Genomic DNA, 576,716 nt, shown 5'->3' with positions numbered 1-576,716 from the left:
TCAGAGTGTGCAGACTACATAGAACACTTCGTAGGCTGTGTAGTCTGTGCACTGGGAAGTTTGCAGACCCAGAATTGAGACAGCCAATAATTCAGCATCGTATTTACATCAAGCCAACCACAAAACTCTTAATGAGGTTTTACGTGACACACTTCTGTTTGTCATCTTCTTGCAGTAACTCCTCTTAAATGACTTCACTGTAAAAAAGAAATTGTGTCTGCTAATATCATCCCACAGGAAGGAGGTGAAGAGCAGAAGTTCACTGTGAAACCAGGTGTCGATTAAAGTCATTAGAAGAAAATACTGGCATTCTCCACGCTGGGACAGCCCATAGCAGGTGCTACTAACCACTCCAACTGCATGGAAAACTACTGAAAGGCCCACCTGGATCCAGGTGGCTCTCACAGACTCACAAAGTAAAAGTCTGGACTACAAAGGGAGCGGTCAACACGAGGTATCGGTGTCTGAACCGCCAGTGAAGAAACCAGCGGCTTTGTGAGTCCATTAGGAGAAAAACTGGTTGCTGCCATCATGCCGCTGCTCATCAGAGAACGGGTTCAGCGCAGATGCACCGGGCATTTCAGCAGAGTGAGTCACGCAGATTGTACTTATGTATATATGTTAGGATCACACTGAATCCTATACAGCTTATGAAAATATACAATCATGGCCAGACATGTGAAAGATCATCACGATCTGTGACTGCAGTCCAGGTAGCGCATGAAGTTACTACAAATAGTTATGTGTGCTCACTGTTACCTCAAGCTACACCTACCAGTTAGCATCTCCCTCTGGATAAACTGTTTGTTGTGCTGTTTGTTTTGCTGCTGCAACACAAAAAACAATCTTTTCTTTTCCCTGCTGAGGAATATTTATCAGGACGTCAGCTGACCGTTTCCGGCCAACATGTGGGCGCGTTGTGTGCATGCGCATTGTTTTATAAATGAGTCCCCTGGTCTGGAGAGTCTGGGGAGAGATAGTGGTTTGAATCCTTCCTGATGGACTTTTTCCAAACAAGAGTTAAATCAGATCTGAGACACAAACAATAACTGGGTGAAAGAATGAGAACTGGTCCAGAGGCAGCAGAGCTGTGTGAGAGAATAGCTCAGAATGATGGAGAGCTTACTGAAGGTCTACAAGCTGCAGGTTTAATTCCCTGTTAGAGTCTATCTTGTGTGAAGGACCCTTGTTTTCAAAGATTCTTCCAATTAAAATAGATCTGAATCTGCATCAGTGACTTCTGGTCTTCTGCTTAACCCACCACACCACCAAAAGGACTATCCACCTTTTATCTAGACTGCAGTGCTGATCATAAAGGTTTGATTGCACTCCACAGAACTTCCTCCAACCAGCCTGAGCTATTCTTCCCAACATGGAGCATCTTCACTTTGAACACTTTGACTCTATTTTTAAATTTGAGCCCTTCACACAGGTAAAAAACACCAGAGCAGGGAGTTGAACTTGCAGCTTGTAGAACTTTAGCTAGTCCTCCATCAGCCTTAGCTGTCCTCTCACACAGCTCTGCCGTCTTCAGAGCTTCTCTTACTCTTTCGTTTGCCATCCAAAGTTCTGTCCTATCTGGGAGATTTTCTCTCTCCAGGTTAGTCATGGTCTTACTTTTTACTGCCAAACAAACTATTGCTATAAGTACCTCCCCTATCAAATGGAGAAGGGTTCCCCCTCCATCACTGACTACTTTCCATTCTACAGTCATTTAGCAGACGCTTTTATCCAAAGCTACTTACATATGAGTGAGAACAACACAAGCATAAAATCAAACAGTAGAGGACATCGTAGGAAGGTGCTGGTGGACTGTCCAGTTGAACGCAGATCCTTCCATGAAGTGCTACAGGCTTTTTTTTTTTTTTTTTTTTTGTTTTGTTTTGTTTACTCCCTTCCCACCCCATAATATCACCTATATTATAATACAAAGAATTAATCCCAGAAAGTTTGTTGCAAAGAACTGGGCTAAGTTCTCCAACTTTCCAATAAATATAGCGATACTAAGTGTTGAAGTGCTCCTTGAAGAGCTGAGTCTTCAGCTTGTTCTTAAAAGTAGACAGGGACTCTGCAGAGCGGACAGAGTTTGGGAGATCAATCCTCCATTATGGCACAACAGAGGAAAAGAGTCTGGCTGGTGATTTAGTCCCACATATTGGTGGTAACACGAGGTGTCTTTCACTGGTGGAACGTAACTCTCCATAGGGACTGTAGATCTGATTAGGGAGTGACGGTAGATGGGAGCCGTTTCAGTTGTTTTGAAAGCCAAAAGCAAAGCTTTAAATTTGATGCGTGTTGCGACCGGAAGCCAGTGAAGAGCGATTAGCAGCGGAGTGATATGAGCTCGTTTTGAGTTGGTTGAAAACCAGACGCACTGCAGCATTCTGGATCATCTGCAGAGGTTTAACAGAGCACGCAGGCAGACCTGCCAGTAGGGACTTGCTGTAATCGATGCTTAAGATGACCAGAGCCTGAACCAAAAGCTGAGTCGTGTGTTCTGTCAGGTACGGTCTGATTCTCTTGATGTTGTAGAGAGCATATTGGCAGGTACGGGCAACCGAGGCAACATGGACCTTAAAGGTCAACTGGTCATCCACCATGACCCCAAGATTGCGGGCAGCAGACGTAGGAACAAGTGTGACAGAGTCAAGCTTCACACTTAGTTGTGGATGTGAGGAAGGATTGGCTGGGCAGACATTGAGCTCTGTCTTGGACCGATTGAGCTGAAGGTGGTGAGCCTTCATTGCGAGATATCAGAAAGGCAAGCTGATATTTTCATTAGACGGTTGTGTCATCTGGAGGAAAGGAAAGGAAAAGCTGAGTGTCATCAGCATAACAGTGATAGAAGCCATGAGAGCTTATGATTGCACCAAGTGAGGAGGTGTATAGTGAGTTGTGTACTTATCACCTTTTTCCCCTAAAATATGTTGAGTGTCAGTGTCCTGACTCTTCTTTGCGATAGCAAAAATGGTACATCAGCATGTGTGAGTCTCTAAACAGACATGAACCATCATGCCCAACATAAGGAGCACATGAGCGTCTGGGTGAGCTATCGGCTACTGCAGCCATGCAACACTGCTGGCTGTGTGCACTCAGTTGTCCGTCACACTGAGCTGTCCTCTCACACAGTGCTGCCATCTTTCCAACACAACTTTCATTAGATGTCTGACCTTAAAGTTATTTGATCTCAGCTTCAGAGATACTGCAACTCTTCACTCATCAGGGTGAGCTCTTCTCCCAGACATGTAGACAACCTTCCTTAAAGATGTTCACTTTTACTTTTCACCTGTTGGCCAAAAACATAAAGATGCAACTGTTGGCATTAGGTTATGCAATGCTTACCTCTCTTTGATGAACCCAGTTTGGTCTGTATGTATCATGTATGGAATGACTTTTTCAATTCTGGTTGTCAGTACTTAAAATTTTAATATCTGTATTTAATACTGATAGAGGTCTTTAGCTAGATAGGTGAGTTGGATCTTTTCCAGTTTTTAAAAGTGCTGTTTTTAAAGCTGTGTTTACTCTAGGCTGTATGTTGTTAGAAAAGTGAAACTGGTGGACTAAAATGCTTGTAGAACTCAGCAGGGAAGCAATCAGGACCAGGTGCTTTATTATTTTGCATCTTATGAAGAGCACTGTAAAATTGTTAATAGTTGATCCAGTAAATTGGTCTGTTCTGAAGTTAACTGGGGTAAAATTAATAAGGTTAAAAAATTCATGTATTTCAGAAACATTTGGTTTATGAGTGGATGTACACAGATTTTGAAAATAATTCTTAAATACTTCCTTAAAATTTTCAGGAATGAAAGCAGAACCAATCTGATCTCCTGAAACCAAACCAGAAACCTTCTGGTTTGTAAACATCTGTTCTTCCACCTGAGCTACAGTCACCCATACCTCTAATGTCTGACATGTAGTGTAGCATGTATAGTACACATGATGGATAAAACACATGAATTGTATTGACAATATTATGACACTGTGTGAACGTGACATGTAATGTAAAAGGGGTCAACATACGACTAGAAACGTATTCTATAAGTACAGTTCAGTACATATAAACCCATGTATTAAACTAGGGTTAGTGGGTTACATCCATCTGTTGTGTCCTTGCTGTTGGTAAGGTTGTAGTGAAATGACAGGAAAAATACTTTATTATTCCCTGTGGGAAACTGCAATGCGATTTCAGCCGGATTGATGTTTCATTAATCAAATTATAATTCCTCCATTTCTCACATAAACAATTAATTTTATACAAAACCACACTTAAATTCAGTGTTTTATACTAACTTGAAAAACAGGGTAAGGAAAATTGGCACTGGTTTTGATAAATGTCATATCATGTTATATTTCAGTGTTGTATTTTTTCTGACTCTTTTTTTTTTTTTTTTGTTTGTTTTGTTTTATGCAGAAAAATACTTTACGCAGACATTTGTCAAGACAATATTAGTTCTTCCATTTCACCCCTGTCCTATAGGCCATGTAAATTATTCCTGCTTGCTGTCATGTTTTGGATAAGATGTCTTCCCATTTTTAATTCAGTTTCTTTCCACATAGCCATGCCATGCTATGTATTCAGGGTCACACCAAATAGATCCCTGTTTTTCCACAAGTTGTTCCCCATTAATTTCCCTCTTAATCTCTTTGCTCATGTGATCATTCAGCATGGACGAACAAGTTATTTTTGCTTTTTACAAGAAAATATAATGGCTACTATTAACAAATTAGATTAATCTCATTCTTTGAGGCTTAATTTAGTCCGAGCCAATATTTTTTGTTGAAATCTTGATAATTGAAACAACTTGAGGCAGAGCCAAGGACTGATTTTCACCCCACTTGATTTTATTAAGCAAAGTGTCAGATGGTCTGCAGTTCAGTTTAAAAAAATAAGTCCGTGGACAGTATGAGCAGTAAGTATATGCAGATTTAACTGAAAACCAGACCAATAATAGGGAATGTCACTTGTAGTGTGTCAGATGACAGAATGAATAGACAGTAGTTGACAAAACAGCAATAAAAATACCAATGTACTAAAGCAAACTAAAGTCACTACACATTTGCTGTGCAAAATGTGGAAATCATGTTAAAGCAATTAAAAAACAACCTGTGGTTACAAAGCAACTCAAGTATTTATTTTTTTTTAGCCCTGTCAACTTACATCTCAATGTAGGGTTGATTTGATTAAAAACTACACTGGCCTTAAAATAAGCATTAACAAAGTACTGCAGTGTGCCTGTAAGAGAAACATTGCACATCAAGTAATAAAGTTCTGAGATCATCGCTGAAACTGGACTGTAACAAAGAGAGTAAAATGAAAACCTGCTTATTCCATCATGCCTTGAAATTGAAATGCAAGTCAAACTTTACTTAAACCCATCCAATACTGCTCTCTATTCTTCTCAGCAGATAGGTTTTCTCTTTGAAAGTAACATTCACAAGTATATAGTTTTTTAATCTCCAATGTAAATACCTGGAAGTAGTATATAAAAAATAAACATGGAAAATCAGTTTTGCTTCCTCAGAGGAAACACTCCCCTGCTACAGATGAATCAGAATATTAACAAAAATCCACTGTACATGTCACTCTAAAAGATATATTTATGTACTGTCACCTGTTAATGATTTACATCCAAAATAAAATCTTCAGTCAGGAATTTTTCTCTTTTTAAAGCAATCGGTAAAAACATCAAGAGGCTGGTGTGTCATGACGCGACATGACGCTGCAGTGCGACAGTCAAAAAGTTCAGTACTTCACACAAAGATTCCTAACAAAGCTAGGACTACTGCTCATCTTTACCACAGTGACGTCGACTACAGTGTCTAGTCATTTTCTCTCTCGTTGATCACAGCAGCATGGACTCTTGCATGGCGAACGCTTCTTGTGCGTGCCTGTAATGTGGTCCTCCAAACAGCTGCTGCCGAATGACCGGCTGCTGTTCCTGAAACTGTGTCCTGTAGTGAGACAGGTCGTCTGGGTTGGAGGGAAAAGTGAACTCCTGAACAGGAGACATTTGGGCTCGCTGGAAGCTGGGGGAGCGGGGCACCCCACCAGGGGATTGTGGGAGGGGATCATTGTCTGGGTCCCATTGGGGCCTGTCTCCAGCCCGCAGAGCTCTCCCCTCTGGTAGGTAATCACCTCTCTGATGCCCCTCGAACCTGTAGTCCACCTGAGCGTAGATCTGTGCGGTTGATGAGAGTTGTTGACGGTAGATTGGGGTGGACCTGCCATGACTTTCGAGTTCATGGGGAGACTCGGTGTTTTGAAGGTTGCGGATTGAGCCAGGGGGTGGCTGCCTGCGGTAAGTGGCGAAGGAATTATTCATGAGAGCCTTCTCAGGGGAGCGGTTGTTGGGGTGTCGTTGGGTGGTTGCATATGCTAGCTCTCTATATGCCATACTGGACGGGGGAGCATACAGTCTTTCCTCCCCCCTGTGGTCCAAACTCACGCTGTAGGCAGGATGAAGGATGGGAACCTCAGTAGTTCTTCCTGGAGAGTACTGCTGGGAAGGTGCATGGTACCGAGTTTGACTGCTGGAGTAGCTGCCAGGGACCCCTCCAGGACTGTTGTGGGGAAATGGAGGAAGAGGATGCTTAGCTATTCTGGGCCCTGATGTGATGGAGACGACACTCCCAGCCAGGCTTGATCCACGACCTGGGCTTCCTTGATGCAGAGCTGAAACACCAAAAGATGTCTCAGTGCGAGGGGCCCGCATTCGGGACGGTGGTCTCTCAAGCTCTAGGATCTCAAAGTCCTGCTCTGGCAGCCCCGGTACATTATCATACTGGGAGGCGTTGGAGCCGCGATCGGTGCCAGGGATGAATCCCTTGGAGCGAGGACAGCGATGAAGCAGGGCATTGTCATCTGGGCTGGAGGGGGCCGGAGACGTCCCACGGCTCAAGTGGGTCTCTCTAGCTGCTGCTGCTTTAGCAGCCTCAAGCTTTGTCTCTGAGGGCTTGAACCAGCGGGGGGCAATGTCTCTACGGGAGCTGGAAGCTGCGTTGGAATTGTGGTTGGCTATGGCGTGGCTCTGAAGCTTCCCTTTATCCACTGTGGTGACCTGTGGTGTTGGCATGGGAGTTGACGACGGAGGAAGTCCTCGCTCAGGTGTGGTGGACGTAGATTGTTTCTGCTGCTCGCTTGAGATCTCACTTGATCCCCTGAAGTGGGCATCCCTTTTGTCCACCTTGTGGTGGCGAATCAGTCTGTCCAACGAGTCCCGGCGTGCTCGACTCAAAGGCCGACTGTCCCGCGGCTGGTCTGGTGTGGGACTAGAGCCCTGTGGCGGCTCGGCTGGCTCTGCGTGGCTTTGACCATTACCCACATGGTTCACCTCTGTTGCTACCTCAGGAGGAAGCTGCCCGAGAGGCTTCTTTGGAAACTCTTCCTCTTTACCTGTAAGATGAGAAGAGGACATACGGATCAGAACACGATCAGAAAACAAAAGAGCATGTACGGTTAAACACAGTGTGCGGTGCTGGTTCACATCAGATGAAGAGTCACAACAGGGACATGAGGTCATGCAACAACACTGCCATAGAGAGGTCAAAATAAATGACAACACTTGATCACAGACAGAAAAAAACTCAGACATATTCTTTATAACTAATTCCTACTATGGGAAACTTAACTGGGCAGTACCACTCAGCTGAGTGGTCTCTGAAGTTATTATGGAGTTTCAACACATTTTATTAACTGCAGCAAAAGCTACAGACATGGAAGATCAGAGAAATTATTCTTGATTAATGAACCTTCGGAGACATATTGGGACTCTTAAGTAAAAACATTAAAACCACTCGGGCAAAAAATAAGAATCATTTTAACTGCTCAGCACCAAGATTACCTTTCTAAAACCAGCACAATGTAGAAGAAGGGACAATTATATATCAAATGACAGCTTGAGACGAAGAAGAAACTAGTACAGGCACAGTGAATGTGAAACAGGGTGGTGTTGAGGACTGCAAGGGAAAGTGATAACCAGAAAAGGGCAGCTTGTGGTGGAACATGAAGCTTTGGAGCTTGATAGGCTCCTTTCCAAGGCCATGAGAACAAAATGACTCAGTTTTGTTAGACTCATCTTGTGGCTTGTTCTGCAGGTGTCAGCCAGGTTGAACTTTCTTGTGGGGCTCCGAGAAGTATTGTGCGATTATGGCTGCACAATATTGGGGGAAAAAAAGCTATATATATATATATATATATATATATATATATATATATATAAATATATATATATATATATATATATATATATATATATATATATATATATATATATATATATATAAATATAAATATATAAATATATATATATATATATATATATATATATATATATATATAAATATATAAATATATATATATATATATATATATATATATATATATATATATATATATATATATATATATAAATATATATATATATATATATATATATATATTTATAAATATATATATAAATATATATATATATATATATATATATATATTTATAAATATATTTATAAATATATATATATATATATATATATATATATATATATATATATATATTTATAAATATATATATAAATATATATATATATATATATATATATATATATATATATATATAAATAAATATATATATATATATAAATAAATATATATATATATATAAATAAATATATATATATATATAAATATATATATATATATATATAAATATATATATATATATATATATATATATATATATATATATATATATATATATATAAATATATATATATATAAATAAAAAAGTAATTCAGTAGCGCTTTAAGTTATGCTGCACTCCTGACATCACCTGCACTGATCTCACCTCTTGTTGTGAATGTTACAAGTACAGTTTTTCTGTTTTGTAATTGTTATTGTTTATTGCTGGTTTTATTGTGCTAGATCCTGAGTAATTGTTTTGTTCTATGTTTCATTTCTGAGAAGTTGTGAATGAAGATGGACGGGCTCCTCATCCACGTCTGCAGGGCGTAGATGAACACAATGACTTTATCTGCCTCTTACAGACCTGCAATTACTACTGCACATGCATGCATTGCATGAACCGTATATAAAAGGTGAACGTCCACGACTTCACCCGTATGTTTCTGAAGAGCGGCATCGAAGCAAGGTGGGCGGTTCCTACTATTGCCATCTTGGCAGTGTCACGCGTGTTGTCTCGGGGGCTGGGAATGTGTTGTGGATGATTGACATCTAGCAATCGCAACCTGCCTGTAGTTAAGAGCTATCCGAGCTTACCTAGAGCTAACTAGCTAGCGGGCTAAAGATAAGTCACGTTGTTAAGCTGCTAAAAACCGTGGTTCTACAATTTTCCTTCTTGAAATGGGATATCAAGTACCTGTTAATTAAAAATGACACGCCCCCAAATATGCCGAATTTCTAAATGAAATTACTTCTAAACGGAGGAGTTAGAAAAATTCTCTCTATCCCGCTACTAGTTGTCAGGAAGTTCAACCTTACCTATTAAACCTAAAATGTTTTTGTACCAGGCTGTAAACATGTTTATTTCTGCTGTGAAGCTGGTCTTTATTTTACATGGGATTTTATGGGAATTTTCTGTTTTAGAGCCCCCTAGTGGATGAGGGGCGAACTGCAAGTTTTGTCGCTTCCACATAGGCTTTACTTTGCCGCTTGATGCAAATGTATATAACACGTGTGGCATTTAAAGACACTGGCAAAAACGCACCTTCCCACGGATGAAGCTTCTTGCTAAATATGAAATAACTGGGCCAACTGTTCATTGCACATAAAAACAAGACATCCCTTCTGCAGAAATTCCTGCCCCATCGCAGACAAAGCTTCTTTTAGAACAAATATGTTGCCCTTGCAGAGTAGTATGTCACAAACGTTATGTTAAAGTAATCCCTTGTGATTGGTCAGTTTTTAAGTTTCCCTACCACCCTCACATTCATTGGAGCACAGGCGTCAAACTTCAGTCCTCAAGCACCAGTATCCTGAAGGTTTTTGTTGTCTCCATGCTCCAACACACCTGACTGAAATGCATGAATATGGAACCATTTGATTGGAATCAGATGTGTTGGAGAAGGAAAACAACAAAAACCTGTTGGATCCCGGCCCTCGGGGACTGGAGTTTGACACCCCTGCATTAGAGAATATGCAAAACAAAGCTATTTAAAGGCGAGACCACATCGACGACACAGACACTGTAACGTTTTGGCTCTGTATTCTCAAACTATTTCGGAGTAAATTTATTCTGCTGCAGTTTGTGTAAATTATTATTTTTAGGAAAAAATGTACACTACTTTTTTATTTAACTGGAAAACATTGCATCTTCAGGCAACGTAACCAGGACACATCAGATTGTTTTAGGGAAGTCATTATTACTTGATTTTAAAATTAATCACAGTCAAACACCTCAATTAAATAATTTTGAACATTCCTAAATTTGATCAACTTCCATACAGGTTTATGTCTGAACTGTATGTCCAGATTAGCACAACTCTGCATAACATAACTGACACTTTGCCTGTGTTGGTAATGTTGCAGAAGAGGTGGAACATGGTTGGAAAGTATGGCAAAGAGAGTTATTCCGTAAGGAACAAATCATTAAGGTGGGATTGTGAAGGGAAGCTCAACATTCTGCCAAGCAGCCATTAAATAAGATGTAGATGAAGAAGGAAATATGTCCGGTCCTCATATCCTGCAGGATAACCATCCGGCTTTGCAAATGTGCTGCAACTCTGTTAAATTAGGTCAATATTTACCTGATTTATCTGAAATTATAGTTACATTTGCAATTTTCTAATTGTACGACTCAGGGTGAGTTTGCAGCCACATGATGGGGTTTAACAGCGTTAACTTTCTGTAACTATGCATCCTGTTTTACCTGATATGTCTGCATCACTAAAAAACAGCAGACCTTTCACCTGGCGAGCCTGAAGGTTTGCGGACATTCAGCTCAATAAGATCACAAATTATTTTATGGTCCTTTTACATAACCAAGTGCATTAAAATGTTTATAAAAACAAAATCTGTAATCACTAAAATGTATTGATGTCCAAATGATGATCAGGTCACTGGATATATTAGTGGTTGTACAGAAACATCAGCAAAGCTTCTGATGTCCAGTTTGTTTCTCAGCTGACTTTTGTACGTTCACCCTGAAGGTCTTCATGTTCAATTCTCATTTTAGGCCAACTTTCACATTTTTTTCCCATTGCAAGGTTGAACACATGCAGCTGAATGCATCCACCAACAAACTCCAGCATCCAGCATGTTGCCTACCTGCGAAGAACATGTGATGGTCCGCCCAACAAGCTGTTTACAAAGGTAAATATAATGCTGCACGTCAGCATGTGCATTTGTTTTCAACTTTATTTGTATAGCGCCACTTCACAACAATGTTATCAAACTTTACGTACACGAATCAACATACACATCATTTCAAGTCAATTCACACATATCCTATAATAGAAACCAACTGATTGCATCGAGTCATGACTTTGATCCAATCCCTCATCCTGAGCTGCACGCGGCGACAGTGGGAAGGAAAAAACTCCCCTTTAACAGGAAGAAAACCTCCGGCAGAACCCGGCTCAGGGAGGGCAGTTTCATAGTTATGCAGTTACATCTGATGAAATTATGGTATCATTTTGTCTAAATTTGTCTCCGTGCCACATAACTGTCATGTTTGCGTCACTTCAATGATTGTAGTAGTCTGATGAAACAACATGATAAAAACAGACGAGTATCCAGTGGAAGTGCAGGTGAGATCTGCACAGCTCACGCTGAAAGTCAGATTTGGAGCCACTTTGGCCTTTCAGCCTTTGATGAGTTGATCAAATAGTTTATTTACCCTTTAGTTTTAGTTTGGTTTTATAAATTAGTTAAATTTATATTAGTGAATGCCGTTTAGTGTTTTGCTTCATGGAGTGGATGAAAATCAACAAAACAGGAATTAAACAATAAGTACCGTATTTTCCCAACCATAAGGCGCAGTCTCAGTTACGGGTGTTATATCTGTATTTAACACATACATATGGCGCACCAGATTTTAGGGTGCAGGTATGGTAAAACATACCGGTACTCTAGCTTAAAACATGCTTGCTTGCGTGCATTTTAAAAAGGCAGCGGAAGAAAACTCAGTTTAGTTGTACTTTAAGAATTTATCAGTGTTTTCATCTCATTTTTTGATCAATCCTCATTCACAAATCCATCAAAGTCCACATCCTCTGTATCCGAAATGAACAGCTGGGCTAGCTCTCCATCGAACATGCCAGGTTCATAAATGATGCATCATAAATGATTCCAGCTTTTGCGAAAGCTCGAACAACAGTGCAAGCGGACACGTTAGCCAAAGCATCCGCAATCTATTCACAAATTGTTGCTGTCTCTCATTCTTAGTAAAACTGTGTTTGCCATCTGTCATCCATCACTCCCACGCCGTTCCCAACTTTACTTTGAACGCCCTGTTCATACCAATGTCCAGTTGGAGTTCCTTCGTCAAGCCTGAATTGGCTCGAGTCGGTCTTCCAATTTGGGCCACCTCAGCTTCGTGTTCTTGACTTGGCGAAGCTCGTTTTCCTGCTTCCTCCACTTGTGAACCACGGATTCATTGATCTTGAATTGTCTCACGGCTGCTCAATTCCCATGTTTGTCCGCGTAGCTGATAGCTTGCAGTTTGAACTGTGCTTTGTAAGCGTGTCTCTTCGCAGGTGCCATTTTAATCAGGGGTCATTAGCCAAACCGATGTTTTGCATAATGCACATACCGGCACTATATGCCTACTGAGGGCATGCATTTAGCGACTTCTTTCACGCCCACACTTCCCCCTTTTAACGTTCTCACGCTGCTCTGTTACGTACGCCTTTTATCTATATAAGCAGCGTGTCGGAAATGTTCTGTCAGTCAAGCGGAGCGGATTTATAGATTTTGGATTTCTGTACACACATAAGGCGCACCGCATTATAAGGTGCTCTGTCTATTTTGGAGAAAATAAGACTTAAGTGTTCCTTATGGTTGCGAAAATATGGTAATTGTTTTATGTGTGATGAACAAGTTACTATCCGTGAAGGAATATATATAGAGTTTTAATTTTCTGATTGGTGAAACAAGGTGGCTACATGGGCAACCAGAGAGGAAAGAGGCTGGTGTTGGAGCTTTAAGCTCAGAATAGATCTTAAGTCTGTTTGTTTCTTTCAGTATCTTTAGACAGAAAAAGGCTTCGTTAGGAAGATGTTTATCACACAGGGAAATGTATTAGCAGATGGAGTCCAGCGGTGGAGATGTGGCTCATTATGTCAATAGGCAGGGAAATGAACAAAAAACCGTCCCAGCTGTGTGTCCTGCAGAAGAAAGAAGCGCTCTGCTTCTTTTGCAGAAAGGGCTTGCTGCTGTTGGGCAGGACTGAATAATTTCCATAATGTACATATTCGTGTTATAAAAGTAACCTCTTAATATGGCATGAGTAGCGTTAGCTATCGTTTCATATTTGATTTGGGCACTTATTTGTTGGTGAAATGAGAGCAAATGTTAACATGCGTCACAAACGCACAGAACTGTGGGTTTTAGCCGCCATCTTGGGGGAGCAAATGTTTTAACAGCAGTCAAGTTGCAGTCGTCGTCGTCTTTTCCATTGTTGATTTATTTAGATAATCTAACAAGTATGTGAAAGAAAATACTTGCCGGTCAACAGAATTTCATTCTCCGTTTCCCGGCAGTGCAGTTATAAACACGCCACAGAGAAGAGTGAACTGCAGAGACAGCCAAGTGATGTGGTTTGACGTAAAGGACATTTGAGCTTTTTGTGTGCAGAGGAAAGGGGCAGTGTGAGCTAGATTACCATTATGCAAAGCGAATCATGTAGAATGTTAACAGTGCAAGAGTTTAAATGAAACCATACAGATCCAGATGACGTTCCCATGTGCAGGTGAGAACATGACTTCCTGGACGAGACGATAACCACGTGTTGTCCAATCAGACGTTCAAGTCATTAAGGACTGCTGACTCAAACTGCCATCAGACCTTCAGTTTTACTCTGTTACAAAGTCCTACGGTGAAACTGGATCAATTGTAGATTTAAATCAGTCCAGGATTGAATTTAATTAATCAATATCTTTGCATGTATACACAACAGGTTGTTTTGTCGCTAATGTGCCAGAAAACATAACTATCAGGGAGGGGAAATGGTCTTGCTCCAGTGTTACAGAGATGACCATCACAGGAAGTCACGCAGCTGAATCTGCCATCACTAGTGTAATTTCTGATTTTATTATGGCTTAAAATGGATCCAGTGTTCCTTTTAAGTTCTATTAAGATAATCTGACTTCTGAAATTTGACGCGACTCCACTGAATGAAATAGTCTCATCAGGACATGTAAAAGAAGTTAAACTTTTTTTCTCATCGGCTTTTCTAGCTGTGAATTAGGGGAAATACTTTATTAATTTTATCTAATTACGCCCAGGTAATTGATGTTTACATAAACAGGCTCAGTGTTTTATCAAAATAGGTATGAGAATGTCTTTAATTTTCAAGAAAATCAGTGATATACTATTAGCTGTAAAAGAATGGAGTCAGATTTAATCAAAATGAGTGATGCCCTACAAATCAATATCTCCTGATTCCTGCTATGCAAAGCCTTCCATTGGCCACTAGAGGGCACAATACATCACCAATTTTTCAATGACAACCACTTGAGTATGAGAATAAAAAGGATTTAGTTTAAAATAAAACTCATAGGTAGGTGTGTCCATACTTTGAAACCATGTGGTGGGGATAAAAGTTTGTGACAGGAAAAACCCAAATGCTGTTGGACAGACAGGGGACAGACAGATGGACAGAGACATGTGGAATAAAGACCAGTCAGGATAGCCCACCGGTTACTGTTGTAGGAGGGAATGTGGCCGCCACTCACAGCCACACTTTTGTTGTTGTTGGCTTACAATGTTTGAAAGAAGAGGGAGAGAAGGCAGATTAATGAGGAGAAAGCAAGAAAAAACACACAGCTACAAGATTAATACGGCAGGAAGCTGCCAGCTGATATACAATCTGTGTTACCACATTTAGACCAATATTTTTAAGATGTATGTGGAAGAAAATAAACCTTTGATCCCATAAAAACGACAACTTGAAAAGTCAAACTGTTAATTTATTTTTCTTACAGTAAAATGTAAAATAAAACATTTTAAGATCAATACAGCACATATGTGATAAAGCTCTGTGGTCACCACTTTGGCCAAATGTTCTTTGTTTGACAGCTGGTTCTCTTTTTTTCTGTGTGCAGCTTGTTTACCTGGCGCAGGTAGATCCAGTTTTGCCCTTCTGAGCTCTGTCATGGACGCCTGTAGCTGCTCGATTACGACGTCATCCTCGAAGTAGAAATTTTTGGATAAAGACACCTGCAGAAACTCCACCAGCTCCTCCATGGACAACCTCATCAGGTGCTCTGCAAATCATAAACACACATTAGTTTTTCCAGGGTTTTGAGAGGATGCCAGCGTGTTGCTCCGTGAACAGTCTTACTCTTGTGCATTTTGAGGATAGTGTAGGACATGGCAGGAAGGACCCGTTCGCCCTCTAAAATGTAGATGTCCCAGATCCTGAGGGTGAGGGTGAAGGGAGTCTGAACACAAACAGAATGGCAGGTTAGAGGATTTTTTTTCTTAAGTTTCCTGAAACTCACTTTTGCAGTAAATCAGTCTAAAGACTAGAATTAGAGATCACCAACTCTGGTATTGTCTCCCTGCAACAACACACCTGATTCAAATGAATGGGTCATGAACAGACTGGTGCAGGACTTGACAACTAGCCGTTGGAGATTCATGTTATTTCACTCAGGTGTGTTGCAGTTGGAAAGCATGCAATACCTGCAGGACCCTGGAGGACCAGAGTTGGTGATCTTTGGCCTACACTAAGTAGCCGAGGGGAGGAAAACCCAGTACAGGGCAAACAGTGCAGAAATTTTACCATCCCCATTTTTAAAAAAAGAGCTGGAAAGAAAACGGTGTCTTTTTGAAACATTCACTATTACTTATAGAAAAACAGCATAAAAATGTTTGGCTCTAATGAGCTTTAAAGTCAGTATTGGACTAGTTTTCAGGAATATTTAGATGTGGCTGTGCCCACTCACGAGAGTATTTTACTACCTCCAATCTAGAGCATTGTTTTAAGTCTGAGAAAACACTTCCTACTTTTCACACTAAAATATTGTATTTTCCCCTTAAAACCATGTTTTACAAATAGCTATAAATGAAGGATGTAACTTGCAGAGGTAAAAATTAAGCAGAAGTCCTGCCATGTTTTTGGATCTACTGATGCATTTACCTCCCATGGGCTCACCATCTGTGGGAGGAGCCGTAGGGGCCAGGTGCAATGTAAGCTGATGTAAGCAAGAGGCGGGGACCCTGGCGGTTTGATCCTCAGCTGCAGAAACTGGCTTTAGGGACGTGGAACATCACCTCTCTGGCGGGGAAGGAGCCTAAGCTTGTTCATGAGGTTGAGCGGTTCCGGCTAGATATAGTTGGACTCACCTCGACGCATGGCTTGGGCTCTGGAACCAGTACCCTCGAGAAGGGCTGGACCTGCTTCCACTCTGGAGTTGCTCATGGTGAGAGGTGCCGAGCAGGCGTGAGCATTCTAATTGGCCCCCTTCATTGGTGCCTGCATGTTGGGGTTTACCCCAGTGGATGAAAGGGTAGTTTCCCTCTGCCTTCAGGTGGGGGACGGGTTCTGACTGTTGTCTGTGCTCATGCACCAAGCAGTAGTTTAGCGTACCCACCCTTTCTGGAATCCAGAGGGAGTGTCTTCTGGGAACTCCTTTGTTCTATTGGGGGACTTCAGTACTACATGGGCAATGACAGTGAGACCTCGACCCCTCTGAATCCAAATGATGTTTTGTTATTGGACTTCTGTGTTTGTCATGGATTGTCCATAACGAACACCATGTTTGAAAATAGGAGTGTCCATATATACAACTGGCATCAGTTTGATGATCGATTTTGTAGTTGTATCATCGGAGCTGCGGCCACATGCCTTGGACACTTGTGTGAAGAGGGGGCGGAGCTGTTTACTGATCACCACCTGGTGGTGAGTTTGCTCAGATGGTGGTGGAGGAGGCCAGTTCGGTCTGGTAGGCCCAAATGTGTCTTGAGGGTCTGCTGGGAACATCTGGCAGAGTCCCCCCCCCATCAGAGCGAGTTTCAACTCCCTCCTCCAGCAGAGCTTCAACTATGTCCTGAGTGAGGCAGGGAACACAGAGTCCAAATGAGCTGTGTTCCGTGCCTCTATTGTTGAAGCGGCCAGATTACCACCAGCTGTCGTGGTGGTAATCCCAGAACTCTTATCGGGCCCTCTTGGCCTGTGGGACTGTGGAGGAAGCTAAGGATGTGGCTTTAGCTGTCGCCAAGGCAAAAACCTGGGCATGGGAAGAGTTCAGCAAGGCCATGGAGAATGACTTCCAGACAGCTTTGAGATGATTCTGGTCGACCGTTAAGGGACTCTGGAGGGTGACACAGTGCTCTGTCAACACTTGTACAGTGGAGATGGGTGTGGACTCTCCGAGGGGATCTGGTTTGGTGACATCAGGATTGAGCCTCTGCTTTTTGCAGATGACATGGTCCTGTTGGCTTCAACTGGTCGTGATCTCCAGCTCTCACTTGATCGATTCGCAGCAGAGTGTGAAGCAGCTGGGTTGAGAATCAGCACCTCCAAATCTGAGGCCGTGGTCCTCAGCCGGAATAGGGTGGATTGCCCTCTCTGGATTGGGAGTGAGGTCTTGCCTCAAGTGGAGGAGTTTAATTGTGTCAGGGTTCAAGAGGGAGAGAAGGATGGAGCGTGAGATTGACAGGCGGATTGGTACGCCGGTCTGTTGTGGTGAAGGAGCTGAGCCAGAAGGCGAAGCTCTCGTTTTACCAGTCAATCTACGTTCCTACCCCCACCTACGGTCATGAGCTGTGGGTCGTGACCGAAAGAACGAGATCTCGTATACAGGTGGCTGAAATGAGTTTCCTCCGCATGGTGTCCGAGCTCTCCCTTAGAGGTAGGGTGAGGGGCTCAGAGTAGAGCCACTGATCATCCGCATCGAGAGGAACCAGTTGAGGTGGCTCGGGCCTGTGGTCATAACGCCTCCCTGGTGATGTGTTCCGGGGACATCTCTGCGGGAGGAGACCATGGGGAAGACCCAGGACACGCTGGAGGGGATTATATCTCTCGGCTGGCCTGAGATTCCCCCCCCCCCCCCCCCCCGCAGAGTTTGCAAATGTGGCTGGGGAAAGGGAAGTCTGGGCTTCCCTGCTTAGGCTGATGCCCCCCGCAGCAGAAAATGGATACATATGTGGTGTTTCACTACGCCCACCTACCTTGCAGTAGAGGTGAGCTAAATAAATTCACCTGGTTTAGTGACTGGTTGGAAAGAGCTGCCAGACAGGACTTCTACTTTCTACTTTATAACTCTCTAGTAACTTGTAGGACTCACTCTGTCCAGGAAGCACTGGAAGAACCACTTCATGGTGTACAGACTTGTAAACACTTCCTGGTTGTCCTGTAGCAACACAAACCCAACAGAACAAGCAGTAATATAAGCTGCAACATCCTCATTAGCATGTTTCTTTAGCAGTGCTCTGATCATTTCTGGCATTTCAGGACTCTCAACAGCTGTTTCATGCATCTTACCAGGTGGTGTTTCAGTTTGGGCAACATCTTCTTCAGAATGCGGTCGTGGTGCTCCTGGAAACGCATCAGCTTCGGGAATCCAGGGACAAAAAACCCTGAAGGAGATGAGAGAAAGGGTCTGTGCAAAGCAAAGCAACTTGCTCTGTAATTGCACCACATCTTTTATCACAGCAGCTATGATGCCAACATAGTTTGGGCTTGTTAAAGTGATGCAAGAAGGCATTTTTCAGCTTATCTGAATGTATTTTGAGGCTGAGCTGTAGCCATTTTAATTGCCACCCCCTGCTGTGTTGAATCTGTACTCCCTGAATTCTTGCATATTTACTCATGAAGTCAGGAAATTTAACTGGCAAAAAAAGACCCCACAAGATTCATTAGTAGCTGTTCCAAAGTATTTGATTGTAGGGGATCAAATTAATGGTTAACTCAGATGATCAGCATTACCGTGCATGGCATGCTTCTGCCCTGACAGGAGTTTGACCAGAGCCCAGAAAGCATCCTCCTCATTCATGTAGATCAGCAGCAGAGCTGTGATCTGACTCATGCCCTGGCAGTAGCCCACCTCCTGCAAACACACATTAATCAGCTGCTGTCAGTGTGAAAGGCTCAAATTATATCATCTGTCTTCTGGAAAGTTAAACTAACACTTTCTCCTCCTCTTAGTTAAATGTTATTTAGAAGAAGTTACATTCCATTAGAAAACAAAACATTTAGTTTGGGAGATGCAGAAACAACCCGTAAAACCATTTGGGTGCATTTACATCAGGCTAGTCCGCTAGACTTGGCTCAGTTGTAGGAGGGGTGTATCCATGCAGAACGAGATTGTATTCACGCTGCACTTTGGTCAAACGTGCCAAACCATTACAATAATATATCCCCATTCCCATCAAAGGTGGTGCGGCACTAGCTTAAACGTGTCGAGACCTGGGTTTGTTCTTTGGTCAGAATCAGAATTTGTTTCACAGCTCCCCAAACGAAGCGGACGTTCTAAGCAAGGCTGATGTGAATATTCCCTCAGAAAGACTCACCGTGTTGTACATGGAGTAGGCTGTGAGGACGTGGAAGAGGGCCTGCTGCCTGAGAAAACACAAAAACATCCCAGTTAACGCTGCCATCCTGGTGCACTCAGCTGTTCACACGTGTTTAACTTCCAGTGATAATGCATGAAATGAGGAATTATTTATCTACTGAATCATCATGGAGCTGCAAGCAAACACAAAAAGGCCATATTTCAGTTCCTTATGGGAAGGCTGTAAATTTTCAGCTTTCCTGGAATAGACCGTGACAAGTTACCTGATTGATGATGCTTTTGTCTTTTAAAGCAACTTTCCTGAAGTCATATTAGTAACATTTCATATCTCTCACTGCTAAAATTGCTGTGAAAATGTCTCATTTGTTTTGAACAATATGAGTGGCTTCATTAAAAACACTCTGTAATGTAAGTAGAGGTGTGAAATAAACTGAATAAATGGGATTAAATGATCACACCCTCCCTCCATCAGAGGCTTTGTGGTGGTATTGCCCGACTTCTGAGTGCTCGATCTGTCGTCATGTGGAAATACTCACTTGACATCATAGCGATTCATGAACATGATGTGGTCCCTGTAGGTTCTGTTCACGTCCAGGTCAATCTGTCGGATGTCGGGGGACACTCCTCTGGCTCTGGCCTTCAGCTTCTAAACATCACCACCACAATAACAGATGCAGAGCTTAGAAACAGCAAAACAACCAACAGCTTCACAATGTTTAAATAATGCAAACAGGAGTCAGAAGACAGACCCTCACATATACAAGAGTTAAGCTAAAATTATACCCGCACCGTGTCTGCATACGATAGGACCGACTGTAACTGTGTTGTTTTCTCTCTTGACTGCTTGCTTCACATATCAGCAAACAATTAGAAGCTGACTAGTCACAAGGAGTACTACTTAGCTGTAATAATATATTATATTTAATCAATATCAGATTTTACTGATGTGGTTTCTTGCATGAAAAAAGCAGGTTGTAGTTGGAATTAAATGGTCAAACTCCACCTTCCTGCAGAGAGCAGCTGCCCCGTTAGAAGCTACTTCATAATCTTTTCTGCTTCAATGTTAAAAACTTGACCAAAGAGGTAAAACTTTACATTTTATAAAAAGATAAGTGATCAATATAGCTTCCCTGCTCGGCAATATTTTCCACATCATTTGATTTATGTGCCCAAACTGATGACACCTCCACACCAGCTGTAGGCAGAGATATGTTGATCTCACCAGCTAAACTTTCTAACGAGATCCAAAGTTAGTCTCAGAGCAGAACAAATAGAATTCTTTTTAGCTTGTTTTCTGAGAAAAAACCAAAACGCTGCAAATACAGTTAAGCTTTCAAACATTTCTTCTCTATAAGCTCCGATATGAAATCACACTGAGGTGCGTCGCCGTAATGAACGCTGCTGATGCAGATGTTTTACAACTAGAGTTAAAAATGTTGTAATTTCTACCTCATAGAAGTCTTTCTTCTCCTCTTTGATTTTAGGAACATCGAGCAGCAGGCCCCACACTTCCCCTCGGAGCTGCAGGGGAATGCCCTTGTAGATCCTCCGGACCAGCTGGAAGGAAACAAACAGCAGCAGGTGATTGTTAGGAAGACACTCAGCTCAGACACACCTGATCAGAGGTTGTACAGTCTGGAAAAACATCAGGTTTTTAGTTTAATATCAGCATGTAGACACTGTCGGAGCTTTCAGTGTTCCTGCGTTTGGATTGATGGATGGATAGAAACTTTGGTAATATCTCAAAGGAGAAACTCTGTCCAGCAGCGAACACAATCAGCCTGTAAATTAATCAAACTTTCCCTCTTTCATGCAGTACAAGAACTTAAATGTGCCACTAATGTTGGTTTTCCTCACACTGACTTCACCTACTGGTGGTACAAGCAGAGCGCAGCTCTGAAACGTGTTACTAACTAATCAGAAGTGGCGCTGGGATGATGGTTGGTTGAGTGGACCAGCTGCAGCTTAGACCGACGCCTGAACACACAGACGAAGCCTGGAGAAGTTGTCCTAATCAATCAGGAACCAACTGATCATTTTCTTTCTTTATCAGACACACTTCCAAACACTTTAGGGAAGCTAAACTGGGAGAAGGGCAGATATTTTGGTTTCTGCCACATATTTTCCCAATGCCCACTGTCTGCTTCGGGACCAGACAGACCGATGGGAGTTGCTATTAAAATAGCGTCAGGCTTCAACACTGTTTTTCAGAGTTTTTTTTTTGTTAAAATAAATTTTTCTTTTCAATTAAATAAAATTCATCCACTATCAAATTTTTGTCATTTTTATTGGTTTTATTGATCTTTTTACTGGTATTCTTGGGCATTATAGCAGCAGAATGATGGTTGGGCTACTATGTTTTCTGAAATCAAGAAAAATTACTAGCAAAAAAGTTTTATAAATTTCATTTTGTTTTTAATCTACAAAAATCATCAATATTGAAAAATTTTGACAATCGCAAATTAAATCGAATCGGCACCCAAAAAAATCGGACAAACAACTCGGGACAAAAGCATATCGTCACAGCCCTAGTAAATAAAGAATGAGATGAAAACGGGGTAAAATAAAAACTATAATTTCATACCTAGAACTGCAGCTGCAAACCATTGAAATGCAAAATAAGCCCAGCGTGAAACGGAATAGAGAAAACTCTCCTTGAAGTGTCTAAGATGTCAGATATGAGCAGCGTTTGCTTGAACGTGCTCCGCTCGCTGGCTGAGCAGAAGCAGAGGGCTTTGGAAGGTGAACCTGGACCATCTGGCTGGATGAGCTCCAGGAGAGATTGTGGGCTGAGAGGAGAGGAGACTGCTCTGCATGCAGAAGAGTCTTAAGTGATTCAGAGATGACAAAGAGCTGGAAAATCAGTTGGACTGCGGGTGAGGAAGATTAAGTCTTAAAACCTAAACTGCTGGAACAGCAAAGCTCATGGTGGCAGTGAATTCTCAGGCTGCAGCTATTAAACTGCAGCCGAGCGGAACATATACAGCAGATTTGGGAGGCGTGTTGACTGTGAAATGACTCGCAGCAGACGCAAAATTAAAACATCCTTATACTTACTATGTTATGCTAATGGCTCCTATACAGCGACCCAATCAGAGCTACCTCTCCAACTCTCAGACACCCGGCTGATTTAACACACTGAACAGCTAGAAAATAACACTGATGGGGTCCAACAGGCTGATGGTGCATTCACTGACTCCTCAGACCAGCCTGTAAGGGCTCCGTCTGTGACTAATTCTTAAAGCACGTCCTCTTTTCAGTTACTGAAGCTGAGTTGACGTTTTTATTGACTCTTCCCTGGAACAGAAATTGCATGTGTTTATTGTCAGCTTTGTTTGGTAGCTGCCCGAATAAAGTTTAATGAATCAAATACACACCATCATGTGCATAATTTTACTGAATCCATAAAAAAAAAAAGCTTCAGAGCTACAACTTCTGGCTCAGATGGTTGTTTGGAAATTTTAACGGCCAATCGACGCTTTTAACAAGCTAAAAGATGATCATTTCCAGTGACTCCAGCTCTGGGTACGTCGAGCGGATTGGAGGCAGTTTTAACGTGGTTGAGGACAACCGTCTGGAAAAGCCGGAGGGTGTGCCGCGCAGACGCGTGGAGATTTATCATGTTTGATCTGTAAGCCGAAGCCGTTTTGCTGAATCGTGTGAGAAACAGCAGATCAAGCAGAGTCCGAGCTGTGATTTACAGAGACGTGAGGATGAGCGCAGAGTTTACCAAGAGTCATAAATCAGACCTCGTCTACAATTTGGCCTCCATGACATGGTGTGTGTGGAATCTTTTTATTTACATAACACATATCTTATGCATATAACAAATGAACCTGGTTCTGGTAAAAAACGTAGGTTGCAGTTCGCTTTAAGAAAACTGGCTTTCTTAATTCATTACACCTCATGTCGACATATCTTCCAGCTTTTTACACAAAAACAATTAAGTAGCTTACTTCCTTTCCTGCAGGGATCAACTACAGAACTGGGTTTCATTACAGATATCACAACCCCCTCAGCATCATGTGTACAGTGTAAGACTTCAACCTGAAGGCAGTGTTGGATACATAGCATGAGGAGGGGTTGGCATCTGCTCTCTGATACTTTCCCACTGTGGACTAAATGTTCTCAGCAGCTGGTGAATCAGAAAGGGAGATATCAGGCATGACCTGCTCCCTTGCTGAGCTGACACAAGAGCAAATCCTCCCGAGACGCAGAGCCATGCCACAGAGATGTAAGGATGTTTCTCTGCTGTGATGGAAAGAGTCCTTTGAAACAACAAAAAGACGATGCTGGAAAGCGGGTCATCGTGCTCGGGGTGCATTTATCTTTTATAGACCAGACTCATTACATTCCTGCAGGAAAGTAGATGGAAATAAAGGAAATTATAAACACCGGAGAAGGCCTGTCGCAATAAATCAATAAATCGCACGAGAAGAAAAAATGTGCGCAATAAGTTTGCTAGATGCAATCATTTTCATTTGTCTTTCTTTTCTCTCTCAAGTGCCACATTTGTTTTAAGATAATATTAACTAAACATGGTAATACAACAAGCTTCCATCTGCGCATCAACTGCAGTTATCCCAGCTGGGGAAAAAAAAGACCTAAAACTTCCTGACAGTCCACAATCAGTGTTTAACCGACAGATTAAACACAAACTGGAGAGTACAACATGGTGCGCACTCACACAGCGTGGCTGGTCAAGCCATGCTGCCCTTCAATAGTGTTAAAAAGGCGACATTTAGAAAAATGTTGCAAACATTTCACAGCCAGTTTTAACTACCTGGATGAACATATATGTTACAAATGGCAACTCCACAGCTTCACGATGACATGAAAAATGACATACTGAAGGCGACATGGAATTTTACCATTCCACCTCTGGTCAAGTCCAAACATGTCCCCTCATATGAGCTTTACCATAGACTATGTAACTGCGTTACACAGTGTTTAGAGACCATATGTTCCAGATAAACACGTTACCAAAACCCCAAGAGAAATCCTGATTTGTTTTAGTAGACTGGGGCCTGGATGAGCATAAAATAGTCTGCACATCCAGCTAAATGTTCTTTAGAAACTAAAGTATCTTGATCTTTGAAAGGGTGTGAAAATGACAACAATAATCGCTTGGCGCAATATTATCGTTTATCACAATAATTTCTAAGACAATTAATTGCATGGCAAAATATGTCACTGTGACAGGCCTTACGGTGGAGGCAACAACACAACCTGGATCTGAAGACGCACAAAAAAAAAAAAAAAAAACCCCCAACAACAAAAAAAAACAAGTATAACACATACAGCCCCCCCCCCCCCCCCACCCACCCTCTAATAGTCCTTGTGGGAGTCAGACGGTAACTCGCTTCCTCTTCAAACAGACCAGCAAAAGCAGCAGACATAAATACGCTCTTCAACAGCGACATGAAAACATTTAGGGGTGAAAGATTTAAACTGGGAGGGATTAGCTCAAGTGTTGGGTCAGCTGGTGTTTATCAATGTGCACAACTTGTGTCGTGATATGAGAAACGATCAGCTTGTTTTACAGTTTATTCCAGCTGTTTGAAGCTTTTTAACCTCAAGGTGGCTCCTCAGTCACAACCAACATCACCACAAATTATTACCATCCAACAAGAGTTTTACTTTTGTGGCTTGTTTCAGAGACCAAACTGTGTAACTTAGCATACAGGCTAACAGACAAAGAGCTCCACAGAAGCTCTGATGCACATGTACCTGGCCATTCGTCTTCTTTTAACTGTTATAGGGGCTAACAGGGCACAGGAGAGGGTGGTTGTGGATGGGTGTAAGGGGACTGTGGATGTATGTGTGAGTATCTTTTGTGTATTTGATGTAAATTGTTTTATTATGTGAAGCACTATGTATTGTTTTTTTTAAGCACATAAAGTGCTATAGAAATAAAGCTTATTTTGATTTGATTTGATAGTCAACATAGTCAACTCTTTGCTGGTTAGCAGGTGAAGGTCCAGACAAGGAAACAAATGCTGTTGTATCTGAAAATGTCTCCATCAGCGCTCAGAGTCAGTGTGCAAAGAGACATACTCCTTCCACTCACTGCAGAAAAGTTTTAATCTTTCCAGACCTAAATGCATTTCTCCTGACTGGACACTGGGAGGCGTCATCCATTTATTGTAGAGAAACGATCAACTGAACACAGGTATGTAGCGAGGAGGCGTTAGGAGCCAACGTTGGAGCAGAAACTCAGGTAAAGCTGGACACAGCAAGGTGTGTGTGACTGTTCAGAGCAACCAAACAGAAGCTGGAGTTGAATTTATCTGCATCATCCATATTTCTGCCATGCAGATTCAGAGCCAGGTGTGTCAGAGTGAAATCTAAAGAAGCTTTGATAAATCATGCTCTTATGACTCCAACTTCATTTTATCCTATCAGTTTTGTCCTTGTTTGTAGTAACAGAACTAGTGAGAGAAAACATGAACCTGGACAGCTCTGCAAGTGCTGATTCAGCCTCAACAGGGTGTATGAGTCCAGATCTACTCCTAAAGGGCCACAATCCTGCAGGTTTTCCATGTATCCCTGCTCCAACACACCTGACTTGAATGAATCAGTCATTGTGCAGAACTTTGTTGGCCATTGGATCCATTTAATGGAAGCTAAATGTGTTGGAAAATCTGCAGGACAGCGGCCCTGGAGGACGGACTTTGGACCCTCCTGGTGTAGAGTAGAAAGACCAGTGCAGGTGGATTTTATAACGTATATTTGAGCTCCTGCTGCATCTCGTCAGTGCTGGTTGGGCTTTTCTTTTTTTGTGGACATGTGGACAGTCCTCAGTGTTGTTTTGTCTTTTCAGCCTCTATGCAGCTCTTCCTACTTGAGCTCCTGCTCATCGTTTTCACTCACCTTCTCACTGTTCTTGTATTTGTCCCAACTCTTCAGCATCTTCAGCCATTTGGTGGTCCTCTCCACTTCAGTGTGTTTTTGCTGTGGAAATGAGAAGCGACACGTCAGAAGGTTTCCTTGCAGAAGCTCTTCACAGACGTGGACCACAGCAAGAGGCCGACGCTCACAGAAACAATGTACATTTACTGCATTAAAATACAAATTGTATTTACACATCACAACTAAGACACTTTTGGTTTAGTTCATTTCAGAAATTATTTTCTATTTCAGAAGAAAATCCCTTGACGGAGCACCGAGGTAAACAGAGCGTCCCGTGGCATGTTTGATGCATCAACACACACCATGAATGAAAACGCTGTTTAAAGGGCTGGAAATGACACAAAACCTTCATGTAGGAGGATTCAAAGAAGACAAAACGGTGTATTTTTAGACCAAAGCTGAAGAAGAAAGACCCCCACAAGTCTGACAGAAAAGATGGATACGACAGTGACAGTGTGTTTAAAATATAAAAAGCTGAACCATCTTTTAAGTTCCTGGACAAGAAGCTTGTTAAGAATCCAGCAACAATGAATATTTGGATGATTCACCTGAAATGAAGACGGATGAGGATGAAGATAAATGTTACTGAGAGGAGAACAGAAAGAGAAGCGCCTGTTCTATTTATAAAAACTCTGACTGCTTTGTTTATCTGTAGAAACTGAAAAAAAACTCTTTATTATCACTGATTCCTAAATCTGAATCTCCATCTACTTCCTGAGCTGGAAGTGCTTTTTTTTTTTTTTTTTTTACCTGATGATCCAGAAATCTTTACATTTCTGCTCCCAGTCAGATAAAAAAAAAAATCCATTAAATTAATCACCTGCAATAGTTTTTCAGTTTTGCTTTGGACTTTTCAGTCCAGTTCTTGTACCTGACCACATTTACACAGATACCTGTTGGTTTAACTACTGAGTTCAGTGTTTTGAAGCCTTTATGGCGTTTTCAGCCCAGAGTACGAGTTTCTTTCTGCTGCTCTGCACACACAGCATATTTTTAAATCTGCTCCTCAGTTTATCTCATCACTACTTTTTGGCATCAGAAGAAAACAGGATGTTTTTTTTACTGAAAAAACATGAAAAAGCTGGAAAACGCATGAATAAATTCACCCACCTTCTCTTCCATCGAGTCGTAGGATGGAAGTTCATTCTCACTGCGTGGAGGAGAAAAGGACATAAATAATCAACACTTTATCTCTTAAACTGTTTAACCAAACCCGCCTGCATGTATGATAAATATCTCAGGTGGAAATAATCAATTTATTTGAACTTATTCATTCCAGAAAAACTAATAGATGAAGTCCTGCTTGACTCGGTCCCTGATGGTTATCAGAGGCAGTGAGCATCACACGCCAGCGGTCACACAAACAGGAAATAACAGCTTGGACTTTCCTCCATCTCTGTTTGGCTGAGTTTCTAAGCCTCTGCAGGAGTGTTTTGCTTTGAGTCAGTGAACATTGTGATTTCATCTCCTGCTACCTGACATTTAACAGAACAAACAGTAAACAGAGAAGTCAGAGTTCAATAACCGCAGGGAGAGCTTTTCCAATATTCTCTAGCCGTGCTCATTTCAGCTTTAAAACACAGCAAACTGAAAATAAACACTGGAAAAAACAGATTCTTCATCCAGTTTATTATAAAACTAAATAACCAACATGTTTTCATGTCCTTCAGTCAGGATTTGGACGGCAAAGAAGGTCCTGAATGGCTTCAACCTAAACATAGGATTAATCAGATTTTTATCTCAGTTACGATCTGAGTTTTCAACGATAATAAAACTAAAAGGGTGTGATTATTTTTCTCTTTGCAGTTTCCTCTCCTGCTGTCTTCAGCTGCTAATCGAGCGTCTCTGGCGTTGCAGCGCTGTGCTGTAAACTCCTCCCACAGCTGCTTTGCTTTCATTCAGACACTGTTGCCAACTTGGAGACTTTATCGCTAAATCTGGAGACTTTTGTTAAAAGCGACAAATCTAGCAGCTTTTACTGGAGTTATTAGAGACGTTTCTGGTGTTTTGGCGACTGACTTGAAGGCACATATTGTTCTGCAGTTACTGTAAGGAAGGAGCAGCGGGAGCCTCTCCCGTCCTAAAGCACTCCCAGGCGGCCAGTCTCAGTCGGCTCCGGCTGCAGGTCAATGTAGAATAACTGCAGTAGGTTGTGGAAGTTCACCTAAACATAGTTTATACCATTGTCAGTGACAACTGACTGCATTATTTTCCTATACATAGTTCGGCCAGTTAAACACTGTAATATCCCTCCGTTACGGGGCGTTACCATAGCAACGTGTTAACCAGCTGGTTCAGATCAGCCGTCTTTTAACAGGTGAATGAGAGAAACGCGCTGCAGCCTGACAGCGGTTGTTTGGTATAAAACGTACATCCAGGCCAACGTAAAATAGTTCCTATATAAGCGGTAAAAGCAGATTAAACAACTTGGAACCGTGCATTAGACGGTTATAATGGACGACACGGAGTCTAGAACACCACGACGCGCAGCGTTGTTTAAAAATACTGGATAATTGCGTTAAATAATAGAGTCTCAATTTTAGTCAAAATAATCAAGATTATAATTTTTGTCATAATCGAGCAGCTCTATTGTGACGGCATGTTGGTCACTGACAGAAAACCACTAAAGCTTCAGGAAACAAGCAAAGCTTCTGTTTTATTTAATGTAAGCACAAATAGCATTTGTTTCCTTGTTTGATTGGAAATATCAAATGGTGATGTGGCTAAAGGTCAACGTAGTGCCTGATTGTTGAATTTTTTTATGTTTCAGAGAGAAATCGAGGCAGCTGGTGTGGCTGTACATCAAGCCCAACATAAAATAGTTCCTATATAAGCGGTAAAAGTGGATTAAATAACTCGGAACCGTGCATTAGACGGTTATAATGCACGACACGGAGTCTAGAACACCACGACGCGCAGCATTGTTAATAAATACTGGATAATTGTGTTAAATAATCCAGATCTCAATTTCAGTCAAAATCGTGATTAAAATTTTTGTGACTAAACATCGGTTTGGTCACAGCTGATGACAACCTGCTTTAGACTGACTGGAAAACTGGGAGAATTTCTGGATCAAAAGTTTATTTTCTTTCTTTCTTTTGTTTTAAATATGCAAAGCTGCTAAACGTTGTCGCTTTAGGCTCTCCTGCAGTCCCATATCATCAGACTAACGCCGCCGTGCTTCACTGTTGGGACTTCACATCCACAGCTGGTAGTCCTGACTGGTTCCATCCCAAATATGCAAAAACCCATCTGAGGTGAACACTGATCTGGTTTCTCTTACGATCGAATGAAGAGCTCCAGGCTGAGTGGAAATCAAAGCTTTCTGATCTTCCTGCTTTTGTTCGAATGCTTGCATGAACTGCACAAGGTTAGCTGATGGATCACAGGGATTTCTTCCGTTTCAAGCTCATCTTAAAAATAGACCAGACTCCTCCAGAAAACTTGGAAACAGCCTAAAAAACAAGCCATCAGCTCAGACCTCTTCTCCTGCCAGCCTGAAACATCCTCTCTGGCCTTCAGTGTCCTCCTGTCCACTCCATGACCTCCACCTCAGGATACTTCCGTCCCTGTCTGAAACAATCACGTAACCCAGAGGTTTCTGTCTTCCACTCGTCACTCTCTCCATCTTACACCGCCTACAGTAAAGTCTGGATCGCACCACTCCACGCTAACACGCCTGCTCTATGATTATGGCTAGCCACGCTGTTTCCTGCCTGCATGTGCCAGCCTATATATAACACGGACACGGCCTGGCAGCCTGAGCCACACACACTCTTCCTGCAGCTGTACAGCCGCTCTCTCTCCTGCTCTGATCCCACCGTGATGGTGCTTTTCTGTGTGTGACTTACTGGACGAAGCCGAAGCGGTCGATGACTTTGTACAGGTGGAAGTTGGTGTCCTCCCAGGGCTCCACGGTGGCCTCTTTTCCCTGAAAGCAAAACCAGAGAACAAACACAGGGAAGGACTTTAGAAACAAAGGCTTTGGGATGACAAAGGATTCAGAGATTTGTGAGGTTTTCAAGGATGCACTGGGTCTTAGAGGTAGAGGTGGGTGATATATATCGCCTATGAGAGCATCGTAAATGTTGCTTTGAAGATATGCAATTTTACATTATTGAGTATTTATACAAGGAAAACAAACTGCGCATAGACTGTAAATGAGGGGCATATGAAACTCGTCATTTGCTGAATGCATGCCTTTAGAGACCAATCAGTGGACTGGATTCAGTCATGTGACTGGGCAGTGAGAAACTAAACCAATTAGCGGACAGGACTTGGACACATGACTTATCAGCTGCCAAACCACAACAGTCTCACATGGCGGAAATTTGCAGAAACATTCAGTCTCTCGAGATGAATTAGTGCATCCCGAGCCTGAAAATGGTTCGATCTCGAAAAGACTGATGTTGATCAAATTAACGTTAAATTGCAAGATTTGCCAAAAGACGGTCGCCGTTAAGTGCAGTTCAACAACAAATTTGTTCCACCACTTGCGAACAAACTATCCAAAAGAGTATGAGGAATATGCACAACTTCGCAACTCTCCAAGCATTTAAGATTTTGATGTCATCTTAATTTAATATTTGTTTACAATGTTTTCTGTATTTTTTTTTTTTTTACAGATGCTTAGGTAAGATACTTAAAGCAAACTTTGAAGCAAACTCCCAACTTCCCAGTTACAAGCCGACTGCTCTTCCTCCTGAGCTACAGCCGCCCATTTATGTACGTGATTTATGTACAGCCCGGACAAAACTTTAAGTTGGTCGTTGACAAATATCGCAGTCGAACAGTTTTGAGCTATGTTTTGCAGAAAGCCATAATGTGTTTTTGATGCAGGTTTTGCAGGAACACTTCAAAATAAAGAACTATTGTTCTGAAACCCTTTGTCTATATATAAATGTTTCAGTTAACCAACTGAGTTTTGACAGCATTATTTGTTTAGAAGATGAAGAAATAAAAGGAGTAAATGAATAGATAGGAAAAGGAAAAACAAACATTTTAAAGGATATCACCAGATTATCGTGAATTTGAAAAAAATAATCAAGATTTTATTTCTGGCCCACATTGCCCGCCCCGACTTGGTGTTAAATGTGTTTTGGAGCATGAGCAGGACGGTGATTTGGATGGAGTCTCAGGAAAAACATGCATGTTCATGTCCCTCTAAAAGCAGCTCCATGTGGTCCATAGAAACACTTTATATGAATCATTTTCTCCAGTTTTACACGTCTTCACAATAACCTGTCGTGCCGATTTAGTTTGGTGTCAGCACAGCCACATTTTCACCTCAGAGCCTCTTAAAAGTTTTATGTCTCTTAAGCACAAGCTCACACAGGACTGGAACGGTCCTGACCTTGCTTGTTAGTATCTAAGTACTGATCTGTCCTCTCCAGATAGGTTGCTGAATCCTGAGTGGGTGGTGCCTTTTTATCTGCATCTGGGTAATAAAAACCCTTGATCTCAGTGGGCTCAGTCTCCCCATCCTGCATGGCGTTCCTCTCCAGTGTACGCTAGCTTTGTTTGGTTTCACACCACCGCACTGACCTGCACGCAGATCTACACTGTTGATGCTGCCTTCTCCACGTGACACGCCACAAATTATTCAGAAAATATACATTTTTATTGTCCTGGTCTACCAGACCAGGTGGTGACAGAACACGCTGCAGTCGAGTTGCTTCATGCAGGAGTTCTTTGCAAACCCACAAAATCATCAACCATGAAATGAGTAAAAAATACACTGAATTTTACATTTCTTTTAGTAATTATATTAAAAATATATATTTTTTTCATTTTGAGTAAATAATATTGGTTGAAATACTTTATAATTAAAAATTACTTTTTCATTATAACAGAAAACACAAATAAATGCTTTCATTAGTTTACATTATAGAGGAATCTACCAGCATATTTTTAATGAGGTTCAATAATTTACATGGTGAAATCATTCTACACTTTATATTTTGAACACCAGTGACGTCATCTCTTCATATGATACCAAAATGGATCAAAATTAACATTTTACAATACTGGATGCAAAATAAGCTTTGTTATCTTGGTGGTGAATCAGACAACGACCAGGCTTATTACAGAAGGACTGGTTAGTTACCAGAGGAACAAATCTGTTTTCAATACTTACTGGTGACCATGAAGTCCAGTTGTTCCCCAATGAGCCTGGTCTTTGTGGTCACCAGTAAGTACTGGTTAATTACCCATTAGTTTCTGATTTATTCATAATGAGTTTCCTAGTAACAAAGCCAATTTTGTGTCCTGCTGTAAAATCTTACCGGATCAATGATCTTTAAACGAACAATGTTTTCACTCCAGTGTTTATTGTATGAAAAATGTGCAAATATGCCAGAAAATCTGTTTTTTTTTATCTGATGGAGGAGTACACACACATCACTGGGTGATACTATAAATACATTTTGTGGTTGCACAATTCACCCGGACTCTGGCTCAGAGAAGGCCATGCACTTCCTTACAGCAGACTCCTGCTGACTGCTGTATCCTTCAGACGACGGTAAAACTCCTGAAATCTGGATGGAAGTGGAAAATTAAAAGCTGAGCAGGCCGCTGTGTGTTGCAGACACTGAATTGAGAATATTTATATGGACTCATAAGAACAACAACAGCTTTCTATAAGTGCTTCATTGAATCCATTCCCATGTTTAATATTACGGCTTGGTTTGGATTCATAGAAACAGTCTCAACAGAATGATCAAATCAGACAGTAAAATTATAGACCAGCAACAGCAGCCTCTCAAAGACCTTTATGACACCTGAGTTCTGAGAAAAGGCGCACAGATCTCCACTGACACCTCACACCCACTGAACCCTGAGTACATCCTGCTACCTTCAGGGTGCAGGTAAAAGGACAAAGAAAGCACTTCTAGTTTCGTCCCAACCTCGGTTCCCTTGCTAGACAGCTGATCTGGAAACTGGTTGTTAATTTTCATTTTTCTTAATGTATTTCATGTTTTATTGTGATGACCGGTGTGAATGGATGTGTCATGTATACACATGCTGTAATGTTTTTGATGTCTGCAGCCCCATCTCGTCTGCAAACAACGGATAGAGTGAATTTGAACTGAACTGCTAGATAGATGTACACAAGTGAACTTCTGTTGCTGTTTGGCTATTGGTGAAAAAAGGTGGAAATGATTGATCGTGTTATTCCTTCCAGGTACGTTTCAACGATATGTTGCATGTGCATCCATTTAAATACAGAAAAACAGTTTAGAAAATAAGTGAAAGCAGAGGTTCAAGACACATCTATGTAGATCATTACTCATAGTTAATGTTCAATGTTTACTTTTTTTTGCATCCTTTTTTTCTTAAATTAGTCTATTTAATATTAATGGCATTCAATATGGACGGTAAAGGAAGAATTTCATGGTACAGGGAAACCCATTTGCTTACTGTGCATATGACAAACGCTTTGAATCTTGAATCTGCTTCACGTCAGCAGCAGCCATCCTGGCTGTCACGGCATCAAACTCGATCCATGTTAGATGAATGGTTTTGATTAGGTCGATTAGATAAATTCTGCCAGAGCAAATCACACATGAGCTGTCAAGCTAATCTGATTTTCAGACTGCGTTGTCAAACTCAAAATGCCACCTGGAAAGGTGAGACTATTTTCTGACATTTCACAGATGAGACATGAATCAGTTCTGCAGAAGACTGGACAATGTGTTTGTGTCTGACGCAGGTAGTGGACGGATAGAAACTGAAGCAGAGGCTTCAGATTGAACTCCCGCTTACATGCTGCCCACGTCCCTCTGGGTCAGGGAATCATGTTTTGATTGGCGGCAAGATTACAAGAACAGCTTCGGCTTCAGTGCCCTTGGGAAAGAGCACCGGCGTGCGCGTGTGTTTATGAGATGAAGAAACTGTGTGTATGTGTGTGTGTGTCTGTGTGTCAGCGGCGATTAACAGGTGTGAAATGAACAGTCAGACGCTCACCTGCATCATTGTCTGAAGAAAAAAGCTAATCCATCCTCATGGGCCCGATAGATAAAGAAAAGGAAGACGGAGGGACAAAGGACACGACCTCACATAGTTCACCAGACTCGATCCGGTTGTGGACCTCGTTCAGTTGGGGGTGCAAGATTATTCCATGGATCTGCATCAGATCAGATCCGAGTTGATCAGATGTCAATCAGAACTATTACCATGTCTGACTGAGATACTTCTCCACGCGTGCATGTTTTTGTTGTGTTTACCCACAATACCACACAATGTAGTCCGCTTCCTGTATTTGGTGCACTTAAAATGGACAGAGACCTGAGGCGGAGCGAGTCCGCTTTTTTGATCTGAAAAAGAATTTGTTTGCACATTCACATTTCCCCCAAACAAATGAAATGAAATAATAATGAAATGAAATGAAAAATACTTTGAATTTCCCTTTGGGGATTAATAACCATTCAAATTTGAAGTGGACTTTCTGAGCAAACGATTGAGTCGAATAATAAAGGCTGATGTGAACGTGCCCTGATAGAAAACCTAAGCCGTAGATTTAGGCTGAAAATGGATTTTTAATGTGTATTTCTGTTCTTCTCCGTTAAGCTAAACCTGTTATCGTGTTTCTAAGACACAAAATAAGCCAATCGCAGTTGTTTTTTAGTCTGGAATCTAAGGCTGGTGCCATATCTTTGGTATAGTACAGTAGAATCCCACCAGAACTCTCAAAGAAGCTCAATCCCAAACCACTGCTATCCGCTCCCCACCATGCACTAACCCTCCATCCACCATGCGTTCTCACAGTGCCGTCGCCATATTTCGGGCGGTCACAAACCACGTTGTGTGGAGGGTGAGTGAACCATTTAACCCTTAAACAGTGAATTTGCCAACTTGGCGACTTTCTCGCTAAAGCTGGCGACTTTTTATGTGAAAAGCAAACAGCGACAAATCTAGCGACTTTTACTGGAGTTATTAGAGACTTTTCTGGTGTTTTGGCGACTGACTTGAAGGCACATATTGTTCTGCAGTTACTGTAAGGAAGGAGCAGCGGGAGCCTCTCCCGTCCTAAAGCACTCCCAGGCGGCCAGTCTCAGTCGGCTCCGGCTGCAGGTCCATGTCGAATAACTGCAGTAGGTTGTGGAAGTTCACCTAAACATAGTTTATACCATTGTCAGTGAGAGCTGGCTGCATTATTTTCCTATACATAGTTCGGCGAGTTCAGGCTCCTCTGGAATGGATCTCCTTCGCTCTTTGTAAAAGTCTTTAGCAAAATAGATTTTCTTCTCCGAAGTCATTGATCCTTCAGAGAACTCTTTCAAACTGTCTGTTGGAAGATCTTCAGCAAGAAACGAGATATTTAAGAAAGTGCTGGATTTTTTCTTGTCCTTCTTACTATAATACTGCTGCCGATGTGCTGGCGTCAGATTTTTTGAAACGCCTCCACGCTCTGAATGATCTGCAAAAAGTGCACCAGGACGGGCTAAAACCAGTGATTCAGCCAGAGGCGGAGACCCTTCCACCTAAGGTTCCACCTCTGACCACTGTGGCAGCTTTAGATGATGATAGCTCTTGTGCTAGTAATGTGTGAGTCCTGGTTCCTGAGACCCCTGTTCCACAATCTACAGTGAGTACAGACTTGTTGCAGCCTTCAGACCCCTCTGTGGTTCCTGTGCAAGCCGGGTCTGTCCCAGAGACACCACGACCATATAGCCAAACTTTACCGGCAACTACTTTGCAGTCTTCAGCTGACTCACCGAGTACAAGTCAGCAGGCTTTGCGTCGCACTGCTCGGTCAACAGCTGGTCACCATTCGAATGTTAATCATCTCCCTCACGCTGCAGGTCCTCAAACCAATACAGCCCACGAGGCTACAGACCCTGCATCCTATGCTCATTTTGCTATTTTTAGGCCTTGGTGTTAAGGCTGGCCTCTGTTTGGTCCATCGTTGGGTGGATGTGGCCGGAAGTAATTTTCATCCGCACCACTACTTGGTGCTGTGCTTCCAGAGTTATGGTATGCTGATTAATTGGCAGGTGCTGAGTAAGTATTTAGGCACAGGTGGAGCATATCTGTCACATCTCCTGTGCTGGCTTTCTGGGTGGCTGCAGCGGCGTGATGGCGTGGATTGGTAGCATGTCGATTTTTCATTAAATACATCTTCAAACAGGTAAGACTCGCTACTCCACTCAGATCATTCCTATGTTGTAAGCTTAGCGGCCCTCTTTATTTGTTGGGGGTTGATCGCTCCTGTGGGGTGAGAGTGGTGCGCCCCGTGTTTTTGAGGTGTGGCGCCGTAGATGTGAGGGATTGTACCGTTCGGCTCCCTCAGTGTTCTCTGAGGTGGTGTTAGTATGTATGAGCTTAATTTTGAATATGTAATTGAAATCTGCATAGTGTCATGACAAACCTGTTTCATTTTAGCTATGCCTATTAAATTCAACCCCCGCTCCCCCCCTGGATTGTAATCTCTGCCCAGCACTGCTGTTTTTGCTACATGATATCCTGGCTAGCCCTGTGTAGGGTGACACTGACAAGCATGTTGGTGCTGGCTACACGGCACTACTCCTGCCCGTCTGTGGAAGCATTCTGGCCCGGAAACACCGGGCTTATCCCACCCAGCTGACTGGGTTCTTTATTTTAAAACGAATTTAGGGTTCCTTTTCTACTTTTGCATTTGTTCTGTCTATTGTATTTTGCAACATTGCTTTCTTTTTTGTTTTGTTCATGTACCATTTTAGATTGTTGTGTGGGTTTTAATTCTTTATTTTCTTGTGCAGGTACGGTAGGCCTGAAGCAGCATCCCCTCCCCTGGTGGTGGTTTTCTTCAAGTGTTTCGTTGGTGTGCAGTGCACTGGTGGTTTGGTTTGTGAGTTTTCCCCTTTTGTTTAGATGCTGCTGCAGCCATGCCTCACTCCTGACATTTGAGCCAGTTTAGTTCAAATGTTTATTTTAATATACCTGATTTAGTTTTGTGTTAAATAAAAATTGTGTTTAAACTTGAACAGCCTATGCCTATGTGTGTAACTAACCTGTGAGCCAAATTAGTGGATACTAGGTTAGGGGTTTCCCAGGGGTTGAATTCCCTTGGGTGGCGTTGTCGGAACTATCTATTCTTGGATTGTGTCATTCCATCACGCCACATTAGCAACTTTGATTTTATATTTAGAGAGTTTGCTTCGATTTGTCTATAACTGCATTTCCATTACATTTTCTAGCAAAATAAAACCAATATTTGTGTTTCAACAAACAATTGCGATTTGCAAGGGTTTCCATTGAACAATGTTTAGCACATTAGCCTCAAGTCTTATAAAATCTTGTTACTCTCCTGAGATTTTATGAAAATTGCAGCTTATGCAAAGTAGCCACATCGCGTTACTTTAGGGTTTTCCACTTGCTGCAGAAAATTTGCTACGGATTTTCAAAGCTTTTCTTTCACATTTTGTTTTCGCAAACTCTGAAATTTGCTGTTTGCTCTGCACTATTTACTGACAATGAACTGGTCATGACCCCCATGTCACGTCCATGGACACATAAATGCGAAAAAAGTGTTTCCATGACACTTTTGCGATATGTTTCTATTTTGAAATATCTGAAAAACCACCTTGAGAGCATAAAAACTTTTTAGAGATATTTGAGACTTTCTTCGAAATGAAGGTGTTTCCAGTAGCGTTTTTTTATTGCGATATCTAGTTTTTTTGCAATTCCAGGTGTGATGCAAATGTACCTACTGATCGTTGCCGTATGCAGAAGTGGGTTATTCTGTTTTGTTTTAAGGCAGTGTGTGTTTACCTCTATCATACGCAGCAGTAACAATTCCTCTGGGAATCCAGACCTGAATCCAGTTCCTTTAACTACCAAACACAGATTCAATTTGTTTTGGAAATTGTTCTAGTAAGTAAACCAAATAAATGTTTATTTTTATAGCACCTATCAAGATAGAAATCACAACATACTTTATAAAACACAAAAACTGAAAACAACAGAAAACATAAAAGAACATAAAAACTAAATAAAAGCAAGTTTTAAAAAAAAGATGTGTTTTTAGCTGCATTTTAAAAGAGATCACAGAGTCCATCTTTGGCTGAGAGGAAGGGAGTTCTCACCCTCCATGAAGTTGTAATCTACATTCTTCTGCACTTCTCAGCAAGTCAGCAGAGCAAACAAGCTTCAATTGGCTCTCATCAGGACAAATTCCACCACTATAACTCTGAAAAAGAGAATTCATGACACAACTGAACCATGACTAAAAGCTTAGGATTTAATTGTTCATTTGTTTTGACTCTTTGCTGTGATCATGTGACTATGTTGTAACTCACAAGTTGATCCTAAGACGATTGATCGAGTGGATAATTAATTGACAAAGTAAGAGTCACAGGGAAGCTGGAGTCTATCTCAGCAATCATTGGGTGAGAGGCCTGGTATACCCTGGACAGGTCACCAGTCCATCACAGAGAGACAAACAACCATTCACACTCAGGTTAATTGGTTTCTCCCAGTCATCACTAGGACTAACATATGTCTCTTTGAATGGATGGAGGAAGCCAGAGAACCCGGAGAGAACCCAAGCATACACCGGAGAACATGCAAACTTGCAGAGAAACGCCAACCTTTAGAACCTCCCCACAGCTGAGACTCAAACCAGCAACTTCCTTGCTGTGAGGCCACACTGCTAACCACCCTGCCACCGCGCTGTCCTGAAGGCGGTTGTTCCGCATTATTTAGACAGTCTCAGTTAACATGCTGGCTGAGGAAAAGAAAGCTCTTTCTGCAAATGAAAAGACTGAATTTCATGAATTGAGAAAGTAATGATAACTTTTCATGATAACTTATGTGAGATCAAAGTAAAATTTATCCCTTGCTTAGTATATCGTCTGTGGATACAGGGTTGGAGGCATAGTGGGGGGATAAGGAGTGTGGGGTAAGGGGGTTGGCAGTATCCTGGTCCACATGGTGATTGACTTTGGCCTTGGGGTGGATGCCAGGTGAGGTTCAGGGGGGCCTCTGCCTGGGAGGAGGAGGGTGAATCATGACTGAAGGAGTCTGCAGTCTGCCTGGTTCTGGGCTGCCATTCTGTGGCAAGACATCCAGTAAAAATTACTGGGTGGATTTTTGTGATTTTTTTTCTTCTTCTGAGAATAGGTATTAGCCTGTTCTGGAAGGAAGTTTGGACACAGGAATGTTTAAAAGAATTTTTCTCAGTGAGCTGCTTGGCCGAGTCCCTTTCTATTTCCGGATATTTTTCTCCCAACTTCACCTAGCTTATGAAACAATCACCATGTTTTCCTGTGGTATTATGTGACGGGGTTCTGTTTGCTGTACAATGATGTGGCGAAGTCGTGGCTCCTTTTCTGATGTGGGTTTTATTTTGCGCATCAATCTCCACATTTACAGTGACCAGCCAGCTTATTTACACAAGTTTGTATTTATAATGGTTGCCCGCTCTGCAAACCATCAACACTCCGTTTTCATAACTCACACCAAGTTCTCCGACTAACTCCTCACACTCTCCCTGAATGAGCATCTTAAAAACACAATGCCCCGCCCCTTCCCATGAACTTCCCATTACTACAAATAAATGGGATTTTCCCCAAGTTTCCCAACAACATATCGACCAATAACCAGAGTAATGTTTTATTTTCTGTCTTGCTGATGTTGATTTTGTTTCTCCAGCTCGTCCATCCTTTCAGAGGTGCTCCTGATGATTGTTAGCTTTGTTTTTTCTTGAAGATGCCGTAGGTCATATCCTGCTTCCTTACCAGTTTGTCTGTTTAGACTGAACAGCTGATGCATTTGCTTTCTCTCCTGTGCATCTTTGTCTCCTTTTTTCTCTTAACTCAACCTTTTTCTGTTTGTCATCAGTAGCTTTGTTGAAACACTGTAATATCCCTCCGTTACAGGGCGTTACTATAGCAACACGTTATCAGCTGGTTCAGATCAGCTGTCTTTTAACAGGTGAATGAGAGAAACGTGCTGTCACCTGACAGCGGTTGTTTGGCATAAAATGTACACCGAGGCCAACGTAAAATAATTCCTATATAAGCGGTAAAAGCGGATTAAACAACTCGGAACCGTGCATTAGACGGTTATAATGCACGACGAGCAGTGTTGTTTAAAAATACTGGATAATTGTATTCAAAAATCAAGATCTCAATTTCAGTCAAAATAATCGTGATTATAATTTTTTGTCATGATTCAGCAGCCCCAATGTGACGGCATGTTTGCCACTGACAGAAAATCACTAATGCTTTAGGAAACTAAACAAGCAAAGCTTCCGTTTTATTTGATGTAAGCCCAAATAGCAGTGTTTGATTCTTTGTTTGATTGGAAATATCAAATGGTGATGTGGCTAAAGCTCAACGTGACTCAAGTGGCTGGTTGTTGAATTTACGATGTTTCAGAGACAAAAAGAGGCAGCTGGTGTGGCTCTGAAATCTATAAGATAAAACCACAGTAAGACATCTACAGAGAAATTAAACTATTTACTGTGCAGACGACTCCAAGCAACTACCTGATCTAGACTGTCCGCCATTTTTGCTGTTGCACTTGCGTGTCTTCATTTTTGATTTACAACTCGAACTGGAAACAGCATAGGATATAAATATTTAACCCTTTAGCTTCATAGAGGATCTGACCAGATATTTGACTGAAAAATGAAGTTATACTGTTAAAAAAAAAAAAAAAAAATCACATCATAAAACCAAAAAGGCAACATACTGTATTTGGACATTCACCAAAAATAAAGAAATCATTCTTAATATCTGTAAATGAAAGCTGGCTGGTGTGAAACAACGACCATTAAGTGTGTGTGGTCACCCTGATAACAGACTCCATTAAACCCCTCACAGCCTCGACAGCGACAATAACACTGATTTAGCTCTGATTGCGCCAAACATACACACACACACACCCCATCATCTCAGATCTCCATGGTCTCTTCACCCTTAATGAGGCAGCTTGATTATGCAGCCTGCTGGACTGAATTAAAAAGACTCCTTTACAAACAGAACAGGGTGGGCTGGTCGAGCTGACATCGACTGGCTGTGATACAAACGCACTGCTCAGGAAGCATCAGCACACGCAGCCACAACCGCACACACACAAGAAACATGATGGATACTGCATACAAGTTAGCTTAAATTTACAAAACATGTAGATGTTTGTTTCTGCGCAGATCTCTGAAAGTCCCACCACAGCATTTCCATTAGGCTCAGATCACATCAACACCTTGATTATTTTCTCTTTCAGTTATTGTGTTGTAGATCTGCTGCTGCTTACTAGGGGTGGGAAAATCGAATCGAAGAATCGGAAATCTGGATTCTTTGTTTCACAATTTGAAAATTAATTTAAAAAAAAAAAAAAAAGAAAAAAAAAAAAAGCATTTTTCCCCCAAATAAGTAAAAATAATCCAAAATGAAATTCTTGTCATTTTTATTGTTTTTATTGATCTTTTTTACTTGTCTTCTTGTGCATTATAGCAGCAGAATGATTGTCTAGCTACTGTGTTGTTTTTTCCTGATTGAAATCAAGAAAATAAAGAGCCAAAAAAATAAAAAAGTTTTATACATATTTTTGTTTTTAATCTACAAAAATCAGCAAAATCAAAGAATTGTGAGAATTGCAATTTAAATCTCATCGGCACCCAAAAAAGTCGGAATCGAATTGAATCTGGACACAAGCACATCGTCACAGCCCTACTGCTTACCATTGTTGACCTGTTGTTTCAGCCAGACAGAGCAGCTCTAGGTCTGGAGTTACCGGCTGATCTGTTCTGGCCAAATAAGTCTTGTGTTTGTTCTGATGCAGCTTTGCAACCCAAAACCATGTTGTCACGGTCTCTTTAAAGAGGAGGCTTTTCTCCTGCAGCTGTTTCAAAAAAGCCAATCTCAATCAGTCTTTTTCTAACTGTACTCTCATGACATTAATTATCTTGCATGCAAACTGAGGTCTGGAGGGTCTGAAATGTAGCTGTAGGGATATTTGTATTTTCCAACCTCTCGCAGTTAAAAGTGAAGCCAATGTGAAGAGCCAAAGTTGCTAAGGGCTCCAAAACACAGCAAATCTTCATCGACTCCCAACTTCACAGCAGAAATAAAAATGTTTACAGCCTGGTACAAAAACATTTTAGGTTTAATAGGTCAAGTTTACTTTTGTGACAATTCTGGGGGGGAATAAATTTATTTTTATAACTCATTTGTTTAAAAGCAATTTCATATGGAAATTTGGCATGGCTTTGTCCTTTTGATTGACAGCAACCTGATATTTAGCTGCAATAAGGCAGAATGTAGCACAACTGTGGTTTTTAGCCAGCTAGCAGCGTGACTTAGCTTTAGCCCGCCTACCTTTGTTAGCTGGTTAGCTCCCATTAGCTGTGGTTAAGCTTGGTCAGGTTTTAGCTACAGGCAGGTTGGAGTTTGATAGATGTCACTCATGCACCCCCACGCTTACAACCCCCCTTACAGCTCTTTGCCCATTTTTGTATTTACCAGGAGAAATGGCGCACGTTACATTGTCAAGATGGTGACGATGGGAACCGCCCAATGAGTTTCAATTCCACTATTCAGAAAGTTACTGGTGACAACACAGAGGTTCCATTCAGAGGTTTACTTACGGTCGGCGTTTTGTAACATACAGGTACATCTCAGAAAATTAGAATATTGTGAAAAAGTTTTTCAATTTTTTGTCACTCATTTTAGAATGTGAAAGATATTATATCGATCCATTACACAGAGTGAAACATGTTTCCAGTCTGGTTCAAAAATCCATTTTAGGTTTAACAGGTCAGATTTACTTTCATGACAACTGTGGGGGGAGTGATTTTTTTTCTCACTAGCCGGTTTAAAAGTAATTTAATCTCAAAATCTGCATATTTAGGGGCGTGTCCTTTTGATTGACAGCTACCCAATCTCCTGCTTCAAGTAAGAAGAATGTAGAACAACTACGGTTTTTAGCCGGTGAACAACGTGACTTAGTTTTGGCCTCCTTACTTCTGTTAGCTGGTTAGCTTCTGTTATCTCTGGGTTAGCTTGGTTAGCTCTTAGCTACAGAAAGCTCACAGTTCGCTTGATGTCAATCATCCATCATGACGCTCACGGCCCCCCTCTCAGCTTCCCTTCTTTGCACATATTTGTATTTTCCGCATGCCCCTGCCAAGATGGCGATGGTAGGAATCACCCACTGACCTTCAATTCAGCTCTTCAGAAACCTACGGGTGACGTCACGGAGGCTACGTCCATCTCTTTTTATACAATCCATGGTCCCAGACTGACGGGCATCAACAGATGCTTCTGTAAAATCCCTGCAGATGTCTTTCCTCCTTGGCATTGTGTTCACACATGCCTGAATACTGCTGAGCAGAAAACTGACAAAACTATAGCTTTTACATCAGAAGCTCGCGTTGATGATGAAAATGCCACATTTGACTTCTAGACTTTTTCAATAAGAATTATGTATTTAATCTTAGTTTGATTTATTTATTTTTTTATTTCTATTTTTTCAATAAAAAAAATAAATAAAATAGATGACTGAAAGCTCACTGAAGTGGCTAATTTGCAATCATACCACCCAAATCCATGCATAGACTAGAAGTCTTCTGTAGTGGACACTGTGCTGCTAAAGGTTTATCAATATATTTGATTAGGAGCACCTGGCTGCTGCCAACCTCCTAATTCCTGGAGAAGCTTCAAGGGTGGACTTAGCTTTTCACATGCTAGTCTTTTTTTTTTTTTTTAAATCATAACTATAACCTGAGATGTAAATCCCCTGAAGTGAGAGAACCTGAAGTTTTTGCAGACATGAAATTTTCATTTTTCTTAACCAATTGCAAAATCTGTATTTGAAGCTAAATGCCATTTTTATTTATTTTTTATTACTGTTAAATCACTTTTTACAAAAAACCGAGCAGAACATGCTCTGAGGTTTCGATGATATTAATACTAAGCGTGAAAAATGTAAAAAATAAAGGCCAAAATACAACTTGGCTTAGTCTTATGCTTCTTTGTTTAGTTAAAAAATAAATATTTTTTCTATTTAAAAAAAGGAAGAGCTTTTGGGAGGGAAATATGTAAATCCACCAACAAACATCTACAGCTGTAAAGTGAAATAATCTTTCAGATTCTTTTCAGGAACAAACATTGTTGGATAATAAAGAACTTTAAACCGATATCTGTAGCTCTAACAACACCACCTAAATGTTTTTACCTTTCTTTCACATCATCTGGGATGAAGAAACTTTTTCTTTTTGTTGTCTGAACACTAAAAGAGAGCAGTCTGGACCTCAGCCAATAAAATCCATGCATGGCCATGACACCATTTCAATGAACGACCTGCTGCATATTTGTCTAAATCCACAGTCCTCCATGAAGGATCTTCTGCTCTTGTAGCACCATTAAAGCTGGGGTAGATAATGTGGGGAGCTAGCAAGATGTGAAAGTGGCGCCCTGTCTTGGCTCCTCCCCCTCTGGTTTTGTATAATCCAAGGCTTTTTTCTTACCTCCGCCAAGGAGGTTATGTTTTTACCAACGTTTATCTGTTTGTGTTCAAGATAACTCAAAAAGTTATGGACTGATTTTAATTAAATTTTTAGAAGTTGTTGGAAATGTGAAAAGGAAGAACAGATTTAATTCTGGTGGTCATCTGGATCCAGGGCCGGATTAAAAGTCTTGGCCCAGAGTGTCCCAGGGCCCCCCCTTCCCCACCACAACAAGGTGAAAATTGAGAATGATACACTTTGAAACTACATTTCTAACATCTCTCAGCCAGTGGTACCAATTGTAGTACACTAGGCACTGTGGTGTAACTATCTGCCTTTTCTTTCATGTCCAAACTGCCCTATGTGGGCCTCACGTGGGCCCCAAGTGAGCATTGGCCCCTGGGCCTGTATGCATAATGCCCATTGGATAATCCAGCCTTTTTTGGATCACCGTTTGGATCCATGAATTTTTAAATGCGGTGGTGGAGGTTTGCGCTCTCTGAGTGCTTTTCTAGTTCACAACTTTTTCCACCAACGATTTTCTCTTTCTCGGTTGTTTAGCGGAAGGAGGTAAATAAACCGAGCCAGGTCGGGAAATCCTTCCTGCATTTTCTGAGGCGTGAAGAAGTTTCGGGAATATAAGAAAGGAACAACTTCAATTAGGTTAAATGTTTCAATTGGTCAGAGTTTTTGCAGATTTACAGTAAACTGAGGTGTCTAACTACATTTCTTTTTGTTAATGATTACAAAATGTTTAGACTACTATCAGGACGAGGAACCACTTCACCCACAGTTAAAAAAAAAACAACAACAAAAAAAAAACCCTAAACCAGCTTTAACCTGCAGTCCACCTAATGGAACGACCGTATCAGTCGTCCATGTTGCGTTTAAATGCACCGCTTGAAATCCTGCATGTGAAACGAGGCTTTTGCAGAGTAAATCACAACCTCATGAAATGCAGCAGTTGTGTTCACTGCATGCTGTTATTATTGTGTTTCACAGGCAATAAGGCAGTGATTTACAGAGCGACTGACCACAGTGTTATGAAGTCTGGGAGCGTCTCAGCATGAGCGAGGGACTGGAATGTGGCTGTGGATGACCACAAGGCCAAAGAAATCCATTGTTCCAGGCTACAGTTTCCTGCTGACTGAGGGGAGTTTTTACCTTGTCATATTTGGCGACGATTTCAGCCCGCTCCTGGTCCAGTTTCACAGCCGCATCCTGCTCGGTGTCAGACGCTGGACAGAAAGACAAAAAGGAAAGTTGTGAAGTAAATGAGACGTGGCGGTAAAGTCAAAGTCCTCATGATGAAGGTTAAAGATGATCATTTCTTTCATTTAAATATCCTGATTTAACAAGTAAAACATGTATTTTACATATTCCAACAGGTGTTAAAGGTTCAGATTCATTCCTCAAAGTGACCGATATAGAGTCGCATTGATCAGATGCTGTAAAAGGAAACATCCAGACACATAAATAACCAAACTAAAAGACAAATAAACGTGAAACTAATCTGCTCTCATTCAGCCTTACTGCACACAGACAGGCTTTGTTTTATTCCAGCTCTCATTCTGCAAACTGGTGAGTGTGACCACCCTGACCTCAGCTTGCGAGGATGAGTGTCTGGATGAAGAGGAGCTACTTTAAACGGCAACGGGGACGTCACCGGGGCGCTGAAAGCTTCTCTGTGTTTGCAGAGCCTGAGCTGTGTACTGTGTGGACGCTAAAAAACACCTCTTACTTCTCTTTGCTCCTCTGGACTGTAAATCAACGCCAACAGTTTACACACTGCAAGCACACATACACACACACACTTCCTGGTTCAGCCAACTGTGAGAGGCTCCAACACACACATTATTAAGTGGAGTCATGTTGTGTTTATGTTGAATCCCGTGTGCAGCACGTAGTAATGGAGTAATAATAAATCACACAAACAAAGTGAGGAGAAGCAGCCGGTGGAACAAGACACCCACCTACAAAACACCTGCAAGAGGACGACGTATTTACACACTCCTTTTCTAAAGCTGAAGGGTTTTATTGACAGCTGGACAATATCTTATCTTGTCACACTAACAAACAGGCTGGTTTTGAAGCTTCTGATGTGAGCTGTGTGACATGGTGCATCATCCTGCTGGAAGTTTCCATCAGAAGATGCTACACTGTGCTCATAAAGAGATGGACATGGTCAGCAGCAGTACTCAGGTAGGCGGTGAGGTTTTTGCCGGGTTTTGTAAATACCTCCAAAAACCCCTCCTTCTTTGAAACAAATAAATCCAGCCACATCAAACTGTAATAAGCATGTTATTAAGCACAAAAACCAGGCCAGGAAGCACTTTCTTAGGAGATGCTCACGGCCTAAAGCCAGAGCATCTCCACCAGTTCAAGCCATTGCCCACTACAAGACAAAGACATCCATGCCAGAAACAATCTCAGCCCCCAGAACAGGCAAGATATACTGGACACACTGGAGACAGCATAAAAACCTAAAACTATTAAGGCAAAGAACAGCAAAATAAATCCGAATAAAATCTAATTTATGCTTGATGCTAGGAATGCACAGATATCAATACCAGTGTCGGTATCGGCTCAATACCAAGCGTGTGTACTCGTACTTGGTACTAATAAAAAAGTGTACCGATACCACACAAGTCAAGCCAGTGCAGATGTGTTTGATGACATGCTTCGGACATGTTTTAAAAGAAATAAATGCCTTGAATGTTAAAATGTGACATTTTTTGTTACACTAAAAGCGAGCCTTTGTTTCAAAACCACACATTTATAGTTGTATTTAGGTAAAATGTGCCAAATCGCAATAAAACTTGTTGAAATTATTAGATCTGTAATGTTAGTATATTTGTATTGGTGAGGTAACTTTAGAAAGGATGGGTCATTTATTACAACCTAATGAAATCTTACACAGTTATAACAGCAATAATAACCATAGTCACAAAAATGTTCACATAAACAGATTTGGTATCGGCAAATATCGGTATCAGCACATATTAAAATTTCAGATATTGGTATAGGATTGGAACTCCCAAAAAGTGGATCAGTGCATCCCTACTTGAAGCAGAGGATGGCTCTGCAGACTGACGGACACTTTCGACCGTCTCCCGCATCGTTTATACGTTTATACGTTTTCAGACCTTGTGGATCTGTTGCTTGATGCAGCAAACAAACCAGTATAACCAGAAACTGTGGAGTCATTGTAGAGCAGTGTAGCTGATATGTGACCATAGACTGTATATAAAGAGATGGATGGCGCCTCCGTGACATCACCTATAGCTTTCTGAATAGCTGAATTGAAGCTCGGTGGGCGGTTCCTACCATCGCCATCTTGGCAGGGGCATGCGTGTCGTCTGGCCCGGAAAATACAAATATGGGCAAAGAGGTGGAGCTGAGAGGGGGGCTGTGAGCGTCATGGTGGATGATTGACATGGAGCGCACATAGCCGAGCTTTCTATAGCTAAGAGCTAAGAGCCTATCATAAATCTTTATTTAAAAAGCTATGTTGATGTCTTTCCTGTCCTCTCCACCTCAACCAGTCGAGCCAGATGGCTGCCCTCCCTGAGCCGGGTTCTGCCGGAGGTTTTCTTCCTGTTAAAGGGGAGTTTTTTCCTTCCCATTGTCACTGCGTGCAGCTCAGGATGGGGGATTGGATCGAAGTCATGACTCAATGCAATCAGTTGGTTTCTATTATAGGCTATGTATGAATTGGCTTGAAATGATGTGTATGTTGATTCATGTATGTAAAGTGCCCTGTGACAACACTGTTGTGAAGTGGCGCCATCGAAATAAAAGTTGAATATCCGAGCTAACCTGGAGATAACAAGAGCTAACCGGCTAACAGAGGTAAGCGGGCTAAAGCTAAGTCACGTTGAGAACCGGCTAAAAACTGCGGTTGTTCTACATTCTTCTTGCTTACAGCGGGAGATCGGGTACCTGTTAATCAAAACGAAACGCCCCTAAATATGACAAACTTTGTGAGTAAATTACTTTTAAACGGGCGAGTTAGAAGAAAATTCACTTCCCCCACAGTTGTCATGAAGGTAAACCTGACCTATTTAACCGAAAATGGATTTGTGAACCAGGCTGTAAACATGTTTATTTCTGCTGTGAAGTTGGTCTTTTTAACATGGGAGTCTATGGGGATTTGCTCTGTTTTGCAGCCCCTAGTGGATGAAGGGGGAACTGCAGTTTTATGCACTTCACTTTTAACCGCCGAAGGCTCCGTTCATCTTTCACATACGGTCTATGCTTGTGACCAGCAAAAGGAACAAATCATAGGAGAAGAGCAACAGGAAGAAAAAGATGATGATGTCAGTAGAGATTGCAAAGCTTATCAACAAAGCTGTGTGAGCATGTTAGGCGGTTGCAGCAACTTTATAGCAACACATCATTGCCACCGACCAGTATCTGAACTGGTGTCAGAATGTGGGAGAGAACTCTGAACTTGCGATGATATGACTTGTAACCATGATAACGTATAACAGGGGCAACACAGGAAAAGAGCATACACATTACGTACGTAAGGACACACAGTGAAAAGGAACGGCGTGACCTGGTCCCAATCTCGTCCTTTGTTTGCTACAATAGAAGGACCTTGTTGTTTGCTTGTTGCTGTAATCTTGTTACTGGATGAGAAGAATTAGCAACAAAGCCACTCAGTTATCAAGACTGAAGCCTTTACTGCTGATAGGGAGCAGCGCTGTCAGGCAAGATGAGACGGTTATGTAGACACCACAAGAAATCGTATCTTATACGACCAAAACAAACATCCAATGGCTTAATATTAAAGTCCATATCAGCGTAGGATGATTACAGTAAAGCAGAAGTTTATTAACTCATCTAAGTTACTCAAACAAGCTGATATGAAGGTTGCAAAGAAACTTTTTTTTTTTTTAAATAAAGATTTATGATAAATGTGCATAAAAGAGCAGCTGAAACACCAACAAAAGGACGAGCTCTGGACTATAAAACAGCTCTTCGCTCTCAGCTGATGTATAATAGTTATGATTCCTTTCCGTCACCGTTTCACAGCCTTTAATTTGACTCCAGTCATTCTTCAACTTCCTCTCGGGGTCTCCGGGGTTCAACGGGAGGAAAGGCTAAACTGGAATTCCTAAACGCTCCGAACAAACATGCTCCTTATTGAGCTGGCTGGCATTTTTATGACAGGATGGTGTGTGTCAGTGAAAGGCATGTCGCTGTGGGCTGCCAAGAGCACACACAGCGGGAGAAAGACGTCTCAGGGCAAATAAACAAATACAGTAACGCTTTTTATCTGCTGGGAATTCCACCCCAGGAGGCTCTGTGGTTCCCATAGTGAGGAGAGGAAATGGGATTCAGCCTTTTCTTGGTAGTGAGGCGAAGCCTCAATTCTCAGTCCTTCACAGACATATTAGTATTCCACGGTGGCCAGACTTAAGATAAATGCAATTAGAGGCATTTCCATGCTTCAGGGATCACGCAGGCGTCTCTGACGGAGATCGGGCCTTTATTTGTGGCCGAGCAGCGTTTGGGTAAACTGGTGTAGGTCCACAAAGAAGATGATCTCTTGTGAGAAATGTATTGAAAAGCTTCTCAGATGAAACTGCCTGTAAGTTTGAACAAGTGCAGCCAAGAAGACGGAACGTGAGGGTCACACTGGAGAAAATTTCATTCGACTATTTCTGGGTAAATAACTGGATACTTGGAGGTAAATGAAATCTTCTCCTTATCTGGCCGGGTTCTGACACTAAAGTTTCCAAGCTCATGTGGTCAGTTTGTTTTTTTTTACCAGCGTTACTCAGAAATGATGATGGATAATGAGAGGAGGCAAAACTTTGAAGGAAACTTAGTTTGATTGGATTGTTTTGACAGATTAAATTTTGGATGATGTTCTGGAACATTTTTTTATTAGTTTATTTAATAGAAGGAATAACGGTAAAACAAATAATTCTTTCTGATCTTTAGAAATGAGAAAATAATCCCAATATTTATGTCTCTAACTGGTAAAATATGATTGCAGAACATTTGGCACTGCTTAATTTACTGATACACTGAAGCACCATAGACTTCTGCTAAACATTTAGCACTGCGGTGCTACATTTAGTGATTATTTCAGACCCCTCTAGCGATAATTTAAAGAAAAAGCAACTATTAAAAAGTTTAGTGACTTTTTCTGGTACTACTAAAGATTTCTGGTGAGTAACGTGAAAGCACGCGGCAGCTTAATCCCGTTCCTCGTCCAGAAGATCACACAAGACGCTCGGTCCTCATGCAGCATCCAGCTTCAAGCTGCAGTGAAGGGGTGGGGGGGTAAACTCTGCTGCAGGACACAATGTGGAACTGTCACATAATGTCTTTTAATGAAAAGTGTGGACGAAAACATTTAAAAGGTTTAAAAGTACTTATATTACTTAAAATGACATATGAGGCCATATGTCATACATGACCGAATATGTCAGCTGTCATATATAACTTTAGGGTCAGTTCAGTTTTGGACATATTTTTTCTTATACCATTCTGAATATAAATTACATTTTTCTAGACATTAATAGAGTCTGAGTTTACAATATTATTATTTGTGTCTATTTCTTTTGTCATCCAATAAAATCCATTTAAATACAAAAATTGTTCTTTTGAGTTTTCATGCAAATAAATGGGATTATTCCCAATTGATTAACTGCAAAGCCTGTAATTAATTAGTAATTGTAATTAGATAAACTTTTTTTATTGAGTCCCACATAAATAATGTGAATGTGAATGTGAATGTGTGTGTGTGTGTGTGTGTGTGTGTGTGTGTGTGTGTGTGTGTGTGTGTGTGTGTGTGTGTGTGATTTGAGTTTTCTGAGACGCATCCTTGTCACCTTGGTCATATTTCATTAAAGGCTAAAGCCCCCACTGAGCTGACCTTCCAATGTGCCGCCCCCCCCCGAGCTGCCAGTCAGTCCCCCAGAGATATCATCTTCAGCTAACTGTCCCTGTCCTGCTGGGACTAAAATGCCCCCGTCCTTCACCCACCCAACTCTGCCCTTCAGGCCAGCTCATTAAGTTTTCACCCAACAGAAAACACGACGATTCACTGAGAATTCAGGAAGTAAGGTGCTGCTTCCACCGCAGGACGGGAAGCTCGAACGCTTCGCTTCACTTAAACCTCCTACAGATTTCCTATTTTCTCCTGTTATGACATTAAACAATGTTTAAACCAACGTAAAAAAGGTTGATTTTGGTCTGGTTGTGTAAATACGAGGATGAAGACTCCAGATAATTACAGTCCTACTGGTCTCTGCTGAGCAGGTCATGTGACAGGAAGCATTGCTGAGCGTATTTGTGTGTTTGCTCCTCATTAACATGTGCTGTAGCAGACTAACAGCAACAATGATACCTTGACAGGAGTAATCACAGGCCTTGTTTCCTCTTTCAGCTGCTGTAATGAAGCCCGTTTGTTCTGCACGTTCAGGAGTCGTCTCATGTTTCAGCTCTCTGCCCCCCTCCTGCCATTCTCTCTGCATCTCTTATAAACAACATCGGAACAAAGAGAGGAGTAATCATGATAACGGTAATAACAGTGGAGGGGTTTGACATGGGGGAGCTAATTTCCCATCTTTTGTTGCTGGATTCATGCTTTGCTCGGTTTAGCTCTGCAAACACCATGAGCTCCGTTTACACCTGCAGAGTAACAGTCATCCATTGTGCAGCTCAGAAAATCATCCTCAATCAGAATCATTTACATGTTTTTAACCTGCTTAGACTGGATGTGCGAGTTTGACGGCTGACATTTGATCGCTGGAAGTTTTCAGCATTTAGAAACTTGGTGGTAAAATTCTTCACTCCACTTTACTCTCTCACAGATTTACAAGCTTTAAAAGGAGTCAGGCTTTGAGTTTTCTTAGGTTTCTGCAAAAGAGGCACGTTCCCATCAGCCTCGTGAACGCGCCAAACTAATTCTAAACCGGACTCGGTCGGCCTACAAATGCAGGTCTCGGTTCGTTTCAAGCAGACCAAATACAGGAAGCATAATACAAAAAAAAAAAAAAAAAAAAAAAAAAAAAAATCACTTCCAGACCAATCCTCTTTCTTCCTCGTTCTGATGCTCAGTCTGAACTTCAGCAAGTTGCTGTCATGACTAAATGTGAAACCATGAAATGTTCTTTAGGAAGCAAAAGAATAAACTTTTAACTTGATCAGCTACAATCTGAATTAACACAACACTGCAACATTTAACACCTTCCAATAAGAAATGACTCAGATGCTCATGCAATGATGCAACACTCTACAAACACACACAATCCAAACATAGTTTCCACTACACAACAACCAGTGAGGCAACTTCCCACTCAACTATTATGTATCATTACTGTGCTCCCAAAACATCTTTCTGTCCATGACTATGTGTGTTTTCTAACCTGATTTTGATCCCAGAAATAACCTCAAGCTGACAAAGACAACCACACACCCATCCATCCTGAAACCAAGAGTGACTTACAGCTAAAGAACCAGCTTTTAACTTATAAGACAACATTAACTTCTCAGTATGCTGTGATCTGTTATTAGCACACAATGTGAGCATTCTGTAATCAGGGCATCATATCTGGAAGCTAGGTGTTAGCACATAATACTCTGCTGTTGTATCTGGACTGGCGTCATCAGTTGTGCGCTGCTTTGTGGGTGACATCATTTGGTGTTTGTGCACAGAGCTGCACCAATCTGTGTCACACTAACATTACAGTTACGTAGTAGCTGCATGCTAAACATATGCTAAAATTGTCCAAGTTGCACTGCAAAGAAAAGTAGCTGAATAAGGGAAAACTTAAAGACACAGGGGCTTAGTGTTTTAACATTAGCATTCATCTAAAGTCTTGGCTAACACATGTTTATGTTCTTAAAGAGGATGTTAAAGTTCTTTACTGGCTACTTTTCACTTGTTTTCCATCCAAACTGCACCTTTTCACAGGAATATTTTGTTTTCTGAACCACTGAACGCTTAGTCATGAATCATTCAACCTTAAAAATGCTCCACAAACACATAACAATTTAGCAAAGAAGCAGTTTTAAATGAGATCATTAGTCTTCGCTACTAACACCCTGCCACAAACGCATCACCTGTTCCCAATTCTTTGGTTCATATTTGAAAACTGGAAGGATAACAGACCGATGGACAGAAAACAGGATTTTTGCAGAAACAAGACGATTCCCAAAGAGCTGCTGGGTGAAAACTCGACATATCTCTGCATCTGCACATTGTGTCCTTAAGACGCCTAGTCAGAAATGGCGTCCATGACAGGGTGGTCGCCCAAAAGCCTTGGCAAAGGAAGGAAAACAGGAAAATAGCAAGAACTGGACAGAAAATTAGTGACACAGGTCTGATGGAGGGATGAATCCTCTCCAGAACCCGGACGTCAACATTGTTCAAGAGCTTTGGAAAGTCCTTCACGAAGTCTGGACCAGATGACTCCTGAAGTCCCACAATGTTGAAGAATAAAGACGTTTAGACTTTCCTGCTTGTCACAATGAAAAACCACCAAAGTCTTTCATTTAGATTCAGATGAGCTTTGAAAACTAAGTTTCAGGCAGAAAATTTCAAAGCATTTTCCATTAAAAAAAAAAAAAAAAAAAGCATAAAATGCTCCAGAAAGACCAACAATCCATCAGAGAACATCACACTAAACCTCTCTTACAAGACTTCACACAACAGATCAGACTAAAAGCACAAACAAACCAGCTGCATAAATTCACTAATCAAATCATCCCAACAGTAAAGTCCAACTGCTTTAATCTTTTACCTCTTTTCAAGCCATCTGCTGGATCCTCCAAGTGAGCCTTGGTCCGCATCGGTCACAGTTCAGCCAGGTCCAGCACTTTAAAAGCCAACCTGAGCGCCTTCATCCCATCCCAGCGCTTTGTCGCAGCACAAAGGGAGGAAACACGAGAGCAGCCAGATCAGAGACGCTGCTGCCACAATGCTGCCGCTTGTTGCTGGAGTGGCGGTGCAGACGGAGAGCGAGCGAGTCATTCCCACTTGCAGCATTCCCCTCCCATACACAACAACAACACAACAAGCTCCTTTCAGAGGGGGACACAGGGACGGGCTGTTTCCAGAGAAACTTTCTGATACATCACAAAAATACTTCTAGCTCTACTCATCTTCACTGCGAGTCCAGACTCAGTGGGCTGATTTTACGTGTTCTCATGTGTACTAAAACTTTTTATCTCTGATTCTTCAGCATGGATGAGCTGAAGGGTCAGATGACAGTTTCCATTAAAACTCCATTGTGAAAGTAAAGCGTGTTTCTCTAAGGGTTGTTTGATGATGCCCATCAGAGCCGGGGTGGAGTTGGGGAGACTCAAACCAAAAAAGTAAAAAAAAATGTCTTCAGAGTATCTGTGAGCTGCATCAGAACAGGAAATATCTGTTTTTGAAGAGAGAGAGTTAAAGACTGGAGAGTCATGGTCTCTGAAGCTCCGGGTCACATAAAGTAGGGGTGGAGGATGGGGGTGCTTTCAGCGGTCACGTCCATTTTCTAAACGTCAGTCTCTTGATGAAAGCTGGGGCTTTGGAGAGCAAAGAACCAGATAATTTCTTCTTCGCTTTCCTGATAACCATATTAACATAAAAACCAGAAGAAGAGAGCTGGAAAACAAAATCCAGGCCGTGAAAAATTGAACTGGTAAAAACAAATGTGACTTTAACACTAAACTGTTGGCACTGAAACAAACACTCAAAAGAAAATATTTACATATTTACACCTTTTCCTTCAGCTGATTATTTCCCATTTACATTTATTTATGCTATTAGACTCATAACCAACCCACTCAGCTGCTTTGTCGCATTAAAAGCATCTTCTTGACTTTATTCAAGCCATTATTTTTCTTCTTTTCTGCTCACTTGGTGACCTTTGGCTGCTCCTGATTGGACAGTACCATAATTTTAAGCTCTCTGATTGGTGGAAAGTTTAACAGGAAGTGGTAAAAATAGAGGACTAAATTATCTTACGATCTTAAGAATAAGTCTACGCTACAGTTCCTGTTAAACTGTTGACAATATAATTGATGGCACTGTGATCCAGCGATCCTGCAGAGCTTTCAGGGTTACGGTATTTACCGACGGCAGCTACTGCTGTATTTTTGGGGCTTACTTTGCGTTTCACTGCGAGAAAATCAGAATATCAGTGTTTTCCATTGTTTCTTCAATTTACTCAGTCTGGGAAGGGAGTTTTTTTTTTTTTTTTATCAGAAAACAGACCACCATATTTAATGTTGTTTTAGAGTGGTGGACTTCTCTTTGGTACATATGATTTAGTGACGCTGTAATGTCTCAACAGTTTGACAGTATGAGGATCATCTGAACCTTTGTCATTTTCTGTGTCTGAGTCGCAACAGTTTGGCGAGTGGGCGGAAAAACAAACATCTCACCTCTGACTTAAACGCTACTGTGGACAAATTAGCGGCAGATGAATCCTAAAGCATGAGGGAAGATGGCCAGAACGTTCTGCAGATCATGTGTGACAAATAAAGTTATCTAGAAATGAGAATGAAGTTCAGTCATGTGGTCCATGTGTTTGTAATGTAATTAAAGTGGATTTATTCTGAGAGAAATGAAGTCAGCAGCCTCAACACAAGTCTCATTGAATTTAACAACGTTCTTGTGATGAAATGAGAAAAATAGATTTTCTCCCTGGTTGAAATGAGTTCTTAGTAGCAGGGTTATGATGCCATATGGGATGAAATGGAAGATTTTGTCATTAAAAAGCAGCTATTTCCTATTTGTGCTTGTAAAAGAAAAAAATATTTTACTTAAAGGGTGAAAATAATAGGTTAAAAACACCTGACTGCACTCGACAGCAGGACGACAAATCTGTCATCTAAAAGTTTGCATAATAGAGATGCATGTTGGTAGACTGATAAATGAGATATCTGGATTTGAAATGAGGAAATCTAAAGAGAACCATTCATCTCCCTGATGTCCCACTGAGAGAAAGCCTCAGGAAGATCCAGGACAAGATGGAGGGATCTGGCATCTCAGCTGGGAATGGGAATACTGTGGAATTCCAATAGAAGAGCTGGAGGACAGGAAACACTGGGCTTCCCTGCTTTAAGTCCAGCGCCTCCAACCCAACCTCAGATAGGTAGCTGGGCGGATGAAGTCCTCTATGCATTTATTCATACATGTACATCAGTGTAAATTGGGGTATTATGTGCTTTTATAGATAACATTTACAGCAATAGAAAAAATAACACATCCACAGCCTCTTTTGTTCATAACTTGAACTTCAGATGATGCAGCGTGCACCGTACCTCAGAAATACCAAGCTATATATCCTAATTTAGATTTCTTTGCTCTGCTTTTGCTTTCCCGTATGAAACGTCTCCGTTTGGTGGGCGGTTTCAGGACTCTGGATATTTGCTGTTTGCTTTCCCATGCTGTAAAGTGACACAGAGGAAATGGTCCAGATTGTTCCACATCCCCAAAACATAAGCATTAATATACGTGTGAATTATTACAGACAAAGATGCACAACAATGTTAGCGAGATTGGATCAGAACTACTGCATATAACTATATAGGTATCGCACTTAAATGCATTGATATGCCCTTCCTGGCACACCAACTCACTTTCTCACATCTCAAATATCTGCCAGTTTCAAAGAACAAGCTAAATAGCAGCCCTGAGGAGAATGACATGCAGTTTGGTCATTTAGAGGCTAAATTTGGAGATGAGAGGCATCACGAGATGCACATCAATCCATCCCAGGAGAGAAACCATCAGATCTTCTCTTCCTTCTCTTTCAAGATGCTTGTGTTTCATCACAAACTCAACGTAAAGCCCTTCAGAAGTTTGGTTTTTGTTTAAAGCTTGAACAGGCTGAAGACAGATGAAGACTTTACGCCAGTTTTAACTTTGACATGAAAGGTTTACTGCCATTACACTGTGTGGGACTGAAAAATATATATTACACTCCGATACTATCATACCTACAGATAAACTCAACCATAGACAAATCACCCCCCATCTAACCAACCGACTGAAACTAACTTCATTAGCAGTCCTATTCTCAGAGTCAGCATGTAACCATGAAGACGTCTTTGGAAATCAAAGCTGCGAGGTTTTCTGATCTCTGATGGAGCAGAGGCAGCGAAACATGACCAAACCTTTCTGTTGTAGAAACGATTCAAAGGATTCTGATTTCATGTCTGTGAAAAAGATCTGCATGCAAAGAAAAAAGAAAAAAAAAACTAAACGAGGACAACATCGCAGCAGGCCGTTATAAAATCTGCAAGCAAACCCATGAAGCTAAAATATGTTCTAGGCAGAAAGTCTGATCAAACACGGCTGATTTTAGCCTATGCAGCTGAAAGCGTGCAAACATCATGACTGTCACCAGCTTGTGATTAGCAGGAAAAATAAATACAAATCAGAAAGAAAAGGCTGAAATCCACTGATTGTTTGCTTCTTTGTGGTATATTAGCTTTGCTTTAAACTTGTGAAACTTTCTCTCCAAGAAAACGAATTACCATCTAATAAACCTGAAAACTGCTTCAGACTTTCCCTTAATAAGAGTCAAAAATAAAAGTTTCTTAATAAGAGAAATTCCCTCATCTGAGCTGTTATTACGTCCAGTATTCAGCAGCAGGGAATAGCTAATGTGCTCCTACAATAATATTGGATAAAAGTGTAATTTCCTCCACTCATTTAAAACGCAGAAAGTCTCATAAAAACGCCCTCTGAGTAATCAGTGAAAAGGCTGGTAATATTGAACAATCACTTTTTTAAGAACTTTTAATATTCTGGGTTAATCTGTTGGGATACGTGCAGATTTACTGTCTGGGCTGATTAACCTGGTTTCTAAGCACAGTTTGGAAACTAAACTGGAACCAACACTGACGTGTTCCTGCCTGACCACTGACCTCCATATGACCTTCATATCCAGCTTCTTCATGACAACCACATGTGTGAAGGACAAAGTTTGTAGTCTGTAGAAGTATTTTCAACCCAAATACAGCTATCTTAGTTTAATGAACAAGTCATAACCGCACCCCTGATTGGTAAACTTCAAAGTATCACGGACGTTTGTGGACCACTAACTATCTAGTTATCAGAAAACAGATAAAGTTTAGGGAGTTTTGAATCAATTTGAGAAAACATTCAATAAAAACTGTGGCCATCTTAGAAAGTAGTTTGTCATTCATTGTTGCTGCTGATTTCATCAAACGACAAAAAACTATGTTGGAAATCCTATCTGATAACCTTCAGTGTTGTTAGAGATGGAGGAACCGTTGTTGGAGATGGAGGAAGTGTTGTTAGGAGGTGGAGGAATATAATACGATGTAGTTCAGCAGGGCGACAGACGTTTAAACGAAGCTGAGATTATTCAACGTCTGTCGAGAAGACTTCCTTCAGCTTTGAGGCATCTGCTGGAGCTTCAGAATCGGTACCGGGGATCTTAAGAAACTTAAACTGATCAAGACAGCTGCTTTGGTGCTGGGGATTTGCCTGAAGCTGATTTTGGGAAGAAAGTTGCTGCTCAAGCTGCTGAACATGATGGCCGGATTAGTCACATCTTCTACACAACACAGTGAAGAAACATCAGTGTGTCTTCAATCAGAGGCTTCGTCAAGTAGCTGCAAGGAAGAAAGGGACTGAAGATCGCTCCAAGCAGTCATGACTCTGGAATAATTCCATCTATCCATCCTTTCTGTAACACTTATCCCAGATTAGCAGACTAAGTAGAGAAACCTTGACTTTTCTTTTCCCTGGCCGTTCTTGTCCTGGATCTGGTCTGGAGCCTTCTCCCGATGAGATGAAACCGGAAAACCGAGCCACAGATGCTTGCATCAACAATTTAGTTATTTCAGTCCCTCTGGGAATGTCGACTGACTGGTAGATGAAGAGTTTTGCCTTTTAGCTCGGCTACTTCTTCAACACCACTCCAATCGTCCCATTGATATCTATCATTACATCATCTGCGAGGAGGAGGAACTTCTTTCTTGTTGTTGAGGATGCAAGAACAAAATGACGCCATTTTGCTCTTGCGGAAGTGATTAGGGACAATTTGCGGCTTGTTCTCAACGCATCAGCCAAACAGAACTTTCTTCTCAAAGGGCTTAAAAGAATGCCTCCTTTGGCTCAAAGACCCTGAGCCAAAAGAGGCATTCCCCCCTTCTCCGGCTGAGGACTACGGTCTGGGATTTTGAGGCTCTGATTCTTGAATCGCTCCAGATCAGGCTGTAGATCACGGCCTTGTGAAGCCAACAGAAGCACATCATGTGTAAAAAGCAGGGACCGAATCCTAAATCCATCAAACTGCCCCCCCCTTAACATCCTAGCTGTGCCTAGAAATTCAGTCCATAAAGGTTATGAACAGAATTCATGGTTAAAAAAAAGAAAAGAAAAAAAGGCATCACTGGTGGAGTCCAACCCCTACCAGACCATAGACCGTATATGAAAGATGGATGGAGCCTTCGGTGGTTAAAAGGGAAGCCTATGCGGAAGTGCATAAAACTGCAGTTCCTTCTTCATCCACTAGGGGCTGCAAAACAGAGCGAGTCCCCATAGACTCCCATGTTAAAAAGACCAACTTCACAGCAGAAATAAACATGTTTACAGCCTGGTTAAAAAAATCCATTTTCGGTTCAATAGGTCAGGTTTACCTTCATGACAACTGTGGGGGGAGTGATTTTTTTTTTTTTTTTTTAAACTACTTCGTTTAAAAAGTTTAATCTTGAAGTTCGGCATATTTAGGGGCAGGCCTTTTTGATTGACAGGTACTCAATCTCCCGCTTCAACTCAGAAGAACGTAGAACAACTGCAGTTTTTAGTCGGTTAACAACGTGACTTAGTTTAGCCTGCTTACCTCCATTAGCTGGTTAGCTCCTGTTATCTCCGGGTTAGCTCGGTTAGCTCTTAGCTACAGAAAGCTAAGTTCACTCGATGGCAATCATCCACCATGACGCTCACAGCCCCCCTCTCAGTTCTACCTCTTTGCCCATATTTGTATTTTCCATGCGTGCCCCTGCCAAGATGGCGATGGTAGGAACCGCCCACCGAGCTTCAATTCAGCTCTTTAGAAACCTATGGGTGACGTCACGGAAGCTACGTCCATCTTTTTATATACAGTCTATGTACCAGACACAAGTTGTACAGAGACCCAGTAGTTTGTACAAGGGACAGTATTGTCAATTAAAAAACAAAAGGACCCTGCTACAAACTGCTAATATGTCATGCGATTGATGGACTAATTATTTAACTTGATTTTAATTGGCAGATTGATGGGAAAGCAGTAGTGTGTAAACACAAAAACTACGATTTTGTTATGTATCGTCCCTGTTAAACATGTTTACATGATTAAAAAAAAAAAAGACTTGCAGGATAAAAGTACAGTTCTGAAAGCAACAAAGAAGAAGAAAGTTAACGCATCAGCGGTTCTGGATTTAATGCGAGTCATAAGTCAAGGTGTAAATAGCAAGCAGACATCAGTACAGTTTGTATCGTCTGACAAGCGATGGAAAATGTAAAACAATGTTTCCACTAAGGAAGCAGTATTTTCAGACTAAAATCTCCTCGGTTCTGCCACAAGAGCCAACAGCAGCTGTGTAAAGGGATCTGCAGCTCTGGCCTTTAGGGAAAACAGACAGGCAATTAGCTGGCTGCTAGTCTGTGGATGTCAGCATGCAGCTTCACCCCAACACCCACTGGGTCTGGACTGTCTGCAGACCCCTCCTTCACCAAGAAGTGTGCTGCATTTCTCTCAAGCTTTGGTCCACACATCAATACAAGCACACTCAGAAAGGACTGCACACCCACATAAAGATCACAGATGGTTCACAATACATGACTGTTGCCCTTTTTTTCCCTTTCAGCTGAGATGCCACAGAGAAAAGAGGCAGACAGAGAAGTATCAGGGTTGCTGAATAATGCAGTGAGATACTGAGCTGCCAAGGAGGAGAAACAGGCTGCAGTTCAGCAGAGTCTTGCTTCAGGTTTGTTATAAAACTCAAAGAGCTCTTCACATCCTCCTCTTGCTACAGGCAGCAGATGAGACACGCTGCAGAGGAAATCTGTTTGGGATATAAAGGTGGTAGGATGGATAATGACACTTTTCAGAGCCTGCAACCACATGACAGGAACTCTCCTTTAAAGGTGCATCCACTACAAACTGACAAGGAAAAAGGTTTAACTGGAAGCTTCAGTGCTGTGATTACAGGTGGTGGCAAGCAAACGTCCAATATTTACTTGGTTTTGAGACTTTTTAATTCATTCCACTTGTTAATAAGGATGAGAAAAGTTCTTTTTATTTAGATTAAGAGGAAAAAATGTCCTAAACAAAGTTATATTTATCCCTTCTTGCCAGGAGGTGCAGAAACATAATCTCAGCAAAAACCTAATGAATAATAAATGAAGTAAAGACAGTTTTAAGACGCTAAAAATCACCTTTATGACCTACTGAAATTGTAGCTAAATGTGAGTTTTCCACAGTGCCATTCTGAGAGCTCACAGTTTAAGTATATTTAAAATAAAACAGCTTGTTAAGGATTTTCTGGTGTAACAAGTTTTCAAATGGTCTTTTTTTTAATGCAATTAGCATCACAAGCTGACAGCCATCAAGCTCTATAAAATGTGAAGAAAGGAAGATGTCTCCATGGTAAATCGCCAAAACTCAGCAACCTTCACAATCCAGACAGACATTTTTGCAAATTAAAACTGCAAATGCACTTTTAAAAATATACAACTTCTAATTTTGGATAAATATCTACAATAGAGAATTTGTTGTTTTCATAAAACAGGTTAAAAAATAAGGTATTAAAATAGTCAATAAACAACAAGAAAATAAAAATGTAATTATGTTGTGTAAATATAAACAACAAACAACATTCCTTCATTCATTCATTTTCTGAACCGCTTAATCCAATTCAGGGTTGCGGGGAAGCTGGAGCCTATCCCAGCTGGCTTTTGGGCGACAGGCAGGGTACACCCTGGACAGCTCGCCAGTCCATCACAGGGCCACACAGAGACACACAACCACTCACACTCACTGCTATGGGGAATTTAGAGTAACCAATGTTACCAATGTTAGGTTAAAAACAACATTTGTTGGTTAAAATTATGGATGCTACAATTATAGATTTTCTTGGTTGGACTTTTGTTTGAGAATATTATAGTTAACACAATGAGTATTAGGGGATGTGATAAAATGTGCTTTCATCCTGATTTGATAAGATTCCAGTTTTTTGGGTGGCGATTCAATTTCAATTTAATTTTCATGATTCTTCAATATTGCTGATTTTTGTAGACTAAAAAAGAAAAAAATGTACAAAACTTTTTTTGCAAGTTATTTTTCTTTATTTTAATTAGAAAAAACAAAAAACAGTAGCCAGACCATCATTCTGCTGCTATAATTCTCAAGAACACAAGTCAAAAGATGATTAATATTATATATTATTTATAATGGATTATTTGTATTTATTTAAAAAAAATATATATTTAACAACAAAAAAAGAATCAATTTTGAAATTGAAACAAAAAATCCCTGATATTTGATTTTTTTTTTTTTTTTTTTTTTTATTTCCCACCCCTAATAAGTATGCATAAATATCAACCCTCAAAATGTGTAAAGTCACATAAACATTAAGTTTATTTATTTCTATCGTTTGGTCAAATCAAACTTTATTTGTATAGCACTTTTCATACAAAAGCATATCAAAGTGCTTAACATCAAAATAAAAACAGTTTTTCACTTAAAAACACACACGCACGCTACCCACACAAACACACAACCCAGCCCTTCCTCTGACTATTTATGCCAAAATAAAAACTAATAACTTCAAGATTCTGCATCTGTTTGATGCAACATCACCAATCACCAACTTGATCCCCTCGACTATGTAAAGACCAAATAAATCCTGCATATTATCTTTGGATTTCACTCAGAGGAAACGGGACAGACGGCTACAGGACAGCTGCTGTTTGAAACTTAATACTGGAAAAGCAAAAAACAAAACAAACAAGAACAAACATTGTCTTTTTTTCCCCAAAGAATTAGGGAAAAGGAAAAAAAGGCATCAAGTTCACGGCAAATCAATCATGTCTGAATGGTGAAACAATCCACCAGTCCAAACAGAAATGTACAAAATGTTTCATGTCATTGTTGCAATAGGTAAACACCACTTAAACATGACGTTAGCTGGTTCACAGATCTCATCATTATCCTGCAGGTGGTGAAACATATGTTTCACAGTTTAACCTTTTTTCTTTAGCCAACAGGAAAAAAATCCTCAGGGATGATTTGATCTGTTATGTTGGAGCGAATAACCTGTCCCAACCGGGTACACCTCTCCAGCAACTTCAATAGTATGGTAACACATGGATGTTGTGCAAGTTTCGACTGTGTTAAGGAATTTTTCACAATGACATAATCACAGCATTAAATACCAGAATTAGCCGTGACATTCCTAAGCAAAACCTGGTGCAGTTCCAGAAAAAATGACCAGAAAAAAGCAGTTTTCTCACATTAACCGGCAGCCCTGAAAACGTTCAGGGATGCTGAGGAAGAGCTGCATGTCCGCAGAGTGAATCCAGCCATGAGCGTGCTGCTTTGTTGGGGAACCAGTTTACGGCAGGTTTGTGTAAAGTTCAGACATCTTTCAGAAACTCTCGGGGTCATCCCTTCGATTCTTCGCAGCTTGGAGAAGACTGATGGAAACACGCTGCGGGAACTATATAAGCGATTCATCATCCATCATCATCATCCATCATCCGAACCCACCCACGATGATGTGAAGAGAGTGGCGTTTTCCTGCCTGCATGTTAGTCTGAAATTAATGAGAAATATAATTTCTCATGTCATTATCTTCGAGTAGGAGTAATACACTGATGGGCTGATTTCTTACATGAACAGTTATCTAAGAGGTTTGGGGTTTGGTGGTTGTTCTGAGCCATTTCCCGTTTCTCTGGGGCCGAGATTCATCACGGCCGGAACATAATATATTAGTCTATCTGATCCAGATGTAAAGTAGGCTTGTCAAGCTTCCCAGCTTCTGTTTCACTGGTTGTGCTTGGCTCTGGAGATAATCCTTAACAATGTGGATGTTGTTTTATATGAATGAAACACACACAGAGGTCCCAGAGTCATTTTGTTGCTGTGAACTGGTCAAGAGGTTGATGAAGTAGTGGAACAAACAGATTTCTCTTTCTCCTTGTGGCTTGCTTCTCTTCTCAGGTCTGTCTGATCCTAAGTACAGGTGGAAATAATAAAAGCTTAGCTCTTGCTAAGCATCGCAGTAAGCCATGACCAGAGACTGTTTAGACGTGGACTCAAGAGTCAGGTCCTGTATGTTTGTTGTGTAATTTTCACCACCAGCCAGACTAACAGCATGTCCAATGTCCAAACCTGCACCTTTATTGTCTAACTATGCAATGTTTACATCCCTTCAACTGTGTCCATGTAGGAGAATGGTCTGGAGGATTTCACTGAATCTAATGAAAATAAAAAAGGTGGCATGGAAGTTTTCACTTTGGTAACTATTTAATAAATTTTCTGTTCCAAAACACCGGTCTTATGTGGACGAACGTCCAGGCGAAACAACTAGATGCAAGACATAAGAGTGTCAACATCAGACTGACTTCTTTCTGCTAGAGAACGCAAAGACAAGAGACAGGATGTAAAACTCGCTGTTGCTATGGAGCACTAAAGAGCAATAATCTACCAAAGCGCAGTCATCTATAACTTCAATATCGATGCAGTAAAACCTTTACTACTGGGTGCTTCATTCTAGGACTGCTCGATTATGACAAAAAATTATAATCACGATCATTTTGACTGAAACTGAAATCTCGATTAGTTAACACAATTATCCAGTATTTTTAAACAACGCTGCGCGTCGTGGTGTTCTAGACTCCGTGTCGTGCATTATAACCGTCCAATGCACGGTTCCGACTTGTTTAATCTGCTTTTACAGGAACTATTTTACGTTGGCCTGGATGTACGTTTTATACCAAACAACCGCTGTCAGGCTGCAGCGCGTTTCTCTCATTCACCTGTTAAAAGACGGCTGATCTGAAACGGCTGGTTAACACGTTGCTATGGTAACGCCCTGTAACGGAGGAATATTACAGTGTTTAACTGGCCGAACTATGTATAGGAAACTAATGCAGCCAGTTGTCAGTGACAATGGTATAAACTATGTTTAGGTGAACTTCCACAACCTACTGCAGTTATTCTACATGGACCTGCAGCCGGAGCCGACTGAGACTGGCCGCCTGGGAGTGCTTTAGGACGGGAGAGGCTCCCGCTGCTCCTTCCTTACAGTAACTGCAGAACAATATGTGCCTTCAAGTCAGTCACCAAACCACCAGAAAAGTCTCTAATAACTCCAGTAAAAGCTGCTAGATTTGTCGCTTTTAACAAAAAAAAGTCTCCAGATTTAGCGAGAAAGTCTCCAAGTTGGCAACAGTGTCTGAATGAAAGCAAAGCGGCTGTGGGAGGAGTTTACAGCACAGCGCTGCAACGCCAGAGACGCTCGATTAGCAGCTGAAGACAGCAGGAGAGGAAACTGCAGAGAAAAATAATCTCAACCTTATTTTTATGATCGCTGAAAACCCAGATCGTAGTTGAGATTAAAATCCGATTAATCGCCCAGTCCTACTTGATGCACCTTATAAACACAGTCGTCTTCTTCCCAACAGCAGGTTCCTCTACTGAGAAACCGTCGCTGCCACACTGCAAGGAAAGCTAAACAACAAGGAGGAAATATTTCATACACAAACATTACTGCACCATCTGAAGCGGTCTGCTGTCGTAATTGATGAGTTTGGAACAAACTGCCTGTCGTTGTTTGCAAGAATAGCTGGAATGGACGCCATAAAGAAATCCGCTGTAAGGCGTACAGAAATGAGTTTGCTAGAAATGAGCAGTGGCATTCTGATGCTGTGCTTTATGACTTCACCTTCTGATGAAGCTGCTCAATTCTGCTCCTTCAGCTTTTACAATAGCACCTCATGTGCAGGGAGAATTCAGCTATAAATAATACAAACAAGCTCGCCCTGATATCAACATGTCAAAATATCTGCTGAGAAAAGCTCTATTGATCAAGCAGAGCTCTGAAAAAGAAGCCAAACATGCATAAAAACTTCATTAGCATTGAAGTCAATGATGAATTCAAACATCTAAACTATTGAACGGTAAAAACAAGCCATTGAAAGACTGCCAAAAGCTAAATGATCTTTGTTTTTCCTTTTGACATTTCTTAAAATGAAACAATAACTAATTAAAGAAATAACCAGATTAACTTTTAATAATAAAAAAAAAAAAAAACTGAGTTGCAGCTGCTCCATTTAATGAGTCACAGGGGAAAGATGCAGGAGCCACAAGGCTCCTCAGAGAGGGACGCTCAAGTATTGGCTGAGAAATGACTTTATTCCAGTCAACATGGTGATTGTATTGTTTTTGCTTTGGCTCACATTGCTGAGTCTCCTCATCAAAGTGTTTGACAAGCTGCAGCGCTCATGTTCAGTGTAACTGCTGATGCTGATGAAGCTTCGCGATCAAACATCGCACAGAATCTGCAGCTTCTTCACTGAAAGTCTGAGTTAACCAGCAGAAAACTCAGCATTTCTGTCACACATGCCGTCATCCAGTCCTCACACTTCTAAATCTGCATTGCACTGCAGTGAGTCTGTGACTTTATGCATTTGTTTTGCATCCTGTATCTGCTGAAGGTGTGCACTGATGCAGGCTGAGAGGAAACCATGAAGAGATGAAAAGTGCACAAAATATTCCTTTTACAGAATAAAACGTAGCTCCTTTGAAAAAATCTGCCACTTTGCTGCACTTTACTGGGATCAATGAGCGAAGTGCAGAATTCAAAGCTCCACTTAGAAGCAGAATTTAATGGTTCAGGATGGTTGGGCTGAAGCATGACGTAGAGCAGCCTGTTTGTGTCAGAGTGGTTAAATGGACATGGACCACAGCAGGGAGGAAGAAGTGACGTTTATGGTTGCAGAACTGAATTCTGGGCCTTTTACTCTGCATTGTCAGCTCAGCTTGCAGAGAAGAGTCGTTAAATTTTTCAAGCAGCGGTGAAAACGACTCATTTAATCATATCACTGACTCCTGAAATAAACTCAATTAATTGTACCTCAGGCTTATTTGTAACCAACTCATGACTAATTTCATTATTAGACTGATTAACTGAGATCATATGAAGCAAGTTCATAAATAAAAACAAACAGAATTCTTCAAATTTTGTTTTTAGTTCAATCCCCTGCCTATTCTGACTAAACACGAGGTAACGAAGGAGAAGTACAACAACAAGTAGAAACCTTCAGCAGAACCATAAGTCTGTTCTGGCCACCATTAAGCATTAAACTGGAACATAACAACCTGCATGCACAGGTTCAGTATTTATTGGGTTTTTCTGCAGATTAATAGAAAACTCAGGGATGCACACACATGTAAGTTAACAAGAAAAAGCCAGCCATGTAACCATGTGTTTACTCTTAAATACAGAACAGGAAAATAACTGCAGTGTTGTGTACTTTAAGTATTTCACTTTGTCCTAAACAGATGAAAAGTTGTCCTGTTCTTCCCAGCAGGTGCAGAAACATGATAAAAGTTTTTAAAAAAAGACAGTAAAATGACCTTTATAACCACCTGAAACTATAACTAAATGCAGGCGCTCCGTGCTTCTCGCATACACAGCTGTCCTGAAAATGTCCAGACATGATCACGAGGAGCAGCACGTGAAAACAACGTCTGCATTTCAGTCCCACGTTGCTGCTTCCTGCTTTTTATGACCTGTGTGTTGTCTTCCGTCTCACTCATCAATATTTTAGTCATACCAAGCAGCAACCTGCGGCGGTGAAAAGTGAAGCCAATGCAGGAGAACCAAAAACTGCAGTTCCCCCCCTCATCCACTAGGGGCTCCCAATGGAAGTCAGCCCGCTCCCATGTTAAAAAGACCAACTTACAGCAGAATTAAACATGTTTACAGCCTGGTTCAAACAACGTTTTACGTTTAATAGGTCAATTTAGGGGCGTGTCCTTTTGATTGACAGGTATCCGATATCTGGCTGCCAAAAGGCAGAGTAACAACCAGATTTTGGCCGGTTAATGGCGCATTTTAGCTTTAGAGTGCCAACCTCCATTAGCCGGTTATCTTCATTACTTCTTAGCTACAGGCAGCTCAGAGTTTGATAGATGTCAATCATCCACTCACCCTGACAGCCCCCCTCTCAGCTCCACACAGCTTTGCTGCCAAGATGCTCACAGAGGGGAACCTCCCACCGAGCTTCAGTTCAGCTTTTCAGAAACTTACAAGTGATGCCACGGAGCCGTCTGAGTCATATCCAAAAAAAAGAACTATTGACATAAAATAGGAAGCTTCTTCCACCATTTTCCCTCATTTGTAAACAAATAAGTCTCATAACTGGTCTTAAAAATGATCTGCCGTTTCCACCTCCACGGATAAAAAAGGTCAGTATTTACTGTAAATAACCAACACAAGTGGTTTAGTTGCCTCTACTTCCTAGATGTTCCTTTTCACACAGAACCTCGTTGTACATTTCACCTGCATTCACCCCGACACAGTAAAACCTGGGAACTGACGCAAGCACGTATTTCCATGTATTTTTGACTCTGTAAACACAAAAGAGTAAAAAGTTAAATCAAGCAGCACCAACGTCCAGAAGGTGACAAACTGAAGCGGTTGTCGAAGGCAAATGGCAGGAAGTGAAGCTTTTCCTCCAAAATAAAAGGATTGAAAGTTAATTCCTCTCTGTGTTTAGAAACAAGGTATTATGTTTTACATCTGCCTCGCAGTTATGAGACCCGGTACCAGAAGGAACAGAGGAAAGTCAGAGGAAAAACTGAATTTTTATGTAAATATCATAAATTATCAGTGGAGGAATGTTGAAAATAAGTAGTTTTTCTATTTGTTTAATTTTTTTTACTTTTTCAATTTAATTTTTGTTTATCTTTTATTTATTTCTTTTTTTATTTAGGTTATTTTCCTATTTTCTTTCCTCTTCATGACTCTTTTCATGTGTATATAGACATCTGTTTTATTTTGTAATTATTCTCTTATGGCTATTTTATTTTTTCATTATTTTGTAAATATACAATCTGTCAACTGAGGGCATGAGCAAACTGCAAAAAAGAACATTTTTCTGTAACTGAACCCATGTTATGTTGACGAACAACAAATACATATAAAAAAAATAAATAAATAAATAAAAAAATCAAATTATCATCAGTGTCCTCATTCCTGCACATTTTAGGAGAAACCTGCCCATCATTTTCCCATTAGACTGATGTTAATCCCCCTCTGCTAACATAAACTACATGTTTTTATCTGAAGATCCCTGAAGCGACAAGTCAGCCAGCTGCGGCTTCTTCCCTCCTGCAGGGGCAGCAAGCTTGGATAAACTTGTGGCGAAAATAAAAAAAACGGCTTTTGTTTGGCAGTTGTGGAGATCACAGCGTGCATGAAGGCCGATCTGATCGGGAGATGAGAGAAGGGGTCAAGGGTCACAGAGAATTCCATTACCCCGAGCACCGCACTTCATTATTCATTGAACACCAGAGAAATGCAGCGCACGCACGCACACGCACACGCACACACACACACACACACACAGCTATTCCAGGCGTAGCTCCAGGGGATCGTCCCTTCCACTCAGACAAACGACACATGACACAGCAAAAAGTTTAACCTCATCCACAATGACATTCAGTACAAAACAATTAACTTTGTGGTTGATTCAGGGCATTTCGATTTAAAAAAAATAAATAAATAAAAACCAACATACAAGTATTACTTCTAGAAAAACACAAATAGAGACGAATAACGACTTTGAAATCCACATTTAGGTTTATGTACTGATAATAAAGTTTTTTGTATGTTATCCAAGTCTGCCAGCTGTAACTCTGAATAGAATTACATTAAGTCTAGGAGGAAGACGAGGGTAAGAGTCTTCATCGTGTAGCCTGAGATGGACAGGTGCACTGAAGCAGATGCAGCATCAATGCAGCAAACTGAAACTAAAGTAGTGATAATGAGAACTTTTAGCTGTTCTGTACATTAACACGTTTTAAATCCATTTGTGCAGCAAGTCCTGCAGAGGAAAACATGAATACTGAAGCTAAGAAAAAACCTTCAGAGGCTTAAAAAAAAAGAAAAAAATGAAGGATTCAGTGCTTTTAGATGTTGGAGACGTGGATTGTACCCATGATGCAATGCAAGAACAGAAAGCAAATCAGCTTTTAGTTTTAAAAAAAAAAAAAAAAAAAAAAACATTCAAGGGGAATTTTAGAAGTGAAGGGAGAGTGTGTGTTTTTTCCAGTGGATAGCGGTTCCTGAAGCAGATTCCAAAGCAGCCGGCGTCTTGAGTTTAGAAAATAAATAATTAAGTTGGTTCAGAGCCTGAAAAGTTGGATCTCAACTGAAACTTTGTGTTAAAAATTTGTGTTTTTCTAGGGCTGTGACGATATGCTTTTGTACCCATTCGATTCGAGTCCGATTCCCGATTTTTTGGGCGCCGATTCAATTTAAATTGAGATTCTCACAATTCTTTGATATTGCTAATTTTTGTAGATTAATAAACAAAAAAATGGATAATACTTTTTTTTTTTGCTTTTTTTTTCTCGATTTCAATTAGGAAAAAACAACACAGTAGCCAGACCATCATTCTGTTGCTATAATGCCCAAGAAGACAAGTTAAAAGATCAATCAAAATAATAAAAATGACAAAAATTTTATAATGTATTATTTTTATTTGGAAAAAAAAATCTTTTTTTTTTTTTTTTTTTTACAAAAAATCCATTTTAAAATTGTGAAGCAAAAAAATGTCGATTTTCGAAATTTAGATTCGATATTCCCACCTCATGTTTTTCCTTCATGAACTGTGACGTGATCTGTGGGCAAAGTTCAGATCCACCTGAACGCTACACCAGTATGCTGTGTTACGTGCTAAGTTTCAATATAGTTACAGATCAATCTGCTTCAGAGTAAAGACGGAATAAGCTATAAAACAGAGCTGGATGTGGGTGTTACATGCCGATCTTCGAAGCTGCTGCACAGCAACCACCACAGAAGAAGAAGCTGAACCAGTACCACCTCCCACTCCTCCACTGATGACAACAGACGATTGATCATGAAAATTAAACATGTTGAATCTCGTTGATCAAACACTGGAATGATTCACGTTCCATAAAGTTAATGTTTAATGTCCCTGCTTTGCTTTGTTGCCTGGCAACCAAATTTCAATAACATTAGGCTAGATATATGGAAGTTCTTAACAACATATGAACGTCTAACAAAATGTGCTCAGTCGTTGGTAAACTGTTTATTTTCAGAAACCCGTTTAGTCTATTGCTTGTATTCTGCCCTTTAACAAAACATAAAAAAAATAATTTTATCGTTTTTAACCGTGATGTCATAATTATTGCAGTGCTAATTCGATCCACCAGGGGCAGAAGACAAATAGATGATGTAGAAGAAGGCTTTGAGAAGATGTTTTACCATAAAGTGAATTAAATGGTCTCCACGTCGTGTTTTTTATGTCCCACCATGTGTGTCTGTACTTTCTAAAGTTTCAAGCCCTTAAATTATCACAGCAACTGTTAAATCTGGCTGATAAAAGAAGAATGTCTCCAATTCTGAAATGTAGAAAGTTCTGCACGGTCATATTTGGGCGTTTTATGGGGTTTTTTTGTTGTTTTTATTGTAAAGATTTAAATGATTGTTATTTTTTCTTTGAAATTTCTAACTGGAAACAAGATGAGGATGAATCTGATGCAGTGTATTCCTGTGTAAAACCCGTCATCTATGTTTCCATGCATGGCCTTATTAAATAAACATAAATGTGGATAAAAAATTAAAAAGGAAATAGTGGAAATAACATAAAACGAAATAATGCAAGCCAACCACAGGCAGGATGCAGACTCTTCCCTTTACATTAGCTGATGTTTGCAGAATCTCTTACTATACTAAACTTTGCATGTTCTCAGCTATTTTTTCTTGTAAATCTGGAGTTTCTTTAAAAAAACACCGAAGCCACTGTGATGCTGGAGGTGGGCAGCATCTGTCAGTGATGCACCTTCACAGAACGGAATAAGAAAAGACATGCAACTTTTCTCCAAAGCCTTCTCTTCCACTTCTCACAACTTCCTCTCACAAATTTAGATGTTATAAATAGATGTAAATGTGGGCTGCATAATTTAGCCTCCGCTGTTGGCTTTAAATCCTCTGAAAGATGAGACAACAGCGCCAACAAAAACTCCACGTCAACCACGTCAGTAAAACCTGGAACACACTCACAAAGCTGTTCAGCTTGGTCTAAAACCTCTTTCCCAAAATACTAGATTTAGTAAATTACATGAACCATATAGGATGTATCTGAGACGATCTCCGTGGCTTAAGGGGTCATAAATGATCACACACCTCCAAATCTGGCTGCTGCCCTGTGTCTGGACGGCGACACCAGCTCCTTGACGATCTGTAGGACCTGCATGCTCACAGGGAGGTGATGAAGGAGGCAGTCGGAGGTGCCACGGGGCAGTGGCAGCTCTCATCCCTCCGAGGCTCCACCTCAGGACTCATCTCCTCATCCATGACTCCAACATGACCTGAGGGTTCTCTGTTCTCCACAGGAGGCAAAGTATCAAGTCTTTGTTCCTGCTTGGTGTTGGTTGACTCGTCTTTTATATCCAGTTTTTAGGACATGTTCCCGAGCTCCTCGTCCCGGAGGAGCATCTGATGCACGCAGGTGAGACGTCAACTTAACTCCTGGCAGCGGCAGAAAGTAGCTCTGGGTGTTCTCTGCGAACTGAGCGTGCTCATTTTGCGCTGGAGTGTTCACACACACATCCTGCACAGCAGATCCTTCTTTTGCCACCCTTTTCCTGCCTGCTTCTTCCTCGTGGCTCCGGCAGACACGCTGCTGCGAATCAATAGATGCACATAGGACCAGAGGACGTCTCTCAACTGTCAAACTCCTTCATTTCACCCCCACCCCCCCATCATCTATCTTTTTCTTCTCCACCACTCTCCTCCTCCGGTCCTGCGATAGCTGGCTGCCTCGCTCGCGCTCCTCTCTTCACATCCTCTAAATTCAAATTAATGAGCGCTTCCACACACCCACAGCATCTTCCTCCCTCCCCTTCCCCTGCTTTCCCACACTCCTCCCCTCCCCTTCTCATTTCATCGCTCTCTCTCCTGGTCAGCCACCAACCCCTGCTTTTTCCTCTCTTCCGTTCTCGTACACATCGGCAGTGACGCTGTGAAACATGAGCAGAATGTAAAGGAGTAAAATGAAAATCTCAGGATGTTGGTGGTGATTTGTATCTGCTGTCATCCACGGGTTACACCCTCTCACATGCTCAGCCTGTCTATTATTCTCCTCATCTTCATTCCCTCCACAGATTGGCTCTTTGCATGGTTTAAAAATGGATTTAAACAAAACTGACAACAAAATTTTGCCAAATATTTAGTTTTAGAATTTAACATGTCACCTGTTTCCATCTCAATCTAGATATTTCTAAGCACACCAAGGTCTGTTTCAACATTGTATAGTTGGTCACTTTTTTTTTTTCATCAGTTGGTCCTTAATTAACGAGCAGGCACATCCGTAGGCAGCAGCGTTGCTGTGGCAACGCATGACACTTGATTGGAGGGGTTTGCTTGTTTTTGGTTGTTCTGCTCAGTTAAATCATAAAACTGATGAAGGCTATTTGTAAAGGAGGAGAGTGAGCTAAAGATTTGAGGAAATGATGCCAATAAAAGGTCAATATGAGCTTGGTTTGACTTCGCAGTGGTAACTTGTTGAAGGTTTGGAAATCACTCTGTTGGTTGGAGTCTTTCTCTTTGGCTAATTTGTAAGTAAAACAACTAACTGTAAACCACTAAAAAGCTATGGTTCAGCTCCATTCACCGGGATGACTCGATATAATCAAGTCGACAGATCAGGCTCCTAAAAAGAATCCAGGAGAGTTAAACAGTCGCTGTTTATTTACACTACAAGCAGTAATGATGCAATAAAAACACCTAAATGTGTACTAACTAGAGCAGAAACAATACAGGACATATCATGAAGGGTCTTAATCCAAACTGCTTTCATCCTTCTCACAGCCTCTGTGACTTAAAAACGTTTTTATTCAGCTATCCTGGGTGTCAAGTTGAATTCAACCTTTGAAAATGAATTCAGATCTCGCCTCACATCTTCCCTTCACAAGATCGGCCACGTTGCTTCATGAAACTGTGTGAAGTTAAAGCTAAATCAATTGTCACAGTTTGTGAATGTTATAGACAATATTGCGCAACAATAGCTGAAATTTACTGAAATAACTCAGCTACGTATATCACGTTAGTGGCTGCCCTACTTTCTAAAACACCACTATCAGTCAGACACTGATCACTGGTTTTGGACCATTTCTGGAGGAAGGCATGTTTTCTGCATCCAGCAGGTCAACAAGTCGCACAGGAAACCAAACGTAGGAAGATTGTTTGAAATGTACCAAATTCCACCCAGCTGAAGTGGTTTAATCATAAACATTAAGTATTTTTGCCGGCTTCCAATTGGATGTCCCATGGAGCCTCTCAGGCTGGGATGGCCAACTCCGCTCCTCATGGGCACCATCCTATATGTTTCAGATGTTTCCCTGCTGCAACACATCTGATTTAAAGTGGAACTATTATATGCATTTCAGGCTAATTTATCTTTTATTTCTGAGACCAGAAGGGCTGGGATTGATCGAGTTGTTGTCACAAATGGCTTTATTTACTTCAGACCGACCCTCTCCGTAGGCTGTCAGATCAGCCTGTGGGCAAAATGAGTGGATTGAGACTCTTCCGCATTAAGCCCCGCCTCCCGCCACTGCACTACATCGGGAGCGCGCACCGCACCTGCTTTCGCCGTCATTGTAACTTCTCATAAACAGAAGGATTAGGCGCATATGAACTCAATAAAAAAACAAAATACAATGTCAACACATAGCATACAGCCCTACATGTTGGAACCTGAATCAGAGCCTGAAAACAAAGTGGAAAACAGCAACCCACAGCAACAAATGCAGCAGGATGTCTCTCTTTGGTAAACTCACCAGCCATCGTTGGAAATAACTTTATCCCACGTTTTCCACCCGCCTGATGTATTTGTACATGCCCTTGTTAACCAGTAGAAGGTAACCAATCACCGAACCTTATCCCCCGGGACGTCACAAGGATTTCCAAGTAGAAAAAACTCTCTAAAACGACGCGTTTTTCATCGCCATGGAAACCAAACGGAGAGAGTGCTGGAACTCAAACTCAAATATGCATTTAGGTGATAAAAAACAGTGCCGTTCACATGTCTGATGAATAATCAACACTAACACTGTAGAAAGCTCAGAAAACTTGAAATACCATAATAGGACCCCTTTAAGTTAAATGGATCCAAAAGATCATCGGGTTCTGAACAATTAATCAGGCTTTCTGAAGCTGTGGCCCTTGAGGGCCGCAGTTACCATCACTGCTCTATGTAACTGTACAGATCTGGAAGCATGTGTGTAGTTTCTATACCGACAGGAGGGGTGGGAAAATCGAATCGAGAAATTAAATATTGGGATTTTTTGCCTCACAATTTTAAAATTGATATTTTTTCAAATAAAGAAAAAATTTATGAAGAAAGGATTCTGAAAAAAAATCCAGGTCCAGGTACTCAAAGTGGTGAGAATTGAAAGGTCTTTAATAAAAGTGGGAAGGAATAATTAAAATACACCAATGCCATCGGCTTTCGCCTTCTTCAGGATGTATACTGAAACAAAACAATCAGTGTGGTTAAAATAATCACAGGTGTGCATTATTGACATCAGGGAACACTATTTTCCTGGCCACTAGGGGCATCACACAATCAATACAAACTCCAGAAGCAGTAATTTTTCTCAAATAAAAATAATCCTTGACGAAATTTTTGTCATTTTTATTGTTTTTATTGATCTTTTTATCTGTCTTCATGGGCATTTTAGCAGCAGAATGTTGGTCTGGCTACTATGTTGGTTTTTCCTAATAGAAATCAAGAAAAATGATTAGCAAAAAAGTTTTTTTTTCTTTTTTTTTTTACATTCTTTTGCTTTTAGTCGACAATAATCAGAAATAGAGGAATTATGAGAATCGCAATTTAAATTAAATCAGCACCCAAAAAATAAAAATCGGAATCAAATTGGTACAAAAGCATATCATCAGCCCTAACTCACAGCCAGTCAACATGTAGATGGTGCAACACCCATGCTTCTACTTTTTTTTCTTTCCAAAAGATCAAATTTGCCATTTGATATCAATCTTTTTAAAGATATTTTATCCGTGCTTTTACTCATGGAGATACATTAGTGGCCTCAGAAACGTAAAACATAACGCAAAAATAACATGTTCTGATTAACAGATAAAATGTTATGACTCACTCTTACAGAGAATGGAGTTTATTATATCCAGAAGTACAACACACACATATTATCGTGATGTTTGGAAAGTATCCACGTCTCTCTTCAGGTCCAAGTACATCCTTCCTTCTTCTATCTTTCCAATTTTTGTCTTTCTACTTTCCATCTGTTCATTACTCCATCTCTAATCAGCACACACACTGCATCTCCGCTGGTTTTCTCTCTAACTTCATCATCTTGATTTAATAAGTTCATCCTCCAGTTGGCAACACACCCCTCATTCATCTCCAACAGGGTTCAGCTGATGCCAGTGTTACACAAATGTGATGCTGAGGTTGGCATTTCACTTGTGTCAGCACCACTTATACTGCTATTTGGACCTCTAGCCCCCAAAAGTTAAAGACCAGGTTTTAAGGTGGTTTGCATTATTCAGTGAAAATAGAAACTATAGACTGATCAGGAAACTTTGGATTTGTCATGATCATTACTGACATAGCACAACTGCGGGATGACGTCATAACACCATTAAAGTTCATGTCCACCTTTGTGATAAACACAAGACATTTCCAGTCCATCTACAGAACCAGCCATGTGTCCTGCAGTACATTTAGTCCAGCAGTCTTTGGAAACTAACCTATAAGCTGGTCGCAAATCACCAAGAAAACCTAAAACATCCATTCATAATTCATTCATTATCTATATCACTTATTCCAGTTCAGGGTTGTGAGTAAGCTGGAGCCCATCCCAGCGATAGCAGACGAGGAGCAGGGAGACCCTGGACAGGTTGCCAGCCCTATATATAATATATATCATATATTATATATACATATAGATATATATATATTTATACACACACATTGTATATAATTACCTGAGGAAGGAAACTGAGCAGAAACATAGGAGAGAATGCTCGTAATAGAAGCAAAGTGAACAAATGTGAGATATTATATTGTAAAGATATCCGAAATTATCGGCATACCAATATTTTTGGCTGTTAGACATTAAAATGCGATATTGGAAGTTGTCTGCATCAGTTTTTAGTTTTTAATGATAACTTTTACACAACATGCACATATTGTACTTAACTCGTCCATTCATTCATCATCCTAACCGCTTATGAAGGGTCGTGGGGAAGCTGGAGCCTATCCCAGCAGTCTTTGGGCGAAAGGCAGCGTACACCCTGGACAGCTTGATAGTCCATCGCTGGGCATTATAACGAACTCAAAATGACAAAATATGTAATAAATGGATAGTTTTCCAGATTTTTTTTGTTTGGCACAACCCTAAAAAAAAAATAAAAAAATTATATATATCTATGTAGGAAATAAAGAGTTGGACAAAATCAATATAAGATATTGGTAGAAAAAAAAAGAAAAATAACAGTTTTGGTAATCTTGACACTTCTGTGTTTCATTTATTTATTCTTTTTCTTTTGTTTGCTATTTAATCATGACCTCCAGTACAGCTGTGAGACACTTTGTTTTAAATGTACCATATAAATAAATATGACATTGACATAACCACGAAATACAAATGAGTCAAACAGAATTCATCTTCTCAAAGTGTTAAAATAGATGATGAAGAAATATTCTAAAATGTAAGTGATGTGGGTTTGTTACGAGTAAAATGATGACCATATCAGTACTACATGAGAAAATGAGAAACATGACGATGCAACTGAATCACCAGAAAAGGAGAAAGCTTGAAGATGTGGACTGATACTTCTTGCCAAGCAGGATTGTGGCCACCCCCCACCAAATGAAAAGCTTTCAACACAAAGCAGACATTACAACTCCAGTTTCACATTTCAGAGCAAGAAACATGAAACCTGTTGTGTTTACTGCAAGTATACAGTCCCTGGTAGCACGAACAAACTCTATATTGCGTTTAAGATTGATTCTTTTGTCTTATTACCCAGCAGTGATATGAGGAGGACATATGCACACACAGACATATGGAAAGACACACGGTCTCACTCAAGGGCATTGCAGCTTGCAAGTAGAGGAAGAGGCAGTTCAGCAACATCAGCATCCCAGTTCATTTTTTATCCAAACTAATGGACTTGTTTCAAATGAGCATCATGCTTTCTCGCCTTCCAAACAGCCATATTTTCAATCACTCCTCTAACGACACACAGAGCATCACATACGAGCACACATGTCCTTGTGATGAAGTGTCTGTATTTGTGTCCTCCGGCTCTGAGTCAGAAAGTACAATAACTGCACTGCTGGACCCACTCTGCGGCTGCTGTTGCTATGCTTCAGACCCACTGTTGCTAGGCTGTGACCTCACAAAAAAAAGGTGAAAGTTTGGCCTTTTAAAACCCAATTGTAACCAGCTTACAGTGTCTGCAGTCATTTGTTAACAAATCAGCCTTCAGAAAAGCATTTTGCACATACAACACAGCTTCCAGACAGAAGTACTGCAGGTGGCTGGATGCTGCAACAGCACAAGCAATGCAGCTGCAAGGTGACCATAACAATTGAATAACAAATACTGGCGTACTCATACCCATATACTGAATAATTCACACTGGAAAAAAAAAACCCCAAAAAAATATCCTATCCCATCATTTGTTTGTTGTTTTAACACCTATATCAGCCTGCAGCACCTTGATAGTTGCCTTGCAAACATTTACAGGCTGAAAAATTAAAAAGGTTCAAGTCACAAAGCAACAGCAGCACAGGTAATTACTCCATCTGCTTCATCCTGCTGCAGGATGCTCATTACATCTTTTTCTGTTGCAGCTGCCATTGTCAATAACTCATCCATACTTTAACAAGGCACAGAATTAAACATGCATTCACACACACCACACACATATATTAAATATATATTTGGATGCATTAAGGTAAACGTGTGCTGAAGATTTGATGTGAAAAACTATAGAATACAATGCAAGAACCAAAATCTAAACTTGTAGATCTAAATGTTCTGTTTTCTGTATTACAAAAAAACACCAAATACACATGAACTGAATTTGAAGTTGCAGAAAAACACACATCATGTGGGAAATTAAAGTCCAGATTTTACCTGCAGAGGACTTTCACATACATGTACTTTGCATGTAAATGTATTCATTCATTCATTTTCTAAACCACTTTATCCAATTCAGGGTTGCGGGGAAGCTGGAACCTATCCCAGCTGGCTTTTGGGCGAAGGCAGGGTACACCCTGGACAGCTCACCAGTCCATCACAGGGCCACACAGAGACACACAACCTCTCATGCTCACACTCACTCCTGGGGGCAATTTAGAGTAACAAATTAACCTATCATGCATGTCTTTACATGCATGTAAATGCACACAAAAGTATCTATACACATCCACATGTTTTGACACAAATAAAACTATGGCTGATTATAGCTATCATCCATGCTTTCTTTTTATTTTTTGTTGAATGTGTTAACTTTGTGTTGCTGCAGCAACAGCTCTCACGTCGGATTCTGTGTGTTCAACAGACCCCTCTACTGATTAATAGTCACATTATAGAAATGAAGGGGGTTTTTTTTTTTGGTTTTTTTTTAAACATAGACTCACGCAGAAAACTGCTTGTCTGAGTATACATACCAGTCAAAAGTTTGGACACTCGTGTGTCCAACCTTTCGACTGGTAGGGTGTGTATACGTATGTGTGTGTCTGTGTGTTTAACCTTAGACTCACTCATCTTACACCAAAGTGTGAATTTGTGTACAATATGTGGCCTATCATGCTTCCCGGTGTGCACTGCAGCCCTGAAGGGCTGGATTCAGAACTACCTCTTCCATTATGCTCACCTTTCAAGCCTTTACAAGAGAAAACCATCACAGGAATCAATATGCAATCTTTGAAAAAAATTTTAGTGCCCTCACAGTCTGCATTTTAAGAGCGACTTCTGTCAGGTGAGATAAAGAGAGCCTCTAAAATGGAATATGAATGAGTTGGCGGCCACCTGCAGAGATATGGACTAAGCTGCTCTTACTGTAGCTGGGTTTGCTTATTGGGAGGAGGAGGAGGGGGTACTGATGGAGCTCTCCGTCTGCTTCAGACACCACCCTGTAGGTCCAGCTATACAGAAGCCATCTCACAAGCACCAGATCAATAAGCCCTCATCGAGTTTTCCTTAACATCTCCTTGATTGAAAACGGAGAGATGCTGTAAGTCTCTGCTACATCTCCTCTTTAATCTACAGGAGCGATAAGAGCTTTGCCTGGTGGCAGCCGTCTACGCTGAGAGGACGTCGATGCAGGAATCGAGTCATCGATCTTTGACGTCGGAGACAGGAGGACAAAATAAACACAGCAGGAAGAAGGGGGGGGGGGGGGGGTGGATGTACGGAAAAAACTTGGTATGATTTATGTTACAAGATAAAAGGTTGAAACATTTACAAATATTTGACCCAATAATACTCATCTTTCCTCCATACCACAATTGCTCAATTAAAGCCAATTATTTCTAACGATTAAGCTGCAGAAATCGAAGACAAGTCTACGTTCTTCATTTACCTTCATGCACGTTTATTAGCTGAATAAATCCTGCAGGTGTGGCAACAGCTGCCTTACCTGCTGGAGATATGAACCAAATGTTTTTTTAAAAGTTGTCAAACTCACTTAATCGTCATCAAAATGACCAGATAACTTTTTATATTTAAATATATAAGATTTTGGGGTACATCTCGGTTAAACTGTAGATTATTTTGTTTAAATATCCACATTTACTTAGTGCTACATTTTTTTTTTTCTTTAACCTGTCCTGTCCAGCATCTCAGCATACAGAACAGCAATCTGCGTGCCATTTTTTGCCAGACAGATTTGCTCTGTCAAGGGAGACATCTCATGTATATAGCTGCCCTTGATAATCTGAATATTTTTATTATTATGATAATTATTTTATTTTATTTTTTTTCTTTTCCTTTTATCATTTTGCAATCATCGTCAGTCTTGATATGGCCGAGCTGGACCTGGCAGGGGAAGAGGAAAAAAAGAGAGAGAAAAGAAAGGCATGTCTAAGCTGCTAAAGTTACAGTATTTGCAAAAAAATATAAAGTACTGAAAAAATATAACAAGACATAAGTAGGATAGTGACAATATTCAAAAACAGACAAAAAAAAGAAAAGAAAAAGAAAAGTAAAAAAAAGTAAATGAATTAATAAAATAATTACAATACCAACCGTTATTAAACATACCTACAGAGAGTCATCAGCAACATTTAGTAGGAAGCAGATGGGAAGATGAGCGCTTTGTGGGCGTGCACGTGTGACTGTTCAACCTGTGATCATGCAATCAAAGATCAGCTGAGTGCTTGTAGGGGAGCACGACCACGACCCAAGGTGTAGAGGAGGAAGCCAAGGCCCCCAGGGCCCGGCAAGCCCACCGCACACAGAGCCCGGGCAGGCAAAGCAGAGAGAGCCTCCGTCCCCCGAGCCCAGAGCAGTGGAAGCCTCCAGACAGGCGCCACCCCGGCACGACGAGGCAGGGGCACCGGGTAGCACAGGGCGACGGCAAGCCGGCCCGACGGGTGCTGGTTGCCCAAGGGCGGGCCGCACAGAGAGCCGGCAGCCCACAGGCCCCAGGACCACCCGTTCCCCCGGCAGAGCCCCGGCCAAGACCCAGCGGGCCCCGCCCACCCAGAGCAAAACCATGGCGTGCCGGCGCCACCACGATACCAGGGGCGGGATCCCCAAGGACAAGGACACGTCCGTAGACCATCCCCCCAACAACCCCTCCCCACAACCCTCCTGCTGCTTCCTATCCCCCCTCACCAGCACCCTCCCCATCCCTCTCCCTCCCAAGCCCTACTGTCCCCAACACTACCACCTCCCCCCCCCCTCCTCCAAGACCACTGACTTCACCCGCCCCACCGTGCCCTATATGCTGTATGTATGATGTCGGGTGGCGGAAGAGGAGGGGGGCATGGGGAGGGGCACAACCGGGGAGGAGTCGACCAACTCCTCAGCTGGCCGCAGTAGGTGCCACCACCTCACCAGGACAGCCCCAGGGCAGAAGGGCAAGTCCCGGCCCGCCAGGTGCCACAGGAGGCAGCACCCCGGTTGTCCCCCCATCCCCGGCGGCCCAGCACCAGCAGTCCAGGGGCCGGAGAGTCCCCGGTTCCCACCCAGACATCCATCCAGGTCCGGGGCCCGGGGCAACCAGCAACGCCGCCGACGGGAGGAGACAGAGCCAGAGGGAGGATCCCCTCCGTCATGGACCCTATTCCTACCCCACCAGTTCCCAACCATCCCCCTCCCTCCCACCCCCCATCCACCCCCTCCTCTGCTGCCAACCCCCCCCCCCCCCCCCCCCCCCGCTACCAACCTGCACCAAACCCCATCCCTCTACGTACACATCATAGTCCCCAGGGAACCCGCCAGGTACCATAGCAGCCCGACCCCGACGACATGTTCAAGGCGACTAAGGCCCCCCTCAGGCCCAGGCCAGGCCTTCCCATCCCGGAGGGAGGCAGCCCCGGGGGCCCCGGCCCCCCACGCAGCCCGCACAGGAGCAACCCGGCCACCCAGCCCAGGCCAACCCCCGAATGCCCCCCGGCTCGCCCCCAGCCTCCGGGCCACCAGAGCTCCAAGCCGGCCAGGCGAGCAGCGCCCAAAGCAATGACCCGCCCAGACCCCCGGCTATATTTTTTTCGCCCTTTCCATACTATAACTTTATTGCATGTTTCCACATGTCGGTTTTCCAAACCAGACATTCTGCATGGAGCTGGTTTGATTTATTTTGGAAGGTGGAGAACTCTGGTCCACCTACAAATGTAGGTCAGCATTTTCAAGAAATAGTTGATTGATAATTATTCATCAAATTCATTTAAGGGAAGAAGAATCAAACAGCGGATGGAGCCACTTTTCCTGCAAAAACCTGAAGAAAAACAGGAATGAAATGCAGAAAGAAAAGCAAATAATCATATTTCTACAATTCAGCTGTTTGTGTTGCACAAAAGCAAAATGCTCAAAATGAATGCTACATCTAAAAAAACAGACACTGAACGGCAGAGTTCTGACAGACACATGGAAGGTCATGTTCACCATGATCAGAAAAGGACAAAAAAGTAGCTTTAAGGTCTCAAATGCCACCATTTCCAGGTTTAAGTCAGCTCTCTCCATTTGTCAAATTAATGAGCCTCTTTGCTTCCTGCCATGAAAGACAAAAAGGTTCTTCAACATGATTCCACTTTTGTCTTCAAGTCTGCCACAGAAGATAATAAAACTACAACACTGATTATCGCTGCGCTAACTACACAGCCATCATCTCCATACCACCATCTATCTGCCTCCTCTCACCAGTCTGCCGCTCTAAAGGCTTTTGTGTCGGTATGGCAGCCGCTGGCAGAAGAGACGGACACACAAACCAACCACACAGATGTTGACAGTGGTGAGAACACACACGCCTCTGTTGTCCTAATGGCAGCGTTCTGGAGGGCTGATTGAATTAGGCCGGGTGCTGATTGCTCGGCATTGATTAATGCTGCCCGCTGCGCCTCAGTACGTCATGGCACTCAGAGTCCTGCAGCTGAATACCAATGAGACAATACTCTCAGTACCAGTATCAAGCAACTCCACACATGCCTGAAAATTAGCTCATACTTTAAGTTGGATCTGGGGACATGTGCATGTGGGAACTGACCGGTGGTTGTAGGTGAGATCACCTGGAAGAGGGTGGGATACATAAACCAGCAAATGAAACTTCTGTCCTTGAAGACGAGTTCTTGGAAGGAGAAAAATGTCCAGCTGTAGGATTTGAGAGACTTTGACAAAGGCTGGAGCATGAGTGGTTGTCTCTGTGTGGCACTGCGATGGACTGGCGAGCTGTCCAGGTTGTACCCTGCCTTTCGCCCAAAGACTGCTGGGATAGGCTCCAGCTTCCCCATGAGCCTTAATCGGACTAAGCGGTTAGGATAATGAACAATTGAATGAATAACCAAGGCTGGACATCTGGGTCATCCATAACTGGAGCTTTGTTTATACATCTATAAGAAGCATGCTAGCTAGCAGCAACTACAACATAGAGCAATGGAAGCAGATCTCGCCTGATCAATCGCATACTTTAAAGAAAATGTAAATAGACAGGTGGATGTTCATCACTTATCTAGGAAGGAATTAAATACTATTGCTGACCAAAGAAAACCCAATTTGGATGGTGGTAACCTCTTTCGGAAGGGAAAGAGTCCCACCACAATAAGAATGGTGTGAGGGAGACAACGATGAGTTGGAAGGGTTGACTTGGTCTGAACTCTCTGCACCTTGGTCCAATCAATCTGTGGCAGTATGTGCAGGACAAGCATCAAACCACAGGAGGCCTCACTTAAACTTTATGACTGAGGGTCATATATAGTTATGTTAGGGGTTGGTGTCATGTTGGGGAATGTGTGTGCTTTGCTGAATGTTGTTCAGGTGTCTGCTGGTGATTGGACTGGGCCTCCTTCCAGGCTCTCAGTCAGACCAGGGCATGCATAACTGTGCAGTAAAACATGTTCAACATGCTCAACATGTTAATTTGCTGTATGATCATGTGTGATTACCATGAAAAAAAACCCATCCAGGTAAAGGCACAAGCGTCCATTTGCCTTCTTTGTGTTTAGTGAGTGATGTAAGTGAGTGAGTGTTGTTTTTAAAGTGGAGATAGGATAGATCGCTGTAAACTTCAGCTCATTTGGGTTTTTGTTTTGGCCAAACGAACCTTTCTTGTTTTACAACCTTTTACCAAAGAACTGCAGAAATTAACATGGGACTGGTCTTCTTTGGGGCAGTCCTGTCACGCCCCGCCACGGAGTCAATGCCAAATCAAGGCTGGTTTCAGTGGCAAAAGGGGAACCTCTCAATTTTAGTCCATAAGCTCATAACTGATGGGGAGGCGCATATCAATACTCTGGAACCAATAAGACACCTGCCAGTCAAAATACTAAATTCAATACTTTATGTAAATATTCCGTAACAAAACTTAGCATATGTTTTTACTTGTGAGGGTTTTGAGCGATAAACTTCTGTGCCAAAACCAGCCGGTGTATTCCTTCTGCCTCACATGATCATGATAGCCAATCAGATGTGTTATTGTCATGATGATGCTGCTAGTGTTTGTGATGACAACATGTTTAAAAGATTTATTAAATATTTTTTATTAATTTGCAGGTTAATTTTCCCATAACTCTGAGATGCCCGTTGTCACAAATTTGCCTACAACCTATTTAAATAATCTGTTCAGCTGCTTTGTTTATTGTTTCTTAACTGTTTTATCTTGTTTATTTTGCACTGTGATTTATTTTGTTATTGTGCTGCATTTGTTGATTTTGATTTAAATTATAAAGTGTCCTTGAGCCTTCACACTTCACAAATGTAGCCTGGTGTTAAACAAGGTTTCAAAAAAATATTTTCAACTGACAAAAATAAATAAAAATTCATCAGCAGGCAGTTCCAAAATCAATCTTAAAATAATCTGTTAGAAACAGAGCAGCTCTCCTGCAGTCAATAAAAACACACTTTTCACAACAGTTTTATGTCTGTAGATGAAGATGGGAGGAAGAGGGGGGAGGATTCCCTTCTCTCTCCCTCTTTCTAACTTCCTCTCTCTCTCTGACTTGTTGGGCCACAGCGAGCGAGGGAATGGGAACACTCGGGAAAGAAAAAACTGGAACAACATCACTGCTCTGCCTTGCACACTTCCTGTTTTCGCAACTCGTGTCATTTCCTGCTTTAAGTGTGCGGCTTTCCGACCAATCAGGCTCCAGCCAGTGCTCCGGTGTCCTTCATGGCTGATTTTAAACTGTGCGATAACAATTTCCAGCAGCACCTGGAACATTTTGGTCCGAATAAAAAGCCAGAATTAATATTTAGACCCAGCCACCGAAACTCGTGTTTCTGATTCACTGCTGCCACGTTCTGTTCATAACTAAAGTGTAAAACAGATTAAATCTTTAACCTTCATATTCAAGTGAAATACTCCACCTTTAAGCAACACAATGCAGGTTTCTGTTTTGTTTTGGAGTCACACTGACAGTTACTACGCACATCCCTGTTGCTACCCTGCAGCATCCAGGAGCTGAGAAACTTCATTTCACCGCTTTGTTTTCCAGCCTGGAGCATCACTTTACAGCACAACGACACACACTGGCAACTGGATGTGAACACGATGCAGAGGCAATTTTAACTTTACTTGCAGAGCATGACATGGTCAAGCACTAATTTATATCAGAGAACTTCTGTAGCCATATGTGGCCAGCATGTTCCTGAGGTCATGTGACCAGGGTCTGCTGGTCGGGCAGCCAACATGGTTAAAAAGCAAGACTTTGCAACAGTTGCTCCCAGGTCTGTGGACTCAGTGATAACTGAAAAAGCAGCTAAAACCTGGCTGGACAGAGCTTAGAGTTCAGGTAGGATGCAGGATAGAAGCTGAATTAAATTTTCATTAGGGGACGCCAAACAGAAAATCTGTCAAGAACCTATTAGAGGCTGGAAAAAGTCATTTGAGCATACAGCAAACACCTGGAAGACCCTGCATTTTTCAACAAGATAATACCAGACCACATTCTGCATCAATCACAACATCATGGCTGCGTGGGAGAAGGATTCGGGTACTGACCTGAACAGCCAACAGTCCAGATCTTTCACCTATAGAAAACATTTGGCGCATCATTAAGAGGAAGGTCAGACAAAGAAGACCCAAGACGATTGAACACTTAGAGGCCTGTATTAGACAAGAATGGGAGAACATTCCTATGTCTACACTTGAGAAGCTGGTCTCCTCAATGCCCAGACGTCTGTTGAGTGTTGTAAGAAGAAGGGGGGGTGTCACACAGTGGTGAAAATGGCCTTGTCCCAACTTTTTTGGGATTTGTTGACACCATGAAATTTTGAATGAGCATATTTTTCCTTAATATCATACAATTTCTCAGTTTAAACTATTGACCTGTGATTTCTGTTGTATTCTGAATAAAATATTAGAAGTTGGCACCTCCATATCATTGCATTCAGTTTTTATTCACAATTTCTAAAGTGTCCCAACTTTTTTGGAATCCGGTTGTACACAGTTGCTGGCAGGACTCTGCCATGAAGCAAAATGCTGCTGAAAAATGATTAAGTGTCCCGCTGAAGTGCCGTTCCTCAGCCTCAGGATGACGCAGGGCAATGACAACTACATATACATCATGAATGTGAGTGCACCATCAACACAAGTAGGACAACACATGTTCTAGGTCAGAAAGTTGCAATGTTACTTTACTGCATGGAATCAAACTGCATGGTACTTTAGTGACAATTTGGCAAAGAAATAGTGTTTTATCCACTCTGAACCACTATGGTTCAGTTTGTTCTCCAACATATTTCACATGTGGTTTGTTTGGTTTCTGCTGTGCTATAAAATGCAAACCAACATTTGTAAACATCTACATAATTAACATCAAAAGTTGTATCATGTTTCACTCATACAGTCATGGTAGAATTGTTATTGACCTTTATTTCAAATGAAAGCTATCAGTTTATTTTTTATCGACTCTTCTGATATTTCAGTCTGCTGTGTGTAGGGGTTGTGTGTAAACAGGGATGTGTGGTGTATTGCCTCCAAGTATTTTCAAATTTCTAGTTTTCTGGAGGAATAAATGAGTAAATGTTCAAAAGTTCAGGCAAAACACTCCCGAAATATTCAGAGCCAAAAGCTAACAAATCATAAAACCAGTAAATCAGCTAGCTTGGTCCTGACTCCACATTAGGGGTCAGTCCCCATCAGAGCTAACCTCTCCCAGACCTGCACGACCCCACCACCCACTGCTGAGCCTGGAAGCAAGAAGATTTATGCAAACGCATTCATTTGTTTGTGTTTTGTTGGATTGAGCAGAAGGTCAGATGAACCTGAAGGCAGCCAGCTGAAGATGTAAGACAACATGGCCCCTGTGAACGCAGCGTGGGAGTCTGCAGTTTTGCCCCAATGCTCCAGTCCCGCTCGCTTCCCAATCACTGATAATCACATGTGCATTCATACATCCCACAGTCAATCAGGTGTATCCCGCTTGACACCGGTCGATAAGGCGTGGGCCGTGAATCACAGGCTGACGGACGGTGAGATGTTCAGGATCTGGAGGCTTTACTGGAAAACAGATGCTCACTTGCAACTGCGGTTTCTGGAAGGCTGATGAGACGCTCTGATAGTCACTGACACACGCTGCAGTGACTTCCTGCAGCGTGTTTGGACTTTGTGGCTTTTTAAATTTCAGCTTTGTGGCCGTCGCCGTCTCTCTGAGCTCAGCTCTGCACGGCTTTTCCTCAATGACATTATCACCCCTTCTGAACCAAAATGCTTCCAGTGCTGGTTCGGGGCCGGTGCAAGACACTTACAAACTGGTTTTATAAAATAAGAGCCAGTTTGATCTTCCACAGCAGCAGCCACATCATTACATCACTTTAAATGACAATTCGGACCCTTTTGATAGTCCCTCCAGTGTTGTCTGAATCTTTTGGGGAGATTAAAGTGCAGGAAAACACTTTTTACAACAAACTGATGTCTTTTAACGTGAACGCTCTCTCTAGTGTTTCTAAATGTTACCTGGTACTTATATTTACATGTTTCACATGTGGTGAAATAAAATGTCTTAAAATGTCTACATGTGGAGGACATTTTAGGCTACTGACCATGGTTTTGGAAATTCAGCAGCAAATGGTGAGTATAAATGCACCTCTATACTGTGCTTTGATATTTAATATTATAGCATTAAAGCTGGCAAATGAGAGATTCCCTCTTAAACCAAACACTGTTGGGTCCGGACGGCTGTCACAGCATTCTGTGTGGTCTGGTTGGTCTGCCTAACCCTGGCCCTAAGCTCTGATACAGGGCTCTCTGCTGCGGTCTGACACATAGCTGATTTTGCTACTGAACTCAGTTTTCCAGCTTTGAAGTCAAAGCAGAAAGAAAAGTTTCAGGTCTAAGGTACTATTTTGGAAAAAGGAAGGAAAGAAAAGAAAAGAAAAGAAAACCCAGTCCTTTCCTGTATTAAGCCTTTCATACAGTATTCTCACACCCATTCATCACCTTGGTCAAGTTTACACTTTTCTCTTCTCTTCAGTAAAGGCGCCTCCATGTCTGTACATACCACGACATCTTTATTCAAAATGTTGTGGTTACACAACCTCCAATCTCCCGTCTGCTGATGCATAAATGCAAAAAAAGTATTTTTATTACACTTTTGTAATAGATTACTACATCGACATGCTTGTGGGGGAAAACATCTTGTGAAAGCATTAAAACTATTTAGCTATATTTGGGAGGTATTTCAAAATAAAGGTATTTTTATAACAATTTTGTGTTATTGCAATATTTATGTTTTGCGTAGTTCTAGTGGCATTGGAAACGCAGCTAAGGACACATTAACTACAACCAATATTTGAAACATCAGCTTTTTATTATAAAGTTTTGTTGGGTAACTTGGTGTCAGTCTTTGCTGGTTCAAACAGCTAAAGTTACATCCATTGATCATATTCTGGTGACTGCGTAACACCGAAATGTTAAGTTATAGTAATGAATAGCGGCTTTTGTTTAGGAAGCTCATTTTTCATAATTAAAGTCGACTCCGTCCTGCTTTACAGAAAGCATACTGAACAGTGACCATGAACGCACAATTAGGACTGGGCAATTGATTTTGGATTGCTTTCCACGCCATTACAACAACTCCAGCTTAAGCTGTGCTGCATTTTCCATAATGAAGAAATCCATCAAATTCAATTCCAGCTGCAAACCACGAGAACAACAATGATCAGGAGAATCAAATCTGAATTAAATGTCATCCCGTCTCCAAAGAGCCAAAACCTGCGTGAAGATACAGCAACGTTCTGCACGTTCCAAAAGGCTGATCCCAGACCATTGACTGTATCAAAAGAGATGGGCGGAGCCTCCGTGACGTCACCCGAAGGTTTCTGAAGAGCTGAATTGAAGCTCGGTGGGCGGTTCCTACCATCGCCATCTTGGCAGAGGCATGTGTGTTGTTTCACCTGGAAAATACAAATATGGGCAAAGAGGTGGAGCTGAGAGGGGAGCTGTGAGTGTCATGGTGGATGATTGACATCAAGCGAACTCCGAGCTGCCTGTAGATAAGAGCTAACCCGGAGATAAAGGAGCTAACCAGCTAATGTAGGTAAGCGGGCTAAAACTAAGTCACGTTGTTAACCGGCCAAAAACATGAAGGTAAACCTGACCTATTAAACCAAAAATGGATTTTTGAACCAGGCTGTAAACATGTTTATTTCTACTGTGAAGTTAGTCTTTTTAACATGGGAGTTTATGGGATTTTGCTCTGTTTTGGAGCCCCGAGTGGATGAAGGGGTAACTGCAGTTTTATGCACTTCCACATAGGCTTTACTTTTAACCGCCGGATGTTGCTGCTAGTCCCTGACCAGTACATTTTGATGCAGATACATAATTTCTTGCCTCTGGTGGAGAGTGAAACATTTTATTCATTTGACAAGAACAGCGTGAACACAGTCTCAGTCTAGAATAATGTTTCCAACTGCACCTACGTATTCCCCAATGGTCAAACAGACCATCCTGATGTAAAAAAGTATCAGGATGTATTTCTGATCTCTGCTGTTTTAAAACCGTTACAACACCAGATTTCAATGTCCGGTAAATAGCACGTAGCTAAGTAGCATTTCAGTCCAAAGACACATAAGGGAAGCTAATTGTCAGGAAACTTTACCTGGTTCTGCTGAAGTTGTTTGTTGTTTGGACATTTCATCCACACAGAAGTGGCAGGTTTAGAGTCTGAAACCACTGCTCTCTAAAACTATTCCCGAAGTTAACACCATTTTCCATTCTGTCTACAACTTACTTCAAACAACCCAATGAAGCTGTCGCCCCTATGCTCTTTCAACTGGCTGTCAATGTTCACACAAGTGCTGTTACAACACACTGTTACAATTAAGTGAAAACAATATTATATATATATATATATATATATATATATATATATATATATATATATATATATATATATATATATATATATATATGTGTATATATAAAAAATATCCACCTTCCATCTGTAACAACAAGAAAAAAGACATTTCTAAAAGGTCCAGCCTGGTACTGGGTAGGTGGACTTATAAATGTAAACGTAAATATTGTACTTATTTTCCTCTCATGAATAAAATAGTTAAATGTCATTGAAATATACATTTTTGTACTTTATTTGGCACTTTGCACACAGATGAAAGTACTGGACTGAAACTCGGAATCAGTCTACCCTGAATTCTAAATGACTGGGATCAAGACTGAAACCAAAACCTGGTGTGGATTTGATGGAGAAACAGAAAAACTTTTCCTAGCAGCAGTGAAACAAGCAGGTTGAACTCTCCCTGGAGCGAATGTTGAAGCTGCTGCCAGTGAAGTTAATAAAGCACAAAAACTGATCTTTTATGCTTGAATCCCCTCCACAAACCCAAATTCCACAATCACAAATCATACTTGCAGACAATCGTACTGACTTTCTTCACTACTCAGAAAAACTTGCTGGGTACTTTATACTTACTGGAAAACCTGCATCTGAACTTTTATCAGGATCTGGATGATGATGAACTGTCTGTCACAGTAAAATGATTCAATGTCCGAGAAAAGAACAAAGAATCAGCACAAAAGAAGCAAGAGAGACTGGAAAAAGTCCAGTTTCTGGGTTGTTTGCACTGGTGTCTGCCAGTATTTTGCTCCAACTTCTGAACTTTTTGCTCAAATTGCTTCAGTAAATCCAAGTTTTTGTCATTTTCTGCAGTGCTGTTTATTGTGATTTGTTTCAGCAAAGCATATTCCCATCTTACATCAATTAAAGCAGGAAAAAATATGTAATTTACTGCTGAATGTTCAAAGGGAGTCCAGATGGGCAATGCTATGCAGGTAGACAAGACTGTGTGGAGACATGTGGATTTAACAGCAGCAGGTGGAAAGGTCAAAAAGATCAATTTGTAAGATGGATCGGCATATACGGGCCTTTCATAATATATCAGTAAATGATGAATAAAGAATGAAGAAAACTAAAAGCAGCTCAGCGCTGTAATAAATCAGGATGACAAGAACCAGGGAATAATATCAAAACCGCTGTCCAACAGCTGCTGTCCTACCAAAGACGGGATGAAAGACATGCTGCTGATCGCACTGAAATGCAGCAAGTAGACTGCATGTTTTAGTCTCTTAAGGACAACAAATATCTTTAATAATGAAAAAAATGATGAGGCAAGATGTCCATAAGTTAAACTGTCCTTGTTTGCAGCAGTAACATACAAATTATTTTTAAAAATCATAAAATACAAGTTTCAGTTTTTTGTTTTTTTGTTTTTTTGTTTTTTTGTTTTTATAGATTATATCTGTAAACATGCACCTAAGATGAAAATTTCAGACCCCAGCATGATTTCTAAGTAGAAGAACTTGCAAAATCACAGGGTGTTCAAATCCTTATTTGCCTCACTGTACATATTATATTTTAGATTTTTATTATATATATATATATATATATATATATATATATATATATATATATATGTATATATATATATATATATATATATATATATATATATATATATATATATATATATATATATATATATATATGTGTGTGTGTGTGTGTGTGTGTGTATATATATTATATCTCAAAAGGTAACAGTTTTGTTATATATACATTAAAAACTAATGCATTAATTCCACAGATTCATCTTTGCATTAAAAAAAATGGTAACTTATTTAGTTTCTTATGTTATCAGATGCTTTGCTGAGCATAACTAAACTGTAGGAATTATAGACACTATGAACAGTAGCAGTATTAGTACCAGACTCCTGGAAGCTTTGGGAAAATCAGAAACAGTTATTAAGCTTGCTGGTGTGGCTGATAGGTTAACTACACATTCAGATGTTGATCAGGACAACAGACTGAAGGAAAACTACTTGGTTACCCACATTAAACCCATTTATGGGTTGAGACCCCGTCTTTAGGAATAAAGAAAGAGGTCTGGACTTTTCAATTGTGTATTTGCTCAAACGGTTTTTCCCTTTAAGTAAAGACAGCAAGTTAGCGGCAACTTGAGCAGGAATGATGTTACCATTAAAAATCCACAGTTTTGTTCTGGAAAGTAGGGCCTCCGTCTCATGTTTCAGGAACAAAAGGAAAAAGAAAAAAAGTCTCTTTAACTGATAAAAAATAAAGAATATTTAGGGAATTTTCAATTCAATTCAACTTTATTTATATAGCGTCAAATCACGGCAATGCCATCTCAAGACGCTTTACAGACAGAGAAGAAAACATAATGAAAGCCAGTTCATAATAACCTATATAAGGAAACCAACAGATTGAGTTGAGTCCAACTCAATCTCCCATCCTGAGCAAGCACACTGGCAACAGTGGGAAGGAAAAAAACTCCCTTTTAACAGGAAGGAAACCTCCGGCAGAACCCGGCTCAGGACAGGCAGCCATCTGCCTCTGCTGTGTGGGGGGAAGAGGACAGAAAGACAACAGACAACAGGAACTGCTACTCCCGGGGGGGGGGGGGGGGGGGGGGGGGGGGGATAAAAGAGAGAGATAAAGAGAAAAAGAAAGAAGCTCAGTGTATCAGGAAATGTCCCTCAGCAGTCTAAACCTATAGCAGCATAACTAAGGGATGCTAACCATCCCTAGCTATAGGACTTATCAAAAAGATAAGTCTTCAGCCTAGTCTTAAAGGTGGGGAGGGTGTCTGCTTCCCTAACACTAACTGGGAGCTTATTCCATAAGAGAGGGGCCTGATAACCAAAGGCTCTGCCTCCTGCTCGGCTCTCTGAGACTCTAGGAACCACAAGTAAGCCTGCAGTCTGCGAACGAAGTACTCTGCTTGGTATATAAGGAACTATGAGGTCTTTGATATATAGTGGTGCCTGGCTGTGGAGAGCTTTATATGTAAGGAGAAGGATTTTAAATTCTATTCTAGATTCAACAGGCAGCCAATGAAGAGAGGCTAAAACTGGAGAAATATGATCTCTCATGCTGGTTCTGGTCAGGACTCTGGCTGCAGAATTCTGGATCAGCTGAAGGCTTTTCAGGGCATATTTAGGACAGCCCAGTAATAGAGAGTTACAGTAATCTAGTCTTGAAGTAACAAAAGCGTGAACCAGTTTTTCTGCATCACTCTGAGACAGAATGTCCCTAATTTTGGCTATATTACGTAAATGAAAGAAGGCTGTTTTAGTAACCTGCTTAATATGTGGGCCGAAGGAAAGGTCCGAGTCAAATATTACTCCAAGGTTTCTCACTGTAGTGCTGGAAGCTAAAGTAATGCCATCCAGGTTCATTACAAAACCGGAAAATTTAGCTCTGAGTTTTTCAGATCCAACGAGAATTACTTCAGTCTTATCTGAGTTTAAGAGGAGAAAATTTCTAGACATCCAAGTCTTTATGTCTATGAGACCATTATTAAGCCTATCGGGCTGATTTGTTTCATCTGGTTTAAAGGATAAGTATATTTGAGTATCATCTGCATAACAATGAAAGTTTATTCCATGCTGTCTAATAATTTTGCCTAAAGGGAGCATAAATCATGTGAAGAGTACTGGTCCAAGTACAGAACCTTGAGGAACTCCATGATTTACTGTAGTTTGGGAGGAGGACTTGTCATTTACATGAACGAACTGAAGTCTATCAGATAAATATGATTTAAACCAGCTTAACGCTGTACCTGTAATTCCAATCACCTGTTCTAGTCTTTGTAACAGAATGTTATGATCGACTGTATCAAATGCAGCAATAAGATCAAGCAAGATAATTACGGACAGAAATCCTTTGAGGCCATAAGAAGGTCATTAGTAACTTTCACCAATGCCGTCTCAGTGCTATGATAAGCTCTAAATCCTGACTGAAACTCTTCGCATAAATTATTTCTGCTTAGGTGGGCATGTAGCTGAGCTGAAACTATTTTCTACAGAATTTTGGACATAAACGGGAGATTAGATATAGGTCTATAATTTGCTATCACCTCTGGATCCAGAGATTGCTTTTTAAGTAAAGGCTTGATTACAGCAATTTTAAATGATTGTGGTACATATCCTGTCACTAAAGACATATTGATAAGATTTAGTAGTGATGTATTAATTAAAGGGAAAATGTCCTTAAAGAGGCTCGTTGGGAGAGGGTCTAAGATACAGGTGGATGGTTTAGATGAAGCTACTATTTTAGTTAATTCAGAGGGTTGGACAGGACAGAAACTATTTAGACACAAGTCAGATCCTGGTTCTAAGGATGCTTCGGAGACCACAACAGACTCAACATTATAGGTAGAAGGAAGAGTATTGTGAATTTGATCTCTAATAGTGTCAATTTTATTCCTGAAAAAATACATGAAATCATCACAGCTAAGTGAGAAAGGAATACATGGCTCCACAGCGCTCCGGCTCCTAGTAAGCCTGGCTACAGTGCTGAAAAGAAACCGAGGGTTGTTTTTGTTTTCCTCTATCAATGATGAATAATAAGCTGTTCTTGCCGTACGTAAGGCTTTTTTGTATACGATTAAACTTTCTTTCCAGGTTAAGTGAGACTCCTCTAATCCTGATGAACGCCATCTGTTTTCCAAACGCCTTGACGCCTATTTTAGAGCGCGAAGCTGGGAATTAAACCAGGGAGCCTTCATAATCTTACCTAATTTCTTCTTCTTTAGGGGAGCAACATTATCCAAGGTTGTACGCATTGAAGCTGTTATAGTATCAGCATGTTGATCGATCTGAGCAGGAGTAAGGCTTAAAGGGGGACTCTCGGTCATGCTAACACATGGTAGATGTGAAAAAATTGATTCAATTGATTGTTTAAATTTTGTAATATTATTGTCTGATAAACATCTACTATAGTAGAATTTATTTTTGGTCAGTGAGTAATCAAATAAAGTGAATTCAAAGGTTAATAAGAAGTGATCAGACAAGACAGGGTTTTGAGGAAATACTTTGAGCTTATCAGTCTCAATACCATATGTTAGAACAAGATCAAGAGTGTGACCATGAGAGTGAGTGGCTCCATTGACATTTTGTGAAAACCCAATTGAGTTTAGAATAGAGCTAAAGGAAATGTTTAAACTATCATTTTCAACGTCAACATGAATATTAAAATCACCTAGTACAATGACCTTATCAGTAGTCAGCACTAACTCAGACAAGAGATCAGAGAATTCGGTCAGAAACTCGGAGTAAGGTCCAGATGGGCGATACACTAATGCTAAAAGGAGCGGTTTCTCTGAATTCCATTTTGGATGAGATAAATTTAATGTCAGGAATTCAAAGGATTTATAGTTAGTTTTGTGCTTAGGATTAATTAAAAATTCTGACTTAAAAATAGCTGCAACACCTCCTCCTCTGCCTGTAGTTCTAGGAATGTGAAAGTTTAAATAGTTAGCTGGCGTAGCTTCATTAATACTAACATAATCCTCTTGCTGTAACCAGGTTTCCGTAAGACAGAATAAATCAATGTGGTGATCACCTATCAAGTCATTGACTAATAAAGACTTATTTGGGAGGGATCTAATATTCAGTAGGCCACACTTTATTGTCTTATTTTCAGATTTTATTAGATCCATTGTTTTTATTTTTATGAGGTTTTCCAATTAACCCCAGAAGTGTTTTTGTGTTGTTTAATTCTTACTGCTAGGGAGTTGTATAAGGTCGGAATGGGGTTTTGGGTGGGCGGCGGCAGGTGGGAAGCTGCAGAAAAGTGTGTAGGACTACAATTCTGCCTCCTGGTCCCAACCCTGAGCTGTCAATTTAGCTGACTAATAAAAGAGTCCATATTGCTGAATTTGATCTGGATATGCAGACGAAATGGTCGGTATGTCTTTCAAAGAGTTGAGCTAACAGATGATGAGAAGAAATGCTGAGCTCATGTGGACTGAGAGGGGTTGAGACACTAGAACAGGAAAAGGACACAAACTGGCCCAGACGACACCGCCTAAACACAAGTACAGCAAAGTTCAGCATGCGTTGCGGTATGCAACCTACTCAGGTCCATGTCCTCAGAAACATGATGATATTCCTTTAAACTCCAGTCAGGCAGCGATGCCCTGCGGACAGGGTCACTGGATCCATTTCCTCTCACTGGCCTGTTTACTGGGAGATGTAATCATATTCCAGCAAGCCTTCCTTCCTGTAACCCCCCCTCTGATCTACCCCCCCCCCCCACCCCCCCCCACACACACACACACACATACACCACATCCCAGCATCACTCACCACCAGAGGAAAGGAAGACAACAGAGGAGGTGGCAGAACTGCATTCCTACACACCGATGATCCACCGCCATGTCGATGGCGAGGTGGAAAGCCAAACTGGTGGAGTTTGGAAAAATAAACGAGAAAAAGAGTCCAGAGTGGGGCGAAAAACAAGACACGATGCTGCATCCAATTATCCACATCTATGACTTCTCATTTGCTCCCCTCACTGGTGCAAAACCAGTAAAAAACCAAGACCAGAAGGAGTTTTGGTTCTGAAATGATGACAAACTCCGGCTGAAGTAAAAGGAGACGATACAAACTCAAAGCATTTGCCTTCGACTAAACTTCTTTTCTCACTTTGATTTAAAACAAGCAACAATATACACAAGTAAAATCCAGAATTTCCAAGTTCAGAATTCCACTGGAATAATTCAGGAGGTCATGATTATGTTGTTTTACAGTTTATGGCATTATTAATTCAATTCCACTTTATTTGTATGGCGCCACGTCACAACAATGTTGTCACAGGGCACTTTACATACACAAATCAACACACACATCATTTCGAGCCAATTCATACATATCCTATAATAGAAACCAACTGATTGCATCGAGTCATGGCTTTGATCCAATCCCCCATCCTGAGCTGCACGCGGCGACAGTGGGAAGGAAAAAACTCCCCTTTAACAGGAAGAAAACCTCCGGCAGAACCCGGCTCAGGGAGGGCAAGCATCTGCCTCGACTGGTTGGGGTGGAGAGGACAGGAAAGAGAGAACAACATGTACAACTGCACTTATTCAGGAAGACCTGATTAATAACTTGAACATTCCTGCATGTCATCAGAAAGGTTTACGTCCGAACCAGAGACACAGAGCCGGAAAACAGCAGAAGAATTATTATTCTCGATTATTCTTGTGACACAAACACACAAAGTGAATAAAAAGATAAAATAAAAATACCATAAAGGAAACTAAAGTTGGAAAAAAATGCTAAAAAGCATCAAATACAACTTAAAAGTAGAATAAAGTACAAAATAAAATACTTTCAAACAGCTAAGTTAAGATGAAATTAAATGCCAAAATAATGTCATTAATTTTTTATTTTAATCTGATTTTAATAACATTATTTCTTGTTGTCTTCAAGTCTTCCTAAACGTTCTTCAGCAGCTGTAAAGAGAAACTTCTCGTTCTAGTAATTATGAATTTATGTCTATATTGTTACATTTATATTTTCCAAACATAAAACCTGATTGTTTGCTGCCATATGAACACATGAAGAAGGTTAAAAACAAACTACATCATTTTCAAGCCTTAAAACTGGTTTGATGGCTCAGCTGCATCAGTTATGAACACCTCTGGAGCTGTTGCTGCCCTGCAGCGCCTACAGCAGGGGGGTCCAGCTTCGGTTCTCGCCTGCAGCTTTCCTGCTGGTTTTACTTTACCCGATTCAAATTAAACGTCTCTCTCCTCAACAACTTTTTGTCACGTTCTGCCCAATCATGCTGAGCCATCAATCTGATTCAGTGCTAAAGCAGGAAACATTCAAGACCTGCAGGACAACAACCCTCAAAAACCGACTCTGAAGACCAGGTCTAGAGGCCGAGCAACCGCTCGACACAGCTTTATCTTCCAGAGCGCTGCGTAACGTTAAAGCCCAATTTTACTGCATTGCATCTGTGCTAGCAAGAAGTTAAAAATGCACCAGCTGTTTCGAAAACGCACCATGACAGCAAACAAACACAAAACAACATTATCGAGAAGAGGAAGAGGAAGAGCAGAACAAGTAGGATGCAAAATGGATGCTAAATTTTCCATCAATATGGGGCGCATCACTGAAAAAACCTGCAAAGGTTCAGCAGTGCATCTCTAAAAGCGTCATTTCCACCTCATAAATATGCAGGATTACATTTAATTTTAAACAAACAACCGAATTCCTCATCTGTAAAATGATGCCAAAGTTGTTTAGTCAACTTTCGTGTGAAATCAAATAAAATTTTAAGCCAATTTAAAGAGAATTCAATAAAAATAAAAAAGGAAATGCAGTAGAAAACCATTTGATCAGCTTGAAGCTACACAGGAGTTTTCCTAAAGCGCTACCGACACACCGGACTCCTGCAGAGTCGCTCATTTCTAATGGAAGAAGAATGAGGAGTGGAGTCATCGAAAATATGCATCTCTTTCTAATGGCTGCCATTCACAGCTGCGATCATACAAAGCTGAGTCATGCAGCTTTAAAGAAGAACAGGAGGCAACTTTCCAGGAGAGTTAATCAGTTTGGGGCTTTATGTCATCTGACAGCTTCTGCTTTAGTCAAATTTGTGCCACACTTACCCAACAGCAGACAAAACACATCAACTTGTGGTAATGTCAGCGTAACAACATGCAGCATAGTGGGAGTAAACATCAGGCTAGATGACTGTTTTGCAACTGTGTTGAAAATAAAGTGTTGAATCAGCCTGCAGTGTTAATGTCACGCTAGATAACAGGAGCCCTGCCTCGCTTCCTTTCTGAGGAGACCTTCAATGTAGATCTGAGGCAGTGGCATTAATGAAAACAGCGTGTCATCTGTTATAAAATCTGGACTGATCTTAATCCCTAATCTCTATTCAGGTTTAAAATCACAGCACGCTCAAGGTGACAAATCCCTGAAGTGGCGGAAGTGCAGCAGGCTCATAAACCTGCCCAACATGTGCAACGGCAATAAACCGAAACAGTCCTCTCCTCAGGTGCTTTCCCAGCCAACTAATACCAGTCTCTCTAGTAATTAGCCTTGAGTTATTCTGTTGGCAGAGGTTCAAAAATATCTGGAGCCAAGGTACAAGAAGACGTGTCATCATCTCTTCAGGGTTTAACTGTCAAACACGCTGCCTTCAAGTGGTGTCAGAAATGTGCCATGGACATAACCAACAAAGCCCAAACACTGACAAACAGGAGGAAGCAATCTAAAACAGACCGTCATAACAACAACTGCTGCTTCACTTCTCGTTTCACAACATCATCAGCGCCCAACCACCAGAGCCGACAGCCGCCATTAAAGCCGTGTTGTTGGCAACATATTACCAGTCTGAATGCTGGCTATGAGTAGCTAAGACTGTAGTGCTATCAGAGAGCATAGAGGCCACGCTGAATACTTGCCACTAAAGAGGTAAAACTGAAGGTGAGAGGAGGAAAGTTTCCAACAGCATCTAGATGTTTTACATCTATAGAAGCACAAATGTGTTTTGCTCTGAAAAGAAGAGAAAAGGTGACGCTAACTGTGCCAGACTCCAGCAGATGGAGGCCAGATGAGGCTTTGGGAAGTAGATAATTACTGTGCACCACACCCAGATACACTGTGTGCCCTGCACGCCAAGCCAATGACATCAGTCTTCCTCTGACAGGGAGAGATGAAGGTGTGTGGGCGTCGGTGAATGACAGGTGGACAGATGGGAGTCAAGCGTCTGTCCCTGCACACTCATGCTGCCCTGAAAACCTCCTACTTGGGAGGTGAGACGTCACAAAGTACGACTTGCACACATCTGAAGGCTTTTAATGAAGTCATATCTAAACATAAACAGAATATTACCATTAACTTAGCTACTTCCCCAGTCAAAGTCCCAACCGGATCCACACTTTATGAATTCATTATTATCTTTAACCAACTGTACGGTTTATATAACACCAATAAAACACAAGCCGAAGCCAGTGTCTTCCTCGTTATTCATCAACCTCTGCTCCAGCTCATTGCCAGCTAACAATGCTGGCCTTTAGGGAAACAACTGGGAGTTATTTTGCTGCAGTGCAATATGATGAGATTGTTTCTGAGCAACAGCTTCTCGTGTTCATAAATGAGATAATTTCCTTGCATCACAGTGGCCTAAAGGGATATGTTGTGTCTGGACCATCACAGAGATCTGAGTTTCTCTCTGAGAATAACTAAACTGATCTATTGTCTATATAAAGGTGGAAATCACAGGAGAGAATGGACGTGTCCCCCTATCTCAGAAAAAAGTCGATTTCTCACCGCACCAAATGCCAACGAAACCGTTAAAGCGCTTCAATATGCATAGTTCTTATGGAAAAAAAAAAAAACAAGATGAGTTTAGGCAACTCTGTTGATCTTTTTTCATTCACTGGCTTCATGTTTGTCAGAAAAACAAGCAGGCTCCCTTATAAACCTTGCATCACATTTATTTTCATTTCTGTTCATTGTAAGGCTGCAACGATTAGTTGACGATGAAAATTCATCGATGCAAAATTTCATTGTCGACGTGTCGCGTTATAAACACCCATAACGGCTTTGCTAATAAAACGCTGCTCCAGGCAACTTAACACCATTTACCAACCACGGCTTTTCTGACAGTATCAGAACTCTAAACACCAAGCAAACAACGCAAAGCACCACAGGAAGTGCCTGGGGGCAATATTGTCTTTGTTTAAACAACGAAGAAGAAACTGACGGTGGCGCAACCTATTTCCAAAGTTTGTGGATATTTCACGCTAAACAAAGTGTCAAACGGGTGAAATGTGTCGTCTGCCACGCAGAGTTGGCGTACCACGGCAGCACGACGGTCATGCATGAGCATCTGAAAGGAAAGCACCCCGAAGTCATGGTTTCCAGCATTCTGGATGGTAAAGTTAGCATAAGCGAGTAGCGATGTGTTGTTGTTACCTCTGCCAAAGAGGTCATGTTTTTACCCATGTTTATCTGTTTGTTTGTGTTCAAGATAACTCAGAAAGTTATGGATAGATTTTAATGAAATTAGGAGTTGTTGGAAATGTGAAAAGGAAGAAGTGATTTAATTTTGGTGGTGATCCAAATCACTGTTTGGATTCAGGAATGTTTTAAAGGATTCTGGCCCTTGTTTACCTACAAAACAGGATTTTTCAAGATGTAAATAATCAAAGCCTCTACGATGTCCCACTGTTGTTATCTGGCTAATACTCTTCCTGCCAGGTAAAGGTTTGGTTTGTTGTGGAAATGGAACAACAGTTCAGGATTTAACGTACCAAACCGCACAAAACCTAGCCAGACCTGAGGCGAAAAGTTTCTCAGCAGACCAACGAACACGCCGGACGAGCTGGGAGACGTGGTTAGAGAAAGAAACATCTCAAGCAACTCCAACAAGTGCTGGGTGGGTTTATTGATGGAAGAAGCTGAGTTTTCATGTGGTTGTTTGGTCTAAACTGGAATGAAATAAAGACTGAACCACTAATCTGTAACCATATCATGATATAATTACTTGTTGAATATCCTGAAGAACACTTCAATGAATTAACAGCAGCGTAAAGATGGTCCCTGTTCTTCCTGTCAGACTAGCGGAGTGAGTCATCCTTCCTTGTTAGGAGACTCGTTAGAGGAAAATAACCCTGCCCTGCCCCCGGCCAGCAGCTCTTAGTGTGTCTCGGTTGTGTGTGTTGTCGGGAGGTAATTAAGGTAATTAGCTCAAGATATCAACATCGTCAACCATCTCCAGGCGAAAGAGACTCTATCAAAGGTTGAGATAAATAATGAAACACATAAATGCCTCTCCCACAGAGCTCCCACTGCTTACAAAACGCATTCAGGTCACATTAAAACGACACAAATCTGCTTGTTTGGGCGTTTTTTTCTGTATTGAATCTATTTTACTGCATTGTGTTCATTTATGGCAAATCAGAATGAAAAGCTTGATGTTGAGACTATTTAACCACCTGTTTGTGTGTTTTTTAACAAACTTACAGCACAGCGATGTTTCAGAACTGTACGAAAGCATGAAGCCTTCAGAATAAATAATTCTATCATCTGTCTGATGAGTAAACACACACCTGCTTGTGTTTGATTGTCCAAGTGCAAAGGAAAAGGCAGTAATTGGGTTAAACCTCTCAGCACTCCCCTTCAGCAGCATCTACTTAATCCAATCACCCTCCAGTAAATGCTTTGTAAATGCTGGGTTTCCCTGGTAACCCACTGCAAGCCCCTTGGTATACAGATACACACCCTCACAGCTCTGCATGGAGAAACGCAGGAGAGGCTGGCAGTGGGTTGAGGGAGCAAACGGCAGTCCACATGCAGCCCTTATCTGCAGGGTGAGCTACTGGCCATGAAAACAAAAAGGGTCTGTAAAGGTACATCTGCACAACGCGACGGTCTGATATCAAGGAGCAAATAAATCTGAAGAGGACAAAAAGAAGAAACTTTCTTCTGTTTCACACGTTTCCGGAGCAGTGAGCAGATAAGACTTGATAACACCTGGAATTCTGTTTGGACTGATATGTTTACTGCTATCTTAGATCAGTGTTACATCGTATTCATGTCGCTCATTAGTGCGACTTCATGAAACCGCTTTTCAGCCTACTGACCTACACTGAATAAAAACATCTGCAAGACGGAACAATCAGACGTGTTCCAGGTGATTCTGCGTGGAGGATTCCAGTTTAAACATTTAGGTTTGACTTTTCTACAGAAGTTTTAGCTTATGTTGTTGCTCCTGTCTGTTTAGACAACAACTCAGACATGTCTGATTATTAAACTCCCAGATGAGCTTCACTCAGGGGAGGTGAAAAAACTGAGCATTTCTCAGAAACCTGAGCCAGATCATAAACTTTGTGTGAGATTCAGAGAGCAAACAGGTTAAAGCAGGTATTTAAAGCTGCAGGTTTCTATAAATTCCCAGGAAGATCTCCATGCGGGATCCTCCAGAGGCTGCAGTTGTGCATACAGCCTCCCTTAACCAGTCCTCAGAAACAGAAACATCTGCAGTGGACTCAGAAATACATGCAGACTCATTTCATCACCTCTGCCAATGTGAGGTCATGTTTTTGGTTTTGTTGGTTTGTCTTAAGGCAACACAACTCATATTTGATTCATACATTTACTTGGTATTCTATTTACAACTGAGCAGATGTGAGTTAAAAACAAAGTCCCTGTTGTAGCTCCGTACTGCAGACATCCAAACTGCAACTTTGGCAGAAAATTCTCGCACCCTCAAACCAGATATATGAGAGAGTTGTTGAGGTGATATCAAAGAATGGCTCTAATGTTAAACTTGATCTTTAAAATAAGTTACATTCATACATTTTTAGATCTTGACAACCTATTTGATTAATGTTTTGTAATTATTCTGCAGAATCACTTGGAGCACAGTCTGCACGTCGTGCACCACTGCTTCCATGTGATCTATGAGGGTTAGTATCAGCCAGGCGCTGCAACTTGCCCTCAAATGCACATAAATTGATCAAAATCAGGTGTCAGCACCTCTAAAAACGCAGCTTTTGTTTATGTTCAGCAGAACACACCCTGTGTGGTGCAGTGTGTGATGCACGTATATACCAGACATGAAGAGAACAGAGTGCAGTCTGCCGTTGCTGTATGACTCACACTGAGCTGACATGTGAGGCCATGCCATTACAGTCACACTGTCACGTAGCACACAGGACCTGAGCTGGTAGCAACGCAACGCAACGCACACACGCGCGCACACGCGCACGCGCGCACACGCACACACACATGCTGTAGATGGAGCTAATGGAGTGCTCATCCCGCTACATTTGCTCTCCCATCATGCTTTGCGGTGTGATTGATGAGGGGTGAGGTGGCGAGACTTGCAGTACTTCTCTTTGCCATATGTTTCAAACATCCAAAGGGAGTGTGTGTGTGTGTGTGTGTGTGTGTGTGTGTGTGTGTGTGTGTGTGTGTGTGTGTGTGTGTGTGTGTGTGTGTGTGGTGATGGTGATGGTGCAGAGGAAGCATGTTCATCTTTTAAATATGCAGGTTTTCAGATCAGAGAGGAAGTGGTGGCGAGCTGGAGCAGACGTGTTAAACACCAAACCCGAAAAACCAGCAGATTTTTCACTTCAGCCTCAACATCATTACTGTGATTTTTCCCCAAAGTCTGAGCCAGTGTTTGTTGTTTTCTTTTTTCCTTTAAAAACTCTGGGAAGACATCTTATCCTGCTGGAGTTTTTACAGAAAGACAAGCAAGCCACTTCCTGCAGCTGGTATAACCCCAACAAAACAGCCAGAGTAAAGAGGATGGAAGTATAGAACTTACTCATGGTGGGAGTCCAGGAGTGGGGCGCAGGACGAGGCCCGTGTAGAGCCGGACTTTGGACAGGTGAGGTTATTCTCCACTGGGTCTTTCCAAGAGGCACTCATGACCTAAAGAGAACAGCAACCAAAGAAAAAAAAAAAAGTCATTAAAACAACATATTAAAATTTGAAAGGTGGGCAGAAACTTCAGCAGCACATTGACCCAAAATGGTTTTTCTTTATTTCCATTAGGCTCTAAAACACCTGGTAGATGAAGACAATTACTGCTATGATTCACTGTTTCAGGTCTGCGCTGCAGTATAAAAGACAGAAGTGAAGCTAAAGTGAAAAGACGGAAGCGAGTCTGAGCCATTTTTTTACTTTATTAAACAAATAAAACTCCACTGAGATTAAAAATCTCTTTAGGAGCAGCACAACCACTTCTGTATGTAGAAAATACCAGTAAAAACTGCCAGCATGATATAGATGGAATACATCTTTGGATGAATTATGCAAAGAAGTTTCCATGTACTCACTTTGACCACCAGAGACAAATATAATCCACTTAAAGCCCAGAAATGCTCCCTTACGTATGTAAAAAGGTACATTGTAATCCATTACTGTCCTCATTCTTCCATGCATATTTTACGTTGCCAGTTTTGCAAAGTCAATTCATCCACAACTGGGCTGAGCTCTGACGTCACTTCCTTGACTTCCAAGACTTTTTCTGTTCTTCCTCCTTGGTCTACCATCTGTTGAACTACATGAGTGGTAAGTCCATCATGACTGTGTATTTTAAACATGCAGGTAAAAAGATATGACGGTTAAAGGATGGCTTTATGAATAAAAATCAGCCAGTGCGGTTGCCTGCATACATCGAGGGATGGCATTGGGGAGTCTTTAGCAGAAGCCTAAAAAACAGGCACAGAGTTACGACGTGTGTCGATATTTATCAGGCATTGTTGACCTCTTGGTGCCTGCAGCTGAAATTTATTTGGTTCTTTGAAAAAAATTCTTTTTTCAATTCTTTTCCAGATAAGCACTGGCTCCTGGCTTTCCAAACTGCTTCTATTCAGGTATGAACTCCTGCTAAGCCAGCGTTGAGAACCGCTTCACGTTGCTTGCGTCAGCAGCTGGGGGCGGGTTTACCTGGTCAAAATAGAAGCATTGAAACATGGACCAACATCTTCACACCAGCTAAGAAAGAGACTCCAGGAACAAGAAGAATTGGTCCGAGGAGGACACTCTGGGTGCCTTCACATCAGGATAGTCTGCTAAACTCGGTCCGATTGGGGACTTGGCTCAGTTGTGGGGGGGGGTATCCATTCATAATTGAGATCGCATTTACGCTGCACTCTGGTCAAACGCACTCAACCATTACAATAATATATCCCCATTCCCATCAAAGGTGGCGCTGCACTAGTATTTAGCAAAAAAAGAGAACAAGACATGCGTGAAGAAGAAATCGATTTCAAAATGGAGACAAAACTATTGCTGCTTTGGGGTTTTTTTTATGTTGTCTTATGCAAGTGTAGCTGACGCTTGTGTGATTGTTTATGCGTTTCCATGGCAACATTGAAACAGTAGTAAGAGTTGTTTTTTTCCCTATATGTTTACAATCACATACTTGCATTCTGCCTCATAAGGTTACTGCCATAAGTTTTAAATTTACTTGGTAAAATCTGTTGGGTTGTTAAGTTTACATGAGTCACATGACCCGGAAGTGACAACAGGAGTCGGGCAAAAAGAAAGACATTACGTGCGGAAAAAAGGACATTTACACTCATCGAACTATCTACCACTGGTTTTACGTGGCGTACACAGGAAAGACTTTTTTATTTTATTCATACTGTGAAGGCTGATATGTGATGTTGCTGTTAAAACACTCTTATTTCCAGTTTTCACGGTGTTCCATGAATCTGCAGAGAAGAAAATAAACGGATTGTGGGCATCAGTAAGAAGCATGGATTCTTTTCAACCAGGGCAGATACAGCAAGTATACTGCAGAATTACACTGCAACAATGGACACAGTATGAACAACTGATGGCAGAGGACCCTTAACGCCATTGCTGTGTATTTACCTACAATGCAATGCTATGTCAAGGCTGATGTGAACGTGTCCTCAGTGTTTCCTCGGTTTTTTGTTTTTTTATTGTTCGTGGAGATGCAAGGTATACTGGACGGGCAAAGTGGATAAAGCCAGTGTTGGAGAAGCTCCAACAGAGTGGCTGTAGCTGGCTATGAACAGAGCATCGACCAGCTGATCAACAAATTAAAAAGATTTCATGGACCAGAAAAAGGAGCTGGGATGCAGCAGAAACCGGTGAACAAAAAGAAACCCCCATTTTGAGATCATAAACTCTGTTCTAAGCAAACCAAACAACTGGCGCCCTGAACACCACCACAGTTGAGTCCATCCTCCTGCCCTAATATGTTTTTAGATTAAATAATGACGCAGCAATGATCAGGCTCTTTTGGTCGAAACCAGAACTGCTTCTTTGAATGCATCAGAGTTGAACCAGCATCAAACCAGCACCCAGTCTTCTTTGGTGGAAAGGAGCCATTAGTGCCAAAATGCAGCTTCAGCCCATTTGGGATGCCATGTGCGAATCGTAGTGCCCAAAACTAACACTTGCTCAGTTTAATGTTTACAAATGCAAATAAGATGTCTAGAGTTTTCCATGATCACAGAGTATGGCTTCAAAAGGACGTCGTTTCCAGATTAAAGTCCAAAATACAACTTTTGCTACAGTCTGACATGATCTCATTTTCAGCTTTGTTACGACCCAGCGGTCTAGGGGTAAGAGCCACAACATAAAACAAATGTGCCAGACCAAAAAGTGTATTGGGAAACTTTATTGTCCCACAGAAAAATAAAAAGGAATCAATACAGGCCCAATTGGAAGGGCAACAAAATACTAGAACAGTAATTTTACCCAAACACAATCAAACACCTTTAACCCAGGCCATTAAACACTCAAAAACAGCAAAGATCCAAGACTACACAAAAGCCAACAAAACTACAGACCAGGCCTTAAAGGCTCTTCAAAACCAACCACCAAAATACCCAGTCTCAAAGGGGGCAAGCTGCAACCACCACACAGCTGCCCCAGAATGAAGAACTTGGCGCTCTTTTATCCTGGATCGGAGAGGTGTCGAATCCTCATTGGAGCAGGGGTCAGCCACTCAGAGATGCCGACGAGACCAGATGATATGGAGGATCCAATCCAAGCCAGAGGGAGGCCAGATGGTTTCCAGGCTGAATGAAAATTGGTTGATGGGCAATTGGGGGCAGCTGTAACAGCTTGGACATTTCTGGACTAAAACAAAAACACAGCTCTAATGGAAGATATGAAGCATTCAGAAGCCTTAAAGTGTCAAAGAAAAGACAAACAGGGCTGTGAATTCTCACATATGCACATGTCCGATTGAGGATGTGGTTCTGCTAATTAACGGTTAACTGGGATAGAAATGCAGGGCACAGAGACGGTAAACTGACAGCTTGTGTGTGTTTCTGTGTGTCTGAGAACCCATCCATCCAAATCGACTCGATAGCTGGACAAAATTACAGTAATCTGGTGGTAGTATGTGGTAATAATGGGTAATTTGATCACACTGCAGATGCCTGCAGGAGGTGGAGATAAATTGGGGGAGTCAGGAAGGAGGAGAAGGGAAATGATGCAGGTGATGTGGAAATTAAGTCCCCCCCTTCATGTTGCCACGAGCACAAGCACTGCAGATGTGGGGGATCCGATATCCTCCAGGGCAGTGAGGGAAAACCAGCACAGGTCAGCAGAAAGCCTCAGCAGCAGAAAGAGTGACAAATAAGCAGCAGAGCAGCAAACTGAGCAGAGATTTTTTTCACACCAAGCTGATGGGCATCATTCTTATCCAAACTAAATGTAGCTTAAAACGGCATCAAAAAGCATCTCAGCCTTTAATGTGACCAAAATGGGGATCACACGTTTATAATTCATCCAAAATATTCCATTTATAATCCTAGAAAACAACAAATACAAAGAGAAGAAGCCAGTCACATCCGCTACACAGCGTTTAGCATTTTGAATTAAACAAGACGACAAGTGTCGGGCAGAAAAGGGTAGAATGAGAAGTTTTATGCAGACTGAAACTGCAGTTTACCTGTTGAGCTAGCAGATAAAAAAACAAGGTAAAAGGCTATCATTTTAGCATAAAACAAAGTCTGTGTTGGCTTAATTTGACAATCGGCCCTAAATACAGCGCTCACATGATGATCTAAGAAATGATCACTGCAGTTTAATCTAAGACAATTGGGCCTGACCATGCTACTACCCTTGTCCCAGGCCCTCAGTCTTAGCTCCAAAGTTGTGACCTGGGATTAGAGCCACCATATGTTCACCTTTACCAGAAGATGAGACACCAGTTAGGAAGAGTGAAGCAGAGCTCTGGAGAGAGCAGCGACAACATGGCTGCTGACTGTCAGAAAGCCTGCTAAGACACCTGCCAGAATTTCTTGAAATTAAAACTTTACACCATATTCTGTCTGCAGTGCACCAAATATGGTTCAGTGAAACTCTTAAACCACAACATTTGGCTTTAAATAAGAAGGAATATGTTTGAAGTAAAGAAAACGGAACAAACTCTACTTACCAAAGCAGTGTTAGCAGCACAGCTTGGACCAGTTTAGCTGAATCTGAGCCAGAGCAGCTGAGTGGGGTGTATTAAGGCCCAATCCCAAATCCTCTGATTGGTTTCCCCCCCTCAGTTATCATATTTGCAGCTGGCATATGCCCCATTTAGACACCCCAAAATACCCAAGGTAAAGGGACTCACCCATCTACTCTGTAACCACCTATCTGTGGTCAGGTTGCAGAGGCAACAGGCTGAGCAAAAAGGCCCAGAATTCCCTTTTCCTGGCCACTTCTTCTGGCTCCCCCCGGGGAATCCTGAAGCATTCCCAGGCCAGCTGAGACACAAAATGACTCCAGTGTGTCCTGGGTCTTCCCCGGAGCCTTCCTCTGGTGAGGTTCCCCTGGGAGGCATCCAGGAAGCATCCAAACCAGATGCGTACCATGCTCAAACCTGCGATTTACATCCCTAATGCACCCCAAACGACAACAGCAATATCTGAACATTCATGCACGAAACTAAAATAATCAAAAAACTAGTTTAAAATAAATCATATTTACACACAACTGCTAAGAAAAACTGCTGTTTTAGGTGATTGAAATGAAGATATTTCCAAGACTGTATGGGAGGTCTCATATCTGGAGACTGCGTTCAAAAACCAGCATCTGTCAAACCTCAATGTTGTTCAATACAAAAGCCAAACCCTTCAGAGCAGCTGCTGCCAAAGGATGTGGAACTGCTGGTTTTACATGCTGAACAGTAAGCATGCAGCCTCACACTAGTTCGATGTCTCCTCAGTGACTAAACTGGCCAGACTGGGATCAGAGAAAACCAGCAGCTGGCTGCAGATTAAGTCCACAATGATTCGTACTGGCCCCAATGTCCACATATTGGCTGCACATGGTTGTGTTTGTTGGACATCAGGTTAGTTGCATCTGATGCAGGGTCGAGAGCTAGTGCGGTCAATCCAACAAACACACACACATACACCAGCCAGCAGGAGAGGCAGCATCTGCTAATGTGGTGTGTGTGTTGCCGCTCTGAAGCTGGGCATTAAAAGACAGAGCGGCGACTGAGCCAACGGAGATCAGCAGCCAATAAAGACGGGCAGCGGCCACAGATTTGGTGCCAAGACCTGGATGGTAGTGAGGGAATGCACAGATCCCGTGTGTGCATGTGTGTCCGTGTGCGAACTACATCTGGTATGTGGGCGAGCTGCTTGTCTTGCAAAGTCAGTTAAATTCTGTTGCAGTGTATTTTAAATTCCTCATCAAATTTCAGCTGACCTGCACACATGGAGCAGAAAAAAAGAGGCTTTGTAGTGTTTTTAAAGGAGGCGTTCAAAGCCATCTCCCTCAGAGTGAGCAGAGGGGATCGATGTACCTCAAAATGTTTCTGCTTTGAGATATTCTAGTATTGATAAAAGCGAACTGTGGAGGCCTTGTTTAGCTGATCTGATCTCCTTTGGACAGAGTCAGGCCAGCCAGGTCCTAAAGCTACGCTAATCTGAGAGGCTGTTGGCTGAAGTTTAAGATTTACTGCAGTCAACTCTCAGGGAGGACGTGAGGAAATGCATCAATAGAGACGTTAAACTACTCCAAAGTGATTAAATGAAACAGACAAACAGCTTATAAAATCTATTTTTAAATCAGATGTTTATCGGTTCCCATAATGAAATACCTGTAAAGTTAGTCATTAATTTGACTTTTCATGGTCGTAAACTGACCATGTTTGCAGTTTGGGACGACTCAAGTTAGGTGGCATCATTACAGACCTGCTCCTAGCTTAGAGAAACAGAAATGAGCAGCAAAAGTCTGAGAGACCTGTTGCCACGTAACAGACGGGCAGACAAAACCTGCTTGAGTTTGGGAAGTCATGTGACTACATGGCAAATACATCTCCCTTTCAACAGGAAAACAAACACACACGGATTTATTCAATTGTTTCTGTAGAGACTTGCGCAGATGCCGTTGTGCAGAAACATCAGGAGGAGATGAACTAATTTGTGGCTGTTGACCCTGACAACCGAGAGCTTTTTCCATTTCCTCTCTGTCATTGAAGCTCTGATCCAACAGCTGCGCCCGTCGCCGCTGTCAGGACAACTCCAGGCTTCAGGGATTTTGTTCTCTTTACATCAACATAAACATGACTGTTACATCAGCTTGATATTTTAATTTATGGATGTTGTAAAGTGCCGTGTGGAGCCAGATCCTGATGTCTGGAAGCCGTAGAAACGGCTGTAGGTCAGAAAACTGGTCCAGCTGCAGGACATGGTCTTTATTTGCTCCATGAACGTGCAACAAACACCACCATATCATCAAGACCAATGGATTCATTATCAATGCATCAGGAATCTAATAGTGTATCCATTTAAAATCAATGTAAGACAAGACATCAGGTGGAAATGAGCTTCTTTTCTAGTTTTTGTTAAATCAGTCTTTTAACAAAAACACTGGTTTAAACACTGGGAAGGACCTTTTTCACTGTTGCACCACTAAACACGCTGCAGAACAGCTGTGCTAATGGAGACGCTGAGCAGTGGAGAACAAGTTGTAGCAGACAAAGGTGAATATGATGCAGCATAATGTTTCATCTGCAACTTGCTTTTAATCTTTCGCGCAAAGCGTTGGTTCAAAGAAGCAAACAGTGTGAAAGTCCCGAAGTGTATCTGAAGAAATATCTTCTTCTTAGCGGCGATTGCTTCGTTTTAAATGAGGATGAGAAAGATCAACACCAGGGTCGCATCAGCTGACTTTTAATTCTGTTAATACAATTTATTATTTCATGAAGCCAGTGCATCAGTGATTTTATCTGCTGTTGTTACTGTAGTGGTTTGGGTTTACGGGTTTATGGGGAGGTTGGGTTTAGATGACTGTTTAAGTGTTAAAATGACGGCATAAAATGGGCAAACAGAAGGGTTTGCGCATCTCGACTTAACTTTAACTCTTACTGTTTGATTAAATGTACAATTTATAGCCATGCGATGTAAAATAGCAACAAGAGCCATCAAAGGGCAAAAAAGCATGTTGTGGGGATCTAAATGTTACGATAAGAGCTCTGACTATGAAAAGAGTCAGGAAAACACAGTTAACTATGAGGGGGGGGGGGCTAACATTTTGTAGGTCTCTAAAATGCCACACAGAATAAAAGTCAGCAGGAAGTTTTGTATAAAAAGGTCAAGTACTGAAAATATGTATCAGTAGCAGAGCAGCAAAAAAATTAATCGACCTTTAACCCCAGAATTAAAAAAAAAAAAAAAAAAACACTGCAGAAGTGAACTTTTACTGACTTCTTCTGTGAAACCCAACCAGCTGTGCAAACGGTGCTCTCAGCCTGATCTCTGAAAGTTTTATGAGGTTTGCTGAGGTAGCAGGTTTGACTTTGAGGATAAAGCCTTTCCAGCTAAAGAATAATCTAGATAAAGGAATAACCTTCAAATCTGGAGGATTTGCCAGCTCTTTTCTATGAATATCATCTCCATCTGAACTGGAGGGAACACCACGGCATGTTTAACTCTGTTGGATTGCTTACAAATGGCTTTTTTTTTTTTTATCATTAAAAGAGCACGATTAGCCACAAACTTCATATTGAACCAAAACATATTCAAATAAAAGGTGCATGACCCCTAAATGTTTAAAATGCTTTAGTTTACTGCAACTTCACAAGCAGTAGCTGCAGAAGCAGCAGTAGCCTCCTGCTGGTGTGACTTGCCTTTCTCTGGAATGTTGATCCCACTTTCTGCCTTTTATCTTTATTTTGCATCAGAGCTGGGAAAGGGCTGATCCCAGAAAGGCAACACAGCAGCACAGCAATGACACAATGGCTCCAAATACAAGCTGATAAGGCAAACCGTGACCCTGACACATCCAGGCTGGAACTTCATCTCAGTGCAGGCACTGAACATTGAAAGGCGAAGTTCTGTCAGGGGAAGAGCCACTCTCAAACAGATTTTAGACATTTTCTGAGGATGTAAACAATAATGTAAAGGCAGGATCTGCAGAAAATAGCTGACTTTTCCTTATGTTTTATTCAATATGTAAGTGCTTATGTACCACCCACTTGAATTAACGCCTCAGTCCACGGTGTTTTCGGTTTTAAAGCCGTTTAAGTCACTGTAGAACAATGTACTACATGCGCCTTGTGTTTTCGCATTGTTAAAGCCCCTGACTGCGTTAAGCCGCATTATCCTGAAGTGGGATAGGAGGGATTGAAAGGCACACCACTGTCAAGATGGCTGCATTCACGTTATAATTTCATACTTTCCAACAGTAAATATTTGTAGTTTGCTTTACAAAGCAGCCCCACCAAAACCCACATGCCAACGCCGAGGTTTGTATCAGAAAATCTTAATGTTTTACCGCGCAAACAACTGAGCTCCTCGGTTCATTTCAACGCTGTAAAGGTAAGCAGCAGCTCCAAGCTCATCAACATGACTGACAAGCTAGCTAGCCAATCAGAGGCCTCAGAGCTGGCGGCGACAGCCAATGGGAGATTGTGATTGGTGCTCCGTTTGCATTGATTCCGTTGCGGGTGGCAGCCTGGGGGGTTTCGGGTGCGTCAAGATCGCAGCAATTAGCGGGGTCAAAACCGGAAGCAACAGGAACAGGAACCATTATGATAATTTTTTATGAAAATAATTAAGTCAACGTTGCGTTTCTTTTCAAAGAGCAATTTTACATTAACTAGTTCCTCATTGCTGTACATTTTTGTTTACATTGCTTAAATACACTACACAACTGCATGTTTAATGAAAGACTTAATTGTAATACTAAATAATTATCCATTATTACCTACAACACAACTATTGTGATAAGCGCAGAAACTATTATAGATCATAAAAATGCTGTTATTTTATTCTCACCTTCAAATGAACTCTACGTGATATTACTAGTTTTATTGTTCAAGAACCACCCGGAAGTCCCTTCCTTTAAATCTGCAAGCTTACCAGCGGGGGGTTTGGCTAGGTAGGCCTCGGTGAATACAAATAAGCTCAAAGTTTCTATAATAAAACACAATTTACCCGCTTTCTAAAACGTAAAAACAATCTTAATAAATTCACCCAGACGCCTAACAAAGTCCCGAAAAACCCCGGTGCCATGGTCCGTTTCACTTTGAAAAGCAGCCGTCACCGGGCTACCGTCATTCAGCCCCGCTGCAGCGCTACCGTGTCCACTGACAGATGCATTTCAGCAGCTCCATAAGTTCCCATCCGCTTCAACATGATCCAACAACTCACCAAACGCTCACCTTGCTTCGCAACTCGACGGGTCGTCCCTGGTTCACATCGCTGCGGGTAAATCTCCGGCTAGACTGGAGCAGAGAAAGCCCATGGTCCCGTACCAGGAAGTCCGGAGCACTTCTCAAACTCTGCTGGAAAAGCCGTCCAGGATCGCAGCCAGGTAGCAGCAATGCGCCGCCCGCCGGGCTGATGCGACCTCACCGGCTGGATGCTGCCGCTGCGGCGCAGTCCGACCTGCCACACGCAAACTCACGTTAAACATGCACAATAACCACGCGCAGCACGCGCTCATGCGTGCACCAAACATGTTCAGATGATCACTAGATAAAATCAGTCATCTATCTATGTATTGTTTTTACTCTCATCTTAAAGCCTGAAAACAGAATCAGGGAAAATCTTTAAAAGTATTTTTTGTTCCTAAAGTTATGTTAAAATGCACTTCATGTCAATTCCAACAAAAAGATAAATAACAATAAATATAAATATAAATATACTACCACTAATGATGGTAATAAAGCACATTATTCTAACAGTGTTGATATATTTGTAGGGTTGTGACGATATGCTTTTGTCCCGATTCGATTTCGATTTTTTTTTGGGTGCAGATTCTGTTTAAATTGCGATTCTCACAATTCTTTGATATTGCTGATTTTTGTAGATTAAAAACAAAAAAAATGTAGAAAACTTTTTTTGTGCTCGTCATCTTCCTTGATTTCAATTAGGAAAAACAACACAGTAACCAGACCTTCATTCTGCTGCTATAATGCCCAAGAAGACAAGTTAAAAGTTCAATAAGAACAATTAAAATGACAAAAAAATTTGTAATGGATTATTTTTATTTGTTTGAAAAAATAGATTCTTTTTAAATAAAAAAAATCCATTTTAAAATTGTGAAGCAAAAAAAAATAAATAAATAAAAAATCCTGATTTTCGATTTGATTTTCCCACCCCTAATATTTGCTCATGTTTACTAATTTAATTGGAATTTAAAGTTTATGGAATTTAAAGTTTATAGACAGTTTATAAATTGTTCAATAATAATGCATAATTGAACAACAAAAAGTAGTTATAAATAGGTTTTTTAAAAAATTAATAACGACCTGAAATCATCAGTTAAAAATTATGTTGTAAAACATGATTGATTCATTCATCTATTTATGTATAAATATATTTTTCAGTGACTATTATACTACTAGTTTATTTTATGCATATAAAAAAGTTAAACTTGAGATTATTTCAATTTTAAAAAAAGGCATACTAGCTTTAAACTGTCACTTATATGCTAATAAAGCTATGTACTTCAAATCATGACTAAATGTACATGATGTGTGGACTATGGGATGGCGTTTGATCAAGAGGAGGGGGGGGGGGGTGCAACTCCGGTTCTAAACGGCCACAATCCTGCAAGAGTTTTCCTGCTGCAACACACCTGACTGAAATCAGTGGCTAATAAGCAGACTAGAGCAGAGTTTCATATCAAGCTCTGCACAAGTCTGCTATTTAAGTCTGATGTGTCTGAAACTCTGAACACTTGCAGGACTGCGGCCTTCGAGCACCAGAGTTCCTGCTTTAGATGAACTTTTCTATGTTTCTCTGGATCTTTATCTCTGCATCATGGACACACAGGTCATGTTTTGGTTTGCTGACTGTAAACTCAGTCCAACGCGGTGCGTTTGGGAACATTTGTCTCATGTTGTCCTCACAGAGGATCACTGGTGTTTACATGACAACACAAACATGGACAACATAACAGATTATATTTTGGATTCATATCTGTGTTTAATTACTTAGTTTTAATCAAATCTTACTAAACTGACCTGTAACATCTTCATGATTTTTGGCTTTTTGTTTCAGGTTATTTAGCTTTTAAAGGGAAGAAAATGTCAGTAGAAAGCGGTTGTTCAGTTTCCAGCTTTAACGCAGCAGGTGAAGGGAAGGAACGGCAGCCTGCAGAAGGAATGCCTTTTTATTGTGCATGTCTGAAAGTTACATTTTATGCAAAATGGACATGGAAAAAATGGGAATTAAAAGAAGCATTGTGAGTTAAACTCTTGTTTCGGCAGGCCGAGGCTCTGGAAGAGCTCTGAACACACACCCCGCCTGCATAGTGAGGACTGGGTGGAAGCGGCTGCGCTATTTATTTTCCAGAATAAACTGTTTAGAAAGAGAAGCTGCTGAACGCCCCCGACAGACCACATTATCCACTGCAGACTGCTGGCTGGTGACTGAAGGACACCTGATGCCTTTAAACGTTTCCCGCTCATGTTTAATCAGGAAGATGTCGACTGGATTCTGTCAACAAAGAGCCTGCAGACGACGCGTCGACGTACCCCGACATTACGTAGAACTGAGACTGCTTTATATTCTGCTTTAAAGGACTTTCTGGAGATCCTTTAAAGGTCTATTTGGACATTTTCTGCTTTTTTCATACATTTTCAGAGGAAAAAGTTTGTTAAACTGCGTAATACTGACCAAGGCATCACTACAGGCATGAAGAAGGCTTCCAACTACAGTGTTGGACCTGCTTTGTTACCAGCAGCCTGTTTATTCCCATTTCCTTAGTTGCTGAAGGCGTTAAGTCTAAACAAAGCTACTGAGATAGCTTGGCCCGAGAGTTGGTTTGACGCGCCGCTTCGCTGTGATGGACTTCCACTCAGATCACTTCATTTCAGATTTAATAATCTTTATTCTTTTTGCAAATAATCTTGTGGCATCCAAATGTCTACTCGCACCCTGAGGTCAAAAACCTTTTCCCCTTCCAGGTCAAACATCTGCCCAACCAGTGACGCGTCACCTGACCAGGTAACAATACAGCGCCCTCTAACAGCAACAATGAGGAACACAGTTAAACAAATTGGCACCTATAGTTGCATTTTAAAAAGATGCAAAGTTAACACAGTTTGCAACAGGGTGATTCACCATGCACATGAAGCTGAAAACAGCTCCAAGCATAAACAATCAGAGGTAACAGGTCTGATGGAGGGATGGATCCAGAGCCTGAATCTTCAACACTACCGTCACGGTGTGGGATAATGTGGGTGGAAAACGGATCAAAAGGCAGAAAATATCCCAAGAAGTGCTGCAGAAAGTCCTTCAAAAGCAGAGCTTTTCCTGAAAATCTCTTCTCACCATGACTGGAACATCCAGCTGGTTGTGGACCGGGTTTAGACGCAACGCTGGGTCTTTGTAAGGGAACTACAATAAAATAAACTCCTGCTGAGTAAACTTTACCTTGTAACGCGTACTAACTAAGCAAACATTAATAATGCAGCAAAGTAAACAGCTGTATGACTAAATATCTATTCTGATCTTTTGTACCAGTGAATCTCTGCACAAGGAAGAGTTTCCGGATCAATACTTCCACAGAACGCCGGGTTAGCTTCCGGCTGACAGAAATCCAACAAATATGAAGTCAGTGTCTGGCCGTGGGTCGGTTTTTAAGTTCTTCTCCTCTTAAAGTCAACAAAAAAAGTGCTAAAACAGCTGGATTTTAGCTTTTGCTTTAGACTTATTAAAGACTAACAACAAACCAGCTGGTTATTCAGATTTTGATTTCCGATTTTTAATTGAATAATAAATGAAGGAATGACAGAACAAGGAGGATGTTCATTCACCTGAACCAGGTGCGTTGGAGCAGGTACATGTCTAGGTTGTGTGTGGCTCCTTAGGACCTTTATAAAACTGTGCGTAGCAACCATAGACTGTATAAAGAGATGGGTGGAGTCTCCATGACGTCACCTGTAGGTTTCTGAAGAGCTGAATTGAATCTCGGTGGGCGGTTCCTACCATCACCATGTTGGCAGCGTCATGCGCGGCGTCTCACCCGGAAAATACAAATATGGGCAAAGAGGTGGAGCTAAGAGGGGGGCTGTGAGCGTCATGGTGGATGATTGACATCAAGCGAACTCCGAGCTTTCTGTAGCTAAGAGCTAACCGAGCTAGCCTGAAGATAACAGGAGCTAACCAGCTAACGGAGGTAAGCGGGCTAAAGCTAAGTCACGTTGTTAACCGGCTAAAAACCGCGGTTGTTCTACGTCAGGGGTCTCCAACCCCAGTCCTCAGGAGCTACCATCCTGCAGGTTTTAGTGTTTCCTCGCTATAACACACCTGACCCAAATCAATGGCTCGTTAACGGGCAGGTGCAGAAGAACAGAGGAACCAATTACTGCCATCAAGCAGGAGGTGCAGGAGATGGAGAGAAATAAACACCACCCTGACAGAAATGAGACTAAAGATAAACTTGTGAATAAATCAGAATTCTCCACCTCTGATGTGTTGCATCACTTCTAAACATAAAGCAGCAGCGTTTGGCTCCAACGTGAGAGGAGGATGAACAACACAATCATTCAGATTGGATGATTGTTCAGGTGAAGCGCTGTGAATGTGACACGTTACCATTTAGTTCCCTATTATGTAGCGTCTCCACTATCTGCACACATCTGCAGCTGTACAACAGATTTCCTCCTGGGCATCGAGGCACCTCCGCCTGCACTTCATCTGCCCGATGGCCGCTACACCACGGTGTGTCTGGTCATGGTGAACATAGTTCCCTTACCCTGCACTCTGGGTTGGGAAAAGGAGTAATCATCCCTGACCTATCAGTCACTCCCCTTTGGAAGGTGCCGGCTCGACTCCAGAGTCTCTATGTTCATCAGCATGGACAGATAAGCCACTGTGCGCCTTTACACGGTGGGGTCCATTTTATATCCAACCATCACTTCATGTTCTGGCTCTGCAGGTGGGGGAACACCCTGACCAGCCTGATGATGGACGACCACGTCATTTTAATGCAATTATTCATTTAGAACTTTAGTATGGCAGCTTCTGTACGACTTCTTGACTGTGTGATCTGGCTTTTATAACATGTAGAACTGCTTCGTTTCAGAATATATTTTAGTGGTTGACATTTTATGTGGTGGAGTAACAAAATCAAATGTGCATTTTCTTATTTATTTTGCTAATGCTGTTCATGTACAATATTCTGTGTAAAGTTTATATTTGATTTCGAACAAATGTCTTAAATTTCACACCTTTTCTTTGGTTTTACTTTCTGCCTGTGGTGTCGCCGTTCTCCAGATGTTGTGTGTACACCAGGGTCAGAGTTGGAGTGGAGGTAGGGACATTTTACCGCCAAGTTGTGTTTTTATAAATCCTAAAAGTTGACTATAACTGACCTAGCTGTTTTATGCAACAGCTTTCTAAATGAGGCCCCTGTACCTGGACTGACAAACGCTGCTTTATAGGATATTTTAGTTGAACTCCTGAATTACATGACTGCATTCAGTTCCACCTCAGTTTCATTTCAAATCCAACAGGTTTCCTGTTTTCCAGGTAAAATATGATGGAGAGACTTCAGTTTCCTTTAACAAAACTTTTATGCAAATATGTTGAACAGCTATGTTTGAGATCAGACCACAACAAACCCAGAAAAATGGGGGATTTGTTTATTTCTCTGATCCTGTTTTCTGTGAACTTTGGTATTTTCCGACATGAGTTTAGTTAAACTTTTTATTCGGTGCAGTTTTCTGTCTTCTAATGTACAAAACTCAATTTATTTGCCAATAAAGCTCAATAGAAAGCATCGTGCTTTATATTTTCTTTACCTTTCGCTGTTTAGAAAAAAGCGTCTCTGATGCAGAACATCAGACCTTTTCCAAACAAAATTACTGGAAGATTAACTTTAATCACCTGAGACCAGATCACCTGGTCCAGGTCCACATCCGGATTTTTCATGAAAACAAAGTCATGCAAACAGTTTGTTTACTCACCTGAACTCATGATGCAGCCCAGAATACCAGATAAACGTCATTCCCTCAACAGAAAACACGTTTAAGCCCGTTTTGTGACATTGACGCCTTAATTATTGGCATGTGCGCCATGCACGCCATGGTGCGTCACTGCGCGCGTCACCGCCACCTACTGGCCATCAGTGGAATCACACTACAATGCGACTTACACGACATGGCCACTCCAGTTGTGTGTACTTCGATGTGGATTTATCAGTGTATGATTAAAATTTACATTTTAACTGTGTTTTTTTCGGTATTCAGTCGATTAGTTTTGCAAAAATTTGAAGAAAAAGACAAAAACCCTGTTTCTATCTCAGTTTATGTTTAGATTTAAAAAAAAAAAAAAAAAAAAAAAAAACCTGCATGAAGACGATCACCAGTCCTCACACTGCACCTTTCATTTTCCTCATAATCTATAAATTGTTTCAATAGTTTGGTTTCAAAACAGATAGGTGAACAAACCTCTTCCTGTTAAAACCCCTCAGACCTTCTGATCAAGACCTGCTGACTGCTCCTCTCTAGGGTCCCAGAGTCAGGACAAGTCTCAGGACTTATGATGGCAAATTATCTTTGGTGCACTAAAGTACAAATGAAGACACTTCTCTTCTCAAGGCCATTTTGTGTTCGACTTACCTGCTTTGTGCGTGATTCTATACATTTATTTTTTGTTAAACAGTGTATTTGTCTCAAACTGTGTGCAGTAAAAACATTAGACCAGGCTGAGATGTGCAGCACATCACAGCTTTGTAGCCAGTTTCCATCTGCTGTCCCTGTGGCAGGCCAGAGATTGAAAACAATTGGATAGAAAACGTAAAAAAGAAATGAAAATTAAAAAAAGAAGGAAAAAAAAGATTTTAAACATAAATTGCATGAAAGATGTCTGGCCTAAAGGGCAACAGTGTCAAAGTAGAAGATGTAAACTGATGTGAACAAAACTACAACATTTAGTCTCTTCAGTAAATGGAAAAGATGCAAAAAGGTGTTCCATGTATCATTGTGAGGAAACATGTGTTTCTAAGGATGCTTGTGTGTTTATTCTGAAAAGGAGGGAGGAGTTGAAGGACAGAATAAATATTTTTCCCATCAGATTGTTTACTGTTTGTGTTGTTTTTGTGTTCAGCTGGTGACATCATGGTAACCACGTCTCAAACTGGGTCTGAAGTGGGTAAAAATAACAGTTTTTATCATTTCTTTAGCATTTCCTCATCGTGGAGCTTTGATGTTTATGGAAACGCTCCCTCAGGGCTTCGCTTGGGGGAGAAGAAAAAGTTTCTCATCTTACTTTATTTGTGTTCTTTGAAGATTTCTATTTAATTTTCTTCATTTTTTTTGCTTAAAAGACTTTCTTTCTGTTCTATTTGGTTTATGTCAGGCTTAAGTTTTCCAAATATGAAAACTTGTTTAGCCGGAACAACTGGTGTAAATATGAAAGAGTGGAGGAATCAGTCAGAAACATGAAGCTGATGGGATTTATGAGAGGAAATACTCATTTGACTTATTTATACACTATATAACAAAACATTTTTCTCTTTTTTTTTTTTAACATAAAAATCCTTTAAAAGTCAGCTTAAAGGAAGTACAAATGAAACCTAATGACAAACACCTTTAATCTAATCAAGCTATTTTTAGGTTGAGGATTGATTTTCTCCTCAGAGTCTGATTCAATCCAAGTCAGGATTGATTTATTCATTTGCTCCAGTTGTGCTCATTTATTGGACACGTCCATCAGTTGTCAAGGATGCAGGTTTTAGCCAATCTGAAGTCAAATCTGAGGAGAACAAACTGGGAAAGACTTTTAATGCATTCAGTGTGATCAATGAAAACCTAATCCCAGTTACCGACAGCAAGCTGCACATAAACATGGTTTATTGTTTAATCTGACAGCTCTGCAGGTCGGGACCGCTTAGACCTTAACGTCCATCCATTATCCCACTGTGTCATGTGACCGAGTTAAAGAGGCGGTGAGAGGGACTCCATGTTGGCTGTGAGTTGATTTCATGGTGTATTAAGCTGGTGATTGTGTGGCCGCCGTCTGCAACAAATTCTCCATCACTTGCAACAACAGGTGCTCTACCTACAGTTTGTTGTTTCTTCTGCTCTTCATCAGAGGGAAAGGTGGAACATGCTGGATGCAAATCTTCTTCTGCAGAGGATTTAATCCATTCAAGATGCAAACATCTGAAGTGTTTAAAACTTCTAGTGTCTCATATAAGCACACTGGCCACTTTTACACCTGTTCAATCGCTTGTTAATGACATGATGTATCACATGATCTATCCGCCAGTCATGTGACTCGCGTAGCCATGGTGAAGACGACTTGCTGAAGTTCAAACTGAGCATCAGAATGAGGAAGAAAGGGGATTAAAGTGACTTTGAACATTGTTTAAAGACATTTTCTCTGATTTCTGGAAGAGCTAATGAAAGTTTTCAAATGATGACATAAGCTGTCTCTAAATTTCACTAATGCCATGAAACTTGTGCAGATGATCACATGACTAGGCATGACAACTGCAAGGAAGAAAAGATTATTATTGTAAAGGGGGGCAGGAATACATAAGTATTGCTTCATCCACCTCCTTTTCAGACTATAATTATTGCTACTTTTTTTTAAAACCTGTTGATTAAGTTGTTATTTTGTCTGAAATATCTATCTATCTATCAGACATGTAAAAGAAGAAGATCTTTAACACATGTGATGAGAACTCCATGTTTTCATGCAGTTATTGATCATAAAATCACATATTTGGTTTGGGCTGTTTATCTTGTGAGGTTTTGGATCTTCTAAACTTCAAAAGAAGCCAAACGTGATGTTGCTGCATCACAGTCACGGCTACATTTACTGCTCCAACAGCGTACAAAGTCATGGTGAGTTTATCCGCAGAGCACATTTTAATGTACGTACCATTCATAGGGCTTTGCTTCAAACATTAACAGCATTACAGATGATGCAAAGGAGGCATCAAAAATAGCAAAAGGCATTGACAAATTGCAAAAATCACTATAAAATCAGAAATTAAATTGAATTGAATAAAATAAAGATCAGGAAAAAGTTACCTTGCAGGCTTAATGCCTAAAATAAATATTTTTATTCTGGATTTAAGAATAAAAACATGAGTTTCATCTCAACTGGCAGTTTGTTCCCCTTGTTTACAGCTTAACAGCTAAATGCAGCTTCTACATGTTCTGTCTGGACCCTGGTCTGGACTCTGGTCTGGACCCTGGTCTGGACTCTGGCCTTTAGTCTGGTCTGGACTCTGGTCTGGACCCTGGTCTGGACTCTGGCCTTTAGTCTGGTCTGGACTCTGGTCTGGACCCTGGTCTGGACTCTGGTCTGGACCCTGGTCTGGACTCTGGCCTTTAGTCTGGTCTGGACTCTGGTCTGGACCCTGGTCTGGACTCTGGCCTTTAGTCTGGTCTGGACTCTGGTCTGGACTCTGGCCTTTAGTCTGGTCTGGACTCTGGTCTGGACCCTGGTCTGGACTCTGGTCTGGACTCTGGTCTGGACTCTGGTCTGGACCCTGGTCTGGACTCTGGTCTGGACCCTGGTCTGGACTCTGGCCTTTAGTCTGGTCTGGACTCTGGTCTGGACCCTGGTCTGGACTCTGGCCTTTAGTCTGGTCTGGACTCTGGTCTGGACCCTGGTCTGGACTCTGGTCTGGACTCTGGTCTGGACCCTGGTCTGGACTCTGGCCTTTAGTCTGGTCTGGACTCTGGTCTGGACCCTGGTCTGGACTCTGGCCTTTAGTCTGGTCTGGACTCTGGTCTGGACTCTGGCCTTTAGTCTGGTCTGGACTCTGGTCTGGACCCTGGTCTGGACCCTGGTCTGGACTCTGGTCTGGACCCTGGTCTGGACTCTGGTCTGGACTCTGGTCTGGACTCTGGTCTGGACCCTGGTCTGGACTCTGGTCTGGACCCTGGTCTGGAACCTAATCTGGACTCTGGTCTGGACTCTGGTCTGGACCCTGGTCTGGACTCTGGCCTTTAGTCTGGTCTGGACTCGGGTCTGGACCCTGGTCTGGACTCTGGTCTGGACCCTGGTCTGGACTCTGGTCTGGACTCTGGTCTGGACCCTGGTCTGGAACCTGGTCTGGACTCTGGTCTGGACCCTGGTCTGGACTCTGGCCTTTAGTCTGGTCTGGACTCTGGTCTGGACTCTGGTCTGGATCCTGGTCTGGACCCTGGTCTGGACTCTGGTCTGGACCCTGGTCTGGACCCTGGTCTGGACCCTGGTCTGGACTCTGGTCTGGACCCTGGTCTGGACTCTGGCCTTTAGTCTGGTCTGGACTCTGGTCTGGACCCTGGTCTGGACTCTGGTCTGGACTCTGGTCTGGACCCTGGTCTGGAACCTGGTCTGGACTCTGGTCTGGACTCTGGTCTGGACTCTGGCCTTTACTCTGGTCTGGACTCTGGCCTTTACTCTGGTCTGGGCTCTGGTCTGGACTCTGGTCTGGACTCTGGCCTTTACTCTGGTCTGGACTCTGGTCTGGACTCTGGTCTGGACTCTGGTCTGGACTCTGGCCTTTACTCTGGTCTGGACTCTGGTCTGGACTCTGGTCTGGACCCTGGTCTGGACCCTGGTCTGGACTCTGGCCTTTACTCTGGTCTGGACTCTGGTCTGGACTCTGGCCTTTACTCTGGCCTTTACTCTGGTCTGGACTCTGGTCTGGACTCTGGCCTTTACTCTGGCCTTTACTCTGGTCTGGACTCTGGTCTGGACTCTGGCCTTTACTCTGGCCTTTACTCTGGTCTGGACTCTGGTCTGGACTCTGGTCTGGACTCTGGCCTTTACTCTGGTCTGGACTCTGGTCTGGACTCTGGCCTTTACTCTGGTCTGGACTCTGGTCTGTACTCTGGTCCGGACTCTGGTCCGGACTCTGGTCCGGACTCTGGTCCGGACTCTGGTCCGGTCTCTGGTCTGGACTCTGGTCTGGACCCTGGTCTGGACCCTGGTCTGGACTCTGGTCTGGACTCTGGTCTGGACTCTGGCCTTTACTCTGGCCTTTACTCTGGTCTGGACTCTGGTCTGGACTCTGGTCTGGACTCTGGTCTGGACTCTGGCCTTTACTCTGGCCTTTACTCTGGTCTGGAACCTGGTCTGGACTCTGGCCTTTACTCTGGTCTGGACTCTGGTCTGGACTCTGGTCTGGACTCTGGTCTGGACTCTGGTCTGGAACCTGGTCTGGACTCTGGCCTTTACTCTGGTCTGGACTCTGGCCTTTACTCTGGTCTGGACTCTGGTCTGGACTCTGGCCTTTACTCTGGTCTGGACTCTGGTCTGGACCCTGGTCTGGACCCTGGTCTGGACTCTGGTCTGGACCCTGGTCTGGACTCTGGTCTGGACTCTGGTCTGGACCCTGGTCTGGACCCTGGTCTGGACCCTGGTCTGGAACCTAATCTGGACTCTGGTCTGGACCCTGGTCTGGACTCTGGCCTTTAGTCTGGTCTGGACTCGGGTCTGGACCCTGGTCTGGACTCTGGTCTGGACCCTGGTCTGGACTCTGGTCTGGACTCTGGTCTGGACCCTGGTCTGGAACCTGGTCTGGACTCTGGTCTGGACCCTGGTCTGGACTCTGGCCTTTAGTCTGGTCTGGACTCTGGTCTGGACTCTGGTCTGGACCCTGGTCTGGACCCTGGTCTGGACTCTGGTCTGGACTCTGGTCTGGACCCTGGTCTGGACTCTGGCCTTTAGTCTGGTCTGGACTCTGGTCTGGACCCTGGTCTGGACTCTGGTCTGGACTCTGGTCTGGACCCTGGTCTGGAACCTGGTCTGGACTCTGGTCTGGACTCTGGTCTGGACTCTGGCCTTTACTCTGGTCTGGACTCTGGCCTTTACTCTGGTCTGGACTCTGGTCTGGACTCTGGTCTGGACTCTGGTCTGGACTCTGGTCTGGACTCTGGTCTGGACCCTGGTCTGGACTCTGGTCTGGACTCTGGCCTTTACTCTGGCCTTTACTCTGGTCTGGACTCTGGTCTGGACTCTGGCCTTTACTCTGGCCTTTACTCTGGTCTGGACTCTGGCCTTTACTCTGGTCTGGACTCTGGTCTGGACTCTGGCCTTTACTCTGGTCTGGACTCTGGTCTGGACTCTGGCCTTTACTCTGGTCCGGACTCTGGTCCGGACTCTGGTCCGGTCTCTGGTCTGGACTCTGGTCTGGACTCTGGTCTGGACCCTGGTCTGGACTCTGGTCTGGACTCTGGTCTGGACTCTGGCCTTTACTCTGGCCTTTACTCTGGTCTGGACTCTGGTCTGGACTCTGGCCTTTACTCTGGTCTGGACTCTGGTCTGGACTCTGGCCTTTACTCTGGCCTTTACTCTGGTCTGGAACCTGGTCTGGACTCTGGCCTTTACTCTGGTCTGGACTCTGGCCTTTACTCTGGTCTGGACTCTGGTCTGGACTCTGGCCTTTACTCTGGTCTGGACTCTGGTCTGGACTTTGGCCTTTACTCTGGTCTGGACTCTGGCCTTTACTCTGGTCTGGACTCTGGTCTGGACTCTGGCCTTTACTCTGGTCTGGACTCTGGTCTGGACTCTGGTCTGGACCCTGGTCTGGACCCTGGTCTGGACTCTGGCCTTTACTCTGGTCTGGACTCTGGTCTGGACTCTGGCCTTTACTCTGGTCTGGACTCTGGCCTTTACTCTGGCCTTTACTCTGGTCTGGACTCTGGTCTGGACTCTGGCCTTTACTCTGGCCTTTACTCTGGCCTGGACTCTGGTCTGGACTCTGGCCTTTACTCTGGCCTTTACTCTGGTCTGGACTCTGGCCTTTACTCTGGTCTGGACTCTGGTCTGGACTCTGATCTGGACTCTGATCTGGACTCTGATCTGGACTCTGGCCTTTACTCTGGCCTTTACTCTGGTCTGGACTCTGGTCTGGACTCTGGTCTGGACTCTGGCCTTTACTCTGGTCTGGACTCTGGTCTGGACTCTGGCCTTTACTCTGGTCTGGACTCTGGCCTTTAGTCTGGTCTGGACCCTGGTCTGGACCCTGGTCTGGACTCTGGCCTTTACTCTGGTCTGGACTCTGGTCTGGACTCTGGCCTTTACTCTGGTCTGGACTCTGGTCTGGACTCTGGCCTTTACTCTGGTCTGGACTCTGGTCTGGACTCTGGCCTTTACTCTGGTCTGGACTCTGGCCTTTAGTCTGGTCTGGACCCTGGTCTGGACCCTGGTCTGGACTCTGGCCTTTACTCTGGTCTGGACTCTGGTCTGGACTCTGGCCTTTACTCTGGTCTGGACTCTGGTCTGGACTCTGGCCTTTACTCTGGTCTGGACTCTGGCCTTTACTCTGGTCTGGACTCTGGTCTGGACTCTGGCCTTTACTCTGGTCTGGACTCTGGCCTTTACTCTGGTCTGGACTCTGGTCTGGACTTTGGCCTTTACTCTGGTCTGGACTCTGGCCTTTACTCTGGTCTGGACTCTGGTCCGGACTCTGGCATTTACTCTGGTCTGGACTCTGGTCTGGACTCTGGCCTTTACTCTGGCCTTTACTCTGGTCTGGACTCTGGTCTGGACTCTGGTCTGGACTCTGGCCTTTACTCTGGTCCGGACTCTGGTCTGGACTCTGGTCTGGACTCTGGCCTTTACTCTGGTCCGGACTCTGGTCCGGACTCTGGTCTGGACTCTGGCCTTTACTCTGGTCCGGACTCTGGTCCGGTCTCTGGTCCGGACTCTGGTCCGGTCTCTGGTCCGGACTCTGGTCCGGACTCTGGTCCGGACTCTGGCCTTTACTCTGGTCTGGACTCTGGTCCGGACTCTGGTCCGGACTCTGGTCCGGACTCTGGTCTGGACTCTGGTCTGGACTCTGGCCTTTACTCTGGTCCGGACTCTGGTCTGGTCTCTGGTCCGGTCTCTGGTCCGGTCTCTGGTCTGGACTCTGGTCCGGACTCTGGCCTTTACTCTGGTCCGGACTCTGGTCCGGACTCTGGTCCGGACTCTGGTCTGGACTCTGGCCTGGACTCTGGTCCGGACTCTGGTCCGGACTCTGGTCCGGACTCTGGTCTGGACTCTGGCCTGGACTCTGGCCTGGACTCTGGCCTTTACTCTGGTCCGGACTCTGGTCCGGACTCTGGTCCGGTCTCTGGTCCGGACTCTGGTCTGGACTCTGGCCTGGACTCTGGCCTGGACTCTGGTCTGGACTCTGGTCTGGACTCTGGCCTTTACTCTGGTCCGGACTCTGGTCCGGTCTCTGGTCCGGACTCTGGTCTGGACTCTGGTCCGGACTCTGGTCTGGACTCTGGCCTGGACTCTGGCCTGGACTCTGGCCTTTACTCTGGTCCGGACTCTGGTCCGGACTCTGGTCCGGTCTCTGGTCCGGACTCTGGTCCGGACTCTGGTCCGGACTCTGGTCTGGTCTCTGGTCTGGACTCTGGCCTGGACTCTGGCCTTTACTCTGGTCTGGACTCTGGTCTGGACTCTGGTCTGGTCTCTGGTCTGGACTCTGGTCCGGACTCTGGTCTGGTCTCTGGTCCGGACTCTGGTCTGGACTCTGGTCCGGACTCTGGTCTGGACTCTGGTCCGGACTCTGGTCCGGTCTCTGGTCTGGTCTCTGGTCTGGACTCTGGCCTTTACTCTGGTCTGGACTCTGGTCTGGACTCTGGTCTGGTCTCTGGTCTGGACTCTGGTCCGGACTCTGGCCTTCACTCTGGTCTGGACTCTGGTCTGGACTCTGGTCTGGTCTCTGGTCTGGACTCTGGTCCGGACTCTGGTCCGGACTCTGGTCCGGACTCTGGTCTGGACTCTGGCCTGGACTCTGGTCCGGACTCTGGTCCGGACTCTGGTCCGGACTCTGGTCCGGTCTCTGGTCCGGACTCTGGTCCGGTCTCTGGCCTGGACCCTGGTCTGGAACCTGGTCTGGAACCTGGTCTGGACTCTGGTCTGGACCCTGGTCTGGACTCTGGTCTGGTCTCTGGTCTGGACTCTGGTCTGGACTCTGGTCCGGTCTCTGGTCTGGACTCTGGCCTGGACTCTGGTCTGGACTCTGGTCCGGACTCTGGTCCGGTCTCTGGTCTGGACTCTGGTCCGGTCTCTGGTCTGGACTCTGGCCTGGACTCTGGCCTTTACTCTGGTCTGGACTCTGGTCTGGTCTCTGGTCTGGACTCTGGTCCGGACTCTGGTCTGGTCTCTGGTCTGGACTCTGGTCTGGACTCTGGTCTGGTCTCTGGTCTGGACTCTGGTCTGGTCTCTGGTCTGGACTCTGGCCTGGACTCTGGCCTTTACTCTGGTCTGGACTCTGGTCTGGTCTCTGGTCTGGACTGTGGTCTGGACTCTGGCCTTTACTCTGGTCTGGACTCTGGTCTGGACTCTGGCCTTTACTCTGGTCCGGACTCTGGTCCGGACTCTGGTCCGGACTCTGGTCCGGTCTCTGGTCTGGACTCTGGTCTGGACTCTGGTCTGGACCCTGGTCTGGACTCTGGTCTGGACTCTGGTCTGGACTCTGGCCTTTACTCTGGTCTGGACTCTGGTCTGGACTCTGGTCTGGACTCTGGTCTGGACTCTGGCCTTTACTCTGGCCTTTACTCTGGTCTGGAACCTGGTCTGGACTCTGGCCTTTACTCTGGTCTGGACTCTGGTCTGGACTCTGGTCTGGACTCTGGTCTGGACTCTGGTCTGGAACCTGGTCTGGACTCTGGCCTTTACTCTGGTCTGGACTCTGGCCTTTACTCTGGTCTGGACTCTGGTCTGGACTCTGGCCTTTACTCTGGTCTGGACTCTGGTCTGGACCCTGGTCTGGACCCTGGTCTGGACTCTGGTCTGGACCCTGGTCTGGACTCTGGTCTGGACTCTGGTCTGGACTCTGGTCTGGACCCTGGTCTGGACTCTGGTCTGGACCCTGGTCTGGAACCTAATCTGGACTCTGGTCTGGACCCTGGTCTGGACTCTGGCCTTTAGTCTGGTCTGGACTCGGGTCTGGACCCTGGTCTGGACTCTGGTCTGGACCCTGGTCTGGACTCTGGTCTGGACTCTGGTCTGGACCCTGGTCTGGAACCTGGTCTGGACTCTGGTCTGGACCCTGGTCTGGACTCTGGCCTTTAGTCTGGTCTGGACTCTGGTCTGGACTCTGGTCTGGACCCTGGTCTGGACCCTGGTCTGGACTCTGGTCTGGACTCTGGTCTGGACCCTGGTCTGGACTCTGGCCTTTAGTCTGGTCTGGACTCTGGTCTGGACCCTGGTCTGGACTCTGGTCTGGACTCTGGTCTGGACCCTGGTCTGGAACCTGGTCTGGACTCTGGTCTGGACTCTGGTCTGGACTCTGGCCTTTACTCTGGTCTGGACTCTGGCCTTTACTCTGGTCTGGACTCTGGTCTGGACTCTGGTCTGGACTCTGGCCTTTACTCTGGTCTGGACTCTGGTCTGGACTCTGGTCTGGACCCTGGTCTGGACTCTGGTCTGGACTCTGGCCTTTACTCTGGCCTTTACTCTGGTCTGGACTCTGGTCTGGACTCTGGCCTTTACTCTGGCCTTTACTCTGGTCTGGACTCTGGTCTGGACTCTGGCCTTTACTCTGGTCTGGACTCTGGCCTTTACTCTGGCCTTTACTCTGGTCTGGAACCTGGTCTGGACTCTGGCCTTTACTCTGGTCTGGACTCTGGCCTTTACTCTGGTCTGGACTCTGGTCTGGACTCTGGCCTTTACTCTGGTCTGGACTCTGGTCTGGACTTTGGCCTTTACTCTGGTCTGGACTCTGGCCTTTACTCTGGTCTGGACTCTGGTCTGGACTCTGGCCTTTACTCTGGTCTGGACTCTGGTCTGGACTCTGGTCTGGACCCTGGTCTGGACCCTGGTCTGGACTCTGGCCTTTACTCTGGTCTGGACTCTGGTCTGGACTCTGGCCTTTACTCTGGTCTGGACTCTGGCCTTTACTCTGGCCTTTACTCTGGTCTGGACTCTGGTCTGGACTCTGGCCTTTACTCTGGCCTGGACTCTGGTCTGGACTCTGGCCTTTACTCTGGCCTTTACTCTGGTCTGGACTCTGGCCTTTACTCTGGTCTGGACTCTGGTCTGGACTCTGATCTGGACTCTGATCTGGACTCTGGCCTTTACTCTGGCCTTTACTCTGGTCTGGACTCTGGTCTGGACTCTGGCCTTTACTCTGGTCTGGACTCTGGTCTGGACTCTGGCCTTTACTCTGGTCTGGACTCTGGCCTTTAGTCTGGTCTGGACCCTGGTCTGGACCCTGGTCTGGACTCTGGCCTTTACTCTGGTCTGGACTCTGGTCTGGACTCTGGCCTTTACTCTGGTCTGGACTCTGGTCTGGACTCTGGCCTTTACTCTGGTCTGGACTCTGGTCTGGACTCTGGCCTTTACTCTGGTCTGGACTCTGGCCTTTAGTCTGGTCTGGACCCTGGTCTGGACCCTGGTCTGGACTCTGGCCTTTACTCTGGTCTGGACTCTGGTCTGGACTCTGGCCTTTACTCTGGTCTGGACTCTGGTCTGGACTCTGGCCTTTACTCTGGTCTGGACTCTGGCCTTTACTCTGGTCTGGACTCTGGTCTGGACTCTGGCCTTTACTCTGGTCTGGACTCTGGCCTTTACTCTGGTCTGGACTCTGGTCTGGACTTTGGCCTTTACTCTGGTCTGGACTCTGGCCTTTACTCTGGTCTGGACTCTGGTCCGGACTCTGGCATTTACTCTGGTCTGGACTCTGGTCTGGACTCTGGCCTTTACTCTGGCCTTTACTCTGGTCTGGACTCTGGTCTGGACTCTGGTCTGGACTCTGGCCTTTACTCTGGTCCGGACTCTGGTCTGGACTCTGGTCTGGACTCTGGCCTTTACTCTGGTCCGGACTCTGGTCCGGACTCTGGTCTGGACTCTGGCCTTTACTCTGGTCCGGACTCTGGTCCGGTCTCTGGTCCGGACTCTGGTCCGGTCTCTGGTCCGGACTCTGGTCCGGACTCTGGTCCGGACTCTGGCCTTTACTCTGGTCTGGACTCTGGTCCGGACTCTGGTCCGGACTCTGGTCCGGACTCTGGTCTGGACTCTGGTCTGGACTCTGGCCTTTACTCTGGTCCGGACTCTGGTCTGGTCTCTGGTCCGGTCTCTGGTCCGGTCTCTGGTCTGGACTCTGGTCCGGACTCTGGCCTTTACTCTGGTCCGGACTCTGGTCCGGACTCTGGTCCGGACTCTGGTCCGGACTCTGGTCTGGACTCTGGCCTGGACTCTGGTCCGGACTCTGGTCCGGACTCTGGTCCGGACTCTGGTCTGGACTCTGGCCTGGACTCTGGCCTGGACTCTGGCCTTTACTCTGGTCCGGACTCTGGTCCGGACTCTGGTCCGGTCTCTGGCCTGGACTCTGGCCTGGACTCTGGTCTGGACTCTGGTCTGGACTCTGGCCTTTACTCTGGTCCGGACTCTGGTCCGGTCTCTGGTCCGGACTCTGGTCTGGACTCTGGTCCGGACTCTGGTCTGGACTCTGGCCTGGACTCTGGCCTGGACTCTGGCCTTTACTCTGGTCCGGACTCTGGTCCGGACTCTGGTCCGGACTCTGGTCCGGACTCTGGTCTGGTCTCTGGTCTGGACTCTGGCCTGGACTCTGGCCTTTACTCTGGTCTGGACTCTGGTCTGGACTCTGGTCTGGTCTCTGGTCTGGACTCTGGTCCGGACTCTGGTCTGGTCTCTGGTCCGGACTCTGGTCTGGACTCTGGTCCGGACTCTGGTCTGGACTCTGGTCCGGACTCTGGTCCGGTCTCTGGTCTGGTCTCTGGTCTGGACTCTGGCCTTTACTCTGGTCTGGACTCTGGTCTGGACTCTGGTCTGGTCTCTGGTCTGGACTCTGGTCCGGACTCTGGCCTTCACTCTGGTCTGGACTCTGGTCTGGACTCTGGTCTGGTCTCTGGTCTGGACTCTGGTCCGGACTCTGGTCCGGACTCTGGTCCGGACTCTGGTCTGGACTCTGGCCTGGACTCTGGTCCGGACTCTGGTCCGGTCTCTGGTCCGGACTCTGGTCCGGTCTCTGGCCTGGACCCTGGTCTGGAACCTGGTCTGGAACCTGGTCTGGACTCTGGTCTGGACCCTGGTCTGGACTCTGGTCTGGTCTCTGGTCTGGACTCTGGTCTGGACTCTGGTCCGGTCTCTGGTCTGGACTCTGGCCTGGACTCTGGTCTGGACTCTGGTCCGGACTCTGGTCCGGTCTCTGGTCTGGACTCTGGTCCGGTCTCTGGTCTGGACTCTGGCCTGGACTCTGGCCTTTACTCTGGTCTGGACTCTGGTCTGGTCTCTGGTCTGGACTCTGGTCCGGACTCTGGTCTGGTCTCTGGTCTGGACTCTGGTCTGGACTCTGGTCTGGTCTCTGGTCTGGTCTCTGGTCTGGTCTCTGGTCTGGACTCTGGCCTGGACTCTGGCCTTTACTCTGGTCTGGACTCTGGTCTGGTCTCTGGTCTGGACCCTGGTCTGGACTCTGGTCTGGACTCTGGTCTGGACTCTGGTCTGGTCTCTGGTCTGGACCCTGGTCTGGACTCTGGTCTGGTCTCTGGTCTGGACTCTGGTCTGGACTCTGGTCTGGACCCTGGTCTGGTCTCTGGTCTGGACTCTGGTCTGGACTCTGGTCTGGACCCTGGTCTGGACTCTGGTCCGGACTCTGGTCTGGACTCTGGTCTGGTCTCTGGTCTGGACTCTGGTCTGGACCCTGGTCTGGTCTCTGGTCTGGACTCTGGTCTGGACTCTGGTCTGGACCCTGGTCTGGGCTCTGGTCTGGTCTCTGGTCTGGACTCTGGTCTGGACTCTGGTCTGGACCCTGGTCTGGACTCTGGTCCGGACTCTGGTCTGGACTCTGGTCTGGTCTCTGGTCTGGACTCTGGTCCGGACTCTGGTCTGGTCTCTGGTCTGGACTCTGGTCTGTAAACAGAATTTTTATTACATTTAAGAAAACACGACGACAGCATTTATAACAGCATGAAACAAAGTACGACATTTATATATGTGTGTATCAGGATATTTATATTAATTTTACACAGTAATGTGCATGTAATGATGTGCAGCAAGGCTTCTATATTTTAAATGAAAGTTTATGGACTCTGACGCCATGTCTGTGTTTTTGAAAGCACATTTGGCCACAAGGTTTGTCTGTATTTACCAAAAGGACTCCAGCTGCAGCCGGTTCCTGTAAGCTGATGGTAATGAACGTGTGTGTATGCTAATTTAATTGGTAATAGTCTCAACTGGTCAGAATCAATAATAAAAGCCGTGTGTGTAATTCTCTCTGCCTCTTTGCAGCGGCTCTACCTGACCTCTGCTCCTGGATCGCCATCCATGTCGTTCAGACTGATTTGATCATGAAGAAAGCAGCAGCTCTCCCCAGCAGGGTGGGATGGACTTTAGTTTGGTGGTTTTCCAGTTATGTCTGAACTTATGGTGACTGAACTGTGTTGATGCAGAAGAGGCAGAGCGTATTTTCAAAGATTTAAAAGTGTCGCCATGTGCAGAAGATTTTCATAACACACACACACACACATACACACACAGTCTGCTGTAGAGATAAAAGACACATTTTAGCACCTCAATGAGGAATCCCAGGCTTAATAAAGGGCATGATATGCTGATCATACTGATGGCTAATCTCATCAAAGACTCTGCCATTTAAAGCCCACACCGCCTTCACCTCCACCTATTGTACGTCCTCTCTGCAGCCTGTCAGCAGAGCGTCTCTCCTGTGGATGTTTTGCTACAAAGACCCAACATGAAGCCCCTGAAGTGATGGCGTCACCGTCTGATCACAAGATGGCAGCATTGTTTCATGCAATTTGCTTAATCCGGCGGCTGCTGCGTCTTCCTTTGCTGCCAGCGAGCTTCAGCATTGCATAAGCAGAACAATCAGTGCATGTTTTGTCTAACAAAGGGAGTGAGTCACTTCAGTTCTTCAAAGGAATGCAAAAAGAACGAAGAGGGGAATATGGAAAAAGAAGAAGAAACACTGTCCCTGGCCTGCCTTTGATCAACACTATAATTTAATTACCTGCGTACCACAGGGAGCTGTTATTTGGAAGTTCTGCCTTATTTCCTCCACGGCACGGAGAATTCAAAGCCCACTTTCAGATGTGGAAGAAAAAAACTTTCTGTGGCTTTTTGAAAGCCAAAGTACACATAAACGGTGATGTTATCATCCCGACACACCATGAGCTCCTCATTTGATGTGCCTACAAGCTGCTTCTCAGTCTAAAGCAGTTAAAATTCTGGATGATATGTGTATTTCAGGGTGAAATTGGTGCCAAACATGTGCTTTTGTTTAGAATTAATGCAAGTTTGATCAGGGTTTTTTGTTCTGTTTGGAGGGCTTTATAAATAATTATCTTTTATCAAAGATTTCAATAATTTATTGATGGATTTCCACTGTAAACAAACAATAAGCTGGACAAACTGGATGCTTCATCATCCGTCTCACAAACAGCTTTAAAACTGCATTAAAATAAATAATAAACTTTGGGATTTAAAGTTAAAAAAAAAATTTGAATTTAGAAACTGAATTTAACTCATGCTTCATTTTATTTGCTTAAAAAAACGGTATAATCAGGCATTTTATTGGTGTTTTTTTAATGAGGAGAAACACTGATTGGAATTTATCTTATATTGAATTTGCCAACATGATCTTCTGGAAACACGTGGACATAACACACACATTCAGCTTCTTTCTGCATATAATTTCCTGCATTTTAAGCTCTTGGTTTGTTTGTTTTTTGTCAACTAAATACACCAATCGGTGAAAGTCAGGATAAAAGCCTCTAATAGTGTGTGAAAATAGGACTTACTGTGCAATAACAAGCTAAATATGCAGATTTTTCTCAAACTAATATTAACTGGTGATGGATATAAATCATCTTAGGGCTCTTTTGTGGAGAAACTGGCAAGTTATTGGTTTAATAATTGTTGTTATAGGCATAGTTTACTAATTCAAAAAGTAAAAACTTTACTCCAGCATAAAACCAACCAAAATCTATCAGATTTTAAAAGAATTTTAAAGCTGAAATGCTGGCTTGATGCTCCATTGTCTCATTTATATGAACATATCCAGCAAACATCCTGAAAAAAAGCCAGTTTTTACCTCATTTGTACATCAACTCATTTTAAAGCCTGTAACCTGATGGAAAGCAGATGTCACTGCTGATTCCTAGTTTTAAATTCTGTTATGTTTCATACATATGTTTCGCGCCTTTACTGCTCTGAATGTGAGACACTTTCATCATTTTAAATGTGTTTTATGAATAAAGGTGAGAAAGACAGCCTGGCTCTGGGAGGGAAGTCTCTGGTGTGGACGAGGTTTTCATTTAGTCAAAATCAGTTATTTATTTTTAAAATTGTGCTTTTTTTGTCCTCAGTTACCTTCATTTAAGTATTTCTTTACTCATTTAACTCTAGATCTCTATTAAACACAACTAGCTTTTTGTCATTTCTCATTTTATGTCTGAATATTCCTGCTTGATTTGATTCAGTTCTCCACCAGGTGAGGTTATTCAGATAAATAAATACTATAAATAAAAGGATGGAGGTTCATTAAGTCTCCTTTATGTGAGGCTGCTCCAAAAATACAAACATTTCCCTCCTAGAAAATGTTGTCCTCAGTTACCTTCATTTCAGTATTTCTTTACTAATAAAGCTCTAGCTCTCTAGTAAACACAACTAGCTTTTTGTCATTTCTCATTTTATGTCAGAATATTTCTGCTTTATTTGATTCAGTTCTCCACTAGGTGAGGTTATTCAGCAAAATAAATATGAATATAAATAAATAAAAGGATGGGGGTTTGTTTAGTCTCCTTTATATGAGGCTGCTCCAAAAATACAAACATTTCCCTTGTGAGAAAATGTCCTCAGTTGTTACAGAAAAATGTACTCTGAACTGCATAATCCTGCAAATAAAGCTACATCCAAGCTAACATGAGGCACAAACTCCCGCCAGGTTCTGACCCGCCATCAGAAGTAATCAGGCCTCCTGCCGCCATCTTCAGCAGAACGCCAGCCTCTGCTGGCAGCAAATTTCCCATTCCTCTGTAAAATCAGACCGGTCTCCAGCTTCTCTGGCGTCCACACGCGTGGGCAACCCCCCTTAGCTGGTGGAAAGACGCAGCGTGACCATCAGCTGCATAATGCATTAATGCATTTTGTTTTACCTGAGAAAAACATGACCTAAACTTCTCGGCGCTCCCTCGACACGCCTGAACATCCCCATAATTGAGACGTTTCATTGAGCTCAGCTCTGTTTTGATTTGCAAACAGTTCCTTTGTGTTTGCTGTATTGATTCAGTATCACAGCTGTCTGCCCACTATAAATACTTCTGTATGTATTGTTGGACTTATTCATGAGTTATTCATTCCATGCTTCTGCGAGGCTTTTTAATGGTTGCTTTAAAGGCTTTTTGGAAATTGCAGCAAAGAAAGGAAGGTGGAAAAAGGGCATGTTTGCAGTGTCTGGTAAGGTCACACAGACATGTTTACTGCTAAATTACACATAAAAGCTTCCTTTTAATCGACATGGAATGTGTTGCACATTCTTTTGTTATGTATCCTGCAGATGCTGCGTGACTTAAAAGAGAATAATAGAAAAGTGTTAAATCCTTGAAATCTTTTGGACTTTTATATTCAAAATGAAAGTGAGAGCTGTCGCTGGAGAAAAATCTTATATTTTCCAAATCATTGTTTCCTTATAATACTGTCTGACCGCACCGTTCCTACCTTGAAAGTCAGTGTGGTCTGGACGCCAGCCGATGTGCTCATCGTTGGGAGATACTCACCTTTCTTTTTGTAGATCCATCGATTGTTTCAAGGCGTGTGAACATGTGTGCAGATAAATGTTTGCATGCAAAACACTCTCATCCTTGCTGCTTTTATATTTAAACCATGTGATAAAATGGGATCAGTTCCAAAGAGCAAACACTAAAATTTTGTTGGAAAATATAAATTCTGGGCTGCAGATATTATCTGGAGTTACAGGCCACATGTTGGCAATAAAGGTGTAATTTCTTTCCACAGGTTGATCCATAGACTGAAGGTAGTTTATTGTATGTTTTCTAAACCTCCCAATCAATATTTAATAAGAGACTTGGTGGACTGGTGCAGTGATGAGAAGATAGATGCCTAAACGCACCAGACAGCATGAGATGTGCAGCAAGGTAAATATCTGTTTAGATAAAAATGTAAACTTTGCATATAAAGAGCTGCTTTGAACTGATCTTCAAATTGATTTATGGGACAAATCTTTTATTTTAAGCAGCCACATCTTCCCGTCGTCACTCCTTCTCCAATGAGCCGAGCAAAAGCAGTTTTTATTCAAACACATGTCAAACCGCGATATCTGTGAATGAAAGGTGAAACCTTTGACCTTTGACTTCTCTTTCCTCTCTCTCTCTCTCTACTGGGGATGCAGTTGTGACGGTGAGACAGTACGGGAGTGGATTGGACACAGAGTGGACATACAGTGGACAGGTCTCGCCCAGGACAGCGGACAGCACGGGACGGAGGAAAGTGTGGGCCCATTCCTCAGGAGGCCAATGAACGATTCAGTCAATCAAAGGATGCTAGCTTACTGATCGCTAATTCTGGCATGGGAGAGTAAATTTGTTGAACTTTCTGGAGCCGTTAGCTGGATGAATAAACACATTCATCTTTAATGAGGGAAATTTGCAGCATTTAAAAGAATAATGCCGCATTTTGGGAAATACACTTGCAGGTACATCAACTCATAGGGATTCAGTTAGCTTAGCTTAGCTTAACGACTTGTAACAAGAGAAAACGACGAGTCTCAATCATGGTAAAACATAACGAACAAACTAGAAGCTGTTAGGTTGAGAAAATAATATCCAATGTGCATGAACCAGCTGTCAAATATCACATTTTTGTTAATGTGTGTATCCTTTAAAGCCTGCGCTTGTTGAGACATTTTTTATCATTTTAAAATCTTAATTTGACCGTGTAATAAAATCAGAAAAACTAACAAAAATAGTTTTTGTCTGTTTATTGTTTATTACCATGTGGTATCAAAACTTTTGCAGTCCAAAATATATCCACCAGGGGACAGAAGACATGATTACACACAACAGAGTTTTGAGCATAAAGTTTTACCTTAAATTAATGCAAAAGGTCTCAGGGACTGAATGTATCAAATATGTGGCATTTAAAGGGTTAACTGCAAAGCTGAAGCACAGCAACATAGACTGTTTATTTTCTTTTAATTAAACTTGATTGCACAAAGCACCATCAATCTACAGAACGTTTTCTTGAAAAATTTGTTGATTTACTTTAAGTTTTCTCTTCATCTTGGCATAATTTTTAGGGAGTCCTTAAAATTTAGTTTAACCAATGAACATTAATTTAATCAAGAACTAAACCCCCAAAAGAAACAATAACTTTGGGTACCTCCGAGTTAGTTCAGTCATAACCTGAATCATAAAAAAACTCCAAGAAGCCGCTTTGAGAGAACTGTCTGGTTAAAAGAAGCATTTTTAACATAATGCTCCCCCCTCCAAAAAAAAAAAAAAAAAAAAAAAAAATCGGCAAATGATTTCTTAAAAACATAAAACATTAAAAAATTACTTCACAATATTTCCATTTCTTTGTGTTTGAATGGAAGTTTGATATTTTCTTTTTCAATTTTAATCCTATTCTGAAAAGATTAGACATCACCACGGAAACGACTTAAATTCTGAGAAATGTCTGACGTATTTAATGGTTTAAAACAACTTAAGCTGTAGTTCTATGCAACAGGCTTAAGTACAGTAAGTCCTTCAGATGTGCGACTGCTTCTGAGATCTTTTACAGACTAGAAAGGCAGTTTATTGGGGAGTCAATCCAAAATTACCAAATAAATAGAGTTTACCCGTTTGCATACCAAGAATCTACAACAGTTTCCTTGCAGACTAAAAGATGTATATACATCTCCAGACTTACATGTTGGGACACATTCCCATTACGTCCATTGGGAATGTGTTCCTAAACTTACAACCAGTAATGTAGCCAACAAGGAAAGTGCCATACCACCATCAACCACTAGGGGCTTCTTCCAACATTCTTTGACCTTCATTGATTAACATGAAGTAAAAAAAAAACAAAACAAACACCATTAAATGCTACAATTTGTAGCTTCAAAAGGATGATAAACAAACCAAAAGACCAGCTCCCGCCCTGCTGGCGAACTTGTTAGCAACAAGCCTAAACACCAACATCAAACAGAATAAGTGTTTTTCCCAAAATGCATTTGGCTCTTCTTCCAGCTCATGTTCTTTTGACTGTTTATCAATAAATCTGGATTTACAGGGTCCCAGTTGGCATTTTTGCAACTTAATTTTCTCATCGACTGTCGCGCGGCAACTTGGGCTACACAGTAATATACATACAAACACCTCGATGTATATTTACTATGTTTAGTGAGAACAGCATAGTGAGTTGTCACTGGGGATGGAGTCAACTTTACTATGTGTGGTCGAAACAAAATAGACAAACATGAAGAGAAAAGATAGAGCGAGGGAGGAGAGGAGAGGAGAGAGAGAGAGAAAAAACAGAAGATGGCGGGGAGAGGTTGACCAACATCAGACAGCCACTGGAACATAACAACACAGAGAGAGACAAGTATTAGGAAAAATGGTTTAATATAGGAGACAGAAGCAAAAAACTGCATCACACAAGAACATACGTTTACAAAAATAATTCTGACTGCTTCAGCTACACAGTTAGTTCACAGAGAAGGACAGAGAAACTGGAAAAATCTAAACAGCTAAAAGCAAAAGTTTCTAATTAGTTGATCTCTTCATTAAACTAATACATTAATCCACTGAAGGTGACTAAATATTTCTATTCCTTCTTTTTCTATAATTGTCTTATCGTGTAGACGGCACAATACAGAAGTCAAATGAAACTTACCGCTGTTGTATAGACAAACCTGCTAGAACTATCTATAAAGCAAAATAAAGCAAGGAAAAGAAAAGAATCTGACACTCACCTAGCCTCAAGTTGTTGGAAAAAACAACAAAAGAAAGAACGAAAGCAAGAAAGGAAGGTAGGTAGAAAGAAAGAACACTCAAGTGAGGAAAAAGAAGTGAAAGAAATAAAGCCAAAGATCTTCTAGAAAATCTTATATCAAAAGCCAACTTTCTTGATGCCAGCTAGAAATCATACTCGTGGACCAGTCAGGGTCAGGCCACACCACCAGGCCAGACAGCTTTTTTTCTAAGATTTTTTTTGTTGTATCCTTTAATCTCCAGTATAAAAAATTCCACTGGTACAAAATGCATAAGTACAATCAGTTGTAGAAATAGGAAAGCCTGCATTTTTTGTACTTTTTAAATCCCATCCAGTGACAGATTTCGAAGTGTTGTCAAACAAACATACATCACACTTACAGGATCCACTGAAATGCATTGACTTTGGCTTCTCTCAAGACAGTAAACTACTGAAAACCTTTAGAGAATTAAAAAGAAATAGCGGCAACAACAGCAACAAGAAAAAAAAAAAAAATCTGATCATTTCTACAGACAACAAGCTCTTTTTGTTTTTACGCCACGGAAAGAGAGAACACACAAAACATTTTTTCCTCAAAAAACTCGACATAGGCCATAATGCAAAGAAACGACAAGTTTGTTTTTTTTTTTCCTTTCAGATTTCATTGTTCGATAAATAGCACTTAAGATAATTAAGAAAGAAGAACAGAGAAGTGAAGAGTGACAAGATAGAAAGATTACAACGAGCGTCGGCGATGACAGCCCCTGAGGTGAGCCGCTTCACAGAAACTCTGCTTCGACGACCCTCTTTGTGCTTCGACATTAAAACAAAGACACCATGTGTCACGTGAGACTGAGTGCAAGTCGGTGCGATTTGGCAAATCACGAACGTAGATTACGGGACAGTTCAAAATGTTTTAAAGACAAACAGCAGCGCGGGAAACGTGGCCTCTGCATTGGAAACAAAAAGAATCGCGTGCGAGTGAGGTGAAGATGCGAAATGTGCAGCTGCAAAGATTTTCACCCAGCGTGGGTTTAAACCTGCCGATAATGGGACTGGCTAGCTTTCAGACAAGTTATGGCTGTTAGTGGCTCGTGTGTACTGCATTAAGAAAAAAAAAAGTCTGTTGCCTCCCCTTCATGAGATCCGATAGAGTTAGGATTTGGTCTTTCAGAGGATATAATGAAAGCTGTATTGCCTTCCATCTCAGCTCTGGCTGTTGTGTCTGCGTGGACCTGCGGACGTGACCTCTTCCTCTACAAACAACAAGCACTTTATTTCCCCTGTCGCTATTCCAATAAGACGTCTCTCCACATGGCCCTGCTTCTAATAAACCTGGTTAGCCTGGGAGACAACAACCGAGCGGAGCAGCATCCTTCAAACCTTCGATTTCTTTCTGCTCCGGCCGAGTGGACAAAATGGAGGAAGAGTGAAACCCAGACAAAGTGGGAGGTTAATTGCACACAAAAGTGAACCTGGACTTGGCACACATCACTGACTGACAACATCTTCTACTCTTATAATACTGGTACAACACTCCCTGGTTAAGGCGACTGGTGAGCTCCTGTAGAAAATAATGCTGCCTCTTCTTTAATAGTTTTTTTTTCATTTTCATTTATTTTTTGCAGACCGTAAACTAGGCTTTCAGGGAGGGGGAGCGGGGGCAGTTGAATAGACTGACAACACTGTGCCATGTAAACGGATTGACCATGAGAACGTCAATTACACACTTTGGCATCTAAACATGATTTTGGCCCATTAAACCACAAGACTCACGCATGGAGAAGTCTTACAACCACTTACTTAAAAATAATGAAAGAAAAATATAAAAGCGGCAAAATCCGGCCCATCCGGCCTCTCTCCTCCGAATGTCCGGCGGCTTCGGCGTGTGCTTTTTTTCCCTCAAAAGATGGAGGCAGAACGAGCGAGTCTTGCCCTGTGCTTACATCATGAAAGCGGAGGTGAAACAACTGTAATGATCCTCAGAAACAAACGCCGTCGACTCCGAAATGTTTTCAACGGAACAAACAGGGATAAGAAGAGGATTTGGAGAAATAAGGCTTTGCGTATGACTTTCACCTCGATTTTCTTCAGCTGAGGAGCGTGATGCAGAAAGCAAACAACACATGCTGAAGCCTGACGCTTGTGTCTGTGTGCGAGATACTAATAGAGAGAGAACAGGAGTGCAAAGATCTGTGGTAAGGCTTTGAGAAATGAAACGGCTGTACAATGGCTAAAAATATCAAGTGTGTAATTCTTCTGTGTGCGCGCATGTGTTTGTGTGTGTGTGTGTGCACGCTGGCGGGCGGTAGCAGTTGCTGAAGAGGGTTTCACGCTCAGGGGCTCTCATGCACAAGAACAAAGTAAACCGTGAGGTCTGCACGAGAGAGTGTGTGTGTGTGTGTGTCCATGTGTGTATGTGTTTGTGTATAGATATATATTTATATATATTATATATATATATATGTGACACATGGGCACTTTTTTTTTACATCTTTACAAAGAAAAAAAGCAAACATGACATTTTCAGGCAACAAGACCACAGAATAGCAAGTTAACAAACTCTTTTTTTTAAATCTATATTTTAAATATGAGGGATCCATACAAAACACTTATAATAAAATACCCATGTTATCAAATAATTTCACAAGAAATACACTGACGCGCTAGGCAGGAAGTACCTTCAGAATTTGGCACTAAACTCCACTGATCTTGTCTTTTTTTCTTTATAAGACATTTTTGCTGAACAACAAAACACATCTAAATATTGTTTCCCACGAGAGAAATAAAATAATAATGACATTGATGCTTCACAAGCTGACATTATATATATAGATATATTTATATTTATATATATTTTTAGGAATTTTATATAGCTAATCAACCAACAAGAAATTTAGCAAATAGGGACTCCTTAAAAAAACAAAACAAACAAACAAAAAAAAAGAAAAAAACTATAATAGTAATATGAAAGGCTTTTCGTCTATTGTTCAAGTAAACTGATTTTTTAGTCTTCTCTTGAAAAACATGAGACATTTAAGACCGTTAGACTTATGATGAAACCACAACTAAACTCACGAGAAGCACCGACGTTAACGCGGGTTACAAGTATCTTAGTTTTTTTTTTCCTCGTTTTTCCTCTATACATTTAAACAGTAGAAAATATAGGTCATTTCATCATGTGCATTTAAACCACGGATTGTCTATCTGTGAGTCAGTTCAGCAAAAGGTGACACAAGTAGGTAGCATTTCTCCCCCCCAAACAGGGCAAATGTCTTTTTTTATTTTTACCTTTATACTACTCTAGAAAAAAGTGGTTCTATATATAGACTTTGAATGAGAAACAGAGCCACTTAAAATGGCCTTATCAAAAAACTTTACACTGCCTGAAAAATGTAAAAACTATTAGAGAGCTCTGAGAGAGTCTAATATTGATCAGACAGTTTTTATTCAAAACTGTTTGGAAGTAGTCTTATTTTTCAGAGAAACTGGCGCGGACCTCTTCTGGCCCTGTTGTTTTTTTTTTCTGTTTTTTTTCTGTTTCCATCGGTCACCAGAAGCAAGACAACGCGCCAATTCCTGTAGTGAACTTTCAAGTTTACTTTAAACGAAGCAGAAAAAAAAACTTGACATAAAGAAGAAGAAAAAAATGCAAGAAAACAAAGTGAATGGAAATTACTTTGCCACAGGTGGTTGTTTTTCTCCAAAAACATGATTTTTTCCAAAAGAAAAATCTCAGTCTTTTTTTGTTTGTTTGTTTTTCATATGAATGCAGCTTTATATCTTTTTCACATTGATTCGTTTTTCTTGCCCACACCTCCCTGATCGCCTCCCTCCCAGAAAACAGATTCAAATGAGGTCACATGCAAAAATAAAAACAAAAAGAACACAACAAGAAAGAAAAAAAAAATCATAAAAGTCCAAAAAGCTAAAAGTTCAAAAGGTCAGTAGGGCGGCGGCGGAGGAGGAGGACAACCAAGTTATGGTCAGGTGAGCTCGGAAAAGACATCAGAAAATATAATGACGGGGGAGGAAGAGGACGATGACACTTTTTTTTTCTTTTTTTATGTTGGGTATATATATATTTTTTTTGTTTGGTTTGCTTAAAAGTTTTTTGTTTCTTTTTTTTGGGACGCCACGAAGACATGCTAGGCAAACGATGAGTTAACAGGCATGGAGATGGGTTGTTCTAAAAGGGGGAAAGAAAAAACGGGAGAGGAGAGAGTTACACACAGAGAGCCAGAGCACAACACCACAACAGCATTTTCTGTTCCAAAAAATCAAGAGAAACAACAACAAACAACAACAACAAACAAACAACAAACTAGCAACACCACAAACCGATTCCATTAGCAAATTTTTTTTTAACCTTTGATTTTATATATTTTTTTATATACTATGAAATGATGTTAATGTTATAGGTCTATATTAACACATTCACTCGTTGACATGTACACAAAAAACAGAGCGCACCCAAAGCTTTATCCATCAGCTCCCAGATGGATGATGTCATTTGGGAGACAATATTTTTTTGGGGTGGGGGTGGAGGAATCTTAGCATTTACTTCTCTTTAAAAAATGTATAAATCTTTGGAAGGGTGGGAGGATAAGGGAGGGGGGCTACAGACAAACAAAAAACATAAACACTAAAGAAAAAATAAGCTTGGAAAAAATGCAACAAAAAACAGGAAGAACCTGGACAAGTGATGTAAGGTGTGGTAAAAAATAAAACAAAGAGGAAGCTGGATTGATGGACGGACGGCACAGAGAAGTGGAACGGAGAGGGCGTGGGGGGGTGAACATGGTGGAAAAATGTGTTGTGGTTTCTGCACTGAAAAGAAAAAAAAACACCAAAAAACACCAGAAAACCCAATTCCACGAGACTTCTCCACAAGGGTCTACTTTAAGGATGCTGATTACTTTATAGGAGTCCAATAACTTAACGATAGGCAATAAATAAATTCCTTTTTTTTTTTTTCTTCTTCTTCTGAGGCAGTAAAAATGTTGTATAAAAATAGAACTGCTTTTTTACAAATAAAATTTACAGGCCTGTGGCTTTCTGTACTTTGAATTATTGTAATTTTTTTTTTTTAAACCTTTCAACAAACATCAAGTATTTTCAGTTACCCCCTTAAACCCATAGACTCTCTTACTGGTGTAGTTTTCTTATCGCCTTCATCAAATTCAGGATGTTGTTTTCGAAAATGTTCGGCGTGCTGTGTATTCCTTTAACAGCATACACCACTGTGATCATGAAAAGTAGTTACTAATTAGTATTTTTTTTTAAGCTTTAGATAAATAAAACTGCTGTTTATCTTCACATTATTCATAAGACTAAGCTGGCGTGTGTTTGCTTGTTTCGCTTTCCTCTCGTGTTGGTGGAGTAACTGTGCGGCAGACTGACTGTAAAGAGGCCACTAACGTTTCGCAGCCTTTGCTCCCGGGTTGCCAGCAGGTTTTCAGGGGTTTTAGAGAAGCAGCGGCGGCCTGCAACCAACACCGTGGAGGTCAAAGGATGAATGTGCATATCTGCGTGTGTGTGTCCGAAACAAAAAAATCAAAAAAACAAAAGAAAAAGAGAAATAATGTTAGAAAAAAAAAAAAAAGAACCTTTTGCCAGGCCTCGGAACCGCAGGTTCACGAGAAAGATAGAAAAAAAAGTCAAAAATCATCATGGCTCCTTTGTCTTTTTCTCAGTTCTGACTCTAACTAGACCTAAAAAAAAAATCTTTTTAAGTTTTAAGCATAAAAAAAAGAAAAAAAAAACCCAAAAAACACAGGATAGCTACTGCCTTCCATTGTGAAAAGAGAAAAAATTGCACAAAGTAATGGTGATAATGGAAGCGTTCATGTGTGTTTAAAAAAACAAAAAACTTAATAAATAATAATAATAACACTCAAAAGCTAACATAAAAAGTTTAAAAAGAGCAAGAAAAACAAGGAGGGGAAAAAAAAAAAAAAAAAAAAAAAAAGAGTTTTTGTCTCCCTCAGGCTGGTTGTAGGTCGTCTCCCCCCTCCCTCCCACATCCTTCCTTTCAACCCTCAACCCACCCTCCCCCAGTCCCTGTGAAAAGTGGTCGTGGCTCGGTTTAGTTGATTTTTTTTAACCAGTTTTGTTACTTTTGTGGGGGGAGGGGGACTTACCCTAGCAGTGCTAACAGGGGGAGCAGATAGACCCTAGTGCTAAGATCAGTACGGTTTGCTGTCGTTCTTGGATCTCTTCAGCTGCACCTTCAGCCGCTTCATACCGATCTGGAAGCCATTCATGGCCTGGATGGCTGCCTGTGCCGACACCGGATTGTCGTAGCTGACGAAGCCTGAAAGGAGACCAGAACACAGTGAAAAGTTGGTTAAAACCAGAAGATTGCCAGACAACTTGATAATCTCGCAAAAAAATTTCATTTGTGATCAGATTGAGCTGTTAAAATTCCCCAAGTTTTTATTTGTGACGGATTTTAAACCAAAATGTTGCCTTTTGATGCAACATGCCCGAGTTAGCCTTACGCTAATTTACATCTGCAGTCCCCCAGTAAGGTGAATTAAACCCGATACAAATACAATAGGCTGTGGTTAAGCTAACACTTGCTGAAAGCATCTCTTATGCAGATTGTTTGGACAGAAATCACACATTTCTACTGTAACAGGACTAAAGAAGTGTAGACAAAGCTCACATCACTGGAAGCTATTTACATTGATGACTAATGTTAATTTGATGAAAGCAGTCAGTTATCTTTTACAACATGCGGGAGAGAGTTCAGAGAAATCCACAGTGATTGCTTCACTTTGCAGTGCAGCAAACAGACGGCGAGGGAAACATCTTATCTACTTGCCTTTTTTTAAAATTATATATCCTTTTGCTTATCTTTCAGTCTGACAAAGGACCCTCCAACACAGCATGGACGATCTACCATAATTTGTATTTATATTTCTGACAGAGATCATGTCTTGTGTGACACAGTTAGCACATTGTGACTCCAACAGTTGTTGACATATGGAGGAAAAAACCTAATAAGATAATTCCTGCAACAACATAGGAACGGTTTTATTGCAGTGAGGTATTGCTCGCCTGAGATTATTTGACATATCATAAAATGTTTGTGATAAAAAGAGGAGCAACCGGTTTACCAGATCTTTCAGCTTGACATTATTCATCTGAAGCTCCTCAATCTTACAACATAAATGGGTTAATATTAGAAAACTGTGCCTTCTCATAATTTATGTGCCTCAAGAAGTGATTTATTTTGATTACATTTACATTAAAATATACCCCTGATACATAATAAGGAAAAGATGAAATCTTAAAGAGTCCTGAAGGGGGGGTGGTTAGTTACAGCAAAACATAATGAAAAAATGAGAGTGGCAACAGAATATAGATCACAATTAAACAGTTTGAAGCATCATGATTCTGCTAAAACTGAGGCCATTATGTCAAATGAACATTTAAACTGTGCTTTTGAGCTAAACCTTATGAAATTATTAGGTTGAATCTTTGTTGGCAGCTTTGAGTTGGAGCTGCTGTTTGGACTAGCTGATAAATAATCAATATAGACAGATGTGAGAAAAAAAATGTTGGTTAAAAATAGTGAATTTCAGGATTCACCAATAATAAAACATTTAAAGTTTTGCTCACACTGCAAAAACTCAGCCTTAAAAAACAAGAAAAAAATACACAAAAATGAGGTAAATGTTGCTTAAAATAAAATAAATTATCTGCCAACAGAACAAGAAAATTAGAAAAAAATACTCTTAAAACAAGAGGAATTCTCTGGCATAAAAACTAAAAATTACCTTACCTTTAAAAAAATAAGCTGTGTACTCAATTTAAGATTTTTAGTCTTAGATTTTAGTTTTTGCAGTGCATAACCTGATGACATGATTCCCAGAAAAGAAGAAATACTAGCAGGTAGTTGTGTGGCTTCCCTGTACTGAACCGTACCGAAGCACTTGCTAAGGTTTGTCTGTTTGTCGATGAAGACTTTGGCCGAGACCACGTTTCCAAAAGGCATGAACATCTGCAGAATGTCCTGGTCTCCGAACTCCTGGGGCAGGTGGTAGATGAAGAGGTTGGCACCTTCTGGACCTGGCGGGATCATATGCAGAGCGGATACAGGATCAGAAAGGGTTTTCATTCACCGCAGGCGAGGAGCGCTACATTGTGGAGCCTAGCGCTGCTGTGCTGTCGTCATAGGAACCAAGCTCAAGCACACTGCTTAGCACAATGTCCCATGACCTTGGGTTTGCTGTTGCTTTTAAACAATGTGAAAACTGAACAGGGATGAAAGCCTCTGGTTTGCATTTGATAATCAGATTTCGCTCGGCCACAAACAAAAGAAGTTTCCTGTTCTGCTGCATTTTATTAACTGTTTTAGCTGCATGTTGTTGCTTTTAGGAGAGGTCACAGGCTGAACCTGCACGCTCTACCTCTCTCACATCCTAATAATGATAGTAGGTCAGATATCTCAGAATAATTTGATATGCACTCCACAGATCAATAGAGCTGCGACGTCTTTCTTTCCCTCGAGGGTTTTGAACTCTTGGATGGACTGTCAGAGAAAAACGGCTTCTTTACAAATTTATCTATGCTGGAAGCAGAGATGAGAGGTGCGAAAAAACAAACAGTGTGCAGCTCAGTTTCAGAGATATTTCATCATCTGGTTTGTATTCAGCGCTGTCGTTTAAGGTGCAAGGTTGGGTGTGTAGGCTGCGCTTTACATTCAATCTGTGGCAATTTTCAGAACATTTACAGAAAATTGTTAAAAATGAGTATATCAGGAAGTGAAATTATTAGGGTATCTCGTTTAAATTATAAAAAAAGTTGCTCTAAATATGTTTTTTTATATAAATTACACATTTTTTAAATGTATTTAAGATGATATATTTTCTCCAAATATGAAATGTGGGCATCTGCAGACGTTTTTTAACACTCAAGGGTTCAAGTTTTGTTATTATTTTCTAATATTCCGATCATTAAATGAAGAAATTTTACTAATTCAAAAGTGAAATCTCATTTTTAATGAGAAATTAAAAACAAAACTATTTGTTCTTGCAGATATTCATGAATCTAAATTGTTCAAATGTTTAGAAAAATCCCCGCCTCTTTGTGGTTGCCCGAGTTTGAAACTAAGCCAATCAGGGAGCAGTTTCAAATGTTCAGACTATTTTAACATCACACTGCGGTCAGTGTAAAAATATCCACCCCCCTCATCATCATTTTTACTCTAATTCCAGCTGAAATCATGCTGCGCTTGCCTCAGACAAGACTGAACAATACTTTACCAGTACTGTGTTCAATCTTTTCTTTCCTGACTTGGATTTAAACCGGCGTTGCTTCATTTTTGTAAACACTAAAACAACCACAGAATCAGCTGTTCTCCTTTGGCTTTTAAAACACTGTGGTCCGAGATGCGCAGACGGACATGTAGCCGGTACAGAACGTCTTAACAACACACGTCTCCTGTCAGACCCGTGTTCCTGTGTGTGGCTGAGTGATATTACTGGTAAATAAAAAGTGAATCTACATAAACATTCAGAATAAATAAAGAAAACAGCTTGTGGCGCTGACATGTCTCTCAGCATCACTAAGTGCATTTTCTAAGCTGACAGAAAAAATAAAGCGCTATCCAGATGTCCCACTGCTGAGGCTTGGTTTCAGTGTCTTCACGTTGTCTTCTTGCTGTTCTACAGAGCAACTCCTGCAGGAGACACTGAATACATGTTTAAGTAAAAAGTCCTGCTGCAAAGAGTCTGAAAAGAAGCTCCTACTGAGCAGCACTGATGTGCAGACATACAGCCGCGGGCTACTGACCCTCTTTCTGGCTGCCGGCAGCCCCTTGCTGCTGCAGCAGGGACTGGCTGTAGAGGGTGGGCAGCGCTGCGGCGGCGTACTGCTGGATCCCTGAGTAAGCCTGCGTCAGCGCGTCCATGGTGCCTGCCGTTCCGTTGGTGAGCCCTGCACCGCCCAGGCCTCCGTTTAAAGCCGCCATACCTGAGAGCATTTGAGCAACTTTACATAAAACCCAACAATAAAGAAAGAAGAATGCACTTACTCATTAGCGCTCCCACTGAAGGTTGTGTTTTATCCACACATACACACACAAACACGCACACACACACACACACACAAAAGTACACACTGACATTCACATAGACTGCACTGTAAGTTACACACACACCTGGACAAACACTTAAAAACTTTGTTTAAACCAACGAAAGACAGCAAACACGAGCACAGGACGCACAAAGTATTAAACACACAGTTCAGTATGGGTGTAGCTGATGACAGCCGAGCTGCGCAGATCTCTCAGTAAAAAGCGCCGCAGCGTTGCATGCACACACACACACACACACACACACACACACACACACACACACACACACACACACACACACACACACACACATATAGAAACTAAACCAGACAACCACGATGATCGTGTGACAAAACACCCGGTGACACCTAGAAAGTTTGAAATATAAATATAAATATATATGTACAGCATATAAATGCTGTACATATATAGTACAACATATATGTACAATGTTGAACTACAGAAGATTATTTTTTGCATTTTTAATACCTTTTATTGGACCAATGTCACATGAACAGAACTGATTTTAACTGATGTTAAAAAAAATCTATCGATACAAATATTATATATATATATATATATATATATATATATATATATATATATATGTGTGTGTGTGTGTGTGTGTGCATTTTATGTATGAATTATAGTAAAAATATCAAATAAAAGACAGAAAAATAAACAATTTAAAACAAGATTTAATAAAAACATTTAACTTTGGCAATTTATTTTCTAAAAGTAAAAGTAATTCCATGTAAACACTTTCATAACATTCTTGTACTTATTTGCTCTTCAGTAGATTTTTTTAAAAATGAGAATTGTAATGTGTTTTTTTACAGGTCCACTGTTTGTAAATGTAAATGTTGGATTATTATTGCACAGGGAGAATAATGTTGACTAATGTTGCAAAACCTGCAGGTTTCTTTTGCATCAGTCCTAAATAGAATACTTAAAAATAAGAATCCTCCGGTATAATGACCATAAAAAGCTGATTTTATCACCTCATCAGTTTGACTTACGGCGGTGGAAACCAAACATGCCTGTAACCGCTGACGTAAGGAAGCAAATATCTGGGAAACTTTCCTTAAAGCAGGTAGATTCCAGACATGGAAGTCACAGAGGGAGGTGCGAGTATCTGCTTTCCCAGCCTGTGACATCTTTCTTCAGCGGTGAAGGCCGCCTCGTGGGGTGTGGAGGGAGCAGGGTGGCGAGTTTAAAAAGTGAAGGAACGCAGCAGTAACACTCATTAGCTGCTTGTAACGGCTTAATATCACGGCGGAGGGCAACTTGTCTGAGGAGGTCTGACATTGGCTCGGCGTCCTGTCGCCTCACCGTCAGACACAGTGAAATAAATTATCACTGCAGCGCTCTGGATTATAGGTCACTCATTTGTTCAGGAATAATTGCACCGCTGACCTTTGCAATTCAATTAAGGCCTAGATGTGTTTAAATGAGGGCGCTTGGTGGTGGGAGGGAGGATGAAGAAGGGGCATGGTGAGGAGCGAGGGGTTAGCGGGGACGAAACGGGATGCAAAACGAAAGCGACCTGTTCAGTTTGAAGGGATGAACCCGTGTGTGTGTGTGTATCTATTTATATAAATCTATATATGTGTGTGTGCATGAGCTCATGTGCTGTTTGGTACCTGCGTGCGCTCATGCAGACGCGTGTCTGATTTACACAGCGGATACAGCTACTCCAGCCGAGGAGCGGGAAAGGTCAGAGGAGAATAATGTGGCGGAAGAGGCCGGTAGTACAGGATCTCTGCTGTCATAACAGCTCTGATTAAGATCCCAGGCCTGTCTGCTCGGAGGTCAAAGGCAGGACACCGCGCACCGCCCCATGGACGCCAGCGGACCACATGGATGGTACGTTTAGGACAGAAACACTTGTATCAGCTCAGAGAAGCTTGAGAATAATTTACTTAAACTTTAAGGTTTTTGCTGTGAATATGGTGATTTTAATAGATTAGAATTTTACTATTTATTTGGCAGCTTTTATTTCTTATATTATTTTGACATTAATCATTACTTCATGCAGTTTTTTAGTGGATAAAAAAGCTGTTATCTTGCTTGTAGGAAATTTCTCTACAATATGTTTACATTTTCTTCTCTACTGTTCTCAAAACAGCCAAGATTTACATTTGTTTTGGATAAAAATGTGCAACTTTTGCACGCATTTGTCTCTTTTTGCCTCAAACAGCCATTCATGTTATTTATTTTGGATAAAAACCCAAATCATTGCATACTTTTTCTGTTCTTGCTGCAAAACATTAATATTTTGCATTTGATGTAAATAAAATGCATATTTCTAAAACTGTTTAGGTAATTTTTGGCCCGAAAATGTAAGATTTCTTTTTAATTACCAAATTGCCATAATATGTAATTTTTAAGTGCAGTCACATTTGTTATTTGGATTAAGAATAATTTTCATTACTTTTCATTGAGTCAAAATTTAGTTTTCTAATTACAGCTTTAATATCCATGAATAACCTAATTTATTAAAAAAAAAAAAATTCTTTTTACAAAAACAACAAACAAAAAACGAACAATGTGACACAACCACCACATGGTCTCAAACAGCAAGCATCATGTGAGGTGACGAGCAGCACGCCGACTCTGCCGTGACGGGACAGGAGCACGCATACAGCAAGCATAACCCAGGACACAACCAGGAAGCGGATGGACAGATGGGAGTATGGATGGATGAAGTATGTATGGCGAGATGAAACTAATGAAGAAGCTGACATTGAGAGAGTTTAAGTAAAAGTGAGATCCAGAGAGACGAAAGCAGGAAGAAAACGTGACAAACTTCTGTTAGTTGTTTAGCGTCGGTGTGCAGTCTACATGATTCAGTCTTTTATTGTTCTTTTGGGACAGTAAACGTGGTTTCCATGCATGGCTGCAGACTATAAAACCAAATTTAACACACCAAAATGATGAAACAGGAACTTTGAGTCTAGATTGAGTGATGCGTGAAACCCCGTCGTTTGCCTCTTCTGGAAGCTACACCTGCGTCTCTCTGCTCTGACTCAGCGGCGGTGACGCTGCCGTGAAGGTGTGGATGGTCAGAGGTGGGGGTGGAGTGGGCTGATGGCAGGGTGAATACTCACTGTTGACACTACCTGCTAGTGCATTAATGTTGTTCAGGCCCACAGTCGCGCCTGCCAGGCCCTGCAGGGTGCCCAGAGAGGTCAGAGAGTTCATGGCGCCGGCGTTGGAGCTGGCTGTGGTGCCTGCTGCTAGCGGGGAAGGCAAGGCGAGGAAAGGGAGGGGGGGGACAGAGGGATAGAGGGGATAAAAGAAAAGAGAAAAAAGGGGTAAGGATTGAAGTGAAAAGGGAAAATGGGAGACAAGGAAGTGGATTTGTTACACAAACATTTAGCAAACTCGTGTGGAGGTGGAGGCTTTCACGCAGCTTGATAGACTTGAGGTGCTACATGCAGAAAGTCAGCATCCTGTGATTTTTAATGTTATTATGTCAATTCTGGAAACAAACAAGGCCACTGCTGAACATTGGCTGCCTGTTTCTGTACAGTCCATTTTAAAGAATTTTTTTTTGGCTTTCTTTGAACCTTCACTACATAATGAGACATAATGACAGTTACCGTGGCAACGATATGGTCACGTGAGTCGGTTTCTGCAAAGGCAGCGTGCTTTTAAAGCACACTTAGGAAGTTCAAACCTGTAGGTTGTCTCAAATCTAAAAGCAAAGACTCATTGTGTGAGTCTGAAGTCAAAGAATGAATCTGGCTTTTTAACTCAGAGCAACGCAGCCTGACCTCATGAGAAGCAGCACCATCATCGACACTTTTAGCCCAACTTTAGGCACGCTGTCGGTCATTAAATGTTGTAAAATATCATGTAAAGTGTGCCTGAAGCGGCTCACTACTTCTACATAAAGCTTGAGCTCATGTGTAGTGAAGAAGTTACATGTTCAGTGACGTTTCTTTGTTTTGTTGGAACGGTTTTTGAGAAATAAACGGAAGCTGGCCGCTGTTCTTCCACAGCTAAATCTTTATGAACATCCAGAATGAAAAGCCTTGCCAGTGTGAAAATAAAGAAAGCTGAACGTGTTTCTGATCGGAAGCAGTTCAAGGAAAATGGGATCGAGGAAACCAATTCGCTCAACAATGGCACGGCTCTTTTGTGAATTTTATGAAGTAACAGTGTATCTTGATTTGATTGTACACTGACGCTTAAAAATATTTCAAGTAGCTCCATAATTAACCTTTAATTAGCAACCTGTGGCACCTCAACCTTACAACCCTGTGTGCAAAATTATATGCAGATGAAAGCAGAAATCTGCATGGTGTGTTTCAATGAAGAAGAAAAAAAAAGATTGATTTATTCAAGGTAAACACAAGAAACCAAACACAGCAGACGTACTGGATGTGGTGACACGAGAGCAAACAGTGTGGAAACATTCAGATCTTTTTATCGATAAACAACGTTTTCCTTCAGGTCAGTCATCTGCAATCAGCAGGTGGATTTAACAGCTGATACAAACACATACACACACACACATACACCTGAACGCACACTGATGCCAAATGAGTGCTATACATGAAGCTACCATGTCAGTGGTGAGTGAAATATGGTGCACAAAGCTCATAACCTTGTTCCTGTTTAGACAAAAACAAAAATTCATTTACCCTTCATCTCATCAAAGCGCTGCCAACAAAGCAGGATTGCCGCTGAATATATTAGGAGATGGCATGGCAAAGGGAGCATTATGTCAGCACATGGTGTGAAACAAAGACGCCGGCCTGTCTCCATGCAGAACTGTCTATATTTATCAAACTGGTGTGACGTTTTCAGTTTCATTGACACATGCAGTAAAGTGCCGTTCATTCACACCGAGCGGCTCAACCTGAGCGAACAATTCAAGGTTGAACTGACATTTAGAAGCATAAAGAGAGAAAGTGGGGGGGCTGGGATAAGGAGAGGAAAGTAAGGAAGGAAGGACAAGACAAAAGAACGGGCATTCGACGTGGGATGGAGCGGCGCGAGCATCAAGGAGGAAGTAGAGTGGCGGCTGAAGGGGGGGATGGGTTGGTTTTTCATATTCATGCTCTGCTGGGAGTGTGCTGCTGGAGTGAGACTGAAAAAAGAGAGGTGGGGGGGGGATGATGGAGCAGAAAGAGGGAGCTTGTCTGAAGGAGGGCAGCAGCAAGAGACGAGGGCAACGAGAAGAAACACAAGAGACAGGATGGAAAAGTCGAGAAAAACCTAAAGGTGTTGATATTTAACCCGAGCCAGGTTCAGACGTCATCCTGGCGTTTTTCTGTAACCAACAGCTACAAGCAGAGACGACACCAACACACAGAGGCGCACACAAACCCCCACACGCTTGGAGACGACAACAACTCTGCCGCTTCACATGAGTCTCTAGAGCCGGTGAGGTGAGGCGCAAACTGAAACTGCTCAAACCCGAACCTGACAGACACACTGAAGCACGGAACGCACAAACATGCACACACAGATACGGTGCGTGTATCACGTGATGACGGAGGCCACATGATGAGGAAGTGAGGTGTTCTGAGGCAGGAGGACGCAAGGAGGCGGCGCATCAACAACAACAGAATGGTGTCGCTATGGAGATGGAGGTGTGAGGAGATGATGGATGCACACACCATGGGAATGTGCCGGGGAGGAAGTCAAGGACACTGACGGAGATCGGAACAATGGAGGCACTTCGGCAACGGTGATTGGTTGATGATTTCGGTGATGTGCCGGGCTGATGGGGCGACAACACTGGTAATGGTAACGGTGGAGAGTGGAGGCAGGCGTTGGGGAGCACCACCCCACACACGACGTTGGACCCCCCCCAACCTGAGTGGCTGCGGCGTTACCTGGGCTGGCCAACGCTCCCAAGGAGGCGGCGTTGGAGGACAGGGGGTTTGCGGTGGAGGGGCTGGCTGAGTTTTGGGCCGCTGCCGCCGCCGCTGCTAAAGTGGCCAGGTTCTGCAACTGCAGAGCACTCATACCTGGAGAGAGGAGCCAGAGAGGGTGGTGTCAAACCTGGGGAGTGGCCGGGTGGCCTGGCTGGACCGGGACAGAGTACCAGAGGACAGAGCTGAAGTTTGGTGTCCAGAGACGAAGAGAACGGATTCCCTTTCCACATCAACCTGGAAATAACCCTTTTCACTGGTTCCTGCTTTTTAATGGGAAAACTAGGAAATCCCAGCTGGCAGAAATACTTTAACTGAACTTTTCTGTTTAACACCAAGAGGAAGAAGGATCGAGAACCACAGGAGGAAAGTAGCCGTCTCACTATCTCATACTGGACTAAGATTCCTCCTTTAACTATTTCTGTAACAGGTTTAGAGTTGAATAAAGTCCTTTTGTGCCATGACTGGAGCGTTACTGGGTTCAGATAAACCAATAGCCTGATATTTTGTTGCTGTTCAGCTTTATTTCTGCAAATATTGTTAAATAACTATTTTAATTTAAACATTTTAAATATCGTTATGCAACATTCAATGCAGGGGTGTCCAAAGTCGGTCCTCAAGGGCCGCTGTCCTGCAGGTTTCTGCTGTATCCCTGCTCCAACACACCAAGCTCACATTAAATGAATTCAACAGCCAATGAAGGTCTGCTTAGTGGCACATTAATTAGAGTCAGGTGTGTTGGAGCAAGGACACATGGAAAAGCTGCAGGACTGTAGCCCTCGAGGACTGGAGCTGGACACCCCTGATTTAATGTAAAGTACTAACAGATATAAGAATTTGTTTTTATTTATGTAGAATCGCATAAAAATGTGAACAATTAGAGCTTTTCTACTTAGAAATGAAAAATCTAAAGATATAACTTCTTCTTTTCTGCACAGACTTTAGAAAAAAGCAAGTTTTACGTACAGTCATGCCTTGTCTGGCACTTTCACCGCGGAAGAAACGACTCTTTCTGTTAATTATTTGGTTTATTGGTTTGTGTGCTGGTTAGAAGATTTTTCTTTACTGTTTCCATAAAAGCCTTACTTTTATGTAGGTTATTTTTAATATAAAATATATTTTCTAATTAAGTTTTTAGTCAAACTTTTATTCAAATAACTGAGCATAGAAGTACAATGAATCAAAATGATATTAAAAACAGAAATATGAACATTTTTACACTTTAAAATCACAAACTCCTCTTTTTATTGATGAATTTGTATTTAAATTAGACTGTTTCTGTCTGTGATCGATGTACCCGACCCGTACAACGACACTCTCCCAAGTCCTTCACATAATGGTATGATCCTCGTCTTGCCTTGCATGTGATTGGCTGCATGGTGCGCCTATCAAATAAAGTCCCACCCCTTCTAAAGCTTTGTCTTTTCCGAAGTTGGATCTTTTTGCCAGCTCATTTGCAAACAACACATCACTACAACGGATATCTTGACCACAGACTTGGAGAGCTGGGCTGTAAGTATGAAAATAATCACATTTTCAGACGGAATGACCTTCAGGTCAGCGTTTCCTTTTCTCAGTGTCGTGTAAACATCGTACAAAATTTTTATATCCTGGTATTTAGAGAACTCAATCAGCTCCTCACAGCTTAGACGTTCATGTAATTTCCCTTTGTTTGGAAGCTTACTATGTACAAGGCTAATTTAAAGAAACCCCCCAGCTCTAAAGTGGGCATCTTGCTCTGGATGTAGTCTCCAACTTCACCACTAGGTGTTGCTAAATCAACTTTGAAGCGTTTTGGAAGTAATCCACACCAAGCGTAGTAATCATGCCAGGCAAGTAGACAGAAAAAACATCTACATCTATGTTGAAAATACAGTACAGTTCACAAGGAACTTCCACATAAAAAAATGATAGGTCTTGTTTTTACTAATATTATTGAAGATACCGTTTAATCTCTATTAAATCATTTTTTTTATTTTGAAAAAAAATCTGAAATTACAGCTTTTCTACTAATTTAATAGATTCTCCCCCCCCAAGAAATCTCAAGATAAATTAACATTTGGCATTTAATGTCTTCATTATTGATTACTATTATGTGATATTTTAAAGACGTTTACAGTCATTTTGGCTTTGTAGCACGTCTTTCTTTGCTTCGGTTGCAACGTGTGGTTTGAAGTTCCTTAGAAATTATGTTTTCATCTTGTGTTCAGAACATAAGATCAGCTTCTTTTTTTTAAACATGTAACATCAAAACAGTAACATGAATCTGAAATGAAGCATCATCTTGTGACCTCTAGTGGCAAATATTGAGAATGCAGCTAACTGAGCCAGAGCTGTTTTTTGGCTTATCTGCTGAGGCAATATTTTACATCTTTAGATATAAATATCAGATTGTAAATCACTAAAAGCATTTAGAAATTTTAGCATTATCATTAAATTAGTTATTTCCATGAAGATTTTCACAAGTTTTACTTAGTGTGAGCTTTAAAAAACAGGAAGAAGATGCAATAAACAGGAAATCAGATTCTAAATTAAATTACGACAATAATTCATATTAGGAAGCTAGAGTTGAGTCGGGCTCCAGCCATGATGTACGATGAGCCTCCATTGAGACGTCACGCCATATTCAAACGACTCCTGCAGGCTGAACTCTTCCATTGTTCATCTCCTCTCTGACATTAGCATATGGGCCCGTACTTAAGCATGCCAACACCTAACCGATACTGAAACAAAGGCGTTAAAACACTGTCTGCGATTACAACTCAACCTTTCACCTCACTCCATGAACGTGTGTGTTTATGAGAGTGTGTGGACATAATGAGGAGTTACTGTAGAGCTAACAGAGTCAGTCAGTCTTACCACAGAGAGGCGATTTCTCTGACACACGAGCTTGTTAAAGAGTTGAGAGGGTGGTCGATGTGAGGTGTATGTGTCGTATATACAGTCTGGGTGTATATACAGTACCATGGGAATACACACGCACACACGTATACATACAAAAAGACACACATACACATAAATAAGACAGCATGAAGAAGATCCATCTTGGTAAATGACTCAGCCAAGGAACCAAACTGAACGCAGCCAATCGCAACAGATGGCTGGATTCATCCCTTGGATTCACAACTCTGATTGGTAAATTAAATGTATTATTAAAAAAAAGAGAAAAAGAAAGAAAAAAAGATGGCAACTTTTCAACGCTCAGCTCTTGTTTTGAAATTGTCGAGGCACTGCAGCCGGAGACGGGCAAGAACAAAGAACCAGAGTCACAGGATGAGGAAAAACGAAACAAACCCAATGTGTCTATTTGCAGTAATGAGCATGCACATTTGCAAGTGCATGTGTGTACTTCTTTACTTGTCTGTAGTACTTAGGAGCGCACCGCAGCCAAAACCAATTTAGTTTTCAGAGCGATTTTCTCCAATTTTCCGTCACACATCAAAAGCTGAAATGGATTTCTGTTTGTGGTGGGGAATAAAAACAGCCGTCATTCTTTCTATCAAATTCTGTGAGCAGATGCTGAAAGCTCACACTAATCCAGATGCTGTGTTTTATACACATATAGCTATAAATATATAGCAGACAATTCAGCAAATGAGCAAGAAGACAGTCGGTTTCAGAGCTGCCAGAACTTGAAGGCTTGAGAAGCTCTCATTCACGCCTCTTTATAATAATCTGAAATCTATCTTTGTCTTGTTTTTCTCTTTGCATTTGGAGGGTGGTTCATAGAGCCGTCTGTACCACAATGCACACATGATGGCTGCACAGTGATGTGTCAGTGTCTTTCCTGTTCCTGCATGTCACCAAACGCACGGTCACTCCTTCCATTTGCGCTCTCTTTTCTTTCATTCTTCTGTTTTCACACATCCTCTCTAATTTCTTTGATGGTTTATTCATCAGGCTATTCTTCTGTTTTGCATCTTTCCTCTCTGATTAATTTCCTTCTTCTGTTACCCACTTAATTCCCATTCTTCTCCTCTCCTCCAGTGCTGTGACATATTTATTCTTTTTTCCTCTTCCCCTCTTAACCCCCCTCTCCACTTTCCTCCCCTGTCTCCCTCTCTCCATCATTACGTCTTCCTCTTTGTTTAGTTTTCCTTTTCCCTTCATTGACTGATGATGAAGACAGCAGCTCCCTTTCTACATCCAGCCTCTCGCCACCTTCCCTCCGAGCAGCTCTACACCAGCTCTCACTTACATTTGTCAAAAGACTAGCTCCCTCAATGAACATAAATTTTCAAGACAGCTATAAGAAGGAACGAAAATCGTGTTAGAGGGGAATAAAGTCGAAACAAAGCTGTACAGCGAGAGAGAGAGAGAGAGATAAAAATACTACGAGACAAATGCACTCCATTTCCCTGATCAGAGTCAGAGTATCTGGGATGTGCAGATGGTACGTGAGCGTGTGAGAGTGTGTGAACACATATGTGTGCATGGATGCACGTGTCTGCGTGTAAGCGCTCCATGCTGCACCAGGCTGGCGTTGGCTGCGTCTAATTGAATGCTCATTGGTGTAATTGAAGCCTCTCAGCTCTGCAGCTCCTCGTGTTAAAGACTGGGACCAGATGTCATTCAGCTGTCTCACATCTCCTGCCAATCACTAATGCTCGCTCTGTCCTCCTCACCAGCGCAGATGGTGGACCAACAGATCTCCAGATTCAGACACCGCTTCTTTCCCTCAGTTCCAAATCCCAGAGCCTATTTGTCAGCACGAGTGCACGCTCGCAAGGAAAATGTGTGCTCGCGCTCCACAGCCGAGCGGCCAAAAAACATTCAAAGCGTCGTAACTCAACCTGCTAATTCCTGGTTGTTTCCTGCGTCGACTCATTAAACAGCGTACAATTAAAATCTGAAAGCTTGTTGAGGGAAGAGCCGATGATGAGGAGCACAGGAGGCAGGAGGGAGGTGTAAAGGTGAGGAAACGGAGATGTAGGGTGGGGAGGGTGAGGAGGCTTAGAAGAGGAAGAAAGAATGTGTGTAATGAAGAAAGAAGTTGGAGATGATTAGTACATCCACGGCTCTCTGAAAGTCTTAAATAACTTAAGTTTAAAGCCCTAAAAAATTATAATTCTTAAAGACAGATCTTATCTTCTGCAAAATTAAATGGCAGAGCGTCTCGGCTCGCTCCAGGCTTACATTAAAGCACAAGTGGGATAGTACAGTGTGCATTTTCACTGCAGCAGCTTCACGTCCCTCCATTAAAAGCTTAAAACCATCACAAAAATGCTTCATTTTGCTGCTTTGTTTGCTTTTCTTGCAGATATTTTGGCCTCAAATCCATACGAGAGGCTCAGGTCTGCTTTGCAGGTTCAGACTGCTGAAACCACTGGAAGGAAGCAGTAGATGGCGCCAGCCAGCAGTGCACCACCTTTCACCATCTTCTGCGCTCCCCCCTTTTTCTTTTCTTTCTTCCTTTCTTGTGATTTATCCATCCCTGACAAAGCCGCGGTGCTACTGTTACACGCCCTGGGCACAACTCTTGTCTGGCCTCATTAAAAGATCAAGACAAATCTTAGCAACAGTTAATAAATCTTCAGGGCAACGAGCTCTCTTTACTCCACCACGCGAGTTCATCTGTTATGCTCTTTGGTCCTCTTTTAGACATCTTTGGGAAAAAAAAAAAAATGCAGAAAGGCACAACAAAGAGTCCACTGCTGTGGTAGATTGCGGTTTCAAACAAATCTATCAAGCGGTTCTCGACTTACCGGCCATCTGCTGGATCCCGCTGAAAGCTCCGAGGTTTCCAGAGGAGGTCGCCTGCTGAAGCAACTGGAGGGGGACAAAGAGATGGAGAGACACGGCACAGAAAGAGAAGAAAGGAGAAACAAAGTCAGCTGGAGGGATAATGCAAGTGTGCCACATGTCTAAACCAGAGAAGCTAAACTTGCAGTGCTTTTTGTATCAGCGCAAATGAACTTGCTAATATAGTCTGATCTCTTGTTTGTATTCCACCATGATTTTCCCAGACAACTTGTGCATGAAAGCACTAATCTAGTCGACTAATTAGATTCCAAAACAAAAACAGAATACTGATAGTGTCAAAAATTCATCCTTCAAAGGCTCAAATTAACAGAAAATTAACATCTTGTTTCTATTGTGAGCTTTTTCTTCTTTTCTAAAGAATAAGCTTAATCTGTTCAAACAACTGAGAAAAAGGATTGAAAGAGCAGAAAAATCTGGGAGCCAAATTTTTCCCCTTTAATGAACTTAATATCCAGTAAGGGAGGGATGTTTGTGTTGCTGATGCAGAAAAGTACACAAGGCAGAGAAAGAGGAAGAGAATGAGGTGTCTGAAACGTCCCAAAAAAATCAATCAAATCAACCGATGAGCTTCTCGTTAAAGCTCAGTGGATTCTCCGCCGCTCTGAATCATCTCAGGGGGGGTGTATCCATGCGAACCAAGATCACATTCACGCTGCACTTTGGTCAAAGCAGCCAAACCATTGGAATAATTTATCCCTATTCTCACCAAACATAGCGCTGCGCTAGTATTTAGTAAAAGAAAGGACAAGACCCTGTTTGTTTCCTCCACCTGCGAGTCAAACACGGAGATGAAACTATCGCTGTGTTGGGTTTTTTATTTTGCAACTATCCTGCAAAAATACTCTGCAACAATGGACGCAGTATGAACACCAGACAAGGACTCTTAACGCCTTCGCTATGTATTTATCCACAATGCAATGCTACAACAATTGTTCCTGTATTTGGTCTGCTTCTTTCATCCGAAACAGAATTCATCTGGCCAAACGAAGCGGACTCTCCGAGCAGTCAGACCAGGGTTGGAATCAGGAAAGGCTGATGTGAATAATGTGCCCTGAACGAAACCGGGACCTGCTGCAGGTGCTGACGGTGGGCGATGGGGGGGATAAAAGAAGCATCAAATACAGTTAAAGATCTGCAGACGGGTTGAGAAGAAAATGGAATCTGTGTTCCACATTTTCACTGCAGCTTGTAAACAGAACGGCAAGATGAAAGGGTTCGATAGAGATGCACGAACTAGATGAAGACGAACATCAATTAATTCGTAATCTTGTATATTTAAGCATCTTTTCCCGGGTTTGGCACTTATTTAGAGTCGAATATGAAAATATTTCTATAGATTTGTACGACCACATTGGTCCATTCTGATCAAAGCACATCGCTGCAACATCGGAGCTCCATGTGCGGAACAAAGCAGCAGGTGAGGAAGTAAACAAACCAGTGATACCTTCATGTTTTTTTTTTGGTGAATAGGAAGCAAAAACAAGTTATCAATGAGCACCTGTCCAGTTTAGCCTGCTCATAAATGTTTAAAGGAGGCTTTGATGCTATTTGTGCACGTCTGAAGCTTTTACCACATTTTTCTTGCAAATGAATTTGTTGGATGTCAGAATTTAGACTTTTGCAAACTGTGAACAAATAAAAATGCAGCTCTGACACATTTTTAACGTCGGGCTTTAGGATCAGGAAGTAAGGAATCATCTGGTTCTTTCCAGGTTTTGGTTTCAGGCACATCCAACCTCAGAGTCACAGGAATGTATTAAACCGGCTTCAGGTCTGGATTGTTTCCTCTTTCAGTCATTCTGGTGTAGATCTGCTGCTCTGTTTGGGATCATTGTCCTGTTGCATGACACCGTTCCTGCCAAGCTTCAGCAGTCACACAGATGGACCTGCATCTAACTCTAAAATACCTTGGCTACAGAGGGGTTTGTGGTCCAGTCGGACTGTGAGGTGTCCAAGTTCTGTGGCTGCGAAACGAGGCCAGATCATCATCAGTGAAGCCGTGCTACCATGTTTGTTTTACAGAGAAGAGTCTGAGCTGCAAGCCTTCCAAACAGGCAACACTTTAACATTTAACATGCTGAGCCCTGCAACGTCAGAGATGTCTTTTGGTTTTTTTCCAGTTTCTCCGAGCGCTGCGTGGTCTAGTTTTGGCCTGAACTAACTGGGACATCCGCTCCTGTGGGGACTGGCAGCTGTGCTGAATGTTTAAATGGTGGAAATGCTGGTCACATTTTCCTCATAGTCAATTAAAGCTTAATTAAAACACAGTAATCTCACCTTCTAACCTGATACCTACTAACTTAGATGATGAAGATGGTCTACTTTCTCTTTCACATCTCTGCCTTGCTTTCAGACGCATGAAGCTTCATCTAGCCAGAAACTCTTTACGCTTGTTCTCAGTTGATTTGTTGCTGCTGTAAATATTTTCCCAACAGTTTTATGGTCCCAATCGATAGTTTAAAGCTTCATTTAAAAGAGTGCAAATGTCCAATCTATAAATTATGGTTTCATTTACGGTAAACCAAACACAAAAATTAGAGCCACCTTTTATGGGCAGCAGAGTGGCTACATATTCCTCTATGGGGAAAGGAGAGAATCAAAATGATAAACAGGCTTGTAAACAGCCGCTCATCAACTAATGGACTTCTCTTTTTTAATACACACCATGTGAAAAGGCTTTTTGACTGAAAAATTCTCAATTTTATCTGATAAAAACAAACAAAAAAGCATTTTCCTTCCTCCTTCTCTTTCTTTACAAACCTCTCCTGACCTTGAAAATCCACACTTATCCACTGCAAGCTGAGTTCTTCAGCTCAGTTTAACAGAAAAAATATTTAGGATGAAATATAATCATCCCTCAGTTTTAAACCCGAGCAAGAAACCTCATCCCCTTTCTATACAAACAGGAAAGTGAGAAAAGGATGGGGTGGGAAAAAGGTGGCAGGTCAGCAGAATATTTTTGATTTGCTTTTGTTTTGTTCAGGTTGGGGCACTGACTGCGGCTGCGTCGGCCATGGGGCTGCAGTAAGGGGTGGAGGAGGTGGTGTTGATGGTGGGCGACGCGGCGGCGGCCCTTACAGCCAGATACTGCGGAGTGAGGCCGCCCAGGCCCGTCAGGCTCCCCCAGGTGGTCGCACTGTTGAGCTGCTGCATCTGCTGCGCCAGCTGCTGCTGCAGACGCCGCTGCTCCTTGTCCTTCTGCGTGTCGGCAAACTTCACCACAATGGGAGACGAGCAGCCCTGCAGGGGGAGGAAGAGGAGTAAGAGAGGAGGAGGGGGAATGCAAAAGCAAAAAGCAAGAAGAGGAGTAAAGGAAAGGATGAAATGAAAATAAGGGAGGGAGGAATGCGGGAAGTAAAAATTAATATTATGAAGGAAGATTCGTGTAAACCCACACTTGACACCTTATTTTAAAGGTGGGAAGAAAACACACCAAAAAGGCAAAACACTTCATGTCATCAGTGTAAAATAATGAGAAATTAATTAACCCTTAAAACACATATTAAAATGTTTGCTTTTTAATGTTAAGATGCATGTAGAAGCTTTCGTCCCATTCAGCATGCAGGCATGATGTTTTCAGGAGAGCCTCCATTATGAGGCTAAAACCAGGTAAATTCATAGACTGTATGAGAAAGATGAACAGAGCCTTTGGCGGTAAAAAGTGAAGCCTATGTGGAAGTGCATAAAACTGCAGTTCCCCCTTCATCCACTAGGTGCTGCAAAACAGAGCAAATCCCCATAGACTCCCATGTTAAAAAGACCAACTTCACAGCAGAAATAAACATGTTTACAGCAGAAATAAACATGTTTACAGCCTGGTTCAAAAGTCCATTTTCAGTTTATAGGTCAGGTTTACCTTCATGACAACTGTGTGGGGAGTGAATTTTTTTCTAACTCGCCCGTTTAAAAGTAATTTAATCTAAAAATTTGGCATATTTATGGGCGTGTCCTTTTGATTGACAGGTACCTGATCTCCCGCTTCAAGTCAGAAGAACATAGAACAACTGCGGTTTTTAGCCGGTTAACAAAGTGATTTAGCTTTAGTCCGTTTACCTCCGTTAGCTGGTTAGCTCCTGTTATCTCCTGGTTAGCTCGGTTAGCTCTTAGCTATAGGTAGCTCGGAGTTTGCTCAATGTCAATCATCCGCCATGACGCTCACAGCCCCCCTCTCAGCTCCATCTCTTTGCCCATATTTGTATTTTCTGGGTGAGACGACACGCATGACGCTGCCAAGATGGCGACGGTAGAAACCGCCCACCGAGCTTCAATTCAGCTTCTCAGAAACCTACGGGTGACGTCACGGAGGCTCCATCCATCTCTATATACAGTCTATGGGTCAAATGAATGTATTGATACATACAGAAGCATTCAGGATATTTTTTTCTAACAGTACTTTGCAGGAATAACACACAGCTCAACAGTGACCAACTATTTACAGATTTATATTTTTTCCTCATTTCCAGTTATTTTTGCTACTGTTTACGTACTATCTCCACAAAACTGACCCCAAATCAGCCACTTTTTGGTCCCTCAAATGCATCTTCTTTGCAATTTTCCAAGTATAACATTTTTTTTTTCCTGCTCACTTGTTGATTTTTGGCTGCTCCTGATTGGACATTACTGTCAATTTAAGCTCATTGTTGAACAAGAGGAAGTTTTATTATTATTTCCAGGTCAAATGGAGGTCTCTTAGCAACATAGTAATGATAGTGATCTGTCTTATAGTGAAGATATAATGAATAATGGCATTATCATGGATCAGTAGTATGAGCTTGCGTCTTTGTTTTATCTTGATATCTACTGTTTATTTTTAATCCGTATGACTTGATTTTATCTTGTGAAGCACTTTGTGATGCCTGTGCCATGAAAAGTGTTCAAGAAATAAAGTTTGATTTGATCTGATCAGTCATTGTGGCTTTAAGAGTTTCTAAATAAACCGATTTTGTGGCGGGATCGTAAACCTTCTGGAAAGGATATAAATGCCTGGAAAACTTCTTTAGATCACCTAAAGCAGAGGTGTCCAGCTCCGGTCCTCGAGGGCCAGAATCCTGCAGGTTTTCTATGTATCCCTGCTCAGACACACCTGATTCAAATTAATTAGTAGTAGAGCTTAATCAGTTGTGCACGTCATTGGCTGTTTGATCCATTTAGTGGAAGCTAGATGTGTTGGAACAGGAATACATGGGAAACCTGCAGGACAGCGGCCCTCGAGGACCGACTTTGGACACCCCTGACCTAAAGGGTAAGATAATCATCATCAATTCACGCTTCGACTTCCTGAGAAGTTTCTAGAATGGCATTGGACACAAACACCTAAAATACACCCCAAAAAACTAGTCAACACATTTCTTCATCACAAACAAACTCGGCAGAAAAATCTGAAAAAAATACACCCTCAATTAAATAGGCTTTGTAAAATTCTCCCTCTTTTTCTCTCTCTCACACACACACACACACACACGCACACACACACACCCAGACACTCAGCCACACAGGACACGCACACAGTCACACAGGAAACTTCACTCTAAAGCCAGTGGGCTTTTTTCTTTCCCCCACAAGGGCTCAGTTATCTCTGAGTCCAAAACGGTTTCAGCAGACACTGATTTCCTGACTTCTCCAACTATTTCATCATCTCATATGAAGAGAGACTTCATGTGTGTGTTGTTGTCTGTGCGTGTGTGTGTGTGAGTGATAGGGATAACCAGGAGGAGAGGGTGAGAGGGCAAGAGGGAGATTTAGAGATGTGGACAATCGCTAGAAGTGTATTTAATTGTGTGGATTTCTACTTCACAGAGCTGTGTGTGTGTGTGTGTGTGTGTGAATGTAATATAAATGAACACACACAGGTGACACAGATAACATGCTGGACTTCCAGCGCTTGCTTACACACAACCAAAGGACACATGACGTTGAAGCTGGAAGTGCTAATCCATCGCAACGCGCCATTACTTGCACAGAGCAATCAAAGCTTAACTGGGGGCGAATCCGTCGGAAAACAAGGGTGATCTGCCACAGGAGGATAAAAACCTTTTGATTGAAACATTTAGTTTGAGGCGGGATCCGCAGTCGGTGAAGGAGAGAAGGGATTTGGCTACTTTGCAGATGACACACATGCTAGAACTGAGAGATACAGTGTGTGTTAGGAGTGTGTGACAGACTATATGGGAGTGAGCGTCGAATGTGCTTCCAGTTAAGCTAATGTTTAGCTTCACAGCTACACAATGGCACAATGTGTCAGTCATGTCAAATTTGAATACAGTTTCAGAAATTATATCAGTGATACCTGACTGTTTTACATGCTTTCCAGCATGCATGATGACCCCCGTTATCTGACCCAGAATGTGTGTAAAACTACAACCAGAGCATGATTCAACAGCTTGTAGCCATGTATCATGTTGTTGTTGTGTTATGTATCTCTCCTGAGGTCCCATCACAACATTTCAGGTTGAGCTGGATCATTCATCAGTCAGCTGCTGTGTTTGGGATCATTATCCTGCAGCTTGACAGACTGTCATCCAAGTTTTAGCTGCCAGACAGATGTTTGCACATCTGACTCTGTCTTTGGTCAACAGAGGAGTTCATGTTTCAGTCAAGTTGTTGCAAAACAAGTCCAGATCACTACACTTCCGCCACCGTGCTTGACAGTTAGCATGAGATGTTTGTGCTGATATGATTTTAAACTTTCTAGAAACATGTTGCTGTGCATTCTGAGCAAACACTGGTCTCATCTCACACATCGACTAGTTACCTCTGTTTAAATCCAACCCCAAAACACACCTGTTCAAGAAAGCATACTCTCTCTAATTACTCTGTCCCACAGTTTTGTGTCTGTATTTTATTTATTTATTGTACAGCGACCTTGAGGGACATGAAAGATGCCTTTTAATTCAATGAATTATCATCTCTCCACAAGACATTGTTCTGTAAGTCTTGCAAACTAAAGCTGTGTTGCAGTGTTCCTTTTGGAAAGAAAATGAACATGCAGGGTTGCAGGCTTTCTCTTGCAACCCTGTCTGTGCATTACACAGTCTGATATCGGGCTTAACTTTCTGGGAGTTCCACTCCTGGGAAGACCGTTAGTTGATACATGAAAGCTCAGATATGAAGGAGGGTATACTTTCTTGTTCACACGACTGTAAAAAAAAGTTAAATGATGAAGCTCATGAGTTGAAAACTATTTTTTAAAAGACTAAATATGTCACAATTTTAGTTATTTACTTTTTTTTTTACCACCAGAATTGGGTTCCCTGTAAAACTTTCTCCTCAGTCTGTCGGGTAAAGGCAAAATCGGCCCTTGAGGGCCAAAGTCCAGTAAGTTTTAGACTATTCCAGCACACCTGGTTTACATTAATTATCAACAGCTGAAGTTTGCAGCAGCAAGAAACATCTAAAGCCTGCAGGACCCACTTTGCCTGTCCCTGGTGTAAATGCTGCTGAATTCATATCTGAATACAGATATGGGGGCTGAAACAGCAGCAAATCCCTCATCTTTAAGCTGTCAAACATAAAGAGCCACTAACGAAACTCAACAGGAACATAAAGCATAATTGCAAAGCAAAGCTAGCTATCAACACTTGCCAACATGACATCAAAACTATAGGCTGCTGGCATTTTGAATCAAAAATCGCACCTTTCTCGTCAAGGCAGATGGGAACTGCTAATTAAGACAAAACTGGAAAAAACTGGCACTCAGTTGTATAATTTTGCTGTAATGCATATAAGTATCAGAAATTACAATTTACTGTACACTGAAAGATACAGAAGATCATTCCTTCCAGCAGTCATCAGCCTCCGGAACAATACATCCTCAAATTAATTATTATATAATACAATATTGAATTTCCCTTTGGGGATTAATAAAGTATTTTTCATTTCATTTCGTTTAGATTTTCCCAGATAATAGCGGAATTTCATTTTCCTATTTGAGATGTCCACCACAGTTGTTTGTTGCTCCTCTGGACTTGTTTCTGTGTGACAACCAATTGTTCGACTGAATCACAACCAGAGGTAATGCAACCTACATGGCTGAGTTCACTAATTTCAAACCAGGTTTTCAAAAATGGTGTCAGGTTGCTTCACCATTTGGGTATTTAGCAATTCATTTCAGCTTTATTTGAATAGCGCTGCTTCATAACAATATCATCTCAGGGCACTTCACAGACATCAATTCAGGCAACAACCTTTAGGCAACAGCTGTTTTTCTCTGCAGAAACCACTCAAAGTTCGGTCTGTTCATTTAATCTTTTCATCAGACAGAAATGCTGAAATATAACATTTTATTATCTCGATGAAGCTACATTCTTCAGTAATGGCAGCAATAAAAAGAAGCTGGTAGTAAAAAGCTTACAAACACTTTTATTGCTGCAGTTAACTCTGATATTCTGATTTGAGCAAACTTTTAAACTAGTCATTATTCTGATCATGCATAGCGTCATCATCTAGAAGCAATGTGCTATTAGCTTGTCAGGGGATTGAACACTTTAATATGACTGAATTTCCATAATTATTCTCTTTGCACTTAAGGAGAAAGATGCAAATGGACACCTACGGAAATCATAAATCTCTTTGCATATCCTGCAATATGCAGGTCTGAGGCACCTCACATTCAAATGAGTTTGTAAACTTAAAACTTTATAAAACCGTAGCTCCACAGGGCGAAGAAAAGTTGCAATAACTATTTTAAATACCAAGTATGGCACGTGAAGTAGCATTCACATAGAAAGCAATGGCTTTTCTGAAAAGAGTCATATAATCTAAAATCAGTCCTGTTAGTCAAGACATGTAAAATCTTGCATTTTAACTGTATCTTCAGAGGAAAGCATGCGTCCTCTGAGGACCAGAACCTGACTTTATCGGCTGAATGAACATGTCTCCTGTCTGACGGCAGCTCAGTCATATTTACTGCATCTCTCGAGCAGTCATTTTACCTCTTTATTCTGACCACAGACAGATAAAGCAGAAGAGGCGATGATAGAAATGCAATAAGAGGGAAAGGGTTAGATTGGGGCCTCATCGTTGGAGACTATTCCCCTTGAGACAGGAGCTCCCTATCCCTCCTCTGCTAAATATCTCATCACTCCAGCTGACACCCAGTGAATCGGGGGGAAATGCAACTCAGAATTAGACCCCTGCTCTGGGAGAAGAGTGAGAGCTGTAGCTCTCTGTGCTCTATGCTGCTGTTTATTCCTGGAAAATAGGCCGTGCTATGCAGTTTTTCATGTGACTGGCCTGTATATTGAAGGAAAGGAGTTTTGATCAGAGAAACAAACCGTCTTTGGTTCACACATTTGGAGATTTGCTTATAATTTATCAAAGATGAAAAACCTTCATGTAAACCTCGTCTGAATTTTGACCAGCTCAGCTTTGTGTGGGATAAAGTGGAAAGAGTCAAGATTTACATTTGAAAATTTCCATCACTGCACAAACAATAACTTTGGAAAACAGAAGATGGTTGTTTGATTCCCTAAAATTATACAAACCTCTCCTTCTTTTCTGACTGGTCAGCTCCAGCAGCCTGAGCAGGCTCCGTCCCCTTATGGTGTCTTAACCATGATAAAAGCCCATTTTTGCTTGATGCTAATGACAGTTTTGTCCATCTCCTGCGTCGCCTATGTGTTTAATATGGTTTGTTTTCCATACGCTTTGTCTTCTGTCATGATGGATAGCTGAGTAATATCACACAAAAACATGGGGGCAGTGTTGAGTTGCATGGCTGACATGCAACCAGCAAAAGAAAGGAACAATAGAAGAGGAGGAGGAGGAACTGAAAACAATGCCAAATAAAACGGACCTGAAGAAGACAGAAGAATCAGAGGAAAGAGTTTATTTTTCTACTTTGGTGGTGGTTTTGGATGGCAGTAAACAACTTTATTGCAGTGCATTACTAATCCCAACCTGTGTCAAAATGTGTAAGTTAATGCTGAACTCAGCACTGCCACTGGTAAATGAACTGATTCACCACTATGGCAACTTAGGAGTCCTGAAAGTATGAGGGCGGTGACGTATGGAAACGTTTGAAATGGATGTCCCCATTTATGTGCGTGAGGAAGCATAAATATGTCTTTACTGGGAGAAAACACCTGCTAACATCTGGCTTTTGAGTGTTATACCAAAGTGTTTTATCGGTCTCATGTCAAACTGGAATTGATGAGAACATAACATAACATCTGGGTGCACAAGCTCATTTCCAACAATGGTGCAGCAGTTGGAGGTACGGGCACGGCTCACTCTTTCTTTACAGAAACCCAAATTTATTATCTGAAATATCTCACACAGGCTCTAAAGCTGACAGCAACCACTTGCATACAGAAAAAGACAAGACTGAACATGTTGGAGTCTGCAAGATGTCCGACTGCTCAGTTTCAGTCCAGCTGTGCATGGCTGATTTCTGCAGCACAGTCAAAAACAAACAAAAAAAAAACTAGTCTAATTCCCTCAAAGTCATGATTACTACAATCGATGTTCCAACACAGCCTTCAGGATACAATGTAATGCCATATATTTATGTTGTCTCACACGCTTGTCGAGTGGGAGGAAGTAGCAACAAACCCAACTCTTCTTCTGTGCCTGTTGCAGCTCTTGGTGCACAGAGAGGAAACATCTTACGGCTGACGATAGAAAGAATTTAATAGTCTGGTTTGAGAAGGAGTCTGCTGTTAAAAAATCCTCTTTAAATATGCTACTGCTGGTGTAAGAGCTGCACATGAAGTACATAAAAGCAGCATAGCTCAGATTGAGTCACAGGAAATAACTGAACTAATTTACAGAATATTCATCTTAGCATCCCACACCACTGATAAATATATAAATAAACTAATTATAAAACAAACTAAAATAGAAGATGAAAAAATGATCAGAAAATGTTGTTCCTTTTCAGCATGCCCTTCTTAGGGCGTCACCAGGGGTGTTTTATGCTGGATGCTGATGCAACCCTCTGTATTTATCCGGGCTTGGGACCGGCCCTCATAGAACTATCGTGTTCCCCTCAGGACTGCCGCAGCGTAGGGAAGCAGGACTCGAACTGCCGACTGTCAAGTCACAAGACAAGCAGTTTTACTACCTCAACCACCCTAAATAATTAAAATACAATAAAAAATTACACATTTAGAAAAAAAGATATTCTGAGAATCACAGTAACTTATATTGTCAATAACAGTTACAGCACACATGGATGACTCTTCCGATTATCTTTCTCAATTATAGACTTTCATGCCAATACTTTAAAAAAAAGAAAAAAGAAAGGCTGTTTTAGAACTGATGAGTCTGCAGTTGCAATTTTTATTTAATGTTCTGGATGTAATTACATCTCATGTTGTGTAAAAGAAACTTTGAGACATCTAATTCACTTTAATTGCCGATTTTCTAACAAAAATGGAAACCTCTCATCTCTCGTTAGCCACAAAACACAATTCATGAGTCCCCAGCAGATTGTTAACATGCAAGAATGCAGGAACATAATGAAAATACTTATTTATGGCCATAAAAAAAGGAAAGAGGTGTACTAAACGCTCTCTAGATACAGATATTTCAACAAAATGTCACTGATTTGTTGCTTGTAGCAAAGCGTCAATTCATTCCTGAAGCTATTTCTGGAGACAAACTTCTAGCTACAGACAGACAGCATGCCATGTTGCACAACTTTCACACCTACAAAAAAACAAGCATAAAGCACCTTAGGTCTCACAGGAACATTTCTCTCTGTGAGAAGTTTCTACAGGGAAAAACACTCCTTTTAGAAATGTTATTTTTGTCTGCTTCTTGCAATTTTATGACAAATCTGATGCACAAATATGCCACTCTTAGATGCATACCTTTCCAGCAGATGTTTAAACTTTTGGATCATCACAGGCAGTAAAACATGGCGTCTATACATTAATCATTTAGCAAGTAGGGTTGAATCTTTTAAAACTCCTACAACACAGAAACTATCTGTGCTGCATGTTAGATGGCTTGTTATTGCCTGTGATTGACGTTAAGGTGTGTGTGGGCTTTCGGTGTGACAGCCTATGGTGTCAAAATGATACTGTAGCCACAGAAATAAGCACCTGACATGAATGTGGCATCCACATTCATAATCATGTAATTACAGTATATGGATCAGCTGTCATCCTGTGATGTGACGTCTCGCTGTCCAGATGCTAAAAAGTTCCGACTCTTATATGTGAAATGCACAAATTTCTTAACCGGGACTTTCCTCTGCTAATAAATCACACCACGCTTCCCAAAGTAAACTTATAAGCTCCGAGCTGTTTACCTTTAAAATCAATCTGGTTGCTTTAATGACAGTTTGTGTGCTCTAAACCGTCTCCATCTCATTTATTTACCACTCACACGGCCTTTAAATGTCAAACCATCTTTTCTCCCACTGCTGAAGGGAATGCAGGAAGCTCAGGTGTTTGCATGGCCGGACCTAGCTCCAATGTGCACTTTGGTTCAACCTATTGTCACAAATACACCTTAAAACTAACAAAAGACCTTGATCATAGAGTCAAAACCTTCCAGATATCCATGTGTGTCTGAATTTAGTCTGGTTTCATCAATTTTCTATTTATTCATTTAATTGGTTTTACAATGTTTCCGTTTGTTCAATTTTAAGACAAATTAAATAGGAATTAATGAAGAATGGCATTGTTGGTCATTATCGTCTTTGTTTAGTTTTAACCTACGTGTTTCGGTAATTCATTACTGTGGTGTAGATTTACCAACCGGTTATCCAACCAGGAATAAACAACAGCTTCACTGTGGTCCAAACTCTGCACGTCTGCCAGAGTCAGTGCCAATGGTGCAAAATAACAGAAACATGCAAAGCCAAGACAACAACCAACACAAAGTTCTGTGTGGAGTGCTTCATTTGTGCTTTGCTTTAAATATACATCATACACAAGCGGAACCTTCTCTCCATCTTCTGCATCTTTTACATACATAAGTCATTGTGCTTTCAGAGAGCGAAGGGAAGCATACCCATTTGCAACAAACGGAGCAGTACCAACAGAAACCACGATGGCAGTGTTGGATTGTGTAGCTCATGTCTGAGCAGCAACAAATAGGAACAAAGAAGCTACAATACATTTGACGCACAAACCGTAGCCGTCTACTTCCTAACCTATATTTAAATCTCCTCCAATCACTGTGCATCACCAAAAACTCCATTGTCACCATGTTTTCTGATGTTGGAGCTCTGAAATAAACTAAATAAATACTTAAGCCTCCTCTTTCCCTCCCCATGCATTTAAGTCTCACTATACGTTTTTGCCCTCCCTATTCATTCAATTGTACCACAGCTACTCCAGTTTTTGCCTCCGGAAATTCAGCTGTAATTAAGGTCCAGTTTAAGAAGCTTCACCAACAGCTGTGCTCTGATTTCTGCTATATTTCCATGTAAAATAATCACTCATGGGGAAAATTAAAGAGAAAATTAAATGTATTTTTTACAATGTCCAAAGAATTGCTCGATTTATGGTATGGTGCTTGAAAAAACATTCTAAAGGGCTGAAAATACCATAAATCAACTAACAGAGTCACAAAATGAAGTGAAATGAAGCAGGATGTTTACCTTTATATTTAAAAAAAAGACCAACAATAATATGATCACTTTGCCTTTTTAGACCACATTATAGACTTTCACCCAGAAGACTTGGGTTCTTGTTCTGTCTGGCGGTGTCGTGGCGTCTGTATCATTTTAATATGGTTTTATTCTGTGTTGAGACTTTTATTCTTAGGTTTTCTTCTCAGTTGCTCTTTGGTTGGACTTTGGCTCCTACAACTTTATATAAGGCCTAGAAGGGGAAAAACCTTGTTGTTACAATATAAAAGACACATATTCTGCCCTTTTTCATGGGCTGACACAATTTCCTGGGGTCTTAATGAAATGTCTGTATCGTGCTTTAGTCAAAATAACACAGAGACGCTGCAGCGGCTCCTTTTTATTCCATTAATTTACATGTCTATTCAAGCGCATCATTTCAGGGGCGTGGAGGGACCCGCGAGTCCACTACACACCTCTCTTCTCAGGATCTGCCTCTTATGAGATTTGTAGTATTTAATAACCCATGGAGCGAGTCAATACAGAAGATAGAGCCGAAAATAAAACTGCCCAAAAGTTCAGATCACAAAAACTGCTGCTGACCATTTTATTTGAAAGTGTTTCCATTTCACTGTCTGTAGTTGGATCATGGACGGTTGTGTGTGTACGAATCCCTCTTTTGGACATGCTCTTAACCCTTTCATGCATAGTGGCCATATATTGGAAACCCATTTACAAGCTTTTTTTCTTGTATATTCATGAATGAAGATGGTATTTTTGCAAATAAACCCCTTCAGTGGATGTTAGTGAGTCATGTAATACGTTTCCACTCACTGGAGAATAAATAAATATATTATATAATTAAATGTAATGTATTTACGCAAGTTGGCCATTGCAATAAATAGGAAAAGAAAATGATACAGCTATATTTTGTATAAGATTAACATAATATAGTTATGATTATAAATTATTTTCTAATTATAGAATACATTAAAATAAATCATAAATATCACTAATAAACAAATAAGTATCATTGCATATGTCTGTAGAGGTAAAATACACTATTTAAAAAAAAACAAACTTTCATTGTTTTTTATTTATTCATGCATGAAAGGGTTAATGCAAGTCATATTGAGGCTGTTAAAATTATTAAACATTGTACTAAAATGGACAATATTTCACCAAAATTAGCTTTTCTAACCGATGTACCCATGCTACACTGGTGGGGCATTCAGTGACAAATTGTAAAGTGCAATTTTCAACATTTCACTGGTAAAAGAAAAAATATTAAAGAATGCCAATCAGATGTAAAAATTTCCTTTTTATATAAAAACCAAACAAGAGCCTGTACAACATTATTAATTTATTTGTTCAACTAGTGATAAAAAAGCTAAATTAACCTTTAATTCTATGGCACAGTGAACGCAGCATCATCTGAAGATGATGTCGGTGTTGGTAATAAGGAAAAAAAGCTGGATAATGTAACCAGGCTGTAGGAACACCAGGCTTAACAGCTTTGTCCCACAAACCATCAGGCTCCTCAATAACAACATATATTACACTCTGGTATAACCTCATTTATTGTTTTTATTACATCATATTTAGGATTCACATATTTTTGTGCCACTCTGCATTTTAATTTTAATTCAACACAATTTTCTAAATTTCCTTTTTGACATGTTTTCCATGCTCTGGTCTCTGAGGGAATGCCATTAGCACACTGACAATAAAGAGGTTTTGACTTCATTTGATTGACAACTTTATTGGGAACATCACATTTTAAGACCATACGGAGGTAAAACCAAAATCCAGGGTTAGTAGCAACCTAAGACCCCTAAATATTTGCTCTAAACTCTCATATGCGCCCTTTGAATTTCTGGCCTTTTACTGAAGAATGAATATATTCTGTATGGCAGAGCATTTATAGATATATTTGTATAAAATCCAGATTGTTTGCAGACACTTGAGCTTCAGGAAATATGAAGCAAACATCAGAACTTGGAGTACTTTAACTTTACACTTACTACAACATCTTCAGTTGGAAACGACAGATCATTCAGCTGTTTCTGGTGTCTTACACCGATTAATCTAATCCTATATTTTCCTTCCCCTGTCAGCCTCCCTGTACACCTGTCTCCTCCTATCACTTCTGTTGACAGACGGGTTTTTTCGCTATATAAACAGACACTGCTGTGTTTCCTCTCATGCTCTACTTAAGCTCCTGTATAAATGTGCATGAATGCCTGTGTCTTTACGGTGGGGGCGTGTGCATGCAGCAAGGGTAAAACAATGTGCAAGTACTTCTCTCATGTCATGCAGATAAAAAAAAAAAGGGCAAAAACAGAAATCATCACCAACAGAACGATGCACAAAGCGAGCAGGGCGCTAAATGAGTCGTTGTGGAGAGAGTGAATAATGCAAAACACAAATCAACACAAATGATGCTGACCCTCCTGTCGCTGTGTGTCTTTAGTGGTGGGATAGTGAATTACCTGCCTCGCCCTGATCCACTTTCATTACTGCCTGACATTCAGAGAGCGCATGCATGTGGGTGTGCTTGCAGGTGTGTAACTGTGTACCTGAATGTCATGGCATAATCAGAACGGATATAACAGTGACAGGGCCATCAATGAAAGGGGCACCGATGCCGCCTCCCTTCTACATTAGACATGGTGCATACATCACGGCAAACGCAGGGAAAAAACATTGCATACACACAATCTTGCTCAATCTAAGGCAGCAGGGTTTTAAGGCGCCAAGACAATAACCAAACTATTTACCAGACCTCATTCCCTTATTCGGACCCAAAGTAATTACTTTTAAATTGCAAAACTGAGGAACATTAACAAACGGATGCGGCAATTTAGGTCCGCCTGAGGCTAGACAGCTTGTTTTCAAATGGAAATGAAGGTATTTCGCGACTGTCCACTGCAACATCCTTGTGTTATGGTTTAAGGCTTTTTTTCCTGCGTGCATGATAAAAGCCAGGGACACCAGTGGTGTGTTTACAAGGCCTATTGTGGTGGACGACTGCTCAAAGTGAGGATAATTCGAGCTTAATACTGATGCTGTCGGGGAACAGAGTCACTCCTTCCACTCAAAGACAGACAAGCTGCTGCTGTTGGTGCTTGGCCACATAAATCAACACTTCAAGGATGTTTGAAGTGTAACACAAACAGAAAAAAATGACTCTCACACATGCAGGCAGGAGGAGGGAAGCATATGTTTTCCCCATGTCAGGGTCAGTGTTCTTCAATAGGAGCAACGATTATCATGATCAGCTCTAATGAGGGAGCTACGGGGGTGAACGCCACTCGTTCCTTTTCCTTCAACACAACCTATTATTACCACTTTTTGTCCCTTCTCTCAGACTTGTGCTCCAAGCTCATCTTATAACATGTAATTCTCTCTCAATAGCAGCCCTGTCACCTTGCCCTGTCGACGACCTGACAACGCCAGCAAGGACGCCCAAAAAGCAGATGCACACAAAGGAGCTGAAACCGGGTTCCCATTACGGTACCACTGGAGTTGTCATGCAGGTCTGTGACAGCACTAACAGGTCGGTGCTGCTGTGTCAAGAGGGCTGGGACCAGAGTTTGAGACAAAGCAAAAAGGAAAAGGGAGGAGAAAACCCTTTAAAATACATCCAGGATAGGACCATAAACCTGCTGCATTTATGCCGTTCCAGTTGAATAGGATTAATAAACAAATTGCACATGAATATAACTGCACCAAAACCTCAGCTCAACCAAAACTTCCTTTTCTTTATTCCCAACATCTTCATTCACACAGTGTTTCTCTTAAACAGTCACTGGTCACTGTCAGGTTCACCTTGCTACCAGTTTGGGATCCCTTTTATCTTCCAAATTGCCTTAATTCTTGGTGATATAGACTGACCAAGGTATTAGAAAGATTCAGCAGAGGTTTTGCTCCATGTTGACATGAAGCATCAAACAGCTGCTGCACATCCATGATGAGAATCTCCCGTTCCACCACATCCCAAAGCTGTGCTGTTGGACTGAGATATGGTGACTGTTGGAGGACAGTGAACTCATCATCATGATGAAGAAAGCAGTTGGAGATGACATGGAGTTCATGCGTTACCTTCGGTTTGGGAGCAGGAACACACCTCAACCATCGCTCTAATCACCTGGCCAGTCTCTGACATCACCAAGTCATGTTAGTCCAGACAACTGCTGCTCACTGGATATTTCCTCTTTTTCAGACCATTCTCTGTAACCGGTTGCCATATAATTAGTTAATTAGCTATTTGTGTCAACAAGCAGTTGAACAGGTATACCTGATAAAGTGGCCTTTGAGATTATGAGCAAACAAAGACATAATATCCAAATAAACTTGGTTTACTTCACTAAACAAAAACATTCAATTAACTCTGATTGATTGATTCATTCATTATCCTAACCACTTAGTCCAATTAAGGGTCGCGGGGAAGCTGGAGCCTATCCCAGCGATCTTCAGGCGAGAGGCAGGGTACACCCTGGACAGGTCATCGGTCCATCACACCAACTCTCCAATCAGTTATTTGAGAGATTATGTTTGCATGCTGTTGAAAAGTGCTGACATACTATCAGAAATTCCAAGTTTTGAAGCTCACTGAGGTGTATAAAACACATCTTTCTGGATATTTACAGATTACACAGTTGAAGGTGAAGGGCAGAGTGCCTTCTCACTGTGCATCATGTTTATTTTTTCTGCGACAAAAAAGTCACCCACTAACAATTAAGCTGCAGAGTAAAGGCTTGACGGTGAATCGCAGTAGTATTAGTAGTAATCTATGTCACAGATCCCCTTCAGCTCCTCTGATGTCCTTGTTCAACCTAACAAAGTCAATTCCTGGGAATCCGTCCAATTTTAAATACATTTTAACAAACTATAATGTGAATATAAGTGCATTTGCATCCACGATGGATGTGTGATGATTAATTCAATGATAAACTAGGTGTCTGCAATTTTCCAGCCAGAAATAAGACAATGTATAATTACATATAGAACATGACCTTATAAAAAGGACTGGACCTGCTAAAACTCTCATGGGACCCTTTATGTTGGTAAAAGACTGATCTAATCACCTTTTCTATGAGAGACATTTTATCCAAAGAAAACAGGTTTTGTAACTCAGTCTCATGACAAAATGTGTAATAACTGTTTGTCAACAGCATCAGATCGCAGATGACTTTTTTGAAGTTGTTTCTCTTTGTACATACAGAAACGTATGAATAAGTGCAGTTGTACATGTTGTTCTGTCTTTCCTGTCCTCTCCACCCCAACCAGTCGAGGCAGATGGCTGCCCTCCCTGAGCCGGGTTCTGATGGAGGTTTTCTTCCCGTTAAAAGGGAGTTTTTTCCTTCCCACTGTTGCTGCGTGCAGCTCAGGATGGGAGATTGGATTGAAGTCATGACTCGATGCAATCAGTCGGTTTCTACTATAAGATATGTATGAATTGGCTTGAAAACTGCCCTGTGACAATATTGTTGTGAAGTGGCGCTATACAAATAAAGTTGAATTGAATTGAAACGCAGCGTGAAGATGTAAATGTTTAACAGAAAACAACATTTTTCCAGAAACACTTGCAATGAAGTTGGTGAAAACAGACACTGAACAACAATGCAGAAAACGCCAAATCCTTTATAACATTGATTAAAATCTTTAACTTCTATACTTGCTTTGACTTGGGGATGGTTCTGATCAACACGATCCGCGTAAAGGGCTTAAAATGATTCGCAGTCACAAGCCACTACATGGGCATCTTGTGGCGATGCTACATGTTGGAGATGTGGACAAACATGCATCGGTTCCAGTTTAACCAGTGGATCTTTACATGTTGTGAAAAAGACTTGCATGAACTTGCATGGCTGTGTGTAACTTTTAAACAAAGAGCCAAACACATGCAAACAGTCAAGCATTCAAACATTTGTCAGAAATATTCTAAACCCAATATGTGTCTTTGTCAAAAATATTCTAGCATCTAAGGAGTTGCAGCAATAGAAATTTGAGATGTGACATCCCCCGTGCATCATCTACAGAGGATCTAATCTCCATAAAGTACACCTGATTAGTTGTAAAATGCAGGGCAGGCCTTATTGAAAAGCAAAGTTTTCTTTATACTATACTATACTATACACATACTTTGCTGGCAAGACTGACCAGGCCAGTGGATCTAAAATGAAACGTGTCATCTTGTCCATCCTGCTCAGGAATGAAAGATAATAACACTTCTGTGTGGAAGCTATTAGATCACTGTACATTAGAAATGGAGCTGTCCTATTAAGTCATGAAACAGACATGTCACATTGCATGGTGTGAAAGGGCTGAGACGAAGGAGAGAAGTGTACCATACCTCCATAGTCTGAGACTGATGCATGGCTTTGATTGCATTCTGTGCCATGGCTCTGGTGGAAAACGTGACAAACGCACATCCTGTAAGGAGGGAGCGGGGAGGAGGGAGGGATGGAAGGATGGTGTAAGGGAGGAGGGGCAAGGCAGAGGGGCAAAAGGAGGAGGAGGAGGAGGGGGGAAGACAAGAAAGAACAAAAACAAGACAATAGGGTTGGACATGTTGTTATAAAAAAAACCCAAAAACATAGATTGATACAGAGAACAGCTCACAGGCGGACAACAGTGTTCTCAGTTGCTGTGGAAACAACAGCTGGAAAACGAGCACAGTGTCATGACAACCACACTCTGACCCCCATCCCACCACCTCGGCCCATCCACATCCAGCACAAGACATCAGAGACAACTACAGTAACCATCGGAGCCTTCCTCGCCTCCTTCCTCCTCCTCGTCTCTCGGCCCAATCACACACCTGAACTGTCTCCTCTCTCAACAAATCAGCAACGTGAAGAAGTGCAAATTTGCATGAAACTGCTTTAGTTCCCTCTTCTTGTTTTGTGTTTGCCAAACAGGATGGATGTGTACATTAATCAGAGGAGGAAGACGGGAATCAGATGGAATTTAATCATATCAATTCAATCCACGCAGAGACGAGGAAGAAAGAGGAGATGAGGAGGTGTGGTCTACCTCCTCCGTGACTGACGCTGATTTTAGACCATCAAGATTGGACGCAGCCAGAGGCGGTTTTAGGGGAGTTTGTTATTGGTTGTTTGTGGGGGGGGGGGGGGGGGGGGGGGAATGCAAGGTTGTGTTTGTCTGGCTGGTTAGGGAGTGATTAGAGGAGATAATGCGAGAAGTGCTTCAACACCACCCCAGGCTAATAATATGCTAACAAACTCACCAAGCCATGTAAGCGCAGCCAGGCCTGAACCGATTACACACATGCTCGCACATACAAACACCCACACACACACACACACATTCAGGTTCAGCTGGCTGACTTGGCTCTGGAGGAAACAACTTAAAGCTCGGGTCATCAGATAGACTCCCTGGCTGTGTGGATGGAATGAAAGGGCAGAGAGGAAATGGGCAGCACGGATAATGCAACAGAGAGGAAGAACAGATGTGTAGAGGAATAGATGCGATCATCGTCTTCTTCCACCTCTATCACAAGCCGGCTGTTGCTGTGATTGAACAAGGCTGAAAGTGACGGATGGTCAGTTTTCTCCTGCTTACATCAACGCTGGAGATTTCATACTACAACCTGAGAAAGGTTTCACTCATCTCTAGAGGAAACATATTACATATTTTCTTCTAGTTAGTAAAATTTAGGGCTGTCAATTAAAGTATGGGTCTTTTGCATGTTTACAATGTTTTTTTTTTTGTTTTTTTTTTTACCCGTTTCAAGGTTATTTCCAAGAAAAACTATTTGATTTCTTTGTTAATCAGATTCATTGTTACATTTCTGATGGTTTCAGCCAGGAGGCAGATTTCTGGGGACATCCGTCTAGAAAAACATCCAGGGTGATTATTTAACATTGGCATTAATGGATGCATCGTCTTTGTGGAGGTTCCTGAAGTTTAAATACAAGTTGTCGGCTCCACCCCTCCCTCTCTGCTGTGCTTCAGCTCTGCCAAACAGCAGTTTTCCTTCAACCAAACTGGTTCCAGCACTGGTTCAGAACCACAGCTTAACTCCAGCTACGCTGCAACCAAATCTCTGGTGAGTTAACAAAAAAAGCTCATGTTCGTGACTGCAGAAAATCCTCACCAACAGCAACTACTGTTTGAACCCAGTTCAAAGCCAGACTGGTGATAAAACATATCAATCTGCAGTGAAAATTAGACTTTTAAGGATTTTCCAACGTTTCTTACAGGGAATGTTTAAATTAATCTCCATAATGTGTTTCTGTGGTGGTTCTTCATCACAAAACCAAGCAGAGCTTAATTTAAAGAAAAATACCACTAGAACATGTCTAAACTAGCACTGGAACCACTTTGGAAAAACAAATAAAACTCTTAAACTAACCAGTGAAGACACCAGTCAGGACTAGCAGGAGGAACCTTCGTCTATATCTTCTTATTTAATCTAGTGGAGGACTTATAAACTCACACCCTGGAAAGGGCCAAGTACTTTCAGGAAATGTTTCGGTCTATGAAGCCAATCAAATCAATGTAGTGTCACTTATGGAACCAGTCGGTAGTAGGTACCTGGCCATAGCTCCCAGTATACCACCCTGATTGTTTCTGGTCAGAAATAGGTGATAACAAGGCAAGATGGATGTGGAATCCACTGATCCTGTTTGATAGCTCCAGGTTTTAAATGATAATGATTGTGCCCCACAGTGAAGAACCATCGGTTTTAACTAAGAAGGCAGCCTTAGGAAGAAGGTTCCTAAAGTCAGGGCTTGGTTCATATTTTGCTCTTCAGGCTGAGCTCTCTTCGACTGAGACAGGGTTTTTCTTTCACACAAACAGCTGCGTCAGCCAAAAAATGTTCAGCGTGTAGAAACCGAGACTGCAGTGTCGAAAGTTTATTTTATTAGAAGTTTGATACTTGATTATCATCAAGCTTTAGGCTTTTTTATTTTGCCAAAAAAAAAAAAAAAAAGGCGAGAATTGCGCTCTTTGTTTCTGTTGAGAGTAATCTTTGCAGCTGAAGGAATTACTCTTGAACGGTCTTTTATCATTCTGCCTGTAAAGCCAACATCTGCAGTGTTCAGTTTTTTACTTTTATTATTCCTCGTAGTTGCGCAGGCCTGGCTTTGATCTCCGAACATATCCGACCTCCTTTTCCATTTTCGTGTCCTTGCCTGGTGGAATGTCAGAGTTTAATCACAATTTATGTTAAACTACCGCGGCTACTTAACATCAGAGAGGTACAAAGATAATACGAAGAGAGCGAAGGTTACCAGATTCTGCTGCACCGACCCAATAAACATTCCGATGTGTCCTTTTTAGAGCAAAGCTGCGGTGCTAAGTGGTGCTGGTGTAGATAGGATGTCTGAAAAGAGGTCATTCTTTCATCTGATTCAGGGGACTGTCTATTTTAGAGCGACAATCTGTCATTTAACTCCTTAGTTTCCAGGAGATTGCACCATCCTCTGCAGAGAAGTGCTGCAGAAGAACTAGATCAGTTCTGGAGGGGGGGGAGGGAAGGCCTGCATGTGGGTTACCCCTCTTGACTGGTCCTGAAAGGTCCTGTCTATTTATAAAAGTCGTCAGCTATAACATCACTGGCTGCCATCTAATGGAGATGAGAGCGTGTGTCTCCAGCTGGCGGATGGAGCAGAAAATATTTCTATCTTTAGCCGGTTTTCTGCAGCTTGATCCTCAACTTCTAAAAGATAAATAAATAAATAAATGAAAAAAAGGAAGGAGTCCTTCACTTGTGAGGTTTGATTCATTAATACCAAAGCTGTTAATGAAAGCAGCAGAAGCCGTACTTTCTGGCTGGTTGGCTGCTGCGTTGTTTTCCCGACACTGCTAGGATGGGATGGAGCTTGATCCCTAAAAATACCTCACGGGCCGCATTCTGTCGTCAGCGGAGAGCCACACAGTCCTTTAATGAAAGTAGGGTAGCTCCCCAGGCCCAGCCATCCACTGGTGGTGTGATCCATATTTTATTAATAGCGGGATAGCAGAGTTCTCGTCTGATTGATACTGTGGTTTAAAAGGAGCTCTGCACCAAAACTAGGTGGGACTGAAGGCCTCTGGGAGACATCGAAATCCTTAAAGACCTATTTATTCCCCCCCTGATTAGACGTGTTTACCGGCGAGCCAGGAACCACGCTGGACTACAAACATTTCCTCCTTAACTCCCATCAGCAGCTAAGTGGTTTACATTGGCTCTACAGAAACATGGATGTGACCGTTATGTCTGAAATATTCATGAGGACAAAAGAGAGGAGCTGGAAAGGGATGGAAGAAGGAAACGGGGAAGGCAGCAAAGGAGGTTGTGGTAGGATGCTTTAGGAAAAGAGGACAAATTGATGCAAGGCAGGATTCTGGGACAGCCAGGGTGAATTTAGAGACTTGATGAAGCAGAGGAGCATGGGAGGTAGAGTAGTTTAATTTGAGGTTCTGGATAGAAAACAACCTTGAGGAGAAAGAGAGAGAAAGCCACACTGAGAATAAAAGACTCTAGTCAACGATTTAAACATCCAAAACGTCCGACAAGCACAGAAAAAGAAAGAAAAAGAAAAAGATGTGACCAACAGATCGACATGGATCCAGCGTGACGATGACAGCGACAGCTCGCGTGACGGGAGGAGGAAGAGGAAGACAGATCTGCAGAAGGCCCTCCATCTCCTCAGCACACAGAAACCACAAACAGGAGAAGGGAAGGGGAGGCGAGGAGTGGAGGGGAGATGGCAGAAATCTGGCGGGAGCTTTGGTGTGTGTGTGTGTGTGGGAAGAAATGGCTTGAGATGGAAGCACAGTGACTATTTATAGTGGTGAAGTAGCGGAGATGCTTGATTCAGGTGAAATAAGATGCAGAAAAAATGGCATCTCTCCATTTAGAGTTATTCTTAATCTAAAAACCTGGATCCAAGTTTGTTGGTAAAACTCAAGTGCTGACAAATCTAACTGATTTGACAGCTTGTTAATAAGCTTGTTTCTGGCTTTTAACATCCTCCCATGGGCATTTTTAAAAGAGCACCTTATGTGTGCCAATTACAAGAATTCAATCATTCGACTGCCTGCTTCTGCCCAGTGTTGAGGAGCCTCATTATCCAGCTCTACCTTCTTTTCGAGATGCTGCCACACTTGGAAACATGATCAAATTTGATTTGTCCTCAAACTATTTGCTGTGACTTTAGAAAAAAGAAAAAAAAAAAAAGGCCTCCTGCCAAGTCGGGCTTTCACTCACTGGCTATGAAAAATACAGGAGAACGGCTGCAGCCCAATTTTCTGCTGAGATTTAACAAAAGCTTGAATCTAATACCTGTTGTTCTTGTTAGTTTCAACACATTAAGAGATCAGATGTGACTTTGATGAATGATTTTTATAAAATACAACCATCAATTTCATACTGAAAATGCCAGAAATCAGCAATCCGTCTCCTGTGGGTTTAAACATGCGCTCAGCCTCAAGATGGAAGTAAAGAGCTTTGTTTGGCTTACAGCGAGGCTAAACTGGAGAGTGAAGGGTGTGAATGGTGGTTAAGAGGTCAGTGGAGGAGGGGGGGGGGGAGGGAGGAAGGGTGATCAGGGGAGGCCGAGGCTGAGAGAGCAAGAAGGGGAGAAAAAACAAAAAGAGAAAGGAGGAAAAGAGATATATAGAGCGAAAAGGAAGAAGTATGTATTCACAGTGGTCACAACAAACCTCGAGATGTTGCTCCAGTTCATTCACAGCTACCTCTGCAAACAACCTTTGAAGACTTTAAAGGATTCTTGTTTTCTAAGAAGGAGCTGGTTAAAAACAGAATCTGACACAATGAAACCAGAAAAGTGACATGCATGAGTTACTTCTCCTTCAGCTTTTGTTCCTGCCATGCTTTAGCCAACGTGCTGCTACATCACTGACTCATGCTGCAGGAATCTTAAGCTGCTATTAGCATTTATGTAGCTTCATGGTATCTGACGAAAAAACTTTCACCAGGTAAGCAGAAGTCAGATCAAACTGGTCTTTTCCCCTGCATTATTAAACACCACTTTAGGAACATTTATGCAGAACTCAGACTAAAAAATATCCAACTCAGCAACCAGGGTAAAATTTTTCTCTTTTAGATCTAAATATAAATAATAATCATACTGTTTTCCACCACAACTGTGCCATTTAATAACCAGCAAACCAAGGTAAAAGGTTGGAGGGGCAGTGGTGGAATAAGCCGTCAGTCTGTCATCTTAGATATTGCAATTAATAAATCAGATTTTGTTTGTGTTGCCGTTATGCCAGAAACAACATATAGTAACAAATAATCAGGAATAAAATGAAAATCAAGGTTTTAACATTTTTTTCTGTGGCACTTGAAGTAAGAAGAAAAGAGCTGAGTGTTCATACAGTAGAAATTAAATAAAAAAATAACCCACAAAGGGAAATTATGTTTTTTTCTTCATTAAGAAGCAATTCTGAGAAATAAGAATAAAAAATAAACCAAATGCAGGATTTTTAAATGAGTTCTTTCTGATACAGAAACATCTAAATCCCTTTTCATTCAACACATGTCTGGCTTTCAAAGCAGGTTTTGTTGATCCTGCAGGAAATAAAAGCATGTAGTGTCTGAACTGATTGATATCTGATGGTCTACAACGGGGGAGGGGGGTCAAACTCCGGCCCTGGTGGCCCATATCTGGCAGGCTATCATGGTTACCTTGCTTCAACATACCTGAATCAAATCAGATGGATGAAGCAGCTTTTTGCCAGCTTCTGCAAAATGAGCCGTAAATCCGGTCAGATGTGTTGAACCAGGGAAAGAACGAAACCCTGCCAGACAGCGGCCCTGGAGGACCTGAGTTTGACATATCTGATCTAAGATCTAAGACACCATCATTCCCTCAGAATCCACATTTGCTCTGGAAAATTAAGTTCTTAAAAATCTTCACTTTGGAGAGTGTGACTAAAAACGCTGTTTGCATGTGGATGATTGGTGCAACTTGAAGGGAAAAAAGTTCCTTTAGTTAAATATATGTTAATATGTTGAGGAAAAGTAATGATTCGGCTTCAAATACGGCCGGTTTTAAATACCCTGCAGATTGTTTTTACAATGCAACAAGGCCTGAGTGGCATGTGCATCTTTAGATTAGAAACTATGTTTGTAAAATTGCGTTTTACCCTGGTGACTAGGCTGCATTAACAGATGGAGAAGCACTGACCAATCCTGTCACATCAGACCTCAAGCAGCAGCCAAAACCCCAGCTTTCTTTCAGTGAGACATTTGACCATCATCTTCAGCTTAGAAAAGCTCTCTGTTGTACTCAGACTCCAAGATGGAGCAGGATGAAGCCCATTCCTACCTCTCAAGGTCGAAAAATGGATCAAGGTTGATTTTAAACAAGAAAGCAGTTTTGAAACCATTATGTGTCAATTTCTCATTAAACTACAGACAAATTCAGGTGAACTAAAAACTCCAAATACTTCAGAAAGAGGCTCTGATTATTTAGCAAATACTGACCAATGAATGTTTTAAAAGTAAAGTTGTTGGTTTGTCATGAGGCCACTGACTCAGTCTCTTTTCAACCAGCTGCCTCCAGTCACACAGTACGAGGTGGAGTTGAAAGTTTGAGGTAGTACACAACAATGAACTGCAGCCACTGGAGGCCGTGCAGGCGCCAATATTCACGAGGAGCATTAAATTAGGATGGAAGTGATGCAGAGTGAACGGTACCTCTGCTGAGCCCGTCGGGCCCTCGCAGGATCCGGCACTCTTCGATCTGTCCGAACGCAGAGAACATAACCCGGATGTCGTTCTCGTTGCACTTCTTCGACACCATGCCGATGAACAGCTTCCTGTCTTCAACAGCTGCAACAAGAAGACAAAGAGAGTTACGTTAAAGCCCTTCTGGATGCTGTGGATTTAAGGAAGTCCAACATTTTTCCCACGAGTCAGTTAATTAGTGTCCCTTCAACTCATTCAACAGGACTTTTCAGGTCATTTTGTCTTTACTTTGAGGTAATGAGCCGCTGCTGCAGCTTGTGTTTTACCAACCAGACAGGAGGAGGCAAGGGAGGCAAGATTTGTCCTAAAGGGTTACAATTATAAAAATGGGACTTTAATACGCTAAAAGAAGTCAAAATATACACCTGTCCACTTCACTGGGAACACCTTTTCAGCTGCTTGATAACACAAATATCTAATCAGCCAATTGCATTCTGATTTCCTGCTCAAATCCGAGATCTTTGTTCGGTGTTTTCCATACCTTTTTATGTGTGGTCTGTCTGCTGACTGCGGTGTTAACAGTTTGTGCTTCTGAACTGACCTGCAAGCTCAGTCGAACATTAATGACGTCATGCACTTAATGGTGTGTACGGAAAAACACATGGAGGTAACCGGAACTGTCATTTATAGGAGAAAGAAATTTTATTTAGCTATGATGTCCGTACTCGGAGTAACTGCTGCGACATCGGTACAGAGGAGTGTGTGGATGCGGCGTCGGCGCCAAGAGTGGTGGGATTGGGATGCAGGTGGCTTTACAGAGCGGGAATTCTTCCAAAATACCTTTCACACACATGTCAACACATCGCCACAAGACTTTCAAGGCGCATCATGTCATTCAGAAGACCCATCACCCTGTGAAAGTGAGCAGGAGTGGAGATGTGAACCTGTTTGGCTTTGTCAGATCCTCTGTTTGCTCTGTAGTCCATGACTTGTGCACAGCTGTGCATCATGTCCTCAAGCCTGAGAACATCAAACTACCTCAGGGAGACGATCTCCAGGAGTTCCAAAACGATGTAAAAGTCGCACTGAATGCTTCCAGTCGCATCTAACTAAACACGATATGGGTCTGATTCAGCTCCACATTTGAAAGTGGTATGAATGTGTTTAGAAAATGTCAGATTAAATGTGACTTTTGCTGTTTACACTGTCACAAAGGAATCAGACATGGTCTGGGGGGCTCACACTGTGCATCAGAACGAGGAAGAAAGGAGATTAAAGTGGTTTGAACGAGGCATCGTTGTTGGTCTGAGTAAATATGGACTGACTTTAGACCTTAATGTGTGTGAATCCCTGTACATTTTACAGGGATTCACTTTAGACCTTAATGTGGTAACCATTAAGGTCTAAAGTCAGTCCATGAGCTGCAGGTTTTCGATGTATTCCTGTTCCAACACATCTGGGTTACATTAAATGGATCTAACAGCATGTGAAGTTCTGCACAATGACTAAGTAATTCAAGTCAAGTGTGTTAGAGCAGGAGAACATGGAAAACCTCCAGAATTGCAGCTCTGTAAGGTCTGAAGAAAGGAAAAATATTCAGTAAGCAGCAGCTCTCTGGATGAAAATGTCTTGGGTATGTGGGAGGAGAATGGACAGACTGGTTGGAGATGACAAGCAACAGGAAGTCAAACAAGCACTGGTTCCAACCAACTTATCCAGAACATCATCTCTAAACACACAAGACAATCTTGAAGGAGATGGTCTACAGCAGCAGGAGACCACACTGGGAGCTGCTTTGGGATGTGGTGGAACAGAAGATTCTCATCATGGATGTGCAGCAACTGTGTGATGCTTCATGTCAACATGGAGCGAAATCTCTGAGGAAAGTTTCCAGCTCCTTGTCGAATCGATGACACCAAGAGGTAATGCAGTTCCACTGGAAGATGAGCCCAATTAAATGTAATCTTATTGTCTGCTTTTCTGCTGCTAAGGCGAATTTAAAACTACTCTGCCTTTTTTTAAAAAAAAAATAAAATAAAAAAAAAGAACCAATCAGAATTCAGTTCACTTCCCCTCGCTATGTAAAGTTGTGTGACTCTGTTGTGCAAAAGAAAAAACGTAGGGCAGACCAGATCTTACTTTTTTCTTTTTACTAGACTGCGACTTAATCAAGTTCTCCTGTGATGGAAACTGGACAAAATCACAAAGTTTAAGGATCAGAATCACGCAGCTTTTACATTGATATCTACGTGTATTACTGTAAATATTCTTTTACTCTCTGGTACGTGAAGAAAATAAATGAGTACGTGTCCTGATACGTTTACAACATGTGACTCTGACAGTAAAAATGAAAAGTGCGGATTCAAACTAACAGTTAAGAACAAAGAAAGAGAAGAAAGTAAAACAAAAAGGTGGAAAAATAGATAAAAATATGCCAATCAAAAGAAACTGACAGTTGGCATATTTCATCATGCCATTCATCTGCAGCACTCTGATCGATGTCTCATTATCACTTCAGCAGCCACTGCTCGAGGAGACTCCAGCTTGTCCTCGCCCCTCTTCCTCCTCCTCCTCCTCCTCTCTCCCCTGTGGATCCCCCCCCCCCCCCCCTCCTCCTCCTCCTCTCCTTCTGACACAATCCCTCCTTCCTCACTGCAATCTTCAGGAACGGTCGCTGGCTGCAGGTTAGCAGTGAGAAACTCACGGCCATTTCTATGTAGGTGAGGCTAAGTTTGAATCCAGCTGAGTGAAACTGTGTGTGTGTGTGTGTTTATGTGTTCCCACCACATTCAATGTAATGCTAATCCAATTCATTTTTAATGAGGAAACTGTCAGCTCTTACCGCGAGGCGAAAGAGATAAGCGGTCGGTTGCACTCTGGGAAATCAATAGCACACTTGTTTATTTTGCTGTTTGAATTGTTTGTGTGTTTAAAAGACAAACCATCGGGATACGCTGCCAAGATAAGTGTTGTTTCAAAAAGCTTTAACTCCTTTGTACACAGGGTGTGTGTGTCTGTGCGTCTGTGTGTGCATCACTCCAGAGAATGATTACCACAAGTCTAACAGCAATGTAATTAATTTACTCTGTCGATAGAGAGGGAAGAGAGGAGTTATCATTACAATTGGCTGTTTCTTGTTTTTCGGAGGCGTGCAGGCAGGCAGTCCAGTGATAAGACACGTAAAACCGGCTCTGGGATGATCTGGAGTCGGCTTTGCATTGTGGAAGAAATTGGAGCTGAACTGGCTTCACGCTGAGTTTGAACACATGAACGGAAACCAAAATAAGAATCACAAAAGCTGGAGGGGGAAGAAGTATATTATCTCTGTTCCACTGTTCACCTCTCAGTCTTTTTCTCTTCTTTCATCTCCTTCACCGGCTAAAGTAATAAACCTCTGAGCAGCCATTCGTCACTGTTAAAGCAAATCTAACACTGGGTTTATTAAAGGTCATTACTGTTAAGTGGATGGATATGCATCGTGTGGCCAGCTCTACATTTCACCATTCTCTCCGCCAGTAGTGGCTTCTTTATTAAGTTCTGCCATCCTCAGCCTGACAGTTATGTCTCATAAAGTCACATTTTGCCATATTTCAGAGGAGCAGATGATGGCTTTTAGAGGGATTCCTCCCCTCTTGTCCTGGATACTGTCATTTTATTGTCCTCTCCTGCAGAGCGCGCCCACAATGCAGACGGCTTATGACGGTACTCCATCGTCTGAAGGAGAAACTAAACCTTTGAGATGCTGAGTTATGGTGCAGCTCCTGAAGGACTGCCTCAAGCATGTAAAAACGTTTGCTTTTCAGTTTCCCTAATATCCTGCTACTAAATTAAAACGGCCGGTTCATCCATTTATAGTTTTACAGCATCCATTTTCATACTCTGCTCAATTACTCAGCTTTAGGGGTCGGTTCCTCCAAATTACAGAACCTCACATTTTCCCACTCTGCTATGTAAATAACTTTAGTTTAATTTGCCAAAAAGATTTTTAGTTATCTGTAATTTGTAATTGATCTTTCTATGTTTCGCACAATAGGTTAGAAAAACAGCCCAAATGGAGGTCTCCTCATTATCCAGCCAGAATAAAAAGACAATTTTAATATCTAAATCAGACCTGAAAGTTTCTGAAGCTTAAAAGCGTATTAATTGTGCTTTTAGATTTGAGCAGAAGCTGCAGGAGGAAAAACAGGAAAACTCACGATGACAGAGGAGCCTGTGACCATGGTGGGAGGTGGTGACCCTCCACTTGCTGAAGCATCTCTGTGCCGGCAGATTCTCTGGACATCATACTGGGTTAGGCAATGAGCTCCAAATGAATGATTTATGGTCATTAAAGCTCTTCTAACGACGCCTCCGTCTTCGACTAAACTTCTTTTTTTAAACTGATTCATTTGATTATTATTTCATTTTATTGTATCTTTTGTTCAGACTTAACCATCTATGTGGAAAATAACATGTCTGTAAAAATCTGGGTATTTTTTTTAATTTATAAAACAAACAAAAAACAAAATTGGCCATTTTTTCTTATTTATACCAAGAAATTTTAATTCTGTTCTAAAATTTTGAAATACATTTTTTTATTTGTTTTTTTTTTTAATTTTCAATTTTTTTTATTTTTTAGGTTTTCTATCGTGTAAAGCATTAAAAGAAAAAATAAATTACATTTGAAATAGATTAAAAATAAATAAAACAAATTAATAAGGAACAAATTCTCCTGGAAAGGCAGGACAATGCACCATAAACAAATCCTCTGCTCACGTCTTTGTAGCTGAATTTTCTAATTTATCTCTCTGACAGTATTTGTAAGGGAAGTATATGAATGTTTTATACCAACAGTCCACAAAAAAAAAAATAAAAAAGCTTGCAAAAAAAGCGCAGTGACAAGCTGGAAATAAGACGACAATAAACTGCAAATGTGTGAAATGCCTTTAAACATCACCAAGGCTGACAGCCTCAACGTGGGCAGGAAAGTTGTAAAGTATTTATAAACAACCTTATGCATTCTTACAGAGCATGAATACAGAATCCTGGCAGATGCATCCTTTAAAGAACGACTTCCTGTGGCGTGTCCTGTCCAACAGCTTCCTCGTTAGAATGAGGAGGAATGGAGGAAGACTCTCCGTGCAGGAAATCAATTCAGAACTGGATCTGCAATATGTAGCTTAGAAATGGAGGGATCTTAGGATGGGTGTTTGTGTCAAATAGCTGCATTAAGGTGTGTGTTTGCAGGAAGAGGCGAGCGCATGCAGCTTGTTTGTATGAGTGAGCAGCCACAGGGGACGGGCACTGGTTCAGCATGAGGCTAAAACGATTCAACTTTCCCTGACCCCGCTCTGAAGCACCTTAATAATTTATTATGTGTATCAGAAAAAAATGAAAAATTATATTTATATAAACACCATACTCAGGTTCAACCCCCCCAGCAGTGCATTTTAGTCAACTCACCATTAGATTTCTCACTGTCTGCAGGTTTCATCTGAATAGGGTGGTGCATCTGTGGAGACAAAAGACCAAAAGAAAACATTAAATATCTATAAGAAGGTAAAGCACAAGTGGGAAACAAGGAGCAGAAATGTGATAAGGAGCAAGAACACCACCATGGATGAAGAGGTAAAAACAAATAAGAAACAGAGATTTCTACAGAAAACAATAGAAGAAGAGGAGGATTAAGGCTAAAAGGAAGAAAAACACCACAACATAGTACAAGTTATCTAATTCAACATGTTTAATGACTCATGTTGGCTTTGAAGCTTTTACATCGGAAGCATGAAGGCATTATGGCAACCTTTCAGCTTGACAATATCAACATACTGTTATTTTTCCATCTCTCTCACAGAGGGAGGACACAGAGTTTATTTCCACAAATCAGCGATGGAAAATAAACCATTTTCCATCTCCTTCCTGCTGGTTGTAACGAGACACTCAGCGCATTCAAAACTTCCAAATCTGGTCCCTTCTGGCTGGTTTTTTTTTTCCAGTTGTCTTGAAACACAACAGCAGGGAGAAACAAATAAATTACACTGGTTGACTTTTTTCATGTCTTTGCATTTTATCTGAAGTTTTAAGTGCTCATAATCAGATTGAGCTCCAGCTGGACCTGAAGCAGAGAAGGACAAAGGACGTCAGGTCATCGCCTGTACTGCTTGACAAAGCAGAATGAGACAAAAAACTTGTCTTGACCTGACTGGGATCCAAAGAAAAGTTAACCCCAAACTGCAGCCCGTGCTTGTAAAATGCACCGATTAATTCAAGTTGCTTCTATCAGTCATGAACATATGCCCAAATGCACAAAGTCATTGCGGACAACAGTTATAATATTGCAGTACTGCAGTCAACCGCTAGGTGGTCCCTCCAAAGCTTCTCCAGCTGCAGCAGGTGTCTATTCAACGAGCATTGATGTCTGATAAAATACATAATTAATGACTATTTCCTATGAGGTAAAATAGCAGTGGAGTCCCCTTGACTGATCAGTGATTCTCCTGAAAATAATTCCACATATAAACAGACACTTGGCTACAAGGATAAGCAATTTGGTCCCATGAGGTTTCAAATTTCACTATCTGGCTCCATCTTTAAGTCCAAATATGGTCATGTAGCTCCAAATAGCAAAAACCCAAGAAGCAATACACAAATTTCTCTGTAATGTCCATCTGAGTTGAACGGATGGTAGTCCCCAAATGCATCTACTGTAAAAGCCCAACATAATTTCCAATAAGTCGATGAACAGACTTAAAAAATCAGAAATTACATAAATGATTGAAGCATAAAAAGTAATGTCTATTTAACGTCATAACACAAGCATTAGAACCAGTTTAGGTTCTGTACAGAGAACATATCACCACTCACGTTGTCTTTTATAGACACAGATACCCGTTCACTCTATACCTCCCAAATATATGATTATTTTCATGCACTCTATATGCACCATATACCACCATGCACCACTGGCCACATTGCTATGACCAGTGGCAATGGGGGAGCTGTCCAGGCTCCTTGGTATTGACATCCCACAACCACCAACTTGGACAAATGGTTTATTGTCCCTTTTTGTTGTCCCCTCTGCTTTCCTGTTTTTATTTTGTAGTTTCTTCTTGTGTGTTCTGGGTTGCTTTCTGCTTCCTGCTCATTAGTTTACCCTTACTTCATTTGTTCTCTGTGAAGTCGCCTATGCAGCACATGCCCCTTGGTTTCATTTCCCATAACCAGTTCAGTTTCAGTTCATGTTAGGTCTTGTCATGTAACTGCCTTGTTTCCATCATGATCCTCCACCAGTTTGCTTCCCAGCTTGTCAGCCAGCATTTCGGTCCGAATCCTCTACAAACCTTGTCACCACTGTCCACCACAAGAAGACTTGTCCATGCTGAATACCCAGAATGGTCATTGGCTTTCATTCTAATATATGTTTCCATGCAAAAAGCAAACTCCCTCTACTCAACTAGAAAAACCAGGAAATTAGGATTCTGTCTTTGGTTGTTGCACTGAAACGGCGGCCATTTCTACAGCTGTTCCGATCGTTCCATCACTTTGCATTCAGAGATTCACATTAGGGAAGTAGAATGACGCAATCAGGGGGATGTTTGGTCATTTATGGGCATATTGTAGACTCTAATAAGGAAAACTGAAAGTTTATTTTTCAAAACATTGTTCTGTTTTGAGTCTAGATGAACTGATGCAGCACAGTCCCATTCCCAGCTCATCATATACTTCATCAAAAGTCCATCAGTTTTCAGCACATGCTGGACATCTAATGCCTCTTTTCCATTAGTACCAGCTTGTCTCAATGTAACCCACAACTCGTCTCAGCTTGGTCCAGTTTCTTTTCCATTACAATATAGTACCAGGTCTAAAATGGGCGGGGTTTGTGTGAGATCACTGTGACGTCAGTGTTGTGCACGACAAGCTCTATAAACCTTGTTGGATACTCCACGAGAAGCAAGCACTAACAACACAACACCTAGAGACAACCTGCTACTTGGTCTGCGGCTCGCCGGTCCCTGACCATAAATAGCATCCATTTGTTGGAACCACTTCCAGTCTCGTCTGTTTGATTCACTCCGACCGTCGTGGTCCTTGACCTGCTGATAGTCTAGTCACTTTTGAGCTTTTTCAGCTTCTCTTGACACTGCTGAAAACTCCATTGCTAGCTGTAGCCATTGAGGCGGAAAGCTCCTGATAGGTTTTTCATTTCGTGTCGCTCCATCTAGTTCCCCCTGTATCCTTTCCTCAGCAGCCAAGCAAAGAAATGTCTCCACCTCAGTGTTGGACCATGGAACAGACTTTTGTTGCGCCATTGCTTGTCCCGTAACGTAAACAACTAGCGAGTTGGAGTCGCTCTTCCAGTGATATCACTCCCTGACCTCCGATTGGCTGCGCCCCTGACCAACAGCGGCAAACAGTCTAGTGACGTCACACACAACCCGATTCCGCTTGCTTAGAACCTTGGCTGAGGAGTTACAGAAAAAGTACCGGTAAACGGGTACAAAAGCCGGGTGGAAACCCCTACAAACCGAGCCGAGGCGAGTTAAGTTGAGACAAGCTGGTACTAATGGAAAAAGGCCATAAAACCTTCCTGCAGCAGAGCCAGTATCAACCAGTGAAATAACATCATACCAGTGCAAGTTTATGAAGTTTGAAGAAAGTAAGGATACAGATGCCCAAGTCCCTTTTTATGCGGTTTTGTTTTAAATGTATTTGTTCTGTGTGTTTCTACATCATGTATGAAACTTTCTCTGTTGAGATTTGGGAAACATCTTCATGCAGATGTTAAAATTTATTTAATTGCAGGAAGCTTGACCTTTTTCATGTTGCCGTGGTAATATGTTTGGGAAGTTGTTTGATTTCCAGACTCAGTTTCTTGATTAAAAAAAACACATCTAAACTCGTCATTAATGAAAAATGAGGAGTCTTTTTTTTTTTTTGAAAGATGCACATTATTGACAAATCCTGCAACCAGTAAACAGCCAAATAAGCCAACCTATCAGCTTCATGCTGTGTTTCTTTGCAAAAGAAAGCAGCAGGCTTTGTAGTATCCTGGATAGACTGATTCTGATGCATTCTGAAGGCGATGTATGCACGGCCATGTTGAATTTTTCATATTTTTCTTGTCTTATTCTGACATGATATCAAGATACAGATTGCCATCTTATATCAGGTGTGAACAGGGTCTAATAACTGCATTTAGACTTGTCTTTTTTAGATCTCGTTCATCTCTCTGATGTGCCTGAAGAAGCGGTTTAATGGAGCTGAATGATGGATGTGTTTTTCAGGTGGTGGGTCTTCTTTTATGGAAAACAAGAAAACACTTCACAGATGAGATGGCTTTGCCATCTCTCTCGCCCCCCTCCAAACTCTCCTCTTCTGTCCCTTTTTATTCCCTCCATCTCTCTTTCCTTTATGGGAGATTATGTGGTTGTTTGATCTGCGCAGAGACGAATGACAGTGATTCTCCAAATCTAGCCCGGTATCAATCACACTCAGAGTCAAACACCGGCCGTGAGTGAGTGTTTCTGTGGATGTGTGTGTGTGTGTGTGTGTGCCCTGTTTCACCCATTACACCCCTGAGCTCAGTCACGCTGTGACAGAGGGCTTTGATCTTCCAATTCTATCACACACCTTTATCCCAACTCTCCCCCCTCTTGCTCTCTTCCTTATCATCCTCACTCCGATTTTTTTCCCCTTTCACACAGACCTGTCCCAGATGTGCATCCACACACACACACACCCAATCCATTGATTAGTTCCTAAAGCTGCCTGATGGGGGCAGTCAGCAGTGGTGTTGGAGGAAACAAAAGGGAGCCTGAGGGGAGGAAGAAAGCAAACTATGTTTTAAATGCTTGGAAATTCAAGGACATAAAGAAAGAAATAACGAAAATTAGGATGGAAAACAAAAGAAGACTAAAGAAAAATGGTTAATAAAAGAAATGGAGGAAGGAAAGTGGACATAAACACCGGGCAGAGAAATGCTTGGCAACCCTTCAGGCTGTAGTGTCAGTATAGTATCACTAACACAAGGACAGATGCAGGGACATGGAGCAAGCTTGTGTGTGTGTGTGTTTTTGTGTGCAGTGTGGGTTGAAACCACATCAAACGGAGGAAAGTCATGTCAAAGCAAACCTGGAAGTCACATCAAGTCGCTTTTTGTTAATCCATTTCAAAGTCTGTCCTCCAAAGGCAAAAAACACAAAAACAAAAACAACAAAAGGCATGACAGCATCCGCCATGCTGCCGTCGTTCACTCCTGAAAAACACTGCCAAAAGCTGCCACGCAAACAACAACAAATCCACCCACACATGCACAAACAGCAGCGCCGCAACGCTTGCAGCACAGGTACAAAAAAAAAAAAGAAGCTATGTCTGGCTTTCAGGCGTCTCCTCCTCAGGTCTGTCTACCCAGAAGGCCCGGCGGGCAGCGGCGCTGTCGACATGTTTGATCTTGGCGAGCTCCCACCGAGACCAACAAAGCAAGACTCTCCTTTGCTATCCCACAATTCCACAGTGCCATTTCTTGTTGCCCGGCAGCCACAGTCTGCCATTCATTATGCGCTCAGCAGGAGTCCGGTAAAATTAGTAAGTCTTCGCAGCACACAGACACATAAAAAGCACCAAAAAAAAAAAGAGGGGTGGCGTGTGTGATGGCGTGATGCTGCGCTGGCTTTTCACTTTAGAGAATCTACTTCCTGTTTAGCTGCTAAATGAGAGTTCCTCCTGGCCCACAGACCCTCTTTCCCAGCCGTGAAGTCAGTCTGTTCTTTAACTGAAGTGGTTTTCAGAAACCACTCTGAGCCACGGCGTGATGATTAATCACAACATGATTTGCAAAAGAGGCACAATGAGCTGAATGCTTTGCAGGGCAGCTGTACAGTCAATGCAAAGTTGACATGAATCAATTCGTCCATGTTTGATTGGAAGGAAGAGAAAGTTTTCTTGGGCTTCTTGTCTGCCTGTACTGCACTCAAACTAAAGTGTCACCATTTGTTTTCAGTCATTTATAGAGCACTTGAACTGGTTTATGGCAAACAGCATCCCTGACAGACAGACACACTGTGCACAGCTGTAAAATACATGCTAAATGCAAACCTTGAAAATCGATTAAGATTTAATTTACATATTAATGTGCAACCTCAAAGTCCCCACTCACACTGGTAATAATGAGCTGCTGAGCCACCGTGTTGTTACTGTTTAAGAACTACATGTCTGAGAATAATAGCTTCTCTACAATCGCTGCAAAGAAATGTGTTATTATTAGCATGCTATAAATGGCTCCATTTAGCTAGTCTGGATGTTACCGGACTGCAGCTGTTGTACTTGGGGACCAGAATCTGTAATCATACTTAGATAATTTATGTTTAGGGCTGGGATTTGATTTTATTCAAACAGAAGTAAATCTATTCAAATAAACATTAAGCTTGTAATTCAGCATTTGCAAGTCAATAATGTTATTTTCTGCCCATTAATCACAGTTTCACATACATTTTCCCCCTTTTTGTTTTGTTTAAGTAGCTTGGAAGTTGTCACAGCCTCTTATTTTTATCTGATAGACAACACAAAATATGGAAATGAACACTGTTGTAGAAATAAAATAAATAGAGTGAGATAGCAAACTGACCAGTGTTTCATCGCACAACAGGCGAGCATTTACCCGCCATCAAGGCTTTACACAGAGAGACTAGCTTAACATAAATAGCAAAGCAATCTCAGGACAAACTGTAGAACACGTTGAATTGTAAAGTTTATTGTATAGTTCTATTTTCCTTCTCTACTGTGACTTAAAGAGGCAGAGAGAGTGACGCACACCCTAACGAAGGCTAATCTGGCATCCTTCTTGCATCCTACCTGCAGTGTGAAATTCTGGAAAGTAAATCTCAGTCCTATGTTGATTCTTGTCTGATATCTTGCTCTGTCCGACTATCTTTTCCCATCTTCTTCTGGAATCTTCTCCTGTGTCTTTGCTGAATCAGCCGCGGTGCGCGTTCAAAACAGCCTGTTTGTTTCTATCCACTTGCAAGCGTTTGACGCTCGCATAAAGCAAAAGTCCAGCATGAAAAAGTTGTGAAGTGTCATTTCTCGGCTTCAGGACACTGCTGCACGTGAAGACTTAAGAAAAATGCATATTAGGTGTCACTTCGCCATAAAACAAGTCTAGATCGAATAGGTTAAAAAGTTATGCAGCGTGTTTTTAAAAGTATCAATCCCATTCAGACAAATGTTGTAGTTCACTCCTTTGAGCACATCTTCTGGCGTTTCATTCTTTTAGTTGTTAAACTGATCGCTGCCAGCTAGAAAACATCTCTCCTTGAGTACCTGTGTGTTCGTTTGCATAGAAAAATGACCAGAATCCCTCAGTCTTTAGGCACTGCTAGCTACCTAGATGTATGGAAGAGTTAAAATCAGCTATTACAGAAGTTCTAGATGGTTCATATACAAAACAGCCAACAGGAATCCAGACACCTTTTGAGGCAGCAACACGGCAAAGATACAACATTTCAGTTTGAGAGGTAACTAAAAGAAAAAGAGACACTCTGACTGTCCAGGTTTTACACAGCAGGACACAGAAATTCAAATAATGTACACTTTAAGTTGGGTGCTGCTTTCACATTTTTCTGTTTAGATGAGCTGGGTCTTCTGAAACTGGTGTACTTCACAGTTCTTCAGTTCTTTTATGGCTGAGGCTGAGTGGAAAATGGAGACATGACAACCTTAGAGGGGACTGCAGAGTCATTTCTGGTATCAGTTATTACAGTGGCATTAACTGGATAGGCATGCGCTTACAATGAGCACCTCACCGGCGTGAATTTGCCCTAAATTTTGAAAAGGAAGCAGCAGATAATATGACATGGAAAATCTACCCATTACGCTCTAATATTGTTTACCAGCAAATCTCTTGTATCCAAGATGCAGCAATTAGTTTGTAATTTTTCTTTGAAGCCGCTACCTCACTGGTGTTTGCGGTGGGAACTTTAGCTTGCAAATCATCGTGCAAACAGCAAATTCACTGAAGATTTAATTACAGTTCATTAGCTGCAAGTGATAAAATCTAACAGTCAATTTCACAAAGAGGAAGGACTGGTCCAAATGAGTCTATATGTTTTAATCTGGTAAAAATTAAACCACGAGGTGCTTGTGTCATTTGTAACTGCAAGGAGTAAAGAGTGAAACCAGTTATATTATGGCTGGATTTTAAAAGTATTGCTCAATAATGGTTTGTTTTGGACACTTCTTGGAACAGAAACTAGAAAGCACAAATCTAACAAAGTTCTATCACCAAGCGGTTGTATGAGTATAATGTTTGACTTATTCTGATAATAAGAAGCTGATGTTCCACACTCACTGCTCAGGAACCAGTGCAGAAAGTTTTTATTGAACCTTGCATGGCAGTAACAAAGAAAACTCCCAGAACTCTACACACCCTGTGGGATGTGCACCCAGTGTGAGCAAAACTGTTAGTTTGTGGGTTTGCAAATGGGTTTATTTGGGGTTGTCACAAAGCATGACAAGTCAAAATGATGGTTGAGCAAGATTAACTTATCCAATCACCCAAAGATATCCCTGTCAGTGAAACCAGATGAGTGAAACCATACGGTCGCCATTACACCAGGGGGATCGGAGTCCAGCAGGCAGCCAGGATGGATTTTATGACCTTCCAGTTATAGGACGGCCTCTTTAATCACCCCGTTTCCTGGCTGAGGTGCGGTGTCTATCTGTCAGACTAGCCGATGAAATGTCACCCAACAGCCCCCACTTCTTTCCTTTCAGCTTTTTAGCTTAACATCCTCATCATGTACAGATAGTTCCAGCAACCTGGCCTGCATTCATGCGCCCCGTGGCTCCTGTCCCACCCCCAGGCTGACTGTTAAGTAGTCCCTCTGAATGCAGAGGCTGCAGGAAACCCTACACTTCCTAAATGTTAACTGCTGCTCCTGGGTTAATGTTATCCCCCCGTCGCCTCCTCTGGCCGGCCGACGTCTTCCAGCAAAGCACCACTGCTTAAAAGGTCAGAGGTTGGCGACTCCTGGAGCCACAGGACTAACTCGAGGCTCATGCTAGGCATAGCACGTGCGGGGTAATGCACAAGTGTCCCCGTGCTTGTAAGCAGCCTTTGGCAGAAGTTGGCGCCTTAAAACATCGTCCAGGTCCAGACGACCGAGGAGTTCCAGTACGGTATGCTGACAAATTCCTCTCTCTCAACTCTTGTGTGTGTGTCTTGCTCACACACTTTCCTGTCTCTCCCCTCCCTCCTTGCTGAAGGTGTGACGGTGAGCTGCTGGGTCAAAGTCAGACAGATGGCCCTCACAGTTGGGATTCAATATTAGTGACCGAGACCATATGACTGGCCACACACACACACACAGATACACCCGCACACAGACGGAGACACACCTCAGAATGTGTCTCAGGAAAAAACACCCATGAAGGCGTAAAAGCACATGTGTGACCTCCAGACAGTCATCATCCCGACGATGAAACAAACCTCAGAAACAAATAGTTTATTTTTGTTTGCAGAAAATAAAATGTTCCTTCTATTCAAGGTTTCACTGGAAATGCCACATCCAGATATTTATATTCAGGCAAGTCAGAAGATTTTTAATTTATCACAAGGTTTTATTCCAACAATTTTTAGTCATTATAAAGAACAAATTATTTCAAGTAATCAGATTTCTGAGCCACAAATCTTAACTTGATTGATAGTTACGTACATTTCTTGTTTTAAACATTGAAATGTAAAGGTTTATACTGGGCGCTTTGTTCAAGTTTCACTTTTTGGCCATCACTTTCTCTGTAAATGTGCAAAAAGTTGTTTTTTTTAGTTGGAAGACTTTTCAGATAAACTGGATGAATTTCCTGAGTAAAAACATTTGATCTGATTTTACTGATTTTAATAATCATATTCGAAGCTTGATTTTTTGCTTGTCTGAGTCCAAGCATCCAGCTTGAGGAGTTTTAATCGACAAACTAAACCCCTGGGTTCCACCAAACGCAACGCCATTTCACAGCTGATTGCGGCTGATCGTGGCAAGTCTTGTCAACAGAGTGATCCTTGCTGGTGTGAAGGATCCCAGAAGTGCTGTTGCTATCCTCCCCTCAAAGATACACTGCTGGTATATTTTTGCTGCTTTGACACCAAGTCAATTTAAGAAGAGTGGATCATTCAGTCCATGAGAAGCAAAGTGGATCTGGTGGATTTTACTAGTAAAAGACTGCATGTCCAGACGTTGAGTAGCATTTTGGTCTGAAACATCAACATGTCTTCCAGCGGCACAGACACCCAGCCATCAGGTGAGGGAAGGTTTCCCTTTATACTTCACAATGTGGACAATGAAAGTTCCTGTTAAATGATGCAATCCTCGAATGATCAAGTGTACTGAGAATCCAACGGAGCTGATCAGCAGCACTTCCACACGCTTTCGCGTTCAGTGGAACCCAGAGAGCCATGGAAATGTTATTAACACTGTTAATAAGTGTAGGTGGGTCAACATGGAGACAGAGGTCATGCTTTTTACTTCCGCTGCATCCAGCTGCACCCCCTCTTTGGACCGGTCCTTTCTGGCACCACATGAAAAGTCTAGCGTCACAAATCTAGGTGTGAAAATGGCCCCTTGTATAAGATCGGACTCGCACGTCGACACTGTGGTGAAGTCCGACTCCTTTGAGGTGAGGCGGCAGTCAAAAAAAAGCCCCTTTTATGAAGAAGCCATCATGACACAGTGCTCCATGCTTTTATTACCTCGCGCCTGGATTATTGTAACTCAGTTTTTATTAGAATCAGCCAAAACAGTTCGCTCTCTCGCCTGCAGCTGCTACAGAATGATGCTGCAAGAAAACCAGAGCATATATCTCCAGTTTTAGCATCTTATTTCCAGACTTTCCAGTTCATTTTAGGATCAGTTATAAAGACACGCTACGAACTTTTTTCATTTTCCCATCACGTGCCCCCTATGGATCGCTAATTCAACATCCATCTTGCATGCTGCTTGACCTGTTAGCTCTCTCCAGCCAGCGAAAGATGATGACTCTTGTCTTTTTCTATTCTCTCTTTTCATCTTCTTGCATTTCTTTGCTGAATCAGCAACGTTGCGCGTTAAAAACAGAGAGCCGCATTTTTAGAAATGCACACAATAGATGTCACTGTGTCACTGAACAAGTCAGTGACGCAGAGTTTTAAGGTCAGAAAGTTAAATAATGTGTCTGTAAGATTCTTTTGTTTTTAAGTCTCTTAATGACTTTGACCCTCTTTATCTTGCAGACCTGCTGAACCTGCTCAGATCAGCTGACCAGATGCTTTTAACTGTCCCTAAGACACGATATAAATCCAGAAGAGACGGATCGATATCATAGTGAGTTTCAAAAAATCTGGAATGGTGTCCCTCTGCAGGTTAGACAAGCTAACACACTTCCTGTTTTTAAAAGTAGTTTAAAAAATAGATTTTTATTGTTTGGCGTTTAAGCAAGTCTGTGTGTGTGTTCTTTTTTTTTTTTTTTAGCTTTTTGATTTCTTTTTATTTTATCTTTAGGAATAAAAATGTATCTGGAGGTAGGAGAGGCTGGTGGTGGAGCTACATATAAAGCTCCTGTGATGTTGTCCAAACAGCAGATAATTTAGAACAAGTTCATGTGTAAAAGCATCTTTATTGAACTTTGGCAGATTTTCACACTTTGGTGTAACAAAAGCTTATAAAATTTAAATAGATGTTGTATTTTCTTATCTCTAGCTGTTATTTTCTCCATCTTGTCTTTGCTTCAACCAATAACATCCTAATTTCTTTTTTTTTTTTTTTGCCAAATTAGGCATTGAGCTTTTTAAAACAGCAAATGTTTTAATATCCAGTCCCTCACATGTGATGTGGTGCAATAAAGCAAAACTCAGCCATCATGTGATGCCCCGGGCCGGAAGAGAAAAAAGCTGTTAAGTGTTATTTCTCAGCCTTTGGGATGCTGCAGGGCAGCGCCGGCTTCAGGAATGTACGTAAAGCATGTCAGTGTGCCAAAAACAAGAGTCAGAAGCACACATGCTGAAAGTCGAAACTCATTCACTTTTACTTAAAAATGCAATTTTTGGGTTTTACAAATAAAAAAAATACTTGATTAAAAGTAATAAACTTATCAAACAGAAGCTCTATTAACACACTATTCTTTCCCCTCAGAAGAGAAAACTGCTGCTCCCCATTGGCATCGTTGGAGAACCCAAAAATAAAAACACAAATGAATTTGTATTTCCATCAGCTTGAAATGTTTTAACATTTCATCTTCTGCTTCGTGCCTCCTCGTTTTCTCCATCTTTCTTAACAATGACCTAGAAATTGAGCAAGACATCTTGAAGGATGTTTTCATTCCTAAAATGAGCCTGGAGGAGAGGAAGCCTGCAGGAAACGCTGTAAGCCAGCAGGCGAACTTGTATTCTGTTCTGAACTTAGAAAAGGGGAATTAAACAGGATCTCACAATGTTAATTGGATTTAATGTAAATATATCGGCTGCCATGAGAAGCGTTAATCCGTTCTGGCAGTGATCATGTAAAACATTAACACGCTGTTAGAAACAATGGGTGATGGTTGAAATGACGACTAGCGTTTGAGGAATTTAACGTTTACTATTAAAATTAAAACCATAATGATCACATCTATCTTTTGATTCAGTTTATTTTCCTTTGTCTTGTCCAGATTTGGTCTTTTCCTTATCTGTGAATGTCTTAATATGAGACTTATTTCTGCTCCCGTATGCTGAAAAATCAAGGTTTCCTGATTCAGATGAATCTAAAATGAGATGAATAACACGGGGTGCATGTGTGCCTGCCTGGATTAAAGCGTGCTGCTGTCGTTTGCAGTGATCAAAGCTTCAAAGAGACCCAGTTGTCGATGTCAAACCAAATCCATTTTGAGACTTGATTCAAAGCGGCCTTTTGTTGGATTTTGGACTGGAGTTAGTTAGCAGTGCAGTTTTGTCATGGATTATAGATCCAAGAGCACATTTTAATGCAAAAAAACTTCCACTGGTTTGATTTTACTTCTTAAAAAAAAACTCTGGTGCACTTCTTCAAATTCTGGTGCCGTTTTTCTGTATGTTGGATGGATTAAGCAGAAACGATCCCATTGGTTCCCATAAGAAAGATAGAGGGCTGGTTTTCTGTGAGAAACAGGGATGAACTACAACATTTAAACCATTTTCTGTCATGATGTGGTGTTTTGTGTTTCTCCTTAGTCTGGTTTCCTGTTTTATTTTGTAGTTTTTCCTGTTTAGTTCTCTTGGTTCTTGTTTAGCTTTATTGATTTCCTGTTGATGTAGTTCACCTGGGTTCATCAAGTAGATTTGTTTCACTTGTGTCTCATTTGGTTCAGTGTATTTATAGTACTTACTTGTTGTTTTTTCTTTGCTGGTTCATTTTGTTAGTTTGCCCTAGCTTCTGTAACTGGCATTAAAATCTCTGATGATTCCCGCATCTTGGCTTCAGACTCCTGCATTTGGGTGCACATACCCACCGCCCGTCCCTGACACTTTCAGGTAAAGTGGTTACTCTGGAAACCTGTTACTCTGCATCCAAAGCATTCACATGGTTTCCCTGACAGTTTGATTACTTTCAGCGCTTCCCAACAGAGGCCTCCTGTCCCAGCAGGGTTGCCGTAGGCCACACATACGCTGCCTGGAAACGGCTCAAAACAACATAATCTGTGCCCAATTCACAGAGACCCCACAGGGCCCAGGGGATCTATCACCAATGTCCTGGTCCCTGACACTCCAGGACACCCTCAGATGCTATGATCGATCAGACATCTTTAGGCTGCATCAGGTGGAAAAACTCAATATAACAGAAGACAGTGGTGCTTGTTACCAGGACTCTGCAGAGGTGAATGACTGGATGAGGGAATGCATCCAGGTGTTTTAGAGATGATAAAAGTTGCAGGATAGTAGATGTCCGAGATGGAACTTATGCACGATAATATTCTGGCTTAGAGCTCTGCATCATATTCACCCATCGGGAGGCTCACACTGAAAGCTTTCAGCACTCAAAGTCTGTAATTATCGCACATTATTGTTAAAATTAATGTAATACTGCAAAATTAAATAAAAAAAGAATTATTCTAATAAAATTTTTAATTTTGATGGGGGCTTTTAGTTAAAATTATTACATATATAAAAAAGTAAATTATGTTATATTTTCATCTGAGTTGTTAAATTACTCAGACAATAACCTATACCTATATATCCTCCCTCCGGGGATGAATAAAAATGTATCTATCTATCTAGGAACAATATTACACAAAATTCCATCACACTGACAGTTTTACTTTGTTTCAAGCAAAACTTCCTTTTTGATGAGCAATGTTAAAAATACAGGTAATTTACCTTTAGAAATTGAACGTTCTTGTTTTAATTGCGCCTTTTAGCATCAGCAGCATCGTGTCAATCTGGATCCCTGACATCCCTGAAACAATCAGAATAATCCTGCCAGTATAATTCCAGCAGGTGAAAATCTTCCTTCTTATGTTGCCAGATTGAATAAACCAATTTTCCCTTTTTCTTCTGTGAAGAAACATGTCCAACTATTTAACAACTCAGTTTTTTATTAGTATCTGCACAAGGAAGATTAATAACACCCAAGGAATTGTTCAAGGTTTCAAGTTTTAATGATGCTGGTTGGATGATGCATCAGCAAAAAATGAGAAAGGCAGTGTGCAAAAACCTTAACAATACGACAACATCCCTTTTTCTGTGAAATAAAACCTTGAGTTTACATTAAAAGATATAAACTAGGAAAATACAGACCTGCCACCTCTACATCAAATACCTGCATACAGATAAAGAGCGACTTTAAAGCTTATTCTCTGTTCAGCAAACAAACAAGCATGAATCAAATTGTCCTTTACAACATCCCCTCGTCTTAGCAGTACAGTTAGCCCACATTATCCCCACTTCATTTGGCTCAGTAAACAATTAACCCAGCGTGAGTGTGTGAGCACAGTGATTGAAGGATTTGGCATTAGCTATGCTGCGTGGAGTCTCTACACTAACTACCCTAAGTGTTTAACATAGTTAGCTTGCATTTATAGCCCCCCCCCCTCCACTGAATCAATATGCTTAAACGCTGACATCAACTTGCAGGGAAGAGAGAGGTTAGGAAAGCTAATTTAAAACAAGCGATTAATATTTCTTTCGTTAAATAAGAGCAAACACACACATATATGTACATAGTGGTTGGGCGCGTCGATGAGGTTTGCCTTCCTTCAGCTCTGTTTGCGATAGCGTTTGGGTTTCACTACATCAATTACGGCCTTTAATTGAATTGATTTCGATAATGAGCCTCTGTAATGACACTGCTGTGGGAATAGATGTGTGTGTGTGTGTGTGTGTGTAAATGTGTGGGGGTTTGCAATAAATGAGCCACTGTGTTTTTTTATAGGCTTAAATGATGTGTGAGGAGGCGAGCAGGATTTACAGACGACAAACGCACATGTTAAAAACAGCGGAGAGTGCCTGCTGGTCAGCTGTCTCCACTCGGGCTTTTTATAAACCACTTGTCCGAGGTCTAACCTTTCAGCTTGTTGCATGATCTCCTCCAGGCTATAACACATGAATCTTTGATGACATGCGGCTTACTACATGGTAAATTTAATATCCTACACTGGTGTATTTCCGCTGTTTTGGGCTTAACACCACCTCAAACTGCCTTTGCGCTTACGGCAGATTGGCGCTCCTCTGTACCGCTGACGATTCTCAAAATCTTTAAAGGGGCTGAAAAGTAAATCAGCTGCTGAATCATGGAGCGAGTCTCCTTTCTCTGACTGCTGTTAGCTGGTCTGCTTCTTGAGTGTTGAGCAGAGAGAGCTATTGTGATGCATCAGTGATATATGTAATAGGCTTGCACCTGAACAAACGAAGCGCATCGACCGGCGAGCTGTGGACATGCACCGTTCCTCCCCTCGCTGCAACGCCATCAGCCACTTCACACGCAGACTTCAAACACACAGGCAGCAGCTGATAAAAACCGCTGATGCTGGCCTTCTTTACATCTCGCTTGCATCATTGCCGTGATGTGTTTGTTATGATTTTCATCACAGCTTATAAGCGCACTGATCAAAATCCGCTTCTATTCGACGAGACCAACGGTATTTGTGGGGAAACCATCAAATGGAGAGAAATGCCTTGATCCCATTTAATAGTAGTTTCAAAGAGTCGACTATTGATTTTAAACCATAAATGGCAAGATAAGACAAGATATTAAAGACACTTTGGCAGGTTATAATCAATGTAAATGCAAGCAGGAAAATCTTTCAGTAACATACAGCACAGGTTAAAGCGATCACTGTTACTGAGGAATGATGAACTTGACTTTTCTTCCTTTTTATTGCAGGAGTAACACTGTGTTGGATCAACCACAGAAGCAGGAGCTGGAAATTAGGTTATTTCCTAGTTTGAACTTAAGATAAAGGAAAAAGAAATCTTCCGCTTACTGTGCAAGATGTTTTATTTTTTACTTCAAACACACTCAGTTTACTGAGAAATCTGACAACATGACATTTTCCTTCACGTTTCCCTGTCAAACATCTTCAATTCCAAGTTCCCACAGAAAGCAGCACAACAGGGAAGGTTTTAAATGAAATAAGATTTACTGAATATTTCTGTTCATCGTTATAAACGATGACATCCACATAGCTGAACAGGAAGGTCCCGCTTACACAGGTTTGAGAAGACAACCACATCACTGACTGGTGGATACATCCAGGTAAATTAAAGAAATCATTTATGATCTTTTGTATATATGGTGATGTCTTTAATGAAGATTTTAAAAAGACTGTTTTAATGTGATAATTAAAAGTGGTTCTTAAGTGTTTATAATAGCTGCAAACCATTTCAGAAATGATGGGACAGATCAGCGTTTGCAGTTAAGAGCTAGGTTAAATTTCCATTGACTTGTTTTGCTGATGAAGCCTATTTTAATCAACATCATGGATGTCTAATTCCAGATCTAGAGGGACACAACTCAGCAAGTTAAATTCTGCACAAGCTCATCAATGAGTTATTAATCTGAGTTGGGAATGTTGATGCAGGGAAACATCTACAATCTGCAGGACAGTCGTTCTCAACGACTGGAACAAGTCATCATCACATATAGAAAATAAAAGAAAAAGAAAAAAATCTCAACAGAAAGCTGCATTTCAGAAGACCATCATGCATTTCTACAGTGTCACGAGATTTATTCAGCTTCATGCGGTTCACATGCTCTATTGTGAACACAACTATCCAACGAGCCAATCACATGGCAGCAGCTCGACACTTATAGTCATGTAGACATGATCAACACGACAAAGTTCAAACTGAGCATCAGAATTGAGAAGAAAATAGATTCAAGAGAGTTTTAACATGGCATGTTGTTGGTCGATAGATTTACTGGGATTTTCACACACAACCATCTCTGGATGATAAAAAGGCAACAGGAAGCCAGTTCAGCACTGGTTCCAGCTAAGATGTGCAGAACAGCATCTCTGAACACACAACACGTCCAGCCTGGAAGCAGATGGTCTCCAGCAGCAGAAGACCACAGCGGGTTCCCTCCTGTCAGTAAGAACAGGAAACTGAGGCTACAATTCACACAGACTCACCAGAACTGGACAATAGAAGATGGAGAAACGTTGCTGGTCTGATGAGTCTCCAGTTCAGCTCCACATTCACATGGTAGGATCAGAATTAAGTGGAAACATCATGAAAACAACGCTTCAGGCTGCTGGTATAGTGTGGGGAATATTTTTTTTGGCACAATTTGGTCCCATGTTTCTGCCACTGCTTTAACTGTTCAATAAATATGGTTTTGATCAATTTGCTTCGTTACAATTTCATCCTTTTGGCATGAATGTTTAAAATCAGCATATCTTAATGCAGTATGAACAATTATGTTTTAATGGAGACACAAAATCATCTCACTGATGTGATTGTAAGAACCAAAGCATTCATTCAAGGCTGAGGTAAATAGAGATATATATCGTATATCGTGACATGGCATAAAAATATCTGGATATTACTAAAAGGTCATATCGCCCAGCCCTACGTTTAACATGACCTGGTTTAACCACACAGCCTCCATGAGTGTTGCAGCTGACCATGTCCATCTATTAATGAGCACAGTGTAGCATCTTCTGATGGAAACTTCCAGCAGGATGATGCACCATGTCACAAAGCTCACATCATCTCCACCATGATGATGAGTTCACTGTCCTACGACGGCGTCCACAGTCACCAGATCTCAGCCCAACAGAGCAGCTCTGGGAGGTGGGAAATTGTCATCATGGAGACGCAGTTTCATGATGACATTACCATCAGTCCAGGCAGATGGCTGCCCTCCCTGAGCCGGGTTCTGCCGGAGGTTTTCTTCCTGTTAAAGGGGAGTTTTTTCCTTCCCACTGTCACCTCGTGCAGCTCAGGATGAGGGATTGGATCCAAGTCATGACTCAATGCAATAAGTTGGTTTCTATTATAGGATATGTATGAAATGGCTCGAAATGAGATTGTTGTGAAGTGGCGCTATACAAATAAAGTTGAATTGAATTATGACACCAAGAATGAAAGCAGTTGTGAATGAAAAGGGTGTCCGACTGAGGTGTATTCAATAAAACCTACATTATGGTTTATGTGTTAAATTAAGCATGAACTTCAGTACATTTCCAAGTTTAGATAAAATTTAAAGAAAGAAAAGCCCAGCAGGCACCAGCTGCTGGGTTAAACTCAACACAAGCAGAGTTACTACCAGACACAAATGTATATCACTGTAAATGTGACACGGCGCTCTGCCTTGGCTCACTCACATCATCTAAATCACTTCTCTGGAAAGTCATCAGATGGAAAAGCTGCCAGCGGAAAGTTGAGCTGAAGAGTTCAATGAATATTTAAAACAGGCAGATTGGGCATTAAATGTATTTGCCTTTCAAATAAGTTTGCTAAATCAGGAGGCTTGTTTACAGCCTGTCTGCATGACTGACTGCCTGGGCTCTTCTCCTTCAGGACACCTGATCTACACAATGCAGTTAGAGAGGAAAAATATTCTCAAATCTGATAACGTAGGGAAGGTAAGAGTCAAAACACATTCATATTCATGACTTAAGTGCTCCAAAAACACTAATTTCAATGCTTATTTATTTATTTCTTGAAAGACTCAACCATTCTTTCCAGACGTGTATCAGGACTTGAACACAGCTGAGATGTCAGGATGAGATTGCATATTCTCCCACTATTCCAAAAACCACAAAGAAAAGGTTTATAAAGATTTAAATAACATTTAAAAGGTTTGCAGATTAAGTTTTTTGTACATTTTATTGAGTTAAAAAGGCAGTGAAATCCTTGCAATTTTACGTAATGAAACTGGTAAAAACTCAGGTTGTAGAGCAGGAAAGTAGCTTCCTCCTTAAAAAAAAAAAAAAAAAAAAAAAAAAAAAAATATACATATATATATATATATATATATATATATATATATATATATACATGCATATATATATATATATACATACATATATATATATATATATATACATATACATATATATATATATATATATATATATATATATATATAAAGTTGCCATCAATGACTTCAGGGCTTTTTGGAGTCTTAAGTCCACGGGGGTTCTTGCTTTAAAAAGATTCTCATTTTCACTTCATTGAAAATGATAATCCACAATATCTGGTGCAGATGATCCTTCTGTTTGCAACTCAGTCCACCAACTTGAAATCATAACTGACTGATGAAATGATTTGTGTCTTTGGATTGTAAATTGCTGCTTTTAAACCTTAACCTTGCTTGAGATCACGCTTACTTTGATGAGTCTTTGATGTGCTTTTGGCTGTGTGAACACACACAACCTTGGGCCTGTATTCTGGCAGTGGAGCGTCGCTAATTATCTCACCAGCAGAAAGGTAAGGGAAGTGGGGACCTCTGTGTGTGTGTGTGTGTGTGTGTGTGTGTGTGTGTGTGTGTGGTCTCAGCGCGATGGTAGCTTTTAATGAGCCCCTCTCTTCTTACCAAGCTTGGTGCTCAGCATCCAACACGACGCTCTGATCCGCCCACGTGGAGGATGGGACTTGAGTGATCACATCTGATGCACCCAGCCTCCAATCCCTACCTCCCACCATCCCCCCACGACAACCCCAATCAACACCCCCACCAATTCCCCTCCCCTCCATCTTACTGTCAGGATAAAATGTCCTTCAGAAAGACTGTATATTAAAGTGCTTCTCATCCAGTTCCACAAAGAAGAAATAAAGACGGAGAGAGAGAAAAGATGGAGGGAGAGACTCAACAGGACAAAAGAGAGAAGAAGGATGTCGAGAAGGCAGGAGGTAGAGTGAGACGAAGAAGAAAACAAGGATGAAAGAGTGAACTTCTCCAAGTTGGAGGGCACACCAGAGGACACGTCCTAGATTAGCTCTCAACCCTCTGTCCCACCCTTTCAAGCCAGCTTCAGAAGGGGAACAGGCCGCCCTGGGGCCCTCTTCCAGGCGTCCTGGGTCGGGTGGGTGGTTTAGAGAAGGACGCCGGGCATTTAGACATCTGTCAGCCGCTAATGAAAGAGTTCAATTTAGTGGAAAATCTAAAACAACCTTGTCTGACAGGCAGGCTGACAGGCTTTAACTCGCCGTGTGTTGTTGTGTGTTCATCCCAGCATGCGCGCCGGAGTGGATCAGAACGAGGATGTTAAAAAAAGAAAAAAAGAAAAGGTGGAAGGGAAAAAAGTGGAATGCAATAAACCAAATCTCTGCAGAGACGTAATTTTGTGTGCACATAAAAGTGCCGTATGTGTGTTAGAGCCATGCAGGAGTGTGAATCAGTCTGTGCAGCAGGGGTTGGGTCTTATAGCTTTAAATCACTCCGGGGGTGCAGGGCATGCTTTCCACGATAGATGGGTTATAGCCGGATTTGTGTGTGTGCGTGTGTGTGTGTGTGTGTGTGTGTGTGTGTGTGTGTGTGTGTGTGTGTGTGTGTAGATGAAAAGAAACATATTTAGACCTCAGTAGTGCTATTAGTGTTGGATAAATGAACACACAGCTCTCCAGGCAACACGTGTACACACAAAATAGACACACACTTTGTCTCCACCCCCCCTCAAGCTTCATTAGCATGTCATTAGAAAGAACTTTAGTGAAAGCTGTTCTTTGAGAACCGGTCTCGTCTAGCTGTTTTAACTGGAAGCACATAATACCAGAGTACATGTCATGCAGAAAACTCATTATTACTATGTTTTATTTGACTTTTTATTAATCCATCAGCTGATTTGGGTGCCTAGCGACAGCACTATTACTGAGGTGGAATAGTCAAAGTGAAGGCAGCTTTATTGACTCTGAAAGCAGTGTTTGGATTCATGACGGTCAGCAATTACACTGTCTGATAGATGAAGGTGTTCTGTGTGAGCATGGACGTCTAGACACTAAGGAGCAGTCTACTTGCAGCATCATTTGCAGAAATACCAGATTTTGAGGACTGATTGAAGTGTCTATATGAACCGCGACATTTAGTTCAAACCTGTAAAATGAAAAGATGAATTTAAAAGCAATTAAAGATTACAGGATTGTACATGTTCCCCATTTCTTGTTTAATGTTAAATATTACTGCATGTTAGTTTGGTAGATTGACGGGGGAGCTTATGGAAAAAGAATATCTACCCGCTTCAGATTTTAAGGATTTGCATTTTGCAAAAGATTATGCTGAAACAATTTCTTTTCTTTATTCTATATGTGCATAATAGTTTAGTCCACACCTTCATATAAATTAACTAAAAAGAATTCAAGCTCAGACAGCAACATGGACAAAAGCTAACACAGCCTCACCAATCATTTTCATGTATTTTTGTTTTTATGTTGATGCTATGAGCAAACCTAAGGTCATCCATCTAATTCCAGCATTCCTCCTGGTGCTAACTTCCTTGTTGCAGCTTTCCTGACCTTGTTAGCCTGGAGACTGAAGTTTCAGTGGAAGGTGGCCATATTTTAAATCAAGCTAACTTTTTGTTTCACTCAAACATTATGCTTGAATTATTTAGTTCTGGGGGATCAGCTTTAAATCTGCTAGAATGTTTTAGTCCTCCAGTTTTATGCCACCACGGCAAGTGAAGTCATCTTTTAAGTTACTTTTGTCTCAGGTTACTTAATGCATAAAACTCAGTGTTAAGATCTGAAGAATTTACATATCTGTGTGAAATCTGATTAAAAATCATGCTTTCCTTTCAATACCTTGCAATTTCCTGGAAATGTCTGCTTTTTCTAGCCTTTGAACCTCTAAACAGCAGAACAACCGGGATTTTCATCATCTTCTGACTGCTGCAGTTTTAAACCTCCGTGATAACATAAGTTTTTTTCTGTGTTATTAAGTAGGAAGAATGATGAATAAATCAAAATGTCAAAAATTTTAAATATGCTTCAAGTCATTGCAATGCATTTTATTTTTTTGTGCTATTTCTAGCTTCAGAGCGTACTCCCCAGTTCCAGCATTAGCCCCAGGGTAAGCTAACATCTCTTCTTTTGTTGTGAAATGTCATGTAAGGTTGGGTGACGTCTTTGAAAAATGCATGACTGTTTCCTGCAAAGCATAATAGTGGTAAGAACTATGAGATGTCAAAAAAATCACTCTGGCAGCTAATTAGCATAAACTCAAAGCTAACCGTCAACTTATAGTAAATCTACAGCTATAAACATGATGATGGAAAAATTTATGTCAATTAAATGTTGTATATTTAACAAAGTTCTGCTGAATCAGTTAAAATTAGGGAGCCAAACAAATTGGAAATACACTGAATGGGAGAGATGATAACCTTGTGTTAGGGTGCTGCGACTTGCTTTAACAGGAACAAATCACTGATGGAGGATTAAACTGGTTCTGAATTGTTCTGATATGGGACCAGCACACTTGATTTAATAGGTCAGCTTCCTCTATTCTAGAGTGTTTGTGCAAATGCAAATGCATGGGGAAGATAGAAAGAAGCAAGAGCTAGCATCCAGTTAGCATAGCTTATTGCAAAGATAAAAAAGGGTAGTGTTTATTTGAAACTTTCAGCATTATAAGCTAGGTTATTATTTTGCTGTAAAGTACCAACTAATCTGCACCTGTGTGAAAAAAGAAGGAGAAAAACTCAGTGCTGCAGAAACAGCAGAACTGTTTTGACAGACAGGTCTGACGCTTGCATAAATATTCACTTTCTGCATGCATAGAATCACATATGCAAACATTTGGTGTACAAGTGCAGTCAGATGACTGACAAATCTTCAAGTGAGACAGCTAAGGAGTGATTGAGACGTACACAGAGACTGTGAGCGTGCAAACAGCTGCTGTTTGCTGATTTTTGTCTCTGCTAGGTTTCACCTGGAAAGAAAAGCCTAAACCTCAAGGCTTTGCTCTCTTCTTTAGCCCTCTGAGAGTCACACTGAGAGAGATTCGTCACATAAACCATACACTCCTTCAGTTAATGCTACTCTCAGGAAAAAAAAGAAGCTGCTGCCACTCAGCTATTTCTGCCCTAAACCAACATGGCTGTCGCTCTGCGCTGCCAATACCAGTGTCTTTTTCTGCAATTTGGGCCTCATCCAGCTTTCCACTCTGATTGCGTCTCCCCCTGTTAGGGCCTTGGGTTTTGGAAGGGGAGATGGAGAAAGGGAGGGGAAGAGTGCCAATACAAACATTGTTCCGGTGGCTTTTTACAAGCCACGAGAGCGGGGAAGTTAATAAGCAGGTATTGGTTTTTAACGGCGGCCCGTTTATTGCTTCGCCCCGAGCGTGTACGAGTGCACCACTCCACCTTTTTCCTGTCCATCTGCACATCACCTTTACTCACCTCCAGCTCACTTTCTCCCTCACTCTGCTCTTCTTTTGTTTCCACATCTCTTGATAGGCAATTAATATACAATCATCATCATCCATTTTTATTTTCAGTCCCTCCCTGCACAATTTTCAGCTTTAAAAAGAAGAGATAATAAACAGGGCTACACAGTCCAGTCAATTCTCTGTCATTATGCTCCTATTGATTCAGGTGTTTGCTTGTATTTGCTTGAGAGTGAACTGTATTCACTGCCTCTCTTCAGGCAGAGCTATATTTAATTTTAAACCGCGTCTGTCAGTCAATATGGAACATCGGATATCTGCTGGTCAGTGTTGTCCACTTCTGACAAGATGAATGTGATGCCGTTTTAATTACTAACATATTGTGCTGTTTATCAGTGTCATCCGGCTCTCACAGCACTTTATGCCACAAAAAGAAAAATGAATTTACTGGAGAATAAAAACTCCTGGGAAGTCAACAGCTTCCCGAAGCTCAAATTTACAGTTTTACATTTAAAAAAGTTTCATCTTTAAAATGTCTTTTTGAAAAGGATTTTTGCAGGATATCAGCAAGCAGCAAAAGTTGCATTCATTGAAACTGGAAACAAGTCCTTCATGGGTTCATTTAAGCTTGAGTTTTCAGACTGTTGTTTTGTTTAAAGCACTAGACCGCAGATGAACGGAGAGAATATGATGCTGTCACACAGTTCCTGCTGGCCAGATTATTTAAAAGGTCATTCATTTTGTTTATCCTGTCACAGTAACTGGAATTTTACACAAGATAAGGGTGAACATTTACAACTACCCTTAATGGGAATACACATTTAAATTTCAAGGATTTTTCTTTCCTTTTATATTATTCATATTAGCACTCAGTTAGCAACCTTGAATGTTTTATATAAATATGTCATCCAGGTCAATATATTGAGCAATATGCAGCATTTAAATATTTTGGGTGCATCTTTCTAAAAGTTGCTTTTATCACAGCAGACCCATAAACAAGGGAATCTTGATTGGGTTTTCCACTTTCATTTGCAAAGAAATTCTTATGAGAGTCCTTTACTTTTTCATTAGAGTTTATGATCTATCACAGTCAAATGAAAATGTTTATGTAATTAGGCCTTATACAACCTGTATGATACAAGGAAGATGAACTAGTTTGAATTAAATTACATTTTTATGGTTTGGTTTGGATCTTTTGGTATTCAAATTTGTTTTTCAAATGCAGGTCTACATGTTTAAAAATGCAAATCTCCCTTTCCTGGTGTTTTTATCAGCACATGCCTTATGTGTCTAACAATGCATCAGTCTACATCACTGCTGATCATATCAATATGCCAATCCATCCGAAATACAAACATTGTTCACAAACTGATATGATAAAGATTCATCAAACACGTTTTTCTGTATGTTAAAAATGGCTGTGTTTTGAGTTCCCCTGCAACACTGTTGTCTGTTTGCTCAAACAACAAAACCAGACTAGCAGTAAACTGTTTTAAAATGGATTAATCCTAAATTGATTGATTAAATGGACCCTAAATCAAACTAAATCAAAATCAGATAGTTAATGAATTAAGATATTGGCAAGCATCACATCCATTATATCTGTATGATATGGTATTGGGATAAACTGGTGATTTACACCAGTAGTAGGTCGTCTATGTGGGCTGTGAAGCATACAGAAACTTCCACAGACCCAGCCTGGAACTAGAACATGATAACATGGCTTCCATTGTCTCTACTAGGTGGGTTGGTCAACAACTTTTACAGGTTTTGTGAAATTTAGCAAGTTTATCATTTACACACGAGGGTGGAGTTAGCTAACATCTTTTGGTTACAGCTTCTATAAAACTACTGTTTATCTCGGACCTCTGATTAAAGTCCCTTTCACTGAAATGTTCAATTTAAATTTTTTTTGTGTTTTTAAAATAATAAATGATTAATTATAAATTTAAAAAAAGCCTTTTTGCAGTGAAACATTTTTTTTATATAGAAACTACTCAGACAAGCAGCTCACTTAACTAAATCAAAAGAGTAAAAAAGCAGTACACCACTAGACGAAACGTGTTATTATGTTGTTAAAACATTACCTTGAATTACTGTGGAAAAGTGAGTATTGTCAGAATAATACACCATTCAGAAAATGGGAAAAACATCTGAATGAAATCTTGTTTCATTTATATTTTTGAGTTAAATATCAGTTATCCCAGGTTTTCTATGAGTCACTGAATGCAGCACACATTGAAAATGTTGCATTAGCACACAGACTGCACAATCACGCAAGAACAGAAATTAATTAAATAGAAATGACTCATATTTTCGTTAATCACCACAAAGAAAAATATGTCAGTTTCAGCTGAATGTATTATTATGTAGGTATGAAAGTTATTTGATGCAATAAAGAGGATTAAAACAAACATACACAAAAAAAACGACAGGTTTGGAAAGAACATTTCTAAATACGCCCATTTCAGACCTGACAACACAACCAGACGCTGCAGGAGAGACGAGCTGTTGGAGGAGGATGACCACAGAGGATGGAGGAAGACAAGGTGTAGCAGTGTGGAAGAAGGTGATTTCATGTTCATGTAATGCTAAAACTGCCAGTTCTTTTCATCCCTGTGGCTGTTTCACACCTGAAACAAGGGATGGGGGACTAACTCTCACGGTGCAGGAAAACAGGCCAAATATAACATTCTTATTCCACGAGCAATTAACACGGTGACTCTGTACAAAACATCAAGCTAGATTCCGATTCCCACGTACGGCTCAGGAGGGATTCGTGGCCTCCTCTCTGTCCTGCCCAGGAGGGCTATCCACTGATCCAACTGACAGAAGTAAGACAGCGAAAGCGCTCAACTGAGAAGATTCCACTTAGATGCCAGAGCCAAAGAAAATGGTGGGGAAGGAGCCAATAACCTGAGCAGATGGGATCTGGGGCCCCCTAAACATCCACCCTGGGCTACAAGTGCAGGAGCGCAAGCAAATTCCAGCTCACTCCCTCTATTGCTCTCCTGGGCCACTGGAGGAAACAATATTAGAGAATAAATCACCAACACTGCTTTATGGTTACACATATACAGAAAAGATCTAAGCTATCGCCATCCAAAATGTCTTTTAAGATGCAGAAGTCGAGTGGACTAACAGGGAAAAATCCACCGGCCATGCAAATTTTTAATAAGGCCAAAGAATAAAAAGCCTTTTTCTGTCGCAAACACTCAGTTTCACTGAGTCTGCAAAGGCTCATTCATCCTCTACATCTGATTGGAGCATCAGTCAGTTGGTTACGGAAAGCCAAGGGAGGGGATGTGATGTTTGTCATCGCAGGAGAAAATACTGAAGCAGTCCATTATAAATGGCACAAGGTGAGGTAGAGCCTCTCAACATGGTTGCTGTTAAGGGGTCGACACAGAGGGTGACAAATGACAGCAAGACGGGAAATTCATCACCATCGAAGTGAAACCACCACAACAACCAGCACATTGGACACGACAAACAGCAGTGATGGCAGCCTTTTGCTCCTGTGTTATGCTCTTGGCTAGCGCCCTCCGGTTGGCTTTTGGAAATGATTGAAATCTTGCTACACAGAAGAAAAAGAGAACCTTGGGTTCATCTTGTTTTAGCGTGGTGAACGCCATCATGATGGTGGACTTCCAGGCTAATCCACATAAATTCGGGGCCTAATTTTGCTTCCAATGAAACCTACTTTCTCCATTGTAGTTTCGTCCAACAGGGTCAAAAGCCAAACATTTTTCAGCTTTGTGTTGCGTCGCAAACCCCAGTAAATTTCACATGCATGAATGCTGTCTGTTGCTTGGCTGCAGGAGGGCGGTGACCTCATTGCAAGTTTCATAGAAAACAAATGAAGATGAAGTGTGTCGAGCCCATGACATAACAGTTTTCATATTTCTTACCTATGTAAAGTGTTTGGAGCTATTAAACAATTAAAAGATGGTTTAAGAAAATAAAGATCCTTAAAAAACTCCATTGGTTCACTGTGAGTCTACGTTTCTGGGTCTGATTTCAGAAGTCTCTAGAAATTGTTGCTCTCCATTTTACTTTCTTTTTTAAACTTTACAAAAAAAGAAAAGTTCAGACTTCTTACCAAATCTGTTGGTACAGTCAATGCACAACAGCATTCTCTGTTTGGGAAGCAGTGGAGGTTATCTAATGTCTACAATTTATTAGCACACCATGGGTACAAAGAGAAACCCACGGCTATATGAACACTCCTGCTCTTGCAGCCCTGGGTGGAATACAACTGATACCAGTCATTTGGTAAGCTAATAGCAATCAAAGCAGGTATAATTTTGGACCCTCAAAGCAAGCAATTAACTATTCAAATGTTTTTAACTGCTGGTGGCAGCATGTCGTGATAATTGTCCTCTAAATGTTTATGCACAAGTGAGGACATGCATGCTAGTTGTGGGAGGATGGAACACATGTTATGACAGAATATAGTTGACTCGGAATAAAAAATGTGAAGTTGATTGTTGGAAATTTGGAAAACAAGATTTTGTGCAAGCTAATGGCTGAAGTAGCAAGGTAGCTACCGCCTAGCTGGATATCTATAGAGGATACCTCCCGACATATCACAGAATCTGGACCATTTCCATCCATCCATCCATCCATCCATCCATCCATCTTCTGCCGCTTATCCGGGGTCGGGTCGCGGGGGCAGCAGCCTAAGCAGGGAAGCCCAGACTTCCCTCTCCCCAGCCACATTTGCCAACTCTGTGGGGGTGATTCCGAGGCGTTCCCAGGCCAGCCGAGAGATGTAATCCCTCCAGCGCGTCCTGGGTCTTCCCCGGGGTCTCCTCCCAGTGGGACGTGCCTGGAACACCTCACCAGGGAGGCGTCCAGGAGGCATCCTGACCAGATGCCCGAGCCACCTCAACTGGTTCCTCTCGATGCGAAGGAGCAGCGGCTCTACTCTGAGCCCCTCCCGGATGACCGAGCTCCTCACCCTATCTCTAAGGGAGAGCCCAGCCACCCTGCGGAGGAAACTCATTTCAGCCGCCTGTATACGAGACCTGAGCCGTCACCTTGTCGTGGTGGAGGGGTTTGTGCGTCCCGAAGATCCTAGCAGCTATGTTGTCGGGGGCTTTATGCCCCTGGTAGGGTCACCCATGGCAAACAGGTGTCTAGGGGAGGGACCAGACCAAGCACGGCTCATAGACCCCTATGATGACGACCAACCTGGGCATGAATGTTCCCTTGCCCGGACGCGGGTTACCGGGACCCCCTCTCTGGAGCCAGGCCTGGAGGCGGGGTACGAGAGCGAGCGTCTGGTGGCCGGGCCTTCGCCCATGGGGCCCGGTCGGGCTCAGCCCGAAAGGGTTACATGGGCCCCACCTCCCGTGGGCTCACCATCTGCGGGAGGAGCCGTAGGGGTCGGGTGCAATGTGAGCTGGGCGGCAGCAAGGGGCGGGGACCCTGGCGGTCCGATCCCCGGCTACAGAAGCTGGCTCTAGGGACGTGGAACGTCACCTCTCTGGTGGGGAAGGAGCCTGAGCTTGTGCGCGAGGTTGAGCGGTTCCGACTAGATATAGTTGGACTCACCTCGACGCATGGCTTGGGCTCTGGAACCAGTACCCTCGAGAGGGGCTGGACCTTCTTCCACTCTGGAGTTGCTCATGGTGAGAGGCGCCGAGCAGGTGTGGGCATTCTTATCAGCCCCCAGCTTGGTGCCTGCACGTTGGGGTTTACCCCGGTGGATGAAAGGGTAGTTTCCCTCCGCCTCCGGGTGGGGGGACGGGTCCTGACTGTTGTCTGTGCTTATGCACCGAACAGCAGTTCAGAGTACCCACCCTTTCTGGGGTCCTTGGAGGGAGTGCTGGAGGGTGCTCCTTCTGGGGACTCCATTGTTCTGCTGGGGGACTTCAATGCTCACGTGGGCAATGACAGTGAGACCTGGAGGGGAGTGATTGGGAGGCATGGTCCCCTCCCCCTCTGAACCCAAATGGTGTTTTGTTATTGGACTTCTGTGCTCGTCATGGATTGTCTATAACGAACACCATGTTCCAGCATAAGAGTGTCCATATGTACACCTGGCATCAGGATTCCCTGGGCCGCAGTTCAATGATCGACTTTGTAGTCGTATCGTCGGACCTGCGGCCACATGCCTTGGACACTCTGGTGAAGAGGGGGGCGGAGCTGTCAACTGATGGTGGGGGAGGAAGCCGGTCAGAGCTGGCAGGCCCAAACGTGTTGTGAGGGTCTGCTGGGAACGTCTGGCTGAGTCCCCTGTCAGAGCGAGCTTCAACTCCCACCTTCAGCAGAGCTTCGAACATGTCCCGGGTGAGGTGGGGGACATTGAGTCCGAATGGGCTGTGTTCCGTGCCTCTATTGCTGAGGCGGCCAGCCGGAGCTGTGGCTGTAAGGTCGTTGGTGCCTGTCGTGGCGGTAATCCCAGGACTCGTTGGTGGACACCAGCAGTGAGGGATGCCGTCAAGCTGAAGAAGGAGTCCTATCGGGCCTTCTTGGCCTGTGGGACTCTGGAGGCAGCTGATGGGTACCGACGGGCTAAGCGGCATGCGGCTTCGGCTGTTGCCGAGGCAAAAACTCGGGCATGGGAGGAGTTCGGCGAGGCCATGGAGAAAGACTTCCGGACGGCTTCGAGGAGATTCTGGTCCACCATCCGGCGGCTCAGGAGGGGGAAGCAGTGCTCCATCAATACTGTGTACAGTGGAGGTGGGGAGCTGCTGACCTCAACTCGGGACGTTGTGGGTCGGTGGAGGGAATACTTCGAAGACCTCCTCAATCCTACCAACACGTCTTCCCATGAGGGAGCAGAGCTGGTGGACTCAGGGGTGGACTCTCCTATCTCTGGGGCTGAAGTTGCTGAGGTGGTCAAAAAGCTCCTTGGCGGCAAGGCCCCAGGGGTGGATGAGATCCGCCCGGAGTTCCTTAAGGCTCTGGATGCTATGGGGCTGTCCTGGCTGACACGCCTCTGCAGCATCGCGTGGACATCGCGGAGGCAGTACCGCTGGATTGGCAGACTGGGGTGGTGGTCCCCCTTTTTAAGAAGGGGGACCGGAGGGTGTGTTCCAATTACAGGGGAATCACACTCCTCAGCCTCCCTGGTAAGGTCTATTCAGGGGTCCTGGAGAGGAGGGTCCGCCGGATAGTCGAATCCCGGATTGAGGAGGAGCAGTGTGGTTTTCGTCCTGGTCGCGGAACAGTGGACCAGCTCTATACCCTCTCTGGGGTCCTGGGGGGGGCATGGGAGTTTGCCCAACCAGTCTACATGTGCTTTGTGGACCTGGAGAAGGCATTCGACCGTGTCCCCCGGGGGCTCCTGTGGGGGGTACTCTGGGAGTATGGGGTACCGGACCCCCTTGTACGAGCTGTCCGGTCCCTGTACGACAGGTGTCAGAGCTTGGTCCGCATTGCCGGTAGTAAGTCGGATTCGTTTCCGGTGAGGGTTGGACTCCGCCAAGGCTGCCCTTTATCACCGATTCTGTTCATAACTTATATGGACAGAATTTCTAGGCGCAGCCGAGGTGTTGAGGGGATCCAACTTGGTGGCCTCAGGATTGGGTCCCTGCTTTTTGCGGATTACGTTGTCCTGTTGGCTTCATCTGGTCGTGAACTCCAGCTCTCGCTTGAGCGATTCAGGTCCTGCCTCAAGTGGAGGAGTTTAAATATCTCGGGGTCTTGTTCACGAGTGAGGGAAGGATGGAGCGCGAGATCGACAGACGGATCGGTGCGGCGTCTGCAGTAATGTGGGCTCTGCGCCGGTCTGTCGTGGTGAAGAAGGAGCTAAGCCAGAAGGTGAAGCTCTCGATTTACCAGTCGATCTACGTTCCTACCCTCACCTATGGTCATGAGCTGTGGGTCGTGACCGAAAGAACGAGATCTGGACCATTTCTGGTGCATATTGAGACAAGTTTTGTATCAAGTAATATATGGCAATAAGAGGACACATATTGTGTACGTCTGAGTTTTGTCATATATTGAGCTCCTAATATGAACTGTGATCATGTCCGGAAGTATCTGGGTCCAGATACAGAAAGGGCCAGAATCCTGATGTGTTTGTAGGGGATATTTCTCCAAGTCTTAGAAGAATCTGGACTATTTGTGGTAACTAATCTCCTTTTTTCCGCAGGTCTTCCTGAATAAGTGCAGTTGTACATGTTGATCTGTCTTTCCTGTCGTCTCCACCCCAACCAGTCGAGGCAGATGGCTGCCCTCCCTGAGCCGGGTTCTGCCGGAGGTTTTCATCCTGTTAAAGGAGAGTTTTTTCCTTCTCACTGTCGCCGCGTGCAGCTCAGGATGGGGGATTGGATCGAAGTCATGACTCGATGCAATCAGTTGGTTTCTATTATAGGATATGTATGAATTGACTCGAAATGATGTGTATGTTGATTTGTGTATGTAAAGTGTCCTGTGACAACATTGTTGTGAAGTGGCGCTATACAAATAAATAAAGTTGAACTACCCAGAGTGGTCCTTATATGCCATACCTGGTGACATACAAATGCAAGATACTGCATATGGACATATATTGTATGTAATCATGTTCATATAATTGACTCTGATGTTGGAGTTGATTCACAATGTCTTAACAAAGCTCCTGCACACTCCTGATTGAAGCATTTTAAACCAATATAGTATTTAGTTGAAGAGCTCGAGCTGCTTCCAACACTACAGTGTGAAAGTAATAAGCATCCATTTTTAAAAAAAAATAAATTGTCAAGAAAACATTTGGTGTAATTGATAGAATTTACAGAAACATCAAAACTCACCAGAAAAGACCCTCAGGATGGTTCCAGGCCTTCATGGTAAGAGCAATGAATGTGAACAAGACTATTTGTTTACAAGAAAATCCCATCGGGCAACTCGAACATGTGCTTCTTCGCCCATCAACTCAACGCTTTCTCACACAAACCAACTCTGACAGTCAGTTGCTCACCTGCTCACACAATCGGTCACTCACGCTTGCAAATGCGCTGTGGCAGCAGTGCACACTGCTGCACTCACAGAGAAAACACAGGTTTGGGCGAGGTCGCCTTAGGATGCTGCTGTGAGTGTGTGATTAGAGGAGAAAGTGAGCAGAGAGGAATCGAGGACACGCACTCACCCCTGTTAAGGTCTTTATGTTATGCAGTGCATTCTGGGCTTCAAGGGCAGCTTTCCTTGTGTAAAACGTGACAAAACAGCAGCCTGGGGAAACAGAGAGAAACAGACAGGGGAGGGATGAGCACAAGGAACAACACTGAGCTTTTTTTCTATTCATCTGCTTGGCATCACCTGTCGACACTGGCAGACGCTGAGTGAATGTTAAGGACGAAACCTCCTGGTGGAAATGGGGAGAAGGCTTTTGGATTTGTTTCAATGCTTGATGACTTGAGCCTGGAGGAAGTGTGCGCACATGGAGATGCATGTGCACAAACAAGCAAAGAGACGGGGAGAGAAAAGTGGCGAAGAAAAGCTTTTCTCATTAATCCTCGAGTAATCTGGGAACAGTTGCTTTGTCACTCATTCTCTCAACAAAAGCAGTCATTCGTGTATTTACTGCTCACACTAACTCACTCATTTAGTCTCTTGTTTCCATTTTGATGTTGCTATTAGGAGGTTCTTGTTATTTGGGAATTTGAGAAGTGAAAAAACTGAGTAAACATAGATGTTTCTACAGCTTGACTTGTGTTAAAACATGATTTTCATTTCCTTCTTGAAGTTAAATCCAGTTGGTGAAAGCATCAAATCCATTCAATTCAGTTTCCATTCCAGCAACCACACCTAGGTCCACATTTAATGAGGTGCGCACATGATCACTAACTTATACACACCCAAACCCACACATGAAAGAAAGGAGAGGCTGTACAGAGGATGCAAAGAATCACATGTACACGAATTGTTGTTTGGACCTGAAACAGCTCAATGGCAGGTAAATATCATGCTTGGTTTAAAAAGGACTGTTTTGACCAGGTAGAACTTAGTTCAAACCCAGGAGGGCTGCAGTCCTGCAGTTTTCCATGTTTCCCTGCTACAACACACGTGACTGATGCGACATGGATCCCACAGTCTATGAACTTCTGCACCATGAGCAGCAGGGCTGTAACGATATGCATTTGTCCTGATTCGATTCAGATTTTTTGTGTTGATTTGATTTAAACTGCAATTCTCAATAATCTTCAATATTGCTGAGTTTTGTAGATAAAAAACAAAATTAAAAAAAAGTACAAAACATTTAGCTCGTCATTTTTCTTGATTTCAATGAGGAAAAAAACAACACAGTAGCCAGACCATCATTCTGCTGCTATAATGCCAAAGATGACAAGTAAAAAGATCAATAAAAACAATAAAAAGGATTAATTTTATAATGACTTTTTTTTTTTTTTTTTGGAAAAATAATCGATTTTTTTAACAAAAAAATAATTGATTTTATAATTGTGAAGCAAAAAAAACACAATATTTGATTTTTCAATTCAATTTTCCCACCCCTAATGAGCAGGGATACATGGAAAACATGCACGGCCTCAACTCTCATCGAACCAAATAGCATCGCCCGTGTACGAAAGCAGCAGAGAGATTACAAACAAGGCCTAAGAGGTAAAAGTCTTATGAGGGCTTAAAACTTTCTATAGAAGATGAGTGTCTTCCAGGGTGCCCCGTGTTAGACTGTGTTCCTAGAAATGCCAGAGAACTCACCAACATGTTAACATGTGACATGTTAACCTTGTCACACATTAAGAACTTTACGCTTCATGAGTTCACCTGATTAGGGAAGAGAATATGGAGTGGGACGTGGAGCCACAGGTGATGCTCTGGCATCAACATCCTCCCACAAACTGCTGCAGGTTCATATGTTTCATGCTGCTGCTTCCAGTTTTGCCTATCTGTTAATTTCGCAGTCTATTTATTGGTCCAGAGACGAGCAGAGAGCTCCATTGTTTACATCTGCTTTGTTGTCCTCCCCATTGTGTTTACGACACAAATCAAATCAGTGTGAATGAGGCAGACTGGTTGCGGTTTTGTTGCCCGTATCACAGGCGTCAGCCCTTATGACACTTGCCCTGCAGTGCATCTTAGTGAAATCCAACAGTGAGCATCTGGAGCAGGTTTAGCATCCGAATCCCAGAGTCCCTTTGATGAGCCTGGGAGCGTAATGGATCTGAATTCCTGCGGTGTCCTCTGGGTGCCAGGGCTGTTGAATAGTTGGCCCTCAGCCTAGCGTCAGCAACGTGATTGGTGTTGTGATTCGGATGGTGCAGTGCCTGTGTATTAACAGGGATAACATTCAGCTTAGGCTTTTCTTCTATGACCCCCAGTGTTAAAGGCAGCTCGGTGTGTCACTTCACTAAACCCCAAGCCTGCAGATTCAACCATCAGCACCAATTTACCACCAAGAGATTCCCACCAGCTTCCACTGGTTGAAAGCAGTGAGATAAGAGGAGAAATTAGTCATGACTGACAGCCTATCGCTGAGTAGAAATGATATAATTCAGTGCATGTGGGAACTGATATGGTCAACAGACGCATAACTCAAAGCTGAAGTGGTGGTTTTCTCATAATGCAGACTTTTTGCAGAGCTGCATTAGCTTTGTTTTGCATTATTATGAGAAAAAACTGGACTTGGAGAGGATTAGGATGAAAAAAAACATCCATAGATTGCTTTCAACTTAGATAAAAGGGAAATAAAAGCTCTAAAAAACTAAGAGTAAAGCATTCTCATGAAAATAAAGTGACAGGATTAAACTTCTAAATATGGAAATTAACTTATTATGTAACTTTTTGTTGTTTTTACAAATTAAATATTTTAAGAAAGACTTGCATAGATAGTCAACACTGTATGCAGGTTCTTTTGCTTTAAAATACAGAAAGGACAGGAAGTCCATGAAGGACTCATCTAAAAGGAAAATCAGTCATTATCCTCTTTATCTTTGCGTTTCATAGCAGATTGTAACTATCTATAATGCAAACCTTCACCTCCTGCTCCCAGAAGAGCTGCTTCTTGTTAACAGAAGTGCTCAAAGACTACATCTTCCATCAAGGTCAAAGCTGTTTTTCACTTATTTTGATCTGCAGGAAAACTGAATGGTTTCTTCCTTTATTCATGTTCTGTCTCTCCACCAAAACTTACAAAAATGCTGCTGCTACAAAACCAACTAAATGCTTTTTTTTCTGCTCTGAGAATCGACTCAGAGTTTATAGACAGTTTACATCAGGCATGTGCTGTGAAACTCTCGAGTTCAGCAGGCAGACAGTCGAAAACTGTGTCAAACACACAAACGATCATTTAAATGTGCAGACAGGTAAGTTCTGCTTAATCTAACACAATCAAGACCGTAAGACACCATTAAAACTTGTCACACTAGCGAAATGATTAAATAGCAGTCCTCCAGACTATGTAACTTTGTTTGCCATGACAACTAATCGCGCTTGTTGACATTTTTCCTCAAAAGAAAGACATTGCAGGCTCATTCCTCCAGTGAGAATATCAACCAACGTCCGTAGACCACTGGTATCGTGCAGCAACGTAAAAAGACAGCGTAGCGGTTTGCCTTATTACGTATGATTTTACATGGGGGAACGGACTGCACATGTGCAAACACAACGTTCCTACAATATGAAAGGAAAAGGCAGAGCAGGATTGATAAGTCACGTGAAGTGCTTTGAGTGGTTGGCAGGACTGGAAAAGCGCTGTATAAGCACAAGTCCATTCACCATTTACCATTACCCTGACAACACATCACTGGTTTGCATTGTTGTCATTTTAGGAAGAGCCTTTCAAATGATCAGCTTTGAGCAATGTAAAAGCATTTGTGTGTAAATTAAGACATGTCAAAGTCAACCCAACATTAAAACCCAACATCTGTGCAAAGTTCAAGGTTTTTAAATCGCCATTTCTGCAGACAGTCCAGCTACATTGGGAATCTTGTGCAGTGCTCTCAGGGTCATCAGATGCAGGTATTTAAAAACAAAATAGAAAAAAAAAGTAAGTACATTAAAATTAAGTATAAAAAATACAAATATCTACAACAAGAAGACACTATGCAACATGTTACACTTATGAAAGAAGGAAAAAAAGAAAAAAAGTCAGAATATTGCACTCCTGAAATAGTAGATAACATGCCAACCAGGAAAAATCTGCAGGCAATCATGGATTATATATTGCTCACGTTGCTAAAGTGACTTAGTGTTTGATTATTTTGTGAAGCTCCATGTTTTTAGCCCTCAGTCTGACTGTGGCCGGGAAGAAGCTGTTGAAAAAGCGAGTTCTGTGGGTTATGATGCTGTTTCTCAGGTTGTACCCGTACTGTTTATGTCTGAGCAGAGAGTGAGCTGGACAGAGGGGGTCTCTGATAATACTCTGGTTTTTTTACATGCAGTCCATAGACGGAAGATGTGCAGATTAGAAGACCTGAGACGGGTTCGAAACCATAGATTGTAAATAAAAAAATGGACACATCCACCGTTACTGATAGGAAGCCAAATAAAGTTCAACAATACAGATCTGATCCTTGCTTCCTGATGTCTTTCCTCCTGCTTCTCTGTCATTTATGGTTCCATTTGCTGGCACCTCACTCTTAATTCTGATGTCACTAACCTGGACCAATCACATTCTTGCTAAGTTTTTGCATCAGTCTGATCCTTATTCATTTAAATTCACTTGTGTTCTGTCATCCTTTCTGCAGAATGACTCCCTTTCTCCCTACTCCTTCCCTAGCTTCTTCAGACTTAAAAAGTTGTCTCCTATCCCAGGGGCTTCTCAGTCTGGTCCTACGAGGGCTGCAGTCCTGCAGGTTTTCAGTGTATCCCTGCTCCAACACAAATGACTCAATAATGAGTCATTGTGCAGAACTTCATTGGTCTTTTATTTGGAGCCTAATTAGCCAAAAAGGTGAATTCATCTCTTGCCACATCCTGGCTCCTGCATACTCCCACTCAAACGGCATCTTTTGGCTCATAGAATACTAAATAAAAATACTGTGTTCATCAAGTGTTTCCACCACGAAAAGATCCTTTTTAAATTTACTGTGACAGAAAAATCTGAAAGATGTCATTTTAATAAATCTTTTACACTCGTTTGTATAAATGATGACGAGATTTTAGAAAATATTTGATTATTACAACTAAAGTGATGATTAAATGTGAAAAGTAAAGCAAGTTTTGTAAATGCAAACAGACAATTATACTTTTTTTCCTCAATAGTTGTTCATTTTCCGATGATCCTCCATTGTTTCCTTTTTTTTTTTTTTTTTTTTTTTTAAATTGGAGCCGAATCCCAAGTTTTATCAGTGTTTCTTCAGCATTATTGGACAAATATCACCTATGTAGGCAGTTGGTGAGGTGATGATTTATAAACGATGCATTGTGACCAAGAACATGGTATTTATAGTTGATTTAGAACTACATAAAAATCCGTCACATTTATTTGCACGTGAACATCTGAAGTTTACACAGTTAAACTTTTACACTGAATATTTGTTAGAATCACAGACTGTATATAAAAGATGGGCAGAGCCTCCATGACGTCACCTGTAGCTTAATGAAAAGCAGAAGTGAAGCTCATTGGACGATTCCCACGTCACCATTTTGGCAGTGTCACACATGTCATTGCAACCAGCAAATACAAAAATGGGCAAAGAGGTAGAGCTGAAAGGGGGCTGTCATCACGAGGGTTAATGATTGACATCTATCAAAGTCCGACTTGCCTGTCGCTAAGAGCTAACCTGGAGCTAACCAGCTGACAGAGGTTTGGTGCGCTGTTAACTGGCTAAAATCCATGATGTGCTACATTCTGCCTTCTTGTAGCTGGATAATAGGTACCTGCAAATCAAAAGCAAATGCCTCTGATTATGCCAAATTTTGAGATTAAATTACTGCTAAATGTATGCGTTATAAGAATTCACTCACCCCACAGTTGTCATGAAGGTAAACCTCTTTATTGTGACCTATTAAACGTAAGATATTCTTTATACCAGGCTGTAAACATGTTTATTCCTACTGTGAAGTTGGTCTTTTTAACATGGGAGTCTATGGAGATTTGCTCTGATTCAGAGCCCCTAGTGGATGAAGGGGAAACTGCAATTTTTGACACTTCTACACAGGCTTCACTTTGGTCCAAAGGAAGTTGTCGCTTAGATAGTTAGAATTTGATTGTGTATACGAGGAGTAACACCTGGGGGTGTTGTCAGATTCTACATGAGATTTCTGGTGTCTGTAGAATTTTAAACATTATGTCTCAAAAGTGATTTTGTCTAGGGGAAAAAAAAAACAAACCAAAAAAATCTGTATCTTAACCACTTGGTTCATTTCAGGGTTGCAAGAAACCTGGAGTTTATCCCAGCAATTAGCAGGTGACAGACAGGTACACCCTGGAGAGGTGACCAGTCCACTGCAGGACCAACACACAGAGAGAAACAACCTCTCACGTTCATCCTACGGAGAATTTAATGACAATTAACGCAACATAAATGTCTTTGCACTGTGGGAGGAAGCCAGAGTACCTGGAGAGAGCCAAACCATTAACAGGGAAAAAACTCCACACATCATGCAGCCTCTGTTCAAACCCCTCCGCTGTTTAAGACTTGAACCAGCGACCTTCATGCTGTCTTTCACTTCATATCAAATGGTCTTTAAATTGTAAAGCCCAGGCTACAAAAAGGACATTTTTCTAGCAAAATTTACAACAGAGCCATCATTACACAAATACTGATTATCCCCTCTAAAGCTCAAATAGTTAATGGTAATTATGAACCCTTTCTGAAACATGTTAGTTCCTCATAAAACACGTTAACATATTAACACCACACAGGTTTTTTCCTGTGGAAGCTGAGTGTTTCTGACAGGAGGCTGGCAACGTGACTGCCATGTGAGGCACATTAACTTTAAACTGTACACTTCCTGCATGCTTGCTGCACATGAAGGCAATTCAGAGGGGAGCTTTTTAACATTGCCTCAGTATTGTACATTATTATTTCATTATAATTCCAATTGCACCTGTGTTCAAGCTTTGGCCCCTTGTGTGCTATTTGCAATTCTGGTAAGAGTGTATGAGGGTTAGCCGCTAGCTGCACACACCGCATTATGATTCCAGAGGCATTTCCCTCATATCTGTATAAGGGAGAGTTAGCTTTTGGTGTTAGCATTAGTGATTCTGACGGCATAAAATGTGCAGGGGAGGGTTGGCTGTTAAGCTGCGCTAGCCACAGCGTGTTGTGATTCCCAAGGTGTAGCCGGGGCCTGGGAGCCATGCGGCATGTGGCGGATCGTCCCAGGTGGTGAGCTGTCAAGATGAGGATCAAAGAGCAGAGGAGTGGACCTCACACACACACATTCCCCGCAGTGTTCCAGCTCCACCTGTTTAGGAGTCAGCACACTCGCAACTCAAAAACACATAAAAACTCCATCCAGCCAATGAGAGAACATACATCCTGAGTGTGTCTGCATGCACGCTTCTCATTAACGCCGAATGGCAACCCTGAGCGTGCGAAAAGGTGCTGCAGGCTGGGCATAAATACTTCTACCATCCACTTGTGTCTCCCTATTTTGTGTTTTTTTTGCAGCATAAACATTTACGTGGAGAAAGACAAGCCTCAGAGCGAGGAGATCCACTCTGTTTGTGGTGTTGAAAAGGGACTCTGAAAAAAACACACTAGAGACACACTCCAACTGAGGTGAAGAAATCTATTAGAAGGTGATGTGTGTGCGTGTGTGTGTGTGTGTGTGTGGATGTGTGTAACAGACAGACAGTAAGACAGGTGGAAAGGACACGAGGAAGAAGGGCAGTGGGAGCGCAACACCAAACAGACAGAAGAAGAAGAGGCGGAAGAAAAGGAGGTTGTGAGTGGAATAGAGAGCAGAGGAGGGAGATGCCTGTTCATGAATGCTTCATGGCTGTTGAAGGGGGCCTTTGACTGAGTGAAGATGCATGCCCCCCCCCCACCCCACCCGCCTCTGTCAACACATCCACCTCCTCAAACAGGTCGACCTGACTTTTCTGCTCCAGACAGCGGAGCTGCAGAGGAGCTGAAGGGGGCACACGTTGAGGTGCTGAATTTCAGCGTTTTATTCCAAATCTGGCCCAACGCGGTGCTCTCATGGTCCCCTTAAAGCTGTGATAAAAGCACAACAAAAGGGGCCACCCCTCAGCTCCAAGTGACCTTCTATAGTTAGACAGCGGATAAAGGGCATCGTGTGCTGCTGCGCCGCAGCGGGTCATGCTGGCTGAACTGCTGAGAGCCAAACAGGACCTGGCAAGAAAAGATCTCCTGAACTGATTCTGCTCAGCATCTATGTTCCTCGTCCACGCAAGCAGCCCGAAAACATAAACAGGAGCCGTCATTTCCTGACAGGTTTCCTCTAGCTTCATATGTGCTGTGTGTTATTTGCAACCAGATGTTTGATAATCTCGTCATTTTCTACCAGCTGCTGTGAAACCGACGCAGCTTCTCTTCTACATACGGAGACTATAAAGCCCTCTTTTACGTCTTCATGCCAGGTTTTCTTCTTAGTGTCGGATTCTGAAAATAAGATCAGCTTCTGCCCTTCAATTTTAATTTCTGTGAACCATTAAGTCATTGTTGTAATTTTTTTTTTTTTTATTGTAACTCTTAATTAAAAAGAGAATACCCATTGTCCCCTGCCACACAGCAGGTGGGGGGGTCATCACAGCTGGAGCACCAGTTAATCTACTTTGAAGACTTTCATTAGACAGTTTTTTTTTCCCCCTACCGCATGGAGAAACTGTCCCTAACTTCTTTTTAATGGTTCTTACATCGTTGGTGCTTCGTTTCAGAGTTCTTGTGTGATAAAAAAAAAAAAAAGACTGCACACCACTGAGTGGCCATAAAAAAACACTGATGAATACCAAAATCTATGTGGTTTGAAGGGTATGAACTCTGAAAACCAGATGGAGGAGTTTAGAAATTTTTTTTCAATACTTTTGTAATATTTTCTGAGATGTAAGGTAATTTTGAGCAAATTAAGGTTAATCTGAAAGCTTTACACAAACCTTTAAAAAGATAAATGACATTTTTATTTGTATGGCTTAACTAATCTCCAGTACACATATTAATGTGATGCTTCCTCTGATAAGACATCCAAAACATCTTTATTTAGACAAAAGCACAAACTTCCTCAGTCTCATGTCTAATTTTAAAAATAGCTGAACTTTTTGTCCAGTTTTATCTGTCATGACCAAACACCAAAAGCCAGAAGAGTAAAAAGAGACATCTCATCCTGTTCATGACATCATGATAAAACCTCAGGTTGAAGCCAAAAAAGGCCTCCACATGACACCAAACTAGTTTCACTGCAAAAACTGAAATAAAAATGCTTTTTTTTTTTTTTAAAGGTAAGATAATTCTTAGTTTTTATGCCAGAGAATTCATCTTGTTTTAAGGTTATTTTCCTTGTTTTGGGAAGTCTTGACAAGCCAAATGTTCTTGTTCTGTTGGCAGATACATTATCTTATTTTAAAGCAACATTTACCTCATTTTTGTATATTCTGTTCTTGTTTTTTAAGGCTGAGGTTTTGCAGTATTGGAGACGCGTGCAGTGTGAATAGTTTATATCTGTAAGGGGGTCAAGGCGCCAAATATTTCTCCATAGTTTAACCTGCAAACAGCTGTTTAAGACTGTAAACTGTACGGCACAATGGCTGCAAAGATAACAACTCACCGCTGAGGTCTACTTTGTACCAAATTGTCATACGGTTCTCGCATTTGTATGATTTTCCTTTAATCACTTGGATGTTTTTTTTTTTTGTTTTTTTTTTAAATGATTAAACGGACTTGTTGTCTTGCTGGTGTTTGAGGGCACTTGCTGACCCCAGCTTCATTTGCTCTGCTTCTCTTTGGGCATACCTAAACCATCTTTACCAACCAGTGTAGAATAACTTTCCTTCTCAACAATGTCGTCATTTTGGATGATAAATCCATGTCATATCTGACATGTATATTTTGCTGCCCTCAGGTCCTTGTTTAGTCATTCTGCTGCATAACTTCAGCTACTCCTGCAACCTAAAAAACAAAAGCACACCAGGAAAAGATCGGGTAAAAATGGTAACAGCTGACTAATGTGATCGACCAGAAATTCATCACAATCATGTGATCATCCAGTCATTTTTTATAAAAAAATGTTTTTCACAATACGTAAGAGGAACTGATGTATCGTTAAAAACTGAGTGACATCCTGCAAAAACTGTTCAAGTCTTGACTATTTATTCTTTGACTTTGAATGTAGTGCAGCTGCAAAAAAAGCACATTTTCAGCACAACAGATGATCCTTTTTATCTCAAGTGAACTACATGTGAATGCTAATCCACTTTGTTCCAGAAAACTAAAGAAATATGTGCGGTCTCTGCCATGCTTAATCTGTTTTTGCACATGTTTAAAGTATAAATTACAATCCAATTAGCCTAAAATATGTTTGGCAATGAACTGATCTATTGGAGTAGTATTTGGAGGTCTCTGGAGATAAAATTAACCTATCAGTCGTGTGGAAAATTTACATAATTTCTGATTGCTAAAAGTGCGAAAATCTTTGGTCTTTTTAAACATCCAGATTCACAACAGTATGATACAAATGTGTATGAGGGAAGGGGGTTGAATCAGCGCGGACTGAGGATGGAGGTGGGGTGACGGAAAAGCAGTCCAGCAGAGTGGAAGCATGGTTGTTACAAGGGGAAAAAGAGGCAGGTGGGTGAGTGGGGGGGTTTACAACAGAGCCACACCTCGAGCCCTTCCACTCAAGGCCGGATGCTTACAGTGACTCACTTTCTCTTCCTCCGTCACTCCAGTTCCTTTTTGTTTCCCTCCACTTTCCTTTTGACCCCTGGGGTTCCACTCAACCGCTGACCCACATTAACTACACCAATTACCGCTCACATGAGCCTCTGGGGGGCATGGGATACAACCTCCACCTCACGTTACTTCTTGCCCCCAAACTAACTGATCCCTTTCTGCTCTCTGCAGCTTTCAAAATGCTCCTTAATGTGGATAATTTATGCGTGTCAAAAAGCTGCTGAGTGACAGCAGAGACGAGCAGAAAACTACAGAGAGCACATTCTGAGTATAAAAGCCTAATAAAGAACAAATTTCCAGATGGAAAACAGGGAGAGGATGAGTGGATGGCTTCAAACAATGCTGCCACTCTGACGGGCATTTGGCTGATGTTCTAATCCTGTTAACGTAGGACTCGGTCCAGCAGCACTTCACAAATCTATACAATCCACTGGTTACTTTGGTGGAAAAGCACCAATTTCACCTCCTTCCAAATCCCCCCCTCACTCACTCCCACCCTGCAGAAACAACACGAGTGCTTGCTGGAAATCAAAGCAACATACTGGATGACCCCAAAGTGCTCAGAGGGGTGTAAGAAAATCCAACTCTGCAACTTCGCCTGTAACCAGGCAACTCTCTCTGTCGCTGAGGCATGCAAAAGTATAAACAGAGGGGAAAAAAAAACGAGAACAGAGATGAGCTGAGAATCCACACACAGAGAAAAGCTCCCATTAAAATCCACCTGCAGCTGCTCTCTAATTGGGCCTGGGTAGCCGACTAAAAAAGCTAACGTCTAGTTAAGGCGATATAATTGGCCGCTCTGCTTTAGGAAAGAATGAAATAAATCAGTCCCCCGTCTCAGGTCGGCCTCGTCTCAACTGAATCCATTAGAGCAGATAATTGTCTTGGACGGAAGAGTGTTCGCTTGGTGTTGCCATAGCCGAGAGAGAGAAGACAGTTGGCTTGCAAAGTGGATGTCTGCTGTTGGATGGCTGCGAGTCCCTGGATGCTGCATCAGAGTAACCCAGGCAGGGACATTTTGATCTGAGCAGTGGTCGAAAATCAGAAGCTGTAATCTGCCGGCATCCGTTTGTCTCCGAGCTTGAAATGATGTCTCCAATATTCACTGGATTTCTGCATTATCTTTCATTAGCAGTCAAAATGACATTTCAATCTGCAACATCCTCTTTGTCTTTCTGCCTCTCAGCACCTGTGGCTGTCTTCAGGCTCCTGCAGGGTTGGGTCCCGATTGGACTTGAGTAATATTGCAGACAGCAGCATCAAATTATGCGGGTGCAGGTGGATGCATATTTGCAGAATTGAATCTACGAATGATTCTGGCATTTGGCAAAGAAAAACGATGAAAAATAAGTGTTTATTTACAAACATATTGGGAAGGTAAGATTGATCAGAGAGGCGAATTCTAATGCCAGGTTTAAGCCACCAAACAGAAACCAGTTCATGTGTAATCAGCTCAGAAAGGATGCATTTTAATGCATCTAAATAATTCAACATTGTATTGAGCTGCACTGATCTACTTGACAGGCTTGAAATCAACAAAAAGAGCAGTAGAAATATATTTCCTGGTGATATGAGGAGGTCTCTGCAAGGTATTGGTCAAACCCAAATTAAATTTCCATATTTTACTGATTCTAAGTGGCAACAGATGTGAAACCAAGTCCATCCAATCATTTTACCACTTTAAAGCACAGTGTTTGCCAGTGATTCATACTAAAACTCAATCAGCACTTGTTTCATGAAGACATCCGTTTGGCTTTACATTAAAACATCTCATGACTTGTGATAATACCAAGATCTTTTGTGGAAGTATCATGCATGGATCTACCCTTCACTGGCTTTATAGCTCTATTATAACACCTGCTCACTTCCTCTGTTGCACCTGTAATAATTTCTGCAGCTCCTCAAGGCCTTTGTCAGTTGAACAAAACATGTTATTTTAGAGCACTTGCTGGAAAGACTGATGCTGCCTCTTCCTAGGAGGCCAGTCTCCATTCAACAGTGCTGGTCGGGGAACTATTTGCTTGCCGTTTCCTCCCATTTCTGGTCTAGCAGTACCTATCTCTTTCTAACTGAAACAATTTGACAACTATTTACTGAAATATCAGTCAGGTCTCATAGCCGGTTCCTAAAGCTAACCAAGTATTAAATGACAGAACAGTGAGAAAAGTTTGAAACTAAATAATATGTTGACATTTTTACCCAAATCAGGAATGTTAAAAGTCTGTCATCGAGGACATCAGTCCTGCAGGTATTGGATCCCTGTTCCAACACACCTGGCTTCTATTAAATGGATCGAAAAGCCAATAAAATTTTGCAAAATGGCTGATTCATTTGAGTCAGGCGTGTTGGAGCAGGGATATATTTAAAAACCTGCAGGATTTTGGGCCTATAGGACTGGATCGGGACATCCCACACTCTAAATGATAATTTAGTTGGAGATCCCTGGATCATACATGTGTGGAACTCAACCAAGACTCAATTCAATTCAGCTTTATTTATAAAACCCTTTGAAACAACCAAAGTTGGGACAAAGTGCAGCACATCAGCTAAAGAACCAGAGAGTATAATAATTAAATGATAACACAATAAAACAATAGATCATAAAAGAAATTTTTTTAAAAAACATATAATAATAATAATAATAATAATAATAATAATAATAATAATAATAATAATAATAAAGTAAATAAAACCAATCAAACCAAAATTAAAACCAAAATATAGCACACTGACCAGAACCAGACTCTTTTTTGGAAAAATAAATTGGCAAATAATTTATTTGGAAATAAATTGTTGAAGCAAAAAAAAATCATCCATTCAGAACCAGTTACCAACTTGGACAATGATACAAGCAATTTGGTTTTAAATGAGCTCAGTGATGGAATGTTTTATATGAACGTCAAAATGACGGAGTAGTAAAAAGTGCAAACACTCTATCACAACTATCCATGTTAAAACTGCATGTCAGCCCTTCTGCATCCAGTCTGTGGGAACGCCATATTGTAAAGGAACGTGAGAAAAATCTAAATACAGGACCTTCACTCTTCACGCTCAGGTTCGCATCCCACCATCCTGCTGGGAATGTTACTATTTTTTTTTTAAACTTTCATTGAATTTTAGCATTACAGCACACATTTTCACCCTCCTGTAAGGTGAAATATAAGCAACAAAGTTGAAATGGTCGACACTTAAACAGCCTGGCTCTCAGCTTCTCAGCTTGCAGGTGCTTTATGAAATGTTTCTAGCTGATTATTTAACAGCCATAACCATAATGGGCTTCTTTTTGTATATTTACACTGTAGCCATATCTCCATTTCTACAATCACAAACCCATGAGTACATCAGGGACATTTGCTACGTTTACATGGGAGTTTTAATTCATGATTAATTCTGAATAAAAGTTAATTACGCTTTTAAACTGATGAAAAATGACCATGTAAACACTTAATTCCTAATGCAAATTTCTATTTGGAATTTAACTTCATTCCGATGTAAGTGTCTGGTTTATTTGCATTTTAATTCCAAAATATTTAATTCCTCCGTCATGTAAACCTTCATTTGGAATTATTATTTTCATGTTAACTCATAGGAGAATACGTTCATTCTTAATTATTTCATTCCAAATGATTAATTCTGCATTAAAAAACATCATGTAACCATGGCCAATGTAAGATTCAGCACGAGAAGGAAATAGGAATCAAACTGCCGACTTTCTAAATGGAAATGGACTTTTTAACCTAGTTAAACAGTTTAAACCATTTTTTCTTTCTGGTTTCATGTCCATGCAGTGCAAACCTTGACAGTAACACTGGGTCCGGTACTGGTTTTGCAAGCATGCACTGGGATTTTATGTCTGTCTTTACTGTGAAGCACAAATTGCATAAAAGTTTCCATAAGTTTGTGGAATTTCTCCACAAAGACACAAGGTGTGTTGTGAGGCTGGAGGTCAGGTGGTGAGCTTAACCTCAGGTCGAAACACCAACCTGGGAATATTTTGAGCATTTTTGTATTTTAGGCCTGTTTTTACACATCATTTTATTCCACCGAAAACTATCTAGTGATGCTTTGATTTGGACTAAATTAAAGTGAATATACAATATTTATGCCATGTTTATATTGCATCATTAGATTTTATCAACGTTGTCTCAGTTGCATCTCCACCCGAAAAGGCAGTCAACAATATAAACAAGGCAGTGAACCAGATTTGTTTTCTACAATTAAATAAAAGAAAAAGAAACCAAACAAATAAACATTTAATTTAGTACAAAATTCATTCTGACCTTCTCCTGCCTTTATTTGCAGGTCAGGCTGACAAAAATCATTTAAAAGCAGCTTTGTGTTCCCCATCACTCTTAATAATCATTCCACTCAGTACAACTTCCACATCATCCAAATCCCCTCTGGTTCATATTCAAGCTGTTAAGACTTTTATATTTTTTAGATTATTTCCAGGTCATATTGTTCCAAATAGAGCCTCTTAATGAAGACATTAAACTTATTGTTTGTCAGCTGCTCATGTGGGCCATGCTGTATCATTAAGATAAATGACATAGCACATTCCCTGCCACAACACAGACGCACACACTGCAACAAACCCGTCACGGAGCTTACGGTTGTGGTGTAGTATGAGGACCATTTTCTGTTTACCCCTCTGGCTCTCCTTGTCTCATTCTCTTTTATCTCTCCCTCTATCTCCATCTCTCTATCAGTAGAAAATGGCAAATTGCTCCATTTCTCACCAAGTCCCCCTCCTCCCATGCTCATCCAGTCATCTGGTTATTAACTCCAAACACATTAAACCAACAGTATTGCTGTGATATTCCCCAAACTGTCCTAGTCAGCATAAATACACACACGTATCCTAGGTGCACACACCTGGGTCAAACTGCAAAATAGATTCTGCAGCATGTATTAACTGCTGTGGGAGTACACACAAAGTACTTACTAAGAACTTACTCAAGTAAAACAAACTTACTTCCAATTTGTGGTCTGTGATTAATTATATTTTGGCTTCTAAAGAAACTAAACAGGCTTTAAGGAGATCATTAAAGCATCTGCAGAACGTACTTTTGGAAGCTGAAATAATATTTGCAAAGATGATACTTTTTTGTGCCAAACACACTGGGAAAACGAGGTGTTTTGCAAAAGGAATTTTACTTTTGTCAGTCTGAAGCAGCCTCTCGAGCGGCACTTAAGACCCGCATGCGACGCCAGATGATGAGAATAGTAAGACAGCGGGATTACACTGATCCATAGATTTCCACTTGCTGGTGGGACGTGCAAAAATTGTAGTTTGGTTTAACCAAAGCTCCGAGCGAGTTTTAAGTCTCTGGTTTTATTTTTAGCTTTGCTTAATTAATCTGTAAATCTTCCATAGTAGTAGAATTTCTGCCAATGTCTGATTGAGTGAAGTCATATTTTACAACTCAGAATTATGATATAAATAAAATAAACTAGTTTTACTTTGAAAATGAGTCCTAGATTATTTCTGCTCGGTTAGTTGAGGACATAAAGTTTCTAACAGGATGAAAAAAAATATAAACAGAATTTTACTGTATTAAATGTAAAGAATTGAAGACTTTCACATAAGATTTTTTAAAGTGTACAATCTCACACTTTTATTTGCTGTTTGTGCGCATTTAAAACAAATGTTTAAAACTTAAGTAGATTCCTGTGTTTTTACTGAACAACTGGAACTGTACTTGTGTCGCTGTATTAACAGATATTCATGTGTTGCACTGAATAGGATCAACCAAGGCGGAACCAAAAAGGGAGATTTTCTGATTTATAAACTAAGCTCTGGGCTCACCTCTCCTGCTTTAAACCTTTAGCCTGACTGCATCAATCTGCCAGATCAGCAGACAGGTTTACTTGCAGCTGCAAGCTAATAAGAGCTGAAGCTAATGTGAATGTTGAGTTTCTCAAATGTGTAACAAGACGACTTTCATCTGATCCATATCAAATGTTAAGTGGAATACTTGCATGGATAAAAACTTAAATAATTGATTTGTGTTTGACATGGAAGATATGCTCAGCTTTGGCAGACTGACTTTTACTTCCCCTGAATGAAAGCAGATTCAGCATCCAACTTGCAACCTGTCTCATCTCTTAGTTCTTATTAGCCAGTAAAAGTCAGTCAGGTGTTGACCTGTTTTATCTTTCACTCACTTCTTCTTAAAATATCCACTTGTGTTTCAGTCTGAGGTCAGTGTGTCTATCTTCAGCTGCAGACATGAGAGGCAGTGTCATAAAACAAAATGCAGCTGCAACGTGCTGCTCTGGGCTGGATGTTAAACTTACGATGTGCGGTTTTTCAGCCCCAGGATGCTGTAGGGCTACAATGACTCCAGGAATGTGCATACAACTGTAAATATGTGTACATGTGTGTCTATGTGTTCTCAGAATGAGGCAGAAGTTTTAGGGTTGGAAACTTTGTGTTGTTTTGATGAGTAAAACTGATCCTTTTTGAAGGTTAAATGGATTATTTTCATAGATAAATCCTAAATGTTTCGGATGGCTGAAGAAAAACCACGTGTATCCAGTTACCAGCAGATGCTGATAAACTTAAATAATTTGTTTTACATGTGACTCCTCAAAAGTGGCTCAAATCAAAAGCTACTGAGATCATGTAAAGACGACTAAATTATCTGAATTCACCAAAGATCCAGTTTGTTTTGATGAGTTTATAAAATTCCTGGTGCCAGTAAATGCTTTTTGTTGTACAGTTTAATCTTTGTTGTCAGACGAGGAAGCAAACAATGGTTGTTGTTGATCGACTTGTTCTGAATTACAGCTGCAGCCATGAAACTTTTTGTCATGGTGTCGATAACGAGCGTGTTTAAACCCAAACTACTACTTTCCAGAGAAGGGAAAAGAAAGGAATGGTCTGGGTCAGCAGCGGGGCACCAGAATGGGCTCATTTGCCTCAGAAAGCTGAGACCTTTTTTTCAAAAGGCTCCAGCATTAATTTAGAACAAACAGCAAAGCAGGAGAGGCCACAGTTTTCCTGATGCTGGAGAGATTTTTCACACTGAAGCCAGATGAAGCCAACCAGCTTACTTAAGTCTTAGAACAACAATAAATAACAACACTTAAAGCTAACACATAACTAGACCAATAAGATTTCATCAAATGCTTCATTTCCTCTTAATCCAATGGAACTGAGGTGTTTCCAACCTTAAAGGCATCCTGGGTTTAGTTCAGACAGGATGGAAAGATGAGCCAATTCTTAAGCAGACACATAAGAATAGATTATTGAATATAATTTTAAGACCAACCTAAGAATAACTGGGGAGCTTTATTTATATTATTTATGGTTCTGGACTTTTAGCACTTATAGACAGTCAAGTCTGACCGACGGGTACAGAACACTTGATTGCTGGGAATTCCTATAGGATTGTTCAACAAAATATTAGTTTACCTACATTATTTATCATATTTGTTAGTTTGTTTTCTAAAAAATATTTTTAATAAAAATACATTGTCTTTATTTTCATAAAATTGTTATCACTCACGTCAATTTCTGGTCATTTCAGTGTCGGCTGTCTTTACCCCTCATTATCTGGAGGGGAGGGAGAGATTTAAGGATGGATTTCTAATGGATTTTGGCAAAATGTATAAAATAGCAGAAGAACAGCTCATAAATAGTTTAAATAAACTCTGTAACCTGCAAGCTGACAATAATGTAATACATTAATTATTGCAGCTGATGCGTCTGAATCAGCAGTTACTGCCAAATCTCCATTTTACACCAGTTAAAAACCTTCTAACTCCTTGATTTGAGTAAAATATTAATAAAGTAAGGACACAATTAAATATATGACTAGAATGTAAAAACATATTGATGATATTATGTCCAGTTATTACAAAACCACACAGTTTTTTTTCTGAAAACCAGTAGTTTTGGACATAAGAGGTTTTTCCCTGACAGCAGCGATATGATGATGTACATGTCTAATGTTTCACCTCATATCAAATGGTTTGCTTTGCAACATTACATTTAAAATAAAAAGGAAAAAGAAAAAACAAACTTCAGTTTATCTTCCTGCTCCTGATACTTTCATCACCCGACTCCTCCTCCCATTTTCACTAATTCTGTCTTTCCTTCCACCAGAGAGCTACAAAAACATGATAAAATGTTTAACATTAAATTACTGAAGAGAGTTAAATAATTCAACAAGTTTTCAGCCTTGCTGGTTATATGGAGCAGTGGAGGTACCGAGGAGTACTGCAGGAGGTACTAAAGATAAATGAAAATAGAAAGGAAAAACTTAAGTTGTAAAATGATTAGAAATAATAAAATCAACAGAGAGGTATAAAATAAACCATGTACACTATTTGAATATTTCTTGTGTCAAGTTTGAGACTATATTTTTCTAAAATAATATAAATATTTTGCTTTGGTCAGCCGAAAAAATACTTCACAGGCGTACAGTACTACAGTTTGCATGTCCGGGCCCCTGAAGCAGACCCCTAGGTGGGAATGGGGCGTACATATCAGACCCCTCTACACTCCAACAGCATAACTCTGAGTTCCTGGTTTTGTTGAAGAGCAACAGAGACGCTGGAGGAAACGGTGGTGGCAAAACTGAACAGTAAACGTACAGGTTACCCACAGCTAGACTCAAAACATCCAGAGCGAAGCCCACCACCAGAGAAAAATATCTGGCAACATCTCTGGTTGTAAGTCACTGCACAAAAAAATAGACTACAACAGAAGAAGACAAGGCATGCAGAGCAGGACTGTCGCTTCACGCAGAAAAATGAAAGGCTTGATCGGTGGCTGCGTTTCTTTCCCCAACAATGAGTGATACTCGACTCATCAAGCAGAGAACGACTCATTTCAAGGATTGTGAGGATGGAGTGGGAGATTTGTGGGAGCTGAAGGGCGGGGGGGGGGGGGGGGGGGGGGGGGGGGACGGACGGACTACCTCCCACATATACCCCGCCCCACCCTCGGAGACAAGCAGAAGAAGAAGAGAAGCGAAACAAGACTGGTGGGAGAGGAGTCATCTCAAGGCTAAAAGTACAGAACTACAAAGCGCTCAGCGAGTGTGTTGGTGTGCATAAAAGAGTTGATTTGACTGTTGGAAGAAAGCCGTCTACAGGCTTTCATAATCTCATATGACTCACAATCAGAGGAAGCCACGGGGGGAGAGAAATCACAGGAAGAAGAACTGAAATCAGAGCCAGGCTGAGGTGAAGCTGCAGCGATCCGATGGAGACATCTGAAAATCCAATTCTTCTTCAATATAATATCTGTATGGGGTCTTGTATCACCAGTTGGAACTGGTTTAACATCAAATCCTGAAACAAGGAGGATGGTCAAAGTAATAAGAGGTGAGAAAAAGAAACTAAAAAGGCATGAAAATGTTTGAGCAAAGTGTTCACTGCTGGGAATAAAGGCAACACTCTGCCTGGTTGGTGCTTCTAAACACTTCTCGTTTGGGATGTGTTTTTTTCCTCCAGAAGGCTTCCAGCTTTTTATGCATTCTTCTTTTGAAGTCTATCAATTTCAGGGGTGTAAACCAAGTGTGATCCCACTACATCCCTCTAAATGATATAGATTCAACTCTGCCATAAAACCATTTTTATCTGATTCAGGAGGCAGCAGTCAAAATGAGAAAATATATCACAACATAATCACATCCATCTGCTGTACATCAAGTTACAAGAAGCACCAGACAAAGAATTCTGCTTGTTCTTTTCTTAAATGCGTCTTTGTAGATTAATGTATTTATGACCTAAGAGGATAAAACCTTCAGTTTGTACTACTGTAGGTCCATTGTGGAATTTCATGTGAGTGATCAATATTCAGATGGAGAAGCAACCAGATTGTGCTGGGAAGTAGGGGTGGGAAAATCAAATTGAAAAATTGAAAATCTGAGTTTTTTTGCTTCACAATTTTAAAATAGATTTTTGTTTAAAAAAATTTTTGTTTTTTTTAAACAAATAAAAATAATCCATTTTGACATTTTTGCCATTTTTATTGATTTTATTGATCTTTTTACTTGTCTTCTTGGGTATTATAGCAGCAGAATGATGGTCTAGCTACTGTGAGGTTTTTTGTCTAATTGACATCAAGGAAAATGACAAGCAAAATAATAAGTTTTATACATTTATTTTGTTTTTAGTCTCCAAAAAAAAATCAGCAATATCGAAGAATTATGAGAATTGCAATTTAAATCAAATCGGCACCCAAAAAAAATCGTAATGGAATTGAATCGGGACAGAAGCGTATCGTCACAGCCCGACTGGTAAGCCACTTCCTCTGACTGCAAAATGCTCCAGAACCGGCTGCAACACCAGCTGCAACCGCGATCCGTTCACCCCCGTGCCTAACAGTTTTGGAGGTCTTATTTTCATGAAATGCTGCACTCTTTTTCCACCACCTGAACTTTCTTTCTAAATGCTTCCTTAGTTTTCATCTACAAACCTCTCAAGCTCAATTTGGTGGTGACATTTCACCACCAGGGTTGTATTTGCACGGTTGTGGCTGCACAACAGAACAATGCACCAACACTCCAGTCTGTGAAATCCTCCTGAAGGTCTTTTATAATTAAAGAGTGCTGCCAAACTTGACCCAAAGTGTTCCTGTGAACTATCGCTTCTTAATTAAAACATGAGAGCAAAGCAGTTTTCTAGCCTTGACCTGCTGTGAGAGCATCACTGTTTTTATTTTAGAGGATCAACGGCTGCTGAACGTTCAAGGCATCAGCATTTCTAAAACTAGAGCTGTCCTTTAAATACGTCTCGGAAATAAGTCAATTAAGGTCAGATGCTTTGATAAAAGTGATGCAAGAACTTCAAAGCTTTGAGGTGTCCTATTTTAATCTAAATCATATTAAAAATCAGGAAATAACCACACAGAACATGAGACTTTATGGAGGTCAGTTCATTAACAATTTCCAGCAAAGATCAGAGTCGGTTTTAATTTTTCCTTTATGTAAAGATTAAATGTATTAAATATGTAAGGTAGGAATATAATTTCTGACCTAATTCCAAGCTTGCGAACAGATCCTGACTTATGCTGGACTGGGACTACACGGTTACGTGCAGATTTCCCTCCATTCACTTCTGCAGTCATTTGCTTCACAAAAATCCTGTAAATTTTGCAGCATGACGTCATCTCTGATCACTTTCCCAACGCCTTACACGGTAACTCAAGAGGCAGGCTGAGTGGACCGAGATCAAGCTAACAAGAGTTCTGGTGGTGAAGAAAAAGCAGTTTCTGGTGTGGAGTGTGTGTGGCTTTTAACCTGAAGATAAGCTGCATCGTCATCTGTAAAAAACACTTTAATCTTGTCGCAGCACTGCAAGGTAACGCCACCTGAACATCACTGCATGTAAAGGTACAGGACTGGCGTTAAGGACAAGCAAATACAAGATATGGTGTTACCATAAAACACTTATTCAAGACAAGATAAAGATTATAACACTTTATATTTATATTTTATTGTGATGCACTATAAGCAGACTCTCTTTTTCTTATGGAAAGTCGACCCTTTTCTTGACTGAAACAAGTTGTTTTGATAAAAAAAAAAAAAGAGACTTGTGGTGAAAATCTGCGTCACATTTTGCTAAAATCACATATCTACACTGAATTCACAACATTTTGAAGCCTTAGACAAATATGTGGCATTAGGTCTCAAATGTCATGCATGATGTGATCTGCACTCCCTCTGAGGATCACATGGAGCCCATGGATGTATAAACTATTTGTTAATGCTTAGTTTTACATTAAATTAACAGTTTCTTGCCAATGAAAAGAGACGATAAAATACTCTTTATTTATAAGTAATGTTGCAGTCTTTAGGAACAGGGTTCAAGTCCTCAGGTTGGCAAAACAATTGAACCAGACCCTGAACAAGACCTTTAACCCCCATATTGCAAAACACAGCATTGCCTTATTTCCATGCTTTATCACAACACCTTATTGCTGAAATCCACCTTTATCCAAACCTTGGAAGTTAGCAGAGAACAGGGAATGTGGTGGTTCTGGTTGTAGTCTGGATCTTTGGTAGCGAACCAAAACAAGTGATGGAGAAGGTCATTATGTGTCGCTTCTCCTGCTTTCTCACTGCAATCTTTTTCCTTCACATGAATCCAAATGGGTCATATATTAAAATTGCCATTTGTTCTATATTTGTATACGTATCTTTTGGATTTATGGCCATTTACTGCAAGTAACATCAGCTGCAGATGTTAATCTTAATGAGGATGAATCAGTCCATAAATCCTGGATTCTTTTCCTGGAGTGTTTGATGTCTTGATGCACTTTATCCCACATGATTAGTATTTTCTGTTAAGAGACACTCTGAAACTTGAAATGTGCTTTACAGTTGGATGGAAGCACATCTTCCCTTCCTGTCATCCTCTCCCTCTCTGTCTTTACTTTCCTCCCACTCTCCACGTCTCATCTGGAGTGCCATAAGCACCCACTCCGCTTGATACCTGGTAATATGGCAGAGCTATTGTCTCTTCGTTGCTGCTGTCTCTATTGTTTGCTCTCACACTTGACAAATTCATCAAAAGAAAAAAAAAAAGAAAGAAAGCAAATGGGAGAAAATAGCTGCAAATCATGCAGTTTTGTACAACTGACTGCACCAGTCTGGCTGGGTAAGTCCTTGTTTTCTGATGATGCACCGTATGTAATTTTGGACACGTATAATATGTTCAGCTCCTATAAATAACCTTTGGAACATTGATGTTGTGAAACCCTGTAAGGAGAAGAGTGGGATTGTGTTTTCTGTGTGTGTTTGGGTTTGTCAATGTGCATTATGCTAACATGCATATGTGTCATGGTATATTTGCATGTCTCTTATGTATGGGGTAAAAAGAAAAAAAAAAAAAAAAAAAAAAAGATCTGAAAGACTGTTTTGCTTTCAGGCCAAAGAGCAAAAGGAGGAAATAAAACAAACAGGAGGAAAAAGTTAGAAGAGAAAACATGGAGTAGGAAGAGGAGAAACCAGTATAGAGGATGATGATAATGGACAGAGTGAAGGTAGAAAAGGATGACTCATCGTGTTCATGTCCACATCGGTACCTTTGCTCTGTGGCGGGTTCTGGCTGCGGTCTCGGAGGATGTTGATCTGGTAGACTGCTCCATACGGCTCAAACAGCTCCTTCAGCTCCTTCTCTGACCAAGAACGCGGGATCTGGCCCACGAACATCTTGATGGCATCCGGATCCGGCTGATCCGAATGCTCCAGCGCCCCGTTCATCTTTCCGGCTGTGCCGTTACTGTTGGAGAGACAAAGAACAGAACATAAAGAGCTGTTGGTGCATTTCACTCCAAATAACAGAGAAAGTTTAGGAATCATGGCCTCAACTATAAATTATAATCTCATATTTATGTTTAAAAGACTTGGACTAACTTTGGTTAAACTGCGACTCCTTGCTCTTGTGCAAGGTACAGCAGGAAACTGCATTATATATGGACTTGTTGCTAGGCAACTTTGCATCTTTTCAATCACTCTTCACACTATGTGACAGCATTGCAGCGAACATACTGAAGTAACAAAGGTCATGCTGAAAAAATTACATCAATTACTTGATTTTACCTTACAGTAATTGCATAAAATGAGATCTGAGGAAGCAGCAAGAGGAAAAAAATAGTAAATCCCCCACAGTGTTAGCAGGCTAAAGTGAAGAATGTAATGATGGAAAACCACAAGATTTTAATGTGGACAAAGATTATTTGCATTCGGGACCAAAAAAAGAAAAGTTGAATATCACCAAGGAGGACCACACTAACTCCATATTATTTATCCTATAGTGATAAAGCCTCTAAAACCAGCTTTAGATCATACTGAGAGACACTATAACAGCATTAAGTTCCAGTTTTACTGTCTGAAGCTGGCAGTTTTTACACATACTGACCCAACACGTCAGCAAACTGACATTTTACTCTGATGCTAAACGTGGATTTTTGAAGGTCGAGATGCGGCAATGGATCAGGAGGATGTCACCGACTCTTTATTGAAGGACTGAGCTGCAACTCAGATTTCATTCCTCCTTTTTTTTACAACTTGACAGCAAAAGATCTTTAGATTTTCTCCATGATATGAACAGATGTAAGATATTTTCTGTATTTATGAGCGGCTGCCCGCCACCGTGCTACACGAGCAAATGCTGGCGCATGTTTTTATTCATGAATGGGTGCAGCATAAGCTGTGTGCGGCGTGTTAATGTGAGCTTTTGTGTGAGGGATTAGGTTGCAGAACCAGTAAACTTCCCGGCCCTCTGAATGGACCCAAATCCTTACATGCTGATTGGCCTGGTTATATTTCCACATCTGGAATGCATACCAAATAGAGGTTAAAGTGCTTTTACCCCTCCTTTCACTGCAGAGCAACACTTATCTTTACAAAACACTCGTCGGACCACGTGTTTGGAATGCTAACTCGAGCCAGTCTCTCTCTTTTTCTTTTTTGGCGAATAATGACAAATAAATGGCTTTCAGCAGTGAAGCCTGATGGAGATGAGAGTGGTACCCGAGCATGTGCGAGGCAAAGTGTGACTACGTTTTGAGAAAAATCTCATACACATGGCTGCAAACACGCTGCCGTCAAGGCCTGTGGTCTATTTAAGATGGCTACGAACCAATTTAATGAAAGCAAAGTCAATGAATGTGCTGCTTTATTGCTCTACTTTGGCTTTTGTTATTCTCGACAGGAGAGAGAAATAGCATTATCTTAAGAGGCTAAAAAACAAAACAAATCCAAATCCCAGGCTTGGTTGGCTGACAACACTAATACCACATTATAAAGCTCAGCCAGAGAAAAAGAAAGAGTGAAGGAGGGAGGTAGGGGGGGAAGGCAGATATAGAGAAAGACTGGGAGGGAGGGAAAAAAAAAAAAAAACATCCAGACCTTTGAACACGGGCCATCCATCTTTTGCAGAAAGAGCCAAGGCGCTCGGCAGAAACGCCCAATTCTTTAAAGGACTTAAAGGACATGTCAAATGAAAACGCCACAACTGGAGAAGGAGTCAACGAGCCAAACCAGCGCTAACAGTCCTCGGGCCAATAACCGCTCCTCGCTAATCTGTCCAATAAAACGTGCAGGCCTGGGCGCCGAGGGAGCCCTGAGGGGTCGTGGCCGATGGGGGGGGGAAGGAAGAAGGGAAGCAGGGAGGGAAGGGCGGCGCTGGCTGCGAATAGCTGCTGCCTCTACCTCAGGCTGATGTTTAAGCACAAAGGCGACTGCGCTGGATGAGCCACGGGTTCAGACTGCAGCACATCATGCCTTTGCCCTCTGACACACACACACACACACAGCTGATGCTTGTGTGGAAAGAGGGGGAATAACTGGAAACAATCCCTCATTGTTGGCTGTTTGTGTGGGGCTTGTTGGGGGGGAGACGATACAATAGCCGGTGTCAGAGGAGCGCCTCCCTCGCCCAGGACACTGTCCACCCTGTGCTCCCTCCACCATTCACTCTGCCTGCTAAGACAATGAATAGCTTCACACTGGAAGCCGTAAGGCGTACGAACGCTCACAGTGTCGCCTTGTGGACTGTGTCTTCAGTCTTTTCCAGAGGTGGCTGGAAGCCGCTGACTCTCCCTTCTTATAGAGAAATGAGAACCCCTGGGGCTGAGACTGACAAGGTGTTATTGGATGCAGTCCGAGCTGTAGTCTGCGTGCACATGTTTGTGCAAGCGTGTGAAGCTCAGCAGGAGTGTGTCCTGGGGCCTGGATTAAGTCGTTGAGTGGATCCACTCCCGCCATAGCCTCTCCATCTCTCTCCCTTTTTCCCCCACTTCTTCCTTTTCTTTTCTATCTCTCCCTCTCAATTTGAGCCAATTGTTTGCCTTAATGGCTTAAGCATTGCTTCCATCACTCTGGTCTCCCTGCAGCACAGGGCCGTGACTGAGGGCTGATCTACACTGAGAGTCAGTGTGTGTGTGTGTGTGTGTGTGTTCAGCCACACAGTGAAAGTGTCTGGAAAGGTCTTTGAAACAGCTGCTAAGGGCTGTTATTCCCACACCTCACACTCACATTAGACAGCAGGCTTGTTCAACCAAGCTACATCTGCACCGTATTGACCATAAAACTTCATGGTGGTTATCCGTTTATTCATGCATCATTTTCACTGCTCCTCAGACCTGTCCTCTGTAAAAATAATTGTTCAACATTTTGGAAAGACTAATTGGCTTGAGATCCAGCGGTGAGGGGAGAAAATCGATATCAATCCATGTCTGTCAGGATGTGGTTTGCCTAGCTTAGCGTAGTGGCAGCAACTTTGAGAGACTGTTTAAAGTAATAAGTATCCCTTGAAAGTTGGGTTTTGCATGATGTCTGGACTGGAATCAGAGTTCCAAGGCTTCCTTTAATGTTACGGTTGGGCATGTTGGGTTGTGAATGGTTGCTTCTCTCCGGTAAATCATGCACTGTGACTGCTTGAATGAAATCTCTCATCCATCCACCTGCTAACCTCACATTTATCAGATGTTGCTGATGTCTCATGTCTTCTTTTTCCAACAGGCTCTTGGAACATGATAAGTCCAACCTTGACAGTTAAAGGATGTGTTCACATCCTGTTTGTTTAATCATGCTGCTTTCTTACAAAACTAGTTTTCTCAACATGTTTTATTTTGCTGGGAAAAAGCTAATACATACAGGTGTTTAGTTTATAAAGAAAAGGGTTCACAACCACACAGAGGTGCCTATGAAGGAGCACAAGAGGAGTCTAAGAAGTCTGAAGGAAATTAAGAAACTTAAAAACAATCTTCTCAAACTACAGACCGTATTGATTCATTTAAAATGAAATGAAAAGAAATTCAGACCATGTCTTTTCACAGTTACAAGACGTGTAGTTTCTCTGATCCTTATTTTAGGTTTGGTTGGCTTACTGCTCAAACATGCAAAGTGGGAGGAAGTGACTCACTTTGTGGACTAAAATATCAGCTTATGATGAGAAGTGGACACAAGTCTAAACTACAAGTAAGATGTTTCAGGAAACAATAGCTTCCTATGGTTTCAACTTCAGGTTGTCATTTTTTACTTTTCCAGACATTTTACATGCACAAAACTCAATGCACTGATGTTGAGGGAAACATACAGAGGAAGGGTGCATGAACGTGGAAAAATGCATGCAACTTTGGAGAAATCTGAGCCAGGAATTTGGCAAAAAGCAGGTTTGTCTGCAAATATGATGCAAAAAAAAATCCAACTTTTAGAAAAACCGATCAAGATGACGTTGCTGCAGGAACAGGAAACAGAACGAGCTTTAAATGTAGACAAAAAGGTACGTCATTTTATAAATGCTAATGTTCCAGGACTTTGCACATCTGTGAAGGTCTGGTTCACACTGATCTATGCTTTTAAATACATGAAAACAGGTCGGTCTGACAGAAATCTGACTAAATCTAATTTAAAATTGGAATGTCACCCTGATAATGCATGGGTGTCCAGCTCCAGCCTTGCAGATTTACTATGTCTCCCTGCTCCAACACATCTGGCACAAATAAATCAGCCATTGTGCAGAACTTTATTGGCTGTGATTGGTGTATTGGAACAGGGATGCACTGAAAAACCTGCAGGACAGCAGGCTTTGAGGACCAACTTTGGACACCCCTGGTCCAAAAGTTGACTGTTACCCGGTGCCAACTTCAGGATTTAACCCAGAATAACAGATGATCATGGCGATATCATGCAACTCTTTTGTTTGAGCTACTCTCTCCTGATTTTAGTTAGCTGGTTTTTCATTTTTACTATAAATTTTACCAGTTAAATACATGTCAACAGGTGATCAACACCATACCCTGCTGTGGCGCTGACTCGGCTGCTTGCTGGACAAATGTGTCTCCGTTAACCCAGTTTGTGGAATAATTGTCGGTTAATGTGGACGCCTTGTACATGGAAAGTAATCAGTCCTCTAATATTTAAGCAAAAGGAAAATGATTTTAAAAAAAGATTAACAAACTACATATTATCAACTCCAAGTGTCCCCAGATGCATTGCTGCAGCGGCCTACCATTGATCCCAGTCCGCACTGGTTTGCTGTGGATGTTAAAAGGAAACTGACTACAGGAAGTTCTGAAGACTACATTTACTCTCTCTCTATTCTCTCTGCTGGCCTTGTTCACAGCTGGAAGCCGAGATGGGAATGTGCAGCGTGCGACAGCAGGAAAGGAACAGAGGCGAGCAGGTAGATGTGAGGAGGGGATGGATGCAGATGAGCCAGGTCTGGGAGTAAGCACAGCTCAGAGCTCAGCAGGAGATCCCTCAGAAACCGGCTACACATGCACATCACATCTCACACTTGGGCTTCAGTTCAGGCTGGCTGCACCGATCCCCCTGCTGCTTCTCCCTTTTTGTGCTCTAAAACACATCCTCTCAGACTCCCTTAACCCCACAATTTAAGCACACACATTAAAAAGCCGCCCTCTCTCTCCAGAACACACACACACACCAACACACTTCAGTGGGTTCGCGGAGGGGCCGAGCTGCCATACAATTCTTCTCATTGGCAGGATGTTGGCGGGGTGTGTAACGGTCCCACAGGGGAACTAATCTTGTTTACAAGCAGAGTGAGAAACATCAGTTCCCACCCAGGGGAGCGAAGCGACCAAGGTCAGCAACACATACACCTAAACACACATACATTTACCAAACTGCTGTCAAGTACACACAGGCAACATGGGAGCACACCAGGACATTTCCTACCATGATGTCCATGCAAACAGGTGTAAAGAACGGCGTCTACACACATCGTATATCATGCTGCTTACTTACAAAACCAGTTTTCCCAACATCTTTTATTTTGTTGGGAAAGGCTAAAACATACAGGCGTTTAGTTTATAAAAAAAAAAAAAAGGTTTACAACCACATAAAGGTGCCCATCAAGGAGCACAAGAAGAGTCTAAGAAGTCTTAAGGAAATTGATAAACTTAAATCTTCTCAAATTACAGACCGTATTGATTCATTTGAAATGAAATGACAAATAAACTCAGACCATTTCTTTTCACAGTCACAAGACATGTAACGCTGGGCCTACAGCAAGTATCTCCCTGAATTTAAGAAGAGACAAAGCTGTTTGTGCCATATTGGAAGCTAATCAGTAACATCATCAATCAGAAACATCAACAAGTTGTTTACGTGGTAACAAGTTTATCTAATCCTTATTTTAGGTTTGGTTGGCTTACTGCTCAAACATGCAGAGTGGGAGGAAGTGACTCACTTTGTGGACTAAAATATCAGCTTATGATGGAAAGTGGACGCAAGTATAAACTACAAGCAACAATAACTTGATATGGTTTCAACTTCAGGTTGTCATTTTTCACTATTGCCGACAGTTTACATGCACAAAACTCAATGTTACACACAAACTCTGAGGGAAACTTAATATAACAAAGTAAAAAAAAAAGTCATGAGCATCGCATTAGAAACATTTAAACACTAAACCTTAACTGGAGACACGAGACAAGCCTGGAATAAAAACACAGTTTCTCAGCCTGAATGCTTTCTGCTGCAGAATCAACCCAAAAAAACAAGATTAGCAACTTCCCCGTAGTACACGCGACACAAAAAGGCCAGATTTTTCCTCTCCTGAATCTCTTTTTATAACCAGTTTTGTTATCAACAGTGTGAGGCGGATTAGTGAGTCAAACTAAATCAGTGAAAGCCTGAATTATTTGAAGCACTTTAAATTATTCTCTAACTAACTTACAGTGAGGTAAACTGGCTCCCAGGGGCCTCGTACAAGCCAAAGCAGGGACTGTGATTCACTTTAACTCAACAATAAATAGTATTCCACCCACATTTAGCACAACTCCCATGTTTGCAGAACATTTCACATGTTCATTATCAATATTTCTGTGCTGCAGGGTGAAAGGAGGCCAGCTTTGATGGCGCCGCTTTCTATGAATAACTGTGACCGGCTGAAAAGCCGGGTTCTTTGTGAGAATATATGATTGCCTTTATGCGTGCGTATGTGTGTATGGATATGGGGTTGCCATGGAGACGTGGCAGTACATGCGTCGCAGGGAAACAATCAGATAAATGTCACAGTTGCTTAATGAAGCTGCACCGGTGCCCTGATGCTCAGCTAGCTCTGCGCTAACGAGCTACTGCTTGCCGCCGCCCGCTAATGATAGGAGACACACGCGCTCACACACACACACACACACACACACACACGCTTACTTCCTCTCACACAACACGGTACGAGATGCATCTCATTTTGATCGTTTTTGTGTCTCATATTTTCTTCCGCGGGTAAGAAGTGGAAAAGCCCAGACTTTTCCAAGAATTAAAGATGCCTTGTTAGATGTTGCAGGCGGCAGTGTGTGCAGCACACTACATGACAAATAAAGCCGTCTTAATGTGGATACTTCAGTTATATTGTCACAGAATAACGATGCAAAACCGATGAGAAAAAAAACCAAAAGTTTGCCACATGAAGATGCTTCAGTACTCTTTGGAAACTCTTTGGCACTACCTTTTTATCATTAGTTCCAGTTTTATGTAAAGTTAAACTTCATCCCAGTAGAAGTAGAATTGCATCTTCACACACGCCATGTTTTTTTATTTTAAATATCCTGCACCACAGTAGCATTTTACAGAATAATTACAGCAACAATCAGATGAACACGTTCAGCCGTCGGCTGATGCAGATTAAAGAAAATGTCTACTGATTGGTTTACAGTTTAACTGATCAAAATACAAAACAAACATATTTCAGCATCAATGATCACGTCATTTCCCAAAGCCGACTCCATGATGGCTCAGACTAAATGCAGAATTACGTTGTTTAACTAACATTTTCCTTCATGTTCCACAGATCAAGGATGCTTCTCATTAAAACATCCAATTTGCCTGTTTTTGTCATCAGCTGCTGCTAATTGACATCCATCCCATGAGAAGTTTGTCTGAAGGCCAAAAATTTAAATTGGTCAAAGAAAAAAGGAAAGTCGCTTTATTATGAGCACAGCAGATGAAAACATTTTGATTCTACAAGCTGATTTAAAAGTGGATTTAGATTTACACAAGTGGTTAAAAGATTTTACTGGTTAATTTGTGTAGAAAACAAACAGCAGCTCAGTTGCATTTATGTCTCTGAACTATATGAAAGCAGCAGCACGAAGTGTCACAGGTCAGGATCATCTTCAACACCTCTGCTTCGGTTGAGTAGTCGCACTTTGATGCTGAACAAACCAGGATCCTCATAAACAAATCACATGTAAATGCATCACAGCTGAGAACCCAAACACACACTCAACAGCGACATTAAAATAGTTCTGTGAAAAGCTTTTCTGCACTTGAGTTCGCGCTGAAGGTTTCTCCTCAAACAGCCCGCTGCTGATGACAAGATATTTATGTTGCAAAAAGGAAACTTGAACTGTGTACTTGTTGGGTCACCTCCTCACAGGAACCCTGTGAGGGCGAAGAGCACAGTGTTTTATTTGAGTCGTGGCTCAGTCTGGATCCAGTCTGCACTTCTGAGTCTCCAGAGAAACAATTAACGGCAACAATGTTCCTTAAATGCCAATTATCTCCAAATTAACTTACTTTACAGTGGTTAAATAGACAGTTAATGCCCCCAAACACTGGGAAGACGTTAATATATGCATATTTATGTCTGGATAGTTTGTGTGTGTATTCTGGCCACCTATCAGAGGTTTTGGAAAGAATATTGACCTGAGAACTTAAAAAATGTAAAAAAAAAAAAAGAGTTATTGTTTTGTCTTGAAAGTATTATCCAATGGGCAACCAGTTCACTGGGCATGCTCCGGATGTTTCTGCAGACATTACTGGAGCAACAGTGTCTCAGGTAGCAGCGCAGGTCATCTGACTGCTGCAGGGTTGATGGTTCACACCTTTAACCCTCTTCCCCCACCTCGCCTGCTGTGTGAAGGTTTGGTCAGAGGATGATGGTGTGGACTGGAAGCCCACATGAATGTGGAGTGAAAGAAAAATGAACTCAATGTAAAGAACTTTGAAAAGTGCAAAATAAATCCAGTCCAGTATCATCATTATTTACCACTGACTGGCCTGGAACGGTTACTTCAGTGTTTGTTGGGATTTTTGTGTTCTCATTCAGATGAAGATGTCGCAAAACTATTTTTTCTTTTTAAAAGAAATGGAACAAGTCCAGTACAAACCTAAGTCTGGTCCTCGAGCTCTACCATCCTGCAACCTTTAGGTTCTCCAACACACCAGAATCAAATACACAAGTCATGCAGAGACATTCATTTGATTCAGGCGTGTTGAGCAAAGGTTGCATCTAAAAGTTGCAGGATGGTGGATCTCCAGGACCGAACTTGGGCACCCCTGCTCTATGTGATCCAACTCTTGAAAATTTAAAGGAGTTTAAACATTTTTGTAGACAATTTAGGACACCTTACACATGTAATGTGGCTCCGGACAATAAAACCATCTTCCCTACATCCACTCTACTACAGATCAGACAGTTTCATTTAGTCCCAATAACAAGCTCATGTTTCCATCTACGAGTGGATGGATGAAGTTCTGGACAATCGCCAGTGTGGTTCAGATTTTAAAGAAATTAAAATGAAAAGCTTTCCAGAGACAGAAAGACTTGACCACTGATGAAAGCAGGTTTTCTTGTTCTTTCTATTTTTATATTTTATTTGGGTATGAATATCAACGGACAGAAATCTCTGGAATCCGTCGTGCCGAAATGCAGCTTGCATGAAAGTCCCTGTTTTAGCCTCCATCGTTCAATCCAGCAGCTCATTTCCATCACATCATATAATCTGAGTGTTTTGGCTTGTTTCCAAGCTGAGCCTGACTGTTTTACACCAAACAGAGAGACTTGTTGATTCCAGACTCAGAAAATCTGCATTTGTCCACAGCTGAGAGGGATCCCAGCTGTGGAAAAAAAAAACAACTAATAAACCTGCAGCTTTGGTAAACATTGTTGCTCTGGAGATGGTGCTTAACCTTTCTAAAGTCAACTAGAAGAAAAGACTAAGTTCAGCTGAATCCAACCCTTTATTAAAACCGGCGTCTCGGTCTTTTAGCTGGAAACTTGCAGGTCAAAGAAAAATAAAACCTTTCCTTTGCTTTTCTTTTTCTTTTCAGCACAAAGACGTGCTAAACAAGGGTCATGCATAAACAAGCATGCCCCTGGACATGCTCGTATTACTACATATTTACCTCATTCACAAGATCTTAATCCCTTTTAATGATTTAGACCCAGTAACTGAGAAAAATATCGGAATTTCCTGTCAGTCTTTTGCTGTTTTGGGTTCAGTAATAAGAAAAAAATAGCTTTTTTTATTCCTCCTCTTCTGCATTGACAGCGCGGCTCCTCGAATAATCTCCCTTGAATTATGCTTTCTAGCTCACATCAGCATGACCAAGAGTTTTCTCTGTCTGTGTGTGCATGTGTGTGTGTGTGTGTGTGCGTGCGTGCATGTGTGCGTGTGACAGAGGGAAAGAAGGGAAAAGGAATTAGAGCATCTTAAAGCCTCAACACCAGATTGGTCAAATCCAGGCAGCAGCAGCAAAATTTCCCCCTAATCTTCAGCACACTTCCTCTCTTCCTCACCCCCCCTCACCTCCTCCCCTTATCTCGTTGCTATGGGAACAGCAGTGTGGAATGGGCCACAGGGTGAGGGTAGTTCGGGGCATTGTTGGGTAGGTGGGCGCCTCTTCGGATGACAGCTCTGTTAACGCGCGCGCAGACACCATCACCCTTGACTCTTTGTCAGATTTGTGATGCGTCACTCACCTCCTCTTTCCAAGTCTCTTATCTACTGCTGGTAAAAAGAAAAGCCTCCAGCTCTGTGTCGCTCCCCCCTTCATCACCTTCCGCTCCTCTCACTCAATCTCTGGTGTTTGCAATCTTAATGAGAAACAGCTTGTTTGTGGTGCGAGTTTGCGTGCGTGCGTGCACGTCCGTGTGATGAAATGGCAACGGCTCTGATTGTTTGGCATGGCGCTGTGGCTGCATTCTGCCAAAAGTCATCATCTGACTCGCCGACGGGGATGATGGCCCATTTGACTAATGCTTCTCCACTAAACAGGCCGACAACGCTGATCCAACAACGTGAAGAGAGAGCGTTTGGTTGGGAGGCGTCAAATCAGATTCTTACCAGTTCAGTTAAACCAATCAGCATTTGGGCTGCAGGTGCAGGTTTTACAGCAGCCTCTTCTCCTGCGCCTTTATTGTTTTTTTGTTTTTTAAAAAAGAAACATCAAATTGTTGATTTTGTGTGCCTGAACAACATGTAGCACCTCCACCGCTGAGCCCCGCATGAACAATGAACCCTCCCGTGGCGCGCTGGTCGTGACACCTCTAAAGAGGACAACTGAGCAGAAAACCACAGGGTGGAGACAGGAAAAAAAAGAACACAAATTGTGTGATAGGAGCAACACAGGTAGACAAAGAGAAACAGAAACGGATGTTTCATGAGTGACAAAAGGCCTGATTTAGCTACCAGAGCATCTGTTGAACTGGATTCGGAACAATTGCATCCTATTGTGAACAAACCACTATGCAGTTTGTGTACAAAGGTCACAGAAGCCTGAGTATTACCTCCATTAGTACTTGGATAGGCTGCTATTTTATATGTGGTGAAAATAAAACTAACATGTTTTGCCAAATTCATCCATCCAGGTGTTTGGTGCGTTGCCGTGAAAAGACAGGTAGAAACCACCTCTGACACTTTAATCAGCCAATATATCGCTTTCTGCGCACACACACACCACATAACCTCAGAGGGGAAGGAGCAGTTGTGACGGTGGAAGTGGAGAGGATGCTGAAAGCAAGAGTGAGCAGGTGAAGTTCAACATGGTGGAGACAGACAACCAGAGGAAAGCTCCTTACTGGCTGGCATGGGATGGCAGCGCTTTCCGTGTGTGTGTGTGTGTGTGTGTGTGTGTGTGTGTCCAGACTGACAGAGAAAGAAAAAAAAAAGAAAAAGCCCAGCGCTGCTGAGAAGTTACTTTTCACTGCAAGGACACATCTGTAAGCTCTTGTTCGCACAGTAATTTGCCTCATAGATCATTTCATAGCGGTTGCAACAGTGTGTTTGTGTGTTTGACCTCAGGCTCCGTTCAGAAACAAAAACACAACTGGGCCATTTTGTCCATGTATAAAATTCTTCAGTGTGGAGGGTCACACAGACACACAGACACAGTACTGAGCAGATGGGGAGTCTGTGCACTCCCCATCGTTTAGACTTAACTCTCCTGTCTTTACACTTTTTTCCCTTTTTTAAACGGCACTTTCTCCATTTCACTATGAAACAAGTTACTAAAAACAGAGATACCGGAACTTCCTACAGATACCAGAAGCAAAGATTTAATCTTTCTCTGCAGGGAAGAGCAGCTGGACTGCAACTGGAACGTTTGGATATCGATTCCAGGCTTCCCCTGACCGTGTGCAGAAGTGTCCTTAGACAAGACACTGAACCCCAAGTTGCCCCCCGATGTGCCTTTCGGGCTACAAGTGTGTATGTAAGTCTCTTTGGTTAAAAGCGTCTGCTAAATGGCTGTAGATGAGAAGAGAACATGGCAAACGACACAAGGTTTTAAGTTCAGGTGATATTCCTACTCAAATCCAGCTCTTAGATTTTTTAGATGCATATGGTTTGTAGAATAATAACTGTACGCCACGCTCATCTGCACGGACATTTCCTTTTCTTTTAATGAATGAAAGAGGCAGATGTTAGAAGTTTTATGGAGTATAAACATGGAATTACTGACAGAAAAAAAACAAAATGTGAAAGAAAAAAAAGATGAGTAAACTGATTTGAAAACGACAGATTCCCAGTATTTAAATGCCAGCATGAACGCGACGAAAGTTTTCACTTGACTGTAGAAAATCAGAGATCAGGTCAGACTTTAAAGCTAACAGTCTGTTAGCCTGATTGATACTTTGCTGATCAAACTTCTGCTGTGAAAAACACACATTCATTGGTGAATTTCATAGGAATGAATCTTCTCTTTGTTTTCTACAAACACAAATATTTTTGGAACCTAAACTTAATCCCTTCTTTTGAGGGAGGAAGGTAAATGTACCATTCCTGTGTTGACAGATCAGTCGTCTCACCCATCAGCTGTGGCTTTTCAGCAGATTACCTCCACTACTTGAAATGAATTGACCCAATCCCAGGTCTTTGGAATTGGGTCTTAGTGTCAAATGAGGGATCGAGTCTTGTCAAAAGTCTGAGCTCAAGTCCATCCATCCTTCTGCTTATCTGGGGTGGGGTCATGGGGGCAGCAGCCTAACCAGAAAAGCCCAGACCAAGCTCAGATCTCCCTTTCTGTTCTTCAAACTTCCCCAGGGAACTTTAATGCATTCCCAGTCCAGCCAAGAGTGTGTTTGGTGTCTTGGTGGGATATGTGCAGCAACCCTCCCTAGGGAGGAATCCAGGAGGGATCCTGACCAGATAAGCTCAAGTCAAAGTTTGAGTTTGTTGCCAAGACGCCTCATTTTGGAGTCTTTAATGTTCGAGTCATTTCCAAAGTCAGCTGGGATGAGTTCATAGTCCAAACGAGGTTCATTGTTTACAGAGATCTTCAAATAAAAGTTTCAAGTCTTGATCAGAAATCTCTTTTTTCACATTAACGGGACAAATCTGAGGACGCGCTGCAGGTTCTTCTTTCATACATCAATCAGAACATTCTGGAGAATTTTACAGCACCTCAAGGAGGTTGTAGTTTGTTTTTTGTTCCTCAGTAACATTACTGTGTTGATTAAAATAAAAAAATAAAAAACATGCAGCATTTATCTAGTTTCTGCCCATTTTGCTTTCATATCCTTTATTTATCGTTTGATTATTTTGGTGTGTCATTAGAAATATGGAGAAAGTCACTCGTACACTGAAGCTGTGCATTTCCAGGCGCTTTGGTTAATAAAATGCAGTGATTCACACTGAATGGGGTTTAAAGGGAGTCTGGTCCAGCCGAGGTTGAGAGATTTGCACTGATAGCAGCAGGACTCTGTTCTGCCTCCCAGACTGACGAGTGAAGTGAAGGGATGCTAATGCACAACAGTGTAATTATGCGTACAATAATGTTGTATGGGTGGAGGGTTTAGGCTGCAGGGGGGTGGAAAAAAGAGTGGGGGATAGCATTTAGGATATTAGGGTGGGTGGGGTGTTCATTTTCATTAGGTTTTATGGGTTGGAAAAACATTGTTGTGCATGCCAATTAGCGTTGGAACAGATGGCTCAATGCGGTCGTATGTTTTGTCACATGCACAAATGCTCGAGTCGAACGGTGACGACGGGAGGAAAGAGTTCAGGCTGACAGCTGTTTGGAGGGAAAGCAGTCTTCTGCTTCCTTTCTGAATTCCAGCTTCCTTTCCTTTCTGCCCTCTATCCCTGGTCAGCATCTCAAGGGCAAAATTAAACCTTGATCAGTCTGTTCAACACTCTCTCTGAGGAGGGAGCCATATGCTGACATATGCTGATGGAGTGGAGAAAGGGAGAGGGATCGCCTAATTATTCACATGTGTGTCTGTGTGTGTGTGTTCACGTCGAGCCTGGTGTGTATGCGACATCCCCGATGCAAAAAAGCTTTGACTGATGTGGGTTTCTGAGGCCAAACGTGCGAGCATTCGCTGTTCTCAGCTGGCTTTTCTCTTTTTTTTCCTCAACAATATCCTCTATCTGCAAATCTGCTTTTGGTTTTAAGTCAGCATTTTCTCTCAGAACGGTATTCAGGTCAGTGCTGAAAAGCTTTGGAGAAGCGCTTCGGCTCTCAGCAGACACTTAGAGAATAATAATACTATTTCTGCAGAATAATTATTCTAATCAAGATAATAAAAAGACCTTCAATGCATATGAGTGAAGAATTCAAACATAATGTCCTATTTAATTAATTCAGCTTCCTTCTGCAGTCAAAACAATAGTAACTAGAAAAAAAGGAATAATTTCAGTCATATTAGACGATAAGTCAGTGACAACTCAATATCCAACATTTAAAACAGAATTACTCACAAGCCTTCAGAGGACAGAAAATCAAACCGATTCAGAGGTTTGTCTGACTTTTTACAGTTAAATGACCATATTTAAGTATCTAAAAAAAAAAAAAAAATGCAGGAGTAAAAAAAAAGCTATGACTTTATTAATTATCAAAACAAAGCAAATGAATTCAGATGAAAGATTTACAGGAAAAAATTTGAACTGGAGTGTGTTAACGATGTACAAACCTCTGCTCTGACATCTGCACAATGCAAGCTCCACCAATTTTTAAGCAGACAGGACTTAAAAACATGAATGTATGTTCGTATTCTGTCATAGGGAGAGGATTTGACAAGTGGCTGTCAAATGTGGGCTGAACTCGTCTGATTATGAGACATAATTTTTCAGGTTAGACCTACATTGTCTTGAGAAAACACCACAAATGCAGAATTCCAACATTCGTCCACATGTCCAAAGTGCAACAGCAGTTCATGTCTATGGTCTGGTATTGATAGTTTTGTGGAGTAGTCTTTCACCATCCATTCCTTCCTCTGCAAGTGTCCAATAAACCCCCTTGAGGTGTGGAAATAGAGCATCACCTTGTAGGAACAGACTTGGGGAGGTAGAGCTTTTCATCATTCTGTGCTGTGAAGCAATGGAGACATTTCACATTCTGTCATGAAATCAGATCCCAGCGTATCAAAGGTAGCAGCCTTGAATCCCCACATCATGATCTACGGACAGAAGAATACTCCAAAAAACCAAATTCTACATTGCATGACCTTAACTAGACGGTAGGCTTTAAAAGGTTGAAGCCAAATACAAGAAAACATTTACTTTTTATCTAAATATAAGCACAGAAACAGACTTAATGAATGACAGGAACTTCCATTAGAGCTGAGCTTAAGTATTCACTCCTTTCAATGTGTTTCTGTGTAGCAGCTACAGTTTCAGACACAAATATGTGAAAAGGCTGACAAATAAACCCCGAACCATCAGTATGGCTGAATATCACCAGAAGCAAGTGAGAAAATATGTTTTTCTTTGTTGGGTGAATCAGCCCTTTAACACCCTCCCACTGGAATCACTTTGACACATCAAAGACTCCTTTGTACAACTTCTCCTTTCTTGTCCGCAGTCGTCCTCTCTCTTCTCACTGGCTTTAGAGCTCAGCTTTACATCTGCACAAGCGGAGCGGGATACAGGTGCGCCTCCCCGCTTCGGAGACTTCATACTTGCAAACACCCTGGCTGCGGCGTTAGCCACGGCTCAGTGGCTCTGAATGGGGACGCGCTAACTGGCTAGCGCCGCAGTCCCAGAGCCCATTGATCTGTGCTGCTCGCTATTAGCAGACAGTAGAGACTCCCTGGCTCTCCAGGGCCATTAGAATGCATGACTGGGAACCGTGCTAAATGGGACAATACACAGAGGTGTGTACAAGGGTAAATACACTCCAGTTCATATGGTGAGGCAGATACACAGCTGCTAAGCCCAACCAACGTTCTTTTAGCCAACCTTGGAATTGCATTATCCTGGGTGTTTGTCTCATCACGCGTATATGTGTGTTGTGATACGGGGATTATGCATCGCGCTACAGCAGGACCGAGGTTGCCATATTTAGGGTTGTGCTGCTAAATTTACAAGTAGTTATTTAGACCTGTAGGGACAAGAGGGGATTTCAGTGTGACAGGGAACACACACACAAAAATAGACAAACGGTGTTTCAGTGGAAAGGAAGACCTACATTCAGTCTCCCATCTTCCAAACAGTAAGAGGAGAGAAATGGAGAGGCCTGTCTGCTCTCCATCCCTCTAAATGTTTAATGAACCATTTCTCTCTCCGTCTCCCTCCCTCCCTCACGCCACAGCCTCTCCAGCTCTCACCCATCATCTACTTTCCCCTCACTTCATCCTTGTTTGTCTGTCTCACTGTTCCTGCAGACTAACACACACCAGTTGTGTTGGTTCAGGATGAGATCTGAATGCTGACGAGGGAGAAGAAGAAGTAGGCGCTCATCTTTTGTCTTATATCCCTCAAAAACTCCATCTTCTTCTGGCTTCAATCCAAATTCACCAATACATCAACTTAACTTTTCACTTGAGTTGTTCGGGGGGGGGGGGGGGGGTTCCTCTGATGGGACGGTCTGAAGTTGACAGTATCTTGCAGACTGAACCACATGAGGAAAGAGTGACGGTGCTGATCCAGCTTCTGAGTGCTTCTAATGTAACTGCCAAATTTTTGTTGGCACGAGGGAGGCACGAAAATGCTGCTGTGCTGTTTGTGAACTTCATAGTCACAGCTGTTATTGTTTAGGAAACAGGATTTGGCTGCGCAGGATAAATGCTGCTCTGTTTTATTAGGCCTAATCTCCTGCACTCTTCTTTATCTCTTAATTCTCAAGATGCTGTCTTTATCTTTTTACCTGTTCTGAATAAGCTGCTTTTACATGTTAAGCAGAGCTGGCAAAGCTTCTTTCAGCTGTTAATCATGGTGTAACTCTGCATATTGTTTACAGATTGAACTTTTATCTCCACCTGCTGAAGGCTGGATCTGAAAAGGTCAGAGGAACTGGTCGAACTGAAACTCAAACCGGGCAGAAAACTGGACTTGGACCAAATGGCTTTCTGATGGGCCTGAAAATCTTCCTAATAGGGATTGTTTTATGATTTTACAGTCTGTCAGTCTACATAGTGTTATAGTTAAGCGAATCACTGTGAAACTTTAGGTTACTTGTATAACCCAGGTTATCTGACCAGCCTGAATGTTTTACTAGACACCCCACTTTCTGCAGAAGGGAGGCAAAGGTGAGCTTGTTTTCAGTGATCTAATGGTCTAAGCCCCTCCTAATGTAGTTGTGACCGGTGTCAACCACTTAGGCTGGTGTGGTGAGTCTTGAGCTTTTGATGAGGTCATGCAGGAAATAGTGGAAAAAAAAAAAAAACCGTTATTTATGTTTTCCACGCTAAAATTCCCAAAAAAGACAAAGAAGAGAATTGTCTTATTTGTTCATTAGATGTTAACATCAGTTAGTTTTAGGCTTCATGCACACACAAATATTTCACTAATTGCAGCTTTTTCTGTGTGGCATTGGCGCTTTCTATAGCTCTGATGCTTGCTAACAGAACTTATATTTCTATTTATTGCAGACTTTTTCACATTTACATTTTTATGTTTATTATTGGATACTGTCCATTTTAAATCAGCCTTTAAATAAACAAATAAATAAGTTATACTTCTCAGATGAATAAATCTACACAATACTAGTGTTAAACAACATATAAACTAAGATTGCTTCAACTCACTCCAAAGTGAAACTGGTAACTTTCTTATGCATTTTCCTGTTTGGTTACAACAACAATACTAGATTTAAGTAGCAGGAAACAACTCAGACTCTTTAAAAGGTTTTGTATTAAACAGAAGTATTCTTAACAGCCTGATTGGACTCAGTCTTAAAATATTGTCAAGTTAAGTTTCACCAAGCAAACGGCCTGGCTGTGTTTCATTTTCACACACAAGCACCAGTGTATGCTTGTGTTTTATGCTGATCTTAATCCCACACATTTTGTAGTTAATTTATTTGGAGTCTCCAATGAAACCAAGTTTATCCTGCAATTCTCCAAGTGGTTGATTGTCTCCATTACTTTCCTCTTGGTACAAATCCTGGCAAAGGACTGCAGAATTATAGATAGATGATGAAGAGTAAATAGCTTGACTTCCATTTAAATGTGATAGCTTTGCTGAGAGGATTTTCCCTAAAACACTAAATTCCTGAAACAAAAACTAGAACTTTCAGTCGTCCTTCCGATTAACTTACAACTACTCATTGCAAGTCAAAAAAGGAAAAAAAAGGTTAAAGTCTGGAAGCTAAACTGGTTCCTAAAGGTTTTGTTTCTATTGGCTCTTTGGAGAGACATGTAAGATCCATAAAAGCCATCACTGCTGTGAAAACATAACCATAACCCCACAAGACAAATGATTCTGCACGGTCGTGCTTGCGAGTGTGTGTTTCCACACTTCGTATGCCCGTAAATGTGGGTGTAAGTGAACGAGCGCACTTCTACTCCCAGCCCCAGGACTTCAAATTATCCCGAGGCTCCTCCAAAACACACTTCAGAATTTTTGTCTGCTTTCCAAACTCATTACTTTAGTAGGGCAAATCAAACAGGGCACATTAAATGGAACTCAAACGTGAAGAGAGTGGAGTGCAGGGGAAAGAAGAGTGTGTGTGCCAGACACAGAGTATGTCTATGTGTTAATTAGCAGCATCCTGCTCTAATTAATGGCCTATGAATAGCCATGCTGGGTAACGAGTCAAGGTTAGACACCTGTGCCGTTTTATATCGAAGCCGGAGTAAACTTCTTCCCAGAGTCTATCAGATTATCCACACTTAATGTAAATACAATATTGGCAGCCTCATTTGCTGCTGAGCCAAGAGAGGAAGCATGAGCGTGTGTTAAAAAGATACCGTTAGTATCCAACATGGATGATGTCAGAGCAATTAGAGATCACATGAATCATCACCAGGGAGGTAATGACCTCCGAGCACCACAGAGGAGAGTCAATTACTCCATCATAACGGAACCTGGCAGCATTAAACATTATTTATTACTCGTTTCAGAAGAGATCTTATGATTTTGCTGTGCTCTGTGGGAACATTAATTTCTTATAATCCTTGAATTACTTTTGCGTTGAACCCTTTAAGGTTTGTAATTGAATTTTTGCCGTCAACAGGTGGCTGCAGGTTGTTGAGGCGGAAAAACTCTCAGATTCAATTACTAATTTTTGTTGGTTTACCTTATTTATTCCACAACAAACAAGATTAAACTACAGAATGGAAATTTGGGCAGCATGTTTGAAAAGTTTGAAAAGAAAGCAAGATATCAGGCAAGATGGAGGCAACATCTTCAGAGCCTCAACAGTTGATCACAGCGACTACCTTAGTCAATACAAGGAAGTTGTCCAACTTAAAACAATCCATTTGAATAAAAACCATTGTGTTATTCTTCCACAGTAAATTTTCTTTATATATTTGATCAGACATGTATAAAGAAGTTATCTCGCAAATTACAATTAACTTTGGTCAATATAAAGAATGTCATGATAACACAAAGTAACTGTCCAGACAAGGCGGGGGCAACTCCAGTCCTTGAGATCCACCATTGTGCAACTTTTATTTGCTATCATTCTCCAACACACCTGAATCAAATAAATGTCTCATTACCAGACCTCTGCAGAGCTAGATGACATGCAGAAGACGGAATTCAGCTATTGATTCAAGTGCGTTGGAGAAGGGTTGCATCTAAAAGTTGCAGGATGGTAGATCGAGTACCAAACTTGGGCACCCCTAGTCCAGACCAATGTGACTGAATATGGCAGACCAGTTGTAGTTTCTACATTTGTGCTCAATAAAAGGAGGAAAACTGAAAGAAAACAAAATAAAACAAGAAAACACAAAAAAAAACCTAAAACACCACAAAAGAAAATCTTTGTTCTTGTACCGTTTGCAGGAATCCGCTCAGTCACATCAACCAGCAAGAACCAGGAGGAGACTAACTGCTGTCAATCATTGCTGCTTTATAGTTGTCATGGTTACCAGCTTGCATGTACATGACAGCCTCTTCTTCACACTGAAGAAGAGCTGAAGCACAGCAGAGAGGGATTGGGTAAAAGGAGTCTCCACCATGTCTGCTATGTTACCACTGGAACTCTTGTGGGAAGTCAGAAGTAAACTTTGAACTCCACATTGCTCTCTAGTGGATGTGTTGCCCAACAGCCATGCCAACATAAAGCCTGAGTCTTCATCGGCATGTATGACAATATTAGAAACAAACATTAGCATAAAGAAGCCCAGAGTTTTTTCCTCTTTCTTTTAAAGGCTTCAACTTTGTCTTAATCCAGTTAAATGTTTATGTATGCAAACAACACAGACTGTGATGAGGGATAATGTTGCACTGACATGAATCTCCAACTTCCTGCTCCATTCAGGGTCACGGGGGTGACATTTTGCACTTCTTGAACTCTGCTGACTTTTCATTCACATGCAGAAAGTGGAACCTTCTGGGAGTGTTTACTTTTAAGTTTGATAGCAATTTCTTGCAGTTGCTTTGCTTCTAAACTCCACTGGGGCCGATGTGAATCCAGTCTGATGAGAGCAAGACAGAACCTCTTCAGAGCCATGAGTTTTTAATCCTGAAAGGATTTCAGCTGAAATAAAAAATATGCTTGAATTAAATCCTCATGTCATCACGCAAGGTTTGCTAAATCTCCATTGAGGGCGACGAGGTCTGTTGGGCTGGAAATGTAAAGAACGTCCAGTTTTTTTGCCTCCTGCACGAATGGAAGAATTTCTTTCTTTTCCTTGTGTGTGAACAAAGAGAGCATTCCCTCACCAACAGATCAATACCTTGGATCCATTCATGTTTGTTAAGAGTAATAGACATGGATTTGAAGAGTCGAGAGAGTAGGCTAACAGTCGCTGATTTAGCCAGACTACACCGGACCCATTTACTTCTCAACTACAGCTAACAGGGTTTCTCCTGCCTCCAAAACACTTTGTTCTGCCATCACAGCGCTGTATACGGCAGATGAAAAATTACCCCCATTATGTAATCTCTATAATGATTCCTATTGAGAAAGCAGAGGCTACAATGGTGGTACAGTAAATTATACTAAACACCATTACTCTCGACAGCTCCTTTTCAGTGTGTGCGTGCATATTCGTGTTTCTTTGCAAGTCGATTTGTGCGTGCGTGAAGATGTTAGTTGAAAGAATGATTGAGTGTGTGTGCATGAGTGTGTGTGCGCCACTCTCACGGTGAAATTAAACTGGGGCTCAGGTGAGAAACAGAGCAATGCTTCAGCGCGGCGCGAGGACGAGGAGAAGGAAGCGGCAGCGAGGAGTTAAACGCCCCGAGGAGTTTGCACACGATGCAGTGTAAGCCCGAGGAAAAAAATGGGCAGATAGAAAAAGAGAAGGGGAACAGAGGGAGCTGACAGGGAGACTGAGAGATGGGGAGATTGATGGCATGTAATGATGAAACGGATGGAGGACGAGACAAGAGAGACATGCACGTCAGAGGCCATTACTCATCTGCAGCACACACACACACACACACACACACACACACACACAAAGACTGAAAATGCAACCAAAGGGTGCCGGGGGAGCCGTCTACCACCCACCTCTCTATTTTTCTCACCTTCTTCTTCTCTTTTTTCCATCTCTGTCGCCCTCATGTTCATCCCACTCTCCATCTGTGCCTCTGTCTTTTGCTTTTCTCCTCTAAGTCTTCAGTCCGTTTCCTCCGGAGAGTTAAATCATTTATATCACATCACAAACTTCTTTTACTTTTCATGCTTCAGATAGTGAATATTCTTCCATTTGTTTCCTAAGAAGCTTATTAATTAGGCTGATAAAATAAATTTAAAAAAAAAGCATGGACCAGTATGGTTAAAACATGTAGCTTTTTGAATGCGTTGTAGCTTTTCAATCACAAGTGGAAGGTCTGACTGGATGCTCATCTGCGCTGAGGCAGCTCCACTACGACATGTAGAGTTTGCCATTAAATACAAAAGTACAAACATTTATTCTAACAATAACTGTGTGCATTTGGACTTTCGTTTAAAGTTTACTATACCACCTTTGAAAGACTAACAAACACGGCTGTCAATCTACTGTAAGACATTGAAACATTTCAACAACGATGATGCATTTGAGTTGAAATAAACAGTAACTTCAACAAACTGTGTGCAACTATATGTAATTGTTTTACTAACTTTACTGTCTGCCTTTCCTTCCCTATTGACAAAGGGCTTTAAGACTGCATGACAACAATCAAAGCTGTCCTGTGCAGAAAATATCCAAGTAGCAGCACGCGAAGTTCTTTTCATCTGTTCTTTTGAGAAACAGTGTTTTGTTAATGAAAAACAATATTTCTAACCCCGTTGCACTATGTTAAGTTGGCAACATGGATCCGTTAAAGTAAAGTCGGATTGACAACTGTTCCCTAAATGTGCCGTGCTGCTGTTGTTGGGAATAAATCCAGTGTTTCCTCCACCATGACAGCATGTCATTTCTCCTCTGCTCTCTGTATGTTCGGTGTTCCGCCCTGATGTGAAAACACTGCCATCAGCGGACAGACAGCGCCAACCGCCCCTTGTCAGGCAGCAGCAATCTTCACGACGAAAAGATTTGTGTTCTTCCTAGTTATCCACTTCTGTTCGAACAGCCAGAAACTCTGCATCTCCTTCCAGATTTCCTGACATGTTACTAAAATGGAACAATTTTCATCTGTTCTGCTGTGACATGTAGAGAAATGCCACCTCAGCAATGGTGGTTGGCCTACTTGTGACACTTCTCTGGATTCATCTCTTCAGGGAAATCTACAAACTAAAGCATGTGTTTTTACTTTTCTTTTTTTTTTTTTTTTAAATTGATTATTTTTTGTGTAATTTGCTCTCAATCTAATACATTTAACTGGTTTTATAATGCATTATTCGATGCTACTAATATAAATGTTCCTATTAGGCTTTTACAGCAGCCTCTGATTCAGGTTTCTGCTTCATTCTTAAAAAGGGCCTTATGGCCAACATGAGCAGGGCAAACATTAAACTTTTACCTTAGCATTTCTCTGAATGTAAAAACTGAACTTGATGAGCACAGAGAGCTCAGTAATGGACAATAAAGACAAATTTTGTAGCAGAATTTGCTTTAAAAAAGGCCTGTGATGAAGACAGCAATCATTTCTATTCTCCTGCGGCTGCTCTGCAAGACTTGATGGACTTTAGTGTAATTAGGCAGCAGTTATGAAATCTAATGGCACTCTAGATGCGTTGTATGAAAGAAAATGTATTTTATAAAGTCTGAATATTGCAGCTGAAGCTATAGATGAATAACATTAAGAATGAAAGCCTGTTTGATCTGTGTTCCCCTCTCCTGAGTGTACTAAAGCTCATGTTTGAACTCCTTATGCTACAATGTGGATAAAGTCTCACAACCTGACCCTTTGACTTACCGCTGTCATCAGTTATGTGGCTGAACCAAGTGAGACAGAGAAAACTCCTTCTACTTCTGTTTTGTATGTGTGAGCAGGGTTTTGGCTCGTTTCGTAGCGCGCAGCTTCCCATAATGAGCACCCAGGGGACTTGTTGCATCGCACTCTTCACCAAGGTCTGAACAGACTTCTGCGATACCTCTGATTCTCCCCAGAGGCTCCAGACAGACTAAACAGCCATTTCCATAACAGAATTTCACAAGCAGCATGATCAGCTGTGTCCCATGTGTTTCTATTAGACATGAAGGGCGGGTCTATGTGCTAAAGAGAAGCTCAGGATTATTCTAAAGAGGTGAGTGACATTTCATGTCAGAGATCTTTAATGAGATAAACAGGCCACCATGTCCCAAGTGATGACGTGCAACTTCACAGGGAGGATTGTAAGGAAGCACCAGATAGGAGAAATCACTTCCAGTTCTCTTGAAACTGTGTGCCGTGTCCTTCAAGAAAAGCCAACCAAAGCTAATCTGTAGCTAAAGCGCATATTTCACATATTATTGAGAGTTTAAAAGGTTCAAAAAGCTTTTCAGAAATGTACAGCTATTTTACTTCCAGGATGTATATTTTGCCTAAAGCACTTCTTCAGAATTACTGTCAAAGGTCAACCTCATGTGCTTGCCTTGGCTTAATTCAGTTTAAGGTCATCCATCGGATTTGTTACGGTGGGGTTAGAATGGAAGATTTTCAGTGAAACTTGTGAACGTTGTCACATAGCAAGAGCCGACATGGCCCATATATGTTCTGGTCCTGTAACAACATTACTTTTTGACTAAAACATTCAAAGCTCTGAAGCTTTAAGCAAAGATATTAAACAATTTGCTGAAAAGGCAATCTTTGCAGTTAAAGGAAAGGGCACACCAATGACTAAATTAAAAATGGTTTTGCTTTTTTTTTTTTTTTTTTAACCCTCCTTGCCCAGTGGAGGAAGTCAAAATACAGAGTACAATTGTAAAAATCTGCTTTTCAAAGCTGATCACAGATATAACTCCAAATACTAGTTTGATGTTTGGTGTTAATCCATCAGGTTTTTGGAGAAGTCTGTACAGTCAATGCCATGTTAAACAGCTACAGAAGAGAAAATGGAACATCTAAATAAACCAACAAGTGTAAATTCTAATAAATAGCAATGGAACTATGAGACAACACTAATATAAACAAAATAAAGAACTAAATTTCATGTAAAAGAGAACCTGCGTAAGTTGATTGGACATAAAGCCATATGGCCAGTGCTGAAAGGAAAATCAATGCACTAATTAATACCGACAGAGTTATTATATGTTATATCTGTTCATTCTTAAGTAGCATGTTCATGATTACACACTAATACAAGGATTGTTTACATGCTTTGGTGAGGATTAGCTTGCATGTCCAGAACACTGACCTGTGGCACTATTAAACCCGACATCAACAAGTCACTGCAGCCAGGCTTCAGAATGTTTTCCAAAAGTGCAGAAGATGTTAATACTTTAGATTAATAACCATAATCACAAATGGGTGTTTAGGTCAGGTATCCAAATGCTTTTCTTCACAGTGCAGCACTGCAGCCAACAATTTACAGCTCTCAGGGGGAGAAACTGTTCTTATCATTGCCGACAGCTTTCCAATAAAATAGGTTGTACTCATTTCAAAACTACTGAACTGGTGTAATGTAATTCAGGTAGTTAAATAAGACTGGGACACAACAAAAGCAAAGCAAAAGTTGACACAGTGCTGCTATGTGAATGTTTTCTTTCTGCTACTGTCGACTTGTGTATCCTGTTTAAAATGAGCCCACTCCGCTAAGCTGGGTTCACTAAACATCTGCTTAACATCCTGCACACACACTGCTTAATACAATGAGCCGATGTGCCGAAGAGTTTGGAGTGTGGAATGGAGTGTGTGCCGTCCTTGTTCCCTGTGGAGGCTTCAAATGCATCATGCATAATCAGAAAGGTAGACTCAGCTCATAGTGCCGGCTAGTGCTGCATGCTAATCCTTTGCAGATGAAGACGCTAAGCTAAGAGCAGGCTGACAGCCGTTTGGTAGGAATGGAAAAAGAGGCTAATGCTAACTACGGGTGCTTTCACCTGACGTCCGTTCACAAAAACACACGCTCCACACATCTCCATGCATTTTGGCTGTATGTTTTAACAGGAAACTTATGAGTGTGTGTAGGAAGATTAGCAAACAACTACTAATAAAATCCTGGAAACATCAGTTCTAGCATCTAAATTTTAATTTGGCTGTTAGTATCTGTGTGTTTCTGTGCTTGTGGGTATAAGCTTGTCTTTATGAAGGTATTTGGCAATGATCCTAACAAGCTCCTCAGCTCAAAGGTCCTGAACATAGTGAAGTAATTCCTGCTATAGGAAGAGTTCAGGGAGTTCTGATTTCTGCCGTTTACCGGCTGAGGTGAGTCATGGCCTTCTCATTAAAACAAAACCTCTGGTACTTCTCTCAGTGTGTGTGTCTATGGTGTGCTAGCATACACAAGTGTTTTTGTCTCCATGTCTGAATAAATATAAATGTGAGTAAGTAAAACACATCAGTGTGTAAAGTGTGTAAGAACATCCGTGTGTCTGCTTAAAGACTTGGAGATGCATCTCAGTGCTGCTGCACACACTTCCAGACACACAGAAACACACTATCTGGCTATAGCTGTATGAAAGCACCCCAGAGAACCACGAAAGGCTATAATGTCTGCCAGTCAGGAAAGCACTTACACAGAGCTGCCTGCCAATCTCAGCCAGTCACAGTCGCCACAGTGCCCACTGCTGTACCCACTCGCCGTCAATCACATTTCACCACCACACCCACCACATGACAACCTGCAAAAAGTCTTGCAGCATCCAGCCAGCACCTCTAATTACAACCATTGCTGCCAACTGCATAATTTCTCTCTGCTGACCAAAGCTACAACTCCACACAATGTAAAGACTCCCGCCTGAGATCCAGGTGCAGTAAAATATACAAAAAACCCACCACCCACGTCCCCTCTGACATGTTACATCCCATTAATGAGGTGTCACCGCTAATATTTAGGCCGTTAATTTGTGCCGCTCCTGAAGCCACTGTGATCCAAACCGAGTTTGACAACTTTAATGACTAAACAAAACAAGGGACAAACAAACCTAAAGACCTGCCGCTAAATCATGGTGGGGTAGTCTGCAGGGAGAGAGCTTTTGAAGTGGAGGGAAAACAACCAAAGGAAGCTTTTTATGTAGCTGCACCATCATTACGCAGGCCGAGGTGAGACAGGGGCCTCATTAGGGCCAGGATTGATTGAAGTGGTTTGTTCCACACTCACAGACGTAGAACAAAAGGAGAGATAAATGGGGATGAGGCTGATGCACAAGAAGGGTAAATTTGAGGTGCTGACAAGCTGAATGTGATGAAAGAAAATAAAAACAAAACCTGAGCTGTTTGTTCAAAAGGTGTGTGACAGCTCAATGAGGAAACTGTTCATAATTTCCTTTACGAAGTCATTACAAGTAATTTTAGATCATCTGGGTTCAAACAGAACATGCTTCCTGACATTAGATGTGACAATCTGTGGAAGAATTATGGGTAGTGAAGTTTAAATGGTTTCCAACAGTTCTTCACATCCTCAAGGACATAACTAGTGTTAGCTTAGGAGGAGATTGGAAGAAGGGTGAGTCTATCTACAGAGACTGGATTTTTCAGATTTGCACTTAAGAAGAAGGTTAAAAGGAGTCACTATTCGTTTTAGAATACCTAACATTTGTAGAATATGTCTGTTTCAAAGGAGGACATCTTCTTTTCCTCCCACCATCACGCTCTTTTCCATCTTTCAAACCAGGTAATTCTCGAGAACTAAGGCTCGCGTCAGCTCCCACCAGCTCTGGCCTCCAAATGACAGAGGTAACCCTCTTATATGAGCAACCACCGTTGAAAGCACGTCATTTTCGGCTGCTAATGTCAAGTGGGAACAGATCAGAACAGGCAAGGGAGTTAATAACATCCCCCTGTTGCTCACACTTACCTGAACTCAAACCTCCTGGTTGACCCTCGCTGTTGTGAATACCAACTACTGATGAAGAGTGACCTGCATTTCATAATCTCCTAAAAAGCAATGACTCATGATAAGTGGGATGGGATGGGGGTGTAGCTACAGACATCTTGTCTTTGTAGAATTTGCCAAGGAAGTTAGATAACCCTCCTCTGTCCAAGCACTGGTTTTATTTTTCCCCACATTTGATCCACAGATGTTACATATCTCCCATAAAACCTGTAAATCCAGCATTCTGTGTTGTTATCCTGTAGATATAGACCTAAACCACATGTACACATCTTCTTTCACAAAGCTTAGCCTAACACACTGAATGAATGACTTACCCTATCACACATCAGCAGGCTGTTGAACAACCTAGAAAAAATGGTGTCTGCTTGATTGCTCTATTCAGAAAGGTTCTCCGCAATAACTGCTTCCATTACTGACACTATGTGTTTACTGGCAACAAAGTGAAGCCAATGCTCCATGGTGCTCGGAAAGCTTTTCTTTTTGCAGGCTGTCACAGGGGTTCCTATTCTGAAAGTAGCGTCAGTGAAACGCAGAAATAAAGAACAGTAACAGTGACATTGCTCAAGCTAATCATCTATGCTAAGATGTGCCGCAACTCTGACCAACCTTCGTTTTAAGGGACAGATTTATGCTCTGTGATAAACACGTGTACAGTCACAGTCTTCTGTCCAGCCTCTCTGTTCATTCAGAGCACATTTCAGTCTTTTTTCAGAGATTTTGTGTGTGAACAGTCACTAGAAATTCTGTTAAACATTGCTGTTCACATGCAACCAGAGAAACAAGCCGAGTAGAAGAAGAGGCTCCGACATGAACCATTACAGTCTACTATGCTGCCCCTTTTTATTTCCCTTTCTGAATATGTGCATCTATATGTGATAGAGTTTTTATGTTTGCTGTTGACTGAAACTGATGTCAGAACATGGAGGTGAACTCTACACTGCCATCTACTGGAATTACTGCCCAACATAAATGGCCTCTTGTTGCCCTTCGCTGGACAGCAACGTTTAACAATGTTTCACTTTGGTGAAAGATTGAGAAATATGGTTCAGGCACAGTGTGGCCTTGGAGCAGAAGCAAGACAGTTCTCTAAAACTGGTTGCTGCCTCTCAACAAGCCTATAGAAGCTGGCAAATCAATCAGAGGAACAGGGCTTTTAAAGGAGGTATTAAAGGGACTTAAAGGGACAATGGATGGAACAGCTTGTTCTTAAAGACACACTGTGCAACTTTCTGACATTAAAACTCCACATCCCGGACTTGTTTGATGACACGGTGACATCTATCATGTGCATTTCTAGAGCCGCTGCTACACAGAAGTGTCCCGGGGTTGAGAAACCGACACTATGCAACTTTTACATCAGGGATGCGACATGACGTTGAGACAGTTTCACTTCATTTTAGGATGAGGAACTGGCTGTTTTGAACATGCAACGTCGCTGATTCAGCAAAGAAAGATAAAGATTAAAATAGAGAAAGAGACAAAATGTGTGTTAGTGTTTTATCTATTTTGATGTAAATTGTTTTATAATGTAAAGCACTTTGTATTGTTTTTAAGCACGAAAAGTGCTATACAAATAAAGTTTGATTTGATTTGATTTGAAAACAAGAGTCATGGTAAGATTGTCTTCTGCTGGCCGGAGAGAGCAGGTCAGGCAGGATGCAGAATTAGCTGTCGATAGGAGGCACGTGATGGAAAAATGGCAAAGGTTCTGCAGTCTGTCTTTAAGAGGATCTTTTATACTTAAAACTGAATCAGGCAAAGCTGTTGTGGCCTAAAACTATTTGTTGAATAATGCAGTTTTGTAAAAGTAAGTATGATTAACAACTTGATTAGATTAGAAATCAGTAGCTTGAATGTACTAAGGAAGTACAGAGAGCACACTGTCACATGGATGGACATTAACGTTTCATTTACTGCAAGTTGTGGTGAATTATCTCTGAATAACCATCTTTTAATTTGACTCATTGAAAGTGAAATGGTTTGCACACTGCTCTTTCAGATAGAACAGTACAACTTTCCAAAAAACCTGGGATAATCAAATCTTTGTGTATTTCAGAGGACAATAGATTTTTCTCCCCTTTAAAATGAAAAACAAAGAAAAATCACCTACCTTCAGGAATAAAGCAATATATAATTTGTGATGATACACATGCAATCAAGGCCACGACCTGTATGCTTATGAGGGAAATAAACCCATCTTCCCAGAGTGAATTGCTAGGATACCTCTAAAAGAGGCTTGAGGTTGTTTCATCCGTAAGCAACACAGCCATCAGCAGCAGAAACAGCATCTCTCTGTATTCCACTCATACACGCTGTTCTCTACTGCAGAGGCTAGAGGTCCACACACTCTGTGGCTCCACTCATTACCTTGCTGCTTGGATGCCAGACCCCCATTCACCCCGCTCACACGTACGGATACATCTGCACACATACACACACACTCATGCAGACACTCACACAGCGCAAGCCCTCTGATTAATCATCTCTCCTTAACCCCCCCACCGAAGAGCCTCACCCTGCTGCAGGATACAACACAGTGTGTGAATGAAACGTGATCCTGATTTTGATTGGTGCCTTCCAGAGGAGATTCTGTCACAGGGTAGCTTGCATTGTTTGACCCAGCCTTGCTGATTTAAGGTGGACTTAAACGTTCAAGGCCTTCCTGAAATCTCCAGGCAGGAAAAAGGTTGTTTTTCTGGTAATATTCAATTCACAGCACATCGATGGGAGTCATTTAAAGTGAAAATAAGAAACAATGTTCGCCTTATTGGTACATTTAAAAGAAAATCATCCAGTCTCCTCCAATTACAGCAGCTCAACAGCACAAGGTCACACATGACCATGACTTGCCGTTTCTCATTTCTCACCATTTCATCCTTTTCAAGTAGGGCTGGAGGTTGCAGACATTTATTATCATCTCAGAACAACAAACAGCCTTTGGTCAGCTGAAGAAAACCAGAAAAATTCACGTCAACAAAATTCAGACTTCCGATCTGTGAAGGTTTCTCCTGTAAAGCTGCTGGATGATTGTGTTTACCCTGATCAGTTGGCAGACATGGTCAGAGGTCAAATAACGCAAAATGAAAATTCATTCCACATATTGCCTGAGTGCACCTTAACACATTATTTACACTATGTTTTATTCAAGTGATTTGGACTGTAAATCTAATATCTACAGCCACACTTGATTGGCTCCCTAAGCTGCAAATCTGAGCGTCAAGATTTGAATTAATGCAACGTGTGATGTGAGACTTTTTGGAGTTGTTTGCTTCAGGTAACCCATCGAAATGAGTTTTACTTGAATGCAGATGTCCAGCTGCGAATAAGGAAAAGTCCTAATATGCTGGTATAAACCCTGCAGCTGCTGTCAGGTGTCCCGGGAGTTGTTCTTGTATTCAGCGTCTGCAGAGGAGCAGACAGTGAATAACATCACCCCTGCACTCTGTCTGGGTTGTGGTTGGTTTATGAAGAATCTTGTTTCAATACACATATAATATTATAACAGTGAAACATGTCATTATTCCTTTTAAAGAGTTCATTTCTTTCAGAACGTCTTTCTGTACACCATTATAGCTCTTCTGTGCATTAAAAGTTCAGCAAAATTACAAAGCCAAAAAGTTCATCCCCAAGTGACACAGAAACCCCTTTTTCTGACCTGCCTTCATTGAGCGTGCACCAATATTCTCATGTGAAACTATCTGCCTGTTGTCTGCCCAGAAAAAAAAGATAGATTTATGAAAAAAAGGCCAATAAGAGTTACTGGAATTGCTATGATTAGAAGACCTTTCTTCAACAAGAAAGCAATTTCCCTTTGTAGGAACATCTAAAGGGTGTCCGTAGAAAGTCAGGGGTTATTCTAACACTTTTTCTCTGTGTTACAACCCCAACCTTTAACTACATTTCCTTCATACTGACAAGAACCGTTTCCTGGAGAGAGCAACGCATTGCAGAATTGGCTTTGTGAGAAAGGCTGTTTAAAGATTCCATTTCTTCTTTAAAAACCTGTATGTTTTCTGGAAAACTGTTCAAATAGATCAACCAAATAGATTAATCTAAGACATTTCCACTAAAAAATAATATATATATATATATATATATATATATATATATATATATATATATATATATATATATATATATGTATGTATTTTTTTTTTAATTTATCCATTAATAGCTTAACAGTGCTACATTAAATGCAAGTCAAGTGCAGATCTTCTTTGCCATGCATCATTTCTAACAAACTGCAACATTTATTAGTTTGATCAAAATTTTCCAGTCAGTCACAGGGTCATTGCATAAAAAAACACTAATGCATAATCAAATTCTACTACGATGAACAGCTGCAATGGCTAGAAAGCAGATTGTCCATTTTCTAAACTAGAGTCACCAGTTAACACTTCCTACAAGTTTCTGGACAAACTATAACATGTTTCTGGAATTCCCAGGAAGACTTCAAAACTGACTAAACACTTAACAGGAAATGCTTTTTGCATCATCTCTGATAAGCACAATTAAAGTTTTGAAAATTTGTTTTAAAGTTTATTTTATTAAAGAGATGTTCAGCTTTAAAGTTTCCAACCTCAAAACTCTACTTCTGACTCATTTTGATGGTGCAGTGTTCAGTCATGATGCACATTCCTGGAGCATGATGTATAATGCCTGAGGCTGAGAAACCCATGTTACAGCTTTTATGGTACCTTGTCACACACCAGCAATTACATATCAACACATTGTTTAGGATACTATGGCTTGACATTTTCAGAGGATTCAAGGAAAAGAAATAAAGCAAGTGACTGAGCTAATGACTCGTCAAAAAGACGAGTCAACATCTGAATGACTTTTACTGGCTGGAGAGATCTCAGAGGAGAAACAGGATGCAAGACAGATACTGAATAGCCAAAATACAGAAACAAAGTGAAGTAGTGCTGCTTTAACAGCTTAACAGCTAACTTATTACTCCAAATTCAGTTAAATGAAATCCATTTTGTTCTACAAGGCAGTTAAATGAAGCTTTTACTCCTTATTGAGTCATCATTCGGGAATGTGTTCACTTACATTTTGTGTTAGTCCCACACAATAACTCAGATTTTAAAGTGTGATAGAAATGAGTGATGTATCATATCCGGCACTTATAGAAGATGAACATCCGGAATGATAAAGATTTATTTAATTATTATCTGCATGCCTGAATTTTAAAAATTTGCTCTGGTTAAAAAAAAAAAAAAAAAAAGAGCACCTGAAAAGCTGAGTAACTAAAGTCAGGTAAGTTGCCTTCCTGGCTTCCCTTTGCATCCACTCATTCTTCCACTTCCTTTTTTCCATCCTCCTCTGTTTCGCTGTGGCTCACTTTCCTCTCCATCTTACTAAGACCATTAGGCTTAGCGGGGCGAGCCAGCCTGGGTTAAATGCACATAACCTTATGCCACTCCAAAAGGGGAAAGCAGCAACCCAGACACTCACAAACACACTTTCAAACACACACAATCAGTCGACCGCAGAGAGGTCCTCGCTGCTGCTTTAAGAGCTGTGATTGCTGTAATAGCCCTACAGAGGAGAGAAAAAAAAAGACAACAGAGAGGAGCAAAAGGATTGAGAGGGAATTGAGTTGATGGATGGGTCTGCCTTCCAGGTCACTTAGGACGCTCCTCCTTTCCATGTCAGACTCTCAGGGTCACTATTACTGCACACACAAACACTCCAGCGTGGTGCCGAGAGCAAGAACACGGGCAGGTCCCACCACAATGGGCGACATTGATTTTACAATATAAACTAATGAAGCAGACCAAACTCATCACATAGAGCACACAAAAACACATACGCAGGAGAAGCATGTAAACACACACACACACACACACACACACACACACATATCTTGTAAACACATACTAGTTCTGTCCCATTGTTCATTTTCAATCCACATACTGTAATTACTGATGGGAAGATAAGTGTGTACATTACTGAAACACAAACCAATTATATTCATGCTGCAGCCATTCTCTGGCAGACAAACTTGGCTGCACACACAACTATGATAATCCTTCCTCACACACACACACACACACACACACACGCACACAACTATCAAGCCTTGTCTGAGAAAGAAAGCGTGTGTCCCCTTGAGGCAGCATCTTTCCTCTCTCCTCCTCCTCTCCCTATTTCCTTGGTGACAGCTGTCATCCTGTCAGGCCTATGGCAGCTATGGCAGCTATGGCAGCCTATTCTGCTCACTGACACACACCACACACACTCAGACATGCGCACACACAAACCCTTACACTTAACAGCCCCTGCAGATCCAGTTCTGCATCCCCCCAAACCCCTCATCAGCTCAACCACACCATCCCAGCAAACACTCGACTCAACCCTGAGCGCTAACTAGCAAAGTTTCCTCCTCTGCAGCTTTTCCTAAAGACACAGATACATCTGGCAAAGGCTAAAAATGATGCTTTTGGGAAATCCAACCATTTGTAGCCAAACACACACACACACACACACACACACACACACACAACTCTAAGAATGAAAGTGGAAATGAATCCTCCAACACCAGATAAGCTATGTAACAACTTCAAATAATATTTTCATATCAATGCTTATGTTCCATTAAAATGCTAAATATTGATCTAAATTTTAAATCAGGTTCTTCTATAAAGTCAGTATGCTGAAAAGTTTTGCCAAATTCCCCAGCACATCATGTAGATTTTACGTTTTAAGTTGGAGCTTTTTGGCACCTTCTGGGGCAAACATGGCTGCTTAGTGTTCCATCAAGTTCACTGCTGAAGTGAACGTGGAATAAAAATGGGTATAAAAACAGACGAGTGAAACTAAAACACTGAGGTGAACGATGTACCCCTTTTCTTCCCACCACATTCTGGATAAAAGATTTTGTCTCCTCCAAAAGCATGATTCATCATCCATGTTGGAAGTCCTTACATACATATTGGGTATTTATAAGGACAGCTACAAGCAGAGGTTGATATTCAACACTTTCTGCAGATGGATTTATGGATCCCAGCTGGAAAAAAACTGAATGTTTAAAGTTGTATATAAATTCAATAGTAAGCATCAACTTTTTATCAGCCTGTGCTCACTCTGTCGGCTTCTAATAGCCTTTTTATGACACTGCACAATAAGTCTACACACAGGGGAACCAAAGGCATAAGCACACACAGGTTAGATGCGTTTTTATGTCGGTATCCAATGTATATCTACATTTTGAAGCCATATTTCTTATTTACAATCCATATATGTAATTGTTTTGCAACCCTATCCAAGTAGTTTTGATGCACAAACCTAATTAAACAGTTTAAGTCCAGAAAATTGTTTCCTCAACCTAAATATGGAGATGTAAACATAAATCTGACCAACAATGTTGCACAGACCATTGTGTCAGGACACAAAAGCCAAAGCAGAATTTCTGATTATTTAACGTTGTATATTTTTGTGATGATTGTTCTGTTGGTTTAGATTATTTTAGGACAAACAGGTATGGACAAAGTGGATCTCTACTTCTGATTCATGAAGGGGTTTAATTCAAATATATACAAAGATCCAATGTATTCGATTTGTGCTTATTTTATCCAAGCTTACCTTATTTCCAAACCCTAGGAGCTGCTCAAGTACACACGTTACATCTACTTCTTCCTTTCAGCAATATCTTCATTTATGCCTGTGATGCAGGGTCTCCTATTGCAATTATTTTGTTTCCTAAGTTCATTGCAACATTCCAAGGGGTGCAATAATGCCAACACATTGGCAACAAAATATATGTTGGAGGTCTTTTAAAAAAAAATCTTATTCTTCAGATAGCAGAGATATACACGTGATTATGACTAATTTCTTCTTTGGTCTCAACCTGTGTAAACACACCCTCTGAGATTCCATAGTCTTTGGCAAAAACAGCAGAGTTTGACAACATGACAAGCAAAACGGGCTACTTTCGCAGCTGTAAAACACACATGTAAATGTTACACAAGGTGCTGTATTCATAAATGACATCAGTTTACAGAATTTATAAAAATCAGAAACAGAAGAGTCGTTTTCTGTTCTGTTTCTTAGAGCTAAACCTGTTCAACCAAGAATGTTCTTGCAGTAACAGATTTTTAAGCCGAGTCAGCTTTTTTTATTTTCAGAAACGACAATGAAACGCCTTAATGTAATGACAAGTTTGAAAGCCATGTTTGTTCTGCTTCACTACATCTGTGCAGCTTCAACAAGTCCCATTTTATTTCTAAACAAAAATTCTACCAGCTGCAAGTACAAGCATTCAAAACCCAATCAGGAAAAAAATACCAGGATTTTTTTTTTTAATTCAGTTTGTGTCCTTGAAGTCTTTATGTCGTTTCATTTATTTGCACTACTCTTCAATCAAAGGTCTGAACATTTAATGATTTCTACATGTAAGGAGTGTAGCATGAATTTTATCCACTGTGTCATATCAAATGGAGAGTGTTAAAATCACACAGCTTTCATCACAACACGATCCTTCCATCTAAGACATCGCTTACATGTCATTTTCTCTCTGCGGCAAGGACATCAAGTTAAAATACTGTCTATTAGCAGGTTCAAACCAAAATGATCTGCGGTGGCCTTTAACAGCACATATTGGTGCAACGTTAGTCTGCAACTCTACACCAGCCTGACATGGACTTGCTGCTCGGACACATTCCAGTCATGTACGCGCCTACTGCAGGATGCCAAACACATCACTCCGACTGCCCACAGTACACTGACCCAGCGCTGTACTACTTACTGCATTTAAAATCTGACTTTTCAGCAGAGTTTACTCTGAAACCTGCCCAACAAGGACAGTGACAGCTTGCATCATTTGTAATCTGATAAAATGGGAGGTATTTTACAGCTCTGTGCAAAAACCTGAATGTAATGTCAAGTTCACAGGCTGATAATCTGCAGTAGATCTATGACAACCTGCATCTTTCAGGTTCTACAAATTAGCATCTTCATGAAAAGCAACACCAACTCTTTTTCCTGTACGTGGCTGCAAATTCTTAAGTATGAGCTACAAATATTTGACTATAAAGAGAAGGATCAACACCGACTGAACAAACACAGATGCCCACAGAAGTAAACCGACCCATACACAACCAGCCACCGCTCTGCAAATGGCAACCGTTTGGAAAATGTAATTGCTTGAACTTTAGAGAAGCGACTACAGCTTCTGAAATACCCATGGGAGCCATCACACCAACAGCAGGCTCACACACTTTTATATTACACACACACAAATGCAAGAACCTCCCTGTGAGCAAGTGCGGTACTTTAAGTAGTAATGACTACTCTGGCTGTTAGGGTGAAGAGACGTTGGAAGGAGAGAGAGTATGGAGAAGAAACAAGCACAGGAGAAAAGAGGAAGAAAAGCAGCGCTTTAATCTCCATCAGTCTGTGTTTTATTCTTCAGAAGGCTGGGCAGCACAGCTTTGAGAAAATGGCTAGTGAATGTCGATAATTCAACAGCTAAAGGAACACTTCACCCAAAAGTCTACCATTGGAGTAGCACATAATCGCCCTGTGTTTGGCTGTACGCAGTTTAAAGTGGCACTTCAGCAGTGTTACACATTGGGTTTCGTTTACGCATCATGAGGAGTGTTACTCAGCCTGAGTAAACGCTTGTTTGTTTACTTCTGTGTCTCTGGAGGACAATTTTCAATCTGGGAAACAGCAGTTCGTGTCACAGAGATGTTTTTAGGATAGCTGCTGCTAGGACTTGTTTACCATTTTTATTACAAGCACGGACATAAACTGTATATATAAGATGAATGTAGTCACTGGGCCTGACATGTCAGGCCAGCAAAGAGGTGGATGGAAGATCATTGCCGCCGAGAGCCAGGGCAGACCAGCTCATTCAAAAATGTTTCCATGGAAAGTCTATGGGGAGGCGCGGCAAGGGGGTGTCGAGCTTTCTTGTGTCGCGTTTTGGGCGTTGGCGCTCCGCGCCAAAAATTTAAGGAGAACGCGCATCAAAAGCCAGAGATGGACAAAGCTGAACTTTGGCCGCTCGACGCGGGGCGTCAACCAATCAGCTCGCAGCAATCAGCTCGCAGCTCCTGGAGGATTCCTGTGGTGAACCCAGACACGGGGGTGAGATGCGATTACTTCGTGCAAGATTTAGGATAACCATACCTTGCTAAGAAGCTGAATGTTACTGATTTAGCAACGTAGCAGGATACGTTGCCTAGCAACGCTTTGTTTGGGGGCGGCAGCGGCTCTCTGCTGAGTGCGGCTCTTGTTGCATTAACACTGCCCTACGACAACATTCTCTAGCTTTATTTATTTAAAAACCATGCCATATCTCTACTGAACCGCCATTATTCAAACTGACCGGAAGGAAAGCGCCTCTCCCTCCTCTCTTTTCCGCCGCGTTTGCCGCTCGCTCCAGACACACAAGCAGCAGATGCGGCAGGAGCGTTGGGAGCATTTTGGGCGTCGGACATAAAAGTGGCCGTTTAGTGACCAGCGTCGAGCGTTCAGCGTTTTGAACACACCGCAAGTTATCCTATGAAACATGAAGTTGGACAATACACCAAATATGATGACTCGTAGACTTCACGTGGAAGACACATGCTCTGAACTGCCACTTTATTACCAAAATTTTGCACATAATGTAAGAAAATCTGTGTGGTTGATTATTTATTACACCAACTGGTGTTTTACATCATTAGAAAGCCTAATTAGTCACCTTTATACTGAAGTATGACTTGTAAGGATCATGAGTCAGTGGAATAAGAAACAGGACTAAACATAGGGGTAGCACCCCTAATGTCACCAGTTTCTTTATAAGCTGGCTGGATCTTCCACAATAACTAGGAAAACTGACAAACCATTTTTACAGTTCATTTTATTATGTCAGGGAACCAGAGTATCACGTGGGAGATCCAAACATAGTAACAAGAGCTAAGGAACTCCTCCTCCCACTGGTCACATGTAGCTGTGGGATGGTATCTGTGATGCCCCCACCTCTGTTTTTGTCTTTGTTTAATTGGTTTACTTTCTGTTGAGTGTTTGCAGGTGCCATGCTAATCAGTGGCATGACCACACCTGGGCGTGGTGTGCTCTGCCACCCTTTAAGAGCTCCATCCAGCCTGAGCTCAGTGTGTCTCCCAGGCTTTGGCTGGGAGATCACCCTGGGTTTGTGCAGGCGTGCCACTTTGGTTTTGCTTTGGTTTGGGTTCCTTTCTTGGTTAAGTGTCTATTTTTCTTATGTTTCTTTAATAAAGTTAATTTTGTTACAACCACTTTTGTACCTGCCTCCTTTCTTGGTTGCAGCCTTTGAGCTGGGCAGTAACGTTTCTCATTCTTCAACCAGAATTTGATTGCGGTCAACCAGCATGGTGTGTTGAACACTATAGCACATGAATTATCAAACCCAGACCTTTTGGGACAGAAAAATTCAGGTTTTCATTGTATCCCTACTCCATCAAACCTGGCTCAAAATAAACAAACCAGCCATGACGTCGTCAGGTGTGTTGGAGCAGGTAAACATTGAAAACCTGCAGGACACTGGCCCAAAAGGCCCAGAATTTGGGTTCCTAGTATTTGCTGGAGATATGGGATCACCACTGGCTCCACAACATCATTCCAATAAGTCCGTTCATCGATGAGGTTCTCACACAGGAGCTGATCATGACACACACTAGACAGCACTTGAAGCTCAATACAAGAATTAATACCCACAGGAGAATATTTGAGGGGGGGCAGTAACTGCAAATGAAATGACATTTTGTGCTTAGTTTAGATAAAAAAGAACAATCAGATTACAGAAACCTACAGAAAGCTCTGTTATGTTACACCATCTAACTTCAGCACCCTCTGGGAAATTAGGTGCTCCCCACTATAAAACTCTAACTTAAACAGATTTTGGGAATAACAGTTCTGTACCGTCTCAGATTTAAAGCAATATTCTGTTGTTTTGGGTTTTTCTATTTATGTAATTCAGCTGTGATTTTCTGGTGGGATTACCGAACAAAAAACAGGTTTCTAGCTGGACAGCTGCAAACAGGAGCCAAGGAGTTTCTAACCAACTCGGACATGGTTCTCTTCAGAATTACTGCGTCTCTGTTGGTCAAGCAAAGGACTTTCACTAAGGATTTTCCACTTAACCTCAGTGGAACACTTGATCTAAGATTAAAAAACTAAACAGAAAAAGCAAAACACAAAGCAATAGATTGTTAGAAAAGGGACACTTTAAACATCAGTCTGCAACACTTTAAGCGGTTGAGAACTGAAAACATTCATTGTATTCAAGTACTTCATGTCAACTGCTAAATCTATACGATGAATACGTTGTGATTTTGCTCTTTTAAAAAGGTAAATACACCTGAAATGACTTGTTCTTTTCCATTACTAAATCCCTTTTTAATTAAACTATTGCATAAAAGTCATGATTAAAACAAAATCAAAGCCTTTATCTCAAAGCAAAACTAAGTTCAGCAAATTCAGGCAGAAGCTGAACCTGTGGGAATGAAGATGATCATTTCAATTGTTTTTCCTTGTATTAATATCTATTATTTGTTCTGTCTGGGCTGTTGCTTCCTCACAGCCCCAAAGCGCCAGAGGAAGGAGGAGCATTAATGACTTATTTGTAAATCAGTTATTATTCTGGAAATACAGCGAGCATACAGCTAAACGGCACTTCTGCTGCAGGAGATATCTGTGGCCATGACTCTGGGTCAGCATTGTGGATGCTGCGGATGGAAAAAAAAATAAGTACAAAAAACAAAAACACTAACTATCAACCTTTCTAAACCCTGAAGGTGGTGGAAATGTTTGCAACTTTCCAGATGAATTTAACATTTTCTAACTAAAAAGACAAAATAAAATTGTTCCCTGATAACTACCTGGACTGCATTTCTGCACTTAAAAGCCAGACATCGCATTAAAACACACAGCAGAGAGATTAGGGCCTGATCTACTCCGGAAGTCTTTCTAGGAACATGTTTGACTCGTGGGGATACAATTGTGTTTCTATGCTTGTAAGTGTTTAAATGCAAGTGTATGCGTGTGCGTGCAGGGGTGTTTGTGTGTAAGCCTCGGGCTGTCCCCTGTGTCTGCATCGACCTGCAGTAGAAAACAGGCCTGTGCTCGGCCATGTAGGCCAGTAAGTCGATAGGGACATCAGAATGAGGGCAGCCGTCCAAAACGGCATCACAATATGCCCAGAGGCCGCGCACCCCCGCACAAACACACTGTATACATACAAAAGGCTGGCCATTTTTCAAGTAGCCTCGGATTTATGGTTTATAAACCCCCAGATGGTGATTCATGTGTAATCTGTCTGTAATAGCTGCTTTATAGACATGGTTTCAAACCTTATGGACTGTTTTTGTGCTGGAAAAGCAGATGCTCCAGCCATCGGATCATTATGTAATCGTGTATAATTGCTTTGAATTGTTGAGGCTGCAAAAACCAAATGACTAAATATGATGGTCTACACAAAAACAACAAAACATGAAAAGTTTGCAGAAAAGCTTCAGACAGAACCTACCAGAACAGCCAGTTCAGACCTTTTCATCCCAGGAGAGGAATCAAACTCTCCACTCTGGTGACATTTAACACTTTGCTCATCAAACCGAGCGATTGAGCACAAAGTTGCTGCCTGTATCGACAGATTACTCCATCAAATCACTGCAATAGTATGTGAAACCAAAAATAATGTCTCCACATTTAAAAAAAAAAAAATAGGTTGAGAGTTCTTATCAGGCAGCAGCTTTTATAACTGGGAGAAAGTCGGTGGATAAATTGGTTAAATCATCTTTGCTGGCAGAAAAAAAAAGACCTTTGTTAAAAAAATGAGATATTTTGGAGCTTTTTGTTTTTCGGCTACACTTCAAAAATATACCTTCAGTGTCTTAGGGGAGAAACGGAACATCTGTTTTAGTTTAATCGTATTTTCGAGTCAATCTATTAACTTGGATAAAGTTCTCAAAAGGCAAACAGTCGCAGAACTTTGAGCTTGAAAATTTACCCTGAAAAAATAGATTAAAAGCCAAATACAACTATCTTGTAATCATCTATATTTAAACAAGTAAATAATTCATTTAAGGAGGCCAGGCTTTATAACATCACAGCGCTGGCAGTGAACTAGCGAAGGTGCTAACTCATGCATCGCTGCGCTGCATCTTAGCATCGCTCCAGTTTGTCCCATCTCTGAACTACTCAGATCACTGTTTTTAATTATACAATTTAGACTTACTTAAGGGAGGACTTGATCACACACATGCAAACATGCAGAGAGATCACACGCCGAGCATCCCGAGCGGGAAATGGTCTGGGACACTGTAAAATAGATCTGTGTTGGGGAAATGAGCCAAACAGCAGAGATTGCCACGATGGTGCATTAAGGTTCTTTCCAGCTCGTGTTAATGTCTCTCCGGTGATGTTTTCATTTTTTTCCTCCCCTCACTCAGCTAAAGCCATCCAGCCTGTTCGATAAGCAGCAGTTTGGAGGTGCAAAAACACGTTAGCGCCAGTATCATCCCCTGCCTCCCTCCGTAACCCTCCGTAGGGATTGAGAGGCCTTGAGGCCATTATATTATAGAATACAGAAACACGCTGTTGGAAGTACATGCATGCATGAATGAGCAGCGATGCTCATGGGTATGCTTACTGCACACTTCCATGAACACACAAGTATGAGAACATCTATAAGAGTAAGGAAGATGTATACCTGATGTTTGTAGCTTATCGACAAGAATGACCTCTTTTCCCCACCCTCGTTTCTCTCTTCATCTCCGTGCTCCCTCTCGCTGCTGAAAAGGCTTTAGGCCAACAGGAATCAATGGCTCAAACGACACCTCAGGTTTCGCCGTCTCAGTGGCAAATTGCAGACTCCTCGGATAAGTGGCGGCGCTTGAAGGAGGAGAATCTGTGTTTTCTCACTTTTTTGAAAATGGACTTGGCTGTTCAGCAAACTGAGAAGCTTCCTGTCGATTTTAGCGCTGCTATTGTCACTCAATGCTCTGACCTCACTTAAAATGCTGCATTGTGCAAATCGGCCGATATGGCCAACGATGCCGGTTAACAAGGGGCACGCACACACTCACAGAGGAAACAGCTGAAACCTGCAAACACCTTCACAAAGAGAAATCACAAATTGCTGAACTCAATCCTCCAGAACAGTTTAGCCACGGTTCTTCTGAAAAGAGAAGAGGAATAAAAAAGAAAAAAAAACAGCAAATAGAGGAGATGGTATAGGTTTCTGCATGCTTCACTGCTCTATTACAGCTGCCTGTTTACTCAAACATTCATCTAAACATGGGAAATGCTCTACAATCTCCCTGAGGTGAATGCAAAGAAGGTGAATAGCTTATGTAAAAAACAAACAAAAAAACCCACATTTCTGCATGATCTCTGCCCTACACACCCACACACATTTTCCCCAGGCAGCAGGGATGGTCTCATTACATAGACTACAGGCTCTCCTCCACACCTTCACACACTTTACTGTTCCACTTATCTGCTGCTATCACCAATCGCATAAAGGAATTTATAGACACACTCAGGCATATAGGGCCCATATGATAGCAGCTCAGTAATGCAGAGAGCAAAAAAATTCATGCAAAGCTGTGCAGCAGCTTCTTAATACAGTGGGTAAACTCATCAATGAATCCATGGCAAATTTAGGCAGATCAGGTTTTTTTATGCTTGAAGTTACAACTTGTTCCAAACTTTGCAGGGTTTGTGATGTTGAGTGAACATTCAAAAAATGTAATCACTCATTAAGCCAAATGGAGGATATGGTTGCCTTATTTGGTTTAGTTTTCTTCCCGAGCATGAGAGATGCAATTGGCTCCAAAGTCCACACCGACAGCAGCTACTGTCTCCAGCAAAAGCCACTGGCCCTGAATTTCCTGAAATACGTCATTTGTAGTCCATTTAGTTAATGCTCACATAGTGGCTACTTTAACATGCCTGAAACAAAGAATAAGCCGGCCCCCCATCCCCCAACCCTTCTACAGATCAGAACAGGTTGCTATTGTTGGGGACTGCGATAAACTGGAACATTTGCCATAATTTAAGCCATGCTTGCAATGCAAATGACTTTTTTCTTTGTCTTCCAACAAAGTAACACCTGAAGCAACAACGTAACTGCAACTCCAGCTAGTTACGAGTGCAGCTGTGTTTACATCCAGATGTACCAGTGCAGTAATTATTCCTCTGTCTCCAGGTGAAGAACTATGCATCATTCAACATTCTGGTGAAATGTTGGCTGGTGAACATTCACCATACCCAATAGCTGTGTCATTTAAAAAGCCTGTGATGCCATTATCCTTTTTTTCACAGCTGCTTGACCAGTAACAGGAAGTAAATGTTAGGCTTAGGGTTAGGGCTCGGGCTAACCCTAACAACAGTTAAGTTTGTGAATCACCATTTTGAAATACTGATATTTAGGTCATTTTGGAGTTAGATATGGGCATATTTAATCAATACAGTACAATTGGAGAGTGATATTTGGCCTCTACTTAATTTTGGAATAATTTTCTGAACCACCGACAGCAAACTGAATGGATAAGATGCCATTATTTTTCAGCCAATGACAGCAAATATTAATAGCATTGCTAAATGTCTTACATCTGTTTGGCTTCATCTAACCATTTATTTTCTATACCTTCTTGTTTCTATGTAGCGTGAGATGTACAGTACACTCTGGACAGGTTGCTAGTCCATCACAGTCTGTTGGGCTCATTTATATGGTTTGAAACTTTAATAACAAATAGTTAAGTTAATTGTTTTTCTTGCATTTTTGACCAAGCACTTTCACATTGTTGTTAAAAATCATCTGTTCATGCTCACACGCTTACAGAACTTCCCAGGAAGTATCTAAAAATTTCTTTGTTCACGATCACATGCATTCACACACAGATGAGTGACCCTGGCCCCAAAGATACTTTGCCATGTGGTATTAAACTGAGAAGCTTCCAATGGACAGACAACCCCCACAGCCACCCCGACCTGTCCTACTTTTCAACTGAATGGCTTCACATCCTAACACGAGGTGCTTGTCCACGTCTCAGGAGCAAATGTTCGACCCCCAGAAATCAAGAACAACTGGATGACGTATCAACTCCAAGGCACTCTTTCTTCAACAACTAAAATACATTTATTGACTAACACAGTTCAGCCCTCTCACCTTTCTCAGGATGTTAAACAGTCTTCATGGGTTCAGAGTGTCCTTATAGTGGAATTCCACCAATAGGAATTCTCCACCCATAATGGATGTTTACATCAACAGTACTCCTCCCATAGGAAATACCGAAAAAAAACTACAAAACACTGATCCACAAATACACCAGGATATGACAATTAAAATGACAGGATCCCCTCATTTAATTCCTGTGCAAAATCTCCACACAAGTAGTGAGTATGCTTGTATTGTCAATGTCTCACTGCTGTGGTGGTGCAAGAACTGTTTGGCCGAACAAAAGGTGACATAAACTCTAAAAATTGCATATTTATGTTCTGCTAATCTATCCTGCAGACGTCTTACTGTTCTAATTTAAAAAAAAAAATCTTTACATCCTGACATCTGAACCTATGATGAGTGAGATTTTACAGTAAATAAAATTACTGACAGAGTACTCCTGAAATAAATCTGTCAGTATTTTAGTGTTAATACACTTGTACAGTGATTAATATGATGGTATTTGTAGGAACCAGTGCTACTTTTGTTTTAATTAAAGTCATTAAGTTTAAAAATTCTCCAAACAGAAGCCGCCTAGTGGTGGAATAAATAAGCAAAACGAGGACAGCTTTGCATGTCCCACCCCAAGCTAAGACCTGGCAGCCTCTGCACAATCTTTGATATATTATAAATGTGTTTTTTTTAACCATGAAATTGGCCAATTTGAAAGATATTGAATATCAGCACAAAGTATCAGCAGTCAGCAGCTTCCATCGAAACGCTTGGCATCGGTTTCTGCCTTTAAAAGTCCATTGAGCCCTAAGGCGGCAGAAGGTAAATGGGCTTGGGGGGGGGGGGGGGGGGGGGGGTGTAGGAGTGTGAGGAGGAGAGGGAAGAGATGAGGCCAATTGGATTGCAGTGGAGTTTAGGAGTTGAAGCGCAGACTGAAGGATGGAAGGAAGTCTGACCTATAAAAGGGGTGGATAAATTAAAAAGTGGAAATGTGGGCTGAATGGATGGATTGGATGAAGGGCAGACAGATGACGGTTTGGATGGATGATTGGTGGCATGGGCACTGAGAGTGAGTGTGTGTGTGTGTGTGTGTGTGTGTGTGTGTGTGTGTGTGTGTGTGTGTGTGTGTGTGTGTGTGTGTGTGTGTTCTCCAGAGGTGCAGATTAGATCACTTATGACTGCACAAGCCCTCAGGACACAGCAGATAAACATCAACAGATAACCTACACATTTATTCCCACCTCTGCACCATCATCACTTCCTGGCTCCGTTTCCTCCCTCCCTACTCTCCTCTGAGGCACACTTCCTCCACCTCCATCCATTCACCATCACTAACTTTGCTCTTTTCAGCCCATCCCTTCTTTTCCTGCCCTCACTAACTACATCTAAGAGTCCGGGGGCAGTGCACTAGATCACACTTCTCAATAAACCCGTCAAGCTCTCCTTGGCAACCCCCTACTCCCGTCTCCCTTTAGCTCTCTGAAACACAATAACAGCAACTCTGAACGTCTCTCCCGACAATACACCCATCGATCACTTTGCTATGTGGAACACATACATCTATCACTAAGGTGGAGTCGACTGCAGGCTTGGCGCCCACTGAAGACCCCTTTGCTCTGCAAAGATGTTTTCATGTTGCAGACTCCAAAGTGAAAACAGCTATTCCCAAAAATACTAGTTTTAGAATGTGTTGCTCTGCTATAAAGTGTTGCTCTTCATTTCACATACATATTTACCCGTGTTGTGCCTAAAAAGTTAAAATCACGTCCTTGCAAGAAGCGCAGTAACAATATCTCGCCTGTAGATGGCATGTATTTATTACTACCCTTAAAAAGAATACATGCCATCTACAGGCAGGATGTTGTTACTGCGCTCCTTGCAACACTGCCTCCCTCTCCCTACGTTACTTCCTGTTTTGTGGTTTTAGATGCAGTAGTACATTTCTTACAGAAACTTCTCAAAAAGCCCAAGTAGCACATTTATAAGTGTGTTTTTTTTTTTTTAAACATCGGTTTCTATAATATTTTTCTACATAGCCATTTAAGGACTCTAACCTACAATATGCTCTATAATGTGGAAACACAGATAAGAATTCTTTCTGTTTAGCCTCATAAACAAACCTAATGCTAGGTTCTATGCTTTCAGTCTACAAGAAAACTAAATAAATTTGACCCAAAATTAACCCAAATTTGGCCCCAAGATGGCCAAATTTGGTCTCTTATGGTCAAAACTACTGCATAGAAGTTGTCTTCAGCATGCGTGGAAGGTGACTGTTGGATGATGAAACAGTTATAAACTCAGGGCTTTATCACTGCACAGCAAAGGCCTTGAGATGCTTTTAGTATTTCAGACCTATTTCAAAGTCTGACAAAATAAACAGAAAATGTAGAAATAGGACTGTATCGCTGTAGAGTGTTAAAGGAGTACAGAGAGACCAGATGGAGAGAAGACAGAGAGAAAGAGGGTACAAAATGCAGGATACAAATGTGACATGGTGACCACCCCATAGCAAATCTCACTCTAAGCTGAAATTAAAACTTCAGGAACCATGACTTTGCATGATCCAGAATAATTTGAGACAATGATGCTTTTTTTCAACTAAATTCTTTGTGGTCAATCTAGAATCAACTCAAAGAAACATAACAGACCAAATTTGTGTGCTAAATGTTAATTGCTAACATCCAGGAACAAAATACCCGCAACACTGTTTGCCAACTGCTAAAAGATATGCAACTTTTTGGTATTTTAAATAATCTGCATGTTGTTCTTTTAGCCAGTCAGGACACAGGTCGATGCTGGAGCAGCTTCACTCTTGAAGCCACCTAAATGACTTACTAGCATTAGCATACAATCCAAGAGCTTCCAGTGACATATGAATGCTCCTGGTGTCTTTGTTGACATTTATTAGATCACAGTGAGTAATATCCCAAAACTGTAATTTGCTTTAACACTCCTGGGAATGGAGTGAGAAGAGAAAAGAAAAAAAAAAGAAAAGTAAAGAAGAGGAGATGTGACTATTGTGGTCTGGTTGAGAAGAAAGAAAAAACCTGGAACAGAGAAATTGTGCATGGTTGGCCTCCACAGAGAATAAAGAGGCAGGTTGGGTAGACTCGAGCAGCAGCTCTCTGACATCCTGTTTGTGCCCCCCCCATTACAATTCATTCTCCGCCCAAGTCAAGGTTAGACCTGACAGCTCTGCAACCGTGAATGGATACTTGTGCTTTTTTGTGCCCTCGTGCATGTCTTGCAGTGCCCATACAAAATAGATGTGGGAGATGGAAATGAAGGGAGTCAGACTGAGCGGAGAAGATGAAATAGACAGATTTATGGGAGGAAACATGGTCTACAACTGTCGAAGCCGGGCAGCACCTTACGGTTTGAGTAGAAAACCTTAGATTAATCCCACATGTGGGGCTGAAGGTTTGCTAAGATTCAATTATAAGGTCAGGCCAGAGGCTGACGGAGGCTAATGGACTGTCCTAATAGTCATTTTTCTAGATCTTCTTTTTGAATATTTCATCAGGAAAAAGAATGTGGCTGAATTTTGTTTGCTATAATTAAAAAATATGCACTGAATATGCAATAAATAAATTTCTGCACAGCATTAATATGTCCACTGAGATTTTCATAGAATGAAAAAGCGTCATGAAAAGAGCTTTTTAATTGTTCACATTTTTAAACAAATGGCACATTCCTGACTAATTTGACTTCATAAAAAGCTTCATTTACCAGTCATACAGTACCTTAAGGATAACTAAGAGTCCACAATGTCTCCTTTATTCACCTGCTGATTGAAGTTACTCTCAGCTCTTCCTGCCTGTATTGGGATAATAATGTGTAATCTTCCTAGAAAAAAATCTACCATCTTATGAATAAACTATAATTCAGCCTTTGAAAAGATTTTTTTTGTCCTCATAAATTTGAAGCATCACACCTGTTTTATTTTCCTCCAAGAAGTGATTTAATTCCCCGTTACGTTTTGTCTTGATTGATACAAGTACACGAGCAAAAACATAGTAATGAATGCCACCTAGCTGAACTTAATCAACCGTAATAACAAGAAAGCGGCTTTGCAGTGGCGGTTGCACCACCTGAGAAGTTAAAGATGCCACAGAGAAGAACCAATTAGCCCCAAAGAGTAAAACAAAATCCAAAGATGGGGACATGGTGGATGGTCTCTTTGAAAAGCAAAGACTGTAATGCAGGAGACGTTCTGCACGATGAAAGCAGGTGGTGCTGACCTTTCAGTGAGCTTTGAATGCCATGTGATCAGACCCTTAAAGTTTCAGTGTCTGATGTCACCAGGCGACTCTCAGATGGTCGAACCAGCCCAGCAAATGCATGCAAGAGGCCGGTGTGTGAAGTCTGCATGAGAGATGTTAAAGGGCCAGAGGTGATCAGTGGGAGTTTCCTAACAGAACCCAAAATCCTTTTAATCTAGTACGTTGGAGAAAAATGTGTGAAAAGCCATTTGATCAAGCATCAGAATGGATAATGACATTCAACAGGTGAAATAAATTGATCTTTTTATAAAACACAACACGTAGTGACATGTAATTTGCAGATATAAAGACCTACAGCCTCTACTGTCGAGGGAAGAATGCAGAAACAAAGTGGACAAGAAGCTTGTTGCTTTCTGTGATATTGGCTCATAATGTTAACATCCCACATGACTCCAGTCTATACTGGGAAGTTAAGCTGGGATTTCTAGCAGAACATTTACATTTACAGTGAAGCCGAGCTGCTTTAGCTCAACGTGGACATTTAACAGCTCAGGGGGGGATCTATTTATTGACGGATAAATGTCAGACTCCCCTTTTAGCTTGTTGGCATTGGGCTTCTTTCAACTGACCTATTAAGTCAGGGACCAAATCAACTGACAATTGATCTTAGCCACTGACTAATTTAACAAATGCTATCACTTTTGGCCATATTTTGGGAAGCTTTGGAAGCTTTTCCTATCAGGCTCAATCCAGGAGTGGAAAATCCAGAGAACGTACAAACCCTGATGATTTTCCATCGTTTTTTTTAAATTTCGCTTAGAGTGAGACTCTGTAGGGAAGTATAAATAATGTAAATATATATATATATATATATATATATATATACATATATATATAAAACTTTCAATGCCTGTGATTAGTGACTAATAAAGGTAACTAATACAGGTATGTCTGTCCCTCTCTGTATTCTGATGGCTCTTTTAGCTGCCACAGTCCACAAATGTTGCTCCTAATCCCAAATACCTCTCCTCAACAATAATGAGCTCCTCTCAGACTCAAGAGTTGACAGAGGTAAAGCATTTAGCACGCTTGAATGAAGAGGGAGGGAGAGAGCAAGACTACGGAGAGAGAAAGGGAGGAAGATACAGGCCAGAGAGGGATAATGCGAGGGATGGGGGGGAAAGGGGTAGAGCAATCCACCGAGACATGCATGCGGTAAGCTCTCCCTCTGGCAAGACGCGGTAATGCCACAGCATAGTCCAAATGCAACGGCTGACAGTTGACAATGAGATGACAAAAGGGAGCAAATGATGGGAAAAATAATGACAGGAAGAGATTCTGCAAAGAAGAGCCTCGCAGAAACTGTTTTCTTATTCACTCAATACTTACTTAAGGTTATTTTCCTGCCTGTCACTGCAAAACGGGGACATGACATGAACAACATGGGGACTGTGTTTGCATTGGTATGTGTGTTTTCTTTGTATGTAAGCGAGTAGAAGTGTGCGCATGCAGGACTGAACACTCACTCTTGCTTCGTTGGAATGGTAATGATGAAACACTTTTCTCTGACAAACAGACACACACAACTCTGCATTATCCACGCATACAATCACACACAAAGCCCTCCTTTGCACTGCTCAATTCATAACGTAAAGTCAGTGTGTAGCTATGTGAGCTGTTTAAATATGTACTTGACTTGAATGAGCAGACCAATGAGCTGCAGGATTACACACTCACACACAGTAATCAAGGCAGATAGATGGAGATACTCAAGTGCACCTAAACGTTCCGGAGCAGTAGGACTCCAATCTATCAGAAAAAAATGATCTGATCTGCTGAAAAGACTCCGACAGGATGGAGTAGAAAGGGATCACAGTAAAAAAGATAACTCGACAAGCAATAGGATAGACGAAGAGCCGCGGCTTATCACTTATAAAGTCTCTAATAAGACAATCATGAGCAGCTTATGAGTGAGGGGAAGAAATGTGCATACAGATTAAGGAGGATACATGTTCAGGCACACATTGCAGTCATAAACACAAAGCAGCATCACATTTCCACTCTGTCCCTAACGTCTGCGCCCTGAATGCTTCCCTTTACAGCATGACATGCACAGCAAGTGTCAGCTCAGATGTGTCAAATGATGCAGCCTTCTGCTGGTGTGCAGCACTTAAAGGTCAGAATACGAAGCGGGAGATCAAAATTCCTTTCTGTGAAGGCTGAGCATGAGCTAAAGTCTGGCTCCATCTCTCAGCTACCTTCTAACATAACTGGCATTTGCAACTCTGGTTCTCCTGCATGGGTTTAATGCAGACTAAATGCTAAAAATCTCCTTCAATCGGTCCGTAGTCTGACATCAATAAGATAAATGGGAGGCAAGGTGATATTTGGTTCCCATTGCAGGGTAATGGTGATCTGACACCTAATATCATCGTAACGCTTTTATGTACATACATCAACTTAAAATTTTGTTAATGTGAATACTGAGCTGAAATCTGGCCAAGTACAGAGCCTGTAGTTGAGACCTTAAGTTTATGTTTTCATGAGTTCCCATGGGGAATTTAAAACCTAATGTTTCTGACAGATTTGTGCTGGGTCATGCACAACCTGCAGGAGCTCTGTAATCCTTTTCCTACAACATCCAGCACCATATACTTGCAGTGCAACTAAGACAAGAAATAAAAAACAAGGTATTTGCTCTTTGTTGAATGGATAATGATCCAAACATTCCTAAAATATATAAAAACTTCGCAGAATAACTTCATAAAACTTGGTTTATTATTTCTCCCCTTTAATAATCCCAGCTGGTGTTGTGTTGAACCAAATATCAGAGTCTGATTAAATCCCTTTTACAACCAGGTAAAACTGAGCAACACAGCTATATATGTAGGTAGCACCTTCCAATAAATATGCTATATTTCTGACAGTTTTTCTTGTTGGTTCAGTCTTGTGAGAATCAAGTGCAGCCAGGCAGTTGTCAGTCTGTTGCCACCCTCCCATATTGCAATGGGAGGGTGCAATCACTCAGTCCTCTGACAAAGTCAGAGTGAACGCTGTCAGGAGAAGATTGCAGGATGTTTTTGACGACACCTCCTACACATTTAGCTGTAACTTTACAAGTTATACCTCGCTGTAAAAGTGACTAATCAGGCTTTAATAAGATTGATTGGTATTAATAAAAAAGGGACAAGTAAGTGATAAAACACCATGTTGAGTTACTTCAATTAAGGGCCTCTATTCTTAGAACAAGTTATATAATGAATCTTTTTACATAGCATATAAATTAAGTCCATGCAGAAGAAGAGCGGGAAATCTTTCTCTCCATGTTTGCTCATCCTCTAATGTATTGACTTTTTGTCCTGCTTCACTGTGACTTCCATTGTCCCACGCTGGTAAACTCATTCATAATTACCCAGTCATCTTCATGCCTACGACTCAGGCAAATCAATCAGATCCCCATTCTTTAAAACCACCTTCTGTTCCATCAGACCACCCTCCACGCTTACTTTCTGCAACCATCCTCATGAACAACAGTCTTCCCAATACTAGTGGAGCCTCATCTGAACCAACAGCCACCTTTTATCTGTACTCATCCACCAACATGGTCTAGACTCCAGGGGTCCGATCCGAGTCATTGCTTTGGGCAGGACTTTCCTTCATGGACTCATTGAAGTCTAATAACCAAACCGGTTTCAAAGTCAAATCTTTGCATGTAGTTTTATTTATTTCATTTTAGTTGCCATATTTTACCAGGAAGACTCCCATTCATTTATAGGAAAGGGTCTGTCAGGGTCTCCTGGTGAAGATGGCCGCATTCACAGAGACCCACGGAATACTGAGTTCTGGGACTACAGATCCGTAGGGATTTGGTATCTTTGGCATCTTTGGGGTGTGTACTATGAGTGCATTCACAACACTTGCGGTGTGCATTTGTAGAACGCAATTTGCGGACATTTTAAAACATGCATCCGGCCAGATCCACGTTTCATATACAGAAACCACAAAAGCACATAATGTGTCTTTAGACATCTTGGGCAATGAACGTTCGGATTCAAAAAATACGTCAGTATTTATGCAGCCCCACGTTAGATACCGGCCATGTGAAAGGATTATTATTGCATGTAACATTAACCCTTTAATGCTCCATCTATCACATCTGTTTCTGAGACCTAATGCGTCATTTTCTGGTAGAAATTTTGTTTAAAATCCTTTTGTTTTCAACCTAATACTTCTCTTCTGCCCCCTGGTGGATTACTTTTGCACAATGATAATATATATATTTTTTTTTTTTCTTCAACCTGCCCGCATCCTGATGGCAGAAGGATGGAGTGGCTGCGATGTTGCGCTGAACAAATTTACTCTTCTAAGAGGAGCTCATGGATATGACGCTCCCCTTAAATCTTAAACTTTATTTTATCATATATCATAATTACTACGATACTTCTAACATCACACAGAAAAAAAAAAAAAAAAAAAATTCTACCAATCATTTGGGTCAGACACATCTTGGTTAATAATCATCTCCAAATACAATTTAAGTAAATAATGCAAATGTCAAACCTTGATATTAAATATTATTTAAATAGGACAAATTATGAGGAAAATGATGTCATAAAACCTGACATTCCCAGAGCAGACAGCACACTGTTCACATGTGGATGGATGTTTACAGAGTTAAAAGGAGGCAAAAATGCACAAACATTTTAATTACAGAATCTAAGAGATGCTTGTTGACCCTGTTATGTAGCCATATGGACACCTGCTGATACATAACCACACCCCTGCCATACACACACACACATCCACGCAGAGACCTCAGCCTCACAGTCGTGATACATCACCACCTACACACCGCGGTGTCATCCATAGACAACTGCTCCTGAGCCCCAGCAGAGAAAAGACATTCATCATTATGACACCACACACAAACACACACACACTTAGAAAAAAACAGCGTAAAACAATGTTGCAGCTGGTGATGCGTGAAGACGACTCTATCCCATCATATATCACACACTGTATACGTTTTCTACGTAAATAACAACATTATATACAAAAACATCAAGAAGATTGACGGAGGGCTCCGTCCTCTGTTGATGCTTTTTCCCCTCATTTCAGTGTTCATCATTCTCATTGGCCCAGGTGCCTCTGTCTCATAGTGGGGACAGACGGGCCTGGCCTGCTCAGAAAGAATAAAAACCCACCGCCGTCACTTCAAGCCTCCCTTTTTCCCCCTCATTTTTACTTAATCTCCACACTAGAGAAGTCACAATTCAAATCCAAGCAGATGTCTGTCCAGGGAGTTGTACGCTGTCAAGCAATCACTCCTCTACCTTCTTTCACGCCTTCCTCCCCGTACGTCTCGTCTCCCTGTCTGCCAATGTCAATTTTCGCTCTGCTCCCTCCCCTGATCTCTCTCCACTTCTTCTTCACTCCAAAGATTACTCTGCTGTATCGGTTTGATCATCTGAACGCGCCGTGGTTTGCCAGAGGTGGTTATCTACTTTCTATATAATGGTTAAGATGCAATTTTTGTTTGACTACATGTTTAATCTGCAAATCGATCCATATTGAAAAGGCAATCTGCTGCGCTTTTATAGATTTCAATCAACCCCACCACGATGTTGCAGAATTTTTTGCTCCTATTCCAGCTGCAATCTCTTTTTGTTCTTATTCTGCAACATATTTATGTATATTTTAAAACAAGAAAACCAGATTCTAATGAGAGGATTGTTTTGCATGACAATTTCCAGAATTATATTTTTGTTATTCTACTTTTTTTCAAAACACTGTTCATTGTTGTTCATTAAATCAATGCAGGTATACTGATAGCAAATTTCCATCCAACATCTTTTTCCAGCTGAAACACTGCAGAGAATGCATGATTTTGTATTTCTTGTGATCATCCAAATGCAATTTCCTTTTAAGTGACATTTGGATCTAGGTTTGCATAACAATGGTCAAATTTAAATGGAATGAATTAAAAACAAGCATTAGCAGCGATGACGGTTTTCCTGCTCGATTAGACAAGCCGTCTTTTATTCCTCCATTTAAAACCCTGTCGTCCTCCATCCCGCCCTCTTAGCACACAGATGCACAGACATTTCTCATGAGAACCCTATGTTGTCTGTCACAGGACCCTTTCAGCTGCTGTGTTCATGATTTGTGTCCGTTCATGCTTGGAAGGGGGTCAGGAAGGGGAAGTAAAGGGATAAGTGGGCGGGGTGGTCGTAAAGAGAATGTGCTGTAAGCTGTACATTTAGGTTGCCTGGGTAAACGCCGGGTTGTATACACACTTGGCAACAGTGTGATATCCTCAAACCTGATGGTGAGTCTGCCTCCTTCTTCTAGCTACAGTTAGAATTCCTGTGTCCTTGTTTGCTTAGATATTACACAGATGGATAGTATTTCTGAAGGCTGAACCTCCTGCAGCCTAGATGTGCGATAGACCTTGAGAAACCTTACAGTTTTGTAACAGAAGGAGATTCAACACACAACTGAAGGAGGTGAGCGGGTCACATATTTCCCAGACACAGACCCCAGTTTAGGCTTTGCTGTAGGAGTAAGAGTGGAAAGTCAAGGCCAGAGGTCCTGCTCCATTTTTCCTGATCCTCTCCCTTTACCCAGTTTTTTCCTGTTTCAAAGCTTGACAAGGCCCGATAGAGACTTCAAACTGTTAGCTCCACTTAGCACTCAGATTGAATGATCTTAGCTAATATTTCTCAAGTCAGATTGTTGTCAGGGGAGTCGCTAGAGGAAGCGGCAAAGCCAGGACCAATTCCAAACCTGAAAACAGCCAGAGGAAATCAGGGAGGGAAGAGTTTCCCAACTGTATCATGTTGGGCTTTGTTAAAATGTGACACGAATGTGAATTCCAACATCTGCCACTCTGGGAAGTAGCGCCGATAAGCACCATAAAATACACACAAGATTACCACGAGCACCTCTCACGAGCTAAATAGCCACGCTCCAGAGGCGTGTTCACGTAAATGCAAAGTGTCATCTCTATAAGCGCTATCTGGTTCAAGCTGTCCGCCTCTTCGCCGGCTGGGTAAGAGGGCACAGATAGGCCTGTCTAATTCCAGCGACACACATTCATAAATCCTTCACTCCAGGGCAGATGCAGCCGCAACCGGTGATGCAAAACACATCAGAGGAAGAAAGAAGGGCGGCTGGAAGTGCAATGGCTTCCTCGTCCACCCCCGCAGGCCTACGCCGTGAGAACCAATGACACTGATTAATGAGAAAACCCTCTCGTCACAAGAATATCTGGGTAATAGACTACAAGTAAAGTCAATGGAGGGAGACTGGGACGTGCACACCCCGTCCTCATGTCACTGAATACTTTTGGAATTAATGCGACTTCATGATATGAAGCTAATGACACGTTGCTGCAAGTTATGATCTCATGTCACATGTTTCATAGTTTTTTTTGTCAGATATAAATTAATAAACATGTTTTGGAGGCAACAATGTGTGAAAACACCTAGAATTTGGCACTGAATATGAATGAGTACTGCAAACACTGAGCAGGTCCACCGCAACAGAGCAGGTCTGCAATACCCGCACAGGCCAATGATACATCTAACTACAATCTATAATGTTTTCAGGGCTGTGCGACAGTCGTGAGTCACTCTTTATATTTTACTTCAAAAGCACCCAGAATGTCTTGTTATCTTGAGAAACAGTCTCAAAAATTTCCATTTGGATATCAGCTGCTTTTTATTTGTCATCTTCAGTCCAATCATTGCACTCAATCATTTTTCAGAGGAATGTTTTAGTTTTCTTTGTGATCACTGACTTATTAAATCATTCAAGAACATAAAAACATAACCAGGGTTGTATTAAAACATAAAAGGAGAACTTCAGGTAAAGTTCTGCTGAAATTGGACCTTTCACACCATCGATGCGATTTGTGAAGAGTTACAACATGAGAACATGGCATATCTCAGCGTGGTGTGCAGGGTGTCCTTAAGAAACCGGACATGTGGAGGATGGAAAAAAGTATCAGGCCTGAAAAACTATCTAAAGCAGATGAACTGGATCTGAAAGTGTGATTTCATCATGAAATATGAAACCTCCACCTTCAGGTGATCCATCCAGTCAAGCTCAATCAGATGGTTACCTTGGAAGAGAAGATGTAAAAACCTCAGACTGGTCCTAGAGGTCCACGCTCCTGCTGTCTTCAGATGCTCAAACATTCATACTTTGTGTTAAACTGATCCAATACCTTCTGCAGAATGACTCATATCAGTCAGGAGAGCTGAAGCAAGGAAACATCTAACATCTGCAGGACAGAGTCTGAGATCCCTGGACTAAGGTAGGCCAAAAGAGAGAACAACTAGACTAAATTGGTGGCTATAGATCTGATGGAGGACTCGATCCTTGTAACTAATGATGGACTAAAAGCAGACTAACTTTTGGTCTGTTCTGTTAAGCAACAAAAGAAAGAAAGAAAAAGCTGAAGTTTAATGGTCTTTTTGTGTGTTTATAAGAGGTGTTTAAAGTCACTTTCCACTGAGTTAACAGGCTTTTGATACCAATTAACTCTTTCAAAGTTTCGGGCTTGGATAGTGTTGTGTAAAAACGTGTAAAGAGCTTTGCTTCTGACATTGAAAAGGACTCAAAGCTGTTATTCAAGGTTTTCCGGACACAAGACTGCTGATTATAACTAAAGTTAAAAATGGTCCTGAAGGACATTGCAAATGGTAATTATTGAATGGCCACTGTTAGAAGCCTGCAGGAAGCCTGAAGAACTGTTCCTGAAAGCGAGAAAGCTGGTCTAAGACAGTTCAGGCTGTGCTAAATCATAAAGCTGCTCAGACCAGATATATATAACTTCCATTTATGTTTCAATAAATCATACATTTAATGGTTTTCTACTTATATATAACAAATGAGGACAAGAGTTTTGCGCAACATGTATATCCACACACAAAACCAACAAAAGTATTCTACAGTTTAATAGTAAGTTTAAGGTTTTTATTCTTTCACAAGATAAACTTTTGTAACCCTGTAAGATTCAACAACAACAACAACATGAGGAAGAGACCTTCACGGGGAAATAAAAGGAAGAATTACAACACAGTGGAGGTTTTCACTGCTGGGGGGGAAAAGGGAACAGGATCCATCAACAAAAAGGTGCTGTGAGCTGAGGGGACATAAGTGGGACATGCGCTGCATGTGGAAAAAACACATGACCATGATGTGGGGATGAAAACTTCCCTTTGTCCCTGCTTCAGAAATTCCAGAGTTTAACTGAATTATTGCAAATCCAATAGAAACGCACGGGATAGCAGTCATCCACGCATTCCTGCGTGTTCTTAATCAGCCACTGCTGTCTCTCCTGCTCCCAGCATGTTTTCTGCAGACGCTTGCGCCCATCAGAGGGTCGAAAGTGTGGAGAATAGCAGGCGGTGAGGGTGCAAACACGCCTCTAGTGGAGTTAGATCAGCCTCATGTGACTGATCACTCCCATCTTCCACCCTTTTTTCTTCTCACAATGAGCAGGGAGAAGAGACACGTCGACTCCGTGGTCTTTCTGCGTCTCAGCGTGGCCGGATACACACTTCCTCACACACACCGCTTCCCAGCTCGGAAAAACCAGGAGAAATATTGTTAGGGCGGCAGCCGCAAATCCAAGCAACTTCCCCTCCTCTGTTTCCACGGAGCGAGATGCGTGGAGATGCTCTGGCTGTTTCAGGAGTCGACCTAACAGCAACGTGACGACGTGCGGCAGATTCTCCAGCTCCATAAAGACGCGCTTTATTCACGGCGGCGGCTTTAATTCCCCATAATGGCGTTCATTCATCCTCTTCCTGTCTATAGCTGATAACAGCCCCGGGTGCTGCTGCCATCCCAGCGCAATTTATCGACGGATATTAATAACAACAAGCCATAACTAACGGAATAACAGTGAGATCCAGTCATGTCGGCGACTGCGTTCATTCTGACCCCGATTCTGCTCACATACCAAGCAGCGCAGCAACATTTCCACATCGGACAGCTGCTTTTCAGGACAGTAAAATAAATAAATAAAAAGAGATAAAGGGAAGAAACATGCACATTAAAAGGAGAGAAATCCACAGACACGCGCGGTGAACAAGAAAGAGAGGTGGAAATAACTTACATTCTGTCTCCGGGAACGAGCAGGCGGCTCTCCACCATCATATCGGGTAGAAAATCCAGATTGTAGGATGAAGTCATGTTGCCTGCCTGCCTGCCTGCCCTGTTTAAGTGTGAGCCTACAGTAGCGCGTGTGTGTGTGTGTGTGTGTGAGAGAGTGTGTGTGCGCCCTCCCTGACAGAGAAAGGAGCGTCGCGCTCGCCCAAACTGCGCCTGGCCGCGGAGACGGAGAGGGACAGGTGCAAGAGCCGAGGCCTCCCCACAGGCAGTGTAGGCAACCGCACACACTCTTCCGCATCCAGCAGTTGTCACATTCTCCTCTTGCTCTCCCCCATTCGCCCCCTTTTTTCTTCCTCTGGTTTTCTGCCGCTTTGCTTGCGCCCGTCCTGCGCAAAGCCGCTGTGCAACAGCGCAAGTGGCGGAGTGCTGGAGAGGCAGGTGTCGAGCCGCGGAGGCGTGGCGCTGCAGCTGATCTTTAACTATTGGCTCTCCTGAGCCAAACACCGTCCTCATCATACGAACATTATCTCTCATGATGAGCACTGAAGTCTACAGACTGTATGTGTTCATACAGATAAAAGCTGGCTGGCTTTATTCCTTTATCTTCTAACGCCTGAGAGTACTGAAATACCGAATCTTTCATGACCAGACAACGTTTTTTCTTCATTAAAAACTATTCTAAGACTGATTTTTGCTTATTTGGAAATCAGTTTGGTTTGTAATAAACTTGCTGATTTAAGTTAAAAATGACTTTCGACTCATTCTTAGACATTTATATCAGTTGGACACAAAAACTTGATTGTTTTGGTGTAAAACAGAAAATATAAAAGGGAAAAAGTTAGGAAGATAGGATGGAGAACTGAATCCGAAATAATTGCTTTATCTTGCTTATTAGTGAAAGCTAATGTATGCCTTCATGGGTTTTGTAAGAGTTAGCCTCATACAGATGAATTGTGCAAAACCACAACAAACATAAGATGAACCTAAAGTTTATATAATTTTAAGCGGTGGGGAAGGGGCTCAAGTTAAAAATCCAGAGAAGGGCAATGCCCAAAGTTAGAATCTGATGCTAATCTCCACACCTGTGTTTAATCCTGCAGGTGCAGCCAGTCAAGATAACGAAACGGCCACAAGCTAAAAAAAACTTAACTGTTACCTAATAAAATTTTATTTCTTTCTGACTTAGGAGGTCTTACATGCTTCCGTAGTTTAGTTGTTCAGTATTCATACTGGTTTTTGTAACCACATGGTTAAGTTGAGGAATAAAGGAGGCATCTGACTAAATCACCTGCATCTGACTCTGTGTTCACCCCAATTTGCCGTCTATCTATTGTCCTAACTGCTTCGTCTAATTCAGGGTCGCAGGAAGCTGGAGTCTATCCCAGCAATCACTGAGATTCTCCAGAGGCAGAGTACACCCCAGACAGGTCGCCAGTCCATCACAGGGCCGACACAGCGAGACAAACAATAATTCTGTTTGTCACACTCACAAGGTACAATTTAGAGCAGGGGTCACCAACTCCTGTCCTGGAGAGCTACCATCCTGCAGGGTTTAGTGCTCCCTGGTACAACCCACTTGATTCAAATGAAAATCTCCTCCAACAAATTGTTGTCATCATCTGCACCTACCTGTCATTAAGCCATTGATTTGGGTCCAGGACAACACTAAAACCATCAGGATGGTAGACCACGAGGACTAGAGGTGGTGACCCCTGATTTAGAGTCACCAGTCAGGCGGGAGGAAGCCGGAGTACCCCAACAGAACCCACCCATACACGGGGAAAACATGCAAACTCCACACAGAAAATATGTAAATATTTGTAAAATATGTTGCAGACATTAAATATACTTCCCAACTGAGATACTTGCATCTGTTAGATAATTAGTTCTGATGGGTTAATCTCCATTTAATCTCCATTTTCTAGCAAATGCTGGTGTGGAGTCCTGTCCGATTGGTGAATAGGGAAACCAAGGCATGACAGAAACTCCCACTGAAACACATTAAGGGAGTTTAGATATCAAGCAATGTCCAAACAAGCTGTTACGATTCTTTTGGAAGAAGATTAAAATGCAAAATCCTCTTAAATTTCATTGTTTCTGTTTGCAACACAAAGGTAATCTCACTTTGCTTTAACTCTACAAGCAGCATCGCTGCCCTGCAGTTTGCTTTAAATGCCTTTTAAAATACTGACATCTTCTGGAGTTTCTGGTTTATATTTTAGCCATGAATTTATTCTAAAATAAAAAGAAAACTACCTCATCTGTTGAGAAAATGTTTTTTTTTTTTGTCCTTTTTAAATCCAATACTTTCGGTTCTAGTTTGACTTGAGGGATCACACATCACGGCAGCACTCCATCTTCATGCATGGAACAATAATCTGTCAACAAATCAGCTGCTAGCTGAAGGGATTCTTGCTCAGACAAAAAGCTAATTATAACTGTCGGGTTGATACTCGCGCACAATTACGACTCGGTGCATTCACACAATCCAAACAGACTATCACACATGCTTCACTGGGGTGCCTTAATAAAAACATGGCCAGTTAGGTGATTTCCTCTCAAATGAGTTGACCAAATCTGAAGAGGTGCAATTACGCATGGGGATAGCTTTGTAATAATAAACCTGCCCATAATTTGCTGACTCGATTTTATGCTGTGTTAATTGTGTGGATCCAGCATGCCTCCCTGTGGAACCAGAGTGGGATTGAATGCACCCCTGTGCAGCATGACTACTGCACCAGGTTGCCCCACTTCCTGCCTGCTCCATAAGAAAAAGATGGGAGGCACTTCAGTAAAATAATGAGCCTATCTTATACTGAGAAAGACGGCTCTCTGGGGGAAGAATAGGAGTATCTGGGTCAATGGGAAAAAAAAAAGTTCAGTATCTTGACGTACAGCTGGGTAAGTGTATGGCGTGGGTGGGACTTGGCTTGCGGTTCTACTGTGAGGAGGTCAGCGAGCATGTTTACTTGCAGGGACCTGGGTCGGAGTGTGGATGGGAAAGGCTGATCCTACATCAGTGCCTCAAGGCCTGCATCATCCCAGAAGGTGGGGGGGGGGGGGACGGACACTGCATGTTTCACTGCACTCGACCCTTCTCAGAACAAGGGCTGGATGAACATTATATAACCAACTCCATTTCTTCTCAGGGTTTTTTTCTTTTGCTTCAGAGATTTTTTTGTGTTGCTCAAAGTAAATTACATTTAAGACGACCATTAAACTGTCAACAAACATGTCTCTGTTGCACTGGATAATCCACAAATCTCACTGTCAACACGTTTCAGTGAAATGACTCTCCAGTAAGAAAACAATCCTCATAAAACTGTTGACAATGTGATCTGGAGGGAAATAACTTGAAACCCAGAGAAGCTAGATGGGTTTATTTAAACACAAATCATTCAGTTAAAGTAAACCTGAAAGGTGTAAATCTGTCTCATGAAAAATGATTCAATACGTGTTTAGAGACGAGGGGTGTAATACAATTTCAAGAGGTGATTCAACAAAGTTTTGAATATTTATTAAATGTAGATATTTTTATTTTATTTAAAATTAAAATCAGTTATTTCAAAATAAATGTAAACATGACATTAGTAAACTACATTTAAATAGATTACTTAGATATTTTTGTGGCAGTGAATAACTGCAGGTCTGGTCTGTAGTAAAACATGGTGTCCTGCAGGGTTCTGCTTTGGGACCACTTTCATTTAAACTTTCATGCTTTCTCAAACGCACATCATGCAGACATGATGGCTGTTTTCACAGCCCTCTACCACACACTGCTCATGTTGCTCGCATTTATCATGCGACCAAATATACACGTCTTTTTGCTTTGTTTCAGTTTAAACATGTTTATCTTGCTTAATGCTCAAACTAATGTTTGAAAAAGTATATTTATGATACATCTGTATTTAAAAATACCTGGCTGAGGGATAAACCTGTATGTTTAGCATCCAACCAGTCTACATCATGTCCATTGTCCCATATTGCATACAGATTATTGTTCTTCTAAAAAGAATAAAGCATGATCATTCTCATCATTCACGTATGTTTTGTATGCCGCATACAACAATTTGCCTAAATCTATATGAACTATTTGTATAGTCAAGGTGGTCAAGGTGTTTCTTTTCACTTCTATGTTGATGACACTCAGCTGTATTTACCTGTTAGAGCATCTGAAGCCATTATGCTGAAACTGTTCCAAGACTTAACTCAGTGTGTTAAAAATGGGATGTTTCTGGACTTTCCGCAACTGAACTGGAGCTTAATTAACTGAGAAAACCGTAACTAACTAAACAAATATGGCACCTGTTTGCTTCTTGAGTGAAAACCTGGCGTTTGGTTTGTTTGGTAGTGACCTGAGTACTGAGCAGGGTTTCACAAAACTTCTTCAGTCATGTTTTCATTATTATAGAGGTATTTCTACAATACAGTCTATTCTGTGTTGTAAAGACTTTTTTACATGCTTCCATCTCTTCACACCTCGAATACAGCAACAGCCTCTTTACACGTGTCAACTACAAATCCATTCATCGACTCCAGATTGTACAACTGCCAGACTGTTAACAGGAATAAAAAAAAGAAAAAGAACAGTGGTGTTTTAGTCTTTCCACAGGCTCCCAGTATATTTTAGAATTGATTTTAAGACCTTACTATTGACTTTTTAAAGCTCATAGTGGCCTTTCACCCCCTTATAGGATTTATGTGACCTTTTAGAGCCATAGGAGTCTGTAAGGCCTGAGATCGTCTGGCTCAGTTCAAGACCGGGCATTTGCATTCGAGACGCCTGAACCGTCTCCTCTTAGATCTCTTATGAAAACAGTTTAACCAGAAAGGCTTTCTTAATTGTCCTGATTTTGTTCATCTATTGAATTTCTATTTAACAGTTTTATTATATGTCCATCTTTGCTTTGCTTAAATTGCTTGACTTGATTGAACTTTTATCTGCTTACATGTGAGGTATTTTGTACAACTTGTGGAGAAAACCACCATATCAGATGTCAGATATCCAGCCATGCTCAGATGTTGTGAATTTAGCAGCAAAGTCAGTAAATAAATGCTGTAGTTACCCTTCTGGTTATTGATATCAACAGGACATCAAAGGGCAAGGTGAGCTGATACATTGTTAGAATGTGCCTCATTCTGATACTGATGCAAAAGTCCCAGATTGACTCAGGGAAGGATCTGCAGCAAAACCCATCGCAGACACCATGTTTCAATGTAAGGTAGTGAACCTCAAACCTGGATGTCAAGGGCCACTATCCTGCTGTTAGGAGATGTTTCCCTGGTGCAACACACCTGATCCAAATGAAATGGATCTCTGACAAGCTCTGCAGAAGTCAGGTGTGTTGCAGCAGGGAAATGATGGTTTTTGAGGACCAAAGTTGGAGATTCCTGCTTTGAGGTATTCAGTCCAGTGGCCTGTGTATAATTACTGACTTAATGTTGAAATAAAATTCCAATCTCAACCAATTATTCTTTTCCTAGTAGTCCTAGTAGACTAACACGTCTGGTTGTTAACATCTAGATGACGAGTCTCAGTCTGCAATTCAAGCATTAAACACAAACCCTTTGTTTAGCTATTTAATCCCAAAAACTGAAATCTTCTCAATGCAGGGATTACAGGCAGTATAGGATGGAACTGCACGTGTACGTTTGTCTGTGTTTGACAAAGGCTCACAACCACCTGTATGCACGGGCGTCTGAGCTGCAGCAGAGGAAGTACATCAGGTTTGAGGTGAGTAGACTGGAACGCACATCGCCATATGTGTCTGGTAAACAATCAGGGAATCAAATCTCCTCATTTGCTTCCAATTCTAAACAAATCCTCTCCTCCTGTTTGGCAAACAAAAAAACTTCCACCCATTAATAAAACATGATCATTCTCAATTTTCAATGTACTCATGTGAAACCTGCAGCTTCAGAGGAAAAAAAAAGCCTTTGCTCTTAATATGCAGTTTGTGTTGTAGCTGTTAAATCTTGCATTTAATGTGATGCATATGTTTGTTAGCTTGTCTGACGCAAATGCAGCTAATGTGGGGGTGTTCAGAAAATGCATTTTCCTCAGCGATAAATAGATAAGTGATTTGAGTGCTCAAGTAATCATTAGAAATGAAATAAAGCACCATATTGTGGAGATAAGAAGTGTATAAGACTGGAAAACAAGAAGACAAGATAACTCTTCCACGAGGTCTCAGAGTGCTGACACCTTAAAAGCATCCCATGTTACTGAGGGCCAGTGTTCAGATTTGGTGAACATTTCTTACACAGTGCAGTCCCTTATTTTTTCCTGCTGTTGCTGTTCTCTTATTCTCCTGCCTTAACCCTTCGCCTCTGCTATCACTCCATCTCTTCTTCCTGGGGCCCCTTGTTCTCCTCGATACCGCTCATGGCAAGGTCTGCCACTGCCATCGCTCTCTTTCTCGCCTCTTCCTTCTGTCTAGTTATTTCTATCTTCTCCCCTCCTTCGTCTGTCTCACCTCGGGCTGGGAGGGGGCTCAGCTGCCTGAACAATACAGATCGATCACTTAGAAAGGAGGAGAGGGGAGGAGGAGGAGGAGATGGGGTTAGGTGAGATAAAAAAAGAAACAATGAGCCTGGAGCAGAAATAGCTGGTCTTACAAAGAAAATTACCAAAAAAAAAAAAAAAAAAAAAAAAAAAAAGAATAAAGTAGTTGCTATGGTGTCCATCACAAACTGAAAAATATCATCCTGGCTAGTCTTTGCTTCCTGCTTGCATCTCAGAGGAGAGGATTGTGGGTAGCTGATGGCGCCGGCGTTTCACACGTGAATATTTAATGGGGGGGGGGGCTCATGAATAATTCAGAAAAGCAAGCAGCTGCGTTTGAGCCTAAGTGGACATGTGAGGAGCCCAAACCAGACAGACCCTGACTGCTACCGTTCATCCTCGCTGCTCAGAGATCACTTTTCATTCTGCAATCTGCATGTGTGTGTTTGCAGATGAAACACTTCCTAAAGGAAAGGGTGAAAGGCGTGTCCCCGTCTAGTCTGGCTTCTCCATGTCTTTCTGCACAACTGCAGACAGAAAACCAAATGAAAATAGAGACAGAGTGGATGGATACTCCCTGACATCTCTTTCCAACACTCTCTCCATCACTCCCGCTGCCTATCACTGTTCAATCTTCACATCTCATTCCCATATTTTCTCCAGCCGCCTCCTGTCCTCCATTTTCATGCTTTCATCCGTCTCCTCCATCACTCAATACGTCTCTCCATCATTTTGTTATTGGCCCTGGCTGGACTCTGGTTAGGACACTGTGTTCCAGTTAACATGGATCCCTGCTCTACCTGTTGGGCTGCAGCCTCTACTATAAATGCTCGCTGACCTGTTTTGCACACGATCTGACACAACACACCAATCCCAACACACTCAACTCACTGCTTTCTTACTATTTAAATAAATGGCTTCTCTGAATCAAGGACAGAGTTGTGACTAACAATTCTGCAGCACATTTAATTGAAAAACATCTTAATTTGCAGGCAGAGACTTTGTCTGTATTAGTCAGGTTCATCTTTCTGTATATTGTTGTGTTCAGGGTAAACAAGGATACTCAGAAATGCCATTATGTGAACAGCAGCATGTGCAGCAAAAATAAAAACTAGTTTAAAGACGTTCATCTTCATAATGAAGCCCGGCATGTGACACATCTTTGAAAAATAAGGGGAGAAAGTCAGTGATTTATTAGATATAAGCAAGAAAATATGAAATTATTGGAGAAATAAGGTTTAAAGTCATTCGGTCTGAGCAGCTTTATTCTTCGAGACAGACAGAACCTTAGTAGACCAGCAGTGCATAAACAGTCTTCAGAAATACTTCTCTAGATTTGAAAAGCACTTTCCAAAAGACTTCTTCGAATGTTTCTGCCTTTTGTACTGGTTTCTGTCCAAATGATCCCACTTTGCTTCAGGAAAGTTGAAACCTGGGTTCTGGAGAGGATTCATCCCTCCATCAGAACTGCTGCTACTGGTTTTCAGTCCAATTCTCACTGCAGTTTCTCATTTTCTTTCCTTAAGAATGACTTCTAGACATTGTTTTTCATAAATCCAGCTTCTTAAAGACACAGAGGCTGCATGTTTATTCTTTGTTTGGGGGGATTTGTCTCCTCGTATCGGTTTATTTTCTCCCCATATCATAAACCAGGGTCTGCATTGCTATTTACAGGTAGATAACGATGGGGGTAAGATGTGGAAAAGACGGGTAAAAAACAGGAGTTTTCCGGTCAAAACGAGATAATTGACAGGTATGAGTTTCCATGAAAATGGTCAGATAAATGTACTCGACTGAAAGAGGGGAAAAAAGTAGCAAATGTCCAAAGAAATTCTTTCAAATTCATTGAGAAAATCTGGATAATTCTAACAATTGACCATTTTAAGATGCTACTTCACAAAGTCTTGAAGCTTGGAAGGTAATATAGACAAATTAATTAAAGAATCTAATTACTTCTGACACTGGATAAAAAGTTTAAATTGAATGACAAGAAAGGAAAAATCTGCTATTTAACTAACCCAGGATGTCCTGAGCTACTAGACATTCCTGATAAGACTTTAAAGTGATGGTAGCCGATGTCGTTTCTCACCAACTGGACTGAGAACAAAGAGGGAGATCCAGACACACATGCAAACGTAAAAACACCCACCTACACACTGTGTGTTACAGGACACTATGATCAAGTTCAGCACTAGTCGAACAAATACCTTTTGACCTGCTCGCTGACCCTCACGCACTGACGCCTGCACTGGTGGTCCCGACATGACATGTGCGTGGGTCACTCTGAAGCTCTCTTTGCACACACACCCAAATGCTTTTGATGTCCTCTACCCCTGAAGAGGCCTCCCGGCTACACTGTGCTGCTGTCTGCTACTTTTAATCGCCCATGCAAGACTGGACTGGACAGCACTCAGCGGCACCGATGTAGAAACCTCTCTCCTGACTCTCAACAAACACTCTGTACTTCTCAGCCACTCAGTTCTTACTGCTATTTTTTTTAAAGGATCTAATGAAGTTTGTATGAAATTTTATACAATCTTTGTTGAGTAAAAGTGCAACTATATTATGTGCAAACTGTTCATTTGTTTAGCTGGTTCAACTATGCAGCCTTTCAGGAGCATCAAGTACAAAACAGAGAAAAGGTTTTAAAGAGGATGAGGTCTCAGTCTGACATCATATCGGTCCAAAGGTTTTTGAATGATGTTTCTGGTATAAAATTACATTTCTTAGCAAAATTGTGCGCTTAACATGCTCAAAATCATTTTTGCTACCTTGCAAGTAGCAACTCTTAATGGAGAAGGAGTTGTGCAAATATTGTGTCAAAGCAACGAAACCTTCTTTTAAGGTCTGAAGCCACAGAGACAAGTTTTCTCTGACCTGTTTTATTGTCACTTTACTAAATGTAAGTGATTATTACCTTATAAAATATATTTAAAAGCTGGTGCATGGTGTACATATAAGGTATCATCTGGTTTAACCTTTTAAAACCTGAGGTCCCCCAACCGGAACCTGAAGACCAGGTTGTGCCAAACTGTGGGACCTTTCCTGAACTTTCTTCACTAAAACTTATCTATTTTTGTTTTGCTTCATTTTATTTCAGTGAACATTTGAGGGTACATTGATCACAAATCCTTCTATGATTTGACATAGGTTGACAGAAACAACTGCATCATGTAAAAAGGACATGCACATTTCTCTTGAAAGTCTTCTTCTTTTGTTTAAGGCAAGCCCGACTTTTTTTTTCCATTTCTGCTATGTGCCATTTTTATTTATTACAAAAGAACACATATTTATTTCACCTCTTACAACTGTCCCCTTTATTATGACTCTAAAAGTATTAAAACAGACCTGGTAGATGTAATGATATACTCTTTCATTATGGGTGTGTATGCTTCATGTAGAGGCCTAAAATAAAGTGCAGACTCCCTTTGACACATAATCCATTACTGACAACGTAAAAAGCCACTTGTCATCTCATCTCTGGTCTTAAGAGGGTTAATGGCTAAAAGTCATCCCTGAAACAAAGCAGGCTGTATTGACCCAACATAACCTATCAAGAGGAAAAAAAAACTGTAGACTTTTAAGTATTTTACGAAGCAAACGGTTGGTGACAGATAAGGAAGCGCTGCGAGCCCAAGCGGACGTCTCTCGGGGTGAAAAGCCCTGCAGATATGGACTTATTACAGCACTTAGAAGTGATAAAGGCCAAATGAACCTATGGGAGCTGGAAAAGGATCCTCTCTCAGTACTGATAACTTCCTTTTATTTAAAAAAAAAAAGGCATAATCAGTTTTTTTTGTTTTTTTTTTGTTTAGTGGTGATCAGTTAATTAGACGCTGGGACCCAGCAGAGAGAGCCAGGCTTCTTGCTTATGTACCCAGAGCACCTGGTTGACAGATAACATCCGTTTAATGGGCTGATAACATTTAAATCAGACACTTCAGCTTCGGATAATATTGAAATGTGTTTGAGGTTGTAAGCTGAAAAAAAAAAAAAAAAAAAGATGTTTCATTACTCCTGAGAGGGTTTAAAAAGCTGCAGAAGTTAAATAAAAATCCTTAATGGAGCATATAATCCACAGAGGTATAAGGTTTTAGCCAGGCAGGGTAAAAAATAGACTTGTTTAGTTCAATCCAGACCCGCAAAGGTGTGTGACATTAAATGTCCTATTGAATTACGCAGAAAAGCTCCCAAAGCTGCTTCAAGTTGTGCACCGTGCAGTGATTTCGCCTCTCAATGCAAATGGAGGATGGAGGGATATTCTCCAACCACTCAAAACAGTCCGCTCCACCTGCGGTGCATCGGAGCGTGCTCCAACTGTAATTGGCCGTTGCATTGGTGACAGAGAGAGGCCGTCCATTCATCAAAACCACCCCCCACCACCCCCTCTCCTCTCTATTCGTCTCTCTCTCTGCTATCGTTGCCAACTTGGACCAATCTCTCCCCTTCTCTCCAATTTTCCCCCACCCTCTTCCACCTCTGTCCTGCTTCTCCTCACTCCCTCCCCCCCTCTGCTCCTTTTCCTCATTAAAGTGGGACCCAGGCAGTAGCGGTCACTGCCTCTCATTTATTTTCATTTGAAACTGGTGCAGCTCCACTGATCCTCTGGGGCTGCAGGAGGGAGAGGAGGATGGTGTCATTCTGATAACAACCAGCACACATACACACCTCTCTCTCTCACACACACACACACACACACACACACACACACACAGATGTACGGCGTGTGCAAACCCCCCCCCCCCCCCCCCCCCCATGCAGTCACACATACACTCAGAAAAATGGATGAATATAGCACATCTGCTACACACAGTGGGGATACACTCACATGCACGCAAACACACACATTTAAAATTACAAAAGGCATGTGAATGTGCATCTGCCTGCAAGTAGATGCACTTTCACACCCATTTCAATTCATTTCACGCACATATTCACACATTTCATGTACCGGCAAGCTCACGTGCTCTGTCCCCTCCCTCCTCTTTCACATATGCACCACGTGCCTCCAAAACGTCCCCCCCCCCTCGCCTCCCTTGATTGTGTGATTTTGAGAGGGTGATGATAGCAGGGTGTGAATCAGAGGCCAATAAACCTGTGCCTATTGTCACCTGGATGATTGAGAGTATTGATCTCAGCATTTTGGGTGCACGTAGACGCACACGCGCAAGACTATTTGCCAGAGCGCCCCGGCACGTCCGCACTTCCTGTACGTGCCTGTCCATGCATTGTATTATAGCAGTGTGGAGCGCGGCCCTGCCTGACACCTTCTGATTGAAAAGGTGCTCGGCAGATTAAACCGTTGTAGCGGAGACGGGGTGCGCTCCCTTCGCAGAGGCTTCGATGGCTGGTTTAGCAGATTCAAGAAGGCAATGGGGGGGGGGGGGGGTGGTGCCATGACCCATCTGGGGGAAGAGGAGTGAGAGGCAGTGACTCCAAACCAAGCACCGAATCTCTAATAGGAAACCAATATCTCCCACACCATTAGTTAGGCACTCGGTGTGGGGCGAAGAAGATGGGACGCTTGGTTTAACCACCAGTACACCCGGTGGAAGTGAAGAGCAAAGAGTGGGAGGGGTGGAGAAAAGTAGGCTGATATAACTTAGAGAACTCTCACAGGGAAATAAGTTGATTCCTGAACTTTCAACAGAGTTCACTCATCCTGCAGCCTCCAAGCAGCAACGCTGGGACTGAGTTTCAACTTTCAAACAAGACTTCTCCCAATATTATAAAGTTACCAGACTTTTTACCAGACGGTAAAATGAAGTGGCAAAAATCAGCTATGATGTGGCCAAGAAAGCTCCAGTGACTTTGCAACTGTGGGATCCACTTTGTTTGTTGCCTCTTCAGCCAAGACCTGCCCTGTTAAGCATTCACATGTCTAAAACTCTGCTTCCTGCAGCTTAAAAGACATGAAACCAAAGCCAAGGCACTGGAAGACAAAGGTGAATTTTTTAAGACTTTACAGAGTTCTTTTCAGAAAAGAAATACAACCCAGCTGTTTCTGCTGGAGGTGGAAGTGGTGAATACCTTCAAACCAGTGAATTTCATCTTTAGTTAGAGGATACTTTTTTTTATGTAAGAAGCTATCAAATAAGTAGAATTGGAAGCAAAATGTCAACAATTGTCAACAAACCTTTAGAAGCACCTAACCCATAGTATAATTATATACTTGCAGTGGTATGCTTTATTATATGTAAATTAAATAAGAAAAGTGGGTTTAATAATCTTCAAGTTCAGCTTGGAAAACCCATTTTTTGATCCTACAGGACTTAAATGCCTCTTTCTTTAAAATATGTTTATAGAAGCACACTTTCCTTTGAGTAAAAATATAAAACAAACATGCCTTTAATGAAAATAAATCTAACTACACTTGCAGAAAAAAATCGTACATTTTGTGGTCAACAAGATGAGAATGTTTGTCTGTAACATACATTGACCGTTTGATAAGACTCCTCTGTACTCACTTGTCCACCTCTAATCAGCCAACATAGATGCCTGTCCTTCCTGTTTTCCTTTTGCCTCCCCACATTTATCCATCGGCTTGTGCATCTCAGGTTGGGGGAGAAGATTCAATGGTTTCCTTTACTAGGCACTTTATTTAGGAGTGACTTTATATGATCAGTTATTGTAAACTGGACTAAAGTGGATCATGAAATGGATTTCTTTGGACTAAATGGGACTGTGTCTGTAAAATTGTCTTCAGATAAGTTTGTTGAGAATTGATACAAGACAAATAAAGCTGTTTTGGAATGGAATAACGCCATGTAAAAGCTGGGAGGTCTCAGCCCAAGCTCAGTCTGCGATAAATGCTTTTCCCTTGATTATTTTGAAGTTTCACTTCATTTAAACTGTTTTCAGTCTTACTGTTTGCTTAAGTTCATTAAAACAAAAAAAAAAGAAAAAAGTTTGATTTACTGGTCTAAATGACTAAGTTAGGCTTGGTAGGACCTCACATGGCAGCCTGGCAGAACTCTGCATTTTCCTCAGCAGGTGAAGCGCTTTTAGATGAGCAACATGACTTTATACAGGATTTATCTATTGTTGTTTGAACTGCTAGCGAGGTGACATAATACTGTATCTTTTAATCATATCATTCTGTCTTGTATCATATCATATAATACATTAGCTGTGGTTGGTTTAATTTAATAAAATATTCATCCAAAATTTGACACTTTCTGACCTTCAGCTGCAGTTTGCCTCCCTGTCCGATAACTGGAGAACTCCAGTGAAAATAAACCACAGCAAAGTGCTGAACAAAAGATGTAAAGCCGTTATTAAAACCTGCACTTCTGCTTCAGACACTCTAAATGCATTTTCCCCTCTGATGTGGTCCCTATCTCAGCCTGCCACTTTACGTACTGTACATCCCAGCACACGGGCTAAACCTCAGGAAAAATTTAGCCTCTTGCCTCTTCCTCGGAGAAACCGCCTGATGCATAAAGTCACATTTTTCATCAGGAAAATTGCAAATGAAATGCATGCCTTAGAAGCAGTTTCATTTGTCACCCAATGAAGCATTCACTGATTCAGTCAGTAAATTATGGTGCAATAAATTACTACCTGCAAACATCAATGAAATATGTTGACTCGTTGCAAAACAAGTCAACCTCAGCATGACTGTTTTTTCATGATCAGGTGCACAGCAGAAGCTCGTTTCTAATCTTTTATGCAACAGGAGGGAAGTTCACACAAAGTGTGACTGCTGAGGTTTCACCGTTAAATTTATTGGTAATGGGAACTTTAAAAATAAAAAAAAGGCGAAAAGTGAGATCGGTAAGAAAGGTGGAATGCATTCGGGATGGAGAGAACAGCTGGGTATCTCCGTTTGGAGGCCTTATTTTCAAAGCAGGGACGCCTCTTTTCCTCCCCTCTCAGCTGCTGCCACCGTTCCTCATCACCCCCCTGCTACTGCTCCTTCTCCCATTTCTCCTCACCCCCCCGCCGCAACAGTTAACATGCTGAAAAAGAGCATACATTTATCCATCACCTCCTGCTCAGCCATCATCCCCCCATTTGTGCTTAATATGTGCAAGAAATTGCACGGACTTGAATAAATAACTGGAATAAATAACAAAGACAAATTCAAGCTCTGCTAGATGGCTTGGAAAATGTCACATCCTGCTTCGCTTGAGTGGATGCCTTTGGTCTTCATACTGAGACCCTCCCATCAATCTGTATTCCATCTCTTTCCCTGCTTTACAGCGACGTCAGCTCACAAATACGCTTTGCAAAGATTTCTACCTCCTTGGCGATAAATCCTCCGACTGTGAAGGCTCGATTAAGTTATTGCTGAAAATTTCATTGTAGAAACTTTAAAACTTTCCATGGCGACAACTTTATTAGTAAAAACTTGAGAAAAAAAAAACACTGGCATAAAAATATGCTGCAGCTTTTGAAGCATCAAGGAAAAAAAAAAAAGAAAAAAGTAAGACTATAATTCATGCATATTCATACATACGTGGGTGGAATAATACCAAAATGTAAATGAGCTAAAAGGCAAACACAGCAACTGTATGATAAATACTGTATATAAACAAAAACAACTGAAATGTGAATGAAGTCAAAGGTGAATGACTCTGAACAGCCAGATATTGAATTTGAAAGCAGAGAAAAGCTGTTAACCGCTCTGCGTGGCAGACTTCCTGTTTCTCCAATAATTCAGCTCTAACTGCTTGTCTCGGGCACAATGCTGCAAACACAGCAGGAGGAAGGCTGAACGGGGAGGAAGACAGGAGAAGTAAAAGTAGTGGATGTTACGCTCGACTGGGCAAACAGTTGCAGGAAATCGGGGACAAAACTCCTGGCAGCAACACCAGCACGGATCGTCCAGGTAGGAGGTTTTACATTAAAAGCTGACAGCTATTAAAACGTCACATCTCTGAAGATGAAGGTAGAAGCCAGAACCTGTAGTTTGTTTAGCTTCTCCTCCCTTCAAACATGTAAACAGACAAACACTCACACATGGCTGATGCCAAAGTAAGCGTGCAACAGCAGCTCACTTCCGCTGGAGCTGCATGGAGAAAACATCTGGGTCAGAAAAATGGGTCTTCGTGTGTATTGTGATGCATGCACAACAAAGTGTGTGTTCCTATGTGTGTACCTCAAGAGTAGCTCCTCGGTTCTTATGGCTTCTTCACTGGCTGTTGCAGAAGGGGGGAAGCATGGAGCATCAACACACACTCTCTCCGCAAAACCCAGCTCGGATGAGTGCTCCAACATTATAAATGCACCTTATCAGGCTACAAGCTGTCCGCGTTCCCTCTGCAGGTCGTTCAACAAGCTGCCTCTTTTTGCTTCTCTGTCTCCCGCCTTGTTCCTCTGCCGTTGTTCCCTTTTCTCTCATGCAAAAACAAGTCCCCCCCCCCCCCCCCCTTCTCCCCTCCCTCTTCATCTCCCTCGCTCCACACCCCTCCGCTCTCTCTGTTAGAGCAGCAGAGCAGTGGAGACCCTGCTGGCTTGCCTAGCTGAAGTAATCCCCTGTGACAGCTCAGCTCATGTTGTTATGTTGTGGGCCTATTTGAGTCTAATACTACAGCTCTGGAACAAGCTAGCTCCAGTCCAGCTCTGGACTGCCTGCATGGCTGCTGGGCATGTCCCAGTCTGGCCGTGCCAACAATGCCCACTATTCACATTTATTGAACATCATGTCTGCGCTTTTGGCACGGCTCAGCCCGGATCAGACTTCACACATACTGACAGAGACTCAAAGTGACCAGGAAGGACTCAGCCATCCTTTTCTCGGAGGTCGGTCAACTTGTTCCTGACCGATGGAATGAGGCCAAAACACCAAGTTAATTATTCAACGCATTTTCACAGTTCATTATGAAGGAGGGTGAGAAGCTTCCATAAAGGATTCAAATAAAACGTACCTTCAGTATATGGGGCTCAGCTGCATGAATGTATTCCTACTGAAACCAAAGAGGTTTCTGCTAACTTGACTTTTACTTCACAGATGTAGCCTTGCCTGTTACCCTCTGCTTTCTACAGATATCAGGCAAATCCTGCAGCCAGATCCGCCAGAAAAACATAATGATAAAAAAGCCTTTTTTCATCCATGCGCATAAATTACATGCTTCTTGTAAACACCTCATTTTGGCTCCTGGGTACAGTAAAGAGCAACAATATAGTAGATAATATCCTCTGCCTGCTTTTTAACTAAATGTGGGACTGCTTTGTTAAAAACCAAGTAAAAAACATTAAAAGGGAACATTATTATTTCTAGAAATGTACCCATCCTGGTTCTTTTTTCTGATATTTCCAGCAATGTAGGACAGCAGACTGGGTCAGAGCTGCTTTATTCACCAGAGAAAAACCTCTCATGGGAGAAAGCTTCCAGTAAATGGTGCTTTCTGGAAATTATGGGTCCTTTTTTGGCAAACAGAAAATCTGTGAAACATAAAAACTATATAATAAATGCAAAATAAAATGAAGCCATTTAAAAAAAAAAAAAGGTCTAAAAATGTATAGTGCATGTTTAAAAACCAGCTCTTCCTCTAGTGTCCTGTTGCAACTGGACCTCCTGCAGATGCTGACAGAAAGTTTCAACTGGGCCGCTGATCTTCAGAGAAACGGGCTGGTCCCGTTCAAGAGCCACGCCTCAGCGAGCAGCCCTCCCGAAGGAGGCGCTGCCACATCCAGCTCCATATACCTGGCACATCATAGCCTGGCCTCCCAACAGGAGGCTGAGGTTGAAGACACAGGCAGGAGCTGCTGATTAAAAATTCATCTGTGTTTATTATGATTTATGCATGTTTCACTGAGCCAGGAACGGAAAAGAGAGGAGTGGAGAACAGCTTCATTAGTGCACATTGTGTGTACGTGTGTGAGTACTATGTCGATGTCTCCTTGTGTTTGTGTGCTTGGCTGGCAGGTGGAGGATAGTTAAAATTATGGATTGTATGTGAGCTTCATTAGAATATTTGGCATACGGGGCAAAATCGTCTGTCTTCACAAACACCTGCATTTCAGCGAAAACAACTGAGATCCTAAATTATTTGAAGTGCGCGGGCCATCAGCATTAAAATGCACACAAGACCCCCCCCCCCACTATTTTTTGCTAAGTTCTAACTTAATTACCCATTTCTGCCTCTGTTTATCATACAAAAATCAGATTTGACTCTCAGAGCCCTTTTTTCTCAGCCAAAACTGATGGCAGGCGAGTCGGGATGACAAATACAGCCTGCAACAACAAAAAAAGTTGCGAATGAGTGCAAGGAAGAGGCCACAGAACTGCTCAAGATGCTGAAGCTGCTAATCAGGTGTTGCTTGTTTCTTTCATGTGACAGCTGAACAGAAAGAACATAACAACACGGAGCAGGAGCAGAGAAGAGTGATGCATTCACATGCGATGTAGAGATACTGACAAGAGCGGCTGATGATTTATTTACATGGCTGCAACTTACTCTGTGTCTGCTTTTCCTACGCTGTTAAAGTGGAAACAATTACAACCTCATTATTTATTTATTCTGTACAGGATGTCCAGAGTTTCATCTGACATGATGCTAAATGACAGAATTTCACCATTTTTGCCTCGTTCTTCGCTTCACCACACTTTAGTAAACGTGAGACCGTTCGGTCTGACATGATCATCTGAGAGTTCTGACATGTAAAGCCACTGACCTGCTTCTGTACTTAGTTTAGTACAATTTAATCAAAGTATTTCTTTAAGCAAAAGATTTCTTTTGAGTCTAAATCACAACAATGACTGGAATATCCAGGACAAAACTGCTTCCACCTCCAACTCGTCACGCCTGTCACCAGGTCTGAATGCAGAAGATCACTGGCTGCAACAGAAATAAGGTGTTTATTAGGATTATAGAAGGTTTTTCGTTGTTGATACAACTGTAAACATGTGTCTTTTTTCATTGTCTCTACAGGAACTGATGATAACTATTTTCCTTTTGTTCATTTTTACAAATCACATTCAAATAAATGCACTGTATACTTGTAAAAATTGGACTACCTAGAAGCTATCTTTAGCTTATTAACAGGAGCCCGGACCTAGCAGAATGATGGTTCATAGATGTGTTTGTATTGGTACTGTTTAATACTTCTGTGTAGAAACTTGTCCAGAAAGCATGAATGCAAACTGACAATAAATCTAGGGAATTTAAGGACTTAAGCTTGAAAGGATTTACATGTAACAAAGGGGACTTTTTAATCTTAAAAGTCAACAACACGGCTGCTACTACATTTTTTATTATTATTATTATTATTATTATTATTATTATCATTATAAATAGTTTAGATTATAATAGTTCTGATGAGAGGTGAGCTGCAAATGGAATACTTCTGAAGAAGTTATTTGCATTTTTCTAAAGACCCAGCCCAACTTCCTGAAGACCCAACATAAAGTGCCGACGGACACTGAGACTGGTGTCAACCAAGAAAATGAAGGGAAAAATTGTTACACACAGAAATCTGCCTTGTTCTGTGTGTTTTAAAATGGATCATTTTAACCAAAACTGGCCAAGTCATTTTAATATATTAGTCTAACTAAAGAAGGACTGAAAAGGAAAGTCTGCCAACCATCAAGGTTCTCCTTTCACACCTCACATTCTGCTGGATTTGGGTCCAATCAGGAGCTACAATACTCTTTAGGTCCAGGTTTGCTGTCACACTGCAGCTTAGCCAAACAAACTAAATCTTTTGAATAATGTATTTCTCTCCTCAATAGGAGAGTTACTTCTACAACTGCAGAAGAAGAAGACAAGACAAACACTGACCAGGAAAACTTGTTCACCTGGTTGATGCAGGACACTTCTGCCAAAAAAAAGCAGTCTGCTTGTTTCATTTGCTTTACCTGAAGCCAACAGGGTAGGACACCCTGTTGGGCGGACTTGCTTCTAAGATGTTTGTTTGTACATCCACACCTTCCTAAACAAACAGGACTTTTGGAACAAACAAAGTAGTATTTGATTTAGAAGGGCTGGCGTGAATCCGATGCTTAACTTCCCTACTCACTTGCCAACCCTAAAGTCCTTCACACTCATCACCTGCTGAGATGAAGACATGCTCAGGACTCTATATGTCAGAAACAGCTGGGAAAGGAGTCCCCAGTGTGTCTAAACGTTACGCTCAAGGGCTCTGAGCCAAGTGTCCATAAGCAATGAATTATTGTTGTTTGACATGTTGAGTTTGAACAGGGCAACCAGCTTGTTCAGCTCAATGAAAACCTCTCTGAAGGCCTGGTTGTTCGTCAGTGTTATAGGGCTACTGCTGGAAAACACGCAACATATGGCAGAGTTCAGGACAGACAGACGCTTGGGGTTGCTGGAAGGGTCCAGAAGCTTCCACCTAACAAAGTGCCAAGTTCAGCCTTAAAAAACCTTGTTTTTACATTTTTAGTACTTTAGAGCCCGTCTGGCTCCCCACTGAGCCGTGACAACATGGTGTCTGAAGATGAGCATCTTGTTTTTGTCATTCAAAGTAAACACACACTCTGGCTCTGACACTGCAGTAACTTGAGGCCACGGCTCAGACCGAGCAGCCTCTGTCTCTTTTAAATTGTGTTTACAATTTAATGACCTATTTGTGTTTGTTGTTTCTGCCGAGCACCTCCTCCTCTCTCCCTCTCTCCTCTCCCGTCTCTCTCCTGCACTTTTTGTCTCCTGCTCCCTAACACGCTCTGACAGCAAAAGGTCAATGCCCATTGGCTACATGGGGGGCACTGAATGATGTAAAGGGTGGTGGTGATGGCGGTGGTGGGGGGGTTGTCATGGTAACGTGCAGGGCATGGTAAGAGCGAGACCGCAGGATGCATTTGGTGCCAAAGAACACCAAGGCCGGGACCTGAGTGGGATCAAAAAGACTGGAGAGCTGTGCTTGTAGCGCGGAGGTGCACCGGACCGGGTCCAGAATCAACGGCATTTTAATTGGCTGGCGATTTACTAGCCTGGCAAATGGGAAGGGTGGGACTTGGCCAGTCATGCCAGGAAAGCAGATCTGCATGGAAGAGACAGACAGTGAGGCCTGAACACAGTCAGTGGTGAGCGGCTCTGTTATGTCTGTGAGCCTGCATTCTGCTGAGCTTGGCTTCACTTTAATAAAAGAGGGATTACCAAAGTCTGCAGGCTCCTCTTAGACCCCCTCACCAGCCAAGAGCTGAGCGAGGGGTTCGCTCCCTCCACCCTCTGCCTCCTTCCTAACATCCTTTGCTCCATTTTCTTGCTCCTTTCTGTATGCTGCTCACGTTTGTCTCATTCACAAAAAAAAAAAAAAAAAAAAAACCAAAAACACTCATCTGCCTTTTCTCTTGTCTGTCTCCATTCCATTTCTCTCCACTCTCCCTCTAAGTGCCAGCAGGAGGGAAATGCACCAAAACACAGATAAATTATTTAGATTTTTCCCAAAGAGAGAAAGAAAAAAATTCTTGACTCTGCAGTTTGAAAGAAGGAAAAAGGAAAGAAGGAGTGAGAAATAAAAATTACATTAGATACAAGATTCCACAATCAGCCACGCGATATGAAGAATTAATCTTATCTTACACCGGCACACACGGCCAAGCAGGAGAGTGCCTCCAAAGACTTGGCAATGACAACGGGACAAATTCGCTTTTCCATTACGCTGCCATTCATCCATTGTGACTGCAGAAACCTCGCGATAAGCGGACGTATTGTTGCCATTGACAATGTCATTATGGGACCGTAAACAAGCGAATCAGTGGAGGGTCGGGATGAACCGGGCGGGGCCAGAAGGTCACCAAGACAATCTGAAATGAAAGGATGCAAGACCCCATGGGAGTGATAAAACTCTTCTTCTTCTGCTTCTTCTTCATCTATCTCTTTTCTCTTCCTCACCAAAGCCAAGGACGGGCATATGCTTAGAACAAAGCCCCGTCGCTGCCGCGTAATCAACTCTTCTGTACTCCGGCAGCAGCAACACAATCTTCCCTGGAGGTCATCCACGGGAAGAGGCTTAGGAGGCACAACGGCTGCAGGATCATGGGCTATTAAGATGGGAAAATAGGATGACATTCACCCAGCTTTTCACCCGGTTTTATTCTCAGGAACATTATGTGCATTGACAAACATGAACAGAGACTGCAGCCACACAGGTGTTAGAGCAGAGGCAGCTTCCCATGCTTTTTTTGTTTTTATTTCCAATGGCAGTTGTGTTTTACTTCAATTGTTATTTTTTCTTGTCTTTACATGAACTAATTTGTTATGTTTTCATTGAATACATTTTATTTATTTATTTATTTTTGTCTTGTTCAGCATTTAAGCAGGCAGAATGATTTTCTGAATGCTGTGTTCTGATGGGCAAATTTACTTTGCAAAGGGAAACATTATAGATACAATGCTCCCCTTGATATTCTGGATAATTCTTTTATTTTTTATTTATTTTACATAATTGTTGGTATTACAAAGTTTGTATTGCTGGACCGGACCGGAGAGGATAGAAGAGGGACAGAAAGAGAATTGAGAAGAAGAGAAAACAGAAAAACACCCCATAGAGAAAAAAAGAGAGAAAGATTATTTTAATTTAACTATGGCCCCAAAATGAAACATTTTCAGAAAATACACCTTTTTTGTCTAGAGATGAATCCAGAAAATCACTGGAGGTTTTTAAAATGGCGAAGAACAGCAGAGAGGGATACAAATGTTACATTTGAGCATAAAGTTTGGTTTTAACAACGTTAAATTGTTCGGCGTTGTGTTTTCAGTTCTGCATGCTTTCAGATAACACAGTTTGATCTCATTGCTTTGCATTTAATTCATATTTGCATGTTAAGCTTCATGCATGTCCTTTTACTTGTAAAAAAAAAAAAAAAAGGCACACAAAAAGGTATGAAGATACAGTTCAAGGTTTGATCCTGTTACTGCACATAGCATTAAAATTATACATGAAAACAAAAGGATAAAAGGAATTAAAATGCACGGCATGGCCTGGTCTTTTATATTGAAGTCAGTTAAAAAGAAACTTTCTCAGTTAAAATGACCAGATGGGACTGGAGACAAAACAGTGGGAAAACATACTGCAACAAATTATAGTAAGCTGCAGACATTGAGGAGGATAACACCTCATGAGATAATATGTAAAAATTAAAGTTCCTGCTCTGCTCGTTGAGCATTATGAGTTATGAAGAGTCCCTTGGATATAATGTGTGTTTGAAGTGATTTTTTACACTTTATATGACTTCACAGTTTCATCTACAAATTAAAACAATCTTCCTCCGGTGTATTCTTCAGTCTCCACTGCAGCAGCCGTTAGTGATGGCTGTTTACTGTCTATATTTCCTGCAAAGCTAATTTTAATATAACTTGGATTTTTTGGTGGCATGGTCATCTGCACCTTCTGACTGCATCGGATTGCAGTCATTTATATTTGTGGGCTGCAATGCATTTGTCATTTTTCTTCAGTGTTGGATATTTTATCTTTATGCGTACAGATGTTTATCAAGAACACTTATGACTACAGATACTCACCATCTCCCTCTATTCCTGTCCACTGAACCCAAACTTGAGAGCCACATACCTCAACATGTTGAAAAATCTTTATCAGACTCATCTTAAAATAAACCACCTACAGTTTTGTGGAAAAGCCTCTAAAGTCCTCATTCTGCATCCTTTAGAGACTTAAACTCCTTTCTGAATCTGAGGAGAACCTGTGTTAAAATATCTGTCAAGTCAAACAAGCCGCATCGTATCCGTCAAAGCTGACAAAAACTACATTGTCTCATCAACCTGGCACATACATCAAATGCACTCAATCCCCGCAGGTTGAGCGAGCATGGAGGTGGCAGGAGTGTTCCTGTTCCATTTACAGACATTAGCACAGGGAGATTAATTTGTCCTCTTCCATTAGGTGGGAAAGCAGCCGTCATGGCTGCTCAATTATCCCTTAACAAAAAGAAAAATACTCAAATGCACAGGAGCCATCAAATAATAAGCACATTGCAAGTGTGCTGTGCATCATATGCATGCATATCTGTGTATCACATGATGTGTTCCAACACAGAGGCTGGGAGAGGAGGAGAGAGTAGGGTCAGGTGTGACTGCTTTCCACAGCATTTGACAGTTAATTAACAGCAAACTCAGAGTTTTCTACACCGCTATTCAGCTTTAAGAAACAGCACAGCTGACGACATGAGAGGGAAAAGAGGGATGGGAAGGAGGGATAAAGAAGGAAAGCCAGATAAAGCTTGTTGTTGTGTTTTGACTCGCTGTCTTCCAGCCGCTCTCTTCTCTTTTGTGAAGATTTTGACTTCATTAGAATTATAATGAACATCAGGCGAGGCTTGCTGAAATATTTTTGGCTCCTTGAAAATAAATGAATACACAAGCAAATCAATTCAAATCTGCCCATTATGCCCATTTTCTGGGTCGTATAAAACATGCATAATGGCCCACACTTTAGGCACACAGCACCGTACGTTGCAGGCCGTGATAATGAGCTAAAATTAGACGAACGTTTGTCATCATTCTCAACATAGCTGCGATAGTAAAATCAATTTTATCACCACGACGACATCAACAAGCTCATGACAGCCTATTGATGGACTAAAAGACATTACAACACTATACTGGTGGTGTTAACACCACAGCAGTCATGAGGAATGTTGTGTGTGTGTGTGTGTGTGTGTGTGTGTGTGTGTGTGTGTGTGTGTGTGTGTTTGGCTGTCGTGCTCCACCAGTGTGATGATGTTGCTGTGTGGTGAGACTTGCTAATTGGCTCACCTGTCTCTCAGCCATCTGGAGCCTCTCAAGAAAAAAAAAAAAGAGTAAAAAAAAAAGAAAAGTCACACCGAGTTCCCCCAACTTCACACAAACACACACACACACACACACACACACACACACACACACACACACACACACACACACACACACACACACACACACACACAAGTGTGCATGTGTGCCTGAGCAAGGCTAACGTGGAAAATGTGTGCACAAGCTGATGCAACTGGAAAAAGAATAAATCTGGAGAATTTTCCACACTTCCCAATCTTTTTAATGAATGATTATTTTGCTCGGAGAAGTGATTTAACAAACAAAAACAAGCCGAGTGTTTCTTCGTACCGGGTGCTATGGTAATCACTGGAAACGGCTCAAAATTAACGTGATAATGATTCATTACGGCTGCAACAACATTGCTGTTTGGGTAGAATTTGCAATCAGGACTTGATGCACAACAATAACAAATACTAGGTGATTAATACATATTGTTATTATTTTAGGAAATCACTACAAAGGAAAGAGGACACACCCATCGTGTCGGAGTCTGCCCACCTCAGAGAGCACCAGCTGGAAGAAGAAAGAAGAAGAAAAAAAAGCACTTCTCTATCCCAGAAAACCCCGGGGCACACAGCACTAACTGTGTGTGTGTGTGTGTGTGTGTGTGTGTGCTGTAGTGATGATGGTTGGGGATGAATCAGCTCTCATAGTAGCTGGTGGGAAGACAAAGTGTGTGTCTACATGTTTGTGTGTGTTGGTGGATTGATTTATAGCCGATGTCAGCAGAACAAAAAGGGGTCAGATGTGTGTTGTTCGTTGCCATCATCGCAGTTTGGGATAAATATGTTTTAGTTATGTTGGATGGGATTTTCCCCTTTCATTAGCATCTTTACAATTAAAATCATTCATAAATGAACTGTTTTACTGAAATTAAGTGGGTTAGAGTTCAAACTTGATCCAACTGGATTAAACCGGACTGTACTTAACTGGACTTTGACCTCCAGCTTTAAGGTGTTCTAAGAATGATACTAATTTATTGTCATTATAACATGTACAGTGGGAATTTTAATGCATCATTTTTGTGCACAGGTAGTTCAGCAAGTATAATCACTGTAATATCACTCGGTGACGGTCGTTACCGTAGCAACGCGATAATCAGCTGTTTCAGATCAGCTGGTTAAACGGTTGTTTAGCATAAAAAGTTCAACATAAAATAGTTCCTACGTTTTAGCAAATTTAACAAGTTTTGTAAAGAATAAATAAATAAAATTTTTTATAAAGTCTTTACTGTATGGGACCATGGTATAAGCAGATAAAACAACTCGGATACGTGTGTTACACGGTTTTAACACGCTCCACTAAGCATCGTGGTGTTCTAGATTCCATGTTGTTCATTAAAACCATGTAATGCACGGCTTTGAGTAGTTTAATCCTTACTTATACATCTTTTTAAAAAGTCAGCACCAAAAAGTTGGATCTCCCTTTGGACTTATTGGGTTAAACCGCTTTTAGCTTTGACTATGGCAGGAGTCTTGTTGGCATTGTTTCAATAAGATTCTCCAGGATTTGTTTGTGTCCACTAAGACCTTGTATTGATGGTGGGAGGGTGCGACCACTGTGCAAAATCTTCTCCAGCACATCTGAGATATTCTCACAGCAGTTCAGGTCTGGTCTATGAGGTGACTAATTCATTGGTGAAAATGATGTCACACACCTCAATGAACAATTCTTTTACCATCTGGGAATCCCGGTAGTGTCTTGGTATATGGCTAAGCCATCATGAGGATGAATTAACATGCTTGTCAGGTATATTCAGTAAGTCAGCTGACCTCATTCAATAGACTCATAATGTTGCTGAACTTGGCTGCAACACCAACAACAGTAGGTCACAGACTTCCCCCACAGGCCTGTACAGTCGACACTTCATCTTCCTCTCTTCTTACCATGATGCTCTGGGTCTATCTGGACTCATCAGACCACATGGCCTTCTTCCAGCTCCGGAGTCCAGTCTTTAAGCTCCTTGGCAAACTGAAGCCTTTTTCTCTGGTTTTGACTCAAAGACAGGTTGTTTCTTGTTGCTACGCAGCTGTTCAGTCCCTTTAGTTCCCTTCCCATGGTTCACTATTCACCGTAGCTGTGAGTTCTAATGCTGCTTTTCTTCTATTTGATTTCACCAAACATTTAAGTGATCACCGATCAAAATTGATCAGGTTTTTTGTCCGACGACATCATCTTCCCACTATCCTTCCAGTCTTTAATAATGCTTTGGGCAGTTCTGAACCCAGTTTTAGTAGTTTCTGCATCTCCTTACACGTTTTTTCTGCTTGATGCCAATCATTGCACTCTTTTTAAACAAACTAACATCTTTTCCAGGACCACAGGATGTATCTTTACACATGGTTGTTTGAGAAATGAAAGCTACTCAGTGTTGAGGTTATATAACTTGCTTCAGCTGAAAAATAATTACTTGAGCAGTAATTATCCAATACCTGTACCTTGTACCTACTTGCTTATCTGATGGTGACTTTTTTCAGTGAGGCAGTGAAGGAATTACTGTTTAAATAATTAAGTTATTGTCATTATGATAAAAACAACATTAAAATATGTCATTTTTAATCATTTAGCAACACCTTATCCATACTGTTCTGCCCTTTTGACACAGTTGGCACGTTTCTGTGGGAAGCTCGGAGTGTTTCTGCTCTGGACTACGATCATAATTAACACTAAAGTTCCTATTCATTGTTCCTTTTATTAAACAGTTCAAGATTCCCAATCGCAGGGAAATTGTATAAATTGCAGTTAGTCTGCATGACGACAGTCAAGAAATTAGTGGATTTTGGAGTTAGCAACCTCTCCGTGACCTCTTCATGAAACACTGGTCACACACTCCGTTAGATGTCCTATATTTATATTTAATATCTTCAGCTAGACCTAAAAATGCTAGATTTTCTACTATCCACACTTCTGAATAGAAACAACAGAGTTAGGAAGCTTTTTGTTAACATCGTTATATTTTCTTTTCCCTCTGTTCTGAAAATCATGTCTTTTTTTTTTAACCCTCTCTCAATCCATATTATATCTTCATCTGTTGATCTGTTATGCATTGCCAGAGTGGGTAAGTGGGTGGGGGAATGGGAGCATTTTAAAGATTGTTCTTTATAAAAACTAAATGTACATTTCCATTTTTTCAAATGTTATTCAATATACATCACAAAAATATCCACTAAAATAACCAGTGAAATAGATAAAAAAAAAAAACATAAACAAATGATAAATATATTCAATAATTTTAGTAATTGACACAAACAGTTTTAAAAATAAAAGATGTATTTTTTTAAATGAAAACACTAAATATGCGTCTTGAACACAAAACACTTTAACTGTATGATTTCTGATGACAGAGAATATATAAACAAAAAAAAAATCACATATTAAGTTCTGAACACTCATGTTGATAAGAAATAAAAATAAACACCGCAGTGAGTCCAAATGAAAAGGGAAAAAAAAGTAATAAGCTTCAACTGACAGCATTAGAAAAACTATTATCGTTTTTATTATTGCTTTTATGAAAAGCGCAGCAATAATAAAGTGTGTGACTGTACGTGTGTGTGTGTGTGTGTGTGTGTTTTTAATTCTCTCAGTACCCAATGTGTTCCAGGTCAACGTCTGGATCGCACGTACAGAGGTAAGCCCCTCCTGGGCCCCTCCTGTGTGCTCACCCAGCATGTGCAAGTGTGTGTGTGTGTGTGTGTGTGTGTGTGTGTGTGTGTTATGTGTCAGTCACAAAGAAGAGAGAGAAGTCTTCTCTCCTGAGAGAGCAGACAGATTCAGAGACAGTGAAGCCAGAAAAGAGACATGGAAAAGTGCATCCAGCTTGTCCGGACGTTTGCAGCTCTTCGTAATTTGTTGATTTTGGTGTAAAACTGATGAGCAGTGAGGATGACACCACAATTAAAACCCCGATGAGAATTTCAATCCCACGTGCCCCACTGCAACACTGTCAAGTTTGTGATGCCCTGATTGTCTCCCAGTCGTACAATCAAGAAACACAAAGGGGTGAAAACTCAAAAATGTGACATTTCCCGACCGGTTTCTGCCCCGCTCTCCAAAATACAATTACAATCCCCCCTGATCAACATCCGCATGAGCCTGAGGCTGGTTGAAACAAGGAATACAAAGGACCTCTAACTGATTTTATTGCATCACACATTTTGATCCCAGAATCAAAGAGAAACAAGTTTTAGCGAGCTGATCCAAGTGAATTAAGTACCATCTGCAAGGTGAAATACCGCTGGATAGAGGTGATGAAATACATGCATGTCTGAGGTTGCATTCAGCAGCGTTCCAAGCTGTTGACGTGCTGCACTGCAGGCACCGTGGCCTGCCATGGAGAACACAGAAATGTCCAGATATCTGCATCGAAATCTGCGAAATCTCTTATCCTAATTGGCAAGAATACACGCAGTCTTTATGTTTTACTTTTTGTGCCAAAAGACAGAGCCTCCTCTTGGACATTCACTCGCTGGGGAATAAATTAAAGCTCAGGAAGGAGCCTTTAACACTGATAACTGTCACTGCCGATGAGAGAGAATACTCCAGCTCCAGTCTTCTGACTGCAATGAACCAGTTCCTGCCTCATAAATATTCAGAAGTGGGAATACTGAGGGGAGGCGGGGCAAGGAGCGGCAGTCAGGCAGTCACCGTGGCAAGGGACCGCCGTTGTCATGTGGCAACCAGAGAGGCAATAACGGACGCAGCGTACCGGGACGCCACATTGTGTGAATCCCTGTAATTACAGTCTCTGCTGTGTGTGTAGGTCTGGGTCTGTAAACAGGAAGTGTGAGCGCGTTTCTGCGTCTTGCATGCACACCTGCAGCTTGATCTTACGCTGCTTTTGCTTTAATCAATGCTTGTTTACCAGTGTTTTGTATTTTTGCTGTGTGTGCACGGTAAGCGTGTGCACGTGGCATCGTCGACTCAGGAGGTCGTGTCAGAGCCAATAGCAGGTTTGTGGCTCATAATGACCGATGTGGAAAGGCATCCGAGGAGCCACGCTTGGTAATTATCAGCTGTGAGCCTTCAAAGAACATTATCAGGACAAAGACCTGCAATTAGACACACTCACCCACGCACTCCCTTCACACCCTTTATCATCCCTGTTTCCGACATCAGCTCTTCCTCCTCCCAAACTGTCTTCCTGTCCTCTCTCCTTCCTCCACCATCTTTCATTTGCTCCCTATGACTCCCACGACCCCCTTTTCCTCCATCCCTACTCTGATTCCTTCATTTCCTCTCTGCCTTTTATCTATCTCCATCCTCCAAGTTCTTCCCTTCCACTTTTCCTTTCCCCCTTCTACCCATCAGCCCCTTTCCCCCTCCCTCTCCCAGCTCCTCTTCCTCCTCCTGGCCCAAAACAGACACTTAAATAACGAGCCGGGTGTCAGTCAAACCACCAGAGAGCTTCATTAGAGGAGGAGAGCACACAGGATCAAATTATACGCCCAGTTCTCTTTTGTGTGATTGTGCGTGCGTGCTTGTGTGTTTGCAGGGGATTGTGGGGGGTCGGGAGCGGCGGCAAGGGTGGCGAAGGCAGAGAGGAAGCAAACACGCGTTTCGGAATGACGCAGCTGTGTGGCGGATTAGCGTGTTACACACAGCGTTCGTTCCTGTGTGTGTCTGCGTGTGAACTCATGCGACAGTCGCAGCCTCGCCTATTTTCTCCAATCAGAGAGGAAAACAACAGCAAACTATGTTGCTTAATTATTCACAGCCACAGTCTGCGTCTCACTCTTTTCCTACTTTGCTGGATCTGGGTTTTGCTCCACACCTCCTGTGTTTACCTGTGAAAAGCATCCGGTGTGTCTTTATAAGTAAATCAATTTCATCCGGATCTGTTATGATCTCCCTTTTTTTCTCTTTACTGCACTTCTGAAGTACAAAACACATTTTTGGTGCTCAAACTGATGAAGACAACTAAACATTTCTAAACCAAAAGCCAAAAGTTGCATGATAAAATTTCAGAGTCTCTGAGCGACTTAAAAGAGCACATCAGTGTGTACGATTCAGCCCATTAAAACAGCATATTCTTTACATTACTGCCAGTATTTTTTCTAATAAACCACAAGTTTTTAAATGCATTTCTCACTTTAAGGGAGCCATTTGACTCAGTTCATTTCACTGGGGAGTAAAAAATCTGCTCACAGACTTAAAACTCACTCAAGAAAGGCAATCCATCACCAGAAACCAGTTTTTGTTTTTCCATCATCCTATCGTAAGAAAAAGCAGCTTTTAGGGAGCCAGACTTCCATTTCATCCACACAACATTCATCCTTTATGTTTTTTATGTATTTTTTCTTGGCTTTCCTCATAAATGTTGCACCTCTGGGTGAAGTTTGGACTATCCTTCAATGCAGTGATGGCCGTACTTACAGCTACACCTGCGTCTGTGTCATGGAGCCTATTAATGTTAATGAGGCGTTCTATTTTAAGCTCTTTGTGGGATATACAGACATTAATAAATGTAACATATCAATAAGCATTGTGTAAGCTCTGAGTTAGAATCAAAGTTACAACATATTTCGCTGTCATATGAACCCCCTCCACACATCCCATGGATGGTTTTCGGGACAAGACATCCATCCTTTTCCTGTTAACTACGTCTCAGATGAGAAATAGGTACTGCTATTTTAAGATTGGCTCTCATTTAAACCGAACCCCCTCCCTTCACTTGATCTGTCGTTCTGTCGCCAAAGGCTTTGGTTTAATGACCTTCCGTGGCCATAGATCTGAAGCCCGTCACATCTTTTCTTCCCAATTTCCCCCCCTTTTCTTTCTTTCTCTCCCTTTAGCTCTGTTTCGCTAACCTTGGCCTCATCTCATCTTCTTCCTGTCCTTCTACAGACCTCCCCTCCCTCTGCTACGATCCTCAACACCACACCAGTGTTGATGTGTTTGGCCTGAGGCCTGGAGGTGGCATGCTTCATCGGATCCGAAGAGTGAAAGTGGAAGACTAAAAGATGACTTTTATTACCTTTGTATCGGTCCGGAGAGGTCACTGGCGTCCTGCCTGCAAGACAACAAAAAAGACATTTTGAATACCAATGCATATCAAGGGGAAAAAATGTTATTTACTTAAAAGGTTACAAATACAACAGAAAACATTTATGCATGGAGATGTATTTTCACATCTCAAGTACAGAGATATCCTCACTACCTCAGGGCTGCATATATTTCTGCAGACCAGCAAACACTGCCACTCTAGTATTAAATAAAAACATTTCATTATGGTTTCTTTGCTATTTATGCGTGTTGATGGTTTATCTTCTTTCTTCTCAAGTTGGTCAACTTTCCATCACCTTGTGCCATCATCTCTAAAGCCTGTTTGCATGTACATGCATCACGTTCACCATTACAAGATTTTCTGCATCAAAACAGTCTTTTTTTTACCCTTTAAGACTGACCAACATTGTGCCAGCCGGCAATCCTGTCAGACGCACCAGCAAACTTGGCTAAACCACCATGGGCCGGCAAAAGCTCATTTCACATCAAGTTACCTGGCAAAATTAAGTAAACTATAAATGAATAAGAGAATAAACACAAACTGTGGCTCCAGTTTGGTTCCACTGCCAAGGAAAGTAAAGAATTTAACATCCAACAATGCTCTGATGTTGTTGAAAACATTTAGGTGAAAAAATTGAAAAGGGTCATCTGGGCCGAATTGGAAGGAGAGTCAGTCACAAAGACTACTTAACAACCTTGTGCTTTAACAGAAACCATGACTGCAGTGATATCTGCATTAGATCTGAAGGCAAGACATCAGGGGCTTCAGGAAAACTGGAACATTCAGTAGACTTTTACTGACTCATGCTTGTGTACCAATTCAACAATTCACGATAACTAAAATGCAGTTGCCATTGTCTGACTGGTATAATGAGTTTCAAAAATGTTGTGATTTATTAGCTGGAGCCTCTGCAGTCACAAGATATCGCAAAATGAACATTACTCTAGACTGGAACCAAGTCGCTATAAAAAAAAAAAAGAAGAGAGTATAAATTCCAAATAAAGAAACTTCATGTGGGATACTGGTGTTTAATCATTATAGTGGCACCAAAGAGACTTACAAAAGTCACAAAAAAAACAAATTGTTATTTTTTTTATTAATATGTCCTCCATGTCTATAAATCTAGTTAAAAACACTGTGATTTAGGTTTATTTCAGATGGAAGATCACTAAGACGAACAATCTCATGAATGGTGGTCCAATGTTGCACTGTTATAGAGGCTGGAAATGGCAGCTTCATTGATCTTGTGATCAAAGATGGCCTGCTGCTTCAGTCACAGTCTATAAATCAACCCACTGAGACTTGAATGAGCGAAGCATTTACATATTTTAACATATTAAACATATGTTAAATCTATAAAAACAGAATGCTTTGGTATCTAACAAGGAAGGAAATCGGCCTGATTTCTCTCAGCAGAAGCCCCGTCTGTAGGATGGATTCTCTTGCTATTATTATGACCATGCTAAGGATGATGTAGCATCGAGGACAACAGTGGAGAAACTGCCGAAATGTGTCATGGCTTTTAATTTACAGGCTATAATCAAAGATGCTCCACACCAACATGATGACACATTTCAAGCTGCGCTACCAGAGCTGACTTTGAGCGGGTAAGGGCTGCTAACTTCCAGTCGTAAGTGTGGGACACTTCCTGGATGGATGTAATGAGAAATTGTCCAAAAACGTCTGATCACAGGGGTACACAGTGTGATTGTATTAGAATTAGTGTCCAGGTTATTTATAAATATATTTAGCTTTTTTTCCTTTGCTGTGTTGTGTTTGTGTTGTCTTCTTACAAAAATAGCTGAGATCCAAAGAAATCTCAAAACATTAAAATTTCTTGAGATTTTTGTGTATAAAATAATAAAAAAAGAAAAATGGACCAATTCATGAGCAGCCGAACTACATAACACAGGTAGCAAGTCATTGGCCTGTGTGGTTTTTAAACAGTCTCTGCCATATTCAGCTTACACTCTGTATCAATTAAACACACTGCATGCAGGTTCATACGGTTCACACTGCAGGATGTACCACTACCAACAGTACTTTGCTGCCTATAGGCGCCATCGGTGGAGTATCATTGCATCATCTATGCACAATACCCTGTTGACTGTTTCCAGGCAGACTATACGGCACCACATAAGAGGTTTGCAGTTTTCACTTAAGCTTTTTTTTTTTTTTTTTTACACAACTTTAAAAAGTAAAACAGTTGGGCACACATGAAGGTGTTTTTTTTCTGGAAATGACTTAAGACTCTGGCAAACAAACACACACACAGAAACTCACACACACCATTGAGCCATCTAAATCGTAAATTAGTCCTGTCTGTCCTTGGGAACAGTAGAGAAACTTGTTTGTTCTACTGGGTTTTCTCCATAATTCCCTGCTGTTTCCTCGTTCCCTTTTCCTTTCCTTTTTGTTCTATCCCTTCCTCCAGTTCTCTGTTCCTCTTCCACTGCATGTAAATAAATTGGTCCCCAGGCCCCAGTACTAGACAGTGTGTGTGTGAGCCAGAATTACACACAAATACACACACACACACACAACCCAACTAAGCTCAGAGCCTCACCAAATTAGCAAGGGTTTATGTCAGAGGTAAATAAAATAATAAATTAATGAGTGTAGGTGTGTGTGTGTGTGTGTCAGAGGGTGAGAGGTAGAGGAAGCGGGAGGGGGGGCAGTGCGTATAATGATGAAACACGGCGAAAAAACTCCTAGCTCCTCCTCAACACAGTGGCCAATCACTGCTATCACTACTCTTTGCATTTCAAAGACACACTCTTGTCTGTTTCATCTCCACAAAACCACAAAATGATCGTCCTGTTATCCTGCTACACATTTACACACACACACTCATGATAGCCACCTCCGCTTCAGTCCATTTTCCCAATGCCATGAATTATGAAAAAGGGTAAATGGAACATCAAACACACTCAACTTGCACTTAGAGCTTTACACACTGCACACACACACACACACATACACACTCATACCAATAAGACAACTGCACCACAACACACAAAATCTCATGTTTTCACATCTACATACAAAGCACATTCAAAACGTTTACACTCACTCACTAACCCATATATCCCAGCTGAATGTTAAAACATCCTTTACAGTTCTAGGATCACAGAAAAAAAAAGTCAAACTATCACAACTTTAATGCAACTTGATTGCAGTGACTCAGATCACTGCATGATGACACTAAAAGGCACAGCAGAGCAACTAAAGGCTCTTCTTATTTCAGAGATATTCAGCAGAGAATCAAAAGCCAAAGTGGAGCAGACAACACGTTGTGGGTAGATCTACATTCTGGAAGAGTGTGAATGCGTATATCTATATGTTTACATGGCTTCTTTTTCTTGCATGGAATGCAGATTAGGTCAGGATGAAGTACCTCCACTGGGTTCACTTCTTTTAAGAAGAAAATAGGTGCAAATAGAACCTTTTATGTTTCAACCCAACATTCAAGATGTGTTTTTGAAAGTTAGACTCCACTGTGTGTTTGGTACACAGTGCTCATTAGCGGCGTTTGTTTTGCATTTCTGTTCCCAGGGTTGACCTGTCAGTCAAACAGTGTTGCCTCCGCTGTTTCAGTGGGAATTTGGAAAGACGGCTGTGAGTTTCAGCGACAAAACTATTCAGGAGCAATATTAATTATGACTCTTATTTGTCAGGAGAGGAAATAGGAAGTTACTGCAGAGCAATGTTTGCAGAGGGGAAAATGGATGAATGATGGGCTGGTGGGTCAACAAGATGAGAGACTCCAGCAGTAAACTGCTATCTGAATTCCTCTGACTGAAGTCAGCAACTGAGACCAGTTTTGTTTGTGTAAATGGTCAAACGCCTTTGACTTTTTTCATTTACAGCATGCCGACTTCTTAACTCTCTGTATGCATTCCAACATCATGATGTCCAGCATTAATTTTATTATTAATCCTTAGAGCGAGAAGCAGACTAAACTAATCCACCGCTCAACATGCAAGCGATCACTAGTAGAGAAATTAATTTTACACCTTCTCATGGTTTAGGTTAGAATTATGTACTTGGTAAAGAATACATGTTAGTAAAGTCATTGTAAGATATCAAATCAACATACTGACAATTCAAGCACTTCTCATGAGTCAAGATTCCCATCATCTCATGTGAACATTTCTTAATAAGCTCAGGCTCAGATTTCCATTTCACTATTTGCAGCAATATATTGCAGCGCAGTTTCTGGTGAAACTGGGTTGATATAGGACATTGGCTTGGGATATCTGATTGACAGAGGGTTTCCTTGAAGATACGAGAGCTTCGGATTTTGTATACCAAAGGAATTTTTTGCCTTAAATGACGAAGTGACCTTGTTTTTCCAAACGACTACCTTATAAGTTGTATAAGAACCCAAATTCTTCCAAGAGAAGACAAAAATTCTAACGAAATGGCACAACACATGCCAACAAGGAATGATGATCCAAGTACTTTAATAACTGTGGGGTTACAAGTAAATCAGGACATCAAACCACCCAAGTAATGTCAAACACTTCAGACGTACAGTGTGTTATGAGTTTGTATAAATCCTGACAAATGCCTAGTTGGCAATTTATTGGCTAAAACAGACTTTAAAACATTCTTAAAATCAAATAATGTGGTGGATTATTTTAATAACAAGCAGTTCTGCATTCAGTTGACTTAAAAATAAAGTGTTTGAGACAGAAGGTGACCAGAGGTGCTGCTGTAATTCACAGTCAAAAAATGATTCACGTTTCATCAACATTGAAATGTGTCAATTTGTATCTTGGAGTCAACAAACATAAAAGTGATGAATTTCTATTTGAGAATCTTCTGGACTCTTTACAACAGAATCAACCTGTTCATACAGCTGAACTTGCCTTTTTTAAAACATGGAAGTGTCAAATTACTGCTTAAAAGCCTTTTAAACTTCTTCCTTTCTGCCGGACCTTTGTGCTCATAAAGTGACCATTTTATCCCTCTGCAGTGTTTTACCCTTTCAACATTTTCCATTATGCAGACTGACTCAGACCAAAGCCTTACAAGCTGCTCCACTACACAGCTACTTATGAAATAAAGGGCTGGTGATGATTTTGCTGAAACACAAAAAGCTTTTAGGTCGATTTGTGGAGTATCACCACCCCCTCTTGATGCTCTACAAAAAGTTGAGACAAGACTTAAGGTCAGAATTGATCACTGGGATGGGAACAGATGGAAAAGCAGCATCCAGGTGGACAAGAGCCAGACTTATGCTTAGTGACAGACAGCTTCTTGGCCATGTGTATGAACCCACACAAACTCCTGCAGGCCTCTTGCCACTGCAGGTCTGGTGGAGACGTAAAACGAAGCTGAAACATGAGGGACTCTTTGGGCGACCATGCCAGGGCAGGCGCAAAGACAGAGCAGGTGGCAGGACCCAGCAAGTACCGCGGGCATATTTTAGACATTGTGATTAATAGAAGACCTGACACAAGCACACACATCTACACACAAACAAACACTGCATTAGCAAAGGGAAACAATACAAGCAAGCTGTTATTACACTGCTGAATAACACTGAGCATTCCCGCATCACAGTGTGGAGAGTAATTTCTTCCTCTGTCTCCATCTTATTCATAAGCGAACACACACAAAGAAATATTGGAAGTGACACGGATGCTTCAGTCTCAGCGTCACACACAAGTTGTCATGTTAAACCCTTATGAGACTGCTGTTAATCCATTTTCTATAGCACATGAAATCAGGTTGGAAAGAGAAATTAGGTTACAGATGGAAATGGGAGACTGAGTTCAAACACTCCCAACCAATGTTTTACAAGCAACATGTCAGTTATGGGATTTATACAATGTCAGACTTTTGCAGCCTCAGATTCTGTTTTAATTGACGTTAAAAACATGTTGCACTGTTTTCAGAAGCCTGTCAAAGGAGTAAAAAAAAGCTAGTATTTTACTCCTCAGCAAACAAAGATCTGTGTTTCTCTCTCCTATCATTGCTGAATTTTATGAGGAACATGAAAACAAATTAAGAAACCAAACTGAAATGTGACTGAGAACTCAAGTTCCTGATCTCTCTGCTGGGTTTAATTTTTGCATCATAAATGTGTGGTGAATTCCACCACTGACCTCCCAACATAACTTAATTGAACGTACTTACTGGACAATAAAGCAAACACTTTTGTGTTAGTGGAAAGTTTACAGCTCAAAGCCGAAATTTGAAGTTTGTAGGTCTCATGCAAGGTGGTGCTCATGAAAATTTGGATATCATACGGTTTTTGTACAATTTCTGAAGCTTTTTACCTCGAATTTTTAATTTTTATTCGTTTTTTTAAAAAAGGAGAATATGACTTATGCTAATTTTGGCTGGAATAACTATAACTAAACGTAACAGAAGTAACTCCCACTTTGTACAAAAAGGAGCTCTAATTTACATGTCAGAGTTTAAAATGGACTAATTCTGCCTCCAAAGTAAGCAGTTCTGCAGATTTGCTACGGAATTTCACAATAATTTCTAGCATGTGCATCTTATAGCTCTCATCATTCATTAATTGCTCATTAACATGTTCGTGCAGAACCTGAGAACAAGGTGTTCAGGAAGTCTGCTTCATTTGAATCAGGTGTGTTGAATCAATGGAACAACTCAGTGCTGCAGGGCGGTAGAGGTAGTCCTCTACAATCAAAGTTGAAATACCCCCTGAATAGGATTTATTACCAAAAAAATAAGAAAATAAAATTAAGTTGCAGTAACAACAGAAGATAAACCAATAAGAAGATGAAACCGAGTTTTCATACTGAATGAGAAGCAATCCGCTCCAGAGGTGCAACAGGTGACCTGGAAGTAAGCACAGGAGAATACATACAGGTGTGGGCTGTGTCTATAAGCGGATATAGCGAAGTGTCTATGTGCCGGACAAGCGGCGTGAAGATGATGATAGGCTGTGTCCCAGTTCAGGATCTACGCACTTCAAAGTGTGGATTTGTTGGCTTCATACACCAAACACTTGGTGTACCAAACACTGTCCCAATTCGTTGACTCCTTCAAATCCATCCTACAAACCTTCACCTTGGGATGTTGCAAAGACGACAAGCAATGAATCCTTCACAGTTTCTTTTTTCCCACAATTCATTTTTTTTGCAAGAGGACAGGGATTGGCTGCATGGCGGTGTGATGGTTAGCACTGCAGCCTCACAGCAAGAAAGTTGCTGGTTTGGGTCTTGGTTGGGGGGAGGTTTGAAGAGCCGTCTTTCTATGTGGAGTTTACATGTTCTCCCCATGTTTGCATGGCTTCCTCCCACCCATAAGACATACGTGTTTGGTTATTTGCTATGGTACATGCATCAGTTCTCACGTGTAAGTCGCTTTGGATAAAACTGTTTGCCAAACGACTGTAGATTTGTTTTCAACCAGACTTTGGGTCTGGGTTTAAGTTTGAGGTCATTTATCTTTTAATGGTCAAATGAAGCTCAGTTCCATGTTCCACCATGGACAGACAAGCTGGGTCAGCCATAGCATTGGCTTGAGGTGTACATAATGAAAACAGATGAGTTTAATTACATTTGTCTCACCAGGATTATTAACGTTAGCTTGACAGGTTACGCTGTCAGCCGGCCAAGTGATCATGCTCCACATGTTTTTAGTTAAATTCACAAGTAAAAGAAAAAAAATAAACTTACATTTCTGGCTTTATTTCCTTTAAAAAAAAATATTTAATTGTGTTTCACAGAATAATTGGAACATTTTAATCGGTTAAACTTAGCATCTGTAACTGCTAGGTGACGGACTGGCTCACTATGGGTAATTCTTGCACACTATGGGAAGCCGTTTCATTTCATTAACAGCAAGCGAATGCTGAATTGATGCACAACATCCTTTCTGTCCAATAAAATATGACAGCAGACTTACTGAATATGATTGAAAATCATACAATCGAATCTTTTCAGATTTCAGACTAATAAAAGGAATGGACTCAATAAACACAATCCTAACATGGAAACGTGAACGGAAGAAGGCCTTGCTGAAAGCCGAGGAACAGACTGAGGAAATAACGCAGCCTAAAAAAAAGATTTACTTCCTGTTACAGTCCGAGCAGAACCAAACACTCACAGACCTCATCAGGCATAGTATCAGTAAAACTTCCCAGTTCTAATGTTTATGGTGTTTTTATTAATGCAGTGCACCCTGTGTGTGTTTACAGCTGTAATACTGGAAGTTGTTGCATCTGCAGTTCTTACACTGAACTGTTTATATTGCACTACATGCCGTGCATCCACTTTATTTCACCTGCTGATGCTTACAGGAGTGGTCAGAGCTCACTTCATGTTATTCTGTTGATGGCATACTCATTCCATCCTGTCACTGGAGGATCCACACTTCCAGGAAACAGCAGCATCAAGCCAATGTTTTTTTTCAAATTAATATTCAGTCAAGGAGAAAGAAGCTACAGGTTAGCGTGCAGAATTGGATGTTTGTGTGTGTGTGGTTGGGGGTGCATGTGTTTGTGACACAGATATTACAACCAGGTGTGTATTTTTACAACTGTCAGGTCATATATACAGTATGAGTGTGTGAAGACTTGTTTTGGAAAATAAAAATGATTTCTTTCATAAAATGCATTCCACTTTAACAAATTGAGTTATTTTCAGCCTCCTCACAAATGATGACGTGCTTTAAAAAAACAAAAAACAAAAATATGTAGAATCCGACATGCACATGCAACATGACCGACACAATGGGCTTCCTCAGGAGAGCTGCAGCTTGAAAACCTGGTTTATTTGCAAGGGAATTTAATAAATCTGGTCTTTGTATGAAGCAAATGAAAGGTTACTTCAATGCATGGAAAAGAAATGGATGTTTAAGCTTTGAAAAAATAGAAAGGTTGAGAATGAAATGAATGTTTAGGACCAATTTACAAAGGCAAAATCAGTTTTACAAGCCATTTTCAGTGTGTTTATACGGTCTGACAACCAATCTATAAGTATTCTCACAGGGAAAATGTGCAAATCAATACATTTAAGAGAATTGTTGACATTTAGACTGATTAATAATACGAAATTAGTTGTGAGTCATTTGTCCTAATTTAATTTTAATTGTTGCAAGACTAAATTGGTTTCCTGGTGGGTAAAACTCCAGCTCACAAACATTTCTCCTCCATATCCTCTTCTCAGCAGCCCATCTGTGATGTTCTAACACATCTTGTTTTTAACACTTTTCTGCTTCTCACCTGCCACTGTGTATTTCACATACTTACAAGCCACTTCACAAACTGTACCCACGATCCCCAGCCAATCAACGCTCTTCTAACACACATCTTTAAACACTGATAAATACATTCCCACACTTGACTTTCACACATTCGTAAGGCTTCCTTCTTCAGCCTCATCTTATCTCCATCGCAGGTGTTGCAAGCACAAGTGTCAGTGTGTATGTGCGAGACGTTCTGTGTCATTTTGGCAAACCGGGCCGGGTCGTAAGATGATGTCAGATGCAGGCTGCTGGCCTCCCTCCAGATAGATCCGAATTCAACCCACTGGAGTGGGAGTTGGGTTCTGCTAAAGTGCTGAAGAGGACTGGACGGCGTTAAGACCTCCGCGACACCAGCAAGCTGCCATTTCATTAATCATCTCTGACTATTGCTGCATTCCGGTGATTTGATGGACATGAACTGAGTCACCACATGGTTCATGAAAACATAGATTCGCATTCAGTCGTGCGTATAAAACTGATATCACTGCAAACTGGAAGCTTTGACTATGTCTTCAGACATCAACAGAATTTAGATGCATTTAGTCAAAAGGGATTATATGTGTTCACACTTCGAGCTATATGTCAAAAATACAGCGTATCATTTATGCATGAACCACTTTTATGCTACCCATCTGCAGCTCACAGTCAATTCCAGAGGAATTGAAATTTTTGCTTAATGAACAGCTTCAATTCTCTAAAACTTCAACCATAACTTGTACTTGTTTAAGAATAGAGCTGCAATAATATAATATAATATAATATAATATAATATAATATAATATAATATAATATAATATAATATAATAAAAACTGTTTCTATGTCTGCTTGTTTTTGTTTGTATCTTCCAGAAGCGTCTACATGAGGGCAACAGTTAAAAAAGATGGGGATCAGGGTGGGAGGGGTCTCTGAAGATACCCTGGGCTTCCTGAGACAGCGTCCTTTAGAGAAGGAAGAGCACAGCGGATCAGTTTTTGGGTGGTGTTAACCGTCTGCAGTGGCTTCCTCTCTGCAGCTGTGCAGCTGACAAACCACGGTAAGATGTCGTGGCTGAGCAGTGCCTCAATGGCGCAGCAGTAAATTATAATACTGAAACATATCAATGCTAAAACTCAGACATCATCACTATCAGGATGCAAATGTCCAAATACAGCTTGGTGGTCTTTGAAAAGCTTCAGGAAAAAATTGTTTTTCCTTTTCATGGTCTGAGATACAACCTTTGGAAACCAAGAAGCAGTGTTGCTTCATGCTTCTGAGGAACTGGCTCAAAGTTTAGTTCTCACAAGTTAGTATGAGTAGTTCATGTTCATGGTTTACAATTTCTATTTGAATTAGTTCACATATCAGATCATTTACATGTATCTGTGTTTAGAAGTGAGAATGAAAGACTGGAGTTTAGAAAACAACTACATGAAATCAGTTACATAAACTTTTATCATGTGAAACAGATCTGCATGTGGAACAAATCTTTGTTCAGAGAACAAAATATCCTTTTTCAGTGAAACACAAGTTGATGTTTGTTCATCCAGCTGTTTGCAGATGACCTTTTTCCTAAAAATATAGCAAGAAAAAAATGCTGCAATGTGCAGAAATATGACAAAATTTCTTCTCACATAGCAAAATATTTTCGATTAGAAGCTGAAATAATGACTTGAAATTATTTGACAGAAAATTTAATTTTCAAACTGTAATTCCCAATAAAAATCATGATATGCACGCCACATCCGCAGCGCCTCTCTTGGAGTTTGGAGCTGGACCGCACCGAGATCGTTGCAGAAAGTTCCTGCTTAGTCAGGCTTAAATGCACAGTGCATCGTGGATGACAAAGTAAGTGTAGCACCGGTATGAAGTTGGCAGACTGTTGCAGGACCTCACAGTTCACATTCAACTTCTTTTTTTTTAGCTATATGATTCATTCTGGTTAATGTTCACAGGAAGACAAACGTGTTTAATGAACGGCTGCAAATCACTCCCAACAGACCCAAACGGATCACATCAGAGCAGCTGAAAATCAAAGACAAGTGACATCAGAACTCTTTCACCATTAAAACCCTGAGGGTGTTTAGGCCACTCTTGCATCAGTATATTGTGTCTAATATTACAGTTTTAGTTTGTTTTATTTACAATTTTCATGACAACATAAAATACAGAGTACAAACAATGAACAATAATGGCTGAAATGGGTCAAATGGGAGTGGTTTGCCAGTGACGCAGTCATTTTGTTTTCAGTTTCAATCACTAATAATAAAAGGGAGGATTTTCATTGGTTAGACCTTTTCATCATGCTCTTTTTAAAACAAGATCCTGAGCTGAGGCTGCAGAGCCAGAACTGGCTTTGACACTGACAGGTTGAATATGCATATGAGGAAACATTTTCCTTATATAGCAATGGTTTTCATGCATTGCGGTTTTCATGCATGGCATGGATCCGTACCACTCAGGCTCGAAAAGTTAAACAGCCTGGAGATATCTCTATGTTAGGAAATCCTAATCAGATTGTGGTTTATTCAGTAGAGGAAAGCCTGGATGTTTGCCCCCACTTTCCACTGCATGGTTATGAGTCACATGTACTAGGACTGGGTGCTAGAACACAGAAGAACACAGAAAGAGACAGATGGCTTTTAGCTGAATGCTTTGGCCAATTGTGACCCTAAACTCACAATTTAGCTTGTAATTGTTAAATAAACTAATGTTCAAAGAAATTAGTGTTTTAAAATAACGTATTATTTCATGATGGAAGCATCTGACTCCCATGGTTTTATTATGTGTATCGTAAAGGACCTTTAGGTGAATAATATTCCTGAACCTGCCGAAGTGCAGATGGGATTACTCATCATCATCTACAGACTATGTTTAAAGTTCGAAGAAAAGAAAAGAAAAACAGTATGTGGATGCTGTAAGCATCTTCGCTGAGTTACAAGCACAAAAAAGACCCGACTGACGCAATCTTATGAGCTGGTCCTTGCTTCTCTTCTTCAAGGCAGTTAATACTGACAGCAAAACCTAATTATGAGTCAAAGTAGAGCCAGACACTGATTTGGTTACAGTATTTGGCAAATTCTGGTGACTCAAACATTGCTGTTCATTTCCCCGAGCTTGACAAGGCCAATGTTTTCTGTGACACACACACAGTGTCACATTAGCAGGGCTAATACTACTTGCGATAAAAGAAGATTCGGGCTCACATGTCGTGTAATGAGCATGGAGTATTCAGTCTTCCTGATGGGGCATAAGGCGTAAAACACGTGCCAGTTCAACTGTGCGATGATTCGCTGTGGCAAAATGGGAAACAACATTCACTCTTCTTGATCTGTGTGGATTTTGACAAGCTCCTGTAGGATGCATTACCACCACTGTTTGGTGTTAAATTGTACATGCAGATAATTTATGTAAATGTTCTACTGGGTTCTGACACTGCAGTTCAGGAGTCAGAAGTACGGTTTGATGTGTGTAGAATTGTGTAAAGTAAGAATTCACATCAGTGTAAGCTGCTCAATGTTACTAATGTTAACACTAAAGACAAACTGAGTATGGTAAAAATGTTTCTGTCATTACTTGTGATTTTCTTTGGCTGGAAACGGATTAATTTATTGGGTAGGGACAAGGTGAGAAGAAAATCTGAAACTGCTTCTGTTTTATGGACAATTTACAAATGTAAACGACCCCTAATTCTTCTAAATAAATTCAGCACTGTGTTTATTTTATAGAATAAAAGGCAGTGGCTTTTAAATATGACATTTAATTAATAAAATGATCATAATATGTTTTAATATAGAAACTTATTAGATACATGAGCTGCAGAGACAGGAAGTCAGTGTGGTGTTTGTATGTTTGCATGCATAACTCCTCTCCAGATACTCAGGCTTCTTCCCACAGTGCAAAAAACAGGCAGGTTAGGTTGACAAGAGTTTCTAAATTCTTCCCATCAGTGTTGTCTCTCAGTGATTGCCCTGTGATGGATTGGCGACCTGTCCAGGATGTAAGCTACCTGTCACCCATTGCTCACTGGGACACAAACTACTCCACAACCCTGCACTGGAAGTATTTTTGACAATGGACAAAAGGATTGTGAGAGGAAAAAATGGACTGGGATGTGATTTCAGAAGTGGATCCTATAGTTTGAATACAGATGTGCTATCCTGACATTAAAATTCTGGATGCGAGCGTAAAGAAAAAAAAAAGTGACTTCACATGTGAACTTTACATTCTGCATGAAGCAAATTTCGCAATTATTCAATGCGACTGTAATTTTGGGTTATGTGGAGGTTATTCATTTGGTTTCATTCTGGATGGGAGCTACTGCTGCATCCTACACACTGAATCTTTGATGGCATAAATTGTTCAAGCATAGTGAGACTGCTTTAATGTCTTGTTACATTTACTTTGCCAGCCATGGTCCTGAACAAAGTAGACGACATGCACAGATTATTTTATATACATCCACTTTGTACATGTATTTAAAACAAAGTATGTCCATCTATTAAAAGGTGGTGATATGACGTGAATGTGCAGGTGGGAATTTGTCATGTGTTACTGTAATTCTGCTTTCAGGACTGTTGATTTTGGTTTGAAAATGATGCAACATGAGTGCAGAAACAAACACTTTGCAGTAGAGACAATCAGCATTTTAAACTGAAATGCTGTGTAGCAAGATGCAGGAATTGCTTTAAAATGGCCATTACGTTATAATATGAAGCAGTAAAACTGTGCATGTGTGCGCTATTAGAACAGGTCTGAAACAAGTGCCCCGGTGGACTTCATTTTCTGTGTGTATGTGTACGTGCATAAGCGAGTGTGTTTAGCAGAGATGCATGCGCTCATGCATGCACATGTGACATATTGAGGGCATTTAAATGCAGTGAGAGTAACGACCTGAGAGGTAAAGGGTGAACAAAGGGAGAAGTGGCAGTAGCGTGTTAGGCCTCATTTACCTCGTGATATTCAAAGGGTACGCAGGGTTCGCACATTTAGCACACACATGAACATTTGCTGCATGTGTGTGTGCATGAAGGTGCTTCTGTAAGGCCGCTGCAAATAGTCTAACAACCTAAAGTCAGTGGAGGAAAGACTAGTGAATCATTCATCATGCTTTTGGGGGAGCAGACCTCCCTATTTTTGTTTCTACCTCCTCCTATTTAATAATCCCCCCATCCTGTTCTCTTTCCCCCATTTAATAACAGCACAAGAGATCAGCTCCATTAGCCCAGACCTCCTCACACATGCAAATGAAGCCAGCGTGTTGGAGGCGCGCGTCACGCATTACAGATGCAACCCTCGCCGACCCGACACGGCTCAAAACAGAATAAACTCTGCATATGTGTGTGTATCTGAGAGAGGGAGAACAGAGAAGGCAGAAGGAGAGATGCATGTGTGTGAGAACAGTGGTTAAATTGAGATACATTAAGGTTTTGATTGGAGCGACGGATATGGTGCCACTGTGTGAAGAGTCAAGAGCAAGGCCATTACGGGGTGGCCGGATGATAAGACGGTGCAAGGAGAACATGGAAGGAGGACAAAGGTTCCAGGAGGAGAGGATAGAGGGGGAAATTACACGAGAGAAGAATGGCCAGATGAAGAACAGTCAGCGATCAATGGTTCTGTTTTCGTTTCTATAAAAGATTCAAACAGCCTTTCGCTCCACAGGCCTCCCGGAGGCATTTGGACACATTTCCACTTTGTTGGAGTCGGTGAGAAAAGTTAACCAGAACAACTTGTGCATTTTATCATCTCAAAAGTTTTATAAACAAGACCAAACTTGCTGCAAATGACTCGTGCATGAGATCAGAACTGATAGAAGGTGCTATCTTCTGCCAAATGGACTATTAAAGAAGCTTTTCTTTTACGATAAGAAAGTCGTCTTAGTGATTTAAATCTTCTGGTTATGACAGTTCCTTAAGGATACTCCTCAATGGTAACATGACTACGTTACATAAGTGTGCGAGAAACCCTTACAGATGGTTTTGGTTCTGCAAAAGAGATGAAAAAAGTAAAAAAATAAAAACATTTGGATATTACATTAGTGTCAATAATGAATAATGTGTTTATTAAATAAACGGTTGGTTTCCTTATATAGGCTGTTATGAACTGGCCTTCATTATGTTTTCCCCTCTGTCTGTAAAGCGTCTTGAGATGGCAATGCCGTGATTTGATGGTATATAAATAAAGTTGAATTGAATTGAATTAAATAAATCTTGAAATACATACCCAGAACAGAAGTAGAGATAAATAAATCGCGGTTATAGTAGAACCTGAATAAAGGCAACTGAGCTTGTGTGCATGGGTTCTTTCTAGACATACAGCTGAGGCAATCACTGCAAAGTGACAGCCAACCACAGGGGATGCTAAGCAACCATGCAGCCACTCACAGAACAATGTCCAATCTAGACATCAGACATCAGGCAGTACAGGTTTCTCGATGAACCCTGGCCATATTACGCCTCATGAGTTTTTGTTCCTAGTCCTTTCCAGGAAGTGGACGCCATTGGCCTACTGGTTCCAGCTTCCTAACCCTAAGTATTCTGTGCTTCCCAGTCAAAGATTTAGGGGTGGTCTTGGCTCCCAGAGCTTCCTGTCACTTCCCAGTCTAGTAGAAAACGCCTTTGCTTGTGTTTGGGCACTACCAGACTCACTTTCTAAAAGTTATGAGCGCCTCCGGGACTTGACATTTAGGTGTATGTTAAATACAAGTGCAGGGTTCCAATATCAATCTTAACATCAACAGTGTGCTATATTTTAACCTTGGCTGTCCACTGCACATTCCACTGCACAACCCACAGCTGGATCGTCCAATTTCACCCACAGCCAGTTCATTTGGTTGGGATGGGGTTAATGGATGTGGTCTCTAAAATAACATGATAAATGACCTGATTTATCATGTGATGGTGCCTGGATGGTGAAATTGGAAGGTCCAAACATGAGTCATCTGTTGCTCCTGTTTTAATGGAAGCAGGTGACAAGTAGATTTAACTGGGAATGCTTGACCGTATCATACTGGTGTTCACATGTTTATACCTGGATGAAAAGTTAGTTTAACCCTTTCAAGTTTGTTGATCTCACACAGTTTAAACTTTTCTAAATACTAAAACTAACCTGCTGATTAAGGACACAGTTAACTCCATACTTAGGTGTGTATTCATTTTGTTTTAAGACTTCTGAAACAAACAGTTTTGTGCTATTAACAACAGTATAGAATACAAGTCAAAACGGTGTTAATTTGGTATCTCAGACATGATACGTAACTGTTCTGATGGTTCTTCAATATACCAACAAAGATTCTGTGTAAAGTATTTCCTTGATTAGATGTTTGAGTGGAATTATCAATGGAGGGATGTAGAGCTGGAATAATAATCGGTTAAGGGGTGTGAGTGAAAAAGAAAATGGATGTAAAAATATACAAATGGAGAAGTATTTAAAAAATGCTCACTGCTGATTGGAGCTCTGGCACTCTCTTCAAAAATGTGTTGACAGAGAGACTAATAGGGATTCTCAATCACGTCCTGCTGCCTTGTTAGCCTTGACGGATGTGCAACATAGCTCAGTTGAAATGATGGTTTGTCGTAATTGGAAATAATTACAGCTCTTTTGTGCCAATGCTGTTTCATCGGCCGCTTTTATTATTAAGTTTAATACCAAGACCTTGCTTTTGTCCACTTGAGAAGTGAAATCAGCAGTGTCATAATCCACCTTATTATTGTTCTTGTTCTTGTTCTTTCAAAACTACAGATTTGATGAACAAACTTCACTTCCCTAAACAACCATTCATGTTCGTAAGTCAGCTGGGACCCCAAGGCCGCAGTGACAAGGTGTCTCATAAAAGGCCATCATATTGGATCTTTGGCTGTCCATGTGAATGTGGACCAATAAATGAAGCTGGGGAATAAATCAATATCATGAATGCCCATTCATCAGATTGGGGAGGCAATTCAGGTGGTGAAATGTCAAACTCTAATCTCTTTAATAGTCTGATATTACATTTTAATCCCAGTCTGATTCCTTCAGTCTTTCGTTAATGCCGTCTGCTGATGTCCGTCATTGACTGAAGGAAGACAGTAAATAGAGAGACGTATCAAAATAGAGTGTTAATTAAGTAGAGGGGGAAAGAAGAGTGGTGAAAAGGAGGAGGCAGAACAGTAGTGGAAGATGAGAAATGGTTGGTTTATGGAGCGTTGTGGCACGCTGCCATTTCAGGTCTGAATTTACAGTGCGAGGTTGATGGACTGTGAGAGACGGAGAGGCAATAAAGTGATGTCGATGAGAACCGAGGACAAATTGATATGATCACAACATGTCACATTAAAGACAGGCCTGCCATCCATCAACATGATAAAAGACCTCCTTCATTGTAACACTAACCCCGCTGCCATTGATCTCAATGCTTCACTTAGCCAACCACTAACCATTTATGATAACTATCATTACGCAGTTATGAGCTGGTGACAATCTATCGTTGCCGTCTACAATGAAAAGATAACCCTCGCTAATTTGTTGCACTGACAAGCTCAAATCACGGAGGGAAATTAGGTAGAAAAGAGAATAATTTCACTCAATTTCTTTCAATTATCTCATGAAATAATGTGAAGCTGATGAAAAAGGAAAGTGGGTGGAGACGATTACGAAGTGAGATTTAAGGAGATAACTTTTTCTAACAATAATCTGTTTTTTCTTTTTTCTTTTTGCTACCAGGAGGATTGAGGGCTGATGCTTTCAGAGGGAGGAAAAGCAGCATTGACAATAACACCAAACATGCTTTTAAATCAGCCTCGAGCAAATCAGTAAATCAATATCAATTAGGCTGCGAAAGAGCCCAAATGGACAACTGGCTTTGTTTTAACTAATGAAGTCTGTGGAGAATCCAATCAGTCCCCCTAACATACACACACACACACACACACACACACACACACACACACACACACACACACACTTCCCTGTCAATCCCACTTCTCATTACCATCATGACAGCATGAGCAAACCTACAGTCAGATACACAATACTCTGACACACATATTGATCTTTATTCATCAGTATAATTTGTCAAGATTATCTTTAAAAATCCCACACTGGCCCACGACTAGAATTGATTTTCCATGTGAGTATTAAGCAGTTTGATTAAATATTGATCTACACAAACTGTGCATAAAGCATAAAAAGCTATTCATGTCCATTTCATTGTCTTGTTTAAAACATCTATACTCATAAGTTGTCGTCACTGAAAGCCAAAAAAAAAACCCATTTCATTGCTAAGCAAAAGAAGGTGCTGTATTGTGATGACTTTGGAGCAATTAGACAAAAAAATATCCTTTGAGGCAGAATTCAAACTTAATTATGCTGCTGAAACCATGATGAGTAGCTTTAATAATTGACTGAGGTTGCGTTTAATGAGGAAAATGAGTGGTTTTTTAATAGGAGTCTAAAGGGTATTGACACTGCATTATCAATACTTCCGACATACGATTTAATCTCATTATACCATCTTTACATAGTCTGCAAACTGGATTTAGTGGCAGATAACCTCATGGGGTTTTACATAAAGATGAAATACAGTTTACTCAGTGATGTGTCATTAGTCATTGACGACTAATCCAGCATCCTTTTTGCATCCTACCTGTACTGTGAGATCTCTCCAGCCAGTAAAACAAGTGGCAATAATAACCATATAATTGCCCGTGTGCTTGTATATGTGGCAGTCCAGAAATTGTTTTTGTTCTGTTTTTCAGTTTCAGGACGCTGCTGGGCAACTCCAGAAATAAACATAATACATGTCACGCTGCCATCAAATGAGTCCAAAATGCAGTTTTAAAGTCAGAAGTTCACACAGTTCATGTTTTATAAAAGCTAAACTAAGAGGTGCTTCTCATCTTTCTGCAAAGTGGAACCAACAGACTGAAGTCTGTCTACGGAGACAGACAAGAATCCTTAAAAACTCGTGCGACAAGATGAATACATCAAATCTGAAATTTTGGAATATTCAAAATTTTTATCATCTTTTTTTTTCTTTAATAATACAAATCATTTTGAATTTTGCAGAATGACGTGGGTCAAAACTAACCATCTGCACCATGAGAATTTGTCATCAAGTTCTTCCAACTCTTGATGAATGTCAGTATAATAACTACTTCATCACACAGTGACCTTTCACTGGGAACTGGCAGTACTTTTAAGACTTTTCCCAGTTTTTAAAACATACAAACATTTCTGCAAAGAGACCAACCAGATGTGTGCAGTCAGACTGTGAGGCAAATTTGGAAAGACTTTAGCTGAATCATCTGAAATTGTAACAATGCTTGGCCCTCCATAAGTTGAGTTGATCATAACTGAGTTAAGAAGCTGTTCTTTGGACTTTCATTCTAACGCAATGCTAGGCAAAAGTTTGGTTTAACTTGGAGGACTTGTCATGCTTGTTATTGTGAGGATAATTCCCTCCACAGCATCTTTAACCAGTGTGAAAAGTCCTGTCACATCATCATGTCAATGACTCCATGCGGACATAAAGAATGAGCAGCTCGTGCTTATTGTGCTTTCTGAATAAACAGAACATTTTTTTAAAGAGACAGAATCTAAAACAGTGTTTTCAGCAGAAGACAACAAAAGTATGTATATGTATATATATATATATATATATATATATATATATATATATATATATATATATGTATTGAGATCAGCAATGCCCAAATAATGAATCTATAAATAAGTATGGTAGCGACTCTGAATTTTGTATAATTTTATGAAAATCTTGATTCATTTAACTTTGTTTTTATTAAGTCTAATTTGTTTTGTGTTGCTTTGAGTTCTGATAAGAGGCTAAGAGACTGAACCAAAAAAGCTCGTGAAAAAGCTGGAAATCCAAACAGAGACCTAAAACCACCAAAAAAAGCGAAATAAAAATCTGTCTAGGGCTGCAAAGTTTTATTACTGTAAGTGAACTTCACATCAGTATCAAAAATACTTTGAATGTAAAATATCTGTAATAGGCGATTCAGTGTATAAGTACATGAGCATAAGTTGCACAGAGCTTTGCACAAACTACCACATGCCTGAATGCGCACACACCATACCAGGAAGGAAGCGTGCAGCAGCGCTCCTCAGGGTTGCCATATCATTTTAAACATCCATCAGCTCAGTAGAGATATCATATTAGCCCCTCATCTGCATACAGCACAGACAGAATGACAAACGAGGGAGAGAGAGAAGAGAGAGAGAGAGAGCACTTGCTCCTCTTTTCCTTCATTACTTCTCCTACATGACTGTCTTCCACCCCTCTGCTCCCCTCTTTTACTTCCTCTATCTCTTTATCCCTCCCTTCTAACCTCCTAAATTGGATCACCATGGCCAGCAGAGCGTGTGTAAAACTGTGTGCACGTATTGTTGGGTGTAATCACATCTTTTAAATCGAAAAAGGGGATGAATCCCAGGAGAAACGATGACCACTGGATCCATATCTGACTCCCAAGTCCCCCCGCTGGCAGTCTTGGTATGTCAGTGTATTCCATCACACCTGCTCTCACTCAGTAATCTGCAAACTTTTTTTTACCCTACACCCACCACTCATTTTATTACAGAACTTTGTCTACCAAACTATTTAAACTATATTCTTTTATATATAAAATCCTGCTGCAACGTCACCAAAAGTCTTCTGTGCACAAGAGTATGACGTTTTCATTTTACCGAGAGATTAAGCAAAACATTAGCACTTAGCATTTTAAAAATAATCCTCTAACTTTTTTTAAATTAACCCATTTATATGGGACATTCTTTTCCCCAAAACTTACTTTGTAGCTTTGAGTGTAAAATTTCTAATATGTGCAAGTGTAATAATGTAATTTCCTGCCAAAGAATTGAATGCTGCAATCTCCTGAAGAACTTTAAATCTTTAATGGTGATTACTTCCTAGACTACTTTGTGTAAACCTAATTTAAAACCAATAAAACCATCACAAATTAAGTAATCACAGCCTCGCCTTGTTCTATCAAACATAGTATCCTCCCTCTCTTTAGCTCATACTTTATTGGTTTACTTCCAAGCATCATTGCTCACTAGTTGTATTTCTTGCCCCAAAATCTAGTTTTAACAGAAATTACCAGCACTGGGAAAGTTAATGGGCCATTTCCTGTTGTCTTTATAGGCTATTTTTACTTATTGAGCTCATGCCAGTTGTAAATGACCCATGTACCATCACTGCTATGCTACTGCTTGAAATAGGCTCAAAAATTATTCAAAAGCAGCACTAGAATGACTACCAATGGCCCAAATTGCTGGTTGTTTTCCCCAAATGCAGTTTTTTTGGCAGTAGGAGTCATAGCTAATGCTTGTTTATCGTAAATAGTTTGTTGTTAAGATACACAGAAAAGACCCGACCATCAGGGGAAACAGTCCTGCTGAAGTTAAGTGGAATAGGGATTCATTTTTGTTGCAATGGTGCTAAAACTACACAGTCTGTCTGAACACACTAAATCCTGCTAAACAGATGGAAAATATTCACTTCACTTGATTCTGTTTGTGAAAATGCTTTGCCTTTGCTGATGCATCACAAAATGACCTCTTTACCTTCACTTTCTAACAGATATGGAACAGCTTTACAGCGGAACCCTCACAGTTATCTTCTGGTCTGCATTCATGACTTCTCTTCTGTTTCCAGTTGCTTTAAGTGGTGTTGATACTATTCTGTATATTTCAAACCCAAAGACAATCCTTTTCAGCATCTAACCAAGTAGAGTTAGTAACTAAACCACAGGCAACAAGCTCGAATGGCATAACTCTCTGAACTGAAATCAGAACTTTCCTGTTTCTCGTCCTCATCTGTTTATGAACTATAAGCCCAAAATGACACTTGGCAATACAGCAGTGCCCACTACTCCAAATCAGGATATCTTATACTACTTAGAAGTATGTGATACAAAGAGATTGGACCATGTATTGGGCATAGGGGAGATACATGTGGAGCTAAGAGTAGGAAAAGATAAAAAACATGTTTCTCTTTGCCCCACTCCATGTCAAAGACATCAGAAAACACTTGAGAGTGGAAAGGCAATATCACAGAAAACTAGAACAACACTCAGGAACACACTGGTACACAAAACCATGACAATGGCTCAAAATGGTGCAACACAACAGAGAGAAGGGAGGGCAGAGTTTGAGAAAGAGAGAGGGATGAATGCAGTAGTATCCTCAGATCTGAAGGCAAATCCCCCTTGGTGTTCGTTCTGCTCGAGCGGCTGGCACTGACACATGAATATTTCATACTGTTGATGTTTAAATCCCATCATTTGCAATGTGGCGTGTGAGTGTGCATGGAGATTTATTGAAATGAGGAGGAAGAGGAATGTGTGTGTGTACGTGTGTGCACACGAAAGATTTAGAGAGTGCGTTGATCTATAATGCATAGTTGCAGTAAATTCACTTGTGTTCTGGTCTATTGCATCTGTATTTCAGTACTGTGAAAGAAGTGGACATGCGTGTGTGTGTGTTCGAGTGCTCGTGCGCATTGAAGTGCAGATTACCATGTGTTAGCTCATCCATATGCGACTCAGGCCATGATACACAACAGAGACACAACTGTACATTCTCGTGCAACGTGCAGACACAACTCTCCATACATTAAATCAACTGCACTTTCAGACATCATGGCGGGGAATATACAGACCATCTTCCTTTATGCTGCAGTTCTCTGAAGTTTCCACTAGGCGGCACATCCAAGAACTCAGACTGGACAAAGTTCGAAGATTTGTAGGGTGTAAACAAAATGATGTCGATGAACAGAGGATGTTAGCGTTGTGATGAATAAATTAGTCCAGAGGTCTCCAACTCAGTCTTAGGAAGTCCGCTATCCAGCAGGTTTTCCATGAATCCTTTCTCCAACACAGCTGATTTAAATTTGGCAGAATCTGATTGGCTGTTACATCCATTTAATTTGATTCAGGAGTGTTGAGGCAGAAATACATGGTAAACTTGCTGGATTATAGACCTTGTAGGACCGAGTTGAATACCTCTGTAACTGCAACCATGTGTGTGCAATTACACTCAGACTTTGTGAGCAAAATTGTCAGGTTTGATAAGATTACATTGCTGGTACTATATAAATATATTTACATTTTCTCTTCCTAACACACGCAAAAAAAAACTTGTGAATGTCTCATATTGCACATTCATTGCAGCAGACATACTAACTGGATGGAGACGTGCTATTTGCATATTTCAGTGTGCAACTGTTAGTAAATCAATTAGTACTTTTTGTGTGTGCACAGCGAGTTTGCACACGTTACAGTACATGCAAACCTTTAGTTTAGTAGTCTCAGCAGAAACTGTAAATATCAACCAGTGTCCACAACTACAGTGTAATACAGTATTTTCTGCTTGGTGATGTCAGGTTAGGATCAATGAGTGTAAAACTCCATTGTCTATGTATCTTCCTTCTGATAATGAGGTGTTACTAGCAAAAAGCACATATTTGGCCCACCTAAGGGCCAGATTATCAAGAGCATCCAGTTTTGACCATTGCTTTTCTCCCCTCTATACAAAGATTCTTCCAGTATTTTAAGTTTTTGATGAAAATATACACTCAAAATGGTGAGATACTCAGTCTTCAGAATTTAAAGTTGAAAAACTTCCATTCTGAAAATATTTCACAGATTTAAGATGTACTTCATCATACATTGCTGAACCTTTACCCGAGAGACTCTGCCTACCTGAAATGCTCACATTACTGACCTGATGCAAATATACCTAGTTACTTGTCAAATGCTTTGACAGTTGTTACAGATTTATTCCAGTTATGGTTCCCACATTTTGTTGTCCCTGTTCTAATATTTCAGAGATGTGTTCCTGCCATTATATTCAAAATAAGCTCATAATTCCCATGAAATTGTTAAAGTGGAACTATTATGTGCATTTCAGGCTAATTTATTTTTATTTCTGAGACCAGAAGGGCTGGGATTGATGGAGTTATTGTCACAAATGGCTTTATTTACTTCAGACCGACCCTCTCCGTAGGCTGTCAGATCAGCCTGCGGGCAAAACGAGTGGATTGAGACTCTTCTGCATTAAGCCCCGCCTCCTGCCACTGCACTACATCGGGAGCGCGCACCGCACCTGCTTTCACCGTCATTGTAACATCTCATAAACAGAAGGATTAGGCTAATATGAACTCAATAAAAAAATAAAAAAATACCATGTCAACACATAGCATACAGCCCTACATGTTGGAACCTGAATCAGAGCCTGAAAACGAAGTGGAAAACAGCAACCCACAGCAACGAATGCAGCAGGATGTCTCTCTTTGGTAAACTCACCAGCCATCGTTGGAAATAACTTTATCCCACGTTTTCCACCCGCCTGATGTATTTGTACATGCCCTTGTTAACCAGTAGAAGGTAACCAATCACCGAACCTTATCCCCCGGGACGTCACAAGGATTTCCAAGTAGAAAAAACGCTCTAAAACGACGCGTTTTTCGTCGCCATGAAACCGAACAGAGAGAGTGCTGGAACTCAAACTCAAACATGCGTTTAGGTGATAAAAAACAGTGCCGTTCACATGTCTGATGAGGATTCAACACTGTAACTCTGTAGAAAGCTCAGAAAACTTGAAATACCATAATAGCGTCCTTTAAATATCTCAGTTTCATCACTTTATGTTGTTTATGTTATACTGGGAATAAAATACAAGTTCATGAGATTTTAAAACCACTTAATTCTGTTTTTATTTACATTTAACACAGCAGCCCAATTTTGTGGAACTGAGATTGTAATCTTATTTTTTTTGTTTCTCTCCCAGTTGTCGCATTGTTTTTTTCCTGCCACTAATACCTGCCTATAATCAGTCATCTCTTCCTCCTTACATACAGTTTCTGTTGTTCTCTGTCAGATTGTATTAGTTTCTTTGTGACTACTTTTTCCAGCTGTTTATCCACAGCTGTATATATTTCACTAATCTTGTGGCCCTTAGGTGGGCCAAATATGAGTTTTTTGCTGTTTATCCACTTTCCTGGCGGTTCTTTTTTGCCTTTTGCCTGTGTAGTTGGTTCCTAAACATTTTCTTTGTCAATCTTTCTGTTTTTGGATCTTGTGTTTTTCTTGTTTTCTTTTATAGTGATAGAAGAGGCAACAAATAGAGAGCACAGACCAAGGATAACAAACAATCCAAAAACATAGAAGTGCAGGTACATGTTTGGTTAGGAAGTAAAGCATTATGCATGTATATGTGTTTTTTTTTTTTTTTTTGTTAGGTAGTGTAGAAAGGGTGAAAGGAAATAATTAAATATACATACAGTATATGTACACGTATACACTTATAAACATATACACATATAGATAAATGTATACACACACATACATATGCAATGCTATAAGTGACTTTTACCGTTTTTCAGATGAGCTGCACTAAAACCTTGCCCTTTAGCTTTTTATCTGAGTGTGTCTGAGGGTTGGATCATCAACTGCAATCCATTTCTTCCATATCTGCAGTAATTTAGCCAAGTCAATGTGCTCAGATATCATATATAATTGAGATTAGTCAGTAATTGTTCCTATCAACGTTATTGTTTGGTGGATATTGAAAATGCATAAAACAGCTGGAAACAATAGAGAAAGGTTATTTATGAGGCTGTGTAACCGAGAGCTGAACTCTCTTTCAACACCTGTTGTTGAACTTGTTTTAATAGCTGCACATAGGAACTATTAAAAGTGAAACAGACTCAGTACGTTTATATTTTTGACCATTTAAACACCTTTCAAAGACAGCAGCTCAGTTCGAGTAGCAAATAAAAAAGATGTTTCCGATTATGCAATAATAATCACTTTAAAGCTAGTTTTGAGGTTTCATTAATACCAACCTTGTTGTTTATCTTATTTATCTTGTTTTAGTTGAATCGCTTGCACTCTGCCCACCAATTAGAAAATCAATTTGATTTTATTACTGGATTATGGTCTTATTAATTGAATGATTTCTCTTTCCACTGTGTCCATGTGCTTCAGACTGCATTAGAGCCACTCAGAGCAGAACAGACTCATCCCTCAGGCTCTTTCCAGGTCTCCAATTCTTTTTCTTTCTTTTTTTTTTTTTTTTTTGTTAAAGGATAGCCACATGATCAAACCTGGACTCTCCACTCTGACATCCAAATGCACAATTTACCAGCTAATAGAGTGTGCTCAGAAATGACTAATCGAATCGTAGCTACCTGGAAAATTAATTTACTATTATGTTCTTCCAAAGTTGTAACAGGGAGGGTCAGCAACCTTGTGTAGTACCGCCGCAGGGGAAAGTAAACAATTAGGGACTCGGTGACTAATGAATTCTGTGATTAACGAGTGTGTCAGAAGTAAATCTCTACAAGACTGACACACGTGTGCAAGCATGTAAATGCAAACAGTTCCACACTCAAAGTGAGGCGCCCTTATCTATACGCAGCATTCATGGCTGAAGTGAAATATTCCGCACCTCTCCCAAATTCCTTTTTTTCCCCCCAACTGCAAACATTCTTACCCTGCATGGTTAAGTGAAATAGCTGGCATATCCACTAGCAGATTGAAGCAGATAGCATGTGTAAGCTCTCGTACAGTGTGTGTGTGTGTGTTTACGTGGAGAGGTAGAATCAGTGTGTGTGAGAACGTGTGTGATGAGATAAGGCCGGGCTGGTTTGTGTTACAGTCGCAGATAAAGAAGGAGATTGGTGGAGAAAAGATAGAGGAGCGTCGTGGAGGGACGGCACCTGGGTGGCAACACACACACGCTTATACCCACACAAGTGGAGCAACTACTTTTCCAGATTTTTACCATGTGAACAAAAAGCTTTGAGGAAACACTATTCTATCTGCAAGTCTGTTATGCACTAAACCCAATGGACCAAGTCCCATCTGGGGAGTTGGTAATGACAAACATAGAAGGAACATTAGGATTTGATAGGAGTGTGTGTGTGTGTGTGTGTGCACGTGCATCAAAAGCCCACAGCGAAGGCTTCAGGTTTAACTGAAGGTTGCGGTGGCACAGTGACAGATAGAAAAAGACAGAGGAGACAAGTTGTGTTTTGCTCTTTGCATTTGTGTGTGTGTGTGAGAGTCCCACAGCGGTGTAATGACTCCCAATGGGAGCAGGACCCGGGGCTGAGTCTCCCTTCTGACTCCCCCCTTGTCAAATGTGAGGAGGGACGAAGGAGGAGGAGGTAGAAGAGTGCTAGCGGTGAAAGAGAAGACGACAGCGGCGACAGCTGCCAGCTCCTCAGGACAGTAATTGGTTGGCTGAGAGAATATAGAGGGACTAACACAAACAGAGACAGACACACACACACACACACACACACACACACACACACACACACACACACATGCATGCACTATGGGCAATGCTAAAGCCAATCCCCAAAATTGACAGTGGCACCCTGAGATGGTCATTATCCACATCCCACCTGGCATCAAACTACCCGACCCTCACACCCACAGGGGTCTCCTGGTAGCAGAAAGCAGAGCTTTCAGGGGGGAAGAGAAAAGGGTGAGGAGGGTGAGGTGGGCTTATTCAGCATGACACCTCCAGTCACATCTCAGTAAACAAGTCATTGGACCCCTCCCCCAACACCCGAAACCCAGGCCATGAGTGACAGCTCCAAATCACATGTGACAGCTTGATGGACAGCTGGGTATGGGCAAAGGGAGGTAGGGAAATATGAAAAATAATAAGCTGTAATATTAACCAAGAATGGAGGGGAAGGGGAGGGGAGGGGGACAGGGAAAGGGTTGATGAGATGAGGGTGGCAGGAGTGGCTGCAGAATTCGCAGCTCGGCACTGAAACCATCTTTTCTCTGACTGACGGGTAACTTTCTTCACTGTCCTCAGCCTTACACATATTTCATTATCAGGATTTTCAATGTAAAGCATTGAAATTATGACTCCTCAGTCAGTTCATACGATTTATGCTTTGAAAGTGCAACGTAAAGAAATTACTTTTGCAGTTTAACTTTCTTTCTGACAAGCTATGAAGAAGTTAAATAAATAAATAAACCTCTTTGTGTATTTTGTGATTTTGGAACAGCTTGATAAAAAGTAGAATCATATAATAAACCTGACAGCACGATCCCAAGTCACATTTACCTCACTAAGGTGTGAAAAACACAAACCTTCACTAGAGGTAAACACAAAATGGCATCAACCATGTTGAATATTTAGAAAACACTGAGCCACAGTGTTTATCACATTGTTGAGTTTGGTTCTTATAAGAGGAAATATTCGACAAATAAGACATTGCAGAACATTTGATAAGCTCTATGACTGAGGAACTTCTGTTTTAACAATTCTCCTCACTACTCTAAGATGATTATCTGATGTGAGAAAAAAAAAGCAAAACAAAAATGTGTTAGTCCAACAAAAAGCTCACTTCACATACATAGAAACATTAAACCAGACTTTTAAATTTATATAAACCCTTCAATCAGACTGTAACAGACTTATAACACATACATGAAAGCTGGACTAAACTAGACATTTTTTAATTATTCAAAATGTCTTTTATCTGAAATAGACTTTTAAAATAGATGTAAACATGGAAGTCCAATTAAATCTACACTTTTAAATACATTAAAACATGTTAATCTAATTAAAATTAGACTTTAATGCATGCAAAAATTTAAGTCTGATTGAAACTATACTATACATGTTAACGTATTAGTCCGATTAGATCTGAATTTTTAAAATCTGCAGTTGTCTGAATAAATTTACATTATTGCAACAATCATAAACACATAAGTCCAACTAAGCCAGATGTTTAACATACATGCAACTATGCAAACAGATGAAAACTACACTTTTAAAATACATTTAAATAAGTAAATTCAGGTAAAAGTGGAGACTTTTAATCCAAAAGCATGTTGGTCTGACTAAAATAACGCTATGAAAACAGGCATAAGAAAGCAAGTCTGGCAGAAACAAGATTTTTAGGATACATAAACATGCTGGAGTGGCTAAAACCAAATTTTTAAAATCGACAAACATAAATAATTAAATAAATAAAATATATATAAACATAAAAAATAAGTAGTAATCTACATGCAAGTCAGAACAAAGTTCACATAAACATGAAAAACCCGATTCTTAAACAAGATGAGCACAATTTGGGTTAAAAATACATTAAATACACTTTTTAAAATTTAACAAACACCCAGAAAGTACAGCATGAAAAACTCCGGCATTTGTGCATTTAAATCAAACAGGCCTGTTAGCTGCATAATTCCCGTCATCCCTCATCTTTGACCCAGAAGAAAAGCAGTACACGGATGAAGAACAAGCCAGAAACAACACAATAAGCACAGCGGATAATGTGCTTCTCATAAGCAAAAAATCACCACAAGCTAAATTGTTTTTCAACTTTTTTCATCCAGAATGGGATAAATCAACCAGAGAAAAGGTCTCATGTTAACAGGGTGAGGGGGGGCACAGCGCCAACCACTATAACACCGATGGATCAATTCCTCATAAATCTGTTTAACCGGGCATGCAAGGGTTCTGACTTTCACAGAAGGCTGAAAGGCAACCTGCATTACTAATTCATCTGTATTATTTTTCCTTTAAAAATAAACATTATTAAAAAATACATAAAAAATCCTAAAAAATATTTATTTATTAATCATAATTAGTCATATGCTTGACTGATTAAAACCAATAACATTTATCTTCCATTGGTGAACTCTTACAGGACCCAATTTAACCAGAAACAAACCTCACCAAAGCTTAGTTGCCCAAAACAAATAAAATACTTGAAAGTCAGAACATGTAGGATGGGAGATTGAGTTGGAACCTCCAACTCAATCTGTTGGCTTCCTTATATAGGCTATTATGAATTGGCTTTCATTATGGTTTTTTTTTCTGTCTGTAAAGCGTCTTGAGATGGCATTGCCGTGATTTGACGCTATATAAATAAAGTTGAATTGAATTGACAGTCCTTTCCAACAATTCCACATAAAGTCTGATGTGCAGAGTTTCTTTTGATATTTTGCAAAGCCAACAAGTTTTTGCAAGCAAATGCATGAACTTTACATGCACTGACAATGCAAAATGTGACGCACACACAGGAATCCACACCTCTGGCTGTAATTTCATCTTGTATAGAAACACGAGGACATGAAGTATCGATGGAAATTTGTTTAAACCAATTGTTTGGTTTTGTCTATCACAGGGTTACCAAAAAGAAGGTCCTTGAAGGCCGCTGTCCAGCAGGTTTTTGGTGTATCCCTGTTCCAACACACCTGGCTCCTATTAGATCAGGGTTCTCCAACTCCGGTCTTTGAGAGCGGTCATCCTGCAGGTTTTAGTGTTTCCCTGCTGCAACACACTTAAACCACATCAATGGCTGATAAACAGGCAGGTGTAGAAGATGACAACAAGTTGTTGTTGAACATTTTCGTTTGATACACGTAGGTAGTACCAGGAAAACACTAAGACCTGCAGAATGGTAGCTCTTGAGGACCGGAGTTGGAGACCCCGGCATTAGATGGTTCCAACAGGCTGTTTAACTTGAGCCAGGTGTGTTGGAACAGGCATGCATAGAAAACCTACAAGATTGTGGCGCTCGGGGACAAGAGCTGGACACCCCTGGTCTATCATCATTGCAATGTGTCATCTTTGATCAATAACCAAGTCTGGTTTTGTGATGGTTAATACATTTCAAATATGTGAAATAGTTTTGATATAACTGAGACCACAATCAGAGTTTTATATTAATAATAAAATATTTCAATCATCACATTATCATCAATCATCTGTCTCCCAGGGGATGGACGATGGAAGTGACCATATTTCATTCTAATAGAACTGACATCCATCAAACACTTAACAAAGTAACTGGGAAAGAAACGATCCCTTTATGAAAGATACTTGGTGGCTCAGAAAGGAAGAAGCCAGAGAAGGAGGTGGTGACAGAGGGGTTAAAAACATAAGAAGAGGGGAGAAGAGCAAAATTCAATATATTTTTAATCTAGCAGATGTAATCAGATTATGTGTCTGCCAGGAGCGACGTATTTCATAAGGAATAACCAGTTTCGGGGAGGGAAGGGGAAGCGGAGTGGCGAGGAGGAGCGTTGGAGACGGGCACTTTGGCTGGCCGATCTACATCGACACTGACAGATTCTAATAAATGCGCTGGGAGGCGCCCGGAGAAACACAATGCCGTGTAATCATTTTATCATGACAAACCGGAATTCCAATGCTGTCCCATGTGAGCCGAGCTGGGGGGAAAATTGAATTAACTGTGAATTGCTCATGCTTGGGGAATGGGGAAGAAGAAAACGCAGGATATGGGGGAAGAGAATGGATGGCGGGAATATAGAAGAAGAGACAGGAGAGAGGAGGTTTTTGGCCTGCTGTCGTTTTGGCAGATTTTCGGCTCTCTCTGGGCTCAGATGATTTCAGAGAAGAGATCTGGTTTCAGCAGCTGCTTGCTAACAACACTAAGTCACAGATCCAATGCCGATGAACTCAAGCGCTGCGTGACTGTATGGAAAACAAATTACACACTGCTTAAATGAGACACAAACGTCTTCGAGAGTCAGAAGGCCAGGATTATTAAGAACAATCCCACATATCTGCTGACACATGTTGAACCGCAGTTGTGGTTCCACTTTTCCAAACTTCTATGTGGGGAAGTTTCTACAGGCTACATTTCCCTCCTGAATGACAAGAATAATGAGGATTTGGAGGAGACTGGCACTTAAGTAACCACAGGGGCCAAAGTTATCTTAGTGGTTTTGCCAAATTAGTCCTTTCAGCTGCCACTCAAAGGACTTTTTTGCAGTAGTAGTACAGCAACATCCCACATTTCGGTTGGGAGCCTGAGTTTCTACAAAGAATTTACAGAAAGTTCTGAATGAAGTTACTTTAAAAAAAAAGACTTCTGTAGTTTCTGTAGCATTAAAAACTAAAGTTTTACATCAAAGGGTGTGCAACATCCTGTCCAGTGCAATCGAAACATTCATTGACTTAACCTGTGAAATACAAACGGAGGTTTAAAGCTACCCCCACCACCGTAGAAGTTGTGAAGTAATACATGCCTCCCTGCACTCCTCCAAGGTTTGGAACGCTCCCCGGTGGTTCTGCTCAGACCACTTTCACACAAAGCACTTGTGGCTGACTCTTGAGTCATTCTGCTGTGTTTAAATTTTCCCAAAACAAATCCTGCAGAAATGGCAGCTAACAGCTGGAAAATGCAGTTGTTCTCACAAAGCTGCAACGCAGTGGCATGTCAGGGTGAGTCAAACCTCAGGTCATCTGAGGGGAATCTTGTCTTTCCGATTCCTCAGAATGTTCCAGTTGAACAAAAAATGTGATTTCATGACATTTGATTAAAGTGACATGCATTCTCTGTCAGGCTGAAAACCTAAAAACTGCTGTCCAGTCCTGAGGTTGAAGCTGCAGACAAAAGTAATGAACCTCAATGGGAAAGTTGGGTCGGCTTGACACAGAATTTTATGTTCATGCTGAAATCACAAATGCACATCTGCAAGTAATCAGAAAAGAATTTCCAAAGGAATTCCAAGTGGTGATGCAGCACTGAGAGTGTGGTATTACTACACAGAACAACTTTTACAAAGTGACAGCACACATTTAAAGAGAATAAATTCAAGTCTGAGAATGCTATTTATATCATTCTAAAGGCTGCATTAAATAACATGTTTACCTTGTAAAGCCATGGCATCGCTTTTATTTCTCAAACATGTCTTCCACGTAGGCTTTCTCCTTGTAACTGTGAGCAAACTTCCCATCTCAGAAGCTGGCCATGACAGTCCAGTCACTTGCTTTTCTTCTTTCTCCAATGCAGATCAGCTGATCTCAGCTGTGAGCTCCAAATGTAAACTAACTTTTTCACAGTCATTCCACAGGTAAACACCACTGAAATCATTAGAGACGCAGTTAAGCTGCCGCCACAAAATTCTTGTCCAACCTGAAGGACCGATGATTAATTTACATGTCTTAAAAACAAGTGCCTTCGTGGTGCCAGTATCCATGAAATATAATGGTGTTTATGACTAAAATGTCTTTTCTTTGGAAAAAAAATGAATCCAATCATCCATCCCTAACTCTTAAGGAGTTAGGATGCTGTACACAAAATAGTAATGCAATTATTTGTAAATCTTACAAACTCATATTTTATTCTCAATAGAGCATAAGCAACATGTAAGGTGTTGAAAGTGTGACGTTAGGCTATTTCATGGAGAATATTTACTCATTTGGAATTTAATGGCAGCAGCACATCTCTAAAACAGTTGGAACAGATGAAACAAAAGTCTGGAAAAGTGACTGGCACAAACCATAAATAACTAGAAGAGCATTTGACAGCTAATGAGGTTAACTGACCCAGTAAAAAAGGGGCGTTTCAGAGAAGCAGAGTCTCTCAGATGAAAAGATAGACAGGGGTTCACCAATCTGAAAAGCTGAAAACTCTATTACTCTAATATATTAATGTATAAATATACGCCAATATTGCCGTCTCTAACTTATTTCTCCTTTTTTTCCCGCAGGTCTTCCTGAATAAGTGCAGTTGTACATGTTGATCTGTCTTTCCTGTCCTCTCCACCCCAACCAGTCGAGGCAGATGGCTGCCCTCCCTGAGCCGGGTTCTGCCGGAGGTTTTCTTCCTGTTAAAGGGGAGTTTTTTCCTTCCCACTGTCGCTGCGTGCAGCTCAGGATGGGGGATTGGATCAAAGTCATGACTCGATGCAATCAGCTGGTTTCTGTTATAGGATATGTATGAATTGGCTTGAAATGATGTGTATGTTGATTCGTGTCTGTAAAGTGTCCTGTGACAACATTGTTGTGAAGTGGCGCTATACAAATAAAGTGGAATTGAATTGGAATTTGAAGATCCCACCATTTACAGTTTCTAATATCACCAAAACCTGTATTTTCGTTACAGTTTTTTGCAAAATAAAAGCAATTTTTCTAAAATTTTTACAAACTACACTTGTAATTTGTAAGCGTTTCCACTGAACGGGAGATTTTATGAGATTTGTGGCTTTTTCCAGGTTGTCATGTAGTGTTTTTTCAGGGTTTTCTACTTGCTCCAGAGGATTTGCCACACTGTTCTGCAGCCACTCTGCTGCATTTCCCTCTCTAACACATTGTATAACCCTGCATTTCGCTGTTTGCTATTTCTATATTTTTCTCTAACTATTTGTTAAAAGATTTCCATTTGCTCTTCCGTCACGTGACCTTCTATGTCACATCCAGGGATGCAGAAATGTGGAAAAAGTGTTTCCGTTACACTTTTGTGACATACTTCTACATTGAAATGTCTGTAAAACCACTTCATGACAGCGAAAAGAAAACTTCATAGTGATATTTGAAAGGTTTTTCAAAATGTATGTGTTTCTGATACCAGTTTGTAATTGAGATATTTCGTTTCTGCACTGTTTTAGGAGTAATGGAAACGCAGCAAAAGATACAGAGAATCAGATGGAATCTCTGCGCACACAGAAAAAAGCTAAAGGGCAAAACTGCATGCTCATGATCGTGAGGCCCTCAGGCAGCGCAACATTAAAAACTGAAATTCACAACTGCAAGTCACTGCATGGGCTCAGGAACACTTACAAAAAATAACTTTCACCTGAAATCCACAAACTATCATGCAAACAAGAAGCTGCATGTGAACATGGTCATCTTTTTGTGGGATGAAGCTCATTTAATGGAAGAGAAAACATCCTTGTTATCAGCTGACAATTCAAAAGCTTGCATCTGATAGAATGGGGTTGCATTAAAGTAGCTTTGTAGAAGAGGAGTCCAGGTGCTGATGTGGCCCGCCTGCGGTCTAGACCTTTAACAACAAAAACATTTGGAAAATCATAAAATGTAGGCGTGGGATTTCTGAGCAGCATTTGACCAGAATGGGACAACATATCTTTCCTAAAACTCCAGCCACTGGTCTCTTAACTTCCCAGATATAACAGACAATCACTACAAATAAGAAGCATTGCTGCCATCAAGTTCAAAATGAACTGAAATATTTTGTGAAATGATGAGATGCTTCAGTTTAACTTCATGTTTATTTTGGAAAAGGGTTTTTTGTAAATATCTATAAAAAAAAAAACCCACAAACATTGTGTATTATCCCTTCTAAAATAATGTCCTGTCCACGCCACAGTCTGTTCGCATGTTTGAAACTGGTAAAAGCCAGAACAACAACATAACAACATCTTAAGTATACCAGTTAAGTTACATTAGTAAAGATTGGTTACCAAACCCAGCAGATGTCCTTCAGCCTTCACAACATAGATATAGACCTACCTATACAGGTATTTCAAATTCTTGCTCCCCTACTTTAGAGTCAGCATGAAATTTGCATGAAACCCTCGATCCAAAGAGTTGTGTCAGTAAGGTTGACTGGGTCATTAGGAAATCCTGAATTTTCTCAGCATATCTTATTGAAATTCTTAACTTCTCATCTGTAAGTTCAGCGACTGTTTCCGCTCTGATGGAGTTTGCTCATTTTTTTCCTTCTCTGCGGAGGCATTTGTTCCTCTGGAGGGTAAAAGTAGACTATCACACTCTCAGAAAGGGAACAAAATCTGCCCTGCTGCGGCCTGTGACTTTAGATTATGGCTTGTCAGGGTTCTGGGGTCGCTACGGATACAGCCCAGATGCTGCAGCTATGCAGCAGCGTGTCGCTGTGGAAACGGGAAGTGTTGACTGCTGAGAGATAAAGGGCTTGATTCTTTCCCCCCACTGAACACATCCCAGAAAGGCAAGAACATGAGACGACTGAAGAAGAAAAACATACTCAGAAGTATCTATGCTGGCATGTGTAATACATGCAAAAAAACCATCTACCCCGCTTAGCATTTTTCTCTCCCTCTGCCATCACTCCATTGCTCCTTCATCATTATTATCACAGCTCTGACCCTGGCCAATGAGCATGAGGGAGGGATTTGCATAATTAGCCCCACTTGGTGGACAAGTCCCACTCCAGACCTCATGAGAGCGTCTCTAGTGGGCTTGCTCGATTTAACATATAGGACACTGTGTACAGTTAGATAACAGCAGCTTAGAGGAGGCCACAGTTGCCAGGTTTTGCTTATTATAAGCAACTTTGGACTTGTTTTACTGTAAAGTTTCTTTCAAGTATGATTATTCAGCAGTAAGAGTTTTGGATTTTAATAAGCTTCCTCCCAATATGATACCTGTCTCTCTCTACTATATCTGCTTAAAGTACAAAATTCATAGCTTTGCTATTTGTCATACCTCTGCCTTCACCATCCCTTTCCTTCCTGATATATCCAAGTAAAAACTGCATTATTGGAGCCTGTGGGTACTTTGCCAACAATTCCCAAAAACTTATAAAGTGGATTAAAAAACAGGATTAAACCTAAAATGGAGATGCTGTTAAGGCAGTGTGCATATTCTACTGTGGTCCATGTCATTCAGAATTCCATTTCTTTTCCCTTATATTTTGGGGGAAAACATTTTTTACTCAACTTCACTTCATTTTTAAGCTTTAGCAGCTACTGAATTAGCATTTTAGATAATGTGAATAAAGTGTAGCCAATAAATTGGACTATATTATAAACCAATTTACCCAGAGGAACAAATAGCAATTACAATTGCTCCACATTAAAGTGACAAATTTCTAATTTGACTTTACATTTATAAGGTTTACAATTACTTCAGTAGAATATTGAGTAGTATGTTTTTATATGCTACTATTCCAGATCTATTTCAAGATTGCCATCTTCAATAAAAGTGACCTTGTTTTAATCTTAATGGCTTAATCTGGGAAATATGTTTGGCTTTAGTATGTCTTTGAAGTTTCTTTGAGCATTTTCACCTGAAATCCCTTACCGCATTAAGTTGCTTCTTCTGTTCTTATTTTTACCAGACTGTTTATTAACATTTACATCTTTAATTCTGCTAATTTAATGTCAAAAGCCCATAAATGTCACCTGTGATATTTAGATTTACTTACACAGTACAACATATCCTTTAATCCAAAGCGACATATAATTGAGGAACAACATTCAAGCTTCAGTACAGAAATAAACCCCATCGTTAACATTAAGAGTTTAATCTAATTAAATCTAATTAAAAGGCAGAGAACAAATAGAACATGTATAGAAGAGCAGGTTAGATCTTAGAGAGGAAGTGTCCTTGGAAGAAATTAGTCTTTAAGATATTCTTGAACGTAGAGAGGGAGCCCCCTGCTCGGAGAGCACCTGGTAGCTCACTCCAGCATTGTCCAATCAGAAATAAGAACATTTTGGATTGAAAGGAGGGATGGCAGTACTATGCAACATTCCTGAGCCGAAGAGTGATCGAGACAAAAGACCTGGGTCAGAACCAGATTTAACTGTAGGCTGGATTATCAATCTAGATTTAATTAATGCAGTCATATGCACACCAGTGGAAAGCAGTGAGAAGTGAAGTGGACTGTCTCTTTTGGGTTCACCAAGAGCTGAACCTCTACATTTTGGACCATCAACGAATTTCATTGCGTAAACTGGGAGACCTGCCAGATAATTATGTGGTAATCGTCCAGTCAGATATGATCCAACTTTTCTTATATGGTAAAGTGAAAAGCAATATGACCACAGAAAGACAGCTGGGTGTCCATCATTACACTTCACTGTGGAAATAAAGAGACATTTTTTACATGGACGGTGTGTTGTGATAACTGATGTCAATGACCAGACTCGAGGAGATAGTTTTCTTGTGGAAAGGAGTCCAAAAATTGAGCCTTGTGGAACTACTATAAAGGGTTGATCAGACCTGAAATGTTTGTCTTCACGATGGCAGTTTGAAAGCACTTTTACTCAAGTAGGACTCAAACCACGAGTTTGTCATGGCTCAGTTCTTTTACAGAGTACAGATTAAGTAGGAAAATTCCATTGCTGCTACCATTCCAGGGCTACCAAGACATCCATGCCAAAGTCCATTCGCACTATAGATTGAAATGTAGAATCCAAAGCTCAAAAGGCATCTCATTATCCTCATTTTGGGAACCTTCCTGCCATCGTGAACTGGAATATCGACTCCCAACGACCTGTTCACATGTCTGCCATCTAGTGGTAGAAGGAAGTTACAAGTTTAAGTTCTCTTGTGAAGAAAATTAATGTGCGTGGAACAATCATCTAATCATCTGCTTTTGACATTATATTGAGTTCAGTCTACAGAAATGTTATCTACGTGTAGGAAAACTTAAAGAGATGCAAGTTAAATTCACCCCTGAGGTTTGAAATTCTGCAAGGCCACTTATTTTAATAAGTCAAAATGAAGCAAATATGCAATATGTATGACAATACAGAGTTTGTGCATTTAACAACATAAAGTATGCAAGGGGCAAAAAGAAAGAAATGAAGCTAACAGGAGTCAGTGTTCATTATATTTTAATACATCTTGTGGCTAATTCACCAATGAAGAGGAAATGCATTCTCATGCAGATCTCTTGTTCCATCTCTTCCCGTCATTTTCAAGAAAGACAAACCACAATTTGGAGTGACGTTTTTGTGGAGATGCAGGAATCGTCATTTCAGCAAAAGCGCTTGGCTGTAATTGTCACCCTGTCACTCATTTGACAAAAGTAGTTCCCTTGACATTTATTGCATAACATTTTTATTGACAAAAACTGTTTCTGCTTCCAGCTACATGGTTTTAAAAAAGAAAAACTGAGAAAGTTTTCTTTAAAAACTTTCAGGCTATCTAATCATACACTTTCACGAAATTGAAACTCGTACAAGAGTGCGGAAGAAAAGGAGGCTACTTTTACTGGAGGTGATAAGACAAATGACTGAGGAGAGGCAAAAGCAAGCGTGATCACAGGGTTAGGAACCGTGTTTCAATCACAAAAGATTAGACAAAACACAAGCAGCACAGGGAGGATGAAGAAAGTTTGCATGAAAGCATGCATGGAGGTAATGGAGTGAATAACACTAAAGACCTCCAGACTGAGTGGCCTGAAGGTCAAGCGATGTCAGCTTTCATCACACCCACACAAACACACACTCGAGTTGAAGCACCTCTCATCTGCTTTGCAGTCTCCTGAACCATCACCCTGACTAAAACTTGCTTTATTCTATGTCTCATGCTCTGGATTTTCCTAGAAAACAGCAGTTCCTAGTTATGAAATAACATTCTTAATCAGCAGCTAAATGCCTGACCCTGTCCTCGTGGCGCAATCATCATGATTTGGATTTCTCCATGGAAACACAAAGACACTCCTATTTTATGACAACATGCCTCAAAAGTTGGAAAATTGAGGCCGTGTGATGTTCGAGAGGAATTAAGTGCTTATGTAAGTTGAAAACAAGAGTCTGTTGATACATGAGAATCCCATTAGGCAGATCACATCGTGTTTCTCTTCAACCTGAAACAGCTGGTAAGTGATGGGAAAGAGAACCGGGATTAGAAGCAACAGAACGAGGCAACTAAAGTCAAAAAGAAAAGACAAAGGTAAGTACAAGACTGGCGAGCCAAGGTTATGTCCACTGTCAAGAGCAGTTTCCTACAAAGTCATTTCCTAGGCAGGAATATCTCCAATGAAGTCCTGGCAAATGACACACAAGCAAACATAGAGCCCTTTGTAAGTTCAGAGAGGGCAGGCTATCTATGGAGAAGCATAAAGAGAATTTATGAGGGTGTTTTAGTCCAGCTGTGCTGCCTGTCTCTTTGTGTCTGTTGGAGATTTAAACTGCAGGAGGCCTAATGCATGGACGCTTTTGTGCTTTTCTTAGCAAGAAAGTATGAAGCTAATGCTGCCAGACTAACAACCAACATGAAACAAGGATTAAACAGAACATAGTCCCTGCTCTGCTCTAATGGGGTCCAAGAGAAAGATACGGAGAGAGCTGCAATTGACCCGCCATAACCCAAGCACTCCATGGTCTTTTCGCTTTTCTCACACATACACCTGATTAAGCTCTGCTGTCCAAAATATTCGACAGATGTTAGAAAAGTAAGTGAAAAAACAGTAAAACTCCGAGCAGTTGCAGTTCTCTCACTAGACTGGAAATGTCAATCTTATGATTTATCACTGCTCTTAGAAGGATGGTATGTTTAACAGTAAATTGTAAATTTATGATGCTGTCAGGCATCGCTGTATGAATGTGAACATTTGAGCCTTTACACCTGCTATTGGAGGCCTGTTTTAACACAGAGAGGCCATGTACAGAGATGGTACATATCGTACTCTAAGTCATAACTTTGTATCTGAAAAGGGCATTTGGCCAAATACTGGAAATCACATTCATGATTAGCCAAGTTTCTATTTCATGAAGCAAAATATACACTACATGAAGTCAAATGTTTGATACTAAAGGCCAAGGTAGTGTGAACAGTCACAATAAGGTGCAGGAACCCGGTGCTTATTGGCACAGAAACTGTATAAGAATTAGGGCTGTGATGATATGTTTTCATCCCGATTTAATTCATTTCCAATTTTTTGGGTGCCAATTTGATTTTAATTGCGATTCTCACGATTCCTTAACATTGCTGATTTTTTTTTAGAATAAAAACAAACAAAACAAAACTTTTATTACTCCTCATTTTTCTTGATTTCAATGAGGGAAAAAAACTCAGTAGCCAGACCATCATTCTGCTGCTAAAATGCCCAAGAAGACAAGTAAAAAGACCAATAAAAACATTAAAAATAGAAGAAAAAAAAATTTTTTTTAATGGATTTTAACAAAAAAAAAATTCTAAAATTGTGAAGCAAAAAAATCCCAATTTTCAATTTTTTTATTAGATTTTTACCCCTAATAAGAATCACATCTAGCAGTCTACAAAGAAACAGCAAATATCCATCCTGAAATCTGCAGTTGAAAGCTGTTTAATGATCCAGTTGAGAGCTCTCTGTGATTATGAAGAATGTTTTTGATGCCATGTGAGCAGTATCTTTATGAAAGTACCTATTAATTACTTCACAAGAAGTAATTTGAAGGCAAGCAAAAATCCTAAACCTAATATCTAATGCTTACTGTCTTATCTACCACTGAATAAAAGCCAACCACACCAATATGTCATGATCCTGTCATTATGTTGTGATTGTACACAACTGGGCCTGCACAACAGTGGGCATATTTTCTGATAAGTTGTCAGAATATTAAGATACACTTAAAAAGGATGAAATACTTTTGTTGCATTGCGATAATGGTAACCATTTTCTTAAATTATGCAGAAGTAAGGCATTCTCCAAAGGTCTGTGGCTTGAATAATTTAACTTTAAATCTAGGTTTAAGCAGATTAATGTTTTAAAACATTTTCCTTCAGCATACAATACACCAGAATTTTAGAGATGCTTCGTTATGGCATCTGAAATTTCAGTCCAAGACAAATAGAGATGAAAATTAAAAGTGAAACTACATAAAAACATAGTTAGAGAACATAATGTGTTATGGTGATGTCATTTATAACCCAATGGTCCAAATATGAAGTGTTGGGGATGAAAAATATTGACTTGGTGGTCAATATATTCAAATTTGCACAGCAGGGAAACACATGCATTAAGATGCTCTTACAGCTAGACGGTAACCACTACAGAGAATACATCGGCTTGAATTCAGCACAAAAAGGAACAATGACTGCACCCGGGAGTAAGAACATCAATAATGCTGCACTATCTTCACATAGCAAATAGCTCCTTTCTGTGGTTTACCTCTGTTGTGCACAGGACCATACATCTGACATGTCATTGAAGAATAATTCCAAATGTCTGTATTGCCAAGGTTGCAGGTTTATTTCTGCGGAAATGAAAAGCTTCCCCTCATTTTTACACTTTTTCTCAATCTGTTCAACATCTTTAAGTCTCTCAGCAACAGCTCAATCTGAGAAGCCGTGGACTCAGGTTGAGAGACTGCCATGGATCAAGCTTCCCACAGATCTAATCAATGGACCTGTTTGTGAGATTATTAGCTATAAGTTTGACAACAAGGCTTTAAATTGGTCCAAGGCTGGTTTCCTCTCTTTAATATTGTTGCATTGAGCACACAGTGCTCCACAGCCCTCTCCATCCCAAAGAGCTTTAATCTCCCAGTGGGCCTCCAGGCGACCCATCTAACACACATTTGCATACATCTGCATATTTCCCATTAGCCTCCACTTGTTGCCTTTTCATGGAAAACTCGGATATGGTGATGATCACCCTCAAAAGTAATGGTCCTATCTTTCACTGCCTCATTCTTCCTACCTTTTCGACCTAATAATACTTCCACACACCCTCCTCATCCCTTGTTTTCACCCTTTCTGTGTGTTTCTGCCAAATCTGTGATCAGAGAGCAATATGGAGGTCTAATGCTGAGACAAAGGGAGATGCTCTCGGTTAGATCAGAGGCGCTAGCTATGGTAAACCATCTGGGGCCAATGACAGTCTCTGGCCCGGGAGAACACAATAACAAGACAGAAGAAATGAATTCAGGGCACAATGACCACGACTGAACCAGACTAATTAGATTAATATGTGATCAACTATTCAATTAGGCCCATTCAGCTGCAGAGCTCCAGAGGTATGCATACATGCAAATGAGAGGAGTGCACAGAAATTAAGAAAAAAAGTCCTCATGAGGGGAAATGAATGAAGTGTGTTTAACGTGTACTTATACAAACAGGAGTCATTGTACAGTTTTAGCTAATGACTGTTTTTACTTGAAATTCGAGTTATTTAGCACCACATGGCCCCTATTGATAAACGGAATAGAAATTAACAGCCCCTTAACAAAAACCTCTTTATGATCATTATGGCCTGTTAACAATCTAACTATGATGCTTTTAAGTCTTCTCTGAAGGCAGAACATTTTTTTATTTTGTATGTGCTCAGTTAACTGGCTTTGAAAAATGCTGGTGGTCAAAACCAGCTCAGCGTCTATGTTTAGTCCAAGGTTCTTGATATGGAACAGCTCAGTCTCATCTGCTCATCACTGCTCAATTTTAATCCAAATGATTTTAAATGTAATCAAATTTAGAGAGAAATAGCTAAATGAATATGAAATAGGACATTTTTAAGTTATATTCTCAATAAGAGTGTTGCTAATTCTCCAGGCAGAGATGAATAATGAAAAGGGGCGAGCATATGAGTTAAATAAACACAAAAATCAAATAAAACAAATATATATAAATGAAATTAAGACTTTAAGGAGCTAAATTTACTGCTGCAGGTGTATGGATGCAAACCTGTCCTGTAACTTCTATCAACACCTTCTACTCCATGTAATCTTATTAATCTTTCATAGCAAGTCTATCTATCTATCTAGGTCTCCTGCGACGAAGGGGGCGTCCCATCCCTGTGCTTTGAGCCAACCAGGTAAACCAGTTTTTGCCAATGTTGGTAGTTTTGAACCAGCTGCTCTGCATTCTCCAAGTTAACTCCATGCTGTCGGAGGTCACCTGCAATAATGCCCAGCCACCGAGTACGGGGCTTGCCTCGTGGCCGTTTCCAGCTGGCAGTTTGTGGATTGAACTGGAAAATGGCTTTTGTCGGGTGGTCAGAGGGAAGGTGGTATACATGGCCAAACCAGCAGGTACAGTGTTGCGTAGCCAGGCAAGATGCTCAGGGCTTAAGCACGTGTGAGCTCTGAGCACCTCATTGGTGACCTTCTGGGGCCATCAGATGTTTTCCACGGTTCTGAGGGCTCTGCTGTCGAAGCCATCTATTCTGGCAACTAGGGTTTTGTTTAAGGGCCATGTTTCCGAGCCGTAGAGCAGGATGGGGAGTACACCAGAGTGGTAAATCCGGAGATTCGTGTTGCGTGAGATGGTCTGGTGCCACCAGAGTGGTTTCCAGAGAGACTTTAGAGCTGATGCTGCCAGGGTTCTTCTGCAGATAGGTTCCGTTGGCTCTCACTATGGACCGTAGCTACGTGAAACTTTTGACAGGCTCTATGAAGTCATAGGGGAGGTAGGTCTTGCCCATCTCCCAACATACATGAATTTGGTTTCATAGCAAGAGACCTTCATTTCCACTTTTCCCAAGCATGAAATATTTATTTTATAAAATGTTATCATTCTTTTTTTCATATAAGTTTCTATCCAGCTGTTTTCTGCTCAAATGTAAAAGTCTTCATGAAAACTACTGGATGAAAGTGTTCAAAGGTGATGATGTTTTCACATGTCCAAACAGTTTTAGTTGCTTTAGTTGGTCTCTCTTAAAACATCTAGAGCTGATCAGTGACTGAAACTGCTGGTGAAAAATAAAGGAACAGAAGAGAAATAGGTGAAAGGGACGCTCCGCCATGATGTGTCTCAAATTCAGTTGACTTATTTCGAAGGCTCTGTTCACACTTCCCATATGTGACCCATATCTGAATATTTTAAGATTGTTTAAACAACACAAATCCAGTTTTGTTTTGTTTTGTTTTTTAAATCAGACACTGGACACCTTCATATCAAAGAACCCTCAGTCCAAAAAAATCACTTTATTTTACTTACTAGTATCTAAAAACAGTCAGATTTTACATACAGTACTTGTACTTTGCACATGGGTCCCTTCAGAGCCACTGACTGTTCACAGTCGAGTCTGATGTCACATTTAAATCATAATCTCAACAACCAGACAAAAAAAAAATAAAAATAATAATTTCCCCTATATATGGGAACTGATCGTGAAGACCTGCTGTGTGAATGGAGCTCAAGTTCTGCAACTTAGCAACACTTTACTTCCTTCTGCTCTGTGTGCATGTACCGGAAGCATCTAATATTTCTTCAGCAGATGCATGAGGGCAACTTGTCAACCTTTGATAAAATAACAGGATTTGACACAGACTGACTGGCTCTAAGTAAGTCACAGTCAAGATTAAACATCCATGCATCCATTTTCTAAGCTGCTTACTTTAATTAAGGGGCATGGGGAAGCTGGAGCCTATCCCAGCAATCATTGGGCAAGACCCTGGACAGGTCGCCAGGTCCTCACAGGGTCAACACAGAGAGATAAACAACCATTCACACTGAGACTCACTCCTGGGGACAATTTAGAGTAACATATTAACATAACATAGATATTTTTGTATTATTACACAAGTCCTCTGGTTGCAGAATATATCAGTAAACTTTGGATGCTAGCCATTCAAGTTTTGGCAGAAAGAAAATAAAGGGACAACAGTGAAGAAGGGCAGGATGTGTTCCTGGCTTCTGATGAAGCGGTTTCTGATGAACTGACTTGTGTTGAAGTAATGTATTATTATGAAGCTCCACAGCACATTTACTAGCAGGGCAGGACTTTACAAGGGATAAATGGCTGTTTTATACATACAAAACATAATTCTGAAGTTTTCAATGGACTACAACATAAAATATTATTGCATATCCTGCAGAAAAAACTGCTTTGGAAATAAAAAAGCTAAATAAAGACGGTGCACTGCTTGACAAAAAGACTCACCTTCTCCTTGCTGCTTAATTTTCTGTGGGCCGCTAATCAACTGCCTTACTCTGCTCATGAATTTAGAGGGAAACCTCGAGCATTTAAATGTGCATTTAATTGCATTGGTTCTGGAAGCGTCGTTAAGTAAGAGCTGAGAAATACATTTCTTAATGCAACTTAGTGATGCCCGGCAAATCAAAGACCATCAAGCGAATTAATGAGGGAGAGCAGTGAGCGCATTAAGAGTAGAGACGAAGCGCTTCCATAAACAAATACGCATCTCTCAACTAGACGGCAGAGACAGAGGGGTAGTGAGAAAGATGGAATAAATAGGCATGAGACACTATCCATGCAAGCACAATGCTTCCCACTTTAATGGTGTAAATACAGTCACATTGACATGCACACCTTTTCCTCTGCTGTGTTTTTAAAAGGCAGACAGACGCTTCTTCAGCAGCGTTCCTTTGCTGCTGAATAGAGCTGCTGCAGCTTCTAAAGAAGAGGAGAGAAGCGGGCAGGAGGAGGGGGAGGCGGCGGTGGGGAGGGAGAGGCAGAGATGAAAAAGAGGAGAACTAGAAATATGAAACCTTCCTGGTTATTAAAAGCTGTCTTGCAAGGGCAGCGCTCCTGTCGTTAAGTACTCTTTCAATTATTAACAGCCGCCGCTTTCATCCGCTGGCATACGAATGCCAATACAGCTTCAACACGCTTTCACTGATGGCCTTCTTTCTAACTTGGCAACATCCAAACACACACACACACACACACATCAGGTATTCAGCTATAATTGTTGCAGAGCTGGTGAGGGAACAGGTCAGGAGTGAGAATGATTATATAAAACTGGATGTTTGAGGCTGTCTGGGAGCTTTGTAGGAATGAATTGACCGCCACAGAAAAAGAAAATAACTTCATCATCATATCAAAACTCGGGACTCACTGAGACATTTTTCACCCTGACAGAGCCAACCTCTGGGGGGAGCTGCAGGTGTACACTGGAGGCCAACAGCTCTCAGGTCAGACCCAATTTGGGACATTTTTCTCAACTGTCAAGTGGCCGTCAAGTTTCAGCAATAAAGGGGAAGAGATAAGGAGACAGATTTGAGATTGTTGGGATTGAGCTGGGAGCAATAAGAGAGGAGCAGGAAGCTTTTAGGGTCTTATCCAGGATCTCTGTTTGCAGCTCCAAATGTTCCTGAGCCTCTGATGAGACGGGCTCATGTGACAGATTACCAGCACAAATGCTGCTCAAGGAAAAGCTGGTATGAGGAGAGATCCAAACACACCACCGGCAGGTATAGAACTGTGTTTGCTGGGTAGTGAGTGCAGGATGACAGAATAAAGCCAATGCCAAAATGTGATCAAAGAAGACAAAGTCAAACACAAAGCATCACTGTGAATTTAAATGATTAAACAAAATCAAAAATTTTTACAACAGATTAATAATATTTAAAATAAAATAAAATTAATTTCAATAAAATTATCTGTTTTTTTGTGTAAAGGATGCATGCAGCAAAAGATAAAAACAATAACTGCATAAATCAAATAATTAAAAATAAATTAATTTTTTTTAAAATTCTGTAATAGCCAATTGATTTCTTTCTTTTTTTTATTCAGGGTGTGTTTTGGTGAATAAATCCACATTTTATTCTGCAAAAAGTTAAATTAAATTAAATTAAATTAAATTAAATTAAAATTAAAATTAAATTTCAAAACTAGAACCCATGGGTAAGAAAATAAACAATAAATAAACATAAGAATTTAATCTGTTTTTAAAGCATGAGTCTCCTTCCACAAAACACATAAATTAAAATAAAAAAAAGAATTTTCCATGTTTTCCAATCTGCTTCCAAAGCCGATGATTCGGTCTTGTGAGAAGCTCTCTAATAATTATCAGTGTCAGACGATAAGAAAGAGTAACAACAATAATCCCTCAACTATAGACAGGAAATGACTCGACCAAATGAAAATGTTTTTGCAGGATCTTTTGTGTGTGTGCTCCATCAGTAGCACACAACAGCCAGGTTAGGTGCTGGTGGTGTTTTGTGCGGCTCTTTTGGACTCTTAGGGGACGCAGCCATTCTGCCTGTTAAAAGTAAGCAGAGCAGGGAATGTTGGGCTGATGGTGAGCACTGCTTATCGACCACGGCGCCGTGCATTTCGACTCTGGAGATGGCGCGCGAGGCACTGGGGCGTGCTGACGAACATCCCCCGGGACTCCTGTCCAATTACAGCTCAAAATGAGCCAGAGGAACGCAGAGATTGGGCTGGGCGCACAAAGGTGATGATGGAACAAGGGGAGGGGGCTGGGAGATGGAAAGTAAGGGGCTGAGGATATGAGTAGCTCTTGAAATTAATGGGACAGGGTGGAGCGGGACTCCCAGAGCTGGGCATGGGGCCAGCTGATGACTTTAAGTCCACCCTGAAGCAGCCATTAAGAAGCAAAAGGTTCTAATAATCTCAGGACACAGAGCAGACAAGATTCTCCAGACAGCAGCTGGCGAAGCTGGTGTCCTCAACTTTAGCCGCCATGCACCGGCGAGTTAACTGTGCATGACACCATTACAGGAAGCCAAACTCCACTGATGCCCAATTCAGCTCGTGATCGCATAACCGCCATGAAAGCTAAAATCCAAAATTCAATCTGACGCAAATCCCATAAAAAGTGACAAATCGAAGGATTTCAGTAAAGGTTTTAATAAACGCTGCTGCAATGAGGCCTTCCATTTAAAACGTCATGTTTGGACAACTCTGCTCCAAGAGCTATTAAGCAGAAATGTGTTCGTCTATAAAAGAGCTCTTCTGTGTGTGATTGCTATTTAATAGCCGGCCATACGTTCATGCTTCAGACTCGCTTTAATGTCCCAGTGCACGGAGGACTGTCAGCAAGTGGGGGGAGAAAAGCCAAGGCCTCTTCCAAATTACCGTCATCTTCCAAAGCACTGTGTCGAGGGGATGAGAAGAAATGTTGCCATTATGTAGCTGTGGTGGAGCTCATTGCCCACACATTGTGCACGACCACAAAATATGGCGCAGGCAAGAATTATAGTGTTGTGACATCATGCACTAAAACAATAAATCTGATTTGATTATAAACACGACTGCGATTTAATTAATATTCAAGTAAAACCCTGATTGAATTAAATTCAACATTTGATCAAACAGCCGTGAAAACCACTTGCTGCATCACTTCCACTGCTCTCAAAAGACAATTGCAGTGTGACATGATAACAACAAAGCTTTATGGAGTCTTCCTCCAAGTAAAAACAAGCATTTCATCACACTTGAAAACAATTTCAATTGAAAGATGGAGAGCAGTAATACAAGGTGTCAGGATCGGTTGCAATCGGAGAATAACTCGCCATCATTTAAATCCTCTCGGTGACAAAAGTGGCAGAGATGAGAGCTCTTGTGCTCCGACGCGCGAAGAAAACACAACTACAGGCATGGAAACAAGGACAGACAGGCAAGTGTGTTTAAGGTTTTGCTGGGAGTCAGTGGTGCTTCTTAAATGTGTACAGTCACATCAATGGCCTGTTAAGAGAGTGTAACCACGGCAACAGACAGCTGGATTACGTCTAAGAAAAGCGGATGCTTTGTGTAATATCTGCAACTTGTAATTACTGCAAAAGAATATATATTTATTTTTTAGCGCATGATATTAATCACATCTTGCGACTTGAACTGGAATTATTCATATTTATTGGTTGAAACTGTTTTTTTTGTTTTTTTTTTTTACTTTGTTTGGTAAAAATAACTGAAAATAAACCAAACTAGAATAAATGTTTATAAAATAAAATGAAATTAAACAAAATAAAATGAAATAGAATAATAAAATAAAATAAAATAAAATAAAATTGTAAACTAGTTTTACATTATGCCGAAAGGAGCAATAATCAGAAATTTATTCTTTGGGATAAAAGGAATGAAGAAATCCCTGTGTGAAGAACAAGAGGTGTAATTTAATTTGGAGTATAACATGACGTAACACACCATCTCTCTGTGTTGATCTCCAGTCGGTCTGGCCACATGTTAATGTTCATTCATGTGAGTCACCGCCTCCTCTCCCATCTTGCGGCAACATCTGAGCGATGGCACCAAGTATTTTCAAAGCAAAATGTCAGAGAACAGAAGAAAAATTCACCTGAAGAAAACCAGGATGTGACATAATCTCTAAAGGAACAATGATCGGTGAGAAGTTGTCAGATAAAGGGACAGAACTGAAGTAACTTTGGTTTATGTTGGGAGTGTGATGTCTGTTACTATAGACAATCTTTGCACATCCATGCTTAGCTTTGTTTGTGAGCCCTTCGTTGACTGTTGAAATAAAAAAAAGAAAAAAAAGCGTTGCATCTTCCATTTTTAAGCTCTCCCTTTTTGGAAGTAAACAGACCAGAGAGACAAGCTCTGAAGGGGAGTCAAACCCTTGTATTTGTAAAGTGGGGAGCACTGCTAGAGCAAAAGGAGCTACAGTTTGACTTAGCTCTTTTTCTACTGTAAGTAGAGAGTGAGGGGCAAGAGGTAGAGGGAGGTGTGGCTCATGACGCTCTTTGTTTTTGTCTACATGCAGTGCTCAGCAGCAAACCTTGCAACCATTTGGCTTTTTGCTCCTTTAAAGCTGGATCCAGCAAAGACTGCATGGTGTTGATTGTAATGGCTGTCTCTTTTCATTGCGTTTATCTCGCTCCTATAATGCCAGATGCAAACAAAAAAGCTGATTCTAAACGACTTGCATCTGTTATCCATCTCCATGACAACAGGAGAACTTTTAGGGAGGAAAAAGAGAAGATCACAGAGTAAATTTACTTCCATTTATCTGTCCGAAATAGCAAATGAAGGCTTTTAAAAAAGCAAAAAGAAAATGCAACGAGCTTATTATTCCATTCCATAAAACATACTCTATGAATGAAACTCCTCCTTTGACCCAAAAATAGAAAACACCTTTTCAGCTTAGATGTCAACCGTATTGGTTGGAGGCCATATGTGTCACACAGTAAAGAACAACGGACTGATAAAGCTGTGAACAGTCTGCAGTTGGTGGACTTTACTGGAAGCATACAGGTCATAAGCTACAACGGAGAAGATCCATAAAAAGTGAAGACCATTTTGTGTTTGTTTTCACTTCCCTGACTGGCCTTTCAGATGAAACTTTTTCACTTAAGCTGCTTCAGAAAAGTGGACAAACGTTACAGTGAAAGCCTTGATTAGCCTTGATGCTCCAGTCAATAACACAACTCACGTGTACCTTAACAAGTGTGTTCAGAAGTATTTAATGCACCACAGCCAGATAGATTAAAAAAAAATAAAAACACGTTTCACTTGGTACAAGTCGTTGCTGTCTTAATTCTTAGTTCCATTAATTATTATTTAAAAAAAATCTATGCCACTTTTTTCAAAACACAAAATTTTAATTTTAAGGCATTTTTCTTTGTCTTTATTATTTAGCTTTTTATTGTTCTTTTCTATATAATATATAATATTCTATATTCTATATAAATATTTATATAAGTAAAATATTATATTTACAAAATAGAAATAGTCGACTAGGATCATTTTCCTGTCCTGTTTGGCACTGAGGTAAAGTTGGTAATTATATGTTTAGATATATATGAAATTTTATTCTTCCGTGAGTGTGTTAGTTAACTCTCCTGATGTCCACTGAAGTGGCAAAACTGCAAATAAACCATCCTTGCTTATAAATAAACTAGAAACAGCCTTTAAATAGGCGACAACTGTAGTGAACACAATGCATCTAAGGGTTAAATACTTTTAAGTCCAATCTGGAATTTCTGAGTCAGTAATTCTGAGGTATTCCTTTAAATCCTTCTTTAACAAACATGACACATAAAGAGACTTTTTCCTAAGTGATTTGATCCAGTGCATTCATTTGTCATTCACAGCTGTGACACACTGTGATGACAGAGATGTCTCTGGGGGGGTCTCACTTTAGTGATCTGACCGGAAGCACAACATTAAGCAACTGTTTTTTTCCCTTTAAAATCAACCACTTTCAAACATACACATCCATTTTTATCCAAGTTAAAGCTGCAGTTTGCAGCTTACGGGGTCTCACTTGTCTTTAGGTCGAAGGTAAAAGTTGCAACGTGATGTAATGTCCCCAAAAAGACACACGAATGGTTTAAATAACAGACATGCTTACAGAATAGCCAACTGGAGCCAGAAATGCATGACAGTGCAAAATGTTGTAACATCATCACTGTTTTTCACTTCCTTTAACAACAAATCCAAAAAGAGACTTTCAACAAGCTAAAGTCTCCAGTAAAGAAGAGCATGGAGAAGGAAGAGTATGTTGTGCAAAAGGAAAGCAGAACCATTGCAACATCCTGAATTCATACAGCTGAAACATGAACATTTCACTGCCCTCCTTCACAGCAGGAGCTCGCTGAAATGATCTTCCAAGTACAACACAGGCAGCAGCGCTTCTTAGTGTTCCGTCATGCATTTCCATTGTATTTTTTTTAAGGTCATAGATGTGAAAAATCATTGCATAACATCAGGCTTCAAGCTAGTAGAGATGGCCTGACTAAAAACTAACCTATTTTAAAGAAAAGGGTTTAATTTGGCATGAAATGCTCCACTAATGGCTGATGATCAGTAAGAATCAGCAGTATCAAGGAGTCTGCTGGAAAGGCGACAAAAACACTGGTTGTAGTGACGTAAACAACACTAAAAGTTTAGCACATTAACCTTTTTAGAACCTTAGGGGGAACGTTGAAGACCTATGGAAGCAAACTAGCCAAAACAGCAGTTTTGGAGACTTTGCCTGAATTCTATGTACTAAAACTTCTCTAATTTCATCCTTTCTTTCATTTTTTTTTTTACGCCAAGCTGCAGCTGCATCATTCTAAAAGGATTTTCTATTAACCTTTTGGTTGGTAAGCCATTTTTTTCCCATTTGTTCTGTGCCATATCCATTTACTTTCACCACTAACACATGAAGTGATATTTATAAATCTTAGTTTAATTTTCTATCCATTAAAAAAATGATGAAGTTTACTCATTCAATTATGGGTATTCTATTTTGAAGATATAAATTAAAAATAGTGACAGGGCCTGAAGGGTTTATATATTTTTGTGGAGGTAGAGAAGGTCTTGGCGTACACATGTATGAATATAACCATGCAATGCTGCAGCTAGTGCATACACAACACAAAGAGATGCAGGAAACAAGAAGATGATGGCAACTTAAGTTTAGAGCGCCACTAAAGTGAAACATCTTCCAAGTGTTCATGAGGAATAGAAGTGACATTCATAAAAGAAAGAAGAGATTTGATCTAAAGGAAACCCAATTTAAGTTTTGATTCCAAGTCAGGTGTTAATTTAGTTATGGAAATAAGAAAAGGGCCTAATGACAGATGGTAGAAAACATGGATGTTGCACATCCATTGTTAGTTTGGAGTTTAATAACACATTGAATGCAGAAGCAGCACTGCTTTACAGGCATAACCTGTTTACTTTGAGTTATACAGAAAGGACAAAATGCTCCATTGTGAGAGAAAACAAGTTTCCTTTGGTTTTATATCATGTCGCCCTCTTTTTGCTGTTGGCATGAATGCAGGTTTATGACATGATGGTGTCACCTTTGCTGTTTAGACCCAGAAGCAGCATCCATCTTTTATGTTCTGTCTGTAACTCTACCACAATGCTGAAGCAGCACTTCAGAGTTTAAGCCTTGGTTAAAAGGGATTCAGTTAACTCTCTATTATCATCAAATAACTAAATAGAGAAGAGTTTTGTGAGAAATTAGTTTAAAAAGTAGCAGCAGCACACTAATAATCTGTGTAAAATAAACAACATCATAATGGGGCAAAGCATTTTCAGGCTGGGTAAAGGCAGAACAGAAGAACAGCAGGTCTTCACAGTAACCTAATGACAGGTGCTAGTAGATATCAGGTGAACGCCGTCTGAGATGCTTCTCAATGATTTGTAGAAATACAAATTCTTTTATGGAAAGACTGAAATTATAGGATGCACAAAGATCTGGTTGGATGCTTGGAATGATCTTCCAGCTTCTTGGACTGACTTTAAAACAACAACAACAACAAAAAAGGGACATAGTGACATCTAGTGGTGCATGTGCAGTTTGCAGCTAACTGACTTACACCTTTCAAAAGAGTGGGAGAAATAAAAGCTGCAAAAGAATTGTTGAGTTTGTCTGTTCCGGTCACATCAAGAGCCAATTGTAGGAGAAAATATCAACAACATACAACAAGGTAATTATGCAAGCAGTCAAGCCCTAAAGCACAGGTAGGAATATATATTTGTTGCATTTATCTTCTGTACACGAGTATAACATTTGAAGAGAACTGCTTTGAGCCGGTTGGTAACGGGGGGTTTTTCCGGTCCTTCACACTGACATGACAACTCAGAGTCTGCACTGAATCAGCTCTGGTTATTACATCATAACATTTCTGCTATAAAGGTCTCCACCCTGCAGCATTTCTCCATTTTCAACAGTGTGTGCCAACTATTTAATGGAGTACACTGCATGTGATATTTCTGTAAATCCAATTTCTTATTCATGCTCTGGTTGATTTTTTACAGCTGCTCGTGTGGTACCTGAGGACATTTTCCCAGTGACCTCTCACCACTGTTAGCCCTCTGTATCTGGGTTTAAGTGACGACCACAGTTTGTAATAAAAGAGGAGAACAAAGGCTCGACGGCCTTCATCATGATCAGGTGATTGTTCAGCAATATGCTCGGACAAATTTGGCTGGTGCGCCTTCACAAAGCAAAACCGTTTGTGTTGATTAAAGATGCCTGTCGACCCCTCTGCAGTCAATCAGCTTCGCTTCCTGCTCTGTTCCGCCGAGGCACTTTCTGAAAACAAAAAAAAAAAATCGACCCCGTCTCCTTTTACATGTGTTTCATTCTTTTTTAGTGTGCTCTGTTTTTAATTCCCTGTTTTGTTCTCTGCCTTTCGCAACACTCCAGGGTCACCATCTGCATGGCAACACTCGCAGCGTGACACTTCCCTAACCCAAGGAGCGAGGGATGAAAGGAGCGACAGAGCACAGACCTATCTCTCTCTCTCTCTGTTCACAGGCCAGCTATAATTCATTAGCTTTCCTTCTCATCTCTTCTATATCCCCCCCCCCTTCTGCAATGTGACCACTTGTGTCAAAGCAGATATTTGTGAGTGGAGCAGTGAAGCTGCTGACACTTCTTTTTATATAACATCATTCAGCATCTTGGAAATGAAAGCTTTTCCACACCATTCGGAAAAAGCTCTTTTTTAAAACGAGAAGCTGGAAAATTTCCATTAAAGGCACAGAAATAAATCAAGGTGCATGTTTAACATTTGTGGCTGTAAATATAACGTTGATATGTGTCGCATTTATTGGTTTATAACTTGGGCATAAGTGGAGTAATGATTTCCTCTGCAGATAACCTGCAGGGTTGCACAGCTTCATTCCGACCTGTCAGCATGACCCTCGTAAAAGTGAACTCTTGCTGCGATTGGTCAGTTTCTCACTTCGAGCATCCATCAGGTACGCACAAAGAGATTATCTCTTTTTTAAACTTCCACCAGACAGAGCGCCAAAACTCTATTTTCTTGACTCCCACCTCTCGTCCCACCTCTCTCCTCTCATCACAAGTCATTTTCGTCGCACAAAAAAATCGTTTTTTCTTTTTAAAAACACAATCTATTTTTTCCTCTCACTTTCTCTCCCTTATTGTCTTCCTTATGTTCCCCACGGTCACATCCATGTAGATGATCACTGTGAGGGAATAATAAAAGGGAAAGAAATTAAAAACAAGGGGGGGGGTGCTGCATTAGGAGTGGTAAATGGAAGGGGAAAAAGAAGGGGTTGAAAAATAAAAGAGTGGAGGAGAGAGTCTATACTTCCTCTGTCTTTTAAGCCGTACGACATAAAGACGGTTGTGTGTCACTTGGGGGAAACTCTCACACAGACGGGTTTAAAGCTCCTTTATGGGCCCGGCAGCCGCCGTGCACATGGCAGCAGCACCTCTGAGAATAAGACTATAACAAAGTACAGCACTAAAATACAGCCAGAGGGAATGATTAGCGCGTGTGTGTGTGTGTGTGTTTACGTGCCCGTGTACAAGAGAGTGCGAGGCGGCTGGTGGAAAAGAGAGAGGCATGCTCCAGGTGGTGCATTATTAAACAGATTTGTCACTTTGGGCCAGTGGTGTTAAGTGTGTGTGTGTGTGTGTGTGTGGGTTGGGAATGGTGTAAGGGCTAGAGCTGAGATAGAAATAAATGAAATTACAAGTAAAAAGAGGAGAAAACGACGGAATGAGACAAAAAAGTGAGAAAAGAGAGAAAATGTGAAAAGAGAAAAAGATCCGAGAAAGAGAAAAAAAATAGACATGAAAACTAAAACAGGGAAACATTTGTTTCACATATGTGATTAAAACATGCAGATTACCTCACGCTCACTGGCAATATGGTAACCGCAGTATAGACACACACACACACACACACACACACACACACACACACACTGTGAATTTTCATCCTAATAGTTAATCCAATCTGGAAATTTAAGCATTTACACAACCAGGTACAGATTTATGTCCTCACAACATGAGCAATGCAAGCACACACTCACACACACACACACTCTCACACACACACAGCATCATGTGGTGTGTGTTACAGTTGTGTTATAAATCCCTCCGGCTGCTGTTGACTAAGCTGATCTTTGCTGGATGGGAGAAAAAAATAAGCAGTTTGTGCATATGCCATGACAGGCAACACGACTTGTTTTAGACAAAAATAACATGAAAGAAACAGACAATGTCTTCACTCTGTGTGTGTGTGTGTGTGTGTGTGTGTGTGTGTGTGTGTGTGTGTGATCCGACTGACTGCGGTAGGTATAAAAATCAAAGAAGAGAAAAGCTGCAACAAATGCAGAGGACAGGATGGAACAATGAGCCGCTGCATGCACGCACAAACAGACTCTCACACACACACACACACACACACACACACACACACACACACACACACACACACACACACACACACACACACACACACACACATACACACACACACACACATACACACACACACACAGGCTGATGATTCAGCATTGCAACCAAAAAGTGTTGGTAAAAGCAGAACAATCACCAGGTATCCAACTCTGATGGGAGGAAGAGATGCTGGAGGAGTTTTATAATATTTTTTTAAATTTCCCCTCGACGCTTTTTGTTCTTGGAAACGACTTACGAAACGATGTTTTCACTACAAAGCTCTCCTTTGAAACACAAGATAATAAACACGTAGCTCCTTAAATGTGAAAATTTCCTACTATTTGTGTTTTAATAGACAACAGAAAGCGAGAGTCTGGGTAGTTAAAAACTCAAATTCAGGAGATTCTGGCATGATTATTCCTTTTTTCTTTTCTCTGCTCCTCTCTAGTCTCTCCCATCTACATCCCTCTCCGTCATCTTTCCTCTGTCTATTATGTTTTATGACACATACTCGCCTAAGCTATGCAATTATCTCTTTCAGATTCCAGAGAATTGGGAGAGACTCAGCCCTCCCCTTTCTTTCTCCTCCTGCCCGCCTCCTTCACTCACACGCTGAATACAGAATTGTTCGTCATCGCTACAAAGACTTGATTGGCGGCGGTGGGAAGTAGCGAGCGAACTGTGAGTCGCCTTCTTTCGCAGACTTAATGGTGGTGGGACAAGTTTTTCATCAACCAAAGACAAAAGGTCCAGACGTGGGTTCTAATTTAAACTCTACTTATAAAACAGGCTTTCATTTCGTTTTTGGATAAAGAGATGAAAATAAAGCAGAGGAAATCTAGAAGTTCCCACATCAACCGGATGCAGCGACATCGCTGCGTCGTCGATGAGCCGATCTACGTCAAACACCCGATGAAAAGACTGAAAGGAACTCATGGGGACGTCATGTGATCAAATAACTGCACGTCTAATTCATCTTCAAGCATCTGCGTCGAGAGCGAATCCGAGCAGGAAAGGAAATGATGCACAAATACCAGTAAAATCTAAATGTTCCAACAAATTTAGAGAGATTAACCCTCTGAAATGACCACGCATGACGATCAGTGACAAAAAATAATTTGTTTTTTGACATGAAAAGAAGAGGAATAGAGAAAACAAGTGAAGACCTTTATGTTTTTACTGGTACACTTTACTTAAAACCAGTATAATCCTGAACGGTGGAAAGGTCTGGCTTAGAGATAAAGCGCCTTACACACTCTCGTGCCGCGCTCGCACACACTATCAGAGGGGATTTAAACATTCAAACAGTGGTCTTGGTAATTAGGCAGATGGATTCTGGATCCGGGGGGATATGAAGCGACACATAATGCAAGCGGACAAACTCTTTAAGTGGATTAATTAAAACCAACACCGCCGGGTCAAAGGTCAAGTCTCCCTCTCACTGTCCACCACCTCGCTCGCCTTTCGCTGGAGCTGCAGGATGGAGGGAGAGAAGGGATTTGAAATGATTGGACGACGGTGAAAAATGGACCCTGAAGAGATAGAAGAGGGAGAAGGGGAGCTGAAGCGATGGTGGCGGTGTGCTGGAAAATAACTTCTCTGTTATTAAACAACCCCATCATGCTTCCAGTCTGTATACTGATGTGAAAAAAATAACTGCATACATAACAAACCTCATCATTGTGTGTGTGTGTGTGTGTGTGTGGAAGGAGGATGCAATCAAATGATTTTAACGCTGGTGTTTCTCATCATGCATTAGGTGTGTGGCGGATTCCTGGGACAGATGCACAGGACTCTCCGGCTACATCAGCTTGTTTACAGGTGGTACAGCGTGTAGAAAAAGCACAGATAATGAAGAAACACCCCGTGTATGATCAGATAACACATACATGCACACACACTTGTCACCGATATTAACTCCATACTGTGTTTAAATTAATGCAACTCTGTGGAACTCAGACTCCACAGAGTTGCATTAATTAGTTAATTCTGCTAATTCATGCACCTCTTGCTGCACGTCTTACGGCGGTGACGCTTTAATAAAATCATTTTATAAAGATTTTTCTGCTTCAAATTCATGAGGCAGTTGTGATCTTAAAACGCGAACAGAAATATCGCCGCTGCAGTTCTGCCGCATCACGATGCGTTAAAATGGAAAAATAAATGAATAAATCCAAGTTCCAGTTGTTCAAGTGAAATTCAGCAATAACAAAAACACACACAGTCTTGTAATGACTGTGTTTGTGTGTCTCAAAGTGTGTGTGTGTGTGTGTGGGTGTGTGTGTGTGTGTGTGTGTGTGTGTGTGTGTGTGTGTCTGAGCGTGACGGAGGTGAGTCTCATTAGGTAAGAAACAAGAATGCCACTGAGGTGCCTTATTATCATATGCAACGGAGAAGTGTGTGTGTGTTTCTGTGTGTGAGTGCTTGTCTGAGTGTGTGTAGCTGTGACCCCGACAGAGCCAGAAAGTGTGTGTGTGTCTGTGTGTGCGTGAGGCTTTATTAAGATGCACGGTCTTTGCAGAGGGACAGCTGCCCCTGCTTCTAATCTAAGAGAACAAAGGTTTAATAAAGCGAAGAGAGGAGACAGAGAGGAGGTAAATACTTCCATCTCCTCCAACAACCCGTCCTTCCTCCTTTTCCCTTCCCAGTAACCGATCCAGCCTCCTTTTCAGAGAGACGACTGGTTTGAATGAGACTCTCTGGGTTTCATGAGAAACGGTTTTCTAACTGGAACCCAGAGCTGCTCGCTGGTCTCTGCCTTTTCCACCTGTTGCCGATGGTGGCCGTCTCCAGGCCAATATGTCAATTATTAACTAGTTATCTGAGCTAAAATGAGCTGGAAGTGACATTTTTAATGCCACCAAGAGATCTGTCCCCATTAGCCAAATGGACGGCACACAGAGGAGTGTGTCCACAGAGAAAGTCTCTACTTCGGCTATTTGTGAGTGTGTGTCAGGTCAGCTGTATGCCCCATTTCTCAGTCTGAGTGGTCATCGTTGCCTGTTTGGGAATGACATCATTTAACCCCCCATCCCCCTCCCCCGGTACATCAGCAGCTCACAGAAATAAGCCTGCTCCACATTCCCCCACTCATTTTCTATTTTGGATTTGTGGATAATGATGGTGGGATGGAGGGCAGCACGGGGATAAAAATGATAAGAGAGAAGAGGAAGCATTAAAAGAATAATTGGAGGGTCTTGAGGGTTCTGTCTCCCCTCTCCGTCTGTAAAATAGAATTTGCGATAGTCCTTGCCGAGTCTGTCATGGGAATAATGACTTATTTATCAAATGGCTGAAATATTCAAGGATGGGGCCTTTTAAATTCCAGCTTTTTGAATTCATTGGCTTTTCTCTGAGATGCTTAATGACAGTGAATGTATTCAGAGTGATTTTCAGGTCCGAGATGGAGCCATATGTTCTGGCGATGAGTCTAATAACAGCTTGACAGAAATGAGAAACTGCTCACTGAAGGCAAGCGGAGAGAAGTTTCACCTCTGACCTCATGGGAGGCTCAGAGAATCAAATTTGTTTCAGGACCGCCCTCATGGGTCCTGGTCCAAGAAATAAATAGCTGCGTTTGCTGGAGCAGCACTGAAAAGATGTTTTGCAGCACTGGAGATAGAATGTAATGTTCCTTAAAGGCGAGCTGCAGCAGGCAATCAGCCATGAGTAAATGTTACAAGATAAATTCCTGGAGGGGCGTACTTTTCCTGGATGGGCCAGATCAGCATGTGAGGGAGGGGGCACGAGGAGTTGGTGTGTGGGGAGGGGGATAAATGAGTGTTAGTCTTACTTTCTGGCTGAAATGGAAGAAGTTTGGAAATGATGGTGGAGATGGAGCGCCGCGCGGGGCTGCATCGAGGAGGTTAATGAGATGTACGCGGACACAACAGCTCGCATGCGTCAGGCTCGTGACAGAACGGAGGAAACGGAGGAAGAAGAGCTCTTAAAGTAAAAAGAGCGTTGTTCTCGCAGCGGTTTGCAGCCAAACTGCGCGATTTGTGCGTAATTACGCACGCGGCGCCACTAACGCGGCTCAGAAGGCGGTGGCGGCAACCTCTCAGCACCGCGTCCCACCCTTATTTTTTCCACAAGCTGCTGCCTCCCCTGCTGCTCCCCCCCTCCGACACCTCTCCCTTCTCAGATATTACTCCCCCCGCTCGCAATGGCGAGGTTGTTGAGGCACTGACCGGGCGCTTACCTTAACACGTTCCAGCTTTTCAGAGGGTCCAGGTCTGAAATTATAGAAACCATGGTCGAGTGGCTGGGCAGCACCGGGACAGGGAGGGGGTGCAGCGGAAAAAGGATCGAAAGAAAAAGCGGCGCAAAGGCTGTAAACTCCGTCTGCGAATGACAGCGATTGCTCGGATGCAAGCCGTCCTGGTTGTTCAGTGGGTGATGAGCGCTGTCACAGCTTCTCTCTCTCCCTCTCTCTCTCACTCGCTTTCTCTCTCTCTCCTTCTCTCTCTCGCGCGCTCTCTCCGCCCCCTCCCGTACAAAGCCTGCGCTCAGCAGACGCGTCTCCGCGCTTCCTCCGGTCCTGCTTCCACAAGCTGCTGCTACTGGAAATGCAACGATACGGTGGAGGAGAGAAGCAGAGGGTCAACCCCCACCTGCTAACATCATTTACCTGTCTTCTGCAAGAAAGAAAGATCATTTTAATATCCTTAAGGTACACAAAGAAAAAAGCTGAATCCATTTCTGAGTTTTGTAGTGTGGTGTTTAGTCAGGGAACTAATGGTGATGATTTCTACATAAATTTACTCTGAGAAACTGTATGATAAGCCAGTTGTCAATGTGACTATACAATACCAAAGCAGCTGAACAATCGGCCACGTCAGAGTTAAAGTTTTTGCAGCTCAGAGTTGACAGAGAGCTCAGTCAGGACTCTGAACAGCATCTTTCTCTCTGCAAACCTTCTGTCAGCCCTGACTTCCTGTCTGACACCACCACATCCTGTTGATAACCGCTCTTTGGTTTTTTTCACTTCTTCCCTCCCCTTGAAATGGCAGCAGATATGTCATCCCTGGTGAAAGAATGACAAGGCAGCAGCCAAGTCCCAACTATTATGAGCTTCTATCCATTTTGCTCATTGAGGGGGAAAAAAAAAAAAAACCTGATGGAAAAAAAGAGAAAGTGTCGGATCTGTGTCTGTTTCAGATAATTGACTGGGACAGCAGAACAGAGTGGGAGAGAAAGTCTCAGCCACAACCACTGTAGCTACGGCACAAGCTGCTTGTTATTTCTGGGGTTAAAATATTTGTCAGATAACAGACGGGCTGACAGGAAACCGCTGCAGGTCAGATATGCACAACTTTTCCAGGACCATGACATTCATTAACTAAAGTTAAAGCATGAGAAAAAAAATGCTAATGAGCTTGAATTCAACTTCAAATGCAAAGAAAAAAGTAAACAAACGGAGTCTTTTAGCTTTGCTTTGAGTAGTCTGTAGGTAAGACATAACAGTAATGCAATGCAACAGCCCACCGCTCTCAGCATCAACAGCCATACAGCACTGGCTTTAAATAGACTCAGTTGGACATCTGTTTCACAGAAGAGGAGGTGGAGGAGGATGGAGACAGTTGACAGCATCTCGCTCCTCTTCCTCTGTCTCTATTTCTGTCTCTTGTGCTAATAGAAACTAATGCTTTAGGAAACGCACGTACACGCACAGACAGATCAAACAGTTTATCTCTCTTCGTAATAACAGTGGCATGCCAGGAACCTCAGAGAAGTATGTTTTGGTGCATCTGTACGTCCGAATACGTAATGCAAAGAAACACCTGTCTGCATGTGTCTGTGCAGACAGACAGGTATTCACCGTCAGCTTGTTTTTATCGTTCCAACTGGCTGCTCTTTATGCAGATTATAGTTCTTTTCACACAGTACTGATAAGCAGTGTGACATCTTAAATGGTTATTTTCTTCATTTTTCTTTTGTTTTGCTTTTTATTTTCATCTGCAGAGATTCACTTTAAGCCAGTTTTACACTCTCAAATGTTTTGTTTACAGTTTAAAAATGAACAAAGGAAGGAATTAATTAATCTAGCCAGAAATCAAATACATTTGTTGGTCATTCATTTACTGTGAAAGGATGTCTTGATGATGATTAAAACATTAAGAACTTCTCAGGGATAAGAATGGATTTGTACGTTGTGCTGTTTAATTTTAATAAAACACATAATCGTCTTTACTTAAGTAATTGAAGCTTAATATCCTGGATCCAAACCTTGAATTTAATTTAAGTGAAATGAAAAATTAAAAAAAGAAAAACACGCTTCTTCTATGATGTCTACAAGTTCATTTCTCTAGAGACATGGTCTGGTGCTTGTTGCAATGTTGCAACTCTTGCACTTAAGATTTTTCTTGGTACAGACTAAGTTTATTACTAAAAGATAAAACATCTGATTGCTCATGTACAGATTCCTGTAAGTTATGTTGAATTACATTACAAGAAGTTTTTTTTCCCAAAGCCCTTTAACAAGTTGTAAAGCCAATGAATGTTTGTCACACAAAGCTAATGGAAATGCACCAGTAAGCTGCATCAACCAGGTCTTGTTACTTCTAAACAAAGCTCTAAGGATAAGAAAAAGTATTCTGAAGACTTTTTCTGCGCCGGATGATTCATGAAAAGAAGCGCTGAGCTTGATTTCTATGTTTTGAACCACAAAAGCACTCTGAGAGGGAAAATGTCCGCCAAGTAGCTCATTGCCAACCATATTGAGAAGAACCCTGAAAAAATTCCTGTGTCCACATTTCTTTCCAGATAACTCCCAAAGTGCAATGGAAGGTAGACCAAGACCCATTCTCAGAAAAAAAAATCTCAAAGATTTGCACAGCAGTTTTTGGGTAAAGTTGCTAATAAACAGACAGACAAATAAAAACAGGTAAAAAACAAAACCTTCTGAATGAAGGTATTAGCAATTCAATCCGATGCAATACACTTTGTTTCTAAAGCACATTTCATAAACAAAAACAGGTTCCAAAGTGCTGCACAGATAGAATAAAACGGTGAAAAAGAGCATAACAGGACATTGCCCGTGGCTCTGAACGAGAGTTGTCCGGTGTAGAAACAGAATGGATGGAAACGATTAGACTGACTAAAACCAGACCTTTACAATACATAATAGAATGTAAGTCAATCTGAAATCTTCCAAAATGAAATTTGTCTTGGTACATTTCATGAAATGTATCCAAAAAGGAAGCTTTACATGTTGCTGTTTGCTGTTGGACAAAGCTGCAAATGAATCCTTGACTGTTTCTATATTCATTACATCTCATCAAGACTGAAACTGTATTTGCTCATGCAGAAAAGAGTACAAAACATCATCAGCAGATGTATACTCACACATGGGCTCATTCTCTTTTATATTTGAAAGATGGCCCATGTAGAGTCTTGCAGTTTGCATGTCTTCTGTATTTGAGTTCTCATGTACAGCTTAATAATATGAGCATATAAGGGATTTCTGCTGATTCTGATAAAAACAAAAAAGAAGGCACCAGAACACTGTGGATGTGACTTGCAGCATGTTTGATGCTTGCGACTGCTCCAAAACCCTCTCTGGCACGGTTACCGTCTCAATATAAGGTCGAAATGTTTTCCCCATGAATTATTACAGGACTATCGTGTCCAAATAAGGTCACTCCTGGCTTAAAAAGAGCCAATAAGGCAAGAATGAATGTTGAATTTCAAAGCAGCATAAACCAACTGGGGATATTAAAGGGAACATGTCTTTTCCTTATATTCTACCATCATCAAATACCAAGCAAGGGAATATCTTATAGAATAATAGTGCTCCATTCCCCCGCAGGGATTTGCAGAATCAATAGGTGCTCTCGAATCAAAGAACATCAAAGGAGCTAACTGAATATCATAGTAAATGGCCATTAGATCAGGTTTGTGGTCCAGCAAACCCTAGCAAGGAACCAACATGAGAAACGGTTTTCTAACTGGAAACACTGGAAGACCTTCCCATTAATGGATGGCAGCCACCATTAAAAAGGTTTCCTGGTACGATACATAAAAACATTTCAGCAGAGCACCCCACAAGAATACATACCTTCAATGACTTTTACTGCGGTTGCATTTGTAGATAGGCAGGCCGATGATTGTAACAGACACTGACAGAAAAGCACATTGTAATCCTGCTGCATTTACACTCAAACCTGGACTTCACTTTGCACAGTTCAATCCCTCCATTATTTATTCCGTTCTTTTCAATGTAAAAAACAAAACAAAAACAAAGAAAACCTGTTGCTAATTTAATTGACCACAATGGTGGAAGTTACTGGTTTAACTGGAAGTCCAAACATAAAGTGGCATGTAGGAGGATTCAAAGGGAGGTCAGGATGAATGGGTGTGTAGTATGGGTTGGGACGGAGTGGATGAATATGGAAGGAAGAGAAAATATCGAGGTAATGGAAGGATGGATAATGGCTGAATAGAGGAATGGATGAAACAGAAGGAGGATGGATTGATAAAAATTAGGGGATTAAATGGATGAATTAGATGCATAGATTGAATAGATTAGAGGTGCCCAAGTTCAGTCCTTGAGATCCACCATCCTGAAACTTTTAGATGCATCCTTTGTCCAACCTGCCTGAATCACATGAATAACTCGTTACTATGTCTCTGCAGAGCTGCATGACGTGCAGAAGCAAGAATTAAGCTTTGATTCAGGTGTGTTGGACAAAGGTTACATCTAAAAGTTTCTGCATGGTAGTTCTAATTTTCAGTGATTGTTCCCTTTCACCCAATGGATATCTACTCTCAGGTCAAAGATATTAAAAAAGAAAAAAACAAAAACAAAAACAGAAAATGGAATTTACAGGGAATATGCGTCCCTCAGCCATTGTATGAACTAAAAAAAAAGTCTTTTCCAGTAATTGGTGCTGTTTTGCTGAACATAATGGCCCAAAAAACTTATAAAGACCCTTTTATGGGTCCTCTATGAATTTTGGTTACGAAACAAAGTGGTGTTTTTTATCAAATGATAAGGATTTGGTTAACTTGGTTACAGCAATAAATATGCAGCTGCAATTAAAGAAAAGTTATTGTTAAAATAAATATTCATTACCAATTTAAAATGGAGAAACTAGCAGCGACTGATGATCGCCCCTCTTCCGACTTAGCCCTTGTTGTTATGACCACCAGTGGAGGGCACTACTATAAAAAAGCCCAGCTATAATATACCACATGCAAACTCCTACCAGTCATTATTATGATGATTTTTTTATTTTAGGACAGTGTTTTCACCACCTCAAAACCACGCTTGTCCTCACACCTTGTACCGTCCGCACCGTTTCAAAATCACTGATCCTATTATTAAGGATTAAAAATCCTCAGACCTTTCTTGGCACAAATGCACAACCACATATTCAGACACTCACACAAACACAGTCACTATTACAAAAACACAACAGCCAAACAATATCAGTATGATAAACACCTTGTACCCCCCCTCCAAGCAGATATGAGGAACAGCCTTGAGGTTTATGTCATCATGCATATGTGATGTGCATTTCAAATCTAAACAAAGTCAGTGTATCTTAAAACCACCCACTGAATACAGATTCCCATTTTACCTCAATCCATTTAAAAGGAGAGCTGGAGATGAGAGGAAAATAAAAAAATGAGCGCAGAAGAGGATGCGGATGAAATAAGTATAGGGGGATTATTTCATAAACGACAGAATTTTCTTTTCTGTGTAAGTCATTTGATCCTGACAAATATGCCTAAAGCCATACGCCCACGTGCTCATTGTCTGAAAAATGCTCCGTTTATGAGAATCTTTCCCCTTCAAACAATGAGTGGAGCCGCTGGATGCTCAGCTCCACATCAGCCACAGCGCTCAGGAAAAATCAGGAGAAAGGCAAATGAGATTTAAATCGGAGTCGCGAAGTGGTGCACACACCCAGGAGAACCGCCCATTGAGCTTGTTTGCTTGCTTGTCCCAGGCGCCAATCAGTGTGCTAAAATGCATACGGCCTTCGTGTTTACCTCTAGGACAGCTGGCGTAGATGCAGAATAAATGGAGGCTCCTTTATATCTCTAACATCATCTCAGCTAATATCCATTTGGACCAGAAATACTGCTGCAATCTGACACACGCGGTTTCTCTTTTTGACACACTTTCAGCAGATTATTCTTATCAATTATTAGTATTCATCAAAACTAGTAGAACCTCTGAAGGGTGCATTGAGGTTTTTGGTATTAATCAACATAAAGGGGAAAAATAAAAATATTACTAGCTCGTATCAAAGTTTTAATAAAGTATTATTTTATATTAATATAATATTAATATATTAATATAATATATGTTATGTTATTCTACATAACATTAAAAGTATCATTACTTCATTCACACTTTTTTTTAGCCTTTCTCATTGTACAAAATGTTATTGTTAAAAACCAGAAAAAGCATCAAATTCAGCGATCACTGCTTGGACAGCTCACATAACACAAACAAAACACAAACAATGCTGCTGTCCACAAAGCTGGAATAATCTTCACAAAAACTTTTATGCATCAAATGAATAAAACTCATGCTATCCTTTTTATTTGAATAAACATCAGGAATTTTATGGAAAATAAAATTAACAACCTGCTGGTGGAGTGCTTTGTTTTAGCTCCTCTATAGTTTCCCTGGGGAGTGTTTTTAGGCTTCGGTTCACTTCAGCCTCTCTGTTACGTGAACCTTGACCTTTGTGTTCAGCTCTCTGATTGAAAGTTACATTGCAGTTACAAGTAAAGGAACAGTTGTGGCGTTTGTTAAAATGAGTAAATATCAGTTTTAGACATTCATCCTGATGTCTAAAAAAACATCAGAATGAATATTCCTTTAGAAAAGTGCAGCAGCAGATCTAAACCTCTATCAGGTCATACTACAACCTTTGGGCATCATCTCTGCAAAGAACAGCTGTGCTGAAAGGAAGCAGAACAAAATTAGAGATATATTGGTGCAGTGAACTGTTTTGGCGCAGGTTTTTCACAAACTCTCAATCAGGGCTTATGGATGGCCAATCATTTTATTTCTATGTTTTGATTATTTTGGCTTTTACTTCACAAGGAGAAGCTAAAATACTTTAGTTGGTTGAATTCTACAACTTTTCCACTAGATGGCCCTGAATCTCACACAACTAAGTTTGATGATGCAACAAATATCATAACTTAAAAAAAAAAAAATAAAAAAAATAAAAACCTTTAGGCATCTTTCAAATGTAGTTTTTAATACTTTAAAAACAAAGAGTTGTTTAAAAATGTCTTACAACAGCTTTACACATAATCAAATAATACTTTGATAATTGTAACAGCTGTTAGCTAAAGGTGGGACAAATAAAGAAGAACTTAACTGAGGAATACTTAATTATGATTATCAATTTGTTTAGAAAAACATTTTTTACATGATGATTTTTTTAATCCTTCACATTTACATAATGCTGAATGCAAATCATAATGAGTTTTAGGTAGAAAATGCTTAAAGATCTATAACATGCTGTAAAGGCTCTATAACAGCTTTACTCTGAAATCTATTCAGTTAATTCTTTTCTATAAATAAAGATGCACATTTTCAATATTACAACATATGTGATATTTCCTTTGTGTGTCTATAGACTGCATGCGTCACCTCGTGTGCATTTTTGCTTGAGCACATCAGAATGTGGGCTTTCTTCAGGTGAAACGGTGACTCATGCAGAAAAATATAGCAGAAAGTTTCCGTATGTGACTGCAGCGTGTTTTCCCAGACAAGTGCGGTAAATGTGTCTAAACAAGCCAAATTAATATTCAACTTTATTCCCTAAAGACTCAGAAAATACATCACTTTTCCTGAATCATTCCAGCAATCCTTGCTGAGTTTATCAGATTATGTTGTGACTTTCAGCCAAACGTGGCAGATCTGCCCGTGTCTCCGATTCTTGGGAGATTTGACGAATTTGGAGCTCAGAGCGAGTGGAAAGGAAATGGCAAGAGGAAGAGAAAGCGCTTGGCAGCGGTGCGTCCGAGCGATCCGAATGAGAGAAAACGTGGAGAATGAGTGATTGAACCGGTGTGGGTGAGCGAGTGGGTTAGGGAGAGAGAAAAGAGGAAGAAGAGGAGGTGGTGGGTATATTTAGAGCTGCTCCTAATCAACTTCTCCGTCAGTTTGTGTCTGTGGGGGTGAATAGGAGAGCGAGAGAGAGAGAGAGACACACACACACACACACACACACACACACACACACACACACACACACACACAAGTTTAACACTAAAAAATCAATATGCAGCCCACTCGTTCGCTGAAAGCAGTGGCCAGAGAGGAAGAGAAAGGGAAGGCAGGGTAGGAAAAACAACAGGATGAAGCACAGAAAGTGGAAGACAAGTGCTTCAGTACATCACTTTTCTGGTTAAAATTTGCAGTGAAAAAATCCCACTCTGCAACCAAAATCAGGCAGTTTTGGTGAAGATGTGGAATCTTTTACTTTTTCCCCCCTTGTGATTCTGCTGGCGGAGAGATACAAGGATAGCTTTGGGACAGGATAAATGGATGGTTATGAGATTATTTCCTAGCAGGAGCCACTCTTTCAGGTTCACTACATACAGCTGCTTTTCGTGGTGGCAGCCAGTGCGAGCCAGTGAGGCATGTTCGCTGTAAAATAGCACGGACCCCTTTAAACAATAAATGGGCGGTTATGAGCGGGGATATGCATGATTAATTGATTAGTAGGAATGGCACATGGAGAAAAAGACTGTTTTTAAGACTCAAATAGTTTTCGTTCTGGGCAGCAAGAGAGTTTGTTTCACTATGCAGACACGTAGAATCAATGTTTACAGCTTCTGCTGGAGTTACTTATAGCGGCAGCAGCAGCTCATAGCAGATGTTGACAATGGCAACAGAACAACGGGAAGTGTGGCAGTATTTCATTCAACTGGAGTCAAATGCACATTATGTGTGATGAAGCTTGCTTTCCACGGTTCCACCGGTGCAATGAGAACTCACTACAACCTCCTTAAAGCGCTGCACCTCAGAGGCAAAAAGTCCAGATGAAAAGATAATCACTGCTTTTATTGTAGCTGAGCTGAGAATGTGTGTGTGAAGAGGGCACACAGTTATGGTGACATCACAACTAACTGATTTCAATTTACCTGAGTAAATAAATTCCCATACCCAGTGACCGAGGAAGAAAATAAAGGGAATTAATTATGAAGGAAGACTCAAGGTTTATCCTAATTCTCTTTTTGCCTTATTTCTGATGGATATCTCAACTCCTAAAATGGAATAAAAGAGAAAGTAATTCTGCAAAAAGTTATAACGCACCAGTTTATTCTTTTCAGATGTTTTCTGGATTCGATGGTTTTTCGAGTCTGGAATTAACACATTGTCTCAGACTTGTCTTGCATCCTTCCACAGTTCAAATGCTCGCAAGATGCATAGACCGTGTATGAAAGATGGATGGAGCCTCCGGCGGTTAAAAGGGAAGCCGATGCGGAAGTGCATAAAACTGCAGTTCCCCCTTCATCCACTAGGGGCAGAAAAACAGAGCAAATCCTCATAGACTCCCATGTTAAAAAGATCAACTTCACAGCAGAAATAAACATGTTTGCAGCAGAAATAAACATGTTTTCAGCCTGGTTCAAAAATCCATTTTTGGTTTAATAGGTCAGGTTTATCTTCATGACAACTGTGGGGGGAGTGAATTTTTTTTTCGAACTTACCCGTTTAAAAGTAATTTAATTGCGAAGTTAAATATTTAGGCGTGTGTCTTTTTGATTGACAGGTACCAATCTCCCCCCTGTCGAACAACCGCGTTTTTAGCCGGTTAACAACGTGACTTAGCTTTAGCCCGCTTACCTCTGTTAGCTCTTAGCTACAGAAAGCTCTGAGTTCACTCAATGTCAACCATCCACCATAGCCCCCCTCTCAGCTCCACCTCTTTGCCCATATATGAGACGACACACATGCCTCTGCCAAGATGGTGATGGTAGGAACCGCCCACCGAGCTACAATTCAGCTCTTCAGAAACCTATGGGTGACGTCACGGAAGCTACGTCCATCTCTTCATATACAGTCTATGGTACAAACCCAAAAGTAAAGTCAGAAGTGCCACAAGTTGCAGTTCACTCCTCATCTGCTGGGGACTCCAAAGCAAATTCTCATCGAGTCCCACATAAAAAAAGACCACCTTCACTGCAGAAATAAACATGAACCCTAGTACAAAAAAACTTTTTTGGTTTAATAGGTCATGTTTACGGCTGCACGGTGGCGCAGTGGTTAGCACTGTGGCCTCACAGCAAGAAGGTCACTGGTTCGATCCTTGGCTGGTTTGGTCAGTGGCCTTTCTGTGTGGAGTTTGCATGTTCTCCCCGTGTATGCGTGGGTTCTCTCCGGGTACTCCGGCTTCCTCCCACCATCCGAAGACATGCATGATAGGTTAATTGGTTACTCTAAATTGCCCCTAGGAGTGAGTGTGAGCGTGAGTGTGGTTGTTCGTCTCTCTGTGTGACCCTGCGATGGACTAGCGAGCTGTCCAGGGTGTACCCTGCCTGTCGCCCAAGGCCAGCTGGGATAGGCTCCAGCTTCCCCGCGACCCTGAATTGGAATAAGCGGTTCGGAAAATGAATGAATGAATGAAGGTCATGTTTACCTTCATGACAACTGTGGGGAAAGTGAAATTTTTTATTTTTTTATTTTTTTTTTATAAGTCTTCCGTTTATAACCATTTTCATCTCAAAATTGGGCATAATTAGGGGTATGTCCCTTTGATTGGCAAGTACCCAATATCCTGCTGCAAGAAAGCAGAGTGTAGTATGAGCAGGGTTTCTAGCCCGCAAACAGCATGATTTAACTTTAGCCTGGTAACTCCTGCTTGCTGGTTAGCTTTCATTAACTCCCGTTAGCTCCAGGTTAGCTCCTAGCAGCAGGCAATTTAATAGTTGTCAATCGTCCAACCCCATGCTCACAGGCCCCCTCACATCTAAAAAATGAGCACCCTGGACAAAAACAACTTAATTTCATTGGGCTGCTGGTGGCGGCATCAGGGCAGCTGTTCTTTTTTTTTTTTTTTGTCTTTTCAAGGAGAGACGGCACCCATCTAGATGGCAATGGTGGGAATGCCCAATGAGCTTTAATCAGTCTATTCAGAAACCTACGGGTGATGTCAGGCTCCCTCCATGTGTTATATACAGTCTATGGTGAGACCAATAAAATGAATGGATGAATTAGATCATTTCTCCCTGGGATTAATAAAGTATTTTTCAATTAAGAGTATATACACATAATTTATCAGATTGATGAATTCAGGTTACAGAATTAGCAAGTGAGAAGTGGAGGCTAAATTAGGCAAGTTTGGCAGTGTAATAAAAGTTACAGGAAGTGATTAGGACAGGAAGAGAAGGTGTGACTAAACAGCTCTCCTATACTGAAATAATGCAAAAGCTTACTTTAAAAAGCATTGAGCATACCAAGTAAAGAGTTGTGGTGGTTATTCTTATCTCATACTTTCTGCAAATCTGTTTTAAAGTGTGTAAAAGTACAACAATGTTATCTTTGTTTCTAAATTCTCCAGTTCGGGAAGAGACAAGTCATGAATACAGGCAGGCTACATCAACTACCGTACCTTCTCTTCAGCCATGCTTTACCAATTCTGCATTCTGCACACAGTCTGTGGTTTTGCATTGTCCTGGATGTCCCTGTGACAGCAGCAGCATATGTTGATGTAAAACCTCAGCTGAACTTGTCTGAATTAATGCTCCCATCACAGACGTGGAAATGAGCCTTGCCAAGAACACTGCTGCAACTCCATACCATCCCATAACCTGGCTTTTGGACTTGTTGCTGACAACAGTTCGGATGTTTCTCTTTGCTCATTGGTCCAGAGCATATGGCATAAAAATCCTGATTGTTCTGACAATAAACATCCCCCCCCACTGTGATGATCAATCTCAGATGCCTATGAGCCCTGATAAGTTGATGCCAACTCTCGACAAGACTCACATGTGGCTTCTTTTTTTAAACAGTAAGGCTAAAGTGGGATTTGAGTTAGTATAATTATACCATTGATTGATGAATAACAGCTAAAGGTTCAGTGGCAGTTCATGGATCTTAGGTCCCATGTGTCTACCTGAAGCTTTGAATTATCTAATATTTAACACCGTAGAGGTAAAAATATACAAATCCCTCCTCTGATCTTTCTAGATCGGTGTTTCTCAATTCCAGTCCTCAGGCCCCCTGCGCTGCCTGTTTTAGGTTCCTCCTCCAAAGCATTGAGTCAGGTTATTGAACTTCTTGATCAACTTTTTTGCAGCCTGTTAACGAGCCCTTTATTTCATTCAGGTGTGTCAAAGTAGGGCTGCCTATAAAACAAGCAGAGCGGGGGTCCAGAGGACCTGGATTGAGAAACACTGCTCTAGAGTAACATTGTTTTTATTATTTGAATGATTTTGTCATGTCCTTGGTTTCAAACTGAAGATCATGTCAATGGTCTGTGTACCTCAAAGACAACCTTAGAGGATCCTGCCTTTTGTACTAAATCATGATAACAATATTTTGTTTCTGCTTTAAACTCATTACATTTTTTTCTGATTTGCAGTTGTAAATACTGCAAGAAATAAATGCACTAAAAATCTGCAACAAAACTTGGATGACCGGTGTCATGAACTGTTTTTCTTTTACTTTGTGTAAAAATGATGGAACTAAAGCAAAGGTTCCTCAACTGTTCTTTACCTTGATTTTTCCTTTTTACAGCTGCTCCTTGGATGCTTTGCTCAGCTCTCTGCTGGGCAGGAGCACAGTTTTGGGAGGTGAAGTTTGGAAAACACACTGCAGATGCAGAAACTGAGAAATGCAATAAAGGGAGAAACAATTATGACAAGCACACAAGAGGAGACTGTTACTTGGTGTGGTCAAAGATACAAAACTCAACTTATTCTTCAGCCTTAGAAGCCAAAACTCGTGTTATATTTCTTTTTTTATATGGTGGCTGGCAAAACAATATTACATCCAGTGAAACACTTTACAGGAAAAAAAAAAACAAAAAAACAAACAAACACACAAACAAAAAAGCGCACATACTCATTCTTCCCCTATTTTGAATTTGCTGTCCTTGTCAAGAGAGGAAACTGTCAACATCATTGTGTTGAATGCAAGTATCAACACTCAAATTGAAAGAGAAACATTATCAATTGTGTCATGGCAACTCTATCATAGAAGAAAACTGAGTAAAAGAATTTTTAGGAGTTTATTCTCAATCTGCTGTTATTGCATTAGTATGGAAGGTGGGAGTCTGAGCTGGGTTAGCTGTGTGTGTGTGTGTGTGTGCTAGTGTTAGCTCTTGGCTCTTACAGTACTCTCTGGTGTATAGTAGTAAATTACTTGAAGGGTTATTAAAGTCATCTGGTGTAAAAAGCATTAAAAAATATTTGAGAAAAGGATGTTGCAGACATTCCATTCAACAGCTCAGAAAAATGCTAACTTCTGGAAAAGGACATAATGTGTTTCCTTTAAAATCACACAAAATGGAAAAAAATACACGTAAAACTTTGCCATTTAAGACGGCCTCCTCTGTGCAGATACTCATTCTGTCATTAACTCATAGCAGAGAAGATAGCAGCTCCTTCTCTGGTGGAAAAAGAACACAGCTTATGTCCAAACTGCTGCAGGGATATTTTATCAAGCTTCCAATATGATCTGTCTTGAGTCAAGAGTTCTTATTATTTGTGTAGAAGTGACTGTTAAGCTAAAAATATAAAATAAAATAAAATAAAATGAAATCAAATAAAAGCCTAATTAAATTGCATGTAATAATTACTGTAAGTATTACAGTTAATTTATCACTGGATAATAAACAAAAAACAAAATAAAGTATAACAGACTGATTCACAGCAGTCTGGTCTTTGAGATCTTCTAACCTGCAACTTTCAGATTGCAGACATGCAGATGAGGTAATTCAGCCATTTGACTTAGAAGTCATGCAGGAGGGACGTATCTATGACATGCGGGATGGTAGATCTCCGGTACCAGACATCTATGATTCACAAATGGCTCAAATATTAGTCAACACAAACAATCTTTATTCCATTCAAGTGATTAAAAGCTGAAGTGGTAAAGTGGTTTTCTTCCAGCTACCAGAAGACATCATAATCACGAACACCAGAATTTAAAAAAAGAGAGTGAAATTGTTTAGTTTTAATAGATTTTGAATCCATCCGTTTAGCCCTCAGTTTCACCTGCAGCTAAACTGCTGCTGTGGATTGTCTGCATAATTCCTCGTGTGTGTATGTGAGAGTATGTGTGGAATTATTGATAGATCTGACTTAAGGTCAATACTGCGTGGGCTATAATGAAGCCAAGATGCACGAATGATAGCAACAAGAACATTTAATGGAGAAGAGGGAGGAGGAGAGTTACAGTAGGCTCTTTTTTAGAACAACCATCTTTAGCTTCTTCTACCCCTCCACCCCCTTTACTCCCTCCCTGCACAATATCTCTCATTAGCTGATGATCGATCCCCTCATGGTGTAGCCCACACAGAGAGAAAACGCAATTAGAGCATTGAGCAAATGATTGTGTGAACTGGTGATCGATAGGCAATCATCACCTGAGAGGGACAGTGGGCAGGTTACAGAGGGGAGAGAAGGGGCCAAAGGGTGAGTGGTGAAGGACCGGTGAGGGCAAACTAAATAAACAGTGATAAAATTGCTGAAATGAAGGAAGTGAAGAAAAACATCAAGCTAAATTAAAGAAGCCGTGAAAGGAGTTACTGCAATGGAGTCGTGACCTGTCCAGGGTGTACATGCCTCTCACCTGCTAATTGCTGGGATGAGCTACAGCTTCTCCATGACCCTCAATTAGAATAAACAGGAGAAAAATGTATGAATAGATGGAGTGATTGTTGGTGGAGTCACATTTTCTCATTTAATCTTAAAGAATTTGAAATATGGAAAGTATTATAGCTTTTAAACTGGCTGTATTTATGTCATAATCGATGCACTACAAGTCTAATCTTGCTGAACACCAACCAGCGTTCTCCAACTAACGTTACTCAGAGTGGGTTCACCTAATGGGACACCACTGTTGACTCTGGTGACTTTGTCCCTTTGATGGCACCTAATATTACTGAAGTTCCTCAAACCATCATAACCACATCACATTGAGAGCATTTTGACACAATTCTTCAGCTCTCGCTCTTCGTCTGCAAAATCTAGATAAAAACACTAAAAAATGACTGTCAGAACACTGAAAGTGCTTTTTAGATAAACCCTGTAATGAACAGCTTAAATCTGAGTGGAACATCAAGGGACGTTTGAAGTCTTTTGAGGATGTAATTAGTTTGTTTTAGCCCTTATTACATCTCACCTTTAAGTGCCTGTTAGTTTTTGGCTTTGGCATTTGCTAACTACATAAAACAACTATCTAATGCACGGTCTGTTGTCTTAGCACAGCTAATTCCCTTCAAAATGGACTCTCATATAGACTGAAATGTCCCTTTAAAAGGTCAAAATCTGCACTTGTGACAGTTTTTTCTCCATTTATTTTTCAAATGTGTACAACAATAATTCAGAAAAATGACAAGAATCTGCTGCTGCTGAAGGCAGTGACTTTGTCTTTAGAGAAGTGGGAAATATCTTTAAAAAAAAGTTGTGTAACATTCACTTCAAGTCCCTTATGAAGTGAAAAAAAACCTCAAAACCAGCCAGTTCATGGTGCTTTTCTGTGTTTTATCTACCTCATTTTCAAAAACACCTCCAAAGGGGGCCTTTTCATTGGACTGGCGACCTGTCCAAGGTGTACCCTGCCTCTTGCCCAATGATTGCTTGTCTGCGACCATTAATGGACTATGCTGTTAAGAAAATGGATGGATGGATTGTAAAAGGGCAGAGAGGCAGACTGGCTGGTGGCAAAGCAGGGTGTCCAATAAAAAGAAAGTTGATAGATCAACTCCCATGTCAGTCTGAACAACCTAGTTCTTGGCAGAAACACTTGGTCACCTCCATCAGGTATGAGAATATTGGGTGGATAATGGCAGGGGTTGTGTGATACTGTCAAATCAAACTTTTTTTTTATTTTTTATAAAGCACTTTTCCAACAATAAAATGTAACACTAGGTGCTTAATGCATCATAAAAGCACTACAAAGAATTATCCATCAGCCCCAGCCTTCCCACACACTTTAACATACCCCCACCACCCCACACCACGCACAAACACACAACACCCACTCCAACACCCGTTTTAATCATCATGCATACACCTAGTTATGTGTTGCTGAGGACAGAGGAGCCCGGTGAGGAAACACTGTCACAAGAGTCATCACTGCCTCTTCAGCAGGACGAAAGTAGAGGATTTTTGTTTTTCTTATTTAAAAGAAGAATCATCATCTTGTTTTATTATCTTTTCTCTCAAAATGAGAAAGAAATAACATTAAAAAAAAAAGCCTTGACAGGCTGGTTATGTGGGTGTCCTATTTAAGACACTTGATATGAGTGTTTCACAACTTGTTTTTAGATATTACTCACTTGTCTAAAGTCAGGTAATCGTACATGCGTAACCATCTTACTGCAGGAGCAGATTATTTAATTAGATCATAGCCTGAATCTTCTTAATTTCATTGTTTTTAAGCTCATATGAAGATCGCATATTTTTTCAGTGAACCAAATAAAGTTTGAAAGCTTTAGTTGACCACAGTATACTAAAAGTGTTGCTTCATCCCTCTGATCACATAGCTTTCTATGTTAAATGTTCCTTTTGCAGAAGGTTATGAAAGTAGTGGAGACGCTTTAACAGGAAGTGCCCTCATCCTTACTTCCTCTTTGGCGTTCCACGACAGAAAGATAGGTGGCCTTACCGCTGTCTGCATAAATACACCATATTTATTCCCTTTCTTATTCTGTCATTTCCTCCCCTGTATTTCATTGTCTCTCACTCCCACTCTTTATAACCCCTCTCTATCCAAGCGTCTCTGCTTCATGCAGCTCGCCCAATTTCCTTTCCATCTCTTTTCTCTGTGTGAATAGCTTAAAAAGCATTATGTATCACACTGATTCACTCATATCATGAATAAAATAATGCTACCAGTCACAGGGTCTAAAGCAGGATTCACACAGGCTTTTCACAGCAGATACCAACCATCAGTATTTTTAGAATCAAGCTGCCAGTAACAGGATAGCCTGAGCAAACGTTTTAAATGTCATGATTTTCAGCAAAAATTAATAATAATAATAAAAAAAATGCTAATTTATTCCTGAGAGGCTTGAGAAGCCTATTCACCAATGGGATTGACAGGCATATCTTTTTAATAAAAGATCCTCTGTTTAAATGATATTTTTAGTTATTTAAAGTGTATAAATATGCATGCTATAATTAAATAAGTTAAAATGCTAAAAGAGTTTTAAAGCCTTTCAAATCTAGAAAATATTGGTGTTTAAAATAATTAAATTAATTCTGCACATGAACAGTAAAAATACATATTTCTTAAATATTTCATAAATAAAAGGGCTGAAATATTCAATTCTTGCCATTCTTAATTCCTAAAATCATTCTGTATGAGGAGTTTTACTGGTGATGTCCCTTCATCCCTGATTAAGTCACAATCCTATAACTGGAACTTGTGTTGAAAATACTCATGGAGCTTAAGGCAACACAAAGTCCTCAATCAATGAAAATGTAAAACATATACAAAATATATCTGAATAAAGCAGCTTCAAAACGCAGCATTTTATTGTCTGCCCCACTACAATTAGGTAGCCCATCCTGCATACAGGAAAGATCCCACAGCTGTGCCCTGAGCGTTCCCTCACCCAAATAAAAATGTTTAGTATATGAAGATGATATGTGGAGATTTGGCAATGGGAGTGGCTGGAGTCACTGGTGTAGTCCAGGGTGTATACCCACTTCTTTTTCAGTCAGCACTGAGTATACCAACCTCAAAACCCCCTGTGATGCTGATTTTACAATTACAAACATCCCTACATATGTACCTACATCAACCAGCTGCTCAGCTAAGCTACTCTAGTGCAGTTAGCTATCAGCTGTGTTAAGTTTAACCTGAACATAGAAATAATAAAGATATATGCCTATGTCTATGAGAAATAGTATATGTATATATATCTATGAGCCTCCCACTAGTCTGTCTGCAAGAATTAGTTTAGTCATTTCCTAACTCTTCCTTCCTAAAACCTAAGAGCAGAAATTATGTGACTATGCAATCATAGTGATGGACCTTTGGGCTATACTAATCTTACGTGTCACTTTTTCTCAAACATTTCTTTAGGCTACTTTTTTCTGTATATAAAAAGAGATGAAAATTGAAAGTATACCCACTTCTTAAGGAACCACTACACCACTGGCTGTAGTTACAGCTGTTTAACCAACAGAATGACACTTTGCTGCAGGTAAATAATTTATAAAAGTTTCATGAATAGTGTGTTTTGTTTGATATGTGGACAAAAGCAGTGTAAACTAACAATGCTGTCGCTTAAAGCCAACAAGTCCAGTTAAAAAGAGAACAATCAAAAGTCACTTATCAAGCTGTATTATTTAAAAAAAAACAGTGAATTATTTGTGTTAGCTAAAAAAACTTTCTCATATATTTTTCAAGGAACTAGTATGATAGGCCTTATGTGTCCCATCCCTCCCATATTACACCACAAGCCTCCTAAACTGTTGATACAAGGCAGAATGGATCCATACTTTACACAACATTCTGAACCTACCATCAAATTGTGAAGCTGAAATGGATATTCCTGGCAAGATATACAAGATTTTTCCATCTTCCATCACCATAGAAATATGTTATCAACTGTTCAGATCAGCTGGCTTTTGACAGGTGAATGAGACAAATACACTGTTGGTTGACAGGGGTTGTTTGGCATAAAAAGTACATTGAGGCCAACATGAAGCAGTTCCTATACCGTAGCATATATAGCAAGTTTTGTAAGAATAAAAAAAAACATTTGTTATAATGTGCCTAGTGGATTAAACAACCTGGACCCGTGCATTACACAGTTTTATTGCACTTCGGAGAAACACCAATCTGCTGTGTGTCATTGAGTTCTAGACTCTGCGCCTTACATAAACAACATATGTATTTTATATTTTATATATTACATATATATATATATATATATATATATATATATATATATATATATATATATATATATATATATAGGAATGCTTTGTACACTTTTACAAATCAATGTCAATCAAAATAAACATACAAAAGAAACATAATTTCATATTTTCCATGTCAAAGACCTTCTGCTGGGTCTGAACTATTTCCAAAGGCCATCTATTTTGGTCAAATCCCATTCTCGCCCAACTCCCCCCCAGAACCAGAAAACAGCATATATAACAGGGCATAAAACTATAAATATCCTAGAAATACCACACAAATCCCAATATGTCAGAGGCTACAAAAGCATTTTTCCCCCTGTAGCCTTCTCATTGATCCAACAACATAAATCAACGCGGGGAATCCTTTTGCTAAACAATACCTGCTGGGAAATCTCTCTTCGTCTCAGGTGCTGTGGTCATTTGTACTAAAAGGTCAGAGGTTAGATAGAACAGCAGCCAATTAAAGCCCTGCAGGTTTGACTCAAGAAGGAAACAATCTCCAACCACATCTGTGGACCTTGGCTTCAGGGGCCATGTTGCCAATAACTACCCTACCTCCATAGAAAAAGTGTGTGTGCGTGCTGTACCTGCACTTGCAAGCCTTCCATTGTATTGCTATATATGTCTCTCAACACTCAATGCCACTAAACATAAACAACCAAATATTTATCTGTAGCTAAGACGACTTTCATAAACACCACGCACTTGCAGACAGAGGGGTGTTGATCCACAGACACGGCTTTCAGTCTGCTTCTGGTGCAAAGGTCACTGCAAGCCAGTGCACTTCATTTCCCAGGCTGCCAAGGGGCTTGCCAAGGGCAGGATGGCATGTTGTTCGCTGACTTGATGAAACGCGTCTCGCTCAATATGTGTGTTACATGGGAGAGGTTGAGGGTCAGAGTTGAAGGTATCTGTGTGTGTTTGAGAGTATATTACATTCTCTCTGGTTCAAGATGGCTCACTGACAAGTCAAAGGCTCATACATCATTCTGTAGCAGAATGGCAGAGGGATATTTATGGGCCTCTGATGTGTGTATTTGTGTACATATAGATATAATAGAAATGGAGAATCACCAAATTATATTCGACACCACAGATCTTTCTTACAAGGATAACAGCAAAAAGGTGATGGCATGAACCAAGGTAGCAGCAGCTTTGTGAGTGGATTGTAAGTTGAACACATCACATCGGTTTTAAAATCTTTACACTGGCTTCCAGTCAGTCACAAAACAGATTTTAGAACCTTATGATGGTTTAGGCTCAGAGCACATCCATGATATGTTCAGAGTATTAACTAAGCAAAGTTCTTAGATCAAAGGACTCAAGTCAGCTAGTCCAGACCAGAGCCCAGACCAGAGTCCAGACTAAACAGGGAAGCAGAATTTAGCTGTTATGCTGCAAACAAGTGCAACAAACAACCAGTGGAGATTAAACTCTCACCAAATGTAGGTTAGATCCAGGTCAAAAACCTTTTTTCCTTATGCATGAAATCTGCATGGTAACTTGACTTTTCATGCTTTCAATAATTTAAAATAAATTTTATTATGATTTTTGCTATTTATTGTTGCCTTTTATGAATCTCTGCACCATCTGTAATACTTTTAATGTTTTATGTAAAGTACTTTGACTTGTCTTGTACATGACATGTGTTGTACAAACATGCCTTTCCTTACCATACTTAGATTCTTTTAAATGGATACTGCCCAATCAGTCAGATAATCTGTCTATAAAGATCCATGAGAGGATCTTACGATTGAAAGAATGTGTGATTTTTTGACGGATTTAGTAGCATACTGCTCTGATGGGCTCTTCAAACATGACATGCTTCTGGTGTGAACTAAGCACCGCGGAGGATGGAACAGGAATGTGGCACAGTCAGACCTGGTGGAAATTGACCGTTACTTATCAAACAGAGTGCTGAAGTACCTATTAAGTAAAGCCAGTATGGCAGTTTCAAAGCTCAGAGGGTTCTCATTTCAGACGCAGATCTGTGTGTCCATTCAGAAACACCATTTTAAAAATGGTGGCACAAATATGGCAGCTGTCATGAATGCAGACCCAATGCAAGGAGATATAAATGCCTCTGTCTTAGAGAATAAAAACATAACAGGTTTTTGAGAAAGCAATGTGATACCAACAGAAACTGAATTGCCTAGTCTGAGATAATTAAAATACTTCTTATTCTGATATATTTTTCAGTCATTGACATTGGTTTTTGTTGCACACTGCACCTTTAAATTGGTGCATTTGGAGGCAAATACAGCCTTCACAATTTGGAGGCAAATACAGCCTCCAAATACACCTGCCCATCTTGTGAAACTTGGGTATTAATGCTTTATCCAAGGACACATGAACCCAAAAGGTTTGTGGTTAGAAGATCTATTTTGCCACCGACTTCTTAGTATTTGAATTAGGGACTGAACATCTCACAGGCATATTCGACAGTCAGTAGTTCTTATAGAGGTTAATTTATGCATTTGGCATCACTTAGACTAGAACTGGAGAGTATCCCTCCATACACACAAAGCGAAAAGTGAAGGCTTTACCTTATGCAGAAGCTAATTTTGCTCAATTTTATTTGCATCTTGAAACAGCTTTATCTAACTCTCTGGCTGGGATTTAAATAATCAGTCACTCATGTTGTGACATTACCAGAAAAAAACTAATATTCCTGGGCAACTGGGTCAGAGCATCTCCAAACCAAAACATGCTGTGGTGTGGTGCAGTGACAACTACCTTTGAATGAAAATCTGATAAATCAGTCCACAGACAAAAGGGCTGAAGGCTGACCCAAAAAGCTAAAGAAAACCACAGCAATAAGCTGCTGGCCATGACAGAATAATGTCAAAGTACATATCATTTTAACTTATTGCATACAAGACTGCAACCAGGGGAAGACTCAGTACCATGATGACTACACTCAACTCCTGAAAATGTACACAATACATGGAGCACCAGACTATAGAGAAACTGACAGTGGAAGTTACGTTAATGAAAACCTGCATCCTACTTCACATTTAAGGCAGTATAGCTTCTTTGGGATATAATATGAAAGGAAACTTGCTCCATGCAGTGAAAGTGACTCCTCTTAACGTCAAATTATTGAAATACAAACTGTGCAGTGATGCCTTCATGCGTCATTATAAAACATAAAACATTTTAGCTCCTGTTATCATATGGCGTGTTTATAAAATGGAAGAGTCAACTTAAAGCAGCAAATACAACTTAAAGCAGCAGCTGCTGCACAGTGGCATAGTGGTTAGCCTTGTGGCCTCACAGCAAGAAGGTCACTGCTTCAAACGGTGGCCTTTCTATGGAGTTTGCATGTTCTCTGCATTGGTACTCTGGCCTCCTTTCACCGTACCCAGCCTCTTTCCCGAAGGCTGCTGGGATAGGCTCCAGCTCTATGCGACCCTTGATCAGACTAAGTGGTTCAGATAATGAATGAATGAACTTAAAACAGGTCCATGAGGTTCTTGTAAACTCTAACTGAGAAGATTTGTTGCTTGAAATAATGTAAACGATGACTACAGTGTGATGGTGTTTTGGTTTAGAGTATGTTTTGTTATGTGGGATTGCTCTAAGGTCTCCTGGGTTTTGCTTGGTTAATCTCTATCTGGCCGTGCCAACACTGTCAAGTGAGTTTTACTTTTATACATTTGTGTTCATTTCCTGCCCTCATTCAAACCTGGTCTCAATGTCTAATTACCATAAGCCTTACATCACATCTGCCTCAGTTTAGCTAAAAAAAAAAAAAAAAAAATTGGGAAAAATTAATAGGAAAAAAAAAGCTGCATTCTGATTAGTGTTCAGTTCTCAGAATGGCTGCAGTAAAGCAGAATATGTAATGACATATGTGATGAAAGTGGTGTAACAGGAGATTCTCACCATGGATGTGGTGAAACAGGAGATTCTCATGATGTGGTGGAATGGGAGATTCTCATCATGGATGTGGGGGACCAGGAGATTCTCATCATGGATGTGGGGGACCAGGAGATTCTCATCATGGATGTGGTGAAACAGGAGATTCTCATCATGATGTGGTGGAATGGGAGATTCTCATCATGATGTGGTGGAATGGGAGATTCTCATCATGATGTGGTTGAATGGGAGATTCTCATGATGTGGTGGAACAGGAGTTTCTCATGATGTGGTGTAACGGGAGATTCTCATTATGGATGTGGTGAAACAGGAGATTCTCATGGTGATATGGGGGAACAGGAGATTCTCATCATGGATGTGGGGGACCAGGAGATTCTCATCATGGATGTGGGGGACCAGGAGATTCTCATCATGGATGTGGTGAAACAGGAGATTCTCATCATGATGTGGTGGAATGGGAGATTCTCATGATGTGGTGGAACAGGAGTTTCTCATGATGTGGTGTAACAGGAGATTCTCATTATGGATGTGGTGAAACAGGAGATTCTCATGGTGATATGGGGGAACAGGAGATTCTCATCATGGATGTGGTGAAACAGGAGATTCTCATCATGATGTGGTGGAATGGGAGATTCTCATCATGGATGTGGTGAAACAGGAGATTCTCGCGATGTGGTGGAATGGGAGATTCTCATCATGGATGTGGGGGAACAGGAGATTCTCATCATGGATGCGGTGAAACAGGAGATTCTCATCATGATGTGGTGGAATGGGAGATTCTCATGATGTGGTGGAATGTGAGATTCTCATCATGATTGTGGTGAAACAGGAGATTCTCATGATGTGGTGAAAGAGGAGATTCTCATCATGGAAGTGGTGAAACAGGAGATTCTCATGGTGATGTAGGGCAATGGGAGATTCTCATCATGGATGTGGTGAAACAGGAGCTTCTCATGGTGATATGGGGGAAAGGGAGATTCTCATCATGGATGTGGTGAAACGTGAGAGTCTAATCATGATGTGGTGGAATGGGAGATTCTCATGATGTGGTGGAACGGGAGATTCTGATCATGTGTGTGGTGAAACGGGAGATTCTCATCATGAATGTGGTGGAACGGTAGATTCTCATCATGAATGTGGTGGAATGGGATATTCTCATCATGATGTGGTGAAACGGGATATTTTCATCATGATGTGGAGGAACGGGAGATTCTCATCATGAATGTGGTGGAACAGTAGATTCTCATCATGATGTGGAGGAACGGTAGATTCTCATCATGAATGTGGTGGAATGGGATATTCTCATCATGATGTGGTGGAACAGTAGATTCTCATCATGAATGTGGTGGAATGGGATATTTTCATCATGATGTGGAGGAACGGGAGATTCTCATCATGAATGTGGTGGAACAGTAGATTCTCATCATGAATGTGGTGGAATGGGATATTTTCATCATGATGTGGTGAAACAGGAGATTCTCATCATGGATGTGGTGAAATGGGAAATTCTCATCATGATGTGGAGGAACGTGAGATTCTCATCATGAATGTGGTGGAATGGGATATTCTCATCATGATGTGGTGAAACGGGAGATTCTCATCATGGATGTGGCGAAACGGGAGATTCTCATCATGATGTGGAGGAACGTGAGATTCTCATCATGGATGTGGTGAAACGGGAGATTCTCATCATGGATGTGGTGAAACGGGAGATTCTCATCATGGATGTGGTGAAACGGGAGATTCTCATCATGATGTGGAGGAACGTGAGATTCTCATCATGATGTGGTTGAATGGGAGATTCTCATGATGTGGTGGAACAGGAGTTTCTCATGATGTGGTGTAACGGGAGATTCTCATTATGGATGTGGTGAAACAGGAGATTCTCATGGTGATATGGGGGAACAGGAGATTCTCATCATGGATGTGGGGGACCAGGAGATTCTCATCATGGATGTGGGGGACCAGGAGATTCTCATCATGGATGTGGTGAAACAGGAGATTCTCATCATGATGTGGTGGAATGGGAGATTCTCATGATGTGGTGGAACAGGAGTTTCTCATGATGTGGTGTAACAGGAGATTCTCATTATGGATGTGGTGAAACAGGAGATTCTCATGGTGATATGGGGGAACAGGAGATTCTCATCATGGATGTGGTGAAACAGGAGATTCTCATCATGATGTGGTGGAATGGGAGATTCTCATCATGGATGTGGTGAAACAGGAGATTCTCGCGATGTGGTGGAATGGGAGATTCTCATCATGGATGTGGGGGAACAGGAGATTCTCATCATGGATGCGGTGAAACAGGAGATTCTCATCATGATGTGGTGGAATGGGAGATTCTCATGATGTGGTGGAATGTGAGATTCTCATCATGATTGTGGTGAAACAGGAGATTCTCATGATGTGGTGAAAGAGGAGATTCTCATCATGGAAGTGGTGAAACAGGAGATTCTCATGGTGATGTAGGGCAATGGGAGATTCTCATCATGGATGTGGTGAAACAGGAGCTTCTCATGGTGATATGGGGGAAAGGGAGATTCTCATCATGGATGTGGTGAAACGTGAGAGTCTAATCATGATGTGGTGGAATGGGAGATTCTCATGATGTGGTGGAACGGGAGATTCTGATCATGTGTGTGGTGAAACGGGAGATTCTCATCATGAATGTGGTGGAACGGTAGATTCTCATCATGAATGTGGTGGAATGGGATATTTTCATCATGATGTGGAGGAACGGGAGATTCTCATCATGAATGTGGTGGAACAGTAGATTCTCATCATGATGTGGAGGAACGGTAGATTCTCATCATGAATGTGGTGGAATGGGATATTTTCATCATGATGTGGAGGAACGGGAGATTCTCATCATGAATGTGGTGGAACAGTAGATTCTCATCATGATGTGGTGGAACAGTAGATTCTCATCATGAATGTGGTGGAATGGGATATTTTCATCATGATGTGGAGGAACGGGAGATTCTCATCATGAATGTGGTGGAACAGTAGATTCTCATCATGAATGTGGTGGAATGGGATATTTTCATCATGATGTGGTGAAACAGGAGATTCTCATCATGGATGTGGTGAAATGGGAAATTCTCATCATGATGTGGAGGAACGTGAGATTCTCATCATGAATGTGGTGGAATGGGATATTCTCATCATGATGTGGTGAAACGGGATATTTTCATCATGATGTGGAGGAACGGGAGATTCTCATCATGAATGTGGTGGAACAGTAGATTCTCATCATGATGTGGAGGAACGGTAGATTCTCATCATGAATGTGGTGGAATGGGATATTCTCATCATGATGTGGTGGAACAGTAGATTCTCATCATGAATGTGGTGGAATGGGATATTTTCATCATGATGTGGAGGAACGGGAGATTCTCATCATGAATGTGGTGGAACAGTAGATTCTCATCATGAATGTGGTGGAATGGGATATTTTCATCATGATGTGGTGAAACAGGAGATTCTCATCATGGATGTGGTGAAATGGGAAATTCTCATCATGATGTGGAGGAACGTGAGATTCTCATCATGAATGTGGTGGAATGGGATATTCTCATCATGATGTGGTGAAACGGGAGATTCTCATCATGGATGTGGCGAAACGGGAGATTCTCATCATGATGTGGAGGAACGTGAGATTCTCATCATGGATGTGGTGAAACGGGAGATTCTCATCATGGATGTGGTGAAACGGGAGATTCTCATCATGATGTGGAGGAACGTGAGATTCTCATCATGAATGTGGTGGAATGGGATATTCTCATCATGATGTGGTGAAACGGGAGATTCTCATCATGGATGTGGTGAAATGGGAGATTCTCATCATGATGTGGAGGAACGGGAGATTCTCATCATGAATGTGGTGGAATGGGATATTCTCATCATGATGTGGTGAAACGGGAGATTCTCATCATGGATGTGGCGAAACGGGAGATTCTCATCATGATGTGGAGGAACGGGAGATTCTCATCATGGATGTGGTGAAACGGGAGATTCTCATCATGGATGTGGTGAAATGGGAGATTCTCATCATGATGTGGAGGAACGGGAGATTCTCATCATGATGTGGAGGAATGGGAGATTCTCATGTTTGGATGTGGTGCAACAACAGAATCTTATTGTGGATGTGCAGCAACTGTGCGATAACATCATGCCTAAATGGAGCAAAATCTCTGAGGAATGTTTCCAACACCTAGTTGAATTCCTCACAGCAATGATTAAGGCAGTTCTGAGGGGAGAGATGGTCCAACTCAGTACTGGCAAAGTGAATATATTAAATTTTGAGATTATTCTTTACTCATTTGTTTAAAGTTCTATCAGCACTTAGGACTCCAGCACAAAATTACTCAAAGAATTGTCTCCTAATTTCTGATGCAGTCTTTAATTCACAATCATAATACAAACACTCCTGCATGTCACTAGTGTTTGCTCTGGATGTCAAATATTTATCCACTTCCTAACTAACACTTCAGGTGGGCTGGGCAGAAATCACCTTTAATCAGATCCATTTCATTCTGTTTTGTTTATATCACTGTGCAAATGAGCAGGCTTGGCTATGAAAGGCGAACAAGAACATTCTGGTTATTATTCCAGGCCAGTAAGATCAACAGCACCAGTTATTACGTTACACTTTGTAAGGTGCCATCAGAGTTTTTTTCTGTTTGCCAACAAACACAGCACATATTCCAGGAGTGGTGACTGCATTTCACCCCAAATGAAAGAATTAAACTCTTTCATTCATGATCGTGCACTTCCCCTCTAGCTGTATCATCTCAGCCATTATCATTCACAACCAAAACTATTTTGAATGCAATGAATAAGATAAATATTTATCATGTAGTGGCTTTTGACTTTCAGTTTAGTAATCCTATTATTGTGACCGAGAAGACGAAAGATCCAACCCTAATAAATAAATATAAGGCTGCTGCAAGCTCGTAGTGGAATGGGAGTTTGTAGACTGGTGCTAAAAACAAACCTCACTAAGCTAATGGCATTAATAAGAGCCAACGATGTCATCATCATCTCAGGATGTGCGGTTTATAGACTATGACTTCTTGCTTCTAAGTGGGTGGGAGAGAAAACAGCCTGCCAAGATATTGTTTCATAACATTCAACACCACTCTTGACAACCGGAGCTGGTTTTACTAGCTAGTGAAAATTGTTCTTTCCTTGTCAGTCCTACAGTTATACCATCCCACACACTCACCTCTGTGGAACCCGCTGCAGGGCCGAGGAAAAGGAAGGATGGATCAGAAGAAGGGAGGGAGGGAGGGGGGGAAGAGAGAGAGAGAGAGAGAGAGAGAGAGAGAGAGAAGGCTTTGCAAAACAAATCCGAGTGCAAGTAGGAAAACCTCGGAGTACTGTCATTGCTGCCAAAGAACATCAGACTTCAGCCTGGGTCATCCAAATGTGTTTGCTATAAAGTTTGGTGAAAATACACATCCACATCTACACTGACGATGTGTTACTGAAGGAATACGGTCATCTGTTTCTCATTGTTGAGGAATCTTCTGAGCTGCCCCTAAACCTACACCCCTCCTCCACTAAATCTTTTTTTTCTTCCTCCCACCCCTCTGAAGGGCTTCCACTTTAAAACAAAAACACAGTACGACAAACAAACAAAATATTAGGAGACAGAAAAATGGTGATGTATGGATTAGAATGATACTGTTTTGCATTTATTATGATGACTTCATGTTAGACTTTATGTTAAAGCAGTTAGACTGGGATTGATGATGCAGAGGTTTGATTCTCATTGGGGGTCTGAAAACATTCTGGGTTCAGATCACAGACAAGTTGACAATGCCTTTACAAAGATAAATCCCTTTGGAATAACAGTGACAAAAGACAACAGTAAAACTCTCAGGTTGCAAATGTAAATCTTAACCATTTTAAAACTACAGTCCATCTGTTTTTAGCTAAATCAGGGTGATTACTATCCTCCACCAAAACAAGGATTAGAGGAAGAGGTACAGACTATACTTTTGCTTTTGATTTATTGGTGTCCATTAGCATAATTTAATACAGTCAGGATTAATCTAATGAAACCTGGTAACTCAACACGTTTAGTCACGACATAGCCAGAACAACTTGCTAAAGTCATCAGTGTGAAGGAAAAATTAGGATTTAGGCGACTACAAGTGACATGTCTAAGAACTTCATAAACTGCTGATCTATCAGGATTTTCACACACAAACTACACTTGTTGGCCAAAAAAGAGCGAACATATCCAGTTAGAAGTATTTTCACCTGGACCAAAAGGCTTTGAAAATGTCACACGTAAGAGATGATACAAAACCACAGGTTCCAATAAAGAAATGCAGAATACCATCGCTGAATGCACATGTCCAACCTTGCAGTAGATGGGTTACAACAGCAGAAGACCCTGAGTAACTGCTACGCATAAACCTCACAGCGTATGTCCAACTGCTTTCTTTAACATGTCAATGTACTCCAACGGCCACCACAGCCACCAGATCTGTCCAACAGAGCAGCTTTAGGGTGTTGTGGAATGGGAGATTCTCATCATGGATGTGCAGCAACTGTGTGATGCTTCCTGTCAATATGGAACAAAATGTCTGAGACATGTTTCCAACGCCTTGTTTATTCTATATCACCAAGGATTAAAGACACAGTACGAAACTGCCATTTTCACTGTCACACACCCCCTATTGACACATGTTTCTGCATCCATCTTGCATTCTGCCTGACCTGTTAGGTCTTTCCAGCCAGCAAAAGATGATCTTACAATGACTTGTTTACTCCATTTCTCTCTTTTTTAATCTTGTGGTTTGTTTTTTTTTGCTGAGTCAGCAACACTGCATGTTTAAAACAGCCAGTTCCTAATTGTAACATGCAGTGAAATTCTGTCACAATGTAAGGTTGCGTCCCAGATGTAAAAGTTGTACAGTGTGGTTTCTCAGCCTCAGGATGCTGCTGAGTAGCAGCGGCTCTAGAAATGCACATGATGGATGTCACTGTGTCATCAAACGGCATCTGGAACGCAGAGTTTTTAGGTCAGAAAGTTATGTATTGCATATGGAGTTAGATTTGTGTTTTTATTCAATTTAAGAAAATATGCAATCAGGGTGAACAAAGTTCTGCAAGGAAAAACAATTAGTAAGTAATTCTTTTCACACTGATCAGTTCTGACAGATGGCTAACTTCCCTTGAGTTGCCTTTATTTTGGCTTCCAACCTTTTCTTCCACGGAGTCGACTTTATGTCCTTTATGTTGATGTTATGTCGGCCAAACATCTCCAGAATCACTGTTGATGTACTGTACATCAGCTCATTTTTCATGATCTTATCTCTCAGGTCAGTTATTCGTTCATCCAACTGCATTGTCATTGGGGCTTGGTACCCAATCTCTGTGGAGGTGATGTTAGGACTCCCATGTGACTCTGCATGAACGTGCTATATATCTCCTCATTCTCCAACTGTGATAGCAGCTGCTGTTTGTGGATGTTGGAACACAGTTACTGGTTGTTTTGTTGTTAGTGTAGACTGTGGGTATCGAAATATCCACATAACCTGCAACCTCTTCATGTAGCCCACTAATATATATATATACCTCTCCCTGAGCCGTCACCTTATCGTGGTGGAGGGGTTTGTGCGTCCCGAAGATCCTAGCAGCTATGTTGTCGGGGGCTTTATGCCCCTGGTAGGGTCACCCATGGCAAACAGGTGTCTAGGGGAGGGACCAGACCAAGCACAGCTCATAGACCCCTATGATGACGACTAACCTGGGCATGAATGTTCCCTTGCCCGGACGCGGGTTACCGGGACGCCCCTCTGGAGCCAGGCCTGGAGGCGGGGTACGAGAGCGAGCGTCTGGTGGCCGGGCCTTCGCCCATGGGGCCCGGTCGGGCTCAGCCCGAAAGGGTTACATGGGCCCCACCTCCCGTGGGCTCACCATCTGCGGGAGGAGCCGTAGGGGTCGGGTGCAATGTGAGCTGGGCGGCAGCAAGGGGCGGGGACCCTGGCGGTCCGATCCCCGGCTACATAAGCTGGCTCTAGGGACGTGGAACGTCACCTCTCTGATGGGGAAGGAGCCTGAGCTTGTGCGCGAGGTTGAGCGGTTCCGACTAGATATAGTTGGACTCACCTCGACGCATGGCTTGGGCTCTGGAACCAGTACCCTCGAGAGGGGCTGGACCTTCTTCCACTCTGGAGTTGCTCATGGTGAGAGGCGCCGAGCCGGTGTGGGCATTCTCATTAGCCCCCAGCTTGGTGCCTGCACGTTGGGGTTTACCCCGGTGGATGAAAGGGTAGTTTCCCTCCGCCTCCGGGTGGGGGGACGGGTCCTGACTGTTGTCTGTGCTTATGCACCGAACAGCAGTTCAGAGTACCCACCCTTTCTGGAGTCCTTGGAGGGAGTGCTGGAGGGTGCTCCTTCTGGGGACTCCATTGTTCTGCTGGGGGACTTCAATGCTCACGTGGGCAATGACAGTGAGACCTGGAGGGGAGTGATTGGGAGGCATGGTCCCCCCCCTCTGAACCCAAATGGTGTTTTGTTATTGGACTTCTGTGCTCGTCATGGATTGTCTATAACGAACACCATGTTCCAGCATAAGAGTGTCCATATGTACACCTGGCATCAGGATTCCCTGGGCCGCAGTTCGATGATCGACTTTGTAGTCGTATCGTCGGACCTGCGGCCACATGCCTTGGACACTCGGGTGAAGAGGGGGGCGGAGCTGTCAACTGATCACCACCTGGTGGTGAGTTGGCTCAGATGGTGGGGGAGGAAGCCGGTCAGAGCTGGCAGGCCCAAACGTGTTGTGAGGGTCTGCTGGGAACGTCTGGCTGAGTCCCCTGTTAGAGCGAGCTTCAACTCCCACCTTCAGCAGAGCTTCGAACATGTCCCGAGTGAGGCGGGGGACATTGAGTCCGAATGGGCTGTGTTCCGTGCCTCTATTGCTGAGGTGGCCGGCCGGAGCTGTGGCTGTAAGGTAGTTGGTGCCTGTCGTGGCGGTAATCCCAGGACTCGTTGGTGGGCACCAGCAGTGAGGGATGCCGTCAAGCTGAAGAAGGAGTCCTATCGAGCCTTCTTGGCCTGTGGGACTCTGGAGGCAGCTGATGGGTACCGGCGGGCTAAGCGGCATGCGGCTTCGGCTGTTGCCGAGGCAAAAATTCGGGCATGGGAGGAGTTCGGCGAGGCCATGGAGAAAGACTTCCGGACGGCTTCGAGGAGATTCTGGTCCACCATCCGGCGGCTCAGGAGGAGGAAGCAGTGCTCCATCAATACTGTGTACAGTGGAGGTGGGGAGCTGCTGACCTCAACTCGGGACGTTGTGGGTCGGTGGAGGGAATACTTCGAAGACCTCCTCAATCCTACCAACACGTCTTCCCATGAGGGAGCAGAGCTGGTGCTCCGGTGCGGTTTATATATATATATATATATATATAAATAAAAATATATATAAATAAAAATATATATATATATATATATATATATATATATATATATATATATATATATATATATATATATATATAAATAAATAAATAAATATATATATATATAAATATACATATATATAAATATACATATATATATACACACAACGCTTGTCCTGCATGTTGTGAGTGAATAATGTGTGTATATATATATATATATATATATATATATATATATATATATATATATATATATATATATATATATACAAACAAATAAAAATGAAGATTTAATATTTTCCAAACTGACATGGTACATAGTTCTGACCTCTTCCATCTACAGGTAAGACATAAACACCCCATAAAAATGATTTAAAACTTTCTGCAAAATAACAAAATGCCCACACACACAAACACCATCCAGGAGATATTATTTTATCGACAACACATCCAACCAGTTTAAATCTTCTCCAGATGTGAGACAAAGATCATCTGATGGAGACCCGAGGTGGATCGAAACAATCAATTGATGAAAAATCTCTGCAGCGAGAAGGAAGTGTTTAGGCATTTTATCATTGTACTAACTGATGCACTGATGTGACAGTTCCTCATTTAAGCCTGATAAACAACATAAATAATTTATGTATGTACCATGGAAAATTATCTACGTAAAGCTGAATGTGTGGTAAAAAAATCATAGACATGTCTACATAATAAAAGTATGTAGACACCGGTCAAGCATGATTGATTGATCATGTTAGCCATGTTGATGATAATATGAAAAATCAAAATGGAAAGGACTGACTGTATCTGAGCAGTCGTATAGCTACAGAGACTGATGCGATGAAGGCATATTGGAGCTCCGGGCTGTTGCATACATCAGGGATGTGAAGGAGGTCGAGGGACAGGAGGAGGAGAGGGGGAGTCCGAAGCTGAGTTGTCAGAAACCTCCGGTTCAACGTACCATTGAGAAAAAAAAACCACTCATCTCTCACGTCCAGCCAGCGCTGCACAATTGCATCACCCATCCTTCAGTCACTCCCAGAATGGCAGATCAGATAAGCAGCCTCCTTTTACGCTTGTCCTGCATGTTGTGAGTGTTAACTGTGACTTGTGACAACAAGGTGACATGAATGCATCAGCGAGACTCCAGTGTGTTGTTGTTATGTTTATATTTCATGAGGTGTGTAAAATTTCACTGGATGCCTGCACAGCCAGATCATCTGGGGGGAATTTTCCTTAAGCCCTTACATGTGTTTACAGAGCATTTAAATCTTTTCAACAAAGCTTTTCACCACTCCGGTGCGAACTTAATCTGACGTTTCATCAAAGAAGAAAAGAAAAAGAAGGGAAGATCCTCTGCTGCAGTTCAGCTCCCCAACAAACTCGTATCAAAGGTCTCTTAAGTCTCCGAATAGCATTTCCTGCACAGTAAAGTAGGCTTGTGTTGCATTTAAAGTCTGCAGGAAAGACAGGCTGAGAGATACGGAGGATGTTGAGGGGAGGGGGGATAAAACATGTTGCTTTATGTTCAGGCCTGTCTCCACTGTGGTAAGTGAGGTCATGGGAAGGAGGCGAAGACTACATCTGTCTCTTCCCTCAAGGAAAGGCTGTAGTCTGTCTTCTTATCCTTTGCTCGGTTTTTTAAAGCTCAGCAGTATCATATGCTGCTTTTAAGAGATTTTAAAAGAAGATGGGGGGCAGGGGGGCAACAACACTGCCTCAGCCTCAGTTGTTCCTTCTCAGCACTTTGTCTTCTTCCTCTCCCTCACCACAGTTGCTTATGCAATTGTGTAGTTGGTATTTTTTATGCATACACATGCTTTCATGCCCCATATTGGAGTTGCTGATAAAAATAGAGGGAAAAATGAAAAGAATATTGCTAGCTAACAATTTTGACATGGGTGTATTCAAATGTGCTCTGGTGAAGTGTTGTGGAGAGAAATGAGGGCTGCTCTGAGGTCAGCTCCAATACCGCGGGCCCAGAACAACATAAAAGGGGAACCAGCTCCAAACGCCTGATCTAGAGTCAGTTCATCAAATATTAATGCTGCGTGTGGTATTCCTGGGAGCGTAGCCCGACCAGAATACAATTACAAGCAATAAACAGCAGTTCTGCTTTAATCACAAGAGCAACGTTTACATGATTAATGCAATAAACTCCAATCTCATATCACTGTTATGAGCCCAAGCTGAGAACATAGTGCCAACGTTGTGATTATGCACATGATTATGTTGATTTTTTATATTACCTCCTTTCATTTGCCTTTATCATGGACTCAAAGATTTTCGGCATTGGGTGCACAATGTGGAAGCTGCTGAAAGTGCTGAAACTCTGCCAGCTTGTGAGATGAATTCATGCTGTTCGAAGCTGTGGCAGGACTGTACATCTCTTATCTTTGAATATTTCTGCAAAAAAAGCATACAAGATAGTAAATTCCTTATGTTAAACTCCCCACTTTCTGCTTTTAAAAATCCAGCCATGCAAACCTTTCTTATCTGTGCATCTACATTCTTCCCTACGGGAATGCGTCAACAGCAAAGTGACAAAAGGTGACAAGTTTCTGTGACTAAACTAATGGTGGAGAAAAGGAGAAACAGCTGAACTGAGATCATTATGAGAGTTTCCAGAGCTGCACTAAAATGTAAATACAAAAAGGCAAAGAAATAGAAAGGCAGTGGCATGATAATCAAAATACTTAGAAACACACTCCTGATTAGGCAAAATCAGTAAGCTGAGGAGGACAGCATCAGCGTGATTGGAGGAGGGAGCAACAGTAAAGTGGCTCTTAACACTGATGGCTGGCCTGACTGCTACTTGACTCACTGTCGCAGACCTCTGTAACAGGATGCCATAACACACCCACTCCCAGTCTCCACACACATGCACACAAACACAAAGTAATCTGGCTTTGACCAACCCACACTTAAACATACATAGACAAAATACGTCATTGGTCTGCAATATGCAGAACACCACGTACCATGTTTTTTGAGGTAGAGCACCAATCAGTAGCATACAATCATAAACATTTCAAACCACATAATTTTGCTTTTGAAGAAAAATATTACCCGGTGTTTTAATAGCTAAGTTGGAAACAATGTAAGGTTGCAGTTCTCTAAACTGTGGTAATGCACAGATGAGAACGATAAGGGCTAACACTGGTGATGATTATTCCAGAAATGATTCTTGAGAAGAACTGAGTAATCAAACCTGTATAATTGTTTCAAAATAGCTGGGTACTTACTCACAAGTCACATTAGCTTTAGCCTGATTAGCTTGGCATGGGTTCAGGATGACCAATGTGTCAAGTGTCCCGTTTTGCTTCGTGTCAGGGCTGGCCAAAGTCGGTCCTCGAGGGCTCCTGTCTTGCAGGTTTTTTATGGACCTGTTTCAACACACCTGGCTTCCATGACATGGATCCAACAGCCAATGAAGTTCTCCACAATGGCTGATTAGTTTGAGTCAGGACAGTGTTGGAACAGGGGATACATGGAAAACCTGCAGGATTGAGGCCCTCGAGGACCGGAGCTGGGTACCACTGTTTTATGTTATATATGTGACGTGTCCATATGATGACCTTTTGTTGCACTAGCTTATGATAATGCATGATGCTATCCATACATAAATTTTCCACTGCTTAACTAAGGTCCTTGTCAAGGCGGCAGCAGCTTATGCTGCTCGGCTACTTCTTCAAGAAGGGCAGCCTGAGCTGTTGCCGGCTAACAGAGATGTCCCTTCAGGATGTCCTTGGTCCTTCCCAGGGCCTCCTCCAGGTGGGATGTGCCCACAACACCTAACCAGAAAACCATCCAAGAAGCATTCTAACCGGGAGCCTAAGTTACCTCATCTGGCCCTCCTTGATGGCTCTACTGTGCGCTTCACTAACGGGGCATTCACATCAGGACAGTCCACTGGACTTGGTCCAATTGAGGACTCGGCTCAGTTGTAGGGGGGTGTATTGATGCGGACAGAGATTGTATTCACAAGACCCACGTAAAAAAGAAAACTCCACTTTTGAGCAAAACATGAAGCATAAAACTGTTGCTGTTTTGGGTTTTTGGTTTGTCTTATGCAAGTATACTGTAGAAATACACTGCAACAAGGGATGCAGTATGAACAAGAGATGAGGCAGAGGACCTTTAACGCCATTGCTATGTATTTACCCACAATGCAACACTAAGCCAAATGAGGGAAGTGTCTTATTTTTGTAGTTCGCTTCCTGTATTTAGTCCGCTTGAAGCCAACTGAGACCTGCGTTTGTAGGCGAACCGAGTCCGCTTCTTTGATCCGAATTAGAATTAATTTGGTGCATTGCCATTTCCTCAAACGAAGCGGACTTTCCGAGGAAATGGAATAGGATTTAAATAAAAAAGGCTGATGTGAATGCGCCCTAAGAGAGAGCCCAGTCACCCTGGAGGAAAAACTAAATTTGATTTAGTTTTTTCTTCTTTGGGTAATACACTAAATTCATGACATAAGAAGCTACAATCGCAGAGGGATCAGTACCCCAAAACTAACATCATGGTATTTCTTGAATTTCCCTTAAAAAGGGATTAAAAGAGTATTAAAAGAGTAGTTTTCATTTCATTTAATTCCATGTAATTTAATTTAATTTCATTTTCATTCATTTCCATTGTGGATTCCTAAATGCTCCATATTGAGAATCATGTCCTGCCCAACGTGGAGCAAACCACGGTCATGGATTTGTACCGTGAAACATTAAACATTACCTAAATTTAAAGAAAGCAAACTTATTTCTGTGAGCTGGGGTCGCTGAGCTTCAGCATCATTTGAGGAACTGAATAGGCAAAAAAAAGTAGGCGAAAGAAAGATAGAAAAGTGAAGAAAATCCAAAACAATAGAAAATGAGACCGAGGTAGCAAAGGAAAACAATGAGCTCAAAGCACGAAAAAGGAACAAAGAAAAATCAGCATTATGTTTTTCACTAAGACTTGTGAACAGGAACATGTCCCAGACTGTTGTGTCCATAAACTGCTTCTAGCCTGTAAAACAGATTGAGACTCAGGAGGAGTGTCTGCTCTGCTGTTCAACCTAAACCCAATACAGTCAAGGAAAAGTCTTGCACAAGAGACACTGAACTGCAAGCTGGGAGTTTTTGTTTACTTTTCAAAAATAAAAGATCCAGAAGGGTTCTTGTCATGGCTCTTATCCCCAGATGAGCCCCAACACAGGGCACCTCTGACACTGCAGAAGCTGCTGAACATAACGAACAGTTCTTCACAACCGAATCCATTTTGGCATAAAAATTTGAACTGATATGTACAGATGTCACCATGACTATATGTTTTTCTGGCTATGGCTTGTAGGTTAATTAAAAAATGAGAATGCAATTGATTTTATACATGCTAGATGAAAGTTTTACTGGCATAAAATACATTTGTGTAATTTTATAGCTTGGCTAATTATGTGTGGCAATGTGATTATCAAACTTATCAGCATTACAAGCCATGTCTGAGACAGAGTTTAGTGTAGAAGTAGATGCATCCAAAATGTGCACAAATGACTGGAATTATGAGGAAATGGGGAAACTGATTTGGCATTTTAAATTCAGATTTTTTATTTTATTTTTTTTTTATTGATCTATTTTGCATGTAGCTGTGATGGGTGCAGTTGACAGGTTTGAATTATTTTAAATGATTCATTGTCTATTTTTGAGGGTCTGCTGCAAAGATACCTGCTGTCTGCTGATTTATCCCTTTTTCTCATCCTGTACAGTTTTATTCTCTGAGTTCCATCTAAACTATCAAACACTCTGAAATATATCCACCTCATCCAAAACCAGAATGTTTTCCTATTTCCATTTCCCCCCACCTTCTTGTTTTTGTGTGGCTGCCGATCAGCTTTGTTTTTCTAGCTGATATTACTGAGCGTTGTGTGTCTGTGAGTGAAGATTAATGATTGGCTGCTTGATCTGAACACTGGCACAATGCCTGGTCATAAATCTCCACACTCTGACTTCAATCCAGACCTGGATCTCTCTCTGCAACCCGTTCTGCCTGTGACGAAAGAAAAGCATAAAACTCCCTGGCCTATAAATGAGCCCACTGCTGGAAGTCACATCTCGCCCTCTGAGCTTGTTATGGCCGATTCCTTCTGAAGCTGACGGATGACAAGCTGTCATGATGATATGGGATAATTATGTGCAGTGAAAAACCTGGAGAACAGGTGTAGCATGCCACCGGAAGGATGTGAAATGTTGGGCACATTCCAAGTCTTGCCTTTAGGGAAGTTGGAAAAACGTGCCAATAACTTGAATGATCTTGCATAAATATAAATGCATTGTTAGGCACTTATTTCATGAGTAGCACTTCAGTTTAAGCTTAGCCTGGATAGAAAACTGCATTTGATGTTTCTCCCTACAAACTTCAGCCTATTTTCTCTTTTGTTTGAAGTGGCCAACGCTGATGTACTTTAGGGTTCATCGAGTTATCCCTGTCATGGAGCAGTCCAGGAGGATGGACATGGAACAGAGATTTTTAATATAAATGAACTCAGAAGATAAACAGGGGAGACTATCAACAATGAACTAGCATGTGACAACTGAAACTAGGTAGTATATATACATACAGAAAATACAAGACACAGGTGGAACTAACGAATGAAACCAGGTGAACTAACGAACAGGGAACAAGATTAGAGACAAGGAAACTACTAAACAACAGGAAACCAGAACTAAAGACCACACAAAAAACTCTAACAAAACACACAATCCAATAATAATGCTTCACACAACAGGAATAAAAGAAACCTTTCACTAGTTTGTCACTGAGAAACAACTGCCAACTTTGTTTGCTTTGCGGCCAAATGAAACCAGAACTGTTTTACTTCCATCAGACCTGTTTCACTCCTTGTGTATCCTGCAATTTGTTCTAACTGCAATGGCTAGTAAAGTCACATCAAAAACAAACAATGTGAAGTGTAACTACCAACCCTTAGACTCCCAGATTCAAAATAATGCCAGAAAATGCAACGTGGTGGGGGTGTGAGGTGTGTAGATGACTGGCCACCACAAATCAGCAAGACAGAAACAAAAACCACGGATACCACCCTGCAGTCTTTGATGTGGAAGACTGTTTCCCTCCACACTCCTCAGCTAGACACCACACTGGTGGAAGAAAAAGGTGGTCCTGAACTGTATCAGTTAGAAACATTGACCATGGTGTTGGCTGTGGCAACAGCGCTCATAATTTGACCATTGCATCGGGTGCATTGATTTTATATGGTAATGCACACTCAGGATGGGGTGTAGGAGGTGTGGATTACGAGGAGGAGCGTCAAACTAAGGCTTTCTTAAGGACACTACATGGGGGATTGAATCAAATTGAAGATTCAGTGCAAGTGATAGTTTTCATAAATTGAACTAATGTGAGTGTGTTTTAATGTGACCAGAGTGAACTGGCTTGGAAAGTGGCTTGATATACACTACTCACAAAAAAGTTAGGGATATTTGGCTTTCAGGTGAAATTTATGGAAAATGCAATATGTTCATGCTACAGTGATATAATATCATAAAAGTAAGACATTTAAGTAGAAGGATGCACTACTGATTTCCTCATCTCAAAAAATTCATTCAACACAAAAGGTAACAACAATGGTAGTTACACCACAACAAAAAATTTTAACGTCTCAATATCTGGTCATGTGCCCTTGAGCATCAATTACAGCTTGACAACGACGTCTCATGCTGTTCACAAGGCAACTTATTGCCTGCTGAGGCATGGCATCCCACTCTTCTTGAAGGGCAGCCCTCAGGTCATTGAGGTTCTGGGGTGCAGGGTTTCGAGCCTCTACACGACGGCTCAGCTGATCCCACAGGTTTTCAATGGGATCCAGGTCTGGAGAGAGTGCAGGCCATTCCATTTGAGGTACACCAGTCTCCAACAGCCGTTCCCTGATGATGCGGCCTCGATGAGCAGGAGCATGGTCATCCATGAAGATGAAATTAGGCCTGTGCTGTTCATGTAGGGGCACAATCACTGGATTAATGATGTTATTCAGGTAGTATGGGCTTGTCACTGTACCATTCACAAAGTGTAGGGCAGTTCTGTACCAAGTGGACACCCCTGCCCACACTGTAACACCGCCACCACCAAAAGCTCGCCTGGTGACAACAGTGGCTGATGCATAGCGCTCTCCCTGACGTCTCCAACATCGTTGCCGGCCATCATTTCTGCTCAGTGTGAATCGACTTTCATCAGAGAACAGCACTGAGGCCCACTGGTTCCTCGTCCAGCGTAAATGCTCCCTGGCCCATGCAAGACGATGATGCCTGTGCCTGGTGGTGTGGTCAGGTACCCGTGCAGGTCGTCTAGCACGCAGACCACGCTGATGGAAACGGTTTGGAATGGTCTGACGTGACACTTGGGTGCCTCTCACCTCTCAAACGTGCCTGGAGTTGAGTGGAATTCATCATCCGGTTTCTCAGGGCAGTGTTCACAATGTAGCGGTCATCAGCACGGGATGTGGCCAAAGGACGTCCACTTCTAGGCCTTTCTGTGACTCTCCCAGTCTCTCCATATCTCTGTTGCAACCTGCTGATGACACTCTGTGACACTCCAAGCTCAGTGGCCACTTCTGTCTGAGAACGTCCTGTTTGAAGCATCGCAATGGCAAGGGACTGTTGTTCCATTGTTAGGTGTCGTCTTGGTCTCGTGATGTCAAAATGTGAACAGCATGATGAGGACAACTGTTTAAACACCAGCTCTAATTGAACCAGGACATTTATTGGTCAATTCAAGGATCACACACCTGCCGTGATTTTTGCCGTTAAGCTCCTTGTTAGAGAACAGCAACTTGTGCAAAATTTATTGAAACATTTAACAGTTGGACATGTGCATTTAAAAGCTTAGAGAAGATCACATTAAGTTCACCTGTACAGGTTTGAATGCATTTTAGGCTTGTTGTGAAATTTCACCCAAAAGCTGAATATCCCTAACTTTTTGTGAATAGTGTAATATACTAAGCTGGACTGAACAGAGCTGAATTTGGCCATTCAGATACAATTTTAACATCATCACTGTCTATAGACAAAACAAAAAAGTTTTTTAAAAAAAAAAAGAAAGAAAAATGTTACCAGGTAAATAGTTCAATAGCTCACTGTAAATGACAAAAGTTTTATTAAGTTTCTGATAAAAATCATGAAATTTTCCAAAACCTAACCAGGTATTTTTATGGCAATATTTAAAAATGTAATAAAATAAACTCCAATTTAAACTATAATGCAATTATAAGCATCGTAGTCAGTAGCCAACATAAGACTTCACACATATCAGTCACAATGTAGCTAGAAGAAATAAGAGGGAAAATGAAAAAGAAAGTTCAGATTCTTTGCATGTAATAAGCAGTATTAAACATTCTTGCATGAAAACAAGTAAGAAATGATGCAGTGTCTAAAGGATGGAACAACGGTTGTTTGCTTTCCTTCACATTTCCTCTTTTCTAATGTAGCAAAAACCACTTTTTTGGGTAACTATTATTCCTATATGCTAGCAACAAATTAGCATTTGCTTAAATGATGGTCATCTATCCACTTTCCCCCTCTGTCAGAAGAGAGGCTGGTTCCTTATCAGAAACAACCATGTCTGTTCCTAAGTATGATCAATTCAGAGCCTCCAGTTAAGCTAACATGCATGTTTTTAGTTTGCAGGAGGATGTTGAAATACCTGGAAAGAAGGACAATGAGAACACAATTAGTGTAGAAAGGCTTCAGCCTTAACTGGAGGTGGCAGTGAAAAGCACCAAACTATTAAGCCACCTCTCATTGTAGATTTTTAATTAAAAAAAAAAAAAAAAAAAAGAGAGAAGATATAAGTCAATCTAGAATGACACTGAGTTCATTGTTTAAAGTTTGCAAAACAGCTACAGTTAATGGTGGCCCTGGTGGCCAGACTGTCAGATTTAGTCATTATATTTAATGCAGAGGGAAAACACACAAAATGGATGCATGCAACTCTGCAAACCACAGTTCCCTCTTCGAATCCCAAAGACAAGCAATCAAATGGGTAAACACATGCACACAACTGCACTCATACAAAACACACCAGGAGTGGCTGTGTATGTTTGTCCTTCTCCTCCTCTCCATCTCTTCATCTATCTCTCCATCCAGGCTGATCTCCCATTAAAATGGAACTGACTCTGCAGGATGCGTTTACTCTGACCTGGGCGGATATGAAGTGTGTACTCGTTTTTTTTTTCTTTTCTTTTTTCTAAACCAATGCTTTGTTGTTTGATGTGCTAATTCTGTTGTTCTGCCTTTATCTTGCGATCAGAGTGCCTTCTATCATCTCACTTCACACCTCCGGAGGGACGGAAATAGTCAGATAGGTAGGCAAAAGCTTTCCACTTTATTTATACTCAAAACAAACAAAACAAACAAAGAACACAACAGGGCTCCACTATGAACCACAGCAGCAAACCCAAAGCTGCTTGTAAACAGCCTTCAGAGGAGACTGATTTGGTGTTATGGCCAGTTGTGTGCCTCATGATATCCTGCCATATGTGCAGAATGTCTGTAAAATGAGATCCATGTCTATGGGAATTTGTATGAGATCTTAAGCCATACAAATTAAAGAAATTAAATTATGATTCCTTTTATTTATGATAAATTAAGAAGATGAATGAAACATCATAACACACGGACCCAGTTCAGATTTTTTTTTTTACCCAAATGTGACTCATAGTGGTCAAGCAAAAGAGAAAATTGTTCACAATTCTTTAAAAATCTACATTTACAGCAAAAAATGTTAGTTTACCAACATAGAAATAACAAATATGTTCACATATTTATCATAATTATTGATTGAGAAAATATATACAAATCCTTTTAAAACTCAATTTACTGGAAAAATATGTTACATCTAAGGTCTGGTATAAAGTGACATCAAGTCAGTTTGGCAACCTTTTGATCAGTCCGTTTGGAAAACTAAGAAGACACTGAGTTGGGTTTTGTAGTGGACTAATCCTAATCCACTTTCCCACAGTGATGTCAGGTTTTCCTGTTATGCACCCTGCAAAAAAAGAGCCTTTTTCATCCCCAGAACTTTATGTAAAACACTTCATCTTGCTTTGTGGCACAGAAAGTGCTTTATAGTTAAAATAAAATTTCTTATTTAGGGTTGTGAGCAGTTTTCTTGTGAGCACTTTCAGAACCACTCTTTACACGTCAGTGTAATGAAGGGCTCATTAAAATTCTAATGTAAACAACCACACAAAGAAAAAAAATCGGATTTCAGTTAAAAACCAAATCAGATTTGAACATTTAGAGCTGCAGTGTGAACATAGCCACACTATAGAAAGTTTGTCAAAAGCTCAGTAAGGTGCCACATCGTATGTTCATGCAATGAAGAGGAATGCACTAGGTCTTCTTCAAAAACGGACTGCATGTCCTTCCGACTTCCTGCTCAGCTCATCTCATTTGAATAATGTGACACGAGTTTAAAAAAAAAAAAAAAAGTCAACTTTATATATTTTTTTTTAGATGTTTCTGAAACTAGCTGAATCACAAGTATTGTCTTGAAGACTGCAATAAGCTCTTCCTGGAGCTCAACGCATCAAGATCCTTTCAAATCTGCATGGTGATATTTCATTTGAGACATTGAGGTTTTTATCACAATGTAAAGCTTCAGATACAACACAGATCCCAACTAAATTTAGCACAAAAAAAGCCACATTTGTGAAGAAAATGGATATGTGGGATGAGCAATACAGTTGAGTATGTGGATTGGTTTTGCCCATAAAAATTCTTTCAGCAACAATGCCAAACTGCTTCTTTTGTGATTAACTCTTGTTTGACTGTCTGGTACCCAAGGTGCCCATTTGGCCCCTAAAGACCACTACCTGTGAACATTTACAGCAGTCAGTTGGTATCAGCTTTATGGATGCCAAATGAGCCCAAAAATGATACAACATGTTAGAGACACTCCAAAGTGGGCGTCCTAAAAATACTCTGAGCTGCACGCAGTTTTCTCCAGATATGTAGTCAAGTCTGATGTGATCAACAACTCAGAAAATCCAGAACATAGTGCACAAAGACAATTTCTGAGAACCCCAGGAGGCCAACCATGACCAAACAAATTGTTAAGTTACCAATGCCTTGTTTAATCACACTTCAATCATTCTATTGTTGTTGTTGTTATGATTAATCTCATTAAAAAAAAAACAACAAAGAAACATGAGTCAAAAGTAGAATATTATGTCTAAACATTTATGTCCTTACTTTTTATTTCTTTATGAAACCAAAGCTTAATATGTATTTAATAAAATAATTATATAAAAATTTATTTTGAGTGTGAGACAATTAAAAAGTTCACAATAAATTCACCACCAAAAATATTTTTATCTCCTCTAAGAAACATAAGAATTGAAATGTCCAATTGATGACAGTCTATTAATAAATCAAGTTTTATGTCCTGTTGTATCCTACCATATCCTAGTGTGACAAAACACAGATCTCCCTCCATCCACAAAATCCAAAAAAAGAAAAAGGGAAATATGCTCGCTAATGCTGTTGAAACTGACATTTATTTATGATCTTCTCTGTCAAACTCTTCTGAAGCTCTTTAGGAACCTAAATGCTTTGAGTGACGATGGAAAATTAAGTTTAAGTCCACTTGTATAACTGTCATTCAGTAGGAAGGAAGTAGTAATCTGTCTCCACATCTTTACAATATTTATGCTGTCTTTTATTCATCGTGATAATCCATTTAGCACAGAACTGGATCCTCTGGAACAATGCATGAAAAGGACATGCTTGTGTGTCTGCATTAGTGCGTGGTTGCATCCTGTGTCCATTAAACTGTAAATGTAACTCAGCTGGAATATCTCTGTCAGGGGCTGAGCTGAGCAGGTGACCCAGAAAAAGAGCCAACTGAGATGGAGGGAGAGGAAGGCGGAAGGAAACTGGGAAAGAAGACAGTCTGATATTTATAGATATGAGGATAATGATGCTACCCAACAGAGAATGTGAACAGCCAGACTCTGGATAAAGTGTGAGTATTTGTGTGTACATGCAGTACATGCAGTCGGTAAGGAAACATTCCAGCACTAAAACCTGTGTTCTTGCAGATAAGAGCGGTACATCATCGATATCTTCTCCCTGTACAATTCCACGATATCAAACTGTCCAATCAGTCCACTTATTTTCTGTATTCTGTTATTTATATGTCCGGCTTCTGGCTTCAGCCTGGTGTATTTTGCAAGAATTTTACCAAATTGTGCTCTCAGATAACAGAATTTGATCAAAACCAAAAGATTTAGGTTAACAGATTTTTGACAAAGACTATAATCACTTAAGAATCCACTTTATGTGGTTTGAAAGCTCCCTGTATGGAGCAGATCCCCGCTTTGGTCTGTTAATATGTTCAAGAAATCTCTAGAAAACTGAGCAAAACTGCTATTCAAAATCGGTAAATTATTCAGCTTGTCGCTGAATAACCCACCTCCAACAGATCTTCAGTTTTGGCTACTGACATGTTGTTAGTATTGTCCAACAGATATACTTTCCATAAGTTGAAACACCAGATTTTCAAAAGTGTGCAGCTCTGTAATGGCTTTGGTCTGCAAAACAACTTTCTGTCTTTCCAGATGAGTATGTGATGACACATGATGGCTGCTTACTGTTTTAAATAGTGCTAATGAATCTGCAGTTTGAGACAGCTTTTCAGCAGTCAGTGACTGAGTGTGTTCCTCACCTTTAGTATCGTCACACGGTTAATTCAGTCTTGTGTTAATGCTTTTTTTTTCAAATAAGACTTTACCCACATTCTATTAACTCTTTGCTCTTCATGTCTTACATCCACATTAGGTTATCTGGTGACAAAAATAGCCACTGGCTGCTGATTTTTTGGATGTTTTTGCTCTCAAATGACTGCTCAGACTGTCCATGATAAGATAACTGTAGCTGGCAGAGTTTGCACTGCACCTAATTTCATTTAATCATGCAGGGGTACAATCACACATTTTTGGCTGCACGTGATTTTATTTAGATAATAATTACACCTAATAAACTACTATAGAAACCAAACTGATTGAATAAGTGTAGTTCCTCCCCCATACTGAGAATTACTGAGTGCGATGACAAGATAAAGTAACAAGAAAACTCACTCATTCTTTCATTGATGCAGGGAAACTTCCATGTCTGCAACACAAGTTGTCATCCACTTTCTAATTTGGATCACTTGAAGCAAACAGAGATGTACGTTTTTCGGTCTGCTTCTTTTATACACATCAGATATCAGTTGGACATTCACATCTACCCATGAAAAATGGACTTTCCAAGCAAACAAACTGGGTATTAAAGAGAATGTCACATAAAAATACAGGACACTGGATCCCCCACATCCAGTTTTATCTGCTGCCTAAAAACGTAACCTATGGGTTAGTGTAGAACACAAGCTTAGAGCCCTAAAAAACATAAATGTGAGCTTTAAACAGTCTTTATTCTAAAATAATGTTACCTCAATCAAATTAGCTCCACTGAATAAAAGGAAGAAGATATTTACTGAAAACTGGGAGTTGTTGATGCTGGCTTTGTCATGACCCACCATGAATAACATTAAACTACTGCTAAGACACCATCAGACTCTCAGACAACATGATTTAGGCCTTGTCCACACGTAGCAGGGTATCTCACAAAGCGAAGATATTTTTCTCCGATTTGGTCTGTCATCCACACTAAAACGCAGATTTATGAACACAAAAACAATGGTTTTAAAAACTTCCGACCAAGGTGAAGCTTTGTGAATACTCTGTTTGCACTTCTGCATGTGGACATATATAACCAGGCTTTTAGGTTTTTAAACGTGACCGCCTGCGACGGGAAATGCAATGACGTCAAATGTGTGATCCTTGGTTTTGTAACCTGGGGTCTTGTTCATGCACCCATAATTTTTCGAAAGTATAAAACAAGAACACAAAGAGACAGCTGGCGTCTTTTATTATTAGTCAGGACTGTCAGACTTTCACCAACAATACGGCACAGTCTTCCCGTCTGGCCTTTCAAAATAAAAGCGTAGGCACATTACTGAACACATTAACTCTTTTACATTTACACCACATGGATGTCCTTGAAACTCTGGCTCCATGTAAACTACCAACGGCAAAGGACAACATTAAGGAAAATTATTTTCCGCCACCTAACCATCTCACGTTGGAAGCATGTTTTGTGATTTGCGGATGCGACGTTGTGAGAAGGAAGGCTATTCTGATTAGATACGATTCGTGGCGCTACGGTTGCCTAAAGGGTCTAATTAACTAGATTATATCAGTTCTAAAATTAGATATTAAGTAATGCGTTTCTGTTTTATTTTATTTTGTGCGCTGCATAGATGTTCTTGTGCGCTGAGTATGTGCAAGCAGTGCGCGATTGCGCACGCGCGCAGCTTAGAGGGAACATTGGACCCAGCAGGTTTTTAATGTTTCTTCAATGCACCTGAATCAAATTAAAAGTGCATTCACATCTGAATCGTCTGCTAGACTCGGTCCGATTGGGGACTCGGCTGCGTTGTAGGGGGGGGTGTATCAATGCGACCGGAGATAGCACGTTGGACTTTGGTCAAACGCACCAAACCTTTACAATAATATATCCCCATTAACACCAAAGGTGGCACTGCACTAGAAGTAAGCAAAGGAGAGGACAAGACCCACGTGAAGAAGAAAACTCCACTTTTGAGCTAAACGTGGAGACAAAACTACCACTGTTTAGGTTTTTTTTTTTTTTTATATTTTCTTATGCAAGTATACTGCAGAAATACACTGCAACAATGGGCGCAGTATGACCAACAGACAAGGCAGAGGACCCTTAACGCCATTGCTATGTATTTACCCACAATGCAATGCTATGTCAAATGCAAGAAGTGACTTATTTTTGTATTTTCTGAATTCAGTCCACTTAAAATGGACAGAGACCTGCGTTTGTAGCAGACAGAGTTTGTTTCTTTGATTTCAATTAGAATTCGTTTGACCCACACATTTCCCAAACAAAGTGGACTTTCTGAACAAATGAACTAGGATTCTAATAAAAAAGACTGATGTGAACATGCCCTCTAGGTTTCTCACAGCCTTCCAAGTTCTGCAGAATGACTTAGTTTGAGTCAGGTGAGATGGAGCAGGGATGCGTGGAAAACCTGCTTGATCACGGCCCTTGTAAGATAAGAATGAGTAATCCTGCTCTTAGCCGAGACAAAAAAAACCCTGCAGTATTAGTCCTGAAACTTTCTCTAGATATGGTGTCTGTTGTTACTGATGTTAGCCTGAGTTGCTTCAGATTAACCATAACACTGATTATGCAACAATGCAGAGTCAGCATGTCAAAAACAAAGTTTGACTTCATAACCAAATTCACAAGGAATTGAAGAATGATGTTTATATTTGGCAACTCAAAGGTACTGTAATGACTCAATGTTTAGATGAAGTCATGGGATAACATAGCTACTTGCTTTTTAACAGCAATAGTCTAACAATCTTACTAGTAAGTCTGAATATCGAGATTCGCCAGTTTATGTGCTTGATTGCTTTGCTGAAGCCAAAAGACGTAGTTTAAAACCTAAAAGAAATGGGAAACAGTGAATGTGAGAAATCAATCTCAACTCTCAGTTTCATGATCATTTACCATCATCTCTTCCACCTCCTAAATGTGTTCTTTTATACATTCACACTCAAGAAAGACGTGTTTAATTTACTATCAGTGTTTCTGCAGCCAGCTCATTAAGGAACCAATACCAAAGCAACAAAAGGCTGTGGTCATCATTCAGCCGACATTTTCAAACCTGTCCAATGAAACATTCATAATGTGTCAACCTATAATGCAAAGGTGTGCAAAGTCGGTCCTCAACAATCGCTGTCCTGCAAGTTGTGTATATTTCCTGTATATTTATGTATATTGCAGCACGCCTAAATCAGATAAATGAGTCAATATACTTAGTGAACTCTGTGGAGGAGAGCTATTTCATCTGAATAAAGCGTTGGAGCAGGGAGACATCTATAACCTGCAGAATTGTGGCCCTCAATGACTGGAGCTAAACACTGATGCCATAATGAATGGACATTTGAATGCTCAGAATAAGTTTGGGCTATCTGAGCTGGATAGGATCATATTAAACAACCAATGTGACTACAAATACAGCATTCTGAAGAGCTACCACTTAGTTTATCGTCTCCTTGTTGAAGACCATGTAAAGATGGACAAGGAAACATGCTCTGAAGAGTAAAGCTAATGAAGAACTCCCTTACAGCTAAAACGTTGACAAAATAGGGCAAGCACAAAAATCTCTCTTGCCTTAAAGAAACCACCAATCAGAAATTCATGTAATAGTAAGGGAGAAACTTGCTCTCACAACAACAATTCGTTTAAATCCTTGTGATTAATGTCCTGAAAAAACAATATAAGCCTAAACTTGAAGCATATGAACACCTGAAATATAAGATCTCAGCCTTCTTTTTGTTTTTGCAAAATAATTTTAAGATATCTTTCTGTAATTCAAAACCTCTCCGAAGTATGACTTGTTCCCTGCAGGTGAAAAACCAAAGTCTAATTTGGGAGAAATCTGAAACTAAACTTGTACTTATCCATTTGACTGTGTTCAACCTTCACTTGGAAATTGCTTCCTGTAATGGGTCTATACTGGTACCAAGATATTTAGCCGCTGCTTTAGTTGTGTGTTCATGAAACTGAAACAGTGGGAGAGTCTGAAATTCAGTAAAAACAGGGATATTATTGTACTATGCAGATTTGATACTGTGTTGAAATGTTTGTGCAGATTAATATTAATGGCAGATGTAAACTACTGTGCTTTCATGGCCTTATTACCAAGTAAAAGTCAGGTTTTAGCTGATAAATGACTAAAATGAAGAAGAAATATAATGTGATAGAAGGCAAAACTTTCCTCCAGAGTAAAATATTTTTCCCTCAATTCATAAGGTTGTCCAACTTGCCAGCATCCTCGGCTGAATATTTGGAAAATCTCTGGCATGAAATAACTCAAATGCAAATACACCAGATGCCAGCAGAAGCACACTCTATCCAAAGCTATTGATAACGTCCTTCAGAAGCTCATACTGGTCAAACTATTTTCGGCAGCCTTCCCGCGCAACATTTATCCCTTTCTTTCTCCATCCATTGTTCCCTGTTCCCTCCCTTCTTTGTTCTGTTCACCAGTGTCCTTCCCACCAAGTTGTCATGCAGAGCCAGGCGGTAGTCTGTAGGCCTGCTGACGCTCTGTTCCAAAGCTCAGACCCACACTGTCACCTGCCTCATTAGTGCTGAACTGGTGGAGAGGAAACACACCAAAACTGAAAACTGCAGGAGCACACACACACACATCTCTTCCACGCTTAAAAAAGTGAAGAACCATGCATGCAGCCAGATATACAGTCAGACATTCACATGTACACATGTACAGGCACGTACCTGCACCCTCGACTGGGAATGAGAGAAAATAAGAGGGGAAAAAGTTGCTTTAGCTCGCTGATATGTGTCAGCAAGCCAGAGCATGTGTGCTGCAGAGGCCTTTTTACTGAGCCAACTGTCGTGCTGTGACAGAGGGTTTTGATTTTCCTCGTCTGACAGAAATGACTTATTGCCATACTGGTTTCTGTGAAAGACCCCAGGCCCCTCAAAGAGGATGCAGTGTGTTCAAACCCTTGGTATGATACAGCATGTCCAGGAAGCAGAAACCCTGAAACTGGAATTTAACTAATATCAGTCTTTGAAAGACTGAAAACATTTTTTCCCCTTTCAAGTGCAAACCTGCCAACTGCTAATGTGCTCTGCCAATATTAAACTTTTTTTTACATTTTACCATTTTCATGCTAAAAAAAGAGTCAGTGTTTTGTCCTAAATTGTGTTCTTGGCAGAGGAACCGCTTCTGTAAAACAGCAATTATGAGACACAGAAACTAATTGCTAAAACACGACATTATAATATTAATGACTGCGCTGAACACATCCATGCATACTTGTTGGGAATCTGATTAAAATGTCACATTACAATCAGTTCAGGTTAAGGGTTCCAGCTACAGGCAGCCAACACAGTGTTTAAGGGGTGTGCACTAAAAACACTTTATTGAAAAATGCTTATCCGATGCCAGAAAAACAAAAGACACACAACTTTGCTCTTTTAAAATCATATGCATTAATTAGGAAAGTATCCATACTTTAAGGTTGGCCCCAGATAAAGTTATGATAAAATCTGAAGACATGGTTTTAGCTCCACCACTTTGGAATGTAATTAATCCAACAGCAAATAGCTTGAGGATCGTAATTCACTTTAAAGAAATTTCACACAAAATATATAAACTTTACTTCTCTTTTAAACTTTGTGGATTTAAAATCAAATTGATTTGTAATATAATGATGTTTGGTTTGTGTCATTTGTTAAAAGTAAATATAGTAACCTCCCTTTTCATTCATAAAGCTGTAATCTCATCTCTATTTCTGTCACTTTCTCTCTCTTTTCCCCCATCACCTTGCATTACTTTGCTGAATAAGCCATAGCATTTGTTAAAAACGACCAGTGTGTCGATATCTAGATGTTGGTGTGTAATGCAGTGTGATAAAACACAAGGCTGCTATCGTGTGACATTTCAGGCTGGGAAAAAAAAGAGGTGTGGTTTCTCAGCCTTAGAACACTGCAGGCAACAACGGCTCCAGAAATGTTGAGTCAGAAGCAGAGTTTCAAGGTTGGAAACTTATGTAGTATTACTTTAAGTCAAAGTAATAAAAATAGATTTTTATTCACTAGAACATGTCAAAAATGGGGAAATGAAAGCACCTTTATAATTGTACATTTTCTAAATAATATTCTGTAATTTTTAAAAACATGCAAATATTTTCTAAGAATGTGTCATTGATTCTCTTGAAATTGGGTAAATTATTCACCACTCAGTTATTATGGTAGGCACCATTTTTGTCAAAATGTGACATTTTTTCAATGAAATTTGTACTGGTTCATTAATTACTTCCCAAAACTCCCTGTTCATATAACCTGGCTTCAGCAGCTGCATAAATACAGCCTGAACAGACCAATTTTCTATTCTGAAAAAAGCATTGGCCAATTAATTCAGAATATAACTTGCCCATAATCAAGAAGCTAGTAAATAAGTAGTGTGGAAAACTCTCCACTGGAAGCTATTTTGTCAGGCTAGTTGCTGTGGAGCAAATTTGGTTGATTGTTTTTGTATATTTAGTCTAATCTGTCAGCAAGAGCAGTGTAAGGCCCTCCTCCTGTCCCAAAGAAACACAAGAAGCTTGGTCACTGAAGCTGACATCGGTTGTTCATGCCCTGGTTTACTGTTAGATAGTTTTGCCCGTTATTGAAGAGTACAAATGAAAACATTTGAAAATTTAAAACTGTAACACGTGGTGGACTCTTGATAAGAGAACAGCTGGAGTTGTTAGTTAAAGTATATAAAGTGACACTAACTTTAGGTCTGCTAAGTTTTATTTATTTTTTACTGTTTTAAATTAAATGCATTTTCTAGACCCTGATAGAGCTTCGTTCATTCATTTTCCAAACTCTTTAGTTCAATTCAGGGAAGCTGGAGCCCATCTCAATTAGCAGGCGAGAGACAGGGTACCCTGGACAGGACGCCAGTCCATCGCAGATTAATAGAGTTCGAGTCCACAGTATGAATGTCAGTTAATATTATTAGATGTATTCATTAATTGATATCCACTTTAAAAAAAAGAAAAAAAGAAAAACTTTGAGGCAAATATGTGATTTATTTTATCAAGATTAATTAATTATTTAATTGTTAATAAATAATTATAATTAAATAAATTACAATTAAAATATTAAATTGATAATTCAATTATTATCAAATGATTAATTAAAATAATTTATTAGATTAATTTATGTAATGGTGTCCCACCCCTTGTAAGCACCAGTTAAATTTTGAGGAGATGGTTTCAGCTCCAACACTTCAATGCGAGCATACGCAGTGTGTTCAATGCATACAATTTTCACTGTCTTAAAGATTCATTACATAAATTTTGACTTTAAAACTTCCCATCATGGACTTGTTCGATGACACAGTGACATCTATCATGTGTATTTCTACAGCTGCTGCTATCCAGCAGCGTATGAAAGCTAAGAAACAGGACTGTACAACTTTTACATTTGGGAAGTGACGTGACTTTTTGCTGAACTGTAAAATAAGGAACTTGCTGTTTTGAACATGCAACGTCTCAGATTCAGCAGTGAAATGCAAGAAGGTTAAAACAGGGGAAAGAGACAGAACAAGACTCCTCGTAAGATATTCTTTTGTTGGCTGGAGAGAGCTAACGGGTCAGGTAGGATGCAAGATGGTTGCTGAGTTAGCTGTCAATAGGAGGCGAGTGACGGGAAAATGTCTCAGAAAAGGCTAAATAAAAAGCATTTAGTCAAATAGTTCAACAACACTTCAAGCTGCACGATCAACAACAATGACTAAACCTTAAACACTATCAATAATTCTGCATAGTTAAAATCAGCAACCCATAAAGCTAATTACAAAAGCTGCACTAGTTTACCTGCACACTGCACAGCTAATAAGGTATATTAAATAGTATTTCTCATTTGAAAAACTGAATTAAAATAATCAATATTAAGCATAACATGTAGAATATATTTATGCAAACCATAATCACAGACGTGTTGCAGGCTCCATGTCAAAGCAGAGATGACGAGAACACTAATGCTAATAATGGCCAAAAAAGATTCATGAAATTGATTCAAGTTCCCTGCAGGATCTATCATTTTGCCCAAAGCAGATGAATTGGGATTTAAACCAGTAAAAAGGGTGGACTGCTGTCATAAGACAGCAAAGTTTCTTCTGTGGCCACGTCGTGCCTCAAAAAGAAAAAGTCTTTCGTTTTATCATGAGACATTTTTTCTTGTAAATACTGCAAGAACATAATTACATTTGCATAATGACCCGAGTGCACATATATTTTTCTCTGTATAAACACTGGACTTTTCAGCTGGATTTCTAAACATTTAACCATTAGAAAGATCAAATAATTAATTGTCAAGAAAAGTATGGGGATTTAGTTATTTCATTGCATTAAAATGTATTTATTAATACAATATTAGTGCAGATTCTCAGTCATACAGATCATTGTAATCCTAAAAGCTTGAATCAAAGCTTATTAGAGTATGTGAAAATCTTTTACCTCTCATCCCAAAGGCTTATTCAGCTCAAACATGACTGGTAAGAAGTTCTAGCTTTGTAAACTGTTGTTTGGGCATTGGCCAAATGGTTCGGCTTCAATTCAAGTTCTTAGGGTTATTAATATGATCCATGTGTTCAAACAAACAATTTCCCCAGTTCCAATAATTGTTCTAGACAGAGCCAAATAAAACTAAAATCACCACCACACTGCTGATACTGTCGCATAAAGAGAACAGAGACATATGAGCAATGCCAAATGCCAAGGAAGATCTTTCCAGCTTACATTTTACAAAAATCTAAACTATGACAGTTATACTTTTAATGAGATTCTTAAACTAAATTAAAATTTAAGATGAGAATGTTTATTAAAATCATTTAAATTAACCAGACTACCAACGGCCACTGAACCCTCAACCAACAAGCTAACATTTTAGCCAGATACTAGCTTATCTGTTAGATAGTCATTCTGGTGACCGACATTTTAAGGACTTCCCAAAGGCCACACCACACCATTGCAAAATTAGACAATCAACACCCATGATGACCAAAAAAAGTAATAATAATAAATAAATAAATAATAATAATTACGTAAAGCAAAAACTTCCCCAAAAAATTAGTTTTGAACATTAGCTGTAAAATGTGAAAAAGTGCATCACATTTTGAATTGTATTGAATACTTTTGAATTGTGAATAAGGTGGACTTGTGTCTTTCCACTGAAACGATCCCTTTTCCACTTTCTTTTTCTGGCCTTCTCAGACAGTTTTCACCTTCTTACTTTTATTCAGTCATGACAAACTTTGATTGGAAGAGGAGGAAAAAGTAGCACAAAGCAGAGCTCTCACTGTTTAAAGAGTGGGAGCGGTAAAGCAAAGTTCTCCAGGTCACATGAGAGATGGATCCACTCCTATAAAGTTACAATGTCTGGTTTCAGAGGAGGGCAGCCCACTCTGAGCACCTAAAGTACTCTTGACTGACCCCAGAAATCATCTATTATCACTCATATGAGGCTAATTGGATCAAATTTTACACAGTGGCGCTTTAAATAAAAGAATAAAATTAAATAAAACTTTTGGTATATTCTTACCTATATACTAACACTTTGCTACTTAATTTGTTACTATGAGAGTCACAATCCAGCATGTTTTCAATACATATCTGCTTCAATACACCTGAATCAAATTAAACTAATCTGACAGCCTGTCAAGTTCTTCACAAAGATTCATTAATTTGAGTCAGGTGTGTTGGAGCAGGGACACATGAAGAACCTGCTGAACTGCGACTGATGTAAGACAGAACAGAGTAGCAGTACTTCAGAAAATGCTAAAAACAACTACAACTGGAAAACACAAGAATAACCAGTCAACCAACAGCAGTTTTAACAACTTAATGTGCACAAATCCTGTCATGTTTGTAAGCTCCATACTCAATACTCCATTTATTAGCAAAAACCTCCAACAAGCTAGCTAGCAGCTTGTTCTTATCTGTTTGTTTCCCTCAGATTGTTTAAGTTTCCAGTAGTTACAGTGGTTTGTTTCAGAAAAAACCCCCAAAAAACCTGTATTTAATCGTTACACTCAACTGTTCTACTTGGTCACACATTGACCTTTTAGTGAGTACAGCCAAGTTTGACAATTAGCTGTCTGGCATAATAAAATGCTAAAGCGAGATTCTTTGCTGGCTTTGTCTGTAAGGTCCATCAGAGCTACTTAAAATTTTTTTTTTTTTTAAAAAGGGTAATTGGCATCTATACATACTAACTGCGAAATACCACTACAATTGAAAACCATAGGAAAACAAATATTAACTTACCAAAAAGGCCTGATGCAGGGATTTGACTTGGGTCTTTTTGTACAATCGATAAAAATATGTGACTAAACTTATTAAAAAAAAAAAAAAAAAAAGACTATCAAACAGCAAAAGATTAGGAAGAAAAAATCCCCACCAACATCAGGCAATAAAGAAACACAAATGACTCATTATATCAGCTTCAGGCTTGTGTCCCCTTAAAAACCTCCAGGTGTGTCAATCAAGCTAATCACTCCCTCTGTTATTCTACAAGTTATAGTATGGACTAAACTATAGTCTCTAAGCTAAAAACATGGTTGTGAAACACTGGTCAGAAAGACTTCATTTAACTAATGATATAACAACTTGTAGAGAAATAAAAGAAGAAAAAAAAAAAAAAGATTTTCATGTGAGCACTGTTTTTTTCATGGGATTTTTTGTAGGTCTTTTGGAGCCAGCACTTGGCAACCTACAGCACTTTAAGGCATTCCCTTATTGGCTTCACAGGCCCAGTAACTCCAGCCAGCCATATCCATCTACATCCATCACCTTTAGCCCCACTGAGCGAAAATGTTAGATGTTTCCAAAACTTTGGAGTGGAACCTGAGACTCCCATCTTACAACCAGCTCATGTAATATAAGAGCAAGTCTGTTTTGTGTTAATGCTTAATCAGTACCAGACTGGCGGTTTTAAATTTGTTTAAAATGAGACTTGGTGAGGCAAAAGAAGATGATGCCAAAAGCGTACGCTGACTGGCATCAAACAGCTGAGCGGTCTTCACTCACCCTGCTTAAAAACCTTAAGGACTGCCAACTTTACACTTATAACACACTTAGCATGATCTTAAGTGTACAGCAATTGAGTGCATGTGCTGGAATGTGTCTTTGTGTGTTTACATTTCTGAGTAAGTGCACATGTGTGTGACTGTCCACTGACCCTGCAGGCCAGAGGAAACAGATGCTTAGCAAGGGGCTGACACAAGACCAAACTCTGCAAACTTGAGCCACAGGCAGGAATGAGATTATTGCTCAACAGTACTCTCACATGAAACAGGAAGCAGCTTAAACCGAGGTTGGCCAAGTCCGGCCCTTGTGATCGACCATCCTGCAACTTTTAGATGAATCCCTTCTCCAACACACTTGAATGAAATAGCTGAATTCTCTCCTCTGCATGTCTTCCAGCTCTGCAGTGGCCTGTTAACCAGACCTTCATTTGGTTCCAGTGTGTTGTAGAAGGTTTGCATCTAAGACTTGCAGGATGATAAATCATGAGGGATGAATTAGGGCCCCCCTGGCTTCAACATGTATGTGCACTGATACTGTCAATCTTCAATCACATATGTTTCTGTTTTCCTTTACGTCTTTGAGTACAAATATTTTCTCATTGCGACATGAACAGTTGAAGGCAGAGTAGATGGATAATTACACAAGGAGAACATTTGATTATTTGTTCATTGTAAAACTATATTATTTCCTAAACTGGTAACATTAGTGCAAGATAAGAAAATATTTAAGATGAAAATAATATTTTTAGGAGTTTGCATGTGCTCCCTGTGCATGCGTGGGTTCTCTCCGGGTACTCCGGCTTCCTCCCACCGTCCAAAGCAAGCGGTAACCTCCGGCGGTTAAAAGTGAAGCCTATGTGGAAGTGCATAAAACTGCAGTTCCCCCCTTCATCCACTAGGGGCTCCAAAACAGAGCAAATCCCCATAGACTCCCATGTTAAAAAGGCCAACTTCACGGCAGAAATAAACATGTTTACAGCCTGGTTCAAAAATCCATTTTCGGTTAATGGGTCAAGGTTTACCTTCATCACAACTGTGGGGGGAGTGAACTTTTTTCTAACTCGCCCGTTTAAAAGTAATTTAATATCGAAGCTTGGCAAATTTAGGGGCGTGTCCTTTTGATTGACAGGTACCAATCTCTGGCTTTAAGTAAGAAGAACGTAGAACAACCGCAGTTTTTAGCCGGTTAACAACGTGACTTAGCTTTAGCCTGCTTACCTCCGTTAGCTGGGTAGTTCTCGTTATCTCGGGGTTAGCTCGGTTAGCTTTTAGCTACAGAAAGCTCGGAGTTCGCTCGATGTCAATCGTCCGCCATGACGCACAGGGCTGCCCTCTCAGCTCCACCTCTTTGCCCATATTTGTATTTTATGGGCGAGATGACGCGCATGACGCTGCCAACATGGCGACGATAGGAACCGCCCAACGAGCTTCAATTTAGCTCTTCAGAAACCTTTGGGTGACGTCACAGAGACTCAGTCCATCTCTTTATATACAGTCTATGGTCCAAAGACATGCATGTTAGGTTAACTGGTTACTCTAAATTACCCATAGGAGTGAATGTGAGCGTGAATGGTTGTTTGTCTCTGTGTGGCCCTGCGATGGACTGGCGAGCTGTCCAGGGTGTACCCTGCCTTTCGCCTGAAGACTGCTTGGGTAGGTTCCAGCTTCCCCGCGACCCTTCGTTGGATTAAGCGGTTAGGATAATGAACGAAATAATATTTTTATGACGGTATTTTAACCTTGTCTGTGGGAAAAATTTAAACCAAAATGTCTTGGAAAGAACAACAAAAAAAAAAAAGAATCTAAATGGCTTTAATGATCAATATGAGCAATGAGACAAATGTTCTTTACAATTTTGTTTCAGTTCATTGAGGTTTGATGGAATTATTGATCTTCCTACCACAGCATTTCAACCAGGTTCAAGTCTGAACTTTGACTAGATCATTTCAACACCATGATGATGATGATGATGACAAATTTTTGTTGTAGATCTGCTGGGATCACTGTCCTCTCATGCAAGCCGATGTCCTCCAAGCCTTGGCTGTTGGACAGATGACATCACGTCTAACTCAAATACTTTGGTACACATAGATCATGGCTTGTTAAATGACTGCAAGGTGTCAAGATCCAGTGGCCGCAAAACAATCTGAAATCCTCAGCGTTCCACCACTGTGCTTGACAGTTGGTTTGACGTCTCCATTTGGTTTGGTGTGTCCAAATATCATAGTTTCAGAAATCTTGTAGTCTTCAGATGCAGCTTTACAAATCTAAGCCGTTCTGTCATGTTCTTTTCAGAAAGAGGAAGTTTTCTGCTGCAACCCTTCCAAACAAACCATATCTGATTAGTCTTTTCTAACTGAACTGCCAGGAACTTAAACATTTAACATGCTACCTGAAGCCTGGAGAGTCTGACGTGTACCTCCAGCGGTTTTTTGCAGTTTTTCTTGGATATCCTTTGAATGAACTTGCCAGGGAGTCCACTCCTAGGATGACTGGCATCTCTCTAGACCAGTGTTTTTCAATCAATGTGTCGTGGCACACTTGTGTGCTGTGAAAGATCATCAGATGTGCCGTGACAAATTATCTATTTTCAACTGTTTGGCCTGAAAAGCAACTTTCTCTTCATCCAAACAGGGCCAGGTGAAACATCATAGATTTTCTGTTACTTGTGTTTATATGATTCTATTCAAGACTCTTTGACAAGATTGACTTTATATAATTAATATTGGCTTTTGTTTTTAAATAAAACATTTTTGGTTTGTGGTGTACATTGGGATTTTTTTTAAATTGAAAAATGTGTACCTTGGCTCCACACCACAGCTCTAGACTGTTTTCAACTTGTGCATATATTTCATAACTTAGAAGGGTTGATTTTGAACAGTTTGCAAATGACCTTTTTAACACACTGCTTCTGCTTTGTTGCTTAATTTTTGTTAAATGCAGTGAAACTACCTAATTTTTGATTGTTTAATTAAAAATTCAAATAGAATTTGTCTGCAAAAACACTCATACTGCATTCATGAAATACAAATGGGATCTGACAAGTCACTCAAACGTAACATATGTTGCTATTTATGCTGGAGAATTTATTAATTAATAACAATAAGCACATGACCAGTGAATCAGACTACATTTGTAGTTATTTCCATTTTCCTTGGTTGACATGCAAATATCTTGTCATGCAATGTTTTCCACTTCCATTGTTTTGATTTTACTCTGCCATACACCTGATGTAAATGATTGAATAACTATCAATTTGTCATCAACGTCTGCATAAACCTGTGAAGGATATTTCATAATTGAGCTGTTAAAAGGGGGAAATTTGTAAAACTATCAAACACTTATAAACATGAATATAAATAATTGGATAAACAAAAATGATGAAAAATGATGATGATTCTGTCTTGCTGCAAAAATATGATGAACTATAATGGCCTAAAAAGTGGATAAATGTGATTTATTTGAACATATATTCCTGTCCCAGGAGTCTGCAGCCTTGGTGGATTTCCTGCAAGCGTCCTGTGCTTATTTTTTTTTTTTAACCTAATACTTTAACATGCAGAATCATTCTTCCTGAAAGAAAATTTCTCTTCATATTATGCAATTTTAACAAAAAATACTTTAGGAAACTGAAAAACATCCACTTAAATTTGTACTAAACTGAATCTTGACAATGAAAAACAATCTCACATCTTCAGCTTAAATGAAAATATCAAGCCAGAACAAGAACCAGCTGTTAGTGTCACACTCATCTGACAAACAACAATAGCTTCATATTAGTGCAATCCTTTCTGCCTCTTTCTCTCACACACACGCACACACACTGGAAGACCTTTTCGCTTTGGAAAAGAGCATTAATTTGCACATGAACTCTTACACAACTGTCATTGTCATGTCTGTGTCGAGTCCGATAGAGAGCGGGAAGAGAGGAGGTGAGAATAATGAGCCGGATAACAGAGCTCTATCAGAGTAAACAAACTGCTGCCCAGGTCGCTGTGCTGTCAGTGTGTGTGGGAGGAGAGACAGGTGGAAACAATGTACTCTTCACCTGGGTTTAAGGGTTCTCCAGGCAGCGATGAGCAAGTCTGGATAGAAGAGGGGCAACATAGATTGGAGGAGGGTTTAAAAGCACAGCTAAAGCCTGCGAACAGTGCAAGCACAGCAGGTGTATGTGTAATGGTCATGTCTCGTATGATTTAAGTTGTGTACACTTAGAATAAATGTATGGATGTTAGTCTTTTACAAAATATAACTAATTAAACACAAATGGTCTGTGGTTCAGGAAAACAGTGTTTTCCTGGCACTTTCTTTTGTTCACAAATGCTTCTGTTAATTAATTCTTAACTTAAAGGTGTCTGTCTGAGTAGGTGTTTAATCTTTGTTTCAGTCGACAGTTTAAGTGCTTCTTGATGGCTGAAAGGCTTTAAAACTATGCTGAAGGCACACTTTAATTGTTCATAAAAAATAATAAAAGAAAATACTGACAGAATTTGTAAGTTAACAAAAGTATATTTTAAAATATCTAGACTCCATACTCCATCCATCCATAATCTGAACTGCTTAGTTCAATTAAGGGTCGCGGGAAGCTGGAATCTATCCCAGCAACTGCTGGGTGAGAGGCAGGGTTCACCCTGGACAGGTCACCAGTTCATTGCAGGGTGACTTTATACTCATTTGAAAAATAAAATGGAATTAAATAAAAAGCACTACATGTGGGAGGTTGTGTCCTTTTATACCTTTAACTTGGCAATTGTGTTTGCGAGCACCTAAGCAACAAACTTCACGCCTTCAGATCATATTTACTCCAAAAGTGAGTGAATTCCAGATTCTTCACATGTTTTTATTCCCACCTTGCCAAATACAGACATGGTCAAAACTCTTTGTGTTTTCAATGGCCAAAGCACCTTTTGGGCTAGCTGGGCTAACTCGTTAGATTTGGACCTCAGGATTCTTTGCACAGAAAACATGCAAGTAAGCAAGCAAAACTCTTGAAACCAAATTCTTCTTTTGTTCTTCGATGATAAAAGATAAATTTGAAAATTACACAAAAAAAAAGAACCTAAATCTAGAGATTTCAAGAGACACAAACTGGAATGCATCTTTGGTCATGCTTTTGGACTGTATTGCTCTCAGGTCCAGTGGCTTCTGATCTACTGATGGTTTAAGCATCAGCCAATCAAAACTAAATAATTTATGTGTCATCATTCACTGGTCAAAGTCCTCTGTCTGTCTGAATTAGAGTAATGTAAAAATGGCTACAACACAAACCTTTAGCTTAATGTTTAAATGCATGGGAGAATAAGTCTGAAGCTGCTTGGCCTGTTCTTATATCCCATTGATGCTCCTCTGAGTTGGTGGATTTATGTTGATGGGGGGCTGAGCTGGCCTTGTTTGATTTATGTGAATTACCACCAAGGGGCAGCGGCAGGTTAACAAGCAAGTCATTTTTCTGTGAGGTCCTTGTAAATAATGGCTACAGAAATTGGAAGAGGTCACAGGGCAGTAGGAATAAAGACACCTGATGTCTAAATGAAAGTTTAAGTAGACTCATATTTGAATCCAACCTTAGCACTGCTGGTATGTTTCCTTTACTTTATTTCAACTTCTTTGGTTATGGCTGGAAAAACATAAGTGCTTAACGATATGATGGAGAACAATAAAAGCATTTCACTGTGAAAAGCTTTGCGGACATCTTCAGCAATACCCAATTCAAAATTTAAGCCCAAAAAAGACTCCAAAAATACACATTTTCTTCATACAGATGAAGCACCATAGACCAGGTCCTCCAACTTGAGAGTGTGTGATTTCATGGTTTTCTTTGAGAAGCAAGACAACAAATATGGCAGTGAGACGTGCATGCAGACAGATTACTCAGTCAAGCATGAAGTGTCAATGCATTCAGGTTCCACAATATCTGTTATCCACATATTGTTCACCATGTGAAGTGTCTCACAAGTGGAAATAAAGACTTGATTAATGCAAAGTTATGGGGTTGGGAGTCAGTCCCTCTTCAACACAGACAGGAAATGGTAGGTTATTAGCAAGACTACATGCCAGTCTTCGGTAATGCCAGACACTACTCAGAGCAGAGGTTTCTGTTTTTATTCCAGCAGTCTGCACGACTGGATAGTAAGAACACTACTGTCAAATTTCTGGAGGTTGACACATTCTTAACTCAGCGGTGCTGAGCTTAGTCTTATTATCAGCCTCAGAGTAGTTGGCATTGTCAGCTGGATGGAGTCAGGTGAAACTAAACTCACTGATTGCAAGACTATAAATTGATTCCTTCCTTCTTTCAACAATGCACTGATTAAATTTCCACCAAAAGCAGACTTGTAACGAGGTCATGCATTTTACATGCCGCAGGTCTTTGTACTGCTCAAGTGCTTTTGGGATTGTTTATATTTCTATCTCAGTCCTTTCTTTAAGCAGTGTTTGACAATGCTTCCCATGCCTCTGCAGCTGAGGACAGCGTTTCAGCTTGGCTAATAAAAGACTATCAGCACAAAAGTTCCTGTTATGATTATCCACTCTTTATGGCCCACAAGTGACCGAGTAAATGTGAATATCAGTAAATGTAGAGAGTTTTAAAATGCTAAGATGTGGTATAGATGTGATATACATGTTCCTAAAGGCTGTAAAGTAGATATAAATACTTTTTTGCTGTGTTTCATGAAATTTTGTGCCCATTTTTGCAAACTGCCTTTTCATTTGCAGTATCATTCATGGATCTTGTTTATGTCACGATGAGGTAGAGGTGTGGACCAAAGCTAGGAACTAAACTCAAACTCCAAAAGCAAACACAACTTAATGGACCAGCAACTCAAGACAAAAACTGAGGGGTATAACTACACAGGCCACAACAAGACACAGGTGAAACAAATGAACTAAATAAACCCAGGTGTTCTAATGAACACAGACAAAAACAAAACAGGAACAAACAACAAAATAAAACAGAAAAACAGAAACTAAAGAGACATCACAAAACATACATCATGACAGTTTAATCTCTGCAGGTGAGTGTTGTGCTTTTTCAGCTCAGATAGACCACAAACAAAGGATTTTTCCTGTGTTCACAGTTAAAAAGTAGCTCTGAAAAAGGTTTATAAAGTCAGATCTGTACACCAACTTAAAACATTCTGCTCTCTTGAAAATCTGCTGATATAACATGTGTCACGGCTGGTAGTACACATAGCATCAATGCTTACTAATAAAGCTAACATTATTTTGACTTTTCACAATTTAGTGGAACCTTTCCTTCCTTTTCTTCAAATATTTTATGTGACTGTCATGTTTTAAGCACCACCTGGTAGTAATACAGTCCTAAACAACAAATAGTTTACTAAGTTGTTTGGCATCTGACAGGAAAAAAACAGGAAAAGCACAAAGTGTGTGGTGCTGTGAGATTCAATGTTGACAAAGCGCAGATATAAAACATCTGTAAAGACAAGCAAAAATGAAAAGGAGGTCCAGAGAAACCTCAGCCAGGGAAAGGTTTCATATCATTAGTCTATCTCAACAGTCATGTGACAGTGAAATATCAAACTGTCGGTCAATCCACAAATCAATAATCAATGGTTATCTTTGCAACTCAAGAAGTTAGATTGATGTCAGATGGGAAGAGGAAACCAGTGGACCTAAGCTCAAAGATAAGAGAGTTCCTGAAGGTTGATAAAAGTTAGTTGAATCTGAGTTTACAGTCCCATCAAGAAAAACCATCAGTAAAAAAACTGAATACTACTGAACTGAAAACTATATGATGATACTGTATACTCAGGGAGTACAGACCATGCATGTAACCGTCATGTCATTACACGCCCAGAGATGTTTAGCAGACTGAAACTATGCTGCAGCTGCTAAAAACCTCATAAAAATGCCTCCATGGCTACTAAACAATGGGGACTGAATGTAAGAGAATCAGATAATGCCAGGAAATGGTTTTCGTCAACAATGAACATCTGTCTGGGATTAAGGGGTGGTGTGAACATGGTATTTGTAAAATGGTCACTTCCTTTCTTTACTGCAAATGAACACACATTGTACATCGCATTCAGTCAGTAGTGGTGGGAAACAAATAAGTCAAATGAAGCAAAATTCCACAATCAACTTTGTCACCTGACTAAGGGCGGTAACAAAGTTGCAGTGACCTGAGCGGACACTGCAATTTCGAGGGTATTTCACCACGATTTTGCTGTCGCACACCACGCTACGTCATCATGGAAACATGGTAGCGTCGGGATGTCCGGTCGGGAGGACGTGAGCCGTACAGTGTGAAAACACACACGAGGAAGGATTAATTGCTGCTACGTTCTAACGATGATGCTGCGACCTCCCGATCAAACTTCTGGCAGGTCAGAAATTTTCGCCGTCGCTCGTACAGTGTGAGTGGTGTTACGTCACGATTCTACGTTCGCACCTGCGCAGAAGACACTGGTGGAGCTTTAAACAACGGCGGGCAACCCCAACTTCAGACGTGTGCGGTGGACACAGCTGCTAGAAGAGAGATTAGTAGAGCTATGGAGGGAACACGAGGTTTTCTTTTTTTATTTTGTTTCAGCGCACAAGACAGCACACACAACTGCCACAACTTGCTGCCTGCTCGCCATCTTGTTGTCAGGCACGCTGTGGTTGTCATAGGAACTAGGAACCTTTGTTTTTCGTTGTTCACACTCGAACACGTTGTGTCGTCACACGCCGACTGACGCCGACAACTAGTCGTGGTTGTCAATAATGGTGGCTGACAGCAGTCGTACAGTATGAGGACACATGTCGTAGGGTCAAATAGAGTACGAGGGACAAACCCGGTCGTGCAGCGGGAGCATTTCCCCGACTGTCAGATTTCTGAAATCGCACAGTGTCCACCCGGCATTACACACTCAGACATGAAATATTTTAGATTTGTAACATCAATAGTTGAGTTTTCCACATTCTTTGTCATGTAATTGATGATATATGGGAAACACATAAAAAAGAAAAAGCGACATCATTAGTACACCCCTGCTGTAAAAACAACGGTTTTTATTCTGAGCCAGTCTTTGAAGGAAATGCTAAAACACTAAAAGCTGCTCAGCTTGCTGTTAACAGTAACTCCAAGGCCTGTAAAACACTTAAGAGCTGTGTGCACGTTCTGATGTGCAACACTTTTCCCCCAACACGCCGAGGCTACAAATCAATTCTTCTACACTATATCAGGAACAGAAATATGGATGGATCAGGTCCAAACATGTAGACTGAGAAGTGAGAAGTGGCACTCAGGACTTTTAAGAAGCGTGGCACACTGAGCTCTGACAGTTTTATTCACATTCATTTTGTTCCAGATCATAAAACATAGAGTTAAGACAATTAGCATCAACTAAATGAGTATATTTGAGTTGACTATAACAAAACATTGTGCTATATCCAATGTTAAACAGGTGTTTACTTGTCAAAGTGGCTCCTCAGTTCTTTTCTCATCTATTCATTTAATTTGCAGTGAACAAACTCATGAATCTATCTTAACAAAATAACATAAATAAACTAGAGTAGAATTGCTTATTTGAGTCAATAAAGTATTTTAAATTCCTCATCCCTTGGGAAATGTGAAGTTGTTGGATATTCTTGCCACCCACATGTACACATAAGCCCACAGTCACATGCACACAGCATGTTGGTGCCTGTGGTGCCATGCCAGAGCGGAAAAGCTAGTCGAGCAGAACCCAGGGCAGCCTGGGATCCCGCCAAGCCCAGCTGGTGGCACATACAGGCAACTGCAGGGGGAGAGAGCAAAGAGGAAGAAGAGGATGAAGAAGAAGGAAGTAAAGAAAGAGAAGATGCCAGGAGGGTGGAGAGGGCTAGAGAGGGTTGGGACCGCCTACCTAACAACTGCTCTGAAGAGCAAAGAATGTTGCATGACAGAGAAGGATATAGAAAGGGATTTACAGGGAGATGCTATGTATGTTAAATCAGGTGTATGTGCTGCATGTGCGCCTCTCCGTGTGAGAGTTATGTATTTTGTGTGGGCATTGAGAGAATGATATATGAGAGATGGAGGAGTGGGGTAAAAGTGTCAGTAGAGCAAAGCAGGGGGGAGTTGACTCTATAAAATTCTGAATGCCACTAAATCTTTCCATTATCCACAGATAAGGCACTGACAGATGTTACGGCGCCCTGATAGAATTTAAATCGTTCAAGTTTGGCTGATAGTGTGGGGTGAAGAATGAAAACAGATAGGTGGAGACAGACAGACTGAGACAGCAGCCGTGATACAGATACACATGCTCTCCTCCTTCCTCCTCCCAGCTCTCAGCTGGAGGGTGTTGCCCCTGTCGAGGAGTTCTGACAAGGTCAGGGGTGAGGCATTGCCGGCCCCAGGCTGATTCTGATGAAGAATGTGTGTTTATCTGCTGTGTGTTGTCCAGAGTGTGTATTTGGTAGGTTGTATGCAGCTTGTACAACAGTTTCAGTTTGTTGCTGCATTTTGCTGCTGTCAAGTAAAGCTAAATGTAAATTTCTCATCTTAAAATGCTGTTTGGTATTTATTTTTAATGTGCAGCCCTAATGGTTGAAAAAATGATGAAGTCCTTCACTAAACATAAAACATTTTGTGCTCATCCAAGTCAAGCCTATCACAATTAATTGCGTTAAGTGAAACTCATTGGCAGGGATTGCACACATTGACATTAAATAAGAAGGACTGATCACATTGATTATTCAATGCACATATGCAATTATTTGCACTGATGCTGACAAGATCAAGACAATATTGCTAACTGCTCCGTTAATGACTTTGAAATTAGTTGCAAATTGATTTGAACCTTATTATTTGACAATGAACTCTAAATGTTACACAAACTTTACTTACATTAAAGACACACTGCCGAAGTTTTGCCATTTTGCCAGTGACGTGCCCCCTAGCGACTTCTAATTTGGCATCTATGTTGCATCCTGCCTGACCTGGTAGCTCTCTCCAGTCAGCAGAAGACAATCTTACAATGTCTCTTGTTTTGTCTGTTTCTTTCTATTAATCTTCTTGGATCTCTTTGCTAATTTAATAATGGTGTATGTTCAAAACAGCCAGTGCGTTTACATTTATTTTCTTGTGAAGTGAAACTCTGCTGCAGCGTCACACAGTGGAAGGCAGAGTTCAAAGGTCATAAAGTTACATAATGCCTCTTTAATTCAAATTTAAGTGTGAATCCAAAAAATCATGTGAAAATATTAGAGAAAGATGACACTTGTCATTGAATGTAGTTTAAACTGTCTAAGTTCAGTTATTACAGTAAATATATAAAAGAGAACAAAGCCTTGTTGAAATATCTGAGGCCATCCCTACATCCATTTACTATATTTGCTCATTCCAGTGCAGGCTTGATGTGGGCTGGAGTCTATCCAAGAGTCTACTAAAGGTAAAGTGCAACCTGGACATGCTGCCAGTCCATCGCAGGGCCAACATGGAGAGACAATCAACCAATCATGCTCACACTCAATCCAAGTGAGAGTTTACAGAGAAAATGAGACCTTTCCCACCTTTTAAACAACAATATATCCTCCAGCATGGACACTCTGAGCTTCTGACCAGGGGTGGGGCTGGGGGGGTGGCACTGGCCACCTCTGAAATGTGAATGGACAGGCGGTGATTGACGTCACTGGAGGAGTGGAACAGAAATATCTTTCCAACACATACATTTAAAACATGGACATCTAGCTGCACATTTATAAAACAACAATGGCTCCATTTACATGAATTTGAATTTCTCTTTAACTCTGAAACTACTAAAAGACCCTTAAAAGAAATCCTGACATGCACAGTTAGCAAATACAGTGTTATTAAAACTGCTGTAATAAGTTTCCAACTTCATAACATGATAACATGTTAAGCACAAGAAAACAGAGTAAACATCTAAAAACAATGGTTTTACTGGTAGAAAATGTTCAAATCCAGTGAACAACGTGAAAAACATGCAGGAACACTGAAATCACCCTTCAGTTACCGCATCATCGTATCCGAGGTGGGATACTGAGCAACTGAAATGTGACTGTTATCAAAAGGCAATCTGTGCTATCAGTCCATAACCCCAGTTTGACTCTCATGTGTGTGTGGGAGTGTGTTAGCGAGTCATGTGATCACTTCTTGCGTGAGAAGAGACAGCAGAAGCATACTGAGTCAGTGTTCAGCCATCCAGCCTTCTCAGAGACATTCTCAAATACCAGCCTCTTCCACCACATAGACACACACACACACACTGGGCTTGGACAACACACACCACCCTAAAAGGACACCATTGTCCTGTACAGACGGTGAGGCCAGAGGCAATCTTAACAAGAATCTGCTCCAGAGAGTCGACTTCCAATGTCACATATCACACACAAGCTCCACCATGGACACAATTTCCCATCACCTCATTTTGTAACGTCAATTAGAGACTCATCTCAGCCTACAAGTCTTTTCCTTTTGGAGGACACTTGTGGCCCTGTGATTAATGAGCAGCACTGAGAATGCCAGCAAGTTCTGCCTGCAGTCAGAGGTCAACTCTGCTTGGGTTCTGAGGTCGCTGCTGCAATGTGGGGCACCACTGTGCTGTCCACTCCATGTCTCCTGGAGAAAAAAAAAACCCCCCACTGAACCTCATGAATATTACATGAAAGCCCAACCATGACAGGATGGAGGGGAAAACAAAAGGGCAAGATTTCATCTAAGAGAGAGGGAGTGGAGGGAAAAGAAGGGCAGAGGAGGGATAAAGAGGGTCCTGTGAGGCTCAACAAAGACAGGCTTTATTGCAACAAGGGTCAAATGGGCGTTTTATTCATGGTTTCCTCCTACACACTGAGAGGAGCTCCCTTAGGACCCTTTAAAGCAGAGGAGGTGAGCATGTGTGTGTTCGTACAGTTTTTCATTCTGGCTCACACACAAATGGGACAACCTTTGGTCCCCACATATCCACATTATCCAGCTCACAATGGCAAACACTGCACAGAGGTCTCAAATGCGTGTCTTTGGATATCTGCGTTGCATCAGTTTTATCACCTTCAACCACTTATTATCCCATAAGTATAGCAGAGCAGCTCTACTTTCCTATTTCCTCGTAGCTCTTCTTCTGAGCATTGTTGCAATCGGGACAAGGTGAGCAGCAGATGTTTGGTTGGCGGCAGCTTGCCAGCACTGTGGACATTCCTCAGTGGCTCTTGTTGGCAAAGATCTGACTGCATGTTCTTGAGCAGAGCCAACAACGGGTCCATATTTAATAAGATCCATAGCTATGCAGGGAGTCAGATATATTTCAGGCTTTTTTTCTTTTTGCATGTGCAGCAGATTTCTGTAATCCAATTTAAAAACAGAACAGTTGTTCTATCAACTCAGGGCCACAGATGGATGGAAGGAATGTGGCTGGGGGTCCAGTGTAAAATGCATGGTTTAAAAACCATTAAATGAACACTGAAGGGCAAAGTCTCCTCTCTGAAATGATTAGAAAAAGACACTCCAGTGCACAGACCATGTAACCATCTTATAGCTAACTGAAGCACGTGAAAATTTACTGCTTTGGTACACTTTTCACCCTCTTTCAAACCCAGATCAAAATGTAAAGATTTCAACTCAAGATCTGGAGCCATTGTTAGTACACATTACATGACAGATTTATGGTGGGGAGGGGGTTTCACACTGCAATATATTTGGCAGACCAAATGCATGGCTAATCTATCTGGTTTATGAGTTGCGCATTATCATGAAAAAGCATTTGTGAATCTTTTCATATTTAGGATGCAATAATTTGCTTGAAAAGTCAAAGAAACATTCAGTGTCCTGAGTCCAAGCAGATTTGACTTTCTTCACCGAGTCATCTGTCTCTTCAGCACTAACCGACCTCTCCTTCATTGACTACTTTAGGACAACTAGCATCATATATATTTGGTCAAAAACTGCAACTTGTTGATGAGGCTCATGAGTAATGTCTCTGAAGCACTCCCACATAGCGGTTGGTGACCACCGATTAAACCCTTTGTTACTGCCAGTTTCAGAAATCATGCTTAAAATTGCGGAGGCAAACTTGGCAAAAACTGCTTCCACAAGCAAGCTGCTGCTTTCATCGAACAAGAAATATACAAAATAAATAGGACGATGATTTACATTAGCAGACTATGTCAATAACTAAGTGACAGCCATGGCAAAGCTTAGCTCAGAAATGCAGCAGAATAAAACATATAAATTCAAATAAATGCGTGTACCTGCTATCACAGGCATGTGCTTTAAACTGGTGAAATGATCTGTGAGGTTATAAATTTAGAAAAGCTGTCTCCTCTTCAACAGACAAAAAAGAACATGATGTGAAATAAAGCAATGCCTTCTTCCAGATACCCTCACTCAACAACTTCCAATCAAATTATGAAAACATTTGGGTTGGAGACATAACACGGATCTACTTCAATTTAATCATTTAATCCTTTTGGGTCGTATGTCTATTTGACAAAAACCAAGACACTCGTGTCCGCGGGGCTCTGTTGGACACATTTTTGTCCAAATTCAAACCTAAACCCTTTAAGATGTAAATAAGAAAAAAAAAAGGTTTTTCTTCACGTTTTCTTCACCACATCTTAATTGAAAGGCTGCAGAACCTGATTGGGATGTCTGGCACAGTTTTACAGTGGTTTATCTCATTCCTAGTGTGTAGAAGCTTTTGTGTTTTTGCCAACCACATACTCTCTAAGCCTGGGAGATTGTTGTGTGCGGTGCCTCAGGGCTCTGTGTTGGGACCACTTCTGTTCTTATTGTACATCCTTCCTCTTGGTCAGATTATCCAGAAGAGTAAGGATGTTTCCCATCACTTGTTTGCTGATGACCTCCAACTGTACTGTTCATTTAAAGCTTCTTACACCCACCAATTAAGCTCCCTACTTAACTGTCTTTTAAAAGTAAAACAGTGGTTAAGCGATAACAGTCTACAACTTAACTCTGACAAGACTGAGACACTTATTATTGCTCCAGACAGTGAAATTGCCAAAACAAAGCAACATTTAGACAACCTGAGCTCTTCAGCCAAGTCTAAGCTGAGAAACCTAGGGGTAATATTTGATGAATCCATGTCATTAGAGCATCATTCAAGACAGTTGGTTAAAAATGTTTTTTTCAACTACGTAATATTGCAAAGATGAGACCAATGACCAATGACTAAGCAAGAGCTCGAAATGATTACACATGAATTTATGTCCATACCATTAGACTATTGCAACAGCTTATTTAAATGCCTAAACACAAAAGCACTGGCTCGTCTTCAGACAGTGCAAAACTCAGCAGCGAGGCTTCTGACTAGAACCAGCAGAAGAGCCCACATCACACCCATGTTAAAGTCTCTCTACCACTACGTTTTGGGTTTGGTAGCAGTTTGCTGGAGAGACAACTTTTGGGTATCATTGCTACAGTTAGTTAATCAATTAGTCGTGAAACCTGTTGAAATCAGTTTATTTTCTTTAACTTCATTCACAACCATTCTTATCCACAGCTATATTTTCTGTTCTGAACTGTATTTTTAAAAATATTTTCTGCATTAAATTATTCACATATTAATATGATTTTGCCTGTAATGACAATAAAATATCCTAAATATTACTGTACTTGGAAAACAATACAAAGAAGACATACATCAATCAACTACACAATTGCCTGCCCAGACAGAGATGCTTAGCATGGCACTAATTAAATCTTTATATAGTTTACACACCTTGTATGCCGATAAGGTTTGTAAATGGGTAACTGTTTGCAGAAATGTCACTCCCAATAGTGTTAAACTGGATCTGAAACATCATCATGCAAGTTGCTGGTGCATCAAAAAAGCGAAGTCTGCAGCGACTTTAAAACCATGCCAGACATCACATACAACAAATGCCATGTTTAGATCCAGCAGGACTGGCGGTGCATACGTCCACCTTGATCATGTGACTGATGCAGGATAGAGTTCTTTTGTGATAAAGATATTGCTAAACAGGCTGTGGATTTACCAGAGAAGGATTCTATTGATTTTCCTTAATTTTATCCAACAGCGATTAAAGACAAAAAAGCTCTTTATTACGCCAACAAATTGTCTTCGTTTTAAGGTGACACCAACAAACGTTTTTCTCCAGTCATTTCCCCTCACTGCCTGTGATGACTTCTAGTTGGCTGATGTTAGCGCAATAGGAGAAGAAGCAGACAGACTATCAAATGAGAAGAAAAACTACATAGAATCACCTAATTTGTCTCCATTTATGCCACTTGCTACAATGTTTAAAATAATTATCACACCCTATATGCCAATCTATATTCTGCAAATACCAAAACCAATCTGTGCTTGCACATGCCTAAAATAATTTTCTGTGAAGTAGATTGACAAATAAAAAAGGATATAAATACATGAACATACAAACAACTGTCAGTATCATCACGTCATTGCGTGGACAAACAAGCGCCCTTATTTACCTTATCGTGATTGCCATTTCCCTTGACGTCCCTGTACCTATTTTGCACTATGTCTAATACGGCTGTAATCACCATTGTAAACCTTGTGTCACTGTGAGGACACATATAATTAAAAGAGGATTAGCAATGGACGGGCCCAGATGCCTTCTGCATATAATTAACATTCAGACAATGTGGCAGGCATACAGAGAAAACACCTGTTTGTGGATGCGTTGTCTCTGTGATGGAACTGTCTCTATATATGTGTGTGCGAGGATGTTTCTAAAGATGTGTGTTTGAGAAGGATTAGCCTCAGAAAAATTCAGTCTGACGTCAGCCAATCAGGGCCATCCAGCGGGGGTAGCCAATCATCCACAGCAACACGCACACAGGCCTGCAGGAAAGGGTGTTAAAAGAAGCTTCATCTGCAAAGCGATGGTAGAAAACTCCAGCAGGATTGGTTTTGTGCAACAAAGTAGAAAAACACCCTTAGTTCCTCACCTTATTGTTTTGAAATTCTAATGACTCTTCATATCTGTGTTTGTTTGGCATAGCAGCTGGTGTTCATCATGATATGTCTAAAGCTATTAATATAATTGATAAAAGTTGCTCTTTTAAATGTACAATGCAAGAAAAGTTATTTTGCAGGATTCATGAATATGTTGTAGAGAGAAGGAAGCTCTGGCTTTGGTCTGGACCCTTCAACATTTTAAAATCTTTGAAGGTACTTCAGTTCCTTTGGTTGATTTTTTCAGACCATAATCCTCTGACTTCGCTCAGATCCCCAAAGTGGCCCAATCAGAGACTTATAAGATGGGTTCTGTTTTTGCATAATGACAACACGAACTTGCAACCACTTGACACTGCTGATATTCACTTTTACACACTGCAAACACTGTTACTTTTAGTTAAAGTGCTGTATTTTTTTTTAATAAATGTATTTTTGCAGTCACAGCATGTCCTTCCTTCATTTTTGTCAAGGCCTACCACACGGGTCACACAAGTGTCCTTTCCAGGTTGGGAATGAGATCCTGTCACAAGCAGAGGAGTTAAAGTATCTTGGGGTCTTGCCCACTAGTGTGGGAAGAATAGAGAAGGAGATTAGCAGGGTGACTGGTGAAGTGTTTCCAGTCATCCAGAGTCTTGATCAGCTTGTTGTGATGAAGACAGTTCCTCAGTTTATCTACTTTCCCACCCTCATTGATTGCTACAGGCTGTGGGTAGTGACTGAATAATTTAGATTTTGGATACAAGCATGCAAGATTAGTATCCTCTGGTGCATAGACTTACCCAAGTCTGCCTTAACATTTTACTCTTTAATCATCATTGATTAGGCTATGTGGTTGTTTCTTACCCCAGGCCCCCAGTTAGATAAAGTCAGCTTCAGAGTAGAGGGTTATAGTCTACCTTCTTCATTGTTGACTATTAACTAAATTTAGGTTTTAGATAAAAGAAATATTTGGGGGTACAACTTCTGGTTCAGACATATGTTCCTGCTTTGTTTGTGTTCAGTCACAAAAGAACATAAAAAACTCTTCTTCTACTAAGACAGTGTGTACAGTATCAAATGTATCACTCCGCCTCCTCTTCACTGTCTGCACTAGTTGACCCAACTCTTTGGATTGAAGAGCTCTGCTTGGTTTATATTCAATGAACATATCACAGATGTATTCTGGTCCTAAACCATTTTGGGATTTGTATACAATCAGCAGGGTTTTAAAATCTATCCTGTGACTCACTTAAAGCCAGTGTAAAGATTTTAAAACTGGTGCGATGTGTTCAGACCTCTTAGTCATGGTTAAAGCGCTAGCAGCAGCATTCTGGATGAGCTGCAGATGTTTAATGGTCTTTTTAGGAAGTCCTGTCAAAAGACTGTTACAGTATGTCTGCTGGGGATAAATGCATGGAGGAATTTCTCCTGATCTTTCTGGGACACAAAACTTTTAATTCTGTTGATGTTTCTCAGTTGGTAGAAAGCTTCTTAGTGACAGTTTTGATGTGGCTGCTGAAAGTCAGATCTGAATCTATCAACACTTCAAGGTTACAGGCTTGTTAGGTAGTTTTAAGAGCTCCGGTGTTGACCCTCTTCTCTTTGCTACCAAACAGAATAATTTCAGTTTCTTTTCCATTTTATTTGCTCTAAACACTGACACAATAAGTCTGTTGGACTGTGGTCATCTGGTGATGAAGGCACATAAAACTGCATTCCATCTGCATAACTGTGATAATTAATGTAAAAGTTCTGTATTATTTGACTCAAAGGGAGCATATACAAGTTGAACATAAGAGATCCAAGGACTGAACCTTGAGGTACTCCACAAGTCGTGGCTACTCGCTCAGATACATAGTTGTCGATTGTAACAAAATAACTCCAGCCTTCTAAATAGGATCTGAACCAGTTAAGGACCACTCCAGAAAGTCCAACTCAGTTTTCCAGCCTGTGCAACAGAATTCTGTGATCTACAGTATCGAATGCAGCTCTGAGATCCAGCAGAACCAGGACTGATACTTGAGCAGAATCAGTATTCAACCTTGAGAACACTGATGACCAGAGTTTAATTTAAATATGTTTTTCTGAGAAGTTTTCTCCATGACATCCTTTGATATCACAATGGTACTGGAAATGTATGATGTAAACCATTTTCCTTAGTTAAAATAAAATCTTTGAGTCAGCGCTTTCAGAGACCATCAGCAGTTTTAGTTTACCTTAAATCCAGATAGAGTAGTTAATACAGATTCCAATCAATTCTTTCACCACAGACTTTAAATAAAATATCAATGAAAAGAAAAAAAAATGTTAAATGAGCCACAGAGGCTGCACAGTGGCATAGTGGTTGGGACTCACACCAAGAAGGTTGCTGATTCAAGACTCAGCTTGAAGAAGGTTTGAACAGTGGCCTTTCTGTGTGGAGTTTGCTAATGACCTGTCCAGGTTGTACCCTGCCTCTCGCCCAGTGATTGCTGGGATAGGCTCTTGCTTCCCTGTGACCCTACATTGGACTAAGTGGTTAAGACTATGGATGGATGGACACGAGCCATACATCTTCTTCACATTCTTAGACTATTTTGGCAACTTTTAGACCATGTCAGATCATTATCTTGGTCCAAGGCCTAAATGTTGTTCAGCAGTTCAAGTCTGCATGTTTGTTTATGCTGTTATTGATCACGATCTAAATCATTTTTATTGAATATAATTTCCTTTTCTTTCCATTCTTGTTTTATTTTGAAATTATCTTTCCAATATTTAATGTCTGTAAAGCTCTTGGAATCACCCTGCGATAAAAATACACTTTCCTTGCCTTGCCTTCAGCAATACACTATTGACATCTGCCAACATAACAACCTTACAACATGGTAAAAGCCAAACAAATTAGCAAATTTATCTCAAATATCTTTGGATTACAACATTTACTACAACACTAACTCATACAAAGCACATACAATAACTTCCATTCACTCACACCATGTTGACAGACATGAACCCAAACTGCAGCTCAGCTTATTTTTGGTCTTGCTCAAACAATGATCTTTGTTTTGATTTTTTCCCTCCTTCTTTTTAAAGAATATTGCCAACTTTGTCATCTGGATTCTCAAGATGCTCTTTGCTAGAGTTTTGTTGTTTCTTCTTTTTGTAACCTACATGTCAGCCTCCATAAAACCACATCTGAGTCGTCTATAAAATCTGAAAGAAGCAAACAGCTTCAAAATTCACATAAGACTAAGACCTTTAGGATTTAAAAGGGAATCTCTGTTTAAACGTTTCTTCCATCAGATTGATATTTTGGTCTTTCCCAATCCCACTGGGAAAAATTCCTGAGCTGTGTGTTGGACTGCCGCTGTGTGATTACACTGCGATCTAATGCAGAGAAAGGAAGATCGCAGTTGCTTTTTCCAGCCTCTATGACATTAAAAGGTGATCGTCTAATGGAATTGACCTTTCAGCTTTATCTCTCTATCATGCATATATAAAGAGGCACCATCCACTGTGTGTTTCTGGGGGTATGCGAAGGTGTATGTATAAATGTTTCAAACGGCAGGAGGTGGGAGGGTGTAAAAGAAAATGTGTCCACCATTTGTGTGGATCTCTATGACTGCCAGCATGCATATAATTAGTATCTGTGATTGTGTGTGTGTGTGTGTGTGTGTGTGTATGTGTATGTGTGTGTGTGTGTGTGTGTGTGTATGTGTGTGTGTGTAAAGACTAACACAAATGTGTATAAAGTTAATGCCAATGGGCTCGTATAGCATTACCCAAACGACTATGAGATGAGGTTGGAGAGAAAGGGCACAGTGGAGACGTGAGAGTGTGTCGCCATTAGCTGATGGGTAAATACTGTCACCCCACTGTAGTTGAGAGAAGTTCACTGTTGCTGATTCATTGTGCTGTACATCTTAAATATTGAGAAAGATACCGGGTAAGTACAAGTCCAAACTACAAAAGAAAAAATGTTGGAAAACGACCGAAAATAAAACTATTTATCAGCTGGTGGGGGATACACTCTTTCAGCAGAAGATTATATCAACTTTTATCCATATAGCACTTTCTCATACAAGGAAATGGAACTGAAAGTGCTTTATATTAAAAATGAATTGATCAACCCTCCAACCATCCTTACCCATCAAGTCTCCCAGACCATATACCCATGAGTTACACATATAACCATCATGAAGCAAGCTATTGATCTAATGAATAATAAGCCTGCATGGGTAGGCTTATTGTATACTTGGCAGTAATTCCTGCAACTAATACATTGCTTTGTTTTCTGGCCATATGTGCTACCAATAGAGAGGCAAGCTATGGCCAATTAATGCACTTCAAACATTAAAGTTCTCTTGGTAAACCTTAAAGTTTCTATTATGATTCCATATCTATAGATCGATCTATCGATTGATCCATAGATATGGGTGTAAGACCTTTTTAAGAAACCTTTAAAATACCTTTTTCTTTAACGTCTTGTATAATTTTTTTTATTATGTTCCGTTTTTTCTCTTTTTTATTTCTGATGTTATTATAGGTCAAATTTATTGAATAATAATGATTTAATTTTTTAAAGTCTGACAAACTCCTAAGCAGCACAGTCAAGTTTTTATTCTCCTGAAATAAACTGGCCATTTGTGTGTTTACATTGCCAGTCCAAAGACTTTTTGTCATCAAGTGTTTTAAAAACACCTACAGTCATCTATTAGGGTTCAAGGTCTGCAGACTGTCTTAGTAAAAGTCCAAATGAAAACCAGAGAAATGTTTGGAAGTATGAGGTTTAGAGGCAACATTTGAACGTCCCATCCTCTTTTCTGCCACTGAGTGCTGAGTGGCTCTGACTGCTCAGAGAGAGCACTCTGTTTCTCAGGGCTAAATCACTCAGGACTCATAAAGGAAGGACTTGCAGCTCAAATACCGACAGCGTTCGCTGAGCAAACAGACAAATGGAAGTCTGGGTCATGTGTGTGTATGCAGTCCTCTGCACTGCTGCCTTGACAATCCAAACACATTTTATTTGAAAAATGAACCCCTTATAACAATGGCCAAATTCTTTTATGATAAAGTCTAATTTTAATGTACATTTAGCAAATGTGTGTGAATGCATTTTGGATTCCATGTTTTATATTTTTTAATAACTACATTTTCACACATGCATATTTACATATTTTGGTTGCAATTTGGACGAAAACATGCCCTGTGACTGGAGATCTTAAGAGTTCAAATCCACTCATGGTTCTTTGTAACATGAAATTATCATCCACTGGAATATCTAATGCAGCAACAAATGATCTTCAGTGAAAGAAACTAAAGAATTATTGCATTGTTGACTACTTCTCAATTGTTACAAAATCCAACGAGGGCCAGGTTTGCATGTCTCTACTGAAGGGTAAATCCCTAACACTCCCCTATTTAGTGTCGAAGGACGTTACCTGTTGCTGCACGATGTCATCAAACGAAACCATGAATAAAGATCAGTTGTGCCTATTTACCCTCTTGAGCAGCATTTCTGTTTCTATTCCTGAAATGTCTGTCCTCCTAGACAAACAGATGGAGAGAAGGAAGGATGGAGAGAGATGGAGGTAGGGAGCAGAGGGAAATGGTTAGCTTCAGGCTGTCAGTCAAAGAAAAACATAAAATCATCAATTTAATCTGGAGTGTATCTCAGTCTGCTGCATTCCACTGTCGATAACATTAAATGGAGTAACTCCATTCAACAGGAGTAATTGCATTACACTCTTTTAAGATGGCTATTAGAGAAATTAGACAACATATATTTAGTGTTGCAGTGGCACAAAAAAACTAAAGTCTAACAGCACACAACCAGCAAAAACAGAGTTTAACAATTTCCAACTCAAGGTTTAAGCAGTGTTTAAAAATGAAAGAAACCAAACATACTAGAATGTGTCTCTTTTGCCTGTAAATGCCTCAGAAAAATCTCAGACTTATGTCCCTCATTGGCCACTTGGGTCAGCTGAGCGGCTCACCTTGGTCATACCACTGATGAAGCTCAAGTTTAGAGGGGACTGGGCTTTTTCAGTGGTGGAAACAAGACTCTGAAACAAGTTGCCTCTAAATTATATGTAGGCCTCTTCATTTGGTGTTTGTTTTACATGTGCTGTATAAATAAACTGGATTGGGTCGATTCTTGGTCAGAGCCAACTCTATGTTTTCTTCATTATAAACATTGCTAGTTTATTGACTTCTTGCTTAGCAACTGCTAAGTTGATGAGTTATCACCCTATTAACTTTAATTTACCCACAACCTAGAAGAATCTGCAAAGATAACTTTCCAATCCTTTTGGTCTAACTGAAAGTTCATGAGACACTATTAAAATGTCTTCGCTTAAAATTCATAGCTTGCTTTTTATGACCAATTCAGCTCCAACAAACTTAGGTCTGCTCTGAGCTAGGTTGACCACCTCTTTATCATCCAGGATTACTGAAGTGAAAGTGATGCCACATGAACACAACAGAAGGACTGAAATTGTTTTGAGGTGAGGATGTAATATTGTCCTCTTCTACTAGTGTACAAGCATATCTTACATTATGTTCCCATGGTAACTGTGACTCCATCATTTGAATGAGGAAATTATAAACTTTTCCTTTGGCTTCCGATCAACAATATTCTTTATAAGACTGCAAAACTGAGAAATCACAGGTGACCTGTAACACTTACATATTCAAACACATGTAGTGGTAATTGCATATTTAAAATACCAGTTTTGGGACTAGTCTTGCAAGATACTCTGAAAAAAACAACAACCTTTTTAGCAGGTGAGGGGAGAACATGCACAATAGTGAACATCTCTGTATTGGTAAAGCCTCACCACATAACTTTCCAATCTAAAAATGCTTCTGACTTGTTTTGAAGGGCCATTGAAGTTAATTATATTGATTCCTGGTGCCATTGTTACCCTGCATTCCTCGAAAGCTGACATTTTCTATACCAGTGCATCATGTGAAAGTTGCATTTTGCTTTATTAACCAAATCATACACCAGCAGCTGGAAATCAACACAAGGGCCATTCTGGATGTGAGTCATGTGTAATTTAGGCAAGACATTCAGAAGGACATTGTTGGAGGAAGCAAGCAAAGGCAAGAGAGAAAGTGGCACAACAAGAGATAAGACAAGGAATCAAAATTTGACTGACTTTTACTGAGCAGAAAGAGCTCAACAAAGAAACAGGAGTCTAAATGGATGCTGAATTATTCGTTGTTTGGGGGCACAAAAGTGAGAAAATCCACTGAAATTTAGTAGACAAGATGCTTCTAGAGTTGTGCGATGCAACAAGGGATTGGGAGGTGTGTGAGTGGAAATGATCTGGTGTGTCCATTTATTTGCATTCTTTGTTATTTTTCTTTAACATAAGTAAAGCGCTTTGAGCTGCTACAGGTATGAAAGTGATTTGATTTGGTTAGAGACAAATTAAGGTTGGAAACTTTGCTTTTCTGACTCATTTGATGCCACATTTCAGTTTTTTATGTGAATTTCTAGAGCCACTGCTGCTTTGCAGTGTTCCAAAGCTAATACAGTGCAAGACTTTTCCATTATGCACTGCACCACATGCCAGTAACCCCATTTAAACATACTGGAAAGCGGATGTGAACACACTGGACATGGTATTCCAACAAACAAGCACAAGAAAACATTATCAGGGGAAAAGAAGAAAACAGAGGGACATGAACAAGAGAGAAACATCAGACTGACTTTTATTGACTGAAGAGAGCTCAGAGTACTGATGGATGATGAATTAACTGTTGTTCGGAGGTGAAGCACTGAGAAAATCTACCTATCATCTACCTGAAACATTATCTTATTCAGACCAAGCCTGGTGCATATTCTCAGTAATCATTTCTCAGTATGCATTTTCAGAAGAAGCATGACTAGTCTAGGACGTCAATAATAGGAGAAAAATATAGATTTTTTTTTTAGTTGGCAACAACTAAAAAAATTAGGAAAATATCTTTCCTTTTGAAACATGTTGTGGATTCTCAGTCATCCAGGTTATGGTAACAGTGGAGCGTAAAAAGTCAACTTGACTTCTGTGTCTGGTTCTTGAAGACGTTCAACCTCTCATCTGAAAGGCTTGTCCAGCTTTAACTAGCTGGTGAGGAGCTTTGGTTTTTAAGTATCAAAGGAACATTCAGATAAGCCATCATGTCACATGGTGTCTCTGACTCACCAGGCCGATGTTTTGGTCGTTGAAGTCATGTCTCCTGGAAGATGTTTACCTTTAGAGCCAAAATCTGGTTTGGTCACAAAGTCCAATGTGGAGGAGAGTCACGGCTGCATTGGACGTGGTGGAAAAAGGATGTCTAAGACCTCTTCCTCTCTTCTTTTTTTAGTTTAACATGGATGGCTTCCTTATCACCTCTCTCAAACCATCATGACATTACTACATTACTGTCCTCTAAAATGTTGTCCTTCATCACTGAGATCACATGCAAACTTCCAAATGTTGACCTGTAAAGCTGCTCTTCTGTGTTTTACAATGTGTTGATGAAGAGGTTGTTTGGCCCCTCCAATATAAACTGGTTAAAAATCGTTCACATAAAAGATAAAATCTCTTCAAGAATCAAGAAATACAATAATGATAATACTTTATATTTCTGGACTCCTTTTTTAGCACTCAATACAGGAACAGAATAAAATGTAATCAACCAAAATCAATTAAAATCGGTCATACAAGAGGAACAACATAGACCAATGCATCACATACAGCAACAGTTTCAACAGTTCAGTCTTGATTTTTGATTTGAAAAGCAGAAATAAATCAGTCTTGAAGAGGTCAGGAAGAAGTGAATTCCATAATTGGGGAGCAGAGCGGCTGAATACTCTGCCCCCATGGTAATGAGGGAATCAGAAGGGACACTGAAACAGATGGAAGAAGAAGATCTGAGGGTGTGAGGAGGTTTGGAAATGTGAAGGAGTCCAGTTGCCTTTATTCTAGCTGAAACGCTACAAGACCTGAGATCATCTGCAACACAAGCAGAAAAGAATAAAAACATGCTAAGGTTTCCTGAACAGAGCTAATCATGTCTTTCTTGGCAGAATCCCAGATTTGTTCTTCCACTTTAAAAACTTCTTCAATACAGAACACATTTTTAATAGTGTGGCGTTCAACACGAATTAAAGTCTAACTTGGCACTGCTGCAGACCTAAGTCAGCTTTAAAAGAAACAAGATCTTTGACACAACTTGTAACAAAAAAAGAAAATCCAGCTTAGCTTTCTTCTTTCATTCTGTTTTTGTTTTCTCCAGGCAAGCACAAAGCTATTATACTCATTGTATTTATAAGAAAAAGTAAGAAAAAGGCAAGCAGATGAAGCAGACTGGAGTACGAAGATTACAGCGGGACTGCATACACACCCAGAAACACCCTGCCTCTGTGGCTCCAATTTATTTCAATTGGACATGGCTGCTGGGTGTGTAGCGTCAGCTCTTACGCACACATCTAATGCCACACAGCCGTAAACAGAGTGATGGAACGCACTCAGATTTGACACAAACACACACTTGTACGCTCACACAAAATATGACAGTCCCAAGCATAATGTATGTAAACACACATGCACGCGTCCACACACAAAAGCCCACAGCAGACAGAAACCCAGAATACCCCCCCCCCCCCACACACACACACACACACCAGCTGTTTATTACTGTCAGAAATAATAAAAGCAACATGAGTTCATTTGAGAAAACCATTTGTGAGCGAAATCTAAAACTATAAAGCCCATATGCTCCCTCTGTCACTGTCCATCAGCTTTTTCTTCCTCTGCAGTTTTGTCTCTCTCTGTGCAGCGTTACATGGTCTTGGTTAAGAGATGACAGATCATTGTAGACTCCGACAACCTGCATAGAAGTCAGAGGCTCCAAATTAGACTCAAATTTCAGCTTTAGGATGCAACTTGGGATGAATTAAGGCACCGGGAAGCTCCAGCCTCCAAGGATGACAGTGATGTTTATTGAGTTTTTTCTTCACATTATAGCGTGTCACTTTTAACAAGGTCTTATCGCAATATATTACAAGCTGCAGATACATTTCTTTCAATTCTGCTTTCATTCTTTCTATGAATTGATTCAAAGGAATTACATTGAATTTCAAAGAATGGAAAAAAAGTCGGGTCATTAAAATGCAAAAGGAAGCGTGCATTTCCTTCCCGAAGCGATGATCTTGAGCAGAGCTACATACCAGCCGGAGCCGTACCAGAAGAAACAGCAGCACATGTGCAGCACAGAGGGAGAGACTGTTATAGAAATGTAACACATTGCCATCTGCAGGCAAGTCAAATCGCAGGCGGGGCTGAATGCACACACACAGAAAGATTCACACATGTTAGCGAGCAGATGAACCCGCTGGGAGCGAAACAAACTTGTCTAATTTAATCAGAAAACTCATCACAGAAAATAAATTGCACTTGTGAACTTGTTTTTTATTCACCTGTTCATTGTTGAGAGTGGACAAGCTGCGATTTTACACTGAGTAGTGAAGAACATATGAGATGTGCTGTTTGAGGTGAACTCCGCTGTACTGACTGTACTTTGGTGTAATTAAATAAAGTGAAGATAACTTAAATCTTCATTGATCTTGGATGAATTCCTCTTCAGCTAACAGGTTTAAAGGAGGAAAAAAAGGAGATGATGTTAACCAGAGAGTGCAACAACTTCACATATCATGGATTACATGAACAAGGTTTCGTTTTGCTTTTATGCTCAAAAGCAAACAGGAAGTAAACACATGAGGAAAAAGCAGAGCAAAAAATCACTCCAACACATGTAAACTCACACTTGGATCCCCTCACACTGAATGAAATGAGAGCCATCAGAGAGCCAGTGATGGAAAGCAATAGTGACACCAGCCGTCAGCCGACATCAGCCCCGGGAAGATCGCCGTGACAACCACGACATCGACCCCTTCGAGAGATTATCGTCACAGCAGCTGCCTCACGGCTACAAAGCACATCGCCGGGCTCCCACACATAGCTCGCACAGCTAACGCAATGAAGGATTACAAAGACAAAGATTTGCAGGGAGCAGCTAATTGCACACTGTTTATCTAGTTTTTAATTCAGATCAACGATGGACTGGAAAAGAAAACAATGAATAAAAAAAAAAACAAACACCATGAAGAGACACTGACAGACCAGATTTAGTCCAACTGCTTCACTTTGTTATCTTTAGGTTGGTTGGATAGAAAACTGACAGTTTCTGGTGTTCAGTCATTCTCACGGAGGAGGGGAGCAAGAGAAGAACCGAGATGAGGATGATGAAGGTGACTGAGACTGAGATTAAAAAAAAAACTAAAAAGAGAAAAGATGACAGAGAGATACTGTAGATGTTTCTGCTTATGTTGACAAAAAACAATTCATCAGGGTGCTAAAGAGGATGGTGACTATTATCCAGGCAGCCAGACGTCTATCTCTCCAGGTGTGAACAGCAGCTTTTCCTTTGGATACAGAGCAGGTTTGCAGATCTGGTCAGATGTTACCAGAAAAATGGAACTTTTCTGGTCAGAATTCATGGGATGTGATTTTAAGTTGATCTTAGATCATCTTCAGGCTCAGCTTCCTCTTTCTCACTGCAGTCTGGTGCAACATCTTTAACATTTCAGATGCAGGAACAGTCAATCTTCTTCTCTGATATGTTAACATTCTACATGTTTGAAACAGCGGCTGCACGGTGGCATAGTGGTTCGCACTGTGGCCTCACAGCAAGAAGGTCGCTGGTTCCATCCTCAGGCGAGGTTTGTACAGTGGCTGTTCTGTGTAGAGTTTGCATGTTCTCCCTGTGTATGTGTGGGTTCTCTCCGGGTACTCCGGCTTCCTCCCACCGTCCAAAGACATGCATGTTAGGTTAACTGGTTACTCGAAATTACCCATAGGAGTGAGTGTGAGCGTGAGTGGTTGTTTGTCTCTGTGTGGCCCTGTGATGGACTAGCGATGTACCCTGCCTTTCGCACGCAACCCTCAATCAGACTAAGCAGTTGGGAGAAAGAATGAATGTTAGAAACAGGTGGATTCACATTGTCTTGACCAATATCTCCTTTAAAAAACAGAAGCAAGTTCCCAATCTGGACATTTAACATAAAAATGATGAAGATTGTGGCCATTTCAGCCTCGCTCAGCACGTTACTGTGGTACTTTTAGTCGTAACAGTGATCAAAAAGACTTGTGTTTGCAGCCATATCACACCAATCTATTTCTTTTTAGTTCAAGTCCACACGCACATGCTTAATCATCAGTACAGCAGCCGTCACCATTAAGATGATAGTTTCAAGGAGACTTCTGATGCTCCTTTATCACAAGCTGACACAATTTCCTGAAGTTTTAAGACAGCATCCTTAACAAGCTTTGGTCAAAATAACAGAGATGTCAAAGCAGCTCTTTTTAATTAAATTAATTTACACTTCAATTCAAGGGGATCACCGAAGAGGTGAGGAGTGACCCACACCTCCCCTCAGCCCCTCTTTTCCTCTGGATCAACCTGTTTGAGGAATGATAGTTTTTATAGTAGGAGCTCTCAGAACACGTCTTTTCAATATGGAGATAAAGAGGTCAGATCTCACACCAAATTGATGCAAAAACATTTGACTGGAAATTTTTTCTTTAAATATTTACTTTTTTCTGTTTTTTTTTTTTTTTTTGGAGTTGGACCACAGATAGATGGTGGACAGCTGACCTTTGTTTTGGCTCCTTATGTCCTGTACTGTCCTTACGCAGTTCATTTTTCATAACATGCATTCAAGACAAATCAGAAATCACAATTCCCACTTAGAGCCTCCGCTAATACAGAGAATGAATAAGTACAATTACAATTGCATTTAACATGGTACCGGTGGAGCAGTATAAGCTAATTTATTTATGTAGTTAATACATAGTCAATTGCTAATTGTTTTTTTTTTTTTTTTGTTTTTTTACTTGGCAGTGACCTCCAACATCTAAATATATGACAACAAGGCGAAAATAAGAGGTTTTTTTGTCTGTAATATGTCATGTTATAATTATTGTATTCATATCAGTTAATATGAGACTGAAGCATAGTACAGGTAAGATGCTGACTACCAAACTAATTTATGACAAACCAAATATATTTAACATGCATGTACATTCATTCATTCATTATCCAAACCGCTTGGTCTGATTCAGGGTCGCGGGGAAGCTGGAGCCTATCCCAGCAGTCTTTGGGCAAATGGCTGGGTACACCCTGGACAGCTCACCAGCCCGTAGCAGGGCCATGCATGTACAGTGTACAGTAATTTACCATATACCAGCTGGATTTAACACTCGTCTCCCAAAGCAAAAGTAGTTTTCTTCTTCTTTCTTCTTTTCATTTAAATTTGATGACGATGCAACTTTCATACCAGTGTCGTTTATATTCAAATGTAACATTTTGTGTTTCTGTTATGCGCTATGGCAATGTCTTTCAGTGTCCCTGCAGCTTCAACACATATACACTACTCACAAAAAGTTAGGGATATTTGGCTTTCAGGTGAAATTTATGGAAAATGCAATATGTTCATTTAAGTAGAAGGATGCACTACTGATTTCCTCATCTCAAAAAATTCATTCAACACAAAAGGTAACAACAATGGTAGTTACACCACAACAAAAAATTTGAACGTCTCAATATCTCGTCATGTGACCTTGAGCATCAATTACAGCTTGACAACGACGTCTCATGCTGTTCACAAGGCAACTTATTGCCTGCTGAGGCATGGCATCCCACTCTTCTTGAAGGGCAGCCCTCAGGTCATTGAGGTTCTGGGGTGCAGGGTTTCGAGCCTCTACACGACGGCTCAGTTGATCCCACAGGTTTTCAATGGGATTCAGGTCTGGAGAGAGTGCAGGCCGTTCCATTTAAGGTACACCAGTCTCCAACAGCCGTTCCCTGATGATGCGGCCTCGATGAGCAGGAGCATTGTCGTCCATGAAGGTGAAATTAGGCCTGTGCTGTTCATGTAGGGGCACAATCACTGGATTAATGATGTTATTCAGGTAGTATGGGCTTGTCAGTGTACCATTCACAAAGTGTAGGGCAGTTCTGTACCAAGTGGACACCCCTGCCCACACTGTAACACCGCCACCACCAAAAGCTGGCCTGGTGACAACAGTGGCTGATGCATAGCGCTCTCCCTGACGTCTCCAACATCGTTGCCGGCCATCATTTCTGCTCAGTGTGAATCGACTTTCATCAGAGAACAGCACTGAGGCCCACTGGTTCCTCGTCCAGCGTAAATGCTCCCTGGCCCATGCAAGACGATGATGCCTGTGCCTGGTGGTGTGGTCAGGTACCCGTGCAGGTCGTCTAGCACGCAGACCACGCTGATGGAAACGGTTTGGAATGGTCTGACGTGACACTTGGGTGCCTCTCACCTCTCTTAAACGTGCCTGGAGTTGAGTGGCATTCATCATCCGGTTTCTCAGGGCAGTGTTCACAATGTAGCGGTCATCAGCACGGGATGTGGCCAAAGGACGTCCACTTCTAGGCCTTTCTGTGACTCTTCCAGTCTCTCCATATCTCTGTTGCAACCTGCTGATGACACTCTGTGACACTCCAAGCTCAGTGGCCACTTCTGTCTGAGAACGTCCTGTTTGAAGCATCGCAATGGCAAGGGACTGTTGTTCCATTGTTAGGTGTCGTCTTGGTCTCATGATGTCAAAATGTGAACAGCATGATGAGGACAACTGTTAAACACCAGCTCTAATTGAACCAGGACATTTATTGGTCAATTCAAGGATCACACACCTGCCGTGATTTTTGCCGTTAAGCTCCTTGTTAGAGAACAGCAACTTGTGCAAAATTTATTGAAACATTTAACAGTTGGACATGAGCATTTAAAAGCTTAGAGAAGATCACATTAAATTCACCTGTACAGGTTTGAATGCATTTTAGGCTTGTTGTGAAATTTCACCCAAAAGCTGAATATCCCTAACTTTTTGTGAATAGTGTATTTCGGTACTTTGTTTGGATTTTTCTTTCTTCATCACATTTGCTCCATTTTTTCAGTATTTATCTGTTTGCTTGTATTGTCTGTGCTCAATCTTTGTGACACTAATCCACTCTAGAAAAAGTTATAAATGGACTTTCTCCATCTGCAAAAACCTTATGCAGCATGAATCCGGGCCTTCTTAAGACACCACCTGAATCCCAATGTGCACCGTGTGATTTTGAGCTTATGGCAGCGGTTTGTACAGTAAAATGTGGAAACTGGGAATGAACTTTGTCGTGCACGGTGAGAGTCCTCAATGCCTGTGGGGAAGGGAAAGAGAAAAAGGAGGCAGAGAGGCTCCTCTGGAGATAAGACTTGCAGACTTAATCCTCTTGATGAAGCCTCAGCCTTAGCCCCGCTCTGTTTATCTGCCATTCAAAGGCTCCAACAGGACCGGATGGGAACATGGAAAATAGATTAGGCTTCTCCTGTCTAGACAACTCATATACATACAGTAATACACACACCCATAGTGACAAATGTTGACAAGGCAGATAAAAAACAAGCAGTGTCACAGAATATAAACAACTTGGAGAGGTAGCAAAGTGTTTCCTGACTGTTCAGAGAGTGGGCCAGGCAGTCTTTTTCAAAACACACACCTTGCTTAAAATAACCTCAAAGCCCTAAAATAAATGCAAACTAATAATAAAACAGAACTTTTTTCCAGATTCGACAATAACCTTTTTTTTTTCCCCTTCCCTTCTCTCAGTCAAATTTCCCTGTTGGCATTGCCGAAGTCCTTGCCTTTGAATCTGCCTGTTTGAGACTGGCTCATGTTGCTTTGTGACATGAAACCGAAGTTTAAAAGGCAGCTGATCAAATCGGCACCCTTGGTGAGACTCATGGCATTCTGATTTAACAATGTGTTCAAAGTAGTTCATGCGAGTTCCTCTGAGAAGTCCTGAGCATTGATCTGAAGGCAATAAAAGAAAAATCCTCATTTCTAGATTAAAAATCATTATGTGACGAACTAGATGTGTAACTTTATCTAGAATACAGCATGATGTCACTCATCGTCTTTCTGTGTTGACCTCCAGCCCCGTGTGTCCAGCTGGTCCGCACACACGTTTTTGGACATTAATATGAATTGTCGCCTCCTCTCTGCTCTTGCATCCCTTGGCCCTCCCTCCCTATAAAAATACTCAGCTAGTGAACAATGCATGTATTTTAAAAACATGATGATAGAGAGCACAATGAAACGCTTACCTAAAGATAACCAGGATCTGACATTACCACGAAAGAAACTGAATATTTCAGATAAAGAAAGGGAAGCAATGCGGATTAACACTGGCCTTGTATCACCATGGTGGAGCACTGCTGGAGCTAAAGGTGCCATTGTTTTGCTCAGCATTTTTGTACCATAAACATGTGTTGCAGATGAAGAAAGTGGTTGGAAGAGGTAGAGCAGGGATCCCCAAGTTCGCTCCTCAAAGTCCATCATCCTGTAACTTTTAGATGCAATCCTTGTCCAACACACCTGAATCAAATGAATGTCTTGTTACCGGGCCTTTGCAGGGCTGAATGACACACAGAAGAGGAAATTCAGCGGTTTGATTCAGATGTGTTGGAGAAGGGAGGACCAGACTTGGGCATCCGGAGGCAGAGGGAGGTGTTGTCTACCAGCAGCAAACCTTCCAGTGAAACTAGATAACCTGTTTGGCCCTTAAAGAGGAAAACAAAACCTGTATCCACATGCTTTGCTCATGAAAACTCCCTGGTTAGATTGACCTTTTTCAATGATTTGGTTTAAGTTGCTGATGTTCTCCTCTAAAATCCAGTGTTTCTGGTTGAACTACAGAACTTTTGCCACGTTCTCCGTCACGCGCCACTTATCGACCTGCTAATTTAACATCCATGTTGAATCCTACCTGATCTGTTAGCTCTCTCCAGCCAGCAAAAGATGACATTATGATGACTCTTGTTTTGTCCCTTTATCTTGTTTAATCTTTGTGTGTTTCCTTCTTAAATCAGCAATGTTGCTTGTTCTACACAGCCAGTGTGTTTTTTAGCATGAAGCTAAACTCTGACGCAACGTCACACATGAAAAAGTTGTACAGTGTGGTTTTTCAGACCTGGGACGCTGGTGGACAGCAGCAGCTATTAAAATGCACATAATTGACATCACTGTGTTATCAAACAAGTCTGGAACGTGGAGTTTTAGGGTCAGAAAGTTACTTAAAACTTCTTTAAAGTCTGACAGCAAATAAATTGACAGTTTAATGGTGATAATATACAGCCACATTAGCAAAAACTTTAATTTTTTTATGTTTAGAATTTCATTTGGAAGCTTCTTTCACCTCTGTCACTGTAAAGACAGAAAGATCCCCAATTAGCTCAGTCTCAAACAACAAAACACTTACAAGTAGTTCACATGGCGTCTTTGTGTAATTTTTGCAGCATTTCGTTCAACTGAATCAGAATTCTAAGCTTAATATTTTAATAATAACTCCAAACAACTTTGATAATTTTTAAATGTCTTAGAAATGTCTGGATGGTAAAATCCTTTTAAAAAATACAGACACTGATGTTCTAAACATTTCTAACTTCTAACTTTCTAAGTTTTTTCCTTCACTGGGATAATAAGCTGTCATTCTGTCCCAATTTATTACTGACTGGACTAAAACTAATTTAGTCGCAACTAAATTACTAATTAAAACTAATTTTATCTCTCACTTTGTATTCTTTATGTAATGCTAAAATAAAAAAATAAAAAAAATCCCACAAAAAAAATCATTAAATTATACTTTTGAGCAATTTGTTGTTTAAAAAAAAAAGATTGCAATATAAACCTTATTATACAGAATTCTTAAGTCACTCACACTAAAATTAAACAAATTAGTCAGACTTTATCAAATTAAATTTCTTTGTCCTGAAAAGCTTTGGATGTTGACATGTCTTAAAAACACTAAACTGCAAATCAGATGTCTGTGGTTGGATAGACATGGCATCTAAGACTGCACTGCATTTGACTCGATTTACAATAAAGTAAAACTTGTGAATTCTCACAGACCAAGGACAATACAATCCAGCAGCACATGTTTTAAATTTCCAAATTAAAAGGTCACAAGCATCACGAAGAGAAAGCATCAAAATGTTCAACCAGCAACAGTTTGTACAGAAAAGCTTTATCATTATCCATTAACCTGGCAGGACCTATCTGCAATAACTTTCCAATCTTTATGTTTCCTTTTTTATCAACATCTTTGAGCTGTCATGCTGTCACTGAGCTAACAAGCTACAAGAAAGAAAAAAATTCAAGGAAACGCAACGTACTGGTTGGTTGTCAAGAAGCTAATATATTATTGAAACCCATTCCAAGGTTGGTAATATGAGAGATCTGTGGTAGAAGTTTATTTTTTCTGACATATTTGAGCATTTTAGTCTGTACTGCTCTCCCTCTATTCAGCTCATTTCAACACAGATTGCTTCCTCAGTCAAGTGAAATAAAATGCAGGTTTTTCAAGGAAGCTTGCTCCAACCCTAAAATGTCACAGCAAGAAGTAAATCAAGTTAAATGTTTTGCAGCTGGTAGCTAGAGTTACACAATCCCAGCGTATGAGGAACACAGAACTATTACTTTTATGACAATATCCCGACAACAACAAATGTTCGAGGAGTTAGCACTTTGCTTAGCTAATGAAGCTAACCTAGCCATTAGCTTTGATCACATGCTCATTGAGGTGAGAACTTCCCAGGAAAGCACAATTTTGACTAAAATTATGAGTCAATTGCTGAGGGACACCAACAACAGTAAAAAAAAAAAAAACTTTTTAGATGAAGTTTTTAAACCAAAAGAAAGGGCTGGATTCAAGGTATTACATGGCTGCATTTTGTGGTGTGGTCGACAAAAACAAAGACGGGTGCCTCCTGCCATGTCATCATTGTAAATGAGAAGTTGTCCCCAAGTGATTTTATGTGGTTAAATAAAGGTTAAATTATTCATTTTGCATCAAATTTTCTCCGGTCTCCAGGTCTAACATAATAATAACGATAAAAAGAACTACCTTAAGTGCAGAATAAATTCTGTTTTAACCATATATCCTTGTTGAGACCTCTAAAAATGTCATTCTTACAAATTTGCTCAATAAGCAAGAGAATTTACCAACTTAAGAATTATACAATAACGTTTAACCAGGATGCATCCTGAACATGTTTAACAGAATCTACTCTTGGCTTGCAACAACAGTTTTACCCACTGTCCAACATCACTCTGATGGGTTAAAAAAATCACTATATTTCTCCATGTTTACTCTACCATACATGGTGTTGTTCACAAGCTACTGTCTGGAAAAATGCAAGCGAATGAAGAAATTTAAATAAAATTATAAATTGATAGAAAGAAAAAGGACTGGTTGGACTGAGTAAGCCACTGGGATGCTTAGATACAGGTTAGCAAACTGCTTAGAGAGAGCACTGTGACAATATTTTCATAAATAAATGTCAATTTAAAAAAAAAAAAAAAAAAGTATAATTAAATGTATTGAGGTGTACTTATCTGACACAATGAGCTAATATAAACACTCATCAGCATCCCTGCCCATTTATGAAATAAGATTTCTACCATTTTTCTCTGAACAAGACATGATCTGCTCCTGTGCACATAAACAGTTTGTTGATCAGCTTCCCATTTGACTGTCATACAATTTTAGAAGTAAATTGTTAGCCAAACATAACACCTCATGTGCTTGGGGTTTCAGAAAATGCAGAGCTTTGAAGCTGGATTGATATCCCTGGAGATGTACACATCCATTTGCTATTAACTGGTTGTCACGGTACAAGTCATTCACAGACTTTGAATTTCAGCAATTTCAACAGGTCATGTGTTTTCATTTGTCGTGTCTGTTCACAGCCAGTTATAGAAATGCATTTGAATCAAATTCCAATATTTGCCATTAATTCAGAGGCAATTCTGTCCTGTAAATGAAAGAGATTGAGGGAGGAAATGTGGCTATTACAGCTAGTTTGGTGGTGAATGAGCTCCATATGTATTTACTGTTTGTGTGTCTGTGTGTGTGTGTGTGTGTGTGTGTGTGTGTGTGTGTGTGTGTGTGTGTGCTTAAGCTTGACTGAACAGGTGTGTGCAGAAGAGTTGTGGTTGAATGAATGTACAAATACTACAGGGATAGAGCTGAAAAAATAAAAGACAAACAATATGGTAATGTGCGTATCTGTCTGCATTTTAGGCAGCTGTAGGATGATAAATGGACTGATAGCTGATCTAGCTGAGCTTACAACCTCTAATTAGTTTTTAATTGACAGCCATTAAAGATCCCCATTCCCAATCCTGATTATCTGTTGCACAGAGCAGCAATCTCAATGCCCCTTTCCCTTCCTGTCTTATTTATCTCCTCTGGTGCGGACTTTCTTTAGTTCTGTCACTAATGATATAATACATTGAAACACTGTCAAATTTATATTTGCATCATGCTGTACATTAAATTGACGTACTTACCCAGTGGCAAGGTTTTTTTTTTTTATTAATGTCTTGATCGGAACAAGAAATTCTAGCTTTGTTGCTACACTAGAGATGATTTGCAAAGGCATCTAGATTCCCTGGGCCTATAAAATCATAAATATATTTAATTTAATTGTGGAAGATATCCAAAAATTACAACAAATGTCCACTATCTCAGCTATTGTTGTCCAAAAAGTAGTATAAAAAATGTATATATAAACATAGTTTTTTAGGAATCCACAGTTGAATTTTCCTTGTTAAACTGACTTACTTTACTGTAGACTATGTGGTAACACCCCAACAATCAACACCTTAACAGCATGCATGAAGTTCGACAATTAACTGTGCCAGTGATTCAGAAGTAATAAGCTGAATTCAACCAATGTGTTGTGTATTATATTTGAATGCGATGCAGAAATGAGTGACTGAGTAAATTACAGCTGAAATGGAAAGCAGCTCTGCAACAATAGGCGCATTTAAAGTAATTTCTTTAAATATGACCACTTTATGCTAGTATATAGCAAAAATAAATGCATAGATGACAAACAATAAGAGAAGAGAAAACGAGAGGCAAGAAAAAGAATTGAACTGGAAATTTGAGGATTTATAGTCCAGGAAAAAAACCTTTAGCCTGCGTTTTTGTCAAAGCCCATCTGGGAGTCACACAAGGTGCAGTTTCCTTTGGTGTGTGTGCTTTAAAACTTGAGCTGCATCAATGTTCAGCACTCATAGAAGACATAGGTCATTTAATGCTGTTGTAACAACAAAAACAGAGAATTTAAACAGGCTTTTAAAACATGAATACATCTGCCAGAACAAGGTGAGTACATATTAATCCCATTGCTAGTAGTGCTGCGTTTACACTTGATGCTCCAGAGGTTCCATAAATATTGAGAACTAGTTCAGAAAATATTACTGCCAGAGGACAAGTCTGTGACTATGAACATGTGAGGGAATGGCAGTATGTTGGGAGTGTTCATAGACAATTTCTGAAGGATGTTTCTCTCATAATTAGGCTGGTTTGTTGTTTTTGACTAAAAATCAGTCCAATGCAAGAACACAGAGTAAGCTAGCAGCTGTGTGGCCGAAGGGTAAAGTAGATCCATCTTGCCATTTTAGTCTTTGAGGCGTGTTTATTGTCAACGGCAGATGCTGTGATTAGTAAACACTGGTTTCTATAAAGAAAACTGAGCTACGTACACTCTTGTAGTGCAGAGTCCATTTTTTCATCACAATATGAAAGGCATTATGATTAAGCAACAAGCTCAACAAAAAATAAAGAAGCTGCAAAACTCAATTAGAAGACCTTAAAGCTTAAAAATGAATTACATTTTCAGTGACAACTTGTTGAAAATATCGCAACTATGAGGTTATTCAGCCATGACAGATTCCTGAAGATGCTACAGCTTAGGCACAAAACTAAGTTACTTGGTTAGGCTCAGGCACCGTGACAGTATCGTTGGGTTTTGGAAGCTATATGATGTGGTTTGGTTTTGACTTTAGAGCCAATGTTAGTTATATTAATTCAATTTCAATTCAATTCAACTTTATTTATATAGCGTCAAATCACGGCAATGCCATCTCAAGACGCTTTACAGACAGAAGGGAAAACATAATGAAGGCCAATTCATAATATAAGGAAACCAACAGATTGAGTTGAGTCCAACTCAATCTCCCATCCTGAGCAAGCACACTGGCAACAGTGGGAAGGAAAAAACTCCCTTTTAACAGGAAGGAAACCTCCGGCAGAACCCGGCTCAGGACAGGCAGCCATCTGCCTCTGCTGTGTGGGGGGAAGAGGACAGAAAGACAGCTCAGTGTATCAGGAAATGTCCCTCAGCAGTCTAAACCTATAGCAGCATAACTAAGGGATGCTAACCATCCCTAGCTATAGGACTTATCAAAAAGATAAGTCTTCAGCCTAGTCTTAAAGGTGGGGAGGGTGTCTGCTTCCCTAACACTAACTGGGAGCTTATTCCATAAGAGAGGGGCCTGATAACCAAAGGCTCTGCCTCCTGCTCGGCTCTTTGAGACTCTAGGAACCACAAGTAAGCCTGCAGTCTGTGAACGAAGTACTCTGCTTGGTATATAAGGAACTATGAGGTCTTTGATATATAGTGGTGCCTGGTTGTGGAGGGCTTTATATGTAAGGAGAAGGATTTTAAATTCTATTCTAGATTCAACAGGCAGCCAATGAAGAGAGGCTAAATATGAGAAATATGATCTCTCATGCTGGTTCTGGTCAGGACTCTGGCTGCAGAATTCTGGATCAGCTGAAGGCTTTTCAGGGCATATTTAGGACAGCCCAGTAATAGAGAGTTACAGTAATCTAGTCTCGAAGTAACAAAAGCGTGAACCAGTTTTTCTGCATCACTCCGAGACAGAATGTCCCTAATTTTGGCTATATTACGTAAATGAAAGAAGGCTGTTTTAGTAACCTGCTTAATATGTGGGCTAAAGGACAGGTCAGGGTCAAATATTACTCCAAGGTTTCTCACTGTAGCACTGGAAGCTAAAGTAATGCCATCCAGGTTCATTACAAAACCGGAAAATTTAGCTCTGAGTTTTTCAGATCCAACGAGAATTACTTCAGTCTTATCTGAGTTTAAGAGGAGAACATTTCTAGACATCCAAGTCTTTATGTCTATGAGACAATTTTGTAGCCTATTGGGCTGATTTGTTTCATCTGGTTTAAAGGATAAGTATAGTTGAGTATCATCTGCATAACAATGAAAGTTTATTCCATGCTGTCTAATAATTTTGCCTAAAGGGAGCATATATAGCGTGAAGAGTATTGGTCCAAGTACAGAACCTTGAGGAACTCCATGACTTACTGTAGTTTGGGAGGAGGACTCTTGTAGTCATTAAGACTCTTGTAGTCATTTAATGAACATGGTAAGTGTTTAAAAACAAAACTACATGGCTAGGTTTAGGAACTGATTGTTATCTGGTCAAGTGAGGGCATTGAAGACAACTTCTGGGACTGCCCTGTAGATCACTGGCAGCCAAGACTACAGATGTAGTGCCTGATGGCTGGTGAGACCATGGCATGGAGTTATTGGAGCGTATTTAGTAGATACTTGGATGCAGAAGCACTGGGTTAGCACCTGGACTTTTTGCTGAAATACTTGAGCTGTTGCACTTTAAGCACAGTGGTCTGCATCGCACTATTGATCTCAGTCTGGTGCATATGGGAACGACATCTACATCTTTGTTTTTCATGCAGAACACTTAAGATTGATATTTTTCACTTTTCTTGGTGGTTGCAATATTCTGTCTAAAATATGTTCTTGTTTCTTCTTATCAAAGTAAAGGATAAAATAAGTCATCACCATGCAAGATATTCCAAGGTGACAGATTGATGCATTTTGCAGGTTCATGACACGCTCTGTTGTTTGTTCTTTAGTAAGGTGACAGTCTCGATGCATGTGTGGCACTGACACACAGACTGTCGAACATATGTGATTGGCTTTCATTGCTTTACTCTGTGATTAGTAATGAGCAGCTTGGCTATTCAAGAAAGTGACACACTAGCATGCGTGCCACACCTACCTCAGCCCATACTGCAAAATGAAGAAAGAAATGAAAAGATCACATTTTGTCTCTGTCACCAGTGAAGAAACAAATCCTTGTTACAGATGAAAGACTTAGCAGTCAAACTACACCAGAAGAATTTTAAGATGGGGATGGAGAAATGTATCTGGCTAAAAAAGACCATATAACTCTAAATTTTCAACAGATCTGAGCGCAATAAATAAATAAATAAAAATTAATAAATAAATAAAACAATAATAATCATAATAATAATAATAATAATAATAAAAATAATGATGTAAAATATTTTTAAAAATACAAATCAGCAACTGCTGAAGCAATCGGAGATGAAAATGCAGTGTTGTTAAACAAACGCATACACCCTTACACACACCCACAAAGAGTCACGGGACAATGTGCCTGAGGCCATACTGTGCCCTCCTCCACAGTGTGAAGGAGCACGGGGTGCAGGATTGAGCCGCAGGCTAACAAAGCATCTGCTGATTGTCTTTGGCCTGAGCATCTATCAGATAAAAGAGGATATGAATCCTGAATGTCTGGCTTCCTACTCACCTGCCAGACAGCGTACAGCACCTGTAACACAGATACGTTCCGGTAAATACAGAGCAGAGCAGAGCAGCGCTGCAGGGGCAGGAGAGAGAGAGACGATAGCAAGCAGGATGAAAAGGAAAATCAAACAGAAAGTAAAGAAAAACCGCAGGAGAGATGAAATGGAACAGAATTAGAAAACGAGGGAAGAAGTCTTAGAAATAGGGAAAATGTAGATAAAAATAGTGTTAACAAAGGTAAAGAAAAGCCACTAGAATGACTAGAATTTCTCCCTAAATGAGTGAGTTATCGTCCATGACTCTCCTTTTTATCCTGTAATAGAAGTTTATACTCTTTAAGAATGTGAATATATGAACGGAGAATTGTGTTTCAGGACAGACTGTAGAACCACTTTGTTGAATGATGACCACAAAATGTTCTTAAATTTACCTTTCAGGCTTTTTTCATACTTAAAAATTTGGACCGTCTTACCTCACAGTAAGAAGGTCACTAGTTTGAGGAAGTCACTGGGATGCGTGTAGGAACTGACAACCTTAAAATGAGATTAAATATGTTGATAACAGAAAAAAAGCAGGAATATACTTTTTCCTATATTGATACAATAAAAAGGGAGAAAAAAAATCCTGAAACAAAGAGCTTTGGAGGTAAAAAACGAGAGATATCTGGATGGATATGATGAGGGGAGGGTTGCTGTGGAGGTTTGGAGCTGTTGATGTGTTTGAGAGGTGGAGAGCCAGCATTATTAGAGGTCATCTCTGTGGATTATGGAGGCAGAGTTCAGCGCACAACGGTGCCAGGCAATTTACCTCCATGAAAAATAGATGTAGCAGAGGAATGAAGTGACACATGCACTTACAGAGAAAGATGGACAAGGGGCCGAATAGTTGAGAAAACAAACTGAATGGCCTGGGGAGATGGTGAGCCTATTGTGTGTCTAAAAGTATAACATACACTGCAATGCTGATATTTTTCAAATTGATGTGCTTCAGCAGATACAGCAAAATATGGGAACTCTCATCACCTCTAAACTAAAGGTAACATTGCCCTCGTGACAACACTTAATGTAGCTTCAGTGTCGACGTTGTTAAAATCACATAAAAACTTATTATATGCATCTTTAATTATTCATAAAGTTAGTCAATACTATCATCACACTGCATGCACTGACTGCATTCAGTCAACCCAAAGTCAGTCAGAAACGTTAAGAATTGTGCGGAGAATTAAATCTGACTCAACGCCTTGCTTTATAAGATTATCGTCAATGAAGGATGACCATGTATGTGACCCAGCTCTATTACCTCTGGTAAGATGGTAATATTTTTAATTATTACTATTACATATCTTTTTTCATTCATTCATTCATTCATTATTTGAACCGCTTTGTCCGATTAAGGGTCGCGGTGGAGCTGAAGCCTAACAAAACAGCAAGAAAATGATCCTGACATTTGATGTGTGGGATTTATCACTCGCACAATTAAGGCCCAATGAAACGGGATTGATCAAAATGTACAGGATGTTAGTTTTAGTCAGCGAGAGAAAACGGTAAAAACAAGGATAACCAAAGAGCCACAGCTATATGTCAACAGAATACAGCACAGACCAGGAAAGTTATCAAAATTAGTGGGTGGAGGAACTGCAGAAAACTTTTCCATAGTTTAATCGCATAATAATGGACTATGAATCTACTTTATGACCACACTGGTACTTCCCCTTGCATGCAGTGTCATACAATGAATCAACTTAAATTCAGATTTATTCTGAAGAATGCTTGCTTGAAGCATTAATGACTGAATTAGTCTGTGTCAGCATAAAAGATTATTCTAAACAAAGAATGAACAGTGTCAGAGTTCACAGGAAAGGCACAGCATGCGTCCGCTGTCTGGTGGGGATACAAACATGGCAACAACAGCATTTACTGAACTAGGAAGATATAAGAACATACCTCAACCCAATTTAAAGATATTTGTCTCTTTAAATGGCAAAGCAAACAAAAAATGAAGTAATAAATGTGGAATACGGATAAAGTATTCAAAAGACTGTGACTACAAATGCAAACAAGGCTTTTGATGAATTCTGGCACATTAGCATAGCTATATTCGAGAATGACCCCTTTCAAAAAATCTGAAATACTAAAAATAGTTTGTTGACATGAGACTTTGGATGTGCTATACGTTGACAAAAACAACTCATTGAGCTCATGGACCAACCTCACATCAACGTGACCAAAGCAAAGGACGGTAGCTTCACATTGTCACACATCCTGTTCCCAGGCTTTGAAGTTGGGGAGTCTATATGGTTACACCCCCTGAAAGGCATTGCTTTTTCCTATAACAGCTCAAGTGTGGCTCCATTTAGCACATTAATCTTACATCACTGACCTTTTTATTACAACTGGAAATCCTTCACTTAAGCTCAGAGCAACAGGATGTAATGTGCTGTCTCCTCCCAAACTAATTTGATTCAAGGTGCCATATATTGACTTGTGGTGATTCTGTACCACCCACATAAGGACATTATTTTTCTCTTGGGAGACTTGGAGCTTCTGCAGCTTGACAGCTCCACACTGTCCCCTCTGTCACAAAACTGTCAGAGCGTTGCAGGGCACAATCTGGTAATATATTCTTACTTATCCATCAGCAATTAGCTCTGCACTTTCAACCAAAAACGTGCCATCAGCTAATGAATAAATAAAGGAATCACAACCGGCCTTCCCTGCCTGTTAAAATGCTTGTGAGGTAAAATATGTTTGCTTGACCACGGGGCCGGTTGAGGTGGTGGTTCTCTCTCCTGCTTTGTTGACAGAAGATAATTTGGTTTTGACAGCAGATGCTGCCCGTCCTCTCCTGTGCCCCTATTAGAGCCAAAGAGGTATCGGCTCCGACAAGCAGAGGAATGTGGAAAAGCTCCCTGAACACAAGCCATTCTCCCGTATCTACTATCCAATGGCTCAGCAGGAAACAGGACAATGGCTTCGCCTCTTTCTTTCCTTTTGCATTTGAATTTTTGTCACAACGACAGAAGGAAATGGGAGGGTGATAACGTGCTGAGATGTCTATCTCTCCTGCTATCTGCAGCCAAAACAGAAGCATCATCTCAATCCAGCTGCCTGTGACTCATTCAGCATCTGTATCCAAACAGAGCAGACTGGTCATATTCATAGTGTCAGGCCCATCACACCAGGACTTTATGCAGGTGAACAGCCTGCGCTTGCATCACTTTAACATGTTACTCCTTATGCCTTTGCCAGCAGGCCTGACATGTAATGGTTTAGACTCGAGACAAGTGGATTACAAAATGTTCATGCAATCAAGTAGGCATACGCACACACACACACACACACACACACACACACACACACACACACACACACACACACACACACACATACACATACACACACACATCCACGGCCAGTCCCTAGAGAAAAGCAGCCCCTATATCCTCTCTGCTTCCTTTTAATATTTCATCTCTGACTAGGGGCTTTATGTTTTATTGAGCAAGTCACTGCCAACGGAGGGGATGTACTACATTATGCAGCATCATTTATGGATGACCCAATCAATGTCTGACCTTACATGTAACATTTGCTAAACATTTGCTGAATACTTGTGTTTATCAGTTTCTCTGAGCCAAGTACAGAAATCACAAATTCATCTTCTCCTACTTAACTTGATGAGTTGAGTCACATTTTGCTTTAAGAAACTTAAAAGTCAGCAGAGCCAGTTTGCACATGCTCACAATCTACATAAGAAAGGGGTTTTGGTTCCCATTGGTCTGCTTTGCTTCTTATAAGGTAAACTTCTGAAAAGAATCTTTTTACTTTGTTCTGTTTTACTGTGCTGTTTTGCTTGCAAAAGCGCACAACCAGGACACTTCTTTAAAGATGCACACACACGCACACACACATCAGATCAGACCTAAGCCATGGGCAGTGGGAATGAAGGGCAACAACATCAAATAACAGAGAAGATCTAAGAAAAAAAAAAAAAAAAAACACATCTCAACTTGTTATTAGTAGAAATGGTGATTTAACTCTTGACAATTTTCATTTCTTCTGACAAAATTCTTGCTTTGGCATCCTTGTCCACACTGGTACAACACACACATACACGGAAACGCAGCAACACTAGGTGATGGCACTTTTAGTCTCCATAACTTGGCCCTTGATCACTGTAATCAAACACAGGCAGCAGCAGCCTGAAGCTCCTGTAATTATGGGCTGCTCAGGCCCCTGCATGAGAAGAACGCTCAGAAAAACACACAGCAGCGTGCACCTGCCTGCACACTGCTAAACATCTGTGGTGTGAAAAATGTGCACGTGTGCAAAAGGATGCACAGGCCTGTGTGTGTGCGCTCCGCTGGGCGCTCAGCACAGACGAAGCCTTGGTAAAAGACACTAATGAGTCCAATGAGACTGAGGGGAAAACAGCTCCTGAAATGCACCACAGTAAAACACCTCAGAGAGACGCAGGGACAGTAGGGGAGGAGGGCAGATGGGGTTTTTTAGTTATTCTATTTTATTTTCTTTGTTTTGTTTCGTTTTTTGAGGGGGAGGGTGGGGGTCACACGACAAACTGGAGCAAGAAAGACTAAGGGTAAAGAAGTGATAAATATAAGTCTGAAGAAGAAACCAATGGTAGCGATGGTGGAGGAGATGGTGGGTGGTAGGTTGTCAGGGCCCTTGCGGTGCCGTTGCCAGCTGTAGCCATGGTAACATGTTCTCATGGTGCATGTGTGGTGCAGCTAGTGAGTGTTGGGCTTGGGGTGTGGGGTGCTAAGTGTATATCTTCTTTCTTTTTTTGGCAAAGGTCCTGTGTTCATAAGCTGCCCGGCAGAGAAAGGTGTTATTCAAGCTCCATTTTAATGACACTGCCTGTAAAAAAGATGCAGCCTAGTTACATAAAATAGCATATTTCTCCACTCATCGCTTATACAAGTGGGACAGGAGGCAGTCTTTGGGTTACTGTTCCAAAGAACCTGCAGCATTTCAGTGGCCTTGATTAATGAAAGCTCCAGGCGAGTACTGGTCCAGATCTACTGAAGCCCAAAGCCAATGGTTTGATCTTTCCAGGTTTCGAGCAAATGGACTGCCACGGAGACTGCAGCCCTCCGACCAATTAAGACTCAGCAGTGATTTCCCCAATTAGAGAAGCGCAGCACTTTTTTCAGTGTCAGGAATGAACCAGCTCCATAAACAAAAGCAGCTGATTAATTGCCTCTTAATGAGTTGGTTAGTAAATGAAAGAACTTTTTGTTCTGTTAAGATCAATAATAACTCAGCACACTATGCTGATGTGAACTTAATTTAGTTCAAATGTTGAATTCATGAGGAGATTGTGTTTACATTTTATATAAATTGATAGGACTCTTACTAATGTAAACATTGTGTCTCAGTTCAAGACAATAATTTAATGCAACATATTGCAGAAGTGTAATAATGTACAAAATCTCTATGAAGCCTTTGTTTACTCTAATCCTGGTTATTTATGTGTGGAGATGGAACGATCATGTCTTCGGTTTCTGAGAATTATAGCAGTGTTTCTCATCCAGGTCCTCAGAACCCTTGGCGTGCATGTTCATGCGTGACCCTATTTTAACACACCTGACTGAAATAGAGGGCTCGCCAACAGACTGCAAACAAGGAAGTTCAGTGAACTCAGGTGCAGGAACATGTGTAAAAGATGCAGATCAGGAGGTCCTAGATTGAGAAACGCTGGTCTAGACAACTGTAAACATTTATTTGTGTTACATTTTGCTATCATCTGCAAACATTATTTGCAAGTTTGTGCATTTTTTTTTTTTCAAAAGCTAAGCTAAATAAAAACAAAACCCTGCAAGCTCAAAAACTGCCAACAACTCTGCTAAAAGGTAATATTTTGTTTTGAATTTGTTTAAGGGGAGAAAAAGAAAGGAAGAAATCTTTCCTATCTGATCTAATTTTGTTTTAGTAATTTCTGATTTGTCAGCAATCAGCCTTTATGATGTTTGGTCAGTTCATTCACCCCATTTCAGATAGATTTAACTCCATCTCTGCAATCACCAGTGAGTCTGGTACATAAACTTGTGTCCATTGTAGCATCACTGCATTCCCTGGAAACACAATTTTTTAAAAATAATTTCTCAGCAGAAAACAAAATGCACATGTCTGCAAAACGTAAACTTAAAATCAGAACCAGAGAAAGGTTTTGCAAAAGCCAGAGCAGGTCAGCATAAGATATGGTGGGTTGATCAGTTCTGACATGAATGCCGGATTCTGGCAAATCTTCAAGTTTTCTATCACAAGAGATTCATTTTTGAAAAACCTTTTGAAATCCACATGCACTGCTGTGTCCATTACAAGTGGAACTACAAGAATATAATAAAATATAAAAAAATATAAGCTTTACATTCTGTAATTACCTCTAAATGCAGTCATTCCCTGTAGGGAGGTCAAACTTTCTAATGCCTCATAAAAACAATAAAACTGCCACAAAGTCAGAGAAAGCCACAGGGGTCAACACATTACCAGGACTAAAAGGAATACATTTCTTACATCATATTCAACAGAAACTATGGATCCTTTTTGCTTAAATTTGGTTAAACTTTATGGGTATTCATAATGCAGGTTCATAAAAAAAGAAAAAAAAAAGAAGCAAAACACTGTAATAATGCTAAAAATCACAAAAAATGTTCCCCACGCCACCACCGATACAACGTTAGAACTAATTTCATCTCTATGTACCTTTGTATTGAACCATTCTATGAATGGCTAATTGTTGTGTATCTACTTGAATTAATTTAATGGCAGGTATTTGTCTTATTGAATTTTATATCATTTTATTTGCTATTTTGGCTCGTTTTATTTGTTTAGTTTTAGATTTTACTGTTTTCTTGTGTAACCTTCCAAAATGTGATACATATTTATCTGTAATCCTTACTAACATTATCATCATTACAAGTAGTATTATTTCAAAAAGAATTTTGAGTAAGTCATACTTTTTGGGATGTGAAGGCTTGTTTTTATTTTGTTCTATAATTGATATTTTATTCTTGTTATATTATTATTTTTGTTATTTTACAGCACTTTGCATGAAAACTGCCATATTAATAAAATTTTCATAAAATTAATTGCAGTTGTTAATCTTTTACTAAAAACTAAAGCTACTAAGTACTCAGTACTTGGCCACTGAAGCTGACATGGAAAAACCACGCCATCTGGTAGACAGCCAACATAATCGGTTCAGCTTCCATGCATGACTGTTTATGGACAGTTCGCGTTTGTGGGAAATTAAAATCTGGTTGTCTCAGGAGAAAGTTAACAGAGGAAAATGTCTAATGTGCATGTATGTGGATGTATGTGTGACTGCATGACTGCATGTGAGAAACAATGATGATGAGTGTATGTGTGTGAATTATCAAGTGTGTGCATATATTTGTTTTTAACACTTCTTAGTTGTTTTTACTATGTAAAGCACTTTGAGGTGCTTCAGCTATGAAAGTGCGATATGAATAAAACTTGATTTGATTTATTTTGGATCGCATTCTGTCCCTAATTACATCCTACCCAGGCTTTATTGGAAGTTTTATGTTGCAACAAGGAAATCTGACTTCTGATGTTTTTTTATTTTTATGTTTTAGATTTTTTTTTATGCCAGCTAAAAGCTTGGAATTCCTATTTCAAATGTTTCACTGAATGCACCATTAGCATAGAGGAAACTTCACCTACAAAACATACAATGATATAATTTGAGCCAAATAAGCAACAGTTGTTAATGTTAGATGAGAAACTGGAGCAACAGGGAAAATATGGAGCCAACATGAGTTCTCAATGATATGTTCGAAAGTGTGTTTTAGTATCTTGGGCCACTTTAGCTTGACTCACAAGACTGTTCCTAAAATAAAGCAGTGAAGGAAATGTAAATATTTGAGATAAAACTTCCATGAAAGTGTATATCTATTAGTTTAGTGTGTGTTCTGAGCTCTCAGATACTTACTGCATCCCTTCTCATGCTGTAATAATGTACTTCATGGCTAATTAGTAATGAAGATTTCAAATGAGACAGATCCTGAGGAGAGGTTTGGGGTGGAATTGTGGGTCGGTCCATGCTCCTAAAATATCCGCATGAATAGCAGCATAAATTAATAAAGGCTAAAAGGAGCAGCTCTTTTATTTTAACCAGTGTGTTACAGACATTTCATTAAGACCTCAGGAAACTGCCCGCTTGTAAAAAAGGAGCAGAATATGCCTCCTGTAGCCCTGTATTGGCATTCATTGGAATACTTAGAAAAACTGTCAAAGACAGAAAAGATTGTTATTATTAATAATATTGGAGGATATTAGAAGACTAAAGGCCGGCCCACAGACTGAAGACTATGGAGGGTTGTAACTCAGATCATAGACCAGTCATCTTCCAATGAGAGTTGGGTTGGTTCCAGGCTTCCCCTGACTATATGTGTAGGTGTCTTTGGACAAGACAGCAAACGCTGCATTGCATGGGTGGACGGGTGAAAATGATGGTTGCCATGCAATAAGAAACGCTTTAACTTGTCAACATGACTGGAAACGTGATACACAAGTCCATAAGGGAGGAAAATGGGTTCTCATCCGCTGACTGTGGACCAAAACAAAGAAAGTCATGAGCCACACCTCCTCTTCCTCCCACTCACCTCATCCACAAACAAATCCGTAAAAACAATAAAAACAAAAATTGTGGAACATTTGGAAGTAATTTATAATGTTTATGAAGAAGAGCTCTGAGTCAGTTAGCTCTGGCAGTACAAGGCCAGAGTTCCCTTTCTGGATCCGACAATTTCTTTATCAATGACTGTGAATGTTTTTAGAGGTAATTTCACGTCCCAGCTGTCTTCAGGTGAATATTTCCTTTTTATTCTCTGCCATTTCGCTTTGAAAATACAAGCTGCAATTGAATGGTTTCTGCAGACTTTTCTATGCAGGGAGGGCTGAGGGCTGCAAGGGGAGGGAGCAGGCAGTAATTCACACAATCGTACATGAACAGCAGCAAGACCAGCCGCTGAACAAAGAGAAACAGTGTGTGACGTCATGCTGTACACCAGATGAAATTACACCTCTAGTTCTTAATACATACATTATTTTATTCCTTCAGTCCAGGAATGACCAATTTCTGTCTAAAAATTTGGAGAGTTTTTTCTGAATTAAAAAAACATTACAGCACTACATTATGAGTCTTTTTTTTTTTTTCTAATTCTTTTCTAATTATGGAAGAGCAATCGTAGTGATGTAGCTAGGATGTAACCTGCTCTTTGATGACTGGTGTGGCGGATTCAGTTTGATTCCATGATTTCATGGAGTTGCATGGAAAGCCATTTTGTATGTCTAAAAAAAGTTTACAAATATAGATATCCCCCCCCAAATAAAAGGTTAAAATCAATGATGACACATGGACAGGCTGCAGTCAAACTACAGCTGTCTTCATCTTATTAACCACAAAAATAATAAATATAATGATAATAAGCAGGGAGCAGAGCTGTTTATCAATATTTCAAAATTAGACAGATGATTCAGAGTATTTAATTTAATTTAATGTAATTTTTCTTGGCTACAATTGAAATGTTTATTCATTCATTCATTTATCAGCACTTTGAATGGAAGAAATAAGGCAACTATTATCATTTCCCCAGTTAATTGTTACAGAATCTCAACTACATTATATTTGGTTGTTTTTTAATCAAACCAAACAAAAACTAGTGACCCAACAATGGCAGAAAGCAAAGCAACAAGATATGCTTTCTTACAAATCAAATCAAACTTTATTTATAAACCAACAGTAAAATGTAACACAAAGGGCTTTGCACAATATAAAAACACAAGAAAATTCCAAAGGCACTCCTTCCATCCCAGAATGCAACAGTGTGTCATCACATATTTAATTATTATGAGAGTTTTTTGAATCACACATATATATTTTAATAGATGCAATATTTTTGAGATTTTTAGATCAGTAAATAAGATACTGAGAATGTTTGCTGCTATTACAAAGTTTTTCTTTAGACTGCATATCAACATGAAAACTAAGTTAATAAAAGAAATTAAATAATAAAAGCCATATTAGTTGGTTTCAAAGCCCTTTGAATCTTCTGCATTGGGAAAGCTAAACTTAATTTGCTGGTTTTAGCTTGTTTTAGCACTACTTCTCCTGTAAATGTGCATGGTGTTAGCGGTGGTCTAATTATTTTTCAGAGGAAAGTACATGGTAATACCAAGGGCTGTTTTATAAAGAGTTCATAACAAAGGAGTAAAGTTTATAAATTTGTGCCAAAATCATATTCTTGGGATGGAGGGAGAATAGCAGAGCCGAGAACAGACAGATGGGAATATATACTGGTAAGTTAGCTGACTATTAGTTTAACCTCTTCATTACCACCCTAAATTCAAGCCTTCCTTTCATTAAGCACACAGCAGCTCCTGTGCAGGTTCCATGCAGTAGGAATTATTCGATGGGAATTTAATTCCTCAGAAAGAGGGTTCATTGTCATATTGATTTAATTTTTCCTGAAATGCAATTCAAATATCAGCTTTCAATCATCCTGCAGCCATGCTAGTCTAACCCTTGCACCACATGCTTGAGTCATGGTATCACTACCAGCACATCCTGCAGCCTTGCAAAGCCGCTGATGCAGAACCTGATCTCTTTAAGTCTGCCGGGGGTCACAACAACAGGCCACAGACTTTACGATAACACACAAGGCAAAGGTCAGCCCTTGGGAATAAGCAGGCTCCACTATGCTCCGACTATGAACCATAGCAAGACACCACAAACACACAACGTGATTACACTCAGCCACAGTCCAATAGGACATGTGAAGAATGAGTTATTCCTGCCCATCTATGAAATCTGGGATGTGTGTGGGCGTTTGCAGCTTGCCTGCAGGCGTGCTTGTAGAGTGCAGTGTGCGTATTTGGGATGGATTATAATGAGAGCAAACGGAGAGAGGAAGCAGCATTTTTAGCATTTATAGATACGGCATTGTGTGTTCTCAATGCAGAGCATTATGACCTGATTGAGTTTAATGAAAGAATAAATGAATGCAAGAACCATACCAGGGATTAGGACAATGTGCTAATGCTTCCTTCGGCATCCTGTATTTATTTTAGATCTTGTCGGAGCACAAACCTGCAGAACTACAGAATTTGGAGCACATCACAGAAGGGAGCCAAATGCCCTTGCTGTTTTCAGTAGCTTAAATGCATTTATTTATAAGTGAGCATCAAAATGAGGCATCATACCTAATATCACAGTGAAATATTCATGACGAGTTCCTTGATGTAGCATGTTTAATGTCTGCAGTGTGTCCCTTCTGTTGTTAAAAAAAGAGATAAAAGACAGTCATACTGTAATCTATAGAGGGAGGAGTGAGGCAGACTGTAAAAGGAAGGAAAGAGAATTAGAAACTATGCTTTAAAATGACATTTTGCTGCTGAATGGACCAATTTTAAAACTTCTTTACCAACATTTATTGACTCTAAATTGAGTATTTAATTTTGGATAGTAAACAGAAGAGGAAGGGAATAAAAGGTGGGATGTGAAGGAGGAGAGTCTCTCCAGTTGTTGCCCTTCTGGTTGGTAAATGGCCTTTTTTGCCAGGATATAATCTGGGCCGATCCATCTGAGAGCAGTAATGAGGTCTAATGCTAGAACCCGCAATGTCCTAATGGAACCTTGGCTGTCCTGTTGCCAAACCCACTATAGACCCCTGCTGGGTCTCTGGCAGCTGGGACTTGACATCTGACTTTTAGAGGGACAGCCCATTACATCACATCCAAAACATCTCCAAAACCACAATCCTTGGTTTATGTTCTGTAAAGCCGCACATAAGATGACTCAGTAAGAGCTTCCATTATGTTTACACAGTTAATTTCACTCATTTTCCAAGGCTGATTATTAGTCTCTGTGTATTTGTTCTTTTTGTGAAGCACTTTCTATTTTATGTAAGAAATTTTTGATGAATCAGGTGGGTTTTGTTCTGATTTGGAAGGAATAAATCAACTAAAGCTATGTGTGCTGAATACATCTAGAAGGAAATCATTGTCTGGATGATTGCTTTGTAAAACTGGTTTTGTACGGCATCAGGGAGCTCAGAGGGAGGTGGTCATGCAGCATGTTTGTACAAAGCTCAGGACATCACGGGTTGCTACCGTAAAGCATACCGGTTGAGTACAGAAAAGGATCAAGGCTTGGTTGAGAGAACTAATAGTGTTTCACACTTCAAGGCAGCAGTGATGTTTGGAAATTAAATCAAAACCAAGATCTCTCTTTTTTCTTCTCTCTCTTTCTTTTTTCTGTCATAGGCATTGGACTTTTATTCTGTGTTGTTTCTCAGGACTTTACAGTTTTCAGTTTTGTTTTTTTTTGTTTTAAATTCAGTTTGATATAAATGGCTTCTTCAATAAGGCTATAAAACTTTCTATCTTCTTAAGCTTGCCTTTTAACCTAACGTTTGTGTAATCAATGTTCACATGCTTGCTTGTTTACTGCATATATTCCGCTAGAAGGCATCTAGGAGAAGTTGATTCCTGATCAAATTACAGAATTTGTATGGTGAAAAAACACAGCATCAAATAAAAGAGGTTATCATTTAAATAATTTAAAGATCACATCTGCAAAACGACAGTGAGTGATTTATAGTTGGTATTTCAGGCCCATTGAAGGCCACCATTTTTACCACTTAATGACCCTGTGACCTTACATTTGGTCAAACAGATTGAGATTCCCAATAGTAACTCACAAAATGTAGCTTGCAATTTATGAGAACATGCACAGAAAAAATGCTTTAAACAAATGCAAAATAAACATGACAGTCATGAACAGCATGTGTGTGTGTCAATTAAAGCTGTTATTTTCTTGGTTTTAGTCCAAATATAATATGTTCCATCTTTTACCCTTAAAAACTGACCACAATGGGAAATAATGGAGATCCTTTGCTTCTGTTATTAGATTTAACATAGTTGCAGGAAGAGCAGAGATCCAGTTTCCTGGCAGTCTCTATGTAGATATTCTGAATTTGATGTGAGGGGTTTTATAGAGAAGGACCTCAGATGGAGGCAAATTGGAGCATTGCTATAGGTGATGCTGCCAATGATGGTTGTGAGGAGGGTTCTTTCCTTGACCCATTTAGGATGTCTGTAAATGTGTTGTGTTGCTTCTCAAGAGCGAAGTCTTTGGTAAAATATTCATTATTTTCTCTAACCTTTTTTTCCTGTTCTTTGAGCTGCTTGAAGAGGTTCTCCTTCAGAGCCTTGTGACTGATGTTGCTTCTTATTGTTATTCTGCTGTGGTAATCAGAACTGTTCTGCAACTTAAAGCATGACTAGGCAATGATTTGGTTTGATTGCATCTTTGGTATTTGATATAATTTTATAATAAATCAATCGATAATACCTGCTTCCCCCTGGGGTCATTCTTTACTTGAGGTCTGGAAGAGACACTCTGATTTTTCCAAATGCAACAGGTGTAAAATCCCCATAATTTTGCCTTCTGGGTGCAAAATGATCACCCCACCAGTGAGTAAACATTCCCAGTGACACCAGGTGAAATTGATAGCAAATCTGAACCTGAGATTGTCCTGTTGCTTCTGTTGAGTGAGAAACAAGCTATACTTTGGATGTGTCACAGATAAACAATACACCCATGCATTCTCACCCTCACTGCTGAGATTGATTCCAAATCACGAATTAATCTAGCGTGCATGTTTTTGGACGGTGGAAAGAAGAGAGTACCTGTAGAGAACCCACTCATGCACAAGGGCACTGCACCTAAATAAAAACAATCCAAACAATTTAGAATCCAGATAGGGGAGGAGAGGAGGGGGTGTACAAGGACTTTTGGCGTCAGTCCTGCAGGAAACAATTACTCAATTTATTGTGGCGTTAACAGAGGGGCTCTACAAGTAAACAATGGCGCATACACAGGATTTCTGTTTGAGAGATTATTTAGAAGAAGAGGGAAACAGATTTAAAACACCTTTTGCAATTTCAATGACTTCAAATAATCTAAAAAAGTTGGGAGTTCATTGATTTAACTAACTGTGAAAGGTGCCTGTTGCATATGTACTTAAACATGCTGATTTTACATTACAATGAACATTTAACATTGAGAATGATTATCCTTTTCTTACAAACTCCTATTTGTGCAAATCTGGAAGCAAGGACCCCAGCGTGTGAGGAGAAAACAACAGGGAGATGGAAATGATAACGATAAAAAAAGGAAACAATGGAACAGAAAACATTTTTTTCCTGAACTGACAGCATTTAAGGAGTTTTGGAACAAAGACACACACACAAAAAGAAGAGTGTATAAAATTTGCAGTGAATTCAAGCATTTGAGACGAGTAAAGCAGCCGCTACCCCAGACCTGGCATCCTGCTAAATGCAAGGCTGAGCTCATTAGGACTGGCCCAACATCACACACACACACACACACACACACACACACATTGACACACATACACACACCAATCTGTCAGTTTTTTTTTTTCTTTCTCACAGTAAACAAGCAGACACACAAAGAAAAGGGAGGATAGCGACAAAGCAAGGGAGGGGAAAAAAGAAATCAGGAGAGTAGTGGGTAAGAGTTGACAAAACCAGAAGGATCACACCAGAGTGGTGAAGGAGCGATAGAAAGAATGACAGACAGAGATCAAGTGAAAGACAGAGACTGAGAGAGATGGAAACAATGAGGGGAGAGACAAAGCAGGTGGCCTGGGTAATTGCCTGGGGAATATAATGAATGAGCCACAGTGCGTCTGACGGAATAGGAAATCGTCTCTATCTTCTCATTCCCCTCGCTCTTTCCTTCACGCTCTCATTATCTCTCGCCCTCTCTCATTCCACCACCCCTCCCTTATCCATCTCCTGCACAGGCTTTTAAACATATCTGCTAACCCTATCTTCCTTGCCAGCATTCTCTTGTTCTCTACCGCTGAGCTTTTAACACCTTTTCTTTCCTCTTAACTTGACTCCCCACTAATTTCTATTCCCACCTCTGAAAGCTCCCTTCGTTCCCTCAGCAGCCTGGACAACTGCATCTTTTATGACTGTATTTATTGGCACGATATCACTAAATTACCAACGCCTCAATTAACACACACAAAAAAGAAGTGATGCGCTGCACGCCGCATAAATGCTACTGGGCTACAAATTCCCTGCAGGGATCATTAACATTCCTGCCATTCTCAATCAAAAGGTGGTTTAATGGGTCTTTCCTTGAACATTTTTGTTGAAAGCACAGTTTTTATTGCCTTGCAAATATGTTTGATTAATCCAGTTAATTTCTCAGTAATGCTACTGTCAATTTATTAAAATACTAGATTTATACAGTACAAAAAATGGTAATGATGTTGTCACTTCAAACAGTTTTCAAACTTGAGATGCAGAAAAGTGGCAAAATCTATCCAGGGAACATGTTTTAAAGATTTTACGAATAATCTGTTTACATTGTCAGACTAATTTTAATTCCTTAGAAGCTTAACACGAGAAATTCTTTAGGAGTCTTTACTTGGCAGACTATAAAACAGAGGCGTGCAGATCCTGTTCTGGAGGACTGCAGTCTGACAAGTAGCAGGGGTTTCCCTGATGCAACGCATTCTGATACGTATCTGGCATAATTAGCAGGCTTGTGTAGAGCTTGACATCAAACTCTGCACAAGCCTGCAAATTAGCCATTAGTTTCAGTCATGTGTGTTGCAGCAGGGAAACTCCGAACAATTATAGGACTCAGGCCTATGAGGACTATAATATATATCTTTTTTTCAAAGTTTGGCTGATTCTCTAATATGTAATCTGGTGCAATTTATGCATTCTCAAAACCTATATACACAGCTGCAAGAAGGTTCTATAGTCTCGTGACAACTATATGTATCTCCACTTAAATCGTTAAAAACGTGAAATCAAATATGAAGCTGACAAAGATTATGGAGCAGCAGAAAGGAAGTTCGGAGCAAGTTAAGTAACTTCGAAGTTCTGGAGAAAAAAACAGATGCTAGTCTTAATGCTTAAAAGAGAAAGTTCATCATGGGACAAAAGCAAGATGGCCAGAACAAAATGTTGCAAGGAGAGGTTTGTCAACAATGCAGTTCAGTCGCTACGACCTGGTAATTGCCAAGGAGATGAATATAAACTATTGTGAAATTAAAATAAACTAAAAATGAATTTAAACTCTTTTGCTGGAGGGTCTTCCTTCATGAGGCATTTTATGACTGATGCAGCTTATATTCTGGAGCAACTTACTTTAAAGTCAGAAAATACAGTAACTATTTTGCATGTTTTTTTCAACTCTCACCCTAACCATGGGGTGGGTATAGGTGGAGTTGTGACTACTCAACAGGTTACTACTCAACATACCCGTGCTTTTTCCTTTCTTCTTTAATGTAATGCATCTCCTCAAAACAGTCCAAAGGGGATAAATGTAAAAATTGCTTAATGCATACCAAAAAGTCATGTGTGCATGCATATTCATTCCCCACATTGGCTTTAGCGCTATCGCTTGGTGTCAGGGGGGACGTCCCTTTATAAGGCCTACCAGTGTGCTTTCTAAGTGTCATATGATCTCAGAACTTGCCCTAAAATGCATTTTGTTATTTTTAAGTAAATCTACTTGAATTTTCCTCAATGTTTTCAGTTGACAAAAAGTCAAATACAGATATAATTTTATTGCTTGTCTTCTTAACACCATTGGCGCAACAGACGTCAAATAGGTGTGAGAATGCCCGTTCACTGCACGATTCGTTCCCCGTAACAACAAGAACATCATCTGTGACTCCCAGATCCACCTGCCGATCTCAAACTCAACATTTTTTTATTTTTAATTAATTGTTTTTCAGTTCTGTCTTATAGCGTAACCATGGATCCCGCTGACTGCAATGTCACGTTTTTCCTATTTTAATTATAAGATCAGTGTCATTCAAACAGAAAGTGCGTTGGAAGAAAATAAGCTGTCGTGACTGTCATGATCATGTGGGTTATTCTTTCAAGTTGAAAGATTTGTGTAGACGTTAATATATTCACACTTGGCTTTGCTTGGTTTACCTTTTATTTAATTAAGAAACCCCCACATCTCACTATACATTTGGTCTGAATACAGTAATTTAGACAGTCAAAAGGCAACTGATTTATTGACGTTTTTGCTCAAGTTTCAAAGGTCTATACCATCGAGATACATTTCATCACTTACAAATGCAGTTTCTGACAAAAACTTGATAAAACCAACAGATATGGACAAAATTTCACAAAGGTTGGTAAAAAATATAGATTTTTGTTGCCTGTTTACTAATTGCTTACACCAATGGCTATTCCCGCTTTAGGTTCTTTCTCTCTAGTGACAAACCAGTAGAAACGAATGTACCTGCTCTATGAAGTATTTAAAACCTGATTTTCTCTCAGAACATAGATCTGAGAAAAAAACATTTGATCTTCTACATTTTTTTCATGTCAAGCCTGTCAAAACTGTCAACAGGGAGGGATATGTTCATAGCGCTGCTACAGAGAATGCCCTGCTGCATTGCTTACATGTGCTAAACAGGAAGTGTAGGAAATCTTACACAAAATAGTGGACTTAATGATACAATTGGACATCAACTTGAGTTTACTTCTCTTTCCTCTGGCCTCTCGTCAGCAGTTATGGAGTGGCATTGTACGAAAGTGAATGGGTAGCTGAATGCCTGCAGCCACAGGTAGATACAGGCTGAGTTAAGACAGATAGGGAAGGAAGGAAGGATTGAAGGATGTGCAGGTGTGATACCAAGAAGAGGGGAGGTGGTGGTGGTGGAGGAGAGACAGATAGTGTCACGTCTACTATTCAGGGCTATTTGATGAGATGCCTCAACCAGCTGAAAGGAGGAAAGACAGGGAGAGTAAAAAGTGAAAGACCCCTTTCATCAAGACAACTTGTGCCGAAGAACCCTTCTGTCGCCTCCTCCTGATCGCTCTCTCCTTCTTCCTCATCTTCAACCCCCATCACCTCCAACATTGGCAGATAAAACACATTCAATCACAGGGAAACGAGCACAGGGGGAAAAATAAAAGAGAAGAGTTCAATCACGTTCTTCTCTCGATTTCAAAGACAGAAATCAGGTTAGTTGGTGGGAGCTTTAAGGAGTATTTGAGAACACGCTAGGGTGCTAAAAGGAAACTTTCATCCATTCAGCTTCATTTGATGCCACATGTATTATGAAATACCTGCACTGAGAAACTCCAAGTCTCCCAATGCAACCGGTAAAAAAGGTGCAACTTGACAATCCAACACATGCAGGCAAACCAGTTTGTGTCTCTCTTCGGTTAAATAAAAAGAAGTTAAAATGTAAACACACTGCAGTGGCATGTTTGTTTGTGAGGCTTTCGCTCATCACATTATTTGAACAAGAACTATCTATGATTGTTAGGCAACTAATATTTGATGACTATTTACTTGACCACCTAACATATTTATCTCAAAATCTCACCACAGCAGTCAGATGTTTTGTTTGAATCCTTTATGATCGTGAGAACAACAAATATACAGTACATAGCGTCAAGAAAACTAATCATCATGAAGGATGACTGTGTGAGTTGAAACCATAGACTGTATATAAAGAGATGGACGGAGCGTCCGTGACATCACCTATAGGTTTCTGAAGAGCTGAATTAAAGCTCAGTGGGCGGTTCCTACCATCGCCATGTTGGCAGCATCACGCGTGTCGTCTCGCACGGAAAACACAAATATGGGCAAAGAGGTGGAGCTGAGAGGGGAGCCGTGAGCGTTATGGTGGATGATTGACATCAAGCGAACTCCAAGCTTTCTGTAGCTTAGAGCTAACCGAGCTAACCCGGAGATAACAGGAGCTAACCAGCTAATGGAGGTAAGCGGGCTAAAGCTAAGTCACGTTGTTAACCGGCTAAAAACCGCGGTTGTTCTACATTCTTCTTACTTGAAGTTGAAGATTGGTACCTGTCAATCAAAAGGACACGTCCCTAAATTTGCTGAACTTTGAGATCAAATTACGTTAAAACGGGCGAGTTAGAAAAAAATTCACTCCCCCCGCAGTTGTCATGAAGGTAAACCTGACCTATAAACCTAAAGTGGATTTTTGAACCAGGCTGTAAACATGTTTATTTCTGCCGTGAAGTTGGCCTTTTTAACATGGGAGTCTATGGGGATTTGCTCTGTTTTGGAGCCCCTAGCGGATAAAGGAGGAACTGCAGTTTTATGCACTTCCGCATATGCTTCACTTTTAACCGCTGGAGGTTGCCGCTTGGTTGAAATGAATGTATAATCCAAATATAACTGATGTATAATCCAAAAAAACTAAAGATGTCACTAAAATTAGTGGCAGCACATTTCAGCAGCTAGCATATGTGCAGCATTTTTTACAATCTAAAAAAGTATAAAAGAATTCTGAAGAAGAGGGGAATAATTTCTTGAAGATTAAAATATGGAAGGAGTTGATAAATTGTATTTTGCAGACATGTCACTTGTTGGATTTGAACTTACAACATCCAGTGCAAAAGCCTATTCTCATAATCACTTGTGTGGAGAAAGGCAAAGTTTTTTTTTTTTTTTTATTGAGAAGAGGATGTTCAAGGTACTGGCAGAACTATTGAAGAGTTTTGCTTTTGGCATAGAAATGCCTTTTTAGAACCTCCACCAGTGTGTATCATCAGGATTGCTAAAGGGGAAAAGTTGAACTAAACTGCTGTGAAGAACCTTAAGATAGTTACAAATAGTGCAAAAGCATATATCGCAGAATGAGCTGGAGAGTTTACTATTTGAATGGGTGAAGTTGCACAACAGATATAGAAGCTTGAAAACATGGTTTTCTGAGCATAAGTGTAACCATTAGGACAAAAAGTGATTTTACATGATGTAGTACCAGGATTTAAACCTGTGACCTACCAATCCACAGCTCTTTCATTAAACCACTACACCACCAGAAGACTCAGCAGCATCCTGGCAGTAGCGTTATTTTTTTTTTCTCCATTTACCTGTAGGTACACTGAAAAGCACCACAGACTGAAAAAAATCAGGGATTCTCTTCATTTCTAGGCTTAGAGTACCATCTAGTGGTGATGAAAGGGAGCACTTTTCACAGTGCTATTAATAGGTACTATTACGAGGTACTGAGCTGACTTGATATAAAATATCCTCTCCCCTTTTTTTTTTTTTTTTAAAAATTCATTACAAAAAGTCTTAGCTGATACCAACTATGCTGATTTAGTTAGTAAAAATGCGTGTTGCTAATTGCACCACGCAGCTGGGAGTAATGCGTGAAATCAAGTAATTTGACATGGAAGCAGCTTCAATAAAAAGTAAAGTTCCACCATGGATTAATGTAAAATCTAATACATTTCGAACAGCACAGGTCAGATTTACATATAGGAGCATCTTTGTGTAGCTGTTGTGAGACAGTGCCAAAGAGATACAAAACAGGAAGTTTCCCGTATTAATAGGGGCGCAATGTACTGGACACTGGAAACTGGTACAGCCCTCTAACTCCTGTTGAAGCACCTTGCAGCTCATTATGCATAGAACTGACCAATCTGTTTTGTATTATCACAAGATTGAATTGAACATTTAACAAAAATCTGAATAACTGAAAATAATGAAAAGAAAGAATAACCAAAAGCCATAGCACATGTCTCCCAAATGAGCAGAAGAGTTTTTGCACAAAAGGTGTCTGAGGAGTAGTGTACCAAAGTTTTAAAAAAAATGAAAATGGAGTCAGGACCGCAATACTGGACACTGAGAACTGGTGCAGACTGCTGAACCAGCTAAAAAAAATTTAATATGACAAATGGTTTGTCACTATAAATTTAAAGTAAGTATTAAAATACAGTGTTTGATTGAAGACACTACCATTGTACACAACCAGCGTGTGATTTTTCTCAAAACCTTATTTCTCAAGCTTTAGTACTTTTATTTGTTTAACTACCAACAACAATAATTTTGTACTTTACACTGTCTTTATTGAGCCAGGTTCTAACCCTTTCAAGAGTGCATCTTGCAATCTGTGCTGCACACAACTGGAAGCAATTACTCAACAAAGCCACTTAAAGAACTCTGAATGATCCTCATAGCATGAGAAAACATACTACCAAGAAGCTCAATGTTACGTGGTGGATGAGAACCTGCGCCTTGTACACCACTGTACACTACTGGTGTTGCATTCACCTTGGTGAAGCAGTCTGCAGCTCATGATGCTCAGAATGAACCAGTCACTGAACAGAATTTCTGCTTAATTTAAACACAAGACAGAATTTAATATTTGACAAAAAATCTGAATAATTGAGAAAGATTAAATGTGAAAAAAGCCATAGCATAAATCTGCTGAATAAGCCTAAAAGTTAAAAGTTAATATTTGAATGGGTGAATTGACACATATGGTTAAAGAGGAGTAGAGTGCTGAAAGAGAAAAACAGGAAAACAATAGTATGATGAATCACATTCACACTGAAAATGGGATTTCATAGAAAGACAAACTTAATTCACAGAGATTAAAACATTGCTGCAGAAAACCTTATCAGAAGATCATAGAGTAATGCAATCATTCTTCTTAAATGTGCTGAATGATTGAAAGAACCAAACTTGTTTAACTTGGATACCTTCTTTGACTAGATTTGTTATCCACTTGTAATGCCACAAAATGACTAATCAAACTGGCTTGTTGTCCAACTTGGCTGGTCCAACCAGTGTTGGGATGAAAAACTCCCACTATTAGCCCTCAAAGCCCTTTTCAGGCAAGGAATCTGGGTGGCTGGTGGATTCTTGCACTACATCCTAACAGTTGCAATGTGGGATTTGGCCTGCCATGATATGAAAGGTTCCTGTGGTGGGGGCCTCTGGGATCATGAGTGTGTTGGCTCTCTGTGCAGATGGATCCCTCAGATATCACTTCTCACAGCAGCAGCTAACATGATATTAGGAGTTGGAGTTTGTGGGAAATGGGATTGCTGGGTGGGTGTAGAGCCTTTGTGAACTGTACAAGTGTGTGAGAGATTATGAATGATTAGATGTTTGTTTTTAATTACATACTTGGTTATGTGAAGGTTATATTTCTAATTTTATTATAATGTTGAAATGACTTTAATTTGATATTTAGACACTGTTATTATTTCAAGCACTTTGTGATGCTCTTTGGTATAAAAAGTCTTATATAAATACTATTGTATTTGATGAAATGAGAAAAGGAACATTAGCTCCATTAATCTGTAAAGTTGGTGGAATTAAGTAATTCACACAATAGCAATTGATTTTTTGTTAATATTACTAATGTCACACATCCATACTGCTCTAAAAAAGATTCGGGGGAGCTTTAAACAGTGGCAGCAACTGCTGTAGCAACCACAGACATATGGCTGCCTTGGTGAGTGTATTTTAGTCTTTTTAAATATATTGTTTATATTTTTTGATTTCAACTGGTTTTATAGAGTTAAATTTATACACCTTTTTACTTTCTTCCTCAAAAGTCCTGTTGTTTTGCAAGTTTCAGTTGTAAACACAGAGTTTGTTCTTAATCTGTCTTGCCTATTTAAATGAAGGTTGACAAAAAGCATAGAGTTAGTAAGAATAGAAGCTGCAGAATTGATGTTTTGAAATAACTGTTCTTATTTATTTGGCATAGAGACTAAGAAAATAGACTATACTGCAGCTAGCTATTGTAGGTAAACCCACAGAGGAGAGAAGTTCAGGTGGTGCTAATATCCAAGTAATGATTTGGTTTTATCCAAAGCAACTTACTTCACAGAAGTAATGCATGTCTTTGGACGGCAGAAGGAAGCGGGAGTACCCAGAAAAATCCACTCAGAAAAGGCCACTGTTCAAACCTTGAGGCGCAAACAAGCAACCTTAATGCTGTGCTTGAACAACTCCAGTCATACCAACAGACAGACATTGAGCTTTTAGGAGAACTCCAACTTCTATTGCAGCCGCTCTGTTGGAGTTCTCCAAACCACTCCACACCTGTCTTTTAGTGTGAGAGGAGTAGTTCAAACAGATTGCTGTTTAAAACTTATACATAAATAGTAATGGGTGTGACTTAGTTGGATTAGGTGATATCCTAATAGTAAATAATAATATTATTATACATACTTAAAAGATATAAAATATTGATACATAATTGATACATACAAAAAATAAGTTCAGTTTTTATGAACAACACATTTTATTTAAATTTTGTCTCATTGCACTTTATTACTGAAGAGAAAAGAATTGACAATGGTGAGTTAGTCCTATCTGACTATTAAATTTATCACTTAAAGAAAGATCTAACCTGTACCAGCTCAGATTTACTTCAAATGTTAATTCATTGTGAATTACAATAACATCTGGCTTTTGATTTCTTAAGTGCTGAAAGCAAAAATGACCAATAAAATCTTTTTTTCTTTTGTATTCTTAACAATTTCAGTGAACAAATTGTGACTGTAAACCTAAATTTGAGAGTTTTTCTAATTTACAATTTGTGTGGATCAACATTTTTTTTTTTATATATAATGGTGCCCAAATAAAAGAAAAATAAATCAATGAAATGCTACAGGCAGGGTTAATAAATTCCCTCTGTCACGATCTTCTTCAATGTCTTTAAAAGCATGTTTGTTTTTCTTTTCTACTTTATTGGTTGCCAGAAAGTTCCAATGGGGATTTAACATCTGAACAAATGGTGAAGTGAAACATTATGGAAGAATAGTAACATAGAGTCTGTCATGAACAGACATAATCTCCCCCCAGCAGGCTTGTGAGACCAAATCCAGGCACAGAGTGCAGCTGCCAAACCAGCAGAGGTTGGCAGTCTGGGTAACAGCTGACTGTGGTTGCGTCTGCAGCCCAGCCGATGTGTTAGCGCTGTGGTGAGTGGTCAGACTGGTAGCTTTAAGAGCCTGTTATTCTTAAATTGAGTTGAACCAAGCAGTTGTGGTGAAAGGAACCCAGCAGTTACACTGAGGGGAATGAAGCAGACCCAGTCATTTGGGCAGATGTGATCATGGTTGTTTTTATTGGGTGGTTCTGCTCATTTTTTGTAATGTTTCACTGAGGTTTCATGTATTCTGTTAATAAAGTTAAACAGAAAGAAAGCAAATTAGAATGGATCAGAGTTTGCTTCAGATACAGATAATATGGGTCAAATGGCTGGTACATGTATAAAACATGCCGCTTCCAGTCACACACCATCTCTGAAAAAACATGACAAAAATAAACTTAAGACTTACCATGCTAGTTAACTGTGTCACTGTGTGAACACAGAGAAACACAGATTAACTGCATTTTGAAAACATATAGAGACATACAAAATGAACCCTACCCCTTTACAATTACATGACAGTCATCTACTATATACTTTTGTTCATAATTCTGAAGTGCTACTTAAACACTTAATGACCCCTCACCCCCATAGCTTAGTAAAGTAATGTAGACCTCACTACCACCCAGTGGTTTATCCAAACTAACCACTAGTTCCTATCAGAACAATTTGTCCTCCACATCCACTGTTTTGCTTTTTGAATTTATTTACATTTAATATACATACAGTCCACTGTGTGGACCAAACACAATATCTTGAGCTCAGGAAGAAGAGCAGTTGTCTTTCAAGTGGAAAGTTGGGAGATTGATTCCAGACTTTACCTGACTAGATGCCAAGTGTCCTTGGGCAAGACACTGAACCCCAAGTTTCCCCAATGTTTCTGGGTATCTAGGTCACCTTGTTGACCTCTTAGATTAAAACTCCCTTCTCTGTTCCTGAAAGTAAATTATTTCTTGCTTTAAACATATTAAAAGGTGTTTTCAGTTTAAGCAGGGCTCCTAATTTTGGTGTATTTGCTTCTAAAAACAGTGTGTTAGGGTTCTCCCTAATAACCACAATGTGTATACTGATTTCTCCTTTGTAGCATACATAATAGTTTTTTTTTTTTTATTTCAAACAAACAAAAAAATATATTTATTTATAAACACACGTATGTACAAAAAGGTAGGGGGAAAAAAAGTACTATTGTATCATCAAATCGTACTTAAAGAAGTTTGAAAGAAGGAGTGGGAAGATGTACACACTTTTTTGGAATTCCCACTTCTTTCATAATAGTTGCAGGTTACTTTTATAAGCAGCTTATAACTTTAGACTTCCGCACCACAACTCCGATTCAGTGATACTAGATAAATACAGAAGGAAGCAAGATTAGCAATTATTATGTAGCATGGTTCTCACAATGTTGCAACAGTCTTTTATGATCGAATATAATTTATTAATTTCCAGTAGATTTTAAGGTTTAAGTCACACTAAGAAAGTTTGGTTCAAACAGTCTTTCATTTTTAGCATTATCAGCTATTATTTACATTGTTGCAGGTAAGTTAGTTTTGTTATTTCCAAATATCATAAATTTTGTTTTGTCTAAACCAACTAGTGATCTCTTCATGTCTACTCATTGCCTTATTTCGTCATTTCTGTGGTGACCACCCCCAAAAACTGCTGAAGGCTGTCCCCAGTACAAAAGATATGTCATCTGTAAAGATAAAGTATTTAAACAGATAAACTACTTTAAATCATTTACATAGAACAAAGAATTGTGGGCCTAACACTGATCCCCGAGGTACACCTCATGTTATTTTTAGTCAATGACGACATACAAGTATCAATTTCTAAAAACTGTATAAGGGTTTGTGTAGAGATTTTTAGCCAGTTTAAATCACTCTACTTTCTGTTTCTATGACCAGTGTATGATAATTATTGATATCAAACATCTTCTTCAGCCAATATACTTACAGAGAATCTTTAATGATCTGAATTATTTATAGTAACTGCATTATTGCCAGATAAGTGTAGATTTATCATTTTTAAAACCTTATTGACTGTCTGACATTAATTGATGCTTCTTAATGAAATTATCTAGACTTTGAACAAATGTTTTTTATCAACCAACAAAGTAAAGATTGGTGGTGTGTAATTAGGGAAATTGTGTTTATACCATGCTTTATATAGCTCATATTATATTATATATATCATTAGCTTTTTTTAATTTTTCAAAGAAAGGATCCAGTTAAAAATTATTGTGGACAAAGTTAAGCTATGTCAGTGGATTTGCAAGGGAATCAATTAAATCTATCTGCAATTTCTTTCTTTCAGTCACTACGCAGATATTGTGACCATAGTTGAGGGTGGAAAAGTAGATCAACTGGTAGATCGCAAGTTTTGTCCTTTGGTGCTTAATGTACTTTTACTTCATCATGCATGTTCAGGATCGGGGGGATCGGATCAAAATCAAGATTTGATCCAGTTGGTTTTCCTTGACGTTACCCTCTGTAACGTGCCCTGAGATTAAATTGTTGTTTACAGATGAAGCTGGATTGAACTGAATCAATTCGTCTGTCGATCTCATGTTCCATTCTTCCCACACACAAAGACAGTTTGATAAATTTCCAGGTGAGAAACCGGATCTCAAAATTTCTGATCGCAGCAAACATTGAATTGTTATACATGGACTTGATCTAATATATCATGATGCTGGAATACTCCCCAATGTAATGCAATCTGGGTTGAACCATGGAGGCAGACCAAAACAGGTTTTTAGGTGATTTAGCAGTAACATGTCTTGCTTAGTAGCTTTTTTGGTGTCAGGTTATAATCAAGTTGTAAAAACATCCTCTGTACTGTGTGAATACCTGCTGTCAGGGTTTAGGAGACAGGAACACATGAAGAACAGAACCTAGCTTGTGATTTTTTTTCTGCTCAAAACAAATGAAAAACGATCCTGAGGAGAAAGCTGCTATCATGAAGTTAAATATCCTCTCCAGGCTAGATGGACTGACATATATTGCCTAAATTTGAACCAAGTCATGACTCACAAAGAGTGCTAGAGAAGGAAACACAATGTTACTCCTTTTAAGTGCTGTTTCAAAACGTGGGACTCTAAGAAATACAGTGGACTTTTGAATTGGTAATAGGACACTCAGTCTGTCTTCCTCCTTGATAAAATATGATTTCTCTGTGCAGAGTGGGTACAAAGAGCTCTCATGCTGGGGTGCACACTAATCATTACTAAGTGGAAAGTGCTATCAGCTCTTGTAGTAAATATGTGACACAGCTAGATTGGCACAAAAGACGCCAACGGCAGCCTGTCATTCTCCTTGATGACTGGGGTAGAAAACCATTTCTATGGAGTTTCACTCCACAGAACCTTCTTAAATGTTGATTTTGAATGAGCGACTGAGGCAGTTAAAGAGACAACTCTTAAGAGTCATCTCATGTTGTATAAGAGAATTAGTTTAACAAAAGCTTTTTTAATTGTTTTTTTCAAAGGTCTTATCTGTGCAAATATGTATGCAGTAAAAGACACTTCTGTCACTTCTTTTCTTTTTTTTTTTTTGCCATAGCTTTTTCTTTGTATATGTTATCCGATTGTGCTAGTCACATCTTTTAGAGCCAGTTTGGGGTTGCAGTCCCAAGTTCTCCAATTCCTTCTGTTTGTGTCATGTTAGTTTTGCAGAACATAAACTGGTTGTCAGCCTTACCTACTGTACAAAAGTGTGTTGTTGTACATTGGGAGATGCCTTAAGCTTATCTACTGCACAAAGAGCAAGAACATTGTTTTTTTTCTACTTTTGAGGATCTATGCCACAGCTAAACATGCTGAAGGTATCTAAATGATTAACATGTATACAAAACTGAATATATGCAGATGACTCAGGCTTGACATTCACAATTTTTACTTGTTTGACCAACCATTTGTTTGCTGGAGGAACGTTAACCTGTATAAGTCATGTGGGTGAAAAGATGCAGCCAGAACTTGCATCAGGCTTAACATCGGTTTACTATACTCCCTCAGAAGTTGATGTCGTTGAATACAGCTACATGTATGACTGCATGTTAGCAATGATCTCAACCACCTTTAGATTGAGATTTTTCCCAACATATGCATGAATCAAAGCAAATAAAATGCTAGTTTAGAGGCCTTGAAAAATATTTATTTCCCATTTTGTTTAATTTTGAGTCATAGGCTTGAATAACATATTGAAACTACAAAAATCACTCCTCATACTTTATCTCTTTTTTTAGTTTTGAACTAAATTATTAATTATTACTTGAGGATATAAAGTTTGGTGATTGTTAACCCAAATTGAAGTTAGTTGATGGAACTGAATAAAATTACCAAGCAAGAGCAATGCATACACTAACTATGGCTTGCATGAATAAAGACATTTGCAGTCCACATGTTTTCAGAAGATGACCTTATTGAAATGAAAAACTCTTGAGGGCAAAATACCAATTCACTTACAACCACCCTGGCTAGTGCATTTCCATCCATAGCAATGGTTGCACATGATTTCACCACAACTGACATCACTGAGTAGGTGTTTGAAAATGCACGACTTATCCCATAATTTACAGGCTTCAGATGGAACATGCATATCTGTCCTACCACCCTCTGATAGTCAAAGTGGGTTTAATCATTTGAAAGTAATCTGAAAGTGAAGTGTAGAATTGCAGGGCATTACCTAACTGTTACAAACACAACCCCTGCAGAGTTTGTCATCCTACTGCTGCACGGCAAAGTTCACAAGTCATGATATGCCAAGATGAGAGGGAAAGCATGCACCACAAAAGGCCGATTTTTGTTTACACAGAAAAACAGACCTCTTGTTATTTACTGCATTTAAAAACGACCTCATCAACCTTTCCATCCTGCTGTTACCACCTGGGACTTGGAAGACTTCATCAGCAGGGTGCTGGAATTTGTCACTAAATTCAGTTTCTTGCTGGCTGAAGTCTCGGCTTTAAATTGTTTAAGGTACTATGGTGAAAAATCAATAATTTCAACAGATTACAGCACACCACATGGAGGCTGGTGAGTGGGAAGAATACCACCGTCTCCCCTGCTTGATAATGGTTTCCTGCCCTCGAATTACAAGACTCAGTAGGTGAGAGGTGGTGTGGAGTGCAGGAAGAGGATATGCTGATCTTTTATATCAGGATGCTTGGGTGTGCTGGCAAAGGTCACTGCATCACTTTTGAGAGTAATAAAAGTACACCAATGATTCTGAATAACAAACAAACATATTTTCATTCTTTCAGTCAGATATAGAAGAGCAAAGAACTTGATTAGTTAGAAAACAAAACAAATAGAACAAAAAACCAATCACGTTCACAAAAATAAATCTAAATATCTGCCTGCATGATATCTAATCTGTGATTTTACCTGTAAAATTGTGTTCTTGCAGGATTATCACTCTGTAGAGAGCAGTTGTTTTAACTATGTGACGTAGGTGGTTCGGTCTGCTTGAGTTGAGTGCAGTTTGAACAAAAACCAAAGGTGTGAAAATGAAGGTGTTAAACTTTTCGAAGGTCTGTCGGATTGCAACGATTCCCTCGGAATATCCTGGTGTGAATGTCCTCATACAGAGGTGTCTCTCTCAGAAGTAACTTTACTTCTGGCCATTTGGCCAGATGTTTAGAAGCCAGTGAAGAAATTTAGAAAAATGTTTCTCAATGTGAAAATGTGAAGACATTATGTTTCATCATCAAGTGGAAAACGTTGATGGTGCTCCCTTTAAATGCTTTCATTTCTGTTAGTTTGGGGGTGCATTAAGGCCCACGGAACAAATGCACACGTACAAAGCCACCCATTCTTTGATGTGCACATCCATTCCCCAAGCTTTGTTCTACCTGGCTGTAGGCTTGCTCATTACTCATTACATAGAGGCCTATTAAACCACACAGCTCTGTGGATGGATCAGAGAAAGCAGATCAGGATGTGTAAGGGTGGAGTCAGTGAGGCGGAGTGGAGATAATCAAACACCAAGTCTCCACGCCTTACTGTAGCTTTGCTTATTAGAATACAGTAATGGCACTTCTAATGAGCCACACTTTACTGCTGACTGATAATACTAAGACATGTACGTACTACACAGGCACAATTACATTTAACCCCCACAAATGAGTCTGATATGTGTTGAAATTTGTGTTAAAAACATGACAAAATGTCAAAGAAGTCCAGACACCACCCTTTCAGAAAGTTTGTTGACTTGACATGATATTGCACTGCAACCTGGACTTTTTTTCCCCCACACAATAAAATATGCCATGTAGCAGTTTAGTTCCGTCTATTTATCATGTTATTTATTTGAAAGACTGGTCGGAGGGTGTGTTTATACAAGTCCATCACTACAGGGGAACAACAAAACTACACAATGTAAAATGTCATGCAATTCAAAGCATTGGCACTGCAATTACTCTTACTTTTGTGGAGCTGATGTGTGCCACATAGCGCTCTCTAACTGGAACCACAGAGTAATTCTCTGTCCACAATAGAGAAAAAATAATTGAAATCAGATTTCTTTGGTCCTTATTTGACATGTATCAGATATTTTTATTACAGCACAGTCCGGACAGCACAAATCCCACTTTTTTCAACCTGACCACTTCGTTATGATGTCATAAATCGGACACATATATCCAAAAATGGTCATGTTGCATTTCATCTAACATTTACATCACTGAAGAGAAGCCATCGTTAGAATTCTGCGCAGAGTTCCAACTCCATTTCCAGAGGTATGGAGGTAGAAGCCACTACTTCACTAAACCTGATTGTTAAGATCTTTAGGATGTTGGATAGGCCTGCTGTGTGATCAAGGGTAAAGCAACCAAGAAATAGAGTTGGAGAACAATCATGCAAAAATCAAAACAAACAACAAAAAAAAGTAGAATTTGAGTACTGAAACCTGCAGTGTGAACTTAGCTTAAATCTACAGTGATACCTTATTTAATGTCTTTACGCTATGAACAGGAATGGTATCTGAATAGGTTTCCTGTCATTCTTCTTGTTAACAATGTAACATTTAATAAAATCTTAGAAGGCATTTCATCACATCTGACATCACATCACACACTAACAGTTAAGGATGAATTGACTTGTATTTAATGGTCAAAACCCAAAGAATTATGAACTTTTATATCTTGTCATTTTTATTACTTTTTCTTCTCCTGTTTGCTCCACAAGTATTTTAGGACAGATCCAATTCAGTACCAACCTTTGTAAAATGCACCTTTTCTCCATTTTATTCCTATTATAATTGCAAAACACATTATGTTTTCCTTTTTTAGGTGCACCATATGGCACCAGCAACAATTATTACAACAGGTAACATGTTAGCCAATTGCTGCACATGGACACATTTAGCATTCATTTAGAGTTGGCCCCTCCAGGTTAAGTCGATGAAGATAGCAAGGTGACAGGTTGGCCAGGAAGTGAGGCAGGAGGTTGAGATGAAGATCAGGTTTTTATAAATCTCATTTCTGCTGCCGATTTATCAACTCGCTCCAGTCGCTGTCTGCCACACACATGTGACCAGCATGGCAAAAGGCTAACTCATTAGTCTGCCTCATCACAGAAAGGGTGGGGGTGGGGGTGTTGCAGGTCCAGATATGCACACATTCTTCCTTTTGTCTCATTTCCCATTTTCCTTTTCTTCAATCAGTCTCTTTTGCCACTTTTTTTTCCTTTCCTCATTTTCATCCCTTCTTTCCTCTCCCTCCTTTCTTCATTCTCAGAGTCTGAGTGGTGGCCTCTCCATCCAGGATTTAATTAAAGCAGTTTAAATGGCCAGGGGTGATCCTCATCATGTCATCCTCTTCCCTGTCTCTCTTCCTCTGGAGGTTAATATCAGACTAATCCAGTCTTACCCCCCTAAGCCCTTCCTCAATAATGCATAGCCTCTCTCTGGCCACCTAGAGTAGCTGTCTTCAACAAAAACACAGCGTAGAGAGCACAACTTCAAGTTGTCAATGCCAGACACACCCTTATCTGTGTATGTTGGGAAGACGTCCTCTGTGTGGCAATGCTAACTTGAAGCAATTCTCTGAGGGGGCTCAATTAATATTGTATGCTGTATGTAATCCAGATAAAAATGAATGAATAAGATCCAGGGAGGCTGGTTATAGGTACAAATTTGTGACTTCAGATCTGTATGTGAAGACGCTGATGACTTCTACCACTCGAGTCTTGCAAGTGAACGTCTCAAAAGTCTTTTGATGACCACTAGTTAAACGCATCTTTACTCTTGTGAAGTCATAAAGTTATTAAATGGAATTTGCTTTCAGAACAAGCAAAAACAACCACACATTTCCCTGCTCCAACACATCTGACTCAAATTAATCAGTAGTGCAGAATTTAATAGGCAGTTGGATCCATTTAATATAAAGATGTGTTTGAAGAGGGACACATCAAAGACCTGCAGGGCAGTGGTTCTGGAGGACATACTTTGGAGATCTCTGACCTACAGGAATAACCAGAGGCACACTGAAAAAGTTTTAATTCTACATTGCAAAATCTTAAAAGAAGACCATAGTGATGCATTCACACTACTGTTACTGCTTCTTTATTATTCTGCCAAATTTCAGCACTTAACTCTTTATTAATCATTTGTGCCACTTTAACCATTTAAATATCAAACTCTTCAGTACATTCAGTAGAATTATGCTGTGACTTTTGTCACGACAAACTTTGTAGTTTTTTTTTAACATTTAGCATTTTGTAAAAATAAATTCAAGCTTGTGATTGGATGGAAGCGCTATAAACCAAATGCAGATTGGACTTTAAAAAATAAATCAGCTCGAAGCAGATAATATCTTAGGCTCTCCAAAGCCCATTTAATAGCCAGTCCCTCCTTCTCAATAACAGAGTGTCGAGTCTCCCTGGGCAGTAGCTGTCGGCTGAGGTACAAGATGGGCTGTTCCACTCCTTCATTGCCCTGAGCCAGCACTGCTCCAATGCCAACTGCTGATGCATCCACCTGCACCAAAAACTTTCATTAAAGTTAGGGCTGCACAGCACTGGAGATGAACACAACGTCTCTTTCAGGGAGTTGAAGGCCGTTTCACATTCCTCAGTCTATACCACAGGGTTTTTCTCTCCCTTGGTGGTCAGCGCTGTGAGTGGGGCCGTCATCGTGGCGAACTGGGGCACAAACCGCTGATACCATCTGGCCAGCCCCAGAAAAGACTGCACCTCCTTTTTGGTCCAGGGTTGTGGACAGTTTCGGACAGCCTCCACCTTGTCCACCTGCGGCCGTACATGGCCCTGTACTAGCTGGTATCCCAGGTAACGGACTTCTTGCCTTGCCCACACACACTTTGCCATATTCAAGGTGAGTCCCGCATGCTGGATGGCTCCCAGGACTCGTCAGAGGTGTTGAAGATGCTCTTCCCAGGTGGGGCTGAAGATGACGACATCGTCCATGTAGTCAGCACTGACGTCCTCACACCCCCGAAGGACGTGGTCCATCAGCCTCTGGAATGTGGCGGGGGCTCATTGAAGCCCAACGGCATGACTGTGAACTGAAATAGTCCACCTGGAGTTTGAAAGGCAGTGTATTGTCGGAGGGTTCCAAGGGCACCTGCCAGTACCCTTTACATAAGTCCAGGGTGGTGATGTATGTGGTCGACCCAATCCTCTCCAGCAGCTCATCAATCTGGGTCATCGGTCATAGGTGTCAAACTCTGACACCGCGTTCAGTTTCCTGAAATCGATGCATGGCCTTAGAGATCCATCCTTCTTTGTGAGCAGCACCATCGGACTGCACAATTCTGACTCTGATGACTCAATCACCCCAATTTCCGACATGGTGTTGATTTCGTCCCGCAGTTTCCCCACCAGCAGTTGAGGGACCCGACAGGGGCGCTGTCGTATGGGTCGAGTTTCTTTCAATCATATCCGTTGCTGGATAATGGAGGTCCGCCCTGGAGTCAGTCCAAACAATGTTGGTACGCTATCAAACACTTGCTGCAGTTGTGTGACTTGGTTAGGGTTGAGAGGATTGTTCTGGTGGGGCAGCTGGGGTAAGACCGCCCCAAGTGGGTCCCAAAAATATGGCGCAGTTGGGACTTGGTTTGAGGTGCTTTATTAACCTCCCAGAAAATCCACCAAAGTGCAGTAATATATACAGTGAGACAGTATGTACAGTATGTACAATATTTACACTGATATCCCCATGATCTCTCCAAAAACACACTTCGTCATCTAATATTTGCTCACTCCTAACTCTCCACACCTCTTAGCTCTGACTGAGCTGCTGATAACCCTGTAGCTCCTCCCTACTACTGGAAGCTTCCCAATTAACTTTAAGAAAGGGAATTTTGTTACCAGTCATTTGTGTACACAACAAACATTTATACAGAGACATTTCCCCAGAGCACATACATTGGATCAGTGTCCACCTCACAATGTATAATCCATGTATGATGGAAATAAACAGAATAATATGTTCCCAGGGTGGCGTCTCCTAAAGTTCCGTGACGGTGATGTCACTACTGCAATGCGCCGTTCCTCTGCATCATAAGCACGGCTCTAACCTTAGCTCGGTCTCCCCACCCAGCTTCCCATGAATATGGTGACACTTGGTACGTACACCCCCCATTTTTCATCATCCTCCATTGCGCACTCTCAACAATTTAGGTAGGTCCATTAGTGTGTATGTGTGGTGCGGGGTCAAGCGATGCTGGTATGCTGAGCCAGTGACAAGGCCCCATTGTCACATTAGACAAAGCAGAAATTCAGCTCAGCAATTGATCAATTTTGTGCATAATAAGCTGCAAAGTGCTTTAACCCCTTAACAGTCACCCCCAAAATGCCAAAAACACCTGAAAAAGACATATCCAAATTCAATTAGATACTGTTCTTGAACCCTTTGGAGAATATTCAAAAGTATGGTCTCTTTATAAAGTTAACACTCTGAAGTTTTACCCTGAGCTTTCAAATATTTTGTAACTAACCAGCATAAAGTTATTGAAGTTGGAACACAAGTAAATTTCAGGTTTTTTCCCTCATCTGAATTTCTCTTCTACTTTGTCAACATGCTGCTCATGGAGAGATGGAGATATGGACTGGAAAATCAGATGTAGCTGTGGCATGAAGCCTTTCGAATGACCAGTTAAAATCTGGTGACAATAGCAGTCAAAATTATTATTCTATGAGGGCTTTATAGTAAGTATGTTCATGCGCTCCCCAAAGTGGCCATTTGGAGTCTCCAAACCACTGCATCTCTTCGACAACTGCTCTTTTTGCTTTCACGCACACTTGGACTGAATGAAACCCTCATGAAACGGGGGTCTTAAGTTTTAGAGCCGAGACCCCAAGTCTTCTAACAAACCCGGTCCCACGTCTTTTGCAGACCAAACAGAACCCCGTTAAATACGCCAAGAGTAAAAACGTAAAAAAAGGAAACAACACAGACTCTCCCCCTCTGCCCCCCATCCTGACGCACAAAGTAAACAAGCACCCCCTCCCCCAGCCCCATAAACAACAGAGTTTCTTATCTAAACAGCTTATAAAGACAATGTAGCTGCATATAGATATTTGTGCTTACTTTTCATGCTATTCTCCTTCAGGAACTGCATCTTCTTCTACAGTCAGAGACGTCTTACTCTGTAAAAATCAGTTCCTCCATGTAAATGACTCCACCCACTCCTCACGAGTGTATTTCCATTTTTTGTCGTGTTTTGTAATCGTTCATACAGATAAAAAGCACACAAAAAAGGCTTCCTCTGCTTTTGTGCGTAGACGCACACAAGTATGAACGTTGTTGCAAATCTTTACTCACTGACTTTCTGAAGCCATTTTACATCACACACACAGAAGCCGCACATTGCCGTGGCGGGAATTTAAATGGCTATACGACAGTCAGAACTGGCGTCAGAGCTCATGGGCGAGGTCTGGAAGCGGAGAAGTATGTGGTTGTCAGACCACCTAGATTGAAACTCATTGGGTATTATTGGCTAAGGAAGGACCATGGATCAATCCAGTTGGTCAAAAATGGGGTCAGTCAGTCACGTATGACGTATACCGGAAATAAATAAAGTTCACTCCCTGCATCTCGTCTTTTCAGTCGTAACTTGTAAAAACTACATAATAAGTGACAGATTCACCGCTATTTTTATTATAAATTTGAGGTACTAGTTTAACACAAGCATACTACTTCCCTTTTCGCAGCAACTGAGAAGGAGAAGAAAGATAGACCACCGAACAAGGGAGGCAACATAACGCACGTCATCGGGACAGGACAAGGTAACGAGCATGCACAGAACTACCGGAATTCACTTAGAGAAGAATTAATGTTTTCATGACAAAAGAATGAAATAGATCGGCATTAAATTGCAAATAATTCAGCCAATTACATTGGAATTAAGTTTAATTCCGAATAGAAATTTGCATTAGGAATTAAGTGTTTAGATGGTCATTTTTCATCAGTTTAAAGTTGAATTAACTTTCATTCCACAAAACGGAAAAACAAACTGTTTCCTCAATTTTTTTTTTTTTTGATCAAAATGAAAAACGAGAAAATAGCTTCTTTTATATTTTCCTGCTTATGCCTTTTATACCCAGGAAATAGACTGATACAATGTACTGTGATCCAAGATGAACTCTGTTTCCTTATGCTGGGGATGCATAAACCACCAAAAAGGTTTTGAGATTCTTCATATGATCAAAAACATTCAGAATACCAGTGGTCATATTCTCCCTATTAAATTCCCTTACAAATCCTGGTAGAAATAATATCTGGGCGTTGAGACTCGTGCATGCAACACTACACACTAAACTGTATCAGTTCTTTGATTCAATCTAATGAAAACAATCATGTTCAACTGCCTTTCATCGAAGCCAATAACTGATTTTTCTGTTTTTGGCAGTTTCACAATTTCAGGCTGCAAGAAGAAACGTGATTGCAGGTCATTCAGACTAAGGTGAGTATATTCCTGTTGAAAACTGATCATCAGATATCTTCTCAGTATGAATCATATTGATTTCAGTGTACGTAATAATGTTCAGTAAACATTTCGATAAAAAATAACTCTAAAGTTTCCTTTAGCAGTATCCAGGCCCCAAAATGGATTGATTAGCTGCTATGGCTAAGAGGGAGACAGAGAAAAAGAAAACTTAAATTATGAGTCCACAAAACTCCTTACAGATATGAGTAGGTGGTAGAATCTATTGTATGACAGCTGTCATGTTTTACCTACCAACTATATTAATGCATTTTTAAGAATCAACATCCCTGCAATGATATCCTGACAATAAAAAAAAAATCACACTGGTGAACTTTAAAGTGTCAATCAGTACAACAGTCTGATCAGAAATGTTTTGATACAAGGGTGTTTCTTTAATTTGTCATTTAGGAAAAGGAAAAAGTGTTTGGCAGAATATAAAGGCAGTGCATTTCCTTCAGCCTCAATTAGCTGGCATCAAAGATATGGGAGAAACATGATATAAAATATTAATACAGCATGTAACTCAGCTTTTACTACCAGTTATTATAAGGAATCTGCATGATAAGAAAGACTGTGAGCCAGAAACGGGTAGGAATATTTACACCATCTTGTACACGTTGTTCTTTCGGACACACTCTGACACACAATGTGGGACTTCTATTGGACTGTTTTTCATGCTGGAAATGGCAGAATAGAAGATCAGAATACACACCTTGCTTTTAACCCTCTCATGCATGAAATATTAAAAAGCAATGCCACATTTTTTTCCAGATACAATACTTTTCTTCTACAGATATGTACAAAGTCACATTTCTTTGTCCTTAATATTATTTGACTTTTTATATAATTTATTAATTTGATCTATTCTATAGAAATGTTTATGCTGTCATATTTATTTGATAAACATATTTTATAAAAATTAACTAGTATCGTGTTCTTTTCCTGTTTATCACTGAGAAATACTCAGTAATTACATGTATGTGTATGAAGTTTTACAATATGTTTATTATTCAGTGAGTGACAATGTGAAAATGAAGTGAAATGAAGTGAAAAATAGAAAATATACCATCCTAAATTATGACTATACAAGAAAACAGCATTTAAACGGGACACGACACATCACAGGGTTAATCAGGCTTTAAGGGGGTTTGGTCCTAGTATAAAAACTGCAAGTACCTATTTTAGGAATGAAACTCTAAAGCCGTTTATTTCAGGTTCCCCTGAAAAATTCCTTCAGTCTTGCTGAAATTAAATTTGAATTTGGGGGAAGTGTAAAAGCTCTCATCAGTTGCGCTGCTGTAATTACTTATTTAAAAATCCACAGCTTGCCTACGTTGCACAAGAGTGGGAATTCACAAATTTAGAATTGAATAATTGAAAATAGTTCCAGGTGCTTTTTCTTTTCATACCATACTTTTTATACATAAGTGTCTGAGGAACACAGGCAGATGCGGATGGCAATTTGCTAATAAACCAAGCACATCTAATGACCTTTTCACGAATAGCTGTGCTTGTGAGTGTGCACACGTGTGTGTGGGAGGAGGATCAGGTAGTCTTGGGCTGCTAATGAAGACAGGGATATACACGACAACTACCAATTAAAGTTGTCAGAGCCATAGTGTTCCTGGGGTTTGACGCACCAGTCCTGCACAACCGCTGATTTTCCTTTACATGCCTTGCAGCACAATTAGATCCTGGTGGACAAAATTTACCTCATGTGCTATTGTGTTTCTTCTCCTTCCATTATGGATTTATAGCTGGCAGTATGTGTGTGGAAGCGGATGCAAGCACAGTACCCATCAGGCACACAGAGATGTGGAAAAAGAGGACCACAGTCTCCAATTTAAAAAAAAAAAGAAAAAGACTTGGGTTCATATTAATGCCAACATGGACTCAATGTGCAAGAGAACGTGTTTGCACACAATATCACACAGGTACGCAGGCACAATTTAATAGAGGTTAGAATATTTACCCCTGCAACCCACTCTTTTTCTGGTCCCCCCTCTCAGTAACCTGGAATCATCTCCTCAGAGAATTAAAAGACTACGTGGAGGCTTCATTTGCTAACCAGCATGGCTAATAACCGCTTTAGCCATGGACACAGCCGTAATTGACATTTTGTGGTTGTTCTCCATAATTTATGACAGCACAGTTGATAGGGAGCGATTACCATTTCACCAGGCTGACCTTATCCTAATGAGAATCTCAGATTTACATCGTGAAAATATATGATTGGGGTTAGACTGACACATGGGGCTAATGTTAGAGGAGCAGTTTATTACAAAAGAGAAAAGAATATACAATTGGATTCATGTGTACTTATTAATCTCTTTCTATGGAGTGCTATTTTTACTAACTGGCATTAACAAATTACAATATGTTCAAGGCCTTGACAGTGACATATTCTTGTTTCACATGGGTTTTTACCAGGCTGTTATAAGGTTTTATCCCTCAGGCTAAAACCTCTAAGAAACAAAGCATGTCATACTTACGACACAGATGTAAAAATCAAGACAACTCTCAAAGGAGTGCAATAAGCAGGTCCAGATCTGCACCTGAAACATGACAATTGTTTAAAAGCCATTTTTGTCCTCAAACCTTAATCTTAGAAGCCTTTCAGATGCATTACAGTGAAATGCTGCCAAGTTGCTGTTACATGCTGGATGCAAAACAACATTGCAGCATGCAGCAAAGATAAAGAGTGATGATTAAGACGGAGTCAAAAAAGAGGAGATGTAATGACAATAAACATGATATGAACAATAAATATGGATGTATTAATATAAACTTATTATTTTTGCACCTAAAACTTTGAGTCAACAAATGATAAAACCCATTTGTTTTCTCGGTGTTATCTGGATGTTTAAGCTGGGCTGTTTGCAAAAGGGCAACATGCCTACAATGCAGACTAAAGTTTCCAGAGGCGGCATAAATGCTGCCAAATTTACCACCTGCGACCTTATAAGCATCTAGGTTGCCATCATGTGAAAAGTCATGATGAGTTTCCAGCCTTGAAAGAAAAGCACACTGGCAAATATATATTTTTTCAAATGTGAGAAAATTGCAAACAAAAGACAGAAAGCAATGGTAACAGCAGACAAAGGTTAACATTTTTTTTTGTTTTGGTTGAGCTCAAAACATCACCCCCAAACTGTGACCCTTAGACCATGCTTGAACCGTCTCTGAAGTGGGACTACATCAAGGGATGAAGTTTATAAGCAACAATGTCCAGGAAGGAGGGACATGTAACGTCCACATGAATGGTAGGAATGACGGATTTCCAGCAGAACATTGTCCAAAGCATTTAAATTCTGAAATTACATCTTGTAATTTGTGGCCCAGTTCTCATTCTGTCTGAAAGTACCCACTGTAGGTACTTTCACTGTGGGCATAAGTCAGCATGAGCACACTGGCTGCTCTGCAGCTGTAGTGTCTCATACATGGCAAACCGCGATGCACTATGATATGGCACTTGGTCAAAATAAGCGTTCTAAAATATATATTGGCCATCTTTTGCTCCCCACAAGGATTCACGGAGCATTGGCCAGCCATGACTCGTGTCTTATTTCTTTTCAGTTTTATTTCTTTTCAGCAGTGTTGGAAGGTACTGACCTCAGCAGGGTGGTAAACCCAACAAGATCTGGAGCTGTGAACATGCTATGACCCAGTCCTGGATAAGCAGCAGAAAATGGATGGAAAGTTCAAAGATCCAAGGAGTCATTTAGACAGATATTATAGTTCAGCACAGTCAGTTTAAAGGGAAAATTAAGCTTAAATCTACCACTAAGAAATTAATATTCAATCTCTCAGCCACTAATCTAAATAAAAAACAAACAACTTCAGTTTAAAATGCCAAATTTTTAGATGCTAAGTTTCAGCACGAGTAATCCAAAGATAAAAACCTGTAAATGCCTAAAAGTCATGAGAATCTGTGCAATACTGTTACAGATGCACTGGAGACTGAAAGAAAAAGTGGTTGAAATAAAGTGGACAAAATAAAAAAGTAAGAAACTAAGCATGGAAGAATTTGTAAGCGGATAAAAAGTATGTGGGTCAGAGTGAGTCTACACAGAGAACAGATGAAGGTGTGACAGAACAAGATGAAAAGCTTTCAGTAGGTGATTTTGCATGTGTGTATTAGGGAGAAAGACAGTGAAATAAAGAGAGGATGCTGAGTCAAGATGAAAGCCTAGCCTTTTGGGAAGGAGATAATGGTGACCAATGCATTTCCCCTTGTCAGGAAATACCAGCGTATGTCTACTTTGAAGTAAAGGTTTGTTAGGGGGAGTCACTCACTTTTTTAGTCTGTTCTTTGAATGATTTCAGGCCTGGTTTTATTGGAGGTGTCGTTTGAAACGCAGGAGGAAAATTTGGATTTAAGTGCCTTAAAATATATCTTTAATACGCAACCATGTAGTTTGTACATTAGTGTCAGTTGTTCAAAAGTTATCCCAAAACATAATTATAACAAACAGTCATATGTGTTGAAATGTTATCTGTAGGAAAGCGGCCCTTAAAGACCAGAACTAGACATCCCTGCAATATGCTACAAAGATCTAATCAACTTTTATTGCCTTCCACACAAACACGAACTGTTATGTAGTCCACTGATCATTGATCCACTGAGTTGATATACCATTATGGCGATCAAACCTGTGATTTATGCCCTTGTCCAAAATGTGAAAACAAGAGTTGTGAAATGTCAGAAAAGGTAAAAACCCTACCCGTTCTATTCTATAGCCAGAGCATAAACCAACTAAGCAGCAAGATTATGACTCTTTCATGGAGACAGAAATATTAAACTGAGAAAGTGTTATATTCCAACTATGTGGCTATGTTAGGCTGATAGAACTGAAATGCAGGTTTAGGGACTTTATTTTTCCCTTCATAATTTTATTGTTTTGTGGTATCAAGGATCATTACCATGCCGAGTTTGAATTTACTGCCCTCATATCTGCACCGGCTGTGTTACATTAAGTTTTATTAGTTCGTAGGAACAGATACAATTCTTTGAGCTGCCAACACTAACTTTCACAATGTTCAACTTGTCATCTCTTGTTGCAGCTCTGGCCAACAATGACCTGAGGGATATAGCTGTACAACATCCACACAACCAAAGCAAACAGACCTGGGATCTGACCAACAGTGCAATCACGCATGACGTTATTAATTTGACTGCAGTTTAAAATTTTAAACATAAATATTATCTGTGGTTGTCAGGCCAGCTCTCACATTGAGTTAAAACTTAAGCTAATCACTTAGCATTTAATGGTTCATTAGCAATTATAAGCATCTGGAACAAAGTTTACCTAACCTACAGACCTCCAACAGGGTGAAGGACTGAAAATCCATCAGAGCAAACTTGGCAGCAGGTCTGTGACTTTCAGCTGCTTCTGTTGCCTGATGTAATTAATTTAGACACAGACTGGCTCAAAGTGCCTGGCAATTACTCACAAACACAAATCAGTTCTTATTATGAATGCCAGTTTTGTAAAGCCACTAAGTTCATATGGTAGGGTAGGTAAGGAAGGTAGTTTAAGTACAGTGAGGAAGGAAAGAAGGTGAGCAAAGGTCAGAAGGACAGACAGTAACAGTAATTATTGTTAGCAACATCTATTGCTGGATCAATCTGCATTGAGAGGAGCACAGATGTTTGGTTAGGATGCCTCCTGGTGAGGTGTAATGGGCATTATCCCAGTAGGAAGGGGGCCCTGGGAAGACCCGGGACACACTGGAAGGACTGACTGGCCTGGAAAAGCCTCATGTAGCTGAAAGAAGTGGCTGGGGAGAGGGAAGTCTGGGCTTTCTCGTTTAAGCTGCAGCCTATGTGACCTGACCTCTGCTACCATCTCAAGAGCTGAAATAAAGTACTGATTCATCACAACGCTGCTCCACAATCTTTTTCTTTTGCATCTTATGTTGTTTGTTTTATTTAGTTTTATTCAATTTAACTGTCATCTGCTCTTATGTTAAGCACTTTGTGACTATTTTTTTTATATATGTGCTAAATTATTATTGTCATTTTTATTGTTCAGAAGACAGAATGTAAAACAAATTGGTCAACAGCAAAAATCAGGCACAGATATCATATTTAGAAGAAAGTCATCCTACATCATCAGTGATGGCACCACCATTATTATTGATACTTCTGGTTGCCACCAGTGTGGAAAAGGTATTCTTTACAGCAGGGGTGGGCAACTTTGGTCCTCGAAGGCCAAAGTCCTGCAGTTGTTTAGAGTTTTCTTGCTGCAACGCACCTGATATACATCAAACTTAATTACCAGTACCAGATTAGTGTAGAAATTGATGTTTCTATCATGTCTACTTAGCTTGGAAATTGCTTTATTTTAGCCTTTTGACTATAAAATGAAGCATCTCAAACAAAAGCTTGATGTCAAGCTCTGCACTTGCATGCTTGTTACCCTCTGACTTCTGTGTCAGGTGTGTTGCAACAAAGGAACTCTGAACACTTGCAGGACTGTGGTCCTGGAGCACCAGGTACCCCTGCTATACAACACGTTCCTCTAGTGTTGACTGTCTTGATATTTTTTCACAACTAATTTATAAAAGTGATAACTGTCTACATTTAAAGCAATCTCAGACCATGCTGCCACATCTCTCTTATTCACTGTATGTAAAGAGCTCAGATAAAGACACTGATTATAAGAAGGGAATTTCAGATCTAGTTCAAGGTATTAAGCTTTTATACTATAAAATCCACAAAAGAGAGAATATACTGTAAAATCTCTCTAATCTCAGATTTAAAAACCTCAAAAGGGGTCAAAACTGTCTCTTACTGTGATCACAATCCAATGTTAACTGAATAAGTGCATCTCATTGGCACAAGATGGGACAACATGCACACAGGTATTTTATCTTCTTACTTTTTGACTTTAGTATCATAAAAGAATCTTAATGCATCTTATTCCTCACAACCAAACTATTACGGGAGGGTCCTAGTGCATTGCCAGTACTTACTCCACCCTCTAACCCCACCGGAGCATCCAGGTTGACTCCAGATAAGCAATGTGAACCCACTAGGCACTGCTTTGCACAAACTAAGGGGCTTAAGACCCCCAGCTAATTTCCTATTTCAATCACAGGATGACTGAATTCTTGCCAAAGCATTGCTCAAACTAGCAGCATGCAAACAGAGCGGAGAGCCAAACTGGGCTGCCACTTTGCACATTTATTTATTTATTTATTTAAAACTTTAACTCTCACAACAGAATACACTCTTTTGTACTCAACAAGACCAAAGGACACAGTCCATTGTATCAAAACTACTAAAGGTAATAAACATGATACAATATCTGCTTTTTGCTTCCAAAATACTGCCTCCAGGGGTTGCTATGACAACTTGAATGATACAGGCATTGTGTGCTGTTGGCTGTGGAGGGTGGTTATGTTTCCTTCCTAAACCTGAGGTACTCAGGATAAACGCAGCCAATCAAAAGGGGATGTGGAGGTAATGAAGACTAAGGCGCTGAGAGGCAGGGAGCTTTTAGAAGCCGCCGTGAAGCTGAGCACTTCAGACCCGCTCTCCCCGTCTTCCACAGCTCGTCGGATTAGCCGGCCCAGTCTCTATGGAAACCTTGCCCCACATGAAAACACAGACCTCACACACATCATGGAGATTTTACTTCCCTCAGTTGAAAAATGAAACAGGATAATTTAAGTGCTACTTGTGATTTCCTGGTGTTTTGACATCCCCCTGCCTCTCGGATGTAGTTATGGAGTCATCAGCTCCACTGAGGGGAAACAAGCCTGACTGCAGTAGACAGGCACATATATAAAGTCTGACTTCTCAGACCTAATGCCTCTCTATTCAGTTTGCTCAACAAAATGCCTTTAAAATGTTCTTAGGGTATTTGAAGAAGAAGCATTACAGTCAGAGAGTGAGAAAACAGTCAATCAGCTGCAGTGCGACACTGCAACCAAAATCTACAGGCTCAATTAATTTCTCACCTGAAGGTATAACTCTCTCTGTCTAGGCTGATCCCTCCTCATCCACTGAACACTGCAGCCAATAACCTTCACTTTCCTGGTGTAAGCTCCTGCTGAAGGCAGTGGTTACTTTGAAGAGGAAGTGCAGCTTTCTGGAGATGAGCCAGAAAGGCAGAAACCATCTACAGGACCTAAGAGGACATACAGGGATAAAGAAAGATTATGCTCCTGAGCAGAAACATAAAAACACATCTGTATATAGTTATAATGGCTGGATGAATTGATTTAAAGCAGATGGGTTGACATATAAAATGTCGATTATAGAATGCAATTATCTTTTGATATTGTAAAAATGAAAAAAGTAGCTTTTTCAAATGAATTGTCTGTGACATTTAAACAAAAGGTGAAGCGGTATCAGTATACTTGAGAAATTAGTGTTGGCGGAGGAGTACATATATCACATATATAAGGTTAACTGGAGGCAGGCTAGAAACACGACTGAGTATAAAAAGTATCCAAGAAATACAGAGTCCCTGAGAAGTGAGGAGTTTTAGTACATGTAAAAAAAAAAAAAAAAGACTTCCAATAACAACAAACTAAAAATGGGTCTTACATGCTCCCTGATCAGAAATGAAAAGATTGAGATCAACTAAAAAAGAAATACCTCAGTATACATAACTTTAGGATGATGATTAAAATTAAATTGTGTCTGGTATTAAGTCAATTTACCCGATGAACTCAGAAACCTTTCGAAAAGTCCATCAGTTCATTCTGGAACCACAAATTAATGTGAAATTTCCCAACGATAAGAACATTTATCAAGTGAATATAAAAAACACCGCCCTCTCTGGTCCCAAGCTTGTTTAAGACGGACTGGGTCCAAGTGCAAAACTTGTCAAAATGTCACATTCCTTTTATTTTCCCAAAATGGAGGGGTTGTGTTTTAAAAGCAAGCATCCCTCATGGTACGGAGGTGTGTGGTTGGGACATTTTGAATATCTGTAAATGCTGGACAATCCGTATTAAGGATATGAAGCCATTTATGGTGTGTGAAGTGTTTTTGAAGAGGGGCTTTCTTATTTCAGCTGACTGATGACAAACCAAATCTTGCAGAGTTTGTAAAAGAACAGGTCTTTCAGAATCTGAATGTTCACTGGATGGAAAGCTGAACTGGCTTTCCATTTACCGCGCGAGATTGGAGCTTGCATTTTGGGGACACATACCAAACATGTTGCGAACATGCTCTAAGTACACACCTGAAGATACCCCAACGTACATATTCCGCCAAATTGGTCCTTCATATTTGTAGTCCCAGAACTCAGCAATCTATGGGTCCTGAAAGGTGAGCCGAAATGCTCCAAAATGATGGCAGTTTGAGGCTCCCATACTTACAATAACTGGTAGCCTATAAATTAATCATGATTTTCATGGTCTTAGTTTCGGTTTAGTTTACATAGAATTATGTGTTTGCATAGATAAAGCAATACTGGATATTTAATTGAACATCTACGAGAAGTGTGATTAGACACCTTAAGAAAGGCTATATTGCAATTGCAATTTAGGAGAAGTTGCTTGTCCAACATCAAGCAAATGAAGAAATAATAGAAAAAGAAAAGGAAAAAAAACACCTGCGGAAGACAACCATCTGAAGAAAATACTGCAAATATATGAAATCCAGAAAGATCCCAATCAGTCTTGTGTTTTTGTTGTGCCAAAAGACAGACTTTTTTTAATCTTTTCTTTCATTATTTCTATTCACTTTTTCTTTGTTGTACATTCTAAGTGTACACTATAGGAAAAAAAAACAAAAAAAAAAACGTTTTTATTCTAGACTACTTTGTCTAAGTCATGGTCACGGAGAAACAGACAAGGGACAGGAGACACACTCACCCTGACTCCCTGGAATAATTTAGGGGACTAATCAACCTAGCATGCATGTCTTAGGTTGGTGGGATGATGCAGCGGAACATGGAGAGAACCCACGTATATACAGGATAAACATGCAACTCCACGCAGAAAGGCTACTGTTCAATCTCATGTAGACTTAGCTGTACTTAAACCCGAACTCACCTAATGTAAACTTCCAATGTTCAGCCCTTTTAAGTGTCTGCTAGTTCAAACAATTGTTCTAAATGAAATATAAAGAATATGAAAAAAGGTTATACTCCAGAGTAAGAATTTTGAAAATTAGGGTTAGGGTTATTCTGTAGAATTACTGCATTACTTTTTGTTAACATGTGTAGAACAACGCGTTTGAGGCATCACATAATCAGCCACTTAGTCATCTCTTCTCACATTCTGGTCCACACTTCATACCACCTGGTGGCGCTATTGCACCAAAGCACTGCAAATCAACTGCCAAAAAGCAAGAACAAGTAGTTGCAGCATCTAAGTAATGGCTGACTTTGACCCCATGAAGATGGAATTGTCTAAATAAACCTGCTGAAAGTTTGATATTACAAGCAGTTCAGAAAGGAATCTTCTTTTCACTGAGGCTTCGATTTCAAGTTAAACACCCAGCTTTTGCCAGACTCTAAGCTACGTGTTTATATTCTTCAATGTGATTAATAATAATTAATTCACAGGCCTCCTGCAATTAATCAGAATAAACATTTTGACAGTTTCAGTAAAAAAAAAAAAAAAAAAAAAAAAAAAGATTCAAACTCAAGAATATACTACAAATGTTTCAACACTATGAAGTTTTAGATGCTCAAAGAGGGTAAAACTGACAGCTTCTCTGTCCAGTTCATAATGTTTCCCATTAGCATATACAAACATACACACAAAATAAAACCAAAGTAAAACCAAATCTCGAGTCATTGCCATATTTCTTCCAGGTTACATTCAACCTATCTCTTCCTTATAAGTTACTTATCAATTTACAATCTTTCTAACCAAGCGTTTCTATCCTCACCACTAGAATCTCTGCATTACATCCTAGTATATTCTAAATATATGAAAGGAAGCACATGTTCTGATAGCACACAGGATGTGTGGTGGCACATCAGTCAGGAGATGAGAGGAGTGTTAGGAAGACGTTGTCCTCATCTTTCAGGAGAGCTTTTTTATGTCCCCTAGCAGCTTTTCCAAGCAGCTGAATTGCCTCTTGCTAAAATTCCTCCTGTCAGTCTCTGATCAGATAAAAGTGAGGATACAGAGCATTTCAGCTGTGCCGCTCACGCCGATAAGACTCCGCTTGAAAAACGGCCGGGTCTCGATGTCGAAGTGTTCAAAAAGGATTCATTCCTTTCGTCCGCTTCTGGCTCAGTCAGACTAATCTGCAGTTCTGTCCAACGCACTCTGTGTGGGCCTTTGAGGCTTGGACTGGAGCTTGGACTGTAGCTCTGACCTCGCGGCTGTAAGCTTTCTGTCTTGGTTCAGCCATAAGCAGTGAAAGCGAGGACAGTGGATAGAGAAGAGGACAGTCAAGGGGCCATATGCCAAAAGAAAGATAAAGACAGGATCAAACTTGGACACAAAGATTACTGTCAGAATAAACCAAACAGTTCTCACATCTGTGATATTCACATCCACTGCTGACCTAACAGATTAAACTCTCCCTGTTGCATAACTCTCATTACGTACCATTATCAACTGCCTGTTTTTCTCTAAGTATATTTTCCACTCCAACCCACTGTCTCAGTTCTCTGCTATGACTGTGACCATGTCTCTCTTCAAGCATCATTTAAATTTTATTTAAGATAATCAAACTAATTAACATTTCAAGTCAAATCACTCTGTGGCTTGTTGCATGTTGTTAACCGTGTTTAATACTGCAAATTCATACTGAAGCCAGTTCAATTTAGCTAAATCTTCTGTAGCTGTCAGTATGAAATATTTTAACTATCTGTTATATTGTGGAAGCTGTCATTAAAATTGCTCTCTATTCATCATGTTATGTACAGAGAAACCAAATAATAGGGTGCATTACATCTAAGTCAAAGAGTATATTTTTGCTGCTTTTTACAGACTAGAGAGCAGTGATGTGCACTTAAAAAGGTTCATTGAAATGTATTTGATAGCAACAATTTGAGTAAATAAGTAAGAGCTGGAAAACTGTAGCAAAGCAGGGAAAGAAGGAAATACAAAAGTCTCAAAGAGCAAAGAAAAAAAGGAGACATATTTTCATTACTTTAACCGAGAGATAACCCATCATGTTTCCATCATGTTCCAGCAGCTTTGGGGTCAAAGACAACCCAAGCAGTCCATGAATTCATATTATTCATGCATTCTTTCAAACAAAGCAGGTTTAAAAGGTTATAATCTAACATTAGGCTGTCTTTGCTGGACTTTGTCCATTGCTGGCCCACAGGTTGACCATCCCACTGGGACAAACCACCCGTTTTCTCCAGATGGCTCCTTAGCTGCTGCTGCTGCCCAGTTTCCATTCGACATTATCATAGCCAGCTGGTTTGTTGGGTAAAAGTGAGGCCAAGATGCCCAGTAGTCATGGTTGAAGAATGAACAAATAGCTGTGTCAGAACTGTGGAGGCAGATTCATGTAACCTATCAGACCTCTCGCTGTCATTATTTGCATAGTGAGAAAGAAATTACTGCACATCCTTTTTTTTAAGTATGACCATGTTGTATTCCATTTTCTGTACGGAATATACAATACTTTAACAGCTTTACAACCAGCTTTAAAACAGATCATTGTGTTAGACTGTGGTTTTGCACATTATGTAGCATTTAGCAACATGTATCTTCAATTTAGATCTCATGAAAGACTTTGCTCCTTCCTTTTACATTGCAATCTCTACTTTTTGAGTAAAGTGGACATTAAGCTGGTTCAGGGCTGGTGCTAGAATCACCAATAAATTCTGGTTGGTTGGTATTGTTATAGCCTGATCCTCAAATTATTTTCAGCATTGTACCCACTGTGGAATAATCTTTCAGCTAACAATACTCTATATCAGGGGTGTCAAACTCCAGTCCTCAAGGGCCAGTAGCCTGCAGGTTTTTGTTGTCTCCATGCTCCAACACACCTGACTGAAATTGATAAGTAGGTTGACAAGAAGCTGCTCGATCCATTTGATTTGAATCAGTTGTGTTGGTGCAGGGAAACAACAAAAGACCTGCCGGATACCAGCACCGGTTTGACACCCCTGCTCTATATCATGCAGAGCTATAATGGATGAAGCTAAAGGTAAAAACTCTGCCATCAGTGCCAGATTCCGTATTTAAATTTTTAACCAAGGGAACACTTTTAGAGTATGTATTCAAAAACAATATCATAATCAACGTATTGAAAAAAAGGAACACGTTGTGGATTTCCACTCATATCTGTAAATTCTGCCATGCAATGGACCGGCTAGCTGTCCAGGGTGTACCCTGCCTTTCGCCCACAGACTGCTGGGATAGGCCCCAGCTTCCCCTTAATGGTGTGGTTAGGATAATGAATGAATGAATGAATGTTCATTAGTTTTCATTTTACCTTTACAGTGACAAGCTGTGTATGTAACAATTTTAAAAACATGTTTAAATGAGCAAATACAAGGATCAATTTTGTGTCATCAGACACGGATTGTAGTTTTTCCACTGTTTCTGTTCCTCACCGCTACTGCCAGAACATCAGCAGCAGCAGGAGGCCATTTTAAGACTTGTCCACACGATTCTCTACATAGTGGTCATCTCATTTTCTAGGGGAGTCAAATTTACCCACAATGCATCTTGAAAAGTAGTGCTAGTGACACAAACGTCAAAATAGGTTAAAAATAAACTATAGATCATTCTTTTATTTGTTAAATGAGAAATAAATCCGCATCAAAGAAAGAATAAAATGCAATATAACAAATCAATTTTTTCACATGAGTTTGGATTGGATTTGGAAGGATGTGTGGTGGTTGCCGTGGTGACAGCCAGTAGTCACATGATTTGCAATGAGGAGAAAGTAGCCAGCTTCTTGTTTGAATTGCGAACAGAGTGAGTGCTTATACAGTGCGTTACATAGTGTAGGCCTTTGTAGTAAATGTGGGGTTATGGAATAGTGTGGACATTCGGACACAGCCTTCGTAAAAGAAGTTTTGGCCATAGCCATGAGCAGAAACATCACAGAAGAAGCCTCCAGGATTCTGGTAAGATATGTTGATGGAGATGTTCTGGCTCGCTGATTTCTACACACACAAGAAATGCAATGTCTTACAATTTATGGATGTAAAATTCCAATTTAACATTCAAACGGAATCAACACACGATTCTGCAGCATTGCTCTCAGGCTGCAACCATGTTTCATGTTTAGCGTTGACAAATGACTGGCAGGTGATGTTACCTGCTATCAGAGACATCGTGTAAAAAGGCTAGAATGGAAATGAACATACACTGAACACTTAATCTATTTTAATTTATAAATGTATTTTTTCATTCATTTTAAATAAAATGTTATACATTTTACATGGATGCTATTTAGTTGTTTCACATGTATTTATGTAAGATCTTTTGAGAAAGTAGTCTTTGCATCGCTAAAAATGTCTGAGCCCTCCAGCATTAACCCATTAAAACCTGATTTAAGAAACACTGGAGAGAGAAGTTCAAGTTTTTAAAATTAAAGTTGTTATTTGGCCTTTTAATAAAATTTGGAAAAAAAAGAGAACAATGTAAAGGAAAAATAAATATCACACTTGTGTTCATACATATAATGTTGCAAACAAATGTGGATTATCTTGTGTGCTGTGAACATCCTGTACTTTGAATTCTACATTGTAACTGTATCTATGTGAGACCATATTGTCAGTAGATACATAACTCAAATTTCTCAAAGGAAAGCTGAACATGACTTAAAAAGATAATGTAGTTTTACCACTTGTTTTGAACAACTGTTCTTCAGTTCACTCTTAGCTCTCATTCGGTTCACATCTTCTTGTATTTTTGCTGAAAGTGAACTCCTTGCAAGATAAATTTACTTTACCAAGATTCTGTTGGTTTATTGTTCTTATTTTAAAGACAAATTTATTTATATTTTTTATCCAACAATTAATTTTTTGGGGTATTTTTAGCATTATTTACCATGTGATGGGTCAAAATTGTTGTAGTGTTGTCTTCTAATTCCTACTATCTTTTATGAGGCAGGAGAAAAAGAAAAGTGATGCAAAATGTCTCAAAGACTAATATGATACGTTTGGCTTTCTAAGGTTAATGTTCTCTACAGTTTATCTTCACAGTGTTTAAGCTTTGAAGTCACTCATGAAATCCATAGTAAGTGAATTAAACAAGGCTGCTTGCTATCTGGAATAGCATAACAAAAATAAAATTAGCAGAATGTTTCAACACCAAACATTAATTTAAATGAAGTTACAAACACACTTTCTAAGTTGAGCTCACAGAGGCTAGTGTGAATCCACTCTGAGGTGTGAAAGGTGGGATTAGAACATAGACAAAGAGGAAAGGAAAACAAACACCAGGCTTGTGCCTCGGCACATTGGCTCCCTCTGTAGCCAGTGACTGGTTTGTCATGGCGTTACCAAGGTGACCAAGGTGCAACGGTGGAGGTCTTTCAACATTTCTAGACATAAATGCAAAAAGATATCTCAATTTAAAGTGCTGCAAATGGAGGACGGAATCCTCCATTTTAAGCTAATGCAATGCATTTAAACTCTTTTTTTTTTTTAAATCATAAGAAAGAAGTGTTTATCTAGCCAAACACCTTAAAAGTAGGCAAAAGTACACATGGGTTACCCTCACCAGCAAATGCAAACAATTCCACCTTTATAAGGTAAGTTTGTTAAATTTGGTTTTAAATTGTTTCTACATCATTTTCATCTGAGAGAACGCAGCACAAAAAGAAGCTTCTTCAAGAATAAACAAACTTTGTGCCAATACAGATGTGCCAAACAAAATGATTGAAGTACATTTAGACTAAAATTAGGAGAAGGCCACGTTGTGGGAGATATGCCTATACTATAAACAGAAACAAAGACATCCTGGCTTGAAAGATGTACCAGGATTTAAATATTCCGCAGTCCTGTTGGTTTTCTTTCCAAAACTAAAGAAGTCACAGAGGTTTACTTCCAGTCGTGTGTCACTACAAAGAAACTAGGCTGTGTGTCCCAGTAGTTACTGTAGTAAGAGTGAGGTGTGAAATGTTGAGCATTATGAGATGGGGGCGGGGGGGTTAAAGCTGCAGTACCCTGCAGTAGTCACAATAGTAAAAGTGAAGTATGAGATATCCGACGGCGTTACGGTGGAGCTCCAGGCTCCAGGAGAAGGGCTTGGTTGGCTCTGCTGGGAGATCAGGCTCAGTCAATCAGAACCATTCCACATCATTGGCTAGGGCCATCTCTTATCTAGCAGAAGTGGAGAGGCTTTCCTTGCTAATGCCACCCAGCTTGCTGGATTCTCCATCCTTTGCTTCACCACACTCTCCTCTCTCAATCCCACCCTCCCCCCTTCATTTTCCATCCTCACTTCTTCTCTCTCCAGCAAGTAAAACTCAACTCCATCTCTCCTTTCTCTCATCTACTGCACTTCATCTGCCGCCATCTCTTTTCATTTTTCAGTCATGCGTTTTTTTTTCAGTTATTGGTTACGCATTGCTGAAGTGTGTGATAGGCCTCTATACACTACACTGGAGAAATAGGTCTGGTCACACTGTAGATCGGTCTTGAATTCTAATGAATCTGTGTATGTGTGTGGGTATGTGTCATGTGACACAGCACAGAGCAAAAATGACAGACGAAATTAGAGAAGTTGGGACAATAAGTGCTTTTGACCGGCTTGATATTGCAGACAGGGACACAAAGAAGCAAATCATAGCCGATGATTTTTCCCACCTTCTTGAAAAATTAGAAAAAAAGGCACAAAAGAAAAGAGGAAGCAGGCAATCATGTTACTTCTAATCTGTTAATCTTTAACTTGGAGAGGGAGGTGGGGGTGTTAAGTGGACAGGGGGGCTGTGGGAATGAAATATATTGCAAATGGGAAAAGACACCAACAAGAGATGGGAGCTTGGAGATGGAGACTGCTTAATCAAGACAAATTGCAGATGGGTTTGGATTTTTATTCTCAAAGAAAATAGACTAAAGCTGCCATCTGCAACACTACGACAACAGTCTAAATCAACACGTATGCATGGAATAAAAAGAAAAAAAAAAAAAACATGATTGCACAGAAGAAACAAGCACACAACACACACAGGCTGAGATTCACACATATGCAACTCAAAAGCAATTATTTCTTGCAAGGTTCTAATCTTCTTAAAGGTTATGAGGACAAGTTGTGTTTTGAATGTTGAATATGAGCGTAATGTTCTCGAGGTATGAAACGGCATATTAAAACAGTGTCCCCAGTCATTCAAAGCACGCTCAGGGATGTGCATGACTCCTCCGGCTGCCATATCACTCATGTCATACTTCCCTCTCCTCATCCACAAATCAACAACAAATTCCCATTTATTTATTCTTGCACCATCACAGCAGCAAATTGCTTTGTAAATGGCACTGTTCCCTCAGCCTCTCCAGTAAATACAATGTCATTGGCGATGTTAATAAACCTTTTGTTTGCTTGACCAGGAGCTCTTGAACGTCGCCCGTTTCCTTGATTCAATTACTGAGGTTTAGGAAGTGGAGACAATGAAGGCTGGACCTTAAAGCCGCATGTGTTAATGACATTCAAATTGATCACTGCCACATGTTGCTATGGTGTGGCCCATTTAAAAGCGAGGGTAATGAAAAGAGGAGCTCTCTATTACGCAGAGCGTAACTAAACATGACACCTCCTCGCTGAAATTACAAGGCCCAAGCTTGCTGTCGCTTGCATGTAATTCAGCTTTGGACGCAGCCGAGCCAGAAGCCAGCTTGGAAATACAGGGACCTGCAGAAAAGAAAAAAAAACATGCAATCTGGAGCACCGTCATGCCTCGCAGACAAGCTGATAGCCAGAGGAGAGAGTAAGCAGGCATGTCCATTCACCGACAGAAAGGCAGAGTTACAAAGCAAACATACAACTAAAGCTACAAGCTAAAGTGCAGTGAATGTGGAGGTTCACATTGCTGCCAACGAGCCTTCACTGGAGGGTTGAAAAACTGGAACAAGTTAACTCGAGTTAATGCAGGAGCAGGTAGAAAGCAGCATGACGATGCAGCTGCAACACCAAACTGGTAAAATGAGTCTTCAGGGAAATATTGAAGTCACCAGAAAGCTAGACTACTTCAGTCATTTTCATTATAGCTAATGGGTCCTTGTTTCCCTACAGGGAAGCTCAGTAAAAGCAGTAACAGCAGGACTCATTTGGTTGTTATCGGCTTCTGTTACAAAGGTTATTATCATGACTTCATTTTGTATTTTTGAAGTTCTATGCAACCACAAATAATTCAAATAATTGTATTTACTCAACTCAAAACTTTACAAAAAATATTTACTTATTCGTTTTTTCCAAAAAGACCCGGAAGTATGCTCATATTTTCCATTCATAAGAATGGAAATGCAGCCATCAGTGTGCTCTCATGGATTATGTTTGCCTGTATGGTTTAAAAAAAAAAAAAAAAAAAAAAAAAAAAGGGCAGAATTGTTTTAAGAAAAAAAAGCGTCCTAAAAGCTGAGATTGACAGTAAAACAATGAATAGTGAAACAAAGAGGTTTTCAGTATATATTTATTATTGTTTATATATTTTATGTTTATTTAGCAGAATTGCAATGATATAATAAAAACAAAAAAAAGAGAAACTCATAACATAATGGGTATTATGAAGCAGACTTTTTTATTTCATTATCCTGCAAATTAACATCTAAGTTATTCTCCCTGAGAAAGCTGAGTGTGTAATCTGTCTTATTTTCTCTTTTCTTAGTTTTACTATTGAAAGGCAACATAATTCACACAGAAGAGCTGTCAGAACTTTCTCACTAGGAACACCATCGTGGCTTATCCTTCTTTAGAAAAGCACTAATGTACTGTATTTACATTTTTCATGTTGACCGCTACACAGTTTCTTCATGTGGCATCCGTTTTCTTCTTGATTTTATTCCCCACTTAAATGTTGGGCTCAGATAGGTTTTATCACATAATATAATGCGATATGTTTGGCAAAATGTCTCATGAGAGCTTTTTTTTTTTTTTTAAATTATTATTATTATTATGATTAATAATAATAATGATAATAATTATTAGTGTTGTTCATCTTATTATTCATAATATACAGTTTATTTAAATGTACCCATTAAGCCCTATAACACTATACAACATTAACATAATATTAATTCAATTAAATTCAGCTTTATTTGTAAAGTTCCACTTCACAACAAGACAATGAAGAAAAGAATAAAACAAAATAAAAATGTATGTTGAAAAGATGTGATACTTTGCATCATAACAGGCAGGGCTGCTGCTCATTAGTCTGGTGCCTTATTCACAACTCCTTTGTGATTTTTATGATTTTTTTTTTCTGCTAACCTTTGCTTTATTTAAGGATTTTAAAGTTTTAGGTTCCATATTGATTGTTTGATGTCATTGTCGTCATGATTTATCGGACAAAATGTTCCATTCAGTCACATTGAATCTACAATTTTATTTTTTTTTTAATGTATTGGTTGTTAAATCTAATAGCAATACAAAACACGATTATTCATTTCATCATGTTGGGAAGCTTTTTTTTTTTTCTTTTGTAAAAAAAAAATAGTTAAAAGAGTCATTTTTATTGTTTGCCACTCAAATCATCTCTATTATAGAGCGTTGCATAAAGTGCTATTTCTAGGAGAGATTTAAAAAAAAAAAATCCAAATTATAAACACCTGAAATGACAGCCAAACTGAGAAAAAAATGTCCATCACAATTCATGAGCTAATATAACATAAGGTTTTTATGTTCCCAGAGAGGACTTCCAGATACGGGTCAGTATCAGCAGCACAACAGCACCCACAGGGGAGGCAGGTGGAACAGGCTCAGTCATTTATGTTCATTATATTCAGTGTTTGTTTTGTATTTATATCCGTTTAAATATATCTGTTAAAAAATAGTAACTCATCTCAGATAAAACAAGAGCTTCTGAATGTGCAGCGCTGACATTTACAGAAAATCACTGAAGAGTGAACGTTAGCGACTGACTGCAGAAATTACATTGGTATGATGATGAAATATCCTCTGATCATGATTATAAGTGATCATAAGCCCAACCCTTCTGTGATTCATGCATATATTTAGAAATAACATACAGCACAAAAATGACTGCAATAAATGTATACATGCTCAATTTTTCCTGCTGATCTGATCGTGAGGTGGGTTGGAACCACATCTCTGTAAGACCAAACATTCTTTCTGATCAAAAGACGTCAGATAAGCCAAGATGCTGATGCATCTTTTATTGGATTGGACTCACAATTAGGTCAAAAGGGCTCCATGTAAGTGCAGCTAATTTATAATATTGTTTGTTGTTTTATTTTTTAAAATCAGAAATAAGTCCGATAACCTAAAATGCAACACGAACACTTGAAAACAACAACACAGAGAGTCTGTCAACAAACACTGAAACAACATATCAGGATAAATAACATGTATCAATTGAACTTGGAATTTTCATTATACAAACTGATTGTATATTTCTTTTTACCAAATTCTTATGTTCTCTGAGCACATTCATATTAATGTCTCATTTGACAGAAATATTTCAGGAACTCTCACTTTGAATCCTCTATTCTCTTGTACACTTTAATGGAGACGTATCATCTGTGTTCACACTTTAAAATTAAAAACATTCCTGACCAATCCCTGCTACCCACTCTTCCCCGATAGCTGTCACCTTCTCCTTTTTGCTGATATATGCATCCATATTTCTCCCTCTGAATAACACATAACGGCTAATGAAGCAACACTGGGGGATGAGACAAACGTGTCCCTGAGAAGCCGAACCTGAAACCTCCCACCTGCAGAGCAGTTCATCTCTTTCAGACGGCACCACGTCTCCCCAGACGCTGAGTAAATCTTAGCTAAACACTGTAATCACTCCAGCCGGACAAAACCTTCAAGTAATGCATTGGTCAATATTCGCCTCAGGGCTAAAGGGGACACTGCTATCAATGCGTCTGTTTACGAGATGGCAGGTCACAGAGACAGACAGTCTTTAAAGAGACGTTGTGTCGCTTAAAGGTAAAGAGGAAGAGAGAGTGGCCGTATCGGGTCACTTTTCATCTTTAACTTTCTCTTGCCAGAGAGACAGATGTAGAGAATCCTCTGTCCCCAGATGGAAAACGTCAGTAAGTCTGTTTAATGAAATGGCATTACTTCTAATACTGCTCAGCCAATAAGAAACCAAAATACCTGTCATGTGACATGTAAGCTAGAAAGCCCATCTCATAAAGAGCTTTTACATCACAGCCCGCCCGATGAGAGCAATATCATCACATTTATGAGAAAATAATGATTTCTTCCCTGAATTTATGAGCATCTTGTACAGGAAAGGCTCCGTAAGAATTATATCAGTATGAAAAAAGGAGTAGGGAGACGAAGGGAGAGAAATCCCTCCCTTTAATTTGATTTTCCCCTCAAGGGAATAAATATGGCTCTGTAATATCAGGCATAAAAGTCAGTCTTGTCAGCAAAGAATAGGCCAATTAGTTGAGCTACGAGGAGACAAAACAAAGGAATCAAAGGAGATCAATAGGAAAACTCATTCCTGCTCTGCGACCGCAATCAATGTGAGCTGTGAGAGATGGACGCAATCAGAGATCACCAGGTCACAGCGAATCTGTCCATAATCAAAAGGTAAATGTTCATAAGTGCCGTGTTTAGTGGGGGCTCTAAGGATGGACTCTTGCTGTGACAGCAAAAGTGAATCTGTGCTCTTTTCAGGGGACTGCAAAGAAGAACAGACTCTGTCACAAAGTGCAATTTATCAGAGTTGCAAAAAACTTCAAAAACTATTTACATGCATCAAAGCATTTATGTTCTTTTTGGTTAATCTACTTATTTTATTTCTTCTTGGGTACAAAAATTCTAGGCTGTAAGTACAGGACTTCTCTAGTCAAATCTTTATTGACTGAAGTACATTTAGCAGGTGACAATCTGGTCCAATTATTTGTTTATAAAGGAAAGAAAGTGCTCTTTATAAAATATTTATTTACATTTAGAAGTCTGAAAACAGCAACCCAGTTTTAAATCGCAACAGAATAAAAAAACACTCTTCAATGACTTTTTTTTCCACCAAATAATTCAATATGATATGAAGTGAAACCAAAAATCTTTAAAGGCAAAGAAAAATCTGAGATATGGATGTAAGGGAATGAGGCATCATTTTGAGGTTGGTAGGCAGAGTGGAAAACAAAATCCCATCCCTGGAATGAGACTGGAACATCCAAAGACTGCTGTAGCAGCCAAGCCAGTAGCATTACATCTGCTTTGTTTATGGTTTTACAGCACACGAACATTGCTGACGTGCAAAACACATGATCAGTGACAAAAAACTGATAATGATCTATGCAACATAACGGAGGTAGCTTGCAGGATACCATGAAGTCACACAGGACCATAAGGTCATGAATCTGTATCAAATACAGCATAACTGAGTAAAAAACAAGTATTTCCTTTGTTAAATAACATTCTATAGCATGAATAAGCCAGATTGCAAACAATCACAATGATATCCCATTTGCATAACAAATATGACATTTTAATCTACTTAATCAAGTTGAGGGCAGAACAGACATTTTTGAAGGAGGTTTGTTACAAAACATATTGTAGTTTTCTGCTTTGGACCTACAGACCACCACCAAACATTGTACGTTTTATGTGGAAAAATGAAGGAACTAATCCCAACTAAAGGCTTGATGGGACTTGATATCTAATTTACATGGAAAATAAGACGCTACATGGTAAAAAAAAAAAACAACAAAAAAAACAAAACGTATTCATGATTTTGCACAAATGAAATTGATTGTGTAAAACCTTCATCTCTAACTTAAAGATATCCAAGTGCAACAGAAATGCTGAATTAAAGTAAAATACAGGTGTCCATCTTGAGGCTGCTGCTTCATTGTCTAAAAGGCAGCTTGATGGGTGGACATCAGTATGTTTATTGTTACTGGTTATGATGCTGTTCCAACATCACAGTTATTTCAGCTGAATCAGACCACAGTGTTAAATGCCTAAACAGCTGCATGAAACCACAGACTTTTTCATAATCTGTAAAATATATGTTGCAGCTCAGTGAGGAATTACCACCAGCAGCTCAGGATGTTTAACCTGATATGATCAGCCTGGTGAAATTATACAATGTTGAATTTGATTAACAAATCTATACGTTGACTTTCAGATAAAAGGGAAAGCTCAATAACTTAAAGGAGGTGATTTGTCTCATTTCCACCAAATGGCAGCATAAATTTGTTCAGGTCTGGGTTTAAAATCCACCACAGTACTGAGTTGTTGCTCTTTAGGGTTTTTTTTTTAAATCTGCCATTAGCCAAAGACTCTGGTCACTGTTCACTTTATTGTTTTGTTTCTGTTGGAAATTACAGCTGCCTTTAAAACAGTGGACCATCAGATCTTCCTGCTTTGTGTGGCGTCAGGTGGGCAATTAGGGTGGTGCCTTAGATTAGTTTAAGTCCTACTGGTCAACTCCTGTCCAGTGCTGTGAAGTACCTCCTGGTTCTATACTTAGACCTCTTCTCTTTTCAGTGTACCCCATTTTTAATGAAATATTGATGTCAAGTAGCAAAAGCTTAACTTAGTCTTTTAAAAACTTCTGGATTGTTTTGCCACAGCAGCCACAGTGTTTTCTTTCTTTTTGTCTTCTGTCATTATTTTACAAATAAATCCCAAAGCCTTTTACAGCATACAAGTCAAAATCATGAAAAGCATCGCTGCTATAATATAAGTGATTCTTTGGTTTAAATCCAAGTGTCATAATATCTCAACAATTAGTATGAAATTTACAATTATCCAGTATTTTATATCTGTCAGAGGAGAAAAACCTAATTAAACACACATATACGGCATAATAAGGCACTTAAACTCTCTATAATAAGAAGAAAATATATTCAAGCATACTTGTGTGGAACCCAATCAAAATGTCTCATTAGAATGAATTCAGTTTAATGGCTTCCCATAGAAATTGATCAATTAAACACTGTCATCAAACAAACTGTGTCCCATCCATCAAGTGGGCCAATATCCAATTTTGAATAAGTAGTGACCTGGCGTATAAGCAAACCAATTAATCAGTGCAACCCAACGAGGTGACGTTCCTTCACCAGGGTTCAGACAAGCCCACTCAGTCCATTTGGAAGCTCACAGCTGAATGAAGAGGTGAAACTAGGCTGTTATAATGTAATTATGATGTCAACTTCCATTGCTTTGAGTAAAGTGAGGACCTGTGGAGGTTGTGCAAGACCCACAGCTCTCTCTGGCCACTTGTCATCAAGTGTTTCAAGCTGGTCAAACACAAGTTCTCGTTCAATGCCTCTAAACCCAAAACCACCTTTACCCCTTTTCTCCATGCTCAACATCTGTCCCCAGGGTCTGGGCTCTCATCCAATCACACACCGCATAAATCTATAACTTCTGCTCTCCCCTTGGCCCCAGGAAAACACAATAAACTGCACTCATCTTTTATGCATGATTTTCTCTGTCTCTGTAGCTAGCTTGGTGTGTATCAATCATCACTGTGATGCTGCGGGGCAGTGGAGACAGACAGAAAGAAAGAGTGATGGCGGGTGCAAGATATACATGGTTGCACAACAAGGGAAAATGAAGAGTTCCGTTTCTTTATCCACTGACTTAAATTTCTATTTCAATTTCATCTGCCCCTTTCCCACCTTCCTTCCATCTCTGTCTTTTCCTCAAATCACTTTTTGCAAAGAAAAAAAAAGCACATTTATGAATTGAAAATGACCTTCTCACCTCTTGCTGTGCATCTATAGCGTCAAGCAAAACAGATGCATGTTGGTATTTTCAACACACACCTTTTCTCTGGGACTCAGGGGAGTGATTGGTTGAAGGCCGAGGGTGCTGTTTTCATCCTCCTACACAGTGCGGTGTTGTTCGCTTTTCAAAGATGTGTAGCTCAGGTCTACATGGGCCTCATTGGCATGCTAACGTATTCACAGGAAGCCCGAGCACAGCTGGCTCATTCTGGGAGAGGCCAGCGGTTGGACTTGACATGAGAAAAGGACGGCAGAAAACAAATGATGTGCTGGAGCTGCAGAACATTTCCCGCTTACAATTCAATGATAATTCTATTTATAGAGCACATTTTACACAAGGGTTTCCAAGAGGAAGGTCAATAAAACTCAAGGATTTAAAATATATAGCCCTAAAACAGCTGCATGGATCCAAATATGCATCTAACAGCAACGGGAAAAAAAAAGCCAAAATATTTCTTAAATGACGCAGGCTAAGAAGGTGGCTTTAAGTAGAAACTTTAGTCATATTCACCACAGTAGTGTAAGTTATGTACAGTATCTACATCCAGGTAAGTTTTAAACTGATCATTTACTTCAGAAAACCTCGGGTTTGTTTTGTCTTGTATAATTTAAAATCAGATATCTGTACATTTTTGGCTGGTTGATGGATTTAAAAAGATTTAGATTGTTAAAAAACCCTGATGAGATGCAATTATTCATTCTGAGTTGCACTTATACACACTTACAGGAGAGAGCATGCAGAAGCTGCAATACAGAGAAAGAACAAACACATTTTGGTGTGCAAATCAGGATTTATCTAAAAATATGTTCACCACCTCCGGGAATGGTGAGGTGTGAGGTCTGAAGAATCATCTGCTGCAATGATCTGCACATCTGATCTGCATCAGTGAGATCTGTTAGATGTCTGCATGGAGCACAAAGGATAACACAAGTCACCCAACCACAGCTGGTTCACACTGCTGCTGTCTGTCTGTCAAGCATGAATGCTGGAGATTCTCAGGTAAAAGTCAGCACCGTTCCGTCCAGCCTTTTTCCACAGTTGCTGTTCCAACAATTGTCACAACAGGAAGTTTTCTACTGGAGATGCACTCTCCCAGCTGGAAAAGCAGGAAAGGAGGTGCTGGGGAACAGCTTTTTAGAGACAGAGTATCCCAATCCTGCTCCTGGGGACCTGCTGTTCTTTTGGTTTTAACCTTTTTCCTGCTCAGGGCATGTTCACACTGTGGCTGTCTACTCCGCATTAAACTGGTCCACTTCCCGGGGGCCTCGGTTCACATGCTAATGGACTATCCAGTGACCAACAGAAAGTGACATCCGCCAACCGCAAAAAAAGCATGAAGAAGAAGTGATACAGAATATTGTTTATGTAAGAAGAGAAGCAAAACCCACAGCATGTGTTCAGAATGTGTATGCTCTGCACACCAAGGTAAAATTAGGAACCGAAATGCCAGAGTCCTGCTGTTGTACGTACCATGGTCGGCTGAGTCTTAGTGCCATTATCAGCTGTGTGGGCAGTGCAGTGTTTGAGTTAAAAGTCTCCTGCAGTCAAGTTTTTGCTTTTGGATCTTTGGGTTTGATTCTCTTTTGGATTGGGGAACAGCCCAGATCCTACGGCCCATTGCATGGCTGGTAGGAGACTGCTCCCGTCTTCTGTTTATTTTGGCTGGGGCTCCTTACTTCTTTTATTCTTTTGGTTTATTTAATAAACTTTTGTTAAATGTTGCCGTTTGGTGGCAGTCTCTCTCTTATATGTTATGGTTCCTATTGAGCTGTTTTGTTTTGTTTAGGGACCGTAACACCTTCACAAGTCCAATTTTCCCAACACAAACCCACCTAATTCCATTATAATGACCAAACCTGACCTGTTCATATTTGGACCCAAACCTGTATGTATAAGTTGCGACCCAACCTGCATGTTAACACATTGTGTAACTGCAAATACACCTCTCCCTCCTTTATTACGTTACTTTTTTGTATTTGTTCCTGATATCTAATGTGAAAAATGATGTTGTGTCATTTTCCTTTAGAACAATAAAGACAATAAGATAGTAAACAGGTGAAGCAGAACTTAATCTTAAAATAATAATACAAAACACTGAACCGCCAGACCACCCTGCAGTCTGTTATTCTGCTGCTTGGGGCCTTTATTTATTTGTTTGGGAGAATTCTGCCAAAACCAGATATAATCCACCATCCCTATGTCCAGGTGCGCTCTCCGATTGTGAATCACAGAACCAGCAGCAGTAAAATATGTCACTCGCTGTGCTGGACGCATCATGGTGAGAACTTTCCTTTCAATGAGCACAGGACTTGGAAATACTCCTGCTGAGCTTTACAAGAAATGTGATGTCCGCGCCTGATCAGTTTAAAAACTATGTCCACAAAAACAAAGAAGAGGGTGAAAACAACGAAAAACAATGCAACCTGGCCACACTGAATAAATTTCTGCCTGCATAATATTTAATCTATAATTTTTACCTGCAAAACTGCAATTGAGGGTATCATCCCGTAGCGAATAGTTGTTAACTACAACATGTGACCTTGCCCAGCAGTTTGGTCTGCTTGAGTTCAGCGCAGTTTGAGCACAAAGTGAAGGTAAGGTAAACTTTTTAAAAAGTTCCTGCCCAATCGCACTGAGTCCCCCGGACTACCCTGTCCCTGTGCCTCCCGACCACGTGCGAGTCATGTGACCAGTAATGAAAGTTGAGAATGGTCCATACAGTTTGAATCTTTAAAGCCTGACCCAGGAAAAAACGTAACTTTTATTTGGCCTTTTAACAAAACATAAAATTAAACCAAAAACAATAAAATAAAATAAAATATTTTTTGTATTTTTTATCATTTATGTTGGATATTTAAAAATTATTTGCCAAAAGGCAGAAAAAGTTTTCAGCATAATTATTACCACAGAGTTATTCTGAAGGTCTCTGGAATAGTATTTGCTCCTGATTGCTTTTAATCTCTTGTCTGAAGTCTCATATAACTTTTTACAGCAGCAGGGTAAAGTGCTGCTTCCTGAACCTTATTCTAAACTGGCTGGTCCTGGACCAAACCGCTTTGGTTCTGTATCCTGTAAAATTGGTTCTCACCTGGAAGCTAAAACCAGTGGTTCTTCCTCGAGAACTGTCATCCTTGGAAAAAGCCTGGGTTCAACTGAAAGCCAGCCCAGCATGCTGGCCATCAATGTTCACACAAAAGCTCTAAATGCTCTGTTTTATCCAGAAAGAACCAAAAAGTAAAGGTTGCTCTTAGTGAAATTGCTCTCTAAGGTCAGTGCCTGGAGAATTTAAACCCACACTTTAATAAACATGAAAGCTAAGACAGCTTTGTTCAGAGAAACTGCATAACACCTTTGCATCATATATAAATGACAGTATTTAACGTCTAGGAGTTCTACTTGGATACTTGTACCTTTGCCAAACAGAACTTTTATTTGCCTCATGGCTAATTCTTGACAAGCGTTTTGGACAAATGGCTTTTTACAAGAGAGGTTTTGCCTTGTATAACTACCTCTGGCAGGAAGGTGTTCATTATACTGACCCCCCTCCCACACCCACACACAAGTCAATCTATCAGAAACAATCAGTCAGTCAAACACCCTCTTCTTTATGCTTTTAACTGAACCATTTGTCACCCTTCACCTGGAGTTTCACAATGCTGCGCGCAGCAGGAATGCAAATACTAAACAAGACGCTTTGCGGTTATAATGGAACAGTATGAGAATAAGGTGTTTAAAAGCTTCGAGGTAACAGCAGCAAGTGTGTTCGCAGGTACATCGGGGGTTGAGTGGAGGCCACAGGGAGGCTGAGATTACAGAGTAAAACCCTCCTCTTCGTCCCTCAAGTAATAACAGCGAAATGAGACTGACATTTCACTCTGAAAGACACATACACACAGTCTGCAAGTAACACATGTACACACACTCTGTGGGCTGGGAGACCACAAGACAAACACAAAGAGAAAGCAAGAAATGGCACGCGCACACACAACACAACATTGTGACAAGCCAGTGCACAGTGACAAGGCACTGGACAGACCATACATAGGAAGGAGACTTAAAACATAAAAATAATCATAATCCTCTTAGTGTTGGAAAAAAAAGGCTTGTGGTCAGGCAACATCTGAACCCAGACACGGACTTGTATTTTCATATAAGGCAATGCTGGGAGGAATGACCTATTAGTTAAAAGATTAAAACATATTTACTGATGAGTGGAACCTACAAACCGGATTCCAAAAAAGTTGGGACACTTTAGAAATTGTGAATAAAAACTGAATGCAATGATGTGGAGATGCCAACTTCTAATATTTTATTCAGAATACAACATAAATCACATGTCAATAGTTTAAACTGAGAAATTGTATGATATTAAGGAAAAATATGCTCATTCAAAATTTCATGGTGTCAACAAATCCCAAAAAAGTTGGGATAAGAACCTATTAGAGGCTGGAAAAAGTCATTTGAGCATACAGCAAACACCTGGAAGACCAATCAGCACTAATCAGGTCAATTGGCAATATGATTGGGTATAAAAAGTGCTTCTCAGATTGGCAGTGTCCCTCAGAAGCCAAGATGGGTAGAGGATCACCAACTCCCACAATGTTGCGTAAAAAGATAGTGGAACAGTATCAGAGAGGTGTTACCCAGCGAAAAATTGCAAAGAGTTTGCAGTTGTCATCACCAACTGTGAATAATATCATCAGAAGATTCAGAGAATCTGGAAAAATCTCTGTGCGTAAAGGTCAAGGCCGGAGAACCATACTGAATGCCCGTGATCTCCGGGCCCTTAAACGACACTGCATCAAAAACAGGAGTGCTACTGTGAAGGAAATCACAGCATGGGCTCAGGAGTACTTCCAGAAACCATTGTCAGTGAACACAATCCACCGTGCCATCCGCCGTTGCCAGCTGAAACTCTATTCTGCAAAGAAGAAGCCATTTCTAACAAAGATCCACAAGCGAAGACGTTTACACTGGGCCAGGAGTCATTTAAAATGGAGTGTGGCAAAATGGAAGACTGTTCTGTGGTCAGACGAATCACGTTTTGAGGTTCTTTTTGGAAATCTGGGGCGCCAGGTCATCAGGACCAAAGAGGACAGTGACAACCCAAGTTGCTATCAACGCTCTGTTCAGAAGCCTGCATCTCTGATGGTATGGGGTTGCATGAATGCGTGTGGCATGGGCAGCTTGCACATCTGGAAAGACACCATCAATGCAGAAAAATATATTCAGGTTCTAGAGCAACATATGCTCCCATCCAAACGTCGTCTCTTTCATGGAAGACCCTGCATTTTTCAACAAGATAATGCCAGACCACATTCTGCATCAATCACAACATCATGGCTGCGTGGGAGAAGGATTCGGGTACTGACCTGGACAGCCAACAGTCCAGATCTTTCACCTATAGAAAACATTTGGCGCATCATTAAGAGGAAGGTCAGGCAAAGAAGACCCAAGACGATTGAACACTTAGAGGCCTGTATTAGACAAGAATGGGAGAACATTCCTATGTCTACACTTGAGAAGCTGGTCTCCTCAATGCCCAGACGTCTGTTGAGTGTTGTAAGAAGAAGGGGGGGTGTCACACAGTGGTGAAAATGGCCTTGTCCCAACTTTTTTGGGATTTGTTGACACCATGAAATTTTGAATGAGCATATTTTTCCTTAATATCATACAATTTCTCAGTTTAAACTGTTGACCTGTGATTTATGTTGTATTCTGAATAAAATATTAGAAGTTGGCACCTCCATATCATTGCATTCAGTTTTTAGTCACAATTTCTAAAGTGTCCCAACTTTTTTGGAATCCGGTTGAATCATTTCAATACGTTTAGGCATTTTATATAATGGAACTTCCACAAAGTGGCACAAATTAGCAAAGCTAAATTATTTTGCTCTAATTATAACAGAAAAAAGGAGTGTGGACACATAAACGTTGCACATGCTTGAATACAGCTTTCAGTACATTTATCTAAAACCTCAAATTATGATTTGAACAGAAATTATTGATTCTTTGTCCATTTTCCCCCAAAATGACACTCCCGAACATCTGACACATGGACCTGGGTATTTGAGTTGACAAAAGCAGCATAGAAATGTCACTTAGACATTTAACAAAAATGGCAACAACCTATTTACAGCCAGTTCTAAAAGCTGTGTTATGTTCAACACATATTTTATTTAAATAGCAGAATTTATCCACTGATTTAACTAAAGCTGAGACAACCAGCTGACATTTAATTCACAACTAAATGCAGACAGATTACATAGACAATATAATGGACTATCTAGTTTGTTTGCCCTTTTTACCAATTTAATTTAAAAAAATGTTATCCCCCCTTTCAATGAAAATCCCTGATTTGTTGTATCTGTTTGTACAATTAATTGTACAGCTCTTTTCCATTTTAGATGTGTTTTCTGTGTTTTTCCACAAATCCATCCATTTGTGGCCACTAAGACACAAATCTGTTTGCCACCTTGAGCTTAATGTGAGTACCATGAAATCTCTGGTGAAATCATGTGTATTAATTCTGGAGTAAATATGAAATTGCATTACGAAAACACACCTATGAAGCAGTTAGTGGTTATCAATTAGGGTTTTTTTCAGTAATAAAAGCATTTTAAGGCAGCTGGATTATCATTATAAATCCTCTTACCAGTTGTAAGGTAAAAAGTATGGTTGATCCCTTGTGTGGTGTATATAAGACTGTTCCTGTAGTGATGTATTCCAAATATCAGCATCTACGAGGTGTGATACATACTCACAAATTTCATTCTGTTGTCCAAGACCTCAATATTTGTCCATTTTGAGAAAGCAGTCTTGATCAAGGGGCAACACAAATAGTATTTTAACACCCTACTATGGGTCAGGAATTGAATCAGAAATGTGCATCACAAGCTAAACAAATACCACTCATAACCCCCTGACTTTGCCCGATGAAGCTCAGTAATGCCAAATTTCCTGAACATTCTGATGAATGCATAACCCATTTCTGTTTCTGCATCTTCCATTTGTATTCAATATCCAGCAATTTACAATACACAAAAAAATATGGGAATATGTGTAGGGAACCCCAGCCATGGAGAGGCAGACAAAGGCAGAGTGGGAAAACAAAGGAAAAGATAGAGTTATTAAGTGCATGGTAATGTTTGCTCCTCTCCTCCATGGCTTTCTCTCCCAAGATCTGCCCGTCGCTACTTCAAGCATGAATACTTAATCATACACCAAACACTGTCTAATTCCTCTCCCCAGAATGCAAGGAAGAAGTCTAAGCCAGCAACAGAGGGGAAAGGGAGGAAAAGAAAAAAAAAAGAGATTGAAATGTCACAGAAGCAATGCTGGGATACTAATAAAGCTATGCAAATAGCAATTAGCTGTGCCAATAACCTCTGAGTCAATACCAAGCCACCCAAATGGGAATTTCCCAGCACCAGGCTCATGAGTTCATAGGTCACTTTGTGATTGGCTGGGCTGTGGGTCTCAGCCCAAACCAATAAGTCATGCAACTGTGGTGAAAGAAAGGAAGCACAAATGACTGCAAGAACAAAGGGAATACTTGATGTTTTCATTTAAGTTAAAAACCCACAAGAGTCCCTCTTGCACAAAGATATCAGCACTATAACTGGAATGCTCTCGCTCATTCATAAGCTTAGCACTAAAAAATAAGGAATTATCTTAACTAAGTTCATTTAGATTTGAATTTAAAACTTTTTCACATTCAAGAAGGTTCTGAGCTTCATTTCTTTGTTTTTTCTTTTTATTCTTTCAAAGACGCCGGAAATAGAAAAACATCTGAGGCTGAAGAAAAGCTTTGTACTAATACTTTTACTGCTACTCAGGAGATAAAATTAGCATAGGCAATTAGCAAGAAAAACAACTCTGGCAGATTCTCTGAGTTTATGAACATGGGTGGCAAGTGTGCAAGTGTTCAGTGTGTGTGTGTGTGTGTGTGTGTGTGTGTGTGTGTGTGTGTGTGTGTGTGTGTGTGTGTGTGTTCTTTGCTGAAAACATGGCTCGGCAAGGAGGGACTGACAGGTGCAACAATCGCACTCCTCTGCGAAGCATACCTTCACAGCAAGATATAATCTAAGTGGAAAAAATGTCACTGTGTAAGTTTGTGAGTGTGACAAAACGTGCAAATTTCTTCCAGTCTAAGGAAGTGTATCGTGATTTCACACATTTTCCATTGCCACACTTGAGATGCATTTGGAACACGCTTACACGAATAAATACATGACTTTGGCCTGCTGCTTGTACTGCCTTTCTTGGCTGATGTCAAGAGTTTTTCCAAATAGGAAAAACCGTTTAATATAACACAAAAGTGCTTTGTTCACATTATTACAGAAATACTGAAGTATTTGGACATCATCTGAGGTTGGCAAAGACTTTGAAAAGAAGGTAAATAATTGGTTATAAGAAATAAATTGCAGGTATAGTAATTGAGAGCTTCGTGGTTAACAACAAAAGGAATAAGAGCTACACTATAGTCTCCAAAAAGTGATGTTTCTCAAAGATGCCCAGAGATGTGGTTAATTCTAGAGATTTGATTGGAGCAGGGATTTGGACGAACTAACTTTAGTGGGAAATTAGCGTATTTCAACCAACTATAAGGAAGAAACAATTATTTTTTAAAAAACACGTTGGGTTTTTCCATTTTGGGCTTTTGTAGAACTAACAAACCTCAAACAAACATGGTCCATATCAGGCGTAGGCCGAGTCAGCTTCCTTGATCCAAATCAGAATTTGTTTGCACATTCACCAAACCCCAAACAAAGTTGACCTTCCAAGCAAACAGACTAAGATTTTAATTAAAATGCTGCTGTGAATGTGTCCAATGATGAATTTACTCCAAAGTCAAACCTGGGGATGGTAAGCAACAGCTAACCATGAGCAGAAATATGGTTGCAAATCCGTGCATACAACCTCCCAGACCAACATTGAAATAGACATTCATACACCATCAATACCATCATTAGAGGCAAGGAGGAAGACGTATATTTATCAGCAACTAAAAATCAGTTGTGGCCAAGTAGCAGGAAGTAATTAAAACACAATACACCAAAGTACAAAGTTTTTTTTTTAATAAAATAGGAAACAAGAGGAAATAAAAGTCAGGTTCACATGAAAGCTATTAGACTGAGAAAAGAAAAACATCTAAAACAGAAATCTCATGAGGACAAAACCCAACCGACCCAGGAGCCTGGAGCTTACCAGTGTAAAGTGTAACTTTACTTGGTGATGTCATGGTTTACATAAGGACACTGTCTACTAACACTAAACTACTTAGACATTAAAACAATATAGTTACTTTACTCTGTATAAATAAATTTAAAGCAGGATGATAAAAGAATTAAACAGCAGTGTGATGCTGTGACAAGTTATGTGAGCTTTTATTGTAAAGAGGATTCAGTGATGAATGGCACAACACTGTGGACCGTCATACCAGACGGTGTTTCACCCTCCATTGACTCAGCAATGGCAGACCACCATGGCACATTGTTAGACCTACACCTTCAAAATGCAGAGTTAAGTTCTTTCCCAGAGACAACGTTGAGATTTCTTAAACAAACCTGCAGTGTCGCTTCCAGAAATGCAACAGTGATAGGCTAATCTGCTGTCAGACATCTGCCCCGCATGTAAACACAGCATGCAGAGTGAGACCACAAGAAGAGAGGTGTGGTCTAAATAATCTTCATAAATTAAGCCCTTAGGCAAGGTAAACTTCGAAAGGATTACATGTGGAGTCCATGAAAAAGAACGGTAGATGTTGATAAATTGCTTTAGATTTTATTCTAATAGACATTTCAAGAAAGATGAACTGCAAACGTGATGCAATGTATCTTTAAGTAATTGGTCCTAACGCTACTACAGGGTAATGAAGTTGGCACTGATTAGCTTGAAACAACATCAGATACAGTTAAAGCAGAATTTTCTATTGGTAAGTTTCTTTCCAGTTTTCATGGGTTTGGAATTAATTATTAAATTAAGTTAGATAACATGATAAAATAAAGACAAACAAGGCGTATAACATTGAATGCGTCATCTTAATTGTGCCAGAAAAACTAGTACTCTTCCTTTACTTAATAGAGTCTTTAGTATAGCATAGTCCTGATAGTCTTGTTTCTCTAATATTTATTCTTGCTTGTGGTTTAAAGTATTTTTTTTTTTACTTCTCCAGGCATCCAAAAGATATTCAAATGAAACAAAGTGTGAAGAAAAATCAATCTGATGCTGAAGTGATTAGAGCTCATAAAATACATTCAGCCTGTGATTAAGGGTCACAAATAGGTCCTGCATTGCAAATGGAAAAGATCAGCAACCATCTCCATCATAAAGCGTATTGCATTCCATTATGCAAACACATAAAACCGTTATACACAGTATAGCAGTGACATGGATATTTAAATTCAGTAAAACAGGCAAAAATTAAAAGTAAACATAAAGTGATCTTCAGTTGTTAAGTGTGTAAATCTACAAAATCACATCCTGCCAAGACAAAAAGGGATTAAGTGTGATTTGTTATTTGAGCTTTTTAATCTTTCACATAAAGAGCTACAATGACCTGCGTTCGACACACACACGCTTAAACACACAAGCCATGTGCGGGGGCCACTTTTGATGTGCCGTTAGTCCGGGTGCATAGAAATTAGGAGCAGTGTGTAGCCTGGGGCTAGCAAGACAGCATAAGATCCACTGCGGAGCAGAGACAGAAAAATGCAGCGGTAAGTCGATGTGTGTCGATGGGTGATTTTTGAGGAAAACATCTAAGTATTTACAGAAGGCAGAGAGGATATAAAAGCATAACGTGGGAGTTTGTCCCTCAGTGGATTTCTGGGATATTTTATCTGCTTCAGAGAAAGGATGAGCTTTCAACCCTTTGCTGCTGTTGATGGAACACTTGGTTTTTCTAAACTGTAGATAAGAAACATTCTTCAGCTTTGAGAATCTTCATGCACACTTCCTGCTTTTTCATGCTGTGTATAGCATATGTGTCCTATGCATATGTGTGCATATGTGTGCTATGTGTGTGTGTTGGTTTCTGAAAGTGTTGGATACATGCAGTTGTCATGCCCTTCATGCTTGCATGCACACACTGAGTTTTTTCCCTGTGCGTGTGTTCCAGCCTCATCTTGACTCTCAGGACTGACTGTGACACAGTTGCCACTAATTACAGATCAGGCAGATTAAAAACTTAAGAGTAACAGACCTATCAAAATCTCCCCTGGAACTCTTCATCCACACCTTACCTTCACTATCTCCCCTCTCTGTTGCTTTTCGTTGCCATGTCTTTACATCTTGTCAATCTTTAATGTCTTATCCTGAGCTGAGAGGAAGACTACACATATAAAAATCTCTAACGGAAAGGGTAAACACGAATAAAAAGATGTGACATGCATTTGATTAATTATTAGAACCCTTTACTGGCAAAGGCACTTAATACATTACATACTTATTATCCTTATACGTGGGGCAAAAATCGATTATTCACCAAGAAAAAGGTGTGAATGTCATCACTGGGAGGGAGAACTTTAAACTATGAAGTCATTCCCTTTGTAAGAAGTCTAACAAAGAAGACACCATATATGTTAAGCTAACAAATGTAGAAATTATGTAAAATTGATGAATACTGACAACAGTACAGCAAAAATATTCCAAAATCTTAATTAAAAAGATTGCACCAACAACAATCACCAGCAGAGACTGGGAGATGGTGGAGGCTGCTTGGCGATGTCAACTCAGTAGATATGAGTGGAGCAAATGAGTAAGAACCAGTCACTGCTCCAGAGAGGCAGCTGAATAGACAGGAAAAAAGGGGGGGAGACAGG

The 576,716-nt window shown here is 40.7% G+C and overlaps 2 protein-coding genes across 7 annotated transcripts; both read right to left on the bottom strand.

The window, feature by feature from the left end:
- Nucleotides 1-5,004: 5,004 nt before the first annotated feature.
- Nucleotides 5,005-54,887, bottom strand: usp6nl (USP6 N-terminal like). Its single transcript, XM_079262953.1, has 14 exons — nucleotides 54,802-54,887; nucleotides 46,199-46,272; nucleotides 30,456-30,535; nucleotides 27,715-27,754; nucleotides 26,566-26,646; nucleotides 21,142-21,249; nucleotides 20,229-20,338; nucleotides 19,691-19,739; nucleotides 19,107-19,227; nucleotides 18,663-18,757; nucleotides 18,466-18,531; nucleotides 15,516-15,615; nucleotides 15,286-15,438; nucleotides 5,005-7,393 (listed from the first exon to the last, which is right to left on the bottom strand). The coding sequence occupies exons 1-14, from the start codon at nucleotides 54,848-54,850 to the stop codon at nucleotides 5,844-5,846; spliced, it is 2,676 nt and encodes an 891-aa protein (XP_079119079.1). The 5' UTR covers nucleotides 54,851-54,887; the 3' UTR covers nucleotides 5,005-5,843.
- An 87,773-nt stretch (nucleotides 54,888-142,660) lies between these two features.
- Nucleotides 142,661-405,180, bottom strand: celf2 (cugbp, Elav-like family member 2). Of its 6 annotated transcripts, none has more exons than XM_079263083.1 (14): nucleotides 405,005-405,180; nucleotides 344,278-344,313; nucleotides 253,649-253,845; nucleotides 229,932-230,014; nucleotides 197,511-197,559; nucleotides 192,078-192,212; nucleotides 184,752-184,831; nucleotides 167,866-168,108; nucleotides 164,811-164,874; nucleotides 156,325-156,453; nucleotides 152,932-153,111; nucleotides 151,063-151,206; nucleotides 149,271-149,443; nucleotides 142,661-147,316 (listed from the first exon to the last, which is right to left on the bottom strand). In XM_079263083.1, the coding sequence occupies exons 1-13, from the start codon at nucleotides 405,055-405,057 to the stop codon at nucleotides 149,316-149,318; spliced, it is 1,521 nt and encodes a 506-aa protein (XP_079119209.1). In that variant the 5' UTR covers nucleotides 405,058-405,180; the 3' UTR covers nucleotides 142,661-147,316; nucleotides 149,271-149,315. The 6 variants fall into 6 exon arrangements, with proteins under 6 accessions (XP_079119209.1, XP_079119210.1, XP_079119212.1 ...); XM_079263084.1 differs by having other exon boundaries at nucleotides 156,325-156,450; XM_079263086.1 differs by having other exon boundaries at nucleotides 167,947-168,108.
- Nucleotides 405,181-576,716: the final 171,536 nt, after the last annotated feature.

This window comes from Telmatherina bonti (assembly GCF_933228915.1).
Source record: "Telmatherina bonti genome assembly, chromosome: 23".
Classification (NCBI taxonomy): domain Eukaryota; kingdom Metazoa; phylum Chordata; class Actinopteri; order Atheriniformes; family Telmatherinidae; genus Telmatherina; species Telmatherina bonti.
The sequence above is the reverse complement of the archived record's forward strand: the minus strand, read 5'-3'. Positions and strand labels throughout refer to the sequence as shown.

Excerpts from the sequence above, each read along its gene's own strand:
- usp6nl (XM_079262953.1), bottom strand. The coding sequence starts at position 54,850 with ATGCGGACCAAGGCTCACTTGGAGGATCCAGCAGATGGCTTGAAAAGA. Across the intron at positions 20,339-21,141 it reads AGAAGAAAGACTTCTATGAG|AAGCTGAAGGCCAGAGCCAG; the intron begins GTAGAAATTACA and ends GGTGATGTTTAG. Across the intron at positions 15,439-15,515 it reads TATCCTCAAAATGCACAAGA|AGCACCTGATGAGGTTGTCC; the intron begins GTAAGACTGTTC and ends TATGATTTGCAG.
- celf2 (XM_079263083.1), bottom strand. The coding sequence starts at position 405,057 with ATGGTTTCTATAATTTCAGACCTGGACCCTCTGAAAAGCTGGAACGTG. Across the intron at positions 253,846-344,277 it reads CTCTCCGGACCGATACAAAG|TAACGGCACAGCCGGAAAGA; the intron begins GTAATAAAAGTC and ends TCTCTCCAACAG. Across the intron at positions 197,560-229,931 it reads ACATAAAGACCTTAACAGGG|ATGCACCACCCTATTCAGAT; the intron begins GTGAGTGCGTGT and ends TTGTCTCCACAG.